The sequence below is a fragment of the Myxocyprinus asiaticus genome, chromosome 12, assembly GCF_019703515.2.
Source record: "Myxocyprinus asiaticus isolate MX2 ecotype Aquarium Trade chromosome 12, UBuf_Myxa_2, whole genome shotgun sequence".
Taxonomy (NCBI): domain Eukaryota; kingdom Metazoa; phylum Chordata; class Actinopteri; order Cypriniformes; family Catostomidae; genus Myxocyprinus; species Myxocyprinus asiaticus.
Window position 1 is genome coordinate 27,651,452 of NC_059355.1, and position 494,394 is coordinate 28,145,845.

Genomic DNA, 494,394 nt, shown 5'->3' on the forward strand with positions numbered 1-494,394 from the left:
ATTAATAACACCCCCAAACACTCCCTAAAACCTGCACAGACCTACCTTATTACTTAAGTAAACACAACAGCCAATGGCAAGTCCACAGGCATAAACAACAACAGACGTTACAATGTATTTCTGACATATAAAAGTTAATATGGTGTAATGACTAGTTTAGTTTAGTAGAGAAACCCCCATGAGAAGGATTCACGTTAGTTGTTCTAAAAATTATAACTGTCCCTTTGAGAGAACTCAAGCCAATTAAAATTTTACTTTAGTGTTGTTTATAAACTAGCACTCTTTATCAGAATGCTCATCAAATGAACTTCCTCAGATCAGGTCTGGTGGCATAGCACTCAAAAAAGTTTTCACTCGGAAATGAGGAAGCTTTGACATTTCAACTGATTTTACATTTGAATGTTACAAAAGGATATTTTATTTCACAGAACATTGTTTTAAACTGATACCAACTGAAAACATATTTGAACTTTGTGTTCTCTTCTACATTTTACTAGTTCATGATACATTGCAAACCTTACATGACACCAAGGTGTGTCACCTAACTGCACGCAAACACCCATGTTTTCCTTTAAAAATCTAAGAACCACAATGTTCCGCAGGGTGGGGAAACCTGTTAAAGGAAGCAAGGAAGTGCATGTATAACCACTCAGTCCTCACATGTCTTTTTTCTCCTCCTATATAAACCTGTATTTCCTGTCCCACTTCGTTAAAGAGTCTTAGATAAGCATTGTCATTACATGTCCGTGGGAAACCATGGAGGACAGCACAGAAGAAGACATTGAGTCTCTGATTGAAGGAATGGCCTACATCCCTGGCCACTTCCATTTGGAGCTACATCTCAACGGTGAGCCCAATGGACCAGCTGCTCTTCGGCACCGAGACACCCAACTCAAGAGCGAGAGCCTCAGGGCTGAGCTTGAAGCTGAGACGGGACGACTGCAGTACGCTGTGCGCAATATGCTGGGCTTGCTAGCCTTCCATTTGGATGAACTGGAGACAGCAGAGGAGGTCTTTAACAGCATCTGCCAAGAGGATCCTGAAAACCTCAATGCCTGGGCCAACCTGGGTTATGTACATGAACGGTTGGGTCGTGAACTGGAGGAGGGAGAGTGCATGGAACGTGTGGCTACCCTCATGGGCCCAGAGATGGGGGAGAACCAGACAGAAACCAGGCTAAGGGCAGCACGTTGCCTGGCTGAGCAGGCATACGCCCACCCTTATAATGTGGAGCTGGAGAGAGACGAAGATTTAAGGAAGACATAGACAACTGCACTGATGTTATACAACCGTGCACTTGATTATGGAGGGGAACTGGTGAGCACATGGCAATTTCAACATATTTACAGGGAGATGAAGATACCTTGTAGCTGATTTTGTTGGTGTTTTATTTGTTACAGATACCCATAGAGGAAAAGAGAACTTGGTATTTCAAAATGGCAACAATTTACATAAGGTTGTATTTCCAACTACCTACCTGTTTAACATCATTTTTAATACCTCTTCAAGCATATGACTGCATATCTAAGCCTAATTATGACATTCCTCGCCATAAACCGCACATCAATGAACTGATATTGGCCCTAACGCTTTTCTTGTTTTCATAGGTTAGACGGTATTGTGAGGGATTCAAAGGACATTGAATACACAAGACTTACTTATTTCAACAAGGGCCTCAAGCTTCTCGCAGAGACTCTAAACTCTGACAACACACATCTCAAAGGTGATTTTAGTAAAGCAGTTTTTATTCTTTAAACACATTCAAATAATGTTCTTATACCATTAAGGGAAGAATCAACATTTTACAGACTAGTCTTTCCAGTTTTATGTTGTCTCTTGTTAGCGTCTTGCCTCCAGCAGATGTTTATTCAAGTCTTCCAACAGCCAATTGCAGATGCCAAGCAATCTTTAAAGCAATATCTCAGACAACATCTTTATTTCTCTTTTCTCCACTCAATGATCTTTCTCCAGCCCTGGCCTGGTGTTATGTTGGTCTCATGTTGGAGCAAATGGAAGAGTTCTCCACTGTACCGATGGCAGTTCATGACTGTGGTTTCTCTGGGTCTGACCCTTTGACATGTTATGGATCGGTACTGTACGTCAGCCCAGAAAATATATATATATACTCTGGCGGCCAAAAGTTTGGAATAATGTACAGATTTTGCTCTTATGGAAAAAAATTGGTTCTTTTATTCATCAAAGTGGCGTTCAACTGATCACAATATATCGTCAGGACACTGATAATGTGAAAAATTACTATTACAATTTGAATAAAATGTTCAGAACTTCTTAAACTACTTCAAAGAGTTCTCATCAAAAAATCCTCCACATGCAACAATGACAGCTTTGCAGATCCTTGGCATTCTAACTGTCAGTTTGTCCAGATACTCAGGTGACATTTCACCCCATGCTTCCTGTATTGTTGGGCACTTTTCTCGCACCCTACAGTCGAGCTGATCACACAAAAGCTCAATGGGGTTAAGATCCATAACACTCTTTTCCAATTATCTGTTGTCCAATGTCTGTGTTTCTTTGCCCTCTCTAACCTTTTCTTTTTGTTTTTCTGTTTCAAAAGTGGCTTTTTATTTGCAGTTCTTCCCATAAGGCTTGCACCCTTGAGTCTTCTCTTTACTGTTGTACATGAAACTGGTGTTAAGCGGGTAGAATTCAATGAAGCTGTCAGCTGAGGACATGTAAGGCGTCTATTTCTCAAACTAGAGACTCTGATGTACTTATCCTCTTGTTTAGTTGTACATCTGGCCTTCCACATCTCTTTCTTTCCTTGTTAGAGCCAGTTGTCCTTTGTCTTTGAAGACTGTAGTGTACACCTTTGTATGAAATCTTCAGATTTTTTTGCCAATTTCAAGCATTGTATAGCCTTCATTACTCAAAACAATGACAGACTGACGAGTTTCTAGAGAAAGCAGTTTCTTTTTTGCCATTTTTGACCTAATATTGACTTTAAGACATGCCAGTCTATTGCATACTGTGGTAACTCAAAAAAAACAAAAAAAACACACAATGTTAAAGGTGCAGTATGTAAGATTCAGAAACCCTTGTTTCTGTATTACCTTGTTGTTTGTATTAATGACACCTGTGGCACTGCAGCCAGTTACCTGTTGCTCGTGCTCGTGCACACACTCCATAGGGACATAAGCGAGTGAGCATCAGCCAAAACAATGACGTAATGTACAAAGAGACTGAACGTGATCCACCGGCATCATGCTGACAGATGAGGTAGCATAATTAAAATTACACAGTTATGATTGTTTTACTACAAACTTTGAGACTAAACTAAAACTACTTATCAGCTAACATAGCATAATGATACACACATACAGCTACATACTACCGAACTATACCAGAGAGTTTACTGTTGCACTGCACTGTTATGTTGCACTATTGTATGTTTTGGGGATTTTGATCCCCAAAACCGAACGAAGGTCCCTCCAGGAAACAAATGCCCTGCCGATGTTCACTCTAGTTTTCCCTCGACCATGATCACGTTCCCGCTTAGCCAGACAGTATTCAGTAGAAGGCTCTCAGGAGCATGCATAAACGTCACATCCTTTGGATTTTCCCGGCAAAACCGACCCACTCCCTTCACATGAAAATCAGTCTACAGGCATTAATAGGCAACCTAGGAAGTCTGGGAAGGGCTAATGTTTTAAGTTGCGTTACAAGCCGTTCACACATTGACACACAAAAGGTGAATATTACATGAAAATTGTTACATACTGCACCTTTAAGCTTCATTTAACAAACCAAATAGCTTTCAACTGTGTTTGATATAATGGCAAATTATTTTCTAGTACCAAATTAGCAATTTAGAATGATTACTCAAGGATAAGGTGTTGAAGTGATGGCTGCTGGAAATGGGGCCTGTCTAGATTTGATCAAAAATTACTTTTTTCAATTAGAACATTACTGATGTTAAAAACAGCACCATAAACTGACTATACTTTGTGATCAGTTGAATGCCACTTTGGTGAATTAAAGTACCAATTTCCTCCCGAAACAGCAAAATCTGTACATTATTCAAAACTTTTGTCCGCCAGTGTATATATTTTTGGTCAAGCTTGTAGCGAGTAGTTCAGTTGACATTCAGTTGGCATTTTTTCAAGTTATTCCAGTCTTAGGTTATGTCCACTGTATCCACGACCGCAAGGAAGGGTGTGATCTGTTCATTTGACACAGTTTTTTCTGGACACTAGTGTTAGAAGATAAGATTAAATATAATTTGATAAACCGAGGAGATGCTGACACATTAGGGTTGATAATATAATGACTGTGACTAATACAGCATAAAATGTTGTAAATAATTATACAGTAAATATGTTCTCATTGGTCATTTCTACAGGCCATCAAGCTCGCCACAGACGATACGTTCATCCTCAACAGACTAGCAAACGTGTTCTTTCTGTCAGGCAAACTAGAGATGACTACGGGTATCTGTAACATGGCACTGAATGCCCTGCCTGATGCTGAACTCAACTGGCAAGCATATTGCACTCGTGCCAAGGTAAGAGTAATGCTTGTGCACCACTTAATCAACAAGGTGAGTGTAATTAAAATATTTAATATATATTTCCCTGTCTTAGTATCTCAAAGTTCTTCCACAAACTTTAAACATGTTGAACTGGCATCAGGACTCCTGCAAAAAATATATTTTTGGCAACAACATGTCAACATCATTAAAACAAGAAAACATTACTTGAGAAGCGGAATGACATAAGATAGTAGGTCTTGTTCTAACCAGATTTAGTGGGTTTATGAATAAATATCTTAATCTTAAAAAAACGTTTTTGATTTGAATAGTTTTTTATAAAATAAACAAATATAAAATAACTAAATACCCACATATAAACAGACACACAAATAGAAATACATAAGTACATAAAACAAAAGACAAAGTTCAACATATAGAAAAAAAAATGAAATAAAAAAAAAAAAATTGTCTCCCTCCACTGCCCCACACTAGGACCACTCCAAATGAGGCAATTAACTGCCCCATTTTCTGCCATAACTCAACAGGTTCCCAAGCCATCTGGAAGTCATCTCTTCGAAAGCTGCCACTTTACCCAACTCGGTGCACCACTCACGAAATGAGGGTGCATCAGTTGACTTCCTAAGGATTAGCTGTCTGCCAATCATCACGCTGGTTAGGACCCAGCTTTTCATATATTTATCTCCTATATTCACTACCCCTCCATCACCCAAAATACAACGTCTGGGGCAAAATGAAAACTGAGTGTCCAGTACGTCACACACAAAACGCTGGATCCTCAACAAAAATTCCTGAATCTTAATACAACCCCAAAAAACATGGGTTGTGTCCCCGTCTTCTGACTAGCACCTTCCCAATCATCGATAAGTGTAATGAAGCCCACCTGTCCACATCATTCGAAAACCTTTTTATTAAGGGATCAAAATTAACTCTGACTAAATCAGACAAATTTGCTGGGAATAAAATTCCCAAATACTTAATGCCTTGTTTGGGCCACTGGAAGGCGCCCGGCTGGAAGGCCGTTACTGGACAGTACGCTGTCAAAGCAAAAGCTTTGGATTTAGACCAATTGACTTTGTATCCTGAGAACTTGGAAAAGAAATTAATAATTCTGTGGAGGCAAGGCATAGATCTAGTGGGGTCGGAGACGAATAATAAAATATCATCTGCGCAAAGCAGAAGCTTATGCGCCACACCTCCAGCAATCACCCCTGGAAAATCCACCTTTCTTATCGCGGCTGCTAATGGTTCCATGACAAGACAGAACAATAATGGGGAAAGAAGGCAACCCTGCCGAGTGCCCCTATTCAGAGTAAAATAATCTGAAATGAATCCATTTGTTTGTACCGCTGCTACAGGGTGTTTGTAAAGTAACTTAATCCAACCAATAAATGTACTCCCAAACCCATACATTTCCAAAATCTTAAAAAGATAATCCCATTCTACCATATCAAACGCCTTTTCGGTGTCAAGTGAGATGGCAGCAACCGGAGACTGATCATTCGCTACTGACCACATGATATTGATGAGACGCCTGATGTTATCAGAAGAGCTGCGGCCCCGAATAAACCCTACCTGATCTATATGAATAAGAGATGTCATAACCTTACTTAATCGGTTAGCCAAAATTTTTGACAAAATTTTTACATTTAGTTGGATCAGGGAGATTGGACAGTAACTTTTACACTCACTTGGATCTTTGTCCTTTTTAAGAATCACACTGATCCGGGCTTGTGTCATGGTTGGGGGAAGCTTTCCATTCTTTAATGATTCAGTATAAACTTCTAACAAAAATTGGAGCCAGTTCTGTAGCGTAGGATCTAAAAAATTCTGCGGCAAAACCATCTGGCCCCGGAGCCTTGCCAGTAGGTAGGGACTTAATTACCTCGTCAAGCTCCTCCAAGGTTATCTCAGAATCAAGAGAGTTTTTTTGCTCAGTCTTCAGTTTAGGAAGATCTAATGGTTCCACAAAGTTTCTAATATCTTCATCAGTAGACGAAGACATGGAACTATAAAGATCAAGATAGAATTCTGTAAAGGCATTATTAACATCAATGGCTGAGGTAAAAATTTCACCACCAGCAGATTTCACTGAGGGAATGGTAGAAAAAGACTCTCTCTGCTTTATATATATCTAGCCAAAAGCTTCCCTGCTTTGTCCCCTGACTCAAAGTATGACTGTCTTTCCCTGAATAACCAAAACTCCACTTTCTGCGACAAAATAGTATTATATCTGTATTTCAATCAGGTCAATTCGCTGAGGCCGTCAGATGACATACGGCGCTTCAGCTCTGCCTCAGCACTTTTAATATTTCCTTCCAACTCCACGAGTTCTCGTGCTTTGGATTTTTTGATGAATGAGGCATACTGTATGATTCGGCCCCTAAGAACCGCCTTAATTGCCTCCCAAGCCACGCCCACAGAGGATACCGAGGACCAGTTGGTCTCCATATAAACACTGATTTCAGTCTTTAACATTTGTTGGAAATCAGGATTTTGCAAAAGGGATACATTATGGCGCCAACTATATGATTTATTTTTCTCTATATTTGGCAACACCTCTAAACTCATCAGGGTGTGATCCGAGACTAAAATGTTTCCAATTGAGCAATCAACAACAGATTAAATGAGGGATCTGGAAATAAAAAAAAAAATCTATTCTAGAATAAATCTTATGGACTGATGAAAAAAATGTACAGTCTCTTCCAGATGGGTTCAAAAGTGTCCAAATATCTGTAAGACCAAGATTTTTACACATCCTGTGAAGCATCAATGTTGCTCTAGGGGGCTTGCAAACTTTTGCTTCACTATGATCAAGGACTGAGTCCATCAAAAGAATCCCAAAATTATATCATGAGGGGTGCCAGCGGTTTGCAACATCCCTTCAAGATCTATAAAAAAGTCCTGATCATCAGCATTAGGTGCCAAATTATATTAGCCAAAATCAACCTTTGCCCTTGAATTTCAGCTAAAACAATAATGACTCTCCCTAATTTATCTTTAGTCTGTTTGAGACATTTGAATTGTAGATGTTTATTAATCAATATAATGACTCTCTTGCTCTTACTTGAGCCAGCAGTAAAGAAAACATGTCCACCCCATATCTTCCCAAATCTTTCAGCTTCCTGCCGGGAAAAATGCGTTTCTTGAAGAAAGACTCTATCATATTTCTTACGTTTAAAAAAGAAATAACCTTCCTTCTTTTTATGGGGTGCCCCAACCCATTCATATTCCACATGGAGAAAGATAGTACACTCATAATAACATTTGACATTTTGATATAATAGAAAAAATAAATTGTGTGCCAAAAACAAAATTATGAAGACCACATTTCAACATTAATGCAACAATAAAACCCTGAACTTCCCACCGAACAAAACAAACAGAAAAAAGAAAAACGTGCACATTAACCCCGTGCACGACAGCGCCAAGCTGTCCCTTTAAACTCAAAGAGTCCATGTACGCCTACGAGAGCCCCTCCGACAACTTTGCCATCGGATTGCTCAATTTTGCCTCACAAATTTGTAAGGCAAAATTACATAACATCAAATATTTTGTAAAACAAACTCCAGCCAATAGGCAGAATAAACACAAAGAACATGTAGACTCATTCACAGAACTGTCTCAAAGGTGTGTTCCTTCACAAAACAAATTCCAGCTGATATAAAGCTGTTCAGTTTCCTCGGACAGACAAACAAATCTTCAGTGAGCCAGCTGATGAGTGCAGCAGATGATGTAATCATTTCAATGTCCCACGAAAATACTCCACAAATCATACCCCAACCAACAGGAGGCATAAGCACAAGGAACTGACAGATTCATCCATAGCTGTCCCGAAGTAATGTTATTTAACAAAACAAGCTCCAAATGCTAGGTGGAACCAGCACAAAAGGAAACGAAACACGCATCCCGGTTTCCTCGGATGGTCAAGAGTCAATTCACTCAGAGGCCGCATAAAAGTATATCCCATGATTTACACAGTCCGCCAATTTTATAAAAGACATCCTTTGTGTGGGCATGTAGATATTTTGCGGTCATCCATTCATTGTAAAAGTGATCTTCCATCAATGCAAAAGTTTCTTTAAGGAAAAGTGTTAATCCACAAAACAAACTCCAACCACTCGGCGGAGCCAATGCAAAAGGAAACAAAAATGGCGCCCAGCTTCCTCCGAAAGCCAGAGTATGTACAGTGAGTCAATCCACTCACAAGAAAAACACCCAATGGTTACTCACCCATTGTTTCAATAAAAGACATTGACTGATTGGGACATGTAAATACTTTGCTGCCGTCCTTGGTGTTTATTCTCAGTCTGGCTGGAAACATCAGAGCAAAAGTGATCTTCCGCTGATGTAAGAGTTTCTTGCATTCCCTAAACCGATCGCATTTCTCTCTTGTCGAGTTCGCAAAGTCCAGGAACAAGAAACTATTGTAATTCTTCCAAGAAAGCTTTCCTTTGCTCCTCACCTGGTGCAACACGAGATCTTTATCGGATGATCTCAGAAATCTGGCCAGAATAGGGGCCTTCCTCCCTCAGCAGATCTGTGAGCTGGGACTCTGTGAGCTCACTCGATTTCCAGCTTGTGGCCTGTTATATCGAGCAGACTCGGGAAAAGCTCCTCTCACAATTTCACCATATCTCTGCCCTCCTCATGCTCAGGAATTCCAACAATTCGAATGTTATTCCTGTGGCTTCTATTCTCAAGATCTTCAAGCTTTTCAAGAACACGTTCCGAATCAACTTTGGTCGCGGGCGGATTAGCAGCTAATTCCCTCTCTGATGACTCCAAAAAATCGATTCGTTTTTCAACATCTGTCACTCTTGTGACTAGCTCAGAGAATTTTTTTTCCATTGCCGTAATTGATCGACGTATTACAGCGAGATCCTCCAAGTCCACAAGTACCTTTGTCAACATCACTGACATGTTAGACAGTTGACGCTAGATTCCTTCTCCCGCCGCGCCATCCACATTGAGTCCCCGGTCCACAGGCCTGTCTGGGCTTTCATCTTGAACCCGTAAGTGTCTTTTAATGTCTCCAGAGCCCGAGGATTTTGATTTCTTTGCCATATTGTTTTGAGCTCTGTTGGTCTTCACAATGCAAGTGAATGGGTACCAAAATTTTGAAGCTGCAAAAGGACATTAAGGCAGCATAAAAGTAATCCATATGACTTCAGTGGTTAAATCCATATCTTCAGAAGTGATAAGTGTGGGTGAGAAACAGATAAATATTTAAGTGCTTTTTTACTATCAATCTCCACTTTCACATTCTTCTGCTTTTGTTTTTGGTGATTTGCATTCTTCATGCATATAAAAAGGGACTTAAATATTGATCTGTTTTTCCACCCACACCTATAATATCAGTGCAGAAGATAAGAAGAAAGCCATAGACATCTGGGATGGCATGAGGGTGAGTAAATGAAGAGAGAATTTTCAATTATGGGTGAAATATCCGTTTACACAATGATGATAATTGTGGAACTGCAAAAAATTATTAAATAACATTTGAGTCTTTTCAGTCACCTTCTAAAGTATATACTATACATGTTTTGGTCTGTTGTTCAGCTTTATGAAATCTTTATAAAATAGGTGGGACAAGTTTTCAAACATTAACTCTGCTGCAAACGGAATTAGAACCACTCCAATATTGGGGTGGGAAGCAGAAATGTCCTTCATAGCTGGAGGCAGATCTGTGGCCAATAATGTCCATTTAAGGTTCAAATAGAAGGTCATGTCTATCTCTGGACTTTTTTCCTGATAAAAACTGCTTACAAAATGAAGATCCTGATACCAACACGATGAAGCTAGGTGTTCCTGCCTTCACAGAGCACCTGGAAGGAGCAAAATAAAAGGAAACCATCAAAGAACAATTCAAGCAGTGATAAAATTGGAAGAAATTTCTTTGAAATACCTTTGGTGCTGAAGAACTTTAAGAAGAGACTTTTCAAGATCCAAGACACCCAGCCCCCAAACACATATTGATAACACTCTTTGGCCTGGTAACAAACCTCGAGTTTTCGCAGAAGGCAGATATGAAGTCAGTCTGCCTGTGCTCGGGGTAAAGGAACAGCACTGGCCAGTGGAGGACGCCTTGCTCATCCATATAAACCTGAGATCCTGTGGACTCCTGCGAGCTGATTACATTAAGCTCCAGATCAGCCAGGGCTCTAGATGAACCTCAATCACCATCATCATCCTCACTGTCCAAGCCCTTATGTTGTGGTGGCTCGGGCTTCAGAAGTTTAATGCCACGATCCTGTGGAAAAACAGTAATTTAATATATGGGTCCTTAAAAATTATTGACACTTTTTCAAACATTGCTTTTATGATTTAAGTTAGTATCTGCAGTACTCAAAGTTGATACTCTTACCTTAATGGCAGCTAACAAAGCTTCTCTCTCATTCTGCTCCTCCTTCACTTTAACCTTTGCCTTTCTGGCATCTCTCTCAGTTTCTCTCTACAATAAAAGTAAAAATACATTTAGACATTAGAACTGTATTATACATACCCCACACATAATTCATTCCATGTATAGCAAAGAAACACAGACATTGGACGACAGATAATTGGAAAAGAGTGTTATGGATCTTAACCCCATTGAGCTTTGTGGGATCAGCTAGAATGTAAGACAGCCATATCTATGGCAAGTGCTACAGGAAGCATGGGGTGAAATGTCACCTGAGTATCTGGACAAACTGACAGCTAGAATGCCAAGGATCTGCAAAGCTGTCATTGCTGCTCGTGGAGGATTTTTTGATGAGAAATCTTTGAAGTAGTTTAAGAAGTTCTGAACATTTTCTTCAAATTGTAATAGTCATTTTTTACATTATTAATGTCCTTACTATACATTGTGATCAGTTGAATGCCACATTGGTGAATAAAAGTACCAATTTCTTTCCATAAGAGCAAAATCTGTACATTATTCCAAACTTTTGGCCACCAGTGTATATGTGTATATACACTATATTGCCAAAAGTATTCGCTCATCTGCCTTTAGATGCATATGAACTTAAGTGACATCCCATTCTTAATCCATAGGGTTTAATATGACGTCGGCCTACCCTTTGCAGCTATAACAGCTTCAACTCTTCTGGGAAGGCTTTCCACAAGGTTTAGGAGTGTGTTTATGGGAATTTTTGACCATTCTTCCAGAAGCGCATTTGTGAGGTCAGACACTGATGTTGGACGAGAAGGCCTGGCTCGCAGTCTTCGCTCTAATTCATCCCAAAGGTGCTCTATCGGGTTGAGGTCAGGACTCTGTGCAGGCCAGTCAAGTTCTTCCACACCAAACTCGCTCATCCATGTCTTTATGGACCTTGCTTTGTGCACTGGTGCACAGTCATGTTGGAACAGGAAGGGGCCATCCCCAAACTGTTCCCACAAAGTTGGGAGCATGGAATTGTCCAAAATCTCTTGGTATGATGAAGCATTCAGAGTTCCTTTCACTGGAACTAAGGGGCCAAGCCCAGCTCCTGAAAAACAACCCCACACCATAATCCCCCCTCCACCAAACTTCACAGTTGGCACAATGCAGTCAGACAAGTACCGTTCTCCTGGCAACCACCAAACCCAGACTCGTCCATCAGATTGCCAGATGGAGAAGCGTGATTTGTTACTCTAGAGAACGCGTCTCCACTACTCTAGAGTCCAGTGGCGGCGTGCTTTACACCACTGCATCCGACGCTTTGCATTGCACTTGGTGATGTATGGCTTGGATGCAGCTGCTCGGCCATGGAAACCCATTCCATGAAGCTCTCTACGCACTGTTCTTGAGCTAATCTGAAGGCCACATGAACTTTGGAGGTCTGTAGCGATTGACTCTGCAGAAAGTTGGCGACCTCTGCGCACTATGCGCCTCAGCATCCGCTGACCATTTTACGTGGCCTACCACTTCGTGGCTGAGTTGCTGTCATTCCCAATCGCTTCCACTTTGTAATAATACCACTGACAGTTGACTGTGGAATATTTAGTAGCGAGGAAATTTCACGACTGGACTTGTTGCACAGGTGACATCCTATCACAGTACCATGCTGGAATTCACTGAGCTCCTGAGAGCGGCCCATTCTTTCACAAATGTTTGTAGAAGCAGTCTGCATGCCTAGGTGCTTCATTTTATACACCTGTGGCCATGGAAGTGATTGGAACACCTGAATTCAATTATTTGGATGGGTGAGCGAATACTTTTAGCAATATAGTGTATATATATATATATATATATATATATATATATATACAGTTGTGCTCAAAAGTTTGCATACCCTGGCAGAAATTGTGAAATTTTGCCATTGATTTTGAAAATATGACTGATCAAGCAAAAAAATATATTATTTAAGGATAGTGATCATATGAAGCCATTTATCACCACATAGTTGTTTAGCTCATTTTTAAATCATAATGATAACAGAAATCACCCAAATGGCCCTGATCAAAAGTTTACATACCCTTGAATGTTTGGCCTTGTTACAGACACACAAGGTGACACACACAGGTTTAAATGGCAATTAAAAGGTTAATTTCCCACACCTGTGGCTTTTTAAATTGCAATTAGTGTCTGTGTATAAATAGTCAATGAATTTGTTAGCTCTCACATGGATGCACTGAGCAGGCTAGATACTGAGCCATGGGGAGCAGAAATGAACTGTCAAAAGACCTGCGTAACAAGGTAATGGAACTTTATAAAGATGGAAAAGGATATAAAAAGATATCCAAAGCCTTGAAAATGCCAGTCAGTACTGTTCAATCACTTATTAAGAAGTGGAAAATTCGGGGATCTCTTGATACGAAGCCAAGGTCAGGTAGACCAAGAAAGATTTCAGCCACAACTGCCAGAAGAATTGTTTGGGATACAAAGAAAAACCCACAGGTAACCTCAGGAGAAATACAGGCTGCTCTGGAAAAAGACAGTGTGGTTGTTTCAAGGAGCAAAATATGACGATACTTGAACAAATATGAGCTGCATGGTCGAGTTGCCAGAAAGAAGCCAATGCCACAAAAAATCCCGGTTACAATATGCCCGACAACACCTTGACATGCCTCACAGCTTCTGGCACACTATAATTTGGAGTGACGAGACCAAAATAGAGCTTTATGGTCACAACCATAAGCGCTATGTTTGGAGAGGGGTCAACAAGGCCTATAGTGAAAAGAATACCATCCCCATTGTGAAGCATGGTGGTGGCTCACTGATGTTTTGGGGGTGTGTGAGCTCTAAAGGCACGGGGAATCTTGTGAAAATTGATGGCAAAATGAAAACAGCATGTTATCAGAAAATACTCGCAGACAATTTGCATTCTTCTGCACGAAAGCTGCGCATGGGACGCTCTTGGACTTTCCAGCATGACAATGACCCTAAGCACAAGGCCAAGTTGACCCTCCAGTGGTTACAGCAGAAAAAGCTGAAGGTTCTGGAGTGGCCATCACAATCTCCTGACCTTAATATAATTGAGCCACTCTGGGGAGATCTCTCACATGTGCGGTTCATGCAAGACGACCAAAGACTTTGCATTACCTGAAGGCATTTTGCCAAGACGAATGGGCAGCTATACCACCTGCAAGAATTTGGGGCCTCATAAACAACTATTACAAAAGACTGCACACTGTCATTGATGCTAAAGGGGGCAATACACAGAATTAAGAACTAAGGGTACACAGACTTTTGAACAGGGGCCATTTCATTTTTTTCATTGTTGCCATGTTTTGTTTTATGATTGTGCCATTCTGTTTAAGTCCTTTTTCACTATAAATTGTGCCATTCTGTTATAACCTACAGTTGAATATGTATCCCATTAGAAATAAAAGAAATGTGTTTTGCCTGCTCACTCATGTTTTCTTTAAAAATGGTACATATATTACCAATTCTCCAAGGGTATGCAAACTTTTGAGCACAACTGTATATACACAAATTATGACCACTTACAGGTGAAGTGAATAACGTTGATCATCTCCTAGCAAGGGCACGTGTCAAGGTCTGGGTAGATTAGATGGTAAACAAACTATCAGCTCTCGTAGTCAATGTGTTGAATGCAGGAGAAATGGGCAGGAGTAAAGACCCGAGCAACTTTGACAAGGGCCAAATTGCTATGGCCAGACAAATGGGTCAGAACATCTCTGAAATGGCAAGGCTTGTGGGTTAAAGAGGGTTTCATCACAATTAAAAGAACCAAAGACTTAAACTACTTCAGTCTTTGTGCATTGAATTTATTTAATACACCAGTTTTACAATTTGAGTTGAATTACTGAAATAAATGGCAAGGCTTGTGGGTTAAAGAGGGAAACTTTATTATTCAAGACCATCTACAAGGCATTATTTATGGGGACTGTTAGAAACATGTCATATTTTGTCCAGTCACAGACTCTCTTTGACCACATTTACTGTATACAGTATGTATTGTATGTATGTATGTATGTTTTTTTTATTGGTCTTATGATGTATTCTAATTTTTTGAGATAGTGAATTGGTGGGTTTTTGTTAAATGTGAGCCAAAATCATCACAATTAAAAGAACCAAAGACTTAAACTACTTCAGTCTTTGTGCATTGAATTTATTTAATACACCAGTTTCACAATTTGAGTTGAATTACTGAAATAAATGGCAAGGCTTGTGGGTTAAAGAGGGAAACTTTATTATTCAAGACCATCTACAAGGCATTATTTATGGGGACTGTTAGAAACATGTCATATTTTGTCCAGTCACAGACTCTCTTTGACCACATTTACTGTATACAGTATGTATTTATGTACCTAAATGGACATGTGTAGCTGCACGGCTGGTCTATAAAATAGCATTAAGCTCCAGGTCCCCACAGTTTTTCTTTAATCCAGCTGTGTAAGACACTACAGCTTTCTTATAGTTATTCTCCTTAAAGTATTCATTCCCCTCATCCTTCAAATTCCTGGCTTGCTCTGAAGAAAAAGACACAGAATAGTTCCTTAGAATTAAAATTAAACTTAAATTCAGTACATATTTATTACATAAAGAAGACACAATGTTATGAAAATAAAGTCAAAGCTCCGCAGAGTGCAAATGGAGGTTCAGACATCTGAGCCTATCCATTCCTTGAAGTCTCCTGAACGTCTTCGCTTTGAGGTTAGTGTCTATGAGGCCTCACTCTCAAGTGTTAGTATCATAGGACTCAACCATCTTTAGAATTCAGTGAAAATTGTAGCATTTATTTAAGGCTTTTTTTAAAAAAAAAAAAAGTTTTATCTTAGATCAATGAATATCAAATCAAGAGGTCTTTACTGTGTTACATTTATTTGTGTGATACTGTTGTATAATCAGTGGTTTTTGTGTGTGTGGCCAGATGGTTGAGAGAGTGTCTGTGCCTGATTAGGCTCAATATGCTGTCCAGAGAGCAGTCACCAGCAGACCTGAACTGGTTGTTAATCGCCTGGACAACGGCCGACTGCTCAGAGGCTTCAACCCATTTGAACCTACAACTGATGTGAAAGTATGATCAAATCTTGTTTTGTCATTCTGATAGGACTGACTATAACCTTTGAGAAGGATAATTGCAAATGCACTACCAATGACAAATCTAGGCAAAACCCCTATTCTGTTCATTCATTGCTTAGGTTGTGATGATTTTGGACAGGGATGGCAGCATAGCTGTGCTCTTCTCCACTCGTGAAGTGGCCACTGTGATCATCATGGCAGGGGCAAAGGTTTCCATTAATCACTTCTCAGTTGTATCTAATGCATGGATTTAATTTTTATTTTATTTTTTATTTTTTTTGCAGTGCACAACAAACAGCTAAATGAACTTCATTCTATGTGTTTCACAGGGTTACAACTACAGGTGCATCTCAATAAATTAGAATGTCGTGGAAAAGTTTATTTATTTCAGTAATTCAACTCAAATTGTGAAACTCGTGTATTAAATAAATTCAGTGCACACAGACTGAAGTAGTTTAAGTCTTTGGTTCTTTTAATTGTGATGATTTTGGCTCACATTTAACAAAAACCCACCAATTCACTATCTCAAAAAATTAGAATATGGTGACATGCCAATCAGCTAATCAACTCAAAACACCTGCAAAGGTTTCCTGAGCCTTCAAAGTGGTCTCTCAGTTTGGTTCACTAGGCTACACAATCATGGGGAAGACTGCTGATCTGACAGTTGTCCAGAAGACAATCATTGACACCCTTCACAAGGAGGGTAAGCCACAAACATTCATTGCCAGAGAAGCTGGCTGTTCACAGAGTGCTGTATCCAAGCATGTTAACAGAAAGTTGAGTGGAAGGAAAAAGTGTGGAAGAAAAAGATGCACAACCAACCGAGAGAACCGCAGCCTTATGAGGATTGTCAAGCAAAATCGATTCAAGAATTTGGGTGAACTTCACAAGGAATGGTTGAGGCTGGGTCAAGGCATCAAGAGCCACCACACACATATGTGTCAAGGAATTTGGCTACAGTTGTTGTATTCCTCTTGTTAAGCCACTCCTGAACCACAGACAATGTCAGAGGTGTCTTACCTGGGCTAAGGAGAAGTAGAACTGGACTGTTGCCCAGTGGTCCAAAGTCCTCTTTTCAGATGAGAGCAAGTTTTGTATTTCATTTGGAAACCAAGGTCCTAGAGTCTGGAGGAAGGGTGGAGAAGCTCATAGCCCAAGTTGCTTGAAGTCCAGTGTTAAGTTTCCACAGTCTGTGATGATTTGGGGTGCAATGTCATCTGCTGGTGTTGGTCCATTATGTTTTTTGAAAACCAAAGTCACTGCACTCGTTTACCAAGAAATTTTGAAGCACTTCATGCTTCCTTCGCTGACCAGCTTTTTAAAGATGCTGATTTCATTTTCCAGCAGGATTTGGCACCTGCCCACACTGCCAAAAGCACCAAAAGTTGGTTAAATGACCATGGTGTTGGTGTGCTTGACTGGCCAGCAAACTCACCAGACCTGAACCCCATAGAGAATCTATGGGGTATTGTCAAGAGGAAAATGAGAAACAAGAGACCAAAAAATGCAGATGAGCTGAAGGCCACTGTCAAAGAAACCTGGGCTTCCATACCACCTCAGCAGTGCCATAAAATGATCACCTCCATGCCACGCCGAATTGAGGCAGTAATTAAAGCAAAAGGAGCCCCTACCAAGTATTGAGTACATATACAGTAAATGAACATACTTTCCAGAAGGCCAACAATTCACTAAAAATGTTTTTTTTATTGGTCTTATGATGTATTCTAATTTTTTGAGATAGTGAATTGGTGGGTTTTTGTTAAATGTGAGCCAAAATCATCACAATTAAAAGAACCAAAGACTTAAACTACTTCAGTCTTTGTGCATTGAATTTATTTAATACACCAGTTTCACAATTTGAGTTGAATTACTGAAATAAATGAACTTTTCCACGACATTCTAATTTATTGAGATGCACCTGTATGCTTTGAACTCCACCAGCCAGGTTACTCAGCTCCAACCTTGTTTTCCCTGGGCTACACAGAGTGATCGCCTTCATTGTGAGTTTGCTCTCTGTTTATGATGTCTTAATTTGTTATTTCCAGCATCAGGAGGTCATTACAAATATCTCTTTTTACTGCCACAGGGGAGCATCCTCTGCCTTTTAATCGGGACATAGTGGGGTTCCTGTCTGAAAATATGGCAGGAAGACTGATTGAGATTCCCAACTTTGAATCTCTCCATTTACTGGAGCCTCATGGCTTGTTGTCCACTGAGGTTAATGCCCATACAGTCTCATTTGCATTTGAATGACATGAAGATACAGTGACCATAAATAGGGCTATAAACTTTGTTTTGTGTTATGTTTTTCATAGACTCACACAAGTTCCACATTGGGCAGCTCACTCTTTCACCCAGCCTTCCCTGGTTTACCCAGGGTTTCCACACTCTTTGTGAGTAGCCTATCTACATTGTTAGGAAAGAACACACATGTAATCTGTGTTAGTTTCTGAAAAGCTGTAACTTTAAAATCACTTGTATGTTTTTGTCTTTTGCAGCCACAAATCACAGGAATGTGGCCAATGCTATTGTGCCCTCTGTTCCCCGTTCGCAAAACTTTGGTGGCATGAGTGAATGAAACACCTTGCAGTGTAACAGTACATGTTCTTCCTACACACTGTCCTTTTGGATCTTCTGTCCTTTCAGACTCAAGAAATGTAAGCCATCTTTCTGCATCAGTAGTTTTAGCTACTACAACAGCTCTAATAAAGCAGCTGAGCAAAAAAAGAAAAAAGCTGAAATCGGTGAGCAGAATATGACCACAAAGACACACACTGTGCAGTCGGTAAAACCATTATCAAACAGAATCTAGTCAACAACCTTAGATCTGGTCAACCTTTAGATATTCTGAATCATTTTTATAATGGGACTTTTGAACTCTTTAGTGTAGTGGTTTTAAGCTCCGTTTTCTCCACCAACCTGCAGTATATGTTGAGTTCCAGGAAGGATTTAGAATTGTATGAAGCAACACCAGGATGCTGGGTAAGGCGTTCACATTTTTCTCTTAAATCCTTTATAACTCTTTTTCCTAAAGTTTCACCCCTCACCTTTCCTTTCTCTAATTTATGCTTTCTCTAATTTAACAGCAGGGTCTCTCCAAGCAACTGAGGAAGTGGCTGCACTTCAAGCCCATCAAAACATGGAGGCTGCTTAAAAAGCGGTCCTCAACAAAGTGCAGTCATGTTTGATTTTCAGATGCAGGTCAACAAAGATACTTCACAGCTTCCTTTACAAGGAAACAAATACAGAATTAGAGCATTAAAATAAATAACTTGTTTGACTGATTATCATCTAAGAAGTTCAACCACATCAGGTTTTGCTACAGCACTGCTAATAGGGGAGACCGGGCCTGTTGTCACTGATTACACAAGTGCATATTTCTCAGGGTGGGGTTATTTTTGAAAGTCAATGTATGGACATGAAGTCTTGACTATAGAAAAGGCTATTGAACATTTCCATTGTTATTGCTCAGGAAAAAAAGTACAGTTCACTTAACACACACTGACAACAGCAAGTCATAACAAGTGATATTCATCTGGACAGGCAGGCAAAAAATGGACTACTGTAGCACAGATCAGAATTTACCCTCCTACATGTAAACATACTGTAAGCAAGTAAACATCACTGTAATGTGTTTATCAATAGGTCTTTTGTTCAAATAGAGAGGATCTAGAGGTCTAGAGACTATTTAATTATTTTTACATGAACCTTATCTGCCTTTGAAGTTCAACTAGCTTACTGGTAGTTGATAATAATAATAATGCTTAACTAATAATTAACTAGCAATTTATTATTGGTCCTGTTTTTATTGTATTTTTATTTTTTTTTATTTCATACCTGCTGATATTGATTTGAAAATGAATATAAAATTAAATTAAATTTGACATATTGTCTTTCTGTATGAGGATAGTGAGGTAGTGGGTAAGTTAAGCTACTAAATGTATCTAGGAATCATAAAATTATTACTGTGTGAACATATGATCATAAGGAACCCATAATTGTTAACATCTGAAACTGAGAAGGTAAATGTAAAGTATGTTTAATGCTAACGCTGTTGGCATGTCTTGCTGGTGTCGTTACGGAGTGTATTTCTGAATTTTATTTACATCTCTTTTAAAGGGATAGTTCACCCAAAAATGAAAATTCTTGCATCATTTACTCATCCTCTTGCCTCCCCAGATGTGTATGACTTTATTTCTTCTGCAGAATACAAATGAAGATTTGTTAGAAAATAACTCAGTTCTGTAGGTCCATACAATGCAATTGAAAGGTGGCCAGTGCACATAAAGGCAGCATAAAAGACTCCAGTGGTTAAATCCATATCTTCTGAAGCGATGTGATAGGTGAGGGTGAGAAACAGATCAATATTTTAGTCCTTTTTTACTATAAATCTCCACCTTTGACCAGACCTGACCAGTAGATGGTGATATGCATAAAAAATGCAAATTACCAAAAAACAAAAGAAGAATGTGAAAGTGGAGATTTATAGTAAAAAAATGACTTAAATATTTGTCTGTTACTCACCCAAACCTATTATATTGTTTCTGAAGACATGTATTTAACCCCTCATATGGATTACTTTTATGCTGCCTTTATACGCTTTTTGGAGCTTCAAAGTTCTGGACAACCATTTACTTGCACTGAATGAACCAACAGAGCTAAGATATTCTTCTAAAACCTTTGTGTTCTGCAGAAGAAAGAAATTCGTGCATATCTGGGATGGCCTGAGGGTGAGTAAATGATGAGAGAATTTTCATTTTTGGGTGAATAATTCTTTTAAATATAACATTATACTTGGTGAATCTTTGTGTTTCAGTTATAGGAGATACAAAAGGATATAATAACAACTTTTTCAAACAGATGTATTTGTATGTTTTATTATCAAAATAACACATTGCAGGCATTTCCATGTCACACACTTGTTTATTAATGACACGATAAGCAATGCTTGAACTCTCAAACATCACTTGTGCTCTTAACCTGTAAAATGTAAACAAAAACGATAATAAAACATTACTAGATAGTTTCAACCATACTTAAAAGTTCCAGCAGTCCCTCTTTACTAAGGAACAGAGTCTCTCCACTCTGCTGACAAAGCACCTCAAATGTGGGGAGATCCTCAAGAGCTTTCTGCCCTACCACCACCACATATGGATAGCCTAGATTTTTAGCATCCTTCATTCGTTTACCAATGGTCAACTGAGTCCTGTCATCCAGGACCACCTCTCCTCTCAGGTTGGGTAGACTATTCCCCAAGCTTTGAGCCAGTTCCTCAGCCAGTCTTGTAGCTTCATGTGCCTTGCTGCCCTTTTTCGGGGGCAGGACACAAACCTGATAAGGAGCGAGCAACCCAGGCCAGCGAATAGCATCCTCAGATGACAGCACTTCAATAGAGGCGGCAAGGATTCTAGTGACTCCCAGTCCAAAACAGCCCATCTCTGCCATTGTAGGCTCATTCAAAGCATTGACAAACAGGGCCTTGAACATTTGTGAGTATTTTGTACCAAGGTAAAAAGTGTGTCCCACTTCAATTCCTTTGGATTCAGTCAGTGTGCCTATATGGCATTGTGAACAGTCAGTCTGCCCTGGCTCCATGGTTTCAATATTGGCAGAGAAGCCACAGTTCCCACAAACAAGTAATCGGTCTTCGCCGATGTCTGCTGGTAGCTGAAACTCATGGGAAAGTGTGCCGCCTATGTTGCCAGTGGCAGCCTGTACCTGCACCCACTTCAAGCCCAGTCTGTCAAACAAGCGTCCATAGGCCTGACACACAGACTGGTATGTACGAAGGGCTGCCTCTTCACTAATGTCAAATGAGTACATGTCTTTCATGTAGAATTCCCGGCCTCGCAGCAGCCCAAACTTTGGCTTCTGTTCATCACGGAACTTACGTGTTACCTACAAGACACAACCACAAGTTTTTGCACCATCCTACAACATAAGAAGTCAGAAAATCGCTTTTATAAACACAGCTTTGGATATTTACTACAAATTGCAAGATTTTGAAAAGATCTGACTTAACAAATCTTACACAGTATACAATAACTGATAACAATTTACAATAAGGCTATACATGTTCACATTAATTAACTAATTAGGTATCATGATAACATGAAGTGTGCAATTTCTGCACCACTAGCGGCACCAAATAGAATTGCAAAAATAAACTTTCTTTTTTCCAACAGCTTTTTGAATACACAATTTAGCATACACAACTGTTTAAAAATGTTTTATTATGTGTAATAAATACCACTGGATTCAATATTAATAAATGCTGCAAAGGTATTCTTCATTCACAATTAAACTATTGTGTTATCTAGTCTTAAAGGTATAGTTCACCCAAAAATGTATATTCTGTCACACAAAGATATGTTCTGTTCACTCATTTCAGTACAATAGCAATTGATAGTGACTCACTTTAAACCTTAAAACAACATAAACACTTAAAAAAAAGTGTCATAAAAGTAGTCCATGATGCGACTTGTGTCATATTCCATGTCTTCTGAAGGCATCCCATCACTTTGTATGATGAACAGAAAGACAAGTTGTTATTCACACTCAAATCAATTCATTGATAAACATGTAAACAAAGCACAGATCCAATATGGCGACACGTCAATAACATCAAACCTCTTTTGTTCTTGTGTTATGACGTCTGGCCACAAAACGCACAAGAAGCAATGAGGTTTAATGTTACTGAAATGTCACCATATTGAATATGTGCTCTGTTTTCAGTAAATTGATTTGATTTGAGCACTCTCTCACAAATTAAATTTCGGTCTGTACATCATACAAAGTGATCATTTGCCTCCAGAAGATTTGGAATTTGATCCACAAGTGAGGTGGACTATTTTTATGACACTTTTTGTTGCTTTTTTAACCTTTAAAGTAAGTCAGCTGACTTTGTTTGGAAAACAGCACTCTGAGCATCCTTTAAAATATCTCCTTTTGAGTTCCACATAAGAAAGAAAATTATGCAAGTTTGGAAAGATACTGTACAAGGGTGAGTAAATGATGAAAGAAATTTCATTTTTGTTTGATCTATTCCTTTAAAAAATTATACCCAATAAATAACTAGCTTACATGAAAATATTTCTTAAACAAGTTGTGTTTGCAAAGGGAGCTTTGAAGGTCATTTTTAATACCTGGTACAGCAGAAGTGGCAGCTTCTTGTAAGATATCATGCTCTGGGAAGCAAAAAGCTCTGTGACTGCTTCTTCATGCGTCGGACCAAGGCAGTATTCTACATTATGCCGATCCTGTAGCCTGAACATCTCTTTGCCCATGAGCTCCCAGCGGCCACTCTTCTTCCACAGTTCTGCACTGCACAGTGCTGGCATGTCAACTTTCTGCCCACCGACGGCATGCATCTCCTCATCAATGAGCTGAACCAGCTTCTCCATGGACCTCAGAGCAACAGGTAGATAGTAGAAGCAGCCAGGGTTGGAGGGATGGATAAGCCCTGTCTGCAGCATCAGTCTCTGGCTGCGGCAGGTCAACTCTCCTGCCTCCTGACCTTCCCGGAGGTTGGAAGGCAGGAAGAGACGAGACACAAGCGGTGTTGGGATGAATGGTTTTGAAGGGGCAGAGACTGGGGGAGAAGTGTGGGTGGCACAGTTGATGTGGCTTTTCTTTAATGATTTGAAGAGAGTTCTGGACAGGAGGGTTGGAAGCTTGCGATGACAGTGATGCATCAAGACCTCCATTTTTAATCAATTATGTTACACTGTTAATAAGAGAACAAGCAAAGAACAGCATGAGCAAAGGATGTTATAGATGACAGGGCAATCAACTGATGTTCCATCCCTACTCCCTCCCATATCATAATCTAAAAAAGCATAATGTAAGGTAGAATATTAAGAGCACTCATGTGTTATTAGTTTTGTTCATTAAAGGAACTGATTATTTACTCAACCTAATGTCATTCCAACCCCTTAGACTTTATTTCTACCATGGAACAGCAAATTTTTTTTTTTTTTTTTTTTTTTTTAAAGAATATCCAGGCAACTCTCTTCAATTTAATGAAAGTGAATAAGGGCTGTGGCTTTTCAGTGAATAGCAGCTTAAATTTCAGACTTTTTCTCACACAACTGGTATGATATGTCATGATATGATATGAGTCATCTGGACCACTTTTATGATTTTATTTTTATTAATTTATTTGCTTTGGAGCTTTACAGTCTCAGTCCTCATTCATTTTCAATCTCTGCAAAAGTGTTGTCAGAATATTCTTCTAATATTCTTCCTTTTGTTTTCAATGGAACAAATAAAGTCATCTGGGTTTGGAACGACATGCGGGTGAGTAAAGAATGACAGACGATTTGATTTATATTTTGGGGTGTACTACTCTTTGGGATTTTTTTTATTATTTTTTTTTTACACAAAGTGTTAAGCTTGACATGTAAAAGCTGAGCTGTGAGCACTGATTTTATTTCATTTATTGTAAATATACTAACTTTAAGCCTCTCTTCATATATATATATATATATATATATATATATATATATATATATATATATATATATTTAAAGAGATGGGCTGAGATGAAACTTTATGCAAAAATCTATATGTAAAAAATCTGAAATATGCTCAACATTTCCACTTAAATGATGTCAAAAGTGACATTCGTTTAACCTCCTTTGCGTTTTTCTTCTGTATCATGTGTTTTCTTACTATCATCGTTTATCTGTGTAAGTAAATGTATATGAAAACCTGAATATTTTGATATGCAGATGTTGCCTGTATCTATGAACTGTTTATAATAAAGTTATGGCAAAAAAAAAAACAACAAAAAAAACAAAAACAAAAAAAAAAACATTTTGCCCAGCTGTACAGTACATTGTACATTGCTGCTGTCAAAGTAATTAGCTAGAAGCTAGCAGACATGTACATTTTCTTACAGTAAAACAAGGAAAAGGTCAAACTTACCGTGTGCTTTCCCCCCTCCGTGCTTATATCTTTAAAATATTTTCAGATCAAATTACAATGATTTTTGCAAAATTGCTGATTCTCTACAAAAAAGAAGTTAAAGACATAGCCACTGACATCACTGTACATGACAGAAAGGACAACCTTCTTCTTCTAATCGCGCATGCGCATGACTAGTCTGCACCGCCACCTGCGGTTTGGGAGTAGAACATGATTGAAGGAGGAGTCTGTTGCTATGGTGATTTCAAACACTATGCTTCAGGACCGACTTGTTGTCTTGAATGAAACTAGCCGTCAAGATTGCTAACTGTGTCTGTTTTTATCGCTCACTTTTGGAAGTGTCAAACATGTCCAACACAGCAGTCAAGCAGAAGAGACCCGCTCTGAAAGTGACTAAGTAAGTCTTTACTTTAGAGAAAGACGCTAAACAGCAACTTAAACATTTTATTAACTGTTGCTTGCTACTGCCAGTCAGCAAGTCAACACGACAAACATTTATTCCTGTATTCTGGCATTTTACATTACATTTATTTTATATCCAACGGGGCTTAAGCCCCTGATGTATTGTCCCAAGCCCGTGATTTTTTCTTGAAGATTCACACACGTTTCATTTCACAAAATATGTTGAATGACTTTGTCTGCCAGTAGTATGTCTGTCCGTAATGAAAAGCAATGGGCGCAGGCCTTGGTGGATTATCGTTTACTCGTTTATTCAGTTCACTGCAGAAACAATTGTCAGCTGGGTTTTAAAGCTCTCGCATTGATAGCAAGCTGTTGAACACTACGTTACCGTTTACAATGTGACCTGGTAAGTTTAAGCTATAGTTAGACATTATTCGGGGGAAATTAATTAACGTTATTCAGTTAAATACGTTATAAATGCATATACAGTTGAAGTCAGAAGTTTACATACACCTTAGCCAAATACATTTAAACTCAGTTTTTCACAATTCCTGATATTATATCGTGGAAAACATTCCCTGTCTTATGTTAGTTAGGATCACTACTTTATTTTAAGAATGTGAAATGTCAGAATAATAGAGAGAATTATTTTTTTAGCTTTTATTTCTTTCATCACATTCCCAGTGGGTCAGAAGTTTGCATACACTTTGTTAGTATTTGGTAGCAGTGCCTTTAAATTGTTTAACTTGGGTCAAACATTTTGGGTAGCATTCCACAAGATTCTCACAGTAAGTTGCTGGAATTATGGTCCATTCCTCCAGACAGAACTGGTGTAAGTGAGTCAAGGTTGTAGGCCTCCTTGCTCGCACACGCCTTTTCAGTTCTGCCCACAAATTTTCTATCGGATTGAGGTCAGGGCTTTGTGATGGCCACTCCACTACCTTGACTTTGTTGTCCTTAAGCCATTTTGCCACAACTTTGGAGGTATGATTGGGGTCATTGTCCATTTGGAAGACCCATTTGCGACCGAGCTTTAACTTCCTGGCTGATGTCGCTTCAATATATCCACATAATTTTCCTACCTCATGATGCCATCTATTTTGAGAAGTGCACCAGACCCTTCTGCAGCAAAGCAACCCCACAACATGATGCTGCCACCCCCATGCTTCACGGTTGGGATGGTGTTCTTCGGCTTGCAAGCCTCACCCTTTTTTCTCCAAACATAACGATGGTCATTATGGCCAAACAGTTAAATTTTTGTTTCATCAGACCAGAGGACATTTCTCCAGAAAGTAAGATCTTTGGCCCCATGTGCACTTGCAAACTGTAGTCTGGCTTATTTTATGGTGGTTTTGGAGCAGTGGTTTCTTCCTTGCTGAGCAGCCTTTCAGGTTATGTCGATATAGGACTTGTTTTACTGTGGATATAGATACTTGTCTACCTGTTTCCTCCAGCATCTTCACAAGGTCCTTTGCTGTTGTTCTGGGATTAATTTGCACTTTTCACACCAAACTACGTTCATCTCTAGGAGACAGAATGCATCTCCTTCCTGAGCGGTATGATGGCTGTGTGGTTTATACTTGAGTACTATTGTTTGTACAGATGAACATGGTACCTTCAGGCATTTGGAAATTGCTCCCAAGGATGAACCAGACTTGTGGAGGTCCACATTTGTTTTTCTGAGTTCTTGGCTGATTTCTTTTGATTTTCCCATGATGTCAAACGAAGAGACACTGAGTTTGAAGGTAGACATTAAAATACACCCACAGGTAGACCTCTGATTGACTCCAATTAGCCAGTTAGCCTATCAGAAGCTAAATTAGGCTTGACATCATTTTCTGGAATTTTCCAAGCTGCTTAAAGGCACAGGTAACTTAGTGTATGTAAACTTCTGACCCACTGGAATTGTGATATAGTCAATTAAAAGTGAAACAAATTGTCTGTAAACAATTGTTGGAAAAATTACTCATGTCATTCACAAAGTAGATGTCTTAAATGACTTGGCAAAACTGTAGTTTGCTAATATTAAATTTGTGGAGTGGTTAAAAAATGTGTTTTAATGACTTCAACCTAAGTGTATGTAAACTTCTGACTTCAACTGTATAACTACATGTACACTGTAAAGGAACAATGTTCTTGTACATTTTAAAGAGCTAGATATTAGAAATATTTTTATTTAGGTTTGATAAAGCCAGCTAGGTAGCTGTCTGACAACATCAGTTACTGTAACATTACTTAGTACCTACTTGAACAAGCTAACTCATTTTTTAAAAATTATTATTATTATTAATGCCAATAACAGTCTGAATACTTACAGCAGTTGCATAATGCAAAAAAAAAAAAAAAAAGGAAAATTAATTATAAGTGGTTATATATCAACAGTATTTGTTGACATTTTTTTTTTTTTTTTTCTGTTCTTAATGCCCAATAAAAAGTATCATACCAAATATAGGGAGGAGTGGATTCTTGTCTAAAAATGTACACTTATAAATGAAAACTTACCAAAAAATAAAATAAATGGACAATAATTTATTGAATCTCTGAGTTTTTGTTGTTGTAATAAATAAAAATACTAAAAACATGAATACATATGTCAGATACCATTTTTTTCATTGCTGAAACACATTTACAAAAAAAAAAAAAAAGAAAAAAAAAAGGTGTTTCATCATCTCATCTTTGTTACAAAAAGTACATTTTTTCCTTAATTTTGTCAATATACTTGGAAAACACACTATTACAGGGATAGCATTTGTGTAATATTTTAAAAGACATCTCCAATTTCTTTTTTAGTCAATTCATTTATAATGGAAGAGGCCAAACCAAACTCCAATGACCTCATAAATTCAGTATCTACCCACTGAAAAGTATGCTGTAATAGTTTTTTTTCTAATGAAACAATTATAAATAAAGTGGTTACTAAACTTGTCATCAGTAACAGGGGTTGCTTGAGCTGAGAACTTAACTCAAAGACATCTAAACTTAACACAAAAATATTGGATCACACAGAGTTTGCTCTCCTTTTAATAGAATATTAATACCAATAGAAATGGCATTCACGACAATTTGGAACATTTTTGGAGTGGCCTCAAAATGATACTTTTGGGAATATTTTAAAAGGGAACATAACTGGTCATGGTCATTAAGCAATTGGCTATCAATGAGAATATTATTACTAAACCAGTTCACAAAGATAATTGTTTTATTCCTAATATGAAGCTATTGTTAAATCAGTGATTAGAATTTTTTTAAAGTTAACAAGTGAATAGTCATCCACACAAAGTAAATACATTAGAGTAGGTCATTTACCTCAGTGCCATGTAAACAAATAAATATTATTTTTCTAATTAAAAAAAGAATGAGGTCTCGGTCCTCATTCATTTGAAATCTATGGAAAAGAGGTGTCGATATTCTTAAAAAAAATTGTGTTCAATGAAAGTGTTCATACAGTTTTAATGACCTTATATTAGTTCATTTGTCACACTGCAGGACCATTTTAGTAAGGACAAAAAGGTTCTTAAAATTGTGAAAAACTTGACCAGTCACAGCAAATATATACAGTACATTTATATACATTGTACCTTAAAATCTTGAAGATGAAAAAGAACAAAAAAATCCTATTCATGTTATTTTTTATTTACCCATTTATTTATCAGAGAAATACCCAAATAAATTTGTACATCTCTTTCTTATAAACCCAGTTTTCTTTCGTCTAGGGCATCTAAAACACTGAATGTGTCATCTGGAATATTCCGTGTTAATCAAAGCATTACAAAAAGCATCAGCAGGAAGAGCTTCAGTTCAGTAGGCGACAGTAAAGTTCTGGACAAGAGCTCTGCCCAAACACCAAAGCATACTGTGCAGGTAATTATAGTTATTTTAAATTATTTAATTTGTTATTATGTTATTTATTTAAAATCAAATGGATTTCTGGCAAAAATGTGTTCATTTTTCTACTTACAAAACCAGGTGTTTGATGAAAATGGGCAGGAAGTCACTCCTCAGCCATTATATCATCCAGATCCTAGTGTTTTACAGTCTAAACAAGGCAAACTTTTCACCACACATGACACATCATGGGCTACCATGACAGACATTCAGACAACCAATGCAAGCTTTGCTGGACCATTTACAAGGTATTTCTGGATAATAATGCTTTCTTGCAGTACTCTGAGTGCTACATAACATCTGTACCACAATTTGAAATCTCTGTTCTCTATTGTGAAATCACAGTTATAGTAATCACTGATGTCATGGCAGGTCTTTTTTCGGGAGCATTTCAGCATCCAGAACGAGCCACTCAGCAGAATCAGTGGCTGATGAAACTGAAGACTTGTTAGTAAAACAGGACCTGTCCAGCAGTCTTACAGGTTTTCTTGACCCTTTCATATTTCAATTTGTCAAGTTTCCAATGTAAATGTCCAGTTCAGTCACCCGATAGTACGTTTATGAAAAGTTCTGCAAAGACATTTCATTAGCTGATAAATTAATGTTTCTTATTATTTATTTTAAATGCATTCCAATACACCACAACCTCTCTTGAATAAAACTGTTTTCTCTTCATAAAGATGTTCAGGGTCCTATAGAGCAGGTGAAGGAGCAGGTGATGGAGTACATTTTGGATAGTGTGGCGGACTGTTACCTGACTGAGACAGAGACCTTCTGGCTGTTAGACATACCTGCAGTGTCCGTCTCAGGAGATTCAGAAGATGCTGAGGCAGTCAAGTGAGAGAATGCATCACTCATCATGATATTTTCCCAGTAATATTCAAAATCCATAGAGGATTGTTTAAAGATGTACTTAACTCTATTTACTAGAATGAGATTTGAGTTGTTATTGCTATTTGATTTTGTGCTGCATCTAGTGAAACCATATATTTCTCATGCACATAAAAAAAATAATTGTCTTAATCAGTATTTTTTGTTTTTAAATAAAAATATTTAAACATCCTTAAAACAAAGTACATTTACTTTAGTAAAATTGTATACGATAGTAATACTTGTTTTCAGAGAGTATATTTTGAAGTTTATTTTTCTTGCCCCTAAGTTCTTCTCCAAATTTGTGAGTTTATGCGTAAAACAAGAGGAAAAAATGTATCAATGGAGTGAGAAATATAAACCTAATTTAAGATAAATTCTCTAAGCACACTAATTAATCTCTTACATTTTTTCTTCTCAATTAAATATATATATATTTTTAAGGGTGTTTAGATATTTTTACTGGAAAACAAGACAAAAAGGCTGATTTAAGAATTTTAAAAAATATATGTATTTTTTTAATTTTTTTGCAGTGTACATTCAGTAATAATACATTTAGTCTTAAATGTAGGCCAATGTTTGCTTTTTGATTGTTTTTTTGAATTATGAAGGAAAAGGAATGACGCATACATAGAGCTCTGCAAAAACAGACAGGGCAATGACAAGTATGTGGAACGCTCAATGCAGACATTCAATGGTGCGCCAAAGACGAAGGAGGTCCAAAGTGATAGCATTTCCATGGTAGACAAAGGTATAGTTTCAGTACAAAGTCCTCCAAATGTGCCCCTCCAAATGTTAGATTGTGCCTCTAAAATTATAGACCCTCTATAGTGATTTAAATGTAATAAACAGAACAGAGAGACTGACTGACTCAGTGATTGATTGATTGATTGATTGATTGATTGATATGTAATATGTTTTATGTAACATAAAACACTACAGCTGGTTACTGACACAATGATTTTAATGTCACACATTTTTATGCTCTCTGTACAGCTATCATGTCTTCCACCTGGAATATGTATGATTCATTCTGCAGTGGAGAGGTCAGTGGAGAGACTGCAGTGTCTTCTGATGGAAAGAAGGCTGCTGTCCTAGACACATCCTCCATGAGTCACCAGCCTAATCCTGAGGGCCCTGACCAGAGTACATCTGTGGTCAGCATCACCAGTACAGGTTGTTATGTTATGTCTACACCCTCAGTAAGCATATAGTTTACTTTACACAGCAAAAAATAATTTTTGTCTTGTTTTCCATTAAAAATATCTCAACATCCTTAAAATTATATATATATATATATATATATATATATATGTGTGTGTTTTTTGTTTTGAAGGGGACCTATTATGCAAAATTCACTTTTACATGGTGTTTGAACATAAATGTGAGTCGGCAGTGTGTGTACACAACCACCCTACAATGTTAAAAGTCCACCCATTCCTCTTTCTTATATTTCTATTAATCAAAAACAGTGTCTCAAAATGACTGGTTTTCATATCCGCTCTAAAGTGACGTCACTTTAGAGCAGGCCATCCCACAACTGGTGATGGACTCCACCCTATTATCATAGATCCTCCCCTGAGTGATCGACACACAGTCCGCCATTTTTTTCCACGCTGGAGCAGCTACGGTGAGAAGAATAATGTCTCAACTTCATAAGCGTCATAAGTGTTTCTGTTGTTGGCTGTAAAAGTGAACATAAGAGTCTTCATGTACTTCCGGCATCAGAGCCACTGAAGACGCAGTGGACAAGTTTTGTTTTTGATGAAAATGTGCCCCAAATCATACCAAAATTCGTCTATGTTTGTGCAAATCATTTTACACCGGACTGCTTTGTGGATGAGGGTCAATATAAAGCAGGATTTTCAAAAAATCTGACTCTCGAGCATAGATCAGTACCAACTGTTCATGTTCCAGCTTTATATCCTGAAGATGTAAGTATCGCACTTTATATTTTGTGAATGTTTGCAAATCGCCTTTCCGAATGTGCTTGTTAGCTGATTCCACGGCTAATGCAGCTGAAGTTACCATTGTCTCTGATTGTATTCACGGAGACCAGAGCTATGTCGTTATAGCTTGTTTGTACATGACATCATGTCACTGCGTTGCTGTGGCTTGAAATGCAGATGGAGGGCAGGAAGTGATTTTCAACATAAGAAGCACTATCACAAACTCAAAATGCCTATGTTTTGCGTCGTTTACGGTTGCTCATACATATATGGCTGAACTCTGGTATTTACGGTGTCAGTCATATTGGTTCTGATTTGTGGTTGCTATAGTATCCCAAGCATGAGCTGTAAAGGCACAGCCCTCTTTTGGAAAGGGGGCGGGGAGCAGCAGCTCATTTGCATTTAAAGACACACACGAAAACAGCGTGTTTTTGATTCCACCCAAAAAGAGGCATTTACAACATAGTATAATAAATGATCCGTGGGGTATTTTGAGCTGAAAGTTCACAGACACATCCTGGGGACACCTGAGACTTATATTACATCTTGTAAAAAGGGGCATAATAGGTCTCCTTTAAGTTTAAACCTCACAAAATGTTGTTATGTTTGCTTAAAACAAGAAAAAACTATTTGCAAATGGGTTAAGGAAAATAAACTGAAATAGATTCATTGAAAACAAGCCTTCTTACACAGTTTTGCTTCTCAAGTAAATTTATCTTATTTTATGGATGTTTAGAAATTTTACTGGAAAATGAGACAAAATTCTAATTAAAGGGAAAATTCTATCATCATTTACTCACCCCCATGCCATCCCAGATGTGTATGACTTTCTTTCTTCCGCAGAACACAAACAAAGGTTTTTAGAAGAATATCTCAACTGGTTGGTCCTCACAATGCAAGTGAATGGTGACCAAAACTCTTAAGGTCCAAAAAGCACATAAAGGCATCATAAAAGTAATGCACATGTCTCCAGTGGTTATATACATGTCTTCAGAAGCTATATGATAGGTGTGGGTGAGAATTAAAATATTTAAGTCCTTTTTACTATAAATCTCCAACTTTGACCAGCCCCGACCTGTAGGTGTCTGAATCCGAAAGTGAAAGTCACTTCCACACCAGAATGTGGAAGTGAAAGTGTAGATTTTCAGTAAAAAAGGACTTAAATATTGATCTATTTCTCACCCACACCTATAAAATCGCTTCATGGCGATGGATTTAACCACTGGAGTCGTATGGATTACTTTTATGATGCCTTTATGTCCTTTTTGGACCTTTTGAGTTCTGGTCACCATTCACTTGAATTGTGTGGACCTACAGAGCTGAACTAGTCTTCTAAAAGTCTTCTATTGTGTTCTGCAGAAGAAATAAAATCATACACATCTGAGATGGCATGAGGCTGAGTAAATGATAAGATAATTGTAATTTTTGGGTGAACTATCCCTTTAAGAACATTATTTTTGGTAGGATAGAGAAGTAGTCTGCATGTTTTGGATTAAAGCTAAGATAAAGTAAAAAATTACATTGTCATGTTTTCTCAGTGAACTTGTGGTAATTTTGCAGCTTTACGTTATTTAAAATGTCCTTCTTGTCTTTCATTCAGCCAGTAGCTTGAGCTCTCGTCTTGAAATGGAAGCCTTTGTGCTTCAGGTGGAGGAACAGCCAGACTCTGAGCTGATCTTACAGTCTGACAAATTCAAACAGGATCTGGCTGTGATGGAAAGGGTTGTTCTGGAGAACATCTTCCAGCCCAAGCTTGCTGCATACAGACAGCTGCCTGTTATAGAGGGTGATATCTTTTGCATAATATCTTAGATATGAACCAGATCAGATGTTAAAGGAATATTCTGGGTTCGATACAATTAAGTTCAGTCGACAGCATTTGTGGCATAATTGTGATTACAACAAAAATATTTTCAACTCGTCCCTTGTACAGGAAAGCACTGACGTAAATATTATATGTCTTAAAATGGTTCTACTGTGCTAAAATTTCTGTTCTACATTTTAGCGTCATAAAAATGCTTGGGGTTTACTGCCGTTGCAGTGAAGTTGTAATATTGCATATAACTTTACACTAATAAGGTTAGTAAGCGATTTTATCACACTTGTGGCTAGAATTGTTTTTTTTTTTTAATAAAGTTTTAATACTTTTTGTACAAATTAATATTATGCCTAAAATGCTGTTGATTAAGCTTAACTTATATTAAACCTGGAATATTCTTTTAAACATAACAATAGTCTTGCTTTGTCTCCATATTTTAAATTCCATTTGAAATACATTGCTAGAATGTGTCTACTGTTTGCTATGATGAACAGATCCGGACTGTGCGCGGACGGCAGAGGACCTGGAGAGTTGGACAGAGCACCCATTTCTGGAGCACCTCTGGGCCTTCAAGTGTGAACTCACTATGGGGCGGAATGTCAGCAGTATGGCCTGGAACAAGAGAAACCCAGTACTAAACTTCTTACCTAAACACATGTTTTACATGTTTATGTATTAATTGAATTTTTATGTCTTCACTGAATGACATGCTTGGCCCACACAATTCACAACCCAAAACAATGAATCAATGGAAGGGGGAGACAGTGTAAAATGATATTTTGCAATGTGTTTGCTTACAGGATCTTCTTGCTGTGGGATATGGACAGTTTAATTTCAAAGATCAGAAATCTGGACTTGTGTCCTGCTGGTCTTTAAAGAACCCTATGGTACTCTGCACATCCAACTCACTGATGCACATTTTAAAGCCAAGACATACAAAAATAAAAAGCAGATCTACCCAGTTTAACCATGCTTATATTGCTTATTAACACTTTTGCAAAGTATTTTATTTCTACAGTTACTTCCAGAGCTGTTCATATAAATGCAGTGTGCATGTATATGGTTTCATTAGCATGCCATTTCACCTTTTGTTTCGGTTAATATTGTTTAAATGTGTATGTTCATTTGTCTCAGTGGCCTGAGAAAATCTTTCATTGTGAGAGTGGAGTAACTGCGCTGGATTTCTCGGCTTGTATTGCCAGTCAGCTGGCAGTAGGAATGTATGATGGCAGCATTGCCATCTACAACACACAGAGCACAGAACAAACACCCATCATAGACAGCAGGTGGGGCTGTGAGCATTCCTTTTCTCGATCAGTCAGGATGTTACTGAAAGTTACAAACCGTTAAAACAGGTTTCTCTATATCAGGGGTTCTTAGCTGGTAGGTTGGGTCACAGGTCTGTTCTGAGAGGGTCATGGACTGCCAGTGCTGGGTAGATTACTTCTGAATTGGTACTGATTACTAATAACATGACTAAAATTGCAATCAGTAATGTAATCACTTGGATTATATTTTTTAGGTAATCTAATCTGTTTTTTGGATTACCTTTGGATTACTTAAAGGATCATGAAACACAAAAACACATTTTTATCAGGTATATATCTATGTTTTGGCCAAGATGGCAGAAAAAGATGATGTGAATTATTCTTATTAAGAAGAGGATTTTTTTTTTTTAATGTGTTTTCCAGGTTTGACTTCCAGGATCAATAATTAGTGAAGGTCACTGGATATGATGTAGACATAGTATTTTATCAGCAGAGTTTAGTATTTTTGCATCATAAGATGGCATGGTCTTGTGATATCATTGGTAGGCTGATTTAGAAGGAAAATTAAAAAGATGAATTAAAAGAATTAGGGACAAATTATAAATTATGAACAATTTATAGCCATTGCCTGATTAATATGTACACATGTAATCCATAAAAAGTAGCTGTAATCTGATTATGATTATTTTATTGTATCTAATTACAAGTACTTGATTTTTGTAATTTGATTACATTATCCTGGTTACATGTAATCCGTTACTACCCAGCACTGTGGACAGCAGGGATAAAAACAATGCTAAATTACAATAAAATGCAACGAACAATATAATCACATACAGTTACGATATCAACTTTTAAAAGGAAGGCGAAAACACTCCCTTTGTTGTTGATGTCAAATGTCATATAGTTTGTCCAATCAAACTCTACAATATTTTGGTGCAAATTCAATTGGTAGAAGCTAGACAATTTAGGCGGATGCCAACATCTGGCTGTCCATTTCTCACATTCAGCAGCATAGTACAATATTTGACCCAGTGTTTGTTCCATGTGTTAGGCTGGTAAATCCTACTTGTTTTTTTTTTTTGTTTTTATTTTGCATTTACAAAATTTGAATCACTTTGCATATTGTTGGGTTTATGCAGTTCATGGTAAAATCAACACATTTCAATGTTTGATTTTAAATACATTTTTGTTTACTTTTGTATGATACACAATTTTGGGACTGTTTTTGTTCTCAACAAAGGCCACGTACAAATATTTAGCTGCAGTGTGTATGTGGCCATAGTGTCTAATGGAAAATATGGGTCTGGAAACAAAACTAGTTGAGAATCACTGCTCTGTGTTACCTGAAAGCTACAATATAGTGTGTGTACTCATACAGGTATTAACTTCTATCAAACTGTATTTTTGAGCAAATTATACAATTAACTGCAAAACCAATTCTAACTTTTATTGTTTCAGAGCATATAATGCTGTTGAATCCTTTTTGAATGAATTTGATCTCTTGACATTATTGCCCTTTTCTTTTTGTCATGCATGCACAAATCACAATTCTGTGTTGCAAAGAGTGTTCTGATTCTGCCATGATCTCACTCCCTCCTGTATAATCTTGACATAGTGACTGCGCCAACATACACACAGGTCCAGTGTGGCAGGTCAAATGGATTGATCATGAGACAGCCCTGTCTGGAGAGGAGAAAGGGGAGACACTCATCTCTGTGTCAGCTGATGGAAGAATCAGCAAGTGGTTTCTCCGCAAAGGCCTGGAATGTATTGGTAATGTTCAAAATAATGAGATAAATGTGATGCATCTCTTTGCAGAGCCATAGACCAATGGTAGGGAGTCATTCAAGAACTAAGATGGCATCAGGCCATTGTTCTGATAACAAAATGATCTTTCTGATTCAGTATTTTGGTTTGGCATTGTTTTATTGCTGTATTTTTTTCCCACCTACTTGATTTGATGTGTTGATCATTAATGATATGAATTTGAAACCACAGTTATATATTAGTGATTATATGTACGATTTATATGATTTTTAGGTCACTAATCAGCTAAGCAAAATTTTGACATTGATCATGTCAACTATTTTGTATTTAAAGATCTTTCTTTTGATTTCCTATGATTTTATTTATTTATTTATTAATATTTTATCTGTCAAATCTGGCACTTGGAATTATTCATAATTTTTTTTTTTTTATTCAGTAAATAGATGTTGGTAGATGATGGTTAACGCAACCATCCCATAGAGCAATTTTTATCTAATGATGTATATTTTTGCAGTTGAAACATATATTTCAAACAGAAACAGAAATATCTCCATTGTATTTATTTATTTATTTATTTAATTATTTGTCCCATCCCCAACTTTTTCCGGCCCATCCAAAATGGAAATCTAAGTGCCGCTACTGCTCCTCTATACTGTATGTCATTAGCATTTCAAATATGAGATCATAGCACAATTATTATATTTCTTGTAAATTAGTCCTGGTTTTAGTAGAAATAGCTCAATTTTTGTTTGAGCCATCTGTTGACTAATTTGTCATTTGTCTGTGTTAGATCTGATGAAACTAAAGAAGACTAACATGAGGAGTGAGAGACGTCCAAAACCTGATAAAAGAGAAGAACTGTTTGAAGTGTTGATCTCACAGCACACTTCAGGGATGTGCTTTGATTTCCATCCTAATGTGAGGCCTACATTGAGTGCAGTGTTGTTTCAATACATCTTACATATCTACACTAAACCATAACATCATAAAGATACTAAAGAGAATGAACTTAATTTTCCCATGCTGTTGTCTTTCAGGATTTAAATATCTACCTGGCTGGAACAGAGGAAGGTCAAATTCACAAGTGCTCCTATTCATATAATGAGCAGTTCTTGAATACTTACACAGCCCACAAAGTATGTTCTATAATTTCCTTTTAATTATGAGTTTCCCAAGCACAAAGCATTTCTGAGAGATGTTTAAACTAGATGATGAATGTATGAGGTTAGTTGACATAAAATACTTTTTGAAAGTTGACACATCCTTTGATCTGCCAAAGGAGAATGCTATTCTCCATTTGAAGATATTTTAAGTAGCATTTATTTCTTATTCTTTTATAATTCTTTGACATGCAGCTTTAGGTCCACATATTAATTGAGAGCCTAAAGTACATGGAATATTTGTACTTTTAAAAATTAATTTGTCATACTGCAGTACTATTTAAAATGAACTAGTAAAGGCAAAAATGTGATTAAAAAAAAAAAAAATGTACATACATTTTAACCTATAATCCAGATGTTGATTAAATAAAAAAAATCCATGTACAGGTTATATGTCAACTACCCATGAACATTCAGAAATATTTCTCAATTTTCAAAGTGTCGGACGGTACATATAGTGATAGAACAATATATCACACAGGCCAGTTAATTGGCGATATTTGCAGATTTGAGGTTATTGGCATCGACCAACCCAATCTCATAAAAATTCGTACATAATTTACAAGTTGGCTATTTCGTATGGTCTCGTATGATGTTGTTCGCATAAACTTTTACGACTTCATCACGTGCAAATTCCCGGATGTCTAATGCGGAAGTAAGCGCGTGTTCCGCACACGGGGCGTTAAGGACATACTTATTAATATTATGCCCTTACCCAAACCCCTTATCTAAACTTAAACAATCAGTAGTGTGTGTAAACATGATAGGAAGCTGTTGTGTGTGACAGAAGCAAGTAACTGTCACGTATTAGATGGAAACGATGTCCAGCGATGTCATTGGCTGTAGTGAAAGTCATAGGAATTCAAACGAGTGCAGTCGCATGATATCATACGAATTAGCTAAATTTAGAAAAGTCGTATGAATCCTGACGATTTCGCCTTGAGAGTGTGTTGGCACCGACCGATACCCGTGCTTGATTGGCCAATTAATACTGTAGAAGTCATTCCACCTTACAGTATGTCAGTTCCAAAATCTTTTAACTTTATCAATGGATAGGGAACATCTTCTGTTTTCAAATATTTTTTAAATAAAATTTCAGTAAATATTGTGTAAAAAAATGTGTTTCATTTGAGCAACTAACTCAACCACTACTTACATAGCTTATGATAACAATATGGAGTCTTTCTTCATTTATCTTTAAACATTTACACTGTCTTTTCTTTGCAAGAAGAGTCTTTTTTTCTCATCTGTTCACTTCCCACCTCTCCCCAGGGTGCTGTTTATAAGATAACATGGTCACCGTTCAGTCCAGATATTTTCCTAAGCTGTTCCTCAGACTGGACTATTCACCTGTGGAGGCAGGATCTGCTGAAACCTGTCCTGAGTTTCACATCTGGCCAGAAGGCTGTGTATGATATCATGTGGTCCCCACATTGTGCCACTGTCTTTGGAGCAGTCAGTGAGGGTCGGGTGGAGATCTGGGATCTGAGAGTCAGCATGTAAGATCTTGTGCTCTCTACTACTTTTGCCAGCTCAAGAACTATATATAACAAACATAGTCAAAGAGTTATTATAAAAATTATAATAATTATCATTAATAAGTCAATAAAGGGTTAGTTCATCTAAGAATGAGAATTCTGCCATCATTTAGCCCTCATGTTGTTCCAAAACCTTACGACTTCCTTTCTTCATTTGGTCTATAGGACTTTATTACTATATTCCAATCTTCAGAAGTCATATGATAGCTTTGTGTGTAACACTGACGGGAATATAATCATTATTCGCTAATTGAAGGAATAGTTCACTCAAAAATGAAAATTCACTTATCATTTACTCACCCTCATGCCATCTCAGATGTGCATGACTTTCTTCTTCTGCATAGAACAATCTAAATGTTTTAGAAGAATATCTCAGCTCTGTAGGTCCATACAATGCACGTGAATGGTGACCAAACCTTTAAAGTTCCAAAAGAAAGCTGGCATAAAAGCAATCTATATGTTTAATACAGTGGTTTAATCCATGTCTTCTGCAGCGATCCAATCGATTCTGAGTGAGAACAAGCCAAAATGTAGCTTCTTTTTTACTGTACATAGATGCTGCTAGAAAGTGTTACCGAGCTTGAAATCATGATCGCCAAGGAGACTGCTGATGTCAAGATTTATAGTAAAAAAGGAGTTACATTTTGGTTTGTTCTCATCCAGAATCACTTCAAAAGACATGGATTAACCACTGGATTCTAATGGAATACCTTTATGCTGCCTTTATGTGCTTTTTGGAGCTTTAAAGGTTTGGTCACCATTCACTTGCATTATCTGGACCTTCAGAGCTGAGATACTCTTCTAAAAATCTTAATTTGTGTTCTGCAGAAGAAAGAAAGTCATACATATCTGGGATGGCATGATGGTGAGTAAATGATGAGAGATTTTTCATTTTTGGGTGAACTCTTTCATGCCTTATACTTTATGTAATGCTTCACAGATCAGAAGTTAATGTACTGTACATTCAAATATGAATATGAGTAAAAATATTTGAATCTAACTTTTGAAAAATGTCTAACTATTATATGTACAGTTTTTTTTTTACCATTTATTGTATTTGGGGCTCTAGCCAGCTGAATTTTTTAGAGATCAACTTTTGTCAGTCTAGCTGTAATGTTCAGCAATTTACACTGCTTTCTTCACAGTTTGGACCCAACCATTGTGAGCGTGACCAGCCCAGGAGTGAAAGCGACTGCTCTGCTCTTCACCCCTGAGACAGACTGTGTTCTGGTGGGGGACAGTGAGGGCCATGTCAGTGTGTACAAGCTGGAGAACTTCACATCAGTTTGCAGCACGCAGGTGATTTCCTCAACCCTAAAGGGATAGTTCACTCAAAAAAATGAAAATTCTGTCAAACATTCACTTTCTTTGTATGGGAAAAAAAATTCAATAAAAGTGAATGGTGACCGAGACTAACATACTGCCTAACATCTCCTAGGGGGTTGGAACAACATGAGGCTGGGTAAATGATGACAGAATTTTAATTGCTGGGTGAACTGGCCTTAATTCTTCATTCTGTCAATCTGTCACCAAGCATGTTTTATGGTTTAATTGTATAAAAATAGTACCAACCACATTTAAACTGAGACTCATCTTGTTACTCTATGCTTTCTTTAGTATTTGACAGCCTAGAAGTGTAAATTTGAATGCTCATCTGTTCCCTGGTATTGTAGCCAATCCTTCATTTTCATGTAGGCAGCTGTACAGCATAGGGTTGGTTCAACCAGTGGTACTTAAAAGTTTCACTCAAAAGCTGAGTTTACATATGTCTACTGTCTTTCAGCAGGTGGATACACTGGAGGATATAATTCAGTCCACACTGGCCAGTCACCTCTGAAGAGTGTTAGGACAGTTTGGACAGACTGATAGAGGCTTGTTGTTGGTTTGTTGGCTGAAAATCAAACATTTCTAAAAACCATTAGAAAACAGAATGCTGTCCATTTGTAGCAATAAATATATTCCCCCAAAATTCTCTTCCAAAAACTAAAACAACTAACTAACTAATATATTGTATATGTGTGTGTGTGTGTGTGTACACACTTGTTATACTACAGGATGGAGAACATATTTGTAATCTTGTTTATATTAAAATTTCTTTTTTTATATTTATTATGTAAGCCTTTAGTCTGTCTTTATCACATTTCTTATTTTCTTAATCACATTTCTGATGTCTTAATCTTAATTAATACAGTAAAACAACATTGCTTTCAAGATATTTCACCAAAGTTGTCTAAATAATTTAGACAAAGAAACCGAAGATGAGACTTTCAAAATAGTGGTCTGATGTTTACAATTTATTTTGAAACCACTTTAGGACATTGCACTTTGGTAGGGAACAAATTAAGTGTAAATAATGTGTTGAGTTTTTGTGAGAACTACAGATAGAATTAAGTGTGTTCTGTGTTAAAAGAGAGAGTTTCATTACTATTTGCCCTCCACACATTACAGCCTATCTGAATCTGAACCACATCACACTTTTACAAATGACTGTCATTACTGAACTATTGTTCACTGTTACATCTAAGTAAAGCTCTCTAATCTGAGTGTTTTTTAGTGCAAATCAAACAAGTTAACGATGAGGATTCAACCCAACTGATATAAGCAAATAAACGGGACAGCTTTTAAACAGAACAGCTCTGACATGATAGCAGGAAATGGATCTAGCTCGTTTGCTAATGCATAGTCACTGTTTATCCATATGGCCATTTATTCATACATTTAAAAATGCATTTGCCATATGATGTTTTGCATTGGAGGACATCCCAAGCACCATGAGCATAGCTCTCAAAAGATGAAGTTTCACATTAAATATAATTAGAAATGATAAACATTAATAATAATTTCAGTTTTTAATACAAGCATTGTTTTTTGATGGAAAGAAATGCTAACTTTTTACTTGTTTTTGTTCCTGTTTTAAAACATCAGTAGAACTTGATGTGATGTCCCACAAAATCTACTTAGCTTTTATATCTCATTTTGTTGGTGGACATCATACTGTTAGCCATCTCAAAGGACATGTCGATCAGGTCATAAAACCATAATGGCTCATATTATGCACTCCTTTTCCTCATAGACCCACTAGGTTTAAGGGACAGAATTTGATGGTCAAATCAGCAGATAGTGGACATCTGTTTTGCTTGGGGAGCAGTGCTGGTCTTTATGTGACTAGATTATCCATTCATTAAGGAGAATATCACTGCAATGAGACCATTAAACTGAAGATGTTAAGAGACAACAGCTTGTCCCTTAGGATGTAATTTAATTCCCGATTGGGGCAGTAAAGCACCTAAATACCTCCTGCCCTTTGCTTTCAGATCATGTGCTGATCTCAGGGAAGAATCGGAAACATAAAGTTGTTTGACTTGAGGGGACCACGAAGAAAGTGTTGGGTGGGGGTTTGGACAGGATGGCAGACAGAATGGAACCGTACGAAATCCCACCATAAATTGGGGTCACATCTCTTGATATAATCAGACACTCACTAGACTTGAGAGAGGTTGATGACAGAGAACATTCAGAGGACTTAGAGCGATAGAAGGATAGCACAAGGGCAGAACAGCAGGAGTGAGGTTGCAGAAGTCACAATGAGAACATTACATTCTCCTGCGCTATTGCTGCCGGTTCTGCTGCTGTGGGCTGTGTGTAGTGTTTCTGAGATTCAGGCTGAGGTAAAGACCGTGAAACTGTGTGGCCGAGAGTTCATCCGTGCAGTCGTCTACACCTGTGGGGGCTCCAGGTGGAGGAGGTTGAGTAGTCTGCAGGATATGGAAGGTGAGACAGTGTATGATGTGCTTTTGTCGTCAGGTAACAGTAATTGACTGAGTAAACTAAGATCAATGTTGATTCTGAAAAAAAAAAATATATAATTTGCATCTTAAATGTTCATTTCAGTGTTGGGCTTTAGAACAATTTTTGAAGTAATTATGATTTTACTGAAGTAAGCCTAATTGATTTTATTTAAAAAATATTGTTATTTGTCTGTTTAAATCATATAAATCCAGTTTTAATGGGATATTACACATTTTGTATTTTTATTTTCTATTTAGATTTTTTTTTATACTTTTGGGGCTACTTTTTGAAACATATTGTCTGTTGCAAATCTGTTTTTGAAGATAGGACTTTGAAGATACTTTATAAGTAATAATTTATCCTCTGCAAATTTGTTAATGAAACTTTTGATTTAATGCAGAAAACAAGATCCGGTAGATGTCATGCATGATTTTCTATATAATCACCGCTGATGTTATGATTTAAGAGATATCCAAGCATTTCTTCCTCTTTCTGACCCCTCAAGCCTGATGATATTTAACAGAACACTGGTTTAATCGTATTACACGGTGTACTCAATGAGGTCAAGTCCCCTCCAGTCAACAGAAAAACAAGGTCTGGTGATATTACATTCCTATTAGACTCAAACACAAGCGGAGTTAAAGCAGGGAACTCCTGTGGCATTTTCAATGTGCAGGAAACATGCACTCGTGTCTGAGAAAATGTTGTGCCTGTCATCATATCCTATGTTATGTACTTGAATTTAATATTCCAAATGGTAAAATTGAAGATGAATAACTTTAGATGTAAAATCAGATATAAAATTCAGATACTGACACAATTAAAACAAAAAACAAAAAATCTACAAAGTAACATCCTTCAATAATTTTTACAGAGCATTAGATGTGGCAAATGAGAAAATATAATAATTATTAATAATGTATATATTAATACAATAAGTGTAATGTAACCCTCTTTGCTCAAGGTCACAATGTCAACAGTGCCAGATTGTGATCAAAGGAACTCCCCAGTTTCTTGATAAAATAAATGATGTTAAAGGGATACTTCACCCAAAAACAAAAATGCGCTCATCATTTACTCCATTTACCCTCATTACATCCCAGATGTGTAGAACTTTCATCTGTTGAGCTCAAAGATTTGCTTTGTTGGTCCATTCAATACAAGTGAATGGTGGGCAGAACTTTGAAGCTCCAAAATGGACATAAAGGCAGCATAAAAGTAATCCATACGACTCCAGTGGTTAAATCCATGTCTACAGAAGTGAAATTATAGGTGTAGGTGAGAAACAGATCAATATTTAAGTCCTTTTTTTAATATAAATTCTCCTCCCTGCCCAGTAGGTGGCAATATACACGAAGATTGTGAATGGCCAAAAGCAAAAGATTTTGAGATGAAAGTGAAGATCTATAGATCTGTTTCTCACCCACACCCATATCACTTTTAAAAATATGGATTTAACCACGGGAGTCGTATGGATTACTTTGCTGCCTTTATATGCTTTTTGAAGCTTCACAGTTTTGGCCACCATTCACTTGCATTGTATGGACCTACAGAACTGAGATATATTTCTAAAAATCTTTGTGTTCAGCAAAATAAAGTCATACACATCTGGGATGGCATGAGGGTGAGTAAATGAGAGAACTTTCATTTTTGGGTGAACTATCCCTTTAACCTGCAATTTCAGAGCCTTTTCAATGCAACTTTTTTCTTGTATATGTCTGTTAACCTGTTACAGTTTTATGTATTTTGTGTCTGACATTCCACAGGGCTTTTTAACGGAGATCCGAGCAGTGCCGAGGATTTTAATGAGAGTCTGGGGTCTGATCTCACCAGGCGAGACATGAATCACGTGCTGACAAACATTTGTTGTCAGGTTGGCTGCAAGAAGAGTGATCTCACATTTCTCTGCTGAGGACTGAATCTTCACTTTTCTATGTCTGTATTTTTTTTCCATGTTCAGTTCTCTCTTTCTCAAGCTGAACATGAAGGCTTCTCATTGAATTTAGTGTACAGTCAGTTTTAATTAAATTGATCTGCCAGTATATTAATCTTATTTACAAAGAACCCATAGCTCATTCTGGATTACACTTGTGCCTTAACTTGCACTAGAAGAGTGGTTTAATACCAACACCAGTGACATTGCATGTTGAGGTGGAAAGCAGTAATTATGGCTCTGTAAAGTTTTTTTTAATTTTATTGTAATTTGTGAACGTTTGTCAATAAATGCTATTGCATGTGTAATGTTAACTATTTCCTTTATTACTTTTAAATTGAATCTTTTAAAATAAGGAGTCAGGTGGCATGTTTGTCTAAGCCGTTAAATACTGACCTCTGTAAATCACCAATCATTTTTCAATATTTTATGAGTTTCAGTTGTTAAATATAGCCAAACATTTTAGACCAAAGCGAGTCAAATATTTCTGTAAAAGAAAACTATGAACATAACACACATTGCATCCACTTATCAGGCTTATATTTTTATTGTTTTGGAAAGAGCAACATAATCTCAGTGCTGACTTTGTTGACATTGTTTGTACAAACACAGCTTGCATGTTGCTAGAAATATATGGTGATATGTCTATAGTAACCAGACAGCGCACGCACACGCACACACACACTCAAACTCTCCTACAATGTCACACACAATTCAACATTCACACAGTTTTACTTAGACTATCTAGACTAAAAGACATGAGTTTTCTCACCTCTTTTGTGCATCTGAATGACATTTCACTTTGGACCATGTAGACATACTGATTAAGCACTACACAGAATTTAATTCAAAGGTTTTAGGCTCCAATTTGTTCTACCATTTAACTCCGTGCAATAAAAACCTGTTAGTTACAGTGATCAGAAATTATGCAACGCAGTGTTAAAGGGATAGTTCACACAAAATGAAAACTCATCATGTCATCATTTACTCACCCTCATCTTGTTCCAAACCACTGTGACTTACTTTCTTCTGTGGAACACAAAATTGAGTTGTTAGGCACAATGTTAAAGGCTGACAGCCTCAGTCACCATTCATTTTCTTTGCATCTTTTTTCTGTGGCTGTCAGTCCCTAACATTCTGTCTAGCGTTTACTTATTGTCTTCCATGGAAGAAAGAAAGTCATAGTGGTTTGAAACAAGATGAGGGTAAATAATGACACGGTTTGTATTTTTGTATGAACTATCCCTTTAATGGACAACACACCATTTGTCCTAAAATTTAAATGTAGATGGAAACAAACCTATGGGTCACAAAGCACCAGTATTCTCTTCAAACCGTCACAACGTCTACATCAGACGCTAAAAGATCCATACAACCAAGATGTTTGTTCTTAACATTGAACATCAGAGCATCTAGAAAGTTAAATAGTTAACACAGTGTTTTTTTTTTTCTTTTCATTTTTTTTTCCCCACAAGAAACAATATTTATTTTCACTTTATTCATAGGTTTAAACATTTTAAAAATATGCAGATTATTTTCTCTTAAAGGACAATTTTGGAGATTCACATACAAACGAAAAAACAAAACAAAAAAAAAAACACGATTTGGTCATTTAACCACTCAAGAACCTTGTCATCTCACAGAGACCGTTACCATTTGCAAAATAAAGTAGTTCTCAAGCGCAGAGGTGGTTCGGATAGGGGCTCATGCTCAGGACACTGAATAATATGTGCTGTGGGAAGAGAGGCTGGACACAAACACGTTTGCGTGAATTATAAAAGAATTTACAATGTCCAAAAGCTTTCAACTAATAGTGCTGCTATACGTAACACTGTAATAACATTAAGCATGACGCAACTAGGTAGATACAGTATCCTGTTTTTGTCCGCCCCTTTAAACATGACCCCCGTCCCATATATAGCGTAAATCTTCTGTTGCACTTGAGTAAAAAAAATCATATCTGAAATAAATTTAAAAAGTATACCTTAGCATCATACTGTACACAGTTTACCCAACTACACAGATAACAAAAAGTCCAAATGTTTAACTTTAAGGATCTTAAATTGTGATTCCATTCAAAGTCTATTCATATACAGTTTACCATGAATAAATAAAAATAGAATTATGTCATGTACTCTGATGTCTAACACTGTTCCCACGGGAACAACAAAAAGGCTATTTAACAATACAAGAAAACACCAAACGGCCTTCAAGATATACATTATAATTTTTTTTTTTTTTTGAGGAACATTGTTTTTGTGTGTGTGTGTGTGTGTGTCTATTGCAAGCAGGATATTTTTAAAGCTGTGACTGTCTAAAAATTCTGAACCCCCCCCCCCCCAAATAATTACATATATATGTGATTTCTTCTGATTTCCAATTAATGACTTTATCCTGACTGTATCGAGTAAATTAAAATGAGATATTCCTGAATACCTTTTCAAGACTAATTAAGCTTTAGCAATACCAAATCCTGTACGGACCTCATACTACATGCAACGATATAGCGCCATCTATTGGCAGAGAGGCTCATTCCTTTTACAGTATGTTTTAGAGTCAGTACCATACTAAGAACTTTAGATAATTTACTACCTTTTCTGAAAGCTTGATACCTCTGACAAACTGAATGCATAGAGTAATAAAAACATTACATTTTTAGTATTCCTTTTAGAGAGGGATACAGAGATATTCAGGTTCAGGTAGGCACAGCCAACAACACACTGGACAGAAATAGAGGCTAAACCTTAAGAACAAACCCACTGCTGTAATACAGATGTTGTTAAGTAAATACAGTTCAAAAATATAAGTAGTACACCCTAAAACGGTCCAAATTTTTATAATGCAACTCGTGTAATACTGCTGGAGTGTGTGAGGTCCACCTGCATTGTACTTCTACAACGGTTTATCCAAAAGGTCAGGTAGGGGTCAGGCTCTCGATCTGTCCTGTGTTTTAAATATTCATAATTGGTCCAAAATACACAGACTTGTATGGATCAGAGATGTTGTTTAGATATCTGCCATGTATTTTCCTACAAAAATAAAATCACAAAATTACAAAAAAAATTTACTCTTTTAAACAAATTCACTTTACCTTATTATTATTATTATTTTCACAATATATTGGTAATCTCAACCTAATTGAAAGGTCAAGCAATTCTCCTCAATGAAGGTGCAGTCACAATAGATTGTGTGCTTAATTCACTTTCAGGGAGAGTGGAAACGCAAGCATATGTGAAGAAGTTTGGTGTTCTGCTGTGTAGCAGAACCAGGTTTTGGGAATAGAGGATCCAATAATAGAGGATCTTAATGTCACATTCAAAATATAGAAGCTTGAGGGAAAATTATGTAGTAAATGATGTATTATCATTTTTTGTTGTTTTTTTGGGATATTATTTATAAAAAACAAAAGCCCAAGAGTGACATCATATCTTGCTTGTGACATTTGAATCAATGACAGAAGTAGTTTTGAATGTTCAAAGCCTAATGTGACTGCATCTATTATATATACACTCAGTGACCACTTTATTAGGTACACCTGTACACCTACTTATTCATGCAATTATCTAATCATCTAATCGTGTGGCAGCAGTTCAATGTATAAAATCATGCAGATACAGGTCAGGAGCTTCAGCTAATGTTCACATCAACCATCAGAATGGGGAAAAATGTGATCTCAGTGATTTCGACCATGGCATGATTGTTGGTGCCAGATGGGCTGGTTTGAGTATTTCTGTAACTGCTGATCTCCTGGGATTTTCACACACAACAGTCTCTAGAGTGTATAGAGAATGGTGCCAAAAACAAACAAAAAAATCCAGCGAGCAGCAGTTCTGCGAACGGTGTAGGGCTTTACTGGTTGTTTAGATCAGTGTTACTATCAGAAATAATTAATAATTATTTCTGTAGTTATTAATTAATATTTAAATTAATTAATTGAATCTAACTCATTAAAACCTCATATGGGGCTCCAGTAAATGTAGTGTGCTATGTTTAGGAGCAAGTTTGGTTATTAGCAATAATTAATAATTATCAAATTATTAAAATCAATAGAACATTGATGAGAATCAATCTTAGCTTTTTTAAATCCTTTAAATTAACAATTATCAAAGATATTCGTTAATTGTTAACATCGATGAAACATTAAAATACTAGCTTATTGATCATTCAAATTCAATCATCAAAGATAATTATCAATTATCAAAAATCTAATTTTATATTAATAATGATTAACATTGACGGGGCACCACCCTGGAATCAGGGACTAATAACCAGATAGTAAAACAGTCTCAATATTAGATTATTTTCTTAGGAAAATCGACATCCGAAGAATATCGATTTTCCGGAAAAAAAACAATGAATGAAGGTTTGAATCCGAGCACTGACATCCCGTCAGCATGACACAGACGTATGCAAAACAAACCAAAACACTTCTCTTTGTAATATAAACAAAGTTTATTTATGCAATAAGTAATATCAATTAATAATTAATACAATGCAGTAAATAATAAACTTCCGACTTACAACTACAAACTAAACAGTGATATGATTAGATATGGAAATAAAATAATCCTATAACACAAAGTGTGTGTGACAGTGTGTGTGTGTGTGTGTAAGGAGGGACGCGCACAAAATGGCGGACGTGACTCTCGTGGAGAGTATGTCACGCGAGACTTCTGGCCAGGGAATATGACCGCGAATAGGGGTGGAGATGGCATCTACCAGTTACTGCGTGTATCCGCTTGTACGATAGCTTAAATGCTAAATCCCAGCTTTGTCCCCAAGCTATCTACGAGCCAAAAATGTGTGCCAGAATGATTGTGAGGGGTCGCGTGCGTGTATGTGTGCGTGTGTGGTTAGTACGAGAGAGAGAAGTGACGGCCCTAAAGCCGATTTCGCGATCGTGGGAGAGAAAGCAGCTGTTAGTTCATCGCTCAGAGACGCGGTGGACGGCTCGTAAACAGTCCCGCGCTATTTGACTCTTTAATGGATGAACTCAGTTGCTGTCTCACCCGCGATGGCGAAATTGCACAACAGTCCAATTTGGTTGGACCACAATACAGCAAAACAAATTCGTGATAATTAATACCTTGAGTATTAATAATGAGCGGACATGGCGGTCCGTAAACTGTACAAGCAAAAACTTTGAAACACAAGAATAACACACTATAATATTCTATTTCTGCCCAGACGTAAACCTCTTGCTTGAATCGCATGAGGACACAGGTAGAATGTGTTTTCCTCCGTCCTTTAACTCTGACCCGGTCCCTAGAGGCTCGGGTGATGACGGGAGGCCGTTTCCTCACTCTGTCAGCGGGTGGTACGGCTGTTGATTCTCGACGGGCTGGTGGAGAACTCAGAAATGTCGACTTGAAGATGGAAGAGAAATCTTTAATGTCTTCACTTCTGTAGGCAAACGGATGAAGATGCGAATTGCTCGGCGGTCTCCTTCGGATCTGTTAGAGTGTTCGGTTGAACACAGAGTAATCTCAACTCGTCCACCGAGATGGAGATTGTATGGCCACAGTTTCAAGTCGGACGTTACTTCCTTGTGCTACGAGGTTGCACCTGAGAGCAGCGATAAACTACGTCTATACTCGGTGAACAAAGTCGCTGGAAGCAAATCCCGAAAGCATTTCAGAGGTATTTCAACTCCTGATGATGTCATGTTTGAGGGACGTTCTGTTGTGTGCCTCATCCAATAGGAGTTGAGAGTTCGATCCTTTAGTGAGCAAGGCTTCATGGGATTTGTAGTCTTTTTTGGACTCCCTTTGTTTGATTTTGCCGTGATTTTTATCAGTAAGATTTACGACTTGGAATGTGGGGGCTTGAGTTAGGTTTTTACGACTGTGTTAGGCCTGCCTTTGTCTTCTATCCGAATACATGAGGCCCAACAACGGAAACGCCTTGTTGATGAGAAAGGTCAACGGAGAATGGCCAGACTGGTTCGAGCTGACAGAAAGGCTACGGTAACTCAGATAACCCCTCTGTACATTTATAGTGAACAGAAGAGCATCTTAGAATGCACAACATGTCAAACCTTGAGGCGGATGCGCTACAACAGCAGAAGACCACGTCGTGTTCAACTTCTGTCAGTCAAGAACAGAAAGTTGAGGCTGCAGTGGGCACAGGCTCACCAAAACTGAACATTTAAAGACTGGAAAAACATAGCCTGGTCTGATGAATCTCTGTACACAGATGGTAGGCCCACTGCAGCCTAAGCTTTCTGTTCTTGGCTGGCAGAAGTGGAACCTGACGTGGTCTTCTGCTGTTGTAGCCCATCCGCCTCAAGGTTTGACATGTTGTGCTTTCTAAGATGCTATTCTGTTCACTACAAATGTACAAAGAGGTTATCTGAGTTACCGTAGCCTTTCTGTCAGCTCGAACCAGTCTGACCATTCTCCGTTGACCTCTCTCATCAACAAGGCGTTTTCGTCGCAGCACTGTTGCTCACTGGATGTTTTTTTGGCACCATTCTGAGTAACCTCTAGAGACTGTTGTGCGTAAAAATCTCAGGAGATCTGCATTTACAGAAATACTCAAACTAGCCCATCTGGCACCAAAAATCATGCCATGGTCAATCACAGAGATCACACTTTTTTCAAATTCTGATGGTTGATGTGAAGATTAACTGACGCTCCTGACCTGTATCTGCATGATTTTATGCATTGTACTGCTGCCACATGATTGGCTGATTAGATAATCGCATTAATAAGTAGATGTACAGGCGTACCTAATAAAGTGGTCACTGAGTGCTTATATATATATATATATATATATACACACACACACACACACACATATACACACACACACAGTTGCAATCGAAATTATTCATCCCCCCAAGACAGTAAGGATTTACAAAGGTAAGCTTTTCTGATGACCCAGAATTTTTAAACTTTACATCTATATCAGTTGAGTGACACATTCAAAGTCAAAGTGTGAATATATAACCTAATATTTCTAAATAGCAGGATTTTTTTTAAATACAGCCATGTCATAATTGTTCAACCCCTATTGCATGTAGCGGTTTCTTAAATATGTAAGGATACACAAGTAATTGTTTTAAAACTAAATTAAGTTATCAGTCTGCAATGGCACGTATTTAAGTTTTAAAATATAAGTTTAGCGTTGTAAGCAAAAATGTATTTCTATGCAAAAAATGCAATAAAAAATAAGCCATCTCAAAAGCTAATAGAGAAGATTATTTCATTACACAAGAAAGGTCATGGCTAAAAGTGCATTTCCAAGGCACTTCAATTTCCAATAGACAAAGTTGGCAGCACCATTCATACATTTTTAAAATATGGTACAACAACAACCTTCTTGGGGTGTGGAAGAAAGCAAAACTTCACCAAGGGAAATGTTGACTTGAATATTCAAGAAGTAATTAGGAAAGACCTGTGGAGTCCTGGAAGAAGGTTTTATAGACGTATGACACCAAATTGAAAATGAGTTTTAGACCCATGGGTCAGCAGTACATCTGGAGTAAGATGACAAGGTGATGACAAGAACGACACCATCCCCACAGTCAAGCATGGAGGTGGGTCAGTCCTGTTATGGGGGTGTTTTGCGGTTGCAGGAAACGGCTATCTTGACTATGTGACTGACACCATGGATTCTTTCAGGTATCAGTCAATTTTGGCGTGAAAATGTGATGCCTTCAGTGTGTAAATTGAAGCTTGGTGATCACTGGACTTTCCAGCAAGACAATAACACCAAGGATACATCCAAGTCATCCAAAATCTGGTTCAGGGATAGGTCGTGGAATGTCCTTAAATGGCTCTTTCAGTCCATCATTAAAATTCCCATTGCAAACATTTGTTGGGATTTCAAGGAAGCAGTGGCAGCACAGAAACCAAGGAATGTCAATGAGCTGGAAACTTCTGCTCATGAGAAATGTGTAAAAATTCTAATAGAGAGGGGTCCGAAGCCTGAGAACACTTACCTGAAACATTTATTTGCTGTTATTACGGATAAAGGATGCTCCACAAATGATTGACTTTGGGGGTTGAATATTTTTGACGTGACATTTGTGGAGAGAATTAGTTATTTTTTGTTTTAAAATTTGGGTAAACTGAACTCTTTGTTCTCAAAATCACTCAATTGTGTATTAAAAACTTTGTTTACTGAGGTTTTAGTTGATGTGTTTTAATTCACATCATCAGAATGTATTGCTGGTCAGGGGGGTTGAATAATTTTGATTGCAACTGTATATTTTATTATATATATATATATATATATACACACATACATACACACACACACACACACACACACACACACACACACCAATCAGCCACAACATTAAAACCAACTGCCTAATATTGTGTAGGTCCCCTTTGTGCCGCCAAAACAGGGCCAACCCTACCCAACCTATTCTTCTCACCACAATTGTACAGAGCGGTTATCTGTGTTACCGTAGACTTTCTCAGTTCGAACCAGTCTGGCCATTCTCCGTTGAACTCTCTCATCAACAAGGCATTTCCGTCCACAGAACTACCGCTCACTGGATGTTTTTTGTTTTTGGCACCATTCTGAGTAAATTCTAGAGACTGTTGTCTGTGAAAATCCCAGGAGATCAGCAGTTACAGAAATACTCAAACCAGCCCGTCTGGTACCAACAATCATCCATGTGATTATCTAATCAGTCTATCGTGTGGCAGCAGTGCAGTGCATAAAATCATGCAGATACAGTCAGGAGCTTCAGCTAAAATTCACATCAACCATCAGAATGGGGAAAAAATGTGATCTCAGTGTTTTGGACCGTGGCATGATTGTTGTTGCCAGATGGGCTGATTTGAGTATTTCTGTAACTGCTGATCTCCTGAGATTTTCACACACAACAGACTCTAAAATGTACTCAGAATGGTGCCAAAAACAAAACATCCAGTGAGGGGCAGTTCTGCAGATGGAAACGCCTTGTTGATAAGAGAGGTCAGCAGAGAATGGCCAGACTGGTTCGAACTGACAAAGTTAAATAATATAGATTTTTTCTAGATCATTACTGATAAAATATTCTCACCTGCTGCAAATCTCTTCTTGATGAGGGAGAAACGATATCCAAGGCCGACCAGCTCAATGTCACAGCCTGACAGAGTGCTGCCCTCACTAGTGAACTGCACTGCCACTGGGGCGGGCTTACTGGGACCCTCTGACAGCTGGAAACGGGCCAGCAGTGATCCCACTCCTGGACAGAGGAAGAAAAGAGTAGACGAACAATGAGAAGGGAAAACAGACAGGCGGAAATGGGTAAGATTATGTATAAGTGGATAAAAGATGAGTAAATCTGGATTATTATAGAAATAGTGATATATACACAACATTCTTTTGTAAATCATGAATCTCACCTCCATTCTCAGACTTCTGTGAAATATCCGGAATCTTCCATAAGATTCTCTGCTGCTCTGCATTCCTTTAAAGATCAAATAGTAAAAATTCTCAAAATTACCTCTTTTTACTATGACCCAATCTTTTTAAACAGGGCCATAGCCACCATAGACACTGAATGCCCCCCAATATTCAGATTAGTGGCTGACCAATATGGGTTTTTCAAATACCAATTCCTAAAATGTTACCTTTTTCTTTAAATCATTATCATCAAACTAGCATTGAAATCTGGGATTTCAGTGTGAAACCTTACAACACATAATCTAATACTATCCCCTTTTTTACACCCTGAAACTAAAGTTTAATCATAATGTCTCATTTTCACAATGAATTGAATATTAAATAATTAAACATAAGCCCATAAACAGAGGAGTCTAGCCCTTGATTTCTCACCAGGCAGCTGGGGGAAGCACAGCCTGCAATTTGTTGACCCCTCCATCCACTGGGATTAGGAACTGAACATTGTTGAGGGCAACGGGAGTGGTCATGGCCCCACCATTGTATTTGTAGTCTATCCTAAGATCGGTACTGGTTGGCTCACACCTCCAGCTCATGGCCAGATTTAGAGGAGTGGACTGTGGACCCTTCGGTAACACCTGATACACACACAGAAATTAAGATATAAGACACAACTGAAGATCTAGAAATGAATCCTTGTTGTTCATATGCTGTCTAGTTATAAACAGCACAAGGACTATGGTATTATGTTAGATACTGTAGTGGTTCTCATAGATAGTGGCTTATCAACTTGTAATAAGGAAGAGAAAGCACTTCCTGTATCATTTGTTGTTGTTGTCAAAGGCTGTGTGTCCAATCAAACTCTGTATTTTGGCACAAATTCATGTCACTTGGTAGAAACTAGCTAAATTAGACAGGTGCCAACATGGAAAGTTTGTGTGACATGCCCTTATCCTTAAAAATCTCAAAAACAAACAAAACTATGCTAGGTAAAAGGAAAAAAAGTGATGACTTTTATATGATAAACAATACTGTGTTGAGTCTCCACATTATGTCCAAAGTAAAATCTGGGTTCTGAAGCAAAACCAGTTGAGAACCACTAATGTAAGAAATCAGTAAAGACCTATTCTAGATCTGGGGATTCTAAAACCGTACAGTATATGTCTACTGCACTTGTGCCTTTGAGTCTGGTAAATGTTGGTTAGAGGTTCTCACCTGATATTTCAGCATGTCTACATTGTAGTATGTTGCCTGTGGTTTCTGATCTGCCACCTTCTTTAAATGGGTCATCAGGTTTGGCATATTCACCCAAAAATCCTTTGAGTTCGGATTGGACTGTGTGGTGTCACTGTAAGAAATTTGAAAATGCATTCACTCTTCAAATCATGCTCCGCTGTAATCCAACATAAATCTGATTATAACATCTGGTTCATATTACTTTATAAAACCAATAGTTCTGACAGTAAATTCTGATTGGATGAGGCACTTTCAAAGTGGCTTTTAAAATGTGTTTAAAATGCAGATAAACAACTGAGACCGCACATTCTACAACCCCAATTCTGAAATAGTTTAGACAGTATGAAAAATGGTAACAGAAACAAAAAGCAGTGATTTGTAAATTCTATTCTCCCTGTGCTATATTAAAATCACTACCACAACACATTATTTGACGTTTTACCTTGTGATTTAAATTATTATTATTGTTTTTTTATACACAAATTTCAAATCAGATGATTGTAACACGCTCCAAATAAGTTGGGAGAGTCGAGTGTTTACAGCTGTGTAACATCACCATTTCTTCTAATAACACTTAAGCGTTTGGACACTGAAGACAAAAGTTTAGCAAGTGGAATTGTCCCCCATTCATCCATTATGCACAGGGCCTTCGTTGCCGTATTTTGCGCTTCATAATGCACCACACACTCTCAATTGGAGACAGTTCAGGACTGCAGGCAGGCCAATTTAGCACCCGCATTCTCTGCTTACACAGCTATGCACTTGTAATCCGGGCAGTATGTGGCTTGGTGTTGTCTGGCTGGAAAAAGCAGAGACATCCCTGGAAAAGTATCTTTCTGCATTAATGGTACCCTCACAGATGTGCAAATTACCCCTGCCTTGGGCACTCACACAACCACATACTATAACAGACAGTGACTACGTTTACATATATACCAGAAAGTGGCTTATTGCGTAAAAGCAGGTTATTGCAAGAAAACAGCGTTCCGGTTTACATATACTGTATAAGCGTCGTACTCTTTACTCCCGGCTCGGTCAGTAAGCTGTTTTCTTCACATCAACATAATTTCTCTGTAACGCTTGTGTAAATAACAAACATGGGATACAAGGAAGACTTTGCTATTTTATTTTCATTGCTTTAGTTTCAGATATTGCAGTGTTGTTGCTATGTGTATCTTGACTGGGTGTATTGGTACGACTAGGCGTGATGACTTGGGTTGGTATGACAGCTTGACTAAGTGTGGTAGTTTGATTTGACATAGCTGCTTGACTGAGTGTAGCGGCTTGAACTGACATGGTGGCTTGACTTGACTTGACTTGACATTGCAGCTTGACTAGGTGTCAGTTCACCTAGGCATGATAACTTGACTAGACCTGGCTGCTTGACTTGGCATGGTGACTTGATTAGCTGTGATGGTTTGGCTTGGTGTAATGGCTTGGCTTGACTTGGTGGCTTCACCAGGCTTGGTGGCTTGATTAAGTGTGATGGTTTGAATTGGTGAGAAGACTTGACTGGGCGTGACAGAGACAACTTGACTTGAAGTGATGACTTGACTTGATGGCATGACTTGATGTGGTGGCTTGATTTGGTGTGATGGTTGGGCTTGGTGTAATGGCTTGGCTAGTCTTGGCATGGTGGCTTGATTTAGTGTGATGGTTTGGCTTGGTGTAATGGCTTGGCTTGACTTGGCAGCTTGACTGGGCTTGGTGGCTTGATTAGGTGTGATGGTTTGAATTAGTGAGAAGACTTGACTGTGCGTGACAGAGACAACTTGACTTGAAGTGACTACTTGACTTGATGGCATGACTTGACTTGGAGTGTCGGTTTGACTTGGTGTGGTGGCCTCCTTGCGGTCGGCAGCGGGAACGGTCTGCGCCACCTGGTGGTCGGCAATAAGAACCTCCTGGCCCATTCTGCCTGCTTCCAACACATGAAATTCAAGAACTGACTGTTCACTAGCTGCCTAATATATCCCACCCCTTGACAGGTGCCACTGTAATGAGATAATGTTATTCAATTCACCTGTCAGTGGTTTTAATGTAACATTAAAACCACCTGCCTAATATCGTGTAGGTCCCCTTAGTGCCGCCAAAACAGATCTGACCCATCGAGGCATGGAATCCACAAGACCTCTGAAGGAGTCCTGTGGTATCTGGCACCAAGATGTTAGCAGCAGATCCTTTATGTTCTGTAGGTTGCGAGGTGGGTCCTCCGTGGATTGGACTTGTTGGTCCAGCACATCCCATAGATGCTCAATAGGATTGAGATCTGGGGAATTTGGAAGTCAAGTCAACACCATGAACTCTTTTTCATGTTCCTCAAACCATTCCTGAACAATTTTTGCAGTGTTGCAGGGCACATTATCCTGCTGAGAAAGGGAATACCATTGCCATGAAGGAGTGTACGTGGTCTGCAACAATCCTTAGGTAGGTGGTATGTGTCAAAGTAACATCCACATGAATGCCAGGACCCAAGGTTTCCCTGCAGAACATTGCCCAGAGCATCACACTGCCTCCGCCGGCCTGCCTTCTTCCCATGGTGCATCCTGCTGCCATCTCTTCCCCAGGTAAACGACGCACACGCACCCGGCCATCCACATGACCAGGCCACTTTCTTCCATTGCTCCATGGTCCAGTTCTGACGCTCACGTGTCCATTGTAGGCGCTTTTGGCGGTGGACAGGAGTCAGCATGGGCACTCTGATCGGTCTGCAGCTACACAGCCCCATAAGCAGCAAGCTGCGATGCACTGTGTGTTCTGACACCTTTCTATCATGGCCAGCATTAAGCAATTTGTGCTACAGTAGCTCTTCTGTGGGATCGGACCAGACGGGCTAGCCTTCGCTCCCCACGTGCATCAATGAGCCTTGGGCGCCCATGACCCTGTCGCCGGTTCACTGGTTGTCCTTCCTTGGACAACTTTTTGTAGGTACTAACCACTGCATACCGGGAACACCCCAAAAGACCTGCCGTTTTGGAGATGCTTTGACCCAGTCATCTAGCCATCACAATTTAGCCCTTGTCAAAGTCCTTCAGATCCTTACGCTTGCCCATTTTTCCTGCTTCCAACACATGAAATTCAAGAAATGACTGTTCACTTGCTGCCTAATATATCCCACCCCTTGACAGGTGCCATTGTAACAAGATAATAAATGTTATTCACTTCACCTGTCAGTGGTTTTAATGTTGTTGCCGATCAGTGTAAAATATATATATATATATATATATATATATATATATATATATATATATATATATATATATATATATATATATATATATATAAATAAATCACTGCACCAAGTTTTATTTCAGTAATCCTCCTTATAATATTTTGAATGTCCCGTTTCATTTTTTACATGATTAAAGGATGAAGAGGCATGCATATCATACACATTCATATTTTTCTTCTTATTTATATCATTTATTTGTCTTTTACAGCATGCCATATTTCAAACATGTCATATTTAAAATCTGAGATACCTTTCCTTTTTGTCCTCTAAAAACAAATATTATAATTTTCTTATAGATTTAACACAACACATTTTTTTTCTTTTTTTAAAATTATAACAAAGTTTACTATTTAGTCTTTCAAGAGGAAAGAACAATAATATTCTAAATATAACACTTTGTAAAGTTTCTGTCAGATACATGAGTGCTTATGACATATTTAACCCGTAAAGCTTAATGTATAAAATTTGATACACATAATTTCAACATAGTATTGTATAAACTTAAACATAGTGCTTTGAAACAACGACAGGCTACTCTTATAAAGCAAACATTTATTGTCAAAAATGTCAATAACTAATTATAATGTTACCTTGAAATTTTAAAATAAGGTGTCATTTATCCCAACAGAGTTACTTTTCGCACAAGTCTGCCACTATTTTTTAACTGACCGATTAAAAAAAATTAAAACCATTGTTTTCTACAAATCACCACTAGAGGGTGCCATAAACATGTGAAACTTACATACCATGGGGTTTGGCTTATTTGCTTGAATAGACAATGAAACAGCGGAAACCTCAATCATTGTGTATCATATTTGATACACATGGCGTTATAGGGTTAAGACAGTGACGTCTAAGGGATCAGAGATCATGCACATTCAGAAGTGTTTTCCAGCAGGACAACACCAAACCACATACTGCCCGGATTACAAGTGCATGGCTGCGTAAACAGAGAGTGCAGGTGCTAGATTGGTCTGCCTGCAGTCCTGAACTATATCCAATTGAGAATGTGTGGTGCATTATGAAGTGCAAAATACTGCAACAAAGGCTGTTTAATTGCGCAGCTGAAGACCAAAATAATGGATGAATGGGGCAAAATTCTACATGCTAAACTTAACAAACTCGTGTCTTTAGTGCCCAAATGGTTAATAAGTGTTATTAGAAGAAATGGTGATGTTATACAGTGGTAAACACTTGACTGTCCCAACTTTTTTGGAGTATGTTGCAATCATCTGATTTGACAAAAAAAGGTAAAACATCAAATAATTTGTTGTAGTGCTTTCAATATAGCACAGGGTGAACAGAATTTACAAATCACTCCATTTTGTTTTTATTAGCATTTTCCATACTTTCCAAACTTTTTCGGAATTGGGGTTGTATATTTATATGCCAAAATGCTACACTGCTTGGTAATCGTACATACAGTAGCTACAGTTAAGCTAACGAACTGTACGTTAACTGTACTTGGTGATTTATTCCAATTAATATTCATAAATGCAACTATTTATTATAATTATAATAATTATATTTATTTATCATACATTATATATTTTGCACATATACAGTGAAATTCTTTTTTTTTTTCACATATCCCAGCTAAGCTGGGGTCAGAGTGCAGGGTCAGCCATGACACGGTGCCCCTGGAGCAGATTGGGTCAAGGGCCTTGCTCAAGGGCCCAACAGTGGCATCTTGGCAGTACTGGGGTTTGAACCCCTGATCTTCTGAGCAGTAACCCAGAGCCTTAACCGCTGAGCCACCACTGCCACCCCTTGAACATTGTGTCTTTTAAGATATTGCTGTTATAAAAGCAATAAGCCACTCAAGGCCATACATTTCAGTATTTTACCATGGTTAAAGGGTTTTATGTTATGTTTAAGAACACTGCTTACCTGTGGTAAAATCACTGTAATGTATGGCCTTGAGTGGCTTTAATCAACATTTATCCAACATGTTTAGCCATATAAGATAACCCGTACACAGTAAGATCACATCCCCTCAGACCGATTACACCACACTACCCCTTTGATTAGTCATACGTGAGTCACACTCAGCTGACTGTAGCCAACACACCGTTATGAATCATGAGGTCAAAGACTGGAGTTACAAACTCTCCTTCAATTACCAATTACCTCCATTACCATTTACCAAAGTAAATAAGTAAGGTATAATGTCCAGTCAGCCAGTCATTATCGCAAAATAAAGCCTGATGCAGACCAGATATGAAATATCGATGAGTTGACATTATTTTATCATACCAAAGAGTGCTACGAGAGAGGAAAGTACCACAGTGTAGGATATTGGTTGCCAGAGGTCAGATATGTTGTTTTAAAGCAGGGGTCGGGAACCTGTGGCTCGCTGGGTGTCTCACCATTCACCAACACATGATTGTTTAAAACTTTCTAGTGATAATTTTCCAACAGAAAGTGTGGGTGTGATTGCAAAGCTTTAAGTCAATGACACTGTTTTGATTTCCTTTCTTCCGAATTTGTCATACAGCCTACTCCTGGTGAACAAGGTTCGAAATGAACACCCGCCAAATGCGGATTTTCATGCGGAGTATTTTGCTGATATGCCAGCCACTGCGGAATGTGACCAGTAAGACTTCTCGGAGTGATACATTACAAGAAATTAGATGCAAAGGCGCACATTTGATGAAACGTGATTATATTTTGAAGAACAGATGAAAGAAAAGCCGCCAATGCACGTCTGATTTTATATGTGTGCAGTGAGCTCTACTATTCACGAGTGCAATGAAAGCGCTTCTCCAAGACACACACATTCATAGAGTTCTGGGCCTCGTTTCCCAATAACTATTGACCTTAGCGGTTAAGAGCATTTTCTACGAGCAATTTTATGAACGTTCGTTATTTTTGTGCGCCCAGGGTGTGATGTAGCACCCGCCACCTGCAAAATGCAACGAGGCTAATTCAGTTCGCGAGCTCCTCGTCCAAATGTATTTTATGCGAGAGTAATTTTGCTCATCTACCCGCAACAGGTGGGTGACCTGTAAGACGTCTCGGAGTGACACATGACAACAAATGCTGTTAGTCAAAAAGATGCACTTGAAGAAACACACTTTATTATATTTTTAAGAACAGACAAAAGAAAAGCTGTCAATGCTCGTGTCTGATTCGCTGTTTGTTCAGAGGCGTGCAACAGGACCCTGTCTCGTGGAACAAGCGCATGTAAAGAGTTATCACTCCCTTTTCTTGGTTTCATTCGACTGAAAACTGTTTAGAAGAATAATGTAATCTATGAGAATGCTGCACATGATCTCCGATCATCTCGTGAGGTGCTGTGAGTTTCGCTTTATTTCCACAGAGCAGTTCGCTCTTACACATTGTGAACACAACTCTGCAGGTCCAGTAATATATACAGATATCTTTGTATTAAAGAAACAAAGACGAAAGTGATTAAATCACAAAGTAATACAAGACACGTTCACCTTGAACCTAAAATTGAGTTCTATTTTCTTTTCTTTAGGCAGCATAAACTGTATTACCAAAACACAATACAAACACATTCGATAAGAACACATTTGGCAGCATTTTTGGGAACACAAGGGAATTTATTAGGCTTATTTATTATAATACTTATTATAATTATCTTTACATTTATAATTGTCTTTAGTTCTTAATTTGTATGCTAGTAATTTTTCACCTGTTGCCGCGTACTGATACTTGCGTAATGGCAAATGGGGTCGTTGGAGATGTTTGGATTTGGGGAGGTGGTTATATATAAGATATTTTATATTTTCACTTCGTTATTTTTATTGCTTTTTTCGTTTCGTTTAAAGTGCAATTTGAATTTAGAAATGTCTTTTGTTTAAGTTTTTCATGTTTCAATCAATTACATTTTTAAAGCAAAATCAATAAAGCAAAAATATTCACCGACCTTGGGGGTTGACCATATAATCGGATATCACGGTATTTTAAAGGCGATTATCATTAATATTTTTTACATATCACCCAGCCCAAAAGGGAAGTTACATTTTTCATGAACAATTGTAAAATTAAGTAATTCCATATTGCGACATGTTACCAATTAATTTGTGCATATTTGTTTGTTTTTGAGTAGTCTATGGGCAATATAAACATTTTATTTTATTAAAAAACTTTGTTTTTGAAAATAGTAAATTATTCGTTTGGTATAGCTCTTTCAAAAAAATGCATCAACCAAAAATTAACTTAGTGAAAAAAGGTTCCCGACCCCTGCTTTAAAGTAACACTGACCCCACAAAGAACATAATAAACACATTTTAAATCAATACATTTGATTAAAATTATGGTCTGTGAAGGTTCTGTTGAAGGTGACGTTAGATGAATGTTGTTACCAGCACAGTAACTGGGGGTTAGGCAGAACGTGTTCCAGGCGACTGTAGTTGGTTATGCTGAAGGTTAGCACAGCAGGCGAGGGGTTATTTGCAAAATGCCTTGTGATCCCTGCTGGGAAGGACAACACCATCTCTCCAGTGATCTTCACCACACACCTTAGAAAGCAACATTATTAGACATGTACATGAGTACACAGGTTTGGTAAGTGTGAAACAGTGTTAGAAACAGAGTGACCATCATAACATCTCAAATTTGCCAATAAGATGTCGGTGAGAAAGAGACGGAAAGAAAAACAGAGGTAGAGACACAGAGAGAAAGAGAGAGAGAGAGATGATGGAAAAATTTGGTTTCAATACTGACTTAAAGCATATTAAGACTGTGGCTCAAAATATCTAAAATCTTCCCCTTTAGATATACACAGTAGCAACCCAAAATGATCAAACCTAATATTCGCAAACAGTACAAGTTACTCTAGCTGTGTAAGTCTGCCATGGTATTAAAATAAAAGCCTTAAAACATTTTCTCACAAATCAGTTTGAATAAACAAATATTACCAGTACACACATATATATATATATATATATAAAAACTATGAAATAATATTTTGTGTAGTACCACAAATTAGGACTACAATGCTGATGTGGTTGTGAGATTTTAAGATAGTGTCATGTACTTGTTAGGGTCAGCTCCTTTGAAGTAGGCACTAACTGTCTCTGTGAAAGCTGCAGCCACAGGCAGTGTGTCCTGGGCCCCCATGGTGAGTGGACTGGGCCCTCGAGAACAGCCTGAGTAAACACAAACATGCGCACCAATGAAAGCAGTGAAAAACATGTTTATAGACATAATACAATTTCGAACAGTCAGTGAGAGATTAAATAGAGGCAAAAACATAGAATACATAAGGTAGCTGTGATAAAGTATGAGAGAGATGGAAACATACAAACAAAGAAAACACCTCATAGATAATGAGACGTATACCGATCAGCCACAACATTAAAACCGCCTGCCTAATATTGTGTAGGTCCCCCTTGTGCTGCCAAAACAGCTCTGACCCGTCGAGGCATGGACTCCACAAGACCTCTGAAGGTGTCCTGTGGTACCTGGCACCAAGACGTTAGCAGCAGATCCTTAAAGTCCTGTAAGTTGCGAGGTGGGGCCTCCATGGATCGGACTTGTTAATCCAGCACATCCCAATGATGCTCAATCGGATTGAGATCTGGGGAATTTGAAGGCCAAGTCAACACCTTGAACTTTTTGTCATGTTCCTCAAACCATTCCTGAACAATTTTTGCAGTGTGGCAGGGTGCATTATCCTGCTGAAAGAGGCCATTGCCATCAGGGAATACCGTTGCCATGAAGGGGTGTACGTGGTCTGCAACAATCTTTTGGTGGTACATGTCAAAGTAACATCCACATGAATGCCAGAACTCAAAGTTTCCCAGCAGAACATTGTCCAGAGCATCACACTGCCTCCGCTGGCCTGCCTTCTTCCCATAGTGCATCCTGCTGCCATCTCTTCCCCAGGAAAATGACCATCCACATGATCTAGAAGAAAACATGATTCATCAGACCAGGCCACCTTCTTCCATTGGTCCATGGTCCATTTCTGACCATTGTAGGCACTTTCGGCAGTGGACAGGGGTCAGCATGGTCACTCTGACCCGTCTGTGGCCACACAGCCCCATACGCAGCAAGCTGCAATACACTGTGTATTCTGACACCTTTCTATCATGGCCAGCATTACATTTTTCAGCAATTTGTGCTACAGTAGCTCTTCTGTGGGTTTGGACCAGATGGGCTAGCCTTCGCTTTGCCACTTTTGGTAGGTACTAACAACTGCATACCAGGAACACCCCACAAGACCTGCCGATTTGGAGATGCTCTGACCCAGTTGTCTAGCCCATTTTTCCTGCTTCCAACACATGAAATTCAAGAACTGACTGTTCACTTGCTGCGTAATATATCCCATGTATGGTGCCATTGTAAGGAGATAATGAATGTTATTCACTTCACCTGTCAGTGGTTTTAATGTTGTGGCTGATCAGTGTATACAGGTGCATCTCAATAAATTAGAATGTCATGGAAAAGTTCATTTATTTCAGTAATTCAACTCAAATTGTGAAACTCGTGTATTAAATAAATTCAATGCACACAGACTGAAGTAGTTTAAGTCTTTGGTTCTTTTAATTGTGATGATTTTGGCTCACATTTAACAAAAACCCACCAATTCACTATCTCAAAAAATTAGAATACATCATAAGACCAATAAAAAAAACATTTTTAGTGAATTGTTGGCCTTCTGGAAAGTATGTTCATTTACTGTATATGTACTCAATACTTGGTAGGGGCTCCTTTTGCTTTAATTACTGCCTCAATTCGGCGTGGCATGGAGGTGATCAGTTTGTGGCACTGCTGAGGTGGTATGGAAGCCCAGGTTTCTTTGACAGTGGCCTTCAGCTCATCTGCATTTTTTGGTCTCTTGTTTCTCATTTTCCTCTTGACAATACCCCATAGATTCTCTATGGGGTTCAGGTCTGGTGAGTTTGCTGGCCAGTCAAGCACACCAACACCATGGTCATTTAACCAACTTTTGGTGCTTTTGGCAGTGTGGGCAGGTGCCAAATCCTGCTGGAAAATGAAATCAGCATCTTTAAAAAGCTGGTCAGCAGAAGGAAGCATGAAGTGCTCCAAAATTTCTTGGTAAACGGGTGCAGTGACTTTGGTTTTCAAAAAACACAATGGACCAACACCAGCAGATGACATTACACCCCAAATCATCACAGACTGTGGAAACTTAACACTGGACTTCAAGCAACTTGGGCTATGAGCTTCTCCACCCTTCCTCCAGACTCTAGGACCTTGGTTTCCAAATGAAATACAAAACTTGCTCTCATCTGAAAAGAGGACTTTGGACCACTGGGCAACAGTCCAGTTCTTCTTCTCCTTAGCCCAGGTAAGACGCCTCTGACGTTGTCTGTGGTTCAGGAGTGGCTTAACAAGAGGAATACGACAACTGTAGCCAAATTCCTTGACATGTCTGTGTGTGGTGGCTCTTGATGCCTTGACCCCAGCCTCAGTCCATTCCTTGTGAAGTTCACCCAAATTCTTGAATCGATTTTGCTTGACAATCATAAGGCTGCAGTTCTCTCGGTTGGTTGTGCATCTTTTTCTTCCACACTTTTTCCTTCCACTCAACTTTCTGTTAACATGCTTGGATACAGCACTCTGTGAACAGCCAGCTTCTTTGGCAATGAATGTTTGTGGCTTACCCTCCTTGTGAAGGGTGTCAATGATTGTCTTCTGGACAACTGTCAGATCAGCAGTCTTCCCCATGATTGTGTAGCCTAGTGAACCAAACTGAGAGACCATTTTGAAGGCTCAGGAAACCTTTGCAGGTGTTTTGAGTTGATTAGCTGATTGGCATGTCAAAATATTCTAATTTTTTGAGATAGTGAATTGGTGGGTTTTTGTTAAATGTGAGCCAAAATCATCACAATTAAAAGAACCAAAGACTTAAACTACTTCAGTCTGTGTGCATTGAATTTATTTAATACACGAGTTTCACAATTTGAGTTGAATTACTGAAATAAATGAACTTTTCCACGACATTCTAATTTATTGAGATGCACCTGTAGATGTAAGAGGAGACAATCAGCAGTTGACAGTGGTAAATTCCTTTAGAACTTAAACCAAGACCTAAAAACGACCACAACTGCTTCTTCAAATTAACACTATTTCTGCTCACTTTTTTTGCTGGTCTTATCTTGCTGGGTAAAAGTCTGGTCAGGCTGGTCTGATTGTTGGTTTTAGAGGGGTTTTGGCCCCTTGTCAGCTGGAACATCAGCTGGCCAGACTGGCCAGACTATGAGACTAGATACACCACCTTAAACCATCTAAGTCCAGCAAACCAGTTTAGGTGGGTTTTGAGCTGCTTTTTATTTTTAGCTATGTTGTTAGGAGTCAATAAAAGTGTACATTTATAGTCTAGGTCTTAGCTTATTTTCAACATTCTGTTGGCAAATCATGATTAAATTTCACCTTCTAAAGGCACAAGTAACAAAATCCACAATGGGCAGAAAGTTCAATTAGAGAATGAATTTCAAATAAATTGTCTTAACACTCTGAGGATTAACAGGAGTACTTAAGAGATTTACGCTACTCTTTATAAAGCATTATCTCAAGTCATATCCAATCTGTATTCTTGTCTGAATTTTAAATGCAATTCTATTAGGTTTAAATGATTAGATCAAGTAAAAAATAACATCTTTAAAAGATGAAAGAATGAAAGAGAAAATGAAAGCAATTTATGGCAGAGAGCATGCAGCTTCAATGGAATGTTTGAAGCTGAAATATTGTGTTAAGATTCAAGACCAAAGTCAAAATGAAGATATCAAAGCAGATGAGCCACAAAACAACAAGAATGAGAAGACATATTATTGATGCAGGTGAAAATATGAAGATCTTGAAAGAAAAGAGAAGCTTCCACTGCACGGAAGATGAACAGCTGAATGCCAAAGAAGATATACAGAGCAAAGCAGATGTTGTGGAGGAAAATTAAAAGTCACAGTGGTTTAAGAAAGTAATGAACACATGAGAAAAGGGGGAAGTCAGATGAGACTTGAGTGTGCACGCGCTACGTCCTTAGATATAAACCCCAACTTACCTTCAAAGGTTAAATAAAACTTGCCTCTGTCAAACCATACGAGGGAGGGCTGGTCTGTCTCTGTGTTGGAGGGAGGTAGGGGAGGGGGGTATAAGATTGGGGGGAGTGAGGAGAGGCAGGGGAAGGAAAAGGGGGAGAGAAGGACAGTAGCGTGAATCACACACAGGTCCATCAAATAGCACAGTGATGGGGTGGCAGGCGTATAGGTCAAAGGGCAATGAGGGTGGTCACAATTCACTAGATGGAGATGACTATAATGTGTGAAACATTCATAAATGTTGCACAGCACATTGGACAAATCAAATAATAATCAGATCAATAATAATAATAAATTTAAACCAATCTTCATATTGGCCCTTTTTTTGCAACAAGTTTGGAAGTATAAAATAGTGACAAAATTGAAGACTAGCTTCAGTTTTATATTTATGTTTGCATTTTTAATAGATTATTAATGATAAGGATGCAAGTGCATGTGTATTTTAATGTGTAACACCACAATGCACTGTGTAGTGTCACAAAGACTATATGAAGACGTAACAAATTTGTTGGACTATTGTGCAGTTTAGAAATGAATTTTGACTGAAAACTAGGGACGTTTTTAAAACGATGGCAAATATTTTACCATTCTAGCTTATCTACGTGTAAGAGCAAGACAGATGAAAGCTAGATAAGATCTGAGACGTTTAAGAATTAAAGAGCCCATGAAATAAAAAAAAATCTTTGTGGCTTTTAGTCCTTGTCTATTAGCTTTGAGGTCATTTATATGCTAATGTACTCCTAAAAGCTGACAAAATGATTGTTTAGCAGATACACAGTCCTTCTCTTCCCGAAAAATGAAGCAGAAATATTGATGACATCATATTGCACTCAGGTGTATATATATATACATATAAAAAAAAAAACATTTAAACCACTAAATGGGGGGTGACTGCCTTAAATCGGTTTAGTTGTTTGTAGTCTGAACAGCAGAAAACCACATGAAATTTTTACAAACACTATCCATACCACATCCATATGTGTTTTAAAAATCAATTTAAGATTCCAGATTTTTGGAAACGAGCTCAAGTCTAAAACGGTCAGAACGGATTTTATTTTAACAGTGTCTACACTCATCTATACTCACATGCGCCGACCACAATGTAATGAATGGTGAATGAGTGAGCAATTTGAAACAGTATATGCATGCATGTCAACACAGTAATGCATCCGCCATGTGTAAACAAAGCCTCAGTGTGTTCTAGGTGGTGTGAATGTTGAGGATAAAATTTGAATGAATGTTTTTCCACATTTGAGGCCTAAAATTATGTGGCATCATGACGTTGTAAGACATGCTTCTATCCATGTGCAATGTCTGAGAGCTCTTCATTCAAACGAGTGAGCTGCTGAGCATACTGATCAGTACTGCAGCCACTTAGGCCAAATTCCAGACCATACTTCAAACGCTGAGAGGCTCAGTGTGTGTGTTGCTTGTTTTCAAGGAGATTGGTGGTACTCTTTCAGTTCTCTAAAGAGTCCACAGCCTGACAGCTGCTTTTCAGGCACTAAAAGACTTGTTCTCGGTTCTTTATATCAATGCAAATGTAAGATGAGGGATGTTGGGTTTGTGGTACAGATGGAGCAACTGCCATGTCTCTTACAGACCTGAAGAGCAAAGCATGATTAAGAGAGAATTAAAATTGGATGAAGTAAATACTGTGGTAAAAGTGTTTGGGTGTAATCAACAAGGGAAAAATAGAGGAAAACAAACACCATTAAGGTGAGTTAAAGGAATATCATAGGTTATTTAAAACTGTCTGAGAACCGCATCTGTGGTATGCTGTCAATAACATAAAAAATAATATCGACTAGGGATGTGCCAAACTACCAATTTTCATAATCGACTAGTCGGATGGTTGTTTGAATGACTAGTTGGTGTTAAGGATAATAATGTTTAACTAGGCTCCATTCTGTTCACATGACCTCAATCAGACATATTTCAGAGGGATATAACGACGCTAAGCGCAGCACTTCATCATGGTAACTAATAGATACTCAACAAAATTATAGGCTAAATAATTATCAATAACAATAACAATCATATTGCACAAAACTATCAAAGAGAAGTAAGAAATAAGAAAGGCTCCAAAACAAAGCACTACAAAACCACTTATGTGCATCCTGAATGCAGAGTGACACACTTCAATGTAACCAGAGCACTTGGGAGTCTCAGGATGATCCTCACTACTCACTCAAAAGTGCAGAACTACAAGATCATGATGCAGGTACACATCTAGTTCACGACATCCAGCAGTTTAAACCTTTTTTACTGCACCTATTAATTTAAACAGTGTCAGACAGAATCAGCAAAAGACTTTATTCTCCCCAAAGCACTTCAAAAATACATGAACATGACTCACAGCAGAGGATTTAACGTCTGACAGTGATCATCTTGTAATGTATTGCTGATGCGGCACTTTGATGGCTGAAACAGCAGCAGTGCATAAATGGACTAAACTTAAAGCATAAGAGACAAAACTTCTTGCAGAAGGTTTTACTGTGCTGACTACCATTGACTTTTAAGCACAGCAAGCTATAATGACAACCCCCCCCCCCCCAAAACAAAACAAAAACAAAATAACGCTCTCAAAGAAGTTGCATCTCTCAATTAATTTGAGAATTGCATCTCCCATTAATACCCCCAACACTAAAAATATTTATGTTAGTGGTCAACACCACTAATTGACTAGACAGTTGTTGGACAACTAGTCGATTATTCAACCAACATGGCACATCTCTAATATGGACTCATCCGTAATAAGTAATGAACGCAAAACACATTTCCAACAAATACACTTACACTCAAAGCCTAACAGGCAAGGGAGTCAGGGAGTTTAAAGTAATAATATTCATTTGTACTTTTTTAAAGCATTTGTATTGACTTCTTTAGAAAAATGTCTGTTTTGATATCTGAATTTCTCAAAGTTGTCTAAATTTTTTTTTTTTTTTTTGAGGTGAGACTATTTTTCTAGGTGGAGGAACTTGGTTATGCATTTCTAAAGTAATTCCTGTGGGTGTTTGCAGAACTCTGCAGTATTTAAAGAGTGCTTTATGGAATAGTTACAGTGCATCATATCTCTTCCATGTCCCTTAGATGCCAAGAGCTAGTAACTGGGTATACTTTTTAACTTGTCAGGACATTAGCTGAAAGATTGGACATAACTTTGCACAGAGAAGGCCAAGCACTTTTATCACTCCAGACTTATGCTAACAATCATTCGTTATGGTTATATTGTTACAGTTATAGTATTATGGTTATACTTTTGTTAAGGTAGTTATGGTTTATACTGTGTGTTGTATATTTGAAATGTTTATTAGCAGTGCTGCTAGCTTGCCTGCTAGGCTTCTATTTTAAAGGTATTGCATTAAATAACAGCCTGCCACAGATATTGTCCATAAACATTAAGTCTTAAATAACCAGGAAAACTCCTTTAAAGACTCTTGGTGTAAAAATCAACTGCTAACATGAAACTACTGCCATTTGGCTTACTAGTTTAGTCACTGCTGAAAATGAAAAAGGTCACCATGTATGAGCTATACTCTTAAAACTGACAGTATGTGTAATGTAACCATTGCAATGTTGAGTCAGTGGCCTCCATCCCATCCACTAAATCAGGATGGGTTCATAGCATACTGTACCTGCCAGCATGTCTGGCCGTCTCTCAAAGCTGGGTAGTTTGTCTACAAAAGCGTCATCTTCTGACATCAGACAATTACGTCAGCCCAAAAAGACAGGACAAGAAAGACGACAAAACAAGCAAAAATAAACATAATTCAAATTAAATGACAAATAATTGTAAAGAAAAAGTAAAAAGTCACAGTCAAACTCAGACAATCACAACAGATGCACTGCAAACACTGAAAATGTTAGAAAAAGATGATAAATGAAGAAAAACAAATAAAAGGCTGAAATGCATGGAATAGCATAAGAAACGTATAGCCCTTCATCCATAAAAACAGAAACTCTTGAAATTCAGACTTTTGCAAGCCTCAGGAAAATTATGCTGTTGTAAATGTACTACTCACGTCTTCGCTTGTATACATATAGTCCTGGATTGTATTAAGGTAAACATATTTGGCGTGCCGTCCAAAGCGGAGGGGCTCAAGCGCAGGACTGGGCTTGTGCTCTAAGATCCCCCCCTGGACTATTAGACTAAAGCAGTAAATGGAAAGACAATTTGAAATAATTGGTATAGACGTTTATGAAATATAAAAGGTGGTGATGGGGAGGTGGAGGTATGCTGGAAGAATCGTCGCTGGAGCAAGGGAAACAACTGCTTACTGTATATATCCTTGGAATATGACTGGCAGGCCTAGATGAACAAGCTCCTCCCGAACTTATGTTTAGAATTAAACAATAAAAAAAAAAAAAAAAATCTTCCAACAGTATGGTATCAAAAAAGTCCAGCACAAACATACAAATAACTTATTAGGTCCATATGTTTCACATATACAGTACAAGTCCAGAAAGTCATTTTCCCTAAATTGTAAAACATCTCCTTTTTTAGGTCTATGGTTATTTTCTCATATGTAACTTAAAAATCATTTTGTCTGTACAATGTCATCCTTCATCTGTGCTTGCATGCAGATCACCAGCCTTATCCAGTCAATCCTCACAACATTCCCAATCTAACGTGCACAAGACCAACATATTCAGACTATCAGCACAAGCGAATCTGTATTTTTAGCACTTCAAACCAATGAATCCTTAACCCTTTAATTTTTATACATGACGGCAGAAGGCTTGAGATTTGACTTCATAGATGGTTTTTAACTAAACTGCATCACCACCAAACTGTTTTAGTCCAAATTAAATCAAGCAAGGCTGTAAAAATATTACTACAGTACATTCAGAACAATGCTGAATATTGTTCAGCAGCACCTGGGATGAAACAGATGACCTAATCTGAATTCATGTTAGAAAGGCAGATTTCCAGAGCAGACACACAAAGAGAATAACACACATTATGGCAAAGCAGAGAGAATGGTGGAAAATGGAGTCACACCTGACACAGACACTGCGAGCTCTTTACCGACGGTGGGAGTGGTGGCAGCGCTCAGAGAGTTGGTGGAGGAGATAGAAGAGGTGCTCTCCGCCCGGGCCAGTGGAGCCAAAGGCGGGGGGCTTGATGAATGTACAGGGGGGCTGAACGGCCGATTCTGACAGGGAAAGGAATAGCAGATAGAGGTTAGGTCAAAAAAAAGAAGTAGGGGTTTGTCATTCTGGTCAGGAGATCCGGAAATTTAAGGGAGTTCACACTGCCAGCGATTTGCAGAGACAAAGCAACTTGAAGCCAATCATTTAAACTTACATCTGTAAAAGCGACCGTTGGCGATGCAATGCGGTGACTACAACCAATGGACCCTTTTCAAATTTACAACTTCTTAAGTGCTAAATTTGCATCTCGATTGATACACGCATCTGTGTTTCATGCGAGTGTTGCATTCGCTATCTCTGTAACACGCAAATGTGCGAGTGCAGCTGGCTTCCTGTTATTTGTGCTTTAGAGACAGGAGAGCGCAGAGCGGGATCACTTACGGCTAAGACCACAAAACTTACATGACCCAATTGAATTCTACTTTTTTTTTGTTTTTTTTTTTTTTAAGTGCTATGAAGGAAATCAAACAGCTAGACAGCCAAACAGTCTCCACTGACGAGGAAAACAGCTACAACACTGTGCCAAAATATAGAGTTTTTAAACTAAACATTATCACTTTTACTAAAATTCTGTTCGAAAGATATTAGTAAAAAAAGGCTATGTTTGCTTTCAGATAATATTCATATATTCTCTATATTAACCCCCCCCCACTTACTCTTTTCGCAAGAGTATAAGCGTTCTGCATATCAGGTGTCATGTTTAAATTAATGTGTTAATTTCACTAGTGTTCATACGAGGCGTTTTCAATAATGTATATGAATGAATTTCAGTTACATTTATGAATGTTAATTTCACAAGTGTGTGTAAGGGTCTTTTTCAATCATGCATATGAATGAATTTCACTTAAAGCTACACTATGTATCTTTTGGCCCTCTAGTGGTTAAAAAATAAAACTGTGTGCATCTTGCGGAAGAACATTGTTTTGGTTGTGCTTCGGCTCTGCTCCTCTGTGCGGATGAATGTGGTTTGAGGCACCGGTGTACACATGGATACAGGACATCTTAGAGTGAATGGACAAATAAATAACGAAAGAAAGGAAAAGACGGATGTCCAAAAACTTGTCATCTGAGCAGGTAAGTGCCATATCTTATGCTGTTGTTTTGGCTTATTGTGTTGATTGATGTTTTGAAATAAATGATGTTACAAAAGTTAGGCAACGTTCGTTAACATTAGACATAACGACTGCTAGTCTGATAAGGTCAAACGTTGTAACATTTTTATAACTGCAGGATATTCTGGCCAAATAGACCACAGTACTAGCTAATTTATAGATTGTCACTGTTACCAACCAGTGGTCAACATCATTTCAAGATTAACATGTCCTTTGCAAGCCTAGGACTAAAGGATTTATTTATATAAATTACTGCTGCTATAAAGAAAAACACACACGTGTGCTAGCACGTGAAAAGTTCTGCACCGATTACAGTATAATTATTGTATTTCAGACAGACGTGTGTGTGTGTGTGTGTGTGTGTGTGATTACACAACTATACATAAACCATATCAATAAAAAGCCATCTCTGGGTCGCTTTTAAATCCTTTCAGTTGTCGCCACCTCTGAAATCCAAGCTGATGTTGATTCGGGTTTTATTACGGACTCTGTTGCTTTCCCTTTTTGCTTGTAGACTCTGCTCTGTTCAGAGTTTCTTTGTTTTTACAACCAGTGATTCCCCGGAGGTTTGCCATTTTGTATGATCCATGGTAAATTTTTCTCGTTCGTTGTGACAAACGTTTAGCTTCACGCTACTCCCACACCATACACATGCTACAGTAGCCGGAGATTATTTTCTCTGTGTACGGATATGACGTGAACACGCACGGGCGAATGACGTATGTATGCAATTTCCCGCGAAATCCATCCCGACAGCTTATCAAAGTGTATTTGGGTAAAGACATGGTTTGGAAGAAGGATTTTTGTTGAACAATTATGGCCTAAACGGCCCCTCATACATATCGCCCACCCCCAAGAGTGACAGTAATTTTGGCAATTATCTCGTTTCTGACTACCAAGAGAATCCATCTCTCTAATTTTCTCCACTTTTAGAAAGTCATAGAGACACGATGATGGATTTTTTTCTTTTGCTGTTGGAGCAAATGGGAACAAAAGTAACATTTGCTGTGGTCTTCGGTTTACCTCTATATTCCAATGTTGAAGTTTACCCTGCTGTAGTTTACTTCCATATTTCAAACTGGGAAATATGAAAAGGGTCCAAAGAAGTGCAAATCAAATCAAATCACTTTATTGTCACACAGCCATATACACAAGTGCAATGGTGTGTGAAATTCTTGGGTGCAGTTCCGATCAACATAGCAGTCGTGACAGTGATGAGACATATACCAATTTACAATAACATCAAATTAACACAGCACAATTTAAACATCTGTTATACACATAATTACACTCAACAATATACAAATAATAACATACACTGTACAGTATACAATGCGCACTATATAGATACACATTATTCAATAAAAATAAAAATATATAAAAAAGTATATATAGTAGTAAATATAGAATGTACAGTATTGTACTGTATTGACATTCAGGCTGTCGGTTGATAGTCAGTTGTTAAGAGAGAATATAATATAATAATAATAATATAATTTATGACAGTCCGGTGTGAGATATAAGAGTAAGGGTAATAAAGTATGGGTAATAAAGTGCAGTGCTGATGTATTTTGATCGTGGGAGATCAAGAGTTCAGAAGTCTGATTGCTTGGGGGAAGAAGCTGTCATGGAGTCGGCTGGTGTGGGTCCTGATGCTGCGATACCGCCTGCCTGATGGTAGCAGTGAGAACAGCCCATGGCTCGGGTGGCTGGAGTCTCTGATGATCCTCCGAGCTTTTTTCACACACCGCCTTGTATATATTTCCTGGAGGGAGGGAAGCTCACCTCCGATGATGTGTCTGGCAGTTCGCACCACCCTTTGCAGTGCTTTGCGGTTGTGGGCGGTGCTATTGCCGTACCAGGCGGAGATGCAGCCAGTCAGGATGCTCTCTACAGCGCAGGTGTAGAACCGTGTGAGGATGTGGCGGTTCATTCCAAACTTCCTCAGCCGTCTCAGGAAGAAGCCTTTTTCACAACGACTTCAGTGTGGATGGACCATGTGAGTTCCTCAGTGATGTGGACACCCAGGAACTTGAAGCTGCTGACTCTCTCGACTGGTGCTCCATTGATGGTGATGGGACTGTGTTCTCTGTCTTTTCTTCTGAAGTCCACCACAAGCTCCTTTGTCTTACTGACGTTGAGGGAGAGGTTGTGCTCCTGACACCAGTGTGTCAGAGTGTGCACCTCCTCTCTGTAGGCTGTTTCATCATTGTCAGTGATCAGACCTACCACCGTCGTGTCATCAGCAAACTTAATGATGGCATTGGAGCTGTGTGGTGCCACACAGTCATGTGTGTACAAGGAATACAGTAGTGGGCTGAGAACACAGCCCTTTAGGGCTCCAGTGTTGAGGGTCAGTGATGAGGAGATGTTGCTGCCTATTCTAACCACCTCGCGTCTGCTTGACAGGAAGTCCAGGATCCAGCTGCACAGCGAGCTGTTTAAGCCCAGAGCCCGGAGTTTCTCATCTAGCTTGGAGGGCACTATGGTGTTGAATGCTAAGCTGTAGTCTACAAACAGCATTCTCACATAAGTGTTCTTTTTTTCCAGGTGGGAGAGAGCAGTGTGTACTGTAGATGCAATGGCATCATCAGTGGAGCAGTTGTTGCGGTAAGCAAACTGCAACGGGTCAAGTGAGAGGCAGCACAGAGCAGATGTAATCTCTGATTAGTCTCTCAAAGCATTTGCTGATGATGGGGGTCAGAGCAACAGGACGCCAGTCATTTAAGCAAGTTATTTTTGATTGCTTTGGAACAGGCACAATGGTGGATGTTTTAAAGCATGTGGGGACTACAGACAAAGAGAGGGAAAGGTTGAAAATGTCCGTAAAAACACCAGCCAGCTGTTTCGCGCATGCTCTGATGACGCGGCCCAGAATGCCGTCTGGGCCCGCGGCTTTGCGGATATTCACCCGTTGGAAGGATCGGGTTACATCCGCTACAGAGACGGAGAGTGAACTAACCTCTGTAGCTTCGGCCACGAGAGCTCTCTCCACGAGGGTGGTGTTATTTTCCTCAAAACAAGCATAAAAAGTATTTAGCTCATCCAGGAGAGAGGCAGCAGTGTTCATGAGTTTTTATTCCCTTTAAAGTCCGTGATGATGTTAATTCCCTGCCACATGCTTCTAGAGTTGGTGGTGTTGAACTGTCCTTCAATCTTGCTCCTGTACTGATGTTTTGCGGTTCTTTTCGGAGGGCATAACTGGCTTGTTTATGCTCCTCCGCGTTCCCGGAATTAAAAGCGGAGGTCCGCACATTATGTGCCACGTGAATATCGCTATTTATCCATGGTTTCTGATTCAGATAGATCCGTATTGTTCTGGTCGGAACCACATCCTCTACGCACTTTCTGATGAAACACATTACGCTATCAGCGTAAAGCTCGATGTCGTCATCAGAGGCGGACCGGAACATCTCCCAGTCCGTGTGATCAAAACAGCCCTGTAGCATAGAATCTGATTGGTCCAACCAGCACTGGATCGTTCTGAGGGCGGGTGCTTCCTGTTTCAGTTTCTGCCTGTAAGCGGGCAGAAGCAGAATGGAAGAGTGGTCCGATTTGCCAAATGATGGGCGGGGGAGGGATTTGTAGCCATTCCGGAAGGGAGAGTAGCAATGGTCCAAAACCCGGTCCCCTCGTGTGTTGAAACTAATGTGCTGGTGGTATTTTGGTGCGACTGATTTTAAACTAGCTTTATTAAAGTCCCCGGTCACAATGAACGCGGCCTCAGGGTGCGTGGTTTCCTGCTCACTTATACTCCCATACAGTTCCTTGAGTGCCCGGTCTGTGTCGGCTTGTGGGGGAGGGATGTACACAGCAGTGATAATGACTGCTGTGAATTCCCTCGGTAGCCAGAATGGTCGACACAGAAGCATAAGAAATTCCAGATCAGGAGAGCAGAAAGACTTGATAGAATGTACGTTCCTCTGATCACACCGGGATTTGTTGATCATAAAACATACTCCACCACCTCTACTTTTACCTGAGAGGTCTTTAGCTCTGTCCGCTCGGTGCACGGAGAACCCTGTGGGTTCAATGTCTGGAATCTCCGCAGACATCCAAGTTTCCGTAAGGCAGATAATGCAGCAGTCCCTCGTCTCTCGTTGGAAAGAGATCCGCGTTTTCAGCTCACAGAGCTTGTTATCCAGAGACTAAACATTTGCCAGTAGAATAGTGGGTAGCGGGGGTCGATTTGCGCGGCGTCTTACTCTGATGAGAATGCCGGCTCTGTTTTCCCTTTTCCTTCTGCGTTTCCGCGGCCGTGCTGCCCAGACAAAGGGCTCCACTTGCGTGTTTGTAAACAGTAGGTCGGCATTGAGGAATTTGAAGTCCGGTTTACGGTGTGAAATTGCTGAACCAAGTGTTTGTCTGTCGTAGACAATAAGGCAGACAACATCCAATACAAAAAATATAAGAATTGTGAACAAAACAAACAAAACATTACTATGTTGTGTCGGAGCTCGCAACGCAGCAACCATACACGGCGCTATCTTGAGTCCAAAGATAGTCAGTTTACAGGCACTTCAAAAGTTTGATTTCAGTCAGACTAAAACAATAATTTATCCTTTTAAAATGTCATGTAAAAACTTTAATAATCTAGCATGTATACACATTAATCAGACAACAATTGGCCAGGGCATTGTGAGCATGCTCTGAAAGACAGAAGTGACTTGCCAAATAAATGAACAGACAAAAAACAAGGAATGGCTTTTTTTTTTTTTTTTTTTTTTAAGTCGGCAAAATGCTAGAAGAAGCAGGCTTTATTCAAAGCTGCAAACAGATCCATATACAATGGAAGCACATCAAACAGAGTTATTACAAAGCAATGATGAATGGAAGGAACTGCAACAATTCATTTGGGCAGACAAATTGCGACTATAGCCTGACTATGCAAAAACCCGCTGTAGCTCAGTTGTAACTGCACATGTAAACGTACTGAGTGATGCTCTGCCTGCCTGGTACAGTTGGTCAAGTAGGAACACCTACTAGCAACCAACAGCACACAGACTCAGCAACCTCCAGTGTTATAATCACTGTCTGTGTGAACGCCCCTTTGAATATTTTTAAATTGTATAGATAATGCAAAAAGGTCAATGACATAAACAGTTTGTAGTGATCTAGGAGGGACAATAATAGTAAAATATTGTAATTTGTTTTGTGTTACCACGTACCAAATCCCCTACACTGGGTTTCCCAGGAGGCAGTTTAGGTCGTGAGGGTGGCCGAGGTGGGGGTGGGGGAGGGGGAGAACTGCTGGTGGCCAATGGCGTAGATGAACGAGCAGGGGAGGAGAAGCCTGTGGAGCAAGAGCATTCCGTTTAAACAAAGCCATTCAAAGAGTAACATGCATCAAGCCCATTCAAGAGTTCTTCTGGAAACAGATAAAATGGCTATCAAAACGTACATTCAAATAGGTGTGATACTTACCAGAATCGCCTCACATATGACCTATACAAAGTCAGCTTGCTCCAATGAGAAATGTTTTCAAGTAAACTTTAAGACAAACCATCACATTTTACACACTGAGAAACAAAACAGGACTCTGCTTGTATCTGTTCCCCTGCAGATAGCAGAAAGCCAAGTACTTCATAGATGTATTTTCTGACATGGATAATTAGTGGGGCATTTATATGTGATACTATGCTATCCAACCCATTGTTTGTGGTAGCTGTCCATTTTCCATGCAGGAACAGCTCTGTTCCTGCTGCCCAACCAACTATGTGTGTCTTTAAATTAAATTGTTGATTGACACATATAAAGGGAAATATCAATGTTAAGTCATTTATCACCCCATTTTTTTCATGTATTCAGGAAATCTGTATTCATATTCAAATCTGTATTCAGTACAGCTCACAATTTATACCGTAATTTGAAGATGTTGACAGCAAAACCTATACAACCTTGTGAAAGAATGATGTATAGTACTTGCAGGACTTTAAACACCAATCAAATCAATTACACAGTATAACTTTTAAAGTAGTACTAAAGTACAATAAACCACCACAAATTATTTATTAACATTATGTGCAAGCGTGGTGAGGCTGTATGTCTATAAATAGAAAATAATGAGGGAAAAATTTGTCATACACTCTTCATCCCTCTGACTAAGCACTCTCCTGTGAAAACCCACCTAACATGATGTCTGGAGCAGAATGACTAGAAAATCAGACAACATTTTTTTATTTGTATTTCCAATATGCTGAACATTTTTCTAAAAATATCTGCTTATTATCTTGTGACATATTCTAGGAAGCAATAATGTTTACTTTCGCTAGCTTGCTGCTTCCAATAATGTGGTTTTTTTTTACTGGTGGTTGCTAGCATGCTAGCATGGCACTACCAATGGCAATGTCATGGATTCGATTCCTAAGAAGCACATATTTTGGTAAAATGTATACCATGAGACCCTTTGGACAGTGCCTGCCAAATGCATAAATGTAAGTGTAAATGTTTTCATCGCTTAATGTTCTGTGACTGGTGCTCAAGTTGACAGGTTTTGTTCATCAGACTCACCACTTTCATTTCCACCTGTACCAGTTGGAGGGATGGGCCCTGGGGATGACACTACTGCCCTGTATGTGGGAGGAGGAGGAGGAGGTGGTGTCGAACGTGGTCCTTGACCTATCTCTTTGGGTGAAGTGCTGCTCTCACTCGGGTCCTCTTTTGATGGGATCTCCTCAGGGCTCTTCTTCTCCTCCTGGTTCAGAAGCAGGGGTGGAGGGATTGTGCGTGCACTTGCCTCTAGAGTAGTTGGTGGGCTGGTTGAGTATGATCGTGTATCCATCGGAGGAGCACATGGCGACAAGTCTGTAGTAAGGTGTGAATGATCATCTGGTGTTGGTGGGGACAGGGCCTCTTCAACTGGACAAGGCGGGACAGCTGGGGGAGAAGGAATGGTGTCTTTGGGATGGGGAGGGGCTGTCGACGGAGGTGGAGGACTATCTCTTGGCAGTTCACTGGTTGGAGGAGAAGGTGCAGGTTCTGCTGGAGGAGGTGGAGATTTTGGTAAAGGAAGGCTAGGCTCCTCTTGTGGTGGTGGGGATTTAGGCAATCGAGGTGCTGGTTCTGCTGAGGGAGATGGAGATGAGGGGAATGGAAGTGGAGTCTTGTCCTCTGAAAGCGGAGGTCTTTCAGGCGACTCATCACTGAAGCAGACCCACTTGTCTTCAGCATCCTGACCAGGTATTGGAGAGTCTGCTGGGCCGAAGATGTTGTCCAGATCAGCTAAGGAAGGCCTCTGTGAGGCCTGCCTTGAACCCTCATCTTCATTCTGCACGTCTGCATCATGCACCATACAGATATCATAGAAAAACAGAAATGATAAGCCACAAACAGAAGGGAAGACAAATGCAAAGGCAAGAGATAAGCACTTAGACAAAGAGATACTAAGCAAAGATCTTCCCTAAAAAAGAAATTATTTACAAAACAGAGTGCCAAAAGAGATTACTAGCACAAACCTGCTGAAAAGACCTGATTAGACCAGCATGAATTTCCATGCTGGTTTAGGCTGGTTTATGCTGGTTTGGTGCTGGTCTAGCTGGGGGACCAGCTTAACCATGCTTTTCACCTGCAAAAAAATTCTGGTCTACCAGCATGTTCTTTCAGGTGAGGCTATTTGACCAAGGAATTCTGGCTTGTTAAGCTAGATAAGAAGCCTGATGGGGACACCAGCACACCAGCGTCCCACTCCAGAATCCCACTGGTCTTTTCAACAGGGAAAACAAACCAGAAGAATATCAGATGAGGTCAGATATTGGTACAGACTGAGCACTGGGTGGTGGGGGGATCTTACCGGTAGGTTCTGTAGCAGGAGATTCACTTGAAGTGGGGGAGCTCAGCACATTCTTAGGTGGAAGCGGAGGCAACGCTGCAATGACATTAGTGCAGCTGAGACAAGCTCTCACTCTCCAGGTCCAAAAGCACCATGCATAGCCAAAGTCTCATTCAGGTAGTCAGGGACAAACAGAGAAGGACTGTGGCATGGGATGACTAGCTTAGACTCTATGACAACACTTCACTCTCTGTGACCTACTACTTAACATGAAATAAATATACTCCTGAATTTTCACACTATTTTGGTTATTTTATTTAGTTTGTATATAGTAGGGTTTGCACAGCATGGTCAACTAGAACTCCATTAATTATACCACTAATTGCTGCTTTGGGCCTGTGTTAACTAGTCGTGAATGACATGACTTCAGTTGCTCTTGTTCAACAGTTCATGGCGACAGGATGAGAAAAAACCTCTGTCCACAAAATGGGTCCCAGTGTATCTGTGTGTCATTACTTTTGAATGGTATATTTGTATATATTTAATGACCACATATATTTTGAATTGAAATAAATTTAACTTGGAATTTGCATTCACTGCACTGGGACATCATTTTTGTACCTTTCAAGGCCACGAGTATGGCATGACTAGCCGACTAGTAAAAATAAGTAGTCGAGCAAGCCCTAATATATACAAATGTAAATATGCACTCAGAGATTTGTCACTACTAGTAGGCCAGACTTTCATTTTATAGACATAGCCTTAACCCTTGTGCGTCATCAATAAAAAAAAAAAAGTTACTCAGAGGTCCTTAGAGGACAAAAATGTCTGTCAAAAAACTGCATAATAATATTATATATTAATATTATTTTCCACTTTCAATGACTTTGATTTTTTAACCAACATCAGTCCTGATCATAACTACCAAATATTCATTCTTTTTCAGGATTTTAACCCTTTAAAAGCCAGTTTGTTTATATAATGCCACTGCTGTTTTTTATGAAAAAACAAAACCAAACAAAAAACACACACAAAAAAAAAGAATTATTTTCCATATACTAAATGCCAAGGGGATGTTTATTTTTTATTATCACAGTCTGGGATATATCAACGATTAGCAACAACATTGATTTTGATGCACTATTATTTTTTGTGCAGTGTCAGTTTAAAAAAAAAAAAAAACAACACTCAGGACCTTAGAGGACAACGTCTGCGTCAAAAAACTGCCATCAAATATTATACATTAATATTATTTTCCACTTTCACTGACTTAGATTTTTTTAAGCAACATCAGTTCTGATCATAACTACCAAATATTCATTTATTTTCAGGATTTTAACCCTTTAAATGCCAGTTTGTTTACATAATGTCACTGTTGTTTTTCACACACACACACACACACACACACACACACACACACACACACACACACACACACACACACACACACACACACTGACATCCATACCAACACACCCACACAATTTTAGCTGCATCATTTATTCAACTGGCCTGCGGTGCTCTATAATACAGCAAACAGAAAATAGGAAATTTGCTCCATAGGTTAAACATGAGAAAAATGGCGCCATTTGATTGAAAATATAAAAAATTTAAATTTTGAAGCCAGGGCTCTGGAATGAAAGCATAATATCATAGAATTCATGATTTTATGCTTTAATGGCACTGGGATCAATGGGGACATTTTTGTCCTAAAGGTCCCGAGTGTAACTATTTTGTGTACACAGTGTATTATAGATGTATTATAGGAACTGAGGTAGAAATATCTAAATTCCCCAACAAATACACACCTTTGGCAAAATGTATGCCGTTGGCATTAACACAGCCAAAATGATATTAAAAAAAAAAAAAAAAAAAAAAAAGTCCAGAAGTTCGCACAAGGGTTAAGCTTAACTCAAGACCACACATTAAGCTTAATGTCATTTTGCATTTTTAAACTTTAGACAGACACATAAGATAAGATTTAGATAGGCCACATCGAGTAAACCACCATCAAATGACATCAGGATGAACTGAATGACTCTTAGGACTTTGACTGGTTTTCATGGCAAAGGACTAAGAAATTAGTAGGTTAATGGAAACTGCCAAAGGGAAAGATAGTAAAATAAAAATCTGGAGGCATTCATGATTGTTCCACTCAGATGAGCGTTCACTGACTTGGAACTCATGGGTTTATGATACCAAGATGATGGCACATCATGCCGCACAAGCAATGACTTACTTCCTGTAGGAAAAGGTCTTGCCAGAGAGGAGTCTAGGTGTTGCTCAGGCAGGGGTGCACCCCAAACCTCAGGTTCCTCTATCACCACATATTCTATATCATTTATAGAAGAGGACATGATCCACAGTCGATGGGGAGCAGAATTAACAGCATAAATTAACATACTGTTCCTTAACGAAACAGTCTGAGCATCTAGACCAGCTCTGAAACAGCAACATTGGGGTCAACCAATTGTGTGAGTTTTGTTGTGTTAGGAGGCGGGACTATCTGTTTGTTCGACCAATGAAAGATGGGGAGAGTGTTCAGGAATCCTTTTTAAAAACAATCATTATTTTTCAAAAATACACACTTCAGGTGTCATCTTTATACCATCTGTGAGTCCACTGAAGACATATATCATGTATTTTTGTGAACGCAAAGAATTCATGCTTTGATTAGGTTCTGTCAGATTGGATGGAGACTGACTTTTAAATTCAGTAATGCTATTAAACCCTGCATACATGACACAACATCCATAAACGACAATTAGAGAACAGAATATGGTTATCTACCTTCACTGGTCTTCTGCTCATCAAAAGCTGTCTCTAGCGGAGGACCAAATAAGGCTGTTTCATCCTCTGGCACGGGAGATTTCTTATTACTGAAATGGATGTGAAAAAAGCAAAATCTGCATGACTCATCCACACACACAGTCCGTCACATCAAGGCTGCAACTCTAACAGTTTCCCATACAATCCAGTTAGATTTCCTTAAAAAAATCTACAAATATAACAAAGACCTAAATGCAAATGTTAAAGTTTACACTCACAACAACACAAGACAAGACAACACAACACAATTACAGTTTCAACTGGATTTGCACTTTCTGATACAAATACCATTGTGAATTTTAACAAATGAACAGTGCTACAGTTTTAGGCAAGCTTATGCTTTGGTTGTGTGTACTGTAAATGAAATGCAATGTGTAGGGCAATGTGCAGTTCAATGCCAGCTAAAATGATTAGACAAGATCAATTACAATTCACTGTGTAAATGTTAAAAGGACAGGATCACTGAAGGCTACAATTTAAATACTGAACTTCTTACATTTTTTTTTTTTTTTTAAATATACAAAAGTATGTAAAATATAATAAAATACTTAAAGTATAAAGGACAAAGCACACCTAAGACCTAAAACCTAAAAGTTTGAATAGAGTCTGTACATTTTGCAGTTCGGGATTTATTAATTACATAAGTTTAATACTTAGGATAAGATTAAGTAAAACCCCTTTATGAAGAATATCAATGCAGTGCTGCCTTGCAAACGCTATAATAAGTATGTATGTGTGTGGAGATACCTAGTGGGCTCAGGAGTGAGTGCAGGTGCAGGTGTCGGGGAAGGGGAGGGAGCTGGTACTGGCGTGGGAATAGCACGTCTCGGCCGTGCAATTTCTTCACCTGAGAGTTCATGTGAACACGAATAAACATCACATATGTATTAATATTGAAGTATACCTTATGTACACAATCATCACTGTAAGTATACTTCAAAAACTTTCTTCAACTATATAGTATAAAGTATAATATTTGAATAGATATTCGAAGTACACAGGAAACTTTAAATCAAAGAATACATTGTACTATGTTCATTTGTAATTCATGTGCACCTACCAGGTGTATTTCTCTTTGCCAGACCCTGAAACAGAAACAGAAGGCCAAAACATTCATAAGTCTAAAAGCTCACAGCACTGTTTCAGTCATCAGCTGAGAGAAGTGCATTGTGAGGAGGATTTATTCAAGGGAATGGTGACTCAAATTTGGACAGAGACAGTGCATTGAAATGCCCTGTAAATTGCTGATTCATAATGCATTCTACAGCTGCCTGAAGAGCTGATTTCTATGAAATTACAATACAAGTTTAAAATGATCTTCCTTGTACTAAAATTTGAGAGGATATTAATTGGTGATTAATCACATAATTGTGAATTATCTACGGACAACTCCCTTACACACCTTCATGCAAAAATCTAAAGCAACCAGCCAAAAAATTATGTAAAAAAAAGTTTGCTTGATCTCAAGTGTAAGCTTTTTTTTTTTCAGATGGGTCTATAGCTCATAAGTAAGCAAATTTCCTATTCAGATGGGCCTTTATTTAGGTAGAAAAGACTAAATAAGAGAAAGAGAGAGGCAGGGTGAGGCAGAGAAAATAAGAAAGCAATAATTTGAGCTTTACATATACATACATATATATATATATATATATATATATAAGACCTCAATAAAGAGTAGTGATTATTAAACTTGCAACAAAATTACACCTCATATTTGAACCAGGTAACACTTTATTTTGATGGTCCCAAATAGATATTTAACTGACTATAAGTGACTTATCAATTGGCTTGCTATAGCTAGTAAACAGTGTTTCAACAAACATTCAGTAGACTTTCAGTAGCATGTATATAGATCACTATTAATGACCTACTTACATTATTGTTGAGAACATCAGGTCATTAAAAGGTCATTAATAAAGATCTATATACAGGCTACTGAAAGTCTACTGAATGTTTGTTGAAACACTGTTTACTAGCTATAGCAAGCCAATTGATAAGTCACTTATAGTCAGTTAAATATCTATTTGGGACCATCAAAATACCATTTTATATGGAACCATTACATATGGAAATAGCAACAATAAGAAGCAGTCACTTAAAAGATCTTATATTTTACTAATTCATAAAAATTATTTGGTATCTTTGAAATTCAAAAGTCCTGCTTATCTGCATAACTGGTATGAGTTTGTTACTTGTTTAAGCACTGGGGAACAGAAACATAACTGACTTACCGGGCTACGTCTCTGTGTCCAGCAAAAAGGAAGAGAGAACAGACACCTGGTCAGAGAGTGACAAATCAGTAATAAAGACTTTGATCAAAAGAAAGCTTTGTTCCTGCAGGGCATGCATCATATTAGTTCATAAGACCCCACATTCACCTTCATATTGTGCCATCATGTTGATTTTCACTTAAAGATTAAAGTCATTTTTTAAGACCCAAGGAAGGCAGTATCAAGGTGAACAAGTAAATATAGCACAGATGTACCAGAAACAAAGCAGAGAGAAACTTAGAAAAAGCAATGAAGTGTTGGCTTAACAAGTTACTGTGAGGATTGTACTTGCTTATTTCTGAAAAGTGCCATTATACATAAAATTATAGGGAAAAGACAATTTGTGAGTATAAATTTGGTTTCAAAAGGCCTTTTTTTCTTTAAAAATTCTTTAAAATGATGTTTACACACATTTTGCCAACTCTGCACCTGTGTAATGCTGTTTATCTCAGCATTGTTTGTCTTCAGAGGATATAAAATCACAAAGTAAAGGCTGAATTATACTTCTGCGTCGAACCTACAGCGTAGGCTCCACGTAGTGGCCAACACATTGGTTTACATTTATAGTTCTGCGGTGGTGTGTCTGCGTCGTTCTGTAAGTACACAGACAAAATACTAACTATATGTTTCATAAATAAACAAAAGCAATGCAAGAAAATTAATTAAAAAGCATTTATTAAATTATTGTAGCATCAAAAATGAGTTTAAAGTGTGTGAACATGTTGAAATGTATGTTACATATTATTTATTATGTTGCCTGTATTGCAGGCAGAAAATAAATGAGTAAATTACTGTATGCTTGCTCTTGAGTCACTTAAATAATAATATATAAATATTTTGGCATACTTTTGACGTTCCGTGCTGAAAAAGAAATCGTCAAATTAATTAATGACTACTCTCCTGAATAACATAAAATGGGTGTCATTTTAAAAAATGTATAATGCATATAAGCAATATAACCAACTCTTACCAGGTGCTTTTTTAATTTGTTGTCAAATTAGAAGTGTTCCGTTTCCATAACTTATGAAATATGATTATTTACTGAATACATACTGTCAAATCATCATGCCGATCGGAAAGTTAGCCAGTAGAGTACAAAACATATTATTTCACTCACGTATCAAATTAATATCAAGTAAAGGCCCCTGAGAAAAAAGCTTTTAGAGTTTATAAGCTGTAAACAGATATCTTTTGTTGCATTTCGCTTCATGAAACAAACAGAATAATAATAATAAAAAACAAAAAAACAGAAGATGCTCCCGACTGAGACAATTGCTTTAATGGTCACGAGTCCAAATACAATGTGATATGATGCATAGATAATAATCTTCGATAAAACGCAACGCTACCTCAGATATCCTTGTTATCATCCTGGGGGATGGTCTCTGGTTAAAGTGGACCAATCACAGCTGTTGTGGTCTGCATCGACGCGCAGTTAAATTTTTGAAGAGGTACATGTCAGGCTACGCCTTAACCACCGTAGCTACGCGTTGCCTACGCCGCAGATTCGACGCAGAAGTATAAATCGGCCTTGAGTACTGTGTACTATAAAGGGATTTAAAAGATGACATATTAAAGTTATACACCCAAATGAACTAAGTAATTGTCAATTGTCAACATATAATATTTGAGGATGGTCAAAGCCATTGGTCACATACGCATGTTGGAGAACAGCTCAGAATTGTGTAGCCAAACATTACACTTCTGAACCAAATTCAGAATTAGAATTGAACAGCAAGGACAACAAAGTTAATTTTCTGTTGACAAGGACTCCATTCTTGGACATCCATTCCTGCTCACTTCAATTCAACGTTATTCTATTCCTCTTTTATTCTGTTTTTCTCTTCCACATGGTTGGATTAAGTCCAGGAGTTCAGTCTGATGAATGAGTAGGGCTCGTGAGATATAAGTGATTAGGATGATGCACCAGCAACAAAGTCTAATCCTATAGGCTCTTGGCCATGGTGTCACCACCAATCAGAGTCAAGTGTGGATAAGCAGGAAGAGTGACATGCAACCAAAAGCTTTAAAGACCCCATGAAATCACTTGACAAGCACAGATTTCCTTCCTGTGTTGATGTTTTTTCTTACTGAAACAGGAAGTTGGGCCGGAACATATCAATGGTCTTATCCCTTTTTTTAACAGCCAATAGCCTTTAGTTTACGTTACGGCCATGAACAATGATTTGATATTGCTCAACAAAGACAGAGGAAGAGGGTGCATTTTCATTTGAGAATATTTTATTGGACATAAATCTGTATACACCTGTAAGTGCAAGATAAATATGTATATTTTAAATGCATGTTTCTGCCTACACTTAATTTTGTCTTCTATTAGGAGTGTGCTAGCATATAAATGGCCTCATAGCTATAACAGACACAGACCATAAAACTCCAATTGTGATTTCATTGGCTCTTTAATAGAAGAGCTGGACTGATGACTAAGATAGCCCACTCATTCAAATAATAAACAATACTGTTCAAATTGAAACATGCAAGAAACATGCATAAAATCTGGATGCAACAGGACATGATCAAAATTCGTAGTTCACCTGCTGTAAAGACCACGCATGAACAGCACATCATACAGTGTCTATAGGAGTGTCCACATTTACAGAGATGCATGCTGTTACTGTAAATAAGCTGATGAGAGCTCAGCTCATGGTGGGCCTGTCTCAGTTTCCCTCAGGCTCCACACACCAAACTAACCCTAAATCAGCTCTTAATGGTATATTAAACACCAGGCATGCTACCTACACCATGCCAAAATAGAAATGTGAGAGGATGGCACTTCAAAAGAGGAAGACCAAGTATAAATAGCTTACCGGACTATTCCTCTATAAACATCCAGCATCAGAGTGAGGATACAAAGAGAGAGACAGAGGAAGCATGATCTACATTAGTAGAGGTCTGGTAAGCATGCACAATTGCAGGACGACAGTATGTGATGAGCACTTCTACAAACCCAGACTACAGTGTGATGCAACACTGAACGAATCTGCTTTGTCAATTGTTAATCACATCAAGATCTCTATGAGTGACCCAAATTATTGGCTCATCATTGAATCCTTGTCATTCGAGTGAGTGCTTCCACAGGCTACTAAATATCAAAGCACTATTCTTGAGATAAGGGACCAAACATGTCTTACAACTTCATATTTAAAAAAAAAAAAAAAATCCTGAATAAATCAGATAATGTCATTGTCAGCTATAACTCTGAGTACCCCTTTTCCACTACCTGCTCATGGTGGATGCAACGGCAGGACACATAGTCTGGTAAGTTTTATATTTTTTACATATTTTAAACAAACAATTTGGGTAATAGAGGCAGCTTTAACGGAGGACAAAACCTAAATGGCTCCAGTGTACAACACATGGTTAAGAAATGGTAAAATGGAAAAATATAAAATTTTGTTAACTCTGTCAGAATTTTCAGAATAGTGTGAAAAAAAAAAAATGTATTTTATCACTTAACTCCTTTACTGAACACTATTATTAGATAATTAAAGAGACTTTACACTCTTGTTGGATGGATCAAATTAAAATAGTATGCATCTTATTATTCTGACAGAGTTGACACAAATGACTGCAAGTTATGAAGTGAATAAATGCCAGTTTTCAGTAAAAAAGCATTTTTATAAAAACCTGTTCCCTTACATGGTTCGTTAGCCGATACCTTTGTCTACAAATGTATCCATTTCACATTAATTTAGCATAAAAAATAATAATAGTAAAAAACTCAGCGAAAGATCAACCACACATTCCCATAATGTATTAAAGGGATATAAAAAAAAAACAACACACAAAAGAAAAAAAACATTCTTTCATAATTTACTCACCGTCATTTCATTCTGATATCAAAACCTGTATACTTTGCTTCTTCCATGTAACACAAAATAAGATATACTGCAGAACATCCAGAGTGCTCTTTTCCAAACCAGGTCACACTTCAATGACCTTGAAGTGTGACTTGAGAGATACAGTACAGCGAAAGGTGAAATAATGACTTATGGGTTTCCCATATCTTTTGACCAATGATTTTCAATGACTTTGCCAGTAATTTGTGATAACAGATTAAGATTTTTTAATAATCATTTAATATACTCACAAAGAGCTTTTTCTAGCTGATTTTTAAGGAGAGCATAACTAAAAAATGCTAATCACTTAGAAATGCCTATGACTGGGGGCCTGGGTAGCTCAGTGGTAAAGACGCTGGCTACCACCCCTGGAGTTCGCTATTTCGAAACCCAGGGCGTGCTGAGTGACTCCAGCCAGGTCTCCTAAGCAACCAAATTGGCCCGGTTGCTAGGGAGGGTAGAGTCACATGGGGTAACCTCCTCGTGATCGCTATAATGTGGTTCGTTCTCGGTGGGGCACGTGGTGAGTTGGGCGTGGTTGCCGCGGTGGATGGCGTGAAGCCTCCACACGCGCTATGTCTCCGTGGCAACGCGCTCAACAAGCCGCGTGAGAAGATGCGCGGGTTGATGATCTCAGACGCGGAGGCAACTGGGATTCGTCCTACGCCACCCGGACTGAGGTGAATCACTACGCGACCACGAGGACTTAAAAGCACATTGGGAATTAGGCATTCCAAATTGGGAGAAAAAAAAAAAATGCCTATGACTTCACATTACTTTGAGGTTTTATTAAATTCCATACATTTTTTTAAATCTGTTATTTTGCCATGTTTTCCATGACCCTGCACTTAAATTTAGGTCTTTTCCTCACACAAATCTATCGTATGGTTTCAGAAGACTTGGAATATAGAGCACAAGTCTTATGGACGACTTTTATTGTGCTTTTTTGGAGCTTGACAGCCCTAGTCCCCAATATGAAAAAGAGCACTCTGGAAATTGTATATCTGCAGTAAGGGTCTAGAAAGTATAACGGGTTTGGAATGACATGAGGGCAAGTAAATAATTTAGAGGGGAAAAAAAAAAAAAAAAGTAATTTTAGAATATTTCTTTACTAACGCATTAGAAGAAATGTGTGGTTGATCTTTGTCCATGGGGGTCCTAACTAACACTTTAATGAATAAAACTAGCTTTTTCAAACTAAAAGCAACAACAACACACGCTAGTGCAGCTATACGAACTGCCACACAGCGTGAAATTAAGACCATAGAATCGTCAAACAGGCCCTGAGCACTTGCCGGATTTTTTTTAACTCTTGTTGGATGACTGCCCATATACAAGAGGCTTAATAAAGAAGCAAGCCTTTTCAATAAAACATGAACATCAGCTGGAACCCAGCACCTGGCTGAGAAGTGTGCTAATAAGATCCCACATGCTACTGTGTTCTGCTTGCACTCCACTGTAATACCATTACATTTATCTCTCACTGTGTTCTGGCTGGATGCATGTACCTGACTAGTGATACTGGTAATATCTCAGCTCTGACTACATTAGACAAGTACAATAAATAATACAACAAGCTGTAAAGAGAGAGAGAGCAAAATCTCTATTGTACAGTTTCTGTCATTCAACCTTTGCTCTCACTTTCTTTCTGAAGAGTATTCATTGGTAATCCACCACCATGGTTACACACGTCTGCACAGGTTGCCATGTTACAGGTTATGCATGTGACTGATGTTTAATTCATGAGTAAGGAATGCCAGACATTCCAGCATACTGGACAAAGTGTATTTCAGTCACTGAGGTTACAAGACTGCTTAACATTAGCAGGAAAGCTTAATCTGTGAAATGTTTCAATGCGGATTCCACAACATGCAGTTTCCAATCAATATGCAAGCACAGTTTAAAGGGTAAGATGGGTCAAAGTTTGAATATTTAGGGGTGGTCCCTATAAGGCAAGTCAGTTCACTTGGCGGCCATATTCATAATGCCTACTTTCCTGGCATGCAAGTACAGCTCCAATACTTGAATGGGGAAAGACCAAAAATCTCCAAAAGTGTTGGTCAAGATTACGTTCCAATAACATTTCAAATCCGGAATAAAAGCTGACAACAATGGTATTGTAAATTGTGCTTCTTTAGCTCAAAATCACACAACTAAACTGTATTGTGTGACTTTTAAGGCTGGTCAAGCAAGCACACATGCACATTCTAGAGTATGTACACATACAGGCTATTGGGTCTTCAAACTGTGGCTCTATTGAGCATTGTAATGCCTCTATGAAAAAGGTGTTTGGCTCTTTTAACTGTAGGCGGGACTACAGCCACAATATTAGTGCTACAATTTCTCCAATGCAAATATATACGTGATCCATCCCTTTCCATTATAATTTCTCTGATATGGTTTAGCATTTATTGAACATTTAGAGAGAGCAATTCATAGAATGGTCGTGCAGATTAAACTCTACTTCGGGAATACGAGCTAATGAAAATCCCAGAAAAGATTATTACATTTTGTTAGATAAAGACCAATCTGAGAGCTGAATTATTTCAAGAATAAGGCAGTACATGATAAACTCTGTTACAGTAGCTTAGGTAGGTGGTCCTGAGTTATAGTTCTTGAAGTAAGATTGATCAACAAGGCACATTTAAAAGGTTTCGAAGGCACATTGACAGTTATTTGTGTGTGTGTGTGTGTGTGTGTGTGTGTGTGTGTGTGTGTGTGAATAATTTAGAGTGCAACTTCTTCATGTGACACTCTGGCCTGGATGCCTGTGCTCTGTACGTACTGCACCATGGAGTCAAGCTATTGTGCCCAGTTTCCAAGCTGAATTATTAAGAGAGAGCTGAGTGACGCTTCAGAGCGAGTATGTACCTGAAACTCCTACTCACTCTGACTGAGAGAGGCCTCATCTACTACATACCTCATCTGAACGACCTATTTTAGTCAAACTTCAGCTGAAATCACTGGCAAAAAGTTCTCAAAATTTAATAATTCAGTTCTGAGAGAATGCAGAATCTTACCGGAGAACATTATCAAAGGGCCCTACAATGGAAACCAGAAGTTCTCAAGATATTCTCTGTTGTGGGAAAATGAATATCAGATTATTTTGTAAAATTTGAGGATTGTTTTGGAAAAGGTTATTAACAAAAGCTTCATCTGCAATGTTCTGTACCATATTCTAATCAAGGTTGTAGAGGCTTTAGAAAACTGCAAATTGTAAATCAAATAAACAGACACCAAAAAGTAACAGAGTACTACCTTTTTTTTAGGACTTGTACAATGGTATTCCCCATGGGAATATATAAAGAGACTGCAACTTTTCTTGGACATACCTTGGAGTACCAAGTAAATACCATGGTACAGTGTATGAACTGCAGTACCATAGTATATATCAAAGTTCCATGGTACTACCATCTGATACCATCACTGTCCCATAGTACCATCATAGTATTTTCTTGTTTTTTTTTTTTTTTTAAGTACCTTGGATTATCATGTAAATACCATTGAACATTATTAGCACAATCATTTAGTACCATGTTATTTAGCAAACAACCTTTATTACCATTTAATACCATCACAGTACCATGGTAAAAAAAAATTTATTTTTTTTTTTTTTTTTTTTTTAGTAGGGTCTGTGTTGATAACCCAGCAGTGAATGGCATGATAAAAATAACCAGGTGATTTCCACAAAGAAATACCTGAGTGCTGTATGTAGACCATGCATTTTTCTTCAAATACATTTACACTAACACGCCCTAGGGATTAATCTTAAGCACACTAAAATAGCTCTAAGTAATAAGGTTACACAAATATGTATAGGCTGTCAGAACTAAAAAGAAAAGGTTGTTTAGTGAAACAGGAGGTAGGAGTTTTTGGGCAGTAAAAATGTTAGGCAGCTTCATTTGAACTGTTCACGCTGCTCTCTCCAGAACCAACCCCCACAGTGTGATAGCCTGATATCAACCACAGAATAAGCCAGAATAACAATGTAGGAGGTCTGAACTCCTACAGGCAAGGCTCCATGAAAAACAAGCCATTTGTGACTACTGGCTACATACCGGCTTGTGGCTTTTGTCACCATGTTGCTTTATAATTGAGTTGACAAGGAAGTTAAAAATTAACCCAAAGTACTTGGTCCACTACATGGAGTAATAATATCTACACCAGAGCAACAGGCTGTTTCCTCTAATAACTGCCAGAGACACTAAGTGTCCATGATTGGGAGAAAATGTATCTCAGATCACTTTATGCAGTTAGTGAGTGCTACAGTCAACATAAACCAGACAAAGCGCATATGATCTTGTCTTAACATAAAAATGCATAAAACTATGTGACAGCCACAGTATTGTATATCGTTGGACGTGGTACCATTGTAATACCATGATATTCTCTAAGTACCATGGAGTACCCATGTAAATACTGTGGCATATGAATATGGTAATAATAATTAGGTATCATGGTATATATCAAAGTACTGTGGTTTTACTTATACAACCAATGGTACAGTCTTTTTAGAACGTCCATAGATTGTACAAATACTATTAACACATACAGCATAATTGCGTAATGTCACATTAAAGAGTGAAAGTTGAGAGGAAATGACATCATGAGCTAGGAATGCATGGGTAACATTGGCTGGACTCACCAGAGGCGAGGGAGACAAAGCTATGTTGCCTACGGAGGCTTTTAATTCATCTACCGAGGGCGCTGCAATGCTAGCGTCTGCCGGCAGGGGTTTGATCTTGATCTTAAACTTTTTTCGGTGGTCCTCCTCTTCTTCAGACTCACTAGAGGAAAAAAAGCGAGTCTTCTCTTTTTGGGCTGGTGGAGGGATGTTAAGGAGTCAGTTGTCATGGTTGGAACACTCACTAAATAATGTTGCCAGTGCATTGTTTCATTAAAAGAGTAATCAGCTAATTGAAGGAAAACAAACAATTAGATGGGAAAAGAAATTATCACTACACCATAAAGTAATTCTGACATAGACAATAGCAATGAATAATAATTGTAATGACAAACAGTAGCTTAATTGTACAAAAAATCTCTTTAGTTTCTTAGTTGAAGGATATCGCCCTCTTCTTCATCTGGTCTTATGCTATATCCTTCTTCATCTACCTCAGGAGAATTCTGCAAAAGATAAGTACTGGTGTCAGTCTTTATTATAAAGGCAATGGCTGGTATAATTCAATTCAAATTCAAATGAAGTTCAAAATAAACAGTTAGTAGTCCTAAAACCCAGAAGAGAATCAGCATTTTCGAGTAATGGGCTTCCTTAGGAATTTCTAATGGGCTGTTAAAAAAGTGGTTTTCGATGTCTGAGTAAAATAAGATCTGAGGTAAACATTACTTGATGAGACTTCCATGTTTTGTTCTATAACATAAATTACGTGCAGTCATACCTCAAATGAGAATTTTCATATAGCTGCTTTTTTTTTTTTTTTTTTTTATGTAAGTTGCTAACAAGTTATTAAAAAAGGACTACAACTATCACAAGGATGCAAGTTTACATTCTTGGCAAATCAGACAACGGTTGTAGTCCTCATGTAGCCTCCTGTTAGCAATTTGCGTTTAAAAAAAAAAAAGGTGTTTGAGGTATGACTGTGTTGTAGAACAAAACATCAAAGTGTCTTCAAGTAATGTTTACAACAGGTCTTATTCGAAAACCACTATTTTAAAAAGCCCATTCGAAAATCCTAAGGCAGCCCAATACTCAAAAATGCTGATTCTCTTCTGGGTTTTAAGAAACATCTATTCTCAAAACCCATTGGAATTTCCAGAGAGAATGCACAACAAATTGCACACATTGGTGGTTTTAGCTGTCACATGAGTATGATCAGGCTCTTAAAACATGTACTTACATATCTCTCCCAATCAATCTCCCCATAGAAGCCATTTGGAGCCCCATTGGACTTTTTCTGTGGCTGAGCAAATCAAAACAGAACTTTAGTAACATCACTCAGACTCAGTGATATTCAGATTAGATGAGTCTGGCCTATTTAGAGGTGCCACTGGGGGAATCTACAGGTGCTTAAAATTCAGTATCACAGGTCTAGTGTTAGACTTCCAGCTACATGACTATGCTGTCTCTACGATCAGTACCGATTCAGTCTCTTGAAGTTCCTGTGACACGGTCATCCATCAAACAGAAAATAAAGACATCATATAAATTATTGCAGTTTTCCACCATTAGATTTAAAAAAAATAAATAAAAAAAAGCTTCTAGCAGGGTTCCCACAAATTTTGACTGATGAATTTCCATGACTTTTCCAGTCATTTGTGACTGGAAAGTAATTATTTTTTAAATCACTTTATATATATTGCACTCACAATGAGCAGTTTCTAGCCGATTAAACTTTTAGGGCCACGATAAATAGAAAAATCTACATTTGCTATAGGTAAATGGTCTATGACTTTTCCAGGCCTGGAAATCACTCATTTAAAATTCCCTGATATTTCCAAGTTTTCCATGACTGTGGGAACCCTGTTCAAGGCTTCCCATGAAAAAAAAAAAAAAAACTTATTTACCTCAATAATGATTGAATGTGTGATGCATTAAAGCAAACATTCATTCAAATTCCAAAATACAAATCAAAGTAAATTTTGCTCTTGAAAAGACAGTTATGAGGTACTTACTCCACCATCTCTGTCTGGTGACCCCCTAAAAGATAGTAAAAAAAAAAAAAAAAAAAAAAAAAAAAAAAGAGACAGAGAGGTCTTTAAAATCCACTTAACATGCAAGCCTCTCTCTCTCTCTCAACTCAAGTACAGAAGCAATTAGCCAGGCTTTGCTCTGAGGCACAGAAACACAGGTGTGCTGAGCCCTAAACAGTCACATGCTCTCAAAATAGGCATCATATATTCATCTGTGCCATTCTCTTCATACTCTGAAGCAATAAAGTAAGATTTAGGTTTATTTTTCTTACTCCAATGGCAAATTGATATTTCTTGATTTAGGCACAAATGCCACTAAATTTTGTAAGATTTGCACTTGAAAAATAAAAATTTATTTTACTAATGGGGTAAAACAAAAACAACAACAAAAAACAAAAACAACTAATTTTAAGATGTATTCTTTGAAAACAAATCTTTTTATCATTTTAAACACACAAATTATACACAATTTTGCTTCTAAAGTATATGTATCTTGTTTTAAGGATGTTGAGATATTTTTACTTAAAAAAAAAAAAAAAAAAAAAAAAAGACAAATACAGAATAATAATGTATTTTATTATTATTTAAAAAAAAAAAATTTGCATTGCATTGCGAGAACTCAGTGAGATTGGCCTACTTCTGGACAACAGAGAAAAAGCAGGTTTGAGCAGATTACAGAAGAAATTCATCAAATGATCTATCAGAATAAGTCTGCTGTGATATTAAGTTTATGTTTTCTATGTAAAGGGAGAACTGCATGGTAAGATGTAACTAAAGGACTTTTTGGTAGGTATTTTCAAAGATCTGCGGAAGCCTGTTGGACATAATTTGATGTGTGTAGAAACACTAATATTACTACTTTGTTAATTACTGGTACTGTATATGAAATTGTTACATTAAACTTACGTTGAGTCAGTGTCCTTCTCTTTCTTTCGTATCCCGAAGGCCTTCCTGGTGCGTTTTTTCAATCCTGTGGTGTAGGGAGAGATTGTTAGTGGTTTGACTTGATATAGCTCACACATACTGTCACAAAAACACCCAACATAGCCTCAGAGACCATCTGTTGTATCTACAAACTGTTTGTTTGTGCATGTATAGTATGTGTGTATGAATGTAGGTGGATGTTTGTAAAGAGAGAATGTTCAAAATGGTTAATACCCAAAAATATTCCCAAATGATATTTGAGGGAAAAAAAAAGACCAGAATCCACAGAGCGGCAGTGCCAACTGAATATTTGTTGCACAAATGCTGCATAATGTGTCAGATTTTTTCACAACAGTAATATTTCAGTAACTACCATATAAGATTTTCAGTTAAGTCTAATTGTATAAATGCTTGTTTTGAAAATGAAATTATTCATAATTGTTTTATTGCTTAGATTTAGATAAAAGTAATTAAATATCATAATACATTTACAGTGATTTACAGATATGTTGTTGATAGTATATTTCCAAACAAGGTTGTTTTTTTGAATCGACTTTATAAAAAAAAAAAAAAAATCTGGTTACAGTAAGGCACTTACAATATAAGTGAATGGGGCCAATTCATAAACATTAAAATGCTCACCATTTCAAAAGTATAGCCACAAGACGAAAACAATGTGTGTTAACATGATTTTAGTCTGAAAAAAAATCACTTACTAACCTTTTCTGTGTAAAGTTTTATTCAATTTTACAACTTTGTATGACAACGTAATGTCGTAAACCCCAAAACAATCGTAAAAGTAATGATTTAAACAACTTTACAGCTAAAATAATAAAGTATTAACATAAAAACGAATGTAAATGGTTTTATAAATTTATAAGCTTCACATTTCTTCTTTTAAACCCCCCAAAAACATGCCTATTCCCTTCCATTGCAAGTGCCTTACTGTGATGAATGGTTGCTGAGATGAGACAGGAGACGTAGGATCTGTGCAGGCTTTAATAAAAATGATGACAGTCAAACAACAAATGGGAACTCAAAACAACAAACAAGAACTGACAAAGGAGGAACTAAACTAGAGGGTATTTATACATACAAAAGCTAATGGGGAAATGAACAACGGGTGAGAACAATCAGGAACAGATGGAATTGATGAGGGCAGTGCATACTGGGAAATGTAGTCTGGGAAAACACTTCCAAATAAAAGTCCTAGGAAACATGAGGGAGACAGACTGTGACAACCCCCCCTTTAAGGGGCAACTCCTGGCACCCTAAAGATGGCTGTGGAGGGCAGGAAGATACTGGTGAGGAAGGGGACCTGGAAGATGACCAGGTAGCCAGGGAGGAGACCCCAGGGTAAGGATTGGGTCCGGAGGTCTGGGGGGGCTGCCTCAGGGTAGAGACTGGGTCAGGAGGTCTGGGAGATGGCCTCAGGGCAGGGACTGGGTCAGGAGGCCTGGGAGCCGGCCGCTGGAGCACGCCGGGGCGTGCAGAGCTGCTGTAAGAGAAGTCACTGGGAGGGCGGCTGAAACCACTGGAGGAGAAGTCACTGGGGGAGCGGGCGGAGCCGCTGGAAGACTCTGAGGGCGGAGCCAAGAGAGGCTCGATGAAGGCGGGTGGAGCCAGGAGAGGCTCAACGAAGGCGGACAGCGACTGGGGAACGACCTCTGCGGTCGTGCGCACGGGCAGCGACTGGGGAACGACCTCCGCAGTCGTGCGCACGGGCAGCGACTGGGGAACGACCTCCGCGGTCGTGCGCACGGGCAGCGACTGGGGAGAAGGTGTCCTTTTCCTTCTTTTCCGGACAACTGGGAGTGTAGTTACGGGAGCGGGCGAGGCCACAGGAATTGGCTCTGCGACGGTTGAGGCTACAGGCATGAGTGCTGGCTCGTTGGCCATGGCAGGCTTGGAGCAAGGAGCTGTGGATGCAGGTTTTGGCCCAGGGTTCCCGCCATAATCCAATGTGAAAGGGGAACCGCAAAGTTCCAGAGCCTTCTCAACATATTCACCAAGTGTCCAGTGAGGATCAGCCGGAGGCATCAGTTCCTTCAGTGCACTATTCAGACTGGTCTGGAAGAAAACCACCAAAGAGTGGTCTGGAGAGTGCACTAAATTCGCTAGTTCTAAGAACCCACAGGCGTGATCCTCAACTGGACAGTCCTCTTGCTTGAGAAGCAGGATACGGACAGTCGCTAGATCCATGTTGGGTCAGTTCTTCTGTGACAAATGGTTGCTGAGATATACAGGAGACATAGGATCTATGTGCAGGCTTTAATAAAAATGATGACAGTCAAACAGCAAACGGAATCTCAAAACAACAACAAACAAGAACTGACAAAGAAGGAAGGAACTAAACTAGAGGGTATTTATACATACAAAATCTAATGAGGAAATGGAAAACAGGTGAGAACAATCAGGAACAAATGGCAGTGATGAGGGCAGTGCATACTGGGAAATGTAGTTTGGGAAAACACTTCAAAATAAGAGTCCTAGGAAACATGAAGGAGACAGACTGTGACACTTACTGTAAATGTTTTATTATTAATTTATTTTAAAAGGAGGGTCAAGTTCTTTCTTGTGTTAATCAACACTATGCCACAAATGTTGTCAATTAAGCTTAACTTTTATTGAACCAGGAATATTCATTTAAAACTCAAAACTGTTTCTTTTTTCCTTAACAGTGAAAATGTTTTTTTTTTTTTTTTTGGTAGCTAAGATTTAAAGGTATTTGTCTATACAGAAACTAACTTTGAAAAATAACCCCACCCTGGAAAAACATTCACTCAGGCCCAGGTCTCCCTTATAATTTAAACAGTCAAAACAACCTAGCACCCAATTTAAATACCCAGAAAGTCATATGGATAAGACTGTGCAGCAGGGGCTTGTCGGCACCTCAGCTATGGGGCCTGAAGTGCTTTGAGTCAGGCATCGATCCAGTCAAGCCTCTGCAGTGACAGAGAGCTCCAACATGGCAGATGGCTTTATTGATCTTTACTAAATATTTCCCAACATACCCACAGGCTCAGAAACTGCCTCACTTGCCTTTCCATGTCTGATCAAAACAAGTCAGTCAATAACTAAGAAGTGGCAAATTATCCCTCCACAGAGAGAGGACAGTTTGGTGAAGTATGGTAAAGGCAAACAATGAGAGGGAATGCCTTTTAAGGCAACATCCTAACCATCAAGGAACCTCAAAAGTGAAAACTGTGCAATGCTTTACATAGGCAGCAACACCACATGCTGCACAAATTGCACTCTGCATTGGAGACTCAACTTAATAGAGTTTGACATTAGCATGTTGCTATGGGGTGATACTGTAATAAGAACAAAAATATATTGAACACATATCTTGAGTAAAATAATCTATTTTAAATTACACAGGACTGTGTCTATACTTTTCAGAACCTAATGAAATACATTTAAAATTGACATTTCTCTCATTCACCATCTTGGATTTATTGTTTCATTGAGCTCAAAAAGCTGCATTGCATTCAAGAGTTGCATCCGAAAGGGATTTATTGTTTCATTGCGCTCAAAAAGCTGCAATGCATTCAAGAGATGCACCTGAAAGCTGAAAAATGCTGCCTTCGCAGGCTGTGGAAGCAGGAATAAAGGCATCAATGCATGTCCAAATCAAATTTTTGTGTCACATCCTCTCTTAAGATGTCTTCATGCCAACGCGAATATGTCACACAAGGACCACATGAACTCAGCGACCTCGTGAAGCTTACCGGAAGTGATTGTTTAAAAAGTACTTAAATATTGATCTTTTTCATATCAAAAGTAATCGCTTTAAAATACATTAATTTAACCGCTGGAGTCATATGGATGACATTTATGCTGACAGTCTATGATTTTTGGAGCTTCAAAAGTCTGATCACCATTCACTTGCATTTTAAGGACCTACTGAGCTAAGATATTTTTCTCTTTTTCTTCAAATGTGTTCTGCTGAAGAAAAAGTCATACACACCTGGGATGTCATTAGGGTGAGTAAATGATGACAGAGTGTTCATTTTTGGGTGAACTATCCCATAGCAGCTAACTAGGTATAGAACAAATCAACAGAGGGAAGAGAAGTGAAAGTAACTGTAGGAAACTAGATATTCCACCTTCCAATAGATGTTCCAACATGCACATCAACGCATCACCCATAGAGTGATGACTCAAAAGCCTGACAGGGGATTTGGTATCCAAGCACTTGGTCTGTTTTACTGATATTCCGAGGCATCTGGATTGTACAGTATTGCAAGCAATTTTATGGATTTTTGTAATATTAGTGTGTAAATGTGTGTACAAGCAAATCAATGCTAGGAGAAGACTACCCTACCCTTCATCACTGATCCAGAAACAGATTAGGCTGGATATGCTAAGAAGTTTGTGCTGGAGTGGTTCTAGGATAATATTAAATACACTAAATGTCAAAGATGTTGGAGAAAGATGTGAACGCCCAACCTGAAGCTTCATTCACCGATCTGCTGTCTCTTTAAAGTGAAAGCAAAAGGTTGAGGCAGGACAAGTCAAGGATGTCTTCTGAACATCTAAATGAATGTTGACTGAAGTTGTGCTACAAGGCTAGGCCTTTTAGACATTTGAAAAGGGTGCCTTTTGGACAGCCAGCCATAACTGCAGTAAAAAAAAAAAAAGGCAATCTTGTTTGGCAGCAGGAAGTCACCTGCCATAAAGGAGAAAGTCTATTTCCGTATTATGTCAGAGTGGCTTAAAAAAGTAGCAAGGTCTTTGGATGAGGAGGGCAGGAACTGCTCACTTTTGCCTGGTTTTTGGCAGCATGCATCTCCTTATCTACCTAGAAGTATCGTTTTGCCTTTAATATCTGACTTTTGCAGTCATACAACCTAAAACCTAAATCTAAGCCTGATTAATTTAAAAGCTTATTGGTCTATAAGCTTTTAAATTAATCAGGCTTAGATTTGGGTTTTAGGTTGTATGACTGCATTAATGAATGAATGAATGAATGGATGAATTAACTTTACATTTATATAACACTTTTCTGACAAGTCATTTTATTTGTATAGTGCTTTTCACAACACATTTCAAAGCAGCTTTCCAGTAAATCATGCATTAACAGAAAGTGAAACTGTAATATCTATAAAGTCTTAGAGTCATCATTGTGTAGTTTGATTAAATATGATTGTAAATTGTGTATAAAAATAAATAATTAAATAAAAATTGTATTTAGAACCTCAGTGTACAAGCCGAAGGTGACTGTGGCAAGGAACACAAAACCCCATAAGATGTTGGTTAATGAAGAAAAATAACCTTGGGAGAAACCAGGCTCACTGTGGGGGCCAGTTCCCCTCTGGCTAACCATCATGAATATAATGCCAATATTAGTTATTAATGTGCAGTGCAAGTCATGGTTTAAAATTAGTAAACTAAGTAAGAATTAAGGGCCATTGTTTGAACAAAGATTTTTTATGACCTGTAAAATTAATGACTAATGCCTTTGAAGTTCATCCTGGATTAAATGCAGAAGTTCACATAGATTGTCCTTTTTTAGTTGGCTGATGAGGGCTTTTGTTGACAATTAATTGATAGTCTATGTATTCCATTTTAAGAGTGTAGTCCATCATTAGACCAAGGTAATGCAGGCAGAAATCAATGAGGTGCATCGCAGTTCAACCGGCAGGTCATTTCGGTGAGGTCTATCCTATGTCCAAGGTTCAGGCAGTGGCATATGAAGTATCCCATGTCTTATGGTTGGAGTTGGCATCAGTTCATCCTATGAAGTCCATCGTAATAGACTGAAGTGATGTCTGGCTGGCACCGGCCGCATTTAGTCATCACTCAGAGACACATAGCAGTTGAGACCGACACCAAGTAGGAACAGAGCTGGATCTGGCTGACTCTGGTAACCTCAGGATATGAATCCAGAGGTTGAGACAGGGAAACAAATACAATAATATTAACGTAGATGCCATTCAATTATAGATCATGATAAATGTTTCTGGTTCCGGCAGACCTAACTAAAGCAACCTTATTGTGAGTTGATGGATAAATTAGGTGTATACCTGGCTAAATAGAGGAGTCTTTAGTCTAGACTTAAACTCAGTGAGTGTGTCTGCATCCTGAACATTGTTAGGGAGACTATTCCATAGTTTAGGAGGCAAATAGGAAAAGGATCTACCTCCTTTTGTGGATTTTGATATTCTAGGAACTATTAACAGGCCAGAATTTTGCGATCATATTGAACGTGATGGAATATAGCATGGTAGAAGGTCACTTAAGTATTGCAGGGCTAGACCATTCAAAGTTTTGTACGTAGTTAACAATTTTAAAATTAATACGTAGCCAATGTAATGAAGATAAAATGGGGCTAATGTGATCATAATTCTTTGTTCTAGTCAGCACTATGGCTGCTGCATTTTGAACCAATTGAAGTTTATTTATTGAACTTGCTGGAAATCCTCCCAGTACTACATTACAATATTCTAGTCTTGAGGTCATGAACGCATTAATTAGTTTTCAGCATCAGCAACAGAGAGCATGTGTCGTAATTTAGCAATATTTCTGAGCTGGAAGAATGGAAATTTGATTTTCAAAGGACAGATTGCTCTCAAATATAACACCTAAGTTCTTCGCTGTAGAAGAAGATGTAACAGTACATCCATCGAGAGTCAAATTATATTTTAGCGGCTTATTTTTAGAGGTTTTTAGTCCAATAATTAGTACCTCTGTTTTTTCGGAATTGAGTAGAAAGAAATTTCTGGCCATCCAATCTTTGATTTCATTGATACACTCTAATTTGGCGAATTGTGAAATTTCGTCGGGTTTCAAAGAAATATAAAGTTGGGTATTGTTGGCATAACAGTGGAAACTTATTCCATGATTCCTGATAATATCTCCCAGGGGAAGCATATATATGGAGAAACAAAGAGGCCCTAAAACTGATCCCTGTGGCACTCCATACTTTTAATTTGACAATTCCTTCATATACATAGACGGTGGAAGCGGTCTGCTAAACAGGACATAAACCATGCTAATACAAGTCCACAAATGCCAACATAATTCTCAAGCCTATCCAAGAAAATGTCGTGCTCTATGGTGTTGAAGGCAGCACTAAGACCTAAGAGCACTAAAAGAGAAATGCAGTCACGATCAGATGATAAGAGCAAGTTATTTGTTACTTTGATAAGTGCAGTCTCTGTACTGTATTTTTATTGGGCCTAAATCCTGACTAAAATTGTTCATATATATACCATTTCTCCGTAGAAGTGAACATAGTTGAGTGGACACTACCTTTGAAACCTGTCTATAATTAGCCAATTCTCCAGGATCAAGCTGTGGCTTCTTAATAAGCAGTTTGATAACTGCCATTTTAAAGTTTCTTGGGACATAGAGACATGATGAGACACTATTTTCTGCTGTACTGTGACAGACAACTGCATAATTCCATAATTTTATTTCTGATGATTTCAATTTTATCAGTAAAGAAATTCATGAAGTCATTACTATTGTGCTGCGACGGAATATCTGGTTCAGTCGAGGCTTTATTCCTGACCAGTTTATCCACAGTACTGAATAAACACCTAGGATTGTTGTGGTTTTCTATGAGTTTGCCAAAATATGCTGACCTGGCAGCTTTTAATGCCATTGGTAGCTACAGACACTATAATTCCATGCACCACAAAATACCTCTAATTTTGTATTCTTCCACTTTTGCTCTATTTTCCGAGCTGCTTTCTTGAGAGCATGGGTGTGATCAATGTACCATGGTACAATGGTTTCTTTAATCGAAGGGGGGGAGGGGGGGCGACACGATCAAGAATGCTAGAGAAGACTGAATTTATATTTTCTGTTTATATTTTCTGTTATTACATCAAGTTCTTCTAGACTTTCTGGCTTACTGAGTATTATGAGATAAATCTGGAAGATTATTAGTGAAGCTATCTTTAGTGGTTGAAAGAATAGTCCTACCTGAACGATAGTGTGGTGTAGATTGAGTAATATTAGCTGATCGCAGCATACAAGAGACGAGGTAATGATCTGAGATGTCATCTCTCTGCGGCAAATGTTCTATAGTATCAACATCAACTCCATATGACAGAATTAAATCTAGCGTATGATTATGGCAATGAGTTGGTCCTGACACATTTTGTCTGACTTCAAGAGAGTTGAGAATATCGATAAATGCTAATCCCAATGTGTCTGTGTGAATGTTGATGTCACCTACAATTAAAGCTCTATCCACAGTAACTACTAGATCAGATAGAAAATTGGCAAATTCACCAAGGAAATCAGAACATGGCCCGGGAGATCTATATACTGTAACAAAAGCAAAAGACGACAGAGATTTGTTTGTGTATCTGATGGTGTCACATTAAGCATTATTAGTTCAAAAGACTTAAACTTATATCCTGTCCTCAGAGTAACAAAAAAAAAACTGCACTGTAAATTGCAGCAACACCTCCTCCTCGACCCTTCAGATGAGGCTCATGTTTATAACAATAACCTGGGGATTAATTTTAACTAATATATTAATCCGGTATAAGCCAGGTTTCAGTCAAACAGAGCGCATCTAAACTATGATCTGTAATAATTTCATTTACAATTAGTGCTTTGGTTGAAAGAGATCTAATGATTAGTAACCCTACCTTTATATGATGTTTATATTAAAAAAGATTTTTGTTATTTTCAAGTTTCACCTTAATCAAATTTTTTCTAAATTATTTAGTTAAAGTTTTGTTTGGTAGTTCGGGGAACAGACACAGTCTCTATATGATATCTAGGAGATACAGTCTCTATGTGTTGTAAAATACTATCACTATTAAGACTATGAGCCAAATTACTAGAGAGGAGAGTGGCACCTTCCCTGGAGGGATGGAGTCCATCTCTCTTTAGCAGGTCAGGTCTACCCCAAAAACTCTTCCAATTGTCTATAAAGACTATGCTATTCTCTGGACACCACTCAAACATCCAGCCATTCAGTGACACTAATGTACTATAAACCTCATCACCACGACGAGCAGGTAGGGGGCCAGAGCATATTACAATGTCTGACATCGTTTTTGCAAGTTCACACACCCCTTTAACATTATTTCTAGTGATCTCCGACTGGCAAAGCCGGACATCGTTAGTGCCGACATGAATAACAATTTTAGAAAATCTACGTTTAGCATTAGCCACCAAATTTTATCTGATGCCAGAGTTCCCGAAATGCATTTAACAATAGTGGCTGGAGTCTCTATTTCCACATTCCTTACAATAGAATCTTCTATAACAATAGCGCTTTCAACATGATTCTCAGTGGGTGCACCACTGAGTGGTGAGAATCGATTGGAAATCCTAACAGAAATGGAAGAGTGGTGTCGCTTTGCTGAGCGAGTATGCCGTCGAGACGTCACGCAAATGCCCTGAATTGGGCTCTATAGCTGGAACCAAATTGTGTCTGTATTACCCGCATCTGAAACAGTATCTACCGGCTTCTCTTTCTCACTGACCTCCACTAGCGTTTGGATGTGGTCTCTAACTCATTAACCTTCTCCATCAGCCTAACTAATTCCTTATATTTATCACATGTAAATCTCTCACTGAAGGAAGAAGCTATAGTAAACATGTTGCATGTAATGCAGGAAGCAATAACATCAGCAGATGCCATGACTTACCGCAATTGTTTGTTGTTGTTGTTATGGTTGTTCTTGAGTGGTGATGGTTTGAGATCGATGTGAATCCCTCACGCAACTATTTGTTGTTATGGTTGTTCTTGATAAGCAGTGCTTTGAAATTGATGCAATAATCCGTGTAACAGAGGAGAAAACGTGTGCGCATGGTAAAATGCATGCAGTTTAATCACGATAAAAATAGAAAGTGGATGCATACAGAAAAATCCACAGTTGAATCGCAATAAGAGAATAATGCAGAAAAAACTATGTGCGCTGAAAAAATGGCAGAGATTAAAGATTAAATGCTGAAATCAGAAAGGTAAGCAATGCTAAAAAAGCTAGCAGGCTGCAAACACAGACTCAAGCTAGGTGCCAGCAGCAACAGGAACAGCTTCTAGGACATGACACTATACTCAAAGTGCTTTACACAGTGAACAGGGGACTCTCCTCAACCACCACCAGTGTGCAGCATCCACCTGGATGATGCGACGGCAGCCATAGTGAGCCAGTACGCCCACCACACACCAGCTATTGGTGAAGAGGAGAGAATAGAGATATAGAGCCAATTAATGGATGGGGATTATTAGGAGGCCATGACTGAGAAGGACCAATGGGGGGAATTTGGCCAGGACACCCCTACTCTTTACAAGAAGTGCCCTGTAATTTTTAATGAGCACAGAGTGTCAAGACCTCGGTTTAACGCCTCATCCATTGGACGGTGCCTTTTTACAGTGTAGTGTCCCCGCCACTATACTGGGGCATTAGGACCCACACAGACTGCAGGGTGAGCACCCCCTGCTGGCCTCCCTAATACCTCTTACAGCAGCAACCTTAGTTTTCCTCAGGAGGTCTCCCATACAGGTACTGACCAGGCTCAACCCTGCTTAGCTTCAATGGGTAACCGGTCTTGAGCTACAGGGTGATACGACTGCAATCACATGATCAGGACAATACTGGAGTGGCAATCTTGGAGTTCTGCCTTTCTGAGTGGAAATGTTTTGTTTCTATTCATTGAGCTCTTGAATGTATTTAATGTAATTAGTAATCTTTTTTTTAATGCTATATTAGGCAGCAAATAGCTATTTTGCTATGAATATTATATACTTCAAGGGGTGGTCACTTGTACCTTTGAACAGCACAATTCTGCAGGCGAAGAAGTTGTGAGCAGATGTTGAGCACCAAGCAGCCTCTTTTTAATGTTGCACTTTATACACTGTGAGAGTGAAATTAAAGGTATAGTTCACCCAAAAATGAAAATTCCCTCATCATCCCTCATGCCATCCCAGATGTGTATGATTTTCTTTCTTCTGCAAAACACAAACGAAGATTTTTAAAAGAATATTTCAGCTCTGTTGGTCCTCACAATGCAAGTTAATGGTGGCCAGAACTTTCAAGGTCCAAAGGCAGTATAAAAGTAATCTATAAGACACCAGTGTTTAAATCCACATCTTCTGAAGCGATATGATAGGTGTAGGTGAGAAACAGATCAATAATCAAGTCCTTTTTTACTGAATCTTCACTTTCACATTCTACAACCTACTGGTCGGGGCTGGTCAAAGATGGAGATTTACAGTAAAAAAAAAAAGGACTTTATCTATTTCTCGCCCACAGCTGTCATATCACTTCAGAAGATATGGATCTAACCAATGAAGTCATATGGATTACTTTTATGCTGCCTTTATGTGCTTTTTGGACCTTCTGATTTCTGATCACCATTCACTTACATTGTGAGGACCAACAGAGCTGAAATATTCTTCAAAAAAATCTTCAATTGTGTTCTGCAGAAGAAAGCAAGTCATACACATCTGGGATTGCATGAGGGTGAACTAAGCCTTTAAAAAGAAAAGTATTAGATTTATGCTTAAACTGTCTGCAAACAATCTATCTTATACAATTTTGCTTCTCAAGTAATTGTATCTTGCCTTAAGGATGTTGTTAAAACAAGGGAAATATCCTGATTAAGATGTAATTTTTCATTTTTTGAAGTGCAGGGTCACAAAAAGGTGGAGTTAAATTGGGTGGAGCAGCTTTTAATATGCATTTCTGCATCATTCTTTGTTCACATGGATGATGTTTCAAGCATTTGAACTGGAATCCTGCCATTATGCAGTTTCGCCAAAATCCAACTATAAAGCAATTATAGAAACACAGCTGCTTCCTTTTACAGTTGAGCTAGTCACTCAAAGCAGATTACAGTATCTGCTAACAAACAAACCCCAACATGGCCCCACATTCTATATGAGCTAACAATGATATGGCATGTGTCCAGTTTTTTACAAGTATTTCTAAACACAGCATAACACTAATTATTGCCTATGAAATAATAGCTTCCGTATGCAAGCATGATGATGGAAGCTGTAACGTGATTACCAGGAGCTAGCTCATGGAGTGAAGGCCAGAGAAAATGACAGCACCAACAGTCCAGTGATGCCACTTAAGCAAACAGGAAAAGAATAAGGAGAGATGGGAAAATAAAGACAGATGGCATTTATGGATTTAGAGACTTCAGAGTAGAACACTGGTTAAAAGCAACAAAGCTAAATTGTAAAACAAAAGCTTAGTGAGATGGTACATTAAATGCCACAGAGCAGACGATCAGCTGTCACCTGTAGTTTCTAATTCACAAAACCCTGTTTGAACCTGGAAGCAACATACTAGTGTTGTTCTTCCTTTTATAGACCTCAACAGTCAGGTTCCTGAGGCAAAAATCAAATTCCATTTTCTCCACATAGTAACTGATTTTTAGACAGACCATTGGTTCCAATGTTTTTAATCAATGATATATGCCTCTATTGATGACATCAGTCTGCGTTATTTAAACTTTTTTTTAAATATCGTGTTTAATAGAGGAATTCCTGATGAAGAACTGCACTACTCGTGATCTTGAAGTGAAAAATCCACCAATCAGAGAATCTTGGATAACAAATCACAGCAAAAGAGCATTGACTGCCCACTCCCATGAAGTTGGGGATGATATAATTTAGTTGGTCTCCCTACACTCTCAAATACTTACATATTTGTATATATCTAAATATGCTCTAATCAACAAATTACCAAAAAGAGTTTTGTATTTTTCCATCGTTTTTAATTTGATTACATCATTCGCAATGCTTTATCATATTCATAGGAGTTAAATCTCTCAATAAAGACAATAAGTATACAGTCGTGCACCTTTTGTCTTTGTCATATTTTCAAATACTTGTTTGTGATTTACCTCTGAGCTGGTCGTTTTGGTTCTTGGCTTATACTGTTTATAAGAGCACTTTTGTATAGAATTGTATGAATACCTATGGAAAAAAATTAATGGAAAAAATACTTCCGAAACAAAGCAACTGTTGTGCTCAAGTATGGCCAAGAAATTTATTTAAAAGCTCCAGCCTATAATATTCAAGATTACCTTCAACTAAAGATAAATGCTTCATACATCACAATACTCTTATAACAAAAACTTAATGTGCAGATTACAGAGTACATAAACGTCACGTTAAGTGTCCATTTTTAGCATTTTCTATTTAAAAAACAAAGGCAAGTATAGAAAGATATATTGGAGAAAGAAAAGAAAATAGAACAAGGTAAGAGGCTGACAGAGTTTCTATTGTGCATGTGCAAACACAAAAATACTGGAATGGTAAGAATATTCTCTATTATCTGTTTTGTTATGGTATCTGTGTACGTAACCAGCACTGTTGAAAAAGCATACCAAAGAAGCCTACCAGCCACCATTCTGGTGCAGAATGTGAACCAATTGATTACATTATAGCTGGCGTTCTTTGCTGGGTCCAGGTGGCTCACTGTACGCTGTGAGCTCAAAAGATCAAAACACACACACACACACACACACACTCTAAAACACTCTCACTCACACAGAACCAGCTAGATGACTGCACATATTCAAAAGACACACTGCCCACCCCCCTTGAGAATATCATCCACCACAGGGGAAAGTGGGTCAGAAAAAGAACGGCCTGTGCTCATCACTAAGACAAAGAAAGCAAGCAATTCAAGGTTTTGTAAGACCAAGGCATTTTGGGAAACCAGACTAGAGCAGATAATACCAAGACCTTGTGATTTAGAGTGAAGAACATTTACAGGTGCATCTCAATAAATTAGAATGTTGTGAAAAAGTTCATTTATTTCAGTAATTCAACTCAAATTGTGAAACTTGTGTATTAAATAAATTCAATGCACACAGACTGATGTAGTTTAAGTCTTTGGTTCTTTTAATTGTGATGATTTTGGCTCACATTTAACAAAAACCCACCAATTCACTATCTCAAAAAATTAGAATACATCATAAGACCAATAAAAAAAACATTTTTAGTGAATTGTTGGCCTTCTAGAAAGTATGTTCATTTACTGTATATGTACTCAATACTTGGTAGGGGCTCCTTTTGCTTTAATTACTGCCTCAATTCAGCGTGGCATGGAGGTGATCAGTTTGTGGCACTGCTGAGGTGGTATGGAAGCCCAGGTTTCTTTGACAGTGGCCTTCAGCTCATCTGCATTTTTTGGTCTCTTGTTTCTCATTTTCCTCTTGACAATACCCCACAGATTCTCTATGGGGTTCAGGTCTGGTGAGTTTGCTGGCCAGTCAAGCACACCAACACCATGGTCATTTAACCAAATTTTGGTGCTTTTGGCAGTGTGGGCAGGTGCCAAATCCTGCTGGAAAATGAAATCAGCATCTTTAAAAAGCTGGTCAGCAGAAGGAAGCATGAAGTGCTCCAAAATTTCTTGGTAAATGGGTGCAGTGACTTTGGTTTTCAAAAAACACAATGGACCAACACCAGCAGATGACATTGCACCCCAAATCATCACAGACTGTGGAAACTTAACACTGGACTTCAAGCAACTTGGGCTATGAGCTTCTCCACCCTTCCTCCAGACTCTAGGACCTTGGTTTCCAAATGAAATACAAAACTTGCTCTCATCTGAAAAGAGGACTTTGGAACACTGGGCAACAGTCCAGTTCTTCTTCTCCTTAGCCCAGGTAAGACGCCTCTGACGTTGTCTGTGGTTCAGGAGTGGCTTAACAAGAGGAATACGACAACTGTAGCCAAATTCCTTGACACGTCTGTGTGTGGTGGCTCTTGATGCCTTGACCCCAGCCTCAGTCCATTCCTTGTGAAGTTCACCCAAATTCTTGAATCGATTTTGCTTGACAATCCTCATAAGGCTGCGGTTCTCTTGGTTGGTTGTGCATCTTTTTCTTCCACACTTTTTCCTTCCATTCAACTTTCTGTTAACATGCTTGGATACAGCACTCTGTGAACAGCCAGCTTCTTTGGCAATGAATGTTTGTGGCTTACCCTCCTTGTCAAGGGTGTCAATGATTGTCTTCTGGACAACTGTCAGATCAGCAGTCTTCCCCATGATTGTGTAGCCTAGTGAACCAAACTGAGAGACCATTTTGAAGGCTCAGTAAACCTTTGCAGGTGTTTTGAGTTGATTAGCTGATTGGCATGTCACCATATTCTAATTTTTTGAGATAGTGAATTGGTGGGTTTTTGTTAAATGTGAGCCAAAATCATCACAATTAAAAGAACCAAAGACTTAAACTACATCAGTCTGTGTGCATTGAATTTATTTAATACACAAGTTTCACAATTTGAGTTGAATTACTGAAATAAATGAACTTTTCCACAACATTCTAATTTATTGAGATGCACCTGTATATTCTTAACAGTTAGAAGTGTGTATACTTACTTGACATGATAGGCTTTCTGGTTTCTGGAGTAGAGGAGTCTCACCATCATAACTACTTGATCATCTTCGTATGTATTCTTATCTAAATATCCTGAATTACCAGTTACTTTACTTCTCCAACATATTTCGAATAAAATAAATTCACGAAAAGAAGTTTTTTTAGGTTTCAAATGATAAAACAGTCATATACACCGATCAGCCACAACATTAATCCACCTGCCTAATATTGTGTAGGTCCTTGTACCAAAACAATGGCAACCCGCATCTCAGAATAGCATTCTGAGATGCTATTCTTCTCACCAAAATTGTACAGAGCGAATATCTGAGTTACCGTAGACTTTGTCAGTTCAAACCAGTCTGGCCATTCTCTGTTGACCTCTCTCATCAACAAGGCATTTCCGTCTGCAGAACTGCCACTCACTGGATGTTTTTTTGTTTTTGGTACCATTCGGAGTAAATTCTAGAGACTGTTGTGTGTGAAAATCCCAGGAGATCAGCAGTTACAGAAATTCTCAAACCAGCCCGTCTGGCACCAACAATCATCCATGAGATTATCTAATCAGCCAATCGTGTGGCAGCAGGGCAGTGCATAAAATCTTGCAGATATGGGTCAGGAGCTTCAGTTAATGTTCACATCAACCATCAGAATGGGGAAAAAAATATGTGTTCTCAATGGCTTGGACCGTGGCATGATTGTTGGGCCCACATGGGCTGGTATGAGTATTTGAGTATTTTAGTATATTTTCACAATTAATTTAATAACTCATTAAAAATGTAATTACTTATTACACGTCATGGTTTTCAAACTTAGTGGAACATGTTCATAGTTAATGTAATGGACTACACCTGTGGTTACTCCTAATGAACAACTGTGTAAACTTGAGCGTAACTGACTTTATACATCCACTAAAATCACAGTGAGACCAGCTGGTTAAAAGTAATTGCAAAAATGAAAAAAAAAAAGTTGTTCATAATTTAAGTGTGACGTATATAAAGTACATATGTGAAAAATACAAAAGTAAAAAATAAGCTTTTTTTCTTATCAATCATCATGTTTTTATATTTTATCATTTTTTGTATCTTTTAAAAAAAAATTCTCTTCTATTTATTTTTCATTGTTGGCTCTCTTAAAAATTATGACTTGACATGTGTTCAAGAGATCCAATCCATGTTCAACAGAGTAAAAAACAATAAAACAAAAGCTTTTGTTCATCTTTGTACATTTTTAAAGTATATTTCCTAAGTAAAACAGTGATCTGTTGACAAAATAAGGTGAGTGGCAAAATATCAGTATCGGCCAATAGTTTTTCGTTAAAATCGGTATCGTATCGGCCACAAAATTTCATATTAGTGCATCTCTACTTAAGTGTAAAAATACTTTCTGGGGCCACTGTAAATACTTCTCCCTGTCAGTGACTATTTATGGCTTCAGTTAACAGGTTTATTTGAGTTTTTTCTATTTTTATATTACAAAGAACCTCGGACAAAAGTGTGCCACCAAAAAAAGACAACTTTATGGTAAAGTCTAAATGTTGAGGATGATGTTTTCACACAATGGTGAGGGAGCAGGTTAATCAGTGAATTCTGTCTAAATATAAACATTCTTAATATTTCATTGTTTCAATATATGCAACCACAGACAAAAAAATACCATACAGAAAAGCTTTGATTTTAATGCCATTAACAAGTACAGCACATTGAAAACCACTGATCTCATAAGGGAGAGCTTTGGACTCCTAAACGTTTTCCCTCATTACATGTCTAGGCCTAAATCAGCCTCCAATGGCCTGTTTATCACATTACCTATCCAAACAACAACATTTCATCATAAATGTAACTCATAAACAGCTGCAACTACAAAGGAAAGACCATTAGGTGGGGCAGGGCTCAATTCTCACTGGTATGCAGCAGGGGATAAAGAGTGAAAAACAAACAAACAAGAGAATCAAAGATAAATCTCTATGGTTGCTTAATTCGAATACATCACTGCCAGAGTTGGCATGACAGATTTACTTAGGCAGGGATTAATGCGTAACAATCAGTTCATCTGGAGCGAGTCGAGCCATCACACTGGGAGAAGAGATCAGAGTAACACAAGCAATAATCTTACGGTCTCTCTATAACAATCCACATGGTTACAATGACTGTAAGGGTTGATCTTAATCTACGAATATTCATTAACATTGCAGTGTAAAGACAGATGGCCAAATGTATAGCCAATCACATCTTGAGTTTCCTCTGAAAAACTTCTGAAAACACAAACAAAATGGAAATAACATCAAGGAAACCGGACATGGTCATCACTATCCAGATAAATGCAGTAATCTTCTGTGACTTGTGTCTTAAAGCAGCAAGAAAGTTAAATAATTAAAATCACTGAATATTCTGAATATTATGTGTTGGATTTACTTCAAATATATACATAGTATTTTTGCATCATGCTTTTTAAATAAATTCAACTTCTGATTATTTTATTTCAGCACAACTAAAAAAAAACCTTTGTTAGATATGCACAAATGTATCAGTTCATTCAACTTTATTTACTTAATGTATGTCGCACGAATAAGATTTAGCAACTAATAGCAGGTTTAAAATTTAAATATTACAAATTCTAAGTTCACTTTAAAATTTATATTTTGTTTTATACACATTAAGTAAAGCTAAAAATGTTATAAATATGTGCATTTCTGATTAAACTATTTGTTTATATATGTTACGGTTATTGAGCCAACAAATCGTTCACTGAAAACCCTAATAAGTTCATTGCACTAATTTGAGTAAACTCGTTCCCTCAATTCCATTGAGTAATGGGGTCTCCCAAAACTTGAGTATTTAAAGTTAAATTAACTTGGTTTTCAAGTAATGAACTTAACTATTTAAGTTGAGTTAACTACATGCAAGTAGACTTAACTCAGATTTGAATCTAAATATTGTTGTTTCTACTGTTGTACATTTTAATTGAATTGATACAATTTTAGATCAAACAACAGCACAGCTCAAATAAAGATGGTAACTGATTCTAGGTCAGTTATTAAATAATTATTTACAGAAATGCATATATGCACTTCAGCTGCACATGCACAAAGAGAACTACGTAAGATAGTGTGACCAGGGTCCAACTTGACCAAAGAGACACAGATCACACTAATGGTGACATTACACCAAACAACTATTTGCAACAAAGCATTAATAATACAACAAGAGAGCTAAAACATCTATGAATTCTTAATAACAATTATTTAAATTCCCCAATCTGTTCCCTCTCTCCAAGGAAACATAATTAAAGCAGCAAGGGATTGTGGGTATTCCCCGTAGCCTCAATTTTGTACTCAACAGTTTGAGTTATTAACACTTCAAATCTTACTTCTATGGATTTTTAAGAAAAATAAGTTCAATTAACTTAAATATTTGAGTTATGAGTCCAAAACTTGACATTTCAAGTAATACTTAAGACAATTTGATTTTGACAGTAATGACAACTTTAGGGTTTACAGTGTTGTTGTTTTTTCAGTGTACAAACACAAAATGTAAGTCTGAAGAAATACAAATTCTTCAAAACGTATTATTCTGTCCACATCAGGAAATTCAGAAAAAAGTTAGCCCTCAAAGCAAATTGCTTAAGTTTGCCAACTGCAATTGATTTTGCAAAAAAAAAAAAAAAAAAAAAAAAAAACAGCTTTTGATTATTACATTTTAACAACACTACTCCTAAAAGTATCTATGCTAAAGTAGAAGTACAATACAACAAAAATGGCAGATAAACTGTTGGCTGGTATTCCACTAATAGCTTGTAGCAAACCAAGCTTGGCCAGTGCAGGGTACCAGAGAAAACCATTACCCAAAGGCTCTTCCCATTAAGCTGTTTAACAAGCAAGAATCAGGTTGCCAAGCCTGGCTCTAGACTCAATTTCATAATATGAATTAAAAAAAAAAAAATTCACTATGCAAACATACATACACCACTGATAGGTCTGTGCTCAGTTCTTCATGAAAGGTACTAAATCAACACTTCATGAAGAATGGATAAAGCATTTGTAATATTTTCTAACAAAAAGTTAAAATCACATTTATCAAAACTACATCACTGCTAGTCATATAACTCTTTGGCTAGACAATTATTTCTCAAAGTTGCCAACCACTGAATTTTAATTTCAGAGAGGAAAGTTGTTGGCATATTTTATGGAGATGTAATTGATAGAATCTACTTGAATTTACTACTTATGTTTAATTAATAAAATTACCTGTACAGCACATTGGTCAATGTCTGTTGTTTTAAACTGCTCTATAAATAAAACTGAAATTGAAATATCTTCAAGGACATGCAACTTGGCTGCCAACACTGAATGCAAAACTGCTGTGCAACATGACAGTCACAGCCAATCAGAACATATCTGATGTTTAATAAACAATTATGAGGATCAGGATATTGGACCAATTAGACTTCAATGTAGGCAGGGCTACCTAGCATTACGCCTAGACAGAAAGAAAGAAACCTAATGCATGTCTAGTCGTGGCTGGTTAGAACAAAACTTTGGATTTACATGGAAGAGATAAAGTAGCTTTTATTGCTTGTTACTTTATCACGATAGGACTGGTTAAGACATGGTGCAAAGCTTTCAGCTCTTTATCCCTGGCCAAGAGGAACTGAAGTATTATTGCTAAACAGCAAATTAAATGTTACCTTAAGCCAATGTCACTCACACAACCATGTGTTCTGTCATGTCAGAACTATAACACAGTGCAGCATTCAATTAAACGTAATGCAATTTTAAAATCACAACATCTAAACAATGAAAACAGCATAGAAGCACAGGGCAAGTGAAACTGAGATTTCCCTGGAGAAGACCAACGAAGCACTCAACAGTGGAATGTAAATCTCACGCTATCTGAAGACCTCTTTAGAAATCCACTTTGGTTTGGCTGTTTCATGAAGAGGCTTACTGAGATGTTGTAATGATTATGCTTTTGCCAGTTCCTCCACTTGCAGTTAAGCATGGTGCCCAGTCACGTTGCATGGATGCGCTATGACTAACAAACACTCAAACCTGGCTAATTCATTTAGTTAAAAAGATGCTGGAGCAGGCCTTTCCATTGTTATGGAAATAGCTTACATCACGCAGTCACGCAGAATAATTTAGTGTTTACTAAACTAACGTTAAACACTTACTGCACCTGCTCATAAAATAACAAAAGAACATCAACAAATGTTGCCAAAGATTAGTTCCTACACTCTGAGGAAAGCAGAAGGTCATGGCAACTCACTTGTACATTTATCTTGAAATATAATGGGTTAAATGGCATTGCTCTGGCAATGTTTAGACAGTCTTCCAAACTGAAACTCAGGGGGTAAATATCAATGTTAAATAAAGTCTTACTCCAACAGAGAAAATAGCTGTTAAATTGAATTTCACATGAGCTCATTTTAACAGTTTTAACAAGAGCTTTTTGAAGACATAATCTCTGTGATGGACAATTTAGTATTTTATTATCATAAAATTTAAATATACACTATATTGCCAAAAGTATTCGCTCACCCATCCAAATAATTGAATTCAGGTGTTCCAATCACTTCCATGGCCACAGGTGTATAAAATGAAGCACCTAGGCATGCACACTGCTTCTACAAACATTTGTGAAAGAATGGGCTGCTCTCAGGAGCTCAGTGAATTCCAGCGTGGTACTGTGATAGGATGCCACCTGTGCAACAAGTCCAGTCGTGAAATTTCCTCGCTACTAAATATTCCACAGTCAACTGTCAGTGGTATTATAACAAAGTAGAAGCGATTGGGAATGACAGCAACTCAGCCACGAAGTGGTAGGCCACGTAAAATGACAGAGCGGGGTCAGCGGATGCTGAGGCGCATAGCGCCAACTTTCTGCAGAGTCAATCACTACAGACATCCAAAGTTCATGTGGCCTTCAGATTAGCTCAAGAACAGTGCATAGGGAGCTTCATGGAATGGGTTTCCATGGCCTAGCAGCTGCATCCAAGCCATACATCACCAAGTGCAATGCAAAGCGTCGGATGCAGTGGTGTAAAGCACGCCGCCACTGGACTCTAGAGCAGTGCAGACGCATTCTCTGGAATGACGAATCACGCTTCTCCATCTGGCAATCTGATGGACGAGTCTGGGTTTGGCGGTTGCCAGGAGAACGGTACTTGTCTGACTGCATTGTGCCAACTGTGAAGTTTGGTGGAGGGGGGATTATGGTGTGGGGTTGTTTTTCAGGAGCTGGGCTTGGCCCCTTAGTTCCAGTGAAAGGAACTCTGAATGCTTCAGCATACCAAGAGATTTTGGACAATTCCATGCTCCCAACTTTGTGGGAACAGTTTGGAGATGGCCCCTTCCTGTTCCAACATGACTGCACACCAGTGCACAAAGCAAGGTCCATAAAGACATGGATGAGCGAGTTTGGTGTGGAAGAACTTGACTGGCCTGCACAGAGTCCTGACCTCAACCCGATAGAGCACCTTTGGGATGAATTAGAGCGAAGACTGCGAGCCAGGCCTTCTCGTCCAACATCAGTGTCTCACCTCACAAATGCGCTTCTGGAAGAATGGTCAAAAATTCCCATAAACACACTCCTAAACCTTGTGGAAAGCCTTCCCAGAAGAGTTGAAGCTGTTATACAGGTGCATCTCAATAAATTAGAATGTCGTGGAAAAGTTCATTTATTTCAGTAATTCAACTCAAATTGTGAAACTCGTGTATTAAATAAATTCAGTGTACACAGACTGAAGTAGTTTAAGTCTTTGGTTCTTTTAATTGTGATGATTTTGGCTCACATTTAACAAAAACCCACCAATTCACTATCTCAAAAAATTAGAATACATCATAAGACCAATAAAAAAAACATTTTTAGTGAATTGTTGGCCTTCTGGAAAGTATGTTCATTTACTGTATATGTACTCAATACTTGGCAGGGGCTCCTTTTGCTTTAATTACTGCCCAATTCGGTGTGGCATGGAGGTGATCAGTTTGTGGCACTGCTTAGGTGGTATGGAAGCCCAGGTTTCTTTGACAGTGGCCCTCAGCTCATCTGCATTTTTTGGTCTCTTGTTTCTCATTTTGCTCTTGACAATACCCCATACATTCTCTATGGGGTTCAGGTCTGGTGAGTTTGCTGGCCAGTCAAGCACACCAACACCATTGGTGTAATTTAACCAACTTTTGGTGCTTTTGGCAGTGTGGGCAGGTGCCAAATCCTGCTGGAAAATGAAATCAGCATCTTTAAAAAGCTGGTCAGCAGAAGGAAGCATGAAGTGCTCCAAAATGTCTTGGTAAACAGGTGCAGTGACTTTGGTTTTCAAAAAACACAATGGACCAACACCAGCAGATGACATTGCACCCCAAATCATCACGGACTGTGGAAACTTAACACTGGACTTCAAGCAACTTGGGCTATGAGCTTATCCACCCTTCCTCCAGACTCTAGGACCTTGGTTTCCAAATGAAATACAAAACTTGCTCTCATCTGAAAAGAGGACTTTGGACCACTGGGCAACAGTCCAGTTCTTCTTCTCCTTAGCCCAGGTAAGACGCCTCTGACGTTGTCTGTGGTTCAGGAGTGGCTTAACAAGAGGAATACGACAACTGTAGCCAAATTCCTTGACACGTCTGTGTGTGGTGGCTCTTGATGCCTTGACCCCAGCCTCAGTCCATTCCTTGTGAAGTTCACCCAAATTCTTGAATCGATTTTGCTTGACAATCATAAGGCTGCGGTTCTCTCGGTTGGTTGTGCATCTTTTTCTTCCACACTTTTTCCTTCCACTCAACTTTCTGTTAACATGCTTGGATACAGCACTCTGTGAACAGCCAGCTTCTTTGGCAATGAATGTTTGTGGCTTACCCTCCTTGTCAAGGGTGTCAATGATTGTCTTCTGGACAACTGTCAGATCAGCAGTCTTCCCCATGATTGTGTAGCCTAGTGAACCAAACTGAGAGACCATTTTGAAGGCTCAGGAAACCTTTGCAGGTGTTTTGAGTTGATTAGCTGATTGGCATGTCACCATACTCTAATTTGTTGAGATAGTGAATTGATGGGTTTTTGTTAAATGTGAGCCAAAATCATCACAATTAAAAGAACCAAAGACTTAAACTACTTCAGTCTGTGTGCATTGAATTTATTTAATACACGAGTTTCACAATTTGAGTTGAATTACTGAAATAAATGAACTTCTTCACGACATTCTAATTTATTGAGATGCACCTGTAGCTGCAAAGGGTGGGCCGACGTCATATTAAACCCTATGGATTAAGAATGGGATGTCACTTAAGTTCATATGCGTCTAAAGGCAGATGAGCGAATACTTTTGGCAATATAGTGTATTTTAATTAGAATAGAATCAAACTGTGATGTTGGATACTTCCATTCCTGGATGCTGATTGGTAAATACAGCATTCCAACCATGCTAAAACATACACTACAGTAACAATTGTGCAACACCTGTTCACCTAGCTACTTTGCATGTATACCACTGCATACAGTACCATACATAAAGGGCAGGTTTACTTGTGAGGGACTATATCTTCTAATGGAAGGATTGTACTTAATGAATTCTTTTAATAAAATAACATTTAAAATGTTTGTCCTCAGTATTTTTCATTATGTAATAATAATTTTGTAAAAGCTTAAGGTATGTATTCATAGTATTTTTCCATGACTTTTCTTTGGTTTTTTACTTATGTTATTTCCATGATTTTTCCAGGCCTGGAAATCGCAAATGTAAAATCAGTTGATATTTCCAGGTTTTCCATGACTATGGATATTCATATTATTCATCCCAAATAACAAAATGAAACCCTATCACACTACTCCTTGTGGCTAGTTATTGACAGGACAGATACTGTAACTGACAGTTTGCTGGTTTAAGCCAATGAGATGCGAGCCTCGAGTTAGCACCATTTGCTCCAGCAATACACTTTACCCCAGCTTGCTGCATGGGGACTGTCTTAAAAATAAGTGTCCTTTAAGTCACTTTGAATAAAAGTGTCTGTTAATTGACCCCTTACATACCAAATTGGTTTACAAAGGCACAGCTTGAATGCACATAATAATATCTGAATTGATCTGAGCTATTTCTAGAGGTGAAGTCTGGGAATCCAGTCTGAAATTGAAGACCAGCAGCTTTAAAAAAACAACAACAAAAAACACTATGGATGATTGCCTATTACAGTGTAACTCTTTAAATTACAAGTGGTAAAAACCAGACTGCAGTGCTCTACAGTGATTATGTTGAATCACAACATCACTGGTGGAGGTCTAGGCACTCTGTGTAAGACTGAAGAGTGACACAGAGCTCTTGTGCCAGTTTATGTGACATATACCAAGTCCTTAAGCTGCCTGCTAGCAAAACAACCAATCAAGTTTTTTGTCTGAGACAGGGCTATAAAAACATAGGTGACAGTAGACAGAAATACATCCTGACTTGAATCATCTAACTAGGATTTAAAGGGATAGTTCTCCCCAAAATGAAAATTGTATCATCACTTACCCTCATGATGTTCCTTCTTCTGTGGAACGCACAAGGTATGTTAGCCAGATGGAGATGTTATGCAGAAAGTTACCCCAGTCCCTAACATTCTCCTTTTGTTTTCCACAGTCAAGGACAGTCATAAGAGTATTGAACATGACGGTGATTAACTGATTAACCACTAGCCTTTCAAAACCATATTTGGAACATTTGATTTTTTAGCTGGCTGTTTCTCCTGCCAGACACTCTGAACATTTAACATTCTTCCCGTCAGCTCTGCTACATGGTAAACTGTTTATTGAAGGCAATCCCACATTGAACTGATTGAATATACTGCAGTGAATGGAGATTCTTTAGAGAAGCAGATGGAGCATCATGAGACACAGAAGCAGATGGAGAGAGAGTCAAAGCACAGTGAAGCTTACACACTGAACATTAAAAGATCAGCTGCTCTGGTCTTAATATGATGCCCAAAAACCCAACTTATTTTGCAGCTGTCTATTAGGAGGTAAATTTTGTTTCACTTGCTAAGCCATATATAACAGGGTTGGGAGAAAAAAAATAGATTCACCGTTGCATCGATTCATTCTCCAACAATTCTGGATCAATTCTCAAAAATTCAGAGTCGATTCTGAGTTCAGTTTAAACAGTGGCAGCGCAGTGGTGCTTCTGTGCGCGCCAGAGACAGAGTGAGATGGTAAAAACATGCGTACATACTAAAGCCAAGCGTACACAACATGACTGATTGCAGACTGTGTGTAACAACTACACTTGAGGTAGAGAGAATTGTTGCGCTCAAATAGGACTTGTATATCCTCAGGTGCGTAAAGCAAAAAAAAAATTAATATCCAAAATCCACAACTGATGCTGTCTGCACACTGAATAAAGAACAGACCAAGAAGGTCTATCAAAAATAATTTTTTTATTTACCGAAAAATTGTGATACTCTACCAAACTGAGTGTTTTGATAAAGAACCTAAAATAAAAAAAAGACATAGTTTAGAATTGTTTTAAATGACAATACTGCCATACAAAGACTTTAACAACACGAACAGTTACGGTTACTTGATTTTAGTGTGGATGTTGTAGTTACTGCAATTTTCTAAAAATCTGGACTGTCTGTCACAGGACAAGTTGCAGTCTAAGGGGGCTTTCACACTGGGCACGTTTACTGCGGTCCGATTCAGAGTGCGATTGTTCCCGGTGCCCCCCGCAGCTTTGGTCTGGTTTCACACTCACCTGATTCTATCGAACCCCAGTCCATGTGTTCATCTTACGTCATCACAAACATGCATGGAGAACACAACGCGACTCATCATACTTTTTGTTTTTTTGTTATTTTGGTGCCATTATGCACAGCAGAGTGAACGTGCGCTTCATGGTGTAACTCATCAGATGTCCAGGGGAAGGCGGCTTGCTGCTGCTCACAAATGGTGTTTTTTGAGGAGACAGCTGATTGCAAGGAATTCATTTGCATCTTTGTTTACACTGCACGCTTACTCACGCTTGTGTCCAAGGTGAAGTTATCGCCACTGTCATCTCCTATTATACCCTATATTTATAACCTATAGTAGTATTTATATATAGTATTTATAAGATGTATAGATGGATAGATAGATGTCGTCATCGGCTAAAACGCATGCGCAGGTTAGTTTACTTCCAGAACGAGTGCGCACCCCAGAGTCAGAGTTACATTCACGTGAATCGCGCTACAGTTCCATTGCAACCGAACTCAGACCACCTCCTACAGGTAGTCTTGGGTTCGGTACCATGGTGCGCTCCCCGGTCCGCATGACAGCTTTCACATTACCAATTTTTCATGCGAACCGTGCTGTGTTTCGAACTAAACTGCCAGTGTGAAAGCACCCTAAGACACTCGATTTTGGTCAAAATGTGATGTTACTGTGTTTTGCCTTTGCACAGCAGAATAATCGATAAGAAAAATTTAGATGCATCAGGAATCGTTTTGGAATCGGATTGTGACTCCCAGAATCAGATCGAATTGTGAGGTTGCGCTTCCCACCCCTAGCATATAGTCAATTTTCTATAATCGTATTGTAGGTTTTGTGTCACGGTCCTGTCACCTTGTCAGGTTGGGTTTTTTTGTCTGACAGGACCATGACACATTCGCCCCATGTTCTGTCTTGTGTTTAGTGTACGTTCTTTGTGTGAGCACATGGGTCCGGTTGTGAGTTACTGCCGTGTGCTCTTCAGTCTGTCTCGTGTCTGCGGCATGGTGTCTGGATCCTTACTTCCTGTCCGGTTCGGTTTTGGTCTGTGTTGGGATCCGGACACTCAAGCTCCATTTTCTGTTAGTTTTGTTCCAAGCGTGTTGAAGTTTTTGCCCTCATGTGTTTCAGAAGCCGCTGGCATGAGGAATCAGCGTTTCCATGGGAACCCCGATTGTTTTCATGGGAACAATGATCATGCCAACTTTCAGCTGGCGACAGGCACCTGCCCTTTGTTTGTTTCTTGCCTATTTTTATCCCCTTGTGTTTCATGTCCTTTGCTGGATTGTTGAATGTTAGATGTAGTTCAGTCTTGACTGAATGCAGTTTGATGTGAATGTAGTCTGTAATGACTGTTATGTGTTACCATTATAGAAAGCTGTTTGGTGTGAAGTAATTAATCTTACTCTCTCAGCCTATTTGGTCCCGTCTCTTGTATCTGTTGGTTGCCCACATATCGGGCGTGTGGTTGCCTTCCAGTTTGCTGTGTGTCAGCTAAGCTTCAACGGAGGACTGCACAAATCTATTCCTGACTTCCACAATGCACAGAGACTATTATTATTTATTGTAAATAAATCCTTTGAACTGTTCCTCTGCTCTGGGTCTGTTTGTCTCACTCTCGCTTTCTGACATTTTCAGGAGAACAAGTGCAGAACAATTACTTTGGGAAATTATTATGGTCATTCATTAGAAAATGTCATGATTACGTAGTAATATCACACAAGCAAGAATGCGGTTGAGCTGAAAATATGAATGTGTTTACCTGAGGCAGGCCACAGATGTGCTAAAATGTATTACAACAACATGATTGTGTGATATTGCTTTTACAGTTCTTTAATTTGTTCATGTTAAGTAGCTTACATTTCAAAGCTAAAAATTTTTTTCCTCCACAAATGAAAATAGTTACAAAAGAAGTCAAAGAAGGTTCAACTGTTGCATATCTATTGGCAACAGTGATCCAAACAGTGCATCATCCCAGTGCTTTTATATGAAATATCAGCAATATCAGTGTAACGACACTTGTCCAATCAAATTAGAGCACTAGAACCAACTGTTGAATAGTTATGTGTTGGGGCATAAAAACATAAATCTAAGGAAACAAAATGATGTTGCTCATCTTCCTCATGACTTTCTCCATCTGGAAGTGGCCTTCTAAAGGAGTGTCTGTGGGTTTCTTACAGTAACCACTATCTTAAATTTTCACTTTACACATGGGAGTTTTCTTGCACTTGATTTTAGAATGGCCGCAACAATTGTTTGTGATGGGTTTGGTCCATCTAGACCCAAACTGCTCTTTTCCACCACCACCCACATAGAGATTGCAGAGTGCAGACAATTCTTTTAAATTATCTTCCCAAAACATCTTTAATTCAACAAAAACAAAATTTCACGAGTTCGCAGGTACACGTTGTCCTACAGCATATTAAGGTAAACGAATTAGACTAGACCAAAGCTAGAAATGTAAAAGACAATTTGAAATACTTGGTATAGGCATTATGAAATATAAAATTAAAGATGGGGAGGTGGAGGGATGCTGGAAGAATCATCGCTAGAGCAAGGGAACTATGCACTTATATATCCTTGAGATATGATTGGCAAGCCTAGATGAACAAGCTCCTCCAGAACTTACATTTGGAACTTTATTTCACCAGTTCGCAGGTACATTTAGTCCTGCAGCGTATTAAGGTAAACGAATTTGGTGTGCTGCCCAAAGCGGAGGGGGTTGAGCGCAGGAATAGTCTTGAGCGCTGAAATCCCTCCAAAAAGGTGTAAAATAGCTTATGGACAAGTAGATGGCTTTAAGTAGAGGCTGTGATTGTGGAAAAGGTTTGTAAATGGATTTATTGTTAATTCCTCCCCCCAAAGAGCGCATCTAGGTGATGACCAGCCATGCAAGACCCGAGAAACCATGGAAAAAAGGCAGGCTCCAGCAGCACCGTTAAAATGTCAAGACGACGAAGATGGACAGGGTGGTTGCCGCTTGTGGAGACAACTTCACATAGGGTATGCCCAGGGACAGGAAAATAAAGGAGGAGGTTAAAATGGATTGGAGGAGATCAGGACTGCAGCTATAATGGGCTAGGTGGTGGCCTAATATGGGAGAGCTGAGCAGAAAAATACACAGCGGCTGCAATGTCTTGGGACGCTTAGTAGCGTGGCCTGAAAGACATGCCGCAGTTGCGGCCCCTGTATAGCACGTTTGCGCTGCTTAGGGGATGTATTGAGCCAATAGCAGGAGCACCACGGTTGCGGTGTCGCAAGGCTTAGATGCACCAGCCAAGGAGAGGGTTTTGCAGTGAGGCGATTTCCTCTGCGCCAGTGGAAATGCAAGCTCGAGGCCGGGCTGCTCGGAGGTAGATATTAGAGTTTAATTAGAGAGAACAGTTATGTACTGATTAGATATCACTTACAACAGAAATGCATCTTTCAGAAATGTCAGCTGATAATAAATCAGCTGGGGAGCGCGTCCTCCTCTGGCTGCACAGTATGCAATAAGCCAATATTATTTAGCTATATACAAGTACAGGAAGAATTATTGCAGGAATTGAAATGGATTCATCTGTGCTTGAAGGGTTTGTACAGAGCTGTGATGTGAGAGGTTAATCCATATCTTTAGAGGAAATTATGTAGTTGGGAGGAAGAGTGCCCAATGTATGGTTGAATGAGCTGCGTAGAGATCTCAGTGGCACTGGATCAGACTCGGGAATGTAAGGTTTTAGAATGATTCGAAATCTAAATTAGAATTCCTAAATTATTGATGTCTTTGTGTTAGGAAACGGTTCGCGTGGAGTCAATCCGGAACAAATACCGTCATCGAGGCAGCCTCATACGCTCAAGTTTGCTCTTTGAAAAGTTATGAGGAGAAGGGCTGAACAGAGAAAGGTAATTGTAGCACAGGTAGAAAGCCCAGGGCAGTTGGTACGTGAGGCCGTGGCTAAAATAGAAAGGATTAGGATTATGAGCTGCTGCACCAGCTCCATTTCAACAGCAATGCTACTTGAGACGAGGAACAACTTGTCGAATGAGGAACACCTTGCGCGTAGTGTAGAGAGCCTTGGAATCGTGCCACATGCGAGTGGGTGAGGATGAATGCCGGAAGAATCGTCCCTGGAGCGAGGGAAGCAGGTGCTTATATATCCTCGAGATATGATTGGCAGAACAAGCTCCTCCCGAACTTGCGTTTGGAACTTCACTAAAAAAATCCTCCCTGCTCTAGACTTGCTTTCCCTGGATCAAGAGTGAGCATGGAGTATTTAAGGATTCAGTAAGTACAGATACAGTACAGACAGTTCAGATCTTCAGTTGTAATATGGTGCACTAACCAAAATACATAATAATTGAAAATTGCCTGTACTGCTACCATTGTAATATGGTGCCTCTGAAAGAGAGAGTTACTGATGCTGAAATATGTGCCGAGATGTGCACACATGAAGATTTCACATGATTGTAGAGGCAAGAGATAGCAGCAGAGCGGTTTCTTAAAAGGCTGATTTAGCCTCAGGCCTTACCAACTAATATTCTTTATGTCCTCAGCACAAAAGGGCACTCTGGAGAAAATCAGCTCAGAGCATTCTTTGCCATTAGGATAATAAAAACACACACAGTCACAGATAAAGAAAAAAAAAATGCCTAAAAGTAGCAAAATCAAGCACATTTCTTATCTCACACTGCATGATTGGTAGATACGGACCAAGTGATGCATGTGTTCCTGACAGATACTTGCCTGACCACAGCTTTCTGAATGCCCTGCCGTTCGCTCTATATGTGTTTGTACATTATATACTGGTGTAAGTGTATGCATCTATTTACTGTAAATAGATGGTTCTACGTAATACCTGCCTCAAACACTAACAAACAGTTCCAAGTTTTTTATAAGTGCTTGGAAGCACCATGTAAATACCATTGTATATGAGTATGATAATCATTCAGTACCATGGTACACATCAAAGTACCTTGGTATAATCATTACAGACACCATCACTGTACTGTTACCAATACAGTACTTTTTTGTAAGGGATCCTTTTATTAATTTTATTCAATGAAGTCTCAATGTATTATCATGTTTTTATTAGACATGGTCCCATGATAATTCCATGGTATTCTTTGATGTGCCTTGGAGTACCATGTAAATACAGTGGTACACGAGTATGACAGACAGACAGACAGACAGACAGACAGACAGTTGTGCTCAAAAGTTTGCATACCCTGGCAGAAATTGTGAAATTTTGGCATTGATTTTGAAAATATGACTGATCATGCAAAAACACTGTCTTTTATTTAAGGATAGTGATCATATGAAGCCATTTATTATCACATAGTTGTTTGGCTCCTTTTTAAATCATAAATGATAACAGAAATCACCCAATGGCCCTGATCAAAAGTTTACATACCTTTGAATGTTTGGCCTTGTTACAGACACACAAGGTGACACACACAGGTTTATATGGCAATTAAAGGTTAATTTCCCACACCTGTGGCTTTTTAAATTGCAATTAGTATCTGTGTATAAATAGTCAATGAGTTTGTTAGCTCTCACGTGGATGCACTGAGCAGGCTAGATACTGAGCCATGGGGAGCAGAAAAGAACTGTCAAAAGACCTGCGTAACAAGGTAATGGAACTTTATAAAGATGGAAAAGGATATAAAAAGATATCCAAAGCCTTGAAAATGCCAGTCAGTACTGTTCAATCACTTATTAAGAAGTGGAAAATTCAGGGATCTCTTGATACCAAGCCAAGGTCAGGTAGACCAAGAAAGATTTCAGCCACAACTGCCAGAAGAATTGTTCGGGATACAAAGAAAAACCCACAGGTAACCTCAGGAGAAATACAGGCTGCTCTGGAAAAAGACGGTGTGGTTGTTTGAGCTGCATGGTCGAGTTGCCAGAAAGAAGCCTTTACTGCGCCAATGCCACAAAAAAGCCTGGTTACAATATGCCCGACAACACCTTGACACGCCTCACAGCTTCTGACACACTGTAATTTGGAGTGACGAGACCAAAATAGAGATTTATGGTCACAACCATAAGCGCTATGTTTGGAAAGGGGTCAACAAGGCCTATAGTGAAAAGAATACCATCCCCACTGTGAAGCATGGTGGTGGCTCACTGATGTTTTGGGGGTGTGTGAGCTCTAAAGGCACGGGGAATCTTGTGAAAATTGATGGCAAGATGAATGCACCATGTTATCAGAAAATACTGGCAGACAATTTGCATTCTTCTGCACGAAAGCTGCGCATGGGACGCTCTTGGACTTTCCAGCATGACAATGACCCTAAGCACAAGGCCAAGTTGACCCTCCAGTGGTTATAGCAGAAAAAGGTGAAGGTTCTGGAGTGGCCTTCACAGTCTCCTGACCTTACTATCATCGAGCCACTCTGGGGAGATCTCAAACGTGCGATTCATGCAAGACGACCAAAGACTTTGCATGACCTGGAGGCATTTTGCCAAGACGAATGGGCAGCTATACCACCTGCAAGAATTTGGGGCCTCATAGACAACTATTACAAAAGACTGCACGCTGTCATTAATGCTAAAGGGGGCAATACACAGTATTAAGAACTAAGGGTATGCAGACTTTTGAACAGGGATCATTTCATTTTTTTCTTTGTTGTCATGTTTTGTTTTATGATTGTGCCATTCTGTTATAACCTACAGTTGAATATGAATCCCATAAGAAATAAAAGAAATGTGTTTTGCCAGCTCACTCATGTTTTCTTTAAAAATTGTGCATTTATTACCAATTCTCCAAGGGTATGCAAACTTTTGAGCACAACTGTATATAAAAGTACCATGGTTTTGCCAAACTACTTCTTTTGCAAGGAATTGTTTTATAAATGATACAAAATTATTGTGTATTATTATGTAGTCATGGTACCATGGCAATACCATGTTTTGGGACACCATGATATCATTTGATGATGATATCATGGAATTCTTTGAAATACCTTGTAATACAAATGTAAATATAATTGGACACAAATTTGGCAATCATACAGTACCATGATATACATTAAAGTGCCATGGTTTTACCATCTGATACCTTCACAATATTTTAGGATATTGTTCTTTGCCTCTCACAGTGCGTGGATGATGTAACTCTTGGTTTTCAGTCTCTAATACTGTGCTGTCTTTTACAGCATCAGAGGGGCTCACACAAACTGCAGTACCAACTGGTTCCAACACATATTTTAAGGCAGCTACACAATGCCTTCTGATCACATTCTGCTGATGCTAAAATCCCTTCTCCTTTCGCACTCCTCCTGCTGATGATAAAATCAATGGAGCATCTATTGTCTAGAGTAGGGAGGTAATGAAACCTAATCAGGATGACTCATCTATGGTACAGGGACAGAGCAGCATGTGTTCCACAGCCACTGTCAGTATTTAACTCAATGAAAGCCCAGTTACATAAGGAATGGTCTCCATATGGAATGACACTCCAGTTGACATAAGTTTAATTTGCAGAAATATTGGTGATATATTGCAAGAGAAACATAAGCACTATTGTATTAAGTTACATTTTAAAGACATAATGATGCCGCTGCAACAGTAGTAGACACAATTTACAACAAACATCAGAATTAACCCTTTCAATAAAGTACTGGCACTACACTGGTATGGTATAAGATGGTTATTGATTATTATATTCATATACCATGGTACTTACATGGTACTCCAATGTATTTCAAATAAAACCAAGGTATTGCCCATGCACACAACCAAAAAACATGGTATTATATTCTCATGCCACCATGTCCAATAACATGGTACTGTTTATTACTGAATCAGAACCATTTCCAAAGAAATACTGCTCCCCATACACCCCACACTCTCCAACAGTCCCCCATCCCCTTTGGTACCCCATCTCTATCAAATTATTTAAGGCAGTCGAAACAGAATATGCAACTGTTGGAAAAACAATATCACAACTGAGGGAAAACCAACAACATAGTATAGGGTAAAATAAAACAGAGCTTTGATTGTCCTGTGATAAGTTTGAATCTTTCTTCTTGAATCACCAGCAGCCCATGCATCTAAAGGAGGTAATTTATTAATTCTAACTATAGACAGTTCCAACATTACTATATTGTGAAACATATCAATGGTGCATTTTTGTACTACTGAATAAATTTGTTTGTACAACAAGGCAGAAACAAATCCCTATAAAAATGTATTTCTTGATTGAATGATTTATATAAAAGGCTTAATTTAATTTGAAAGGTTTTCCTAAAATTAATTGGGTTCATTAAACACTTACATTTAAATCCTCAAATTTTAAAATGAGAGAAAATTGAGAGAAACTAAACACCTGTCACAGTAACTCTCAATACACAATGAAGGCAGAAGATCCCTCCTCACTAATGTGTCATAAACACATCTTGATGACAGATGCTCTTTCCTGTTACATCATAGCCAAGTTCCGCTGAGAAAGAAATTAATCTGTCCATCCTGCCATACAAATGCATTCAATCATCAGTCAACAAAGAGCACAGTGGCAAGGCAATAAATAATTTTACCTTTAAGGCAAGGCCACTGTTTGCCCCACCGGGGCCCTGAAAGTTTATATACAGAAATACACACAGACATTCAAGAAACCATCATAAAAAAATAAAATAAAAAAAGAGCTCAAGACCCTCAAGAACAGAATGACTGTGAATCCAAGTATTTAGTATTATGACAGGATCATAAGATGAATATCACATATTCACACATGCCTTTGAACTGACTGTTTGGGGAGGAAACAGGAAAAGCCTCCTATAAATAAGCCTAGGTGATGGTTCAATATGAATCAATAAAAGTAAATTAATAAAATAACAAAAATAAATCACAACTCCTTTGGGACCATCCTCTTCCTGCCTGTGTACAAACAAATCAGTGTACGTTAGGGACATTTGTTTAATAACTGCTTCTTCCTTATAGCATTAGACATATAAAACAATCTTGTATTTCATTTGTAAACAGGATTTTAAATGTAGTGTGGCACAACCTGTCCATGCAATTGCTGAATCCTTTTCAAAGTGCAAAACTAGCAGAAAGAGAGGAAGGAAATAAAAGAGATAAATGTACTCAAACACTATAAACAGGAAATTATTTGTAAAGTATTTCTCTGCTCTGGACCAGCATCTCCCTAGCCAACTCCAACATTTATTAAAATTCTTTGAAGCACAAAACTTTATACAAAACAGAAAATTAGCAAGTAACTCATGCTGGGAGCATTACTGAAAAGCAAAACAATGACAACACAACAGCTGCGCAGTAGTAAAAACACAAAAAATATGTTTGCCATTGTACACATATCTAAATATAACATCATGAAACTAAACATGTAGCCAAATAAACACCAACCAGCAAATTCCACTTTATGGTACTACCATGTTTTTTGGACATGTACCATGGTAGTACAATGGAATTCTTGCAAGTACCTTCGATTTAAATACCATGGTAGATAAACATATGGCAATCATTCAGTACCATAGTAGTATAATATATATATATATTATATATCAAAGCTTTATCATCTGTATCCTACAACGGTACCGCAACAATCCTTTTTTATTTGGGTAATGAAGGGTAATAAAGCCTCCAGATTTGGGAAGTATACACTGGGATATGACCATTAAAACACACAAACAGTCATGCATTCACATTCACACACTTCAAGCGATGTTCTGTACTTCCATCATTTTAGTGTTCTAAAGTTCTCTCTTTTTAGAATCACTTGTGTCAGCTCGTCCTTTCCTACAATGTACCCATCATTCCCTTTGTACTTCTTCCCACACTGTCAAACAACAGTAATTTTCTTTTCACTTTCACTGTCTGAAATGCATGTATATCTCCCCTCTTCTCCTCTCCCAACTGTTTAGCCAATGTTGCTTTGCTGTGACTGTGGTGGCAAATGAGGAAACAGGGATCTGTTAATCCAAGGTCATATTAGGCAAACATCTTTAATCTGGGGCCTCCAGAACTGCACAGACACAAACACCCCTACACACACACAAATAAATAAAACTGCCTCTGCAAACACAGGTATGCAACCAGGCAAGTGTTAAAACTGGTATAAACAAAAAGTGTAACATAGATAGACTAGGTAAATACCAGGGCATTGCATAGCTTAAGGAGTTCTGAGTGTTTCCTAGCATGTTGCCTGCTGTTGCTAGGGTGATCGGGGTGGTCGCTAGGGAATTGCTAAATGGATGCGTTCTGGCCCAAATTAAAAAAGCCCAACCATAACAAGTCTCTATGATATTCTGGTCTCGAGCTCGGTCCCGCCTTCATTGTAAATCTATCGAATTTTTCCACCTGTTATAAAGTCCAATTTCTTGAAAAGTAATAACACATTTGTGCTCAACAAGCCCAAGGATGAGCAGTAGTAATAGTGATGCTTGTCTTAGCAACCACCACATTTAATATCTGTCTTCTCGACACAGTCACAAATAATTTGTTCTAACCTTTCAAAAACCCTCATTCATGCAGGTCCAGATTTTTTCCTTATTTTGCCAAGCTCATAATAGCTCTTTGACCATTCTATTGTTGCCCATTGAACAAAGGCACCCATTCTTTAGAGCATGGAGTGTTTCTGTAGTAGGGGGCAGGAGACTGTTATCACAGCCAACTGAAAGCCCAATGAACACTTTTGATCTGCAGGGATACACAGACATTGCGTTCAAACAAACACAGCATTGCACATAAAGCGTCCAATGTGTACTTAAGGCACACCACAATATCTATGCATGCATATATCCTTCCTAGTGCTTTTACATATATTATCTTACACTGATTCTGTTTAATAACCTGATAAAGTGTAAGGTCATGTAAACGCCTTAAACTGGGTTCCTTTATAGGAAAGGGCATAAATAGTTAAAGCAAAACCAGGTCAGAACACATAGATTGTCGCCCATTCTGCCAATTTCACTCTGCAGGTAAACACCTTTACTGGGGATCTAGTAGCTTATTCAACGTGTGCATGCATTGTGTACGTCTTGTTTTTGATGTTAAATCTGGGGAAAGAAAAAGAAAATAAAAAAAATCTCTCAAATCTCATGTAAACATGGTTTTCTTGCATTGTCTGTTTTTTGTGCAGTTGTAAGCATATTGTTGTCCATGGAAACACTCGATGTGTGGAGCCCGGCCTCTGCTTATCATATGTGTTACTGAAGTACTGTTTGATAGCACAGGGATGCACCCAACTTTCTGGGACAGTGAAGACATTTTTACCCACTTCAGACAGATGCCCAGCCACTGTTTGCTTAAGCTTGCTGGGAAATCCTGCTCCAGCATCGGCTCTAGCTACTGCCAAAACAACCAGACCAAGCCTCTGTCTCACCGCAGTACAGTGGGAGCCCTTTCACATGCTGCCTATGCCCACTTCCCCTACTGCACTGTCAAACATACTGAAATGTAATTTCAGTTGCTTGGGGTTTTTTATGCTGCTATTCCTTATTTCTCTCTTGCACCTTCTCAGGTTGGCTTGTGCAGTTATGTTCTTAAAGCTGAAATTTTTACTTACTATGCCACTAGTGCCACCAAACGGAAATGCAAAAATAATCACAGGTTTCAGAAAACTCCTCCCATCTTCCATTGGTTGTAGACCATTTCAAGGATGTAAACAATAACAAAGGAATTAGAATGCTACAGGCCTTGGAACACTTCCAGTATCATTACCGGATCTTTTAAATAAGGCTCCGAGTTAACATTTTCTCAAAGAACAAAGGTTTACCTGAAGTGACTTATCCAGACGTGTTGTTGATGCTGAGCGTCTACTCGAGAGAGGTAATTAAACTGTATTGTAGTTTAGATGCTCACAATTATTTCCTCAGCTGAAAGGTCGGGAATGTTGGATCACCCCTATTATAATCAATAAAGCCGTCGAATGAAGCTGTCTGCGTGACCTGCGGCCAAGGTAAAGATTTCTTTTTTAATTATAAAAATACTTGTCTCTTTCTGCTACTCCAGCTACTCTGAGAACTTTGCAGTTTGGTACTGCAGATATTGTTACTTTTTGTGTGACAAACAGCTTGTTATGTTCCTCATTTGTATGTCGTTTTGGATAAAAGCATTTCTGCTAAATGACAAAATGTAATAGTAAATGATTTTATGATGACTCATTCATTATAATGGGAGCGATCTATAGTCATTATAATGGGAGCTCTACCCATCAAACTTACAATGAGTTGGTGTGGAGGTGAGGGCGTGGGGAGCTGAAAAGCTGTTTGTGTGTTTGAATTTAAGCTTCAACCTTGTGTTTTGAGCAAACATGTTTATTTTCGGTTAATAAAAAGTGACATTCCTGAGTTGGAATTGCCGTGTCCCACTTCCTCCTTTTGACCCAAATACGAACATATGTTACACTGGTGCCGAAACCCGGGATAAGGAGGAAGGTACACTGCTATAGGGTCATCTTCGCCACTGAAGAAAGTGTTCCGATCCCTCGCCAGCACCCACCAGGCTCAAAACAAGGCCCTCATGAATCTGCAGGCAGAGCAGCAACAGCGCTTTGAGGCACTCCTTCGAGGCCAAGAAGAGGACAGTCGGGCATTTTGGAGCTTGTTGCCCTGGCCTCTGGGGTGTAGTAACACTCCTGTCTCTCTCTTCTTTGGCTCAACCAACTCTTCCTCTCAGGTGGGGGAAGCTGCCACCACTGGTGTGGGTGAGGTTTGGGCCGCTCTGTTGGCGTTGCGGGGAGCCGGGACACGTCCGCAAACAGTGCCTGCTGATGGAGATGGAGACATTGATCGGGGTCCCCGACACTCCACAGGCCACCCCCGATCGAGCCGGGACGTAACAAATACCCGTGAGTATTGGTGTGGGGGTGGGGGGGGGGTACATACCAAGCCAAAGTGGATTCAGTTTGTAACCAAACCTCCATTCATCAATGCTTGGTTCAAAATGGGGCATTGGATGCAAATAATCGGGTGAATGTGAGGTGTGTGCACGGGGATATTTACGATCATCCAGCAGTGATCGTCACAATTTTATTTCGGGGTCAAAAGCATAACACTGAGGCTGTGGTTAGTTCCCGCCTCACCCATCCACTAATTTTGGGTACTAATTGGTCGGCTTTTCCCGAATTGTTAAAGGGGTTGTGTGTGGATATGTCCTGTAATACAGTGGTACGGTCTGGGGTGTGCAATGCGCTGACTGGGGAGGCGGAGCTGGGGCCGTCTATGTCAGCTCCGCTTCAGGATGACGTATGGGAATTCCTGCTGGGGATTTCTCTCTGGAGCAGACGTGAGACGAGACTCTTAAGCACGCATTTGACCTAGTGAAAGTAATTGATGGTCAACCCCTTGAGCCATGCATTCCACTCATGTATCCATATTTTTCAATTATAAATGATCAGTTGTATCGATTGACACAGGACGCTCAGACAAAAGAAGATACAACCCAGTTGTTAGTACCAAGGAGCCGTCAGGAAATGTTGTTTCAGGCGGCTCATCATAGTCCGATGGCAGGTCACTTGGGACCAGGGAAAACACTAAGCCGTCTCATGGCCTGTTTCTCATGGCCTGTTCTATAGGCATTCGCGGGGATGTTAGCCAGTGGTGTGCGACATGCCGTGAATGTCAGCTGGTGAATCTGCCAGCCACTCCAAAAGCGCCATTGCGCCCTCTTCCACTGATCGAGGTTCCCTTTGACAGAGTTGGCATGGACCTCGTCGGGCCAATAGAATGGTCAGCACACAGGTATCGCTTTGTGTTGGTTCTGGTGGACTATGCAATGCGATACCCAGAAGCAGCGCCCCTGCTCAACATCTCAGCGCGTAGTGTTGCAGAGGCACTCTTCAGAATAATCTCCCGAGTGGGGATTCCGAAAGATATCCTCACTGACCAAGGCACTACTTTCATGTCAGATACACTATGCGAGCTGTATGAATTACTGGGTATTAAATCTATTCGGAAAAGTATGTACCATCCACAAACGGATGGCTTGGCCAAACGATTTAATAAGACCTTAAAAAATATGATTTGTAAGTTTGTGCACGAAGATGCTCGGAATTGGAATAAATGGCTCGAACCCCTGTTATCTGCAGTGCGAGCAAGCTTCCACAGGGTTTTCCCCATTTGAATTGTTATATGGGCGTAAGCCCCGTGGTGTCTTAGACATCATGAAGGAAAATTGGGAGGAGGGACTTTCACAAAGCAAAAATGAAGTTCAATATGTTCTTGACCTGAGAGCAAAACTCCACACACTGGGTTGACTATGACAGGAGAATTTGCTACAGGCTCAAGAACATCAGTTCCAGCTGTATAACAGAGGAGTTCAGCTACGGGAATTTGCACCGGGAGATATAGTACTTATATTACTGCCCACATCGAGCTCTAAATTACTCGCAAAGTGGCAAGGGCCTTTTTTTTATTTTCTTTATTCCCTTTTCTCCCAATTTGGAATATCCATTACCCCACTACTTAGTAGGTCCTCATGGTGGCGCACCTCAATCCGGGTGGTGGAGGACAAGTCTCAGTTGCCTCCGCTTCTGAGACCGTCAATCCGTGCATCTTATCATGTGGCTCATTGTGCATGACACCGTGGAGACTCCGCATGTGGAGGCTCATGCTACTCTCCGCAATCCATGCACAAATTACCATGAGCCCCATTGAGAGCGAGAACCAATAATCATGACCACGAGGAGGTTACCCCATATGACTCTACCCTCCCTAGCAACTGGGCCAATTTGGTTACTTAGGAGACCTGGCTCAAACTCCTGACTACCACCCCTGGAGTCGTCATCAATACTTGCTGAGCTACCCAGGCCCCCTCAGAGGGCAAGGGCCCTTTGAGGTCACACGGCGAGTTGGGGAAGTCGATTATGAGGTAGTGCGTTCGGATAGAGGCGGAGCTCGTCAAATTTTCCACCTCAACCTACTAAAACCATGGAGAGAGGAAGTCCCCGTATCCTTGGCGATGGTAGTTCCGGAGAGGGAGGAGCTCGGCCTGGAGATGAGTCTAAAAGCCTTGTGGAGACCACCTCTCACCGTCACAATGTAAAGAGATTGCCAGGTTGCAAAATAATTTCTCTGACGTGTTCTCGCCTCTCCCGGCCGCACTAATCTCATAAAACACCACATCGAGACAACCCCAGGGGTGGTGGTATGTAGTCGTCCCTACCACTTACCCGAACACAAGAAACAAGTAGTATGGGAAGAATTAAAGGCCATGCTTGATATGGGCATAATAGAAGAATCCCACAGCGATTGGGCCAGCCCGGTGGCTCGGTCCGGTTCTGTGTGGATTATAGAAAGGTCAACGCTGTGTGTAAATTTGATGCTTATCCAATGCCTCGTATTGATGAACTGCTCGATCAGTTGGGCTCGGCTTGCTTTTATTCAACACTGGATTTGACAAAGGGATATTGGCAGATCCCCTTAATGCTGATGTCCTGTGAGAAAACGGCCTTCTCCACACCGTTTGGAATACACCAATTTGTGACCCTGCTGTTCGGTTAGTTTGGGGCCCTGGCTACGTTTCAGCATCTTATGGACCGAGTCCTCAGACCGCACACTGTGTATGCTGCTGCTTATTTGGATAATATCATTATTTACAGTAATGATTGGCAAGGGCATATGCAGCATCCGAGGGGGGTTCTAAGGTCACTGCGACAAGCAGGGCTCACAGCAAACCTGAAGAAGTGCGCAATTGGGCGGGTGGAGGTACGGTATCTGAGGATCCACTTGGGTCACGGGCAGGTGCGATCCCAGATTGATAAAACTGCAGTGATCGTGACCTGCCTGAGTCCCAAGACCAAAAAGGAGGCGAGACAGTTTCTGGAGTTGACCGGCTACTATCGAAGGTTTGTGCCTAATTTTTCTGACATCACCAGCCCGCTGACTGATCTCACTAAAAAGGGAGCCCCAGACCTGGTCCAGTGGACGGAGCAATGCCAACATGCTTTCACACAGGTAAAAGCTGCACTTTGTGGCGGGCTGCTTATACATTCCCCTGATTTCTCTCACCCTTTTGTTTTACAGACGGATGCATCGCACAGGGGGCTGGGTGCTGTTCTGTCCCTAGTGGTGGAGGGGGAGGAGTGCCCGGTGCTGTACATTAGTCGGAAGCTCTCTATGAGAGAGACGAAGTACAGCAGCATATAGAAGGAGTGTCTGGCCATCAAGTGGCTGGTCCTCACTCTCCGCTACTATTTGTTGGGACGAGCATTCACCCTCTGTTCAGACCATGCCCCACTCCAATGGCTCCACCGCATGAAGGATGCCAACGTCCGGATCACCCGTTGGTATCTGGCACTCAAGCCATTTAAGTTCGAGGTGGTCCACAGACCGGGGGCCCAGAGGACTGTCACGGACTTCCTCTAAAGAAAGGGGGGGGCAGCCCAGACTGTACCCCTGGCCTGAGTTGGGCGGTGGGGGTATGTGGAGGTGAGGGCATGGTCAAGCGCCCATCTGGGGAGAGGGAAAGCGGTAAGGACATCCACCTGAGATGAATTTTGACTAATTACCATTTCCATGTTCACAGTGAGAGTCGGGGGAGATAAAAGATGGCCCAGTCCACTGAAAGAGTGAGAGAGCCCGGCTGAGAAGCTGTTTGTGTGTTTGAATTGAAGCTTCACCGTTGCGCTTTAAGCGAACGTGTTTATTTTCTGTTAATAAAAAGTGACATTCCTGAGTTGGAATTGCTGTGTCCCACTTCCTCCTTTTGACCCAAATACGAACATCTGTTACAGTTGGCAAAAATGTTGTTCACCTACCAGAGATATGTGTGCTACAGTTGTTAGTACTGCACATATCCAGCCGTCTAATTTTACTGCTGCGGATACGTCCATTTTTGGTTTCTTTTTCAGAGATATAAACACTATTATTTCCATTAAGTCCAGGCATCCAGAGAGCATCCAGCCAATGAACAACATAGTCCACGTTTTATTTGTTAATGTTAGTAACGTTAATTGTGTTAAAGTCACTAAGAATGGAGCGCCTCCCACTGTTGTTTTGAGTATGACAACTCATAGAAAATGTTCAAGGAACAAAGATGTTACTTCCTTAAACTGACGAATAGTCCTTGAAATGGTCGATAAAAACAAATAGTCCTGCTCCAAACTCACACCACTGGACTAGTCAATGTTCCTGTGTCAGGCTAGACGGGACACTCAAACATAGTACTGTTTTAAGCTGCCACAGAGCCAATGTTAAACTTTTAGGTTGAAGTCTACAAACGGTTTACTTACAACTGATTCTACATTAAAGCTGAAGTGTGTAATTTCTGCGCAACTAACACCACCAAAAATAAACATTGGTAGTTGTGTCTGACAAGCAGACTGTCACACCCCAAACTCACACTATTGGTTGAGTCAATGTAGTTGTTTCGAACAAGCCACTCAAAACAAACCAAAACAATTTTCATAGCACCACAGTGACAAATGTGAGAAAATGAACCTGCTTGTTTGATATTTTGCATTTTCCCAGTCACATTACAACACTGTTAAATAGTGTTATAGTGGCGAGGAGTACCTTGATGCCCACTCAAGGTCATAAAAACTTTAGACATCATATTGTTTAACATCACAGAAGCAGAACTATTTCCAGTTACTCGAAGAAAGCCTACTGCATGTACATTTCTTTCACACTCAGAGTAATTCTGTTAGCCTCCTACACAAAGTAACAAATAAGTACTCTAGTCTTAATTCAATGTAATATATTCATTAAAAGGCGAGCAAGACATAATGGAATTATTCTTTCTTTTGTAACTCCCACATGGCACACAGACAGAACTTTAATAGACTGCAGGAAACTATTTCACTTGTGATACTGCATTTTTTACCAATTGTCTGTGGCAATATAGAATATATACAATTCACCAACAGGTAACAATGATAAAAAAAAAATGACATTATAAATGTAATATTAAGATGGCTAATACACATCAAGAGGCAAAAACAGTCTACACTAGTTATTCTCTAATTATATTGATATTAGGTCAGACATGCAACAAATGCAGCTCTTTACAATGTACTTAACCACTCTTTAAGGCTAATTTAATCTTCATGGAGAAATTATTTGGACATTCCTTCATTCCTGAATGGGATTGGGTGGGACAAGCCTCCACCCCACTGCACACAGGAAATACTATCTACCACTAGCACTATTTAAAGCAGTCTGAATAGCGCCCCTCTATTTAAAAGCAGAATCTGCCCCCAACCAGACATTGCCAGGGTCACCACCTTTCATTTCAGCCAAGCAGAGCAGTGGAAAAGTTGTTGTTTAGCTTCAATATGGGTGACAATTATTAACCCTATAAAGCCGTATGTATAAAATATGATACACAACGTTAGACGGCTCCTGTCTCCCTCTCTGTTCAAGCTGAAAAGCACAAAAAAAAATTGTTTTAAAAATCATATGGTATGTAAGTTTCACATGTGTATGACATCATCTAGTGATTATTTGTGGGGGAAAAAAAGTGGTTTCAATGTTTATATCAATCTATTTAAAATGGCGGCGGACTTCCGCAAAACATTATTATGCTGGGATAAATAAAAGCTTATTTTAATAAAGCAAAAATGACAGTAATTATTATATTGTTACTAATATTTTAAAATGAGTATTTGCTGAATATAAGCTTATGCTTGGTTAAAATTTTGCATATTATTTTATTGAAAAAGCATGTTAAAATTATAGGTGATTGAGAGATATACCTCAAAAGCATATTTGATACCATTACATTACATTCATGGCCACTATTTAAAAAACAAATAAAATAAAAAAATAAAAAAAATAAAAAAACAGAGCTTTGAAAATTCTGACATATACTTTTTATAAGATATTTTTAAAATGTGGACTAATATTTATGTATTTTCATATATGCAGCCTGCCCTGCCATTATAAAGATCTCATTATTTTACATTACAAGCTATGATGATGTCATCTTGCCATAAGTTCCTGAGACCCAGGGAAATTGTACAATTTCCCTTTTTTAAATGTCAATATAGTGTTTGGTGCATGAAATACATATGATAAAAATTGTTTATGGAAAAAAAAAATGATTTTATTAATATTGTATTTGATGTGCTGAATTGAACTGTGATACATTTCAATCCATATTTATAGACCAAGGAGCGGAAGTTGTCACGGCCAAACTCTCAAACATTTGGTACCTCTGAAAAGGTATAGGCTAAGAAAAACTTAAATAACAAATGTCCTTTGCAAATATTGCTAGGCCTCAGAAGGATAATGACCTTTAAAGCCTAATGTATCAAATATGATACATTAAAAAAACATGAGCAAACATCTACAATTTATTTGTATATTTGGTCTAATGGTACTAAAAACAGTTGAATGTCAAAAAATTCGAATTTTCTGACAATTCTTTCATATGTCAGGCTTTACAGGGTTAAATGACCATTAAAATAATGGACAGGAGTATTCAGTGTTTATATGTAGTTACTATAATGGAATTCAGGGAAATTTAGACTGCACTGTTTGCCTTTGAGCTAGCATAAGTACTAAAGCACGATTACTTGCATCTTTAAGACATGATCCAAAAAATGTATCTGAAACAAAATAATTAATTTGATTGTAGTAGAATTATTATTACAATTGTTTTGAAAACTTTGGATTTGTGAGGTCAAGAAGCATCAACATTGTAACATTCTTCTATCACTTCTGAGATGTTCAAGGAAAAGAACCTTTTTTTTTTTTTCTATTTGTGGGCTAATACAATTTATTACTTTGGACAGTGAAGAGATGACAGGAAAGTGGAAGGAGAGAGAGAGGGAATGGAATTGGGTCATGATGCAGCCAGACTTGAACCTGCAGCCTTATCAGCATTACTGCTCTTTATGTGTCATGAGCACTTGCACCACCCACTGTGCCATTAGTGTGACAAAAAAAAAAAAAAAAAAAAAAAGGACAATTTCTGGAAAATAATCAAGAGTCTGAAATGATCAGATTGAAATTACCTTTTCATCAATACATTTCCATTACCTTTGCCATCATCTGGGATTACTGGATATTCAATATTTAAGGATTACTGGATATTTTATATTTAAGGATATTTAACCCTCAATCACTGTTCTTTAATGTACCTACAGACATTATGATCCTGGTCAAATCTGACCAGCAACGACCTTTGTGTTAAAAAAAAAATGTGGCACCTTTTTTCTGGATTATGTCACAAGTTATGCAATTGGATAAATATTTTGACATTATCAAAGATTATATGTTTTTTTTTTGTTTTTTTGTTTTTTTTTTTGCAATGATGGTCAGAATTTGCTTACAGTCAAACCTGACCATGGCATTAAAAAGAATACTTTTTTTGTTATCTACCATTTGTTTAGGTAAAATCAATCAATAAAATAATCAGCCACTTTGAGAATTTGGCAGTGCAATAATGCAGATATTGTTGACTTTTTATGACAAATTACTTGCTATATTCCACAATGGTCGCTTTGGGTAAAAGTGTCTGCTAAATGACTAAATGCAAATGTAAATAATTTTAAAGAATTGAACAAAACAGACCAAAATGTAAGAAAAATTACCACAAAATGAAATTCAAGCCTATTTTTTTTTTTTTTTTAACAATATAACAAATTCAGCTCAAGCTGAAAATTAATTCTAAACATATAACTGATGGGACCGTTGACTGAGACCATTTGAGCTTTTTGACTCTTCACATGCTGCTGCCGGAAAAGGGTAGATTGATCTCTTCAGGTAAGGAGAGAGCAGCTGCCCCAGTTGGAGGAGTTAAAGTATCTCGGGATCTTGTTCACAAATTAGGGAAATTTGGAGCGCGAGATCGACAGGCGGACCAGTGCAGCATCTGCAGTAATGAGGTTGCTGTATCGATGGTGAAGAAGGAGCTGAGTCTGAAGGCAAAGCTCTCAATTTACCACTTGGTGTAAGTTTCAACCCTCACCTATAGTCATGAGCTTTGGGTAGTGACTAAAAGAATAAGATTGCAAATACAAGCGGCCAAAATGAGCTTTCTTCATAGGGTGTCAGGGCTCACCCTATGGGATAGGGTGCGAAGCTCTGACATCCGAGAGGGGCTCGGAGTAGAACCGCTGCTCCTCCGCATTGAAAGGAGCTAGTTGAGGTGTTTCGGGCATCTGATTAGGATGCCTCCTGGACGCCTTCCTGCGGAGGTGTTTCAGGCATGTTCAACTGGAAGGAAGCCCAGGGGAAGACCCAGAACATGCTGGAGGGATTATATCGCTCCCTGCGCTCTGACCCCAGCTAGCTGGGATATGCGAAAAAAAGAATTTCACTGTCTATGTGCAAATGTATAATGTGTGACAAAAATAAAGGCTTCTTCTCGGCTGGCCTGGGAACACCTCGGGATCCCCCAGGATGAGCTGGAAGATGTGGCCGGGGAAAAGGACATATGGGCTACTTTTCTTAGTCTGCTGCTACCGTGACCCCGTCCCAGATAAGCGGTCAAAGATGGATGAATAGATGAACTCAGTACATCAAAGTAGTGCATCTAGAAGGCCTACATACATATATCCTCCTAAAACAATTCAAGCTGTTTTTCACAATTCTTCAAGGTGACTTTGCAGCTTCAACCAGCCAGGCAGTTACAATTTGAAGCAAAGAAACCTCAAAGCTTGGGAGTGTTGTTGTGCTGTGGAGAGTGGAAACATCAATTGGAAAGCAACATGTGAAGTAGATTACTGCTTTTTTTACACCTCCAGGCAGTCCACACATGGCTATCCCAGCTAAGCCTGTTCTCGCCACATTCACATCTATTGCACAGCTATTTGGAGCTACAGTGACTGCCGCGATCAGTTTTTGCTGCTGCGTTGTTACCTAACACCTTACCACCTAAGCTCTGTCACTCACTCACTCACATTCACACACACAGGAACAAACACGACAAACGCGACCTCAGTTGTAAAACACACAATACATTTCGGACACACCCACAGACTAAGGAAGTGCTTTATCATATTGTGCAATAAAATATTTACAGTAATTACAGATCTACAGTATTTTCCTCTTTAAAGAAATACATTTCAATAAATTGCACAATACACTGCATGAAATGTTTGCAACCAGTACAAGAAACGGTGAAAGACAAATATTTGTCTTAAGATTTATATATATTTTTTTTTATTTCTGCAATTAGATTGGTAGAAATGACACAGACTCCTCATGGTGAAGCATAGAAAATGGTGTTAGGGAGCCAGTGACATAACACTGAGTTTATTTGATCCAGCGGTATAAATAAATGATCTGTTCTCGTCAGGCCGACAGTTATATAAACACCTTAAAAAGTCACACATGTGAATCCATCCCCTGTTTCTCCATCCACAACACAGCTGACAGCAGCGTTCGCAAGCACACACACTGAATTACACATATGAACACCTCCCTTTAAAAAGGGAGGCAATGGCCTTGAGCAGACACATAATTAAAACCAACATTTTTATAGTATGATGTGCCTGTGTGTGTGTGTATATGTATGTGAACTCTATATGCAAAGAGAATTCTGAGGCGGCCAGCTGGTCACATAAGCCATAACTGCAAAATCCAAATAATCCTTTACAAAGACAAGCCATCTAAAGGGGGTGAAACAAAAGCACAATGGAAAAAACAGCAAATACTGTACGCCTGCTATTGAAAATTAGAGCACATATGAGTGTATGTGTGTGTGATGAATTTATATCTGTGTGTGCCTGTGTCTAAAATCTCCAGTAGCTTCAGTCCTATACTAAGAATGATACGCAAGTTACTGGAATGTCAAGACACTCAAAATAGCTGGAAAGCTTATGGCATTTAAAGCCAGTAAACACCGGGCCACACACACACACAATGAGAAGTAATCAGGAGGTACAAAGACTAATATGATAAAAATAGACCAAGCCCTTACCTTCCATCATGATTGCAGATTAGCATTCCTCTATCTCCAAGGAGCCTGAAACGGGAGGAGGGGAGAAGAGAAGCCCCTGGTTACCAGATGGAGAGAAGTAAAAAAACAAGACAGATCACTCTTCCAGCCTCCAAAACCCTCGGTTTTAAAGTCCCCGTGTCCCTGTAACGACGGGCCGTCGGATGGTTAGGGGTCCTTGTTTAGGCCATGGATGCTGCTGCTAGCCACTGCGGCTGTAGCCTACGATATCACCAAAGGATGCTCAAAAGGGGGCAAGGAGAAAAGCAGAGAGAAAGAGAGGGAGGGAGGGAGAGGGAGAGAAGGCTGCTAGGAGGGAGGGAGGCTTGCTGAGGTCATCGTTCGTCTCAGCCAATCCCGCGGGCACTGCTGCATGTCACATGCAAGCGGTTCATCGCTTCTGTCGGCGTCCTCGCTGGGAATTCACATATGCATACACACACGCGCGCCGCGCACTCGCACACAAGCACACAGCTTACCTTGTTATGTTGAATGCAGATCCTGCCAGAACAGACAGAAACTGGATTAATGGTGTGTTGGTTGTCAAAGTAGCGACACAGCCAAGTAAGGGAAACTGTCCATGTTGAGAACACACAAGCTCTGAAGCTGAAACATTTGTAGATACACTGCCACTAGAGTCAGTCTATAATTACAAAATCTGTCCTCTCCTCCTGTTTTTCTGTTTTCTGAAGCTCAGCTGGCAGCCAATGATCTGTATCTCTCTTTCTCTGACAAATCAATCAACCTGGCATTACAGCTGACAGACACAGTAGCTGCTCCACGGAGGGAGGAGCCAACTCTCAATACAGACTAGTGACAGAGGAGGGGAGCAGAGAGAAGCAGAGATAGTGTGTGTGTGTGTGTGTGTGTGTGTGTGATTCATTTTATATGAGGAGGTGGGTCTTCCCAATGGATAACTAATTAAAAGACAAAAAAGTGGGTTGTGTTTGCTGACAATTAGCTTTTTCTTTCACAAACGCATCAATGCACATTAGACAAAACCAAAACAGTAGCTTATGATTTTGTGATTTGACTCTACCACACATATACAGTATATAAAAATAATAATTTAAAGAGAGCAGCTAAAATAATGTTTATGTGTACACATCAAGCCCAGTGACCGATCACCGTTTTAAAATTATTTTTTTTACTCATTTTTAATAACCATATTTTATTTACTAGTTCCATGTAGATGTTCCTGCAGTGTGACAATTCAAAGTACAAATATTCCCTGCATTTTATCACCTAATATGAGGTCATAAATGTTGTATGTACAATAAGTATAAAATAAATCACTCATCTAAACCATGCATTTATTCATTTTGAAAATGAGTAATATTGTTCACATAAGGACCATATCACTGTTTATGCATTTAATGGCCTTGTGTGCCCCTCGCCACCTCTTTTCTCAGTGTCATTCATGGTTACACCTGAGCCACATGACGTTTCCTTATCAAGCCTGTGTTCACCTCAGTCATGCTTTAGTCCATGTGAGCATCTTTCCCCCTTATCTCTCTCTCTCTACCTCTGTTTCTGGCACCCTCTGTCTGTAGTCAGCCACCTGTCTGAACAGGTTCAGGCCATAAATGTCTAATCATTAACACTCAACTTTCACACAAAATGAGTTAGACTCAGAGCAGTACTACTATCCATAGGCATTGATGCAGACATTTCTCCTCCCAATATTCAGATTAGTGGTGGACAGGGTTGGGAGTGTTACTTTTGAAATTAATTCCACTACAGATTACAGAATACATGCTGTAAAATGTAATTTGTAACGTATTTCGTTAGATTACTCAAGGTCAGTAAAGTATTCTAAGTACTTTGTATTACTTCTTCAGCACTGGTCAATTTTTTCACTTGTTTTGACTATAAAAACTCTGCCAGTACAGTAAGACAAAATACACATGCTAAAAATGCAAAACCTAAATATCTTATGCAGTGTTGTTTCTAAAACAAGATAAATCAAATTGATCTTGTTTTAAGGATTTTTAGATATTTTTACAGGAAAACAATACAACAATTTAAATCAAGAATATGATTTTTGCCCTAATATTAAAGGTCTAACTTGAAAAAAGATATTATAATCTAATGTGAATTTTCTTGATAAAAAAAATATGATCGTGCCTGGTAACATGTGCATGTAAAATGGCTAGAAATAGCATTTTAGCTTAGCGTAAAGCTGACAATTTACACAAGGTTTATTTCTATTTCTTCTGCTCCAAACTTACTTAAAACTTACTTCTCTGTCTGCTCGTATGAATGTAACACACCACAAGAAAGTGTTTCACCTCTGTTCAAATGCACTTTGGATCACATCATTTATATGTATAAATGTTTTCCATCTGAAAGGTCTAAATATGAAATTAAACAAATGACAATAAAATGCAAAGTAATCTCTTCAGTAATCAAAATACTTTTTGAATGTAACTGTATTCTAATTACCAATGATTTAAATTGTAACTGTAGTGGAATACAGATACTTATAATTTGTATTTTAAATACGTAATCCCGTTACATGTATTCCGTTACTCCCCAACACTGGTGGTGGACTGGCATGTGTTTTTCAGTAGCTGATTCTTAAATTCTTACATATGATCCCCCTAATACCAAATATATATATCCTTGGTATTACTGGCTGACCAACACAGTCTGCCCAACAACAAAACAAACACAACCCACCCTATCACAACAGATGCTGTCTGAGGATTCCTCCCCTCCCCCATACTGTCCATTTTACCCCACATCTATAACCTCCTTCACCTCCCAGTCGACCAAGGCCTGACTTTGCCAGTGTGCAGGTGCATATGTGTCTGTGTGTTTAAACATATGCATGCTTGCTTATATGTGTATACTGTATGTGTTTGTGTGTAGTAGTGGACATGGAGTTAAATAAAGCATGAAGGTCTAATCCTCTTGTTAAAGCAGTAAATTGTAAAAGCACAGTTGGTTGATTTTTCTTTAACTCACTTTGGGAAAACTTGTTTGGGAAAGTTATATGGACAAATACACTAATTATAAGCAGAGATCAAATCCATCCATCCATCCATCTATGCTAAATACAGGACAATGTAAATAAATGATATAGAAATGAATTTAGAATTCAGTGTGATCACTCCACAATTCTACATGTTTAATAAATAGGCCACTGAGTACTAAACTGTGAAGGTGTGAGAGCAGAGGAGGGGCCAAGGGAAAAGGGACTGAAGCTCTTCTAAATTCATCTCTGTAATGCAAACCAAATCAAAAAGCATCTACCAGCAAACCACCAAATTCTGTCAACATCCTCCCAAAACCCATCTGGGGAACAAAATATTTGTAAGGGAATATTTGTGGGAAGTCATTAAACTGTGGGGGAAATTACACACACACAAACACACACACACACAAATAGCTCAAATGGGGTTTATTAGATATGTGATTTATTAGATTTATTAGGGTTAAGTAGACACTCTGACTACTCTTTAATAATTATTAATGGCTTGATACAAAAGATTGTTGCAAAGATGAGTTCATAATATTCGAAAAAGTATCAAGGATAGCAACAGGCCAACCAGACCAATTAATCTGCCGTTATTTGTTCAGTAATCGATTGACACCCTTGATCATTTTCCAAAAATGAGAATTTCATTTTTGGGTGAACTATCTCACCAGTGCAACTGAGACAACTATCCAGTAAGAGGCTCCTCAGTCTTCCGTATCAATCAGGCAGCAGCTTCTCTAGGTGCTGAATAAAGAGATGAAAGAGATGGCTCGTGATGAACTGAGATGTAGAGTGCCAAAGAACCTGGAAGCAGATAGACAGCAATCTGAAATATGAAAGAACAGGGAGAAGAGAACAGTCCAATTATCTCTGTAGAGAACGAACACTAGCACACACTGTCAGCAGGAACCAAATACACACACTTACAACTACATATATAAAGCACAAACACAGAGAATGTATCATTTGAATCTGCATAAACACATCTTGTTAAAAAAATATGATACTGATCCAGAATCAGCTGTTAAATTTTAATAGGTATGAAATATTACAACACACTGGTTTCCAAATAACCAAACAGAGACAGGTTCTGTCCTCTGCTGTTGGCTAATTGTCACTGCATCCCATATGAAAGCAGGACAAGTCAGCTGAGATAATTTTGCTTCTGGGCCTGTTTTGGCAGATTCATGATGTGTCTATTAAAGATCTCTGTTATGTAATACAGTTCTCTGGACACCCCAGGGGCACTAACAAGTTTCCACTGACATTACAGTGAGATAATCCCCAGTCTAAGTTAACAAACTGGACAACTCGAAAGATTATAGTTAAGCATAAACACAAATATTACTCAGTGCACCAATCTATCTATCTATCTATCTATCTATCTATCTATCATATATATATATATATATATATATATATATATATATATATATATATATATATATATATATAAGATCTATTTCTTGACTCATTATTTGATCGGACTGAATTGACATTTCAACACAAACTGGATTAAAAATGCAAAATAACCGTATTTATAACGAAATGATAACTGGAGTGCACTTGGTGAATTAAACATCCAATTTAATGAGGTCTTGAGACAACAGTGTAACATACTACTCTCTCAAACGTTTAAGGTTGACTATTGCATACCGTAAGCAGTACACTAGTACTGCATTCCAATCATCGTCCTTGTCTTGTAAGATTTAATGTAACAAGTTTTGAGCAATAAAATGCAATACTGCCACCGTGTGCCCGTCAATGTATTATGCACATTAAAATGGAGCTATATTTTATTTATAGAGATAGCCTATCATTAAAAACAGAGACATTCTCTGTAAAAATAGACCAAACTGAGAGCATCTAATTACATCAAATCAAAATACATTTCTCTGTTCCTGGCATTCTTTTGCTTCTCTTTGGAAAGAATGTTAAAATGCTGTATCAGCTATTGTGTTTCCAGAAAAGGTTCATTAAAGGTTTTCTGTTCCTGAAATAACTATGAAATGCAGATATGAACAGACATTATACCTGAAGGATTACAGTACTTTAACTGATGTTAATTCACAATGAATTAACATTAAAATTAACAAATTAGTGCAACACAAACAGGGACGAATAAATCTTTAATTTACTGCGAAAAGATTATAATACATAAAACTATCCTAATACAGTCTAGACGAAAATGATTTTAGTGGCTGTGGAGAGAGTTACTTTTAATGCTGAAGATACAACACAGCGGCTGCATGCCCATACTTGCCCTTTGGAAACAGACGATTCTAGGCCATAAGGGAACTAATTGGTATTATTTTGATTTTATTGATTCGAATTGTGATCTAAAAAGCTGTCTTATTCGCATACAAATTCACTTTTTTAAAGTGCTTTTTGTAGTCAGATGAGGCCCAGCTTTTATTGAGAGCCACATCCTTTGAAGAACATCTCTCAATTTTTCATGAGAGGTTCATGTTATGCTGACACTATTCTGTCATAACAAGGTTTTCTACCACATAATAGAAATGAGAGAGCAGAGAGAAAGATAAAGAAGGCAAAAGAAAGAGAGTGACACAGTAAAAAAACAAAAACAAAACAAAAACAAAACTACATATAGCAAGCCTCAATATTCCCAAGTCTACCTCTCTCTCTCTCTCTCTCTCTCTCTCTCTCTCTCTCTCTCTCTCTTTCTCTGTCTGTCTTATGTCTAGGTTTTTCTCTTGCTTTTCTCTCCTCCATGTTTGCTGACCTACTTTCACCTCCAGTGATATTTCAGTCTTCAATAGATGGCAGAAAGGCTCTGGGCATCTGGATCATTAGCCCTCACGTACAACATCATACACTGGCAGCCACAAAAACGAATTTAGAAACGGCGAGTCTGTGTGCTGGGCGTGCTGGACCTGTTATGCCATAATTGTGTAGTAAATACCGGCTTATCTGGGGAGCTTTGATGGGTGTGCTCTACATGTAAACATGCAATTCTGTCATGCTGTATGAGTGAATAATGGGCCCAAAAGTGCTGCCGAGGCAAAAACCGCTAATTTCACTGGGTGCGATTCTTCTTTATGATGTCCATCTCTAGAAAAGTCTAATTGTGAAATTGTAAAACCCAACTTTAAACTTAACCACATTATGACAACAAAAGATGCAAAAAACAATAAAAACAAAACAAAAACAAACAAAAAAACATCTGAAATGTTCATGAAAAATGTGTTGTTATGTCTGCTGCTTGTGATGTTATGAGATGAGCCTGGTGAAAGAAAACATAAAAGTAAAGGCAAACTACCTGCATGCAACATCAGCCTTAATCGGTCTTAACCAAAAAACTGGTCACAACTGACCAGTGTCAGAAATTAAGTTTTACATTAAGGGGGTGACTGGATTTGATTTTCAGGGGCATTTTTTTATTATTTATTTTTTTACTTTTATGAGGGCATATTTTTTTCTAACCATTTAAAACAAACTGCGTCTCATCCGTTTATGTCAAATCTGTTAATTTAGTCAGTTCATTTATAAAATTCCGAAGAATTAATGACCTTTTACCCTAAATAAACCCAACTCATATTTATGCCATAAATTTAAATAGGATCATAATAAAATATTAAGAACTATATCAGATTTTACAGAAGAAGAAAAGAAATGCATTTCAGGAGCATTTTTGTCATTTTAAGTGGCATTTTTGCCCTGAGCCCCTATACAGTATATCTGACCATGCAGCTGACAGCATTGACTAAACAATCAATCATATCATGTTCTGATACCCTCAATGACACACTAAATTAAAATGGTACCATAGAAATACAAGCAAGCCCTGCACGAATGTTGAGAACATTGTACAATATCATAACATGAAGGGAATGCTAAATCACAAGATATAAACTTTAATGGAATGCTAAATTTTAGAACTTCGCCAGAGGCAAATCAATTAATCAACCGCCTGCGATCTTACGACATTAAGACTGCTAATTTTGCTCTACGACAAAAGAAATCTTCTACAATTCCTGAAATTTGTAGCCAAGAATTGGACAATGTGCACCAGGCTTTACAATACTGCTGAGATGGTTATATCAGACTACATTTTCCACAACTCATTACAGCATAACCAATGGTCACAAAAACAAAGAAAAAGGGAAAAAAGTAATACTGAAAATTATTTTCATCTCCAAACATTCGGAACCATAAAGACAAAGTTAGAACTACTAAAGAAAATACATTTGCAGGTCACTCAATTACATTACATATCTGACAACTTTTAAAAGCATCAGTGTTACAGTTTAAGTGGCTCAGCATACTCCAAGTCTCATATGACCCTTTTCTTTAAATTTGATATTCAGAATATGTTGCTGGTATGAGATGCTATGATATGCTCTAAAAGCCTCAATTCCTTTTGGTCAGCAAGAAGGGCAGGAAGTGAGTTGATGAGGGTGTGTGAAAGTGCGAGACAACCCTTGTCCGTCTTCTACAGGGCATTCCTTGGCAAACGGCACGTAGGCATAGGAGAGAGGCAGACGGGCATGTCACTAATCTGTGCCATCGCTCTGCACCAGGAATGTTGTTTTGGTTTGGGTCACTCCCGTAATCATCGTTGCTCATCGGCGAGGGAGCGGGAGTCATCATTACAGAAGACGTTAGGACTTTCCACACGTGCAGACGTGTTTAAAAGTTACCCTTTAGGTCTGAGTTCACAAGAGGCTATGACCTCATTACAGAGTGATGAGGCTCAGTGCAAGTAAGTTTGATTCAGCAATGCAGCACTGTCTGGTGAGCAGAGACATAAATGCTCTATTTAACTCAACAAAAAACAAGTAACACTGGCTACGACATGCCTTTAAAGACACTGCTGTTTCATGTAAATAACTAGTAGTCTTGCAAACAAAAAAGGGGGGTTCTTGCAACCGGCAGTAGGCCAACATCTAAATTAAAGAGATAGTTCACCCAAAACTGAGATTTCTGGCATAATTTTCTCACTCTAATGTTGCTCCAAACCCATGACGTTATTTCTTCCGTGGAACACAAAATGAGTTGTTCGGCAGAACGTTAGGGACTGATATCCTCAGTCACCATTCACTTTTAGTATACAGTATATATATAAAAAAAGATAAAACTCAATTGGGGGCCTGGGTAGCTCAGTGGTAAAATACACTGGCTAACACCCCTGAAGTTCACTAGTTCATTAGTTAAAATCCCAGGGCATGCTGAGTGACTCCAGCCAGGCTTCCTAAGCAACCAAATTGGTCCAGTTGCTAGGGAGGGTAGAGTCACATGGGGTAACCTCTTCATGGTCACTATAATGTGGTTCGTTCTCAGTGGGGCACATGGTGAGTTGAGCATGGATGGCATGAAGCATTTTTTACAGGAAATAACCGAAAACGGGAACAACATGATTTTCAGTTGTTCCGGAGTGAAAACTTTATATTGAAATGCTGGTAATCGTTATATCCAGTTAATTTCATTCCGATAATAAACTACACTTTTTACAGGAAATAACCGAAAACGGGAACAACATGATTTTCAGTTGTTCCGGAGTGAAAACTTTATTTTGAAATGCTGGTAATCGTTATATCCGGTTAATTTCATTCCGATAATAAACTACACTTTTTGCAGGAAATAACCAAAAACGGGAACAACATGATTTTCAATTGTTCTGGAGTGAAAACTTCATTTTGAAATGCTGGTAATCATTATATCCGGTTAATTTCATTCTGATAATAACAATGAAATGAAAGGCCAAATGGTTTATCACAGTAAATTTTAGGAATTACACCGCTTCATGTTGCCTGAAAAAAAATAAAACGTGTGCTTTGATCCTGAAGGAAACTGCTGCATCACACATTTCTTTGTCTAATTGCCCGTTGTGGATGTCACATTCTGTAAATATAGACTTTTTTAATAACTATGAATAATTACTACATACTGTATACATGCATGGCTAATCAAGATACAATGAAAACACCGGAAGATACAATGAACCGGAACAGAATGAACCGAAAAAACATTTAGTTTTTAGTCTCTGGTTCACAGTACATGTGCAACAAATCTTTTGATGGACTTCTTTGTATATAATTTTGTTCAAACTCTGTTTTTGTCAGAGCCGTAGTGCAGAGGTTAATGCATGTACTTTAGACATGTTGAAGCTGCAGTGCTCCCAGGGATGCAGGTTTAAATTAGGGATGAGCATTTTGATCATTTTGTCTACTCGAGTACTCGGACTTATTACTCGAGTACTTGTCGAGTACTTGAGGGGCGATTACATGTTCATAACTGTATATATAATAACATGTCTGACAAACATCTATGGCTGCTGCATTGTGCCTTTTTGTTCCAGTGTATCGTCTATTCGTTATTATAGGCTGTTATAAAATAATATGTTACAAAATGTACAAAAAGATTCAAAATATAATGCATCATATTTTATCATTATGTGAAGATTCACTGTCCCCAGTGCACCTCTGTCTGTGCTTCCTTCAGGTTACCGTAGTAACCTTAATAAGCACGCACCAGTTTTTTAGTGGCTGTCTGAACCGTCTATTTTAAAATAACAGGAGACTCCATAACCATTGCGTTTTAAATATGCGTGTTAAATTGAAATTCAGTTTGAAGACGCTGCATTGTGTTCCATTTAGCTGCGCTCAGTCTAGCTCTGTCTAGCTGTTTGAAACACTTGCCTGCTGTATATGCCTTGCTTCAGCGCGTTGAGTCCACTGCCACACATGCCTGGTGTGTGTGTGTGTGTGTGTTTCCCCAAATGTTCGCTCTTGTGAGGAAAGCCGCAATGCTCTGTATTGCTGTTGCTGTGATTCATGAAGCGTTCCATTCAACTCGGAGAGTCTGAATTTCCACTTTTCAACTGGGAAAGTGCAACGCAATGACACTTTATATTGGACATCTAACTTTGAAACTCAAGCAGAAATCTTCAACTCTCATTTCGTCGAGATGCAGGTGTGTGTTACTTCATGCAGGGCAGCGAGGTTTACAGTAGGGATGGGCATTTTGGTAATTTTGTCTACTCGAGTATTCTGACTAATTACTCGAGTACTTGTTGAGTACTCGAGGGGTGATTACATGTTCATAACTGTATATATAATAGCATGTCTGACAAACATCTATGGCTGCTGCATTGTGCCTTGCTGTTCCAGTGTATCGTCTATTCATTATTATAGGCTGTTATAAAATAATGTTACAAAATGTACAAAATGATTCAAAATATAATGCATCATATTTTATCATTATGTGAAGATTCGCTGTCCAACTCTGAATGTGCCCAACACACGTCTGTCTGTTCGTCCTTCAGGTTACCGTAGTAACTTTAGTAAGCACGCACCAGTTTTTTTAGTGACTGTCTGAACTGTCTATTTTCAAATAACAGGAGAAGCCATAACCATTGCATTTTTAATATGCGTGTTAAATTGAAGTTCAGTTTGAAGATGCTGCATTGTGTTCCATTTAACTGCGCTCTGTCTAGCTGTTTGAAACACTTGCCTGCTGTATATGCGTTGCTTCAGCATGTTGAGTCCACTGCCACACGCGCCTGGTGTGTGTGTGTGTGTGTGTGTCTCCAAATGTTCGCTCTTGTGAGGAAAGCCGTGATGCTCTGTATTGTTGTTGCTGTGATTCATGAAGCGTTCCATTCAACTTGGAGAGTCTGAATTGCCACCTTTCAACTGAGGAAAGTGCAACAGAATGACACTTTATATTGGACATCTAACTTTGAAACTCACGCAGAAATCTTCAACTCCCATTTCGTCGAGATGCAGGTGTGTGTTACTTAACGCAGGACAGAGAGGTTTACAGTCAGTGACAAACATTTACTTTTATTAAATAATATCCATTAACGAGTCAAAATTTTTACATGAAATGATAATTAAACGTGTTTAGCAAACGTTTTGGAGAGACAGGTGTTCAAAACACGGTTAATTACACTCTCTTTTGATTATCGTAACGATAGCATTGCAGTGTTGTATCAGTCTGGTTGCTATGAGACGTTTCGGACAATCAATGTACCCCTCAAAACCACAACGTAATCAATCTCAAAATTTAAAATAAGCTCCCTCTTTGTTTGTGTGTTTAGTTGTCAGGTAATTGTCACTGGATTTCGAATTAAGTGAAAAGTCACATCATGCGTGATCACTATCAATCATCGTTTTCATGATCGATCATTGCTGCCATGTCCGAGTACTCGAGCACTCGTGCTCATACCTAGTTTAAATCCAGCCTGCTTTATTACCTGAACCTATTCCCCTTTTTCTCCCATTGCTTTTCCGTCTCTTTCCACTTTCCTTTCGATTATTAAGGTCCATTAATAAAAAAAACACTCTATTCTTTCTGCGAGTTAAAATGTCTTCTGTATTCATATGATCAGAATAATAGCACTGTTAAATTTTAATACATTTAGACTACTCTTGATTCCGTTAGTGCCAATCATCTATTCCCTAGGTCTCAAAATGTCCCCACAACACAATAGTAAAAGAATGATCCATAACATAGATAAAAAAGCTTGGGTACATTTGAGAAATCTGAGATGATCTGTATTTTTAACTTCTTACACTATTCCACTTCATGTTACCAATTCTAACTATTACAAACTGATATAGTCAGTGATATGTTAATAAGCAAAAGACCTAACCAAACTGGCTGTTAAAAATAACTAAATGCATATTCAAAAGATTTTCCCTCCTCAAATGATTTGTTCATGGCTAAAGAGTCATGTATGTTCACTGCCCCTGAGAGCACAGCTGTGGATGGCACTGTGGAAAGTTAAGCACACCACCACTCCTCTAATTTGAATTCACTAGAGGGGGTCTCAGTTTAGGACCTCTAATAGTCTGGTGTCATTATACTGTATGTGGGTGTTTGTATATATTTAGTTTTACTCACAGCAGTTAGCAATTCTAGATGGGACCTTAGGCCTAAATAAACAAGGCAGTAAATGTAATACTGTACCCCACCCTTGATCTCATTCCCCACATCTCCCTCACTCCACACCTTCTGCGAGGACCTAAAGCAGAGCAGCACACTTCCTATAAACTGAGTACACTAACTGGCTTATGTGTGGTTGTGTTTATGGTAAACAAAGTTGCGGACTGTCAAATAAAACGTGATTAAATTTTTAATGAAACATTGTATTAGTACAGTATACTGGTGTAAGTGTAGTATATTTCAGTCAGTGTGATTAAATACATTTTGTACAAGAAAATGTTTCAGAAGGTCTGACACTTTAATAGTCAGCCTAGTATTTGAACTTTTTTATTTAATTTAATTTTTCATACTTCAACTTTTACTGCTCTAGCTTTTTAAATGTTCCTCTTTTTTGTATCCAGATTACCTTGAAATTAGTCTGAATGCTTATTAGGGCTTGTTGATAAATCCATATGAAAAGTTGAAAGATGCATTATATGGGTCTATAATCCATCATCCACTTTTTATTAAACAACAGTTAGTTCTGGTCCTCTAATTTGATTGGCTATAAGGAGCATTCCAAGAGTATTGATATTTAGTAGAACAGTACTGGGACATTGATTATGTCCCTCAGCTTGTGTTTGCGGCGTTCCAGACCAGAGTATGGGGAGCAGAGTTTTGTGATTTTGCCAGGAACGAGTAGCAGGTTTTTGAAAGTCAGAGCTTCTCCATTATGTCTCGCTACAAGAAAACTCAGATTATCGATATTCTCCAGAGAAGAGAGCAAGAAATATAAAAGTGGGAGTGGAGCTTAAGCAGAGTGATTATAGAATACTGTACTTTGAGGGTTAGGGGAAATTGCTGACAGTACACTCCTCTATTTCACTCTGTTCCAGTCTGTAAGTCGGTTACTGAGCTTTATGCTTTAACTTCTGTTGAAACTACTTTGGCGGAGAAAAAACATAAACATAAGTTGCTTGATATTAAATTCTTGTTTATAGAACTACAGTATAAAATCAATATCACACTGGCAATTGTGTTGTTAGAATGAATATCAGCACTGCTGTGATTACCTGGGATCTTATGCCTGCGGTCAACTCACAGCCATGGTTATCTATAGTAAACTCCTGCTAATGTGATATTGCATAATTATCTAACTCCCTCTTTGACCAGATTTCTTCAAGACAGGTCACTTTAATGTGGGTTGTGCGTATGCAGTGACAGAGAAATGGTCCAGCACTACCTAACTGATGCGCTTAATCGGATCACGGTAATAGATTTGGGAATTTTGAAGCTAAATAAATTCTCAGTGAGCTGGCTCATTGGGCCAAGCCCTATTTCTAGGCTCAGAGAAAGACTCACTTCCGCTGCATGACCCTCTGATGGTCCCCACATTGGTTAAGTCAATCGCAGGGTTCGGCTCTCGTGGGCTTCTTGTGCTAGAAAGAGAGATATCCGATAGAAACACTAGGGAACCTGTATGTAGGGCACTCCTACACACTAAAATCTGCACTGACACAAGAAAGAGAAACGATTGCACCTGCTCTTCTCCTTGATGCAGTGGCAAAGCATAGGATCTTTAAAGGAACACACAAACAATTTGGTAAGCTTATACTGTAGGTAATCTTGGCTCGCTTAGGACCAGTAAACTAACATGTGCTCAAGCATTTCTAAAAAGGTTCTGTTATATGTGCAAAACGAAACTATAAAAAGGTAAAGGGTTTGTAAAGGTGTTAAGATGTAAAGGGTTTCCTTTTTTTTCTTTGTTTTCTAAACAAGAACAGCACTAGGCATCTATATTCAAACACTGCTCACCACGAATATTCCAGCATCATCTTGCTTTTCCATCCAGACTGAGATGGGCAAATGACATGGTAGAACTGAATAAAGCATAATTTAACTAAGTTAGAATGTACTGAGGGGAGCTACAAGAAATCCAATACCCTCACATGGGATCTTTGGGTCAAGCTTATAAATTGCTTTAATTTGTGCCAAACCCTTTTGGAGCCATAGCCTTATATGCAGTGCTCCGACATATGATGCAGTAGCAACACGACTGGCCCGAGTTCATGTTTCCTTTCCTTATCTGATTTCCTTTCTTCCTCTTCACGTTCCTATCTAATGAAAAATGCCAAATAAATATAACATAAAAAAATATATGTGCTAGGCTAAAGAGGAGGGCTTCCCCAGATGAGTCTTGTTCCTCCTGAGGTTTCTTCCTTATCTACTTATACATCTGCTCTGCTGAAAATACCAGCTTGCACCAGCTGGAATTTCCATGCTGGTCCAGGCTGTTTAGTGCTGATTTGGTGCTGGTCTAGTTGGTGGACCAGCATAGGCACTGTGTTTACTGGCAAAACGTAAACCAGCTGGCTCATCAGCGCCTCTTCTTCCTGAGACGGCTGAGGAATTTTGGAATGAACCGCCACATCCTCACACGGTTCTACACCAGCACTGTAGAGAGCATCCTGACTGGCTGCATCACTGCCTGGTACGGCAATAGCACCGCCCACAACCGCAAAACCCTGCAAAGTGTGGTGCGAACTGCCAGACACATCATCGGAGGTGAGCTTCCCTCCCTCCAGGACATATATACCAGGCGATGTGTGAAAAAAGCCTGGAGGATCATCAGAGACTCAAGCCACCCGAGCAATGGGCTGTTCTCACTGCTACCATCAGGCAAGCGGTATCGCAGCATCAGGACCCGCACCAGCCGACTTCATGACAGCTTCTTCCCCCAAGCAATCAGACTTCTGAACTCTTGATCTCTCATGATCAATATACATCAGCACTGCACTTTATTAATCTTATTATCTCACACTGGACTGTCTTAAATTATATTCTCTCTTAACAACACACTGGCAACTGACTATCAACCGACAGCCTGAATGTCATTACAGTAAAATACAACCTACTGTATATTTACTATATATACTATTTTTATTGTATAATGTGTATTCTATATTGTGTGTATGTGTATTCTATATTGTGTGTTTTATATACTGTACAATATTCTATATTGTGTGTACTGTATACTGTATATTGTATATTATTATTTGTATATTGTGTGTATATTAGATATGTAAATTGTGATGTGTAAATCTGTTTATTGTAAATTGGTATATGTCTCATCACTGTCATGACTGCTATGCTACTGCTAGACTTTCACCCACTATTGCACTTGTGTATATGGTTGTGTGACAATAAAAGTGATTTGTTTTGTTGTTTGTTGATGCTGGTCAGTCAGCAAGGCTTTTCTAAAGAAGCTGTCGACCAAGGAAGCCTGGTGGGGAAACCATAACACGTGCATCCCATGTTGCCCAATCGTACTGGGTTGTATGTTGATTAGAGGTGGGAAAAAAATATCTAAATATCAATATATCGTGATATTTTTCCTTGTGATATTGTATCGATATTTGCAGGACAAATATTGATATTATTATTGACATTTTTTCATATTATGGTGATGGAATTTATTTTTCTCTTTGCCAGATTGATCTAGGAAATCAACAACAGTCCTTTAGAAGGTGCAGTTATCATGCTTTACACATAATCACCCACGTTACCAAAATGTATTACAATTTTACAGTAGTAACATTAACTGAGGTGTTTTTGACAAAAATGTTAGTATCATATTACTAACCTTTTAGGTGAAATCTATTTTACATTTGTGTATTGAAACTGTGTTGTAATTAATAATGTTTTTAAAGTGTTTAATCTACTATTGTATTCATAAATACTATAATACAGTGGTGTGAAAAAGTGTTTGCCCCCTTCCTGATTTCTTATTTTTTTTGCATGTTTGACACACTTAAATGTTTCAGATCATCAAACAAGTTTAAATATTAGTCAAAGATAACACAAGTAAACACAAAATGCAGTTTTTAAATGAAGGTTGTTATTATTAAGGGAAAACAAAATCCAAACCTACATGGCCCTGTGTAAAAAAGTGTTTGCCCCACCTGTTAAAACATAACTTAACTGTGGTTTATCACACCTGAGTTCAATTTCTCTAGCCACACCCAGGCCTGATTACTGCCACACCTGTTCTCAATCAAGAAATCACTTAAATAGGACCTGCCTGACAAAGTGAAGTAGACCAAAAGATCTTCAAAAGCTAGACATCATGCCAAGATCCAAAGAAATTCAGGAACAAATGAGAAAGAAAGTAATTGAGATCTATCAGTCTGGAAAAGGTTATAAAGCCATTTCTAAAGCTTTGGGACTCCAGAGAACCACAGTGAGAGCCATTATCCACAAATGGCGAAAACATGGAACAGTGGTGAACCTTCCCAGGAGTGGCCGGCCGACCAAAATTACCCCAAGAGCACAGCGACGACTCATCCAAGAGTTCACAAAAGACCCCACAACAACATCCAAAGAACTGCAGGCCTCACTTGCCTCAGTTAAGGTCAGTGTTCATGACTCCACCATAAGAAAGAGACTGGGCAAAAATGGCCTGCATGGCAGAGTTCCAAGACGAAAACCACTGCTGAGCAAAAAGAACATTAAGGCTCGTCTCATTTTTGCCAGAAAACATCTTGATGATCCCCAAGACTTTTGGGAAAATACTCTGTGGACTGATGAGACAAAAGTTGAACTTTTTGGAAGGTGTGTGTCCCATTACATCTGGCGTAAAAGTAACACCGCATTTCAGAAAAAGAACATCATACCAACAGTAAAATATGGTGGTGGTAGTGTGATGGTCTGAGGCTGTTTTGCTGCTTCAGGACCTGGAAGACTTGCTGTGATAAATGGAACCATGAATTCTGCTGTCCACCAAAAAATCCTGAAGGAGAATGTCCGGCCATCTGTTCGTGACCTCAAGCTGAAGCAAACTTGGGTTCTGCAGCAGGACAATGATCCAAAACACACCAGCAAGTCCACCTCTGAATGGCTGAAGAAAAACAAAATGAAGACTTTGGAGTGGCCTAGTCAAAGTCCTGACCTGAATCCTATTGAGATGCTGTGGCATGACCTTAAAAAGCCAGTTCATGCTCGAAAACCCTCCAATGTGGCTGAATTACAACAATTCTGCAAAGATGAGTGAGCCAAAATTCCTCCACAGTGCTGTAAAAGACTCATTGCAAGTTATCGCAAACGCTTGATTGCAGTTGTTGCTGCTAAGGGTGGCCCAACCAGTTATTAGGTTTAGGGGGCAATCACTTTTTCACATAGGGTCATGTAGGTTTGGGTTTTGTTTTCCCTTAATAATAACAACCTTCATTTAAAAACTGCATTTTGTGTTTACTTGTGTTATCTTTGACTAATATTTAAACTTGTTTGATGATCTGAAACATTTAAGTGTGACAAACATGCAAAAAAATAAGAAATCAGGAAGGGGGCAAACACTTTTTCACACCACTGTACATATTTAGAGAGACTAGCTTCATTGACCTAACCGCAGAAATAAGGACCCATTATGGTCTTACTTTATATGCTTATGGCTTTGCAATGTACATAGATATTAGGAAATAAACTGGCCTTGTTCTGTAAACTGGCACTTTTATATTAATTTAACAATGCATTTGGTGATTTGGTAACAGTTCTCTGAAGTCCAATGAAGACAAATGAGAAACAATGGGTGAAATATTGCAATATATCATAGTTTTGAATCGCAATACACCAAAAATAAAAAATCGCAATAATATCGTATCATGACATAAATATCAATATAATATCACGTCGCTAGTTACCATGTGATTTCCACCCCTAATGTCTATACAGTATATATCATGGCGACAGTATAAAGTGTCAGCCGGTAGAGATTTTGCTATATTGTGTATACTGTGGTATGTAAATATCAGTGGGCATGGGCACACACATCCAGCTTGCTTGAAATTATCACTGGCTGTGGGTGGGGCGGGAACATGCCACCAAGGTAGTGACCAATGAGTGCAGTTCTTGTATAAAGTGTTTTTTTTGTTTTGTTTTTTTGTTATTAACAGTTTTTATTGATTCCATTCACAAGACAGACAAAAACAACAAAAAATATGGAATCAATTATAACCATTAGCTCCTGGATCTTAGAACACCCCTAAAAGACATGGGTTACAGGGCTCCAGACTAAAAAAAATGACTTAGGAGTCATTGGCTCCTAAATGGAAACATTAAGGAGCCAAATGGCGGTTTTTAGTCACCAAATCACAGAAATGCTCGATTTAGATAGCTGTTCAGGAACAAGATAGACAGCCAAAGAAAAGGAAGTCAGCTGATAACCCATTCATCGAAGGTTTAATAAACAGTATATATAGGTGAGAAGATAAGTTTGCATTCCCTTTTGTGTCATAAATGTTCACAACCCTTTCATAATTTATATAAACATAAGAGATAAAAAAACATTTATTTAGTACAGCTTAGAATCTACATTACAAATATTTACATAAAGTATAGTATGCATATAGTAGTGTATTGTCTTCTTGAGCATCAATGAATGTTTGCACCTTGTGTAATAGTTGTGTATGAGTCCCTCAATAGACCTTTTTCACACTCCAGGTTTTGGAACGTGGAAGTAAATGTTTGCAGGGTAAACTTCGACAGTGGTGAATGGGAGATCACAGCAAATATTATTTTCACTTACCCATTTGCTCCAAGAGCAAAAGACAAAATCCACTATTACATTTGAATGTCTTTCCAGAAGGAAAAAAAAAAAAAAAAAATAGAGAGTGGTGGATTAAGACACTCTCTCAGTTCAAATTTACAGTCACTCTCTCAGCAGCTGTCATAGGAAACCCCTTGCAGCTGTGGTAATTCATTTTTTAAAACTAATTCCAGGGTAATATAACATTAAGCATAATGTTATAAACTTACACTCAATATTTAAAAAAATTATCATATAAAAAAGTTTGCTAGATTTACGCTGCTAAATAAATCAACACAGTCTGTGAATTTTTTAAAAATATTGTTTTAAATATTGCCTTAGTCTTTCTTTACTGTTACCGGATGGCCCAGACACAGAGACTAAGTGCAAATCCCAGATGCAGTTTATTGTGCTACTCCAATCCCAATCAATAATTACCAGAAGAAAGAAAAGTGGTACACAATACAGGACCTTTAATTATAAAGATGCCGAAATACACTTGGGTCTCTTATTTTGAAATGTCTGCTCTCCCAGATGTGAGGACACTGATGGCTGATTCGCTGAGAATGTGAATCTGATTCAAACTGCTAAACTGAGCTCCTGAGTTCAAACCCACAGTTCTTTTCAGGTGATTCAAGAAAAAACCCAGTTCAAAAGAGTCTTTTGTTCACGACTCTCTCGTGCTGGGCTTGTTGTTGTGTGCGGTGCAGCGAGCTCATCGCAACAAAGTGGTGAAAAGCGGTGCGAGACACACTGGTGGTACGTGCTCTAAAGATGTATTCAATAACTCACAAGATGAAATCTGACGAAACCACATATGAACGCACACAACCCGACTGTTGCCAATGGTGACTAGATTTTAAATTATTGTCTCAGTCAATTATTTTTGGTCACATTTGCGACCATTTTAGTCGCAGTCTGGAGACCTTGGTTATGTCTCCATCCTCTGATTGGCATCACCAGTAGGTGGGTGTGTCTTTAAGACCAAGCCTATACAATCTAGAGGGGGTCCAATAAAATTTATGTAATTCTTGAATTGCACAAGGCGCACTCTGCATCTCTAGATGCAGACTTGATGTTTTTAAGAATCCTAGCCCACTCTCCCTCCTCCAATACCAAGTTTAAATCTTTCTCCCATAATCTCTTGAGAGAGGTTGAAGCTCCGTCCCCCAAATTCTAAATTAACAGGGAGTAATACATTGATGCCTCATGACCTTTTCCAAAAGCAGTAATCACCACTCCCAGAGTATCTGCCACTTTAGGGGGGTGTATGCTACTCCAAAAATAGTACAGAGCAGGTATCGCAGCTGTAAATATCTAAAGAACTGAGATCTGGGAATCCAAAAATGTTGAACCATATTTTCAAAGGATCTCAACACTCCACTCTCATATAGGTCACCGAGTGTAGTAACCCCCCTCACAATCCACTCTGACCAGCAAATAAGGGGACTTATTAATAAATAATTTGGGGTTAAGCCATAAACTCGAGGCAACATTTAAATAAATGTCCGAATTAAACACTCTGGACACTTTTGTCCATACCGAGTGTAAATCCGAGAAAACGGGGTTTAACTTAACTTCTCCGATTAGTTTGACAGAAAGGCCTTGCAATGGCGAAATAGGGGCAAGAACTTGAGCCAGATGTCTGAGATCGAACGAATAATAATAAAACAAAATCTTGGGTAGGCCTAGCCCACCTTTATCAATCGGCCTATGCAGCTTACCGAAATGTAATCTGGGACGTTTCCCATTCCAAATGAAGGACTTCGCTATGCTATCTAATTGCTTGAAATAAGAGAGGGGGACATCTATAGGGAGTGACTGTAGCAGGTAGCTGAATTTTGGAATACAATTCATTTTAATAACATTAACCTTCCCAATCATCGATAAATGTAATGAGGCCCACCTGTCCACATTGCTCTAAAGCCTTTTTATTAAGGGGTCAAAATTAACTCTAACTAAATCACACAAATTTGCTGGAAATAAAATACCCAAATATTTAATGCCCTGTTTGGGCCACTGGAAGGCGCCCAGCTGAAAAGCCATTATCGGGCAGTACGCTGCCAGAGCCAAAGCTTCGGATTTAGACTAATTAACTCTGTATCCCGAGAATTTAGAAAATGAATTCATAATTCTGTGGAGGCAAGGCATAGATCTAGTAGGGTCAGAGATGAAAAATAAAATATTATCTGCGTAAAGCAGAAGCTTATGCGCCACACCTCCTGCCATCACCCCTGAAAAATCATCCTCCTTTCTTATCAAGGTTGCTGATGGCAAGACAGAACAATAATAGGAAAAGAGGGCAACCCTGCCGGGTGCCCCTATCCAGAGTAAAATAATCTGAAATTAATCCATTTGTTTGTACCGCCGTTACTGGGTGTCTATAACTTAATCCATCCAATTAACGTACTCCCAAACCCGTATATTTCCAAAATCTTAAAAAGACAATCCCATTCTACCATATCAAATGCCTTTTCAGATGGCCACGACCGGAGTCTTATCATTCACCACTGACTACATGATATTGATGAAACGCCTAATATTATCAGAAGAGCTGCGGCCCTGAATAAACCCCACCTGATCTGTATGTATAAGAGATGTCATAACTTTACTTAATCGGTTAGCCAGAATTTTTGACAATATTTTTATGTCTAGCTGGATCAGGGAAATTGGACGGTAACTCGTATACTCGCTTGGATCTTTGTTCTTTATAAGAATCAGACTAATCCGGGCTTGTGTCATGGTTAGTGGAAGCTTTCCATTCTTTAATGATTCCGTATAAACTTCTAACAAAAGTGGGGCCAGTTCTGTAGCATAAGATCTAAAAAATTCAGCGGCAAAGCCATCTGGCCCCGGAGACCTGCCTGTAGGCGAGGCCTTAATTAACTTGTCAAGCTCCTCCAAGGTTATCTCAGAATCAAGATAATTTTTTTGCTCAGTCATCAGCTTAGGGAGTTCTAATGATTCCACAAAGTTTCTAATATATTCATCGGTTGACAAAGATGTGGAACTATAGAGATCAAGATAGAATTCTTTAAAAGCATTATTAATATCAATGGTGAGGTAAGATTTTCACTACCAGCAGATTTCAACGAGGGAATGGTAGAAAAAGACTCTACTTTATATATCTAGCCAAAAGCTTCCCTGCTTTATCCCCGACTCAAAGTATGACTGTCTTGCCCTGAATAGCCAAAACTCCACCTTCCGTGACGAAATAGTATTATATCTGTATTTCAATCGGGTCAATTCTCTGAGGCCATCAGATGACATTCGGTGCTTTAGCTCTGCCTCTGCACTTTTAATATTCCCTTCCAACTCCACGAGTTCTCGTGCTTTGGATTTTTGGATGAATGAGGCATACTGTATGATCCGGCCCCTAAGAACCGCCTTAAGTGCCTCCCAAACTACGGCCACAGAGGATACTGAGGACCAGTTGGTCTCTATATAAACACTGATTTCAGACTTTAACATTTGTTGGAAATCAGGATTTTGCAAAAGGGATACATTAAAGCGCCAACTATATGATTTCTTTTTCTCCGTATGTGCAACACAGATCAGGGCGTGATCTGAGACTAAGATGGTTCTAATTGAGCAATCAACAACAGATGAAATGAGGGATATAAAAAAAAAAATCTATTCTAGAATAAATCGTAAAAAATGTATAGTCCCTCCCAGATGGGTTTAAAAGTCTCCAAATATCTGTGAGACCAAGATTTTTACACATCCTGTGAAGCATCAATGTTGCTCTAGTGGGCTTACACACTTTTGCTTCACTATGATCAAGGACTGAGTCCATCAAAAGATTAAAGTCTCCTCCCAATATTATATCATGAGGGGTGCCTTGCAACATCCCTTCAAGATCTATAAAAAAGCCCTGATCATCAGCGTTAGGTGCGTAAATATTAGCCAAATTCAACCTTTGCCCCTGAATTTCTGCTAAAACAATAATGACTCTTCCTAATTTATCTTTAATCTGTTTGAGACATTTGAATTGTAGGTGGTTACTTATCAATGTAATGACTCCCCTGCTCTTACTTGAGCCAGCACTAAAGAAAACATGTCCACCCCGGATCTTCCCAAATTTTTCAGCTTCCTGCAGGGAAAGATGCGTTTCTTGAAGAAACACTACATCATATTTCTTACGTTTAAGAAAAGAAATAACCTTCCTTCTTTTTATGGGGTGCCCCAGCCCATTCATATTCCACATCTGACATTTTGACATGTTAGAAAAAATAGATTGTGTGTCAAAAATAAAATTATAAAGACCACATTCCAACATTAGTGCAACAATCAAACCACCCCATGAAGCCCGGTGCTTCTATACAAATTTTTTGAGACAGAATTACATAACAGAAAATAATCTATAAAACAAACTCCAGCCAACAGGCAGAATAAACACAAAGAACGTTTGGATTCATTCACAAAACTGTATCGAAGGTGTGTTCCTCCACAAAACAAACTCCAGCCACTAGCGGAACCAGCACAAAAAAAAAAAAAGTTCAGTTTCCTCAGAACTGAAGGAACACTAGATCTTTATCGGATGATCTCAGAAATTTGGCCAGAATTGATCGGGGCCTGTCTCCCTCAGTGGATCTGTGAGCCGGGACTCTGTGAGCTCACTCGATTTCCAATTTATGGCCTGTTATGTCGAGCAGACTCGTGAAAAGCTCATCTAGGAACTTCACCATATCTCGGCCTTCTTCGTTCTCAGGAATTCCATCAATTCAAATGATGTTTCGCCGGTTACGATTCTCAAGATTTTCCAATTTTTCCAAAACGCGTTCCAATCCACCTTGGTCACTAGCGGATTAGCAGCTAATTCCCTCTCCGATGACTCCAGATAATCAATTCATTTCTCGACGTCCCTGATTCTTTTAACCAACTCAGAGAATTTCACCTCCATTGCCGTAATCATTTGACGTATTACAGCAAGATCCTCCAGGTCCGCTAAGACTTTTGTCAGCATCACCGACATGCTGGACAGTTGCCGCTGAATTTCTCCCACTGCACCGTCCAAACCGAGTCCCTGGTCTGCAACCCTGTCTGAGGTATCAGCTTGAGCACGTAAGTGTCTTTTAATATCTTCAGAGCCCGAGGATTTTGAATAGTTTTGAATCTTAGAACAGTTATGTAGCAGGGTGAATCGAATCTCACCGGTTCATGATACAAAAAGAATTAAAAAAAGCAAAGTGCGCAGAGCTCGTCGTTCACACGTCCGACCCACGCATGGCGCCACGCGACTCCTAAAGTGTTTTTTTTTTTTGCTGGAGGACTGAAGCAATTTTTTTTTCTGAAAAAAAAGCATGAAACAGCACCTTATTTTGTTTTGCTTATTTTCACACTTGTTAGGCCTTGCACTAATGTTTGAACTGAGAAGACAAAAAGAGTAAAATAAAATAAAAATAACAACAGTAAATATCATACAAGTTGTGTATCAGATTAAAAGGACAAATAATAAAATATTATTATATTCCAAATAATTGCCAATTTTAAATATATATTTCAAAAAATAAGTTTAAAAGTATAGAGCCAAACCATTTTGTTTTAATCAGCAAAATGATTAGGTTATAGAATGATGTCTTTTAAATGGGTTTTTTGACTATTTGAAAACTTTTTCATGACTGAAAGGTCAAGGAACATGTTTGTCACCATATTTTGATAATGACCTGTCCATTTAATTATTCCATATAGTTGTGCAACAAGTTAGCAGTGGTTCTTACCTCCAATTCCCGCTGAAGAACTGCCAAGCCATTTTGCCAAGTGCCATTTTTCTGCATGTAACCAGAAATAATAAAACAGAAACTGCAGCTGCTGCCACAAAACAATGCTTGATGTTCATGTTTGCCCGTGTGTTCACGTTTCGCGCCGAGGCGGTGCTCTTGCTCTTATTTCCGCAAGCTTCAGGTTGATTGGCTGCAAAACTGGGGCATGACACTGAAGCGTTGAGAAAAGTCAAAGGCAGTCGTTAAGTGTGACACCTTTCTTCCATTTTTAATCAGTAAATGTGACAGGCTCACTGACTAGGAGGGCAAGATTAGCAAAAACAGTCATTAAGTATGACAACCCCCACCCAATTCTAATTGTTCTGAGACTGTTAGTGTAGATTCAGCTTTTTACTGCTGCTGACGCTGTCAAGCTTTCTTACCATCGTCTATTCTGAGTAAATTTACCTCAGAAATCATAAAATAATACCTTTGTGAACCGTGCATATCTAATAAATAGGTTTTCAGTATCCAATGGAAGGCTAAATCCAAAACAAATATGTGATGGAGGGGTTTGCTTCATAATCAAAGCAAATGCTTGTATGTTGACATATTCATGTTTTTTTTTCATGCCTCATTTTTTGCTAGACTGAAAATTGATGCCGACTAGATATAATAGATAGCTAATTAACTAATCATTAATAATATTATAAATGATTTAATGATAAAGTTTTATTGCATGGAATTTGGTCTACCATTATTTTGGATATTGTTTTAAATCAGAAGGTAACTCATTCATTATTTTTTCCTTAAGTTTATGAATCCCTTTCCATCAAAATGTGTATATCCAATATATATATAGTTATCGTCCAAAAAATATCAAGTATATCGCAATATAATTTTTTGGCATATACTGCCCACCCCTAGAGACTAGCATCCAAAACATGAAATATGTTGTTTTTTTAAGCAGGATGGGGTGTTTGTAAGGCACTATTCTTTGTAAAGCAGCTTTGAAACAACATGTATTATACAAATAAGTTTAATTGAATGGAACTTATGAAATAAACTTATGTCAATGTTGCTTGCTTATGACAAGCAATAAAATCACCCAATTTGTGGTCTCTTTTGGATCTCAATAGATCTTATTCACAGTAGCACCATCTTTACTATTTAAAAGAAATGAAAACGAGGCTGTGAGGGATAGACTACCATCTCTTCAATGGCACGCACGGTATAAAACTGTATAAAGCTCCAAGATACCATCTGATTTTCCATCTAATGTTGTCTGGAGTTTTTTGTCTACTGAATGTTCTTGGAAAAATATTTTTTTAATGTTTGTCTGCTGAACGATCCAAAAACACTTTCAACTGCAGTACAGTCCATTGAAGAGACTGTACGTCTATCCCTCACAGCCTCGTTGTCATTCCCGTCAAAAAAATCAAAAATGGCGCTGCTGTGAAGAAGCTTGTAGCCTTCTTAATTACCAAAGCATCAAACACAGCCCAGTGTTTTTAGAAGTTTCTTAAATGTCCTGCACAAATAGCTCTCATGTTTTCGTTGCTCTTCCAAACTTTGCTTTTGTAGAAATGCAGGAAGCTGTTAAACCTAAAAAAGTATCAAAGTCACAGGACACTGCCAAATGCTCATCGGACTAGAGAGCTAATTTATGACATGTGAAAGGAGTCAGGCAAATGGCATCTGCTGCAGCTATTGCTGAACCATGACTAGGTCAACAGAGGTTGCGATGGCGGCATGACAAGTATGACGTACATAACGGTTTGGTTTCGGTTACAGCCACCTTGCAACATCATGTCACTCCACCGTGCCAATTCGAAATGAGAACAAGCTAAAATGTCTGCAGAGTGGCAGCATTGCCGTTTGAATTACAGTTGCCTTGGATCCCTGTCACTTGCATAATCTGCTTAATTAATAGCACAGATGTTGCTAGGCTTTGAGACATCTCAAATGAAACATGTTTTGTTTCCAAACTGTGTGTAACACTAATGCTCTCAGAAAGGGATCTGATAGATCCACTCACCCTCCAACACAGAGTGCTGTCCCCTCCTCCCTCCTTTTTATGACGACTTTATGCAATCCCGATTTCTCTTTAATGTGGACTTTTGCAGGATTGTGTCAAAAATTTTAACCAGCTGTTATATTTTCTCAGGTAAGTGCGAGTCAACATGGTACTGACTTCAAATGGCATTGCGCTGCAAGCAGGGAGCCAAAGAAGAACAGTTTGAGCAGCACAGAATCAGATGGCAAAAATGTCAGCAAATCATTAACATTCATAAATATTACCCATACTTGAATACTTTAAAACAACTACAAATCTAATTTAATGTACCACAATAATTAACTGATTGTTAGATTAAAATAGATAATTGGTTAGATAGGTAATGTATACAGAAACATGGCCTTAATAGAGGGTAGTTATTAAAAAGATATCACGTCTTGGCAAGTTAATACGTCATTTTCTGGGTTTTGTCTAAGACTACCCTATATTGGATATGTGTAACCTGAGCTGAGTGTGTGCAGCGGGTCACGTACTGTACTGCAAATCTCAAGGTGGTGTTTTAGCAGTAGCTCTCAAAAACACCAGCCCTTTCACTTTAACCAGTCATCATCCCCTACTATCTTCACAAACCCATTGTTAAAATTGCTAGATCTCATGAAAATCAAGAACTTCATCTGAAAAGCTGCCCAACATTGCATGTTTTCCACCATACTAACAGCAATACACATCTTTGAGTATTTTATAGCCACCACAAGCCCCTACTTGTTACAGTGTACCTTATTACATCTTGCTTCACTGCTTTATTTTCAGTGAGAATTCAGGCCTGGTTTTAAAACATTGAACTTAGTATGTGCATTGTTTTAAAAATGGTTGATGTGGTAGAGACTATTCAAAATATTTACTATGTGTTGTTTTAATGTGGTTTCTCATGGTCTTATTATTAGTGGTGGCGATTTTGATTCATTTCAGTGACTCAATCCTTTTGATTCCTTTCACAAAAAAAATTAGTTCAGATTCATTCATTGACCATTTTTTAAGTTATGCCTAAATGCCTGTGACCATCTTTTAAGTAACTGCATTGAACCAAAAGCAGTCATTCATGACCACAACAAGTCTAATTATCCTTTATTAAATGTGTGTGTCTACAATTCTACAGGGACTTCAGCACTGCAGTGTTTAAGCATCATAAGCATTTTCCCACAAAGTACATTAAAGCATATCTATCATATTCAGAACTGCTGAGCACATCTTTTTTATCAAGCAATACAAAAAAAGACAACATTACCAGCCTAAAAAATAATTATGAGCTTCAATAATGTCTGTATGTCATTGTACTGTGTGATCATCACTCACTTTTATTCATAATTAATCCGGTGCCTTTTCTTGTTGAACGAGATTGACGAACTGAACGCACAACATGCAGCTCCTCATGTCTTTCAGCCTGTCAGCAGATCGTTCATGAACGAGATGACTGATTAATTAAATTAGTTTGCGGATGAGTTTACCAGTACATTTAGTTCGTTCACAAATTATAATATCGACTAGTTCAGTGAAGGGGTGTATTCGTTCAGTGGGTCCAACCAATGATATGCTCCTTCACAGCCTGCTCTCGAATACTATTGGCTTGCACTATAGTCTTTAAAGCACGACAAAGGTAGACAAATGGAATTTGTATGCCAACAAATGTACCAAGACACTTTTAACGTGGAGTTTAAAACACCATAACCGTTTTCACCACAAATGGCAGGTCTTATTTTCCCTATATTTTGTCAAATGCTGGGCTTAATTTTTACCAGTGAGATAATATCCATCCGTAATTCATGTAATTTTAAGTGTATATCTCCAGCCATTTTTACACATTCATATACTGGGGATTTTGTTTTTCACATACTTATATAAACTTGTCTTAAATGCATTTCACTCCTTTCTCTCTATGTTGAACGCAATTGACTCGCATTCCGAACTGACCAAACATGCCTCATCTCATTCAACAGACCCTCATTCACAACATTCATTTCATTAACGAATGAGTTTACCAATTCATTCAGTTCATTCATTCACCTCTCATCTCATTCAGACTCAAATGACCAACTACTACTGGTTCAGTGAAGGGCTGTATTCATTCAGCAGGTCGAACCAATGATATGCTGCCTCACAGCCCACACTGAAATGCTATTTTCTCATGCTTTAGTCAGTCTTTAAAGGTGCAAAAAGCCACCAAAGCAGTCTCTCGCTTCAAACTACCGGACAGCTTTCAGGGGCCCAGCCACTGAGGGGGGCCCAAGAGAGATAGATCAACACCCCCAGTAGTGCTATGACATCCGGAGATCACCCACCGAAGACCGCGTGTGCATTGCCCACGGCAAATTTCCTTACAAATTAGGTCTTTCAAAATCATAATAAACATAATATTGGTAGTGATGATTCCAGTGACAGGCAGAGAAAGAGTAGCGATACTAATGGTGACTGTGTCAGTGAGGATAATAGCAGTGAGACAGGACAGCAGATTAGCAATAAACAAGCAACAATCTGCAGCGATGAAACAGTATGATTGAACAGTATTCAAGTCACTGGCAGCACCAGCGATGACGACCTCAGGGAGACAGGACTACAGGCTAGCGAGAGGGAGGCCACAGTTTTTGACATTGAAGGCGCTAATATGCAAGGTATACCAACTGTCGGTGAGAGTGAAGCAGGACAGCCCGTCAGTAGTCCAAGCACGGCCACCACCAGTGTCACTGATGATAGCGAGGAACAGCAAAGTAAAGAAGCAGGGAACGTAAATGTTGAGGTGTTGCACAATCATAACCCACATCCCTTAAACTGATCTTGCCCAGGTAAAGTCACTGATTCATTCCGTATGATGCTGACCGAGAATGGTCCTCCGAAATGCCCTGATGGTCCATTCCCAAGATCACAGGACAGTAATAGACGTTTTTCAAAAGCCTAATGCTATAGATGATTAACAAATAGAGAATGAGTGGTACGTGACTGGTTGATGTTTTCCCATAAAGCAAACAAAGTATACTGCTTTGCATGCAAATTTTTCAGTGGAGAAAAAGCACACAACAGCCACGTCATGAAAGGATACGGTAACTGTCGATGTCTGTCAAGTAAATTACAGTAACACGAAACAGAGCACAAATATATCAAAATCAAAATCAAATCAAATCAAATCAAATCACTTTATTGTCACACAGCCATATACACAAGTGCAATGGTGTGTGAAATTAACATCAAATTAACACAACACAATTTAAACATCTGATATACACATAATTACACTCAACAATATACAAATAATAACATACACTGTACAGTATACAATACGCACTATATAGATACACATTATTCAATAAAAATTAAAAAAAATATATATATATATATATATATAGATATATATATATATATATATATATATATATATATATATATATATATATATATAGAATGTACAGTATTGTACTGTATTGACATTCAGACTGTCGGTTGATAGTCAGTTGTTAAGAGAGAACATAATATAATAATAATAATATAATTTATGACAGTCCGGTGTGAGATATAAGAGTAAGAGTAATAAAGTGCAGTGCTGATGTATTCTGATCGTGGGAGATCAAGAGTTCAGAAGTCTGATTGCTTGGGGGAAGAAGCTATCATGGAGTCGGCTGGTGCGGGTCCTGATGCTGCGATACCACCTACCTGATGGTAGCAGTGAGAACAGCCCATGGCTCGGGTGGCTGGAGTCTCTGATGATCCTCCGAGCTTTTTTCACACACCGCCTTGTATATATTTCCTGGAGGGAGGGAAGCTCACCTCCGATGATGTGTCTGGCAGTTCGCACCACCCTTTGCAGTGCTTTGCGGTTGTGGGCGGTGCTATTGCCGTACCAGGCGGAGATACAGCCAGTCAGGATGCTCTCCACAGTGCAGGTGTAGAACCGTGTGAGGATGTGGCGGTTCATTCCAAACTTCCTCAGCCGTCTCAGGAAGAAGAGACACTGATGAGCCTTCTTCGCAATGACTTCAGTGTGGACGGACCATGTGAGTTCCTCAGTGATGTGGACACCCAGGAACTTGAAGCTGCTGACTCTCTCCACTGGTGCTCCATTGATGGTGATGGGACTGTGTTCTCTGTCTTTTCTTCTGAAGTCCACCACAAGCTCCTTTGTCTTACTGACGTTGAGGGAGAGGTTGTGCTCCTGACACCAGTGTGTCAGGGTGTGCACCTCCTCTCTGTAGGCTGTTTCATCATTGTCAGTGATCAGACCTACCACCGTCGTGTCATCAGCAAACTTAATGATGGCATTGGAGCTATGTGTTGCCACACAGTCATGTGTGTACAAGGAATACAGTAGTGGGCTGAGAACACAGCCCTGTGGGGCTCCAGTGTTGAGGGTTAGTGATGAGGAGATGTTGCTGCCTATTCTAACCACCTGGCATCTGCTTGACAGGAAGTCCAGGATCCAGCTGCACAGCGAGCTGTTTAAGCCCAGAGCCCGGAGTTTCTCATCTAGCTTGGAGGGCACTATGGTGTTGAATGCTGAGCTGTAGTCTACAAACAGCATTCTCACATAAGTGTTCTTTTTTTCCAGGTGGGAGAGAGCAGTGTGTATTGTAGATGCAATGGCATCATCAGTGGAGCGGTTGTTGCGGTAAGCAAACTGCAGCGGGTCAAGATTGAGTGGCAATACAGAGCAGATGTAATCTCTGATTAGTCTCTCAAAACATTTGCTGATGATGGGGGTCAGAGCAACAGGACGCCAGTCATTTAAACAAGTTATTTTTGATTGTTTTGGTACAGGCACAATGGTGGATGTTTTAAAGCATGTGGGGACTACAGACAAAGAGAGGGAAAGGTTGAAAATGTCCGTAAAAACACCAGCCAGCTGGTTCGCGCACGCTCTGATGACGTGGCCCGGAATGCCGTCTGGGCCCGCGGCTTTGCGGATATTCACCCGTCAGAAGGATCGGGTTACATCCGCTACAGAGACGGAGAGTGAACTAACCTCTGTAGCTTCAGCCGCGAGAGCTCTCTCCGCGAGGGCGGTGTTATTTCCCTCGAAACGAGCATAAAAAGTATTTAGCTCATCCGGTAGAGAGGCAGCGGTGTTCGCTTACCTTGCATGGAAAGATATTGACGTTTGATATGACCTTAATATTGACGCTTACCTTGCATGGAAAAAACTTGAAATTAGGTTAAGACTGGGAAAATGCATTGATGATCAACTACAAACTGCGACTGAAGAAGAAAGGTAGAGATGAAAGCAAGTGCTGACCAGGGTGCTGGACTGTATTTTGTTTCTTGTAGAGAGGAACTTACCTTTACGAGGTAAAAATGCCCTGATTGGAAATCAAAGAAATGGAAACTTCCTTGGATAAATCAAACTTTTAGCCCGTTATGACACTGTTATGGCCCAACACATGCAAAAAATATAGACAGAAAAAAAGTGTACTTCATATTTAAGTTGGTGTACACAAAATTAATTCTTAAAATCCATCGAGATAGTGTGTTACATAAAACCAGTAAACAAGTCAAAGATGCAAAATATTATGCTTTTAAATTTGATTGCATGCTCAACGTATCCAAGCAAGAGCAAGCCTCAATCATAATTCGACATGTTGACATTGATGAGAACAAAGTGGCTAAGATAGAGGAATCATTTGTGGGATTCAGCATAGTTAATGACACAACATGTCAAGGGTTTATGGAGACTTTAACTGCCACACTGGAAAACCTAGGGATTGACCTATTGAATTGTGGGGGTCAAAGTTATGATAATGGTTCAAATATGAGAGGGATTCACCGAGGGATTCAAGCTTTGATTCTGGAAAAGAATCAAGATGCATGGTTTATGCCATGTGCGAGCCACAGCCTTAATTTGCTATTGTGTTATGCTGCCTCTTCAAATAGAGTGTGTTTGAATTTTTTCGGAATTGTTCAAAGACTGTGCACTATGTTTGCATCATCAGTGAAACGCTGGGACATTCTGAAACAATTTGTTGACATAACATTAAAACACCTCAGCGATACGAGATGGGATGCAAAACTGGACTCGGTTAAAGCTCTGAGGTATCAGCTCGGTGGCATACTTGACACTTCTTAAGCATGAATCTAAAGATGGCAAAATTTCTTCAGAGGCACATTCACTGTCTAATGAAATACAGAATATGGAATTTATGACTTGTCCTGTTATTTGGAATGACATGCTGACAGAAATTACATGTGCCATCATCGCCATGCAGTCTACTGAGATTTCACTGGATACAGCTGTTTTGTTGATTGACAGTCTGAAAAAGTTATTTTCCCAGTACAGAGAGGATGGATTTGAAAAAGCTGTCAATTACTCATCTGCTAGCTACAGAATCAGAATCAGAATGAGCTTTATTGCCAAGTGTTCACATGTATGCAAGGAATTGTTTTTGGTGATAGGAGAAACAAGTGCACACAGAACATTACAGTGAGACAGAATATAAAACAAGGTAGGAGTATAAATAAACATACAAATAATAGGACATATGACAGAATGCCATATGTACATGTGCAAGTGATAATGTATGTGTAAGGTAGGGGTATGTACAGTTATTGAATTAAATATGTGAATTTTCATATGTGCATGAGATATGTATTTACATTATTGCACTATGGGGGTGTCCTGAGGCAGTTAAATTGTTCATGAGGAAAATGTTAAACAGGGTAAAAACTGTTCTTGTGCCTGGATGTCCTGGTGCTCAGTGCTCTGTAGAGTCGGCCAGAGGGCAACAGTTCAAAAAGGGAGTGGGCAGGGTGTGTGGGGTCCAGAGTGATTCTATGTGCATGATTCCTCACTCTGGAGACATACAGGTCTTGGAGGGTGGGCAGGGGGGCACCATTAATCCTCTCAGCAGTCCTGACTCTCCGTAGTAGTTTCCTTCTGTCTGATTTGGTGGCTAAACCAACCCAGACAGCTATAGATGTACACAGGACAGACTCAGTGATGGCCGAGTAGAACTGTGGCAAGTTGAACTTTCTCAGCTGGCAAAGGAAGTACAACCTCTGCTAAGCCTTCTTCACAATGGAATCTATGTGTGTGTCCCACTTCAGGTCCTGAGAGATAGTAGAGCCCAGGACCCTGAATGACTCCACTACAGCCACAGTGCTGTTCAGGATGGTGGGGGGTTGGGGGCGTACAGGGGGATTTCTCCTGAAGTCCACTATCATCTCCACTTTTTTGAGCGTGTTCAGCTGTTGTGACCGCACCAGACAGTCAGCTGATCAACCTCCCATCTGTATGCAGACTCGTCACCATCGCGGATGAGGCCGATGATCGTGGTGTCATCTGCAAACTTCAGGAGTTTGACAGTGGGGTCTTTTGCAGTGCAGTCATTTGTGTACAGGGAGAAGAGCAGTGAAGAGAATATGCAACCCTGAGGAGCACCAGTGCTAATAGTGAGGGTCCCGGATGTGAGTTTCCCCAGTCTCACTAGCTGCTGCCTATCTGTCAGAAAGCTGGTGATCCATCGATAGACTGGGGTGGGCATGGAGAGCTGGGTCAGTTTGGTTGAGAGAAGATCAGGCATGATGGTATTGAAGGCTGATCTGATGTCCGCAAATAGGATCCTTGCATAAGTCCCAGGTCTGTCGAGGTGTTGCAGGATATAATATAGTCCTATATTGACAGCATCATCCACAGACCTGTTTGCTCGGTAAGCAAACTGAAGGGGGTCCAGCAGGGTCAAGTGATGTCCTTCAGGTAGGCCAAAACCAGTCTCTCAAATGACTTCATGACCACAGATGTGAGAGCGACAGTTCTGTAGTCATTAAGTCCTGTGATTTTGGTTTTTTAAGGGACCGGAATGATGGTGGAGCATTAGAAGCAGCAGGGAACTTCACACTGCTCCACTGATCTATTGAAGATCTGTATGAAGATGGGGGCCAGTTGGTCAGCACAGACTTTTAGACAGGCAGGTGAAACACCATCTGGGCCTGAAGCTTTCCTAGTCTTTTGTTTCCAAAAGACCCGGCACACATCCTCCTCACAGATCATAAGTGCAGATTGAGTAGCGGGGGGAGGGGGGGTTCCAGGAGGTGTTGGTGTGTGTCTGAAGTGAAGATCAGTGTGGGGGAGGGGTGTGAGACTGGGCTTTTCAAACCTGCAGTAAAACACATTCAGTTCATCAGCCATTAGTTGACTCTCTACAGAGCGAGGGGGAGGTGTCTTGTACTTGGTGATGCTTTTGAGGCCTTTCCACACAGATACAGGGTCGTTGGCTGAAAACTGTTTTTTCAGCTATTCACAGTAGCTTCTTTTAGCCACTCTGATTTCCTTAGTAAGTGTGTTCCTGGCCTGGTTGTACAATATTTTCACTTCTGTAAGCATCCTCTTTGGCATGACGAAGCTGTCTGAGTTTTCCTGTAAACCATGGTTTATCATTATTGAATGATAAAAATGTCCTAGTAGGGATGCACATATCCTCACAGAAACTGATATATGATGTCACAGTATCAGTGAGCTTGTCCAGGTCTGTGGCTGCAGCCTCAAAAACACTCCAATCAGTGCAGTCAAAGCAGGCTTGTAGTTCCAGCTCTGCTTCATTAGTCATGCTTAGCTGATTTTAGTTTCTGCTTGTAGGTCGGGAAATGATGAACCAGACAGTGATCAGAGAGTCCTAAAGCTTCACGTGGGACAGAGTGATATGCATCCTTTACAGTGGTCCAATATATTTCTTTCTCTGGTGGGGTATGTGATGTGTTGTTTGTATTTTGGCAGTTCACGGGTGAGGTTAGCTTTATTAAAACCTCCCAGAATACTGATAAGAGAGTCCGGGTGTTGTTGCTCCGTGTCTGTGATGTGATCAGCTGGCTGTTGCAACGCTGCATATAAACACTCACCAGAGTGAATGAGGAAAACCCTTGCGATGAGTAAAAGCTTACAGTTGATGAAGAGCGCCTCTGCGGCGTCATCTTGAGATATATCTTGAGAATTTGATGCTTCTACAGAGTTCATACAGAAACGCAACAGAAAACGCAAAACATTTCATGATGAAGTGAGCAATGGTAAACCTGATCACCAGGGGATCAGGACACCCAACTCCATTTCAAACAGTGTTTTTTGTAATTGTTGACACCATAAGCAGTGAATTTAACACCAGATTTGACAGTCTGAGGCAGATTTCAGAGAAATTTCATTTCATTCAAATGCAAATGAATTAAATGTCAAAGGACAATTTAGAAGAGTTCGCAAGGTGCTACGCTGCCACATAGCGGGATGTGTCAAAAGACGTAATTCAAGAAATCTGTAGTGCAAGCGGTCTTCTGTGTGAATGCAAAATCTACAATGGACCAAGACAGCGCATCTGGCAGTCGTATCAATAGAGCACAAAGTTGCACAATCCATACCCTTTGAGGAAATTTTAGACATACGGGCAAGCATGAAATCAAGACTTGTCCAAATTTAATCGTGAGTTACCTTTTTTATGGCTGAAAGGTTTAGGACAAGAAGCAATCTCCTTTACCCCTGCTAAATATATTACCATGTTCTTTTTTTGCCCTCCCGTCCATGTAAAGAATGAGGTTTGTCTAGATAGTGTATATAAGACTGGTTAAAATTGCAGCTCTGCAGCGATAAGTTATTTCGTTTGTGTGTTTAGAAGCTTGTTGCGATGTTCAGCCGTTTTGATATGTTTGATATTTCTTTATTTTTATTGCCTTCTCGAATGTAATGTCTTCTTGAAAATAGGAAGGAAAATTGTAGTTAAGTATGATATTCTTGTAATGGTGGGAGTGTTTACACTTGAATAAAAAGACAACTAATTATATTGTTGTGTGAGACTCTTGTATGCTATTTGCATTAACACAATATCAAGCAGCCTATACTTGTATAATAGCAATGAACGTCCTGGTTACTTGCGTAACCTCCGTTCCCTGATGGAGGGAACGAGACATTGTGTCGATGTAGTGACACTAGGGGTCACACTTGGGAGCCCGAAACACCTCTGGTCTTTGTAAATTTATTTTTTTAAAGGTCTTTGAAAATTATACCCGAACATACGGGTATAAAAGGAGCTAATATGCAACCACTCATTCAGGTTTTGTGCTGAGGAGCCGAGACAAGGTCCCGGGTAGTCCAGTGTTGTGGCAGGAGGGACACAACATCTCGTTCCCTCCATCAGGGAACGGAGGTTACGCAAGTAACCAGGACTTTCCCTATCTGTCACTCACTTGACGTGGTGTAGACCGAACTCCAGGCACGTTTCGCTGACATAGAACACTTGCAAGTCTCCTACCCTCTTGATGGAAGTGAGCACAGTCAGGAGGGCAGTCTTCAAAGAGAGTGCCTTAAGCTCAGCTGACTGCAGGGGCTCAAAGGGTGCTCCCTGTAGACCCTTAAGAACTACAGAGAGGTCCCATGAGTGAATGAGGTGTGGTCTGAAGGGATTCAACCTCCTGGCACCTCTCAGGAACCTGATGATCAGGTCGTGCTTCCCTAAAGACTTACCGTCCACTGTGTCGTGGTGTGCTGCTATAGCAGCTACATACACCTTCAAAGTGGAGGGGGACAGCTGCTCTTCCAACCTCTCTTGCAGGAAGGAAAGTACCAATCCGACTGCGCATCTCTGGGGGTCTTTGCGTTGGGAAGAACACCACTTAGCGAACAGATGCCACTTCAAGGCATACAGGCGCCTCGTAGAGGGGGCCCTAGACTGATCATGTCTACCACCATGAGTGGTATGCCACTTAAGCCTTCCACGTCCCTTCTAGGGGCCAGACATGGAGATTCCAGAGGTCTGGTCGCGGGTGCCAGATGGTGCCCCGTCACTGAGAAAGAAGGTCCTTCCTCAGGGGAATTCGCCAGGGGTGGGGGTGCTGTCGCGAGGAGCGTGAGGTCCGATAACCATGTCTGGGTGGGCCAGTAGGGTGCTACCAGGACAACTTGCTCCTCATCTTCCCTGACCTTGCACAGGGTCTGTGCAAGTAGGCTCACTGGGGGAAATGCATATTTGCGTAGTCCAGGGGGCCAGCTGTTTGCCAGCGCATCTATACCAAGAGGTGCCTCAGTCAGGGCGTACCAGAGCAGGCAGTGGGAGGATTCTTGGGAAGCGAACAGATCTACCTGTGCCTGCCCGAATTGACTCCAAATCAGCTGGACCACCTGAGGGTGGAGTCTCCACTCTCCCCTGAGGGTAACCTGTCATGACAGCGCGTCCGCTGCATTGTTGAGGTCGCCCGGGATGTGAGTAGCTTGAAGCGACTTGAAGTGCTGCTGACTCCAGAGGAGGAGACGGCGAGCGAGTTGTGACATACAACGGGAGTGTAAACCGCCTTGACGGTTGATGTATGCCTCCGTTGCCGTGTTGTCTGTCTGAACTAACACATGCTTGCGCTGGATCAACGGCCGAAACCTCCGCAGGGCGAGCAGAATTGCCAACAACTCGAGGCAGTTGATGTGCCAACGCAGCTGCGGCCCCATCCAGAAGCCAGCGGCTGCGTGCCCATAGCATACAGCACCCCAGCCCATTTCGGAGGCGTCTGTCGTAACCACGACGCGCCTGGAGACCTGCTCTAGGGGAATGTCTGCCTGTAGAAATGTGAGGTCGGTCCAAGGGCTGAAGAGGCGGTGACAGACCGGCGTGATGGCTACGCGATGTGTCCCGCGGCGCCATGCCCATCTCAGGACTCGAGTCTAGAGCCAGTGCTGAAGCGGTCTCATATGCATCAACCCGATTGGAGTGGCCACCGCTGAGGATGCCATATGCCCCAGGAGCCTCTGAAACAGTTTCAGTGGAACCGCTGTCTTCTGTCTGAATGCCTTCAAACAGGTCAGCACCGACTGTGCACGTTCGTTCGTGAGGCGTGCCATCACCGAGACTGAGTCCAACTCCAAGCCAAGTAAAGAGATGCTCTGAACCGGGAGGAGCTTGCTCTTTCCCCAGTTGACCCGAAGCACTAGTCGGCTGAGGTGCGAGAGCACCAGGTCCCTGTGTGCATACAACACATCCCGAGAATGAGCTAGGATTAGCCAATCGTCGAAATAGTTGAGGATGCGAATGCCCACTTCCCTTAACGGGGCAAGGGCTGCCTCTGAGACCTTCGTGAAGACGCGAGGGGACAAGGTCAGGCCGAAAGGGAGGACCTTGTACTGATACGCCCGACCCTCGAATGCAAACCTTGCATGCCATGGCTTGGTGGACTTGCAGGATAGCCATGGCGTGCAGGGCAGAGGCGGCTTGTCCAGCGGCACCATAGGCTTTGGCCATCAGGGACGACCTAAACCTACAGGCCTTGGACGGGAGCTTTGGGCGCCCGCGCCAGGTGGTGGTGCTTGCGGTGCACCTATGCCCTTATATCCACCGGGGGGATCGCCGAATAGCCCTTGGCCGCTCCACCATCGAGGGCAGTGAGGGCGGGGGAGCTGAAAGATCGGGATTGGGCAGTAAAAGGTGCCTCCCACGACCTTGTCAGCTCCTCGTGCACTTCCGAGAAGAAAGGAACTGGGGCGGGGCATGGCTGTGAGAGGCGCCGCGAGCCCAGGAACCAATCATCGAGCCGCGAGGGTTCAGGGGAGAGTGGAGGGTTCCACTCTAGCCCGACGCTCGTGGCTGCCCGGGAAAGCATGTCCGTCATCTCCACGTCAGCCTGTGACTGGGCAACCGTACCCGAGGGGGGAGCCCAGCTGAGGCTTCCGATGCTGCGCTCGAGAGCTCATCACCTTTGCGGGCTCCGAACAAGAGGTCGAACTCGCCGTGAGATGAGCCGGTGGACTCATCCGGAAGCCCGATCGGGGCAGACGAACATGCTGGGGAATGGGATGTTCATGGGGGGATACCTGGCGGAGGTGGTCCCATTGGGTTCCCCAAATCGCCCCCAGTGCTAGCCGCGCTGGCCTCATACCCATAGGTAGAAGGACCGAGGCGGGGAGCCTCTGGGGTGGCTTGCTTTCTTACGAAGGCAAGCCGCAACCGCAACGTTGCCATGGTCATGTTCTCGCAATGAGTACATGATCCATCCACAAACACTGTCTCTGCGTTGGTAGCGCCCAGACACGAAAGACAGTGATCGTGACCATCAGAAGGTGAGAGATAACGACCGCAACCAGGAATAACACACAAACGGAAAGGCATCTTTAAAAAGACGTTCCGTGTGTGCCGCTCTTTTAGAGAAATATACTCTTTTTTTAGAATATACTCTTTTATTTCTGCCGAAGCACCCAGGGGCGTTCTCTGCAGTGCACCAGTGCAGGGGGGGAGAAGCTGCTGAAATACACTGTCAGATCCAGCAGAGGTGAATGAACAGCCGTGGGAATTCAGCTCAGTGAACATCGACCGTTCGGCTCCGAAGAGAAAATCTGAATGAGTGGTTGCATACCAGCTCCTTTTATACCCGTATGTTCGGGGGAGTGGTATGCAAATACCACTCGCCAATTTTCATTGGCCTTTTTTCAAAGACCAGAGGTGTTTCGGGCTCCCAAGAGTGACCCCTAGTGTCACTACATCGACACAACGTAGAGTGAGTGACAGATAGGGAATCTAATTTCTCTAAAAAGATAGATTATTTTATTTTCTTATAAAAATCCCCAAATCAGAAAACAAAAAACATTCATCTGAAAGGAGGGGGCCCATAATTCTGTCTTGCATATCCCCCTTAAAAGTGTTCATGGCGCCTCTGACATGACATCACATCTTAAACACTTCTTTCACTTTAAAAAAGCCCTGTTTTATTTTATTTTTTTATAGCCATCGCATTTTTCTTCTCACACATAATGCACCGCACTGTGTTTATAAATTAGTTTCTGAGGTCTCTGAAGGTGTAAAATGGAAACCTCGCTAGATTATTTGATCTTCCTATGACGATACAGGAGGAGGAAGTAAAACAGCATCAAATTAATTGAAAACAGAACCTCCCAGAACACCTAATAAAAGCACAATGATACATTTTAATCCACATTACCAAATTTCTTCGAAGTCCTGCTTCGCACAATGTCAGAATAACACCTGGCTCTTTCTTTGGCTGTGTGTCGACCCTGCCCTTCAAACAGAACATAAACAAACTCTCCCAGAACAAACTTTGACACACTGACTTACTTTTGTCAGTCTGATCCGACACGTCTTTCCTGTGATAATGTGTAAAAAAATCCAGATTTTTAAATTTTTTCTTTTTTAATTCTAAACTAAGAAAACACTAGCATATTTGTGAGGGAACTGTTGCCACGTGACACACGTAGACTCATTAACCTGAGTTTAATCTGCTTTTTAAATTGTTTTTATAAAATAGACAACTGCAGCAAATTGTACAGATAGAGGTATTAAGTGACGATAAGAGGCCGTTCAGACCGAACGCATTTTTGCACTACAAAAAAGACGCAGGCCGACAACAGAACGCACGTATGTTGCGAGTTGCGTTTTCAAAAGTTGAACTTCTATTGGGCCCTTCAACACCTTCACACCTCACACCTTTTTTGTGTCCGTGTGCTCTCCTTTTCCGTAGTTTTTCTATGGAAATAGGCGATAGACAGACGTCTTTGACCATTGCACCGCGTCTAGTTGTTTTTCTCAGCTTCTCGCAGTGAGCATCCCTAAATAAATAAAAACATGTAAATGAGAACATGTAAAATTTTGGAACAGTGTGTATTTACTTAAGCTTGTTTATTTTGCTTATTGCTAATTGTCTTTGAATATGGGGAGTGTATGTGGTCACAGTAAATCAAAATAAATAAGTGTAAAATGAAATCGTGTTTATGTGAACGCATAGGTTTGCCCTCGTGTTTACGTAAGTGATCTGGAGGATTTCTGTCTTGTTTTAGTTTATCCTTTATAGGTGCACACAGAGTTACAGATGCAGTCCATTTAAAGTGGTTGCCATAGTAACAGCAGATCATCAGAAGCCATACATTGTGTTCCAGCGCAGCTTATTCTGCTGCTCTGATGTTTGTGGGAGAGACAGTGGATGATTAGCATTAGACACTCCTCATATTATCATATCATATGGTTACATCTCTCTCTCTCTCTCTCTCTCTCTCTCTCTATCAAGTCTGTATAATTTTCTGGTTCTTTCTTCCTTTTCTGCATGGAAATATGATAGCTGCATTAGCTGCTATATGGTCATCCAGAACAAATGTTCCCAACTCTTTAAAGGTTAAAGAGTTAATAGTTCACCCAAAAAATTTATTCAGAGTGTCTATTCACACTCCAGTGTAAATAGCATCTGCCACAAAGGCACACTAATAACCTGGTGGAAACAAAGAAATATACGATAAAGTAACCAACCCTGACAGCACACGTACATCTCCCTGACGTCTATTATATGTGTGTGATTAGATCTGGAAGACGTCTATTTTACGTTGTTTGCTCATCTTCAATACGTCTATTTGACATATTGTATCTGTTTCCTTTCAGATGTCTATTAGACATTCAGCATATGTCTTTGAGACGTTTATGATTTGGAATATTCATAAATCTGATCTTTTTAAGATGTTTATCAGATGTTTATCAGATTATGATGCTTTCCAGATCTAAAGATCTAAAACAGACATCTCAGGGACGTATGTGTGCTATCTGGGAATAGATGTCCCTGTGGTGGTGTGGGGTGTAAAGATGGTGTGTGATTGTGTACTGTTGTCCTAGTGACCGCAGTTTGAATCTGCGTTTTGCCCACTCTTTTTACCATACGATTTCCTGTTTCCACTCTTAATATTTCATTTAATACTTAAAATAATAGATAAAATGAATATAAATGTTGGTTTCATTGCAGTGATTTGGTCACATTAAATGTCAGGGAGTGCTGTAGTTACTGTAGTAAAACCAAAGTTATAAGGTTAGGTTTAGGGGAGGGGTGATGTAGTTTGTCTGTGGGACTCTAAATTAACACAATAAACAATGCAGTGATGCCCATACTGTATGTTAGTATTTAAATATGGGTGCAAATAGTATCTAAAACTATTTGCACCAGAGTGCAATTAATATCTACCTATGACAGGTCTCTAGCTTTCTTTGTTAAGAAGGAAGCGGGAGCCGGGTAAACATCCAACGTAAGACTTTTATTTTACACTTTTCAGTGACACAAATGGGTTTGCTTTTCAGCATAACAAAATGGCACAAACGAACACGGCTGCGTGTGTCTCTCTCTCTCTCTCTCCTCCGGTGGTTTGGACTGCCCTTTTATCCCTCTCCAGTTCTCACTGCAACACAAAACAACTGTTAGAGGTGATTTCCCACAGGTGTCAATTGTTACTGCCCTTCCTCTCCTGGCCTCGCTCTCCACAGACATCGCGTGGCCACGCCAACATCACCACACTACCATTATTTGCATCAGGGTTGGTGTGCAAATAATATTTGCCACTATTTGTACTGGGTGCAAATAGCATATATCATTATTTGCAACAGGGTGCAAATAGCATCCGGCACTATGTGCACCAGGGTGCAATTAGTATCTACCATTATTTGCACTGGGGTTGGGGTGCAAATAATATCTGCCACTATTTGCACCGGGGTGCAAATAGCATCTGCCAAAATTATTTAATCATTTACTCGCTCTCATGCCATCCCAGATGTGTATGAAGAAAGAAACCCCACCCCCCAGCCCCCTTTTGAACTCCATTGTTAGTTTTTTTATGATTTGGCTTCAGGAGCCGCCCATTGAGGGGGGGATATGTCACGTTTAAATGTGTTTTTGTTCATGTTTTTTTTTTTTTTCCTGCCTTTTATTTTTTAATTTGTTTACTTCCTGTCACTGTTTCTGGTCATGTGTCCTTGTCATGTGATTTCCTGTTTCCCTCATTTGTTCCTGTCATGTGAGTATCTGGTTTCATGTGTCTTGTTATCTTATTATTAGTTCTGTTTTATTATTGGTTCCTGTTTATTAGTCTTGTTATCATGTTCATTAGTTTAGTCTCATCATTGGTTGTCAATGTCATGTGGTTACCCTTGTCCATGTATTTAAGCCCTCATGTTTGCCATTGTCTCTGGTCGAGTATTGTTGATGTAATGTTGTTTGTAACAGTCAAGTCGTTTATGTTTATGTTTATGTTTATGTTTATGTTTATGTTTATGTTTATGTTTATGTTTATGTTTATGTTTTGAATTCACGTTTGAATAGCAGCACTGTAAATAAAACTGCATTTGGGTTCTCACACATCTTCGTCTTGTCCTGTCTTCAGCCTGTCCTGCCTGCTCTGTAATGTTACACCGGTCTTGGGTGTTATCTGATTACAAAGTATTTAGTTATTGTAAACAAATTACTTTTAAGTCCAAAAGTAGTGTAATGCATTATATTTTAATTTCTTGTATTCAGATTATAGTTACTTACTTTCAGTTAAGGTGATTAATTTAAAGTAAATTACTTGGGGTACACATTTAAAAAAAAAAAAAATATTTATCCCCTTTTCTCCCAATTTGGAATGCCCAATTCCCACTACTTAGTAGGTCCTCATGGTGGCGCAGTTACTCACCTCAATCTGGGTGGCAGAGGACATGTCTCAGTTGCCTCCACTTCTGAGACAGTCAGTCTGCACATCTTATTACATGGCTCACTGTGCATGACACCGTGGAGACTCCCAGCATGTGGAGGCTCATGCTACCCTCAGCGATCCATGCACAACTTACCACGTGCCACATTGAGAGCGAGAACCCCTAATCGCAACCACGAGGAGGTTACCCCATGTGACTCTACCCTCCTTAGCAACCGGGCCAATATGGTTGCTTAGGAGACCTGGCTGGAGTCACTCAGCATGTCCTGGATTCGAACTTGCGACTCCAGGGGTGGTAGTCAGCGTCAATACTTGTTGAGCTACACATTTCTAAAATAATATTATTTATGTATAATACATTCAAAATATTAATTTATATGTTCATATATGTCTGTATTGTGTGTCTGTGATCAGGGGCGCATTACTTCACAGGTTTACACGAGCTGAAGTCCAGGGGCCCCCAACTCCCAGGGGGGCCCCATTCGCGGCGTCCGACACCCTATTCTCTTCCACTGAATTTCGCAGGAGGTGCACATCTAAACGGGTTTAGTGGGAGATGCTGCTGCTGATATAAACGCGGAGCAATGCGCAGCAGAGAAAGCCATCCCTGTAGCATGTTCATATAGAAGTCTGCCCTAAACCACTTTCTAAACCACTTTTCTGCAAAGTGATTTAGAAAGTAACTTAAAAGTAAAATATTCTGACTATGATTAAAGAGAAATAATTGGTAATTTATAGTGGATTACTTTTTTGAGTAACTCATCCAACACTGGTTGTCACAATGGAAACTTGCTATTAAATGCAGCAAAATGTAAACAGAAAAAGAAGAAGAAAACTTAAAGAAACAGTAAACATATAAAACCTAACATACAAAAATACTAAACAATTATTTTTGACAACAGTTATTGTAATTAAGTAATTGTAAATAATTACAACCCCTGCCCGACCTGATATGAATGCAAAATACCCTTGTAACAAAACAATTTTTGGTTAAAATATAAGCTCTTTTCTAAAATCGAAGTGCTATTTATTTATTTTATTTTTTTGGTGTAAGAAGAAAGGCAGCAAAAGATCTTCAGCTTCTCAGATCAACTGTATTTTTGCCTCTCTTATCAGGCCATAATGTCATGAACTGCTGTGCAACTATAAACAAGCAAGAAAATAAATCATCCTACTAGCACACAGGCTGGTCCAATCACCTCTGACACACCATCAGCACTGAAAACCTAGACAGCTGCAATACAGGCATCCATTGAGGGAGCAATGCGGACCTGCAACTAATGACTGTGGAAAATGAATTTTTTAGCGCTCTCTGGTCAAGCACATTAAACAGATAGTGAGAGAGGGAGGGAGACATTAAGAAAGGGGAGGAATGTAAGTTTTGGTGTCCAAGACAGAACAGAAGAAAGCTCTCTCTGTGTAAGCCAATGGACCAGTCTGAAAGACCAATAATCGGGGGTTATTGGGGAGAATGGGAATAACTTCCACATTTGTCACAGTACTAAAGAGTAAAACAAGGAGTATACTCACCAAGACCCTTGTCTGATCCCAGATGGGAATTTCCAAGAAGATTGGAAATTGTATATCTTTAGAACTTGGCAGAGCCAACCCCATATAGGCCATATTAATCTAAGAGATTTAGAATAATAATAATACAAAATTATAAACTGTTTACAAAATCCTATATATCTTCTATATATCTTTTTGTAAAAAAAATAAATAAAAAAATCTATAAACATCAAGTAAAGTGCTTTCCTCTCCCGACAGAAATAGCCTGCTACAGTATAACACTGTTCGGAATAGTGTAACGGTTGCCAGCTGATACGTGCTGTGCAGTGTGTGTAAACCTCACTCCCCTGGCCTCAAGAGGCACACTAGCGACTGATGCTAGAGGCTTTAGCCACTCAGAGCGGTTTGAGCAGGACTGGTTACAATAGCATAATACTCTTGTCATATCCATATACTGCAAAAAATAGTATGTGTAGCATGGTAATATGGATTTAAACAGAATTAGGTAGGAAGGAGATTCAGGAGAGCAATTCTGTTGAGACTGCAGCATTGGTAGGCTGTATGGAGGAGAATGAACAATAATTCCTCTTTAAGGAAGTTAGATGGCATTGATTTTACATTTTATATGCATCACTATTTGTTTTGTATGAATGCTTATGATGCTGAAGTCTGTTGGACAGTTCTTATAGCCTTCAGATTAATGTGCAATATTCAAGGTATTTACAAATGCAAAATCGAAAGGTCCATTTCTGATTACATTCATTTAGTTAAATGTTCCTCTGACAAGCTAATCTTTCACACAATGATAAACACTGTATATGATCTCTGTACCAAATACACAGTAATAAAAATCATCCAACTGCAGCAACTAAATGAATGGTGTCTGACTGACGCAGGACACCTGTGTACACAATACCATGATTAGAGAAAAAATATATTTTAGTGTAGTGTTATAAAATGTACTAGTATTATAATATATTGTTGCACAAGTACTGCTCAAATATGCCATAAATGTTTGTATGTAGACCGACTTGGGTCTTTGCATGTATTGTATGTCAGTGTGTTTTTGAGTGTTTATGGATTTCATTTTGAATCAATTTTGGTGAGCTGGCTAAGCCGGACTTCTTGACACTCGGCAGCCCCTATCTGGAAGAAAAAGTGTCACCAGCCTCATCTCCTAATTGGTTGAAAGTTAAAAATAGCTAGCCATCATCATCGGATTGATTTACAGCCTTCATTTACAAGGCTAACACACACCCAGAGTTTTTTTTTTGAGCACTCTGCATGATGTTTGCAAACCCTTAGTTATCCATACCCTTGGAATATATAAAGCTAGCCTTCCATCTTCTAATTATCTGCAACAAAAACAGACTATAAGTAATCACACTGGATGATGCAGAAATGAATTACTGCAGGGTGATGGAAGGTACCTGGAAGGAAGAGGAATGTGTGTGCATGGCCTTACATGGTTCTTTTGGGAATAGCAGGCATCTGTGTTAAAGCTGTCTCAAATACTTATGATTGGGATTCATTGAAACAGGGCCCATATTGCCAGCTGCTGATTGCAAGCAACCCTTTAAGTTAAGAAAACCCTAAGTGACAATACACTTACAATACAATTATAAATAAAGGTTTTCTGAACTCAAGGGGCTTCTGGCAACTGGGCTCATATAAAAGACAATAGAATAAATGCATACAGATCCGAATACTGAAAATCTTATTTGCATACTGTATGTGTACTCTAAAAGTATGCACATAAAATTTATATGCATGATATAACTGATAGGATAAAATCGATCAGATTACAGTATACAAAAATATAACAGAAAAAATACAGTACAGTGGAGATGTTAACTTTTGAAAATGGGACTGTAAGGGGGTTCAGTGGAAAGGAGGAGGTGAGAACCGGCTTGACAACTTAAATAATAATTTAATAAACAATTTAACCAAAAACACACCACCATAAACACACACACAATACAGCTGCCTGTAATTCTCTCTCTCTCGAACTGTCCTCCCCGGCCGCCTTTATCCCTCGCGCACCCCATCAGGCTGATTGGGGACCGGGCGTGCGTCATTCCAGCCCGGCCCCGCCCTCCTCGGCTCTACACTCCTCCCGGCGTTGCCTCAGGCCGGGGAGCCCCCGGCATGACGTACATCCCCCCTTCCTCTCCGGGGGGCGTGCCTTGCGCCCCGACTGCCAGCGGGTCATCCCCGCCTTCCTCGACCTGGGATGAGACAGGTGGGGAAAAACAACAACAAAAACAAAATAGGCGAGGGAAAGCCCAACATGGAACGACAGAGAGAGAGAGAGGAGAGAGAGAGAGAAAAAGAAACTCACCGGTTCTCTGATGCGCCGTTGCGTGGTCCTCGATCACTCCTCCACCCTCTCAGGCGGACGGTAGCCGCTCCTCCCCGGGCGGACCGGAGTCAGACCTCCGACCCCCAGCGGACAGAACGCCCCTCTGCGTTCCCGGCATCCCGTGGGGACACTCCTCCACCCCTGGCAGCGGCCCTACCACTCCAGGCGGTCGGGGAGTTGCTTCCCTCCTCCCCCCGCGGACGGCGGTCTTCTCTCGACCCCTCCGCGTTCCTGTGGGACGGCAGGGCACTCCTCCGTCCCCGGCAGTGGCTCCCTCGCTCCAGGTGGTCGGGGAGTCCAGTCCCCACTCGCCTCGCGGATGGCGGCCGTTCCCCGCGTCCGGGTGGTCAGGCTACTCCGCCCCCCATTCGGATGGCAGCGGCGCTCCCCTGGGTGGACGGCAGTGTCGAGGACTCTACGATGGGAATCCCTCCTCCCTCCTGGGTTTCGGCACCAGTGTAAGGAGGTTCCGTGGAAAGGAGGAGGCGAGAACCGGCTTAAGAATATAAATAATAGTTTAATAATAAACTTAACCAAAAACACACAACCATAAACACACAGTACAGCTGCCTGCAATTCTCTCTCTCTCGAACTGTCGTCCCCAGCCACCTTTATCCCTCGCGCACCCCATCAGGCTGATTGGGGACCGGGCGTGCGTCATTCCAGCCCGGCCCCGCTCTCCTCGGCTCTACAGGGACTTTCCATGCACATTGCTGAAAATGTTCAGTTCAGTAAACTCTCGGAATAAATTTAATGTGTTATATTAGACCCCGTTTCCACCTGGTATTAAGATGCATTTTTGTGATTGGATCACATGTGGTCAGTTCTAAATACAGGTCCAAACGGGGTCTAAAATATTTTGTTGACATATGTGGTCAAAAACGCATCTGAACGCATCACATTTGAGGTGTAAACGCTAATCTGTCCTGTATGTGTCCTGGCAGCAGTGAAGCGCCTCCCCTCACCTGTCAATCTGTCAATTTTAAAAAGTGGATACATACACGAGCATTAGAACTTCGCAGATCTTCTTTAGTGTGTCTGATATCAACATGTAGGGACACTTATGAGAAGCACAAACATCTGCAGCTCAGGTTAATTAATCCACTAAAATAAAGGGCAATTCTGCTGAAAATGTTGCATTTGTGCTTAGATAAAATTTCAGCAGCATGAGGAAGAAATAGAGGGCCGTTTTTTCCTCTTTTTATTTTTTATTTTTTTATTTTTTTTTTGTCTTTTCTGACTTTGTTGCAGTTAATTATCTTGCTGGAACACACTGGCATAGTGATTGATGTATGTCGTCATGAAACAGAGCCTCTCCCCTCAAAATCCAATCACAAGTGGTCACAGAAGACGCATTTAAATGACCAGGTGTAAACAGCGATGTGTCTCACCTGACCACATGTGATCGGTCACCCGAAACACATCTTAATACCAGGTGGAAACGGGGTCATAATAGATATGACAAGTTACATTTTACACTGCTGCTGCAGAGCAGGTACAAAGACTTGCTACTGCTATAACATACACAGACATGCCATGTTGAGCATGCTGCTGCTGCATGATAAGACATACTGTACATAAGGCATGTTGCATCAAACATATAGGACATGCTGCTGCTGTGCAATTAGACATACAGTACATACAATCCCAGTGAAGCACCTCTAGACAGGGAGTGCTTAGGAGGGGGAGGGTTTGAGAGAATAAACTTCCGAAGCAGGCTGCAGTGAAACTGGCTTACCTGCAAACAACTGAGGCAATTTAAATGTTAGACAAAGACAGAGCATGCATGTTGATTGGCACTCAGATTACATATCAAAGAACCTATTAGCTTTCACTATGTGGCGTTTCATGACTGAACTTGGTGTTTGTAAAATCTTAAAAGGCCAGTAAATACAAATAAACAGTCACATATTTTATTGATAGACAAAGTAGAAAAAGAGGAACAGGATGGGAACATGACCAAGGCCAGGCTTGAACCCAGACCTTCCATGAGAACCCCAGTTCTATACATCAGAGTACTGACACTGACCACAAGGTCACCACTGCAGCACCATTGCTTCTTTTGCATTTATATTAATATGTTACACCTCTCCAAAATACTGAAATCAAAAACTCAGCTTTGATAATATAACTATTTAATACGCTTTCAGAGCTGCCAAAAATATCTTACATTTTTTCAAGCCCACTGGAAAAGGAAACAACTATTTTCTTTTTATCTGTCCCAGAGGTAAAAAAAAAAAAAATCATATTATACCATGTTAGGTGAATAATATCACATCTGACTTATATTGCTATACAACAAATAAGCATCTTGCAAAAAATGAAAAAATAATATAATGTCAATTTGGACTATAGAGATATTTGAAGATGGGTTTAATTGTTGTCTAGGTGTCACTTCAATTGCCAGGAATATATATATATATATATATATATATATATATATATATATATATATATATATAGTGGCCAAAAATATTGGCACCCTTGGTAAATATGCGCAAAGATGGCTGTGAAAAAAAATCTGCATTGTTTAGCCTTTTGAACTTTCATTACAAAATTCACAAAAATCTAACCTTTAATTGAAGTAAAACAATTGAAACAGGGGAAATATCTCATTATTAAATAAATATGTTTCTCCAAAATGCATTGGCCATAATTATTGGCACCCTTTTATTCAATACTTTTTGCAACCTCCCTTTGCCAAGATAACAGCTCTGAGTCTTCTCTTATAATGCCTAATGAGGTTGGAGAGCACATGGCAAGGGATCTGAGAACATTCCTCCATACATCTCTACAGATCCTTCAAATTCAGAGGTCTATGTTGGTGGACTCTCCTCTTCAGTTCAACCCACAACTTTTCTATGGGGTTCAGGTCAGGGGACCAGGATGGCCATGGTAGAACCTTGATTTTGTGGTCAGTGAACCATTTTTGAGTTGATTTTGATGTTTGTTTTGGATCATTGTCCTGCTGGAAGATCCAATCACAGCCCATTTTAAGCTTTCTGGCAGAGGCAATCAGGTTTTGATTTTTTATCTGTTGGTATTTGATAGAGTCCATGATGCCATGTATCCAAACAAGATGTCCAGGACCTCTGGCAGAAAAACAGCCCCACAACATTCAAGATGCAGTGCCACATTTAACCGTGGGCCTTGGGTACTTCATCTCTGTGTATGCCAAACCCATCTCTGGTGTTTGCTGCCAAAAAGCTCTTTTTTGTTTCATTTGACCATTGAACTTGGTTGCATTTGAAGTTCCAGTAGTATCTGGCAAACTGAAGACGTTTGAGTTTGTTGTTAGATGAGAGCAGAGGCTTTTTTTCTTGCAACCCTCCCAAACAACTTTTGGTGATGTAGGTGATGTCTAATTTTTATTTATTTTTTTTAGACTTTCTGACCCCAAGACCCAACTAATTTCTGCAATTCTCCAGCTGTGATCCTTGGAGATTCTTTGGCCTCCTCACTATAGACAATATAGACACACATCCTTTTCCAGGCCAATTCTTAACATCTCCAGTTGATTGGAACTTCTTAATTATTGCCCTGATGGTGGAAATGGGTATTTTCAAGGCTTTGGCCATTTTCTTATAGCCACTTCTCATTTTGTGAAGTTCAGCAACCTTTTGCCACACATCAGAACTATATTATTTAGTCTAACCCACTGTGATTGATGATTAAGGGAATTCGGCCTATGTGTTACCTAATATTTATACCCCTGTGAAACAGGAAGTCATGGCTGAACAATTTCATGTTCCTAGTCACCCAGGTGCACTAAAAATGTCAAATATAAATGGGAATATACTTCAGATATATTTTACTCATAAGAATTTCTAGGGGTGCCAATAATTGTGGCCAATGTGTTTAGGAGAAAAATATTTATTTAATAATGAGATATTTCCCCTCTTTCAATTGTTTCAATTAAATGTTAGATTTTTGTGAATTTTTTGAATGAAAGATCAAAAGGATAAACAATGCAGATTTTTTTTTCACAGCCTTCTTTGCTCATATTTACCAAAGGTGCCAATATTTTTGGCCAGTACTCTCTCTCTCTCTCTCTCTATATATATATTAATGGTTTATGCTGTAGGTGGCTACACTATTTACAAATAATATTTAAAAGAAACAAATATTACATATATTCTGTCAGTTAACATAAGGTCAAAAAGCCACATGCATAATAATTATAAAAGAATTTGTAAAATGCTGTTTAACTACCCAAATTTCAATACTTCATTAGGGCTACATACTGTATTTTACCTGACACAGTGACACTAAACTTTAAAATACAGTGTGGTCACTTGCTGCCCTAATTTCTGTATGACCCTGCCACTTTTAGCCTCAACTGAACTAAGTCTTCAAGGCAACTTTCAGCTACACTGGCAATGCATCGCAAATCTGCAGATTAAAATAAAGAATGTGAAAGATCTCAATCCTGAAATGGCCCTTGTTCATCTGACTCCATCTTTCCAGCTTCTTTCTTGCCTTACAAAAATGTTATCAGAATGATTCATCCACTGAGCTTTCACTCTAGACTGTGTCATTTAAGGACTGACGTAGCTCGAGGAACAGCGCAGGGACTGATATTCTCTGGATGTGATGCAACGAGACCTGTCATACGGCATGGATTCAACTTTAAACAAGCTGACAACAAAGGGTTCAAATGCAGATATCAAGGCCTCATATAGATCAAGGTTACTGGTTATTCATGTACTATATTTTTATTTATCCATTGTAAAACTGAATTGTGATCCATTGTTCTAATTGATTATGCTGTCTGAATGAAATAATGTTTTCTTTTATAAAACATACTGTACATGTCAATATGATGGACTGAGGGAATAAAAATGTAAAAAAGGAAAAATTGTTATATTGTTTAAATCATTCAGCTGGATAAAATTATAAATGAATTATACAGTATGAGCAAGTATGTACAAGCATTTGATTTGCCATCTAATAATTTCCCATATCAGTGAAGAAAGACATTGACACATGGAATATATTCATGCTTTGTCTTTAATCACTTTATAGAAAAGTAGCTTCAGATTTTATTGAACACAATATACAATATTATTACCATACATTGTGTGAAACATTGAATATTCACCTGCAACAATGTGGGATTACCAGATGATAAAAACTCATCCCTCATGCAGATAGCACTAATTCTGTTGAATCCTTTTGGACCAAATCGGACCAAAAGATCTCAAACATAGATTAACAAAGTTATACTGACAATTTGAATTTCAAAACTGCTAACAAGGTTAGAAAAATAGTTCACATCAGCACAAATAATTACAGAAGATCACGTAATTATATCGATTTCACATTGTTGTTCAGAGATTGTGATGTTTGTGACCAATTCCTCCCCTGTAAATTTAACACAGAATATGTGTATTCACAGGCATTTGTGTAAAACATCTGACCCATTTTTAGCAATCTCCATTCAAAATGTTGTATATATTTGAGGGCCACATTCTGTGGAGAATCTTGTGAGATATCGACTTATCAATGTTACACCAAACAGTGATACACAAAGCTTCTAATATCTGACAGATGTCTACAGTATGTATTTATGTCTTATCTACAGACTCTCCCCGTTATCAATGGGTCACGTGTCTCATAGGCTACTGTTCTGGGCAGTTGAAAATTGTGCAATATATTCATACATAGTATATATAATATATATTTAATTATATTAAAACATAAACAATATTACTAAATAAAACAGGCTCAGTCCAAGAGCCCACTACACAAGAAACACCACCAATGTTCGGTAATGCAAGTGCATATAAATTAATAAATTTACAAAGAAACATTAATTCTTATGTACAGTTAACGGTAATAAATACACTGTTATAAACAGTAGAGGACCGATTTGAGAGCATATAAACAACGTAAATGTAAGGAGTCGTAAAAAGCGTGGGCTGGTGATTGAGCAGACACACACACACACACACACACACACACACACAGACACATGTTGGTGCGGCTATCCTTATGAGGACACTCCATAAACATAATGGTTTTTATACTGTATGAACTATAGATTCTATCCCCTAACCCTAACCCTACCCCTAAACCTAGAACCGATTTGAATTATGGGGACCCTAAAAATTTCCTCATTAACCACATTTACAGCATAATACCCTTGTAATTAACAGTTTTTAACCTAAAAAATGTCCTCGTAAACCACCCAAACCCGCTCACACACACAAACACAGTTTTGTATAGACATGTACATATGTGCGCACAAACATACTTTTGCATGCTACTTTGGCCATTAACTGTTTCCACTGGTGAGACTTTGAGCATAAGGTAGTTAAAGTACCTCAAAGCATTGACTACACACAAACATTACAAGTGAAAAAAATGTATGAGACACAAGTAAGAATGTCAATGTCATGAAATTCATTACTCAACTGGCATGTTGAAATCGGTTGAGGATAATTGTTGCAGTACTGGCAAAAGTTATTCTGCGTTACTACAGAGAGACAGACTGTTCAAATCTTTACATTTTTAGAACTGGAGCAGATACATGCAGATTCCCCTCGCAATATCTCACTATCAGATCTTGATACATAGTTTGAGATGAGAATCGAGTTCAAATCCATTTACGCCAATTATTTGTTTTATTTAAATTTTTTTTTTATTTAAAGTGACCCAATCATAGAAGGGTAGAGGGAAGATTTTCTCAAATGTACTTGTACCAATGTGTCAATAAATGTCAAGGGTTAAAAAGCTAGTTTAGATTGCTCTAAATCTGTTTTTCTGTTCTTGTGTTGGTGAGGTATGGGTTGTGATATGGGAGGAATAGTAATGGGTTTTGTTGAAGTAAGGAAGACAACTTGAAAGCAACTTAATTTTTATGCAAATATAGCTTTGGCTTCCCCTGTGATCTCAGTAAATTATGAGACCCCTTGTGATTTGATTAACATGGTAATGGATTTTTATATATATATATATATATATATATATATAATCTAAAGATCAAACTAAATAAATGGATGTCAGGGTCTTTACAACAACAGGGTCTTTTTGTGCAACAACTGTCAACAATATATTTGCCTATTAAAGAATTCTTATGATGTTTAGTTATTTTCTTAAAGAAACAGAGTTTGTGCTCATAGTTAAAAAGTCTGACAAAACTGTATAGAATAAACAGAAAGTGCCTGTTTCATCAGAATACACATTTCGTAGTTTTCTGATGATTTGTCAGATGTTTGGATTATTAAGTTATATTGCCAAACAAAGGAAGACACTAAGGTCTCTCTCCAGCTTAGTTATAAAACAATTCTGCAGGTTCTGTCTGGTTGCTTTAGAAAACAAAAAAATCTCAACATACAGTTATACTAAAATGTGTTCAATAAATAAAAGACTATTAAAAAGTCAATAGTAAAAAGGCACACAGTCTTTAGACAAATGGTACAGAAAAGTAAACAGTTTCTCTTTCTTTACAAATACTTGTTCTTCAGTAGTTCATGTTTTACCTCATAACACACCCATAGCTTTACAAAAAGTCTGTGTTTGTACAAAAAAAACAAACAAACCCAAAAACAAATCCTCTCAGTAGTGTCTAGTCCTCAACGCCTGGTAAACAAATGAACAAATGGTCAATGTTGGCCCCAATCCTTCATGTTTATCAAAGTCGCCTGTCAGTCTATCAGGTCCAAAATGTCTGCAGCATTTATTTCCTGAGAGCTCCTACCAAAACGGCTCCAAACGCAAGTGCAAGGAGGGCAAGACATCCTCCTCCCACGAGGGCCTAAAAAAGCATCCCATGTGGGATTTTTTTTTAAAAAGCATCAACTGCAAGATTGCTCCTCTCGCAAGGGAAAAACAGCTACCACCTAGTGGTGGACAACAAGGTCCTATGTGTCGACCGGTGAGGCGTCTTCGGTAACTATCTGGATGTGTGTAGTGGATGATTCCATTTCATCTGCTCTGTCTTCATCTTCTGCCTCCTCTTCCTCATCTTCCTGACTCTGTTCGTCTTTTTCCGTGCCCTCTGAGTCCTCCTCCTCTAACGTGAGTTCAAACTGAAACTTGTCGGGCCCAGATCCCCCACCGTTGCCCTCCTTGTCGGGCTGGTAGAATGGTGGTGAAGGGCTCTGAGGAATCATGCTCTGGTACCAGTTCCGATTATCCTCCAGTGTGTCCAGGATATCCTGGGCGTCCGGATGCACCAAGTCAGCCCAGGTCTCCCACAGCGGGTGAACGATGTAGTCAATAAATCCCACCTAAGAAGAGAAAAATTTATTAGATGTCATTTTTAAAACAGGCTCTACAGCCTTCTGAGTTATCTGTTGCATATTAGACTGGTAACAAACCTGTGATTTCTCAACTGAGGCTGTGTGTTTATCGCACATGGGGCTGATCTCCATGCCACGTTCCCTCTCTCTGTCGCCCTGGTGAAAGAACTCATCCATGATGCGGTCGGTCCATTGGCGGTACAGCTCCAGAGACTTGGTGGGATTGCTCAGGTCGGCACAGTGAACCATGTTCCTCAGAACCTGCAATAACATCTCAATTCAGTTTTTCAGCCATGTACTGTAAACCTAATTAAGCCTAAGTATCTAATTGTTCTGGACTCAATTGGCTAGCCCATTCCAATTCCTCGTGTTCTTGTAATTTATCCTAATCATCTCAAATTGGGTACAGTACAGTAGGTGCAGAACACAATAAATAGGTTGATTTCCTAATGATCCAATCTGGCTTGGACACTCTGAACACTAATTAGTTTAATTAAGAATGAATGGGGGGCAAGATGAACTGTACCTGTATCCTATCTGTGTAATTGTCCAAAAGCAGCACTCCTGAGCTGGTAACTTTCTTTGTCTCTACCATCGTCTTCAGATCAGCCAATAAGCTCATGTGCTTAGACATGTCTGTGGCCAGTACCTGAAAAAAAGGACAAATTTAAGCATATAAGCATCTAAAGAAATGCATTGTGAAAATGTTTTAAAAAATGTTAACCTAAAAAAGTGGTAGCAACTAAATTGACTGGTTACATTCAAAAATATCATTTAACTTGCCTGAAACAAATTGAATACACTAGTTACACCAACTATTTCCCACTCACAGATCAAGTAGAAACAGCTCCTTAAGCTAACAATTGCAGGTTACCACTTTTTTAAAGTGTAGAAGTCTTGAGTACAGATTGAAGAATCTCACCATGTCAATGACCATCTTTCGGAGGGATTGCCTCTGTTTCTTGGTGAGGTTCTGGAAGATGTCACAGTTCTCCTCCTGGAGAAGTTTGAAACCCACGGCTAAGTGGTGGTTCTCCAAAACCGACTCATCGTTATACATGAGTGCTAGCTCGGAATCTGAAAGAAATTATGCATTGGTTGCAATCAATCCATGTTTCTCCAGAAACTCTATGTTGAGAGCAGAGTTATAGAGTGGGATCTGTGGGAACTCACTTGTATTGATGAGAAACTGGTTTGAAACACCTGGATGGTCCACATCATGGATGGCTGCAGCAAAAATGGCAGCCAGGATCTCAAGATCAGTGAAGACAGCCTGTTTAGGAAAGGAACAATGGTGAATAGCTTAAAAAAAAAAAAAATCGACCTTTACACAACAAAGCTCCTCTTTGCCATTAAGATTAAGGCACTTAAACATGGTGGTTACTCACGCAGACTTGCAAAAAAGTGTTCTTACATCTAATGCAGGTGTGGACAGCAGAATGTGAGTTGACTGGGCTACATCAGCAGCATGAAGACTGTTGTGATAGGCCACATCTTGGTGGTAGTGATCCTCCAGGGTCATCATATACATTACAAATGTATCAGCTGGTATTTTAAATGTCTTAAGCAAGTCTCGTTCCTATTAAAGAAAGAAGTAACACATTGATATTGCAAATTAAAAACTGCAAAATGGAGTAAGTTGTAGACTATTTGCCAAAAGAAAAACTGGAGGAAGGACTTACCTGGAAGATTGCGTACATAATGCAGGTGAGAGGCCGATTGTTTGAATACTCTGAAACAGTAAAGATGTTCAGGCCCCATTTGTTCAGGTCTTCTAATTCCTGAAAGAGGTAAAAGGGAATGAGTTCTCTAGGAATTCTCAAAATCGAACAGCATGTCATACAGCGAGTAGCAGCCAGTCTTTTCCCTACCTTTGACAGTAGATCCTCTTTGTCAGTTTTGACGCCAAAGCGAGCAATGCCGCAGTTGAGGCTGGGCCCGTGGGAGACCTTCTTCACACCACTGATCTGAGTCATCAACTGCTTTTTCTTCTTCTCCCGGGCTTTTGGTGTAGGCGAGGGAATCTCCATCTCATTCTGTTTGTCTGTGAGGAACAGCGAGACCAAACAGATTAGAATGATTTTGGCTACTTTCCTATTAAGCATATAGTGCAAAATTTGAGAAAAACGCTTCAGTAACTGATCCTGACAACTTAACGCCATGAAACTGAGATGTTTCTCAAATCTATCTGTTCTATCCATATCATGCTCACTAAGCTGAGAGTGTCACTTGTTGCCAGATCACATTCCAGAGTGTTCAATCTCTTCATTGTAGTTTCCACACAGACGAGACACTTACATGATCGAACAAAAGCCCATTGTTGGAAAACCGGTGGCCGTGTATCGAATTTCCCTGAGTGACGCAAGCAGTCGCCTTTGGCCCAGGTGCAGCGCCACAGCTGAATAGCTCACATCTGCAGTGTACGTGTGCTTTTTGGGAATTCAATGCCTACAACCAGGGCAGAACAGTCACCCATTCAGAGTGACTTGAGACCTGTGCCTTGCCACTGAGCTATTCAATTGGGGCTCGCCCCTCCTTTCCTTCTCCTCCTGTTCCACTCTCCATTTTCACTGTGACAGAGCTGTCAACAAACCTATGTGAGGGACCCCACGTCTGTGCCTTCAACATGATCTCATGAGAATTTGTATGAATTCTTATGTAAAGTTTGGTTCTAGCAAATGTACATTCTCTTACGTTTGCATATACACTAAACGTACAATACTGACATACTGACAGCATCTAAATGTCATAATTTTACGTATTAACATCTATAGAAACGTACAAATGTTTACATGTACGATTTCAATGGATAAATATTGAATAATTCATAGAATTTTGCCATTTTTCTGAATAAATTATTGCGATTAAATTTATCTGCCTTTTATGTGTTTTATATGCTTAATAAATGGTTATGGTTAGGTTTAGGAGTACAGTAGGTGTGGGATTAGCGGCTGTAAAATATATATAAATTAATATACTGTAACAAAAATTATTGCTACTGTACATTGCTTGTTACATGTTTTTATATTGTTGAAATGTGGCTAAGAGGTTGGGTTAGGGTTAAGGGATCTAAAATATCTATAAAACAGTAAAAATGTACAAATATATTTATAATCGATTTGTGTATTCAAATATAGTTGTAATCGATTCATCAATATTTTACGTTTCTAAAGCTGTATATACGTAAAAATGTTTACATTTTAGATGCTTTCAAATGTACTTATTGTACATTTTAGTGTCTATCCAAACATACAAACATGTACATTTAAATGTTACAAATATTAACATTCAAATAGCTATGTATATTAATGAGATCAGGCTGGTGCCTTTATGGCATTTCCAAAGGTCAACCCTCAGGTGATATCAATTGCCAAACAATCTTAATAGCAGTGCAGAAATATCTCGAGACTGAAAATTTCAAAACGTGGCAAAAAAATCTTTCTTAATCATTATTTTTTATTAAAAAATCAAAACATCCTCAAAACAAAATACATTTATTTGGGAAGCAAAGTTGCATCAGATATGAAGACTAAGATCTTGAATTAAGTTCATTTTAGCCAATCAGTAAATATTTACTCTTTTTTTTTTTTTAAGCATAAATCTATTTTTCTTTTATTTTTTATACATATAACAAATTGCCAATGGTTTAAGGTAAATAAACTTAATTTCAGATATATTCTCTGAAAATAAGTCGTATTATCTTACTCAGTTTTGCTTCTCAAGTAAATTCATTTTGTTTCAAAAATGTTTAGATATTTTTACTGAAAATTAAGACATAAATATTGATTAAGGAATTTGTGCAGTGAATGCCTCATTCATAAACCTTTATGAAAATCAATCATGACTGTTGGAGATTTCATCATTGAAATATTAAATTTATGAAATCCAAATCCAAGCCAATGGGTTATGAGCAGACAGTATTCTAATTCCCATTTTGTCAAGCCATGATTCAGCACAAAGTCGGCTCCAAGCCCCACAAGGCTTACTCGGTTACTCAGATAAAATTGTTCTCTCTTGCCATAAAGCACTGGCACATTGTTGGAAGAGTGTAATAATGCCTGCTAAAAGCCTTTGGTGTGTTGGAAATGAGAAGAGGTGAAATGTAAGTGTTGGTTATTATCCACTTCACTCTGTTAAACATTAACCTGTGCCATAATCACCACTGCAGTCATTCAGATGGGCTTCTATCCTCTCTAATGACTGAAGACATGTGAGGACATCCCATTTGGATGACAGCCCGTCAGAACGGAAATGGACGGAGATGAGGGAGCACTTGTTTCTCTTTCATCTTGACTCTGAAAAAGCCTGTATTCTCTTGTGGTAAAAATACCGCTAATCAAGAGAAAATGCCTCCCATATGATCCTTATGAAACATTCGGCGTGCTCATTACAGCCAATTTGCTTATTTTCTCACGAAGAAATTTGCGCAATAAGCACAATTTGCTTATTTTCCTGCCCACTCTCTCCTCTCCTCTGCCTCCCTCCTCTCAGGATTCACTGTCACATGTCACCCTCATGCCTCCTTCTCATCTTCAAAACCAAACAACCAAAGGCAAGCCACATGCGCAGGCTGTGTGCGCAGATGCAAGATAAAAAAGACAGAAAGAGAAAGGTAAAAAGACATGTTTGGGTAAGATTTAATCTAGCTATCTCTGCTATACTTGCTCGTTTTGATGGAGACAGGCAGCGAACAGTGAAATAAGAGAGGCATAAAGAGAGCAGCCACACGTGACGCAGCGCACAGATGTTTCAACACTTAATCTCAGTCAAATCAAATCACTTTAAATCCTAAATAATCCTGCAACCCAGATGGCAAATCATTACTGTCAAAAAAATCAATGTAGGAAATTCTTCCTCTTCATTAATTTTCAAATCTCATGCATTTTCACACTGCAAAAATATTTTTCTTAATCAGTATTTTGTCTTGTTTTCCTGTAAAAACATCTAAACTTATTTAGAACATGATAAATTGATTTGTGAAACAAAATTGTGTACAATCTTAAGACATGTTTTTCAGAGAATATTTCTGGAATTAAATCTATTTTTCTTACCCTGTTGGCAAATAGCTTTTCTTGTTTTAAGCATAAACCTAACAAACTTTCGTTAGATTTATGCTTAAAACAAGACAATAATGGTGACATTTTGCCAATGATGAAACAAAACAAAACAAAAACCTTTTTTTTTTTTTTTTGCAGTTCAAGATATGTCAAGATAAGTCTTAAAAAATTTTTTTTTTTGGCAAATTGTCAATCAAAAGCGCAATGCTGCTGCGAAAAGGTGTATGTCGAGTGTGTGCGTGTCTCCTTGAGAGCACAGAAACAGGATGAGTCACAGGTTCTCTTGCTTGGATGTCCAGTGCTGGGGGTTTCACCATCAGCATCGCTGTACAGCAGGATCCCATCCCCCTCCGTCTCCCCCTCCCTCCCCTAATTTTACTCTCTTTTCCACCCTCCCCTTCCTCTTTCCAACTGCTGCATTGGGGATCTCTCTCCACTGTGCAACTATGAGAGTCAGATGCCATCTCATGGCATTTAACAAACAAAACAATCCTTTATATTGTGTGCCTGATCTTTTAATGCACGAATTCCATTTTTGGGCATGTTTCCTCTGTTTACTCTAATTTATTTTTATTTTCTGTGGCTTCTGTTGTCTTGTCTATTTTGCTTTTGTCTGGTCTTCACCATCTATCAGTTCAGTTCTGAAAATGACGCAGCCCAAATTTGCTCCATAATGGCACGTGTATAGCCAATGTTAAGCAATGGCTGCGTGTATGTGTTCAAGTGTATGTAAGAGTGAATGTATAAGTGATTACCTAGGAAGGTGTTGGAGATGAACTCCGACACCTGGTTGCCAGATCTACTCATCTCAGAGAGGTGCGTCAGCTCCCTGTTCAACATTCTCTTGAACTGGAAAAGACAGCGAGGGAGATACATTAGTCAAAAACCCGCAAACAGGTTCAACACTAAGCCTTCATTAGGGCTGCCATTCTAGGATGCCCTGCAAAAAACATCTTTAACATTCATTTATATATACGTGCATTTACACCTCAATGTGTTATAAGCGTTTTCGTTGTTTAATCATTTTCAAATAAATGTTTAATAATATTGCATATCTTAATATCTTGTCCTAAATATCTAATACTAAATACTGCAATTATCCAGTATTAAATGCAGATGCATAGAGAAAAAGACTGAAATGCCGTAAAAAAGACCAGGTAGACATTGGTTGAGATATCATATTTCTAAATTGCAATTATTCAACTGTTTGCCTTGTTATGTTTTACACATAGACTGTAAAGATTATATAGAATGTATAGTATGTACCACAAGCAATTTTGTGGTTCCATAAAAGATGCAATGTTGGTGAGAAATAAATAAACGAATGCATATATAATTAAATAAGTTGAAAAATGGCAGCCATATCCTGCGCCACATCTCCGATTTTTTTAAAGCTTAAAAGAATAAAAGGATAAATCACAAAAACAAAACAAATATAGCTGTGTTTTTGTCATCCAAATTAACATCTCAGCTAAATTAAAACAGATTAATCTGAAATAAGTGCTCAGATCTAGACATTCCTGCACAGGAAACCACACAGAGAGACGTGCAGTAGGTATTCCTCCTCACTGTCTTTCCAGACCACCATCAAACACCGTTACAAAACCATCAGCCACTATCCCACCAAAAACAGCTTATTAGCCACTATACACACCTTAATGTAACCCCAGGATACAGAGAGAAGGTAATTGGCCTCAGGCATTTTGGATCGTATTTAATCTCCCGAAATCCACAACAGCACACTCCTATACCATGAAAGGAAACAGCCAGAGAGAGGCAGACGAAAGGGATTCTTCTAGTTGGGAAAACGAAAAATCCCCTCTTCTCTCCTCTACTCCTCTGCTTGGTATGGATTAGTAGCTGAGAAGCAGACGCAAACTGTCGCCGTGGCGGCTCTCAGCTGAATCACTCCAGCGTAGACTCTCCATGGCTGTGGATAGGAACGGGGGGCGAGAGTGGATGCTAGCCAGGATGGGAACACCCGTCCTGGGCTGGAGGATCCGGAGAGTGTCCAGAGTTGGAATCGAAGCGGAGGGTCTGAAAATGCCAATGAATTATGGAGAAGCTGAAGGAGCGGAGCGGAGGGAGGGATGAGGGAAAAAAAAACACTGGGATGCTCATCTGGCTGGAGGGGGGTCTTCCTCTGTTGGATTAGTGCTGCTCCAGTGCTGCAGTACGTTCTAGCTCTCTCATCATCTCTCTCTGTCTTTCTCTCTCTCTTTCTGCTCCCCTCCCTCTCTCATCTCTCCCCTGTTCTCTAGTCTGTCAGCCCCAGCAACACGTTTCACACAGCACATATGATTTGACAGAGAGATGGGAGAGGAGGGGGGAGCCCCCTGATTTTTTATGCAGGGAAAGAAAGAGCGAGAGGAAAAGACATAAAGGGAGGTCTAAGGAAGCCCTCGCCTTTTTGCAAGCAATTCATCAACCTTCTTCTTTGAGGGATTCCTAATAGAATAAAACATTAAGCCCTTTTATATCCTTTTAAGTGACATAAGAAGGAAGGTGAGAGCTTCAGATAAGGCTGTGTCCTTTTTACCCCATTTGGGTTTTCTAAAAACTTAGGATAGGCCCTTTTTTATTGCATTCCCATAATGAATGAAAGTGGGGGAGAGGACAGAAAAAGACTTGGATAATTGCCTCTCTTTGTCTTTTTTCGGTGACATCACATCCCTCCCCCACCCCCCCATCTACCTGAACACCAATTACCAACATCCCAACGCCATGGCAACAGCATCATGTGACATGGGCTGTTGCTGCTGTTTACATCCCTCCCTGCCCTAAAAAGATGGCTGCCCGGTGATCACAAGGACCCCAGTGCATTTCAATAACATCTACCATATACTGCCAAACCAAGTCCTAATTTATTTGAGTGGTGAGGAGGCAGACGGCCAGAATCAATGAGATGTCCTTGCTATAGCCCACAGATTCCATTGACAGGAAAAGTCCCAGCGGATACGACTGATACATTTGCTGTAGGCTGTCCTAATCATCGTGCTCACAGATGACTGATAACCCTACCCAAAAATGGTGCAATTCCAAGTCAACAGAAAGTAGATGCGCAACGATTCATCATTGATATACAGTAGCAGGAAAAAGTATGTGGATCCTTCGGATTTAATACCTAGATTGCCGCATAAATTGGTCATAAAATCGGGCAAGCACACACTGTAAGAAATGCTTTATCAAGTAACCTAAAAATGTGCTTCATGAGGTCACATCTAAATTGACATTTTTGATCAAGTCAAAAATATTACTTAACATCATTAAATTAACCTGAATACATTAAGTTACACTAGCAAACCAAATTTTAACGGTTAGGAATAGGTAGGAATCGGGTAGGAATGGCTCCTTAAAGTAACAATTACCCTTTTTTACAGTGCAGTTCTTAAATATGCAAACAATGATACATTTGCAACTGTACTACATTAATATTATTAATGTTAACGGTTGTATGAAAGGTGTTTTTCGACCCTTAAAGCAAGGAAGTTGGTCTCAGATTTGCAAAATTATCCTGAGGAGAAATGAGGAGGAGCTTAAAAGGATTCATAAAATGATTTCAGATTATCTTCAGAACTGAGAAAGTGTGTGTGTGTCTGTATTCATGCGGCTGCATGAGAAAAAGAGAGTGGGAGGGAGAAAGGAGAGAAGAGAGAGATGGCGAGAGGGGGAAGAGAAAGACGAAAAATAGCGGTGAATCTCTCTGCATTATGCTGCAGTGGGGGTTCCTTGGCTGTGCATGAGGCATCTAGTCAGAGCTGTAAACAACTTTGACATACAAAGACGTGCTACTTTCCACGCCTCACATTTCTCCTTATCATCTTTATCAATAAATCCATGTGAGTGTCTCTCTCTAAGTCCTGTGAGAAACATGACTGTAGGGGGGGTGGATGTGCAATGACTTCTGCTCTAAGATCAATGAAGGTGAATGAAGGGAGAATTTCATTTTCAAAGACCTTCAATCTTCATTCAGTAGAGAGATACCTCAAAGACTCTAATAACATTAATATAGTCCATCAATTGCTTATAGCTTTTGACGTCTGCACACGGTCCATGGATTCCTTGTGTAAAGAATTTAGCGACAAAACACAATACTATCTTATTAGTAACGATTTACAATAGGGTTCTAAAACATTAACGTTAGATAATGGGTAAAGTATCTTGAACTAACATTGAACAATATTTTTTGCAGCAATTATTAATATTGGCTAATACTAATTTATAAATATACTATTGTTCACTGTTAGTTAATGTTATATCATAATGCACTAACTAATGTTAACATATACAATTTTAGTGTAAAAAATAGATTAGAATATGCAGAAATTCACATTAAACAAGATGAATTAATGCTGTTAAAGTGTAACTTTTTTGTTTAGGAAAACTGGTTTTCACTCATTTCACCATATAGCAACGTATTTGGCTATTTATTATTTATTTATTTGGTATACTGTAACTAGCTCTGAGGCCATGCCATTTTATTTCCTCCACTAGTGGACAATATAAATCCACAGCCATTCAGTCAGAAAGATTTGTGTGGCCACCTCACACTGTTAGCCAGCGGCATGTACAATCAATTTGAACTGTCACCATGACCTTGTCTAAACTATCAATGTGTTTGATGTAGGACAAGCAAGTCAATAAAACATCAAAAGCATATTTCACTTTTTATTTTTTCTCAGTCAATCATGATCTATCTTTCTCTTTCCATAATTCTCTCTGTAATTACAGTAAAATGTAAATTACATCATCTACAGTAATTGTTTAATTATAGTTATCGAAATGCCTTGTGTACATCATCTAGTGGGGGAAACCCTAATCTTTTTGTTGGTCAGAAACTGTGGGAGTTTTTATTGCACTGAATGATGTCATTTGAGAAGCACATAATTGCAAAATTGGCAGATTCTTTAAAGGTGTTGATATACGACAGTGAGATGAACTTTGGATGAATATTTTGGAAGACTGTGACGCACGTAGAGATGACAAACGAGTTCTCTGGCATATTAAAGTGGTACCATCAATAATGACATAGTAGCTTCTGAAGAAAGTGGCAGCTCTTGTGTGCCAACTACTACTGCCTGAGGATACACTGTAAGCACAGTGCTTTACTTCCTCTAAATTTCACAAAAGCAAGTGTGTGTCTTCATGTGTGTGTAAAATCAGAAATACAAGTACAAAATATAGACTGAGTAAATTGATTAATTAGCACAGAGATTAAAGATTAAAGCACATTAAGTTGCTTCTGTTTCAATCTTCTCCCCAGAGATAGGCTAAATCCTTACACACTAAGATTATAGGTTGTTTAAAACTGAAACCAAATATGAATTGAATTATTGAGATTTGGTTTGAATAAGACATACATAAGAAATTAAGAAATAAAACCACTATTTATCATATCCAAAACTAACTATATTAGACTGTTAAACACTACAGTCTTTTTGTTCTTTTTCTGAACATGCAAACTAGATGCTTATGCTCTCAGACATATAGTCTACAACCAAACTATGCAAAATAATTACAATTTAAGCATGAACCGTAGAGGCAGAATCACTAGTTTGACTTGACAGCATTGACCCAATATTCCAAAAGTTTTACAAACTTACAGACATTACAGTACAGAGACTGTCCAACATTTTATCCCAAGAAAAACACTGTAGATCTTTCCTAGTTTTCACTGCTCATGCAGTATAACTAGTAACTTAAACTACTTAAACTGCTTGTTTGAACACTTTCTCCAAACTGTCCCATACACAACACACAAAAAGCTGGATCTTTCCTAGTGTTCATCTATAAAGCACACTAGTCATGAGGGTTCAAAGAATAACCTGAGGAAAAAAAAATTTATTAAAATGGTTCTGCAAGTTTTTTGACCCAACAAGTACCGTATGTCCTCTAGAAGTCCACCAAGCAACATCAAGCACCAAACTTACAAGTATTAAAGTCTATATAGCAGATATACAAAATTATTCTCACCTTTTTCCAACAGTTAACTTTTCCAATCTTTCTCTGCTCTTTCTTCTCAAAGCAGCAAGCTCCCATTTTAAGTGAAGTTAAGTTCAGTACGTCCTGCTCACTGCAAGTGTGTGCCACTCTGGCTGTCTTGAGTCTTGAGGTTCGTCGATGGATAGATGCAATAGTGTTACTGACTCATTTTGAGCTGTGAGTGCTGAATATCCTTCAGTGTGTGTGTGTGTCACTATACAAACTCACCCTCTCAGAGGCACCGCCTCCTTCTCTCTCTCTCTCTCTCTCTCTCTCTCTGACACACACTGACACACACACACACACACACACACACACGTTGGTGCGGCTATCCTTTTGAAGACTCTCCATAGACATAATTATTTTTATACTGTACAAAATATAGAGTCTATCCCCTAACCCTAACCCTCACAAAAAACTTTCAGTTTAGTATGTTTTTTAAGCGATTTGAATTATGGGGACACTAGAAATGTCATAAACCACATTTATAGCATAATACCCTTGTAATTACCAGTTTTTAACATGGAAAAATGTCCACGTAAAACACCCAAACCCACACACACAGACACACACACACACACACACACAAGAACTCTAACCCCATTGCGACATAGTTTTTAGTGTAAATAGTCTGCTCAGAAGTCAGATCAAGCCTACTGATGCCAACTCTGTAAGTCATCAGCGCAAACTCACATTCACACATACTGCCACACACACACACACACACACACACATACATACAAACAGATCTGGGGAAAACCCTAACTTTCAAATTACAAAACAGTCGTTTTAAGATTCAGGAAGTTTTGCACTAGATTGATAGGAAAGAAAAATCTCAATTGTTTCTCCTTGGCAGTAATGAGATTGCGTGTACTGCAAAAAAAAAAACAAAAAAAAAAAACAAAAAACATTCATTTTCTTATTGAGAATTTTTGTCTTGTTTTCCAGTAAAAATACTGTATCTCAACATTCTTAAAACAGGATAAATTTACTTGGGAGGGAAAATGGCATAAGATATTTGGTCTTTATTTTCAGAGAAATGTAACAAAATGTTGTAATGTTTATGCTTATAACAAAATATATATATTTTTTTATAATAATATTTGCCAATAAGGTAAGAAAATTAACTTGATTAAAAGGGAAAACAAGTTTATTTTTCTTACCCCGCTAACAAATAGTTTCCCCTTTTAAACATAAATCCCAATAACTTTTGTTAGATTTCTCTGAAAACAAGACTTAATAACTTATGTCATTCTACTTATCAAGTAACATTTCCTTGTTTTAAGGATGACAGATTTAAAATAGGTTTAGATACTTTTAACGGGAAATAAGACCAAAAATTGCAGTGTGGAAAGGAAATGGAGACTTTTTATGTTTCCTGCTTCTCAGATTTTTTTCTCCTGAGCAAAACACTTCTTATGTGTCTCTTAAGAGTTTAAGAAAACATCTCAACAATGTCTCAAACTGTGCTTGCTTAGATTTGTCAAGTTTTGATGGCAAGTTTATTTCAAATCAGAAATTTTAATATGAACTCAAACATTTCTTATTACTGTAAATTCTTCAAAGACTAAATGATCTGTACTATGCTATATTATAGCTCTATACCCTTACTGTATGGCAACAATTGTCTCATTTGTTTCTATTATTATTTCTCATAAGAAATTTTAGGGAAAGGGCAACTTTCAATAATTGAAGGAAACATGAATTCTGCTCTTTACCAGAAAATTCTAAAGGAGAACATCTGGTCATCAATTCGTGAGTTGAAGCTCAAGCGCAACTGGATTATGCAGCAAGACAATGATCCAAAGCATAAGAGTAAGTCCATCTCTGAATGGTTCAAAAGAAGCTAAATTAAAGTTTTGGAGTGGCCTAGTCAAAGTCCTGACTTGAACCCGATTGAGATGCTGTGGCAGGACCTTAAATGGGCAGTTCATGCTCGAAAACCCTCCAATATGCCTGAACTAAAGCAATTCTGCAAAGAAGAATGGGCCAAAATTCCACCACAGCACTGTGAAAGACTGATCTCCAGTTATCTGAAGCGTTTGGTTGCAGTTGTTGCTGCTAAAGGTGGCACAACCAGCTATTAAGTTTAAGGGGGCATTTAGTTTTTCACATGAGTTTTATAGGTGTTGGATAATTTTTTTTTTGCTTCAATAAATAATATCATTTAAAAACTGTATTTTGTGTTTACTCAGGTTGCCTTTGTTTTATTTTAGATTTTGTTGGAATTTTTGAAACAATTTAGTATGAGATATACACATAAACAGAGGAAATCAGGATGGGGGAAAATACTTTTCCACAGCACTGTATGTCCCTTTCCTGTATGCAGATCTGTATGTCTGGTGTGTTTGTGCCTTTCTCATTTGTGTGAGCAAGGGTCTGAGTGTGTGTGCAGGAATGAGTATTCATCCCTAATGTCTGCTGTAAAAGTCCCTGCACTGCAGTGTATGCCTGTTTGACGTCAGCAGATGGAGAAACAAACAGGGAGTTTGGCCTTGCCCTGCCATACAGCACTCACTCCCATTGTAGTCTGGACCCGGCGAGAGGTTAGGAAGGAGACAGGAAACCGGAGTCACAGCTACAGGAGACACACACATGCTGTGGAGCTATGCACAATATCAGATCAGATGACAGTCACATTTGTGTGAAAACGACACAATACTGTATGTTTCAAAGTACAAAACCGAAAGTCTGGCAAACAATGCAGGTTGAAACATCTCTGTAACACTGAATGCTGACAGAGATTCTACTTGTCATGTCAGTAGATACAATAAGGAACAAAGGAAAAAAGACATTTATGTGAAGGGAGTTCGCTATGCTTATCATATTGCTTTGAAAATGTAGTAAACTTACATGAAACACTGTAAAAATTATTTTGTCAGGTAGCACCTACAGTAAAAATGTGCTTCATGTAGTGATATCTAAATTAACTGATGCTATTCAAGTCAAAAATATTGTTTAATAAGCATTCGGTTACACCAAGAAAAGTAATTTTAAGCGTTAGATCAGATAGAAATGGCTCCTCTTTTTACAAAATTAAAAGAGAAAGAAACTGGACTCCTAATAAAAACTAGTTTACATTTAACTATATTAACAATGAAGTTAACAAAACGTACAATTGAATCACAAGTTGCCAATCAAATCAAAGCTATACTGCATTTCCAAAGAACACCTTGGGGTGTGGAAAAACATATGTTGGAAAGAAAAGGCATGTTAAAACCTGTTCAATACGCAAAGAAGTCTTGCTAACACATTTACTCAGAGCATGTAAGAGACTTCTAGGAAATAAAGTGATGTAATTTCACATGAAACTTCTAACTTCAAATGCTTTGGAAAATGCAACTAAACTGACCCTGTTAAAAATACATTTAATGCAAAGTCAATGTGTTAGAAGGTATGAAACTATTTCAGAAACTCAGAATTTCAAATGTACTGTATAGTTCAGATTCTAACTCAAACAGAGGCAAACTAGACTCATTCAGGATTAATGAGCTGCTCATGTGGAATGCTAGAAAATAGTGGCCTGAATTCGTAATGCAAGCTTAATGGTACCGGGACTCTCAATAGCCCCATTCACAAAGCAGCCAGAAAGAGCGACAAGAGTTGATAGATGACCAAAAACTAAGGTTAAAATCTTCTGCAGATTTCTATAGCAAATAATTTTAACCGAAGAGACTTACAGTGCATTTAATCTACACATTTTATCAGTATGGTTATGTGCAATTTATCCTTGGTTATGTGCATTCCCAGGGAATCAAACCCATGACCTTAACATTCCTTGCACCATGCTCTACAAGTTGAGCTACAGGAACACTTCAGTGTGCAAGCATCCTCAACAGAGTTTCTACAACTTCCAAAGGACCGCCTAAAGCACACATATGTTTGAAAATGGAGGTGTGTGTTAGTGAGATGTCCTGGTGGAGGGTCTTCTCACCTTGTTGGAGGCCATGTCGCTGACGGAGCGGTACGTCTGGATGGTTTCCAGCTGATCCAAACACCAGTCCAGCTCCTCCATGGTCTCCACGGCCAGCTTCTGGTAGGACTCGTCTGGACAGAGACACACAGAAATGGGGGCACCGTGAAAATCCTGCTGTACGGCCACTGGAGCACAGTCCGCCAGACGATCCTTCATCATGGGCTCGCACACACACACGCATATGCACACACACTCTCAGACTGTATGAGAGAGTGAGAGCAGCTCCAGCTGAGCACTGGCTGTGAGAGCCCCCCCCCCCCATTCGTCCGGTGCTTGTGGTTAGTTCATACTGCCTATTTGGCTCGGTGCCCCTTCCTCTCACCCCTCCTCCCTCTCTTGGTGTCGCTCTCGCTCTGACTGCAACTCTCACTCATGTCTGAGAGTTGGCTGTGGTGGGGTGATACAGCTTCTTGGCTCTGTGCTTTTTCCTGCCCTTCTCTGTTTCTATCTGAGACCCTGTTTGGCATCACCCTTTCTCTCATCCCCTCCCCCTCTTTATCATTTATGGCTTGTGTAAGCTCTGGTGTCAATAAAGAGGGAGACAAAGAGGGTTACTTTGCATAGTTTGCTGTAAACACTTACACATAAACACATGCACACTTGACTTCCTCGTTTTGAAAAGTGCAAACTCCTAGGCAGGATATGAATGTGACACACTGTAAAAAAAAGTTTCATCATTATGTTTTAACAACATCTTTGTTTCCATCCATTTAATTTGTTGCAATAATTCTTGTCATTTCTACTCCTATTGCTAAGTTTCAAAGTTTCAAATTGATTTTCACTGTCTCACAAGTCACTGGAAAAGTGTATTTTCACTTATAACTGGATGCATTACATAAGATGCTGATGAATTAAACAAATGAATTACAATTAATTTAATATTTTAATATTTGCTGAGAAAGGCCCCCAAATAAAAATAATTCAATATGTGATGAAATAATTATAAGTAACAATGTGTAAATCATTTTAAACACACTATACTGTATATACTAAATATAATAATTCAGTTAATAATACATTACATTATTGTGGCAGATGAGAAAAGCTTTGATTAGACAATACAAAAAGTGGCTTTGGAAGGCAATTTATTGTTTATTTCCATCTCATTGAACATAAACCTGTCATTGGCCTACAGTCCACAGCAATCCATTTGCAATTGATTTTGTCAGTCTGTCTGAAGTAAAGTTATTATATTATTTATTTATTTTTTTGTTTGTTTTTTTTTCAGGAAGCGACTTTTGGAGCATCTCACTTTGGTTGTGTCAAATTATAACCACAGCATGTTTAGGATGCTGTGTAAAGTTAAACGTAGTTTGAAACTTAGAAAAAACATGTTTTAAGCTCCATTCAGCTGTGTTTGAACGATGGAACGTGCCCTCCTCTTGTGTTGTCTGCTGTCAGTAAGTATGGCTTGTTGCTTGTCACTTTGCCTTTCCAGCTGGAGTTGCGTTTACTGCCCTCTGCTGATTGGGCCTTGCAAAAATATGAAGGTGTTACTTCAAGCTTAAATTGCTCCAATGGTAGGAATGCTCCTTATTATGGTTCGAGACATGATTGCATAATTTCTTTTAGCACGCTATTTTTTATACGATTAATAGAACTGAATGAACACATTCAATTGACAGCTCTAGATTTTACTTAAAGGAATATTCCAGGGTTCAATAGAAGTTCAATAAAAATACAAGCTCAATCGACAGCATTTGTGGCATAATATTGATTACCTTAAAATTAATTTAGACTTGCCCCTCCTTTTGTTTAAAAAAAGCAAAAATCTGGATTACAGCAAGGCCCTTACAATGGAAGTGAATGGTGGCCAATTTTTAAAACATTAAAATACTCACTGTTTCAAAAGTATATCCACAAGACATAAACAGTATGTGTGCAAACATGATTTTAGTGTGATAAAATCATTTACCAATCTTTCTGTGTAAAGTTATAGCAAATTTTACAACTTCGTTGCCATGATGATGTACTGTAACCCTAAAACCCTATATATATATATATATATATATATATATATATATATATATATATATATATATATATATATATATAAAGAAGAATTAATGTAAGTGCTTATATAAAATTATAAGCTTCACATTTCTGCCTTTAAACCCTCCAAAAATTGGCCACATTCCACATTGTAAGTGCCTCACTGTGACCTCCACAATTTTGATGAGTCAAAATACATTTTTGTGGTAATCAACATAATGCAACAAATGCTGTCGATTGAGCTTAACGTATATTTAATCCAAAATATTTCTTAAAAAAATGAAAGGGATAGCTTGCAAAAAATGATTTTTTTTAAACCACCAAAACCCGACCACACACACACACACACGCACAAATTATCAACCATACCAAGTTTTACATCTCATGCCCTTTTTTGCTTGAATTAATGTCATAATGTACATAAACAGCCTGCATCATTCCATGTGCACCACAGAAATGCATGAAGCATAGGCGTGAGCTGTGTGTGGGTCTGGTTAAAGCGTATATGTGTTTACAGTGAAGGGGAGTTTGGTGAATTGGTGCTCTGTGGCTTTGGGACACAGACGAGCCCTTGTGCGGCTCTGACTTTGCTGTGATGGGTCTCCTAGTTGCAGAACAACACAGCAGAAGAACTTTAGCAGGCCCATGTCAAATGACGTCACTTCTCTCTAATCTCCACGCGCGCAAAACCACACACGCATATTTGCTCTCTGAACACGAGGAGAAAAAAGCTCTTTACTGTGGGCAATTATTTTTTTTCTCATTTTAGTTTTTTTTTTTGAGTGTTTGGAAGGGTACCTGAAGACTATAATGCTAAGGCACTATGTCAAAAGCCGGAAAGTGGAGTTTGAAAGAGACTTAAATAATCACAAAAACAAAATGCATAATTTGTGTATACCTAAGAGCAGCTAAGTAACTAAATTTTTTTTACATTTTTGTTACTGTGATGCTTGCCTGTGCAAAACTTGCCAACATGATGCTAGGGTGTTTGAGTGGTTGCCAGCCATTGCTATGTGGTTGCTAATGTGTTCTGAGTGGTTTTTGGGTGTTGCTAGGTGGTTGCTCTCTGGCTCGAGTAAAAAAAGCCCACCTCCAAGTTTGTATAATATTTTGGTCCCTATACAGTATAAGGCTTGTGTCTCTCCTTCAATGCAAGTCAAAGCTTTTTTTTTCTCACTTCTTTTGTTGTCAATCCAGCAAATTGTCCTATCACTTAAAAAGAGCACACTTCTCCTCTCAGCAAGTTGAATGATTTGAGATACTGTATCAGTAATGTCTGTAGCACAAATAGTATGGGATGACTCAACATGATCACAAGTGTTGTTTCTAAATGATCACGCAGCCAGAAAACTACCCCATTCTGATAAATTACTGATAAGCACCATACCAATCAAGCACTTTCGCCTGAATTCACAGAAGATCAACTTGTCTATGGCATACAACATGTGTATGGTGTCCACAATGTCACAGACACAGGTTCTGGTCCCATGGAAACCAGGAACTAATTGCATTAATATAAAAAATGGTGAGGGAGTTTCGAAGGTTGCATTTTTCACTCTAAAATAAAAAATGTTCTCCACTGATTGTTAGGTTTTAGGGTTGGGGTTTGGGTTAGGGTAAAGGGTTAAATAAATATGCATTCCTCTTGAGTGTATTACAACATTTAAATGTTACATATCTGTACCTAAAAATACAACTTGTTTTTAGCACCACTCTGTGGATATTTTACCCGGAAATTGGAGCTCACATGTGCTTGTCCGTTCACCAACACTTCTAGCTTTGGCCAGTGGAGGGAAGTGATTTGAATTTCAGTGAACACAGACTGATTTCACCTGAAGAACTTTTAAACAACTGTCGCTGAATTCAAAGTGCGATCAGTCTGGAACCGTAATGTGTTATGTTTTCATCATTTCATCATCATGTTAATCACAATATTTTCTGTCATTTCTACTCACTTTTACTAAATTTCTACAAAATGTTTCTTGATCAGTATGTTAATTCAAAAAGGTTGAAAAATGCAAGTTGTAACTTTAATTTGATCTAAAATGTTAAGGTAGCAACTAAACTTAAGTATAATTTGTGTTTTTCTTTTTCTTTTTTACGTGTTAAAATGAATAATTTTTGCCATGGTGATCTCCCTAATTGTAACACTGACTCTGAGTGGGATCCATTGTGCGGTTTATTAACACAACAAGTTCAGAATACAAACAGGCATGGGTAAAATAACCAGGGCAACCAACAATATCAGAGACATGGCAGTAACATAGTCAAACAGGCAAAGGATCGGGGCAGGCAGCAAAATAGCAATAGAGATAGTCCAGGCAAAAACAGTAATGGGCAGGCAGCAGAGAATCATACAAGGTAAATCCAAAGCAGAGTCAAACACGGGTAGATCAACAGAGTAAGTAATAACGCTCAGAAATGTAGCCGGGGCAAACAAGACTTCGCAATGAATGAACACACACATTGGGCTTAAATAGTCTGAGTGATATGAGGCAAGTGTAGGGTAATCAGTCCAGGCATGTGGGCACTTGGGAAGTGTAGTTCAGTGTTAATATTCAGGTGAGTGAGACCTCCGGTGGTCGACTGAGGAATCTTCACCGGCGTTCGTGACATTAATATTCATCACAATTTTTATTTTATTTAATTCAAATCTCTCTTCCCTCCCTTCTTCCCTCTCATTTATATCCACGCAATTATGCACATAAATGGGCACACCAAAAATGTGACATGCGTACAAGTCATTGCTCTGATATCCATCATCATGATTAAAGGCAAGACATGTTTGAAAGGGCCGATGAGGTGTCTGACCACATGTGCGTAAGAAGAGTTTTTCCTGTTCCCCTATTTCGAAAAGCACACACACAGACACACATGCGCCAGTGGCACTGGCGGATCTGGAAAAAGGAGGCAACAGTCCAGGAAAGATGCTGACATGTGGCCATGTTGCAGTTGCCCATATACCATGAGATCATCCAATTACAGACAAAAAGGGATAGATCTCATCTAACAAGCTGCCATTACACATTCAGAGACATATTTGATTTTATCAGACAAAAGAACATATTGCAGAAAACAAAGAAACTAAATAAAATAAAAAAAAAAACTATTATCCGTTATAATTGTGTATTGTTCAGTTACATTTACCTCTCCAAAAATGTGTTTTTATAGTTATTACATTGTATTTAACTGTATTAAAATAACAACAGGGGCCTACTTTTTCCTTTTTTTTTTTAAAGGTACACTATGTAATTTATTGTTTATATTTTGTTGGCCGATACACCAGTGGTGTTGGACTTTACCAACTCCTATCAGCTCTTTTGACTCCTATCGTCTGATAATAGGGAGGCCACCAAGATAATGTGAGTAGTGCACAGCAGGTCATCTCAACATGTAGGCCACCATGCGGGAGCAATCTGGCTTATGTAGAATTAAATGGATTGTTATGAGCCTGATTTAATGAAAATTTGGTGGCGACATTTCTGCAAAATGTTATACCTGGTTCATTACACCTACCACAACAGTTCTGAGGTGAAATATCCACTGTGTAGTGCTAAAACCAGGGGATTTTTGAGGTTTTTAATGTAAATGCAAGTTTATCGAGTTTAAATTAAATGTAAACATTTCTTTTGGTGTAAATCTTTTTTAATGGGGGAAACTTACTTAGCACACCTTTAATATCATTCTGATATTTCAAGTCACAGCTAACACATCCTTGTTTGTGTGTGAACTTTATTTGAAGACAAGCGTAGATGTGGTGTTATAAGAAAAGGCATCAGCGTACCAAGTATTTGTTTTTGTTTTTTTTGTGGTCACAGTGTATAAATGTGTGAATGCAAGTAATTTAAGGTTATTTTAGATCACAGGAGGACTTATAGTCATTTGAGAGTGTTAATGTCATGGCAAAGTATCGGATCTGGTGTGTGTGTGGTAAAAAGTTGTGTCTTCCTGATATGTAACAGAATCACTGTGTGCTTGCGTGTGAGCGTTTATATGTGAATGTTTTTATGTGTTGTGTCATTTCTTCTTTCTCTCTCTCTCATATTTTATCTATGCCTCTATTGAATTCATGTGAAGTGTCCCAACACTTAGCCAAGCAGTGGAATGATAAACTACAGCATTTCCAATAAAGAGGAAGTATGAATATTGACGTCAGCTCAAATCTCAATGGACCTACTAAGAAAACACCTTCCCCTGGTTGTGATTGTTAGGAGAGAGTGAGAGAGAGAGAGAGAGAGAGAGAGAGAGAGAGAGAAGAAAGAGATGAGGAAATTCTGGAAGAGCTTGTTTATGAATAGCCAAAGGACATTGTGAAACAGCGTAACAGATGGGTTTCTCACTGTGTGCAGAAAACACTTGATGGCTCGCTTGAATTGAAGGGAAATATGGATGTATCAATAAAATATCATTTCAGATTAAAAACAATTGCATGCACTTGTCTCGGCAGGCCGTTGCAAAATTCTGTGAAGAGTTGTTTAGTGGAAACACATGCAACACTGTAAATCAGAGACTTATTACTAGTAGATAAGTGAGATTTATTACTCTTAAAAATAAAGGTTTTAGGTAAGTTCTAATACTTTAGAAAACAATACTGATGTTTCAGAAACCAATACACTGATCTGAAGCACCTAAAAGTTCTGTTGTACTAAATACCACCACAGGTATATCTTGTCTTATCAGATTCAACATGATCACATGGGAAATTGGCATGTTGTTTCTGACAGTTCCAATACTCTAGAATCGGCCATGTTATGTGAGTCACTGACAGGCGGCATCTTCCATCAGACATTTTTGCATCGGTTCAAGCCTGTGTAATAATTGTTAACGAACACTAAAATTAAAACTAAACTAAAACATTTTCGTTAACTGAAATAAAAATAAAAACTGAAATGATTGGTAAAAACTGAAACTAAACTAAAATACTTGTTCATTACTCCAAAACTAACTAAAATAACATAAACATAAACATGACTTGAATTAATGTAAAAAAATTTAAAGACAGAGTGAATATGGGAAAAATGGGATACTTTGGGAAATTTTACTTTTCACTGTTAATTATGATCCAAATGCCACATAAACTGACATTATACCTTTATAGAAAACTCAGGATATCTCCTACCTTTGTCAAAAGCAAAAAATAAGAAATACTCAATACTGGGAAGAAGAACGTTTGGAGACCCTCTTTCAACCAAATCCCAGATTTTTTTCAGGCAGTGCTTATCCCAAAAAATTAAATGAGCTCTGCCACACATCCTGATGTAAAATCATCAATTTAAAACCTCAAAAATGTAATTGTTTACTTATCAAAGATTAGTTTAGTAATGATTTTACTGTCCCGCTTTACCCATCTTCATCCTATTTTATAAAATTTGAAACATTTACAATCTACCTTAATTAAACATGAAAATGCCACTAGAGAGAGGTAACAGAAGACTGCCCTGAAAAATTTAATGACATTAGGGATTTTAAATGATACTAGTACATGCTTTTGCTTAAACATGGTTTACCTTCCTTTGTGGCAGGACCTGAAGCAAGTTGCGTCAGCAGCGTGGGAGACCCGGGTTCGGACTCAAATTGCAGGAAGCATTTGCAAAATCGGTGATGAGCATGAATCGGAGGTTGCATTGCATTAACACTTTACTCCACTGATGGTTAGGTTTAGGTTTGGCATTCAGTTTCTAAAATATGCACTCCTCCTCACTGTATTACAGCCAGTACTGCTGAAAACAACTCACTTCACAACTCACTTTTGGCACCCATTCGTGGATATTACAACCGAAAAATGGAGCTCACACATGCCAATATGATCAACAACACTTACCACTTTGGCCACTGGGGGCAGTGATTCGAATTTTGGTAAGCACACACCGATTGTACCTAAAGAAAAGTCAACCCACTCTTTCTGATTTCACTGTGAGATCAGTCTGTGAGATTACAGGACTGGAACTAACTGTTGTATAATGAAACAATAACTTTTTTCTCCAAATGTCCAAAACCATATGCAAAAAAATAGAAATCCTCCAGGCACATTTCAGTTCTCAGAGAAACTTACTCTTAGTTCCTGCAAGAATTGTAAAGAACTCTTAAGGACTGTCAATGTTTCCTTTAGTAACAGCATCATAAGGAAAAGGCTTTAAGGCAATTGAAATATATCTTGAAGTTCCCTGAGTACATATAGTACATAGGATGTTTGAGGCTTCTTTAAAGGGTGCCTGGAGGATCTCAAGAGCATGGTATGTGAGGAACCCCAAATGGTGCCTCGAGTATCTTTTAATATTTACATGTAAGGAGTGGCAGAAAACATTGAAGAACATTTTTCTTTTTTTTTTTTTTTTTTTAAGAGGGAATGTGAAAGTTCTATAACTGATACTTTCTACAATTATATATGATGCAACAACCTCTCTGAACAGAGAGTTACGCACTTCCAGATTTTTTTAGATGAAACAGTTGAGTATCATATAACTATGTGGCACATTGTTTATTTAATTTTTTTATGGTTTTGTCTCAACATGACAATTTCTGAGAAGCAACAAACTAGTTCAATGAAATGTTCTGGACCGTTAGTAGGCGGAAGCCAAATGTTTGGGCTTTGAGGATTCAACAACAGACACATCGAATAAACTAAGAGTGCTAAGCCAGCAGTCTGACGACCACATGAATGGGAGTCCTTTGCAGAACTCTCCTGCTTGCTGAATTGTGAGCAAGTTAGACCACATAAAACACAAAACATTGAAGCTGTATTTTCAAAGGAGAAAATGGCCTGGATGGCCTTTGAGCAGTGAGCTGGTGAGGGCCAAGTTTCTTTCACACAAAATGAGGTATAGAATATGTTATCAAAATGATTCACTATTTTAATATTTCACAGTTTCAGTTTTGCAATATTTCATTATTAAAACATTCACATTTTTTGCAGTTAAAGTCTTTGAGAGAGACAGGGGCCAGGCCAAATCCCCTCCAAATGAAACGCCTGTCTGATTAATAATAGCCGCTCGGTCCTTTTTTCTCCATCAGTCCCTTAAATAAGCTACCCGTCACCCTCTATAGAACTATTCCAGAAAATATTCCACACTCATTTACGAGGGTAGGCTTCATAATCAAGAAATGAAACTGGATTAAAAACTACCAAGAGTGAAATTATAGGATATGGAATGGCACGCAAGCATAAAACTCCCTCCAAATTGTTATCTAAACCTTCCCGCATTCTGAACTGATCTGTCCCATTCCAACCCTATTACCATCTGAATCCTCCGCTGCACACATTTGGTCTCTCCAGGCAAACAAACTCACATTTACCCAAGTAAGGCAGCATAGTTAGACTTCAAATCAGAAAGAGAAAAACAAATGTTTCAGTTGAGAATACAGCTAGACCAGGACTACGATCAACACAAGCTTGGAGTTTTAGCAACATCTTTTGTCTTCTCTGCAATCCAGACAGTCGCCTTCGGAAAATTCCAAAATTCGTGCAATGAAATTCAAAATTGATGAGCAGCATTACACAGGTCAATACTCAGTTCAGTGAGGGGATGTGGGGTAAGCGACCACACAACATACAAACATGTATTCATAGTGTGCTGGATGGCTAAATTGAACATACACACACAGGGAAGGCTTTGTGCTTTCACCTGGCTTGAACCCTGCCGCCAAAGAGCAGAGTATTGACAGACCTCAATAGAGCTGTTGTCAGTACCTCCTCTCTGACTCATTCCAATGGCTAGGAAGCCAGCATAACCCAGTTAGCTGTAACTTTTGTCAGGTTTGGTTTTTCTTTCATTCTTTCACTCCTGCCGTTACTGGCACAGCTAGTGGAGATTCCAGAATCTGGGGTCAGCAGCATAAGATGAGCATATGACGTACAGTGCATGTTTTCGATTCCTTTTTGAGACAACACAGCAGAAATGTCTAATGTGTGGATGTCTAAAAGATACCAGCTGGATTTTTAATGATTTGGGATTATAGCTAGATAACATTATTATCTCTATGTAACATAAAGACATCGAAGGGCTCGTCCTTTTTTAACCAATAGGCCTATATAGATTATTTAAAAGCTAACATCCATGTACTACAAATACAAAAGTCTAATTCTGATTCTTTAAGCTATGTTCAATAAGCAAATCCAAGAGCAGGAGTGGAATAAAAGGTGAAAGAGGGGAGTTGGGTGGAAATGATTAATTACCTGTTTAATTTAATACAGTAAATTAATCAGTGGTAAAATAGACCTGAAACTGTTATGGCCACCACCACACTGTTCCACCACTCTTGTTTTTCTTTCTCTTCTCTTTTCAGGGAAACAGGACGGACGGGATGTGTAATGTGCACAGGAGATGGAAAAATGTATGATCAAGTCCAATCTGAGATACATCAACATATCTATATCATCCCTGCTCACTCACCTGTGATTTCCCATGATGCCACAATGTCAATCAGTCATGCTACTGCAAAATAAATCTAGAATTTTGCTTAAACTACATAGAAAAAGCAATATCGGCCAATCCGGAACACTGCCATGGAACAAATCATAGCAGATATTTATAACAACAGCATTCTTGCTTATGTGATATTGCTTAATTACATCACCAAGCTGGCAGAAAACAACTTGTGATTATTAATTTCCAGTTATGAAAGCTTGATTTGTCAGTGTAGGATAGTGTGTTGCTTAATGTGAAACATTTCAAATGCACGTTTCTCAAAACTGGAAAATATGCTAGTGTCAGAATGAATCTATAAAAGCTGCTCTTACAAAATTGTAACTAACAAACCTATTAATTCACCTGCAATGGCATAAACAACTTCCAGAAAATTGACTCACATGTGTTTGTAATTGTGATTTATTTCCTCATTCTGATATTCTGAGAAGGAAATGACACTAAAGACACTAATGTCATTTTTGTTTCAATTCTGTTAAATATGTGAAGACTGTTTTCTCCAGCTGTCCACAGATTATTTAAATCTGATTAAAAAATCCAAAAAAAAAGCATCTACTGCTCTTAACTCCTGCTCCTTCTCGTGTTCTCTCTCTCTTGGAGCATATTTGAAGACATGCAGGCCATTTGGCAGAGTTGTTCATTGGGGAAGGGCAGTTTGTCTGCTTTATGGCTGTGCTGACGTCAATGGCATAACTCAAATAGTTAGCAGGGTGCATGCTCCAAGCTTTCAAAAGCTGCACCACAGCAGAGCCAATGCTAAAACCTGAGACAGACTTCCCTCAGAAAACAGTCTCAGCTAACATCTGTTCTTCTCATTGAACACCACTCATCATAGTATTTACTTTTTTCTTTATATTTTAAATAATGTTGTAGTTGGGATAAAGGTTGTTGTTTAAATCTTATGCTGAGTGGCAATGCATTGACTATCTTAGATGCAGTGTTGCTATTATTAACATAATTTCTGTTAACCACAAAATATTGGATAACTGAAAAAAAAATCTAATTAATATTAATTAGTTTTTATTATAGTTTTTATACACAGTATATTCAAACATTTACATTTTACAAATTATAAACATAAACTTGTTTAAATTATATCAATTAATGCAGTAACCTAAAATACTAGAACAAAATTGTAATGAGGAGGAGGTCGGGGCCAGGCCGTGACTACGCATGACCATCCCCCAATCGGGCTAATCAGCCGAGGAGAGGGATAAGTGCAGTGGGATGCGGCAGTACAGTCAAAGTAATATTTTAATTTAAACAAACAAAAAGACACACAAATGCAAACACGGCAGCGGCGTGTGGCTCTCTCTCTCCCGAACTGCCGCATCCCGCTGCACTTATCCGTCTCCTCGGCTGATTAGCCCGTTTGGGGGCTGGGCTGTGACTACGCATGCCTGGCACCCAATCGGGCTAATCAGCCAAGGAGAGGGATAAGTGCAGCGCCCGTCGTCCTCCTCGTCACAGAAATATACTGAAAAACTAAAACTAAACTGAAACTAGAGAAATCTAATGAAAGCTAAATTAAATTGAAAAGACAAATCGAAACTATAATAGAAATAAAAATTAAATTAAAAATTAAAAGCAAGTAAAGACGCTGACTACCACACCTGGAGTCGCAAGTTCGAATCCAGGGCGTGTTGAGTGACTCCAGTCAGGCTTCCTAAGCAACCAATTGGCCTGGTTGCTAGGGTGGGTATAGTCAAGTTGGGTTAACCTCCTCGTGGTTGCTATAATGTGGTTCTCGCTCTCGGTGGGGTGTGTGGTAAGTTGTGCGTGGAGGCCGCGGAGAATAGCGTGAAGCCTCCACACGTGCTAAGTCTCCGCGGTAATGCGCTCAACAAGCCACGTGATAAGATGCGCGGATTGACGGCCTCAGACACGGAGGCAACAGAGATTCGTCCTCCGCCACCCGGATTGAGGCGAGTCACTACGCCACAATGAGGACCTAGAGCGCATTGGCAATTGGGCATGCCAAATTGGGGAGAAAAGGGGAGAAAATCCCAAAAAAATAAAAAACAATGTTTAAACTATACTAACTCTGCAAAGATGCTGATTATTGACTATGACTTTATATTACCAGCTTTGGTTTTACTCATTTTGTTTTGAGATATGAAAGCATTCCAGATTGACAGCAAAAGACATCATCAACAGTGATTGATCTTTTCAGCTGTCTCCATCACTTGATAGATTCTCTACCTGATAATATCTCTGCCTTTTCAGCTATGCCCCTTAATCCCTGTGAGTAAAGATAGCAGTGTTGTTTGAAACACATACCCCTTGCTTCAATTGGCATGACAGACTCTGCCTGGGCTAGTGGAGACACTAAAGCCATGCAGATTAAGGCCAATAAAGAGAACTGAACTCTCCACAATTACCAGCGACAACATTAAATTGTTCAAAGCAGCATCAGGGAAAGGGAGGCAAATAAAGTGAGTTGATTTGTTAATTTTATGTTTAAGAAAAGAAGTAAACTGGTGTTGGTTTTGGGTATTGTTTTATTTAGGTGTTTTAAATTTATTTATTTAGTGAGTATTCTTGCCAAACTTGAATACCTGTGCAACACTGATGCAGTTTAAAGTCTTATAGGCAGTTTAAAGTCAGTGTAAAGAGATTGTTGTTCTCCATGGCTGACTCTTGCTAACACAAAAATCAGCAGGTTAGTGCTGGTAACAAATGCCATGATTCAGCCAAACTCCAGACTTGCTAACAACTAAGTTTTGTCAAAAAATAAATATGTAATCCTAAAATAAATTCATCATTTTATAATGCAGTCCATCATACATGCTGTTTCTAAAAGAAATAAAGTCTTTGAAATAAATATGCATGTAATGGCCTAATGAGTACGAGAAGACCCTAGCATGTCTATTATTTTGAATGTTCATCGCCAAAATGAAGTGTTGACACTTCCATTCAAATGGAACCATGCGTCATCTGTACTGACACACAGGCACAACACACACAAAAAAATTTGTTCTGCAAATATGTATCACATTTGCATACTTGCTCACTGTAATATCTGAACTATTCACTACACATTATCAATTTCATATATTTTAAATAGTCAAATTTACATTACAGCCTATATTTATATTCAGTGTTGGGTAAGTTACTAAAAAAAAAAGTTATTCACTACAAATTACTAATTACTACTCTAAAATTGTAATTAGATTACTGACTTTACAGATTACTTTATCTGAAAAGTAATCACATTCCTAATAACTTTTTAAGGTACTTTTTAAATACACATTTCACAGAAAAGCTTTTGTTTTTCCACTTTAACGAATTCAAAATACTGGCTATATTTCCTCCTTGTTCATGAACTTGTTAGGGGAAGCACACCTTTCAGCTGTCACAAAATGCAAATTGATGTACAAATTAATATAAATCATGTTTTAATTGTATTCTTCTTATAAAGTATTATTTTAGAAATATGTGTAACCCAAGTAATTAATTAACTTATTTGAAAGCCAGTAACTGTAATCTAGTTTAAAGAATTTGAAATGTATATGTGCAACACTACTTTATGTACTACAAAGTAATTGAAATACAGAAATTAATTTGTAATTAGATATCACCCAACACTGTTTATATGAAATCCCATATTTATAAAAATTTTAACACTTTACAATAAGGTTCCATTTGTTAACATTAGTTAATGCATTAGGAATCATGAACTAACAATTAACAATATATTTATTACATAATTTATTAATCTTTGTTAATATTATTTAACAAAAATAGAATTGTTCATTGTTGGTTCATGTTAGTTCATAGTGCATTAACTAATGTTATCTGATACAACTTTTGATTTTAAAACTGTGTAAGTATATGCTGAAGTTAACATTAACTCAGATTAATAAATGCTGTAAAAGTATTGTCCATCGTTAGTTTATGTTAATTAATGTTGTTAATTAATGTTAACAAATGGAACCTTATTGTAAAGTGTTACCATACCATTTTGGTTATATTTATTTTGTTTACATTTTGTCAACACCTATTCTAAAATAAATTCCTTACTTGGCAAATAAGTTTTTTAAAGTTTCTAATTTTGCAATTCTTTCCTTCCAAATAGTTGGGATAAAGTAACAGTAACAACAGATTTCATTGGAAAATAAATAAATACAGAATGGTGTGTTATGTAATATTCTCAGGAGAGGAAGTGGGTTTGTGATGCCATTGTAATTTATCAGCAAAACAGTTTAGGGGCCCCATGTCTGAATAGACCCATGGTAGTCTTTCAGTTAGAGTATTTAAACAATCCAAGGTGACGTCAATTGTGTAGTATACACAACATTTATATAGCAATTTGAAAACACCTGTCTTAAGACTATGGCTGGAGTCTTTAAGGCTCATACCATAATCATTACATAGTGGAACATGTTTGAGAGTTTAGAGAGAATCCAGCTGTTGTTAACAACAAAATTTAAAAGTATAGGTTTTTGGATTTGTCTGGATAACAGATGGGCAAAAGGTGCATTGATATGTAATGTATAAGTTGCACGACATTTGTGTATTTCAATTAAAGGGATAGTTCATCCCCAAAAATAAAAATGTCATCATTTACTCACCCTCAAGCTGTTGCAAACCTGCTTGACTTTCTTTCTTGCATGGATCACAAATGATGTTAGGCAGAATGTTAGCCTCAGTAACCATTCACTTACAGTGCATATTTTTTTTTCCATACAATGAAAGTGAATGGTGACTAAGGCTTGTGTCAATGTCCTTCTGTGTTCCATGGAAGAAAGAAAGTCATATGGGTTTACATCAGAGCAACATGAGGGTGATTTTTGGGTGAGCTATCCCTTTAAACTCTGATAACTCCAACAATCCTCTTTGTGCATAAAGACACACCCCTTGCTGGAGACCAGAGGTGTTTGAAAATATTATTGATGATGTCACGCCATCTCTAGGGGTCTTGAGTGTATATACATGGTGCAGGGCTGGGATCTGAAGCCAGTTTGGCACACAGCAGTGGACCAGGGCTTTGGAAAGAGAGTGTGGCATTCCACACTTTCACACACAGAACCAACTCACACTCTAGACATCAGTCAGGCAGTGGGGCTGTGATGACATGTACACATTTCACACGCGCACACATCAGTGAAGTCAGCTAGTGGTCAAATATTGCAGACAAACGCAGTTACGGTCACGTAGACATACACAAGCAACGCACACAAAGGCCTGGTAGAAACGGCCCCAGACTTGGCCCTTACTAGGTTAGGATGTGGTGTACTTAAATATCACTGACCCATCATGGCGTTCAAACCTCAAAGGCTTCCTTTCTGTTGACGTTTTCCCACTTTATTGCCAAACCCTGCCGGTTTGGGTGGGCTATTGCTACAGCCGTTGCTATGGTACCAAAGTCTGAGGTAGATGATGAATGGAAATGATTTGACCAGAGGTACCGGGTTGTTTTCAGACAGTGGTTTCTCCAAAGCCTAGTACACACTGTAAGATTTTGCCGTCTGAGAAAAATGTCAAGAATCATAAGATTTCTTTCATCAGTGATAGTTTTTGCCTATGCAATGAATTTTTGCCTCCAACAAACTTCTGTCAGTGTCAGAAATTTTGGGTCGCAGATGTAAACTTGACCAAAGTCTTAGCTAAGATGTATATTGTACAGTCTGACATAAAACACACTGTTTATGTTGCACAGTCTGCCTTGGCTTTTTCATTGGGATCATATTGTACAATATGACAAGCAACGATTGTAAAAGGCAAAAAATTAAATATAAAATAAAAAATAACACACAGTGTGCAGCAGGAATTACAAAGTTGGCATGAATATTGAAGAGGGGCTTAGGTAGGTACATGCAAAAACAACTAAAGAATAACATGCACACACACTCTCCCTCACATTCACTCCCTCACTGTAATGAGTGATGACGCATTTTTCTTTTAGATGAATGTCCTGCTTCATTTTTTTGTGGATAAAAGAGATGCAAACCAACGGAAATAAACAAGTATGCGTGTTTTTGCATATCCTTGCAAAACAAACAGGAAGAGTCGGTTGGTCAGCATTGGAGGGATTTTGGGTACTTGCCAGCTGGTCAGACTTGGTCAAAGTTTGGCCGAATACCAGTTACCAGTTACAGTACCAGTTTGGCCAGAACCATCCGAGTTTCACCAGGCTGGAAGATCAGCTAGACCTGCTGAAAACCATCTTTACCTGTCTAGAGGACCAGCCAGACATGCTGAAGACCAGCTTGGCCAAGCTGAAAGGCCAGCCTGTCCTGCTGAAAACCAAATTTAGTTATTTAAAACTATTTATTTAGCTGCGTGCTTTGTCTTCCATCAAACTGTGTAGCTAAACTACTGTTACTGGCAAATCAATTTATTAACCATAATTCAGTTTTTGTTGATATGGAAGCAAATTCTCAAGTATCCAGCTAACGGACAAATTAGCCAAAATATTTGCATTTGCTAATTTTTTTTAAACTTCCCTTGCTGTTCTTCAAGCATTACCTCTCGTGCCATTCTGAGGCATGACCCCTCAAGCCATTATGATGACACTGACGCAGATTGTCGCTTCCTTGGGTAACCACTATAAAGACGACTATTGTGACTTCCATTGAAAACAAGCCTGCCAGATAATACCATATGGGGAGTTTGAGTTCTTTGTTGCAGCTAAAGCCATTAACTCTAACATCATTAGTGCTTTGACAGCAAAACCTCTACCAAAGGAATAACTTCAGAGGAAAAGCTGCCACAACATTTTGATGTAAAATCAGATTTCACTGCCTGTCAATCCTAATCGAATCTTACAAATCCAAACAAGCAATCCATTCCTCAAGCTCTGATGCAAAATCAGATTTAGATGAGCCTCCCTCTGATCTTTTTTACTTTATTATAAAAACTCCTGATTCAGATTCAGCTTGAACAAGCATCACAGATCAAAGCTTGGGTTCTCTGTCAAGCTTGAACATGTTGCTCGTGAAAGACCTGCAAACACATTCAATATCTTTTGTTAGTAGAGCTCACGAGAAACAAGAAAGCTAGGACATGAACTTGAAGGGTTTCCCCAGAAAACATGAGGGAAAAAGGGGAATTATTCCTCATTAAGGAAATCTAGAACAAAGTCTAGTTTTAGTCTAGAATGAAGAAAAATTAACATGCAGCTACATTTTTACAAATATATATATATATATATATATATATATATATATATATATATATATATATATATATATATATATATATATATATAATTTTTTTTTTAATTATTTATTTTTTTAAAGACATGAGTTTGTCAGGTTATGCATCAACCCTGTTACCATCACGTTTTTTCCTTTATAAATATACAATAACCCTACATTGTATGCTTTTATTTTCAAAGTAAAGTTAATCAAAACCTATTTGTTAGTTGAGGGTTTGAGGTCATGTTTGTTCTTCAGCCAAATCAGATTTGTATTTATACAGTGCATTCAGAAAGTATTCAGATCCCTTCATTTATTTCACATTTTGTTATGTTGTAGCCTTATGCTAAAATGCTATAAATTATTGACATACCCCATAATGACAAAGCAAAAACCAGATTTTTTAAAACTTTGCAAATGTATTAAAAAGAAAAAACTGAAATATCACATTGACATTAGTATTCAGACTCTTTACTATGACACTTGAAATTTAGCTCAGGTGCATCCCATTTCTCTGGATCATCTTTGAGAAGTTTCTACACTTTGATAGGAGTCCACCTGTGGCAAATTCAATTGATTGGACATGAATTGGAAAGGCACACACCTGTCTAAATAAGGTCTCACAGCTTAAAATGCATATCAGAGCAAAAACCAAGCCATGAGGTCAAAGGAACTGCCTGTAGAGTTCAGAGACAAGATTGTGTCGTGGCAAAGATCTGGGGAAGGCTACAAAAAAAATGTGGTTGCATTGAAGGTTCCCAAGAGCACAGTGGCCTCCATAATTCTTAAATGGAAGAAGTTGGAACAATAAGGACTCTTCCTAGAGCTGGCCGCCCGACCAAACTGAGCAATCGGGGAGAAGGCCCTTGGTAAGAGAGTTGACCAAGAACACGATGGTCACTCTGGTTGAGCTCCAGAGATTATATATATGGAGATGGGAGAAACTTGCAGAAGGACAACCATCACTGCAACACTCCACCGATCTGGGCTTTATGGCAGAGTGGCCACATGGAAGCCTCTCCTCAGTGTAAGACACAAAAAAGCACCTAAAGGACTCTCAGACTGTGAGAAACAAGATTCTCTGGTCTGATGAAATGAAGGCTGAACTGTTCAGCCTCAATTCCAAGTGTCATGTCTGGAGGAAACTAGGCACTGCTCATCACCTGCGCAATACCATCCCAACGGTGAAGCATGGTGGTGGTAGTATCAGGGAACTGGTCAGGTTTGTAGGAAAGCTGAACGCAGCAAAATACAGAGATATACTTAATGAAAACCTGGTCCAGAGTGCTCAGGACCTCAGACTGGGCCAAAGGTTCACCTTCTAACAGGACAATGACCCTAAGCACACAGCCAAGACAACACAAGAGTGGCTTAGGGACAACTCTGTGAATGTCCTTGAGTGGCCCAGCCAGAGCTCAGACCTGAACCCAATCGAACATCTCTGGATAGACCTGAAAATGGCTGTCCACCAATGGTCCCCTTCCAATCTGACAGAACTTGAGAGGATTTGCAGAGTAGAATGGCAGAAAATCCCTAAATCCAGGTGTGCAAAGTTTGTCGCATCATACCCAAAAAGACTTGAGGCTGTAATTGCTGCCAAAGGTGCTTCAACTACGTACTGTGTTAAGGGTCTGAATACTTCTGTCGATGTGATATTTCAGTTCTTTCTTTTTAATACATTTGCATGTGGAGTGGGACGTAGTCATGTGTCTGTCACTGGGGAGAGAGGAAAGCAGTAAGGGCCATCACCTGGTGATTAATGATGCGTAACACCTGTGTCTCATTACAGTGATGACGGAAATGGGCTTGAAAAGCCACCGAGAACACCAGTGAGGGAGAGAGATCTTTATTTGTGAAGCTGAAAAGCCTGTTCGCTGTTTGTGAAGCTGAAAAGTCTGTGCCTTGTTTGTGAAGCTGAAAATGCTTGAATAAAAGCTGTTCTACCTGGATTGCCACCCTGCTCCCCGCTTCCTTCTTGCTGGAACTTTTACACTGGTGCCGCAACCCGGGAATCAAAGGAAGACTGGTCACCATGGAAGTCATCCGTGCCCTGGCTAGCATCCAGGCTGAGGATCGGCAAGCTCTATGGAACTGGTTAGCTCCAGGCGGATCCTCCGCCACGACCCCAGAGGCAGCGATGATGCCGTACCTCCTCCTGACAAAGATGGGCCCTCAGGACGACCTGGAGGTGTTCCTGGGCCTCTCTGAACACTCCGGCTGGCCTCAAGCCGAGTGGCCCTCCACTTGCTCCCGCTGCTGTCCAGGGAGGCCCAACTCGCGGCGCAACAACTGCCAGCTGAGGACCGCCTGGACTATGTGAAACTGAAGACCGCTATCCTGCAATGGGTGGGCCGCACCCCCGAACAACATCGCCAGCGGTTCTGCTCCCTTACGCTGAGTGAGGTCGGCCGCCCATTTGCATTTGCCCAACAGCTCCGGGATACCTGCCGAAAATTGGTGCTAGCCGGGGAAGGGCGCGGCGTGGAGGACATAATAGAGCTGATGGTGCTGGAGCAGCTGACTGTTCGAATGCCCAGGAAAACTGCGGAATGGGTCCAGTGCCATCGACCCACATCGGTGGATGATGCCGTCCAGCTTGCCGAAGCCCACATGGCGGCCTACACCGAAACCGGCAAGCAGTCCAAGTCTCTCTCTCTCTGTTACTCCCCCTCCTGCCCCTCCCTCTCCACCCTCCTGTCCTGTTCCGTAGGCCTAAACCGGCGCCCCGCTTCCGCGGGCTGCACTACGCGTCGACCCCCTCCCCTACCCCTCTCCATCGTCCTTCCCAGGGTGATGTCTCCGCCGCCACGGGTGCAGCCAGGGAGCCTGGGCCGGTCTGTTGGAGTTGCGGTGAACCGGGACACATCCAGGATCGGTGTCCGGTAATGGAAGTTGGGACGTGGATTCGGGTTCCCGACACACCACAGGCCGCCCCCGATCGAGCTGGGATGTATCGCATACTGGTAAGGGTTAAGGGCATACATACCAAGCCCTGGTGGATTCGGGTTGCAACCAAACCTCGATCCACCACGGCTTGGTTCATGATGGGGCTCTGGGTACAGATCACAAGGTGTTGGTGAGATGTGTGCATGGGGACGTTCAAGAATACCCGGTAGTGACCACGTTATTCAATTTCGGGGAGTAAAGCCGTGGTTAATTCCCACCTCATCCATCCGCTGATTTTATGAACAAATTGGCCAGGGTTTAAAAGGTTATTAAAAGCATTGTGTGCGGATGGGTCCTGCAAGCCAAAAACACGGTGTGTGATGTGTGACGCGATGGCTGGAGGAGGCGGAGCCAGGGCCATCCGCGCCTGCTCAGCGTCAGAATGACGCAGGAGGGGAACCCTCCGGCATTCCCGCCCTTAGGGCATTCCCGGAGGGGGACTTCCCTCTAAAGCAGTTGCGTGACGAAACCCTTAGGTACACCTTTGACTAAGTGAGAGTAATCGATGGCCAGCAGCTCCAGCCTGACATTGCCCTCACATACCCGTGCTTTTCAATTATTAGGGACCGGTTGTATCGAGTGACGCAGGACACTCAAACCCATGAAAATACAACCCAGTTATTAGTCCCGAGGAGCCGTCGGGAAACCCTTTTCCAGGCAGCTCACCACAATACTATGACGGGTCACTTAGGACAAGAAAGAACATTGCACCGTTTAATGGCCCAATTTTATTGCCCGGGCATTCGAGGGATGTGCACAGATGGTGTGCGGCATGCCGTGAATGTCAGTTGGTGAATCCACCGGCCACCCTAACAGCACCATTGCGCCCATTACCGCTAATTGAGGCCCCCTTCGAAAGAATTGGCATGGACCTCGTCAGGCTATTAGAATGGTCAGCACGCGGATATCGGTTTGTGTTAGTCCTGGTGGATTATGCAACACGATATCCAGAAGCTTTGCCTTTACGCAACATCTCAGCACACAGTGTTGCGGAGGCACTTTTCAAAATTATCTCCCAGGTGGGGATTCCGAAAGAAATCCTCACCGACCAGGGCACAACGTTTATGTCACGCACATTACGTGAACTTTATGAATTGGTGGGGATTAAATCGATTCGCACCAGTGTTTATCACCCACAAACTGACAGGCTGGTGGAACGATTTAATCGCACCCTAAAAAACATGATTTGTAAGTTCGTACACTACAGGAAAGAACACAGAACACTTCTGTGTTGACTACTGGAAAGTCAACGCAGTGTCTAATTTTGACGCGTACCCAATGCCCCGATATTGGCAGATCCCCTTGACTCCATTATCCCGAGAAGAAACGGCCTTTTCCACACCATTCGGATTACACCAATTCGTCACTCTTCCGTTCGGTATGTTTGGGGCTCCAACCATGTTCCAGCGCCTCATGGATAAGATCCTCCGGCCACACGATGCGTATGCCACTGCCTACTTAGATGATATCATTATATACATTAATGATTGGCAGAGGCATATACAGCATCTGAGAGCCGTCCTGAGGTCGCTGAGGTGGGCGGGGCTCACGGCAAACCCGAAAAAGTGTGCAATTTGGTGGGTGGAAGTACGGTATCTGGGCTTCCACTTGGGTCATGTCCCTAGTCCAAAAAGGAGGTGAGGCATTTCATGGGGCTGGCTGGCTATTACAGAAGGTTTGTTCCTAATTTTTCTGATATCACCAGCCCCTTGACTGATATCACTAAAAAGGGGGCACCAGATCCGGCGTGCCAACAGGCTTTCAAGAGAGTGAAATCTGCACTCTGTGGCGGGCTGCTTTTACATGCTCCTAACTTCTCTCTCCCCTTTTATTTTACAGATGGATGCATTATAGAGGGGGTTGGGAGCCGTTCTCTCACAGGAGGTGGAGGGTGTGGAGCGCCACGTGCTGTACATTAGTCGTAAGCTCTCTTTGAGAGAGACTAAGTACAGCAACATCGAGAAAGAGTGCCTTGCCATCAAGTGGGTGGTCCTAACCCTCCGCTACTACCTGCTGGAGTGGGCCTTCATCCTCCACTCAGATCACGCCCCGCTTCAGTGGCTCCACCGCATGAAGGATACCAATGCGCGGATCACTCGTTGGTACTTGGCACTTCAGCCCTTCATATTTAAGGTGGTCCACAGTCCGGGGACACAGATGGTTGTAGCTGATTTCCTCTCCAGGAATAGTGGAGGGGAGTTGGCCTGAGTTGGGCAGTGGGGGTATGTGGAGTGGGACGTGGTCATGTGTCTGTCACTGGGGAGAGAGGAAGCGGTAAGGGCCATCACCTGGTAATTAATGATGCGTAACACCTGCGTCTCGTTACAGTGACGACGGAGATAGGCTTGAAAAGCCACCGAGAAAGCCAGTGAGGGAGAGAGAGTTGTGTGAAACTGAAAAACCACTTCTTTATTTGTGAAGCTGTATCTTTATTAGTGAAGTTGGAAAGCCTAATCTTTATTTGTGAAGCTGAAAAGCCTGTTCGCTGTTTGTGAAGCTGAAAAGCCTGTGCCATGTTTGTGAAGCTGAAAACGCTTGAATAAAAGTTGTTCTACCTGGACTGCCACCACGCTCCCCGCTTGCTGGAACTTTTACTAATATATATATATATATATATATATATATATATATATATATGTTGATATGTTTAGAAAAAAATATCCTTAGTAACAACAGCAAAAGTTGGTATCAATTATTCAATGTTAAATTCATTTTTGCGTATGTACTGTAAATGAGGGCATAAATGCCACCAGTTTTGTAGAATAATCCATGAATATTTTTATGTTGCTTCTAAATTTCAATTCCTCTCTGCTCCTCATCTTCATTACTTTTTAAAAAATGAAAAAATCATTCAAAACAACAATCAGGTCCAATTGAGGGGAAAACAACTGTGATGAATTTTCACATTCTCTTTGCATTGGGTAACTGCTACTGAAATGGTTATGGTTCAGTGAAGAATTAGACCTAAAGATAGACCTAGACAACCCTTACTGAAAGTGACAGAAAAGAGCATAATGGAAGAGAAGAATTTCCCGTTGGGAAAAGGAAATGGTTAGTTACTGGACATAAGAATGACTGCTCAGCAAGTCCTGCAAAAACAAACACACAGAGACTAAAAGTGTGCTCCCTGACTAGTTCTGTGACTGGAAGTGCCACTATATCTAGCCCCTAGAGTAGATAACACAGCAATGGCAGGAAATTATCACCATAGCAACCTTGTTTGGTAGCTCTTTCAGGCTGAATTGCAGACTGGTAACATTTTATATTAAAATTAATTACACACTGGTTGAGGTGCCCTTGACAAGTGTTTCCTGGCACATGTTTGGGTGGATCTGGCTGCTGGGAAAACCCTGGATTCTGAAATGTCTAAGCAAATGACAGAAACACATACCTTTGGTCAGATTACGTCTGATAATGGAACTTTGAAGTAAAAAATACTAATTAAGTAATTTTCTGTGAGTGGTTGGACTGCTTGTCCATTTATAAATAAAAGAGATTTTCCCTAAAATGCAAGTTCATAAATGAAGGCTACATTCATACAGCAGCAGAATACGGTTGTCAGTCATCTTTTAGAGTGTTAAATAAAGTTCAGTCATGACAACTCTCTGTATAAAGGTATTATTATGGAAATGACAGGTTAGTAGGTTTGGTCCTGGTGGACTATTTCTGCTTACGCTGATCTGCTAAGAGCAAGAACGAAGACTTGCTATTGCTAGCATATCTATGATATGTTGAGCATGTAAGACATGCTGCTGCACAATTACACATACATAAGACATGCTGCATCAAACATGTAGTGCATTCTGCTGCAGCACAATTAGCCAAACATGCAATCCCCTTGAAGCAGATAGACAGTGGTGCTGGGGAGGAGGGTTTAAATAAAAAACTCTTGTAGCATGCTGCAGTAAAACTGGCTTACCTGCAAACAACTAAGGGAATTTAAGGGTGGGGGGGGGTGTGGTTCTGGTAAATTAGATATGGGCTGTGTGTCATTCGGAGGTTTTCGCTGACTTACCAGTGGAGCAGCTTCCATCGGTTTTGTGGTCTGGCCGTGACCCAAACGCAGCACTCTACACTCAGTTAAACATAAAAAGCATTCAAAGCCATTGATTTGACAGATGAATTTGCATCTTGATTGGACTTGTTTATTACATAACATTGTGTCAGTTGTTAAAAGACTTAAAAGACTTATTTTGGAAGCCGTCATATTTGATTTTTACTTTCGTAACTGTAACTATGGTTTACAGGTGTTACTCACGGCTATCTCAAGAATATAAAAGGGGCTTGACATCAGTTATTCAAGCCACTAAAGTAAGCTGAGTCACACCTGTTAGTAAATAAGGTTATCAATCCCAAACTTGACCAAATCTGAGTCGAGAAAATCTGTGTGAGGAAAATAATTTCAGAGCACTCAGATGTTTTCAAATAGCTTGTCTTTGACCCAGGTGGTGAAAGCCAGCCAACACAATCCCACACTAGCCTAGTAAGCTGATAAGAGCATGTGTGTGTGCTGGATAGAGTGCAATACACTGACCTTCTCTAGGTACTCTCTGAACATATTATATCTGTCAGTCATGTGGCCTCTTCTACGTGCCGCGGGCAGCACTTTTTTGTTGTTACTGTTCCTCATGTGTGTTAATCTCCCTAATCTTACAGTCCCGCACTCGGGACATATTTACATTTAACAGAGGTAACAGTAACCTGACCTTAAAACAGCATGCGTGTGAATGTGCAGGCCAGTCTGGTGGCACGATGAGAAAAGAAATCACTGGCGGACTGCCCCTTCTTGATCGTTTCATTAAGTTGGCACAATACCAGTGTTTTGATGACTGGCATCCTCAGAGCGCTATGAAACACTCATGCCATCAGACCTCATAAAACACGTTCCTCATAAAACGTGCTCAAAGCACTAATAACAAAACTATGTTCCTCGTGCACTTTGTTTAACGTCTTAAGTTGTGCATTGAGACTCCTGAATCTTCAAAGTGAAATCACTTTTGAGGTTCAAAAATATTTTTAGTAAGTAAGAGATAATGTACAGTCAGCCGGTCAGTATGGCTAAATAAACCCTGGCAGGGTGATCGGGTCTTGCATAATCCTAAAAGGGTTTTTGCAGTCAGCTGACTGTGACTCTAGAAGTCCATGTACATATAGTTGAGGTGTTACACATGATTTTGAAGTTAATCATTTCTGTCCTGCAAAATCTAGTGTCTGCGTATGAAGAACTGTTGCAATGGAGACCTATGCATACTCAGAAAGAGTTATAATACTCCATAGAAGAGAGTAGCCTGGACATTTTGACAAATAAATTACTTTAAGCTCCTAATGAAACAAAAAAAATCATAAATATTTAGAAAGATTATGTTGACCGAATTTTAGTTTTTGGGGAAACTATCCCTTTAAGTCGTTTTGGGCAAAATTTCTATTATCCAGATGTTTAACGCTGACAGAAACCCACAGAGACTCTGACAGCTGCAACTGCAGTCAAAGGTGGCCAACCAAGCATTAAAGTAGATTAACAACTACACATTCAATATTTATATGTTTGTTTGTTGTAGTACGTCTGGATTCTTTATTTTACCATGTCCAAAAAGGATTTTTGGATAAAATCTAGGATTATAGACTTCTTTGTGTTAAAAAATAATTTAAATTAAATATTTAATTTAATTAAATATGCTGTATTATAAAATAAAATGTAAATTAGTGCAAAGGGGTGCATTTATATTCCTGTGTATTTTTCTAGTGTGCAAGCTAACTATACGAGTTCAATGTACGTTTCCTCCCCCTGAAGTATGTTCTATAAAAGTTAAAGTTTTATCAGAAAGGCCTTGAGGATATTAAAGCAAATGTGCCTATTCTGAGATCTAAGACAAGAACAAAGAACTGGATACATTTCCACTGCATAGTATCTAACAGACCATAGTTTGTGGAAGGACGATTACAAAATGTGATATAATCTCATAATGTAAACTGTGGTCAAACAAACACTGCTATAGTATGTTTCTCTCAAAAGTTGTAGGGTAAACTCCAGCACATATCAGCATCTATGTAAATACTCTAGATGTTGATCTTAACGCTGATCCATGATCAGTTCTCAAGATCTGAATCTCCTCGTATTGTCTTGACCTCAGATTAGCTGCTAGAGTTGTTAACGTGTCTGCACTCCTCAGATTAAAGAACTGCAGTGTCTTTACATTCGATTTTCCTGCTAAATAAATGAGAAAACATTCCCAATGCAAGTGACAGTGGTCTGGAAATTCAGTTCACCTCTGGCCATCACAACAAATTTCACATTCACAGTAATCACAGATATATTGACTCATTCCCAATCACAGTATCCAAATTAATTGCTAGAGGAATTTCCAAGTAGGGGAGAGCAGGAAGAATTATAACACCTTTTTTTTTTTTTGCATTTATACAGAAAATGTTCATCTTTGACTTACTAGCAATCATTACCTGTGTCTACCTTTATTAAGTCAGATAAAATTTAACTACAAGTACACAAAGGCCAATGTTACATGCATAAAACTCATGCTGTATAATTGTAATGGTGGTGTGTGGTGTTACAGTAAATAATAATAAAAAAAACTTAAAAATGTGGATTTCTATATTTTATGTGAACATACAATGGTTTGTTATAGAAAAGACCTTTAAAACAGTGGTGAATTCTCAGGGCCAGCAAAGCCTTCTCTGCTGGCCTAACATGCCAAATAAATAAATATTTTTAATCCTTTCATTCTCAATCACCTTTTTGCCTATGCATTTTTAATCACTTTCCACTCTTAATTATTCTACAAACAAACAGAGAAAAACTAAAAGTTTCTCCAGTCAGAATTTATTCCTTGATGCTTACAAGCGAAGCCTGACAACTTTTTCACAAATCACATGCCCAAAGCCGAGCTCGTTAGCAGAAGCAGCGCGTGAGTCTGAGCTCCACCCCCTCAGGCCTTCAGAATTTCCACAGAATCCCTCAACAGTGCAAATGAATGGCAACTAAAGTCAGATTGTCAGATTCATCAGCCAATCAGATTGATTTATTTGTTCTTGGTGGGTGTAATCTTTAGGATATGTCCCAGTCGAGGCCTTCTAGCTGGCCTTGAATGACGCAGTCACGCTTTAAGTGACATAATTTGAAAGCGAGCGTGAGATCTTGCTCACGAGTCGACTGTCATTACTGCCACTATCGCCACTGAGAAAGAGATTCTTATGGATTTAAAAACACGAGATGTTCTGCATGACCGTGTGATTAATTTATTAAACAGGAAAGGAGGACTGATTTTCACTTCAAGTAAATTGGTAAGTGCTTTTTGCATTGTTATAGCAACATCAGGAGTTTTCTAAGTGTAAATTAGGCTGCTTGAGCATTCAGTGTCGGATCAAGTTTTGAAAAGTAGTGCTGCGTTCCATTCAACTCGGAAAGTCGGATTTTACAACTTCCTACCAGGAAAAGTGCAATGGAATGCATCTTGAAGTCAGAATTACAACTTGTAGGCTCGTGCAGAAATTCTCAACTCCGATTTCACCGAGATGCAGGGGCATGATGTCACACAAACATGTCGAAACTCAGGGAGATATACAAAGTAAGTGATACACATTCACTTTATTAAGTAATATCGTTAAATGAGTTTGTTTCCACATTACATGATATTAAAGCTTGTTTAACAAACGCCTGTAGAAACAGGTGTATAAAATATTATAATCTCTTTTGATAATCGTACACTTGAAGCACAAATGCTAGCGCTGCAGCATTGTTTATCAGCTGGGTTGCTAGGAGACATCTCTAATGAGAGTCAAACACCTGCTAAGCTAACGGGAGCGCTGCAGTTTTGTTTCCTTAAATGTCATCTTCCGAATATCGGGGAATGGAATGCATTTATGGTCGGAGATATCAAGTAGGAATATCCCACATCCAACTTGAATGGAACGCAGCATAACCGTGTACCCTGACGAAACAAAATTTATTGCAAGCAACATTTAAATCGCAAATATTACTAGATAGACTGTTCCAGGTATTATAGACCTTCTTGGTAGATTCATATGAAAAATTATGATTTTTGAATGTCTGTTCGGGAGACGTTCATTTCACAAACAGTCATGCTTCAGTTAAAATTAGGCTTGCTTGAGCATTAAGTGTCGTTTCAAGTTCTGGCTTTCGTGCGTGGACGTGTTCTTAAAATGTCAGTTGGTATTATTAGTTAGCTGAATATTAAAAATATTTATTTAATTATGAGATTTTTACCCCCCCCATATATATATATATATATATATATATATATATATATATATATATATGTGTGTGTGTATGTGTGTGTGTGTGTGTGTGTGTGTGTGTGTATGTATGTATGTATATACACACACTCAGTGTCTAAAGTAAATGAAGTAAATGTACGTGCATTAATTTATTGCCAATGTTACATTAATTGAGCATTACAGTTATTCCTGCTCTCCCCTAATGCAATAATGCAATGTTGATAGTGCAATATACAGGAGAAAGGAATGGAACAGAAAGGAATGCACAAATTGTATTTTCACTCTTATCTTAAAACATCTCTCAGCTATGTGTATATAGTACAGTGTAGCTAAGAGATGTTCACAGATCACAGACACCTGTTACACTAGTACATACAGATATTATGAGTGTGAGTGTGTGAGTATCTGCGTGTGTTGAAAGAGAAGACAATGGTATTTGTCTGTCTACATCCTATTTTCCCCATTTTGGTCATTAAGCCACAGACAAGTTCATCACACGACCTGTGTGAGAGAAATTAACACTCGCACACTGAAAAACACCTCCTGGGTTCCGGAGTGTTTCAGCGGTATGGGAAAAACAGGAAAAATCTGCGCTCTCCTTCCTGCCCATTGACCCTGAATGTACAACACACAGGAGGCAGTTTAGGTGCAAGCAGTAAGTCCATGGTTCCCTCTCATTGTCTCTGCAGTTCTGGTTACATCACTACACTTCTGCTTGCATTGGGGGGTTTACATTGTGAGTATGTGACAATTTCTGAGGGAGATAAGTAAAGGGACATCTGAAGACAAAACCATTACAAATATGTCTTTCTTAAAATTTATCAAAAAACAAACAAACAAACAAATGAAACAAATTAAATAAAAACAGCATATGGTATTGAAGAAACAGCGCGTAATTTACACTGCATTAGCCCACATACTATGCTTAACATCCTGTTCAATACTGCTGGAAGAAAAAAGGTCAAAAAATATTTTGTACAGTATATTGGTGGTGACGCGTAACAAATCCAAAACATGTACAATAAGTAATAAGCAAGACATGGACACAAACAACATGGATTTTTTAAATAAATTTTTTATCAACATCAAGATGTTATATGAATATACTGTATATGGGAAAGTGCATATCATAGGTCCTGTAACAGGTCATCATTTTTTACAATTTCAGTCGGTCATCAGTAGGTCCTGCATTGTGATGAATGAATTACAAACATGCCATATGCCGTAGTCTCTTAAATAATTCGAGATCCAAAGCTGCCAGCATAATTAATAAAGGAATTATCAAAATACTGTTTAAAATAGCTTTAGATTAAGTATAGCATGACGTTCCACAGGGCATATCAACTTTCTAAGGGTATTTAGTATCTGCTACCCATATATTTATACATCTGATAAATTATCTGATTTGAACTCTAATTAACTTTATAAAAAAATGGTATTTGAAAATGCAAAGTACAGCAAAATTACACAGTAAATGCACAGAACTTTACAGTAAGTAAACATGGCATTTATATTCATGACCCATGCATATTTTCAACACAACGAAACTATCAGCTTACTAAGAGGTGAGTAAGTGTGACGTTGCACTCAAATGTCAGCTTAATAGCTGCACTCATAAAAGACAAATAATGATCAAGCCTGACGATCTTCAGGAAGTTAATCTCAGTCCACCTGGTTTAAGAGGAAGTCAACAAAGCTGCATGCAGGCTGACTGACGTCAATCACAACCCACTGCACCTGACAGGAACTCCTACTGACTTCATTTCTCATGCTCTCTCTGTCACTAAACTTGCCACTTTATCTTCTACATTTTGCATTTTTTTTTTTTCCTCAAAAGCATGGATATCAGGTTTTTCCTTCAAGGCCACACTTAAAAAGTATATATAAATAAATACAATTATTTCATAATTTAACACAAATGGAGATCTTAGGTAGAATGTCAGAGCCTCTGTTTTCCATACAAGGAAAGTGGAAGTTTATACTGCCAAACTGTACTATAAACGTAGTCCATACCACTTGTGCACTAGATTTCAAGTCTTTTGAAGCCATAACATAGCTTTGCATGAGGAACAAACCACAAATTAAGTTGCTATCACTGATAATCTTCCCCTCTGCCAAAGTCTGAGTTTTTTCCCCTTGTGTGATCAATCACGTGACACGCAAGAACCAATACCGTTTGCCACAAATTATGTCAAACCTGGGTTGGTGCTTCTAAATGTGCCATACTTTAATTTAAACAAGCAAAAATTAGATTTAAGAGCTACGGTAGATCCGAAGATTATTAGTGAATAACGGCTTAAATTTCAGTCTGTTCTCACAAAGCTTTCGTTTGGCTTCAGAACACTTGGGATTATAGCTCATGACATGGACTATCTTTACACAGCCTGATCTCATGAAAATTATGTCACTGTGGCAACATTTTAGCAAAATGAAATTACATGGTTCATTACATGTTTTGCTGCAGTTCCTAGGTGAAATGTCCACTGAGGGGCACTCAAAGCAAGTTTAATGTTCTCCCCAAAAGACGAGGTTTTAAGCTTAATTCTCTATTGAGTTTTAAATAAATAAAACCTACAGTTGAAGTCAGAAGTTTACATACACCCTAGCCAAATACAAAAACTCAGTTTTTCACAATTGCTGACATTTAATCATAGAAAACATTCCCTGCCTTAGGTCATTTAGGATCATTACTTTATTTTAAGAATGTGAAATGTCAGAATAATAGTAGAGGGAATGATTTATTTCAGCTTTTTTTCTTTCATCACATTCCCAGTGGGTCAGAAGTTTGCATACACTTGGTTGAATTGCCTTTAAATTGTTTGACTTGGGTCAAACGTTTTGGGTAGCCTTCCACAAGCTTCTCACAATAAGTTGCTGGAATTTTGGCCCATTCCTCCAGACAGAATTGCTGTAACTGAGTCAGGTTTGTAGGCCTTCTTGCTTGCACATGCTTTTTCAGTTCTACCCAAACAATTTCTATCTGATTGAGGTCAGGGCTTTGTGATGGCCACTCCAATACCTGGACTTTGTTGTCCTTCTGCCATTTTTACACAACTTTGTAGGTATGCTTGGGGTCATTGTCCAATTGGAAAACCCATTTACGACCAAGCTTTAACTTCATGGCTGATGTCTTGAGATGTTGCTTAAATATATCCACATAATTTTCCTTCCTCATGATGCCATCTATTTTGAGAAGTGCACCAGACCCTCCTGCAGTAAAGCACCCCCACAACATGATGCTGCCACCCCCATGCTTCACGGTTGGGATAGTGTTCTTCGGCTTGCAATCCTCACCCTTTTTCCTCCCAACATAACGATGGTCATTACGGCCAAACAGTTAAATTTTTGTTTTATCAGACCAGAGGACATTTCTCCATAATTAAGATGTTTGTCCCCATGTGCACTTGCAATCTGTAGTCTGGCTTTTTTATGGCCGTTATGGAGCAGTGGCATCTTCCTTGCTGAGCAGCCTTTCAGGTTATGTCGATATAGGACTCATTTTACTGTGGATATAGATATTTGTCTACCTGTTTCCTCCAGCATCTTCACAAGGTCCTTTGCTGTAGTTCTGGGATTGATTTGCACTTTTCGCACCAAACTACATTCATCTCTAGGATACAGAATGCATCTCCTTCCTGAGTGGTATGATGGCTGTGTGGTCCCATGGTGTTTATACTTGCGTACTATTGTTTGTACACATGAATGTGGTACCTTCAGGTGTTTGGAAATTGCTCCCAAGGATGAACCTGATTTGTGGAGGTCCTCAATTTTTTTCTGAGGTCTTGGCTGATTTCTTTTGATTTTCCCATGATGTCAAAAGCAAAGAGGCAATGAGTTTGAAGGTAGGCCTTAAAATACACCCACAGGTACACCTCCAATTGATTCCAATTAGCCAATTAGCCTATCAGAGGCTAAATTAGGCTTGACATCATTTTTGGAATTTTCCAAGCTGCTTAAAGGCACAGGTAACTTAGTGTATGTAAGCTTCTGACCCACTGGAATTGTGATATAGTCAATTAAAAGCGAAACAATCTGTCTGTAAACAATTGTTGGAAAAAATTCTCGTGTCATGCACAAAGTAGATGTCCTAAACGACATGCCAAAACTACAGTTTGCTAATATGAAATCTGTGGAGTGGTTAAGAAATGAGTTTAAATGACTAAGTGTATGTAAACTTCTGACTTCAACTGTACCTCCCTAACCAAAAACTTAAACCAAAACCTAACCAATAGTGTCCTAAAAAGTAAATGTGAGATGAAAAACACAACAGTCAAATCAGCCACGTCCTTTCGTACACAGTCTTATGTGTTTAGACATTCTATCAGTTGCACCAATTTGCAAGTCAATCATGCTTGAATTAGCTTGTATATGTAGTTAATTATGTAATGCAAACTTTAAAATGTATTGTCTTTCAAATCATGTGTTATAGTAAAAGTGTTTTGATGTCATAAGATAGTACTGTATTGTGTAGGGAACAGAGTGAAAAATAACTGTTTGTAAAGTGTTCATCTGAACAAGGCACATAAAACTCATTCTGCAAAAATGTAGTTATAGTAACGTTTTTACTATGAGACCTGATTGTCTTTATAACACGTTTCATACTTTTTCCTAATGGCATCGTTAAAAAATGCACCCACTCATAAACCTTCAAAAACTGGAACACGGCTAACTAATATACACTATGGACACAATCCTATGTTCCCACTCTTCCACTATATTTGATTTTTCCATCCTCCCTAGAACTACATTGATTTTGCTATGAATGCAGGACCCTAATTACAGCCACCAAGCCATACTGTACAGTTCACCAGCAATCTATAATTGGTGTACTGTCAGTTCAACCCTATCCATACTTTTCCAAACCTCTTTTTCTAAATGATTAGAAATAATGCAGAGACATTTTCATACTGCAACTATATGAATAGAAACAAAAGACTGCAGACTCAGTAAGCAACTTCAGATTATGCATCAGGTCAATCAGCAAGGGCTTCTTATCCCCATTTCTCTGCTTCTTATTGCCAGACATACACAAAATCTATGCGCGCAGAACTCCACAGATTTCAGCAGAATTGGAATGCCCATCATTCACAAAGTTCTATACACATCCCCCACCCCTTGTGTGCCTGTTCATTAAAGGAACTGTACACTACAGAAGATTTCTTTTTTTATATTTAGTTGATTAAAATACTATTACAGAGCAGTACATAAAAATAAAAAAAATCTGTCTTCCAAACTGCATTCTTGTCTTTCCACATTCTTACGATTAACTACAGTAAGCCTACAATAATGATTTTACATTTAGAGCAGTCAGGTTCAATTTGGCAGGACATTTCAGGTTTCTAGCATTGTCCTTGCATTTTTACATCATGTCTGTCAACAAAGAAATTAAAGTTTCAGCGGCAGATATGCTACTTACATGCTCAGATATTTTTTGGGAAATACTGTACGTCTTGAGAACTTTTTACTTTCAGTGACTTTAGTGTAGCTAGTCAGATCCGATCTGACCTCAAACCATCAGATTCATCCTCACAGAAGAACAGTGCAGAAGCACAACTGATGTACAAAACAAAAAAATGCTCCATAAGTAACTTGCAATTTTATGTTACAACCACAGATGATGACAGAGAGCTGAAAATGTTATAGTGTCCTTTTAACCCTCTGGGGTCGACGGACGCGCCGGTGCTGTCTGCTGGATTTTTTCCTCATAACGGCGGAAACAACTTAAAATAATCCGTCATTTTTGGGCATACAGATAAGTGTAAGACATCACTAGAGACTATAAAGGGTCTACTTTTATTTGTGTACACTCACAATAAAAACAAAACCTTGTGATTTTGTAAAATAAAGAAAATAAACAGGGTGCGCTTTCAGCCGCCTGTCTCCGCAAGCATCTTTCTGAAACACGTCACAAAAATGAACTGAAACTCCACAAATTCTTATCACACAAACATGAAACATATGTCTAAAGAAAGCTTAAAATGTCTACTTTTAAATAAAACAATTCAAATTTAAAACAAATATTCTCCTGCAATGTAATCTGTATGAAACAAAGTGATGTACAGTTTCTCCTGGCTCAGCTAATTATCCCTAATGTGATCACACCCACCAGCAGAGTGCGCTATTCATACGGTAATGTGCTGAGGCGATCAATTCAAATGGTAAACGCCCCCAACAATGCCTTAAAAAACATCAAGTTCATTCACTTTTCTGCACGTTTGGAAGATGGCAAGCTACACAGGTGAGGAAGTTCCTGGATAGTGACGAAGAGTTCACGTTTTTCTCAGAAGAAGAGTGGAAATCCGACGATGAACGTTTGCATTTTGAAGAGCGACTTGATCCAGCCGAGGATACAATTTCGGATGAGTAAGTCATTCAGTTTTACTTACATATTAGTTGACATGCTATTTTATATAAACATGGACATATTTTACTAGTTGGACTATTTCCAGACTTGCCAGCCAGTATTCAAAGTATTGAAATTTGAAATATGTCATAATAGGCAAGTTTTAGTTACATTTAAATGTTGTTTCGGCTAAAGCAGGTATTTAAATTGTATGCTGTATATGATATAAAAAATTATATGAATGTTTAGATTATATTTTAACTAGTGTTTATGCTGCCTCATTATCATCAACGAAGCTTGTGCTTGCAAATATCTGTTTGGGTGTAAATGTGTAAAATGTGCTGTAAATATGCTCATATTAGAAAATCAGCATATTAGAATGATTTCTGAATGATCATGTGACACTGAAGACTGCAGTAATGATGCTGAAAATTCAGCTTTGATCACAGGAATAAATTGCATTTTACAAACTATTCAAATAGAAAACAGTTATTTTAAATTGTAAAAATATTTCACAATACCACTGTTTTTACTCTATTTTGGATCAAATAAATGCAGCCTTGGTGAGCAGAAGAGACTTCTTTAAAAAACATAAAAAAACTTACAGATCTAAAACTTTTAAATGGTAGTGTAGGTCTAAAGTTTTTAAGTAAAGTCTTTATGTAAAGAAAATGTATAGTCAGATTACTTCTTTTAACTTAAACTACAAACAATACATTCAATCATTAAGTCTCCTCACATTAATTCTCTCTCAGGGGCGGGGTCTTTGTCTCCTTAGGTGTGAATCACATCAATATTCATGATCATCCACGCCTCCTCGCATATGGCCTTTCTAACACTAAAAGTGTCTTACAAAAGTTAAATGACTATATTGTTTTGTATGAATGAGTGATCAGGATGGTTTTCACATAATTTTTGTAGCAAAAACTCTAGGCTACAAGATCCAGTTCTCAAAAGTCTTGTGAACAAATATTTAGTATATGTTATATGGCCTTATTTCAGTGACTTCAAATTTTAGTTTTTTTCAAAAACCACGCATAAACGTAATTTGCTCAAAAATACAAACATGTACATACATGTTGTTCACATTTTATTGTGCCCAGTTTGTGCTGAATACAGTGTTATCAGACATTAGCCATTAATATGTTTTTAAGCAACTGAAAAAAGCACAAATGTCAAGGCATGTCAAAACTTCTCCAGGGCCCAAAACACCCTCAGACCCCAGAGGGTTAAATACAGTAGTTAGGCTAATTTGACAATGCTTTCAACTACCAAGAAGGGTAAAGTACTCTCTGATCCATTTAACACATTTTACTACATTTATATTAGAGGTAGCTTTTATAAAAAGCTTCACTTGGTTAATACCAGAGACTATTTAGCAGAGACATGGCACTTCTATTAAAATGAATGGGAGACATTGGAATGCCCAACCAAGAAGCTCGTGCCCAAAGGTCAACGGATGTAGAAAGGAAGTCCCGTCTTACAGGTAAAAGAGCCAATCACCTTTTACATACAGACATCACCTGTCAATCAACTTGAGAATGCACATGTGCATTAGCAAAACAAGCCGTTAAAATTTCAGTGTAATCTGAGATAAACAAGCACAATTTATGATACCAGTGTTGTTTGATTTTACTGCTGATTTGAAGTATGTCGTTTAAACGTAAGCTTGGCAAACAATTTTTGAGATTTCGGTGTTCAAGAAGATAGGAGCTGCACTGTCATGACTGGAAATAGCCTCCCGGGAGCATTCCAAAGTTGGCTGACAGCGGACTGATTTACAAGAAAGACTTTGTTAATACTCACTTATAAAACACTGTAACAGAGCCAAATCTCTGTAATTTCAAAATCCCCAGTGTATTTCCGGCTTGTTTAAAGTAAAAAGTCTCACGTTATGCACCAAATCTTAATTTCTCTGGTTATTACTGGGATTTTGATTGCACAATAAACTGCTTTTGGGATTTTATTCATTTTGCAGCCTCAGTGTCTTTGCTCTTCATAGTAAGGAAGGAATAAGATATTTTGTATTATTATATAGATCGATAAAAAAACAAAAAAAAAACTATCAGCCGATTAAACGGTTATCAGCCTTTTCCACCACCTTAGATATCAGTATCGGCAAGTCCACAATCAGTCGACCTCTAGTTTATATTCACTCAATTCTGCAGATATTTTCCCAAAATCAGTGCAGAAATGGAGAAAAAAGTCTACAGATTCCATCTGGACTGGCTTTTTACTTTGGCAAACATCTGTCAAGTTTGTTTCTGAATTTCAGTGTTACAATGATTGTATTAGTCAATTATTGTGAGTTTCCCTAGATCACTCCTGCTAAAAAATATCTTACTTCTATCCCTCTAACCAAATGTGAACAGTCTCGGTCTAATTATCCTTCAGAAATGACCTCAACAGGTACAGCCAAGGTTTTCTTGACATTTCTAAGAAAACAGTCTGTGCTCTATAAAGGAGGCTCGAGTGGATGGCCTTGCTCTGTTTAGTTAGCATACTGTAGATTACAGTTTTGCTGAAATCTGTCTGCTGTGTTCTCTGATATCACACTGGGAGCCATCCTCAAGGACAGAGAGTGAACTATAAGGAATTTTCCCACCCATGACACACAACACTGACCTTCTGCTGAGGCAGATCTATTGCGCATTGTGTTATTGCTTTTGGTAGCTGTGCATTCATGTTTTAGAGAGACCAACAACTACAGTCTCTGCCATGTCCATTTCCTATGGCCTAACACATTCTGTACAACTAGACAAAACTGTCTCCAGTATGGGCACTGTGCTTTTGTGTATGTGTGTGAGTTCATATTTCAACATTGTTGGGCCAATCAGCAAAGCTACAGTGGAGATGAGTGATGAGGGAGGCATGAGGGCAACAGCGTGGGCAGTCACGTAGCTTAGCATGAAATCTCTCTATCATTAGAAATATACAGACAGATGCACAAAACAACACGTGTTTGCAGGCACACATACATGCACGCACGCGCATGCTCGCAAACATAAGCGAACGCACACACAAACACACACACACGATCTCTATGATGTAAAAAGGTCACAAAAACTTTTTGAACCTTTATGGTTCCACTTAAATATGTGAAAGTCTTAAAGGAATAGTTCACCCAAAAATAAAAATTCACTCATTATTCACTTACCCTGATGACATCCCAGCTCTGTAGGTCCTTATAATGTAAGTAAACGGGTGCCATCAGGCTGCTGGCTATTTGACGTTTCAAAAGGCATATTTAGGCAGCATAAAAGTAATCCACATGACTCCAGTCATCAATTAATGTCTTCTGAAGCAAATCGATAGGTTGGTGTAAGACACATCGATAATTAAAACATTTTTAACTTTAAACTGTTGCTTCCGGCTAGTGCAGGGATGCTGTTTGAAATGAACTAACTCTCGCGTGACGTTCGTTCCTCTGTTGTGTACAAAGCGCACGCTTCCGACTTATCGCGTGAATATGCCATAGCGCTTGCGTCACTGACTGCTGGCAGGAAAAGTTAATAAAGTTTTAATTATCGATTTGTTTCTTACACCAACCTATCGATTTGCTTCAGAAGACACTAACTGATCGACTGGAGTCTTTTGGATTACTTTTATGCTGCCTAAACATGCCTTCTGGACCTTCAAATAGCCATTTACTTACATTATAAGGACCTACAGAGCTTCAAAATTCTTAATTTGTGTTCTGCTGAAGAAAAACTGTCATACACAACTGGGATGGCATCAGGGTAAGTGAATAATGAGAGAATTTTCATTTTTGGGTCAACTAACCCTTTGACATGATATAAAAATACCAAACCAAGTGGCATTTATTTCAACAAATATAGCACACACTTTGAAGCAAAAATAAGAAAACAATAGATATTTTGTTCAAAATTAAGATGTTATATGCTTATTATATTTGATTCGAAATTATGACAAAAACAAAAATAATATTTTGAAACTTTCAGGTAGTCAAACATTAGTGGAACATGTCCGAAGTTAATGTGATGAACTACACTTGTGGTTACTCTGCTAGGACACCTGTGTGAACTTGATGGGAAATTACTTCATACATCCACTAAAATCACATTGACACATTTGGTTATACATTATTGCAAAAAGGACTCAGGAAAGTGGAGTTCTAGCATCATTTGTTTGCAGATGCCCACTTGGTTTGATATTTTGTAATCTAATGGAACTGAATTCAAAACATGTTAAGAGTGACTTAAGTGTCCCAATGTAAGTACTTTAAAGGCACTGGAGTCTATCCACCCAATGTGAATGCATACAAAATGCATAAGGGAATAAAGGTACTTAAATGTCTTAAGGTACATTTACAAAATTAAATTACAGGACTCACCAGGTAGGCACACTCTGGTGATGGGGGGTTGGTTAGACACAGGGGACCTCCTACAAGAAAAAAAGATGAATGATTACTGATATAGTAGATCACTCCATACAAACTAATAATTCTTACCATATATAGGACCTACACAAACTAAGGAAAACCTTGCTTTCAGAAACAATTCAAACAACACTTCTGTGCGTACTATATGAATGACAAAACACCCATTTGTCATGCCATTGTGTCATCTTGAACTATAAAAAAACATTCAAGAATCTCCATTCAAATATCTGCATTTTGCAATATATTTTTTCCTTAAGTGTATCACAGATTTGATGTGACACTTCCTTTAATACAGACGCATTATTTTGATATCACAGTGTGTGTCCCTCTTTTCCGCAGTACTCCTGCAGAACTTCCCTTCAAGTTCATCTGAACTGGGCTGCCCTCAGACAGCCTTGTGGAGGGCTTAACAAAAGCCTCTAACACTGCAGTGTAATTGCCTTGACGTAGATCCACTGTTATTTGGAAGAGGGAAATAATTCTTCCGTTAATAACAGCGAATAAACATCTTTTCTCCATGCTCAGGTGGAAAAATTGAATTTGAGGCCATGTGGAAATTCTCTGTGTAGGGAAGTGATTTTTGGATGGGATTTTAAATCATGAAAACTGGTGAAATGTTAAGTGGAAAATGGCTCTAGTGAAATGTCAGTCCACATGGGTGGCTGAGTGCATAAAATTAAAGGTTGGAAAGACTGCCCTCTTGTGTTTAATCTTAAAACAACAGCGTGGACTATCAAAAATCATTTAAGCAGTGAGATTCAACACAATTTACACCTAGAATATCAACAGCATCTGAGGCATACTTTTGATATTATAAGATAAGTTCGACTCCACCTTTACTTTGTAAAAAGAAACAAATATCGTGTAGTAATGGACTTCTATGTGGCAAGGCATTCCGTAGGGTTTAAAAGCATAAACATAAAACTCTGTGCTTTGTTAAAGCACTTTGAAACGTTCTACAAAAATGTGCATTATTTGACTTGTCTAAATATTGTAGGACTGCTGTTTTAGTCTTATTATCTTCTAGTTATGTTTTACTGATGCATTTTCTGTGAATGGAGTTTGCTCCATATAAATAGTACTTTGTTACATCACTTTTGTCACTATAGGTTATCCTTGCATATATTGTGCAAAAGTGACATTGTTTAGTGGCTTTACATGGTATCTTTCCACAGGTCAATCAATTTTGTTGGCAATTCTATCATTCAAAGTCTTGTGGTGATAATTTCTAAACACTGTATTTTTTAATTCATGCAATACCTTACACACAATTGTTTGCTGTTTTTTTTTTTTTTTTACAAAGTGAAGGATGAAGTTGAAGTTATTTTTAGTGGCAACTGCAACATGCCACATGTCAACTTGTACTGACTGCAGAACTTTCCTTAAAAAAAAAAAGAAAAAGAAATCAAGTCTTATTTAAGTGTTTAAGTTCTATTTAAGGTTTGATGGGTTCATGGCCTTCTTCTCCGTTGTTTACAATTATACTCACTTGTTAGATGTGCACTGAACATTGGTCAAGACAGTAAAATTGTTTCTGACACTTCGAAGGCTTGCAAGAACCTTGAAGAAGAGAGAAACAACATAAAACTGTGAGGTAAAACCAAGCACACATTAATTTGTAATATAATCCCTGAGCAACATGACACAAGTGTAAAAAAGACATGCAGTGTTTACCTGAGCAAAAGGTGTAACTATCAGGTCATCCCCATGCCTGCAACCAGAAGGGAATAAAATTAATGGTTCAAGCATTCTACGGCTGAACAAAATTACATAACCATGTTAATGTCAGGTGTCATTTTCCGCCCATGGAAATAGAAATGAGAAGTACACTCATTGTCAAAGTATGTGTCAAATGAGGTTGTCATTCACCACTTCAGAATAAGGACCCTAAATGGCACTATAAATGGGTTACCAAGAACAATCCAGCACATTCCTTAGGGTTATTTGGCTGCTAAGACCCTGGAAAATGCGTTCTTATATAATTACAGGCTTTTACTGCCAGAAGGGCCGTCTGAGGAAATCATGACTGAGATATGTCATGGCATGCAAATTTGACTGCCATGAGCAGTACTGCATAAAATCGACTCCAGTAAACAATAACCTCCCCCTTTACCCGATGGAAACTTCATAGCCCTCAGATAATAAAATGCCATTGGTTAATTCGTGGTGACAGATAAATTGAAGTGGCTTCCCAGTCACTTAGTGCATTAGATAAGATAATTCAATGAATAGATGACTGAGTAAACATCATAGAATAGCCCACTAAAATTTTATGACAACCATTTGTATAAGTACTGCTGCTGAGCTGTAAAGTAAATTTAACTGATTATACTAATCTGTATGTTTACATTTATTTTCTTAGCAGATGATTTCTAACAAAAGCATGAAGGAGTGTTCAGGGTAGAATGTTTTTCTTGATCTGTAATCCAGGTTAGCAAATAAAAGAAAGTTTACAACCAAATTTAAAATATAATGTCAATATATAATGTATTCTGAACAACAGCACTTTCGCTTGGTGCAAAAAGCCGATTATACTTACAGTTCGGAGGCAATAGAAGAATTGCGAGACATTGACTTGGGTGAGAGGTCATAGTCACTGTCTGAGCGGTAGAGGAAGGACTCTCGCCGCTGGTTGTGGCCAGGGAAGTTTGTGTGCAGAACCAGGCCAGAACCTGGGGAGGCCTGGGTGTCCAAAGGACTACAGCTTGCAGACGGGCCATTTTCCACATCAAAACTGCAATGATACAAATAAAATAAAATAAATAAATAAATAAATAAATAACAATACAAGAAAATTACGGTAAGGAAAACAGCATACAATAGTTAACAGTCCTGGACTGCTGTCATTTCAACATAAGCATTATTTAAACAAAAACAGGCAAAATTAGTACAATAATAAATAGTGTTGACAACATGCGCTTGTGATATGACCAACCTAGTCTCATAGAAAGAACAACACTATAACTACATCTTTTAAATCTGAGTTTGCTGGTGAAATTAACATTAGAGGAGCTACAAAAACTGTGCGATTTATTCACTTACACACAAATCACGACTACAATGGCTGATTATCACATTAGAATGACTTGTTTTTCACACTATTACTCACACACTGCTATGTTATGATATCAAAACACTTTTACTATAACGCATCATTTAAAAAAAAACGATACATTTTAACGCTTACATTGCAGACTCACCAACATTTACACACTAATTCCAATGTGATTAGCTTCCACGGTAGCTCACCAGCCTTACCTCATAGAGTTTTGGACTTTGGAAGACCGAGGTTTGAGACCAGTCAAACATGCAAGCTGACACATGAGACGAAAGTGTCAGAATCGACACGAAATGACCTGGTTGTTTAATAAAATGTGCTTTTCATGTTGCATTTGTTTTTAAAACACTATCGGTTAGGTTTAGGTGTTGGCTTAGGGTAAGGATGTCTGTTTTGTTAACCTCATGTGCTTTAAGAACACTTTTGGTTAAGTTTAGGCAAAAGTTTTAGGTAAGGGAAGTGTGTTTTATTCATTAAAACCTCTATTCAAACTGAAATGATTCAAATGTAACTTATAAACCTCGTCTGCTTACAACACCATTTCACTCACTTTTGGCGCCCCTCGCTGGACATTTCACTGGGAAACAGCAGCCAAACTGTAATACAGCATGTAATTTTGGTTTGAAAAAAATGTGCCCACGATCACGTAACTGTCATGAGATCAAGCTAGATAAGACATGGAAAATTCAAGTTTATGCTTAACCTTCAGAGACACACTGGATCAAAATTGCAATAGTGGTATCATATTCATAACACGTTTGACAGGAAAATATTTAAAATTTGAAAATCTCAGCATCCCTTCTGAACCCATTGCTATCTATTTTCGATCACATTTAGCAGTCTTCCAAGTAAGTATTTTTGTTCTCAATTCCAAACATGTTTAGTGATAGAAACATCCCAAAACAACATAAACCTGCATAAATATGAGACCATTTTCTGAATGTTATAGGAAAGCAATAATGAGCTCTAGTGGTCAACAAATTTCACACAACAGATCCATTCAGTTAATCACATAAATATATCACATTTTTGTCAATGTAGTTTGTCAATGTGTGTCAAAAGAAACTTTAGAGAGAGGGCTGCTCTGAGATGAACATACTGAAGTTTCAGCCATATAACCTACTGGGAAATCTTTCATATATGTCAAAACAACTGCTGTAGGTCTCTATCTAAATCTGCATTTTCGGTATACATTACAGCAGTGTAAGAGAGCTGTTCTGTTATGAGCATATCCAAATTTCAGCCTCATAGCTTGCTGGGAAGGCTTCTCAATAAAGTAAAAGCATGTATGCATGTATCTTGAATTATAACAGTGCAATTTTATTAACTTGAAAGTTCATTATTGCAATTTCACAACATTTCCCCACAATTCACCCCAAACAACATGAGTTTAATAAGAATTGGCTTCCTAAAAAACTATTTCTAGGAAAAAGAAAATCTGTAAATAAAGAGGCTATTTGCACTAAGTGCAAATCACTATATACTGTATGTTATTTACACTAAGTGCTGTTATGTGCAAAAAAAAAAAAGACATGTAAACACTAAGTGTAAATAGCTTAGTGTTAAGCATCTTCATTGCACTAAGTGCAAATAGTATTAGATGTTATTTGCACCCTGGTGCAAATAGTGGCAAATACTATTTGCACCTCTATCTACATACTAACATACAGTATAGTGGCATTACTGCAGCAGGTTCATTGTTTTTATTCAGAGTTCCACAGAAACCCTTCACCCACCCCTACCCCTAAACCTAACCCTAACCTTCCCTTACAAAAAATAACCATGGTCTTACTACAGAAACCATAGTGTCACCATGGTATTTTGTAGTAAATCATAGTAACCACAAAAATAAAAATGGTTACTATATTAACACCACAATATTGTAATAACACCATGGTTAATTGCATTAATACTAAGGCTTTGATAAATAAAAAAACAAAAAAATAAAAAAACATGGTTACTACAATATTAGAATAGTAAAACCATGGTTAATTTGATCTAGATCAAAATTATCTCTCAAATCCCCGACCTTAACCGTGACCAAATCACTGTGGGGAAATCAACCTTTATATTCAAATGTATTTATTATTATAAGTAGTATTAAAGGAAATATTAAAAGTGGAGACAGGAAACTAGATGGGAAGAAGTATGACAAAAGGCCATTTTCGTGTTCATCCACACAAAAAAATGCACATCCACAATGTCTTTACACACTACGCCAATGCAGAAACACTTGGGGGTGCAGTTTGTCTTTAATTTCTGTGTTTCCACTAGATTTTTGGAGTGCAAATAGCCACACTGTGTGGCAGGTGCTACAGTTTTTACACCTAGTACAAAAAGTCACTCCGGTAAAATCAATGCTTGGGTCTCCGAGGGTTAAAGGGCAGTCAACATATTTTTCCAAACAAAGTAAGATTACTGTTCCTGTAATCTACTATTCCCTTGCTCAAAAGGTGCTGATCCAACTTGGCCATCAACAAGATTAAAAGTTATATATATCTTAATGATATTTTCAGGAGAAATACACAAGCTGTCCTCTGGGTACAAAGAGATAGGGAAAGTCTCTAGGATTCCCAGCACTTGGAGCGGAAGCATGTCCCATCTTTCCAAACCCTCAGGAAGCATAGTGGAGATGGTCTCAGCCCATATCAAACAGAACAGAAGCAAGGGGAACTTATTGCACTTAACTCAAATAAACACTTTCCAAATAAGCTTGTGTTTGGTCCAGATGTGCTTGTGATCTCAGAGTTGACTTGGAGGAAGTAGTGATGCACTTTATGCTCAAAATGTTAGAGGTTTGGTGACCTTCTGCTCCTCATGTGCTTATACTGCACTTGAGAAGCTCACATTTAAAACAAATGCACTAAAGTAATCTAAGGAACAGGAAGAGTATTCAAACCTTTCTTCTTTGATTTTGCTGTTGTTCAACATTGATCTTTTACACTTCAAAAGGTCCTCTAAAAGTCTTGCTGAAAAGAAAAACCTCTAAAGACATACAGTATATAAATAATAATAAAAAAATATTGCTAAGACTAGTACAACGGGGCTAAAGGCCCGTCGGGGTAAGGCACATTTGATTTTATATTCTCCCAAAACACTAAATAGCAACTAAAACTACCACAGTACTTTCCTTAACATATGTTTGAAAAATTTTCCTGATACATGAGATCATTGCATGCAATATCTAAAGGTTCATTTTTTAGGCAATTTGGTCTAATATTTAATATTTTTGTTAAATGTTGCAAACTTATGTCACTAATGAAAATCCCTGAAATCATCACATATATTTTGAGACAAAATACTTATTTGTTATTTTCAGTTTTATTCAAGGTGATTAAATCAAAGGTTTTTCATTAACTGTCCGATACATGAAAGGATAATATTTGGGGTAAAATGCCCCACTGTTGCAGGGGCAAAAGGTCCCACAAAACACATCTTTTTCTAAAAGGGGATGGGGGCATATGGATTTGTTATGAAGAATGTTCAAAGTGGGCTCACATTGACTGATCTAATCACAATGGAAATTCATTTGTTTATAGAATACTTGAGATGTTATGAAATGCCAAATGTGTTTGAAATTAACAGGACATGGTGCAACCTTTACTGAAGTAGTTATTTTGAATAAGCATTATCTTAATTTGTTACTCAAAAAAGCATCTTGCTGTTGTGGCAGGATGAGCAAGAGACATCCACAATAGGTGTGACGTCAGGCCTCGGAGAGGCAATTACTGGAAATAATAATAAAAACATAAAATGTTCAAAAATGGGAATAAAGTGTCCATGGGAAAATAGTGTACAAAATTAAGGGGATCTGGCGCCCTCGCTTTGAATGGGGCTACCTGAAGGGCTGAGTTTAGAATTGCATAGCAACATACTACTCTTACTATTTCTGCCATAGACAGATATGGCAGTAGTAGTACGAGCAGTATTGGTAGCATGCAATTCTGAACTTAGCCAAGGATAGGTGATGATGAAAGGGTAAGGTCCAGGTATAGTGGGCGGGGTCTCGGGGCAGCGGCTCACACGAGAGGCTCAAATTGACCCTAATGACCATCACCTCTATCTAATCAGAAATATTTATATATGATTTTTCTTTATTATTAACTATTTTCTGAATGCAAACTGAAACAAAATGCTTTAAAACTTTTAGAATTAATGAAGAAATTTAACCTTCATGTTTAAATATTTTTTATTTAAAAAATATGATGAGGAAAAAAATTAAGCAGTATACAAATGTACAGTATATGTTAAATTATTAAATAAATAAAATGCCACTGTTTATATTTATTTCATTTCAACACCTTTTATGATTTATGAACCCTATGGAAACGCCCCTTTTGCCCTTCAAAGCAGCTATTTATGGAACGACCCTTCAACATGGCGGCCACGATCGTTCCCCCTTGAAGTGCCCTTCGGAGGTGGATTTATCCCATTTGGAATGCAGGGACTGTCTCAAAATTATCTGCATTAGTTGACAAATTTTGCACTATAACTTTTGCCCCAATATCTACAGGATATCACTTATAAATCCCCTGGGGGAGGGGATAAATGGCCCCCTTGCCACCTGTTCTTAAAAACTTAATTTAATAAAAAAGAACCTTCTGTTATTATTTCTTTTAACACAAATTATGTTGCTCCATCAAATATTCACTAAAAAGAAATGAAGGGGGGCTCGGGGCAAAAATGCCACTAAAATTAAAAACGTGGGGGCAAAAAATGCCTGGGAAAAAAACAATTCTTCTGTCTTTTCTTTGTAACATCTGGTACAGTTCTTAATATTCTATTATAGTTCTAGTTATAAATATTATGGCATACAATTTGAAGTTATGTTGATTTAATTCTTGGGGTAAGAGGTATTAAATTCTCAGTTTGTATTAAACATTTTTTATCGTTTGTATTAATTAATCAATTAAATTGAAGTATTTGACATAAATGTATGATTTAAATTGGTTAGAAAAAAATCCCATTTTAAAGGTAAAGAATGCCCCTAAAAAAAATCCAGGGGGCAAATATTGCCTGACAATGTGTTAGAGACTTGGGGGTGGGCTCTTTTGACTTGGGCCAGTAAGCTACCACCTAGCAATAGCAACCACCCAGAACACTCTATCAACAGCATAGCAAATTAGCAATGCTCTAAAAACCATTTAGAATACCATAGCAATGCCATGGCAACCACACCGAACACACTAGCATCATGGCAGTGAGTTTTGCATGGGCAAGCACCACTCACATTTTCTGCTGAAAAATCTGGTTACTTTCATGTATATAATGGCACATATGCACTCACTTCCTTTACCCACATACACCAAACACAGTGTTTAAGGTGTCAAACCACATTTTACACTTTCAGCTCTCCCACGGAAACATACTAATGAAACACATCACACACACATATGATTTTGAAAATGCCATTACAATTTTTCTCTAGTGACACTGAGCTCTACGACTCACCCTCTGACCATCCCAGATATGTATGACTTTCTTCTGCAGAACACAAATGAAGATTTTTAGAAGAATATCTCAGCTCTGTTGGACCTCACGATGCAAGTGAATGGTGACCAGGACTCAATTTATATTTTTGGGTGAACTATATTTTTAAAGGCACAGTGTTGGTGATTTTCGGGGTGTGAACACTTGCACTTCAGGTCTGAATTTTGTCTGATCACACTGCTAGGTCATGTTGACACTGAAACAGCTTGATTGACAGTTGTGTTTTTTTCCTCTGTGCAATTGATCAAAAAAGGTAGCTCGTAATATGAAAATAGATGATATATGAGTGATGATATTCTGACATTCAGACAGTTTTCTCATGGCACAACCCCACTCATTTCACAATATCCATTAAATCCCTGTTGGAAATCTTTGTCACAAACTTTAAATGTTAGTCTACCAGACGTTATTTTCATGGAGTATCGTGACTAAAGTAGAACATGCTATATATGGGTCATTTGAGCTCCTTAGAGAGTTCAAGAGTGAAAAAAAGGAGCTATCAGGAAATGATACCTCTGACCTCAGCTGTAACCAGTATGCCTGATTCCCATGACATTACAATGACAGAGTTCATGTAAAGGGATGATAGCAGCTTTACACTCAGAAGGGGGTAAGTACAAAAAAGCTAGGCAGAACAACTGTAAAGTAGCCAAGTCAAGACATCTGACAACAACTTTGCTTTCTTTACCATCTTTATGCAACCAGGCAAAATGTTTAATAGGATGTGATGTAAAAGAGCTGACCATGTTTATCCAGTGTAACAAAGAACCTCTTGTTGTCTCATAGTTAAGATTGAATGTTTGTTCTTGATTTTCTTGCTTGTTTAGATTCATAATAATTGCGTAGTGACAAAATATTGCATAGTTTTAAGTGACAGACTGAAGAAAAGGCTATTCTTTTCCATGATTAGGATGAATAAATATTGTCAGATGTTTGTATTCCCATCATTAAATAAAGAATGGGGTCTGTTTCCAGTATCTAATTATCTTGTGACTGGAGTTTAGTCATTTGTCTGGTAACACATACACAACGATACTAACAATAGACAACAGTTTAATTGTAGAGCAGCTCCACGAAATATAAATATCCTCTACTTTTGCACTTTGCTTAAATTTTACGCACCTATCTTCTCAGGATGGTCCATCTTTACAAGAGATGTTATAATGTCATTATGGGTTGTTCTTAATGTACTCCATGGAATATTTGTCACAAATTCTGTGCTTCAAATACTTTTTCAGTTCCTCTCTCTGGCAGTGGAACTGATCAACAGCATTACAAAAGGGATTTTACTGTAACACATGAGTAATTAAATTACTAAATAATCAGACAAATAGGGAGGCATTGCAAAGACATTCTACAGTATATAATTTCATCACATGTTTTTGGGGAAGATGGGAAATTCTAAGGCAAGTTACAGCTAGTATAGTGGAATACGAAACACTTAGAGAGAGGAGAAGGAAGTTTAGAAGAGCTGGTCTATGAGAATATTCAGAGCTATGATGAACCCTGCTTTAAATGGCATTTTACAAGACTGAAAAAAAAAAAAATACAGCAATGATCGCTGCATTTTTCCATGACATACTCTGTAATAAATAGCTGCCCAAATTACAAAGTCTAGTCTGGGGAACATTTCAAGATGACGCTGTTGCTCTAAAGGAATTTGGATTGTTTGCATGCACGTTTGTTTGTGCCAGCTTTAGCAGAATAATCGCAGGAGAAATGCCCCTGGAGTAATCTATGGTGCCATGTTCAACTTTTATATCCAGATGTGCACTGTAAAAATGTTTTGTCAGTTAACCTAAAATGTGCCTCATGTGGTAACATAAATTAACTGGTTTTATTCCGATCAAAAATATTACTTATTATACAATATATAGTCCCGGTCCTCTTATTTAATCGGACAAGTGGAATTCCAAGAGTACTGATATTTATTTTGCTTGACGGTGTGAATACACAAAATAACTGGCCATAGAATTTAAAATGTTAGTTATTTGATATTAAAGGGATAGTTCACCCAAAAATGAATATTCTCATCATTTACTCACCCTCATGCCATCCCAGATGTGTATGACTTTCTTTCTTCTACTGAACACAAACAAAGATTTCTAGAAGAATATCTCAGCTCTGTTGGTCCTCACAATGCAAGTGAATGGTGACCAGAACTCAGAAGGTCCAAAAAGGACATAACGGCAGCATAAAAGTAATCCATACGACTCCAGTGGTTAAATCAATGTCTTCAGAAGCAATATGATAGCTGTGGATGAGAAACAGATCAATATTTAAGTCCTTTTTTTTTTTACTGTAAAGCTACACTTTTGAACAGCCCCAACCAGTAGGTAGGTGGCTGAATGTGAAAGTGAAAGTCACTTCCACACCAGAATGTGGAAGTAAAAGCAAAAGTGTAGATTTACAGTACAAAGGACTTAAATATTGATCTGTTTCTCACTCACACCGTCATATTGCTTCAGAAGATATGGATTACTTTTATGTTGCCTTTATGTCCTTTTTGGACCTCCTGAGTTCTGGTCACCATTCACTTCCATTTTAACGACCTACAGAGCTGAGATTTTCTTCTAAAAATCTTAATTTGCGTTCTGCAGAAAACAAGAAAGTCATACACATCTGAGAAGGCATGCGGGTGAGTAAATGATGAGAGAATTTTCATTTTTGGATGAACTATCCCTTTAACTTCTCATTTAGAGGACTATTGTATAAAAGCAATATCATTTTTAAATGTCACTTAAATTTACATATTACATTTGATTTAAACAACGTGACTTTATTAGGTTACGGCAACAAAAATATTTTTTTAGGGTCAGATCAGGTAGAAATAGCTCCAACGAGACATTGACATTTTACAGCATATAAAGAAAATCCTACCAAACGTCTCTGCATTGCAAATTATATTTCACTGTCGGCAATTTACAGGAACCCGTGTAAGCAATATGCTGCCTATAAAACACCATGTACTGTATGTAAAGGATCTCACTTCAGATTCAAAACACACATTTCATCAGCTGCCTTTTAGCACAAATCCACCTAAAGTGGAGATTATCTTTGTTGGCATTTAGAGTCATGGGAAACACCCGGAGTCAGAGCATGCTGTGTGAAAATACACTCACTCACTCATGTGTTTGACAATTAGAGTGTATGTCCACATACATTATAGACTGACACAAAGATATATTCATTCTGAAGAAACACACACTCATGCGTGCAAAATTTTTCTTAAACAGAAGCATGCAAACAATAACAGAACTGACTAAAAGTTTGAACACCCCATTCAGTTAAGCATTAGAGGAACTATAGATCTCTGGGTGCGACCAGAGTACGTCAACCAATCTCCATTTCAATTAGGGCAAACTGTTATCACAAGTCATTTTGCAAGCTTATTTTGATTTGATGTTTACCGAGACAAAGCAAAGCAAGAATAGGTGTTAGGTGTGAAATTAGAGTAGTGTATGCACCAACTGATATCACATACACAGTTAGTGTAATCTAATGCATATACAAAACAGCCTGGTGGAAAAAGTTATCTAAAAGAGCTGTGAACAATTAGAGTCTTATCTATACACAGAGCTTGATTTACTTACAAACACACTCACAGTTGCTTAAGCAACAACAATTCATCACAATGGACTCATTTTCCAAAAGCACTCAAGAAAAAAAATTACAGTATGAGAGAGAGAGAGAGAGAGAGAGAGAGAGAGAGAGAGAGAGAATACAGAAAGTAATACAAGATGAAGGACTAGTTAAATAGAAACTATTAAATGCAACAGGAGACAAGGGTCCAGGGGCTGTATTACAAAATCTAACTCTAGAATCCTATATTATCTGTTTAGTAACCATGGCAATTTCAGTTAGAATCTCATTTAGAATATTAAACTTGTCAGATCTTAACTTACCACTTAAGATAGGAAGTTTCTGAAATACAGCCTTAAAAGACAGTAAAAGAAATGTATAATGTAGACAAGCGCAAAGATGGGAAACTAGTGACCCATATTTAAAGCACTGTGGGCAGCCGCAGTGATCATAAACAAGAAAAACACAGAGAGGAAGAGACAGTGTGTGAAAGCATGCAAATGAGCCTGGCGGATACAGTCTGAGACTTAATAGAGAGATAGAAAAGCAAAAGTGAGATGAGGGTGTCAGTTCTAACCTTAAGGTGGAGGTGTGTAGCCTCTTCACCACCTCCTCACTGAAGTCAAAGTGAACCCTGCCTCTGTGGCAGGGCGACCTGAGGAGCATGGCCCTGAAACACCAGCTGCCCTGTTGAGCACGCTCTACTAGCGTCTCCCCTGCATGACTCCCCCAACATTTAGTTCCCTCACACAGAACTTAACTTCACCACAGAGCCACTTCCTTTTGAAGTCCAGCTGCCCTACCTAAACTATTTGCTCTCAGCGAGAGAACACAAGCGCATATGAAACCTGGGGCGGAGCTCTGAACAAGGAGTCGGATTGCTTGAATAAATGAGAAGTTACATGACTTAATGCCTGTTTTGAACACAAATAGGAATACAGTAGTCCCCAAAAAGTTTATGGACACTTAAGTCACACTTAAAAATGTATGAATGTCATTGCATTAAATACAAAATGTCAAACCAAAAGGAGAGAATCTGCAAACAAATGATGCAAGAGCTTTTCTCAGAACTAATTTCCCATTTCCTGAAACATTTTTACAATTACTTTAAAACAAATGGGTGTCAAATGGGTTATTTTTAGTGGATGTATTAATTCAGTTCCCTTCAAGTTCATATGGATGCCCCTATATAGCAGAGTAATGTGTACTTCAACACATTAACTATGGGCATTTTCCACTAACGTTTGAATCCAGAAAGTGTTCAAATATTTTTGTCCCAATTTTGAGCAATATATGTTTCATAGTGTAAAACCTAACAAATTTCTTTTTATGAAATGTTTTGCTTGAAATATGTGTTTATGATATATTTATTTTAATAAATGTCTAAATAAATAAATATTTTATTGTTTGAAGCATTTTATTTAAAGACACATTTTTAAGTGTGGCTTAAGTGTCCAAATGGATCCTTTTCACACTTCCGGGTTTTGGAATGCGGAAGAAAATGATTGCAGGTTAAACTTTGATAGCAAATATTATAATATTATTATAATAATTATTATAATTACTGTTATAACATTTAATAGGAGTGAATGGGAGACAAAAGCAAATATATTTTTTTCCTTAAAGGTGCAATATGTAACAATTTTTATGTAATATTCGCCTTTTTTTTTTTGCTAGTGTGAACGGCTTGTAGCGTAACTTAAAAAATGAGCCCTTCCCGGACTTCCTAGGTTGCCTATTAAAGCCTGTAGACTGATTTTCATGTGAAGGGAGAGGGTCGCTTTTGCCGGAAAAATCCAAATGATGTGACGTTTATGTGCGCTCCCGAGAGCCTTGCCTCAGACAGTAATAGCTTCTCTTCCACTATTCAAAAGCGACAACAAACTGCAACACTAGGTAACGTTATCTTAGAGATGGAATCCAGCAAACGTCTGGCTCCCAGCACAACACCGACCCCTACACAAACTCAAAGTAACCAAAAAAAAAAACAAAAACAAAAATATTTATCAACTGAATCCCTTCTGGCTAAGCAGGAACGTGGTCGTGGTCGAACGAAAACTAGAGTGAACATCGGCAGGGCATTTGGTTCCTGGAGGGACATTTGTTCGGTTTTGGGGATCAAAACCGACCCTGAATTGGAGTTCTTCTTACTGGACTGGTAAGCTTACATAATGGTAAAGCATGTGAAATATAGTGTCATAAGGATTGATCTGTGTCATTTTAGCTAAACTACAATAACACATGAAATGAATGCTAGACAATGCTCAAGATAATGCAAAAAGCTCCATTCATTAGTGTAATGTAACTTGGTTATACAGAAAATACAGGTGCATCTCAATAAATTAGAATGTCATGGAAAAGTTCATTTATTTCAGTAATTCAACTCAAATTGTGAAACTCGTGTATTAAATAAATTCAGTGCACACAGACTGAAGTAGTTTAAGTCTTTGGTTCTTTTAATTGTGATGATTATGGCTCACATTTAACAAAAACCCACCAATTCAGTATCTCAACAAATTAGAGTATGGTGACATGCCAATCAGCTAATCAACTCAAAACACCTGCAAAGGTTTCCTGAGCCTTCAAAATGGTCTCTCAGTTTGGTTCACTAGGCTACACAATCATGGGGAAGACTGCTGATCTGACAGTTGTCCAGAAGACAATCAATCTCCTTCACAAGGAGGGTAAGCCACAAACATTCATTGCCAAAGAAGCTGGCTGTTCACAGATTGCTGTATCCAAGCATGTTAACAGAAAGTTGAGTGGAAGAAAAAAGTGTGGAAGAAAAAGATGCACAACCAACCGAGAGAACCGCAGCCTTATGATTGTCCAGCAAAATCGATTCAAGATTTGGGTGAACTTAACAAGGAATGGACTGAGGCTGGGGTCAAGGCATCAAGAGCCACCACACACAGACGTGTCAAGGAATTTGGCTACAGTTGTTGTATTCCTCTTGTTAAGCCACTCCTGAACCACAGACAACATCAGAGGCGTCTTACCTGGGCTAAGGAGAAGAAGAACTGGACTGTTGCCCAGTGTTCCAAAGTCCTCTTTTCAGATGAGAGCAAGTTTTGTATTTCATTTGGAAACCAAGGTCCTAGAGTCTGGAGGAAGGGTGGAGAAGCTCATAGCCCAAGTTGCTTGAAGTCCAGTGTTAAGTTTCCACAGTCTGTGATGATTTGGGGTGCAATGTCATCTGCTGGTGTTGGTCCATTGTGTTTTTTGAAAATCAAAGTCACTGCACCCGTTTACCAAGAAATTTTGGAGCACTTCATGCTTCCTTCTGCTGACCAGCTTTTTAAAGATGCTGATTTCATTTTCCAGCAGGATTTGGCACCTGCCCACACTGCCAAAAGCACCAAAAGTTGGTTAAATGACCATGGTGTTGGTATGCTTGACTGGCCAGCAAACTCACCAGACCTGAACCCCATAGAGAATCTATGGGGTATTGTCAAGAGGAAAATGAGAAACAAGAGACCAAAAAATGCAGATGAGCTGAAGGCCACTGTCAAAGAAACCTGGGCTTCCATACCACCTCAGCAGTGCCACAAACTGATCACCTCAATGCCACGCCGAATTGAGGCAGTAATTAAAGCAAAAGGAGCCCCTACCAAGTATTGAGTACATATACAGTAAATGAACATACTTTCCAGAAGGCCAACAATTCACTAAAAATGTTTTTTTTTTTTTTATTGGTCTTATGATGTATTCTAATTTGCTGAGATAGTGAATTGGTGTTTTTTTTAAATGTGAGCCAAAATCATCGCAATTAAAAGAACCAAAGACTTAAACTACTTCAGTCTGTGTGCACTGAATTTATTTAATACACGAGTTTCACAATTTGAGTTGAATTACTGAAATAAATGAACTTTTCCACAACATTCTAATTTATTGAGATGCACCTGTATATACAATCTATTATTATAAAACAATAGCGCATCGATATATCAAAATGACAGTTGGGATGGAATCACATCAATACTGAATTGTGTCAACATATTTATAATGTACAGTCTATTTTATAAACAGCTACTGTCATCATCCACCAAATTTAGCTAACAGCTATTGATAAAGCTGGCTAGCTAACTAATGCCGACATAAGCTATCATATAAATGCAGTCATTGTATCATGCAAAGAAAAGTGATTACTTCAAACTACAGTCTTGCATAGTCAGACCTATATCCACACTTTGTTTTAGACCTGTTCCAGCACTGGAGAGTCAAATATAATATACAGTCTCAAAGTTTGTAATAAAACAATCATAACTGTATAATTTTAATTATGGTACCTCATTTGTCATCATGATGCCGGTAAATCATGTTCAGTCTCTTTGTACGTTACGTCATTGTTTTGGCTGATGCTCGCTCGCGTCCCTATGGAGTGTGTGCATGAGCACAAGCAACAGGTAGCTGGCTGCAGTTCACTTAACGGCCACAGGTGTCATTAATAACAAGGGTTTCTGAATCTTACATATTGCACCTTTAACCATTTGCTCCAACAGCAAAAGCAAAAACATTTCCACAACTTTCCAAATGAAGAAAAAATTCCAAGGTAATATAATACAAAGTCATTATAATATACAAATTATTATAATTTAAAAATTGCAAATATAAAAAGTTTATATTTAATATCCGTAAAAAGTGCTAGATTTATGCTGCTAAATAAGGCGGAAACGCGTCTAAAAGATGCCTTTTAGCACAAATTCACCTAAGAAGACTGATCCTACAAACAACAAAACAAAAGCAAAACAAAAAACAAAACAAAAAGACTTTCAAAGTCCAACATATTAATGAACAACTAACCTCGCACACCTGAGAAGTAATTGATTGAAATTTATTCAGCAACATTTTAGTCACTCGAAAAATGCCTGATGAAGGACGAGTAACCAAAACATTGCTGAATAAATTTTTGTACTCTTTGCAAGCCAGGATAGTGTGCGGGATTTTTTCCATTTCAAAGTCCAACATATTGAAATCTACTTCAAGAAACATTATTAGCATCAATAAAGAACGTGCTTAGTTTTATGGGATTGCAAAAAATTCCATTCATTCTTCCTTGCAAGCCTTATAAGTCACTGTTGTTTAATATGTGATGACGTGAATGTTGGATTTATGAGTTCACTGGAAAACACTCATGGTATGTAGTCATAATGGAAACTCAAAGTTTAGAAATCTGTGCTCATAGTGCACTGCTAAGATGCTTGCTCGACCGTGTGCTCTGTTCACTGCTAATGAATAGGCTGTTAAGAGACAGACATGATGACAAATGATTTAGGGGAATAAACTTGACACAGGCAAAACAATTCATAAGTGTGAAGGCCGAGTTGATGACAGAGCAGACAGTGGGAGTGCTGGGGAAGATTTGATGATAATGCTGATGATAATAGTACAAGAAGGACTGAGTCAAATAAGCTGGTGCACATGGTGACGATGATTCAGTGTGAAATAATGTTGCAATACAGTCTGTAAGAATTAAACAGTTGTCGGAACATCATTCAAAATGTGGGCAGTCAAAACAAGTATAAACCTATACATTCTTACTGAAATGCCTTAGACTACACAGACTTCATACATAGCCTCAGGAGCCATTATTATAACTGTAATTAAATAAGGATACATTTCAAACAAATGATTTACTGTCCATCTTTTAATTAAATGTATGATTTATTTATTTTTTATTATTATTAAAATAATTTTATTAAAATCATGCAAGGGGACATGGTTGTTACAGGCTGATGGGTTTACCGTGTGCGGAAAACTGGAGTGTGATGTAAGTGTGTTAACAAATCTTTAGTAAATTAAAAGAAACTACTACACAACAGTACACCATACTGCCCACTGGATGGAGGCAGTGTACAAATAAAGAAAACATTGCTCTGTGTGACATTGCTCCGGTAAAATCCTTGTTTTGCTGACTCTTCCGTGGGCTAGTATATTTTAAGGAGGGATGACATAGTTTTAAATCTCAGTTTAGAAGTTAACAAAACTATAATATGTTGCATGGAGTCAAACAGTTTATGACTTCTATGGAAGAGTGCAGACTACACTAAATGATTTAGAATCAGCTCAAGTGCATAGCCCTGGTGGTGAATGACGTCATATGACGTAATTGGGTGCTGAATATCACATGCATTACATAATCCGTATTTACGCTGACCTACATCCTTAATAACATGATGCAGTATTATTACTGAATGCAGGATGTGCAAGGATTACATGATAGGGGTGTCAAAGATTAATCCATGAGTGACTAATCACCATTAATAAATTGATGGGTAAAGCTAACAATGACTCGAACAGACCTTTTTTTGTTTGTTTGTTTGTTTGTTTGTTTGTTTTTTGTTGTTGTTCTAAACAAATCAAGAGACTTTCCTAACACTGGATTTGACAGGCTATTAAAAAAGGCAATCAATACAACATAAATCAATAAATCAATCAGTCAGTCAGTCAGTCTGTCTGTCTTTCAGCTCTGTGTACTTGTTTTATTGTATTAAGAATTACCATAAACAGTTTAACAATTTGAAATGCATTTAATCCATGAAGGATGTGGCAGAAGTTTTATATCTTGCAGAAGATATCAGTTGAGAATTTAAAAATATAGAATGTAATGTAAAAATAAATAAATAATAATAATTAAGAAAAAGTATCCCCACATATAAAAATGAAGATTGGTTATTTATTGGTTGATAGAATAAAGGGAATAGTAGTGGTTCAAGAACAAATCTGTGTAGAGCATCAGTTGTGAGGGTGCAGGGAAAAGACAACTGTCCCCATTGGCTAAGTAGTCCAAGCAGGAAATAAACTGTGAAAGTGCTGATCCTAAATCAACTATATGACTGCAATCTGCCAGTGTGGAGAACAGCAGTTAGTGGCTGACAATGTCTTACATTGCAGACAGATAGAAGAGAATTAGAACAGTCCATAATCACTACACCTACTTGGTTATTTTGAGCCTTTCCTTCCAACTAACTTTCATACTTGACACTGCCGACACCGGAGTAGCACTGGCACATTGGAACAGGGAGGAGAGCAGCATGCCAGCTCTCAGTTCTAATGGCATGGGAATCTCTTAAATCTGTGTGTGGGCTGATTGGAGTAGATGTACAATTGTTTGAGTCATTCTAGCGAATTGATTACAAATTCACCTTGATTATAATTTTGTTCCTGAAATATTCCACAGTAATGCTGGTTAACATGGTTTAGGGTCCCAGCAATATGTTTTTTTTTTTTCTCTATAACTCATTTACAGTATAACTTAATGTACTTGCATTTAAAACCCACAGTACACCATGCCAAAATATGTTACATATATTCTGTTAAACTGAATTTTGAGCCTGCATGAGGTATCAAATGATTCATTTCCGATGCTTAAAATAGTAAAAATATTTATGACCTAAATTAAAAGTCTAATTGACTCAAAGCAGTGAGTGCATGAGACTGATTGGGAAGCATTCTGTCAGTAACATTTCACAAAAAGTTTCCATTCATTAACATTAGTTAATGCATTAGGTATCATGAACAAACAATGAACAATATATATATTACAGCATTTATTAATCTTTGTTAATGTTAGTAAATAAAAATACAATTGTTCATTGTTAGTTCATGTTAGTTCATAGTGCATTAACTAATGTTAACATACAACTTTTGATTTAAAAAATGTATTAGTATATGGTCAAATTAACATACCGGGGTATCAGAGTCCATTTCCCTGGTGGAAGTCATGGAGGTAGTTGGGAAGCTCCTCAGCGGCAAAGCTCTGGGGGTGGATGAGATTCGCCCAGAACTGCTTAAGGCCCTGGATGTTGTAGGGCTGTTATGGCTGACACGCCTCTGCAATGTTGCATGGACCTCAGGGACAGTGCCTTTGGATTGGCAAACTGGGGTGGTGGTCCCTATATTTAAGAAAGGGGACCGGAGAGTGTGTGCCAACTACTGGGGTATCACACTTCTCAGCCTCCCAGGGAAAGTCTATGCCAGGGTGCTGGAAAGGAGACTCCGGCTGATAGTTGAACCTCAGACTGAGAAGGAACAATGCGGATTCCGTCCTGGCCGTGGAACAGTGGACCAGTTTTTCACCCTCTCACAGACAATTGAGGGAGTATGGGAGTTTGCCAATCCAGTCTACATGTGTTTTGTGGACTTTGGGAAGGCCTATGACCATGTTCCCCGAGAAAATCTGTGGGAGCTGCTTCGGGATTATGAGGTGCCGGGGCCACTACTGCAGGCCATTCGGTCTCTGTACACACGGAGCTAGAGCTGTGGCTGCATACTCTGCATTAAGTCAGTCTCATTCAATGTGGGTGTTGGAGTTCGCCAAGGTTGTGCCTTGTCTCCACTCCTGTTTGTGATATTCATGGACAGGATATCGAGGCGCAGCCGAGGTCAGGAGGGCATTCTATGTATGGACCGGAAGGTTGTGTCTCTGCTTTTTGGATGATGTTGTCCTTTTGGCACCATCACATGGATGCCTCCAGCATGCGCTGGAATGGTTTGCAGCCAAGTGTGAAGCGGTTGGTACGAGGATCAGCACCTCCAAGTCTGAGTCCATGGTTTTCTCATGGAAAAGGATGGCATGCCCCCTTCAGGTAAGGGAAGAAAAGTTACCCCAGGTGGAGGAGTTTAAGTATCTTGGGGTCTTATTCATGAGTGAGAGGACAAGGGAGCATGAGACCGGCTGCAGACAACAGTAATGCAGTCGCTGTACCGGACCGTAGTGGTGAAGGGGGAGCTGAGCCATAAGGCAAAGCTCTCTATTTACCAGTCGGTCTACATCCCTACCCTCACCTATGGTCATGAACTCTGGGTAATGACCGAAAGAAAAAGATCAGGGATACAAGTGGCTGAAATGAGTTTTCCATAACAGGGTGAGGAGTTCGGCCATCCGGGAGGAACTCAGAGTAGAGCCGCTACTCCTCCGCATTGAGAGGAGCCAGTTGAGTTGGTTTGGGCATCTGGTAAGGATGCCCCCTGGGCGCATTCTGTTGGAGGTGTTCCAGGCACGGCCAACTGAGACGAGACCCAGAGGTTGGCCCAGGACCCACTGGAGAGATTATATGGGGGGCTGGGGATCCCCTGGGTTGAGCTGGAGGAAGTTGCAGGGGACAGGGATATCTGGGCCTCTCTGCTCTCCCTATTACCACCGCGACCCTAATGGACTAAGCGGTAAAGAAAATGGATGGATGGATGGATGGATGGATGAAATTAACATTAACTAAGATTAATAAATGCTGTTAAAGTATTGTTCATTGTTAGTTCATGTTAACTAATGTTGTTTACTAATGTTGACAAATGGAACCTTACTGTAAAGAGCTGCCATTCTGTCTAATATAAAACAATTTCTGGAGAGTGGTTGTTAGGTCTCTTATTTAAGAAAAGAATTAACCCTCATAGACACTCAGTACATCAAGGTCTGATGCTCTCTTAATCTTTTTAAAATCACTAAATCATTACACAACATTACACATCTGTCACTCTAGGGTATCCTTCACTAATTCAATTTCACTAATTCATGTGACACACTCTTGTCTGTGTCTCGCTCTTTTTTTAATGGAAGTGCACAGACCTCTGTTTACCTGCTCTGTTCAATTAAACACATCCCATGGGAACTTCATGTGTCTCTTTGATTCGTTCACAGATGTGATGTTCTTTGACAGGTAAGAAAAAGAGGGAGGGCTGCACAATTACTTGTATATTAATCAAGTATATGGTTACAGCTGCCGTGATTATCTAATCCTTAAAAGGGTCAATTTGCATTCCTATTGGGTCTTTGTGCTGCAACTGAGCACTGTCCAATCACATGGACATATTTGCTTATTTCTATGAATGCAGTGGCTAATCAGAAACCTAAAAATGAGTCTAGTCTACATAAAACTGATGACAACTGCTCCAAGTTTTCAGCAATCCGGTTCATAGATGCATGTTTTAAGAGGCACACTTCTGTTCACCAAAGCCCATGAAATGTATATACATTTTATCTTTTTTTTTGTACAATTTTGCAGCCCTAGTCAGAGGACAATTGAGGAGAGAGCGAATGAGAGAACCAAAGCAAGTGGAGGTAATTCAAGGAAAAGTTCAAGCAAGTAAAGGAAAGAACATATGACAGAGGAAAGAGTCAGAAAAGCTACAATAAAGGGGCATAGGTGAGAAAAAAAGAGAATAGGTGGGAATGAGTGCGAGAGGGGAAAGCGGGAGATAAAATGACAGAGTAAGGTGTGGTCTTTGTACTGGCTAACTCTGATCAGATTGGCACAGGTAGGCATGATGGAAAGATGAATGGAAGAAGGCTGACTCACACTGTGAAGCAGGCTATCTGAGAGGCCAGCAGACCAAATTTAAAGCTTATCTCACTTGCAAAAACACAGGATAGCACTTAAGTTTCAGCTACTTACATAACCACATGCTGATCTGTGAAAATGACACAGCTGCTTCTCTTTTAATCACTAATCTGATCCCATCAAGTGTTTACAAATGAATATGCAATATATTCCATAATTGAGCAAATAGACTGCATTAAAGCACCTGGATCAGTACCATCTGTAATGCAGTGGATTTAAAATCTCACTTAGGTTAGAGTTGAGATGGCATGAGATATGGAGTGGAACTTTGAAATAGATTTCTGCTCAATCTTAAATAGCGGCTGAACTGACATGGGATTCCACAAACTTTCATTATTAATAAGGAGAAAAGGGGAAAAGGCCAGGGTAAAAGATTTACAGATAAAAAATGGGAAAAGATCCAGCTTGACATTCTACATCGCACCTATTTTGTTTGAGATGTAATCAAGAGAATGCAGACCTATATCACCTATTTTCTGGGGATAAAATATATTGGATAATTATTGGACTTCTATATAAACAGCTTAATAAAATATTACACAAAGACATTAAAATGGGCCCAAGTTTGACCTTGTTAGGGGATATGGGTATATTATCCAGAAATGTTTTTTTTTTTTTTTTTTTTTTTTAGCTGGGACAGCTATTAAAAACAATTTATATTGGTATCTTGGAAGTCTGATACCCCTCCATCACTGCAGCAATTTTAGAATGACTTTTATCATATTGTACCTCAGAGAAAATTATGTAAAGTGTGAAGGGGAAAACTGATACCTTTGAAAAAAATGTGGGGTTCTGTCATACAAAATATTTCTATAATGAAATTTTATGAACAAGTGAAAGGAAGAAAGGGTCCTGTATTAGGTTAGTGGTGAGGGTGAGGACAATGATATTTCAGTCATGCCAACTCTCGGCAAGATTTGGCATGTGAATGTGGGAATTACATATTGATAGGATATTGGCCTATCAGCTATGCTGATAAATCTGCTACGCTGCTGAAGAGAAAGCACGGAGACTTGCTACTGCTAGAAAATATATCCCTGCTAAAAAATCCATCTTAACCAGCATGCAATTCCCATTTGGTGCTTGTCTTGCTGATGGACCAGCATAGCCATGCTTTTCACCAGCAAAACCCAGCTGGTGAAGTTGGTTGACCAGCATGGTCTTTGAAGCTGGTTTAGCTAATTAAAAAGCCCAGTCGGGTCACCAGCACACAGCATGCCATGCTGGGGGACCAGCACACAAAACTCAACTTAAGCTAGTGACCAGCAATGCTGAATTTTTTAGCAGGGTACATACAGTACAAACCGAGTTAGCATATGGACATGCTGCTGCTGCTACAAAATGAGACAAAATGCAAGACATGCTGCATTGAGCATGTGTTACATGCTGCTGCACAAATAGACATAACAAATGATCCCCTGTGCAGCAGATCTAGGCAGGTGGAAGCTTGGGTGGAGAAAACTCTCAGCGTGCTGCAGAAGAAACCAGCTTAACTGCAAAACTGAAACATTTAAATGTTAGACAAAAGAGAGATGCAAGTTGATTGGCTCCCCTGTGGAGGAATGACCTGCCCCTCCCTCTCGTCATCATCGCCCCACCTCTGAGGGCCATCCTTCAGCCAGGCTCACAACGGAAGTTGGGCTGGAGAGGAGGAGCATAATTAATAAGCCTCGTTGGGGCAGCAATATTGAAGCACACCTGAATTGGATGAAGCCTCATCTGCGCTAACATAAAAAAGCAGAGCACGCCTCTTCTCAGGAAGCCAGCTTCTATTCTCCATGTGTGCACACACTGGCATCGTCGCTGGCCCAGGAGCAAATTGGGGAGGGTTCGGCCGAGTTATAAGTGTCACTGGACCTGTTCCTCAGACCCCCGGTGCAAATTAGATGCGACCCCGGGGAGGACAGCACACATTGCGGCCGACGGGCTAAAGGCCGGGCTGTCTTCCCCTCTCACCTGCTGTGGGCATGGGAAGACAGGCTGCCAAGGACACTGCCGCCCAACGCATCTCGAACCAAGGAAGGAAGGGAGCGCATGCGGCCATCAGACCCTGCTCAAGCCTGGGACATTCCATGGATACTTCCCCAACATTCACAGAGCCCAGTTTCACCGCGAGGATGCCAGATTCCCCTTTATTTTGAACACCATTCCCCCGGACACTATTTTCACCATTTTTATGTACATTTTATGTTTATTATTATTTTCAATAAATGCCTCTCCAAGGCTTGAAGCCACGCCCACTGTGTCTGTCTCTTGCTCACCCCGCCACAACCCGATAACATGTCAAAGGAACAATCAGCTTACACCAAGCAAGCCAACTGGTTTAACATGTCACATGTGAGCAAGCCGAATGGATAACAGATAAGTCGTCAAAGAACCTATCAGCTTGTGCCACATAGAGTTGCATGGTTGAATTTTGGTCATTGATGTTATAATAATTTTATTGATTATTTGTATTCATGTGTGTTTGTTAAATAAAAATAATAAAAATAAAGAGAAATGCTTTGAGAGAAGAAACTTGGATCCAATAAATACACGATTACAACAACAATAACAAAAAAGATGGTAATACCACAATTCTAAATGATTATCATATTCATATACCATGATATTTACATGCAACTTTAAGGTATTTCAGAGAATACCATGGAACTACCATGGTACATATCCAAAAAACTGGTACTTTTTGGTGCAATTTTATTCATGTTTTTCCTTTTTTTTTTTTTTTTTTTTCTCAAAGGATTGGATGGTTATGGTGGAAACTCACTATATAATCATATACTGTATGTAAATGTAAGTTTAACTTAAACGTCAACCTAAAATTCTACTACCATATGAAAATAGAGCATGATCAAATAGACAGAGAAGCTACCTTCTTTTTAACTGCAAATTCTGGGCTTAAAACACTGTAAACTGAAACAGCCCTAGCAAGAGCATGCCAGTTAGTTCAATCCACAAAGTACCTTGATTGTCTCTGCTTGCTGGATGTATAGTCACAGAACAATAACATAGGGCTTTTTTCCATAACAGATGCTTGTATTACACTGTCTGAGGGGTTGGGAGTTGTTGTAGGACATGATATACACAGAGAAGAGTATTCCATGACCCTCTCACAAAGCATGCTGTAAGTTGATCTGCAGTACAGGCATGACAGCTGGCTTCTGTGCGCCCTTGTGCGGCCTCCTACCTCACTCCAGTGACAATTATTCTCTCAACAATTTAATGGCTTTTTTTTTTTACCACTATTACCTTTGGCTTGCTCACTGGGGATTGTGAGGCAATATTATTTTTCAATTATTTTAGCTTTGGAACAATTTTTTCTTTTTTTTTTTTTTCTTTGTGAAAAGTGCATTTTCATATACATTTTGAAAAAGCGAAATAAATTGACTTCCTGCATTTTGGACAGCTAGACAAATATATTTACCTTTATCACTATCAAGGATCATATGAGCATGTGAACTTGGGAAATGATCGTGAAACACCACCTGTTCAATTCTGTGTTGGCTAAAGAGAAGAAAGAGAGAATAGAGTATACCGAGGCATTTAAAAGTACCTCAAATCGAACCTATTCAAAAGCCACGACTCAAAGCCTATCCTCTGAGTCCAGTTATCAATGAGAGAGATCGAGTGTGAGTGTAGGTCAGGCTAAGAGACAAAGGATGCAAGTGAAAGTGAAAGAGTGGGTAAGTAAGGATCATGTGTTCAAATCCAATTCTCTGTTTCCAAGAGCAAATCTGTTGAATTCTAAGAAATTCACTCTTTGCTGTATTCTGAGACCAAGTTCTATTAGAGAAAAACCCTTTCACAGCAGTGCTCTCATGCCAGGCTATGTGCCCTCTGCATGAATTAAATTAAACTCCAAGCATTAAAACCCCCACCCACCTGGACCATTACCTTGACTCAGACATATATGCACAGCAGCTTTTAAAATCCTGAAAAGTCCCTTTGAACAGTGTTCGAAGTGGGCTGGTACCCACCAAAACAAAATCTATGGCTCGCTTTAACCTATGCCTGCATTAAACAGTCTATTAAAGGCTTTTTGAGCCTGATTTCAAAAAGAAAATTATACGACTGAGTTGGCATTTTTGCTAAATGATATTACACAGTTTCTTACACGTTTCGTGGCTGTTCCGAGGTGCTACCATGCAATTTGATTGGCCTCAAACAAGCTTAAAAATGTAGTTAATCATGTAACGCGAATGTTAAAATGTAGCTAAAATTCATGCACAAAAGTAAATGTGTTTAGATGTCGTAAGATAGCCTTGTGTGAGGAACAGAGCAAAAAGTAAGTGTTCATGAACAGATAATGTGCCGTTTTACTTGTGATTTGTGTGAAAGGAAATAAAAGTAATTGTTGCTGTAGAGCCCCTAGTGTTCATTTCACTAGGGAACTGTCGTGATCCATTCAACAAGCCACGTTAAAATCATTTTGCAAAAACGTAGGTATAGAAATATGATTCTATGAGACCAGATTGGGCTTTTTAGAAATGTTTTTTTATTTTATTTTATTTTTTTATAGTGAAGCACAAATAAATTAATGAAAAAACAAAAATGGCAACGGTAACACAAAAATACTAAACCATTGTTTTAGCCATCAAATATTTTAGTTGATATGTTGTATAAATTTAAAACACATGTGACAACCTACCCCAATAACAATGTGAAAATATGTCACCCCTATAATAGGGCTGGCAACAGATTTAAAATAGGTATACATAAGGACTGTCAATAAATTAATCAACTTTTTTATGTGCAGTAATTTGCCTCTTCATATATCCTAGCTTTATTCCTTTCAAAATGTAATATGTTCAAGTTTAATCCTTACAGTTTCATTCTTTTAAAGAAAGAAGATAATCTGTAAATATACAAATATTAACAGTTTTCATGCAATCTAAGGTAAATTTGTTCAATATATTAAATAAAATACACATTCAAATAAATAAATATATATAGTATGTGAACAACCTTAGAAAAACTGTGGCACACTGCCCTTGAATTGGATTTCACAAAGATTGAGAGACAATGTCAATCATACATTAAGAGCGTCATAAAAACAGTACAGCTGAGCTTCAAGAACATAAAACAGGTTCAATAGCAGTTCCAAGCAGCTACGCATGCTCTAACATGTGGCTACTGTGGTTATAACCTTACTCCCACAATTGTGCTTACCAGACCCAAGAGCGGCGACGATATGAGAAGGTGCCCAGACTCACACAGGGTTTTATAGAGCTCTTATTCTCTGGCAGGTTCAAAGCCGTCATATTTAACTTCCCAACGGATGTAGGGGTTATCCGATGGAAGCTCTTTGAACTCTAAACTCAACTTCCACAACTCAAAAACACAGACAGGACTCAGATTGTAATGACAGGGTAGCGGAGAGAGGGTCATCTGCTAGTGCAAGTCTCTGGTTGCATTTTGAGACTGTCACGCTTCTACCTCAACAGGGAGTTGAGTGTCATAGGTTCACTCACACCTGGCAGATACAGTGTGCTCCTTCTTGTTATTGAGAGAACTGTATTCTATACTTTCAGAAACAGAAACTGCTGCACAGTATGCAAAAAGCAATACGTCAAATAAATACTGTAGGATGTCTAAATACTCAGTATTCATGATACAGTAGATGAACAACACCTAAATGATGTACTGCATCTGTTGAGCTCCTGAAGTTTGCAATCAGTGGACACTTTGCTATCCCATAAGGCCATTGTTGTTTCCTTTTCCGGTTTGGGTGTATCATGATGTGACGAGGAGGAGGGCGTGGCCGGGCCGTGATGGCCGGCACCGAATCAGTTGATCAGCGGGACAGCGAGATAAGGGGTGGTCGGAGATGCCAGTTCGAGAGAGAGAGACGCACGCAGCCGTGTTGCATGTGTGTCTGTTTAAGTTCATTGTTTAAGATAATTTATGCATTTAAAATTTATGTTGATTGTTCAGCCGGTTCACACCTCCTCCTTGCCCAACCTTTACCTGTTACACATGACTACAAAGTATGGTCATTAGTAACTGTAATCAAATTACTTTTTAGTCAAAAGTAGTATAATAGCTTGCATTTGAAATTCTTGTAATCAGATTAAAGTTTCAATTATGTTACAATTACATTACTTTAGTTACACATATTTCTAAAATAATATTTTTTATGTGAAATACATTTACATAAAACACGGGAAGTCGAGTTCCTTTACCCTAGGCATCTCCCATCAGACATTTTTGCTTTGGCTCAAACGCGTTTACCTTCCCTTATGGTGTGATCGGAAGTGCGTTGCGTAAGCAGCATGGGAAACCTGGGTTCACATCCGTTTACAACGATGAAGTAATTCCATTTGAATAATCAGGGATCAGTGTGATTCAGAGGTTGCATTTATTCCCCTAACATTAAATTGCTACTTCACTGATGGTTAGCTTTAGGTTTGGGGGGGGGGTACATAAACTAAATATGCATGCCTCATCACTGTATTACGTCCTGCACAGCTGGACAAAACTTGCTTCACAAGTTATGAATCAAAACTTGCTTGTGGCACCCCTCCATGGACATTACACCCGGAAAATGGAGCTCACATGTTCCCATACAACCAACAACACTTACCACTTTGGCCACTGGGGGCAGTGTGTCGAATTTCTGTAAGCACAGATTTAAACTAAACAAAATTCAACCTACTCTTTCCAATTTCACTGAGAGAACAGTCTGTTTACAAGATGTATGACATGCATACATACAGTATGTTTGTGTTTCTGTTACAGCTGAAGGGTGTGCTGCCCCTAAAAAGTGGGCAATGGATAAGAAGGACATACACACATTATTTTTAATTCTTTGAGCAGAGAAACTAAAACTTTTCTATAAAAAGTGTAATGTGCAGAGTAACTTGATTACTTTTTCCATGAAGTGATGAGCAGCATAATCTACAATGTTAGAGAAGTAATCTGAGTAATCTGTAGTGGATTTTAAAAGGATAGTTCACCCAAAAATGCCTTAAACACCTTAAACGGCTTTTCTTAATTGGGGTAAACTCCTAAACAGTTTAAGCAAAAAAAAAAAAAAAAAAAAAAAACATAGATTTTACATAGATTTTAGCCCATTACCACTATTTTGCATTGCATGTAAATAACTTGACCAGTGTTTTTACCGGTTTATCCAATGTACTGTGACTGTTTACGTTTTGATGTCAAAAGCAGAGAACAATCTGATTATTTCAAATTTCACTTAATCACAGTTTTCTTGCGTTGTCATTTTTTTTAATAAACAGATTTTTTATATCAGCGTATTGCTGTGAATGTAAATGCACTCCTTGATAAATTGTACTTGTAGCAAAAACACACAGCTCAAAGAACCATGGCAACATGATGTATTGTAGTATGTCTGGCAGTGTATTTACACTACACAACTGCATACCTACTGTACATATCATACTTAATCAATGCATGAAAATTAAGTTCTTCTTTGAATTCAGTGCATACTATGAAAGTATGTAAATTTGAACACAACCAGGGAGCCTTTGGCTGAGTCCAAAATTGCACACTACTCGTACTACTTCTGTCATATTTTCTATGGCACTTATAGACCTTATTCACGCTAGCGCCGTCTTTGATTTTTAATAGGAATGACAACGAGGCAGTAAGGGATAGACTTACCATCTATTCAATGGCATGAACGGTATAAAGCTGTATAAAGCTCCTAGATCACATCTGATGTTCCACAACTTATGTTGTCTGGAGTTCTTTGTATACTGAATGTTCTTGAACAGATATTTTATCAATGTTTGTTTCTACGGAGCGATCCAAAAACACTTTAAACTGAAATACAGCCCATTGAAGAAATGGCAAGTTTATCCCTCACAGTCTTGTTGTCATTCCCATAAAAAATCAAAGATGGCACTAGCGTGAATAAGGTCCAAGGTAGTATGCAATTCCAAATTCTGCCTTAGTCACTGCTCATCAGCAAACAGGAAGATCCGGAGTGGAGGGGGAAATCACAGTTTTTGAGCATGCCTGCTTTCAATCACACAGAGAGACATAAGATGTGTATGTACCTATTTTTCTTTGGACAGTTTAAATGTTACTTGATGGATCATCAACAAGTATATTGCACACATGGTAATAGTCCAGAAAATGGAAACCAGACGCCTGGCTGATCTCTGAAGTGATGACAGTCTCAGAGGATTTATGCTTTATCCAAAATCCATTTTAGTCCCGTCTTTGTGTCCTAAAGCACAAAGATTAGCAAATAATCTCTTCATTTGGCATCTCTCTGGCACTGCCTAGCTACATATACTCAGTGACCATTTTATTAGGAACACCTCTACACCTACTTATTCATGTGATCATCTAATCAGCCAATCGTGGGACAGCAGTGCAATGCATAAAATCATGCAGATATGGGTCAGAAGCTTCAGTTAATGTTCACATCAACCATTAGAATGGGGATAAAATGTGATCTCAGTGATTTCGACCGTGGCATGATTTTTGTTGCCAGATGGGCTGGTTTGAGTATTTCCGTAACTGCTGATCTTTTGGGATTTTCACGCACAACAGTCTCTAGAATTTACTCAGAAAGGTGCCAAAAACAGAAAAAAATTCAGTGAGCGGTAGTTCTGCAGACGGAAATGCCTTGTTAATGAGAGAGGTCAACGGAGAATGGCAAGACTGGTTTGAGCTGACAGAAAGGCTATGGCAATTCAGATGACCACTTGGTACAATTGTAATGAGCAGAATAGCAGCTCAGAATGCACAACATGTTGAACCTTGAGGTGGATGGGCTACAACAGCACAAGACCACGTCGGGTTCCACTTCTGTCAGCCAAGAACAGAAAGCTGAGGCTGCAGTGGGCCTACCATCTGTGTACCTCAACATAAATTGAAATTCATCTGACCAGGCTACGTATTTCCAGTCTTTACAGTCCAGTTTTGGTGAGCTTGTGACCACTGCAGCCTCAGCTTTCTTTATTTTATTATTGATAGAAGGATTAACTGAACTGAGCTTATACCGGGCCAGTGGGTGGCACTCCCTGTGGAAAAACTTAAATAATAAAATTAAATAATGAATGAATCACCACTTGCTTGATCTGAACAAAATAGGTGTCATTTTAAAGCTTAGAATCTGGACTTTACAATGCATACAGCTGATCCTACCAATTCTTAAAAAATACTTTTTAATTTGCTGACAAATAAGAAGTTTCATTCAAAATTTGTTAGCACAACAATTATATTCAGAGTTGGTAAATCCATAACAAAGATGAGATAGCCATGTGTTATATATAATTGGAAAGTTCTCAATTAGTAGAATGCAATGAATTTGTTTTCACTCAGAGGCCAAATTGCAGTGAGTATAAGTGTATGTACTTCCCAATGACACATAAATATAATAAACAGGAGTGGCTTTTTGTCACGTTTGTACTTATTACTTCCTGAAACATACATATAACATAGATAATGATATATTGTAACTTACAGCAGACTATTCCGATTCAAACGAGCCCAAATACAACATAATATGGTAAGTAGATCTTGAAATATTCCTCAAAGAGTATACATGGAAAGACAATGCACAAAAGGGCGTGTGTGTGTTTGACTGTGTGCATGTGTGTGTTTTTGTGTGTGTGTGTGTGTGTGTGTGTGTGTGCACATGTCCGAGGACTTTGTGTGTGTGCTCAAAGGATTGGGATGCTCCTGAACACTTACTATTTCTGTATTTTGTAGCCTAATCCATTCATTTCCAAAGTCATTTTTGACCCGGAACATAACAAGTGTAACAAAGTGAAATACATGTTTTTTTTTTGTTTTTTTTTTTAAATAAATAAAAAAAAAGTAAAGAAAATGGTAAATTTATTTGTGTGTTTTCAGATTCTATATGTGAACAAAGTCAAGGAAATGTTTTCCCCCCAGTTGGATTAAGCAAAATAATAAATAAATGAAAAAAGTTGTTCGGGTCAAAATGACCAGAGCAACACATAAGTGTTAATCATCTTTTTGCCTTCATTACTTAATTTAAAATGGTCATGCACAGGGCCGCGTTAACCCAGTGGGCAACATGGGCTGCAGCGCCTCTAGGCGCCACCAAACTCTGCAAAAAAACAAAATGATTTCTAAATAGTTTTTTGAACACTCTTGCCACTCTTAGTCTGCTATTGTTTGCAAAAACGAGTAAATTCACAGCTAATCAGTGTATTACAGGTACTCCCGCCCCAAAATCACACAACTGGTTGAGCCAGAAGTTGACATGTCACTCAAACTAAGGGAACAAAGATTTGAAAGAGCTACAGAGCCAGTGTTTACATTATTCGGGGGAAATCAACCTACTGCAATAAGAGACATTATTTTAACATCGAAAAAAAAATAAAAAATCACACGAGGATGTTGGTTCACATTATAAAAATATGTATGTATATGCATTACCGGTCTGAATTGGCTCCATACTCTTAATACTTAGAATTGAATTCACCCTTAAACTGGAGAGAGTTTGTTTTTGGAGATCAGCCTGATCAAAATCAGCTGAGGACGTCAGTGAATTGCAACAAACTGAACTGAACTATGACAATGTAAACAGAGCACGATGATCCCCTGCACCTTTTGGGTTTCAAAAATGTATTTGAGGGCTTGCTTTCAAGAAGACCATGAAGAGGGCACTTTAAGTGGTTTGATAATAGTGGTGTGTGCCATTTAATTTTATGTAGATCTCTGCTTGACTGTTTTAGTAGTTTTAACATGATTGCATGGTAAATGTACCTATCCTCACTGGTATGGGCTATTTTTAAACAAAATTTTTCAAAACAAAATTATTTCTGTCTGTGTTACATTCATACTAAAGGCCATTCAAGGGCTGATGTATTTACTATTTGTTCTTTATTGGACAAGCTTCGACATATGTGTCATTGGCGAGTCTTCTATGATCAAATACTGTACGTTGGTAGTTTGCGACCCTCTGGATCATGAGCGAATGTTTAGGGGCGTGGCTCATGAATATTAATTTGTTTATTATGACGTTGGTTAACCTGTGTAGAGCTGTAGATCACGTGACCTAATCAATATTCATGAGCTAGCCCAGGGCCCCCGGGGAGGCTTAACCTGGCCCTGGTCATACAGTGTGACAAATTATATACTACTACTACCACTACTACTAATACTACTACTGCTATTAATAATAATAATACACTATGATAATACATTGTAATATTTTTTATTATAATAATACATTTATAAATTATTCAGACAAATTCAACCAATTCTCACCTTTTCTGAAATCGAAAATCGTGAAATTTATTTATCTGTGATACTGAAACTTATCATACATACAAGGCCTACTCACTGTATAATTTTGCCAAGGTTTCTTGCATTGAATTTCTCTTGATAAGACCCCTTAATTGCACCGCAGTTTAAGTTGGAAACATTTTCTTAACAACTGTTTGCATCAATATTTAGTCCCTGTGTTGGAGAAGTTTACCCAGGTGGAAAACGACTGCACTCACGAAGATATAATTGTCTTACAATTAGCCTGTTAATTGACCTGTGAATCATTAAACTGGCACATTTTCACAGGTTGTCAATCTGAAGGACAGCTGTGAAAATGAAAACCGAAGAGCTTTCCAAACAAAGTAAAACAAATATGGAAACAAAACAATATCCAGGTGTTTGGATGTCCCACTAAACAATGTTGGTTCAACTACCAGGAAATGGAAGCTACATTAACACACTCTGTGTGACCAAAAGGACACTTGCAAAAAAAAAAAAAAAAGAAAAGAAAAAAAAAAAAAAGAAGAAGCAACACACAGACCAACAATTACTTTGAAGGAGCAACAGAGATCAGTCAGTGAAATGGATTAAAGGTGTACCTGTTGACAATATCTGTCAGGTTCCACATTTTTCAAGACATTTAACGCAACCTAGGGTGTGGTATTTCATATCCAAAAAGATGATTTATCATTGTTAGCCCTAGAATGCATGACCCAAAAAACCCCAAATGCATAGTGGGTCAAAATGACCCCTATTAGTTTCAATGGATTTCTAACCCGTTCACAACAGTTTTAATGTTTAATTCATGTTTGTTCGCTTTTACTGTTTTAAAATTAAAAGATAAAATTCAGTATTCTTTAAAATAATTGAATTTTTTCCTGAACCGACTCTGAGCCTTTATCACAAACACATTCAAAACATCTTATAGTGCAGACAACTTTCTTCACTGGAATGTTCTAAAATTAATCTGCTCATTAAAACACCAAACAAGTACACAATAATTTGTCACAATGATAGTGATCTCTGTATGGTCTGTATGGATAATCATCATCTGAGTTCTCTGATTTTGACTCCAAAGCCATTATGGGTTTCTCATTGAATATTTCCAAATCCTCCTCTGCTTTATAAGCAAGCATATTTTGCTAATAGTTTGCTTGCTAGCTGGTTTAGAATATTTCAATGTCTATGCTTCAAAATCTGTCATGTATTTGTTTTAAAAAGGTTTAAAAATAAAGTTTTTCCTGACAAAACTTACCAACTTGCTAAAACGTTCTAGCTACCTAAGTATAAGCTCTAGTAGTTTGCTAGCTAGATGATTTAAAATATCATTTAAAATGTCTGAATATTAGCGCTTTAAAATGTATCTGTCATAAATTTTAAAAAGTTGAAGAAAAAAAAACATAAATTTTTTTTATTTAGGCATTTCTCAATATGCGTTCTTGTCTGTACTTGTTTTCTTGTGGACTTGTGAAACGTCATCAGTCGCAGCCCAAGTACTGTTCCAATTCAATGTCCGCATCTAGCCAAGTACAGTCCAACTGCCTGGATGTGTTCTCGCTCCGCCCGTTTTACCGAGGACGCATCGAGAGTTGACTTGTGTGGACTTGGGACAGCCCAGTATCCCAGAATGCATTTCGCACCAACTGTAAGTTATAATTTTCGAAATACTACTGTTGTTGTGTCATGGAATGTAGTTTTAAGATTTTTTTTAGCTGAGAATTTAGTTGTTTAAACTTCAAATCTGCAGTTGATTTATCAATATAGAGCCTACTTGAAAATTTGCTCTGATGTTTTCGGAGGTGTGAAGTCTATCTATCAAGATGACCGGGCGTTCAACGCTCATGGAACCCTGCTGAGAACAGCCTTATCTCAGCAAGTCCTTTTGAAATTTGCCACTGGCTCTGATGTCTCTGTAGTCGTGTTTAAGCAGGAGATATAATTAATTTTGGGTATATCTAACGGGCAATGTTTGGTTTCAGAGTCTAAATCTATTATTTGTTCCTGGGCAAATTGGTTTGGCTGAGGACAAAGTTAAGGTTCATAACTTTATATTTTTATTTAACTTTAACATTGTACTAGAACACTTGTTATAATGGCTATTATTGTGCATTAAACCTAACATTTAAGCAATATTTTATCCAAGGGATAACTGAGGAAACCCAGGCCCTCACTGACTGGCAGACGGCCAACGAGAGCCTTTTCATCGGCAGGCGAAATTCTCCAGAAAAGAACATGGCGAGGATATTCACATGGTCATTAATTTGTGCATACCTTTGTAAGGGACTTTGGTCCTGTTACAAAAACATTGATCATTTCAACAGTCTTTTCATTATTTTTTATGTATTTATTGCTTATTTATGTGTTTTTACTATTTAATATTTATTCAACTGTATTCTAAATATATTGTCTGATATGAATGGTTGAAGTTTACCAGAATTAAATTTCCCTCTAACATCTGACCTGTATGGTCAGGTACTTGCCTATGCTTGAGAAGGTTTCTATTTCTTTCATTGCTTGATAGGCAGTATAAGAGCACACCTGTCTTCCCAGGTTCTGAGTCAAAATGTTACTGCAGCCTACATGAATACTGTATCATAGACATGAAATGTCCTGTTTGTGTTGAAGTCTGTCCTGGTTAATGACTAATGATGTACGTGACACAGATGAGGTACAGGTACTTCTTGCAGTAATGTATAGTGAAGTTTTCTGCACCTAACTGTACAAAGCCTGTCAGACTGAGTATCAACCTCTTGATATTTGAGTACCAAGAAGACAAATGGCAGGTACGTATGTGGAATGTAGGCTAATCCATTTCAATAGTATTACCTGTCAAACCTCCCCTGTACTTGCCAGTTTATTATAAATCTAATGTAGTCTAATACAACAGCCCTGCAATAAATGTTAACATTATAACCTTGTTGAGGTTAAGTTTTTTTTTTTTAGCTTTTATCTAGATGTACCAAGTAAACTGTCAAGTCTACATATAAATGCATAGACAGGTTAACAAAAAAGCATAATGATTAGACAAAGCTAGAGGGACATGTTAATATGGAACATCTCCTCTCCATCCTCCACCGCATCCTGGCTCTTCTTTGACAGATTCGCCTCCTCAGTTGGGCAGCCTCCTCTTTAGCTTCTTTATAAAGCATACCAATGACAATCCGGTTCTAATCCATTTTGATGCTTTTTGTCTAATTTTTTAATGTCTGATGTCTTATTTTGTTTCTCCTCATTCATTCACCAACGTCCACAACAACAACCTTTTTCCCACCACTGGGTTTTTATATGTAGGCTACAGATCTAGAAACACTCAAAATATATATAAATATACATATTAATATTTTTTAAAATGAAAACAAAAAGAGGCAGGTTTGTGCTTTATATCATATTTCATTTTATGGTAAATATACATTACAGTGAAGATAACCGGAGCGGGCATGTATTGCCAAGGCCAAATGAGATGATGATGTCATCGAGTACCCTGCTGTTCCAATTGCAGAATGACCGTACTGCGTCCTCCCGTCCTCGGGAGAACTTGCCAAGTCCAAACTACCAAGTACGCAAGTCTGAACGTGCCGTACTTGGTATTGAGAAACCCCCCATGTGAAGTCAGAATTCCATAGGAAATGCATATGGGTCATTTTGACCCCTTTATGCAGTCTTGCCGTAGTGATAGAACATTTGTGTTTTTTCCTGAAACTATGACCAAGAAATATGAAACTGACATTAAGAGAGCCAAACAAGATTTTTGAGGCTTTCATGGTAGGTCAAGGAATTCAATATTTTTATTGATAAAATCTTCCAAACATCAGACCCCTTAGGGTCAATTTGACCCCCTTTTTGCATTCTAGGGTTAATTTAACTATGGTTAAATTCTTAACAAAGGTAGTGACAAGTTACCCTATCATTTCCTGTCTCCTCTTCCTGTCTCCAGCTATAAATTATCTCATCATACAAATGAACACCTAGCTAACATTCATTTTCATAAATAATCATTAAGGGATATCTACTGTATGACAACAAGTCACGACACTAGCGGCATTGGCTAGGTAGATAACATGGTTACTGAGAGACTTGAGGCTCAAAATGATTAAATCTAGAGTACAAAAATTGTTTGTATGTTTGAAGTTTTATTACGAATCATTATAATAACGCATTACATTCACATAAATTATTCATAGGGTGTCTTAATGTACTCTACGTACAGTATGTTATAGATGTAAATATACTGATGAATATATGGCCAGAGAATACTTAGGTTGTCTGCATTGCTAATCGGAACGAAAGTATGGTTAACATAAATTTCGTCATCAGCACAGTATACGCTGGCTCTCCGTGCCGGGCCACATTTTCTTGACACACAGACAGTCCCCATCTGTGCGCATCATCAGCACATGCACCTGCCGTTGACTGTACTAAAAGAGTATCACAAAGAAGTAGTAGTGCGTATGCATCAAACGCTTTCGTATTTGCTCACGGTCAAAAGAGTATACTTTGAAAGGCAACGCGGCAGACCAGGCGCGATCCGATACGGAATGCAGTAAAACAAATTATACCCAGGCCTTAAGAAGTATACAGTGTGTCATCATAAAGGCTATCATATGCTTTTTGATATTTAACAGAGTACAAAGGTCTCTTTAATGGAAAAGTGGTGTGTGCTGATTATGTTTAAGTTTCAGAATTAGCCTTAGAATGTACAATTTGTTGTCTTTGGTGTACCTCACTGTAAAGCATGCCAGGCTCCAAAATGAATCATTGTTTGGAAATACTGAAAATAGTTCTCACTATCCTGGTAAAGGCAAATTATTTTATGTTAAGTTATACCTAGTGTTATGCTTAATACCAGCCTTGCATTCTACACTACACAAGCTCTAAGCAAGATCAATATTAAGGCAATAAAATATTATAGAACAGAGCATAACTAGAAAAAATTACCATAAATTCATGGAAAAGTCATGGAAACTAGGAATTTCCTTGACTTGTCCATGACTTTAAATATTTTGCTCATTTCCATGACTTTTCCAGGCCCAGAAAACACAACTTGAAAATTCCCTGATATTTTCAGATTTTCTATGATTGTAGTACAAGACTGTGTAATCCCATGAAGCATTGCGAATGACGTAATCAAATTAAAATGATGGACAAATATAAAACTATTGATTTGAAGTTGTTTATTAAAAGCATTGCAACAATAAAGAAATTTCAACTGCAAGATATACTGTATGTGTTAACAATTAACAGAAAATTAAGGTTTTATAAATTGCTTGCTGGGTTTTATGCTTTTGCTTGCTGGGTTTTATGCTTCGTCTTCTTCATTTACTAGAAGGAATGTACTTAAAGATGACAACTGGAAAGTTGGAAGGGGATGGAAGGCTATTAGAGCACACAATGGCAAACTGCACAGGTGTAGCCTTGGGGTGAAAATTGCTGGATCAGGCTTCTGTAGACGCTCCTTACCACGGCCTAGGTCATGAAAAACCACCTTAGACTGTACCCATTTCAGACACAGAGAAACCTGTGCTATAAATTAATCTTAGAGAGCTGGACTTGGCTTTTAAACCGCAAATGTACGAAAAACACAACTGTTACACATACTGTATGTACGCTAGGGAAAAACTGAGCACATTCGCTCTCGCCAATGGCCTATCCTGTTGGCACAGTGTATGCCATATGCTGCCTGGACTAGTACCTTTTTACTCTGCTGCACTTATTCCTCGACTAGGCTTTGATCTAAGGACATAAATGATACAGACAAAAGGCATAATGCTTCCCTTGTAGATTTATGCTTTTAAATTTATTGCAGTTGAATTTAACTAAAGTTGTCAAGGTGACACTGCTTCAAACTTATGAATTAGTCCCTGAGGCATAACACTAGAACATTTCATATTTTAGAAAAAAACCAAAACCAAATTAAATGTGCGGTAGTAAACCTTAAGAAGCAATTTCTACCTGATTCAATGAAGAAGAAAAAAAGTGATGTGTTGGATTTATTTATATATGTAGCATTTTTGCATCGTGCTTTTTAAGTAAATTCAACTTATGGTTATTTTATGTCAGCATAACTAAAAAACCTTTTTAGATATACACAAATGAGTCAGTTCATTCAAATGTATTTGCATAAAAAGGTATGTAGCAAGAATAAGATTTAAAGCTGAAGTATGTAATTTCTGCACCACTAGCACCACCAAACAGAATTGCAAAAAGAAATTTTCTGAATACAACCCCAATCTGCCATTAGTCAAACAAAGAGATAGTCCCACCCGGTCTAAGTGGGTCGCTCTAAACAAACACAGGAATTTTCAAAGTGCCAGAGAGAAAGAATGCTTACAGTTTTCGAGAAAATTAACGTATGAATTACTTACTTACAGATGTCTTTGCATATTAAGCTGGCATAGGAGAAAGTTTTTTAACATAAAAAGTTACATACATCAACTTTAACATTCAAATTAACATTTAAATTATTGTTTCTACTTAATTTAATTGTCTCAAAAGTAAATAATGAGGTCAGTCATTAAACTCGATTCCCCAAAGAAGTGAAGATAAAGCTGCACTTCAGCTATGCACAGGATCCAACTTCACCAAAGGGAACACTAATCAAACTAATGATGATTTTGCATGAAACAACTAATAAACAACAGTAAAACAACATCAATAAATCTAAAAAGAGCTCAAATCTATATTAATTCTTAATAACAACTTATTAAATGCTGCATTAAGTTCCTTTTGACCAAACAAACAACCTTAAATTATTCAAGCACAAGGGTTTATGGGTATTCCCAACTACCTCAGTTCTCTACTTGATCGTTTGAGTTAGTAGTACTTAAAATCCTAATTTTATGGATTTTTAAGCCAAAGTAGTTCAAGGAACTCACAATTAATAACTTTATGTATCACTCTAAGTTCACCTTACAGTTATTGTAAATATTTTGTGTTGCACACATTAATGCAAATTAAGTCAAGCTAAAAATGTTATAAATATCTATGTTTCTGAGTAGAAGTTATTTATTTTCATACGTTATGGTTGTTGAGCCAACAAATAGTTTTTTTCCGCGTTGGTTTACCATAATGTAGTCAGGCTGATTCCGTCACACTAAATAACAATTTGACAGTTTATTTAGATGTTACCACATAAAGCACATTACGTTTTTTGACAAGACATTTTTTACAGTGTACTGTAGAATTTTGCACACCAGACAAGCAATTTGTTGAAGAATGACATGCTGCTACAAAGGTATCTAAAGTACACTTGATTGGGTCAGAGAACTAATTTTGGTGAAGGATTTGAAAAATTGCTTCCTAATCTGTACCTGTATGAACAAAATGACCAGTCATATCAAGCTACCAATTTGGCGGATTCATAAAGGTGTTTTTTCTATGTCCATACAAAATGATGCTATTGTTAAAGACAGATGTTGCCAGGTTTTTTGAAAAACCCACCACCTCAAATCCAGGCAGGCATGGCATACCCACTGTTGTGAGAAATATTAATGCTTTTATTGTCACAAAGAGGTCATCTATTTGTCATTTTTTATTGAAATGGTTCGAAGGTGCTGTAAGTGATTTTAGCGTTCTGAAGCTTTCAAGTGACTGAGCCGTTGAATTAGCCATGTCCCCTCATTCCAAAACCCCATCCTCCAATGATACTTTTGAGACCAAAACTGAGCAAAAGAGCAGCATTGTTTGTTCCTTTGGCTGTCAAATTCAACAGTGGCACAACAGCACCCTCAACTGGCAAACATTATGAATCATAGCCTCAATTATCCACTTCAAATGAGAATGAGCAAAATGACTGACAGGTGAAAAGCGTCAAGGTCCGCGGACACATTTTTGTTTGCTGTTACAAAGTCTACAGCTGTCACAGATACCAGTGAGATATCTCAGGACAATTATTTCATTAATATCTTTATGGGAGTAGGAACATTTTTTGCATACTTTTCCATGAAAAAAATCGCTTACAGCACCTTTATGTATAGTAACGTAACACAATTACACAAATGTTAAGCCCATTAGTTAGGCCTAAACAAATGATTACAAGCAGCCACGCGTCCTAACAGCCAAAGTAATGTAGATAGACACAATACAGATGTAGTCAGATTCATCTGCTTTACATCAGCAAAAGGCCGTCATTTTTCTTGCATTCACGTTGACAAACTCACACACATTCACAACCATGCATCCAGTCAGTCAAAATCCTGTCATTTCATGCGTCATCTGTGGCTTTGTTGAAAAAATAACAGATGATTCACTCACGATGTACTATCAATCATTTGAAATACTAAGCTCCTCTGGATGCAGTGGACCCAAACCATTCTTGATGATGAGCAAACACCTTCACCACACTCATGCTAGTCACGCTCATGCAAACACATGCACACAAGGTCGTCGAGGCAACCTTATCATTTAATGTCCTGTCTTTGTTTCCATGGCAACCAGGTTTGTGACTTTGTGGCCCTTCCCAAAGGGCCACCCTACATAATGTGTCTTGCATGTGTGGGTGTGTGTAAATATCTGTAACATGTGGATGTCACACATGTACAAAATCATAAATCCCTATATGACTTCCAGGTGAAGTAGGTCGAATAGCTATCTAGACAGGAAAATCACTATTGTTAGTTCATGCTAACTTATAGTTAACTAATGGTAACAAATACAACCTTATTGTAAGTGTTACCATCTGCATGCATAATAATTATATCAAACTAGAAAAATTATAACGATACTTTTATGAAATGGCAGCATTGTTCAAATAGCAGTTTATGATGTTAGTATTTACACAAATTATAGCACAAATAATAAATACAATAAACAAATATCCTGCCAAGTAATATAGTTCATTATCCTAATGTTTGAATGTGTGGTTTCCACGCAACGTAGCAACTTACTAATATAATTAATAACTTATTATATTAATATAGTATAAATATAGAATGTGTACTTACAGGTGTAGGTTTATAGTAATTTTACAATGGCTTCGAACACATCTCATCAGAATTAAGAGTGGCAACTATCCGTTTTATAAAATAATTTTAGAACTATAGCATGTCACAAAAGTAGACACTACCCATGTAAGTGTAGTTTTTGATGGTCAATAAAAAACAACTATTGTAATGCATTCTATTCGCCATATGCCAAACTGGTATAATTTCATTATTTCAGAAAGAAATCCACTGTGATTAGCAGTGATAATTTTATCCTGCTTTTCACCACTGCAGACACTGGCAAAGCTGCAAGTATGTGACCCAGCGTGTGTGTGTGTGTGTGTGTGTGTGTGTATGTGTGTGTGTGTGGGCGGGTTTGGGTGGTTTATGAGGACATTTTTTTAGGTTACAAACTGTTAATTACAAGGGTATTATGCTATAAATGTGGTTTATGAGGACATTTCTAGTGTCCCCATGGTTCAAATCACTTAAAAAACATACTAAACTGTTTTTTTGAAAATGTAAAAATGCAGAATGTTTTTTTTGTGAGGGTTAGGTTTAGGAGATAGAATCTATAGTTCGTACAGTATAAAAATAATTATGTCTATGGAGAGTCCTCATAAGGATAGCTGCACCAACGTGTGTGTGTGTGTGTGTGTGTGTATGTGTGGGCAGGTTTAAGTGGTTTACAAGGACTTTTTTTTAGGTAACAAACTGGTAATTACAAGGGTATTATGCTATAAATGTGGTTTATGAGGACATTTCTATTGTCCCCATAATTCAAATCGCTTAAAAAAAACATACTAAACGATGTTTTATTGAAAATGTAAAAATGCAAAAATGCAAAAAGGTTTCTGTGAGGGTTAGGTTTAGGGGATAGAATCTATAGTTTGTACAGTATAAAAATCATTATATCTATGGTGGGTTCCTCATAATGATAGCTGCACCAACATGTGTGTGTGTGTGCGTGCATGCGTGTGTGTGTGTGTGTGTGTGTGTGTGTGTGTGTGTTTATGAGCAGTTGGCCAGCTTGACAGAGACAAATGTGGATGGTGCGTTGCTGCCGCACTAATTGGCTGGGTTAACAGATTACTGTGAAACAAGGCCAAGATAGCAGAGCCATTCAATAAACTAGCCTATATAAAAACAGGTGAATGTGCACACACAAACCCATACACACATACACAGGCTGTGTCAAACCCACAGAAAGCTTTTGCTGATGATTCAAAAATAACCTGTGGATCTAGAACGAGTGCTAAACGGAGATTCCACCAAAGACAGCTCGTGTCTTTCCCAGAAGCTTGTTGGGCCTCATGTATTCAGATAGAAGACAAAGGCAGGCCTAACAGTCATAAAAAACATTCCTCAAGCCCCCTCCTTCTAAGTCATAAATCTTACTGACAAAAATCGCGCCAAAATCAAACAAAGGGAGTCCAAAACAGACTACAGATCCACGAAGCCTTGCCCACTAAAGGATCGAGCACTCAACTCCTATTGGATGAGGCACACAACAGAACGTCCCTCAAACATGACATCATCAGGAGTTCAAATAATTCTGAAATGCTTCCAAAGTTGCTTCCGGCTACTTCGTTCACCGAATACGGACGTAGCTTTTTGCTGCTCTCCGGTGTAACCTCGTGGCATAAGGAAGTAATGTCCGACTTGAAACTGTAGCCATACAATCTCCATCTCGCTGGACGAGTTGAGATTACTCTGTGTTTGACCGAACACTCTAACAGATCCGAAGGAGACCGCCGAGCAATTCGCATCTTCATCCGTTGGCCTACAGAAGTGAAGAGATTAAAGATTTCTCTTCCATCTTCAATCAAGTCGACATTTCTGAGTTCTCCACCAGCCCGCCGAGAATCAACAGCCGTACCGCCCGCCGACAGCGCGAGGAAAGGCCCGTCATCACCCGAGCCTCAAGGAACAAGGTCAAAGTTAAAGGACGGAGGAAAACACATTCTACCTGTGTCCTCATGCGATTCAAGTAAGAGGTTTACGTCTGGGCAGAGATAGAATATTATAGTGTGTTATTCTTGTGTTTCAAGGTTTTTGCTTGTACAGTTTACGGACCGCCATGTCCGCTCATTATTAATACTCAGGGTATTAATTATCACAAATTTGTTTTGCTGTATTGTAGTCCAACCAGATTGGACTGTTGTGCATTTTCGCCATCGCGGGTGAGACGGCAACTGAGTTCATCCATTAAAGAGTCAAATAACAAGGGACTTTTACGAGCCTCGCTCGTAAAGCCGCGTCTCTGAGTGATGAACGCGGCTGCTTTATCTCCAGCTATCGCGAAATCAGCTTTCGGGCTGTCACTGAATAATCTCTCTCTCTCTCTCTCTCTCTCTCTCTCACTAACCACACTGACACACACACACCTTATGTGTTATAGGATTATTTTATTTCCATATCTAATCATATCACTGTTTAGTTTGTAGTTGTAAGTCGGAAGTTCATTGACTGCATTGTATTAATTATTAATTGATGTTACTGCATAAATAAACTTTGTTTATATTACAAAGAGAAGTGTTTTGGTTTGTTTTGCATATGCCTGTGTCATGCTGACGGGATGTCAGTGCTCGGATTCAAACCTTCATTCATTGTTTTTTTCCCCGAAAATCGATATTCTTCGGATGTCGATTTTCCTAAGAAAACAATCTAATATTGAGACTGTTTTAATATTCGGTTATTAGTCCCTGATTTCAGGGTGGTGCCCCGTCAATGTTAATCCTTATTAATATTCTATTGATTTTTGATAATTGATAATTATCTTTGATTGAATTTGAATGATCAATAAGCTAGTGTTAATTGTAATTAATGTTTCATCGATGTTAACAATTAACGATTATCTTTGATAAGTGTTGATTTTAAAGGATTAAAAAAAGTTAACATTGATTCTCATCAATGTTCTATTGATTTTAATAATTAATAATTATCTTTGATAATTATTAATTATTGCTAATAACCAAACTTGCTCCTAAACGTAGCACACTACATTTACTGGAGTCCCATATGAGGTTTTAATGAGTTAGATCCAATTAATTAATTTAAATATTGATTAATAACTACAGAAATAATTACCAATTATTTCTGATAGTAACACTGATCGAAACAACCAGTAAAGCCCTACAAGCTGAAACATTAGTTCATTGCCATAAAATGTATTACAATTTTGACTACATGACTAAGGCCCTGTTTTCTACAAGTATATGTGTGTAAAAAAACATGTGCAAACTTGATAGCACACAGAAAAAAATGTCAGAGCTTAACCTAATGTATTCGTAAGGATTACGTCTTTCAGATGAGCAAAATAACACTTGAGGTGTGCATGCATAGTGCAAAAAAAAGAAAAAAAGGGCGTTGTCAATGCAAATATGTTGAATAGAACTTTATGAAGCATGGAAGTCACTTCAGAAATGGTAAATTAATGAAACTACAAGGCAGATTCGCATCGTAGAATTGCTTGGACATTTTGCGATCTTTGTAATGACTGAATGCACACATACAGTATGACCTGTGACCTGTGCCAGTGTCTGTGCTTTGCCCAAGGCTAAATTTTAAAAAAATACAAAAGACAAAACAAAGATTTACTCATTCTTTTATTATTTTATTTTGATTTTGATTGCCGTGGGACACAAAGGGAGTGTTACCTGTTTTAGCTGGGGCTCAAATATTGAAAAAAGCACCATAAAATTATCATAAAAGTAATCCTCTATTTGTACGCTCTATTTATGATCTTCCAAGGCTGTGTGATTGTTTTGTGTGAGGTAAAGATCCAAATGTAAAATTTTGAGAGAAAAAAAAAAGATTTAAATATAGTTGATTCATTGTCATTGATCATGGTCCCAGTCCGCCGTAACAATTAGATCCCGTCTCGCTTTCATTCATTCTATCTCTTTTATATTTTTGTGAATTGGTTAAGTTTAGGCATAGGGGTGTTAGGTGCTCAAAAATATATATTTTTTATAGTGTAATGTAACTAAAGGCATCTTTATACAGCCGAGTTAAATTCTTTCATCATTTACCCACCCTCATTCCATTCCAGATGTGTATGACCTTTTATTCTGCTGAACACACGCAGATTTTTAGATGAATATTTCAGCTCTGCAGGTCCATACAATGCAAGCGAATTGTGATCAGACCTTTGTAGCTCCAAAAATCGCATAAAGGAAACACAGAAGTAATCTATAAGACTCCAGTGGTTAAATCCATATCATCAAAAGCAATATGTTTTATGTGGGTAAGAAACAGATCAAAATGTAAGTCTTTTTTTTTTTTTTTTTCTAAATCTCAACTTTCAATTTAACATCTGAAAGTGAAAGTTGAAGTGGAAATTTAGAGCAAAAAAGACCTTAATATTCTGTTTCTCACCCACACCTATTATATTGCTTTTATATTGTTTCCTTTCTGTGATTTTTGGAGCTACAAAGGTCTGATCATCATTCACTTGCATAGAATGGACCTACAGAGCTGAGATATGTTTATAAAACTCTTTGTTTGTGTTCTGCTGTTACACACTCTGTTGCCTTAAAGTTACTTGTTGATACACTGAGCATTAATGTGTCATAATAACAAATATTGCTTGGGTAACAAAATGGGATTTTAGTTGTTTTCAGATAAAACACTGCAGAATAAACTTTAAACCCAGGGAACAGAAACAGATTTGTGTATGTGCTTGCTGATTTGCAATTCTGGGCTGAGTTGGGTCCATTGCGAGGCAAAAAAAAGATCTTTCCGTTGCATGACTCTAAGGCATCAGATGACTGATATTTCTATCTTGCTCTGTCTCCTCTCTCACTCGACATGAGCCTCTCCACAAATTTCCCTGAACTTCCCCTTATACTTGAGAAAGCTGCATCAAGGACTGCGCTTAAAAGCTGTTCAGCACATATGCAAGCATAGCACATAATAGGACTCCTCTAAAATACAACTTAGAATCACTAAATGTAATTATGTCCTTCTCAATAATATTGAAGATTATATTACAGTATCTTATTACATTTACTACCATTCAACTGACTCTATAAACCAGCACAATGTAGATTTCTGGGAAGGAAAGATCACATGGTCAGCATCCAACAGAGGGCATCCCACTTTATGATGCATTTGAGAAGCACCCAAGCAATCCTACCCCTTTATTGATATCACATTTCCAAGAAGAGATCCAAGATTGCTCTTGACATTTGTCCAGTCAATATCAAATGCATCTGAAAAAGCATTAGAAATGCAGAAGGTCATATGCTGTTCTGGCTGCTCATGGAGCATTGTGCGAATAAGCATAAAATGTGGGTCGTCCCACGAAGGGTGAATCGTGCACTCAGGAGCACTTAACCCATGATGTCTCTTCAGACGAAATATGCTGGCCCTCCAAGCGCTTCTCATGTTAGCATTTAACCACTACAAACATTAACATGAGTGCAAGCTAATTCCCTATAGAGGTCTTTAAAGACTGTTAAAATGACTCATTGGACTCAAGATGGCGCCGAGTATGGCTGCTGCGTTGCGAGCTCCGACACAACATAGCAATGGTTTGTTTGTTTTGTTTACAATTCTTATGTTTTTTGTCTTGGATGTTGTCTGCCTTATTGTCTACGACAGACAAACACTTTTGGACATTGGTTCAGCGATCTCACACCGTAAACCGGACTTCACATTCCTCAATGCCGACCCGCTGTTTACAAACACGCAAGCGGAGCCCTTTGTCTGGGCAGCACGGCCACGGAAACGCAGGAGGGAAAGGGGAAACAGAGCCGGCGTTCTCATCAGAGTAAGACGCCGCGCAAATCGACCCCCGCTACCCACTATTCTACTGGCAAATGTTCAGTCTCTGGATAACAAGCTCTGCGAGCTGAAAGCGCGGATCTCTTTCCAACGAGAGACGAGGGACTGCTGCATTATCTGCCTTACGGAAACTTGGATGTCTGCGGAGATTCCAGACTCAGCCATTGAACCCACGGGGTTCTCCATGCTCCGAGCGGACAGAGCGAAAGACCTCTCAGGTAAAACTAGAGGAGGTGGTGTATGTTTTATGATCAACAAATCCTGGTGTGATCAGAGGAACGTACATTCCATCAAGTCTTTCTGTTCTCCTGATCTGGAATTTCTTATGCTTCTGTGTCGACCGTTCTGGCTACCGAGGGAATTCACAGCGGTCATTATCACTGCTGTGTACATCCCCCCACAAGCCGACACAGACCGGGCACTCAAGGAACTGTATGGGAGTATAAGTGAGCAGGAAACCGCGCACCCTGAGGCCGCGTTCATTGTGACCGGGGACTTTAATAAAGCCAGTTTAAAATCAGTCGCACCAAAATATCACCAGCACATTAGTTTCAACACACGAGGGGATCGGGTTTTGGACCATTGCTACTCTCCGTTCCGGGATGGCTACGCATCCCTCCCCCGCCCACCATTTGGCAAATCGGACCACTCTTCCATTCTGCTTCTGCCCGCTTACAGGCAGAAATTGAAACAGGAAGCACCCACCCTCAGAACGATCCAGTGCTGGTCGGACCAATCAGACTCTACGCTACAAGACTGTTTTGATCGCACGGACTGGGAGATGTTCCGGTCCGCCTCTGATGACGACATCGAGCTTTACGCTGATAGCGTAATGTGTTTCATCAGAACGTGTGTAGAGGAAGTGATTCCGACCAGAACTGTGCGAATCTATCCGAATCAGAAGCCGTGGATCAATAGCGATGTTCGCGTGGCACTTAATGTGCGGACCTCCGCTTTTAATTCCGGGAACGCGGAGGAGCATAAACAATCCAGTTATGCCCTCTGAAAAACTATCAAAACAGCAAAACGCCAGTACAGGAGCAAGATTGAAGGACAGTTTAACACCACCAACTCTAGAAGCATGTGGCAGGGAATTAACATCATCACGGACTTTAAAGGGAATAAAAACTCCGCCATGAACACCGCTGCCTCTCTACCGGATGAGCTAAATACTTTTTATGCTCGTTTCGAGGGAACTAACACCGCCCTCGCGGAGAGAGCTCTCACGGCCGAAGCTACAGAGGTTAGTTCACTCTCCGTCTCTGTAGCGGATGTAACCCGATCCTTCCGACGGGTGAATATCCGCAAAGCCGCGGGTCCAGACGGCATTCCGGGCCGTGTCAACAGAGCGTGTGCGAACCAGCTGGCTGGTGTTTTTACGGACATTTTCAACCTTTCCCTCTCTTTGTCTGTAGTCCCCACATGCTTTAAAACATCCACCATTGTGCCTGTTCCAAAACAATCGAAAATAACTTGTTTAAATGACTGGTGTCCTGTTGCTCTGACCCCCATCATCAGCAAATGTTTTGAGAGACTATCAGAGATTACATCTGCTCTGTATTACCACTCAATCTTGACCCGCTGCAGTTTGCATACCACAACAACCGTTCCACTGATGATGCCATTGCATCTACAATACACACTGCTCTCTCCCACCTGGAAAAAAAGAACACTTATGTGAGAATATTGTTTGTAGACTACAGCTCAGCATTCAACACCATAGTGCCCTCCAAGCTAGATGAGAAACTCCGGGCTCAGGGCTTAAACAGCTCGCTGTGCAGCTGGATCCTGGACTTCCTGTCAAGCAGACGCCAGGTGGTTAGAATAGGCAGCAACATCTCCTCATCACTGACCCTCAACACTGGAGCCCCGCAGGGCTGTGTTCTCAGCCCACTACTGTATTCCCTGTACACACATGACTGTGTGGCAACACATAACTCCAATGCCATCATTAAGTTTGCTGATGACACGACGGTGGTAGGTCTGATCACTGACAATGATGAAACAGCCTACAGAGAGGAGGTGCACACTCTGACACACTGGTGTCAGGAGCACAACCTCTCCCTCAACGTCAGTAAGACAAAGGAGCTTGTGGTGGACTTCAGAAGAAAAGACAGAGAACACAGTCCAATCACCATCAATGGAGCACCAGTGGAGAGAGTCAGCAGCTTCAAGTTCCTGGGTGTCCACATCACTGAGGAACTCACATGGTCCGTCCACACTGAAGTCGTTGTGAAGAAGGCTCATCAGCGCCTCTTCTTCCTGAGACGGCTGAGGAAGTTTGGAATGAACCGCCACATCCTCACACGGTTCTACACCTGCACTGTGGAGAGCATCCTGACTGGCTGTATCTCCGCCTGGTACGGCAATAGCACCGCCCACAACCGCAAAGCACTGCAAAGGGTGGTGCGAACTGCCAGACACATCATCGGAGGTGAGCTTCCCTCCCTCCAGGAAATATATACAAGGCGGTGTGTGAAAAAAGCTCGGAGGATCATCAGAGACTCCAGCCACCCGAGCCATGGGCTGTTCTCACTGCTACCATCAGGTAGGCGGTATCGCAGCATCAGGACCCGCACCAGCCGACTCCATGATAGCTTCTTCCCCCAAGCAATCAGACTTCTGAACTCTTGATCTCCCACGATCAAAATACATCAGCCCTGCACTTTATTACTTTTTTATCTCACACCGGACTGTCATAAATTATATTACTGTTATTATATTATGTCTCTCTTAACAACTGACTATCAACCGACAGCCTGAATGTCAATACAGTACAATACTGTACATTCTATATATATATATATATACACTTTTTTCATATATATTTTAATTTTTATTGAATAATGTGTATCTATATAGTATCTATATAGTAAAAAACAAAAAAAAACAAAAACAGCATATTGTATACTGTACAGTGTATGTTATTATTTGTATATTGTTGAGTGTAATTATGTGTATAACAGATGTTTAAATTGTGTTGTGTTAATTTGATGTTTTAAGTTGTGTAATTATGTATAACAGATGTTTAAATTGTGTTGTGTTAATTTGATGTTTTAAGTTGAGTGTAATTATGTATAACAGATGTTTAAATTGTGTTGTGTTAATTTGATGTTTTAAGTGGAGTCTAATTATGTATAACAGATGTTTAAATTGCGTTGTGTTAATTTGATGTTATTGTAAATTGGTATATGTCTCATCACTGTCACAACTGCTATGTTGATCGGAACTGCACCCAAGAATTTCACACACCATTGCACTTGTGTATATGGCTGTGTGACAATAAAGTGATTTGATTTTTGATTTGATTTGATGATAGCATCTAATAATGACAAGCTGTCTAGCTGCACAAACTGTTCTGTTTTAAAGCCTGTGGTTCTATGCTTCAGTGTGTTTGGCCAAATTATTAATTTGCTAACACTGTTAACAAAATCTAAAAATAATTTCCGCCCAGTATACGCATAATTTCATCCCAAAATATATATACATATATCTGCTGGCTTGGGGTTAGCAGCACTGATGGCATGTGCTTGTCAAAAGTGGAAAAACACAGACTATTGTTTTTGTTATCTACAATGTTGCTCCCAAAGGCTGCTCAGATTGCTACTAAACAGTGAAATGTCTAAACAAAAATTTACTAAGTTTAAAGCTACATTATGTAACATTTTTTTTTTTTTTTGTTAGAAATGAACAAAATTTCATTAATGATCAAGTACACAAACAATCTGTCTTCCAAACCATGTATTTGCCATTCCCCGACTGACTATGCCTATATTAATTATTTATATTTTAGAGCTGTTGGGATGGATTTGATGGGAAATTGCACACTTTCATCAGTCACCCATGCGTGATTATGTAATTTCCATAAATAAAGAAAAGAAGGTCCGGAGCTACTAAAGCACATGTATACAGTATGTGTGCTGTTAGGTGTGGTAGTAGTTTGAACCTTAAAGTTTGTAGCCACAACAAATGAGCGATATTGACCATGGATCAATCAAAAAAGGCAACCTTTTGAGAGAAAGTGTGAGCGCAAGGTGATCATCTGTGTTCTGCGACTGCTACCGGGTCCTTGAATAATGTATAACATGCGAATAAGGGCAGCCAGTGGAGTTTCTGGTGTCCCCCCTAGGGTAAGATGGTGCCCCCCTAGGGAGTTGGTGCCCTACGCAGACTGCGTAATATGCGTATAGGGAGCGGTGGTACTGCTAATGGGGCATTTTATTATGGATTGTGGTACTACAGTGCTTGATTTAATTTTCGAGGAAGGACAATGGATAAAAATAAACTTTATGCTGGTAACAATGAGGGAAGGGGCGAGTTTTGTTGTTGTTAGTGACTTTCGCTCTGATAAGTTTATCCATGGTTACCCTGGTACACCTCAAACCATCAGATTCATCCGCGCAGAAGAGCAGAGCCAAAGCCCGACTGATGTAATAATAAAAAAACAGTGCTCATCTGCAAGTAACTTGCAGTTCTATGCTTAAACCGCTAGAGTGCCAAAAGTTACATAGTGTAGCTTTAAAACTGATTTTGCAACAGAACAGGCAACATATCCAATTATGAAAGCTAAAATATAAGTATTACATTAGATTGCAAATAACTGTGCTTGTATTCGTTTAGTGAAAAGTTCAGCACATGTAAGAGCTCGACCAATCATCATATAGAGAAGCCAGGCTTCCAGACAGGACTGTCATGGTCCTGTCTCTGGGTTTTGGTCTGACAGGGCCGTGGCGTCATCGTCCCATGTCTGTCTTGTGTTTCATTGTCTGTCTTTGTGTGAGCACGCAGTTTCGGTTGTATTCCCTGCGGTGCGCTCTTCGGTCCATCTTGTTTCATGTCGGGAGCACGATGTCTGGATCCTGACTTCCTGTCTGGATCGGTTTCATTCTGTTTCGGGATCCGGACACTCGTGCTTCATGTCTGTCTGTTATTGATGTGGATGCATCATGCATATGTCATCTTGGCAGCATGCACTCACGTCAATAGTTTGTCTGTCTTCATATTGTGCTCAGGTTTCGTTTAGTGTGAGAATGCGTGGCATCGCTTTGTTTGCCATTGCTACGCATTCTCTCGTCTTGTTTATCGGTTGGCATGGGCGTATATTGCCTCATTGTCTTGCCGATGTGCGTTCATGCCATTCGGGTGTTTTGTTGTCTTTTGAGAGCACGTGGCTTTGTTTTGTTATCTGTATCGCCACGTGTCTCTCTGTCTTACATCATACCCCGCCTCCTTGTTTGCTTATTATTAGTTAATTTGCCTCACCTGTTCCCTGTTAACCTTTTTGATTTCTCTCCCTATTTTAGTCTCCTCGTTTTTGCTGTTCAGTGCCAGTTCGTCTTGTTTCCAGTCTTGTGTCTTGTGTTTCCAGTCGGTCTTGCTTCCAGTCCCAGTTCCAGTCCTGTTTGGTCAGGTCGGTCCTGATTCCCTGTTACCCCCTGCCCCAGCCCTGGATTATTTTTCCTTTGTTTTCCACCTTCGGGGTAGTTTATGTTGGATTTTTGTGTTTTATTTTTGTATTAAATAAATCTTTATTTTTCACTCTGCGTTTGGGTCCTGAGCCTCTTATTCCTGACAGGGACAAAAAATATTGATTGAAAGCCCAATATTCAATAAGCAATCTGATGCAGATCCAATGCAAAAGCTCTCATGAAGCTTCCATAGACTCCAAGAGAAACATGGCATCCAGGTGGGAACAAAAATTACTTTTAGAGCCTCTTGTCCAATCAACATTAAGCTCAGCTTCAGTAGCACTATATGGGTCATGCGTGCACAGATTTCTATGGACATTTTCATGTAGAAAACACAGATTATGTTACTTGAGCGAATTTTTGATATTTGACACTTTTCGCTAAAAGTTTGAAATGTACAAACAGTGATATGTAATTTACATAGATCATTTGTACATATCTTTAACTTGTCATTGCCGCATTTCTTATGAAATTTTAGGGAAAGCCGTGCTTGCTGTGTAGTATTAAAGCAAAAATGACCAAAATCTTATATCACGTTATGAGTAATTATATATCACGGTAATGGTATACTGTACATCACAGTATGTTTTTTATTTTTTTCTGGAAATACATACCAAAATGTTTTATATATAAGAGAATTGTGTAGTAGTGGCTATTTTTTGATAATCCAAAGAATTGTCACAAATGAAAGGTACTAATTTGAATTTGTTTTTGCTATTTGGAACTTGATTGCAGCCACTGTAAATTAGCCAGTATGCATTGTGCACACCTGTGACCACACATCAGTTAAATTCTATATGAATGTGCCAAGTTTCAACGTTGCTTGGCAACTATGAACAACCTAGTGTTACACCATGTTTACACTGGATACAAGCGGAGTGTTGCGATGCGTGAAAACTGAATTGCTCCTATAGCTGTATACACCGAAATTTTTTTTATTTCACCACAGATCTCTTTAATATAAACAGTATAGCACAATATCTAGTTGACACATTCCTACTATCACACAGTATACCTTCATACCATCAAGCTTTGCTGTTGGCATAGGAACCATGGTAAGTGTTCAAACCAAGCTATGACAACATTGTGCTTTTAGAAAAAAAATAACAAGAGCAAAAACAAAACAAAAAAAAGCTCTCATTGATGGAATAACATCACCAGTGACGTGGTTCTTTTGTGTGTCTAGGTTTAATTTTCCCTAATGTCATTCAGAACACCGTCTGATACCCCCAGGTGGACCTGTGTTAATTCCTGCAAACTTTGTTTCATCTCCCAGAGTCTGGCTTGAAATCGGAACCCATGGATCAAATCACAGCACCACAGAAACTATAACCTATTATCCAATGCAAAACCAACATCACTGATCTGTCAGCACACAGATCTATGATTAATACCGTGCCTGAAAATATTTTTTCTTTGAACAAGCAGAAGTGCAGACTTTAGAATTAGTAGGGAACAGTGTTGGGCCTCATGTATTCAGATAGAAGACAAAGGCAGGCCTAACACAGTCGTAAAAACCTAACTCAAGCCCCCACATTTCAAGTCGTAAATTATACTGATAAAAATCACGCTAAAATCAAACAAAGGGAGTCCAAAACAGACTACAAATCCCATGAAGCCTTGCTCACTAAAGGATTGAACTCTCAACTCCTATTGGATGAGGCACACAACAGAACGCACCTCAAACCATGACATCATCAGGAGTTAAAATACCTCTGAAATGCTTCCGGGATTTGCTTCCAGCAACTTTGTTTGCAGTGTGTAGACGCAGCTCATCGCTGCTCTCAGGTGCAACCTCGTGACACAAGGAAGTAACGTCCGACTTGAAACTGTGGCCATACAGTCTCCATCTCGCTGGACGAGTTGAGATTACTCTGTGTTCAACCGAACACTAACGGATCCGAAGGAGACCGCCGAGCAATTCGCATCTTCATCCGTTTGCCTGCAGAAGTGAAGACATTAAAGATTTCTCTTCCATCTTCAATCAAGTCGACATTTCTGAAGTTCTCCGCCAGCCCGCCGAGAATCAACAGCAGTGCCCGCCAACAGAGCGAGGAAACGGCCTCCCATCACCACACGAGCCCCAAGGAACTGGGTCGGAGTTAAAGGACGGATGAACACACATTCTGCATCCTCATGCGATTCAAGTAAGAGGTTTACGTCTGGGCAGAGATAGAATATTATAGTGTGTTATTCTTGTGTTTCAAGGTTTTTGCTTGTACAGTTTACGGACCGCCATGTCCACTCATTATTAATACTCAGGGTATTAATTGTCACGAATTTGTTTTGCTGTATTGTGGTCCAACCAAATTGGACTGTTGTGCATTTTCGCCATCGCGGGTGAAACCGGCAAACTGAGTTATCCATTAAAGAGTCAAAGAACGCGGGACTTTTACGAGCCGTCCACCATGTCTCTGAGCGATGAACTAACAGCTGCTTTCTCTCCCACGATCGCGAAATTGGCTTTAGGGCCGTCACTTAATTCTCCCTCTCTCTCTCGTACTAACCACACACACACACACACACACACACACACACACACACACCTTATGTGTTATAGGATTATTTTGATTTCCATATCTAATCATATCACTGTTTAGTTTGTAGTTGTTAGTCGGAAGTTTATTGACTGCATTGTATTAATTATTAATTGATATTACTGCATAAATAAACTTTGTTTATATTACAAAGAGAAGTGTTTTGGTTTGTTTTGCATATGCCTGTGTCATGCTGACGGGATGTCAGTGCTCGGATTCAAGCCTTCATTCATTGTTTTTTCCCTGAAAATCGATATTCTTCGGTTGCCGATTTTCCTAAGAAAACAATCTAATATTGAGACTGTTTTACTATCTGGTTATTAGTCCCTGATTCCAGGGTGGTGCCCCGTCAATGTTAATCCTTATTAATATTCTATTGATTTTTGATCATTGATAATTATCTTTGATGATTGTTGAATTTGAATGATCAATAAGCTAGTGTTAATTTTAATTAATGTTTCATCAATGTTAACAATTAATGATTATCTTTGATAATTGTTGATTTAAAGGATTAAAAAAGCTAACGTTGATTCTCATCAATGTTCTATTGATTTTAATAATTTATAATTATCTTTGATAATTATTAATTATTGCTAATAACCAAACTTGCTCCTAAACCTAGCACACTACATTTACTGGAGCCCCATATGAGGTTTTAATGAGTTAGATTCAATTAATTAATTTAAATATTAATTAATAACTAAAGAAATAATTATTAATTATTTCTGATAGTAACACTGATCTAAACAACCAGTAAAGCCCTACAACAGAAACAGGCTTTAAACAACATCAAGGCTGTTTGTCTTTCCGAAAGAAACATTGTGCTGGTAAGGTCCTTCTAAAGGGATTTCAATGGTTCCAAAAATGTAAAGAATGGCCATGTCCAAAAGACTTCCTCTCCTTCTTTCTAAAATCTTTCACATCATCCATTATTACAAGAACAAAGTGAGCAATTATCATATCATGGGATCAAAATTTTGAAAGTGGCACAGAAAGCAGAAAAATGCAAGCCAGGGGTTCTGTGCTGATTAGAAGGTAAGCTGCTGTGCCAAAAGTAAATGTTTGGGCAAATGTGAATAGAAGAACATTTGAATTTTGGGTTTAGAAAAAATATTTATGTACACTGCTTTTATTTTATGTCATGTCCTTTATATTTGGTGAATTTGATTTGTATTTTGTATGTTAGCAAACTTCCAATGGGGCCTTAAAACAAGCGAATAAGCTATATTTTAATAATCTAACTTAATAATCCTAAAAATACCAAAATCAAGATGTACAGCATGTAAATTGACAACACCTTATTTTATTTAAGAACTCCCTTTAACAACAATTTATGTTGAAGAATTCTTAAAACTTCTAGAATCACAAAATGAATTGCAATTATTTTAATCTACTGACATTCCTATTTTCTGTTTATACATTTTAGAAACAAGCAGCTTTGTCGAATTTTGTCTTAGACAATGATGGGCCTTGAAGTCAAAAAGGTTGAGAACCACTGCTCTATAAGTTTGTATTTATTTAATTTATGAAATTTTTGTATGTTTATGTAATATGTGTTAAGAAAAATCTGAATCAATAAAAAAAGTTTGGGTGTAGTGTAAATGCCACTGTAAATGGAAGAATTTGATAAGAACTGCCTTGAGGGGTAAAACTGCCAAAAATCTTTTTCTTCTTTTTCCAAAGAACATGCATAAAAACTGGTGTGGAGTGGAGTCAATCAGTGAATTTATGTCAAAAATTGCCTCATGAATCCCCTAAAACGCCTGACAAATGGAGACAGACAGAGGATCAAAGGTGAAGATGAGAATACAGAGTGGTGTGAAGGGGAAAATGGCTCATGATATCAGAGCATGCTGCTGTCACTCAATCACACTGTCTACCTGCACTGTGCCAGCATGAACCTATTAGGTTTCAGTTCATTAGACATGCTAACATTCATCATCATGATATAATGTAACATAAAATTAAGTATGATACTCTTTACAGATCGTACAAGCCACAAAATTCGAATACTATCCATGTTGCCATTTCCAGTATTGAAATGAGACAATTAACCTTGGGGTGAACAATTAGGCTGGTTCACAAATGCCAAGGAGCTTGTTTCCAGGGTAACCCTTTTGGCACCCCCAAGTACCACTTTCTGCTACTGAAACCAGCCATACAATATTGATCAGTGTCCAGAAATGGGCTTGAACCAGCAAAATGAGGTTTGATTTGTTTGCACCTCTGCAGCCACAATGTTTACTCTCTCTTTCCTCCCCCATGGCCATTTTGCAACAAAAGGCCCTGATACTGTTAGTGGAAAACAGAGCTTTTCAATTTGATTAGTTGTGACAAATTAAATGGAAGACATTAAATAAAGGGCACAGAATTGGAACACTGGGAGAAGAATGCAATTAAAAGGAATTCAACAAAAACCGTTCATTTAAAAATAGCACATCACAAAGACACAAATATTTGCAAAGAAAAAGAAGTGAACAGGAAAGTAGCAGTCGCTGATGGAATTGTTCTAATAATCTACTTCTAAATAGTGATTATGTCTTAAAACTACAGTCCTGCTATCTGTCCAAGAATTAGATCTTTTTCAAAGCAAATTTTATGAGACACATTAAAAAAGCAGAATCCTTTTGTTACTGAATGAGCAAGAGAAACACAGGTTTAAAGGGATAGTTCTCCCTAAAATGAAAATTTGGTCATCATTTACTCACCCTCATGTTGTTCCAAACCCAATTGTCTTTCATCCGTGGAACACAAAAGAAGAACGAATAATAGCCTAAGACACCACTCACTTTCATTGTATGCAGAAAAAAAAAAGATCCAATGAATGTGAATGGTGATTAAGGCTATCAATCCCTAAGAATCGGCCTAATATTTTGCGTTTAATGGAAGAAAGAAAATCATACACGTTTGAAACTTCATAAGGCTGAGTAGATGATAACAGAATTTTAAATTTTAGAGTGAACTGTCCCTTTAAATTAACAATTTAAGCTTAACGCTGACCATTTGAAGTCTGAGTGGCCCCAAGAAGATGCTTGAGCAATAAAAGAAGGTAATTTCTAGAAGGTAGTATAAGTGGCCAATAATTAAAATGCTTTTTGTCTTACTTTGACGGTAGCATGGAAATAGATTCTGCATAAATAATTGCAGCCTGCCAACTGCCAATTTCTCACTAGTATTATTACAGAGAGATATACGATACTGGAGGTAAGAGTGTATAATATTATATTATAACTCATTAATTTCCCCTCCTCTTATGCAAGAGTTGGATCTCACTCTAGTAATAGCTCAAAGAAATATGAGAGAGAAAGGGAGAGAAATACACAGAGAACAAGACAACGAGTTAGAGAGCATGAATGGATGAGGGTACTCACCTAAACCCCAAAGAAGTCGTTTAGAGGCATGGAAAGAGAGAGAAAAAAGATTCATTAATTCATAAAAAAGAGAATTAAACATATAGTATACAGTCAATCATACATACTCTCAGCCAGCCAGCCAGACAGACAGACAGACAGACACAGCCAACCAGATAGATAGATAGATAGATAGTTAGTTCGATCGATCAATTGATCCCAGTGGGAATGTGTAACAACACATGTGAGTGTTCATATAAAATCTTAGGTCTACAATCACCATAATCATTATCATCCAGACGATTCCCTGCTGTAATTTCCATCACTACATCTATCACCACATGTACCATCAATTGGTCTGTGATGCGACTGCTCTTCTCGCTGCCAAACGCCCCCAAACGTTCCCTCATGCCTCTCTCTCCCTCTCTGTTCTGAACACTGCAAATGTGGTGGCACAGATGGCAGCAGTTGGCCGGACTGGTGCCGTCTGTGGAGAGGGTTCAGCGACTTTACCCGGCAGCGCTGAACATCAGGGACGAGGGGGGCATGGAATGGCCTGCCCTAGATATTATTAGAGGCATAAATACATTTCTGGTCAACCTGTCCCACCTGTTTCTCTGGGGCAAGAATACTCCTTATGCCTAAATCAAAATGCTGTGTGACGTGTTTTGAATTATTTATTGTCAGTCACGACTCTTCAAAAAGCTATGCCATGATCAGCAAATTTTCAGCTTGCACACCAGTTTAAAAATAGCCTAACTCATACTAATTGATCCCCCTGAAAACAACAGTACAGATCATGTCTGATAACATTCATTGTCATTAAAACCAATGGCCGTTCACATAATCTTATTAGTTTGTATTTATTTAAACTGAGTGCTTAATGTAATGACACTGACGTCACAAACTCCATATTTATGATCTTCACAAGGACAAAGCTTGCAAAGCACAAAAACTGATTTAACCAAAATATTATGTCTAGAGAACAGAAAAAGCAATAACAGCCAATTCTACCCTTTTTTGTTAAAGATTGAAAGGTTTTTGATTATTAACAGAAACAGCTGGGTGTATCTTCTCTATAAATACAGTACTACTGAAAAAACACTGATAAGATGGGTTTTGAGATATGGGCGGATAGAAGTGTGTGTCTTTGTGTCTCATATGCACTTTTACCTGCTGTGTAAAACCACAATCTAATCTCATGTTAACAACAATGTAGTCATCCAGAGAACTGATTTATTTTGGTTTATACTTAGCTAATGCTATTTTCCAAACTGTACCATAAGAAAACTTTGTTGAATTTTTTTTTTCAGATTAACAATTTTTTATTGATTCACATGTATGAACACCGTAAAACAAAACATATATACACAGAATCAATCTTAACCCCCACTATTACCCCTCCCCCTCCCAATCCCACCCTGACCCCAACAACACAGTGGTCTCAAATGATATAGACACACACACACACAAAAATAAAAAGATAAATAAACAAATAACAAAACAAAATAATAATAATAATAATCACATATCCATAAATGACATATACCCACCCCATTTCTCCACGAACATGTTGTACCTCCCCATTCTTCTAAATGCCCCTTCCTCAAAGGCCGCCACCCTTCCCATCTCCGAACACCACAGAGGGTGCTCCAGTCAACCTCCAGCCCCTTAAAATGATCTGCCTGGTGATCATGACAATGGTTAAGACACAGCTCTTTGTGTGTCTACTTCCAATGTCGATGACCACCCCATCGCCCAAGATACAGTGTCTGGGGCAAAATGACAGCCGAGTGCCTAACACATCGCACACCAGACTCTGAACTTTTAACCAAAACTTCTGTATCTCAACACACCCCCAAAAGACATGGGTTATGTCTCCGTCCTCTAATTGGCATCGCCAGCAGGTGGGTGTGTCTTTAAGACCAAGCTTCTACAATTTAGAGGGGGTCCAATAGAACTGATGTAAAATCTTGAATTGTACAAGGCACACCCTTGCATCTCTAGATGTTTTTTAGAATCCTAGCCCATTCTCCCTCCTCCACTCTCCGTCTTGAGAGTGGCCGAGGCTCCGTCCCCCATACTCTGAATTAACAAGGAGTAATACACAGATGCCTCATGACCTTTTCCAAAAGCAGTAATCACCTCTCCTAGAGCATCTTCTGCTTTAGGGGGGTGTATGCTATTCCCATAAAAAGTAGAGAGCAAGTGGCACAGCTGTAGATACCTAAAAAACTGAGATCTGGGAATCCCAAAATGTTGAACCAAATTTTCAAATGATCTCAACACACTATTATAGGTCACCGAGTGTATTAACCCCCCTCACAATTCACTCTGACCAACAGAAAGGGGACTTATTAATGCATAGTTTGGGGTTTAGCCATAAGCTCGAGGCAACATTTAGATAAATATCTGAATTAAACACTCTGGACACTTTTGTCCATACCGAGTGCAAATGTGAAATAATGGGGTGTGATTTAACTTTTCTGGTTAGATTGATAGAAAGGCTTTGCAATGGCAAAATAGGGGCAAGAACTTCCTGTTCAATACAGAACCAGGGAGGGGCTCTTTCAGGTGGAAGTGCCCAATGAGCCAAATGTCTGAGACCGAATGCATAATAGTAAAACAAAATCTTGGGTAGGCCTAGCCCACCTTTGTCAATCGGCCTATGCAGCTTCCTAAAATGTAATCTGGGGCGCTTACCATTCCAAATGAGGGACTTTGCTATGCTCTCAAATTGCTTGAAATAAGAGAGGTGGACATCTATAGGGAGTGACTGTATCAGGTAGTTGAATTTTGAAATACAGTTCATTTTAACAACATTAACCTTCCCAATCATCGACAAATGTAATGAAGCCCACCTGTCCACATCACTCGAAAACCTTTTTATTAAAGGGTCAAAATGAACTCTAACTAAATCAGACAAATTTGCTGGGAATAAAATACCCAAAAACTTAATGCCCTGTTTGGGCCAATGGAAGGCGCCCGGCTGGAAGGTCGTTACTGGACAGTACGCTGTCAGAGCCAAAGCTTTGGATTTAGACCAATTGACTTTGTATCCTGAGAAATTGGAAAATGAATTAATAATTATGTGGAGGCAAGGCATAGATCTAACAGGGTCAGAGATGAATAATAAAATATCATCTGCGTAAAGCAGAAGCTTATGCACCATACCTCCCGCCTCCACCCCTGGAAAATCATCCTCCTTTCTTATCGCAGCTGCTAATGGTTCCAGGGCAAGACAGAACAATAATGGGGAAAGAGGGCAACCCTGCCGGGTGCCCCTATCCAGAGTAAAATAATCTGAAATTAATCCATTTGTTTGTACCGCAGCTACAGGGTGTCTATAAAGTAACTTGATCCAACCAATAAACGTACTCTCAAACAATACATTTCCAAAATCTTCAAAAAATAATCCCATTCTACCATATCAAAAGCCTTTTCAGTGTCAATGAGATGGCAGCGACTGGAGTCTGATCATTCGCCACTGACCACATGATACTGATGAAATGCCTAATGTTACCAGAAGAGCTATGACCCCAAATAAACCCCACTTGATCTATATGTATAAGAGATGTCATAACTTTACTTAATCGATTAGCTTGAATTTTTGACAACATTTTTACATCTAGCTGGATCAGGGAAATTGGACAGTAACTTTTACACTCACTTGGATCCTTGTCCTTTTTAAGAATCAGACTGATCTGGGCTTGTGTCATGGTTGGCGGAAGCTTTCCATTCTTTAATGATTCCGTATAAACTTCTAACAAAAGTGGAGCCAGTTCTGTAGCATAAGATCTAAAGAATTCAGCGGCAAAACCATCTGGCCCCGGAGCCTTGCCTGTAGGTAAGGCCTTAATTACCTCTGTAAGGGGGTTTAGAGGAAAGGAGGAGGCGAGAACCGGCTTGACAACTTAAATAATAATTTATTAAACAAAAACCCAAACAAAAACACACAACTAAAAACACAGCACAGCTGTCTGTAATTCTCTCTCTCCCGAACTGTCGTCCCCGGCCGCCTTTATCCCTCACGCGCCCCATCAGCCTGATTGGGGACCGGGTGTGTCTCATTCCAGCCCGGCCCCGCCCTCCTCAGCTCTACAATCCTCCCGGTGTTGCCTCAGGCCGGGGAGCCCCCGGCATGACGTACACCCCCCCCCCACCCTTCCTCTCCGGGTGGGGGGGCGTGCCTTATGCCCCGACTGCCGGCGGGTCCTCCCCGCCTTCCTCGACCTGGGAAGAGAAAAAACAACAACACAAAATGGCGAGGGAAAGGCCAACACGGAGCGGCAGAGAGAGAGAGAGGAGAGAGAGAAAAAGAAACTCACCGGTTCTCTGATGCGCCGTCGCGTGGTCCTCGATCACTACTCCACCCTCTCAGGCGGACTGCAGCCGCTCCTCCCCGGGCGGACCGGAGTCAGACCTCCGACCCCCAGCGGACAGAACGCCCCTCCGCGTTCCCGGCGTCCCGTGGAGACTCTCCTCCGCCCCTGGCAGCGGCCCTACCACTCCAGGCGGTCGGGGAGTCACTTCCCTCCTCCCCCCGCGGACGGCGGTCTTCTCTCGACCCCTCCGCGTTCCCGGGGGACGGCAGGGCACTCCTCCGCCCCCGGCAGCGGCTCCCTCGCTCCAGGCGGTCGTGGAGTCCCGTCCCCACTCGCCTCGCGAACGGCGGCCGTTCCCCGCGTCCGGGTAGTCGGGCTACTCCGTCCCCCGTCGGACGGCAGCGGCGCTCCCCTGGGTGGACGGCAGTGTCGAGGACTCTGCGACGGGAATCCCTCCTCCTTCCCGGGTTTCGGCACCAGTGTAAGGGGGTTTAGAGGAAAGGAGGAGGCGAGAACCGGCTTGACAACTTAAATAATAATTTATTAAACAAAAACCCAAACAAAAACACACAACTAAAAACACAGCACAGCTGTCTGTAATTCTCTCTCTCCCGAACTGTCGTCCCCGGCCGCCTTTATCCCTCGCGCGCCCCATCAGGCTGATTGGGGACCGGGTGTGTCTCATTCCAGCCCGGCCCCGCCCTCCTCAGCTCTACAACCTCGTCAAGTTCTTCCAAGGTTATCTCAGAATCAAGATAATTTTTTTGCTCAGTCCTCAATTTAGGGAGTTCTAATGGTTTCACAAAGTTTCTAATATCTTCATCAGTAGATGAAGACGTGAAACTATAAAGATCAAGACAGAACTCTTTTAAGGCATCATTAATATCAATGGCTGAGGTAAAAATTTCACCACCAGCAGATTTCACTGAGGGAATGGTTGAAAAAGACTTTCTCTGCTTTATATATCTAGCCAAAAGCTTCCCTGTTTTGCCCTGAATAACCAAAACTCCACTTTCCACGACAAAATAGTATTATATCTGTATTTCAATCGGGTCAATTCTCTGAGGCCATCAGACGACATTCGGCGCTTCAGTTCTGCCTCGGCACTTTTAATATTCCCTTCCAACTCCGTGGGTTCTCGTGCTTTGGATTTTTTGATGAATGAGGCATACTGTATGATCCGACCCCTAAGAACTGCCTCCCAAGCCACGCCCACAGAGGATACTCAGGACCAGTTGGTCTCCATATAGACATTAATTTCAATCTTTAACATTTGTTGGAAATCAGGATTTTACAAAAGGGATACATTAAAGCGCCAGCTGTATGATTTCTTTTTCTCCACATGTGGCAACACCTCTAAAATCTCCAGGGTGTGATCTGAGACTATGATGTTTCTAATTGAGCAATCAACAACAGATGAAATGAGGGACTTAGAAAAAAAAATCTATTCTTGAATTTGCAACATTACTTCAAGATCTATAAAAAAGCCCTGGTCATCAGTGTTAGGTGTGTAAATATTAGCCAGAACCAATCTTTGCCCCTGAATTTCTGCTAAAACAATAATGACTCTTCCTAATTTATTTTTAATCTGTTTGAGACATTTGAATTGTAGATGTTTACTTATCAATGTAATGACTCCCTTGCTCTTACTTGAGCCAGCATTAAAGAAAACATGTCCACCCCATATCTTCCCAAATTTTTCAGCTTCCTGTGAGGAAAGATGCGTTTCTTGAAGAAACACTATTTCATATTTCTTACGCTTAAGAAAATAAATAACCTTCCTTCTTTTTATGGGGTGCCCCAACCCATTCACATTCCATGTGGAGAAAGATGTCCCACTCATATTAACATTTGACATTTTGATATAATTTGAAAAAATAAATTGTGTGTCAAAAACAAGATTATACAGACCACATTTCGACATTAGTGCAACAATCAAACTCCGAACTCCCCACCGAACCAAACAAACAGAAAAAAGAAAAATGTGCGCATTAACCCCGCGCACGACAGCACCAACCGGCGTCCATCCCTGTAAACTCAAAAGGTCCATGTACGCCTACGAGAGCCCCCCACGAAGCAGTGTTATTCCACATAACAAACTCCAGCCACTAGGCGGAACCATCACAAAAAGAAACAAAACAGGCGTCCCGGTTCCTCGGATGGTCAAGAGTCAAATTCACTCGGGGGCCGCATGAAAAATTACACCATGACTTAGTCTGTCAACTTTATAAAAGACATCCTTTGTGTGGGCATGTAGATATTTTGCGGCCATCCCCAACATCCACTCTCAATCTGGCCAAGTACCCCAGTGCAAAAGCGATCCTCCATCAATGCAATCGTTTCTGGAAGGAGAAGTGTTATTCCAAAAAACAAACTCCAGCCGCTAGGCAGAAACAACACAAACAGAAACAAAAATGGCGTCCAGCTTCCTCCGACAGTCGAGTGTATGTTCAACGAGTCAATCCACTCACATGAGAAACACCAAATGGCTTACTCCAATGTATTTATGAAGGACAGTACTTGTTTGGGACATGTAAAAACTTTGTGGCCATCCTTCATATATATCCTCAGTTTGGCCGGAAACATCAGTGCAAAAGCGATCTTCCGTTGGTGTAAGAGTTTCTTACACTCCTTGAATCGATCGCGTTTCTCTCTTGTCGAATTCACAAAATCCAGGAACAAGAAAATATTGTGATTCTTCCAAGAAAGCTTTCCTTTGCTCCTCGCCTCGCACAACACGAGATCTTTATCGGGTGATCTCAAAAATGTGGCCAGAATTGATCGGGGCCTGTTTCCCTCAGCCGATCTGTGAGCCGGGATTTCCAGCTTATGGCCTGTTATGTCAAGCAGACTCGGGAAGAGCTCGTCTAGGAAATTCACCATATCTCTGCCTTCTTCATGCTCAGGAATTCCAACAATCCGTACATTATTTCTTCGGCTCCTATTTTCAAGATCTTCCAATTTTTCCAAAATGTTTTCCACATCTATTTTGGTCGCGAGCGGATTAGCGGATAATTCCCTTTCCGATGACTCCAGATAATCGATCCGTTTCTCAATATCTGCCACTCTTGTAACCAACTCAGCGAATTTTGTTTCCATCGCCGCAATCGTTCAACGTATTACAGCGAGATCCTCCAAGTCAGCAACAACTTTCGTCAGCATCACAGACATGTTGGACAGTTGGCATTCAATTTCTCCAGCCGCTCCATCCAAATCGAGTCCCGGTCTGTAGGCCCATCAGAGGTTTCAGCTTGAGCACGTAAGTGTCTTTTAATGTCTCCAGAGCCCGAGGATTTTGACTTCTTTGCCATGTTTACCTCAAAGAACAAATATGTAACTAGGTGTATCGAATCTCACCGGATTATAACATGAAAATAATTTTAAAAACTAGCGAAGTGCGCAGAGCTCGTCGCTCACATGTCTGCTCCTCGCATGGCGTCACGTGACCCCTCACGTTGTTGCATTTTTAAACTTTTATTAATACGTTAATTTGCAAGTTTATTTAGCCATTTCTTTATAGGGACCGTTGACTGGTTTTACTATCTGTTTGGGGGACATTTGGTCCGCACAATGTAGGCAAAACCTGACCCAAACACACACACAATCACAACGTAATGCCAAGAACATTGTAACTTTTGTAATCAGACTTGGATTAGGCAAGCTTTACTAACCCACACAAGAGCACTTGTTACAGGATGTGCAAAATCTTCAGCAATAAAACAGATGGCAAAGAGGACTCGATCTGAGTGACCTACACTAATGAGAGATCGACCAATTCTCTCACATTCCTGAGTTAGGAAAACCTTTGTTACAGAGGTGCTACAATGACAACAGGTTTGTAGGGTGCATTTACTGTGCTGAGAGGAGAAATGAAGGTAAGTGGAGAAATGCCAGCGGTCAGACAGATACACAACCTGCTGTAATTCCTACCCTTGGTAGACTGGTGGGCCTGTCCCTATAGCAACATGCTGCGTATGTGAGGGGAATAAATGTTTGTGTGAATGAGTGTGTGTTTGTGTAAACACAGGCTCATGTCAAAGTGATCTTTCACTGAGAATGGATGTTTGACTATTTAAGTACTTTTTAACTATAAACCATCACTTCCGTTAGGCTTCACGAAAGGATGGAGTCCAAGCGGTCTCTCGTGTGATGTATTCCGTTCCCATGATATAGAATCTCACATTCTCCTCTCGGTTGAGACATCTAGGATAGGCACACAAATGCACAATTGTGAGTAAAGAAATAGATAAGTACAGATCTAAACCAAAACCAATGAAGCTTCTGTACAACGTTCCTCCTACACAGTTGTAAACTGCGCTGCTCTTCTGGCTGTGACTCACATGTGTCAGTTCTTGCATGTTTCAAATGCCAGTGCGATTACGGCACACGCACATACCGCTGCAGACTGGAAGCATGATTAAGAGTTAAAAAAAGGACTTAAATATTGATCTTTTTTGCACCAAAAGTGATCATGTTGCTTTAGAAGACATTAATTTAACAGCTGGTGTCGTATGGATGACCTTTATGCTGACTGTCTGTGATTTTTGGAGCTTCAAAAGAGAAATCTCCATTCATTTGTATTTTAAGGACCTACTGAGCTAAGATATTTTTCTATTTTTCTTCAAATGTGTTCTGGTGAAGAAAGAAAGTCATAAACACCTGGGATATCATGAGGGTGAGTAAATAATGAGAGAATTTTCATTTTTGGGTGAACTATCCCTTTAATCTCATCTGACTTAAGAAATAGGCACCATAAAATGACACTATATAGTTGCAAGTTTTGAGTAATTTGTGGTGAAGTGGTTCTTACTCAAACAGGAAGAATCGATAACATCTCTGAAGAACATTTGAAGGTCAGCTGAGATGAGTTTGCCTTTTTCAGAACACATATACTGTGTTTTGCTTGCCTATTAAAAGATTATAACCAGAATTCTGTGCATGTTATCTTAAAAGGTATACGACACATATCTAATCTAAAAAAAAAAACAAAAAAAAAAACATGTAATCAAAATTGGAGTGTTGTGGCTTTTAGTCTGTGTTAGCTTTAAGGCCATCTATAATATATGCAAATGTACCCCTAAAAGTTGACAAAATATTGCTGAATAAAAAGAGCAGACATATGAATTTAAAACTTCTTGATTCAACAGGAAAATGTCAAAACTGCACTCGTCAAAAGAAAACTACGCTTGACAAGGCATTTAATGGGGTCTTTAAGGTTTTAAATTAGACACACCTAAATGAAGTTAGCATCACATAATTAAATCATCATACCATTTGTTTGCATTATATTTTATTTATTTTTAAAATGATAGTTAAAAAAAAGAAAGATAATCTTAGAAATTATATCACCAAAAGAATGAAAGGAGTTTAGTTTTAAATAATGGTTTGTTATTAACTTTTATTACAGGAGATATAGATATCTGGATACGGGGGAAAAATCATCAAACCAAAACTTTTCTGAGCAGCCAAGGGTAGTGTTGTGTGTAATAAAACTTGATTTCACATCTTGTTCGTGAGGATTGTTTTTTCTAAATACTTGTGACTGACATGATGTTACGTGACAGACTATCCAAACATACATCTGAATCACCTACTTTATATCAGTACAAAAATTGCATTAGTGAGCAGCTTTTTCTAATGCAAAAACATGTGTGCTCTCACCATTTTCATTCTGTAAGAGTTCAGTCTCCCATATAAATATCCTAAATACCAACTGCTGTTGTTTTCTTCTTAATAAAAGCCCAGGTTAATAAATGTCTCTCACAATATTTATGGGAGACAAAAGTCATGACGCAACATTTGAAAACCAACACGATCTCTCATAATTTTTAAATGTAAAAAAGCAAACATAAAAAAGCATTATCTGGCAAGACTGCAAAGGGATTAAACTCATAATAAACTTTTTTTTTTATTAGACTTTATATTAGACCTTTTCAACTTGTTTTCAGCATATGAAATCTGTTGCAATCTTAAGACTGTAAAAACTGAACGTGAAGTCTAACCTATCTGACCCTTAAAAACTACTTTCATTGGTTTAACCCAGTCTAGTTAGGTTTATAAGCCATATTAACCAGTTAAAGAAATAATTCATCCAAAAATGAAAAAAATCTGTCATTATTAATGACTCACTCACTTGTCATTCCAAACCCATATGCTGCTTTTTTTTTTTTTCTTGGAACACAAAATTTGTGAGGAATCTTCACACAGCTGTTTTCTGTACAATGACAGTTCATTGTGACAAAACATAATTTAGGTCACTATTCCAGGAAAATCTTCACCTCTACAGCAATGACATTAAACCTGCAGTAACATGGGCCATTTTTAAATATGAACAACACAATTGCAAATGAGGTTTCAGGACTTCGTCAGAGGGTAAGATTATCAGTGAATAACAACATAAATTTCAGTAAGTTTCTTACACAAAGCAATCGTTTATCTTCAGAAGACTTGGAACATAGCACCCAAGTTGTATAGACTACTTTTATTGTGCTTTTTTGCTCTGTCACTATAAACCTTTGCTGTTCGGAAAACAGTTGGGTAAAGATTCTTCAAAACCTTTCCTTTTGTGCTCTACTGAAAAATCAAATAAATTCCCTAATTTAAATGTTACCACATTTTTGAATGTAAACAAAAAAACAAAAAACAAAACAAAAAAAACAAACAAAAAACGCACCAAAACTCATAATAAACCAAATAATGGTATATGACCCAACACAACAAACAAGTGCTGGCAATCTGAACTGAAATTCCACAGAAATATCAGTAAATAGACCTAATCAACAAAACATTTATCCAGCTGTGCTCCGAATGATTATTTGCAAGTATTATTTAAGCAAGAAAAGAGGATAAAGAAAAGATTTCTGTTGGTTTCCTTTTTATGTCTTGTGTTCCATTTCACGCAATGATTTGGAAACTTGAGACTAACTTTAGTCTACAGAGACTAAATGGAAACTAAGAAGCCGTTTCAGTGTATAACTTTAATCTATTTTATATCCACCCTCTTTCTCTTTCTATTCTTCTGTATGTGCATTTCTCTCATCATTGTTCTTACTCTCAATGGTCCCAGAGGATCTGAATCATATTTCAGCAGAATACTGGCTAACAGGTTAAAGTGAGGCTGCATGACACAGCAGCCGCTGCAATCGACTTATTCTCAATTGCATTCATTTAAATCATGACAGGCCCAATAAATCAAGCTGCTAAAAGCAGCCTCCCAGTACAGCTACTGCTCTCAACAGCAGTTAGCAACCATGCTAGCATGGCAACACACACACATACATTAAGCTGGGTTCACAGAAAGTAAAATTTTTCACCTTTCCAATTTTTTGTTTAAATGAAAAAAGATAAAGAATTTATCATTTACACTGTTGAGACATGGAAACTAGTTAGGTATGAAGAAACTGAGCAACAAAATGCTAGATAAAAATACACCCAGAAAGCAGTGTTGTAGTACTCGAGATCGGTCTTGGTCTCGAGACCACTTTTTGAAGGTCTCGGTCTCCTCTCGGAATCGACCGTGTTTTAACTCGGTCTTGTCTCGGTCTCAGACAAAGAGGACTCGGGATTTTATTTCAAGACCAGTCAAGACCACAACTGTGGGGATATCACTAAATTGCCTGTGCATTGTCTGATTTATTTGTTAACATCATTACTGTGATTGGATGTAAAACTTCCTGCTTCAAATGCAAGCAATAACTTGACTCATTTCTAATTTGAAATTTTGGTTACTGTTAACGGCTGTCAGCCCTCCCCGCACCCCTTCACACACACTGCAAGAAAGTGAATGCGGGAGACAGGATAAGAAACTGTGGCTGTCTGAGAGATGTCAGCCAAATCTTCTGTAATACAATTTGGCTAACGAAACCAGTGTTTCCCAACCACTGTGCCCACTAGTGTGCCGTGAAAGATTGTTAAGTGTGCCATGGAAAAATAAGATTGTCAGGTGTGCCTCAAAATAAATAAATTCTGTTTTTTCCCTGTATTTCAGTGAAGGCATAGAGACGGTAGAAAAGTTTTAAAGTTGCCAATTCAGTATGTTTTCCATTACAAAGTGTTTTATGCAACCAGTTTAAGTATTTTGTCCATCATACCTTTATTGTTCTAACAAACTCTAGTCTGTCAAACGCAACTCCTCACATGCCCACAAAATGATGCGTCATCATCACACTTGAAGTAAAAACATTCAGTCAGTGTACCAAATGAATGAATGAATACAACAGGTGTATTGTTTAACTCAAAGACTAAAAGCTGTTTATTTGTGCACAGCATAGAGTTACAGATGTTATGAACAGATGTGGCTTACTTGTCATGTTTCTCTCATGAAACATAAAAAGAATATGAGAAACTGTTACATAAGATTACTAAAAGCAAATTCTCCTGTTTTAGGGTGTGTTCACACTTGGCAGGTTTGGTTTGATTAAAACGAACTCTGGTGCGATTGCTCTGTTAGTGCGGTTCATTTGAACAAGTGTTAACGATGTCACCCGAACCGTGGTGCGCACCAAACAAGCGGAACGAGACCACCTGAAAAGTAGGTCTCAGTCCGCTTCTAAACGAACTCTGGTGCGATTGCTCTGTTAGTGCGGTTCATTTGAACAAGTGTTAACGATGTCACCCGAACCGTGGTGCGCACCAAACAAGCGGAACGAGACCACCTGAAAAGTAGGTCTCAGTCCGCTTCTAAACGAACTCTGGTGCAGTTCGATTGATATATGAATGCAGCATGGACCAAAGACGTCTAAACAGACCAATAACAGGAAGTAATTTGCCTTTAATACTGACATCAAGCATACCTGGTTCTTCTCATCATATGTTGCCCATTACAGTTCGGTACAGGCGTCAGAACCACCGTCAGCCGTCCTTGCAGCATATCTTCGTTTGTGTGTGCAATGGAGGAATTCCTTGCGCTGTTTTGACTCCTTTACACATTTTATTAGCTCTTCGTTTGTTCTCAGCTGGTAAAAATACCACCATATATACATATATAAATATAATGAGCGCATTTCGCCCAGCAGCCAGCATTGTTTTGGATGTTTGGCATGTTCCGTCAAATAAAAGCTGTCCAATCAGGTTGTGAATTTTTCCTGATGCTTCTGGTTTTGTATGGTTAGGTTTGGTGTTAAAAATGCCAGTGTGAACGCTAAGTGAACCAGGACTAAATGTATCATTTTCTTTTTTGGTTCGGACCAAGAGGACGAAGAGAACCGAACTACAAGTGTGAACACACCCTTAAACAATCCCAAAAACACAGTGATATGATGTGTAGATTCTGAGGTACTGTATTCTTCACAGAGCGCGTGACAGAAAACATGGACAAGTTCTTGAAAAGGAAAACTATCGATGATGTTTATGTGAGATAGTGGTGTGCCATTGGATTTTTTAATCATAAAAAGTGTGCCGTGGCAGAAAACAAATTGGGAAACACTGATCTAAACCACAAAGAGTTCATCTGCAAAAAAGTGTCCAAAAGAAAACACACAGCAGTATGTAAATTCTGCAATGCAATGCTTACCGAGACGGCTGGGACCACATCAAACATTTATCGGCACTTAGAAGAAAGCATAAAGAAAGGTAAGCTAATTGTAAGTGATGCTAGCAAAGTTAGCTAGCTAACGTTAGCAGTCTGCCTCTTGCTGCATTCCATTCAACTCAGAAAGTCAGATTTTCCAACTTCCTATTGGGAAAAGTGCAATGGAACGCCACTTGAAGTCGAAATTACAACTTGGAAAGTCGTGCAGAAATTTTCAACTCTAATTTTACCAAGATGCAGGTGTGTGACGTCACGCAATCTTGTCGGCACCCAGGAAGATGAATGGAATGCAGCATTAGTACCTAAACTCATCTTCACTCCTCACCCAAAGAGAGTTAGCGAGTATTAGCTATACATATTAGCTACCTACTATGTATTAAATGTTTTTTAGGGTACTAGTTTCAGTTGCTTGCCAGCTATTTGCCACCTAGCTAGGTGCACAAGCACCTAATTTAGTTAACATATATTGAGGGATGCAGCTAATGCAGTGTTATCTTTGTGAGAGATTGAGGGGACAGGGCCTGTAGTGACAAATTGTAGTTCCCAAGTTACATTTTTGCTTGTGATAAACAATGATGAGACAGGCCACATAAAGCTATGTAGCTTTGTTTGATATATTCTGTATTTAATGATGGTTTCTAAGAGTCATCCAGAAAACCTAATGCGATGCTTGCACAAAAATGTTATTGTTTTAGGTGGATGATAAAACTTGGAAAAGGAGTGTTGAATAAAGATGGTTAAGTTGATTTCAGATCCTTAGTGTTTGTTTGTATTTGTTTGCTCAGAGAAAAAGGAAAATTCACACACAAAATTCACCTCTGCAATGCCTTTTGATTATTTTATCAAGACATTTCTCATGGTACACTGATACACACACACACACACACACAAACTTTTTTTATATAATTGTGGGACTCTTCATAGACATCCATACATTTTATGGATTTTATACAGATCTGACGATAATTTCTATCCCCTAACCCTACCCCTAAACCTAACCCTCACAGAAACTTTTTTGCATTTTTACATTTTTTTAGTATGTTGTTTAGTATGTTTAATAAGCCATTTCCCTCGTGGGGACCGCTGACTGGGCCCCACAAGGTAGGTGATCTCAGGTTTTACTATGCTTGTGGAGACATTTGGTCCCCACAATGTAGTATAAACATGTACACGAAAGTACAAGAAACTCAAAAGGAACAAACAAAAGGAGTGTTATATCTGGAAATCAGATATATATCTGATCTTCAATTCCTGTGCTATATGCAAATAAAACAGTTCACTTCGACGATTATGCTAATGCTGGGCAGCAAATTTAAAAGATGTGATTTATTATTTGATTCCTAGTGACTTTGCTCTGTGCACATGTCCAACATAATCACATGGCAGGTCGGCATACCCTAGGATCGGCCACATTATGCCGGATTATCTACACACATTATCTCCTATCAGACGCTACAAGTTGCACGTCACGTTAGCAGCGTGGGAGATGTGGGTTCGGATTCCACCAGTAAGTAATCGAGTTCACAAAATCAGTGACAAGTGAGGTTCAGAGGTTGCACTTTTCCCTCTAACATTACATTTTTACTCCACTGATGGTTAGGTTTGGGGTTTGGGGGGAACAGTTTATAAAACTTACATTCCTCTTCACTATATTACAGCCTGTACAGCTAAAATCAACTCGCTTCACAACTTGCTTTTGACGCTCCTCCGTGGACATTACACCGGGAAAATGGAGCTCAAACATGCCCATATGCCCAACAACACTTACCGCTTTGACCACTGGGGGCAGTGCTTCGAATTTCAGTAAGCAAAGACCAATTTTAGCTAATGAAAATTCAACCTGCCGTTTCCAATTTCACTGTAAGATCAGTCTAGAGAGTCCGTGTGTGTGTGCACTGTGTATTTTTCCCCTTGGGACATGTCGTAAGTAAGATTTGTCCATGTATGTCAGCTGCGGTCATTGTCAGTGTTTAGTTTCAGTTTTGTCAGCAATCTGCATCAAATAAATTACGAAAAAATTTCTCTCTCTCCAACTAATTTAACTAATCTAATTTATTATTATTTATTGCACGACGCGGGCACTATGCAAATACTCAGTAGCAGCTGTTGTGTTTCTCATTTTCCCTATGCTGTTTGGGGAGAGTAAAGTTACATATGTAGCTTGAACAGCCAGATGCATTTACACTTGACCGAGTTTCGAATGGAAAGCATCTTAAACCACCTCCTGAGAAAACTACAATACGTTCTGGTTTCTGGTCCCACATTCTGGAATCTGTTGCCTTACACAAAATGAAAGCTGGCAAGTCATATATGAAGAGTGTTATGGATTTTAAGGAATTCTGTATCTGATATCTATCCTTATGAGAAGTAGTTCCATAGTTCTTGCACAGCAGTACTGCATAGTTTAACTGTGTTTATATATTACAAAGTACCACAGATAAAAACCATGAATGGCTCCTAATTACCATAGTTAAATCAATGTAAGAACAGTTTTTATGAATGCAAGTGTTATGAAAAATAGTCATTTAAACATATTTAAAAACTATAAGCATGTTCAACCATGGTAAATTTGCACAAGGCTATATGTTGTTGTTTTAAGACTGAAATCCTCTCTTTCTTTCTCTCTCTCTCTCTCTCTCTCTCCATCTCACGCCCAGCAGGGCTTATACTGTAGTACAGCTGTAATAACGAGGTTATCACTTCATTATGGAGAGAGAGAGAGCACTCCACGCTGCTCTTGTCCTTACATTAACCTCTTTGAGAGATTCTTATATTCTTCATTAAATCAGATGCTGGACACAGCACATCAGCTGCTCGAGGAACCATGTAAACACATTCCTGAAATCTGCTTCTCCTTCTCTCTATGACTCACTCTCTCTAATCTATGTGTGTGTGTGTGTGTGTGTGTGTGTTTTCAATTTATGGTATATATATTCAACATGAAAAGCTAGTCCACCGTGTAATCCAATTAAAAAAGAAAACAAGATCCTCTCTTTTTTCAAATATGACATAATATTGTAGATAATGTTAATATTAATATAACAAACAATATGTTACTAATATTACATCAAATGGAGACCAAATTTAGAACTAAGAAATGAAAATACCATGACCCAAACACGCATTGTACACCAATCAGGACTGCAAACCTTTTTGGTATCACAAAAATTCCACCAGAGAAATGTGAAACAATGACCTTCAAATAATGTGCGTCTGTGTACATATTCCAACAAACTAAACTGAGCAATGTTTAACTAAATTAAATTAAAGGGATAGTTCACCCAGAAATGAAAATTCTCTCATTATTTACACACCCTCATGATATCCCAGGTATGACTTTCTTTCTTCACCAGAACACATTTGAAGAAAAATATCTTAGCTCAGTAGGTCCATAAAATGCAAGTGAATGGAGATTTCTCTTTTGAAGCTCCAAAAATCACAGACAGTCAGCATAAAGGTCATCCATACGACACCAGCTGTTAAATTAATGTCTTCTAAAGCGACACGATCACTTTTGGTGTGAAAAAGATCAATATTTCAGTACTTTTTTTTTCTTTTTTTAAAAGTAAATGCTTCCGGTCTGCAGCGGTACGTGCGTGTGACATAATCATACTGGCATTTGAAACACGCAAGAACTGACGCATGTGAGTCACAGCCGGAAGAGCAGCGCAGTTTACAAGTAAGGAGGAGGAATGCTATACAGAAGCTTCATTGATTTTAGTTTAGATATGTATTTATCTGTTTCTTTACTGACAATGGTGCGTTTGTGTGCCCATCCTGGATGTCTCAACCGAGTGGAGAACATGAGATTACATCTGTATCCATGGCAATGCAAATACGTCATATGAGAGACTGCTTGGACTCCATCCTCCCGTGAAGCGTTGGATTATAGTTAAAAAGTACTTAAATATTGATATTTTTCACGGTTTTATTCATTTAATTTTGTTAAAGATTACTGAGTTAAATTTGATGAAATTCTGTTAGAAAATGTAAATGTGTAAATCTATATATATATATATATATATATATATATATATATATATATATATATATATATATATATGTGTGAAAACGGTGTTGACCGACCATTACTCTCCTCATAAGACTGCACGAGAACAAGTTCACGCAGCCCCCACTCTCGAAATGGGGTGTTCAAGCGATACCTATTTTTGTTTATCTAAAAACAGGTCCACCACAGTGATAGAACCAACAAAACACAACACAGCTGCACACAAACTTAGTAATAATAAATATGCTGATGAGTTTGTAGTCAGAAAATAGATGCATTTCTATGCCCAGCCTCATTTGTTTCAAACAGAACACTAAATTGTGATGTCACACTGTGGTAGACATTTGCAGCCTCCGCAACAACACATCAACGCATACTTCACCATATCACTTCCATTGCCCGAACAGTAGCAGTGAGATGGCAGGATAGAGCAGGTCAGTCAAGAGCAGAGAGACAATCATATAACAGTGGACATGTACTGTCAGGTCTTAAAGGAGAAGCAGCACCAAAACCAAGTGTTTTTGACAGTGGGTCAAAATGAGGGTGGAAAATAATCATGTTTTATATAATAAATAAAATAAAATTAAATAATCATATGACTGTTTTTTGTGCAAAAAAACTTCACTAATATCATAAGTGAACCTCAAGGAACATTTAAATAATTTTTAAAAAGGCATCGCATGACCCCTTTTGTAAGAAACAGTAAAAACATGAAAATCACATACCGGTATTATAAATTAAGGCTTAACTGGACACAGTCTCTGGGGAACCGTGATAAAAGTCTGCTGATGGGAGAAAAGTGCTTTGGTTATTCGGTTCATTTTTTCATACTCCTTTGCTTTACAAGGAACAAAGTGTTTAGGAAATACCCAGAAAGGCACTTAAAAACACATTTCTGAAAAACATCACCAGCTCTTGGCTTTAAATGCGAGGCATGAGAATTCTCACTCTAAATGAGTGTGTGATGTGGTTTACTGTAGGGTCCATAGTTTCAGTTTCACTAATACCGAGACAGACACCTGTGAGGCAGTTGTGTGCCTATGCTGTGCAGGGCACAGAGAATGAAAACGAGTTAACAGATGAAACCAAATTGAGCTCACTACTCTAATTATAGTGGTGATTTGGGAATACAGTGTGTAGAAGAGTGGTCACCTGTGATTTGTGTATGTTCAATAGTACTTTATAATGAATGGGCCGCTAATGAGCACTAAGGGTTTCTTGAGGGAGTGGGTGGACTTTCGTGAGAAGCAAAATTGGATCTTGCAGGCACTAATGAAGCAGTGGAAAACTGCACTGGAACAGCAACGGGCCGTGTACCACCTATTAAAAATGAACAAATTTTCACTAAAAGAATACATGTTCATTTTTAGAGATGGCTTTTAAATGAAAGACCAAATAAAGCCCCTAATAAATCTCTTGGCATTCACATGGGCAATCTGGAGAGGATGACAAACTGATCTGGTGCTACAGCTGACATCCAATGATTCAAAGTCCACCTGGCATTCTGGGAATGCAAGCACACATTTCAAAACGCAATGTACCGTACATACATTCTCTTTACAAGTCCCATTTTAAAATACAATCTTGCTTCATTTGACACAACTCCTGAGTATCACTTGGAGGCCAATAGTAATACAAGAGTCCATTAACTACAGGATGGCTTCACCAAAAGAAAATACACCAACGTCTTGACCTCGCCCCAATTGATATGCTTTGGAATGACCTCAAGAGAGGGATTCACACCAGAACTGAAACAATTTTGCAAAGGGGAAAGGTGCAATACTTGGAGGAGGTTGTTGGTGGCGAAGGAAGGCTCACCCAAAAGTCATGATTTACTCACCCTAACGTCACTCCAAACCTGTCTGACTTGTTTTCTTTCATGACACACAAAAGATGAATTTTTAAATCTTCACAAGGTTTTTTGCCATATAACAAAAGTGACAAGCTCCAAAAAGGACAAATGGAAAGGGGGGGGGGGGGGACACACACACACCGTAAATCAAATAAAAAGTAATCAATTTGCTCTCAAATCAAATAATTAATAAACCTCTGAAATCAAATATTTATTGGCTACGTCTATAACAGGGGTATTTAATTAAAGTTCCAAGAGGTCCAGTCTTTTCATTTCCTTCCCAACAAAGGTCTGGATAATAATAGCTTACATGGTGTCAGTAGTCAGTATGACTATGAAATGATATAATTATTATTATTATTTTTCTGAATAGTTATTATAATATAATAAATCAAAACTGTGTATAATTTAGCATCTTCAAAGTAGTCACCCTTTGCCTTGAATTTGCAGACATGTACTCTTGACATTTTCTCAACCAACTTCTTGAGGTATCACCCTGGGATGCTTTTTAAACAGTACTGAAGGAGTTCCCATCTATGTTGAGCACATATTGGCTGCTTTTCTTTATTATTTGGTCCAAAAAAAAAAAAAAAAAAAAAAAAAAATTACATTTTAGTTTTATAATGAAATAAATTAATATGGTAGCACAATTATATTTTTGTCTACAAAACTAATTTCAAACATTTAAGCATACGCCTTCAGATCAAAAGATTTTTAAGATCTTGCGAAACATTTCAGTCAAGTGTTTCAAAACTTTTGACCGGTAGTGTGCGTGTGTGTATATATATATATATATATATATATATATATATATATACACACACACACACACACGCACACACACAACAATCAGCCACAACATTAAAACCACCTGCCTAATATTGTGTAGGTCCCCCTCGTGCCGCCAAAACAGTGCCAACCAGACTGTTGTGTGTGAAAATCCCAGGAGATCAGCAGTTACAGAAATACTCAAACCAGCCCATCTGGCACCAACAATCATGCCACGGTCTAAATCACTGAGATCACATTTTATCCCCATTCTGATGGTTGATGTGAACATTAACTGAAGCTCCTGACCTGTATCTGCATAATTTTATGCACTGCTGCCACATGATTGGCTGATTAGATAATTGCATGGATGATTGTTGGTGCCAGTCATGTCTATAGTGGGGGAGAGAAGCAACACGCATGGAGCGGGAATGTAGCACGTTCGGTGCTAGAGAAAAATATTAGAGGATATAACACTGAAAGATCAGCCCTATCTAAGCTCCTAAGTGCTTATGGTGTGTACAGCTCCATTGTTTTGATGTGCTGCTCACTTAAAATGTAGAAACGGTAAGAAGGGGCAACCGTTGTCATTATGTCTTGCAGTTATTATGAAATCAAGCTGGGGTCTGGACCCGGACCGCGGCCCGCTAATTGGTGACCACTGTTCTATAACATCAAACCCCATTGGTTCTCATCATGTCCCGTGGCCAAACGTCATGACCATTGGCAAGAAACAATGAGGTTTGATATTATAATAGTCACTATATTTGATTTCAGTGCTTTATCAATTGTTTCATTCAAGAGTGAATAACGATAAAACTTTTGTTCTGTTCATCACGCAAAGTGATAGTATACCTTCAGAAGGCTTGGTATATAGTGCATAAGTTATATGGACATGTTATCAATATTGATAAAACCACTTTTACTATGTTTTTATGGGGTTGTGTGTGTGTGTGTGTGTGTGTGTGTGTGTGTGTGTGTGTGTGTGTGTGCACGCGCATGTGTGTATGAAAGATCAACTATTCACTTTCATTATGTGGCAAATAAACCCTGTGAAGACTTTAAAAAATATATATCCTGTTGTGTTCCATAGAAGAAAGAAAGTCACAAGGCTTTGTAGCGACATTAGGTAAATGGTGGGAGTAAATGATGACAGATATACAGATTTTGGGGTGAACTATTCATTTAACCAGTTATTAAATCTAAGGGTTAATTACATTTTAGATGGTGTGTTCAATAAAGACAAGTACCATTGTATGTATATTACCTGTTCAAACATGTTTGTCTATTGTTGAAGATCAGATCAAACTTTGACCAATCAATGCCAAAATCCAGGTCCAAGGATTCACATAATTTTTCCTGTTGTATGCAGTGTGGAGATATACATGCAAATAAAAGCATATCATATGAGGACTATATGTAATAACAATAAACGTCACACACTACTGTCTATCTTGATGAAGGGAGAAAGAGAGAGAAGTGTTTGCTCGAATTTCAAATCAGAAAGAGTAAACAGCGCCGTGATGTCTGAAGTATGCTTTAAATTAGAGTAGACCATTAGTTAATGTGTCCCGCTGGTACACATATACACACAGTACAGGGCAAATCCTTCAAAGCTTTTCAATAGTGAAACACTCAAACAAGAGGAAAGCTAAGAGCAAGGAGTGCATTTGGGTTTTGGTTTATTCATGACAAAAGCACTGCAATGGCAGAAGCTGTAATGGTCCCACAACACAGTGCAAGGGCAACTCTCATCGGGGTTGCTGTCAAGGTGAAGAAAGTCAGGTGAATCAGTAAGCTGTCTTTTTCAGAGACAACCACATTCAGACTACAGACTGTCTTTGAGTCCATTTCTCTTTGGTGCATACGTGCCAATTTTAAGAACGGAATTCTAATCAATACCCTGTTGGAAAAAATGCTTAAACCAGCCTAAGAGGGTTTGCTGGTCTTAGCTGATCTCCAAACCTGGTCAGGTTGGTCTGTTTATTGCTTTTAGTAGGATTTTGGGCAATGGTCAGGCTGGGAGACCAGCTGGCCAATCAGCTAGACCAGCTAAACACCAGCTTGGCCAGACTGGGGGACCAGCTACACCAGCATGGTCAGTCTTGGAGACCAGCTAGACCAGTTTAAATCAGCTAAGCACAGTAAACCATCTTAGGCAGGTTTAAGATGTTTATTTCAGCAGGGTACAAAAAGAGATGATCACATTTTAGACAGTATAATGAATCAGGAGAAATCTATGAGGGAGGCAGGCTATTATATAAGACACAATGCTAATAACAATGATGATAAAAAATAGAGCATACATTAGTTTGTAATATGATTGATGCCATAAGATCTGCTGTGGCATTCTCATTAAAACATATTCACTCTAATCTCACACAATCCATATTGCCATTGAATGCGCATTGTACTAGAGAATGAATTACATCACTATCAGACATCAGCTTTGGGACACACTCTTCTGCAAAAAATAAATAAATAAATGTCACAAGTGTTTACGTTCAGTCTGAGACACACAGATTGAACAGACATAAAGGGGAGAAGGTTTGGCAATGGCCGTCAATAAACAGTTATTATTGAACAGAACAGGACAGGAATTCTATCAGGAAGACTCGCAGACTTGAGTGAAATTTAAGATGACATTTATTTGATGAATATATACCAGAAATGTAATGTTTCTCTTTGGCGTAAGCCCCGTCTGGCGGTTCGAAGAAGTTGTACTCGGAACCGTCATATCTTGCCGGAGATAGGAGGCAGGGGTGAGAAGCCTACCCCAAAATAGAGAAAGTAAAACACTACCCCCAAAAGAGAAGATCCAGTCAGGTACAAACCAGGTCTCGTGTTAGGCATTCATTCTGGAGAAGTAAAAAAAAAAAAAAAAAGAAGATGTGAACACCTAGATTTGACATGAAATACGCAATATCTCTGGCATGGTTGTGCAATACCTTTGCAGTAGGAAAAGCTGCGCTTGCATTTACTGATGGCTTTATGATAGATTTTTTTTTTTTTTAGTTTAATTTTGTCCTTGTCCTTGAGTGCAATTTTGGGCCTTCCGTCGAGGAGCCCCTGGTTGTGCAGAATCTTTGCCAAAGATGAACAACGTGGTATGAGGCCCTATGTTAGGCCAGCGTTGTTGTGCAGTATCTTTGTTGAAAGATAAACAACATTTAATTATGAACACTCTGACGAGGGCAGCGTTGTTTGGGATATCTTTGCCGAAAGATGAACAACGTAGCGTAAAGCCATACGATAATGGCGACGTTGCGTGTAATACCTTTCGTTGAAAGAAAACAACATTTGATTATGAACCCTCTGATGAGGGCGGACATTGTTTGATGGTTAGCTTTGCCAAAGGTGAACAGCATGCATAAAGCCATATGATAATGGTGATGTTGTTGTGCAATACCCTTGTTGAAAGATGTCCCATGATGGTGTGAGCTTTCCGGCAAGGACAAGTTGGCTTGTGCAATACCTATGCAAAGGAAACCATGCTTGAGATTATGGAAGCCCTGGCGAGGAGGGTAGACATAGTTATGCGTTATCCTTGCGAAACAATGGACGTGCTTGAATTTTTCACACCACCAGATAGGTATGAAAACCTATGGCTGAGGAGGCTTGAGCATGTGTAATGATTGAGGGTTGAGTCAAGTATATTTCTGGAGGATGAGGAAGACCAGCGCCCGAGCATCTGATTGTGGGTTCTGGTAGTCCTTGATGAGCAGCCGTTGTGGCCGCACCAATTCTGATAGAGTGCCTCGAGACTAGGGGAGGGGCTGCAATATTTGAGGGATCAGATACAAATTGTGAACTAGTTTTCCAAATATGTGGGGGGGTATCGGGCAGGAGGAGCTGGAGGTTATAGATAAGGTTATGGTACAACCAAATCCCAGGTGGTAAGTTTAGGAGTGTTAGAGAAAAGAGGTGTAATGAGCGTGGGCAGGGTGAGTCCTTTCTGCATGAGTTTAAGTGGAATCTAAGGGGAGGAGTGAGGGGCATAGACCGGCAGAAAGTTCGAAATGTGTGGGAAGAAGATTAGTATGCTGGCGAATGGACATGTCGACGGAACTCCTGAACGAGTTAGAGATTAACGACGAATTGAAAACCTGGGAATGTGCTTGACTGAGAGAATGGGGTTCAGTTGGAGCTCTGCCATGTCAAATGTCTCAGTAGGGGCTAAGGAGCCTAGAGGAGGAAGCCTTTGATACGACGGTGGTAGTTGAGTCTCAAAAATGACGATAAGTTTGCGTGCCAGTGGGGGACCCCATAATACACTGGCGATGACGATGGGGTAATTTCGAAGATGCGTATGAAGGGGAGCTGGCGTGAGTAAAAATTTTGTCTGGCCATTTCCTGCAAATCATGATCCTATCTGGTTGCCTCAGGACCTTCAGAGGGTGCGCGTGCATGAAAAGGGAGGTTTCAGGGTATTGTTAAGGAAAAGGGGGAAACTGTTCCAGTGATTAGCCACGGGGATCAAATTGAGGTCTGATCTGCAGCGGTAGTCAACAGATACATTGTCAGAGTGTTATCGACGAAATACTAGCGTGAGATGGAGCGGACTTGATGAATGATGCACATGCGAAATGAGGTGGCCCAAGTGGGTGGGAGATTGAATGTGAAACTGGAACTGCTCGGGAAGGAGGAAATGTGAACTAATAGGTCTAGTAGATAGAGAGGTGTGGAAGCTTGCATCTGTGGGAAATAGAGTATAATGGCAAAAAAACTGAGGACGTAGAAGATTTTATTTTTATTTTTTTTTTAATTAGCCCGTAAAACCAGCAGACCATGCATGGTCCATGACATGCAGCTCCAGTGGATTGAATTTCGGTATCTGCTTCGAGAACACCAATCCGGCACTGTGAAGTCCAGAGGAACGAATCCTACACCTGCTGCTAGATGAAAGCTGCCCTGAATGCAAATGTTTTTTATTTTATTTATATATATATATATATATATATATATACACACATATACACACACACACACACACACACACACACTGGATTGGAGCGAAAAAAACTAAAACATTAATAACTTTAAAATAAATAAAGCATTTGGCATCATAGTTGAAGAAATAACATAAAAGCATTAGGAGGGAGCTATGACTTACCAGCAGGAACAGAAACGTAGCAAGATGAAAATAATGAGCTTTGATTCGGCACAGGTTTTATCCAATGATTGCCAAACCTACTTACCTGCTACTAAATGTAACGTCCCCAACCACGGCGCATTAAAAGTGAACAGCTTCATACTGAAATGCATTGATACTTAAATTAAAATGCAATTTTAAAAACTGGAACATTGATAAAGCCCCAATGCTTGAATACGATACAAATTTCTGCACTTTAATGATGCCTGAATGAGTAATAACGTAAATATGCTGTGAAGTAGGATCAGGTCATCAGGGGGTGATTCCTATAAGGCGCAAAATGCATTATGCTGGTAATTAAATTATCTGATGAATAAGGGAATGCAGTGCGGAGCCTACCGCTATGTGTCAGAGGTGCGCCACAACAGTGGTGCTTCTGATGAGAACGTGGAAGTAGATGTATAGAGTAAGAAAACACTGCATTTTCCAAAGCGGCATTAATGTGCCCGGGTAGGGAACACCGCCTGAAATGTTGTACCGAACAAAATAAGTTAATTATTTCACGAAGAACCCTTTCAAAGACTTTAGTGAAGGCTACATTTACACTGTGATGCCATGTTCCCTTCAGAGTGCCCACATCATGAGCTCTGTCTTTCATAGTAAGTAGGGCATGGGGATGATACCTTGTATTGGAATTTGCATGCTATGTGATTTAGAGCGAAGAGCGACCAACAAAGGGATATCTTACTGAATGGAGTGATGAGACCCCAAAAAATGAGCACTGTGCATCATGACATGCCTGAATAATGATCTTAGTTCCCTGATGGGGAACACTCAGTCATGCAACACGGTGAAGGACAAGCGAGTGAACCTTGACCGAGTTACCCTCATGTGATCACGCTGTGAACGCGTGATTGCCTGCGGTTACTATGAGAGCGAATGCGCCGTTGACATGAAATATTGGCTTTTGATATTGATGCAGATGTGTTATGAAGAACAGACAGCATAGGCAACAGAAGGCCTAGACCCATGACTATAATCTGAATGCATTTGATGGATATGATTAAGAACTTATTTCTGAAGGAAATCATCTGCTGCCTGGCCGATGATTTTGACAGACTTGGTGAGGAGCGCAGTCCTTCCACGCTAGTTCGTGCATTCCGATTGAGGTGGATGTGGTGGCTCGATTGAGGGAGATCTCCTAAGTGAATGAGGTATGGATGAAGATCCGGGTTTGCTGATTGTTTACTCCCCATGGGTTTGATGCGGGCAGAAGTTGAGATGAAGTGACGGCATCGTTGGGAAGGGAAGGCGGGCTTCAGAGATGTTCTGTGCACTGGTTCGCCTGTGGCCTGTAGAGGTCGGAACATGTCTATTATCATTCCAAGAGGGTGTGATCCCACTGAGAATCCGGAAATTTGCAGACGTGTGTTGTGTGAGGAGCTGCTGATTCTAGATAAAGGTAAGGAGCAGTGAATAAGTCCATGTCCATAGCTGGATGTTAGCTTGTCAGAGAGCAAATTGGACTCGACGTCAGACAGTGCTATAGAATGAAGTTGCCGTGTTAGCACACTGAAACAGCAATGTGATAGATTGCGAGCAGACTTATAAAAGCAATGTCTTACATGTGATTGGATAGGAGTTACCTAGCTAATGGTGCGATGATGTACAGCTGCTAGTCTTCCCGCTAGAACTACACTGTGCTTACATTTCTTCTGAAATGAAATCTATTTTATGCATCTGAGTCTCCATTCACTCTATTCATGACTCTACAGGATTTGATTATCACTGCTGTTTAATGCAGTTGTAATATCTTGGGTAAAATGCACATATGCAATGCTATAATGCAAAACAGCAACAACACTGATGACAAAACTTTCCTTAAAATGCAATACCTTCCCAATGAAATCAAAAGACATAATAATATATTATTCTAAACAACTATGGCTGTTATTCATTAAATTATATCAAATCAATATCAAATACAATTCGTTGATATCACAACATAAGCTACATTTTAAATAATTGTCTGGTTCCCTTGTTTAGATTGAATAGCTCTCTACTGTCAAAAATCATTAGCCGCGTCCAAAATGATGCACTATACACTAAAAGACATACACTCTACAGTCCAACCAGGATTTTATGGCACTTTTGCTGATTATTGCGGCCCAAAATGACTGAATTGCCTGCGGCTTTGCTCAAATGGTGTCATTTGCAGCATTTCTTTTTTTTCTTGCTGTGAAAACTCACAAATAATGATAGTATACTTGTGTAATTTGTATCAATGATGGTATAAGTGCAATGGCCTATAATTACTTTAGTGCATAACAACTGAATATGCAGTTATCGATGTGCAAACAAAATACACACAAAAATACAATACTGTAGATTTAAAAGATGAAATCATAATGAGTACAATGGAAGACTCTATTTTTATATTAAAATGTTCTGCCTCAGGCAATGCAAGTAAACTTTCGTAAGGATAAAAAGTACACCTAAAATAAAACTGTAAACTAAAAACACAAATGAGGATTCAATATGTGGCCTGTCATGATTATTACATCACCTGATTGCGATTATTTGAATTAACTGCGATTATCTGAGAAAACTGCTATTATTGAGCATTTCAAATTCTAATCACAGTGTACTATCCAAAAATGGAATTTTTAAGCGAATATAGAAATGCCAATCATGAACACGTTTCATGAATTTTGAGTCTCATTTTCCGGTGCAAGAGTGCATCATGTGAGCACTCCTAATGAACTGAAGCCGTCACCAACCCTCACCTCGGACCATTTAGAACAGAGAGCACTGTACGCATGCCGTTTAAAAGTTGAGGCAAGGAGACAAGGCTTTCGACAGTGAACGCAAATGTTCTGGTTTCACTTTAACATTCATGTAATGGCAAATGTTCTTGGTTGTTGCGGGTTCATACACGCAGGGTTAATGACATGCAGTGAGAGAGGAGAAGACGAGGAAATGCTTACTCCGTTACTGAGGAGATGATACAACGACAGCTGTACAGTTGGATATGGCTTGACTGCTTCAAGCTTTGAGCACTTGTTTTACCTCTGTCAATGTGGAGAAAAGTGATCGGATTATCTCTGATTCACAGTTTATGAAGAAAAATTGTGAAATTATACAAAATTGCAAGGTACCGCAAATAATGCAGTGTCTTGTTGAATTTGCATAAATTCTTGCAAGCTCGCTAATTCCTGGATGGACTGACAAAACATTTTGTCATCAAATTGTAGCAGTGTCCCAAATGGAACACTAATTTATTTATTTTTTCTACAAGGAAGCATTTGCCATTTTTCAGCCGAAGGAAGTGACGTTTCAAATGCATGTGATGTGTTGCTGCTAGTTTTAGTGTGTTAGCCAAACTAAATCCAACACTTTATATCTCAAATAATGCACATGCAGTACCTGTATTCATACAGAATGGGTTATGGTAAAGCATTTGTAAGGTGTTGTCTTCACAGAAGTTTCAGTAGGTGCCACATTCATCATTAATTACAATTGTTTTGTTAGGCCAGCATCACAGCAAGTTAACTTCGCCCCTTCTGCCACATAGAGCAAGCCGTGAGCACTGAGTGCATGAAGTGTTCAACATTCCACACTTTGTTTTTTTCAGGTTGAAGAAGCATATTTTCCAGTTACTCGTAGCACTCTTCTTTTTGTTGCATTTTCAGTGTGAATATATTTTTTGCAGGTCAATTCACAGCTGTTTTGAAGGATGTGGCCTGTCTGTGGGCGGCATCATTTGTCAAGAAATGTCAACATCAGTTTCATAAATGCACTTTCCAAATTTACCATCAAAACTACAACTGTAGTCCCTTGTCTATTAGCTTTATTTTAGTCTGCGGCCTTGGGCAATGGCCTTGTGAAAGATTGTGGAATAATTAGGGTGTAGATGTGACTGCAGCCATAAATTAATTTGAAAGAGTCTGCATCCAGGAGACCCACTGTGTTCCAGATACTTCAGTCCTGGAGACTGATTAACTCTCTGGCAAAAAGTGAGTTCACCAGCCTGAATGTATCTAAGAGCTGAAGAATGAGTGCATTAACAAAAACAGGCAAGTGAAAAGGTCACCTAGCTATTCTTACAATGTTGGTAAAACATTCTCTACTATGAAAGGGCGTAGTATAATACCAGACTTGAATGTGAGTTTGTTAATATTATGCATAAATATACATTTCATTATCAGTTAAAGAACTATTCTGGGTTGAATTTTAAGTTCAACTTAATAAGCTCAGTCAATAGCATTTGTCGCATAATGTTGGTTACCACAAAAAATTTCAACTCATCCCTCCTTTTCTTTTATAAAAAAAAAAAAAAAAAGCAAAAATCTGGGTTACATTGAGGCACAACGGAAGATAATGGGGCCAATCGGTAAATGTTAAAATACTCACCGTTTCAAAATTTTCTGTGTAAATCTATATCCACTTTTGCAACTATGTTGATTTGGTGGCATACCGTCAAAACCCTAAAATGGACGAAAAGTCTAAGCTTCGCATTTCTGCCTTTAAACCCTTAAAACATTGGCCCCATTCACTTAAGCCCGTTGCACACTGTACAATTTTGGCCACGATTCTGCCGTCTGTGACAAATTTTGGAATCCTGAAGGATTTCTGTCGTCGTAGGGCAAAATCGACTATCTTACAACATTTAGTGTGACATTCTCACTGATGGCCGATTGATAGACTTTGCAATGATCTTTAGCCTCCGACGAAGTTCTGGCACTGTCAGAAATTTAGTATCGCAGTCGTATAATGTGACTGCTATTAAGATGGCCAGATAAGACTGTCTGCTCCTCTCTCATACCCCAATTCACTGTTTTCAGAGAAACCCCACTGAGTATGCTCCTTGGAAATAAACCTGCTCTGCGTCTGCACCATTGCAACATTTGTGCCCATTTATCACCCTACTCAAGCTCTTTCAATGTTTTTTTCCTTTTCATTTTATATAAATAAGCAGAAAATACTTGGAAAAGTGTAACACTTCAGCAATGAAGCATTATTCCCTGAATTAAATAAATACAGAGCTTAAAAAAAAGTAACATTTTTTTATTTATTTTTTTACATTTATCATGCATTTTCTTTACAACTTTAATTACTATTTTACTTGGAATACATTTACTTTAAATATCTGTAAATTTTAGTTAAGATTCAAACCACTCCAATTTCACACACACAAAAAAATTCTATTGGCAAGTATTTATGGGATGTTTTAATTCAAATTAGCAGATACAATTCTAGAAATCTATGTCATGTTTGTGCATTATCCATTGGGAATTTAAAAAGCACAACATATTATTAGCCTACATGAATTTTCAAAATTTTGCGTGGCCTATAGGTTACTAATCTAAAAGAGGAGAAAGACATACTATACCCCACCTTTTTTGTTTTTACCTATGTGAACGCAGAACTGTCATTTTTCGGGCTACAAGTCTTTTTATTTCCACAATGAATTTGCTTGTGGTAGCTAATTATTACTGTAGGCTTCCTCCCCCACTTGTGTCCATTCTCAACATCTTTCATTTTCTGTATTTGTGATCAGGCTGTCTTATTATAGGCCTGTTTGACAAAATCCATCTTTCTTTTTATAAGTTATGCTTGTGATGGAGTGGTATTTGAGCAACAGAAATACTAATGCCCTGACTTTCAAAAAACCTCTGGGGAAACCTTGTCATTTCGCTTCTACTCCACAACGCTCACGTTCTCTAATCAGGACAATTGGGACCACAGTCAGCTACGATGTGTATAGTACATTCTGACAATGTTGCACAGTGTGCCATGGCGATCTCAAAGTAAAAACTGCCAATGACAGAACAAAAACCAGTAATACTCACCAGTAAGTTATACTTACGAGTCAAAGGACGAAAGAGAACGAAAAACGAAAACAAATTAAATCATAGGATAAGCCCCCATTTGTTACGTCCCCTAGGGGTAGGATGCAACAAAGTAAAGGGAGGTGTGCTCCCCGCACAACCGTCAGACCAAAAACCCAAGACAACAATCAGTTGTTCCAATTATAATTCCAATATTGTTTTTATTGGAAGTAGATAAAGTATTAAAGATGTAAAAATATGCAGCAGGTATTTGGGCTTCAGGGTGACCCCTGGCACAAAGTAATAAACAAAACAACCTAGAAAGAAAAAGGAGAAAATAACCTTAAAGGAAATATAAATACAATTAAACTAACCTGACTTCATTAACAGAAACAGAGCAAAAAATATCAAATAAACAGGGCAGGTCACCCCTACAAACCTAACTGTTATAGCTCAGAAAACACTCCAGTTCTGAAGAGCAACAATGTAACAAACTCTAAGCTCGAGAACACAAGGGATTGGTCTGGCAGCTGGTGGGGAGCGTGGAGGAGTGTGACTGGCCCGAAGTCACAACAGCTCGCATCTGAAAGGCAGCACAGGGGTTTTATAGGCACACAATCAGAAACAGCCAATCTGCAAATCAGCGGCACCTGCAGACACACCCACAGGCACAGACAAAGTACGGACAGCACATTAAAAACTGCACATATTTCGGAACGTAACAATATCGTACAGTCTGACAAGCAACAATCTTATAGGACTGTAAAAATCCTACAGTATAGCGGACTTTACTTTTTAAGTGCCTCACTGTAACCTCGAAAAGGAGGAATGAGCCGAAATTACTTTTTGTGATTATCAACATTATGCCACAAATGCTGTTGATTGAGCTTAACTTGAATTTAATATGGAACATTCCTTTAACATTATTAAATAGCCTGCATGGCCTAATGTAACATCAGTGCAAAAGTAAAATCATTGCAGAGGAAGAGCAAGGTATTACACTTTGATTAAAGATTAAAGACAAAACAACAATAATCGACTGCAAATTGCTTGTTTTTGTAAAATCTTGTTAATATGATGATGATGATGATGATGATGATGATGATATCACAGCAAACAAATTATGCACACATTTTAATAAAATATACTAAGTACTGACAGCCTTACAAAAGAGCCCTGTGTATGTGTGCATCAGAATTACTGATGGTAGCATGCAAGGACAGAAATCAGCAATTTAATCTATTGTTTGTGCAGCACAGGATCAGCTCAGTGGTGCTGCTGGTAAATTTGGTGGTTACCAGCAAATGATCTTGAGCACATAATCTAAAACTTGAAGTTCATTTGCACAAAAGCAATGCTCACACCAGAGACATACTGATGTCACCAACTTGTTCACTGTAGCACTCTTGATTGTACCTAACCTCAGGAAACGATCATTGCAATTAGTGAACAGTAAGTCATGCAAGTCAAGTAACGAGAATGTTTTAATTGCCGTCTGACTTTATGTCTAATAGCTTTGCTACTCTGTACGTGTTCCTTCTGCTTATCCTGTTACTCAGCACCTTGATAAGATCACACCACCCCCTCCCTTTTGTCCCTGTTGATTTTGTGCTGATAGCCAGCACTGCAATAAACACGGCTGTCAAAGCTGCTTTTTAGCAAGAAATATGCTTACGTGGCTCTCTGATTAAATACATTTGAGGGCTAATGAAATTCCTTTAACACGTTAATAGCAAGGGACCATTGTTTGGCTGGTTGGCATGGCCCCTGCTGCTAGATGCAATAATTACAACATTCTGTGGACAGAAGGCCTAATTCTACATTGATAGCTTTTTAAAAGAAGAAGGTGGCACAGTGGGCTAAAGCACAGAAATGGTAAACAGAGGTTGCCGGTTCAATCCCCATGGCCACCACCATTGTGTCTTTGAGCAAGGCACTTAACTCCAGATTGCTCAGGGGTGATTGTCCCTGTAATAAGTGAACTAAGTCGTTTGAACAAAAGTGTCTGCCAAATGCATAAATCTAAACATGTAAATCACAAATATGTCATTATTCTATTGATGTTTTACCAGTAGCCAACTGAAACAGAGTATTTTTTTTCCCTGTCTCCTGCCTTTGCAATATTATCACACTGGAAAGCAATATTTTGAAAGTTCATGTGCCCTGAAATCAATTCCTTTTAGCTGAATTACTGACAAGGACAAGAACATCTCCTATCAGATATTTTGCATTAAGTTAGTGAACACATTTCCCTTATGACGTCTCAGCAGCAAGTAAGTCACTAATTAAAGTCACCATGTATTCAAAATTGACAATTACTATTTTCTTATTGGATATTGCTGTTTTTTTTGTAAACGATTTATCCGTGCACGTAATTTATTTTTATTTTTATTTTTTTATGGTTTTCCCTCTTAATCTTTTATCAAAAACAATAACTTCTTATGTTTTCCTGGTAAGCGACTCTGACATGAGCAGCATGGTGGAAAGTGGTGTGTGCCTGTGTGTGGCTGTAAACTAAACCCTATTGGATATTTTTAAAAATGGGAAGAGTCATTCGACATGTCGTTCGACACAAATCAAACAGCACTCGTCAAGGCACTTCAGTGCAACTTGAGGCCTTTAAACTGCGCATGCAATGGCTTGTGATGCTATCAGCAAATCAGCGTTGTCTGGATGCAATTTTCTGCATTTCTAGAGTGATTAGTCACATGTCATTTACTGTGCCCAGAACTTAATACCCATGAGCAGAGATGGCAGCATGCAGGTCATATTCTAACTATATACTTTACATACTTTTCTCTAAGGTCACTTATTAACATAGGTTATGAGAAAATGTATATGGTTTCTCAAAAAGGACTAAAATTTGAATATTGCACACATTGTGCTTGGCTTAACACAAGATCTAATGTGGCCTTACACACACCCACACTAGAGATGCTCAGTGACTTGAAATGTGACGACAGCTGGGACGTGACCCAATGACATCTGATTCAGGCCTGTCATATCAAAGAACGGAAACATGAATGAGAGTCTGCACATGTATGGTTGTACACTTTTGTGTTGTAACACAACTGCCTTATTCAAAATGCAAGTCACTGCCATGCCTAAATGAAGTGTCTTTAAGTATAACGCTGGGTTTAAACTCATGTTTCCTCAAACCAAAACTGACCCAAGTCTGAAATGAAGCAGATACATTCCTGTTAGCATAAAACGCCTTGTGAATAAATGTCTTTCACACTTGGTTTTGCACCAAACCCGCAGTAACGGAACTGGATTTGTTTGCACAACTTTTAATAGAGCATACCAGACTTTTTAGCATGCTTCGATGTTTATGTATGCTAATGTAGTATAATGTCTCCCACAGAGAGAAAGAACATCACCACATATTAGGCCCTGGGGAAGCAGAATGAAAGAATATCTCATTAGATGAAAAAGAAAGCAGATTAGTATGAAAAAAGGGGACGATGCTGATTTTTCTCTTTTTAGATACAGCTGAGGGATATAGTCAGGAATGTTACAGTTACTGCCTTGTACGGTCCTGTACTTTGAAATGCTAATTTATTAAAGGAATAATTCACCCAAAAACAAAAAATTAATAACATGGACTACTTTTATGGTACTTTTGGGTCCTTTATTAAGCTTTAAAATGAGGCACTATCCACAGGCATTTTAAAAAGATGCAGTGGGATCTTCATTAAAACATCTCCTTTTGTCTTCGGCATAAGAAAGAAAGTCATACAGGTTTAAAATAACATAAGGTTGAGTAAATGATGCAGAATTTTTATTTTTTGGGGGTGAACTGATCATTTAATACAAAATACTTTTGATTCAATTTCAGAATCTAGACACAAGTAACCAGCTTTCTTTACATTCAGAATGTTCTTACACTGTGACCTAACCAAGTATATGTCTGTTAAAACTAAAAGCAAAATTGCTGCACAATCAGCCAATCAGAACATATTTGATGTTTAATATACAGTTATGTAGAGTGGGATTTTGGACCAATCCTTTGGTTTTGGAAACCGAAACAAACCCATAGACAAAATGTCCGGTTGCTTGTCGCTGTCGCTGGTTAGGACAGAAACGTAGATTAACATGGAAGAGAATTTGTTTGTTTTTATGCCTTAAAACAAACAATGTTATGGCTAAAACACTGTGTTTTGCTTGGTTGAATTTTTCCCAAACACTGGAGAGAAAAAAAAAAAAAAAAAAAATTGTGTCAGAGCCGTGGCACAGCAGTCAGTGCACATTTCACTGTGGTGCTCATGCAGAAGCTGCATTGATATGTTCCGATACAATTCCCTCTATTTCTACAAAAAAACAAAAACAAAAAAAAAAATAAAAATCAAATCCTGTCACTCTCTACTATATACATCAAATAAAGAGGCAAAAGCTGAGAAATAAGTTCTCAAAAGCACCAATGCCTACCAATAGCCATCAGAGTTTACCCCACCATTCTCTCCTTCAGCATCACTTAATATGAAGGGATGAGACTCTCTTCAGAGTTTCCATGCCACTGCACTTGTCTTTTCTCCACCTCCATGTTCATGCACCGCCTCACTCTCTGAAGACAGCCTTGCCCCCTCCCTCCATTCTCGGTGTGTTACCTAACACTGCAAGGACCAGAACACACAGAGCTATAGCATTATGTGACACGTCCCTCTGCTCACAATACAAAATGCACAAGTGCAATATCATTGAATGAGTTGCAAACGTTGTGATCTGATCATCTGAGGATGTTCAGGTTGTGTTTAAATGCTCTATGTTCAGGTTTAGAGCTGTCATATTATGACAGGTATAGAAGATGACACCCATAACTCAAGGCCGTAGTGTACTTTTAGAAATATTGCTTTGGCATTTCAGCCCAAATGAAAAATTAATTGCTCAGATGTTGCTTTTTTTGTAGCTCAGGAGACTTAATGGGGTATTTAGTTATGTTTCATTGAACTATCAGCTTTAATTCAGATGTAAAAACAGACACACGAGACAATTGTTGACATACAGTAAGAGTGCAGTGCTTCAAAATAAATGTGAATAGCATAGCTCAGATAATTTGGTCTTGGAAGAATTCCATTAGAATGTAGTTTGTTCATTTGATGTTGGTATGAAATCTGAGCATAGTTGGAGACATTGCTGAGATCACTTCTGAATCTCTAGAGGAGACACGTGAGTTTACTGGGGACTTTTTCTCAAGAGAAAAATCTGTGAAGTGGGAGATTTATTAAAAAAGTCTTAATTTTCACTCCATTTAATCTCCTTACTGTCAAGAGAAAACAGTCGAGATATGAAAAAGATCTCATTTATGAATAAATGAATGAATTAATGAATGAAATCAAATATGCATCCTTCCACTGACACCATTCGTGGCAGATTCTAAAAGTCTCCACCACTATAATCACACAAATCACCAAATAAAGATAGCTCTTACTGCAGTTTGCCCCATTAAACTCCCTCTATTAAACTCTCTTCCATCTGCCTCTAATGGTTGTCTGGGTGAGTAATGCATATGTGCTGGTGGTCGTGCATGTTTAACAGTGCAATCAGGTCACACTGTGTATTGTACCTGACACATTAAACATTAAACACACCCAGCTAACTAAGCAGAAGAAGACATCTGGTTTCTGACACAGAATCGCTGTCAGTAGAAGCTCACTCCACTATAGACACACAAGTGTGGCCATAACAAACATCCAAGGCTGAATTCCAAGAACAACACATCATACGGCTTGATATTCCAGACTATAAGGCAACCACAAAGCCTGCCTCCACCATATACATCACATGCACAATTTATGCATACACAAACCAATTACAATGTCACTACTTTACTGTGGGACCAATATGATCGGTCATAAATAACAGCTTAGTGCTTCATTGTTGTACAGTACAACCGTAGCAAAAGTCTAGACAGTATGAGAAATGTTCTAGTTACCAAAGGATAAATAACCTTCCATGTCACATCATATCCTGCCCACATCCTCCCAGCTCTGATCCAATCGCTTCAATATGCAGGAAACATCTCACAACAAACAAAGCTTTCATCTTGTTACAGTAAATGATAAATATGACTCCAACTATGTCATTATTTTGAGTGACGCAAAACCCTCCTTTGGCGCTGTTGCTGATGTTTTCAGAGCAGCCACTCTTTGATGAGAAACAGGCAAGAACATCAGCTCATCATGACATGCATAACGACCATGAGTCAATGTGTTTCAGATATTTCAAAAATCATAGCAGATTATGATAATCGCCCATTTACAACAGCATCAAATTCAAAACATCTAGTTTAATGCGATATGCGATGTCAGATATGATATTATTCCAATTACACACACACACACACACACACATTCTTTGAAATGCTTTCGGTGTGAAAATGTTTACATTGCCAGCAGTGATATCTGTCTATAATATTCACATCTTACAATGTATTACCTATATAAATTGTATCTATATAGAAGTTAATAGTAGTTTTAGTGTGAAGGGTAAAAAAAAAATTTAAAAAAAATAAATAAAAAAATTCTTTAATTTGACTATTTGTATGTATGGTCAATAATATAATGTTATATTAAATTAATTTGCACATTTTGCTAATTAAGTCTGTATAAATCAACATGCCATTTATTGTAAGTAGACAATTTTAAAAAGCCAATTGTACGTTAAAAAAAATAAGTCAATGGAATTGTTTAGGGGTCCAAATTTAGTGGGATTTTGCTTAAAGGAATTGTCCATCCAAAAATGAAAATTCTGTAATTATTTACTCATCCTCATGTGTTCAAAACCCTTCTAACTTTCTTTCTTACATGGGGGAAAAAAAATTATATGAGGCAGAGTGTTAGGACTGACACCCTCAGTCCCCATTCATTTTCAATGTAATAAAAAAAAAAAATAAAGTAATGTCTAATGTCAAAAATTCTCTTGTATTCCACAGAAGATATAAAGTCAGACAGGTTTGGATGACATGAAGGTGAATTAGTAAATTACAACAGAATTTTTATTTTTGGAGGAACTATCCCTTTAACTCTTTCCTGAAAAGAGACTGCGACAGTTCTCCGCTTAGAGAGTCCAAAGAGAGCATCATAATTAACCTGTTGTTCCACCTTCTCTGGCTTATAGTACACACATCACACATTAATGAATAGTTTTTCTGTCATTCAAATATATTTTTTTGTCATAATTTTACAATATCACACCTGCAGTTATGTCACACCCTACTGACCCATAATAACATTTACCCTAATTAAGTCAACATCATTCATAAAAAAAAATAAAAAAAAATCCCCTCAGTCTTCACAGCCAAAGGCATAAAAGCAACATATCACTGAATCCCTCCCCATTCAAACCTCCTCACTGTGTTCCACCTCTCTTTTTGCCCATCAACTTTCAGACGCGCTTACCAGGTGTGCGCAACAGTGAATCGGCGTCTGTGGCGGCTGCCCTTGTTGACCATGAGCTTGCGGAAGAGGCGCGGGGAGCTACGAGGAGATATTTTGGGGGAGGTCATGAGCTTGTTGCCTGTACCTAGTCTCGGTGGCTCCAGTTCCAAATGCATGTGTTCCTTGAAGGTGCGAATGCAAGGGTCCAATTCGGGAGCACTCAGCTCATTGGATGACATGATGATGCTGCGGGTGCAAATGGCCCTATTTCGTCCTCTCTGACTCACACAACTACCAACTATTCCCTCCTATGCTCTCAGTCAGATTGAGGTTATGCCATGCAGGCTGATGTTTGGTGAGTCAGACAGGAATAGCTGCACGCTTGAGCTGTTCTATTCTCTCTCTCTCCCTCTCTCTCTGTCAGCTTAGGCTTTCGGCAATGCAGTAGAATAATCCTCTCTCGCTCAGTTCCACTGACACACTGAGAGCTGGTTCCGTCAGTGCAGTCACACCTTCCTGTGAGAGTAAGAAAAAAAATCTCTCTCTCTCTCTCTCTTTGTAACCACATCTCTCTCAGTCTTTCTCCTTTTAGGCAAAGAGGCACTTTCTCCTTTCTCTTTCTCTCTCTTACACAGACATAGCTGACTCCTGTTAGGATCTTTGATGTCCACTCTTCTTCATCTGACTCATACTTTCATTTATTTAGTTGTCTGTCTCCCACTCAGTCCTCTCACTCTGCTCCAGCTGCTCCCCAGACTCTCTCTGACTTCATTCAGCTTTAGGAAACTCCATCTTAAATTATTCAACAGTAGGCAAGAGCAGGTCTTCTCTACCGTCAGCAGCTCCTCTCTTCAAGAACTAACAGGCAGACCTTCCCATGATGCTCTCAAAGCCTCAGAGATGGAAAGGAAACCCAGTGGAAGGAATTGACAGAGTGCACCTAAATCTGCAGCCTCGGGCGGTGTCTTCATTGAAAATAAACAGAAAAAGCTTTGAGAGCCTTGATTTAGAAAAGAGCCACAAGAAAATGTGCATAGTGATGATGGAAAGCTACGCCCCTGCTTGTAGCTGATTGGCCAGTGGTGGTTGGTTTGTTTGATGGGTGTCTCTAGCTGAATTTTGATGAGGGCTTCTGCCCTTTCACAGCTCAGTGACGTTCAAGACACTCATGAAAGAAAAAAAAAAAAAATCGAAAAGCAATTTAAGCCCAGGATTAGCTGTGTCCAGGAAAAATAAATATAGCTCTGAGGTAAATGAATGGTTAGATACGAAAGAGCTGTTCAGTAGCTGGTTTGAAGTAAAAATAATGGCCATGAATTGAAAGGGAAAATTATTTAAATAGCAAATCCTAAAGTTTAATTAAAAATGAATAATAATAATGACATGAAAAAATGCTGTAATATGAAGGTCCTTAATATGTATTGAGCATTTACTAAGGCCACATTATTGGATATTTTATTTTTATATCTTTATTTTATTTTAGGTATTTACAATACCTACAGTGTTTACTCAATCAGAAGCAGGGCCGTAAGCACTATGAAGTAGTCAATGAGGGGGGCACATGCACCCCAGTTTTCTGAATAGGGGATGATCAATATGGGTTTAAAAAAAAAAATCTTAATATTTCACATATGTACTTGGTACACTAAGTTACTTGTTAACATTAGTTAATGCATTAAGTAACTTGAACTAACAATGAACAATCTTTTAACTGCATTTATTACTCTTGGTTAATGTTAATTTATACAGTAGTAATGCAATTTTTCATTGTTAGTTCATGTTAGTTCATAATGCATTAACTAAAGTTAATGTTAAAAACGTAAATGTGGTATACACTGAAATTAGCATTAAACAAGGATATTAAGTGCTGTAAAAGTATTGTTCATTTTTAGTTCATGCTTACTAATTAAGTTAACTAATGTGAACAAATTTAACAACATTGCTAATTTAACGTAGTAAAGATCTGGGGTGAGCGAGGAGAGAGAAGGTAATTAGAAGGCCACTGAGATTACAATCAATATGGCCATCAGCATCAGTGTGGATAGTGTCACTATCAAGTTGGTTGAGGGCTACTGAACTTTTAGTTGTTTTACTGTATTGATTTGAAACAGTATTGTTGCTTGAAAAGATAGTTCACACAAAAGTGAAAATTCTGTCATCATTTACTCCCCTTCATGTTGTTCCAAACCTGTTTGACTTTTTTTCTTTTGTGGAACAGACTCAGTCACCATTCACTTTCATTGTAGCGAAAAAGTATGAGAGAAAAGTAATGGTGACTGAGGCTAACATTCTACCTAGCATCTCCTTATAGGTTTGGAACAAAATGAGGGTGAGTAAAGATAACAATTTTCATTTTTGGATGAACTACAGCTTTAAATTCACAAGCCGTGGACAACATTTTTATGGGTTTATAACTGGTAATATCATCTGTCTCAAGTGATCCAATCACAGGTGGTCAGCCGAGACAGATTGCTATTTACACCTGCCATTAGCATGCATCTCAAATATGTCTCCTGTGACCACCTGCTGTTGGATTTTGTAGAAGGGAGGGTCTTTCATTTTGGTGACTGCACGTTAGAGCTGTATGTCAGGCATACCAAAGATGTTCTATGTAGTCCTGTGCATGGGCTTTATATCTATGGAGTTTTTTTTCCCCTCAAATTTTCTTTTCTTTTAAAGCCATACCAAGAAGGCATCAGGACAAATTAGCATTTACACTACAAATGCAATGTGGTCGCAAGTGTTTCTGGCCAAGTTTGAATGTGGCTTGATTGATCGGAATACAAAATGAACTGGACCCTATTTACACCTGCATATAACCCATCTGATTGGATCACCTGCTATGAATGTCAACGAATCCTCTGTTTCTTAACTGTTTTATTGACTAAGATGTGTTTCTCTGCTCTGTTGTATTACGTTCCCCTCAAAATCTTGTTGCAATGTGGTGATCTTGCTCCCACTGAGGGGAAACTGTGGGGCTCTTGTCCCTCTTCTGTCACTCACTCGACGTTGTGTCGATGTAGTGACACTAGGGGTTGCTCTTAAGAGCCCCGAACACCTCTATTATTCTGAGAAAAGGCCAATGAGAATTGGTGAGTGGAATATGCATGCCACTCCCCTGGACATACGGGTATAAAAGGAGAAGGAATGCACACTCTCATTCAGATTTTTCTTTGGAGCCGAGCGGTTGTACTATCAGCGAGCTGAATACTACTGCCGTTCCATTCACCTCTTAAGAAGCGTATGCTGTTGGTTATACAGCGCATTTCCAGCGGCTTTCTCTCCTTCTGCACGACGAGTGCAGATTTCGCCCCTGGGCGCTTCGACAGCGCTAAAAGAGTGTATATTCCTGCTAAAGAGTATATTTTCTCTATTAGAGCACACACATTGACGTTGAACATCTTTTTAAAGACGCGTCTTTATAAAGATGCCTTTCCGTCTTTGTGTGATTCCTGGATGCAGTCGTTATCTCTCCGCCTCCGACAGTCACGGGCGCTGACTCACGTGTCTGGGCAGCGATCACACTGAGGCAGCATTTGAGGATGGTTCATGTTCTCATTGCGAGAATATGACCATAGCAAAGTTGCGGTCACGGCGTTCCTTCTTCCAAAGCGGGAAAGCCACTCTAGCTGCCCCTCCGCTCTGCGCATTCTACCCACGGGTATGAGGCCGGCCCGGCTGGTGCTGGAGGCGATTTGGGGAGTGCAATGGGCGCGGTCTCACGGGGTAATTCCCCAGCACGCTCGTTTGCTCCTGTCCGGTTCCGAAATGAGACCAGCCCGCCTCATGGCCAGCCGAAATGGGGGAAGGGTTTTACAGCCCTTACTTCATCGTACCAAAGAAAGGCAGTTGGTTGTGGCCAATCGTGGACCTGCAAGTTCTGAACCTGGCCTTACACAGACTCCCGTTCAAGATGCTAATGCAGAAACACATTTTGACGTGCGTCCAGCATCAAGATTGGTTCGTGGCGTTAGACCTGAAGGATGCGTACTTTCACGTCTCGGTTTTACCTCGACACAGACCCATCCTACGGTTTGCTTTCGACGGCCAGGGGCGTATCAGTACAGTACCTTGTACTGATATGCCGGCCTCTTCCTGTCCACTCGCATCTTCACGAAAATCGCAGAGGCAGCTCTTGCCCCGTTAAGGGAAGTGGGCGTCCACATACTCAACTACCTCGATGACTAGCTGATTCTAGCACACTCTCGAGAATTGCTGTGCAAGCACTGGGACCTGGTGCTCAGGCACCTCAGCAAGCTCCCCCTGGTTCAGAGCATCTCTTTTCTTGGCATGAAGTTAGACTCGGTCTCAATGATAGCACGCCTCACAAGCGAGCGCGCGCAGTCGGTGCTGAACTGCCTGAAGTCATTCAGGCGGAGAACAGTGGTTCCACTGAAACACTTTCAGAGGCACCTGGGGCATATGGCTTCCTCGGCGGCAGTCACGTCGCTCGGGTTGATGCATATGAGACTGCTTCAGCACTGGCTTCAGACTCGAGTCCCGAGATGGGCATGGCACCGCGGCACACATTGCGTAGATATCACGCTGCTCTGCCGCCACTTATTCAGCCCTTGGACAGACATCATGTTTTTGCGGGCAGGAGTTCCCCTAGAGCAGGTGTCCAGACGCATCGTGGTCACCACAGACGCCTCCAAGTTGGGCTGGGGTGCCGTGTGCAACGGGCATGCAGCCGTTGGTTCCTGAACAGGACCGCGACTGGGTTGGAACATCAACTGCCTAGAGTTGCTGGCTGTACTGCTCGCCCTGCAGAGGCTATTGCCGTTGATCTGGGGCAAGCACGTGTTGGTCCGGTCGGACAACACAGCGACAGTAGCGTACATAAATTGCCAAGGTGGCGTACACTCTCCTCGCATGTCACAACTCGCCCGCCATCTCCTCCTTTGGAGTCAGCAGTGGCTGAGGTCACTGCGGGCCACTCACGTCCCGGGCAGCCTCAACGCTACAGCGGACGCGCTGTCGTGGCAGGTGACGCTCAGCGGAGAGTGGAGACTCCACCCCCAGGTGGTCTAGCTGATTTGGAGTCAATTCTGCAAAGCACAGGTAGACCCGGGAACCCTCCCACTGCCTGCTCTGGTATTCCCTGATGGAAGCCCCCCCCCGGGGACAGACGCACTGGAACACAGCTGGCCCCGGGTGCTGCGCATATATGCGTTGTGGGCCTACTTGCACAGACCCTGTGCAAGGTCAGGGAGGACAAGGAACAAGTCACCCTCGTGGCCCCATATTGGCCCACACAGACTTGGTTCTTGGACCTCATGCTCCTCGCGACAGCACCTCCCTGGCAGATTCCCCTGAGGAAGGAACTTCTTTCTCAGGGAAGGGGCACCATCTGGCACCCGCGCCCAGACCTCTGGAACCTCCACGTCTGGCCCTTGGACGGGATGTGGAAGACCTAAGTGGCCTACCACCAGCAGTGGTAGACAAGATCACTCAGGCCAGAGCTCCCTCTACGAGGCAGCTTTATGCCTTGAAGTGGCGCTTGTTCACGAATTGGTGTTCTTCCCGAGCCGAAGACCCCCAGAGATGCGCAGTCGGGTCAGCGCTTTCCTTCCTGCAGGAGAGGCTGCTGTCCCCCTCCACCTTGAAGGTATATGTAGCCGCTATAGCGGCCCACTACGACACAGTGGACGGCAAGTCCCTAGGGAAGCACGACTTGATCATCAGGTTCCTCAGAGGCCATACCTCTTCTCCTCATGGGATCTCTCCGCAGTCCTCCTGGGCCTTCACGGAGCCCCCTTTGAGCCGCTAGAGTCAGTCGAGTTGAAAGCCCTCTCCTTGAAGATAGCCCTCCTGATTGTGCTCAGCTCCATCAAGAGGGTTGGGGACCTGCAAGCGTTTTCTTCAGCGACACTTGCCTGGAGTTCGGTCCGGCAGATTCTCACGTGATCCTGAGACCCCGGCCGGGCTATGTGCCCAAGGTTCCCACGACCCCCTTCAGGGATCAGGTGGTGAGCCTGTAAGCGCTGCTCCGTGAGGAGGCAGACCCAATCCTGTCGTTGCTGTGTCCGGTGCATGCTTTGCGCACCTACTTGGATCGCACGCAGAGCTTCAGATGCTCTGAGCAGCTCTTTGTCTGCTTCGGCGGACAGCGGAAAGGGAATGCTGTCTCCAAACAGAGGCTTGCCCACTGGATCGTGGATGCCATCGCCCAGGCCGTGCCCGCCCCTTTGGGAATACGAGCACACTCAACTAGGAGTGTGGCATCCTCGTGGGCACTGGCCCATGGCACCTCTCTAGCAGACATCTGCAGAGCAGCGGGCTGGGCTACACCCAATACCTTTGTGAGATTTTACAATCTCCGGGTTGAGCCGGTTTCGTCCCGTGTTTTGTCAGGTATGAACAGGTAGAGTTTGATAATACGGAACAACTGGCCGGGTGTATCACTTGCATATAGCGCCTTTCCCCTTCCCTGAGGCGAAAGCGCGTGCTTTTACCCCCAGTCGAGTTCACGAAGTTGTGGACCCTGGATGTCCTTCCTCCCTAGCCCTGTGGCTCGCGAATTCGGCAGAGGAGTTCACAGCCAGACCCACTATGGGTACTAATATGTCCTGTACTGGGATAGGTGCTCCACAGGTGCCGATTACTCAGGTAACCCCCTGTGATGTATTTTCCACGGTATGGTCTCAATATCAGCAGACCCGCATCTCCCTTGGGCAGGGCCCTCACTGCCCCTGGCCGCCGTGTTTGTAGAGCTCCTCTCCTTCGAGGCAGAACCTACCACCACGCCCCTTCCATGTGCGGCTGGTGAGCCCATGTGTCGTATTGCCACATGTTGACCTCCCCTTTGGGCAGGATGTGGTCTCCGTGGGGTCTTTTCCCCCTGAAATAATAGGAATGGAAAAGAACACCTTCCCCGATGCGTATAATAGCGTTAGATGGCCCCAGCCAGATCTAATACTCTGTGGAGAGAAAACATAGTGAGAATAGTCCGCGGCTGGTGCGGCCTGCTCCCATGCTAGTTACATCGCTTCCCCGCCTCAGGGATGTGGGTAACTACATGATGTCTTTTTGGGGCATTGGGGGAGGTTACATGCAGACTGATGCACCTGCTATTACGCACGCAGCAGCTTGCTTGCACCTGCATCAGCTGTTCACGTAACACGGTTCACCTGTTGTGGCGTTTTTCTATAGGGAACACTAGTGTCACTACATCGACACAACGTCGAGTGAGTGAAAAAAGGGAATGTCTTGGTTACTGTCGTAACCTCCATTCCCCAATGGAGGGAATGAGACGTTGTGTCCCTCTTGCCACAACGCTGTACTAGCCGCTGAAATGGCCGGACCTTGTCTCGGCTCCTCAGCACAAAACCTGAATGAGAGTGGGCATTCCTTCTCCTTTTATACCCATATGTCCGGGGGAGTGGATTGCAAATTCCACTTGCCAATTCTCATTAGCCTTTTCTCAAAAGAATAGAGGTGTTCGGGGCTCTCAAGAGCGACCCCTAGTGTCACTACATCAACACATCATCTCGTTCCCTCCATCAGGGAACAGAGGTTACAACAGTAACCAAGACGTTCTACTGATTGACAGTTAACTAACCTATCGCGAGATAATGCTATAGGGGGAAACTGTAAGGTATAAGGCCTGTTTCACAGCGCAAGCATAAGCAGCGTGTAAGCAGCACATATTTTTTTCACCACCCATGTTGTCGGATTAGAGTACTCACATATGGACCTAAAGCAGCGTGGCATACGTACACGAAAAAGTGTAAATTTCACAAAATAAGCATATTATTGGCCTTAGCACCTAGGGAAAGAAAAAAAAAATCATTTGTCAGATGTATAAATCGCACAAAATAAAAGGAAATTATTTTAATTACATACAGTAGCTTAAGCAGATGTACAGGTTTTTCATTTAAATAAAACACCACATCAAAAAGGCTTTACAGTCGGCATGAAATCAAAATTGACCATGTTTATTTTATTAATACATGTTACTGGTATTATTATGAATGATTCATCCATGCATATTTTCTATAATATTTAATCAAAATATCATGACATGCTCATGACTGACTCTGCCCTGCTGAGTCTGCGTATGCAAGTGGTAATCAGTTTTAACCCTGCCCCTTTGAGAATATAAACAAACCTGCTGTCATAGCACCTAATGCAGAGATGAAAAGGTGTATTTTCATCTGTTTTCCTCCAAAACTTTCGTACCTTAACCCAAACTTTCTTGGTTACGAGCCAGATGGCTTGAATTTATATTTCGAATGAGGAGGAATAACAGCGAATTCACAGATGTGTTCAAGACATTTCATGGCTGAATTGCTGAGGTGATCACTAATGAATACAACGCGGATGCCTCAGGAGTTTATCAATATTTTTTAATGCAGGTATCTTAAGTCGGCCGTTATGGTACGATTCCATGTTGGGAACCCCTAAAAAGGTTCTATATAGATTCTTTTCTACCTGGCTCAAAGAACCCTTTAGGCTTTCTTTTGATAGAACCCTTAAAAATGGTTCTATATAGAACCTTTTAGAAGTTCCAAATATTAAGTGAGTGATATAACCCTTTTGGGTTCTATCTGGAACCTATTCTTCTAAGAGTGTATACTACATGGCCAAAATCATGTGGACATTTAATTTCAATACCATAGGCATTAAAAGGCTAGTTCAACCAAAATTGAAAATTCTCTCATCGTTTACTCACCCTCATGATATCTTATGTGTGTATGACTTTCTTTCTTCTGCAGAACACATTTGAAGAAAAATACAAAAATATCTTAGCTCAGTAGGTCCTTAAAATGCAAGTGGACGGTGATTAGACTTTTGAAGCTCCAAAAATCACAGACAGTCAGCATAAACGTACACGTACGACACCAGCGGTTAAATTAATATCTTCTAAAGCAACACGGTTGCTTTTGGTGTGAAAAAGATCAATATTTAAGTACTTTTTAAGTTTCTGGTCAGCAACTAAAGTAAGCCAAAGTAAGGTTTTGCCTGATTTTGCTCAAATTTGTCCCCAAAATAAAGCACACACACACAGACACACGCACACATATACACATTGCAACATAGGTTTCAAAGCTTCTTGGCCAAATAAAGCATAGGATCACATAAATTAATAAAAATCTAGGCCTAAAAAGATTTTATGAAGGTGACAACACAAAGATAATTCATAACTTTGAAAACTGGAGTGCTCTCATAACAAGTACTTAAATGGATAGTTCACCCAAAAATGAAAATTCTGTAGTCATTTACTCACCCTTATGTAGTTCCAAAAACTTTATAACTTTTTGCCTTCTGTGGAACACATGAGAAGAAATTTTGAAGTTGATGCTGCTCTTTATTACATTAAATTCAACTAACTTGATTGTGGATGGATGAAAGTGGGGCAGTCAGTCCTGCCTAGTCTTGCATAGTCAGACCTTTGACTTGAACAGCAAATGTCTGTGGTCTATCGCAGCTAACATAGGCAAAGAACCACCCACTTAGGCAGGAAAAGCCATCTACCTGACATGTAAAGCAGCCAATCACAGTCGGGTTTGTCATTACTTGGTGTTTAGGGGCGGGGTTATATGAGACATCTCATACCATAATAAAAGACCGGCATGGGAAATTAAATAATTTATATAATTGCACGCGAGTCTCCGCGAGCGACTGCACGGAAAACACATGGGAAAATAGGGGAAAATTTGTAGAGAGTGTAAGTACAGCACAGAAAACCTCATCACAGAGTACTTCACAGACATAACTAAGTAAAAAGCAGAATATGCAGCTCTGCTCATGGATATCCACTTTACTTTCTGATACATGCCTCAAACCAAATGCTGAACAACTTTAGAAGAGTTGATGTCACTAACCTGGCAAACTTGGACAAATTATGTGATTATGTAATCCTCAGAAGTGCTTACTGTATCAACAGTGGACTAATTTCATAAAAATTGTCTCATTTTACAGATAACCCCCTACATTTTACCAAATTATTGCAATAATTAATAAATAACATTGTATATGTTTACAATTTTATGATAAACTTTTTTTAAATAATCTTTTTTTTTAATGTCTAAAGTTTAAAAGCATGCCATTTCAGTTGTGTCCTCAATTTTCAAGCAAAAAGTCTTATTTTATTCAAATATTTATTATTATTTTAATATTTCATATTTTATTCCAGCAAGTACTAGAAAAAAAATAATTTTTCCATTACATTATACTGATCTGAAATGTAGGTTGTGCTCTAATGCATTCTAGCCCACACCCATAGACAACAAGTCTTCTTTTGAAGTGCTGAGAGCTTTCACACTGTTTTGTGTAGTTGTCTAGAAGCCCAATTTAGGTGTCTTTGGAAAGCAGAGAATCCCAGCTTTATAATGATGTGTAACATTTCATCTTCTATAAATGAGAACCTATTTTGCTGATGATTTGTTCCTCATACTTTTTCTACCAAACTTCATAATTTGTTTTACATTTTTTTGACACAACATTGGATTATTCTCACAAGCAAGCTAACAAACAAGTGAACGAGTACTTTCATGAACTCATTTTAAAGCTAATAACCCAGGGTAAGATTTGATATAAATTTTGAGGCTATTTGGGGCTTACAGATCAGTAGTCAGCAAAGAAAAGAGACGTTTGCATTTTATGCCTTACCGAAAATTTTCACTTTGATATTTTTTTAAAATAATTCAAACTGTGGTATTATGGCAACAAAATAAACTGTACAATCACCTTCCTGAGAATGAGATATATGACTTGTCTATTTAAGTGCTATATTAAGGACTTTTATATTAATTTTAATAATTTCTACAATGTAACCTCTAGGTGGGGCCAATTTGCGACAAATGTTTTCAGGCCTTATTTTGTTATTTTATGTAACTAAATGCAAATGTTATGGGGTTTTCATAATAGTTCAGATTCTAAGCTTTCAAATGATCCCACATACACTGGCAGCCAAAAGTCTGGAATAATGCACAGATTTAGCCGTTTCTGTAGGAAACTGGTACCTTAATTCACCAAAGTGGCATTCAGCTGATCACAAAGTATAGTCAGGATATTAGTGATGTAAAAAACAGCACCATCACTTTTTGAAAAAAGTCATTTTGATCAAATCTAGACAGGCCCCATTTCCAGCAGCCATCACTCTGACACCTTATCCTTGAGTAATCATGCTAAATTGCTAATTTGGTACTAGAAAATCACTTGCCATTATATCAAACACAGTTGAAAAACATTTTGTTCATTAAATGAAGCTTAACATTGTCTTTGTTTTTGTGTTGCCACAGTATGCAATAGACTGGCATGTCTTAAGGTCAATATTAGGTCAAAATGGCAAAAAAGAAATAGCTTTCTCTAGAAACTCGGTCAATCATTGTTTTGAGGAATGAAGGCTATACAATGCTTGAAATTGCCAAAAAGAACGGAAGATTTCATACGAAGGTGTATACTACAGTCTTCAAAGACAAAGGACAACAGGCTCTAACAAGGACAGAAAGCGATATGGAAGGCCAGATGTACAACTAAACAAGAGGATAAGTACATCAGAAGAGAAATAGATGCCTCACATGTCCTCAGTTGACAGCTTCATTGAATTCTACCCGCTCAACACCAGTTTCATGTACAACAGTAAAGAGAAGTCTCAGGGGTGCAGGCCTTATGGGAAGAACTACAAAGAAAAAGCCACTTTTGAAACAGAAAAACAAAAAGAAAAGGTTAGACTGGGCAAAGAAACACAGACATTGGACAACAGATAACTGGAATAACTGGTGTTGTGGATCTTAACCCCACTGAGCTTTTGTGGGATCAGCTAGACTGCAAGGTGCATGATAAGTGCCCGACAAGACAGCCACACCTATGGCAAGTGCAACAGGAAGCGTGGGGTGAAATGTCACCTGACTATCTGGACAAACTGACAGCTAGAATGCAAAGGATCTGCAAAGCTGCCATTGCTGCACGTGGAGGATTTTAAACACTTTGAAGTAGTTTAAGAAGTTCTGAACATTTTTTTTCAAATTGTAATAGTAATTTTTGACGTTATTAATGTCCTGGCTATACACTGTGATCAGTTGAATGCCACTTTGGTGAGTAAAAGTACCAATTTCTTTCCATAAGAGCCAAACCTGTACATTATTCCAAACTTTTGGCCACCAGGGACTTCAGGGTATTAAGTGTTAAAATGGCTTGCCAGATAGCGCCTCCCCACAGGCCCGGGTTTAAGAGGTTAAGAGTAAATAATGCCCAAACGTCACACCTGTTCTCACAAAATTCAACCTATTATACTACAGAACGAGGCGGATTAGGCCTGCACAGACCTCAGCCTGACCCAGACACAAGAGCATAGGGGAGATCTCCTGCCCTTTAGGCTTGTGTAACAGCACTTCTGAATGAAACTGGCTCTAAAACTCACATCAGCTGTGTGTCAGTGATGTCATTGAGAAATCAGTCTCTATTTTTCTCTGTCTTAATCTTTTTCTCTCAAAAATATGCACAAAGTGTTGAAAATGAACAATTTTGCTCTTTGTTTCTCGCCTGTTGGCTGGTAACTTTTTAGAAGCAGCAGCATAATGCATGGTCTGTTTAAATTGTAAGAATGATACTCTGACCCTAATTGCCGGTCCTCCCTATATGCAATATATGCAAGTTGCATAGGGGCCCCAATCTGCCCGGGGGCACCCATGCTGTCGAAGACATTAAAAGCAGCCGAGCACTTGTATTTGTTGCCATGCAAACAGGAGAGCTCCTTGATGCAAACATAACCATAATGGTAAAAAAAATATTATAACATGCAAATATAAATGTAATGTCAACTGTAGAGGAGGAGAAGGGGGTTGGGGGACTTTATAATTATCGTAATGCATTATTTTGTTTCCATTTCTGACACAGGACAGGTAATAAGATGTGTAACATAGTAGATAGGCATGGCTATGGTTACTACACATCAGGAACTTAAAGGAGAAAATGTGCCAGGAAAGTGAAATGATCAAACAAGAAGGTATGCACTTTTATCATATTAAAAAGTATTTAATCTTCACATTATCATTAGAAAGCTCATACTCCAGTTCTCCAGCTTCGATATTACACCACTGTTTTATGACAGAAATGCCACATCGAAAATAATTTCTTAATTTTGAGTCAGGAGTACAAATCAAAGCATGCATAATCAAAACTCTACACATTATTTGTAATTAAGAATGTAATAATCACATACCTATGCAGTTATGCAAGCTCTGCTGAATATGTCATGTCAATGCTCCAATAAACAATAACAATTAGAACTTTTAGTCCAAAGTGTGCACGTTTAGAGAAATATGCTCATATGTTTACTTCTGAATTCTTGAGAAAAAATTTTAGATATATTTTCTGGTAAATTCTGTGAATGGAAAAGCTTTCAACGCTGACCTATTTTCAGAAAGCTAGATGGCGCTAGACCATTATTTTTGACAAGCATTTAGCTGTCAATCAAAATTTGATTTCATTTATTTAATTGTTCATTTGTCTTCCTCCCATTTTTATATTTTTTGTATCTGTCTTTTAGTCTTCACTTATTTACTCTTGTTCAGTGTTGTATCGTTTCATTGTTTGCAAAAACATTATTAGTCTGTAAACTTAGCTGATAACATTACTTTGAACTGTTATGGTGTTAGGCCATTTGAAATGAAGTATCAACATTTTTTAAATTTTTTTTTTTAATCTGCCTTCTGGAACAATTCTCAAAGTTAATCAGTAAGACCAACAGCACCAGCGAGACACCGTTAGCTAAAGCAGGGACGAGTGCAGACCCCAGTAATGTAAAGCCAGCAAGTGCCCTGCCAACTGACCCTGCATACTGGCCTTATGTTCCTTTTATTGTTGAAAAGTGGCACCTTATATACCGTTAGCTTATTGTCAGTGTAAAAAGTAATAAACACTAATGTTGCTTAGAATTAACTCACTGTATGTTTTTTGTTTACTACAAAACTGCTCTGTGAGACAGGCTTAAGGGGCGGGATCATAGTTCCCTATCTGTCACTCACTCAACATTGTGTCGATGCAGTGACACTAGGGGTCACTCTTGGGAGCCCCGAACACCTCTGCTTTTTGAAAAAAGGCCAATGGGAATTGGCGAGAGGAATTTGCATGCCACTCACCCGGACATACGGGTACAAAAGGAGCTGGTATGCAACCACTCATTCAGATTTTCTCTGAGCCGAGCAGTTGCATTCAGTACACTGAATTCAATTCAAACTCAGTTCTCTTTACCGTTCACCTAAAACTGCTGGATTTACGGCACATTTCAGCGGCTTCTCCCCCTCTGCACCCATGGAGTGCAGAGAACGCCCCTGGGTGCTTCAGCAGAGCAAAGGAGTATATTCTAAAAGAGTATTTTTTCTTTCTAAAAGAGCGGCACACACGGAAACATCTTTTTAAAGAAGCCTTTCCATTTGTGTGTTATTCCTGGTTGCGGTCGTTATCTCTCCGCTTCTGACGGCCACGATCGCTGTGTTGCGTGTCTGGGCGCTGCCCACGTGGAGACATCGTTCGTGGATGGCTCCTAATTGCGAGAACATGACCATGGCAACATTGCAGTCATGGCTTGCATTCGTAAAAAAGCAAGCCACCCCAGCGGTCCTTCTACCTACGGGTATGAGGCCGTGCCGGTTAGCACTGGGGGCGATTTGGGCTCTCGGATGAGACCGCCGGCTCATCTCATGGTGAGTTCGACCTCTTACTTGGAGCCCGGGAAGACGATGAGTTATTGAGTGCAACATCAGAGAGCGGGCTCGTCCAGTCTGACGCGGACGCCTCGGCTGGGCTCCCTCCTTCGGGTGTGGTCGCCGCATCTCATCCCCTCATGGGACCTCTCTGTAGTCCTTTGGGGTCTATGGGGAGCCCCCTTCGAGCCCCTGGGGTCAGCTGAGCTTAAAGCACTCTTTGAAGACTGCCCTCCTGACTGTGCTCACTTCCATCAAGAGGGTAGGGGACCTGCAGGCATTCTCTGTCAGCGAAACGTGCCTGGAGTTCGGTCTGGGCTACTCACACGTGATCCCGAGACCCTGACCGGGCTATGTGCCCTAGGTTCCCATGACCCCATTTAGGGATCAGGTGGTGAACCTGCAAGCACTGCCCCAGGAGGAGGCAGACCCAGCTTTGGCGTTGCTGTGTCCGGTGCGTGCTTTATGCATCTATTTGGATCGCACGCAGAGCTTTAGGAGCTCCGAGCAGCTCTTTGTCTGCTTTGGTGGACAGTGGAAAGGAAGCGCTGTCTCCAAACAGAGGATTGCCCACTGGGTCATTGACGCCATCGTGATGGCAAATCACGCTCAGGACGTGCCGCCCCCCGTGGTGCTACGAGCCCACTCTACTAGGAGTGTAGTGGCCTCCTGGGCCCTGACCAGTGGCGCCTCTTTGTCAGACATCTGCAGAGCAGCGGGCTGGGCAACACCCAACACCTTTGTGAGGTTCTATAATCTCCGGGTTGAGCCGGTATCATCCCGTGTGTTGTCAGGTCCGAACAGGTATGTTCCGGGACAGCTGGCTGGGTTTACCACTTGCGTATAGTGCCTTTCCCCTCCCATGAGGTGAAGACGTGCGCCTTTGACTCCCAGTCGTGTTCACAAGTTGTGATCCCTGGATGACTTTCCTCCTTAGGCCTGTGGCAGACGAGTTTGTGGAGAAACTCGCTGCCGGCCCAGTAAATGTGCTAACTAAGCCCTGTACTGGGGTAGGTGCTCTACATGCGCTGGTTCCCCATAGGTGACCCCATGTGATATATCTTCCGCTAAATCGTTTCCCTGTCGGTAAACTGCGTCTTCCTTGGGCAGAGGCCCCTCTGCCCCCGGTCACCATGCTTGTAGAAACTCCTCCCCCCTCGGGTAGGACCTACCATGCGACTTCTCCACATGACATACTTCCGACAAGACTCGGTAAGACCATGTGACGTATTTCCACTCAAAATACCCCCCACCCCCCTTCTCTGGGCGGGGTGTGGTCTCCGCGGTGTCTTCCCCTTGGGAGTGACACCCCCCCCCCCCACCCGACGTAGACATTAATGGCCTCCAGTCGGTTAACAAATTCCACTCTTTTTGGGGAGAAAAAGAGAGGAAGAGGCCACGGCTGGGCTAGCCTGTCCCTATTTGTTGGGCAGTCAACTTGTTCCCGAAGGACCGTTTGATGCTCATAAGAGCGTTGGGGGAGGTTACGTGTCCCTCTTGCCACAACGCTGAACTACCCGCTGAAATGGCCGGGACCTTGTCTCGGCTCCTCAGCACAAAACCTGAATGAGTGGTTGCATATCAGCTCCTTTTATACCCGTATGTCCAGGGGAGTGGCATGCAAATTCCACTCACGAATTCCCATTTGCCTTTTTTCAAAAAGCAGAGGTGTTCGGGGCTCCCAAGAGTGACCCCTAGTGTCACTACTTCGACACAACATCTCGTTCCCTCCATCAGGGAATGGAGGTTACGAAAGTAACCAGGACGTTTTGGGGGTTACAGACACACTGGCAGGGGGCCCCACAAACAAAGATTTGCTTAGGGCCCCCAAAAGGCCAGGACCAGCACTGCTGACCCTTTATATTGTAAGTGATGTGAACGATTCAAATCAACTCTACTAAAGAGTACATCTGTCTCGACCTGCACATCTTTTAATAACTTTTTTGCCATCAGAGGTTCATCTAGAACACCAACTCCATGTGGCGACAACAGGGCCAAAATATATTAATATATGTAGGGACATAAATATATGAATAAAAATCATGCAAAATACAGTTTCATGGTTGGTTGGAAATATTTATGGCCGGTAAATTCTCTCAATCCACATCCATTAGGTACATTTTTCACACACACACAAAACAGGCCAATAAAAACCATTTCCACATACAAAAGACTCTGTCAAGACAAAAGTGGGTAAAGTCACTGATGAATTGGTTTGGCAGACAGCTTCGTGCCCTGTTGTGGCTGTCCTCCAGCATCATTGCTTATGCCTGGCCCATAAAGCTGTCCCACAATCCACCTGGGAGCACCCAAATCAATCTGCAACGGAGTCACGTCAGCAGGAAAATAATTGTGTTCCAGGAATAGCAATTTCTCCAAGCCTTGTCTCCTAATTCTCCTGACACACATATCAGACACCTCTAACAAGAGCAGAATGGCAGGAGTGTGAGCTAGCAAGGTAGATAACGAATGTATGCAAATGTTTGTGTGTCTCTCTTTACATGTGTGTTTGTGTGCATATAGTTAATGTGCAACTGTGCACACCTACTGTAAAATTGAAAAAGGAATTAGTATAATTGTGTAGCTCGTGCCCATATGCTCTTCTATTTTTCATGGAAAATAAAAGAATACAACAACAGTTAATCGTGATCACTGTTCTCAAGCTCCAAAAAAGAACAAAAGCGTAATTAAAAAAAAGTTGTCCATAAGACTTGTGCAATTTTTTCCATGTCTTCTGAATACAATACGATGGCTTTGTGAAGAGAACGGACTAAAATTTTGGTATATTCAGTAGGGCTGGGCGATAAAATATCTATATTTATCGAGAAAAAAAAATCCTCTATATTGATAAACTTTTGAGTAATTTTTTATATTTTGCCTATGTTCTATATCTACACTTAGTTAAGGTGTGTGTCGCTAAAAACACAAGCAGTTCGGCTAAGTTATGAGTCATGAAATCAGCTGGTTAGGAAGTTAGCTCCCTAAAGGCTGCCAAGCCCTTATGTCAAGTAAACCAGTAATGAGGCTAGGTAGCTGCTAGCTAGCTAGCAATCTGGTTAATATGATATTGTTGTGTATCAAACTAGGCACCACTGACAATGCAATAACTATCAACTGAACACAACAACAAATCCAACATCAACACCATTGCCATTTATTTATGTACTATTTAGTTAAATGTTTATCATGATCCATAGCAAGTCACAGGCAAGAATGTATTTATTATTCTTGTGAAGTTTATTGGCGGTTGGCAATCCAGTTTATGGTGCATTACCGCCACCTACTGAGCTGAAGTGTTGGGCGTAAAAATAAAGTCTTTCAGTGGAGTCAAGTCCGCTTAAGACGATTAAATTTCACCAATTTCATTGTCTTAACCGGATTGACTATATATAATCCTAAATAAGTATGATTTAGAGATCATACTTATGTAGGATTAAATCCTAAACTGAGTATACTTCTTGAACTTAACTCAAAAGGTATTTTACCTTGTGGAGTTTACTTGTAAACATACTGTAAGTTATGTTTAATTCATTCTGGAGGTTTAACAAACACTTGGAATGCATTTCCTTCCACATTAATGGTATGAAATGTATATCATAATAAATATCAATATCGAACGAAATGAATAAATAAATATCATGACAATATTTTTGGCAATATCGCCCAGCACTAACTCACTGACCAAAAACTCCCTGAAACTTCACTTATAATCTTTCCATACATCTTTGCCTGCCACATCCCCCCCCAATTTTTTTTTTAAAAAAAATTAATTTAAAAAAAATGTGGTGAAATCTCAATTGTGTTTGAATGCAGAAAAAAAAAAAAAAAAAAACAATAATTTTCAAAAAGCCATTGGCATGTGTCGTACCCAAACAGAACATGTCAGTTCGGATATGTGGAATGAAGAATGAATGACATTTTAAAAGTGCACTAAGTAACTTTTTTGTTTATGTCCTTTTGGAATTACAGTGACACTTAGTGGCGTGGATGCTTCATCATTCAAAATCAATAATTTTCAGTTACAGATGCCATTGTAGAAATTAACTACTCACAGTTAGCCATGATTAATTTAATCCAAGAGAGAAAGTGTCCAATAATGGGGCTGTTACTGAGATTAAGCAAGTAGTATTCGGCTGGTCATGTGATCAACATGGCAGCCCCATGAGGGGATGCTCTCCATTAAGAATAAAGCAGCTTTTATAAGGTTACTGATATGACTAGGTTCTGCATCTCATGTGAGTGGTCATGATTTTATACCTATGTTTTAAAAATACAATTAATTTATTTTGGAGTTAAACTTTATTTAATGGGGAAAAATTACTGAGTGCACCTTTAAAACTGCAGTTTAGGGAAACATTTTCCGTGAACAACAACTTACATTTCGGTCTGTTTCAACACAAAGCTATCACACAGCACACAAGTAAAATTGACTAGTTTTATGGATCTTTTGTGGAGTTTATGGTCCTTTTTGGACTTTGGATGTCGTGGTCACAATGAACTGTCATTTTATGGAAAAAAGCTGCTTGAAGGTTCTTCAAAAATTATTTTTGTGTTCTACAGAGAGAAAATCCCCCAGAATTGCAGGTTATGAAAGACACTTAATGACAGAATTAAATTTTTGGGGTGAGCTATTCCTTTAAACATTTTGAGACAATCATACTAAATACATAATCTCATTTTGCAATGCATGAAAGATGCATGTAACTGTATGGCCTACCCTACATTGATATATTAGATGAAAAATATGGGTCTGGTACGTTGCTGCGGGCAGACTGATGAATGCTCTTGGGGTTTATTAAAGCAGACATGTCACACTGAGGAAACAGAGAATAAGAGTAAGGAAATATTATATACTCAATGCTGCCCTCCACTGGCAAACATGAACAGCTACCAGCTCAATCAATATAATCAAATGGGAAAAATTCACTATTAAATACATCAAACTGTAAAATCGAGTGGTCTTAAGATAAAGAATACAAAGAATGTTAATTGTTTAGACTTTGTTCGTGGTTGTTTTTAAAGGACCAGGCAAATGCAACAAAAACTCAATTTAGCATATAACTGAATTTATCTATTAAAAACAAATGTTAAATCACATCTTTCTGTCAGACAAACTAATAAATTATAAACCAGCTGTTGCCGTGTTAACAACCACAACCAAACAGATTCAACTCTCCTCTAGGCAGCAACATAGTTGAGCAGTTGCCGTTTGAATCATCAGCACTGGAAGCAAGACTAATATATTTAATCTCCCATTGTGCAGAAATTTGTGGTTTCCATGATCTCAGGCTAGAATTAAAGCACAGATGCTTTGACGTGCAAGTACATAAGTTAACAATTTAGCAAGACTTTTGAGAAGAATACAAATGATTAAAAAACCGAGCTCTCCACAATATGCATCCTGCATTCATTGTTGTGAGGCTATCCATAGAGTTATTTGCCACGTTGCACACACTTTACATGTAAAGTAACACAATATGAATATTAAATAATAATAAATAAAATTAAATAAATAAATAAAACACCTGGTTTATGTATTACTTTTTTACTATGAAAAAAGGAAAGACTTCTAATAGAAGAAACAGTATGTATAAATCCTCATACAATGCCAAAAACACAACCATTAAAGTGTCTTTCACAAGCCAGCAATAAGTCAGGTAAATCAGATCAGGTACATTTCTGGGCAAATCAGTTAAATTCAGGGCAGTGGTAAAAGCTGAATGGTACTCACCACTCAGAGTCCACCGATGTGATGTCAATGCGAGGGGGTGTGATAAAGGGCAGGGTAGTTGGTCTTGCCATTATCTCTTCATCAGGACTACGTAACCTCTCTGTCTGCCGCCATGATAAAGGAGGCAATTGCAGGTTACCGGAGAAATGGCGACGCCTGCGGCACAGGTCAACTCCTAGCGTGCAACCTGAGGATGTGAAAGATTCACTTAGCCTGCAGTCTGGAGGCTCTTTACTGTCCTGAAGTGAGAGAGAGACAATAAGAGAGAAAGGATGGCAAAGAAGGGAATTAATTAAAGGTGCACTCAGTAATATTTATGTTTATGTTGCACTGACACCTTACGTGTCAGTACGTAAAGTACAGATTGTACAAATGCATCCATAATTAATATATTTTGTGTGATCGTGTCCAATTACTAGGGATGTGCATTTTGGTCATTTTGTCTACTCGAGTACTTGGACTAATTACTCAAGTACTCATCGAGTACTCAAGGGGCAATTACATGTTCATAACTGTACATATAATAACATGTCTGACAAACATCTATGGCTGCTGCATTGCGTCTTGTTGTTCCAGTGTATCGTCTATTCATTATTATAAGCTGTTATAAAATAGTATGTTACAAAATGTACAAAAGATTGCATAATCAAAATATAATGCATCATATTTTGTCATTATGTGAAGATTCGCTGCCCAACTCTGAAAGAATGTGCACAACGCACGTCTGTCTGTTCTTCCTTCAGGTTACTGTAGTAATCTTAGTAAGTGCGCACCAGTTTGTGACTGTCTGAACTGTCTATTTTCAAATAACAGGAGACACCATAACCATTGCATTTTAATATGCATGTTAAGTTTGAAGTTCAGTTTTGAAGATGCTGCATTGTGTTCCATTTAACTGCGCTCTGTCTAGCTGTTTGAAACACTTGCCTGCTGTACACTGCCACACGCGCCTGGTGTGTATGTATAAGTGTGTGTGTGTGTGTGTGTGTGTGTGTGTGTCCCCAAATGTTCGTTCTTGTGAGGAAAGCCGCGATGCTCTGTATTGTTGTTGCTGTGATTCATGAAGCGTTCCATTCAACTCAGAGAGTCTGAATTTCCACCTTTCAACTGAGGAAAGTGCAATGGAATGACACTTTATATCGGATATCGAACTTGGAAACTCGAGCGGAAATCTTCATTCATTTCGTCAAGATGCAGGTGTGTGTTACGTCACGCAGGGCGGGGAGGTTTAGCCAGTGACAATCATTCACTTTTATTAAATAATATCCATTCACGAGTCAAAGTCCTTATATTAAATGATAATAAAGCGTGTTTAGCAAACGTTTTGCAGAGACAGGTGTTCAAAACACGGTTAATTACACTTTGTTTTGATTATCGGAACGATAGCATTGCAGCGTCGTATCAGTTTGTTTGCCATGAGAAGTCTCTGACAATCAAATGTACCCCTCAAAGTCAAAACATAAAAGTTAAAAATAAGCTTCCTCTTTGACAAGTTTGTGTTTAGTTGTCAGGTAATTGTCACTAGATTTCGAATTAAGTGTAAAGTCACATCATGCGTGATCACTATCGATCATTGCTGCCACGTCCGAGTACCCAAGTCCTCAAGTACTCGTGTCCATCCCTACTAATTACAAGGGATTATTGAGATAAAACGAGTAGTTCATGGCTGGTCATATGATCTCAACATGATCACAACATGAAGGGTGTGGGCGAGAAACAGATCAATATTTGACTGTAAACTGACGCGATACAAACGGAAGTGCAGCTCGATTTGTTAACAAGAGAACGCTGTTCACAAGCTTCATTGGTTATGCGTTGAAGTCCTCTTATGAACGCGCAACGGAGCGTGACCAGAAGTAAACAATTATAGTGAATATAATGATTTGTTTCTAACCCAAAACAGTTGTATCACTTTAGCGGATATTACTTTAACCACTGGAGTAGTATGGGTTACGTTTACTACGACTATCTGTGATTTTTTGGAGCTGCAAAAGGTCTGATCTCCATTCATTTGCATTGAATGGACCTACAGAGCTGAAATATTCTTCTAAAATCTTCGTTTAAGTTCTGCAAAAGAAAGAAAGTCATACACATCTGGGATGATATGAGGGTGAAGTAAATGATAAGAACATTTTCATTTTTGGGTGAACGGCACACAAACTCTCTCTTTAAGATGTGAAAGATTAGAGAAGCAATAATTACATGAGAAAGACTGTGACTTATGCCACTAGAGGGCGGCAACGCCTTTCTCTCAAAATCTAAGTGTTTTCTTGTAGGTCCAATTTTCATTTTCTTATGAAAAGTACTGTATATTCTCTCACACATACACATACAAAACACAAACACACAACATACCCCTAAGACACCACAGCTTATGAACAGAAAGGAATATGTCTGTAACAGAATTTCATTTTACCAGCAAGCATGCGCAGACAAATACATGGACACTGCAAACCACATAAACATGCATTAAATATAAAGAAAAGGTCTGTATTGCCAGCCAAACACACAGATACACATTCACACAACAATGTTGTGGGCAATGCTGTCAAACACAATAGTAGTGAGAATAATGGGAAGATAAAGTATGTGGGCAGGTGAAGGAGTTTGATTGCAGACCAAACTGAACATCTGACTCACAACTGTTGATGTATTTATACTCTTTCTCAAAAATTGAGTAAAAAAAAAAAAAAACAACAACAACTCTACACTTTGTTTCTACTGTCTCACAATGTCTCACCTACATCTCTGTACCAGCTTGTACTTTTGTACAGTTCTAAGGAATTCTAGAACTTTGTGGTGTGTCACTTTCTGTCTGTTAGAGTCTCCAGTCCTTTTTTCCTTTGTTGAAATATTCCTAATTTGTAAATCACTTTGGATAAAAGTGTCTGCTAAATGAAGAAATGTTAAAACAACACACAGGCTGGAGAGGGGCAGAACTCACAAGCAACTTATATCATCACTACAGCATGAGAAAAGATTTGAGAGAAGAGGAGTTGAATCATCTGTCAGTGACCACAACACAAACTTAAGGAACTAAGCAGAGCTCCATGCTACAGCCGGTTACATAATTTAGAACAACCAAAGACCACATACACCTCTATTCCATACACCTCTACCAATATGAAGAAATACTAAATATAGTATTAAAATAGTAACATGCATTTTAAAGTAGGATAGATACGGTACAAATCCTTGTACAATGCCAAAAAAAAACAAAAAAAAAACAACCACTATGCAGAGACAACTTTAAGTATGCCATTCATAGGTTGATTCCCCCCAAAACTGTAAAAACTGTGGGTCTGTGGCACTATCAAAACATTGCTCTGTTTCTTTGAGTATCATGACCAACCCGACAGCAACATTATACAGCGGGACTATTTGTTTGTCTGACCAATCGCATACAGGGGAAATGTTTGTGTAAACCTGTTTGAAAATAGTTATTTTGTTGGGAAATTACAATTACTTGTGCTTGAGGAACTACAAGGAGCTCCATGTTCTGAAGAGAAAAAGAGCCAGGGCCTGAAAGGTGGCACGGGTTGGCAGATGCCATCCTAATAATTAGCTTTGCCACCCCACTTGCTACCAAAACTCGGACCCCGCTCGCACCCTGGAGAAGGTGTGCAATGGCTTAACCCATTCGCGTCACGCATGGTCCATAATAACATCCCGCCCACACATCCCCCGCCCTACCCAATCCCCCCCCTCCCTACCCCCACCCCGCACAGACATCTGGAAGGACACAGCATTCCTCCTCAACTGACAATATTCCCCCAAATCCCCTCCCCTGTGAAATAACTGTATAACTATGCTATTCTCCTTCGCCACAATTTTTTTTCCTTCAAGGCTATATCAAACAGCCTTTTTTAGGTTTAAGGCACCTTCAGTACTATAAATGAGAGACTAAAATGTAAACATGTGCATCACTATGCTTCTTTTGTTCCTAAACGCAGTTCTTTCTTTGAATGCTGGGAACAATTTGTTAGCTTTCACATTTAATCTTGGGTGGATGAATCATGCTGAGAGTCTCAGGGTTCATTTCAATATTTCAAAGCACTTTGACAGAGACAAGGTCGTTTACTGCAGTAAAGTTAATATTTTCAAATGCACATATGGGGATAAGTATTGATGGTTTCGGCTGTTCTCCAATCCATGAGCATGTTGCTTCTGACAAAACATCTCTCCTGGCTAAAGTCAACAGTAGATATTAGGGATGCAGAGATTTTGAAATATTCATCCGATATCAAATTTATCAAAAAAAAAACTATAAGCCAGTCCCGATATTTTGTCACTTTGCCTATTTGAACGTCTGTCATCATTTCCCTTTTGAATTATGCTTTTAAATGAACATAATTCAATTACACCCATACAAAGATATACAACTGATTTTTATTGCTTTAGTAACATACAGTACAGTTACTGGATTACAAAATAACATTAATCAATGTACAGTATAACGTGTCTACATTACAAGAGACAAAAGAAAAATAATAAATGAAAAATAAAATAATAGCCGAGTATAACCATTTTCATGGGGGTTTTTATAGTGCATCTGGAAAGTATTCACACCGTTTCACTTCTTCCACATTTTGTTATGTTACAGCCTTATTCCAAAAAGTACTCAGTTCTACAAACAATACCCCATAATGACAACGTGAAAGAAGTTGGTTTGAAATCTTTGCAAATGTATAAAAAAACACGCCCACATGTACGTAAGTATTCACAGCCTTTGCTCAATACTTTGTTAAAGCACCTTTGGCACCAATTACAGCCTCAAGTCTTTGAGTATTATGCTACAAGCTTGGCACACCTATTTTTGGGCAGTCTCTCCCATTCTTCTTTGCAGGACCTCTCAAGCTCCATCAGGTTGGATGGGGAGCGTCGGTGCACAGCCATTCTCAGATCTCTCCAGAGATGTTCTATCGGGTTCAAGTCTGGGCTCTGGCTGGGCCACTCAAGGACATTCACAGAGTTGTCCCATAGCCACTCCTTTGTTATCTTGGCTGTGTGCTTAGGGTCGTTGTCCTGTTGGAAGATGAACCTTCACCCCAGTCTGAGGTCCAGAGCGCTCTGGAGCAGGTTTTCATCAAGGATGTCTCTGTACATTGCTGCATTCATCTTTCCCTCGATCCTGACTTGTCTCCCAGTTCCTGCCGCTGAAAAACATCCCCACAGCATGATGCTGCCACCACCATGCTTCACTGTAGGGATGGTATTGGCCAGGTGATGAGCGGTGACTGGTTTCCTCCAGACATGACGCTTGCCATTCAGGCCAAAGAGTTCAATCTTTGTTTCTCTTGGCCTGAGAGTCCTTCAGGTGCCTTTTGGCAAACTCCAGGCAGGCTGTCATGTGCCTTTTACTGAGGAGTGGCTTCCATCAGGCCACTCTACCATACAGGCCTGATTGGTGGAGTGCTGCAGAGATGGTTGTTCTTCTGGAAGGTTCTCCTCTCTCCACAGAGAAATGCTGGAGCTCTGTCAGAGTGACCATTGGGTTCTTGGTCACCTCCCTGACTAAGGCCCTTCTCCTCCGATCGCTCAGTTTGGCCAGGCAGCCAGCTCTAGGAAGAGTCCTGGTGGTTCCAAACTCCTTCCATTTACGGATGATGGAGGCCACTGTGCTCACTGGGACCTTCAATGCTGCTGAAATTTTTCTATACCCTTCCCCAGATCTGTGCCTCAATATAATCCTGTCTCGGAGGTCTACAGCCAATTCCTTGGACTTCATGGCTTGGTTTGTGCTCTGACATGCACTGTTAACTGTGGGACCTTATATAGACAGGTGTGTGCCTTTCCAAATCATGTCCAATCAACTGAATTTACCACAGGTGGACTCCAATCAAGTTGTCGAAACATCAAGGATGATCAGTGGAAACAGGATGCACCTGAGCTCAATTTTGAGGGTCATGGCAAAGGCTATGAATACTTATGTACATGTGATTTTTTTTTTTCGGTTTTTATTTTTAATAAATTTGCAAAGATTTCAAACAAACTTCTTTCATGTTGTTATTATGGGGTATTGTTTGTAGAATTGAGGAAAACAATGAATTTAATCCATTTTGGAATAAGGCTGTAACATAAAATATGTAAAAAGTGAAGCGCTGTGAATACTTTCCGGATGCACTGTACAGAGGACTATGTATCATGATATTAAAAAAAGAAACCCCACAGTTCTCTGGAACCTGTCCTCCCCTTTTAAGGTCAAATATGAAAATATTGTGCAGAAGAAAGATGTCATCTATGAGCAACTGTTGTCTGGCATATAGATAACATAGTCTGGATTTAAATGATCCAAAGATAAGCTCAGAATAAAGGTATAATTTTATTATTGGTCAGTGTCTTACTAAGCAGATATGATCTGTTTTGCTTGCCCAGCCCTGTCTGTGCAACAGAATTACAGCGTTCTGTCCCTGAATGAACTCTGTTGGACAGCACAGGAGCATGGCGAGTCCGGGGATGACCAAGGTGACTTCCTGAGGTTCCCTGGAACACTCTGCGGTCAGCTCAGTGCCAGCCACTGCAGTCACCCGAGACCACATTCTTTTTCAATCCATTAGGCTAATGCAGCAATCGCTCAGAGCTATAGAGGAGACCTGTGCTCTGCAGACAACCTATTCTCCTCAAAGCTAAATTTACCCAAAGCACAGGCACTCAGACAATGACCATATGGTGATTAGAATGTTTGACTTTGTTTGAAGGAAACAAGATAGCGCTCACTCCAAACAGCAAAATGTTATACTAAATAGAACATAACATGGCTATAATGAATTAAATAATTCAAAGACATTACTGTGGCAGACGAGTAAAGCATTAGACATTACAAAAAGTCAATCTATTGTTTGTTTAAAGTCCATATTGAACATAAGCCTATCACTGGCCTACGGTCCACAAACCATTTTGTAATTGAACTTATCAATCTGGCTGAGGCCGACTTGGGGCCGTTCACGTAAATTTCCTATATTGTGCTCTGACGGTAGGAAAATTCCTTTATTACAGAATTTGAATCAATGGGCCATCATTATATTCATTAAATTAATTGCATTTCTCATTTATTTATATAATTATTCACACTCATGTATTAAATTTACAGCCCTAATACATATACATACAGTAGATACTAGAGTATGGCATAGACAACAGAGTAGCCTATACTATGTGTTTTGCACTTAATTAACTCACATTTATTAAAAACATTTGATTAATTAAATCGCAAATCGCATTAGAAAGGCCCCAAAATAAAAATGTATAAACTATATTTACAATATGTATACTGTAATAAAATTACATAAAAGGCATTACATTATTGTGGCAGATGAGTAAAGCATTTGAGACAATACAAAAAGTGGCTTTAGAAGTCAATTTATGGTTAGTTTTATTTCCATATCGTTGAACACACTCATGTACAGTTGGAGTTACGCTGACTGCCCCCTGCAGAATGCAAAAACACGAGGGTGGTACTTCGAGCCTGAATTGCTAAGATGGTAGAAAATTCCTAATTACGGAATAAATTTTTCATTTGTGTTATTTTTGATATAATTAATAGCAGTGAATTTGCACAAAGATTGACAGCCTTACTAATTAGATGTAATCCTATAATAAATAGGAGGTATGAAGCTTAACGACGTTTGGTGCACCTTAGTGAATGACTACTAGTCCCATTATCCCAGATAAAGAGAACCATTAAAGGTGACAGAGACACAGAGAGACTTCATCTGTGCTTGACATTTATGTCACTGTAGTCAGTGGCTCGATCAGATGTGCCTGACACATGATTGTACAAACAGAACACATGCATTTCATCATACATCCTGCTACTTACAAGAGGATTTGTCAAGAATCAATGCGTGACATTTAACGTATGCCAAGCAGGGAGCAAAAGCAGGGGCAAGAGGAAGCCAGCGAGCAGAGGGGAAGGCCAAGCACAAGAGTTCAATAGATCAGGAGGTGTGCAGCACTCTAGCTGGATCTGAGCCCATCTCATAAAACCCAACCAATGTTTGAGCAGGAACTTATGTGAGCAGAACACCAGAGACTACTAGAAAGCAGTGGTTGGATGAAGAATTCATTGGTTAAGTGTTTAACACACACACACTTACAGCAGACCCAGGTATCTTTTCAATATAAATTCAAAATATTGAATCTGATACTTTGTGGTTTTAGATTCAATATTTAATGTGCAATGTCAATCTGTGTGGTGCTTGTCATTACAGGATTATTCCATTGTGTTTCACATCATGTGTGGCATTGGCAACAGCTTCTTTTAATTTTTTTTTAATCAGCTCTATGAGCTCAGTGAGATGTCCACAGGACCAGACAGCAGATCATTCTCACAGAATAAGATCATAGACTGAAAGTGTACCCCATATCCCCCAACACTGCTGATCTAGGATCTGCTTTACAATTTTCAATAGATATCTAAAAAGTAAAAAATGTGAAGTCCTCCAGGGTAGTTCTCTCTTCTACTACTAATTTGGAAGTTGTAATTACGACATGTGCAATCAAGTGATTTTGGCCGGAATAATATGCAGACTAATCTCAAAGTGAATTTGGAAACAGTAGATTGACTTTTCTTCAGCTATAGTCGGACACCAAAACAGTTTTAAAAAGTACGTTATTTGTATCTGTAAATTATGTAATGCAGTGGAGAGGAACACATTATCTCTACCCCCAAACCTAAACATCAGTGGATAAACTTCCTGGTTTCAAAGCAGGATGAGAGTCCAAGTCTCCCACACTGCTGGAATTGGAATTACACCTACATTGAAGAGAAATGTCTTTAGAGTGTGATGACACACGACACACAATTGTGTGTAAGGTGTGAATGTGAGAGTGAAAGAGAAGGTCGTAATTTCCTCGAGTAGGCTCTTGCTAGCACCTTCACCACACACCCACTTTTGTTTCACTATGGTGTGCACTTTGAATTTACTTATATTAACACTGAGCTCATATTTTCTATCCCTTAACCCAACCTCTACACAATTCTCACACAAACCCTTTTGCATTTGTACATTTCCATTAAGACACTTTAATATTTCTATTACACCATTTTCCTCCACAATATTTGTGTCTTCAGGTTGTACTGACATTTGATTCCCACAATGTAGGCAAAACCTGACCCACACACACTTCTTACTAAAATGTTTAATCTTCATGTGCCATGAAAACCTTTTGATTTACCTCCATAGAGAATACTCTATCGCAGATGTCATCAGGCACTTTTAAGATGTACATTTATGTGTTCATATCAAGGAATGAATCAGGAACTTGGACCCAAATGCAGGAATGAGTGAAAATAAAAATAACTTCATTAAAACAACTGAAAACAGAACAGGTACACAAAACTCCCACGGGGGAGAGAAAAAAAAACAAACTAGAAAACATATACTAACTAACACTGACCAAGACAAGAATAAGAACAGACTGACTGATAACAAAACAATCTGACAAATACAAGAGGGAAGAGGGCACAATATATAGGCAAGGCACATGAGGAACAGGTGAAGGCAATTAACATAACAAGGACTAAACGAGGAGTGTGACAAGGGTAATGAGGAGGAGGGGACAGGAAAGCAAACGGCTAACAGAAACACAGACACAGCCAAATACACATACATACAACAAACACACACAAACAGAAAACAGAAAACAGACAGAGACTGAAGGGCAAGCAAAACAGGATCATGATAGCTCAGGGTTAGTATGGTTAGTATTACTTAGAGAGGCTATAAAATTCCAATGGCAATGATGGCATATTAATTTTGAAACAGCACTAAAACTGCAGATAAATTGCTAACGCATATATGTACCTCTTCAGGCTTTGCAAAAAGGGAGAGGGTGAGGGCAGAAAGTTTTAGAGGGAGACAGAGAGATGGACAGTAATAATAAGGCAGTGGGTAAAATTACAACGCCAACTGGCATGACACTAAAAAGAAAACTTTGCACAAGACCACAATGATCAAACCTGCCAAAAACACTTCAAGATAAAGACAGGAAGTTTAGCAGTGTACAAAATAACAGGAAGCCTCAAATGATAAGAGAGATTGAGAGATGTGCAGAGACAAAAAAAGAGTGTTGACTGGAAATGTAGCGTATCTTCACCATTCATCATCTTTAAAGACTCTCCTCTTCACACAGTCTGTTTGTCAAGGAACACTGTACGGTTTGATCAATGGCATGACTCTTATCTGGGGACAATTTCCCTGCACTTCTCCATTTCTTCCACTATGTTTAGATTTGTTTTTATTTTATTTTTATTATTATTTATTTATTTATTTATTTTGTGGTGATTCTTCATTAGCATGCTGTGCTTTTGCTGTTAGGTGGTTTTACAATGCAAACTATCTAGGAAATTTGTGTCTTTAACTAGAAACGGGGCCAGAAACTCACAGTACTTTATAAGTGCTTGGTCAACGCAGGGTCCTTTTGTACAAACTTAACATACTGTACATTCTTGGGTTTCTGTTGCAGTAACAAACCTCAGAACTCAAGGGGGCCTTCAAATGTCTTTGACTTGAGTTACATTCAGATATCTTTGCCACTAAATCAGATGTATTATTAGTCAGGTATCAGCTATTAACATATTGAATTCAACTTGTTCGTTGAGATTATCTTCAAATTGTTGTTCCGTCATTACTGTAATTGACCTTAAAGAGAAAACTGACCGTTGAAGCAGACAGTTTATGATAATATCTGCTATAGCTCCCCTTGTGGCAATGCTGAGAATGCAATGCATCGTTGCGTTGAGTTACTAATTGCGATCTGATACATTTCAAATGCAACAACTCAAGAGCTTGCACAGCTTGCACAGCTAGAGCATCTGCGTTCATGTCTTTAGCAGTTGACTGTGACTTGTGCTGTTTTTGAGCATCTTGTGTAATGTGCATTACATTTTTAAGTGTGCAATTACGTTGCGCTTCATCCTGTTGTTTTTTTAACACAAGAACGATTCCTAAGTAAACGCCCTCCACGAAATGGTCTGATCCGGGTCAGGTGAACTCCAAACCAGCCAAATTATTCAGGGCTTCCTTTAGACCAATTGGTCGACTAGTCATTCAGGCAACCCATCAACTAGCTAATTAAAAAAAAAAAGTAGTTTTGCACATCCCCAGTACTCACCTCATTAGGTGACACAGTTAGAACGCTCCGGCTCTTCCTCATCTTCTGTGAAATCTTCCTCTTCCCGTCCAGCACAGACCTGCTTCACATAAACTCCTGCACAAAAAAAAAAAAAAAAAAATCAACACAAACCCACACAGTCAACTCTCACAGCAAAGACAGAAAGAAAAGAGAAAAAAAGACATTTGACCTCACTTGTTTGAGAGAGAGATGCCTCAGGGTAAAGATAAGACGGAGAGAGTCTTTCACAATTCTTTCAGAGTGATAGGGAGAAAAGCACAGTTCATCTGCAGTCTGACAGTGACAAACATCTCTTAAATTAAAATTCAGAAGAGCCGTCACCTCTTCGTCAACACAAGTGCTCAATATCTTTTCAGTCTCTGTTCCAGAATGGCTTCAAAAAAGAGACCCCTGTGCAGAGGTTGATATGAACACATCATCGCATCCTTTTTGAACCAGCTTAATTTCTCCAACAAACGAGTTCAAGCTGGCATTTGGAATCAACACCCAAACACTCACGGGTCAATGGTCTCCATGGAATGGTTAGACGTGCAAAGCAGTATTTAAAGGTGCACTCAGTGATTTTTACCTCATAAAAGTTTTTAACAAAAAGAAATGAATAAACTATTGAAAATTTTGAAATACTTTTTGAAAAATAGAAAACTTTGTACACTCACAGGAGATGAAGATCCAGTTCTATCAGTGGCATAACAAAAGCTGCTTTTTTTTTTTTTTAACAAAGAATGGGTTGCCTCACGGTGGCTGGCATGTTGGAATCAAGTGACCATTTGAATACTACTTCCTTTATCTCGGTAACACCATTGTTACTGGACACTTTCGCCTGTAGAATAAATTAAACATTGCAAATTGTCTCACTGCACTTCTACAGAGGCATTGGTAACTGAAAATGTTTGCTTTTGCATGATGTTGCATCCACGCTGCTATAGACAGCCATATCAGCCAGCACAACAAAAAAAAACTGAGACAGTATATAGACAGTAAACTCCAGACATCATGAGTTATGTAAAATCAGATGTGATTAAGGAGCTGTTTACAGCTTTATACCATGTGTGCCATTGAAGAGAATGTAAGTCTATCCCTCACAGGCTCGTTGTCATTCCCATTAAAAATAAAATATAGCGCTAGCGTGAATAAGGTCTATAGGCTGCGCAACTTGCACTGTTTATCACTGTACATGAGGGCGCGAGTTTTCTACTTACCCAGGCGACGCACCCTGAAAAGGTTTTTTTTCTCTCTCGTAAATGTAAATGAGTGTAAATACCAACATCGTCATATATGTCGAAAGGATTGAAGCCTGTCATGCAAAACATGAGCTCATTGATGTCATTAAATGAATCTGCTTTTTTATTCCATCAGTTACTCCTGGTCTGAGGCTTCCGTAAATATTTAGTTTATATGTAGGGTTATGTTCTACCTAAGTTTAATGGTGCAATGCTCAAATATTTAGTAGTGCATAAATTGTGACTTAGTGCCCATTTACACCACAACTAGGCTAAGTTGTAACGTACGTATAGCTGGTGCAACCGGCCCCCGGACCCTTAACAGTGCCCGAATTCGTGTTCATGATATACTGACTTATAGGGAGCTAGGGAGGAGATATATATATAGTACTATGCAAAAGTTTTATATATATATATAATATTATTATTATTATTATTATCAGATAAATGGGTGATTCTGTAATTACAGGCACTTGACCTGATCATTAATATATATATATATATATATATATATACAGTTGTGCTCAAAGGTTTGCATACCCTGGCAGAAATTTTGAAATTTTGGCATTGATTTTGAAAATATGACTGATCATGCAAAAAAACTGTCTTTTATTTAAGGATAGTGATCATATGAAGCCATTTATTATCACATAGTTGTTTAGCTCCTTTTTAAATCATAATGGTAACAAAAATCACCCAAATGGCCCTGATCAAAAGTTTACATACCTTTGAATGTTTGGCCTTGTTACAGACACACAAGGTGACACACACAGTTTTAAATGGCAATTAAAGGTTAATTTCCCACACCTGTGGCTTTTTAAATTGCAATTAGTGTCCGTGTATAAATAGTCAATGAGTTTGTTAGCTCTCACGTGGATGCACTGAGCAGGCTAGATACTGAGCCATGGGGAGCAGAATAGAACTGTCAAAAGACCTGCGTAACAAGGTAATGGAACTTTATAAAGATGGAAAAGGATATAAAAAGATATCCAAAGCCTTGAAAATGCCAGTCAGTACTGTTCAATCACTTATTAAGAAGTGGAAAATTCGGGGATCTCTTGATACCAAGCCAAGGTCAGGTAGACCAAGAAAGATTTCAGCCACAACTGCCAGAAGAATTGTTCGGGATACAGAGAAAAACCCACAGGTAACCTCAGGAGAAATGCAGGCTGCTCTGGAAAAAGATGGTGTGGTTGTTTCAAGGAGCACAATACGACAAACAAATATGACAAATATGAACAAATATTGAGCTGTATGATCGAGTTGCCAGAAAGAAGCCTTTACTGCACCAATGCCACAAAAAAGCCCAGCTACAATATCCCCGACAACTCCTTGACATGCCTCACAGCTTCTGGATCATTGTAATTTGGAGTGACGAGACCAAAATAGAGCTTTATGGTCACAACCATAAGCACTATGTTTGGAGAGGGGTCAACAAGGCCTATAGTGAAAAGAATACCATCCACACTGTGAAGCATGGTGGTGGCTCACTGATGTTTTGGGGGTGTGTGAGTTCTAAAGGCATGGGGAATCTTGTGAAAATTGATGGCAAAATGAATGCAGCATGTTATCAGAAAATACTGGCAGACAATTTACATTCTTCTGCACAAAAGCTGCGCATGGGACACTCTTGGACTTTCCAGCACGACAACGACCCTAAGCACAAGGCCAAGTTGACCCTCCAGTTATTACAGCAGACAAAGGTGAAGGTTCTGGAGTGGCCATCACAGTCTCCTGACCTTAATATCATCAAGCCACTCTGGGGAGATCTCAAACGTGCAGTTCATGCAAGACAACCAAAGACTTTGCATGACCTGGAGGCATTTTGCCAAGACGAATGGGCAGCTATACCACCTACAAGAATTTGAGGCCTCATAGACAACTATTACAAAAGACTGCACGCTGTCATTGATGCTAAAGGGGGCAATACACAGTATTAAGAACTAAGGGTATGCAGACTTTTGAACAGGGGTCATTTAATTTTTTTCTTAGTTGCCATGTTTTGTTTTATTATTGTGCCATTCTGTTATAACCTACAGTTGAATATGAATTCCATAAGAAATAAAATAAATGTGTTTTGCCTGCTCACTCATGTTTTCTTTAAAAATGGTACATATATTACCAATTCTCCAAGGGTATGCAAACATTTAAGCACAGCTGTATATATGCACAGTACTGTGCAAAAGTTTTAGGCACTTGTGAAAAATGTTGCATAGTGAAGATGTCTTCAAAAATAATGCCATAAATAGTTTTCATTTATCAATTAACATCATACAAAGTCCAATAAACATAAAAAAAGCTAAATCAATATTTGGTGTGGCCACCTTTGCCTTTAAAACAGCCCCAATTCTCCTAGGTACACATGGACACAGTTTGTCTTGGTTGTTGGCAGATAGGATGTACCAAGCTTCTTGGAGAATTCACCACAGTTCATCTATCTATTTAGGCTGTCTCAATTGCCTCTGTCTCTTCATGTAATTCCAGACTGACTCAATGTTCAGTGGGGGGGCTCTGTGGGGGCAATGCCATCTCTTGCAGAGCGCCTTGTTCTTCTATTCTAATCTTTTCTATTTGCAAAAGTAATGTTTGGGAGTCTAAAATAAATTTTTCCTCTTGACACACTAAAGCTGAAGATATAAATAACCATCTTAAGACAAATGTTTTTGTGAACATCTTAAGTGCCTTAAAACTTTTGCACAGTACTGTAAACTATATATATATATATATATATATATATATATATATATATATATATATATATATATATATATATATATATATATATATATATATATATATATATATATTTTTTTTTTTTTTTTTTTTTTTTCAGTAAAAAAATGTAGTCACTCATTATTGTTCAAGACAAAGGGATGTCACATATTACAAATTATTTTCTTTCCAGTACATTCATCAGACATTTACTATTAATAAAAAGAAAAACATAAAGTTTTCCTACTGTTGCAATGGCAAAGTGTCATAAGTTATAGAATCACCCTAATGAATTATCTTGAAGGTGGCTACTTTTTTCTGTATGGAGCTATCAATTATGAAATTAAAATACAACAACAACAAAAAAATGTATCTGTTTTGTCCATCTTTCCCCTGCATCTTCTTCCAACTGTTTTAGTTCTTAACCGCGTAAGATAATCAACCAATCAGAAGGCGTTGTGAAGCTGGTAACGTAAAGACAACATTCGTCCAATCATTTGATGTCTAATTATATCAATAGCAGGAGTTGCCGGAATACAGATGGAAAAACAAATAACGCCCCCAAAATAATTTTTTTTCAGTGTACTTCCTGGTTTCAACACAGGATCTGAACCCAGGTCTCCCACACTGCTTATGCAACAAACTTCTGGTTCAGCCGCAGGGGAATGTAAACATGCTGGAGCAGATGCAAAAATGTCTGACAGATGTATTGTGCTGGTCAGTGAGTCAGCATAATGTGGCCGATACTAGGGTACTGAAATCTCGGAAACAACATGCAGACTTCCCATGTGATCATGTTGATGCAGAACAAAAAAGCTTTTTCTAGGTCACTAATATGACTGGAGTCTTTATCTCCTACGAGTTTGTGATTTTAAACATACAGTAAGTAATATGCATTTCTTTAGGTGTAAAACATTTTAGGTAGAAAAATTACGTAGTACACATTTCAAACAGCCAGCATCAATAAATCTTAATATTATATGAAATACTTTTTCCATAATAAAGTTGTGAGCATCAAATGTTACATTGAAAAAACTTCCTCTGTTTCTAGCCAGTGCTTAATTCAAATAATCTATAGGGGGATCAATGGAGCATCAGTTAAAATCATAAATTTCACCCCCAAGCCTGAAAAGGTTTAGCTGACTGCTTGAGTTTTTGCACACAGTAACTGTATCTATAAGACACTTCAGGGAAAATATGTATAAATCATGATAAAAGAATGTGAATCATGAGTGTGTTAATAAAACACTTTGCTGTAGTCTTTACAATTTGCTCCACTTAAAATAATATATATCTTTTTGACATTAGATGTTTTCATTAGCATGTCTACATTGTGAATCTGAGGTTGTGAATATGAGGGTCCTGGTCAATCAGGATCTCTACTGAGTTGAGTTTCACAACACAGATGGGCAGATTTTTACAGATTTGGGCAAACCTGTAATTCTTTAGCAAGCAATAAAATATTGCAAACCAGTTTAGAAAATGACATCAAAAGGAGCAGCATCAGCTCAACCAGGAGGAACATATTACATTGACAATGTGATGTTGCTGTAAATTGACACTTTTTAGTCATATAAACATCAAATGCTTTTTAACAAACAGTGTATGGAATAAAAAGACAGAATGAAAGAGACAGATGAAGCAAGACTAAACACCCTAGCTGTATGAGTCCGCTCTGTGTCATGTCCCAATTCCATTCCCTCTTTTCCCCTTTACCTTCTTGTGAATCTGTATTATCCTGTAGGGATGTGCAAAACTAGATATTTTCAGAATCAACCAGTTGGTTGGTTGCCTGAACAACTTGTCAACTAATCGGTCTTAAGTGCATCTTTGTATTGTTGATGTTTGGCAGAGCCTTTCTGTAGCCACTGCCAAAGTTCTCTCTTCAGTATCTCTTTGAGGCTGTGTTGTCCTGCCTAACCGTCTACAGTAGATAAATTCTCGGCCACTGAATATGACAGACAGTTCAGCCCTCAGGGAATAAGAAAGCTGGCAGCTGTCTCTCAACAGCTGAAAGCCTGAAAATAACCATGTTCTATTGATTTGACCTGTTTTCTTACCCTGTATGTTCCATGTACACCCAGCAGCCTGGCCATACAGGCATTAACCAGAGAAGGATTTACTCAGCCTGTCAAGTCTAATGGCAAATGAGAGCTTACTTTAAATATTGCCACTGACAGTGAGTCATTGGTTTGGGTTTAAAGGAGTCTCTGAAAACGTGTTTTCCTTTTATATGGCAGTTACTGATCCGGGACATTTTAGACACTAACAAAGGGGAATTCCAATTTTTTTGTCCACTGAGCCCCAAAAACAAGGGGCTTCTTCTACAAAGAAGGCAAACATTTCAGGCAGTTTTCAATACATATTTTATAGCAGATATATGCTTGTTTTCAAAACAACATAAAATCACCGATCCATCTACACCATTCATTGTGTAAGTAATGATGTATTGACACCAAGTATTTGTTCAATGTAAAAGTGCTGATAAAAAAAGGTAAACAGCCCTTTTGTCATTGATGAATGGCACATGTGCAACACTGATAAAACGTAGCTAAAAATATGAAGTGTTTTATTAGAAGGATTGGATAAGGCATGGTAAGCAAGTGAAAAGTTTTAAAAACAGTGGGGCCCAAAAGTCTGACACCACAATGAGTATGTTTACATGCACTCATTTTCATCAATCCAAATAAATTAAATCCGATTGCAGTACTGTTTACATGTACCCTAAACTTTGCAATCTGATACCAATATTAATTTCCATATGCATTGCTTGTATTCTGAACAAAACTTCTGCCTATGTGAAGAGCGTCAGTCTTTGCGTTCTGAAGAAGTAGAGAAAGGCGGAGAAAGACACTGCAAGCAAGGCAGTAATTGACATATATATATATATATATATATATTCACTTTTCAGCTCTCTTGAGACTGAAAGTGAAAATGCTTTTGTGTTGCATTTTTCTAATTTAATAAATTTTTTATTACAAATTATGTTATCAGCAAAGCAATTTGAGTGAAACGTTGAATTAAAAAGCCCCCTTTTGCGTTAATAACAATATGCACTTGAGATGGCATGGACAGAATATATATATATATGTATATATATATATATATATATATATATACATATATACAATATATTGCCAAAAGTATTCGCTCATCTGCCTTTAGACGCATATGAACTTAAGTGACATCCCATTCTTAATCCATGGGGTTTAATATGACGTCGGCCCACCCTTTGCAGCTATAACAGCTTCAACTCTTCTGGGAAGGCTTTCCACAAGGTTTAGGAGTGTGTTTATGGGAATTTTTGACCATTCTTCCAGAAGCGCATTTGTGAGGTCAGACACTGATGTTGGACGAGAAGGCCTGGCTCGCAGTCTTCGCTCTAATTCATCCCAAAGGTGCTCTATCGGGTTGAGGTCAGGACTCTGTGCAGGCCAGTCAAGTTCTTCCACACCAAACTCGCTCATCCATGTCTTTATGGACCTTGCTTTGTGCACTGGTGCGCAGTCATGTTGGAACAGGAAGGGGCCATCCCCAAACTGTTCCCACAAAGTTGGGAGCATGGAATTGTCCAAAATCTCTTGGTATGCTGAAGCATTCAGAGTTCCTTTCACTGGAACTAAGGGGCCAAGCCCAGCTCCTGAAAAACAACCCCACACCATAATCCCCCCTTCACCAAACTTCACAGTTGGCACAATGCAGTCAGACAAGTACCGTTCTCCTGGCAACCGCCAAACCCAGACTCATCCATCAGATTGCCAGATGGAGAAGCGTGATTCGTCACTCCAGAGAACGCATCTCCACTGCTCTAGAGTCCAGTGGCGGTGTGCTTTACACCACTGCATCCGACACTTTGCATTTGGTGATGCACTTTGCACTTGGTGATGTATAGCTTGGATGCAGCTGCTCGGCCATGGAAACCCATTCCATGAAGCTCTCTATGCACTGTTCTTGAGCTAATCTGAAGGCCACATGAACTTTGGAGGTCTGTAGCGATTGACTCTGCAGAAAGTTGGCGACCTCTGCGCACTATGCGCCTCAGCATCCGCTGACCCCGCTCTGTCATTTTACATGGCCTACCACTTCGTGGCTGAGTTGCTGTCATTCCCAATCGCTTCCGCTTTGTTATAATACCACTGACAGTTGACTATGGAATATTTAGTAGCAAGGAAATTTCACGACTGGACTTGTTGCACAGGTGGCATCCTATCACAGTACCACGCTGGAATTCACTGAGCTCCTGAGAGCTCAACAAATGTTTGTAGAAGCAGTCTGCATGCCTAGGTGCTTCATTTTATACACCTGTGGCCATGGAAGTGATTGGAACACCTGAATTCAATTATTTGGATGGGTGAGTGAATACTTTTGGCAATATAGTATATCTTTGCAATTCAAAACTGAAAAACAAGAACTGCTACCTCTGAACTTAGAGGTCCACAGAGGTCTGCATATATTACAAGACAAATAGACTGGATCAGAGGTTGCTGAAATAAACATAAGACCCATGAGTTTGTCCAAAACGCTAAAAATTAAATAAGGACTACTGAAAGCAGTACAAGAAAAATCATAAGCTCCACATATACTCAACAGTCCAGTAAAGGCCTTTTTACCTATTTATCTATTCACTCTTTCCCAGACAAGTATAAACAACATAGTAAATTAATGACTGTAGAGCTGAGGAGGGCGGGGCCGGGCTGAGACACACCCGGTCCCCAATCAGCCTGATGGGGCGCGCGAGGGATAAAGGCGGCCGGGGACGACAGTTCGAGAGAGAGAGAGAATTACAGACAGCTGTGCTGTGTTTTTAGTTGTGTGTTTTTGTTTGGGTTTTTGTTTAATAAATTATTATTTAAGTTATCAAGCCGGTTCTCGCCTCCTCCTTTCCTCTAAACCCCCTTACACTGGTGCCGAAACCCGGGAAGGAGGAGGGATTCCCGTCGCAGAGTCCTCGACACTGCCGTCCACCCAGGGGAGCGCCGCTGCCGTCCGACGGGGGACGGAGTAGCCCGACTGCCCGGACGCGGGGAACGGCCGCCGTCCGCGAGGCGAGTGGGGACGGGACTCCACGACCGCCTGGAGCGAGGGAGCCGCTGCCGGAGGCGGAGGAGTGCCCTGCCGTCCCCCGGGAACGCGGAGGGGTCGAGAGAAGACCGCCGTCCGCGGGGGAGGAGGGAAGTGACTCCCCGACCGCCTGGAGTGGTAGGGCCGCTGCCAGGGGCGGAGGAGAGTCTCCACGGGACGCCGGGAACGCGGAGGGGCGTTCTGTCCGCTGGGGGTCGGAGGTCTGACTCCGGTCCGCCCGGGGAGGAGCGGCTGCAGTCCGCCTGAGAGGGTGGAGTAGTGATCGAGGACCACGTGACGGCGCATCAGAGAACCGGTGAGTTTCTTTTTCTCTCTCTCCTCTCTCTCTCTCTGCCGCTCCGTGTTGGCCTTTCCCTCGCCATTTTGTGTTGTTGTTTTTTCTCCTCCCAGGTCGAGGAAGGCGGGGAGGACCCGCCGGCAGTCGGGGCATAAGGCACGCCCCCCACCCGGAGAGGAAGGGTGGGGGGGATGTACGTCATGCCGGGGGCTCCCCGGCCTGAGGCAACGCCGGGAGGAGTGTAGAGCTGAGGAGGGCGGGGCCGGGCTGGAATGAGACACACCCGGTCCCCAATCAGCCTGATGGGGCGCGCGAGGGATAAAGGCGGCCGGGGACGACAGTTCGAGAGAGAGAGAGAATTACAGACAGCTGTGCTGTGTTTTTAGTTGTGTGTTTTTGTTTGGGTTTTTGGTTAATAAATTATTATTTAAGTTGTCAAGCCGGTTCTCGCCTCCTCCTTTCCTCTAAACCCCCTTACACTGGTGCCGAAACCCGGGAAGGAGGAGGGATTCCCGTCGCAGAGTCCTCGACACTGCCGTCCACCCAGGGGAGCGCCGCTGCCGTCCGACGGGGGACGGAGTAGCCCGACTACCCGGACGCGGGGAACGGCCGCCGTCCGCGAGGCGAGTGGGGACGGGACTCCACGACCGCCTGGAGCGAGGGAGCCGCTGCCGGGGGCGGAGGAGTGCCCTGCCGTCCCCCGGGAACGCGGAGGGGTCGAGAGAAGACCGCCGTCCGCGGGGGGAGGAGGGAAGTGACTCCCCGACCGCCTGGAGTGGTAGGGCCGCTGCCAGGGGCGGAGGAGAGTCTCCACGGGACGCCGGGAACGCGGAGGGGCGTTCTGTCCGCTGGGGGTCGGAGGTCTGACTCCGGTCCGCCCGGGGAGGAGCGGCTGCAGTCCGCCTGAGAGGGTGGAGTAGTGATCGAGGACCACGCGACGGCGCATCAGAGAACCGGTGAGTTTCTTTTTCTCTCTCTCCTCTCTCTCTCTCTGCCGCTCCGTGTTGGCCTTTCCCTCGCCATTTTGTGTTGTTGTTTTTTCTCCTCCCAGGTCGAGGAAGGCGGGGAGGACCCGCCGGCAGTCGGGGCATAAGGCACGCCCCCCCACCCGGAGAGGAAGGGTGGGGGGGATGTACGTCATGCCGGGGGCTCCCCGGCCTGAGGCAACGCCGGGAGGAGTGTAGAGCTGAGGAGGGCGGGGCCGGGCTGGAATGAGACACACCCGGTCCCCAATCAGCCTGATGGGGCGCGCGAGGGATAAAGGCGGCCGGGGACGACAGTTCGAGAGAGAGAGAGAATTACAGACAGCTGTGCTGTGTTTTTAGTTGTGTGTTTTTGTTTGGGTTTTTGTTTAATAAATTATTATTTAAGTTATCAAGCCGGTTCTCCCCTCCTCCTTTCCTCGAAACCCCCTTACAATGACAAATCTGTAGTATCACTCTGTAGCTGCTGCAATCTGAGAAGATACAGAGGTCCATGTTAATGAAGTAACACAAACTTCATTTGCTATATTTTGTGAGAAATAGGTTGTTGTGATTAAGACATCTGAGAACCACGTCTAGTCTATTCCATGCATTTGGAGTTTGAGGATTCCACCAGCAAGTACTATAAAAACGTATGCATGTCTAAACGTATGTGTCCTAACCAGACATGGCACATTTAAGCAACACGCAATGAAGTTATCTCTTCCATATTAATCGTATGTCATTGATTAACATCGCTGAGAAGTCCGGCCCGTTGTGACCTCTCATTGGTCCAAAATGCAGCATATCATAGCAGTACACTAAACATAAAATATATTCTGATTGTCTGTGATTGTATCATGTCACACAGCAGTTTCACGTTCAGCGTGGACAGACAGATTGCTTGTTGCTGGAATCTTTTCGCATTGTGTTAGGATGAAAATTCAAAACGATGGTTGCCATGCCTGATGACTTTAGATGTATGACATTTAGCTTTATTTATCTTTCAAGTAAATTAAGAAAAAGTTTTTTTTTTTTTGCTTTTTGCTCTTTGCCTGCTTTGCTTACTTTCCTAAGACAGTGTGTTGAGCAATAAAACTAGCATTACATGCAGCCTGATCTTATGAAATTTACATGAGCATTGCAATGTTTTTGCAAAACTCAAATTACGTGCTTCATTACATGTTTGGCTGAAGTTTCCAAGTGAAATGTCCAGCAGGGGGCGCCAAAACCAAGCGAAATGAGGTTGTAATCATACAAGGTTTTTAAGGTGAATTTTAGATGAATTTTAGATGGAGTTTTTAATAAGTAAAACGTACTTCCCTAACTTTAAACTTTGCCCTAAACATAACCAATAGTGTCCGAAAAGATAAGTGAGAGTTAAACAAAACAGACATCCTTTCCCTTAACCAACACCTAACCATAACCAATAGAGTTTTAAAATGCAAATTCGAAAACATTTACATTAGAAATGGATACATTTATTGAAGCAACCATGTCATTTCGTATCGCTTCTATGCCACTTTTACGCGTCTTTGGCTGACTCGAACCACGTTCGTTGAGTCCAAAGTCCAACACTCAATCAGGTGAGCTACCAGGCAAGCTAAGTGTGTATATATAGGTGACTCTGTAATACAAGTGTTAAATTGTTTCGTTTTTCAAATCATGCATTAAATTAAAAGTGTTTTGATATCATAACTTAGTGGGGGGTGAGTAATAGAGTGAAAATTACATTTTTCATAATCAGCAATTGTACTCTTGATTTATGTGACAATGAATGAAACGCACAGTTGTTGTAGCACCTCTAGTGTTCATTTCACCAGGAAACTGCAGCAAAATGTAGAAAGTGGCACGTAAAAGTCAGTTTGCAAAAGTATATGTAGAGTAACGTTCATTCTATGAGACCAGGTTGATTAAATGCATTAAGGAGTCTGTTCTCATTAGACAATCACATGAACGGGTTATAATATTTGAGAAATCCTCTGAGCAATAGCACAAATCTGGTCCCACTGCTGTCGTTTCACCATTCTTCTGTGAAAAGCTCTGACATCCCGATAATAATTACTGAGACTATAAATCGCTTTTACTAGATGTTTTCACATATGACAGACTAAAGACTGCATGTATAATGATACTTCAAAAATACGTACTACTCTTAAGTCAGAGTGTCTCAGTGGTTAAACACAATTAGTTACAGCTCATTTGCATGAAGCAGAACTACAGACAGCTCTCAAAGAAAACTGTTTCTATGAGACAAGTTTCAAGTACTGATTTTTACTATGTGCAGAAAAATGTTTAGACAGAGATTATTTAGAAGAGATGGGCAACTTCTATTAAAATGAATGGGAGAAATTGGAACGCTCAACCAAGCAGCTCTGAGCACCCAACGGTCAACGGAAGTGGAAAGGAAGTCCCACCTTACAGTTAAAAGAGTCAATCACCTTTTAGATACAGACATCATCTGTCAATCAACTTTAGAACACGCATGCGCATTAGCTATACAAGCCAGGAAAAGTGTGTTTTTTAGCATAATATGAGGTAAAGAATCACAATTTATGATTCCAGTATTGTCAGATTTTATTGTTGATTTGAAATATTTTCTTTGATCGTAATCTTGACCAACCATTTTTGAGATTTTGGTCTTTCTCCATTCAAGTAGATAGGAGCTGCACTGGCATGACTGGAAATAGCCTCCCGAGAGCATTCCAAAGATGGCCGACAGTGGACTGACTTGCTAGAAAGACTTAGGTTTTGATCATCATCGAATATGCAAAGACACTATGATTTACATTTAAATATACACAGAGATTCCAAGCTTTCTAAAAAAACCAAAAAAACAATTTATATCCTGTAGATCAGTAATAAAACATTATGTCTATTACTCAACATCAGTTGGTTGGCACTCATTTATATTCTGAAAACAGAAAGTGCATTGCCAGTACATCATTAAAGCTGCACTGTGTAAGTTTTGCAACACTAGTTTAATATCAGAAATAATTTTGAAGCAGGTTTCCAGAACACTCCCTCCATCTGCCATTCTGCAATAAACAGGTAGTCCCATCAAAACACTCACCCAATTGGTTAGGGTTAGGAGTCAATATTGATATACGTTACCACTCCACATTATCACCAGGATTATCCTGAATCATAATGTTATTACCATTACAAACATATAATAGAAAAACTACTCATTACATACTGTAAATATAATATCCAGTATCTTAGGCCACATCCACACTAAACCATTTTTGTTTAAAAATGCATTGATTTTGCTACGTTTACACATCTCATCTGCACTGGAACAGTCTCAACTGCCACTTCAAAAAAAAAAACTTCTGTTCCAGTCAAATGCACCATTTAATATGACTGTATCATGAGTCTAACTGAATCAAACTAATATCAAAGAAATCAACTCCAATGAAAGTAATTTGTGATGTTGCTTGCAGCATGACAATGTAAATAAGGCACACACAAAAAAAGTGCTCGGTCAATTTAAAACGTGAAAATTTACTTCTGGAATTTTTTTAATGAAGTTTGTGTTTTAGCATAGAGAACATTTCCCCGGCAATGCTTAGTGAGAGTCATCAAATCAAAGAGATAATGATTGCAGTGGGATAATGGGTCTTTAGTGTTTATTCTGTCCTAATGATCAAGACTCAATTAAAATGACTTTATAGACACTGAACTGCTCTCCTCTCCAGTGAGGCAATTTAGGTTTCCTTAATAATCTGTTTCAAAAGCAGGAGATTTCTTCTCCAGTAATGCAATAACCCAGAGTGTAAGAGGGGAAAAGGCTTGGTTCCCTATCTGTCACTCAATCGACGTTGTGTCGATGTAGTGACACTAGGGGTCACCCTTGGGAGCCCGAAACACCTCTGATCTTTGAAAAAAGGCCAATGAGAATTGGCTAGTGGAATTTGCATGCCACTCCCCCGGACATACGGGTATAAAAGGAGCTGGTATGCAACCACTCATTCAGATTTTCTCTTCAGAGCCGAGCGGTTGCATTCAGTGCACTGAATACAATTCCTCTAGATAAACTCACCTCGCTAAAGACTGCTGGATTTGACGGCGCATTTCAGCGGCTTCTCCCCCTCTGTGCCTGAGCAGTGCAGAGAATGCCCCTAGGTGCTTCGGCAGAGCAAAAAAAAAGAGTATATTCTGAAAAGAGTATATTTTCTATTCATAAAAGTGAGGCACATACGGAGCATCTTTTTAAAGATGCCTTGCACGACCGCTGTCCACCGTTCCTTTTTGGCAGGGTTGGTGCTACAATGGCGGACCCCCGCCCCTGGGCGCCCAGCTGTGGCACGAATACTCCCACACGGGATTAATGCCAATGGACCTCGGGGATGAGACTCCTCCTCCCCCCTCCTCGGCCAATCTCATGGTGGGCGGCAGAAGCCAGGTAAGTGCTTCAATGTCCCTCGACTCAGCACAGCCACGGGGCTCAAGTCCCCTCGACATGGCACCTCGAGCTCCGCCCCGCCGTGAGGCCCCACCCGCTGGTACATCCAACACGATTATCCCCTTGGTCCCCCTCGCCCGGAGTTTGGACGCGTGGCTCGCGCTTTCCAACCCGTCGCGATGGCTGACCCGGACCGTCCGACTCAGCTACGCGATTCAGCCTGCCCAGGTTCAGCGGTGTCCACTTCACCTCGGTGAAGGGCGAGAATGCCGCTACCTTGCGTGCGGAGATCGCGACCCTACTGAGCAAGGGCGCGATAGAGCCTATCCTTTCAGCCGAGATGAGGAAAGGGTTCTACAGCCCTTACTTCATCGTACCAAAGAAAGGCGGTGGGTTGGGACCAATCTTGGACCTGCGAGTACTGAACCAGGCCTTGCGCAGACTCCCGTTCAAGATGCGGACACAAAAACGCATTCTAGTGAGCGTCCGACATCTAGATTGGTTCGTGGCGGTAGACCTGAAGGACGCGTACTTCCACGTCTCGGTCCTACCTCGACACAGACCCTTCCTGCGGTTTGCCTTCAAGGGCCAGGCGTACCAGTACAAGGTCCTCCCCTTCGACCTGTCCTTGTCCCCTTGTGTCAGGTTACCCTCAGGGGAGAGTGGAGACTCCACCCTCAGGTGGTCCAGCTGATTTGAAGTTGATTCGGTCAAGCACAGGTAGACCTGTTTGCTTCCTGGGAATCCTCCCACTGCCCACTTTGGTACACCCTGACTGAGGCATCTCTCGGTATAGACGTGTTGGCACACAGCTGGCCCCCTGGACTACGCAAGTATGCGTTTCCCCCAGTGAGCCTACTTGCACAGACCTTGTGCAAGGTCAGGGAGGACGGGGAGCAGGTCATCCTAGTAGCACCCTACTGGCCCACCCAGACATGGTTCTCGGATCTCACGCTCCTCACGACAGACCCCCCCCCCCCCTGGCGAGTTCCCCTGAGGAAAGACCTTCTTTCTCAGGGACGGGGCACCATCTGGCACCCGCGACCAGACCTCTGGAATCTCCATGTCTGGCCCTTGGACGGGACGCGGAGGACTTAAGTGGCCTACTGCCCACGTTGATAAACACGATCACTCAGGCTAGGGCTCCCTCTACGAGGCGCCTGTATGCCTTGAAGTGGCATCTGTTCGCTAAGTGGTGTTCTTACTGATGGGAAGACCCCCAGAGATGCACAGTCGGATCGGTGCTTTCCTTCCTGCAGGAAAGGTTGGAGGGGTGGCTGTCCCCCTCCACCTTGACAGTGTATGTAGCCGCTATTTCAGCTCATCATGATGCAGTAGATGGTAAGTACTTGGGGAAGCATGATTTGATCATCAGGTTCCTGAGAGGCGCTAGGAGGTTGAACCCCTCTAGACCGTGCCTCATTCCCCCGTGGGACCTCTCTGTAGTCCTTCAGGGTCTACAGGGAGCCCTTGGAGTCAGCTGAGCTTAAGGCACTCTCTTTCAAGACTGCCCTCCTGACTGCGTTCACTTCCATCAAGAGGGTAGGGTACCTGCAAGCGTTCTCTGTCAGCGAATCGTGCCTGGAGTTCAGTCCGGGTTACTCTCACGTGATCCTGAGACCCCGGCCGGGCTATATGCCCAAGGTTCCCATGACCCCTTTTAGGGATCAGGTGGTGAACCTGCAAGCACTGCCCCAGGAGGAGGCAGACCCAGCCTTGGCATTGCTATGTCTGGTGCGAGATTTACGCATCTATTTGGATCACATGCAGAGCTTTAGAGGCTCTGAGCAGCTCTTTGTCTGCTTTGGTGGACAGCGGAAAGGAAGCGCTGTCCACAAACAGAGGATCGCCCACTGGGTCATTGACGCCATCGCTATGGCATATCAGGCTCAGGACAAGCCACCCCCTGCGGGGTTACGAGCCCACTCTACCAGGGGTGTGGCGGCCTCCTGGGCCCTGGCCAGTGGCGCCTCTTTGGCAGACATCTGCAGAGCAGTGGGCTGGACAACACCCAACACATTTGCGAGGTTCTACAATCTCCGGGTTGAGTCGGTTTCATCCTGTGTAGTGGCAGGCACAAGCAGGTAAGTTCCGGGACAGCTGGCCAGGTGTAGCGCTTGCACATAGCGCCTTTCCCCTCCCTTGAGGGGAAGACGTGCACTTTTGACTCCCAGTAGTGTTCACAGACTGTGATCTCTGGATGACTTTCCTCCTTAGCCCTGTGGCAGTCGAGTTTGTGGAGAAACTCGCTGCCGGCTCAGTAAGTGCGCTGGTAAGGCCCTGTACTGAGGTAGGTGCTCCGCATGCAGTGGTTCCCCATAGGTAACCCCATGTGTTATATCTTCCATAAAATCGTTTCCCTCTTGGTAAACTATGTCTTCCTTGAGCAGAGGGCCCTCTGCTCAGGTCGCCATGCTTGTAGAAACTCCTCCCCACTTGGGTAGGACCCACCATGCGACTCTCCACATGACATACTTCCGACAAGACTCAGTAAGACCATGTGATGTATCTCCACTTGAAGTACCCCCCCCCCCCCCCTCACCTCTGGGCGGGGTGTGGTCTCCACGGTCTCCACAGTACCCCTCCGACGTAGACACTTATGGCTCCCAGTCAGTTAACAAATTCCACTCTTTTTGGGGAGAAAAAAAGAGAAGGAAAAGAGGCCTCGGCAGGGCTAGCCTGTCCCTATTTGTTGAGCAGTCGACATGTTCCTGATGGACCGTTCGATGCTCATAGCAGTGTTGGGGGAGATTACGTGACAGCCTGATGTGCTGGCTATGAGGCACACAAAAGTCTGGAGGGTTCTGTAGAGCCGAGGAGGGCGGGGCCGGGCTGGAATGACACATGCCTGGTCCCCAATCAGCCTGATGGGGCGCGCGATGGATAAAGGCGGAGTGATCGAGGACCACGCAACAGCCGGTGAGTGAGTTTCTTTTTTTCTCTCTCCTCTCTCTCTCTCTGTTGCTCCGTGTTGGCCTTTCCCTCGCCTTTTTTGTTTTTTGTTGTTGTTGTTTTTCCCCTCCTGTCTCCTCCCAGGTCAAGGAAGGTGGGGATGACCCGCCGGCAGTCGGGCGCAAAGAAATGACGCACGCCCGGTCCCCAATCAGCCTGATGGGGCGCGCAAGGGATAAAAACGGCCGGTGACGACAGTTCGAGAGAGAGAGAATTACAAGCAGCTGCCCTGTGTGTGGTTATGTTTGTGTGTTTTTGGTTAAGTTGATCATTAAACTGTTATTTATATTCTCAAACCGGTTCTCGCCTCCTCCTTTCTCTCTAACCCCCTTACAGGGTCATGACATACCTTTTTGTTATTTAAATGTTCTTTAAGGTTCGCTTAAAATATTAGAAAAAGTTTTTTTTTTTACTAATAATTTTTTCAATTAAAATTTTTACTTACAAAATACATGGCCGAGTTTGGGTCAGTTTTTCAAGTATAGGGCGATTTACAGGCTGTTCGAACATGCTTTTGTGTGCGTCTGCACTGTTTTTCTATTTAAGATCAGTGATACTGACACACGCTGGACGGACGTCTTTGACTGTTGCACTGGCTGAATCTCACTTTTTGTTTTTTCAGCGCCTCGTACAGTAAAATTTTTTAGACACAGAGTAAAATTAAAAACACTTTAATTTTTATAAATGCATTTCGAAACACCTACATTGAGTTTCATTCATTGTGCTGCGTTCTGAAGAAGAGTACTTTATGTGACTGTTTGTTACACCATTTAACATGATTCCAGTTTATTTTTCACCAACGTTTTAGCGCTTGATAAACAGTAAGAGAGTGTTTTTCCCTTTTGCTCTTGTGCATATTTAGTACAATAATTAGACAAGTTCAATGTACAACATAATTTGATTTTAAACCATTTAAAAATCAAATCATCCCGAAGAGGCTATTTAACAGCAGCAGTGGGACTTCACACACATACAATACTTGCAATCGCTCCCTCACAGAAATGTGAAGCTGCCCGGGCAGAGCGCATATACTGGTAGTGACAGGTTTGATTATTTTTGTTTGAATTTAATTCAAGATTTTATCATATGAAGATATATATATATTGCTTTTTAGACTCATAGCTCACTGTGCACTTTATTTGCTGCTGTTTTGAGTAGTGTTTAAGGAAATTCCATTACAATAAACATCCTTTATTCCTGCGTCCTGACACCAGACGAAATACCAATTAACCGTTTGTGGCAAGTAGGGTGGGGCCGAGCGGCGTCTGGGCAGAGCGAGGCCAAGAAGATAAGTGGTGAATTAGATCCACCTGTGTTCCACACCGGCCTCACTTTCCAGTGAGGGGCGGCGGGAGTATTTAAGGAGGAGACAGCGGCATATGAGAGAGAGAGAGACGCACGAAGCTGACTGTGTGAAGTGTCGAGCTGAAAAGCCAAGATAGTTTATGTGTAGTGAACCTGAAAAGCATAACCTAGTGTGAAGCAGTGTGTTATTGTGTGCAGCTGAAAAGTGCAACAATAAATGTCTACGTGTTTTGTCAAGCCAGCCCCAGCTTCCTCCTTTCCACAAACTGTTACACCATACATGAAACCTCACGGTTAACCGAATGTTAAAAATGGTAACAGTGCACATCCCTAATTCTGAGCCTCTGTCATAAAATTCTCAGTTTTGGTGTTTCTTCTCCTTTCGCCTGCTTGCATGTGAAGTGACTGAGACATGTAAACAACCAGTTACGGTTTGTTTTGTTGTTATGTGCCATCGTGTTACTACAATAATAGACCAGTGTACAACACAGTCTCATTGAAATGGTCCGCATATCAGAGCCGCAGCAGACACATTTGAGCTCATCATGTTAAAGTGCTCCCGTTTCATTCTCCCTCTCTCTCCTCAACAGTTCCCTGTAACATTTAACTGTCTTGTCTAATGATAAAAAGGCAAGTATCAATAAAACGAATATCATATACTGTCTGCAAATATGCACATGTCTCATTTAAACAGGTGTAATAAACAAACCTTACAAAACTTGAGCAGATCCAGCATCCTGTGGAGAACTCATTTATTTACCTCTAAAGCACGTATTCTATCAGCCTCTCCTCAGCAGTTCCCTGTAACTTTTACATTTTTTTCTAATAATAAAAGGCAAATATCAATAAAACTTCTATTATATACCATTTGCAAATATGCAGATATCTCGTTTAAACGGATGTACTGTAATTCACGAACCTCACGAAAATCCAGCGTTTTCTTCCCGTCAAGCGCTCATATAATATCTTTCTCTGAAGTGCATTTATAAGCCAGAATAAAAACTTCAGGATCATGATAAAAAGTTCATTTGCAGAGATGGAAACTTGAGACTGTGACTCAGAACTCGGACTCGAGTCGCATTTACAGTAAGTCGCAAAACAAATTACTCGTGACTTGACTTGTAAATAATTTATTTGAGACTTGACTTGGACTCGAGATCAGAGACATGTGAAAAACACAATTCATTGGCATGTTTAAATGCATTTTTTATATATATATCCCTTGAACAGGAAAAATGTCCGGGAGTGCAGAGGCACCCCTCAGAGCTAGTCTGACTCATTCCCGCAGACTGGATCTTTATTTAGTAGGTACGGCTGGTACGGCTGTATGTAAAACATGTGGGATGAACAAAGACGCTAGCACAACTACATCGAACTTCATGAGACATTTGAAAACTCACCCAGAAAATGTGAGTTAGGCTTTCATGCTGTGAAATTCTTATTGTCTATGTAATTATAAACAAAATGACCTGTCAAACATCACAAAGATCACCATTTCTTGATTTTACCCCTTCTGCACTTTTTCTATACTGTTTACAGGGTTTTCACAAGGTCCCTGAAGTGCTAAAATAGCTTGAATTTATCTTTTTTTTACTGGAATACCTGGAAAATTGCCAGTTAACTTCTTGAAATTAAAACAGACCATTTCTTCCGTGTAATGTGTGTCCAACAAAGATGACATTCAAGCACTACACTCTCACTGAATAATGTGTCTTTTAATATCCTTTCTGTTCTTTGTATTCAGATACAAGAGTAAAAATAAATATTAATTTTAATTACACATAGCACAGATGTGATTAAAAAAAAACCAGAGGATTCTCTCTCATTAATAAATGAACCGTGACATCTGTGCGAGTCTGTGAGATACACGTTAAACTCTTAAAGTTATAGTACCATTATACGACATGGTTTTCACATAATTCAGTTCAATAATTGTTATGAGGTTCATGATTCAATATAATCTTGATTCGATATAATCATCATACTTAAATGACAAAGTATGACAGAAAATTGTGGGGGGGGTTTTTAATGTTTGAGAAAATTGTACATTATAATTTCTCATTAAAATAATGTTCTTTAATACACAATATAAATGCATCAAAAGTTTAAATAAGGGGGGCCTGGGTAGCTCAGCGAGTACTGACACTGACTACCACCCCTGAGTCGCGAGTTTGAATCCAGGGCGTGCTGAGTGACTCCAGCCAGGTCTCCTAAGCAACCAAATTGGCCCGGTTGCTAGGGAGGGTAGAGGGTAACCTCCTGGTGGTCGCTATAATGTGTGGTTCTCACTCTCGGTGGGGCGCGTGGTGAGTTGTGCATGGATGCCGCCGAGAGTAGTGTGAAGCCTCCACACGTGCTACGTCTACGCGGTAACGCGCTCATCAAGTCACGTGATAAGATGCGCGGATTGACGGTCTCAGATGCGGAGGCAACTCTGCCACCCAGATTGAGTCACTACGCCAACACGAGGACTTAGAGTGCATTGGGAATTGGGCATTCCAAATTGGGGAGAAAAAGGGAGAAGAAAAAAAGTTTAAATAAGAGTTTTTCATATACCTTTCTATACAATAAAAGATCACAAACAAATAAGTCTTAAAAATAGAGGGATATATTCAATATATTTGTCATCATTATTATAATCACATTAATTTTTTATATAAAAATATATTATTTGAAAATATGATTTGATATTATAAATGAGGTATTATATATTATATATGAAAATATATTATATATGAAAATATATAATATAACCCAATGATGGTTTAAGTCTTGTTTTAAATGTTAAGTTTAAAATGTCTATAATGCAGTGTCTGCAGATTCACTGAATTCACCAGAACAAAAGTAGCCATGAAATACTATGAAAATTTGAAATCCATAATTTGATTGTTTACTGTATAAAAAAAAAAAAATATGATTAATTGAAAACTTTATGTAATATGTACTATATTAGAAATGTTTGAATAAATAAACAAGAAAATCCCTAGAAGTAATCAGTTTTAATATTTCAAAATTGAATTAGACTTACATGTGGTTTATTAAATTCACCAACTGAAGATAAAAAACTATGGCCAAAAAATAACAAAGACTTGATTTGGACTTGTGACTAAACCACAGTAACAATCCAAGCAGGTGATCCAGGCAGTTTAAACTGTCAGGAGATTGCTGTTCGCGCTGGATCTGCACGAGCACTTGAGTGCAACTTCAAAGTAAAAGCGCTTCACGTGTGCTATAAGTAAATGTCTTATTCACTATGCAATGTATGTACAATTGGTTTGATTCTGTATTTTTTGAGAAAATGAGATTGCTAACGGGGACATGCCATCCATGGTTGCTGGACTACTGTGTGTATTGTTATTTCCTTCTTCCTAATATAATAACAATTTCTTCATTTTTACAAAGTTAAAGTTTTGTGTGAAATTTATAAAATATAGTGCTAAATAGCAATTTTATGTTTGTTATTTACTATATTAAATTGTGTTATATATCGACATTTTATTGGCCTATCAGCCACCCTGCTCTCTGGATATCAGCATCAGCCATTAAAAAACCCATATTGGTTGACCACTAGTGACAACACAATGTGGAGGAAGTAGAGAATGAGTTGTTTTGTCAGCTTGGTTTCAACAAATGCTCTTTTTGCAGTGAGGAGAAAGTTTTGAGTTCTGAAACGTACAGTATGTTTTATCAGCCTGATCTCAGTGAAATAGGAAAGATAGGTCGACTTTTCTTTAGCAAAAGTCTGTGTATGCTGACCGAAATTTAAAACAATGCCCCCAGTGGCCAAAGCGGTAAGTGTTGTAGTGAGTATTGGCACGTGTGAGCTCCATTTATGTCCAGGAGAGGTTGCCAAAAGCTAGTTGTGAAGAGAGTTCTTTTCAGCTGTACAGGATGAAATACCATGAAGAAGAATGCATATTTTATGTACTCTAACCCCAAACCCAAACCTAATCATTAGTAGAGTAAAAATGTAATGTTAATGGGTAAATTGCACCTTCCGAATCACGCTTGTCATTGATCGTGCAAACGTTGAGTACTTCCTGGTTTCAATGTTGATACGAACCCTGGTAAATCTTTGCCCTACGGCAGGCACGGATGGGAGAACCGGGACTTTTCCCAGTGAGCCGGCTGCGAAACGGTGCTGCAATATGCCGAATGGGGCCGCAATATGCAGAAGGGGACAGCGAAACACAACATCACCAACACAACACACCAAAGCATTTTTTGCCCCAACATTTTACATTTCGAGGGCATTTTTGTCACTTTCAGTGGCTTTTTTGCCCCAAGCCCCTTTTAATTTCTGAACCTACCATGAACCAGAGTGCGATGAAAACAACAAGATTGTGAGTAGAGTTTGATTTGAGGGGTGGCTGGGGGAAATAAAAAACAATCATGTCAGAGAAATAATTTGGCAATGTCAAATCATTTCTCTGACATGATTGTTTTTCACCATCCAATTTTTAAACAGTGATCTTAAATTGATTATCTGTGCCCAAATGCATCATGTGCAGTTTAGTGAAGCATTTAGAGTGGTACTGATACTGATCCTTGTCTACACAAAACAACACTAAAGTTACAAATCTTCTTTGTGATTGTTCATTCAGTTATATGACAGTAAGAGTGCAACTCTTGTAAAAATTTTGTCTAACTGCTTTGTATTGAGTTCAAATAGAGCAAAATGAGATCTGTCTCTGAAAACTAAGTGCCATTAGCTACTGTACAACTTACTATATCTGCATTTTATTTAAAATTATTTTCACGTGACTTGTTTAACACACTTTGCGGCAGTTTTCTGGTGAAATGAACACTATAGGCGAAAAAATAAATTAAAAAAAAAAAAAACTTTTTTACTTTTATTTCATTTCACAAAAATCACAAGTAAAAGGGCAGACTGTAAGGTGGCTGAGCATCAGAAAGACATATTTAAAATTAATCGCTTTTCTACTAGCTAAATACAGCAATGTAGGTTACTCAAGACATCATTTGTATTTTCAGAAAATAAAGAAAGTACAATGAGCAGGTCTGTATATTTGTGCATTTCTTTATGTACATGAATTCAAGTAATAAGAAATCAAATCTCCAACCACTCCATTATATCTGTGGTGGTCCATGAGATGATCACACACTATATAGTTGAAGAAGAATGATGTGTTGCATTTTATTGCTTAAAGGGTTATTTCACCCAAAAATGAAAATTCTCTCATCATTTACTCACCCTCATGCCATCCCAGATGTGTATGACTTTCTTTCATCTGCTGAACACAAACAAAGATTTTTAGAAGAATTTCTCAGCTCTGTAGGTCCAGGTGTTTGAAGCTCCAAAATCCACATAAGGGCAACATAAAAGTACTCCAGATGACTCTGGTGGTTAAATCCATATCTTCAGAAGCAATATGATAGGTGTGGGTGAGAAACAGATGAATATTTAAGTCTTTTTTTTTTTTACTATAAATTTTCCTCCCTGCTCAGTCAATATCCACTTCACTTTCACTTTCCCATTCTGGAGCTTCAAAATTTTGGCACCCATTCACTTGTATTGTGAGGACCTACAGAGCTAAAATATTCTTCAATAAAATCGTAATTTCTGTTCTGCAGAAGAAAAAAGTCATACACACCTGGGATGCAAGGAGGGTGAGTAAATCATGAGAGAATTTTCATTTTTGGGTGAACTATCCCTTTAAGCTTTGAATTAGGTAGATATTGCCTGCATGTTCAATCTATGGAATGTAATTTTATAATGAACAAATTAACATTCATTGACTGGAGGAACTGAAAAAAGAATGTGGGTTGTATAATTTCATTCTATGATATGTGAAGATATCTTGTAATATTAATATCATAAAATAAAATTACATATTCTGCTTAATATCAATACAAAACCTCTCTCTTTACAGTGAAGAGTGTGGATGCCTTTCCAATGTGTTCTATGTTGACAATATTACATTATAAAAAACTTCCCAAAAAAAAACACAGCTAAATTATACACAATTTGTTTACTTTTTGAAAGCATCCCATCGGAGACTTTAATCCACAACTAACATGCTACTAGCAAATTATTTTGCAATACACAATCAGAATCACACAGTGTGAGTGGTGTCCAGAGGTGGAGTGGCCATCTGGAGAACCGAAAGTTTTCCCGGCGATATGCAAATGTGGGCCGCGAAATACCGAAGGGGGCCGTGAAATGGTGCCGCGATATGCTGAAGGGGGCCGTGAAATGGTGCTGTGATATGCCGAAGAGGGCCGCAAAATTCAGAAGACTGCAACACACATTAACCCCCCCAAAACAACAACTTTTATTCAGGGCCGATCAAGTGGCAAGAATTGAAAAGGCAGAGCCCTTTCAGTGGTAGATGTCATTCATCTTTCTCGCTCAATAGTCAGCAAACATAATACCTGAACGCAGGAGGAGACGCACACATCAATTACAGAGTGCCAGCAACAAAAATGAAAAAGCACAGCACAACTTGCTAAACACAAACAAAAGGCTCATGAGAGAGAGAGAGAGAGAGAGAGAGAGAGAGAGAGAAATAAAGATAAAGCAGTTAAAGCAGTCCCTGAGTAGCCTATATCATGCAGCTTTTGAAATCTTTGAGGTGTCATCATTCGAAATGTTTAAAATATTAATGAGACAACTACTTGTGACGGAAGAACAGTTTTTTTAAAATTCAGAAACAACTGCCTAAATGTCAGGAGAACACAAGAATCATTGCATATGAAGGTGCCATGGAAATTTCCTGTTTGTTGAATGTGATGTTGCGTGCAATGGATTCCCAGCTGACATAAACTTGCCACCAGATACCAGTCACACAGGCATCCTATACTCTCAAATGGGACATGGGTGAATACAAACAGCTCTTCCTTTTGTAATTTCTCTAAACAGTAGTTCTGGGTACAGCAGTGCAGTACAGGTACTGAGGAACTGACACAAAGTAGCCTATTTAGTTATTATCATCAGCCCATGACTACTATTGTTTAGTTTTAGAATAAAGCTTACTTGTCAACTACAAATTATATCATACTAAATGCATATTTTCTGCAAAAAATATGTGGTTGAACGATCGCCCCGCATCTGAGGGCTTTCCTTCAGCCAGGCTCACAACGGAAGTGGGAAGGAGAGAGGAGAGGTGCAATTTAATAAGCCGTTTAAAAATGATGGGGCGCACCTGATGTGAATATAGCCTCATTACTGCTGCTAAAAGAACGTCGAGCGTGCCTCTCTTCGGGCAGCCAACTTCTATCTCCTTATGTGCACACACTGGCATCCTCGCAGTTCCAGGAGCAGAGCGGGGAGAGTACCGGACGAATGAGATTCGCCACTGGACCCGCTCCCCAGGAACCAGCGAGTTAGATGCATTGCAGGGGATGTCAGCACGCATCGTGGCCGACAGGCTAGGATGTCGGGCAGCCATTCCCTTCAGTTGCCGCGGCCCCTGGAAAGACAGGCCGCCACTGAAGCTGGCGGCTGTCATGCCCTGGAAGTTGGGTGGAGCGTGTGCAACCGCCTGACCCCGCCCACATCCTGGACCATCCCATGCCACTCACCAACCTACACAAAGCCCCCATCTCACCATGAGGATGCCAGATTCCCCCTTTATTTTGGACACTTTCCCCCTTGAACTAAAGGTCTGAGAGATGTTTATGCCTCCTATGTCTAAACAATGTTAAGCAGAGATATGGGAACAGATGTCTTTGCCACTTTATTATGTATTGTTCTTTGAACTAACCACATTTGTCACACCTCTATAGATAAAACAATATGACCTCATGGAATCATGTGAACACCACAAAAAGCAAGCTTCGCAGAGACTATGTGTACTTTTAAGAAAGCGCTTATGCACGTACACGTTATTATAAAGGTCCAGACGAATATCTTCTCAGTGCTTCTCCTCTTCTTTCCTTGCTCTCTGCATTGACTTCATCTCTGAGGACTCAGCTTTCTAGACTTAATCCTTTCACTTACATAATAAGTTTATTAGATGAGACAACAAACTATAGACCTAGTTTACAGTTTATATCTTTAAAACCTATTTACTCAATATACAGGTGCATCTCAATAAATTAGAATGTCATGGAAAAGTTCATTTATTTCAGTAATTCAACTCAAATTGTGAAACTCGTGTATTAAATAAATTCAATGCACACAGACTGAAGTAGTTTAAGTCTTTGGTTCTTTTAATTGTGATGATTTTGGCTCACATTTAACAAAAACCCACCAATTCACTATCTCAAAAAATTAGAATATGGTGACATGCCAATCAGCTAATCAACTCAAAACACCTGCAAAGGTTTCCTGAGCCTTCAAAATGGTCTCTGTTTGGTTCACTAGGCTACACAATCATGGGGAAGACTGCTGATCTGACAGTTGTCCAGAAGACAATCATTGACACCCTTCACAAGGAGGGTAAGCCACAAACATTCATTGCCAAATAAGCTGGCTGTTCACAGAGTACTGTATCCAAGCATGTTAACAGAAAGTTGAGTGGAAGGAAAAAGTGTGGAAGAAAAAGATGCACAACCAACCGAGAGAACCGCAGTCTTATGATTGTCAAGCAAAATCGATTCAAGAATTTGGGTGAACTTCACAAGGAATGGACTGAGGCTGGGGTCAAGGCATCAAGAGCCACCACACACAGACGTGTCAAGGAATTTGGCTACAGTTGTCGTATTCCTCTTGTTAAGCCACTCCTGAACCACAGACAACGTCAGAGGCGTCTTACCTGGGCTAAGGAGAAGAAAAACTGGACTGTTGCCCAGTGGTCCAAAGTCCTCTTTTCAGATGAGAGCAAGTTTTGTATTTCATTTGGAAACCAAGGTCCTAGAGTCTGGAGGAAGGGTGGAGAAGCTCATAGCCCAAGTTGCTTGAAGTCCAGTGTTAAGTTTCCACAGTCTGTGATGATTTGGGGTGCAATGTCATCTGCTGGTGTTGGTCCATTGTGTTTTTTGAAAACCAAAGTCACTGCACCCGTTTACCAAGAAATTTTGGAGCACTTCATGCTTCCTTCTGCTGACCAGCTTTTTAAAGATGCTGATTTCATTTTCCAGCAGGATTTGGCACCTGCCCACACTGCCAAAAGCACCAAAAGTTGGTTAAATGACCATGGTGTTGGTGTGCTTGACTGGCCAGCAAACTCACCAGACCTGAACCCCATAGAGAATCTATGGGGTATTGTCAAGAGGAAAATGAGAAACAAGAGACCAAATAATGCAGATGAGCTGAAGGCCACTGTCAAAGAAACCTGGGCTTCCATACCACCTCAGCAGTGCCACAAACTGATCACCTCCATGCCACGCCAAATTGAGGCAGTAATTAAAGCAAAAGGAGCCCCTACCAAGTACTGAGTACATATATAGTAAATGAACATACTTTCCAGAAGGCCAACAATTCACTAAAAATGTTTTTTTTATTGGTCTTATGATGTATTCTAATTTTTTGAGATAGTGAATTGGTGGGTTTTTGTTAAATGTGAGCCAAAATCATCACAATTAAAAGAACCAAAGACTTAAACTACTTCAGTCTGTGTGCATTGAATTTATTTAATACACGAGTTTCACAATTTGAGTTGAATTACTGAAATAAATGAACTTTTCCACAACATTCTAATTTATTGAGATGCACCTGAATATTCAACATTTATTTATTATTATTATTTTTTTTTTTTGCATTTATTCAGTGTTAATTTTGATTGATTTTATTTCATTTATTAAGTTTTACAAATTAAAATTGTTATTCCTTCTACAAACCATCTGGTTGACTGGAATTATTTCCATCTGCCTGATCAATTTGCCCCAAAAATAAATTAACTGTTAAGTAAAGAAAATAATAATTACTGCTTTTTTTTTTTACATTCATAAATTAATAAAATAGAATAGATATCCCCACCGGGTTTTTCAGGCTCTTTTCTGATGCTCGCTTACACAACTCTGAAATGTAATCCTGCGCTGCAAGAAATCTAATCGGGTCCAGTGGGAATGCAGACCTGAACTTGAACACTTTAAATTACCCTTTTTGAATATTTTGTTGATTATTATTTCCAATAAATGCCTCTCCAAGGCCAGACACCATGTCTGTCTCTTGCTCACCCTGCAACATTCAATAAAAACAAGTTTCTTGGCTTACATAATATAAGTTTTCACATGATTGGACAAGCTGAGCAAAATCAAAGTTGATTGATCGGAATGAATAAAGGTTGAAAATAGCCAATTTAAGCATACAGCCATGTAATCTCCTTAGATATACATTTTAGCAGGATGGGGCATACCTTTTCTGCTACACCATGACAATGTCCCTGTGCAAACTAAGTCTATGAAGAAATGGTTTATAGAATCTGGTGTGGAAGAATTCAGCAGGCCTGCCCAAAGCCCAGACCTGAGCCCCACTGAACAACTGTGGGAAGAATCAGAACGAGGAGGTTCACAAGCTTTCTCTCTCCACTTTAATTTGGTGTGCATATCAAATTCTTCTTACAGTAAGATTTGCAGGTGTGCCTTTTCTCCACGCTCAGCTGACTATTGTGACTATGCAGGTTATAATCTTTCACAGAGCATGTGGTATACTGCTCTAGGAAGCTATTCATTTCTATATTATTCTTATTCTGAATACTAACCTCCTTCTTTTGGCTTATAATAGAGTGAAGACTGATAGTTAACCTAATCTGCAATTAGGTTCAAGGGTGCCGTATGTAAGATTCAGAAACCCTTGTTATTAATGACACCTGTGGCCGTTAAGTGAACTGCAGCTTGTTGCTCATGATCGCACGCACACACTCTATAGGGACGCAAGACTGAACGTGATTCACCGGCATCATGCTGACAGATGAGGTAGCATAATTAAAATTACACAGTTATGATTGTTTTACTACAAACTTTGAGACTGTATATTATATTTGACTCTCCAGTGCTGGAACAGGGCTAAAACAAAGTGTGGATATAGGTCTGACTATGCGAGACTGTAGTTTGAAGTAATCACTTTTCTTTGCATGATACATTGACTGCATTTATATGATAGCTTATGTCGGCGTTAGCTAGCTAGCCAGCTTTATCAATAGCTGTTAGCTAAATTTGGTGGATGATGACAGTAGCTGTTTATAAAATAGACTGTACATTATAAATATGTTGACACAATTCAGTATTGATGTGATTCCATCCCAACTGTCATTTTGATATTTCGATGCGCTTTTGTTTTATAATAATAGATTGTATATATTTTCTGTATAACCAAGTTACATTACACTAATGAATGGGTCTTTTTGCATTATCTTGAACATTGTCTAGCATTCATTTAATGTGTTATTGTAGTTTACCTTGCTGAATAATTACAGATTAACATTATGTCAGTTACTGTGAATCAGCATACCTGACTTTTAGTATAAAGAGAAGATCGTTGAAATTGTTTGAAAGTTACAAAGCAAGGTAGCTTGCAATTCGTCAGCATTAGCAGGCAAGATCAAGTTAGCTAAAATGACACAGATCAATCCTTATGGCACTATATTTCACATGCTTTGCAGTTATGTAAGCTTACCTGTCCAATAAGAAGAACGCCAATTCAGGGTCGGTTTTGATCCCCAAAACCAAACGAAGTTCCCTCCAGGAATCAAATGCCCTGCCGATGTTCACTCTAGTTTTTGCTCGACCACGATCATGTTCCCGCTTAGCCAGACGGGATTCAGGAAATGTTTTTTTTGTTGTTGTTGTTGTTGTTGTTGTTGTTTTTGGCTTTCTCAGAGTTTGTGTAGGAGTCGGTGTTGTGCTGGGATCCGGACGTTTGCTGGATTCCATCTCTAAGATAACGTTACCTAGTGTTGCAGACTGTCTGTTGACGCTGTTGAATAATGAAGAGAAGCACCGAGGCAAGGCTCTCGGGAGCACGCATAAACGTCACATCCTTTGGATTTTCCTGGCAAAAGCGACCCGCTCCCTTCACATGAAAATCAGTCTACAGGCTTTAAAAAGCAACCTAGGAAGTCTGAGAAGGGCTCATTTTTTAAGTTGTGTTACAAGCGTTCACACATTGGCAAAATTTTTTTTTACATATTGCACCTTTAATTACAGAGACTGTTAGAGGACTGATAAGTTTTATTTTGTGAGCTTCTGGGCTAAGACCAGAGCTGTTGACAGAACAGGGGACTTGGGGCATATTTAACACTTTACTTAATTACTATTACTGTAACGCTGCATGAGGGAGAAGGTTAAATTGTTTTTTAATTAATCTGACAAATGTTGAGAAATATTGTGACACCTTCACTTTGAAGCATGCGGCACATTCAGACTATATTTATTACATTAAATTGCAGATTTTGCGGTTTAAAAATCACTTAAAGCCAAATTGTGATATCAACTTCGTTTAGATTAACTGTGCAATCAATGTCTTTTTTCTTCGACATTGCATGTACAAACCTCTGCTTTACAGTTACTACATGATCTGTGTTTCTACTTTACCCCCTTTGTGCTTTAAAATGAAGAAATTCTGACTCAGTATCATTTCTATTAATTTGAGGCCTTGAAGCATGACCTTCATAATGAATACTGAACAGTAAACAACAAGGTTAGAAAAAACACTTCCCACTTAAAACAAATACAACAACTCTTTAAAAGCATGAATTACTTCAGCATGAATTCATGTTCTGTTGACTGAATGTACTGAATGCAGTGGAACATCACGTTGCGGTAGAGTCTGCCACTCCCGATGATGACTTTATAGCTACATAAGACGCTGCACTCAGGAATCCCATGGTGTAGAACTATAGTCTCTCGAGACTGACAGGAGCCATGGAATAGTCAGTATAACTGACTGAATAAATGAATTCAACACAATTCTCATCTAAACATCTCTAAGTTTAATTGGAGTAAGGTACTAGCAGAAATATCTAGTGAGCATATCCCTTACAAAAAATCTAGAGTCCTGACAGTTCTGGAAGTTTGCAGCTCTTCACCGTTAGTGGTGATCCTACAGCAAATCTTTGGCAATGGACAATTTGCCGCAAGTTTGTGGCAAAATTTGTTTGCATGTGAAAATGATAAGTGGTGAATTTACTGCAAGTTTGCGGCAAATTTGCCATGAACTCTAAATTTTTAAGCACAATGACAGGTGTTTTGGGAGTGGATTTAACCCTCAGAGACACAAGCACGGATATATTGATGATATACAGTATTTCCTTCCTTGAAAGTCTCTTTTAAAAATTACGTTTGCAACACTGGGTTTTCAAGGTAGCAAAATTTCACCAATGCTTTCAAGAGAATACTAGGGGGCTGAAATGTGAATATGTGTTTTGATCCAGTTAGCAAAGTTGGCAGTTGGCAGTGACCATGGTGTGTGACTCTGGCATGTTAAGAGATTCTAATGGTAAATATTTTCCTGCCAAAATTATTTAGATATATTTCAGAGTAAATATTGCTATTCAGCTTGGTGTAGATGTGTGCTAAGATGCATAATTTATTTCTACCCATTAAAATGTCTCCCTTTGTGCACTGAGAAGTTTTCAAGAAATGTTCTTTCACACTAGGGCTGCACAGTTAATTGAAATAAAATCGAAATTGTGATTATGACATTGTGCGATTATAAAACTGCAAAGGGTTGCAATTTAATTAAATAAATAAATAGTCTGCTCACCTCAGAGTTTATGTGCGATGTGCTGCATTATTCCAGTGTTTTGTGAGAAAAAACACTGTAGGTTCTGTGCTTAGAGTAACAGATTTGCTCTGAGTTGGGTTTAATTTGCTTATGTGTGCTGAGCACATTATATTTTAAGCCAGTTGTGCTTATTACGGCAGTCGCAAGACTATCATTTGGTAGGTCTTGATAACAGGCCAAAAGGGAAAGAAGATGGCGATAGAAATGACAAAACAAAGAAAATCTTAAAGATGGACATTTTGCGCTGTTTGACAGACAGGCTGCATGTGTGCATGCTTAATGTACGTGTGCTCCGAGAGCACTTGTGATATAACACTTCAAATTCTTGCCAAAATGCCCATCTTGGTGAGGCATTAATGTAAAGACAGTCAGTTATGTCAAATGAATGTAAACTGGGGACAAAAAAGCTGATTTGTATCAAAATGTCAGACTTGAATTATAAATGTAACATAATAGGCCTGACACTGTTTAGTATGCCATTATAACACTTATCAAACAATATAGGAAACTTGACAGAATAACTTTAGTAGTTTTAAAAATTATCAATGTATTATTATCATACATTGAAGACCAGTAGTAGTTTTAATTTCATTCTGAACATTTATTTGAATTTTTGATCCTGCTGTTAAACACTTTTAAAGCTGTTAAAAGTCTGTCTTAATTTGTATTTTTTGTTCCATTGTTTTTAATTAGTTTCTATTCATTACTTTTATTTTGTGTCTTTGTTCTTATTTTATTACATACTGTTTACTTGTCTTGAATAATTAGTTTTTTTGTTTGTTTGTTTTGTTTTTTGTAGTTGTTGTTGTTGTTTATCACATGGCAATATTTTATCAAATAAATAGCAATCTGAATTTTTGTCCAAATCATGCAGCCCTATTTCATACATGATTTTCCACAATTTTAATGGCATTTTTCTGCCAATTTGCTCACATAAGAAATTATAATATTGCTGGAAAAGTTCTGCATTAATGTTACAGTACAGTATGTATGAACAAAACTGTATTATTAAAAGTTTTAACATGACACGTACGAGGTTGGGAAGCGCTGAGGTAAAAAGTCTGGTGTCAAAAACTTTGAGCCATTCACAAACTTTTAAAGGAGCTGAAACAATTACTCCATGAGGTTTAGTTGTATGCCTGTGACTCGGGAATCAAAAAAGCGTGATTATCTACATTGAGTAAAGAAATGTCATCAAATTGGGAACAGAAATCAAAGAGATTCTCTTACTTGTAAAAAAAAATAACTAGCATCCTACGGCACAGCTTCTTCCAGGTCATTTCTGGAAAATGACATCACAGAGTTTTAACTGCCTTTTGGTGCTAGTGTGTAAATCAGTATTGATGAATAATGGAAAGCTGTTGCATGTGTGAATAGCAGATATGGTATCCAGCTATTTTAATGCAATTTAACATGTTTCATGTGTGAAAGTGGCTATTATCACTCTGACTGCAAGAATAAAATGACTCTGAGTAGAGCACAGTTCATCGAGCACTCTCTGATCCCAAGATTAAACGTCAAGAGGCTAAACAAAGGGACTACAGTGCATGCAAATCTGATGTATCCTCTACCCAAAATGACACAGACTTGTTTGTTTTCATCTAGTCATGTAAGTCATGCCTGTAGGGTTGTAATTAATTGCATTCTTGAATCATAGTTTCTCTGCATATCATGTTTGTCATTAACAGCTAATTGTGCATGTGTGTTTGTTGAGGCAGATGAAATGTCAAACAAACACTGAACAGAACAGAAAAGTACAGTATGAGACATGCAACACATCATATTTATGCAACACATCATGGACTAAAACATCTGAGTAATCATTACAACAGTCTCAAGTCTTTAAGTGCTGGTACCCATCTTATTCTACAAGCTATAAAAGTCATTCTGCAGTTGTTATAATAATATTATTGTGGAGTAGGAAGGACATTTCCAGGAAGTACTTTCAAAGTTCTTTAAGAAGAACGGGATGATTTCCTTCCCTCTCCTTATTCCAAAGTTGCTTGTGAAAATCATCTTAGTATGGTTTGTAAGTGGCAGAATGAAACTGGGTTGTATTTCCAAGCCCACCAAAACCTTCCACATGTACACTGTTGGGGATTGTCTCATTTAATTGGTACATTAAAAGAATTGCTGCCATGACATTAGGTCACACCACACAAAACTGGCAGGAGATTAAAGTGGTGAAACATTGATCCTGTCTTCAGTTATTGCGACACCACGCTCCTGAAAATGTGACAACAAGTGCGAGAGTTGAATGGTAGGCCCAGGGAGAAGGTGCTCATTAAGGCTGTTGCCCTTTGAAAAAAAAAACAAAAAAAAACAAGTCTGTACTAAAATAAAAAAGATGTCACGATACCAGTGTTTCTGCTGTACTGATAGTATTAAGCACTGACAAACAACTGCTTCTAAATGCTTACACACAATCTTGACAAATGTGGGGAATAAATGAGTGCACACTTAATCAAATTAAAATTGTGACATGTCCTACTGTGTTAAACTGCGAAAGACTGCAATGTTAGTCTGCATGAGCTGCACACTTGAATGTGTGAAGCAGACTGCTCGTAACTCCAAACTCAACAGAATCATGCGTGCTGTGTGTTATATGAGAGGACAGAGCAGCGCACTCATCCACTGTAAAGCATGCAGCACATGCAAACTAAATATTTCTATAACTAAATCACAGCATTTGATATTTAATGATCACAGTAGGCCATGTTGTGAACACTTCATCCCAAGGGCTTATCCGGACAACTTCTGTCAAAAACAGTCATCAAAATGTAAGCTAGATGCTTCAAATTTAAGAAATCGTGACAGAAATATATTACAAGTTTATAGTAAAATACAATATTCACTGTAGTAATACTAATAAATAATACTAATGATTAATAATAATAATTAAGCAATTTATCACAAGCAAGACTGCTGTTGTTCTGAATAAATGTTTGTTAAAAAAAATGCAATCGTATGTTAAAAAGTTATTGTTCTATATTCATTTGTTAAAAGTTTTAGAACTTAATTTGATTAGACACTATTTTGATGATGAAATAAAATTAAACTTTAAAATATGGAATTCTAAATATAAAATAAAATGGAAAGCACAAGATTTTGGAAAAAATTTAAACAGATTTCTGTAGGGCCCTACTTAAAAACATTCAAGCAATGCATACTTTAAGCAATGCACACTTACACTGAAATGTAACTTTTAAATAGGCTAAAGGTGTCAGGCTCGCCGAATGATCTGCCTGCTTTTATCTTGTCTGACTTTGTGGATTCCCTCTCCTTGTGTGTTTGTTTTCGTTTTGTTTTGACAGGTGCCACATGGCGGCCGCGCCCTCGCTGCTGATTCGTATGGAACTCTCTTTATTTTCTGGACTCTGTGCTCCACTGCCAACCAGCATCATACACTGATATTATTCAGTTTTTTGTTTGTTTTTCCCTGAACCTCTGTTTTTCATTAAAGACTTATTATTCACTTACCTCTGCTGTTGAGCAACTGCCATTGAGATGAATAGGAATGCTAAGAGATAGCTCTTTCTACAGGTATAACAGACCTCTTGGCAACAAGGACATAGAGCTTTCTTTTGAGACTCGATAAGACAAATCTAGTTAGAAAAGTGTCTTTTCCATATCTTGCTTCCCTTACATTTTTGTATTTCCATGTAAATTAACAGCGGATGCAGCTGAAGGAAGGGCTGATTTCAAAGGACAAAGCTTGAGTAAGCTTTTATGAGTTGAAACGGAACGAAGCTGCTGAGCTGAATGGAAGAATTATGGGCTGCTGTCATTAGATCCTTCCAAAAAGACCAGTGCCATCTCGTCCCACTATCCAAGAAAGATTACATGAGGAGAAATGCATATGTAATTTTCTTTATATCTGGTTTTCATTTACAGTATGTGTGTTGGTGTAGGCATGTGTATATAGGTGGTTGACAGGGCATGGTTGTGCACATGTCCAGAATTTTAAGCTGACCATCGAAATGAGCATATGGTGTGACAGACTGTGTCTATTTTACACAGAAATAAATAACATGAAAATAAATCCCAGTTTAGGTTGAAAATGTCTAAATACAACTCCAGCTCTATTGACAGTATCAGTGGCCAACTGCTGTCAATTAGCACAGAAAATAATTTTGAATCAGTTTATAAAAATGAACAAAACCAATGCAAGTGGCCAGTGTGGTCAATATTAAGACTTTCAATTTAATCAAACATCAACATGTAAATACATGGATGAGATGATTCAACAGCTGAGTTCCATCAATCAGCAGGGTCTCCCAAGAGATTAAAAAAACTGAGGATTACTGAGCTCAGCTGAGAAGAACAATGTAGACATTACATTTGTTCACAATGATCCCTTAAATGTGATACTAATGGACAAAACCTTGTCCTAATAATATTATGTATATCTATGCCTCATGAATAAATTTGTATACTGTAGACGTTCTTGTAGCTACAGGTAGGTGCCATAGACATCTCTGAAAGTCAACTGCTGAATGTACTCAGAGGTCATTCTGTACACTGCAAAAACATATTCTTATCCTTAAGTATATATGTCTTGTTTACAAGTAAAATACCTAAGTCCTCAAAACAAGATGGAATTGACCTCATAAGCAAAACTTTTAAACAAAATTGAAATTTTTGTCATCATTTACTCACCTTCATCCCATTCCAAACCCATATGACTTTCTTTCTTCTGCCGATCACAAAAGGAGATATAGGAGATTTAATATATATAATATTCACTGAGGTCCACTTATAATGTTAGTAAGATTTTTTCATCACAAACAGTCATAATTTAGAAATAATTGTCCATTTTCTATCCTGTTTTTGGCCCTCTGATTAAAAAGCTCATTTTCAGGTCATGTCTCCTTTAAGACTTCAATGTAAATGCCCACTGCTATGATTGGGTAACATCTTTGCATATGAAATAAGTGTCAACGCCCCCGCTTTTATGCATGTGGAATTGTTTTCAAAAGTTTGGATGGTTAAAAATGGCAACCGGAGGAATTCAGCCATACATGTCTGATCCCGAATCTGAAGAAAATGAACCCCCTCTACAAACACCACGGATACTGCAGGTTGTGACAGCGTGGAAAGTAATCACTCTAATTTGTATTTATTCCTTGTCTAATTGTGTAATAGATATCACTTTTTATCCTCCTTTAAACAAAGACACGACATAACGGTGTTTATCTTGTTACATAGTTGGGGCATTTTCCAATGGTGAAACATTTCTGTTTTTAACAAATGCTTTGTAACTCATGACAGTGCCAACTAAAGTTTAAATATTGGTGCTAGCAAATTTATAACTGTCAAAGGATATACTTACGGTGCAACATGTAAACTTATACAGGATAAAACTTACCGGTGTTTGTCACACTGTCATTCTTCATATATTCATCGTTCATCATATATTCAGTGTACTGACAAACGCATACGTTGTTCATTACAATGAGTCATGTTTTCATTAAAAAGGAAAGAGATTGTCTAAATAGATTGCTATCAATACTCTATAGGTGCATCTTTGGCACTCTGAAAGCAATATTCAAGTAAAACAATGAGAACATGCTACGGGCAATTATTATTGAAAGCTGGATGCGACAAGATACACAAAGCACGCATTAAAACTAATACACATGTTCAACTGAAATCACTAGGATCAAATCAAATGAAAACTAAACAACAGAAATCCAGCTAATAGTTTCTCATGAATATTTCTAATATTAAGCTTGGAAATTTTGGTGAAAACATTCAAATACTCGGTACATATCTAACAGTCTGTAGCATATGAAGCAATACAGTTAACATGGATACACACACTTGTCTGTTGTGACATTACTGTCGGGTCCAATTTAGTTGACACCGCATCAACTTTTAATTTAATTCACTCTGCAAAGCCTGCGTCAAAATGTGTCTTGTTTGAAAAAGAATCCACAGTAAAATGAAGCAAACAAACAAACAAACACTGTCTTACTGATGCGATCCGGGACTTCATTAAAAATAAACGTCAGTCACTCTTTCCTAATGTTAGGATCATTAGGAATCAAATGCAAAGAGTCTATTTTTCCACAACCTGGCACTGCACAACATTCTAAATCTTTGCAGGCATCTCAAACCTCTTGCTGCTCCAATAATCCCTGTGTTTATCCCTTTCGTGCCGACACTCATCTCATCATCACTCTAACCGCGAACCTGTGGGCGGGTCAAAGAGGCGATGATGAAGGCGGCGGCGTTGACCTGTTTATGCAGAGGCAGACTTGTGCTGATGCATTCATCTCTATTGCGTAATACAGACGAGGAAGTAGAAAATGAGTCGTTTAGGAATATTGGTTTCAATAAGCCTTTTTTTTTTTTTGGACTAACGAATACGTTTCGAGTTAAAAAAAAAAAAAAAACCTACAGTATGTTTTTATAATACTATAACTCTTATATGTCAAAAGATCAAGGAAAATTGTATTTCTCAATTCGTGACCCCTTTAAAGGTGCTATATGTAATATTTTTTCTGTACTAAATCATAAAATGACCATAATATGTCATTAGAGAATTAGGAAACATGCTCAATTTAAATACTGGCTTCTACGATAACAGTGCAACAGCCAGTATATTCTACTCTGAAGTTTCCATTCCGGGACGGAATTTCTGTTTATGTTTTGGCCTGTGTGATCCCGCCCACTGCCCACTCACCAATAGTATTTCGACACCACCAGGTTGCCAGATTTGAACAAGTTTGCAGGCAAACAACACTGCATGCTACAGCCATGGAAGCCAGCAAACAAACTGGATCAGAGATAACAGATTACACCCGACCTAAAAAGCCTCACCATCCATCTAAAAACCACCATGACAAGAGGCGTAGTAAAACAAGGATAAATACTGGAGATGACTTTGGAAGATGGAGACAGCTTAAAGCCCAGAAATCCTTTAAAACGGATGCTGAGTTGGCTAATTTGCATGTCAACATTCTGGCAATCCGCTTGACCTTTGAGTCTGGGGCAGGGCAGACAACTCTCCAGTATTTTTGAATTTGGACTGCAATACTCATTTCAAACGCTTGTTGTCAATCTTACATATAGCACCTTTAAAGAATGTTGCAACTCTGATTTCCATACAATGGTAGTTAAAGTGATTCACTGTAAAAATGAAAAAAGACCCAAAAGTGTCATAACAGCAGTCCATGCGACTCGTGATTTATATTCCAAATCCTCTGAAGGCCTACGAAGCTCACTATCAACCGCCATTGTATGGTAATTAGGAATTGCAACATTCTTTAAAATATCACCTTTTGAGTTCAGCAGAGGAAAGAAAGTCATACAGGTTTAGAATGACATGAGGGTGAGTAATTAATGACAGAATTTTTATTTTTGGGTGAACCTAAGGATTGTTTTCAGAGAATGTATCTTAAAAATGTGTGTTGTCTCTTGGTGCACTGGCAGATTTTTTCACATGTTTTAAGCATAAATAAGACAAAATGCTAACAAGAAAAGTCTCAGTCTTATGCAGTTATACTTAGGAGGCTGATTTATGTTGGACTAAGGATATTTAGATACTGAAAAAACAAGACAACATCTTAAGAATTGGATTTCTTGTAGTTCAGACAGGGCAATCTGGCTACTACTGTGTGTAATGGAAAGAAAATAGCCAGAAGAAATCCCACAGGAGACAATTTCTTGGGGTAATACACTATTGTGGAAAACTTTTGGTCAGTGATTTCATTCTTTTCAGTCTCCAAATCTCCAAACTTGAGACACACTCTAACTTCTTTCATTTCTGTAAAAACATAATGGTTTTCTTTTTTGTCCAACCATTTTATGCAATCTCCCACTTGCTTCCATTGTTTCTGGCTCAATTTCCCTCTCTTATACGCCCACTGTCTGTCTCCATTTGCCTCCTTCTCTGATTATTTGCTGAGAATGTGGGGACACGGAAAGGCAGAGACACAGCAAACAGCATGGTCCCTGGAGCAGCGCTTGTTCTGCAACAAATATTCATGCCATCATTACCACTGAGCCAGCTGCTTCACCTTCAGTATTTGAAGTCACCAGTGGCTGGGGAAGAGGGCATGGAGAAAACAAGGTCCTTTGAAATTACTCTTTTCAAATAATTACATTATAGAAACAAGTGGAAATTCTCCCTAGAGTAACTTTCTGCCATCCATCCATTTTGTTTCTTACCTGCTCATTCCACCTACCCGAGTATTTCTGTCCTCTGTGTTATTGTTCTTCATAAAATGTGCGATTCATGTTTTCTATTAAAGTTACTGAAGTTGAGATATTTGACAGTATAAACACAAACAAATATAATAAAACATTTAGAAATAATTTTTCCTTTCCTTACAATTCCTTTCTTTATACAAAACTCACACTCACACTCACTATAAGAAAGCCCAAAGCCACTGTCTGGAAACACCATAAAATATGCAACACAACAAGGCACGATTTCCATAGCTGTCTCAAAATGACACAGTGACACAATGATAGAGGTCTGCATGGGCCGTACCCGAGACCGTGTGGCCCAATCTGACGACAACGTCAGATTTTAAGCCCGAACCCAACCCGAACCCGATATTGCTCACTATCTAATTTCTTCTCCTAGCAAGTACTGTTGCAATAGGCTGTATTTTATGTAAGCATATAGGCAACATTTGTAACAGTACTGAAACAGTAAACACACACAGTTTTAACAAGGCAGAGTAGCCCCTCAGTACACTAGAGCAGAAGGGGAAAAAAGCATTGCCTTACCATATGTTTAATGAAACTTCACTTGGTGCAGAACAATCTGGAATAATATGAAACAATGCAACAGTCCCCTCTATGCAGCCTGAACTTGTTCAGAACATTGAATCTTTTTGACAACTACGCTAAAAAAAATCTACACGCAGCGCAAAGGATGAAACAGAGCGCAGGTGTCTCGACATGCGTTTTTTGAAAAATTGAAGTTCTTTTTAACTTGACATGGTGTTTAAACAGTGCCTCTCCTGCACGAGACGCTGAAGAAAAAGCAAGACGTGGTGCAAATGTCAAAGACATTCGTCCAGCATGTGTTTAAACAATGGGAAAACAGAACAGACGCGCGCAAAAACACGTTCGGTGTGAACAGCCCCTAACTCGTCAATTCGCGCGTCTGTGAGTGAGAGCTCATGCGTGAAACAAGTTCAGTAAGCATGTTTATTTTTTCATTAATTACAAACCCGACCCGAACCCTAAGTCCTACTTGAAAAACTAACCCAAACCCAGCCCGAAACCCATCAGGTTCTTGGGTCCTGTCGGGTCCGAGTCGGGTTGCAGATCTCTACACAATGACACCTTGGGAACAGCATGCCAAGCTGTTGGCTCTTGCCAGCAACTGACACAGTGACATAGTGGAATAGCTGGCAACGAAGCATTCAACATCTGGCCAGGCAGCAATGGAGCAGCTCTGGCAGTCTTGTTTTTGGGGATGATCTTACAGGAGCCTATGCTTTGGGGTCAGAGATTCACACTTTAAATCTAAGAATTTAAATGAAAAACGATTCTCAACATGAGAGCCAAAAGCACTCTGTGTATTCATACAAAAGTGAGGTTGTGTAATAAATCTAAATTCAGTCAGTGTTCAGGCTGTTCATCAAATTTGCTTTCACAAATTAATAAGTATGAGGACCGCAAGGGCTTTATGTGTTTTCCCTACAAATTTCTGTAAATGCAGTGTTTAATTTGTCATTTTCGGTTGGGGCTGTTTAGCATGGTTTGCGATTTTTAATGTCTTAAGCACAATTGGGGGGAGGGGGGGATGGGGGGGGGGGTGTTGGTAAGGTTAGGATGATTCTAAGGCCCAGGACAAACATGGGACCCAGCAGAACTCCCAGTCTTTTCCTGCATGATTTTCTAAAATCGTCTAAACGCTTTCTGCGAGAGACGCAGTTGTTGTCACGGAGACGGTGCGCAACCGCAGCATAGACACTATGATGCCACAAAGAGATGGGAATCATTTAACGGTTCTGATTCTGATTCCTCTTAACAGGTCTATTCACAATTACTGTAGTACTTTTAAGCAAGAAATCTTAGCAAGCCTGCTGACAAATGATCATTTCATATTTTAATAGAATAAAATGTGTGTTTACAGACTTTTTAATTAAGCTATATTATTCATAAATTTTTATATAATACCACTAATCACAACAAAACTCATAATGTATATCTTCTACACATTTTCATATTAACAACCAGCCAGTAATTACTCTGATTTAAGTCTCACGAGGGACATGGTGAAATGAATGACTTGCAGTTCAGTAAGTTTTTGATTCAGTGAAAAGAACCAGCTACAAAAGGCATTCGTTCAGATGGCAGTGTTGTATGTTTTGTGGAGTAGATTAAAAAGAACCAGGTCATAAGAGTCATTTGTTTAAGAATCTGGCTCCTCTGGTTGCATGTTTCGCACTGTACATTCAAAATAACAGGCATATAAAAGTAGTTCATTTAGGAATCATGCTCCACTGGTTGCATTGTATGTTTCGTACTGCAGTACATTTAAAAGAACCAGCTTAAAAGAGTCATAAGTCGGGGAATTGGACTAAACTGGTCGCGTTGCAAGTTTAACGCTCTAGATTCGGGAGTGGTTTTGTGGCACAGGAAACAATGGCAGAGTTTTTTAGTGTCACGTTCTATCTGCATTGGTGGAAAATGTACATTCAAGAACCAATAATGGAACTGAAAGTTGTGAAAATCTTTCAGTTCTGGTGTATTTCTAATAACTGAATTGATTCTGAAAATGAGCCTGTTCTCGTTCTTAACCCTACTGCCAAGCCTGTGGCCATTCCCAACCCATATACTGTAACTGCACTGTAAAAGCCTAAGTTGAAAAATGAAGCAACAAGCACTTTTTTTGAGTATACTTTTATATGTTTTTATCTATATTCAAAGTAATTCACATTTTAGTATCTGTGACTCAAAAAGCCAAATATACTCTATAAAATGTGTCATTTGTAAATTAGAACACTTGAGCATCTAAGTATGGTCTTTGTTAGCATCATGTTTAGACTAATCTTGTTCCGTTTACACAAAATAACTAATAGACTATTGCATAGTACCATGCAAAAAAAAAAAAAAAAAAAAAAAATTGTTGGGAGAAAGCTGTGCAAGTAGATTTTTTTTTTACAGTGATGAAAATAACACTTTAAAGATGCAGTCAAGTTTTCCCCTTAAAAAAAAAAAAAACATGTTAAAAATCATGAACATGAGATGAAGATTAGCTGTATACTACTTATTCTATCTCAGTAAACCTCCTTATATCACAAATTTTCACAATCACCGCTAAGTGTCAGGGCAATACCAAGATGACTGCTGTATCAGCCAGCGAAACAAGAATAAATTCTGCGTGCACCATTAATAATATCTGTACAATCACAATTCCCATATAAACCATCTAAGAGTAGCTTTCTCATTCAATAATCTATTAAATGTCATAATAGCAGAACTCTAACCAGATACATTCTCAGAGGCTATATATGCAGGCATCAAAATGTGCAGCTTGGCCATGATGTATTAGCCCCTTCCAGGCAGACACCCTGTGGGAAAAAAACAGGTTTTCTCTCCACAATAAACAATATGCCTATAAGTCACCACAGTAAAATATGACAGCCACTACACACTACATTATGTGCCTTAGTCCTCCATTTTCTCTATGATTAAAAAGCTTGATTGGTCATTTTAAATCTTGTTAATTATACACAAGCAATATCTGAAGCTTTAATGAAATTACTGTTTGCTATTTATATCATGCAGTCTTGATAACAACCAGGATGAATTAACTATAGACCAATATTGACAGCAAAGCCACTTAACTGTGAATTCTCCTCAAACAGCTACCTCGGTTCCTTTGGTTTCATAATATTCTTAGGGCAATGGATTATATTTGCTTAAGCTTTAGCCTAATTCTGTACATCCAGTCTCTGCTTCCTTCTGCATTTATCTTTTTTAACAAAGATGATTTAAATTGAACTGTGAACCTGGAATTTAATATTTAAGGTGAATAATTGGTGCCCTAATTCAGAGGCCATGACACCACTGTAAGAAGTACTTTTTTTTTGCATGTTTAAGGACTGTCATAAATTAAAATCTGAAAAAAGCACAGATAAAAGACAAAGCGCAGAAATTATCTCACTCTCAATGTGTATGAATCACAAATCATCTCAACACCAGCTTTTCAAATGACTGTCACTGTTAATGCCATAGTGAATCAGGTCAGGCTGGCACTGTGCACTATTTTCCATCTTTTCCATCCATAGATGTCATGAACATTTAACAGTTGCAGTGTTTTCTATTAGGGATGTAGACAGTTAACCGATTAACCGGCATTAACAATTTGCTCGACTAATAATATCGATTAAAAATTAACTGAGAGATTACTTCAAGAAATAACTGAGACATGATGATTTGATGGGTTTTACATGTAGGGCATGTTATGTACACATAAGGGCGCTGTTAACACGTTAGATTTGACGTTCCTCTGTGGAGATCACACCTGGAAAACTGTGCTCACACGTGCACTTACGCCAAACCACACTTTCCACTTTGGCCATTGGGGGCAGTGTTTCAAACTTGGTAAGCACTAGGGGTGTACCGGTTCATCGTGGCAGGATACATCGCGGTTTAAAAATGTGATGATGCTCATCGTGGACATGGGACGTTTTTATAATTTTAGTTTCTGTTTTATCCAATATGTGTGATGTCTTAAGCCTACTTAAAGCAGGCATACAAAATCACTTCTCTGCACACAAGGAGCACTAAAATACGATTGCACACTAGCAGCCACAGGTGTTGTACGAAGTGTTCGGCTGAAACTGCGAAAACTGAAACCAGGAGTGGGAGTGAGACCCACCTTTTCAGCGCGAGAGTGAAGAGCGAGAGTGATCTGCTCTAACTCTGCAAGAGAAAATTCAAGTTTACAGAGGTTTAATGAGAATGCAATATTATTTTCATTTATAATGCTGAATATTATGTATAATAGTGCTATGGGGGAATATATTCCTAATGTCAAATGTCATGTCTGAGTTGATTTCATCAGTTAATTATTTTATTTAACTGGATAAGCATGCACTCTCATTAAATATGTATTTTTAAAATATTTAGATATAATCAGAGACAATATTATTTTTGCAAAAATACAATTTTAATTTAAAATATTTTAAATGTATGTAATCAGTGACAGTGTGTAAGCAGCATATGTATCTAACATAATTCTGTATTTTCAATAGGCAGAATTATAAGTATTTCCATAAACCATAGCCCTGTCCTGGGCTGATTTTTAGTCCAAGCACATCTCAGTACACTCAGCAATTTTAAGAACAGTACTTTTAGCTAAATTTGAAAGAAAATGAACTGTTTTGCATAAGTCTTTAAAGTAATAATAATTAAAAAAAAAATTATAAAAACTTTCAATCTTAACTTTTCTTGCTTAGGCCAGTTTAAAGAATCATGAACCGAACAGCACAGTAAGTTCAGTATCGTTAACCAAACCGAATCGTGAGATGAGTGAGTCATTACACCCTTGAAAGCACAGTCCAATTTTAGCTAAAGAACAAATCAACCTACTGTTACTGATGAGATCACTGTGAGATTAGTGTGCTCCCCTCATGTGTTCACACTCTATCTGGCCTCTCTCTCTGTGTCACAGTGACAGCCAACCACCCTGGCGCAGTAATACTTATAAATATATTAAAACATTTGCATTGTACATAAACGCAGAAATACAGAACCAAAACAAATACATTAGATCATATAAAGACACGCATAATCATCACAAATCATTACTTAGTTGTAAAGTATTCCTGCAATTTCAATCAATCATTTTACTAGCCAACACAAAATCTTAAATGAGTTTCATATTGTGCACAAGAAACTGCATAAGACCCCCAGTGGCCAATATAATAGATTAATCTTGAACAGAAGAATGATCAGATTATTCTGTCTAGACTAATGAAAATGCCACTCAAACAGTGGCAAATTCACAGTTGACAAAATGCATCTACTTATCTATTCAAAGGTGAAAAAAACTCAGCCTTGTTACCCTCATGGATTTATTGAGCCGTGTAACACAAAACTGCGTTCAACGCAAAACTGCATTCAACGCTGCATTCATCTTCAGCCTAATTCATGCTATGTTTCCAAGGTTTCATGAAAAAGAAACACTATTTGGTTCAGCACATCTGAAAAAAAGTGTCAAAATACAAATGACAATTGACAACACCTAGAGGACCCAAAATAGCAGGAGCTTTGGCAAACTTTGATACTGTCAGGTCTTGCTACATTACCCAGTGTAAAGAACATTACAGAATATTTAAACGAGTCAAGTGCTTATATCAATTTCAATAAGGTAGACATTTTAGCCTTCACAATACAGGAGAAACTAGATTCAAACTGAAAAGAGAAAAGTTTGTAATACTGTGCAGTTACAGTACTGTGTGATAATGTCTTGTCAGAAGCAATGACTTATTGGTCATTGTTATGTTTTGAGTTAAAAACTTAAGCAAAGAACAGTTTTAACAAAAGAGTGTTTTGTAAAACATTCAGTTTGCTCTAGAAGCAACACCCTTGCCACCACAACCATGAAACTTTGCACATCATCAGCAGTTTATTATGTGTTTTTCCTTCCCAGTAGCTTGTCAGGCAATTAGATTTTTGTCAGCAAAACATGCTTAAATGAGAATTCAAAGACAGAAACTTTCATTTTCAAATAACTTTGACATTGTCATTTAAACTATTCCTTTGCATTTAAGTATGAAATAAATACAAATTAATGAAATAAATCAATTTTATGCAAATCAGTTCTGTACTTCACAAGAAGATTCTGAATGTTTTACCAATCAACCAAAAAAGAACAAAATTCAAAACATAGATGTCATAGGCAGGGGCATTTCTAGGCAACTAGGCAGTCGCTTATTGTGCCAACAGCTGGGGGGGAGTTGGCTGGGTAGGTGACGCGGTTGCCATGCTAATACACCACCGCGTCTGCGCACTCCCCCGACAATTGCAATCTCGCCTAGGGCGCCAAGACGGTCAGAAACGGCCCTTGTCATAGGTGCTGTCACAAAAGACTGTGTACTCCTTTTACTTCTAGTCATATGCATGTACATGCAGGAGAGCCAGAAAGGAAGCACATTCAAAGAAAAATGTTTTACTGTATACCAAAGTTCAAGTTTGGTGAACTCTGACCTGCGAACTTGCAATGCGAACAGATGTTTGACCAACAGAGGATGTAAACATCACAGCATGGTTTCCAGGGTTGTGGGGGTAAAGACTAAAGAGTGCATTTTAAAGGAATAGTGAGTGAACTATGACAGAATATTTTTCCCTTTTGGTGAACTATTCCTTTAACATTCCTTTAATAAACCGTATGTTTATTATTTATAATGTATTGCTTATTGAACACATAAGACATAGAGCGTTACATCATATCCTTTAGCCTATATTTGCTGCAGGGTCTGAATTAATTTCACAAATTCATTCTAAATGAAAAGAGAGAAATGTGTTTGAATATTCAAGTCAGTGCATCAGCAGCATGGGGCTCTGAATTCAAACTTTACATGCAAGGGTTAGACATTTATTTTTTATTTTGTGGTCAAAAAGCTTTTTTAAAAAGGAAAACATAAGATGAAAACAAAAATGAAAATACTGCCCTAATTTACCCACCCTCTTGTCGTTCCAAACCATAATGACTTTTTTTTTTATGCGGAACACAAAAGGAAATGTTTAATGAATATCACAGGCTGTCTTTTCAATACCAGAGCAGTGGATAGTGCCTCGCTTTAAAGGGGTCATGACATGAGGATTAAAATTTGATCTTTGTTCTTTGATCTTTTGACATATAAGCATTCATTACTATATAAACATACTGTAAGTTTCAGAACTCAAAACTCCCACTCCAATGCAAAAATTGCATTTATTAAAATCAAAGGAGGAGACAATAAATGTAAATTATTTTGACAGTGTCAAATAAAAGCTCCTGGTGAAGGTGAAGTAAATACGAAAACACTTTGAGTGTAAAATAAAAGCTCAAGGTCAAGGTGAAGTAAATAGGACAGAAGTAATTACTTTAATTACTTTTGAATAAAACAAATCTTAACCTCAAAATAATAATGATAATTCAGTATTATTATAATAATAAACTTGACTGGGTCCCACAGCAACAATTAAGTATTAAGCAATATTCAGCTGGATTCCAAAAAATTAGTGAGTGAAGTAGGCCTAGTTTTTGCACAGTCACAAAAAAGTTTTTAGTAAAAATATTTTTTTTTATTTTTATTAAGCTACTATGTATCATTTTATATGGAATATAACTATAAAAGTGCATGTCAATGAAAATGATAAAATATAATTCTCCCTTGTGTTCATTTAGTGAAAAACTGTGGGAAACATGCCTTCATTATTTTTAAATTGATTTTTATTGAATGCCTTTAAAATATTGAATCTGCCTGTCTACAATGGCAATGTTTGGATGAAATGCTGGTTCCTTTGATGAAAAAAAACAAAAACACTTTTGAGCAAATTAATCATTATCGAGATATATCGAATATCGACAGAAGGCTGAAAAAATTTTACGATTTCATTTTTGTAGCCATATCACCCAGCCCTAATTTGAATTCACAGTTTTTACAAAGTGTGTTATTATTTATTATAAATAAACCATCAGTAAATCAAATTGCTGTTTTCATGCTTATGACTGATATGCCAATGGTTTTAATTTGGTCAATAATTGGCTGATAAATGTCGGTGGCCAATACTGTACATGTGCATCCCTACTAACATTATAAGTTGAAAAAATTATGTTTGTCATGACCCCTTTAAAGCTTAAAAAAAGAATCCAAAAGTATCATAAAAGTAGTCAATATGTCTTCTGCATCATATTCCAAGTTTTCTGAAGGCATACAATAGGTTTTGGTAAGAAACAATACAAAATTGAAATAATTTTTCATGTGTTCACACAAAAACTTGCATTGTTTAGCACTAGAAACAACGTAAGTTCTCAGCAGAACACACATACCACTGTGAAGGGCTTCTCTCATATAGCTCTTATGAACGACGCCATGATTTTAACTATTTAGCTATGACACAAATAAAAAACTAATTTTGGGTAAACTAATCCTTTAATATGTTTCATGTTTATTATTCATTATTTATTAAAAACAGAAGGCCTAGATCGTGACATCATATCCTGTTGCCCATATAATTGCAGCAGGGTCCTAACTAATTCTGCATGCTCAAAGCCTTTTGTAACCATATCTTTACTTTCACTCCTGCATACATAAAGAGACACATACACAATGAATTGTGATTGAGGATCTTTCTACGCTCCAATCACTGTCACCCTGACCCTCCTCTCACTGGCCCATGTCCAGGAGTGTGTGGCAATGAGGAAGTGCAGGAGAATGGAACATCGTTAGCAGAGTGTAATGAGACGCACCTGCTGCTTACACACAATAAGCACCTTGTCACCACTGCCAAAACCCCTCCATCTCAATAGCTGCACCAGTTCTGGCCCAATGGTGGAAGAAGGTGACCCGTGTTGTACCTGACAGGTTAACAAAGCCTTAACCTAAACGTGGCCCTAGCCCTATCCCTATTGAGCCCATAAGGCTGATCAGCCTGTCATGCACAAAGCAGGGCACGCCATATATCACGCCAGTTCTGATGTGCTCTGTGCATGAAGAGTTTGTCCTTGAGGTCCAGCAACAGCACAACATAACTAGGATGCCACTCAACCACTGACCATCTGGCCTTGCCCAACAACCCATCTCTTCTGTCCTGCATAACAAGGTCACCATTCTTGACTTGGCTTGCTTATTTTGTTTTAACCATTATAAACCCCCTCAGGAGACCTTTATATTTTGTATTTTAAGTTAAACTACGTCCATCTTCACTCCCTTCCATACAATCAACACGAAAGCAATCCATACATGAATAAAGAGGTTTATTCTGTATTCTAGAATACATTTTTCCAACAATGGATTGGAATAATGAAATATCTGGATTTCATTAACCAAAGTAAATGAACAATCAGGGAGATTGATGATAACTGCCATGTGCTGAGGTTTAACAGATGAGGTACTGTGTAGCCGAAGTTCTGCATCAACAATTCTACATGACAAATCTATGTCCAAACCAAAGCACACAGTATAAACTACAAGGTAAACCCTCTGGTACCTGCTTAAAGCAACACATACAAACTCACCAACCCTCTCACAAATACACAGACCAATGCTCAAACAACACACATTCAGTCGAGTGGGAGTGCAATCCCACACACACATGCACACACACACATCAATATGCATACAAATTCTTGCAAGCCAGGCTATGAGTGTGTTATCCGGGTATGGAAATCATCAGGCAAACCCCTTATCCCTTGTCATTGAAAGTCCATCTTTTCACCCAAGGTCTGATTGATGATCTTTGAGATTATGGCAGCAAATATGCATGTCCCAACAAGACAAGTAATCATGACGAAAGCCTCAAAATAGGAGAAAGGCCAAGTCGCCCTTAGCATTAGAAGGGTAAACTTAAATACATTTGGTCTCTCTCAACTAACAAATGCTGGTTTTCTGTTGTATTCTGTTGTGTTTTGTTTTTTTTTACACATTTTTTCCCCCTGTGCTATATGTCTATTCTGCTAATGTGCTATGATAATTGCTTTAACTATATCCACAGAGAGCAATGTGCAATTTTAGAGACATCACAAGTAAAATAAATAAATAGGTTAAAAAATGTACACATTGTAAACTGACCTTTATGTACTGCATGAGACATCAACTAAATAAATGTAGCTAGAAAACAAATATGTTAATTGGGCTATCCAATTAGTTAAGCCTCATTTGGGCCAAAAATAAATAAATAATAATAATTAATAAAGGGTCAAGACTCCCATGTGAACAGCAATATCAATGACAACATTGTTTCTTCATCATGAATAACTAAGGAAAGTGATATTGGATAATAAATTATTTTAACTGGGAAAAGCAGTGATGTGAGCTACAATTCTGCATGAGAAATTACCTCAACACTTTCGAATCATATTTTATATATATACAGGTGCATCTCAATAAATTAGAATGTCGTGGAAAAGTTCATTTATTTCAGTAATTCAACTCAAATTGTGAAACTCGTGTATTAAATAAATTCAATGCACACAGACTGAAGTAGTTTAAGTCTTTGGTTCTTTTAATTGTGATGATTTTGGCAAACATTTAACAAAAACCCACCAATTCACTCTCTCAAAAAATTAGAATACATCATAAGACCAATAAAAAAAACATTTTTAGTGAATTGTTGGCCTTCTGGAAAGTATGTTCATTTACTGTACATGTACTCAATACTTGGTAGGGGCTCCTTTTGCTTTAATTACTGCCTCAATTCGGCGTGGCATGGAGGTGATCAGTTTGTGGCACTGCCGAGGTGGTATGGAAGCCCAGGTTTCTTTGACAGTGGCCTTCAGCTCATCTGCATTTTTGGTCTCTTGTTTTTCATTTTCCTCTTGACAGTACCCCATAGATTCTCTATGGGGTTCAGGTCTGGTGAGTTTGCTGGCCAGTCAAGCACACCAACACCATGGTCATTTAACCAAATTTTGGTGCTTTTGGCAGTGTGGGCAGGTGCCAAATCCTGCTGGAAAATGAAATCAGCATCTTTAAAAAGCTGGTCAGCAGAAGGAAGCATGAAGTGCTCCAAAATTTCTTGGTAAACGGGTGCAGTGACTTTGGTTTTCAAAAAACACAATGGACCAACACCAGCAGATGACATTGCACCCCAAATCATCACAGACTGTGGAAACTTAACACTGGACTTCAAGCAACTTGGGCTATGAGCTTCTCCACCCTTCCTCCAGACTCTAGGACCTTGGTTTCCAAATGAAATACAAAACTTGCTCTCATCTGAAAAGAGGACTTTGGAACACTGGGCAACAGTCCAGTTCTTCTTCTCCTTAGCCCAGGTAAGACGCCTCTGACGTTGTCTGTGGTTCAGGAGTGGCTTAACAAGAGGAATACAACAACTGTAGCCAAATTCCTTGACATGTCTGTGTGTGGTGGCTCTTGATGCCTTGACCCCAGCCTCAGTCCATTCCTTGTGAAGTTCACCCAAATTCTTGAATCGATTTTGCTTGACAATCCTCATAAGGCTGCGGTTCTCTCGGTTGGTTGTGCATCTTTTTCTTCCACACTTTTTCCTTCCACTCAACTTTCTGTTAACATGCTTGGATACAGCACTCTGTGAACAGCCAGCTTCTTTGGCAATGAATGTTTGTGGCTTACCCTCCTTGTGAAGGGTGTCAATGATTGTCTTCTGGACAACTGTCAGATCAGCAGTCTTCCTCATGATTGTGTAGCCTAGTGAACCAAACTGAGAGACCATTTTGAAGGCTCAGGAAACCTTTGCAGGTGTTTTGAGTTGATTAGCTGATTGGCATGTCACCATATTCTAATTTTTTGAGATAGTGAATTGGTGGGTTTTTGTTAAATGTGAGCCAAAATCATCACAATTAAAAGAACCAAAGACTTAAACCATTTCAGTCTGTGTGCACTGAATTTATTTAATACACGAGTTTCACAATTTGAGTTGAATTACTGAAATAAATGAACTTTTTCACAACATTCTAATTTATTGAGATGCACCTGTATATAGTATAGGCAGCAGATCATATCAGCCGAACAGATTATTGACAATAAATAACGTGGATAAAATGCGACATGCATGTGACATGCATGTGACAGGAAGAGGAAATGAAAATTAAGCAAGACACAACCAGTCTAATGTGGTCATTATGGGAGGCCACACACCAATTTACTACAGAGAAAACAAAGATGGAGATATTATGTGGTTGTGAGGAGATAGAAAGGTGTATTTCCCAGGGCTCACTGGCTTGCCAACTGAACACTTCAGCCTGCTGTTGTTGGCAGAACAGTGTCTACTCCAAATAACAAATAAAAAGGGTTTGACGAGTGCTTACTTCTTCCTAATATCATCACCTAGTTTATTTCAGTGATAATTACACAGACATACTGTAAACAAACAGCTTGCATGGATGAGTAAATCAAACAGTGTACCCAACACAGAGATTAAATAATAAATTTGACAGATAAACATTTTTGGTGCAGCAGATTCATTCCTGTGGGAATAAATATATAAATATTCAAATAAATACATTAATATTTATTACTAGAATTTGTCGAATTCGCTTGGAAAATATTTAGGTATTAAATATTTTCCCTTTTTAAACAAGTCATTCACCTATACTTATAATTGATTTTTAAAAACATTGTGATCTATTCAATTCCATTAACCAAAGTTACATTCGACTACAATGTGTCCTTTTACTTTAGTTGTGTAATAAAACATAACAAAGGTATTATGTTTCAAAAATAATATAGTTCTAATCATTCCCACCGTTATATTATTTTTATAACGGCTGTCATTGTGTTCTTTATGAATTCCGCGCGTCATCGCTGTCGCCTGTCATTCCATTCTGTAGTATATGAATTCACTCATTTGAGAACACTTATAAAGACTAAATTGTAATACTGCGGTAAAAACAGAGCAAAAATAGCGGTCAGTAACTTCCCCGTGCCGTTTGTGGTACTTTCCCCTTAATATTAAGTGGAAAGAAACCACTGTTCAGAATGCTGTGTGTCAAATCTCGCAGAGCAACTTAATCAGACATCACTGAATAATAATCCTCATGAACAGTTCCTCACAGCATCCCAACTGATATCCGAAGATAAAAACAAACACACTGATATCAAAATATAGCACACTGACACAGTCCATTATCAAAATAAAGGCAACAGTGTAACAATAGAACAAAAACAGGCACATTTTATGATCATATTCTTACCTCAAACGGATCCACTTTCTTCCACGTGGGAGACAAAAGAGGCACAAAAGGATTCCCTTTTTAAACTCGTATTGGGTACGAACACAAGTCTTTTGTCATTGTTTGTTTGCGTGTATAACCCATAAGGTGCTCGTGAATGGACCAGACAGGAGAAAGAACGGTCAATAAAGAGGAACCAGCATCCCCTGTCCCGGTGTCGAAACCCGTGTTCTGCTTCCTTCCTTCGACGTTAATAAACTCAGAACTGAAACGAGCTCTCCAACTAAATAAAAAAGAGATGCTCGGATTCGGTTTAGGTATCGCTCTGGCAAGATGCAAGCGATTTTCACACGCACCATGCACGCGTTTCCGTTTGAGAGGCTGAAAGCTCAATGTGTCTGTCAAAGCAGAGGAGGATCATTAATAAAGAGCGCTTGCATACATAGAGACGTGTGATGAAGTCACTAGATGGGAGGATGGATGCTCAGTTAACTGCGTTTACTTTATGTTCATCCCCAATCACTGTTTCAATAAGAACATTTGTCCTTTTCTCCATTTGTCCAGGATTTACTAAACTGAATCATTTACAGTATATAGAGCAGACCAGGGCTATTTAACACTTTTTACTTCACTGAATGTTTCTAATGGTAGGTTTAGTTTTGAAGATCTGTGCATTTGGCTACCTTAAAGGCTTAAAGCTATTGAACACTTACACTGTTTATGTCCAGAAAAAAATAAATAAATAGTGAAAACATTAAAAAGCATATCACAAGCTATTTATTAAGCAAAGTTTAACCAGTAAAACAATTATGAGGCAAAAAAAATTTATAATAGTACATTTTTAATAGTAAAAATGCAAAAGGCCTAACCTAATGTAAAAAATTTGTGGTGACATCTAATGTAACTGGTATTATTCAAGTCAAAAACATTATTCAGCATGTTCAAATTAATCGGACTACATTAGGCAAAACCAACACAGAGTTAATACAAATAGATCCTTAAGGTATCAAGTGCACATTTTCACTTTTTACAGCGTACAAGAGATTAATTATTGAATTAAATAAAATTACAACTGTGAGGAGGAGGAGGGCGTGGCTGGGTCGTGAGGGTGCGCACCCAGTGCTGAATCAGCTCAATCAGCCTGGAGAGGTATAAAGAGGAGCCGTGGACACCAGTGAGAGAGAGAAAGACACACACGTGCCTGTGTGTGTGTGTCGTTATGTTTCAGTTCAGCATTTTATGTCAAATTAAAGTTCTGTTGATTGTTCACTCCGGTTTTCGCATACTCCTTCGTAGGGAAGGCAGAGTCTGCTACAACAACATACTATCATGGGGGGGTGATGGGGGTTACAGTGTGAAGAATTTACATGTTTCCATTGATCATGGTATAAAAATTGGGGGGGTTGTACTTGCTTGTTTTTATTTAGGGGGGGTAAGGGGGGGGTTACCTTTTGCTGATGCACCAATTGGCCGCTGATGCTGCAGACCCGGTAGACCCAAACACACATACCTGGGGTGACGCGCTAGACAAACCAATACAATGAATAAATATGTACCGAAACGTCTTGGTTACTGATGTAACCTCTGTTCCCTGATGGAGGGAACGAGACATTGTGTTGATGTAGTGACACTAGGGGTTCGATCTTGAAAGCCATAATCACCTTTGCTTAAAATAGAAAAGGCCAATGAAAATTGGTGAGTGGAATTTGCATGCCACTCTCTGCCCCGGACATACGAGTATAAAAGGAGATGGCGTGCATCACTCATTCAGATTTACGCTGAGGAGCCGATAGAGAGTCCCGGCCATGTCAGTGGCCGGTTCAGCACTGCGGCAGGAGGGACACAATGTCTCGTTCCCTCCATCAGGGAACAGAGGTTACATCAGTAACCAAGACGTTCCCTGTCTGTCACTCACTCGACGTTGTGTCGATGTAGTGACACTAGGAGTTCCTATAGGAAATGCCGCAGGCGCTGAACCGTGTCACGAGGCACGGAAGAGTGGACATGGGCAAGCTGCTGCGTGCCTTGCAGCGAGTGCTCAACCACATCGTGACCTTCCAGCGAGTTAGGTAAGGCATCTCCCTGGTCCCGTTAAAGGGTGAAAGGCACTTACCCAAGTAGGCTACCAGCGGTGCCTTTCTCAATTTGCTGTTAAGCAATCTCCCGCCAAGCACTTTCTAGAATAGCACTGGGAAGTGCTCTTCCCTCTCCAGGAAGGAGAGCACTACGGAGACCACATCCTGCCGGAGGGAGGTTAACATGTGGAGCATACCTCACATGGACTTACCAACGGGGAGTACACATATGGAATGATACCACAGGAGGACCCTATCTACAGAGAGGGCCGAGACAGAGAAAGCTCTGACGAGGGGAAACACAGGTTTCACCTAAGGGGGAAATCGAACAGTGGAAACTCATCATACGGGATTACCAAAGGGGAATCACCACGCATGGAGCACTGAGCCCAAGCACACAGGCTCACCTGAAAAGGGGAATACCACGAGTACTGGGCCTGGTGGCGTTACTCCTCCGCCGCGTTCGTCACCAGACAGTGCTAAAGAATTAAAGAGGCATCCGGAGTTCACCGGTATGGGGAACTGTTGTGGACAAAAAGTGCACATTATCACCTTTGAAAAAGGGGAAAGGCGCAATGCAAGTGGTACACCAAACCGGCTGCCCGGACTACCTGCTGTTACCGTGTAACACTCGGGTCAAAACCGGGTCTATGCCTAGGTTATAAAACCTCGCATAGGTATTGGTCGTAGCCCAACCCGCAGCTCTGCATATGTCTGCCAGAGAGGCACCCCTTGCCAGTGCCCAGGAGGATGCAACACCTCTAGTGGAGTGCGCCCGGACTCCCAAGGGGCACGGCAAGTCCTGAGACTGGTATGTGAGAGAAATGGCATCCACAACTGGGCCAACCTCTGCTTGGAGACAGCTTTCCCCTTCTGCTGTCCTCCAAAACAGACAAAGAGCTGCTCTGAGCACCAAAAGCTCTGCGTGCGGTCCAGATAGATGCGCAGGGCGTGAACTGGACACAGCAACGACAAGGCCGGGTCTTCCCCCTCTGAAGGGAGCACTTGCAGTTTCACCACCTGGTCCCAAAAAGGAGTGGTGGGAACTTTGGGCATGTAACTGGGCCGGGGTCTCAAGATCACGTGAGAGTGTGCTGGCCTGAACTCCAGGCATTCACTGGTAACAGAGTGCACCTGCAGGTCCCCCACCCTCTTGATGGAAGTGAGTGCCACCAGGAGGGCCGTCTTCAGAGACAGAGTGCTGAGCTCGGCCTGCTCAAGGGGCTCAAAGGGGGCTCTCTGTAGGGCAGGCAGGACCACAGAGAGATCCCAAGAGGGGATCAGGTGCAGTCTAGGAGGATTCAACCTCCTCGCACCTGAGGAACCTGTTGATCAGGTCACGCTGTCATGAGGGACTGCCGTCCAGTATATCGTGGTGAGCTGCTATGGCAGCCACGTACACTTTTGGGGTAGAGGGATACAGCCATCTCTCCAGCCCCTGAAGAAAAGACAGCACAGACCCAATGGCGCATCTCTGTGGGTCTTCCCCACGGAAAGAATACCAGTTAGCGAAAAGACAATTCAAGGCATACAGCCGCCTCATAGAGGGGGCCCTGGCCTGAGTGATCATGTCTACCACCGCTGGTGGAAGACCTGCTAGGGAATGCACCAGGGATGTGCTACTGTCAGGGGCATCAGATCTGAGAACAAAGTCCAGTTGGGCCAGTACAGCACAACAAACAGGACTTGCTGCTCATTGTCCCTGATTCTGCACAGAGTCCGTGCAATGAGGCTCACTGGAAGAGATGTATACTTGCACGGCCCCCAAGGCCAGCTGTGCACCAAGACACCCGTGCTGAGGGGAGCCTCGGACAGGGAGTACCAAAGGGGGCAGTGAGAGAACTTTTGGGAGGCGAACAGGTCTACCTGCGCCTCCCGAATCTCTCCCAAATCAGCTGGACTATGTGGGGTAACTTTGCTAGTTTTTTAATTATTTTCATGTTATAATCTGGTGAGATTCGATACACCCAGTTACATACTTGCTCTTTGAGGTAAACATGGCAAAGAAGTCAAAATCCTCAGACTCTGGAGACATTAAAAGACACTTACGTGTTCAAGCTGAGGCCTCTGGCGGGACTGCGAGATGGGGACTCGATTTGGACGGCATGTCGGTAGATGAAATTCAATGTCAACTGTCCAACATCTCGGTGATGCTGAAAAAGGTTGTTGCTGACTTGGAAGATCTCACTGTAATACATCGATCAATTACGGTGATGGAAACAAAATTCTCTGAATTGGTTACAAGAGTGACAGAAGTTGAAAAACGTATTGATTATCTTGAGTCATTGGAAAGGGAATTATCCGCTAATATGCCCACATCCAAAACAGATTTGGAATTAATTTCGGAAATACTGGAATATTTTGAAAATATGAGCTGAAGGAATAACATACGAATTGTTGGAATTCCTGAGCATGAAGAGGGCAGAGATATGGTGAAATTCCTGGACGAGCTCTTCCCGAGTCTGCTCGACATAACAGGCCACAAGCTGGAAATCGAGCGAGCTCACAGAGTCCCTGCTCGCAGATCTGCTGAGGGAGACAGGCCCCGATCGATTTTGGCCAAATTTCTGAGATCATCTGATAAAGATCTCGTGTTGCACCAGGCAAGGAGCAAAGGAAAGCTTTCTTGGAAAAACCACAATATTTTCTTGTTCCCGGACTTTGCGAATTCAACAAGAGAGAAACGTGATCAGTTCAAGGAATGTAAGAAACTCTTACACCAGCAGGAGATCACTTTTGTTCCCACAATGATGTTCCCAGCCAAACTGAGAATAGAAATGAAGAATGGTCGCAAAGCATTTACATGTCCAAAACAGGCACTCTCCTTCATAAATACATTGGAGTGAGTAAGCCATTTGATGTTTCTTATATTAGTGGACTGACTCGCGGCTCAGGGACTCTATTATCTGAGGAAGCTGGGTGCCATTTTTGTTTCTTTTTGCACTGGCTCCACCTAGCGGCTGGAGTTTGTTTTGTGGCATGACTCCAAGAAACGTTTGAATTGACGGAAGATCTTTTTTACACTGAAGTTTCCGGCCAGATCGAGAATGGACATTATGGATGACCGCAAAATATCTACATGCTCACATAAAGGACGTTTTTCATAAAGTTGATGGGCTGAGTAAGTTATGGTGTATTTTTCTTTCTTTTCTTTTTTTCGGACTCCGAGTTAGTTTGGCTCTTGATCATCTGAGGAACCGGGATGCCGGTTTTGTTTTTCGTGCTGGCTCCGCCTAGCGGCTGGAGCTTGTTCTGTTGAATATCACTCCTTTGGAACAGCTGTGGATAAATCTGTTTGTTCTTTGTGCTTATTCCTCCTGCTGGCTGGAGTCTGTTTTGTTGAGTATTTTTATGGGACATTGGAATGATTATGTCATCCGCTGAACTCATAACAGCTGGCTCACTGAACAGTTGTTTGTCTGTCCGAGGAAACTGAAAGGCTTTATATCAGCTGGAGTTTATTTTGTGGAGGGACTCACCTTCGAGACGGTTCTGTGAATGAGTCTACATGTTTTTTCTGTTATTCTGCCTGTTGGCTGGGGTCTGTTTTACAAAGTATTTTCTGTTATGTAATTTTGCCTTATAAAATGTGTATAGAAGCACTGGAATTGAGCAATCCGATGGCAAAGTTGTCGCGGGGGATCTCGTAGGCATACATGGACTCTTTGAGTTTTAAGAGATTGACGCCAGTTGGCGCTGTCGTGTGCGGGGTTAATGCACACGTTTTTCTTTTTTCTGTTTGTTTTGTTCGGGAGGAAGTTCAGGGTTTGATTGTTGCATTAATGGGGAATGTGGTTTGTGTAATCTTGTTTTTGACACACAATTTATTTATTTTTATTATATCAATATGTCAAATGTTAATATGAATAAGTTGTCTCTCTCCACATGGAATGTGAATGGGTTGGGGCACCCTATAAAAAGAAGGAAAGCTATTTCTTTTCTTAAACGTAAGAAATATGATATAGTGTTTCTTCAAGAAACACATCTTTCCCTGCAGGAAGCTGAAAAATTTGGGAAGATATGGGGTGGACATGTTACCTTTAGTGTTGGCTCAAGTAAGAGCAGGGGAGTCATTATATACATCTACAATTAAAATTTCTCAAACAGATTAAAGATAAATTAGGAAGAGTCATTATTGTTTTAGCTGAAATTCAGGGGCAAAGGTTGATTTTGGCTAATATTTATGCGCCTAACGCTGATGATCAGGGCTTTTTTATAGATCTTGAAGGGATGTTGCAAGCCTCTGGCACCCCTCATGATATAATATTGGGAGGAGACTTTAATCTTTTGATGGACTCAGTCCTTGATCAGAGTGAAGCAAAAGTGTGTAAGCCCCCTAGAGCAACAGTGATGCTTCACAGGATGTGTAAAAATCTTGGTCTTGCAGATATTTGGAGACTTTTGAACCCATCTGGTAGGGACTATACATTTTTTTCATCAGTCCATAAGATTTATTCTAAAATAGATTTATTTTTGATATCTAAGTCCCTCATTTCATCTGTTGCGGATTGCTCAATTGGAAACATCTTAGTCTCAGATCACGCCCTGGTGAGTTTGGAGATGTTGCCACATACGGAGAAAAAGAAATCATATAGTTGGTGCTTTAATGTATCCCTTTTGCAAAATCCTGATGTCCAACAAATGTTAAAGACCGAAATCAATGTTTATATGTAGACCAACTGGTCCTCAGTATCCTCTGTGGGCATGGCTTGGGAGGCACTTAAGGCAGTTCTTAGGGGTCGGATCATACAGTATGCCTCATTCACCAAAAATTCCAAAGCACGAGAACTTGTGGAGTTGGAAGAGAATATTAAAAGTGCAGAGGCAGAGCTGAAGCGCTGTATGTCATCTGATGGTCTCAGAGAATTGACTAGATTGAAATACAGATATAATGCTATTTTGTCACGGAAAGTGGAGTTTTGGTTATTCAGGGCAAGACAGTCATACTTTGAGTCAGGGGACAAAGCAGGGAAGCTTTTGGCTAGATATATAAAGCAGAGAGAGTCTTTTTCTACTATTCCCTCAGTGAAATCTGCTGATGGTGAAATATTTACCTCGGCCACTGATATTAATAATGCTTTTAAAGAATTCTATATTGATCTTTATAGTTCTACGTCTTCGTCTAATGATGAAGATATTAGAAACTTTGTGGAACCATTAAAACTTCTTAAACTGACGACTGAGCAAAGAAATTGTCTTGATTCTGAGATAACCTTGGAGGAACTTGACGAGGTAATTAAGGCCTTACCTACAGGCAAAGCTCCGGGGCCAGATGGTTTTGCTGCTGAATTTTTTAGATCTTATGCTACAGAACTGGCTCCACTTTTGTTAGAAGTTTATACAGAATAATTAAAGAACGGAAAGCTTCCTCCAACCATGACACAAGCCCAAGTCAAGTGAAATGGCAGTGACCGGAGACTGATCATTTGCTACTGACCACATGATATTGATGAAACACCTGATGTTATCAGAAGAGCTGGGGCCCCGAATAAACCCCACCTGATCTATATGTATAAGAGATGTCATAACTTTACTTAATCAATTAGCCAACATTTTTGACAACATATCTAGCTGGATCAGGGAAATTGGATGGTAACTCTTACACTTGCTTGGATCTTTGTCCTTTTTAAGAATCAGACTGATCCGGGCTTGCGTCATGGTTGGCGGAAGCTTTCCATTCTTTAGTGATTTCGTATAAATTTCTAACAAAGTGGAGCCAGTTCTGCAGCATAAGATCTAAAAAATTCAGCGGCAAAACCATCTGGCCCCGGAGCTTTGCCTGAAGGCCAGGCCTTAATTTCCTTGTCAACTCCTCCAAGGTTATCTCAGAATCAAGAGAAATGTTTTGCTCGGTCATCAATTTAAGGAGTTCTAATGGTTCCACAAATTTTCTAATATATTCATCAGTAGACGAAGATGTGGAACTATAGACATCAAGATAGAACTCTTTAAAAGCATTATTAATATCAATGGCTGAGGTAAAAATTTCACCACCAGCAGATTTCACTGAGGGAATGGTAGAAAAAGACTCTCTCTGTTTTATATATCTAGCCAGAGCTTCCCTGCTTTGTCCCCCGACTCAAAGTATGACTGTCTTGCCCTGAACAACCAAAACTCCACTTTCTGTTACAAAAAAGTATTATATCTATATTTCAGTCAGGTCAATTCTCTGAGGCCATCAGACGATATTCGGCGCTTCAGCTCTGCCTTGGCACTTTTAATATTCTTTTCCAACTCTACGAGTTCTCGTGCTTTGGATTTTTTGATGAATGAGGCATACTGTATGATCCGACCCCTAAGAACTGCCTTAAGTGCCTCCCAAGCCATGCCCACAGAGGATACTGAGGACCAGTTGGTCTCCATATAAACATTGATTTCAGTCTTTATCATTTGTTGGAAATCAGGATTTTGCAAAAGGGATGCACTAAAGCGCCAACTATATGATTTCTTTTTCTCTGTATTTGGCAACATCTCTAAACACACCAGGGCATGATCTGAGACTAAGATATTTCCAATTGAGTAATCAACAACAGATGGAATGAGGGATTTAGATATTTTTAAAAAATCTATTCTAGAATAAATCTTGTGAATTGATGAAAAAAAATTTATAATCCCTACCAGATGGGTTCAAAAGTCGCCAGATATCTGCAAGACCAAGATTTTTACACATCCTGTGAAGTGTCACTGTTGCTCTAGGGGGCTTACACACTTTTGCTTCATTATGATCAATCAAAAGATTAAAGTCTTCTCCCAATATTAAATCATGAGGGGTGCTAGCAGTTTGCAACTTCCCTTCAAGATCTATAAAAAAGCCCTGATCATCAGCGTTAGTTGCGTAAATATTAGCCAAAATCAACCTTTGCCCCTGAATGTCTGCTAAAACAATAATGACTCTTTCTATTTTATCTTTAATCTGTTTAAGAAATTTGAATTGTATGTTTATTTATCAATATAATGACCCCCCTGCTCTTACTTGAGCCAGCACTAAAGAAAAAATGTCCACCCTATATCTTCCCAAATTTTTCAGCTTCCTGTGGGGAAAGATGTGTTTCTTGAAGAAACACTATATCATATTTCTTACGCTTAAGAAAAGAAATAACCTTCCTTCTTTTTATGGGGTGCCCCAACCCATTCATATTCCATGTGGAGAGATATAACCAATTCACATTAACATTTGACATATTGATATAATAAAAAAAATAAATTGTGTGTCAAAAGCAAGATTATACAGACCACATTTCCCATTAATGCAACAATCAAACCCCGAACAAAACAAACAGAAAAAAGAAAAACGTGCGCATTAAACCCGCGCACGACAGCGCCAACCAGAGTCAATCCTTCTAAACTCAGAAGGTCCATGTACGCATGCGAAAACCCCCGCAACAACCTGGCATTGGATTACTCAAATCCAGTGCATCTGCACATGTTTTGTGAGGCAAAATTAAAAAATAACAGAAAATACTTTGTAAAACAGACCCCAGCCAACAGGCAGAATAAACACAAATAACATGTAGATTAATTCACAGAACTGTCTTGAAGGTATGTTCTTCCACAAAACAAACTCCAGCTGATATAAAGCCGTTCAGTGTCCTCGGACAGGCAGACAATTGTTCAGTGAGCCAGCTGTTATGAGTGCAGCAGATGACGTAATCATTCCAATGTCCCTTAAAAATAGTCCACAAAACAAACTCCAGCCAACAGGAGGCGAACGTACAAAGAACGATCAGATTCATCCACAGCTGACCTGAAGGAATATTATTCAACAAAACAAACTCCAGCCGCTAGGCGGAGCCAGCACATAAAGAAACAAAACAGGCATCCCAGTTCCTCGGAGGATCAAGAGTGTATTGAGCGAGTCAAATTCACTCGGAGGCCGCATAAAAAAAATACATCATGACTTACTCAGTCCGACAATTTTATAAAAGACGTCCTTTATGTGAGCATGTAGATATTTTGCGGTCATCCATAGTGTACATTCTCAATCTGGCTGGGAACTTCAGTGTAAAAGCGATCTTCCGTCATGCAAAAGTTTCTTGGAGTGTCATTCTGCAAAACAAACTCCAGCCGCTAGCGGAGCCAATGCAGAAAGAAACAAAAAATGGCGCCCAGCTTCCTCAGACAATCGAGACACCGAACAGCGAGTCCACTCACATAAGAAACGGCCAATGGTTTACTCACCCATAGTTTGAATGAAGGCCAGTGCCTTTTTGGGGCATAAAAATACTTTGCTGCCGTCCTTGGTGTCTATTCTCAATTTGGCCGGAAACAACAGTGCAAAAGCGATCTTCCGTTGATGTAAGAGTTTCTTACATTCCTTGAACTGATCGCATTTCTCTCTTGTCAAATTCGCAAAGTCCGGGAACAAGAAAATATTGTGATTCCTCCAAGAAAGCTTTCCTTTGCTCCTCGCCTGCCGCAACACAAGATCTTTATCGGATGATCTCAGAAATTTGGCCAGAATTGATTGGGGCCTGTCTCCCTCAGCAGATCTGCGAGCCAGGACTCTGTGAGCTCGCTCGATTTCCAGTTCATGGCCTGTTATGTCGAGCAGATTCGGGAAGAGCTCGTCTAGGAATTTCACCATATCGTCATGGTTACTGGTGTAACTTCCGTTCCCTGATGGAGGGAACGAGATGTTGGTGTCGATGTAGTGACACTAGGGGTCACTCTTGGGAGCCCGAGACACCTCTGGTCTTTGATAAAAGGCCAATGAAAATTGGCGAGTGGTATTTGCATGCCACTCCCCCGAACATACGGGTATAAAAGGAGCTGGTATGCAACCACTAATTCAGGTTTACCCTGAGGAGCCGATATAAGGTCCGGCCATTTCAGCGGGTAGTTCAGCGTTGTGGCAGGAGGGACCAACGTCTCGTTCCCTCCATCAGGGAATGGAGGTTACACCAGTAACCATGACTTTCCCTATCTGTCACTCACTCGACGCTGGTGTTGATGTAGTGACACTAGGGATCCCTATACAAAACGCCACAAGGCTGAACTGTGTTACGTGAACTGGCGGTGTGTGGTGGGCAGACTTGCTGCGTGCCTCATAGCCAGCACATCAGGTCGACACGTAACCTCCCCCAACACAGTTATGAGTGTCGAACGGCCCTTTTTGGGGACAAGTCGACTACCCAGAGATAGAGACAGGCTTAACCCAGTCGTGGCCTCTTTCCCCTTTTCTTTTTCCACTCCCTAAAAAAGAAGGGGGATTATCCGACTGGGCCGCCAGGTCTAGTCGGGGGGTGTCCCTCCCAAGGGGAGGACACCGCGGAGACCACACCTCACCCCAAGAGAGGGGGGGATATTTAAGTGGGAGAATACATCACATGGTCTTTCCAACCATGTGGAGAGCCTTCAAGGTAGATCCTGCCCAATGGGGGAGGAGTTACTACAACATGGAGACTGGGGCAGAGGGGCTCTGCCCAAGGAAGACGCAGTTTGCCAACAGGGAAATGAATTAGCGGAAAATATAGATTGCATGGGTTTAGCCTTACAGGGAACCGCCACATGCGGAGCACCTACCCCATAACAGGGCTCTTAGTTAGCACGTGTACTGGGCCGGCAGCGAGTCTCTCCGAAAACTCGACTGCCACAGGGCTCGGAGGAAGTCAACCAGGGAACAACTTTTGTGAACACTACTGGGAATTGACAGCGCACGTCTTCAGCTCAAAAGGAGGTGGAAGGTGCTATGTGCAAGCGATACACCCGGCCGGCTATCCCGGGCTTATCCGCTTGTGTTGCGTGCCACTACCTGGGACGAAACCGGTTCCACCCGGAGGTTGTAGAACCTTGCAAATGTGTTGGGTGTTGTCCAGCCCGCTGCTGTGCAATGTCTGTTAGAGAAACACCTCTGGCCAGGGCCCAAGAAGCCGCTACACCACGGGTAGAATGGGCTCGTAGCCCTACCGGAGGCGGCATGTTTTGGGCGAGATATGCCATAGTTATGGCATCAATGAGCCAGTGGGCGATCCTCTGCTTGGAGACAGCGCTTCCTTTCCGCTGTGAACCAAAGCAGACAAAGAGCTGCTCAGAGACTCTAAAGCTCTGCGTGTGATCCAAATAGATGCGTAAAGCACGCACCGGACACAGCAACGACAGGGCTGGGTCTGCCTCCTCCTGGGGCGGCACTTGCAGGTTCACCACCTGGTCCCTAAAAGGAGTGGTGGGAACCTTGGGTACATAGCCCGGTCAGGGTCTCAGGATCATGTGAGAATAGCCTGGACCGAACTCCAGACACGTTTCGCTGACAGAGAATGCTTGCAGGTCACCTACCCTCTTGATGGAAGTGAGCGCAGTCAGGAGGGCAGTCTTCAAAGAGAGTGCCTTAAGCTCGGCTGACTGCAAAGCTCAAAGGGGGCTCTCTGTAGACCCTGAAAAACTACAGAGGTCCAATGAGGGAATGAGGCATGGCCTGGAGGGATTCAGCCTCCTGGCGCCTCTTAGGAACCTAATGATCAGATCATGCTTCCCTAAGGACTTACCGTCGACTGCGTCGTGGTGTGCTGCTATGGCAGCAACATACACTTTCAAGGTAGAAGGGGACAGCCTCCCTTCCAACCTCTCTTGCAGGAAGGAAAGCACTGATCTGACTGCGCATCTCTGGGGGTCTTCCCGACGGGAAGAACACCACTTAGCGAACAGATGCCACTTAAAGGCATACAGGCGCCTCGTAGGGGGAGCCCTAGCCTGAGTGAACGTGTCTACCATCGCAGGCGGGAGACAGCTTAGGTCTTCTGCGTCCCGTCCAGGGGCCAGACATGGAGATTCCAGAGGTCTGGGCGCGGTTGCCCAATGGTGCCCCTTCCCTGAGAAAGAAGGTCCTTCCTCAGGGGAATTTGCCCGGGGGAAGCTGTCGCGAGGAGCGTGAGGTCTGAGCACCACGTCTGGGCGGGCCAGTAGGGTGCTTACCAGAACAACCTTCTCCTCGTCCTCCCTGAACTTGCACAGTGTCTGTGCGAGCAGGCTCACTGGGGGAAAACGCATATTTGCGAATGCCAGGGGACTAGCTGTGTGCCAGCGCGTCTATGCTGAGGAAGGCCTTGGTCAGGGCGTACCAGAGTGGGCATTGGGGAGGATTCTTGGGAGGCGAACAGGTGCACCTGTGCCTGTCGAATCGACTCCAAATCAGCTGGACCACCTGAAGGTGGAGTCTCCACTCTCCCTTGAGGGTAACCTGTTGTGACGGCACATCCACCGAAGTGTTGAGGTTGCCCGGGATGTGAGTGGCTTGCAGCGACTTGGTGCTGCTGACTCCGTTGGAGGAGACGGCGGGCGAGTTGTGACATACAGCGGGAGTGCAGACCGCCTTGGCGGTTGACATATGCTACCACTGCCGTGCTGTCTGTCCGAACTAGCACGTGCTTGCCCTGGATCAACGGCCGGAACCTCCGCAGGGCGAGCAGAATTGCCAGTAACTCAAGGCAGCTGATGTGCCAACGCAGCCGCGGACCCGTCCAGAGGCCGGCTGCTGCGTGCCCATTGCCAACAATGCCCCAGCCCATTTTGGAGGCATTTGTCATGACCACGACACGCCTGGAGACCAGTTCTAGGGGAACACCTGCTCGTAGAAACGAGAGGTCGGTCCAAGGGCTGAAAAGACGGTGACAGACCAATGTAATGGCCACGCGGTGTGTCCCGTGGCACCATGCCCGTCTCGGGACTCGAGTCTGGAGCCAGCACTGAAGCGGCCTCAAATGCATCAACCCGAGCGGGGTGGCCACCGCCGAGGATGCCATATGCCCCAGAAGCCTCTGAAAAAGTTTCAGTGGAACCGCTGTTTTCTGTTTGAACGCCTTCAAACAGGCCAGCACCGACTGGGCGCGCTCGTTCGTAAGGTGCGCTGTCAAGGAGACTGAGTCCAACTCCAAACCGAGAAAAGAGATGCTCTGAACCGGGAGGAGCTTGCTCTTTTCCCAGTTGACCTGAAGCCCTAGTCGGCTGAGGTGTGAGAGCACCAGGTCCCTGTGTGCGCATAACACGTCTCGAGAGTGAGCTAAGATTAGCCAGTCGTCGAGATAGTTGAGAATGCGAATGCCCACCTCCCTTAACGGGGCAAGGGCAGCCTCTGCGATCTTCGTAAAGATGCGAGGAGACAGGGACAGGCCGAAAGGGAGGACTTTGTACTGATACGCCTGACCCTCGAACGCGAACCGCAGGAAGGGTCTGTGTCGAGGAAGGATCGAGACGTGAAAGTACGCATCCTTCGGGTCTACCGCCGCGTACCAATCTTGATGCCGGACGCTCGCTAGAATGCGTCTTTGCATCAGCATCTTGAACGGGAGTCTGTGTAAAGCCTGGTTCAGTACTCGCAGGTCCAAGATTGGCCGCAACCCAGCGCCTTTTTTCGGTACAATGAAGTAGGGGCTGTAAAACCCTTTCTTCATCTCGGCTGGAGGGACAGGTTCTATCTCGCCCTTCCGTAGGAGGGTAGCGATCTCCGCGCAAGGTAGCAGCGTTTTCGTCTTTAACCAAGGTGAATTGGACACCGCTGGACCTGAGCGGATGCCCGGCGAAGTGAATCGTGCAGCCGAGTCGGACGGTCCAGACCAGCCATCGTGACGGACTGGAAGGCGCAAGCCATGCATCCAAGTTCCGCGCAAGGGGGACCAAAGGGACAACATCATCGGATGTACCGGCAGGTTGGGCCTCGCGGCGGGGCGGAGCTCGAGGTGCCACACCACGTCGTGGCCGTGCTGAGTCCGAGGACATCAAAGCACTTACCTGGCTCCTTGTGACCACCCCTGGAACAGCCTTGGACAGGGGAGGAAGAGACCTGTCCTCGTGACCCGTGGAGACTGTCACATCGGGGGTGGATTTGTGCCACAGCTGGGCGCTCAGGGCGGGAGACCGCCGCTGGAGCGCCAACCTGCCAAATGGAGTGGTGGACGGTGGTCGTGATGCCAGCCGTACACACCGGATACGTGACCCAGGGAACAAGGAAACTGCTCTTGCTGAGCTCGAGTACTGCAGCCACTTGGGCATGCAGCACAATTAAATGCAAAAGGTAACAAAAAGATGAAGATCTGCTTACCAGCTCCAGAGCAGTGGGTTTCGTTGTCCCTGAGTCGCCCGTCTCAAGGGTGCTTTGAAGCCTTTAACGGGTTCTGGGGGCTGCGAGACGGGTGGCGTCTGCTTCCTGCGGTGGGCTCCACGCCGGGGCCAGGCCGAAGGGGCGGGCTGCGGCAGAGCCGGTGCAGTCACCGCAGGGGGATGCCCTTGGTGATGAGTAGATGGGGTGAGGGATCCTGAGCCGCGCCGGGGCAGGATAAGCCAGCTAGCATCCATCTACTGCTCTACCATCGAGAACTGCTGGGCAAAGTCCTCAACGGTGTCGCCGAATAGGCCCGCCTGGGAAATGGGGGCAGCAAGGAATCGTGTCTTGTCGGCCTCACCCATCTCGACCAGGTTGAGCCAAAGGTGGCGCTCCTGGACCACTAGTGTGGCCATCGTCCGCCCGAGAGACCGCGCCATGACCTCCGTCGCTCAGAGAGTGAGGTCGGTCACCGAGCACAGTTCCTGCATCAATCCCGGGGCGGAACTACCCTCGTGCAGTTCCTTTAGTGCCTTGGCGGACTTGTAGGAGAGCCATGGCGTGCAGGGCGGAGGCAGCTTGTCCAGCGGCAACGTAGGCCTTGGCCGTCAGAGATGACGTAAACCTACAGGCCTTGGACGGGGGCTTTGGGCACCCGCGCCAGGTGGCGGCGCTCTGCGGGAATAGGTGCACCGCGAGCGCCTTTATCCACCGGGGGATTGTCGAATAACCCTTGGCCGCCCCACCATCGAGGGTAGTGAGAGCGGGGAAGCTGAAAAGATCGGGACCGGGCAGTAAAAAGTGCCTCCCGCAACCTTGTCAGCTCTTCATGCACTTCCGGGAAGAAAGGAACGGGGCGGGGCGTGGCTTTGAGCGGTGCCGCGATCCCAGGAACCAATCACCGAGCTGCGAGGGTTCAGGGAAGAGCGGTGAAATCCACTCTAACCGACGCTCGTGGCTGCCCGGGAAAGCATGTCATCATCTCCGCGTCAGCCTGTGACTGGGTGATCGACCCCGAAGGGAGGAGCCCAGCTGAGGCTTCCGACTGGACGAGCCTGCTCTCTGATGCTGTGCTCGAGAGCTCATCACTTTCGCGGGCTCCGAATAAGAGGTGGAACTCGCCGTGAGACGAGCCGGCGGACTCACCCGGAAGCCCGATCGGGGCAGACGAGACGGAGGCGGTCCCATTGGGGTCCCCAAATCGCCCCCAGTGCTAGCCGCGCTGGCCTCAAACCCGTGGGTAAAAGGACCGAGGTGGGAGCCTCCGGGGTGGCTCGCTTTCTTACGAAGGCGAGCCGTGACCGCAACGTTGCCATGGACATATTCTCGCAATGAGAACATGACCATCCACGAACGCTGTCTCCGCGTGAGCAGTGCCCAGACACGAAAGACAGTGATCGTGACCGTTAGAAGGTGAGAGATAACGAGCACAACCAGGAATAACACACAATCGGAAAAGCATCTTTAAAAAGACGCGTCTTTAAAAAGACGTGTGTGCGCTCTTTTAGAGAAATATATACTCTTTTAGAGGGGAAAAATGCTCTCAGAAAATATACTCTCTAGTTTTTCTGCCGAAGCGCCCAGGGGCGTTCTCTGCAGTGCACCAGTGCAGAGGAGGGAGAAGCCGCTGAAATGCGCCGTCAGATCCAGCAGAGGTGAAGGAACAGTAGTATTCAGCTCAGTGAGCATGACCGTTCGGCTCTGAAGAGAAAATCTGAATGAGTGGTTGCATACCAGCTCCTTTTATACCCATATGTTCGGGGGAGTGGCATGCAAATACCACTCGCCAATTTTCATTGGCCTTTTATCAAAGACCAGAGGTGTCTCGGGCTCCCAAGAGTGACCCCTAGTGTCACTACATCGACACAACGTAGAGTGAGTGACAGATAGAGAATTCTGCCTTCTTCATGCTCAGGAATTCCAACAATTCGTATGTTATTCCTTCAGTTCATATTTTTGAAACATTCAAGTTTTCCAAAATCTGTTCCAAGTCTGTTTTGGACGCGGGCGGATTAGCGGATAATTCCCTTTCCGAAGATTCCAGACAATCTATTCATTTTTCAACTTCTGTCACTGTTGTGACCAACTTAGAGAATTTTATTTCCATCGGTGTAATCGATCGACGTATTACAGCGAGATCCTCCAAGTCTGCAACAACCTTCGTCAGCATCACCAAGATGTTGGACAGTTGACGCTGGATTTCTTCTCTTGACGTGCCGTCCAAATCGAGTCCCCGATTCGTAGTACCGTCAGAGGCCTCAGCTTGAACACGTAAGTGTCTTTTAATGTCTCCAGAGTCTGAGGATTTTGACTTCTTTGCCATGTTTACCTCAAAGAATATATATGTAACTGGGTGTATCAAATCTCACCGGTTATAACATGAAAATAATAAAAAAAACTAGCAAAGTGTGCACAGCTAGCCGCTCACACGTCTGCTCCTCGCATGGCATCAAGTGACCTCCCCCTTACCCTCCATTTCTTAACCCTAGCCCCAGAGTTACCTTCAATGTCTCGACCTTCTTTGTCATCTCGGTTACCTCTGGGAGCAGAAGCTTGTGAGCAGTGAGGGCCTCCATGCGAGCATTCAAGTACTTGGTGGCAAGTTTTGCTGAAGTCAGGCCAGTGTCTGGTTCATGCTCTTTAACCCAGGTGCTGCTGTCATATGGAAGCACCCAAAGCAGCTACTCCATTATGATGGCTTCCCCAATCTCCTCCTTCGTGTGCTGCTCAGGCCTAATCCAGTGACGATATAGCAACTTCAACCGGTGGTAGGTCTTTGTTGGTGTTTCTCCTAGATTTAGCAACTTTTTGACCCCCTTAGCGAGTAAAAGAGCTATCTAGTGACTAGCGACAATTTTAGAAACTTTTGTAGTCTGCTTTAACGACATTCTTCCACATCTAGGGACACAAAAAGCATCAGCTCTATCGTGAATGATGTCTGATTTTTCTCTGTGTTCTAGCGCCCCCCTGTGTTTCAAGTAATATTACTGACCTGCATGCCATCAGGAGTTGGATTTGTCGATTGACTGACGAGTTTACCTGTTGTTGGCATTTGCTGCGACAATCTCAACCTCAGTTCATGTGCATGCTAAGAAAAGAAAGGTCAGCCTACAGTGATAGAAGAGCATTGAAAATTATCTAGCAGGGCGAGAGAGAGAGAGAAAGAGAGATAATGGAATGTATATGAACCCCTGATCTATAATAAAGTATAGAGATAAGTGATATGAACAGATGAGGTGTCACTGTCAAAAAGTCATTGTGACACAGTAACACTGGCACAAGTAATACACACTGATGGTTCAGCATCACACAACAGATATGTAAAAAAAAAAAAAAAAAAAAAAAAAAAAGATATATTACATATTATCTCCCAAACAGCTCCATATGAGGCATTATAAGGCATATAGATCCATGTTTAAAAATAAATCATATAGAAAACATCCCAAAAACTACACTGCTGCCTACCCCTGGTTGCTATTGCTAGGATCCTTTTGGACTTTGTCATTGTTCAGTAATGCAGTTTAATTACAAAATAAAAAATAAATAAAGTTCAATTAGTGATAGCTAGATGATTAGTAGTTAAATACTAATTGTTAAATCATTAGTTAAAAACATATGGTTCTACACCTTTAAAGAATTGCCGTAGCTCTTTACACCAATTTATTTACATGTGTAAATTTGACGTCTTACGTAATAAATGATGCCAACACGTAATTTAGCTACTTTTAGCGACATTTCAGCAAGCCTTTGGCGACTTCCCATGAGAAACAGTTGGCAACGCAGACCCGGAAGACACAAACACACACACCCGGGGTGACAAGCTAGACAAACAAAAACAATAAACAAATATGTACCGAAACCAACAATAAACATAACCTGGACCATCAGTAATGTGTGTGAGTGTTCTGTTTGGGGTAAGAGTTAATGCTATTTCTCAGAGTATTATGAATGAATCTGTGTGTGAATGGAGAAAGTTCACGGCATTCGTGTGTGCACCCACAATGCTTGCTGTAAGCTGAGAAGATGAAACTGTGGAATAATGGAGTACTGTAAGTGTGTGTGTTGTTGCCATGGCATGAGACACAGCCCTCTGTCACAACAACCTGCCTTAATAAAAATTTGACAAATTGCCCCATCCTGATATTTATGTGAAAAACCCTTGTCTCAAGAGCACAGCCTTTCAGTTAAAATGTGCTTTCATAGTTGTCCGTTGCCATATGCCATTGTCAGTGCTGGGCAGATTACTTGGGAATTGTAATCAGGTACTGATTACAAATTACATGACAAAAATGCAGTTGCATAAAGCAATAACAGCATTACCAACATTAATGTCCATAAACTCGACAGCAATGACTAAAAACACTGAAACACTTTTAACCCTTACTGCTTACTGATTGTACATCACCTACTTCAAAGTTGAGGTGCAAGATATTATCTTTTGAACAGCAAGAATATTCTAAAAGAGCAAAATGTTTTAAAACAGCAGAGTCACACAAGGAACAATTGTGTCAAGTTTTATGTCAAGTTTCATCAGCAGCAACAGTAGAGTGATGGGCTTTGTTTCATATTGCTGCACATTTTGCAGTTGAACTACTGTGTACCCTGCAGGCAGGACCCTTAGAGATGGCATCCACCAGATCCTTTGAAGCAATTAATTTAAATGTGTGAGCTGCACACCATTGGTGTAATTTCATTCTTAAAAATGAAATGATCTCTATAGATCCAGTGGTTAAATGCTGATTTAGACCGCTCCATGTCTTCACCTGGCTGACTAGTAGCAAGAATCAGTTCTGAGTGAAATACAATCCTCCCCTCCCCCTCTCTTCCAAAAACACTCGAAGACTTACCGAATGTATATCAGGGATGTGCTGATAAAGAATGAAAAATGTAAAAGATTGAAAAAAGAGAATGATTAGGATGATCAATAAATGATAAACAGTTTACTGCTGTTGTCTTGTTAAGATGTATTCATGTAATCTATAAAAGAGTAACTGTAATCCGATTACAAGTATTTTAAAATGTAGTTTAACCCAATTACAATTACTTGGTTTTTGTAACTGATTACGTAATAAGGATTAAATGTAATCCGTTACAACCCAGCACTGACCATTGTGTACTTGTGACTCAAAACCCTATTATTGAGATACAGCTCTTGTGACAACTTCCCTTTTGGCAATCTGAGGAACCCTTAATGATCCCTCAAGTATCTTTTCATTATAACAGTGGCAAAATGAATGATATTAACCTTTACTATGTTGCTTATTTACATTTTATACAATGCAGGGACCAACAAGTACCTAAAGTGCCATCATACATTATCGATATAGAATATAATTAATTTAATTTGGCAGCAAGGAACATACAAAGAACATAAAATATATCCAAAGTATATACACTGTATGTGAATCTATACTGTATATGAAAAAGGTATATATATATATAGACAGATAGATAGATAGATAGATATAGATATATATACATCGTGTTATTATTCAAAAAGTAATAATATCATAATATCATTAAATAATAATAAAATAAGATAATTTTCAAGGCATTTTGAAAGCACGTATAGTAACTGAAATGTGGGTAAAACGAAACACAATTATAGGCCCTGATTAACTTTTTTTCCACCGATCATTCTCATAATCAGCTTCGTGTTCCTCTACTTTTCAAAAAACCATTGAGAAGTTACAACATTATTAAAAGAGACATTAGGCTATAGATGGCAGAAAATCCCCAGTTATGGCATTAGAAGACAAAGCCTGGGTGCCCACTCAGAGAATTGGGACAAGGCCAGAATATGTGTTATTAAGGTTGGGTGAGAAGCAGAGACTAAAGCTAAAGCCTGCCTGTATTGTTGCAATGAAGATTTAGTACTTAAGCACCATGACCATGATTAAGAAACAGGACCATCTGCTAGCCTGTGTCAGGGTGACATGAGCTTTTTCACATGCATTTTCTCTCTCTCTCTCTCTCTCCCCCACACACACACTCATTTATTCAAAACTCAGATGCAGAGACAAGTACACGCCTTCTCTCATACACGGCCCACACACACATCAGTCACATTTTGCTAAACCATATAAGTTGCCTCACAAATGGCAAAAATTCTTTATAAGTACTATTAACTGTGCAAATCTACAGTAACTTCAGTTCATTGTATATACACATACACTACATGCAAAATATATTGCGTGTCTATCTGAACATCTATTCCACTTTAAAAGTGTTAATCACACCAAAATAAATTAGTCTAATATAGCTATATCATGTATTTAAGAACTTACAGTATTTTCAAAAATCCCATCTTCTTGCCCAGTGACAAACTCACATTATCGACAGACTTGACAAATAAGCTTGACAAATAAGACAGCATTAGATTTATCTGGCACATCACATTAACTCGAGCACAAGAGAGGATATCAGGGTCCCTGAGGACACAATTACACACACTGTAACACCAGCACTGTCTTCTCATTAGTTGCCAACCAGCAATTACCCTACCGATTAATCACCCCCACAGAGAGGTCTTGTTTAGATTAGAAAACGAGATGTGTTTTTACATGTGTTTACAGTTTTTGCTCTAATAGCATTTGAACATTTGCTGCTGGAATATATTAATACTTTTTTCTTACTTAACACTTTCCTAAAGAGATAATTCACCCAAAAGGGAAAGTTCTGTCATCATTTATAACCCTCATGTTGTCCCATATCCATATGACCATTCACTTTCATTGTATGGGAAAAAGACGCAATAAAAATGAATGGTGACAGAGACTGTCAGTCCCTAACATTCTGCCTAACATCTCCTTTTGTGTTCCACAGCAAAAGAAAGTCATATGGGTTTGGAACAACATTAGGGGGAGTAAATAATGACAGCATTTTCATTTTTAAGAGAACTATCCCTTTAAAGCTGAAGTGTGAGATTTCTGTGCCACAAATGTCACCAAACAATTTAAAAACTAATGGTGGTTTTCAAACAGGTTTCCTAAACACTACCCCCTTAACTACTGGTCAATGAAACAGATAGTCCCTCCCTAAACTCATGTAATTGACTGAAACAATACAGCTGTATCTGGGTGGTCGGAATGTTTAAACAAACAGAGCAATGTTTTAATAGTACCACAGAGCCACAGTGTTTATTGTATACTTTTGAATACTTAAAGACAGCAACCCATGGATGGCTAACTTATAGTTGCATTTTAAGCTTTGAGATAGGAGAAAGTGTTTTAACATTGAAAAACTACACACTTCAGCTTTAAAGTTGTTGAGAAAAAGGAAATCACAAACATCACTTCTGCCTAGAACTCATTTTATGAACCTGAAACACACTCGCACACATATGCCTACCTACGTACAGGGTTGGGAGGGTTACTTTTGAAATGATTCCACTACAGATTTCAGAATACATTCTGTAAAATGTAATTCGTAACGTATGTAGCAGCCAATAATGTAATAACTACCGTTAATGTAATAACTGCCAATAAAGTAATACATTTTTTAATATTTTTTTATTTACCCAGCCAATAATGTAATAGCCAATAATGTAAGAACTTATTACATTATGGGCAAAAAGTTATTACGTTATTGGTTCAGAAATTTTATTACATTATTGGTAAGTTATTACATTATTGACTTTTATTACATTAAGAATGGAAAATGTATTACGTTATTGGCAGTTATTACATTAACGGAAGTTATTACATTATTGGCTTCTACAAATATATTTCGTTAGATTACTCAATGTCAGTAACATATTCTAAATACTTTGGATTACTTCTTCAGCACTGGTAGATTTTTTCACTTGTTTTGACTATAAAAACTCTGCCAGTAGAGTAAGACAAAATACACATGTTAAAAATACATTCTCTGAAAAACCTAAATATCTTATGCAGTGTTGTTTCTAAAACAAGATCAATCAAATTGATCTTGTTTTAAGGATTTTTAGATATTTTTACAGGAAAACAATACAAAAATTATTATCAAGAATATGATTTTTGCCCTAATATCAAAGGTCTTACTAGAAAAAAAGAAATTATGATCCAACGTGAATTTTCTTGATAAAAAAATATGATCATGCCGGGTCACGTGCATGTAAAATGGCTAGAAATAGCATTTTAGCTTAGTGTAAAGCTGACAATTTACACGAGGTTTATTTCTATTTCTTCTGCTCCAAACTTACTTAAAACTTACTTCTCTGTCTGCTCGTATGAATGTAACACATCATAAGAAAGTGCTTCACCTCTGTTCAAATACACTTCTGATCGCATCATTAATATGTGTAAATCTTTCCATCTGAAAGGACTAAATATTAAATGAAACAAATCACAAAAAAATACAAAGTAATCTCTTTAGTAATCAAAATACTTTTTGAATGTAACTCTATTCTAATTACCAATAATTTAAATTGTAACTGTAGTGGAATACAGTTACTTATATTTTGTATTTTAAATACGTAATCCCGTTACATGTATTCCGTTACTCCCCAACCCTGCGTACACTTGCCTAATGTCGTGACCTTTGGTGCTGATTTTCATTAAATCTACTTTTTGGGGGATTTTAAATCTGAGGAATGCATTGCAGATGACTGTAAGCTTTATTTGAGGTTCTTGCCATTTGCAGTAACCCTGCTAAGCATCAGTACTAGTATTACCCGGTGGGATGATGTTACTCATCTAATGGAAGAGGCGTGAGCAGCCACAGTGCAGCCTCCTACCCAAATCAGAGGCCGTCACCACAACTGCTCGTTCGACCCTGAGGCATGACTCATCACCCTTACACCATTGTGCAACAATAACAGTTTAGTCCAACCATCATTTGCATATTCAAATGTATACCAGGCAACTTTTAAGGAGCATTCATTTTGAGCTGCCTCAAGACATGATAGGAGACAAAAGGTCCAGGGCATAATCATAAACATCTGTACTGGCTTACATTAACTTTTCTGCATCTCCTTGAATAATTCCTACAACAACACATTATTTTATGTTTTAGCTTGTGAATTTATTTATTTATTTAATCTAATATACATTCATTTAAAATCAGATGATTATAACACGCTCCAAAAAAGTTGGGACAGTTGAGTGTTTGCCACTGTGTAACATCATCATTTCTTCTAATAACACTTATTAAGCATTTGGGCACTGAAGAAACAAGTTTGTTAAGTTTAGCAAGCTGAATTTTCACCCATTCATCCATTTTTTTGGTCTTCAGTTATGCAATTTGTACAGGGCCTTTGTTGGGGTATTTTGTGCTTCACAATGCGCCACACATTCTCAATTGACAACAGGTAAGGACTGCAAGCATGTCAGTCTAGCACCTGCAATCTCTGCTTACACAGCCATGTGCTTGTAATACAGGCAATATGTGGTTTGCCGTTGTCCTGCTGAAATAACACTTCTGAATGCGTGTGATCTCTGATCCCTCAGACACCACTGTCCTAAAAACCATAATTCATCTGTAAAGGATATCATGACATGGGCTCGGGAATACTTTGTTAAACCTTTGTCAGTCAACAGCATTTGTCGCTGCATCCACAGATGCAAGTTTAGGCTTTACTATGCAAAACAGAAGCCATACATCAACACTGTCTGCCGCCAACTTCTCTGGGTTCAGTCTCATCTGAGATCACAAGGTAAAATGTCGTGGTTACTTGTGTAACCTCCGTTCCCTGATGGAGGGAACGAGACGTTGTGTCGATGTAGTGACACTAGGGGTCACTCTTGGGAGCCCGAGACACCTCTGGTCTTTGATAAAAGGCCAATGAAAATTGGCAAGTGGTAGTTGCATGCCACTCCCCCGGACATACGGGTATAAAAGGAGCTGGTATGCAACCACTCATTCAGGTTTTATGCTGAGGAGCTGATATAAGGTCCGGCCATTTCAGCAGGTAGTTCAGCATTGTGGCAGGAGGGACACAACATCTCGTTCCCTCCATCAGGGAACTGAGGTTACACAAGTAACCATGACATTCCCTGTCTGTCACTCACTCGACGTTGTGTTGATGTAGTGACACTAGGGGTCCCTATACGAAACACCACAATTGGCTGAACTGTGTTACGTGAACTGGCGGTGTGTGGTGGGCAGACTACTGTGTGCCTCACAGCCAGAACACCAGGTCGACACGTAACCTCCCCCAACATAGTTATGAGTGTCGAACGGCCCTTTGAGGACAAGTCGACTACTCAAGAGATAGAGACAGGCTTAACCCAGTTGTGGCCTCTTTTTCCCTTCTCTTTTTCCACTCCCTAAAAAAGAAGGGGGATTATCCAACTGGGCCGCCAGGTCTAGTCGTGGAGTGTCCCTCCCAAGGGGAAGACACTGCGGAGACCACACCTTGCCCAAAGAGGGGGGGGGATATTTAAGTGGAAGAATACGTCACATGGTCTTTCCGACCATGTGGAGAGCCTTCAAGGTAGATCCTACCCAATGGTGGAGGAGTTACTACAAACATGGAGACTGGGGCAGAGGGGCTCTGCCCAAGGAAGATGCAGTTTGCCAACAGGGAAATGAATTAGCGGAAGATATATATCGCATGGGGTTAGCCTTACAGGGAACCGCCACATGCGGAGCACCTACCCCAGAACAGGGCTCTTAGTTAGCACGTGTACTGGGCCGGCAGCGAGTCTCTCCGAAAACTCGACTGCCACAGGGCTCGGAGGAAGTCAACCAGGGAACTAAACTTGTGAACACTACTGGGAATTAATGGTGCACATTGTCAGCTCAAAAGGAGGTGAAAGGCGCTATGTGCAAGCAATACACCCAGCCGGCTATCCCGGGCTTATCCACTTGTATTGCGTGCCACTACCTGGGACAAAACCGGTTCCACCTGGAGGTTGTAGAACCTTGCAAGGGTGTTGGGTGTTGCCCAGCCTGCTGCTCTGCAAATGTCTGTTAGAGAGGCAACCCTGGCTAGGGCCCAGGAGGCCGCTACACCCCTGGTAGACAAGGCTCGTAGCCCTACCGGAGGTGGCATGTCCTGGGCGTGATATGCCATAGTTATGGCGACAATGAGCCAGTGGGCGATCCTCTGCTTGGAGACAGCGCTTCCTTTCCGCTGTGCACCAAAGCAGACAAAGAGCTGCTCAGAGATCCTAAAGCTCTGCATGTGATCCAAATAGATGCATAAAGCACGCACCAGACACAGCAATGACAGGGCTGGGTCTGCCTCCTCCTGGGGCAGCGCTTGCAGGTTCACCACCTGGTCCCTAAAAGGGGTCATGGGAACCTTGGGCACATAGCCCAGTCTGGCTCTCAGGATCACGTGAGAGTAGCCCGGACCAAACTCCAGGCATGTTTCACTGACAGAGAACGCTTGCAGGTCTCCTACCCTCTTGATGGAAGTGAGCGCAGTCAGGAGGGCAGTCTTCAAGGAGAGTGCCTTAAGCTCGGCTGACTGTAAAGGCTCAAAGGGGGCTCTCTGTAGACCCTGAAGAACTACAGAGAGGTCCGATGAGGGAATGAGGTGTGGTTTGGGGGGATTCAGCCTCCTGGCGCCTCTTAGGAACCTGATGATCAGGTCGTGCTTCCCTAAGGACTTACCGTCACCTGCGTCATGGTGTGCTGCTATGGCGGCAACGTAACACCTTCAAGGTGGAAGGCGACATCCTCCCTTCCAACCTCTCCTACAGGAAGGAAGCACTGATCCAACTGCGCATCTCTGGGGGTCTTCCCGTCGGGAAGAACACCACTTAGCGAACAGACGCCACTTAAAGGCATACAGGCGCCTTATAGAGGGGGCCTGAGTGATCGTGTCAACCACCGCAGGTCCCAGGGGCCAGACATGGATATTCCAGAGGTCTGTTCGCGGGTGCCAGATGGTGCCCCGTCCCTGAGAAAGAAGGTCCTTCCTCAGGGGAATTCACCGGGGGGGGGGGGGCTGTCGCAAGAAGCGTGAGGTCCGAGAACCATGACTGGGTGGGCCAGTAGGGTGCTACCAGGACGACCAAGTAGGCTCACTGGGGGAAACACATATTTGCGCATGCCAGGGGGCCAGCTGTGTGCCAATGCGTTTATGCCGAGGGGGGCCTCGGTCAGGGCGTACCAGAGCGGGCAGTGGGGAGGATTCTTGGGAGGCGAAAAGGTGCACCTGTGCCCGTCCGAATCGACTCCAAATCAGCTGGACCACCTGAGGGTGGAGTCTCCACTCTCTCCTGAGGGTAACCTGTCGTGACAGCGCGTCCTCTGTAGTGTTGAGGTTGCCTGGGATGTGAGTGGCTCGCAGCGACTTGAAGTGCTGCTGACTCCAGAGGAGGAGACGGCGGGCGAGTTGTGACATACAACGAGAGCGCAGACCGCCTTGGCGGTTGACATATGCTACCGTTGCCATGTTGTCTGTCTGAACTAACGTGCTTGCCCTGGATCAACGGCCAAAACCTCCGCAGGGCGAGCAGAATTGCCAACAACTCAAGGCAGTTGATGTGCCAATGCAGCTGTGGGCCCGTCCAGAAGCCGGCGGCTGCGTGCCCATTGCAAACAGTGCCCCAGCCCATTTTGGAGGCGTCCGTCATGACCACATCATGCCTGGAGACCAGTTCTAGGGGAATACCTGCCCGTAGAAACGAGAGGCCAGTCCAAGGGCTGAAAAGATGGTGACAGACCGGCGTGATGACCATGCGATGTGTCCCACGGCGCCATGCCCATCTTGGGACTCGAGTCTGAAGCCAGTGCTGAAGCGGTCTCATATGCATCAACCCGAGTGGGGTGGCCACCGCTGAGGATGCCATATGCCCCAGGAGCCTCTGAAAAAGTTTCAGTGGAACCGCCATTTTCTGTTTGAACACCTTCAAAGAGACCAACACCGACTGGGCGCACTCGTTCGTGAAGCGCGCTGTCAAAGAGACTGAGTCCAACTCCAAACCGAGAAAAGAGATGCTCTGAACCGGTGGAGCTTGCTCTTTTCCCAGTTGACCCGAAGCCCTAGTCGGCTGAGGTGTGAGAGCATCAAGTCCCTGTGTGCGCACAACATGTCCCGAGAGTGAATTAAGATTAGCCAGTCGTCGAGATAGTTGAGAATGCGAATTCCGACCTCCCTTAGCGGGGTAAGGGCTGCCTCTGTGACCTTCGTGAAGATGCGAGGAGACAGGGACAGGCCGAAAGGGAGGACCTTGTACTGATATGCCTGACCCTCGAATGCAAACCGCAGGAAGGGTCTGTGTCGAGGAAGGATTGAGACGTGGAAGTATGCGTCTTTCAGGTCTACCGCCGCGAACCAATCTTGATGCCGGATGCTGGCCAGAATGCATTTTTGCGTCTGCATCTTGAACAGGAGTCTGTGTAAATCCCTCGCAGGTCCAAGATTGGCCGCAACCCACCGCCTTTTTTCGGTACGATGAAGTAGGGGCTGTAAAACCCCTTCTTCATCTCGGCCGGAGGGACAGGTTCTATCGCGCCCTTCCAAGGAACCAAGGTGAAGTGGATACCGCTGAACCTGGGCAGGCGCCTGCCGAACTGAATCGTGTAGCCGAGTCGGACGGTCCGGACCAGCCATCGCGACGGATTGGAAAGCGCAAGCCACGCGTCCAAGTTCCGCTCAAGGGGGACCAAAAGGACAACGTCATCGGACGTACCGGAAGGTGGGGCCTCGCGGTGGGGCGGAGCTCGAGGTGCCACACCATGTCGTGGCCGTGCTGAGTCTAGGGACATCGAAGCACTTACCTGGCTCCTTGTGACCACCCCTGGAACAGCCTGGGACGGGGGAGGAAGAGGCCTGTCCTCATGACCCGTGGAGACTGTCACATCGGGGGCGGATTTGTGCCACAGCTGGGCGCACAGGGGCGGGAGACCGCCGCTGGAGCGCCAAACCTGCCAAATAGAGTGGTGGACGGTGGTCGTGATGACGGCCGTGCACACCGGATACGTGACCCAGGGAACAAGGAAACTGCTCTTGCTGAACTCTTGAGTACTGCAGCCACTTGGGCATGCAGCGCAATTAAATGCAAAGGTAACAAAAAGATGGAGAGGTCTGCTTACCATCTCCAGAGCAGCGGGTCTCGTCATCCCTGGGTGGCGAATAGATGGGTGGCGTCTGCTTCCTGCGGTGGGCTCCACGCCGGGGCCGGGCCGAAGGGGCAGGCTGCGGCGGAACCGGTGTAGTTCCCGCAGGGGGACACCCTTGCCGACGAGCAGACGCGGTGCGGGATCTTGAACCGCGCTGGTGCAGGATATGCCGGATAGCCTCCGTCTACTTTTCCACCATCGAGAACTTCTGGGCAAAGTCCTTGATGGTGTCGCCGAATAGGCCAGCCTGGGAGATGGGGGCAGCAAGGAATTGTGTCCTGTTGGCCTCACCCATCTCGACCAGGTTGAGCCAAAGGTGGCGCTCCTGGATCACTAATGTGGACATTGTCCACCTGATAGACCGCGCCTTGACCTCCATTGCTCGGAGAGCGAGGTCAGTCACCGAGCGCAGCTCTTGCATCAATCCCGGGGCGGAACTACCCTCATTCCTTTAGCGCCTTGGCGGACTTGCAGGAGAGCCATGGTGTGCAGGGCGGAGGTGGCTTGTCCAGCGGCACCGTAGGCCTTGGCCGTCAGAGACGACGTAAACCTACAGGCCTTGGACGGGGGCTTTGGGCACCCATGCTAGGTGGTGGCGCTCTACGGGCATAGGTGCACCGCGAGCGCCTTTATCCACCGGGGGATTGCCGAATAGCGCTTGGCCGCCCCACCATCGAGGGTAGTGAGGGCGGGGAAGCTGAAACGGGCAGTAAAAAAGTGCCTCCCATGACCTTGTCAGCTCTTCATGCACTTCCGGGAAGAAAGGAATGGGGGCGGGGTGTGGCTTTGAGCGGCGCCGCGAGCCCAGAAACCAATCATCGAGCGTGAGGGTTCAGGGAAGAGCGGAGGTTTCCACTCTAGCCGACGCTCGTGGCTGCCCGGGAAAGCATGTCATCATCTCCGCGTCAGCCTGTGACTGGGCAATTGTCCCCGAAGGGAGGAGCGCAGCTGAGGCTGCCGCTGACTGGACGAGCCCGCTCTCTGATGCTGCGCTCGAGAGCTCATCACTTACGCAGGCTCCGAATAAGAGGTCGAACTCGCCGTGAGACGAGCCGGCGGACTCATCCGGAAGCCCGAACGGGGCAGACAAGCGTGCTGGGGAATGGGAGGTCCGTGGGGGGATACCCTCATACCCATGGGTAAAAGGACCAAGGCGGGGAGCCTCTGGGGTGGCTTGCTTTTTCACGAAGGCGAGCCTCAACTGCATCGTTGTCATGGACATGTCCTCGCAATGAGTACATGATCATCCACGAATGTTGTCTCTGCGTGAGCAGTGCCCAGACACAAAAGACAGTGATCGTGACCGTCAGAAGGCAAGAGATAATGAGCGCAACCAGGAATAACACACAATCGGAAAGGCATCTTTAAAAAGATGCGTCTTTAAAAAGATGATCCGTGTGTGCTGCTCTTTTAGAGAAATATACTCTTTTAGAGAAATATACTGTTTTATTTCTACCGAAGCGTCCAGGGGCATTCTCTGCAGTGCACCAGTGCAGAGGGGGGAGAAGCCGCTGAAATGCGCTGTCAGATCCAGCAGAGGTGAATGAACAGTCGTGGGAATTCAGCTCAGTGAGCATGACCGTTCGTCCACGAAGAGAAAATCTGAATGAGTGGTTGCATACCAGCTCCTTTTATACCCGTATGTCCGGGGAAGTGGCATGCAAATACCACTCGCCAATTTTCATTGGCCTTTTATCAAAGACCAGAGGTGTCTCGGGCTCCCAAGAGTGACCCCTAGTGTCACTACATCGACACAACATCGAGTGAGTGACAGATAGGGAACATCAACTACTGTGTTGTCGTAGTGCTTCCAGTATAGCACAGGGTGAATAGATTTTACAAATCATTCCTTTTTGTTTTATTACCTTTTTCAGAATTGAGGTTGTATTTTGGATGCTGGTTCCCACCATTGGGTGCTAGTATACTGGTGCCCCACCACACTGTAAAAAGTGGTAACCTGCATTTGTTACCTTAAGGAGCTATTTCTACCTGATCTAACCCTTAAAATGAATTTGTTGGCGTAACCTAATGAAATCAGGTTGATTTAGTTATGCTGAATAAAATGGAAATTTATACTGGTCTAAGCTGGTCAGCAGGTTAGTGTAGTACAAGTAGAAATCAAAAGTTCTGGTTTTCTAAGACTGTGCCTGTTTTGTGAAAACCTCTCTGTAACAGCCATATCAAATATCGAACAGTAAGGAACAAGTGGGATGACTTTAAAATGAATGTGTCAGATCGTGAATATGGATTCCCCTACGTAGTGAGGCACATTAAATACATGATTATTATATTACAAAAATGTCATACATACCGTCATTTATAAGAAGGATACTTAAGGCTAGCTAATCTCCAACCTCACCCTGCCTGCCAAACTGTAAAAAAAGTTTTCAAAGTACCATCTGTTTCCATTTTAGATTAATTTAATAATTCCTGACATGCCACTGTGATTATTTATGAATAATCATTCTGTGAGCACACACATGTACAGACAGAAAAAAGAGACACAGAAATAAAGAGGGAAATGTGAGAGATGCTAATATTTATTGCCATAATAACACAAATTGTTTTTGATTTTTTGTGATGTATCCTGCTCTTTGCTTTGAAAGAACTGTGTTGCTGGAGGTGTGACTTCTCATTCCAGTGATTGTTAATTAATAGAACTGAGAGAGAAGCAGACTGCACATCAGGATAAGCTAATTAACATCATTTGGTAAACAGAATTATCTATTAGCGTGGGATGCACCATGGCGGAGAGTGTTTCCCCAGCACCCTTCCAGCACTTCTCCGCTGCTAGCTATGTGTGTGTTTTTGGAATTATTTAGGAAATTGAAGGCACATCCAATTGTTTACCATGCCAGTCATGGCTCTAAGTAAACATACTGTATGTACAAGCATGCATAAATTATGAATTCATAAATCCAACATGAAAGGGAGGGTGTGGAAGAGAGAGATTAAGAATGGAAATGATCTCCACATATCACAATTAGAGCAGATAAAATAAATCTGTCATCCATCCTCAGCCCTGACCTGCAGCCCTACATACATGTGTGCGCACACATACGTACATGCACACACGACCGATTATCAACCTCTGTGTGCTATGGGTACCCTTATGAGAATGACAGGTCATTTGTCACTATCAAGGCCAACTCAACCCTCCTCAATCTCTTTTCTCCATCCCCATCTCCTTATTTCTTTAACTCCACTAGATCCCTCCATTCCTTAAACAATAGTTAGTTCTTGTCTTTAAATTTGATTGGGCATTTCAAGAGTGCTGATATTCAGTGTAACAGCGCTGGGAGACTTCACTGTTTGTATCACTCCACTTGTCTGTGTTTGCGATGCTCCAGAGAAACTGCCATTATGTGCGTTGATCAGCGACAAAATGGCTGTTCCTTCTTTGGCTTTGTTTGCCACTATTTTTGTTAGCACAGCAGAACAAGACAAAAGAACTGGCCATATTATGTCTACATTATAAGCTAATTGCACTCAGTAACTTTATGTTCATGTCATCTTGGAATTACAGTGTTACCTAGTGGTGTGGATGCAGGATCATGCAAAATCAATAGTTTTCAGTTCCAGATGCAATTGTAGAAATTCATTATTCACAATCAGCCATGATTACTTTTTTTTTCAATTAAAGGTGCAATATGTAAAATTTTTCATGTAATATTCGCCTTTTTTTTTTGCCAATGTGTGAACGGCTTGTATCACAACTTAAAAAATGAGCCCTTCCCGGACTTCCTAGGTTGCCTATTAAAGCCTGTATACTGATTTTCATGCGGAGGAAGCAGGTCACTTTTGCTGGGAAAATCCAAAGGATGTGACGTTTATGCGTGCTCCCGAGAGCCTTGCCTCAGTGCTTCTCTTCCACTATTCAACAGCGTCAACAAACTGCAACACTAGGTAACGTTATCTTAGATTTGGAATCCAGCAAACGTCCGGCTCCCAGCACAACACCAACTCCTACACAAACACTCTGAGTCAGCCAAAAAGAAAAAAAAACATTTACTGAATCTTGTCTGGCTAAGCGGGAACGTGATCGTGGTCGAGCGAAAACTAGAGTGAACATCAGCAGGACATTTGATTGAATCACTGAAAAATGATTGTTTTGGGGATCAAAACAGACCCTGAATTGGCGTTCTTCTTATCGGACAGGTAAGCTTATATAACTGCAAAGCATGTGAAATATAGTGCCATAAGGATTGATCTGTGTCATTTTAGCTAACTTGATCTTGCCTGCTAACGCTGACAAATTGCAAGCTACCTTGCTTCGTAACTTCAAATAATTTCTTTATACTAAAATACGTTCTACTAAAAGTAAGGTATGCTGATTCACAGTAACTGACATAATGTTCATCTGTAATTATTCAGCAAAGTAAACTACAATAACACATTAAATGAATGCTAGACAATGTTCAAGATAATGCAAAATGCTCCATTCATTAGTGTAACTTGGTTATACAGAAAATATTTACAATCTATTATTATAAAACAATAGGACATCGATATATCAAAATGACAGTTGTGATGGATTCACATCAATACTGAACTGTGTCAACATATTTATAATGTACAGTCTATTTTATAAACAACTACTGTCATCATCCACCAAATTTAGCTAACAGCTATTAATAAAGCTGGATAGCTAGCTAACGCCGACATAGGCTATCGTATAAATGCAGTCAATGTATCATGCAAAGAAAAGTGATTACTTCAAACTACAGTCTCGCATAGTCAGACCTATATCCACACTTTGTTTTAGCCCTGTTCCAGCACTGGAGAGTCAACTATAATATACAGTCTCAAAGTTTGTATTAAAACAATCATAACTGTGTAATTGTAATTATGCTACCTCATCTATGATCATGATGCCGGTGAATCACGTTCAGTCTCGCTTCCCTATGGAGTCATGCTCGCTCGCGTCCCTATACAGTGTGTGTGTGATCACGAGCAACAGGCTGCAGTTCACTTAACGGCCACAGATGTCATTAATAACAAGGGTTTCTGAACCTTAAATACTGCATCTTTAACATTTTTATTGATTTATAAACATATAACAAAATAAAAAAAACAACATATATACATTGAATCAACATTTAACATTTAACCCCCACAATACCCCTCCCCAATCACCAACCCCACCCTAACCCCCACCGAACACCCCTGTGGTCACAAATAGATACACACACACACACACAAAAAAAAACTGAAGCCCCCCCCAATAATCATATATAATTAAAACGAAACATCTCACTCCACAACTCCTCCCCGAGAGTCCCCCAAAAACACGTAAACAAGTAATTGCCCCACTTCCTGTCAAACATATTCTGATCCCCCAGACTTCTGCTTGACATCTCCTCAAAAGCAGCCACCCTCCCCATCTCCGCACACCACTACAGAAATGAGGGTGCTTTATCCGACATCCATCCCCTTAAAATTATTTGCCTGCCAATCATAATGCTGGTCAGAACCTAATTTTTTATGTGTTTATCCCCAAAATTTATGACCGCCCCATCGCCCAAAATACAATGTCTGGGGCAGAGTGAAATTCGAGTGCCCAAAACGTCACACAAAAACTCTGAACCTTCAACCAAAATTCCTGGATCTTAACAAACCCCCAAAAAACATGGGTTGTGTCTCCATCTTCTGATTGGCATCACCAGCAGGTGGGTGTGTCTTTGAGACTAAGCCTATACACTAGAAGGGGTCCAATAGAATCTATGTAAAATCTTGAATTGCATAAGGCAAACCCTTGCATCTCATTTTTTTAGAATCCTAGCCCACACTCCCCCAATACCAAATTTAAATCTTTCTCCAATAATCTCTTGAGAGAAGTTGAAGCTCTGTCCCCCAGACCCTGAATTAGCAGGGAGTAATACTCTGATGCTTCATGACCTTTTATAAAAGCAGTAATCCCCTCTCCCACAATATCTGCCGCTTTAGGGGGGTGTGTGCTACTCCCAAAAATAATACGGAGCAGGTGGCACAGCTGTAAATACCTATAGAACTGAGATCCAAAATGTTGAAACAAATTTTTAAAGGATCTCAACCCTCCACTCTCATATAGGTCACCGAGTGTAGTAACCCCACTCACGATCCACTCTGACCAGCAGAAAGGGGACTTATTAATACATAATTTAGGGTTCAGCCATATGCTTGAGGCAACATTTAAATAAATGTCCAAATTAAACACTCTGGACACTTTTGTCCATACCGAGTGCAAATGCGAGATAACAGGATGCAACATAACTTCTCCAATTAGTTTGATAGAAAGGCTGTGCAATGGCAAAATAGGAGCAAGAACTTCCTGTTCAATACAAAACCAGGGAGGGGCTCTCTCAGGTGTAAGTGACCAATGAGCAAAATGTCTCAGACTGAATGCATAATAATAAAACAAAATCTTGGGTAGGCCTAACCCACCTTTGTCAATAGGCCTATGTAACTTATTAAAATGTAATTTAGGAAGCTTACCATTTCAAATGAAGGACTTTGCTATGCTATCAAATTGCTTGAAGCAAGAGAGGGGGGCTTCTACAGGGAGAGATTGTAACAGGTATTTACATTTTGGAATACAATTCATATTAATTACATTAACCTTCCCAATCATAGATACAGTAAATGTAATGAAGCCCACCTGCCCACATTGCTTGAAAACCTTTTTATTAAGGGGTCAAAATGAGCTAACTTAATCAGTCAAATTTGCTGGGAATAAAATTCCCAAATACTTAATGCCCTGTTTGGGCCACTGGAAGGCGCCCGGCTGGAAGGACATTACTGGGCAGTTCGCTGTCAGAGCCAAAGCTTCAGATTTAGACCAATTGACTCTGTATCCTGAGAACTTAGAAAAGGAATTAATCATTCTATTGAGGCAAGGCATAGATCTAATGGGGTCAGAGACGAATAATAAAATATCATCTGCGTAAAGCAAAAGCCTATGCGCCACACCTCCTGCCACCGCCCCTGGAAAATCCTCTTCCCTTCTTATCCAGGCTGCTAATGGTTCTAGGGCAAGACAGAACAATAATGTGGAAAGAGGGCAACCCTGCCAGGTGCCCCTATCCAAAGTAAAATAATCTGAAATTAATCCATTTGTTTGTACCACCGCTACAGGGTGTCTATAAAGTAACTTAATCCATCCAATAAAAGTATTCCCGAACCCGTATATTTCCAAAATCTTAATAAATGAATCCCGTTCTTCCATATCAAACGCCTTTTTGGCGTCAAGTGAGATGGCCGTGACCGGGAGTCTGATCATTCGCCACTGACCACATAATACTGATGAAATGCCTAATGTTATCAGAAGAGCTGCGGCCCCACCTGATCTGTATGTATAAGAGATGTCATAACTTTATTTAATCGGTTAGCCAGAATTTTTTACAATATTTTTATGTCTAGCTGGATCAGGGAAATTGGACGGTAACTCTTACACTCGCTTGGATCTTTGTCCTTTTTAAGAATCAGACTGATCTGTGTAGGGGGCCTGGGTAGCTCAGCGAGTATTGATGCTGACTACCACCCCTGGAGTCACGAGTTCAAATCCAGGGTGTGCTGAGTGACTCCAGCCAGGTCTCCTAAGCAACCAAATTGGCCCGTTTGCTAGGGTAGGGTAGAGTCACATGGGGTAACCTCCTCATGGTTGCGATTAAGTGGTTCTCACTCTCAATGGGGCACGTGGTAAGTTGTGCATGGATCGCGGAGTTTAGCATGAGCCTCAACATGTTGTGAGACTCCACAGTGTCATGCACAGCGAGCCACGTGATAAGATGTGCGGATTGATGGTCTCAGAAGTGGAGGCAACTGAGACTTGTCCTCCAACACCCAGATTGAGGTCCTACGCAACCACGAGGACCTACTAAAGTAGTGGGAATTGGGCATTCCAACATTGGGAGAAAAGGGGATAAAAAATAAAAAAATAAAAACAAGAATCAGACTGATCCGGGCTTGTGTCATTGTTGGCAGAAGCTTTCCATTCTTTAATGATTCCATATAAACTTCTAACAAAAGTGGAGCCAGTTCAGTAGCATTAGATCTAAAAAATTCAGCAGCAAAACCATCTGGCCCCAGAGCCTTGCCTGTAGGCAAGGCCTAAATTACCTCACCAAGCTCCTCCAAGGCTATCTCAGAATCAAGAGAATTTTTTTGCTCATTCATCAATATAGGGAGTTTTAATGGTTCCACAAATTTTCTGATGTCTTCATCAGTAGACGAGGACGTGGAACAGTAGAGATCAAGATAGAATTCTTTAAAAGCATTATTAATATCAGTGGCCGAGGTAAATATTTCACCATCAGCAGATTTCACTGAGGGAATGGTAGAAAACGACTCTGCTTTGTATATCTAGCCAAAAGCTTCCCTGCTTTGTCACCCGACTAAAAATATGACTGTCTTGCCCTGAATAGTCAAAACTCCACCTTCTGCAACAAAATAGTATTATATCTGTATTTCAATCGGGTCAATTCTCTGAGGCCATCGGACGACATTCGGCGCTTCAGCTCGGCCTTGGCACTTTTAATATACACTTCCAACCGATTTTTTGATGAATGAGGCATGCTGTATGAACCAACTCCTAAGAACCACCTTAAGTGCCTCCCAAGCCACACAGACAGTGTTGGGGAGTAACGGAATACATGTAACGGGAATACGTATTTAAAATACAAAATATAAGTAACTGTATTCCACTACAGTTACAATTTAAATCATTGGTAATTAGAACACAGTTACATTAAAAAAGTATTTTGATTACTGAAGAGATTACTTTGTATTTTATTGTCATTTGTTTCATTTAATATTTAGTCCTTTCAGATGGAAAGATTTACACATATTAATGATGCGATCAGAAGTGCATTTGAACAGAGGTGAAACACTTTCTTATGATGTGTTACATTCATACCAGATGGGTTCAAAAGTCTCCAAATATCTGTAAGACCAAGATTTTTACAAATCCTGTGAAGCATCACTGTTGCTCTAGGGGGCTTACACACTTTTGCTTCACTATGATCAAGGACTGAGTCCATCAAAAGATTAAAGTCTCCTCCCAATATTATGAGGGGTGCCAGCGGCTTGAAACATCCCTTCAAGATCTATAAAAAAACCCTGATCATCAGTGTTAGGTGCGTAAATATTAGCCAAAATCAACATTTGCCCCTGAATTTCTGCTAAAACAATAATGACTCTTCCTAATTTATTTTTAACCCTTTCCAGCCGGAGAGTTCAAATTTGGAAACAGTTATTCCCATGGTTCCTATCTCAGTATCTTCACTGTCCAATCACCGATTTTATTTCTGAAAACTGCCAGATATTCATGACGAAATAAGCGAAAAGCACATATGATTGGTTAAGGGGTTACTGGGCATGAATAATAAATGTATCATCATCAGCGTCATCCTCCATTTGCCTGAGCGGAGCCAGAGAGGACACGCCAGGAGATTACCTCCAGTGTTGGATTTACCGCTTCAAATTGAAAACTGAGTCGATCTTTTGATCTTTCAGAACAAAATAAAAAAAAACAGAAAAAAGTAAAATGTGTGCATTAACCCCGTGCATGACAGCGACAACCGGCGTCCATCCCTCTAAACTACGAGAGCCCCGGTGACAAGTTTGCTGTCGGATTGCTCGAGTACGGTGCTTCTATACAAATTTTGTGAGACAGAATTACACAACAGAAAATAATCTATAAAACAAACTCCAGCCAATATGAGGCATAAGCACAAAAAAACTTGTAGATTCATCCACATAACTGTCCTGAAGGTGTGTTCCTCTATATAACAAGCTCCAGCCGCTACTGGAACCAGCACAAAAAAAAGAAAAAAGGCAGTTCCCTATCTGTCACTCACTCGACGTTGTGTCAATGTAGTGACACTAGGGGTCACTCTTGGGAGCCAGGTAAGTGAACGTTTCTTGCATTCCTTGAATCGATCACATTTCTCTCTTGTCAAATTCGCAAAGTCTGGGAACAAGAAAATGTTATGGTTCTTCCAAGAAATCCTTCCTTTATTCCTTGCCTCGCGTAACACAAGATCTTTATCGGATGATCTCAGAAATTTGGCCAGAATTGATCAGGGCCTGTCTCCCTCAGCAGATCTCCGAACCAGATCTCTGTGAGCTCGCTCGATTTCCAGCTTATGGCATGTTATGTCAAGCAGACTTGGGAGGAGCTCGTCTTGGAATTTCACCATATCTCGGCCTTCTTCATCCTCAGTAATTCCAACAATTCGGACGTTGTTTTGTTGGTTATGATTCTCAAGGTCTTCCAGCTTTTCCCAAACGCGTTTCAAGTCCGTCTTGGTCGCTAGCGTGTTAACAGTTAATTCCCTCTCCGATGACTCCAGATAATCAATCCATTTCTTGACGTCCCCCACTCTTGAAACCAACTCAGAGAATTACGTCTCCATGGCAGTGATTGAATGACATATTACAGCAAGATCCTCCAAGTCAGCAACGACCTTCACCAGCATTGCCGACATGCCCAACAGTTGACGCTGAATCTCTCCCACCGCACCATCCAAACTGAGTCCCCGGTCTGCGGCCCTTTCAGGGGTATCAGCTTGAGCACGTAAGTGTCTTTTAATGTCTCCAGAGCCCGAAGATTTTGAATTCTTTGACATTGTCTTCATAGAACAGTTATGGAACAGTGTGTATCGAATCTCACTGGTTTATGACACAAAAAGTATTAAAAACTAGCAAAGTGCGCAGAGCTCGCCGTTCACACGTCCGACCCTTGCTTGGCGCTATGCGACTCAGCCATGATTAATTTAATCCAAGAATGAAAGTGTCCAATAATAAGACAGTTACTGAGGTTAAGCGAGTAGTATTCAGCTGGTCATGTGATTCTAAAATGGCAGACCCCATGAGGGTGCCCCTCCCCCATTTAGACTAAAACAGCTTTATAAGGTTACTGATATGACTAGAGTGAGTGGATGTGAGTGGTCATGATTTTATACTTTTTTATATCTTCTTCAAAATAACAATTAATTTCTTTAGGAGTAAAACTTTTTTATTGGGGAAGAAAATACTGATTACACCTTTAACCTTTAGCTTATATAACTGTTCTAGAAAACATCACAATATCAGACACACATTGTGCTGTTACACTGAATATCAGCATCGCTGTGATTACCTCAGCATTCAGAAATCTGAGTTTTCCACTGGAAAATTACCTGTGAAAGGAATTAAGTCAGACAACAAAGTTGGAAAGTCAGAATTTATTTTGCAACATGAGTTCCCCTGACATAAGAAACCATGCTGATTGGTGATCATTCGGAAATGATGCAAAATCAAAATTTATTGGCCACGGACAATAATACAGAAAAATAAATCTGACATTTACCTAGTCTATGTGTATAGCATACTGTAGACTTTGTTATTCCTATCAGACTGTAATTGCTGCAGAAGACACTTTTTCATTTAACTTTAAGAGCTGTACTTTATATATCTAAAAGAGTAGGTTGACTAATTTTACCAAAAGCCTGCAATAGAGCAAATAACACAAAACTGGTTGAAACAGATTAGGTTTGGTTGTACTGCAGCATTTTGTTAGACAGCTTCCATTTCTGTTTTACATTTGATTATTTTTAATGAGACAAAGCCAAATACTTCCATTTTGATTTCTTGATGTGGGAACATCTGCCAAGCACAAGGTCTGTGCAACATTACACTTTGTGTGATATTCCTTAATTCACATCTTCCATTACACATCCCTTCCTGTAATACATTCATTACTACCTCTAGACTTGTCAGTTACCACTATTGTCTTTCTCAAATCACTCTTCTCCTCACATCCACATACTTAAAACCTCTCAACCATATCTCCTGCTTCTCTGCTTTCTGTAAACCACATATCTCTTTTCGCTCACTTTCTCACCTTCATCTTATTTGAAACTGTCCACTGACCCTTTAATCCGCACAAATTTCACACCCTTTCACTCACTTTTCTCTAGCTGAGAGTCTTTGTATTCTACACATACACCCTGGAACCATTTATTGTTCAAATTTTGTTAATAAGCCACTTTAATGTTCTTGCTCTCCTCTCCATTTTCTTCCCCCTCTTCAACCCACCCTCCTTTTTTATTCCTTATATCTTTTGTTCTTGCACTTGAGCGAACCACGTTGCAGCGCGGTCATCATTAATGAGTCATTAGCTGTCCAAACATGGCCATTCAATCATTATCAGGCTGATATTATTCACCTTAGTGACTGAATCTAATGAATATGAATGGAGTCCTTGTGTTAGACACTCTTCAAAGGCTTCAAGCTTCAGTGACCAGTAAAATAAACAAAAAGTAGATTTAAACCAATACATCCAATACTTAAAAGCAGGGGCAGACTGGGAAGAGAAATTGGCCCTGGATTTTACCTAGAAACCGGGCCAAAAGTTGTTGAGCGGGATGTCCTTTTCTGTCTACATTGCAAGGATGTAACCAAATATTCTACGATGAATCACAATCAATTTGTCATTAAAAAACCCATATAGATCTACCACTTCACTTTCTGTGGTGGTTACGGCCCTGCTACACTCAGATCTCATTGAAAACAGCAGAAAACATACTATCAGTCATGACCAAGACAAGTTTCGAAAAGGCTGCTTAACAGGTTCATTTCAAACTAGCATGAATGTCCTAAACATTAAGTGTTTTTAATTAAAAATATTGACTCAAACCATATAGATGACCAAAGTTTAGGCATGAAACTCTGTGTGGTGCAAGCTGATAGGTTCTTTGAGCTTGTTATGTGTCAGCCAATCGGCTCGCTCACATGTGACGTTAAGTGAATCGGCTTGCATGGTGTAAGCTGATTGGTCCTTTGACATGTAATCATGTTGCCAATCAACTTGTGTCACTCTCTTTGTGTAACATTTAAATTGCTGGTGTAACCCCTTTAAAATTGACGGGCTGACAAGTATAAATTAAGCGAATGCAGTAACTGCTAATTTCCCCTAGATGGCGTTTGGCTTTTTCTGAGTGCACATGGTCTGTTCGCGTATAGTAGATCGCCATCTTGCAGAGAGTGAAGAGCTACGCTATAAGCTGTAGATTAATCAACTCAAAGCCAAAAAATGTAAAGTGTAAAGGAACTGAAAAGAGTGTTAAAAGTGTTTATTTTCAGAGTTGTGAAGGAATCAATTCTTCGAATATTTTGTTCTAGACAACTCTGGTTGTTTTGTGTGCTTCCACTGGATGAACATTGATTCCTGATCAGGTGAGCTAGCAAGATTCATGTGACATCACAACATGCCACCTAGTGGAGTGGAGCTTTTTATCTTGATTACAAGGAGTGCTTTGAGAACAGATAGAGATTCAAACACACAAAATATTTTGAATCATTTCAGTGATCACAAGATTTAAAACTACCCGGGTAGTACATTTATTTTCTCATTTGAACGTAAAGGACTGAGACATCTTTTTTTTTTTTTTTTTCAAGAAAAAGAGCTCATTGGACTATGGGGGGCTTGTTTTATTTTTTCCTTTTTCCATATACAGGCCTGATTGTATGTTTTGTATTTTTCCCCACTCTGCATTGCTTAAAAAAATCCTACTGTCTATTACTGTCTAAAATCCTCCTTTGAATCTAGAAGGTAGTGTGGTGTTTATATCACTGTGCCCATCCAAATTAATTTAGATTGGTAATTTGGTGTGTATGTACAGAAGTCTCTTTGTGTCTTAAACATTTCTGAGACTGATGTAACGTCTGTGTAAGATCAGTGATGGTTAATTACACTTTGTTTAAAAAAAAACCTTTTAGCCTTTTGACATTTGCATATAAATTACTGACCTGGCCTCCGTGTTTACATTTATATGGGTGCTAAATTGCAGATGGTCTTTATCACTATCAAAAGGATGCTAAAACAGGTCGCCTCTGGAGTGTCTCCATCAAGCTTCAAACACATTCCACAGAAAGGGGGGTGACCCCCCCCCCCCCGTGCCAGGCACCAGAGCAGTTGTCTGTCTCCAGTAATTCCAATACACGTCACACACACACCTAAAGACATTTTCTCTATTTAGGCCATAGTAAGCAGTTATAAATGTATCTGCTATATGCATGTGTTGTATGTATATTCCCCTATTATATTAACTTAGTTAAAACCCTTTACTTGTATTAGTTAGACGTTAAACGCCTATATTCAAGTGTATGAGTGTATCTCTGCTTTAATATCGTCTGGAGGTTACCTTCTTGGTATCAAAATGATCTTCTCTTTATTTCTCACACCATAATGTACACCATGTGATCGTGAAATGCATCGAACAATTCTTACTATGTTTTGAATTAAAAGCTGCAATAGCGGTCCAGATCAGCAATAAAATGCGAATGGGCCATAAACGGAGACAAAGGATGTCTCTCCCGCTCAAAATGCATGCCTCTGATTGGCCACTCCACCCACAAAATGGGTGCGGCAATGAACTATCAAAACTCCAGAACGCAGACTAATCATCGCTCAAAACTCTTCTCCTTGAGACCAACACACTCCAAAACTCTCCTCTTGAGTTTAACCTTCTGGCAGTGTTTACCTTCAAGTAACTTTGTGGATTTCCTGTGGACTTCTTCAACTCACTCCTAAAGAAATCGTCGAGAACCTCGTCTACCGCATCAAGACTCTTATTCAGCAACAAACCAATGCAAGTAACCATTTACAACTGATTAGATGCGCGTTTAAGTTTGAACCCCTTTTAAGGTGAATTGTGCCTCTGATGATTCTCATTTAGGTTGTGGTTAACTGACGTGAAATACTGCCTTCTTTGCTCTCTCTCTCTCTCTCTTTTCCTTACTTTCCTTCATTCTATATATGTATGTTTTGCTTAGTTTGTTTGTATGTTAGTTATAGTTTCATTTATTAAATCCCTTATATTCACAATTGATTGTCTCTGTGTTCCGCTCACAATTCAAAGTCACTGAATGTTGCTCCTTGCTACATGCTAAACTACTGCTAGCACTGTATAAGTAGGAAGGCTATTGTTCCTTGGCCAGGAAAGTAATCTTCCTAGAATTGATAAATAATTATATTGTCTGCTCGGTGGACGGACAGATCAAGTAATTGTAATATCGATTCTGCTACAGTTAATTCTAAGATCTAATCTAAATATTTATTATTAATTATAACCAGTTATAATTAATTATAAATAATTCCCTTTTTAAGCTAATTTGCTACACTGATCACAATGATAACCTGGTGTCATCTTTTGAGAAATATGGGAAAGTGATTAAGGTTATACGGGTGGGAGAACCAGATGAGGCAGGTCACACTAAAGTCATTGTTTAGTTTGACTCTGACCAACCTATAGGTATCTTGAAGCCAGATTTCCATTGCTTCATCCCAAATATAGCTGATTCCACAGTGGCATGGCTAGTTGATAGTGTAAATATCATGGCAGAGAGAACTGTAAGCTCATCAAATCCCACCCAGCTTGACCGTTCAGACTCAAACCCAGACTCAAGTGATACAGACACTGACAGTAGCAGTACTCTTCTCCTGAAAAGACAAAGAGATTAGAGAAGGGTCATGCTTTAGCTCAAGAAACCCCCACTGCAGCAGTTGTCTATCCTAAAGTACCAAAGCCTACATCCATGCAAATACCTGTCACTTGTATCTTTTCTGAGGTGTTGAACCCACCTGAAGTACAATGCATAGTAGTTGAACATGTAATTAAGAATGACACTTCAGCAGTTTCATCCATCCAAGGGTCAAAATGGCAGAAATCTTTTTCAGGTCAAATGCCAAGACCACCTGGTGAGGCAGACTTAGAAACATGGTGTTTAAATGTTCAGTTGATGTTTCAGGACTGCCTGCCCACAGATGTTCAGCGCAGGAAGATTTTGGAAAGCCTTCTTCCACCAGCATCAGATGTTGTCAAACAGCTAGGTCTTTCTGCATCCCCGCATTAATATTTGGATCTTCTTGATTCTGCCTATGGTCTTGTAGAACAGGGGCAGCCAAACCTGCTCCTGGAGAGCTACCTTCCTGTAGAGTTAAGCTCCAACCCAGCTCCAGCACACCTGCCTGTAATTTTCAAGTAATCCTGAAGACCTTGATAAGCTGGATCAGGTGTGTTTGATTAGGGTTGGATCTAAACTCTGCAGGAAGGTTGCTTTCCAGGAGCAGAGTTGGCTACCCCTGTTGTAGAGGATGGGGGTGAGATATTCGCCAAGTTCCAAAACACTCATCAAAACTCAGCCTCTGACTTTCTTCAGGGGTTGCAGATACTCCTCAGTTCTGCTGTGAAAAGGAATGGAGTAAAGAGAGCAGATGCCAACCTACAGTTACTCAAACAATTCACTCGAGGCTGTTGGGATCAGCTTTTGCTGCTTCAACTTGATTCAAAAACAGACAAACCCCCTGAATTTGCTCAAATTTTGCTGCAGATTAGAACAGAAGAGGACAGATGAGCTGCAAAGCTTGAAAGATTATGGCCTCACCTGGGTATCCCCAAAGTAAGACCATCCTTGAATGTTCACACAGTGAGTGAAATGTAATGCCTTGTGATTCAAATGCAGCCATTCTGCAGGCTTGCATGGCTGAAACTGAAGATCTGAGAAGGCAAGTTGCAGAGTTGAAAATGCAGCTGAGCTCCAAAAAGTCAAGAAAGAGCAGAAAGCAGAGCCCAAGTAACCTAAGAAGGAAAATGAACAAATCATGAAAGAAGAAATTCAGGAATGTCAATCAGTGCCAAAGCCTCAGCCCAAAGCTTGGTTCTGTTTCGATGTGGTGATGATGGCCACATAGCCAGGCAGTGTGTGAATCCCCCTAACAAAATTCTAGTGGATCTAAAATACAAAGAGTTGAGAGCCAAGCAAAACGAACGGAAGCTGAAATATGGCCAGCCTTTAAACTGAAAGGGTCTCGATAGATGGACGTATTAAGGCTCAAGTTACTGATTCCAGTCCCATTTCGAACAAGAAACTCTGCAAAGCCAAATGTGAAACACACACAGATCCAGTCCTTTTCTGAAGTTCTTCCAAATGGATTGGTTGGGCCCAGATGTACTGCCTTACTCATAATTGAAGGAACCCCTTGTCCTTGATTCCGGTTCTTAGATGACAACTGTGTCTGAATCCTTCTATAGTACTCACCTGCAGTCACGGCCAATCTTACCCCTCAATGACATACTCGAAATTGAAGATGCAGGAGGTCAAGTGGTGCCTTACTTGGGCTATCTCAAACTCAATATCAAGTTTCAAGAAGAAATTGCAGGAAGAGCTGTAGAGATCCACACATTAGCTCTAGTTGTTCCAGACTGTAAAACAAATAGTGAAGTCCCTGCCTTAATAGGTACAAAAAACTTAGATTCTGTAAAGAGCGTCTTTGTCAACAGTCCTAATGCAAACAGTCTAAAATAACAGAGTAATTTGTATGCAGAACTTGTGAAAAATTTGAGTAACTGACACAAAATAGAGATGAGAAATTGGAGAGTTGCAAATGCAAAGCTCCAAGACAAAACTGGCCATACTGTTCCTGCTGGCCAGAAGATGGTGTTAAATGGCTTCTCCAGAAACATTCCCTCACTTTCTGGAGTACCTCTCCTTGTTGTGCCCCCAGATCACTCAAACTTACTTGGTGGGTTGTTATTTTGTAGTTATCTATTGACCAGCCCAGCCGAAACTTCCTTCAAAGTATGTTGTATGTCGTAAAGGGCTGTGCCCCTCTTGTCAACATAAAGACAAGCCGTCCACTTGAGTTAGTCTGTATGGACTACCTGTCTTTAGAACCAGATGGAAAGGGAACCAAGAACATATTGGTAATCTCCGATCATTTCACTAAATATGCTGTCACTGTCCCCACTGCTGACCAAAAGGCCAAAACAGTTGCCAAAGCACTATGGAACAACTACTTTGTGTATTACGGTTTCCCTGAAAGACTTCACAGTGATCAGGGCCATGACTTTGAGTCCTCTGTCATAAAAGATCTCTGTCAGTTGTTGGTATTAACAAAACCAGGGTGACACCGAACCACCCTTGGGGCAGTCCTGTGGAGAGGTTTAACAGGACTCTCCTGGAAATGCTTGGAACACTCTCTGGGGAGAACAAGGTCAAATGGAGAGAATTTGTCCAACCCTTGGTGCACGCCTATATAGTATATTTTTCTATATTATAGTATATTTTTATATCATACATAAAGAAAGGTACTTATATAGAATAGCCTGGGTATTATGTAATTCAGGAAAGAGAATATGAGGCCTTGGTGCTTATGCTGTGAGAAACACACGGTGCACTCAGCTGTAACAAACACAATGGTGTAAGGCAGAGAGAGCACTTTCCTAAGACACTGAATGGCACAGCCAATAGTTAAAGTCACCACAGCCAGTAGTCAATGATATTGTATTATGCTTAAACTGTTCTATTCTATTTACTTAAAAATGTATACTTTCATTTATTATGAATTTAAAAGTTTTTTTTTTTTTTAAATAGATTGATGGCCAGAATTCCACCATTAAAAAGAAGCCAGAGAGTCTGTGAAATAATGGTGGCAGACAGAGAAAGTGGAAAAAGCATGCCTACTGACCAAAATCACAAGAGAGGTGTGCTTATGAGGTAATTCATGATAACAGAAGTGTATAAAGATGAAAGTTTGGAATGAGAGAGTCAGATGAACAGCTGGCATCTCAGGTTTTGTTGTTTTGCTCAATAAAGCCTAACCCTTGATATCTGGAACTCCTGACTTCGAGAGTTTTCTTTCTGAGAGGGAAAAGATTTCAATATTCCAGGATACCTTTAAAATCGACAGGTGCTGACAAGTGTGTAAATTAAGCAAATGCAGTAACTGCTAATTTCCCCTAGATGGCGTTTGGCTTTTTCTGAGTGCACATGGTCTGTTCAAGTTTAGTAGATCACCATCTTGCAGAGAGTGAAGAGCTATGCTATAAGCTGTAGATTAATCAACTCAAATCCAAACAATTGAAAGTGTAAAGGAAATGAAAAGAGTGTTAAAAGTGTTTATTTTCAGAGGATTTGTGAAGAAGGAATCAATTCTCTGAGTATTTTGTTTCAGACAACTTTTTATGAGTGTGCCTCCACAGGATGAACATTGATTCTGGCATCACTACACGCCACCTAGTGGAGTGGAGCTTTTCATCCGGATTACAAGGAGTGCTTTGAGAACAGATAAGACATCCAAGAGATTCAAACACACGAACTCTTTGAATCATTTCAGTGATCACAACATTTAAAATTAACTGGGTAGTATTTTTTTATTTTATTTTTTTCTCATTGGAAAGTAAAGGATCATTTTTATCCTTTTCTTCAAGAAAAATAGCTCTTTTGACTCAAGCGATTTACATTTTAAGATGAATTTGGCCATGGGCCCACGGCATTCCCTTCTTGCTAGTAATTAAAGTTTGTATATGAGGTGGGGAAACTGATCCTAGACAGTTTACTGGTGCAGCTACGAGCAGTGTTATCCCGGAGTGGCAACAGGAATTTCTGATCAATACCTAGTAAGCATTAATACAATTACACACTCTCCGCCTATGCACCACACTGTGTAGTAGTTGCACTCAGTTTTGCAGACAAGCCGGTTTCACTGCAGCATGCGAGCAAGATTTTTCTCTGAAACCCACCTCCACCCCAGCTTCAGATGTCTAGATCTGCTTCATGGGGATAGTTTGAAATGTCTGTTTGTGCAGCAGTATATTTATACATGCTTGACACACCATGTCTTGCATTTTATATAATTGAGCAGCAGCAACAGCGTGTCCACATGCTTAACTCAGTATGTATGTGTATTTTCTAGCAATAGCAAGTCTCTGTACTTGCTCTGCAGCAGCAGCAGCATAGCAGATATAGTCTGCAAAGACCAGTATCCTATCAATGTGTCATACCCACACTAGCATACTAAATCTTTCCAAAAGTTGTCATGACTGAACTGCAGTTCAGTCAGACTCTGCTCATGGTCAGTGACTAGTAGTGTTTGTTATTAATTTATTCATTCATAATTTTAGATACCATGCAAAGTTTGTGGATTTACTAAATTTAAAGGTGCAGTCAGTAATATTTTTCCCCATAATTTTTTTTTAATTATTTCTAAAAAAATGAATTGTGATTTTGAAACATGTATAAAACCGTGATCACTCACACGAGATGATCAGTGACCTTGTTTTATACTACATGGGGTAGGGGCGCCCTTATGGGGGCTGCCATTTTACAGTCATGTGAAAAAGAAAGTACACCCTCCTTGAATTCTGTGATTTTACGTATCAGGACATAATAAAAATCATCTGGTCCTTAGCAGGTTTTAAAATTAGGTAAATACAACCTCAGATGAACAACAACACATGACATATTACACTGTGTCATGATTTATTTAACACAAATAAAGCCAAAATGGAGAAGCCATGTGTGAAAAAATAAGTACACCTTATGATTCAATAGCTTGTAGAACCACCTTTAGCAGCAATAACGTCAAGTAATAGTTTTCTGTATGACATTATCAGTCTCTCATATCGTTGTGGAGGAATTTTGGCCCACTCTTCTTTACAACATTGCTTCAGTTCATTGGGGTTTGTGGGCATTTGTTTATGCACAGCTCTCTTTTAAGGTCCCGCCACAGCATTTCAATTGGGTTGAGGTCTGGACTTTGACTGGGCCATTGCAACACCTTGATTCTTTTCTTTTTCAGCCATTCTGTTGTAGATTTGCTGGTGTGCTTGGGATCATTGTCCTGTTGCATGACCCAATTTCGGCCAAGCTTTAGCTGTCGGACAGATGGCCTCACATTTGACTCTAGAATACTTTGGTATACAGAGGAGTTCATGGTCGACTCAATGACTGCAAGGTGCCCAGGTTCTGTGGCTGCAAAACAAGCCCAAATCATCACCCCTCCACCACCGTGCTTGACAGTTGGTATAAGGTGTTTGTGCTGATATGCTGTGTTTAGATTTCGCCAAACGTGGTGCTGTGCATTATGGCCAAATATCTCCACTTTGTTCTCGTCTGTCCAATGGACATTGTTCCAGAAGTCTTGTGGTTTGTTCAGATGCAACTTTGCAAACCTAAGCCATGCTGCCATGTTCTTTTTAGAGAGACGATGCTTTCTCCTGGCAACCCTTCCAAACAAACCATATTGTTCAGTCTTTTTCTAATTGTACTGTCATGAACTTTTACATTTAACATACTAACTGAGGCCTGTAGATTCTGAGATGTAACTCTTGGGTCTGACCTTGGGGTGAATTTGCTGAGACATCCACTCCTTGGAAGATTGGCAACTGTCTTAAATGTTTTCCACTTGTGAATAATCTTTCTCTCTGTAGAATGATGGACTTTAAATTGTTTGGAAATGGCCTTATAACCCTTCCCAGATTGATGGGCAGCAACTGTGAATAGTAAATTTCTACAATGGCATCTGTAACTAAAACTATTGATTTAGAATTATGCTGCATCCACACCACTTGGTGTCACTGTAAGTCCAAGATGACACGAGCAAGATGACACGAGCAAAAAGTTACTTAGTACACCTTTAACCATAAAGATGCTTATTTGGGGAAGTATTACATTTGGCAGACATTTTTAACCAAAGCATCTTAGAGTGCATTTAATTTATACATTATATTTTGTGTGTTCCAAAGGAATCAAACCCATGACTTTGCCGTTGCCAGTGTCATGTCCTACCAGTTGAGCGATCGAAACCCTATAAAAAAAAATTTAATTTAAGGAACACTACAAGAACAGGAAGCATCTCTGAAGTGACAAATATCAAAATAAAGGACTTTTGCAGAAGAAATAAAACATCTCCTACGCTTGTGGAGGACATTGCCACATAACAAAATATCATGTAAATGAGTCTGTGCAACACCTTTGAAGTATCTCAGAGGAATAATTCATCCTTACTTTGCTGAAGGGGACAAACCAGCTTCATCCATTATTCAGTGAACATGATTCAGTGCTTTCATGCTCTTTTCAAGTATTAAATGACAAGATTAATACAAAACTGCCCATTTACAAGCTATCACAGATATAGGTGTGAAAGCACTACAGTGACCACGATAACCGAATGGGCTATGGTATTACAAAATCATGATGTGAAGGTGAGAGCCAGTGACTTGTTTTTTGCTTTTACTGTAGATTTTTTTTTTTTTTTTTTCAAGTTAAATTTTAAATCAGTACACTTGAATAAGCTATGAGTGACTGCCTCCCTGTCCTTCAATTAATCTGTGGACATCTACCAACACTCCTGTATGTCAATGTTATGTAACATGTTTCCCAGCTCCCAGGAAAATAACCTTGACCTATCAGTCAACCTTCTAATTTGTTCAAAGGTTTTTCTCCTTTCTAATCGCTGATTGTCTCACATCCCATCTGTTCCTCAAACCCTTCGCTATATAGACAGCATCTCTCTTGCACACAAAATCAAAATTGAGCTTTTCAACCTCTCTCTTTTTCGATCACATTTTCTCATAAAAAAAATAAATAAAAAAAATGCTCTGGTTTTGCAACATCATGTTATTCTTAACTTTGGATATTAGTACTTGCACTATGTAAGTTAATGACTGCCCACAATACTGATTATGACCTTAGAGTCACTGCTTTGCAACAGATATGACACCATATGAAAGTAGGAACACAACATTACAGTTCCTGTGGAGTCTGAGATACATCCATAAAATGTAACCTAATGGATTAGCTCATAAGAAATGCAGATTCCTGCAGGAGTCCAATTTTTGACCTGGATGAAAGAGCTACTTAGCTGCACTTAACCTGCGAAGATTGTGCCAGACAAGCATAGCACAATCCGATTCCATTTAAACCCATTTAGCCCTATCTTCCCATCCACAGATTTTCCACTGAACAAAATTTAGTACCTAATGTTTGATGTGATTTCATAAAAGCTTTAGAGATACTGCCCATAAAGTTTGCGTAAAGGATTTTACCTAAATTACTGAGGCACAGGCCAACTGGTATAAAAAAAAAGTTACCACAAGTTTATCTATAGAGGAAAAGGCTTTGTGCCTAAACAGATATTGTAAATTAACTAGTGTGTCATACTTAAGAGGAATGGTTCAACAGAAATTTAAATTCTCTAATTAATTAGTCAGCCTCATGTCCCTTATTGACGTGTTACATAACACTTGAACACCAACCTGCGCCATA

General features: G+C 39.6%; 6 protein-coding genes and 1 long non-coding RNA gene across 18 annotated transcripts; 4 read left to right on the top strand and 3 right to left on the bottom strand.

Moving 5' to 3' along the window:
* Window positions 1–734: 734 nt before the first annotated feature.
* LOC127449406 (tetratricopeptide repeat protein 22-like) lies at window positions 735–16,280 on the top strand. Its single transcript, XM_051712815.1, is given in 7 exon segments — window positions 735–1,317; window positions 1,401–1,456; window positions 1,608–1,723; window positions 1,972–2,090; window positions 4,361–4,522; window positions 15,808–15,954; window positions 16,079–16,280. Coding segments are annotated over 6 exon segments (1,044 nt in total). The 5' UTR covers window positions 735–756; the 3' UTR covers window positions 15,838–15,954; window positions 16,079–16,280.
* Window positions 16,281–16,447: 167 nt separating this feature from the next.
* On the top strand, window positions 16,448–20,820 carry LOC127449413 (uncharacterized). Its single transcript, XR_007898737.1, has 6 exons — window positions 16,448–17,959; window positions 18,046–18,176; window positions 18,275–18,352; window positions 18,458–18,616; window positions 18,885–18,941; window positions 19,046–20,820. It is a non-coding gene; the product is annotated as an uncharacterized LOC127449413 (long non-coding RNA).
* Window positions 20,821–20,966: 146 nt separating this feature from the next.
* LOC127449405 (probable proline--tRNA ligase, mitochondrial) lies at window positions 20,967–25,036 on the bottom strand. The gene is made up of 3 exons (XM_051712814.1): window positions 24,888–25,036; window positions 23,105–23,685; window positions 20,967–21,857 (listed from the first exon to the last, which is right to left on the bottom strand). The coding sequence occupies exons 2-3, from the start codon at window positions 23,663–23,665 to the stop codon at window positions 20,976–20,978; spliced, it is 1,443 nt and encodes a 480-aa protein (XP_051568774.1). The 5' UTR covers window positions 23,666–23,685; window positions 24,888–25,036; the 3' UTR covers window positions 20,967–20,975.
* Window positions 25,037–25,185: 149 nt separating this feature from the next.
* Window positions 25,186–41,603, top strand: LOC127449401 (dynein axonemal intermediate chain 4-like). Its single transcript, XM_051712808.1, has 17 exons — window positions 25,186–25,284; window positions 29,003–29,150; window positions 29,256–29,422; window positions 29,547–29,656; window positions 29,855–30,011; window positions 30,656–30,795; window positions 31,041–31,220; window positions 33,594–33,779; window positions 34,307–34,443; window positions 34,613–34,699; window positions 34,947–35,098; window positions 36,699–36,856; window positions 37,641–37,768; window positions 37,888–37,986; window positions 39,283–39,509; window positions 40,694–40,847; window positions 41,332–41,603. The coding sequence occupies exons 1-17, from the start codon at window positions 25,235–25,237 to the stop codon at window positions 41,383–41,385; spliced, it is 2,334 nt and encodes a 777-aa protein (XP_051568768.1). The 5' UTR covers window positions 25,186–25,234; the 3' UTR covers window positions 41,386–41,603.
* A 1,291-nt stretch (window positions 41,604–42,894) lies between these two features.
* LOC127449412 (relaxin-3-like) lies at window positions 42,895–45,549 on the top strand. Its single transcript, XM_051712820.1, has 2 exons — window positions 42,895–43,319; window positions 45,104–45,549. Exons 1-2 carry the CDS (start codon window positions 43,133–43,135, stop codon window positions 45,247–45,249), a joined length of 333 nt encoding a protein of 110 aa, XP_051568780.1. The 5' UTR covers window positions 42,895–43,132; the 3' UTR covers window positions 45,250–45,549.
* A 250-nt stretch (window positions 45,550–45,799) lies between these two features.
* Window positions 45,800–148,318, bottom strand: LOC127449398 (SH3-containing GRB2-like protein 3-interacting protein 1). 9 transcript variants are annotated; one of them, XM_051712798.1, is made up of 26 exons: window positions 148,027–148,318; window positions 147,530–147,574; window positions 98,669–98,732; window positions 97,745–97,769; window positions 97,211–97,231; window positions 96,970–97,032; window positions 96,181–96,238; window positions 95,757–95,935; window positions 87,216–87,227; window positions 86,045–86,069; window positions 85,732–85,831; window positions 84,946–85,034; window positions 84,395–84,487; window positions 82,177–82,251; window positions 80,898–81,662; window positions 79,556–79,680; window positions 73,124–73,277; window positions 71,757–71,816; window positions 68,082–68,141; window positions 64,092–64,203; window positions 63,418–63,573; window positions 55,831–55,963; window positions 55,051–55,253; window positions 54,618–54,682; window positions 54,293–54,457; window positions 45,800–48,299 (listed from the first exon to the last, which is right to left on the bottom strand). In XM_051712798.1, the coding sequence occupies exons 2-26, from the start codon at window positions 147,537–147,539 to the stop codon at window positions 48,277–48,279; spliced, it is 2,835 nt and encodes a 944-aa protein (XP_051568758.1). In that variant the 5' UTR covers window positions 147,540–147,574; window positions 148,027–148,318; the 3' UTR covers window positions 45,800–48,276. The 9 variants fall into 9 exon arrangements, with proteins under 9 accessions (XP_051568758.1, XP_051568760.1, XP_051568759.1 ...); XM_051712800.1 differs by lacking the exon at window positions 148,027–148,318 and having other exon boundaries at window positions 73,151–73,277; window positions 147,530–147,779; XM_051712799.1 differs by lacking the exons at window positions 97,211–97,231; window positions 148,027–148,318 and having other exon boundaries at window positions 147,530–147,779.
* A 52,610-nt stretch (window positions 148,319–200,928) lies between these two features.
* LOC127449402 (cAMP-specific 3',5'-cyclic phosphodiesterase 4B-like) lies at window positions 200,929–442,591 on the bottom strand. Of its 4 annotated transcripts, XM_051712809.1 has the most exons (17): window positions 442,243–442,591; window positions 387,815–387,910; window positions 376,700–376,938; window positions 260,325–260,519; window positions 259,460–259,496; window positions 259,275–259,345; window positions 257,738–257,787; window positions 218,246–218,358; window positions 209,085–209,178; window positions 205,144–205,316; window positions 204,955–205,053; window positions 204,687–204,851; window positions 204,446–204,545; window positions 204,195–204,349; window positions 203,799–203,921; window positions 203,351–203,533; window positions 200,929–203,260 (listed from the first exon to the last, which is right to left on the bottom strand). In XM_051712809.1, exons 2-17 carry the CDS (start codon window positions 387,854–387,856, stop codon window positions 202,892–202,894), a joined length of 2,208 nt encoding a protein of 735 aa, XP_051568769.1. In that variant the 5' UTR covers window positions 387,857–387,910; window positions 442,243–442,591; the 3' UTR covers window positions 200,929–202,891. The 4 variants fall into 4 exon arrangements, with proteins under 4 accessions (XP_051568769.1, XP_051568770.1, XP_051568771.1 ...); XM_051712810.1 differs by lacking the exons at window positions 376,700–376,938; window positions 387,815–387,910; window positions 442,243–442,591 and adding an exon at window positions 356,339–356,620; XM_051712811.1 differs by lacking the exons at window positions 376,700–376,938; window positions 387,815–387,910; window positions 442,243–442,591 and adding an exon at window positions 270,493–270,689.
* Window positions 442,592–494,394: the final 51,803 nt, after the last annotated feature.

Coding starts and splice junctions, on each gene's coding strand:
- LOC127449412 (XM_051712820.1), top strand. CDS start 43,133: ATGAGAACATTACATTCTCCTGCGCTATTGCTGCCGGTTCTGCTGCTG. Junction 43,320..45,103: donor TAGTCTGCAGGATATGGAAG/GTGAGACAGTGT, acceptor GACATTCCACAG/GGCTTTTTAACGGAGATCCG.
- LOC127449398 (XM_051712798.1), bottom strand. Junction 84,488..84,945: donor TGAGCAGAAGACCAGTGAAG/GTAGATAACCAT, acceptor TAAATGATATAG/AATATGTGGTGATAGAGGAA. Junction 68,142..71,756: donor ACGGCCAGACATGCTGGCAG/GTACAGTATGCT, acceptor CCTCCAACACAG/AGACAGACCAGCCCTCCCTC.
- LOC127449405 (XM_051712814.1), bottom strand. CDS start 23,665: ATGGAGGTCTTGATGCATCACTGTCATCGCAAGCTTCCAACCCTCCTG. Junction 21,858..23,104: donor TGCCACTTCTGCTGTACCAG/GTATTAAAAATG, acceptor TGTGTCTTGTAG/GTAACACGTAAGTTCCGTGA.
- LOC127449401 (XM_051712808.1), top strand. CDS start 25,235: ATGTCCAACACAGCAGTCAAGCAGAAGAGACCCGCTCTGAAAGTGACT. Junction 29,151..29,255: donor CACCAAAGCATACTGTGCAG/GTAATTATAGTT, acceptor TTACAAAACCAG/GTGTTTGATGAAAATGGGCA. Junction 40,848..41,331: donor CATCAGTTTGCAGCACGCAG/GTGATTTCCTCA, acceptor ACTGTCTTTCAG/CAGGTGGATACACTGGAGGA.
- LOC127449402 (XM_051712809.1), bottom strand. CDS start 387,856: ATGAGGAAGAGCCGGAGCGTTCTAACTGTGTCACCTAATGAG. Junction 376,939..387,814: donor TAACTGTGTCACCTAATGAG/GTGAGTACTGGG, acceptor CTCTCACTTCAG/GACAGTAAAGAGCCTCCAGA. Junction 218,359..257,737: donor CACCAGAGTGTGCCTACCTG/GTGAGTCCTGTA, acceptor GTCTCTGTCCAG/ACGAGTCCTACCAGAAGCTG.